General features: G+C 41.1%; 2 protein-coding genes across 3 annotated transcripts; one reads left to right on the plus strand and one right to left on the minus strand.

The window, feature by feature from the left end:
- The first annotated feature begins 180,345 nt into the window (after positions 1-180,345).
- Positions 180,346-455,048, plus strand: MCPH1 (microcephalin 1). 2 transcript variants are annotated; one of them, XR_012689650.1, is made up of 14 exons: positions 180,346-180,520; positions 181,307-181,398; positions 188,759-188,877; positions 196,032-196,119; positions 200,696-200,810; positions 201,068-201,202; positions 203,394-203,483; positions 206,237-207,529; positions 216,667-216,779; positions 252,370-252,407; positions 267,856-268,018; positions 281,619-281,696; positions 296,848-296,964; positions 447,057-447,139. XR_012689650.1 is itself a non-coding variant. In XM_075202484.1 (14 exons), the coding sequence occupies exons 1-14, from the start codon at positions 180,466-180,468 to the stop codon at positions 454,830-454,832; spliced, it is 2,673 nt and encodes an 890-aa protein (XP_075058585.1). In that variant the 5' UTR covers positions 180,346-180,465; the 3' UTR covers positions 454,833-455,048. The 2 variants fall into 2 exon arrangements, 1 of the variants encoding a protein (XP_075058585.1); XM_075202484.1 differs by lacking the exon at positions 296,848-296,964 and adding an exon at positions 454,777-455,048 and having other exon boundaries at positions 447,057-447,294.
- On the minus strand, positions 284,963-324,545 carry ANGPT2 (angiopoietin 2). The gene is made up of 9 exons (XM_075202485.1): positions 324,115-324,545; positions 308,349-308,504; positions 305,182-305,303; positions 302,200-302,432; positions 299,507-299,637; positions 292,470-292,571; positions 290,839-291,005; positions 288,033-288,163; positions 284,963-287,110 (listed from the first exon to the last, which is right to left on the minus strand). Exons 1-9 carry the CDS (start codon positions 324,406-324,408, stop codon positions 286,950-286,952), a joined length of 1,497 nt encoding a protein of 498 aa, XP_075058586.1. The 5' UTR covers positions 324,409-324,545; the 3' UTR covers positions 284,963-286,949.
- Positions 455,049-576,716: the final 121,668 nt, after the last annotated feature.

Raw genomic sequence — 576,716 nt, forward strand, 5'->3', positions numbered from 1 at the left:
TTTGGCATGACATTGTTAAGAATACTGGATAAACAGGTATCAGATCTAAGGTATGATTGTACACAGGCATGTAAATTGAAAGAAGGCAGATATAAACCAGGCATCGTACACAGGATTATAGATTAGGTAAAAGTCACTTTTGAGTAAAGAGCACAGGGATCACAAGTGGGTATTTACAGGCACTGATAGGAAATAGGAAACACAATGGCTACAAAGGAACACAGCAGTGACTATCTAGGATTACAACAGAATTAATTGTGACTTGCATTATACCTGGCATTTTGGAACTTGCTGGGTATTGTCACTGGCATTCAAAAGGGCAAATAAGAGATTGATGGTTGGTCAATCATATGTGTATTTTTAGTTTTTCTTTTGTTTTATTGGAAACAGTTATTCACTTTGTAATAGAAATAAGTAATAAAACAATACATAACATTTTGTTTATATACATTATTACATTAAATAATTATTATTTATAATAATGAAAGTGTATAATATTAATACAGAACTAAAATAACCTGTGTTTGGTGTGTGTTATGGGTTGAGTTAAAAAAAAGGGGTGTATTGTTAAGGACTGGTGAGCTGGAGGGTCAATTTATAATTTCTGCACTGGGACCCACTATTTTCCTGTCCATCACTATGATTATATACATGTTACACTGATAACACAACAGCTATGCTTTATACATCTCTGTGAACATTTCTAATAAAGTGGTAAAATCTATTTCACCTTTCTCAAGCAGATAATTTAATCCAGTATCAGATGGTTTGTCTGTGCCATTAATGGCTGAACTAAAATCTCAGATATTGTTTTTATAACAGAGTTGTAGGAGTGATTATCCACACTTTCAGGGCAATAGGCATCATCAGCTATAGGAAGTAATGATATGGAAGAAAAGATTAGAGAAGTATCTGTTGGCTCACATTCTGTTCCAGCTAGAATAATTACCAACAGCAGCAGTGACACGTAGCTGCATCTACATAGATACTTTTAGTGTCATAATATACCATTGTGTCACCCCTACATATACAAAAACTGTACATGTTCTCCCCAAGACACAGATGAATGAGATGACTTCTACTATTATTTATATTTTGTGTGATTATTACAACAATTTTTGTCAATGCTGACATTTCTTACCACTATTTTACACTACAGAATGTTTGTTAGCTTAGAGACATAGGCAGCAGAAAATTTGAGAAAAATTGATAGATACTTCACATAGTTGTTTGTGTGTCAGGATCAATTCTTTGTTTCCAATCAGAGTTTGCTGCCAAAGTGAGACAAATAGCTTCAGAGCAAGAACAACCTAGCTACAACTTTTAATTAGGTTTAAGCTTTACATGTCACATATGCTTTGATGCAGTGACCATTGTGAAAACAGTAATTTACTCTTCTGATTTACTGAGAACATTGCCCTAAATAATATATGATAATGACTTCTTACCGGGCCAGAGCTTGCATGTGGAAACTCATTTATGGTCTTCATAACAAGTTTTCCTTCACCACTTTCAAATAGTAGTGAGTTCTTTGTTAGAGTCTCTAAGGCTAGATGACCCAAAGGGGTCTATTTATTATTCAGCAGCAATAATATCATGTGTCGCTGCAAATCACAACAGTACACAATGCAGTACCGCTGCTATTTCCTATGCTGGGGTTGCTCTGGTAGCCCCGGCCTAGACCCACGTCCATCACAAAGCTATTTTAGGATCCTGGCCAGTTCAGTAAGTTAAATGGAGAAGGCGGGAATAAGTGACGTGATTTATGCGTCACCGTGGCCCATCTCCTGCTGTTATAGGCCAAAAATGGTGATGACCATTTAGGGGGTGGGGCCAATCACGCAATTCTCTGAGCCCCCCGCCTACCTGTCCACCTTCTCCCCCCCCCCTCCCGGAACCTCCAGGAAAACAAATAGACAAAGTTGGCAAGTATGTTAAAGGTGCTAGATCTAGGCATCTAGAAGAACCACTCTTGTTTTCATAAGCCAAAATCCAACATATGAATCACTGACAAACCAGATGTATTCTATAATTACTTTTGTCTGAAGTAGCCAAGAGGTAAGCTTATAATAATAATAATAATGAAAAGTTTTTATTCTACAAATCATTGAGTTCAGGCAGTATCCACTTCAAATACATTATTTTGCTATTTATGCAGCATCCCCTCACAAGGGCAAGCATAATGTTCCTTCCAGACTGAGATCATAAAAGACATTCCCGCCTCATCCTTAAGATGTTCAAGTAATCTGAATCTGTAAATATTTAGTCACTTTTAGCTTTGATGATATTATTTAATATGACGATGATATCATTTTGGCAGATGTCTTGGAACATTGCACGTAGCTGAGACTGTTGTAATTGCTTTTATCTACATGCCATTATACACCACTACACATTTGCATACTGGAGATACTAGTAAAATACTTGAATGAAAGCGAAACAGCTAATAAAAAAAAAGTGTTTTTCTGTTATGAATTAAAATCATAATAAATAATATAGATAATAATATATACTTTTCTGAACAGAAATGTATTGTGACAGATAAACCTTAATGGCACTATGATCTCACCATAATTCTTTCTATGTAAACATAAATAACACAATTACCTAGTTGAATGAAACGTCCACATATTTCATTGTTTTCAGCACCTACTCTTCGAATGACTTCAAACACTGAGAAAATCAACTCATTAGACAGGAGAAGATTCAATTAGCTGCAAGGTAACACAATATGTCTCAGTATCTGTCCTCGGAGACAGGGTCAGAATTTTTACTAAAATCTCTGCTCATTTTCTCTATTCATCTCTATGGGATGCCAGGCAAAATTAAATATGACTTCTGTACCATTTTAGCCGGCAATGTGCACAGTCAGACATTAAGGTGATGTGGCTAATTGAATCTGCCCCTTAAACTCTTGTCCATTGTCAGAGGATAGAATTGATATTGTCTGAATTCCTCGATGGTGCATAGTTGTTAAATATTTTTTTTTGCCAGAGAGAGTCCCAGGATTTGTCCCTGGAATCTTCTGTCCATAGAAATCTCCCTCGTTTTCAGTGTTGTTTAACTGCTAAATTTCACTATACATTTGTATAACTGAGTTCTATATAAGTTAGTGTGTGGAAAAGATGATTATTTAAACTGCAAAATAATTACATTACAACCAAGTCAGTGGCGCACGCAGGGGGGTTTCTGGGTCTCCAGAAACCCCTCCCCTCCGCTAAAGAAGTGCCTCTGTACTATCCAGCAGCCGTGGCGCTATCAAAGAAGCGTCCCCGGCAGTGCTGTATTGTATACAGCACCGCCGCGGATGCTTCTTTGACAGCGCCGCGGCTGCTGGAAAGTACAGAGCTGCCGAAACGAAGTCGCGCATGCGCAGCAGCTTTCACTTTTTTCTTTTTTTTGAAGATCCTGCGTGCGCCCCTGCAAGTAAAGCATGATAGGGATTGTAGTGCACCAAGACTACTTATACAGTATTTTAGGTGACATACTTAGATATACCTATTCAGCAGCCAAGAGTCCCTGGAAACTTTCAAGATTTATTTAAACACGGAACATACAGGTACAATTGTGATATAGCAAATTAAAAGGCAGATCACATAAGTACTGGATAGTCAGAGTGCACAGGTTAGGCTGGGAGGCTTGTGATTCGTAAACCAGGCACATAGCTATAGTCTGCAGGCACACAAAACAGAGAGGTCCAGGTAAACTGAGAAGCTTGGAACTGCATATAAGGTAGTAGCAATAGTCGGCAGGCACAGGTGGCAAACAAGAATGGTCCAAGCAACAAAGCCAAAAGGTCAGGTCACAGGTGATCAACAGCAGAGTACATATTAGAGCAGTAACAATTGATGAGCTGCAAAGAGCAATGCTTAGGGCTGGTATATAAGGCAGTAGAACAGGTGCAGGTGTTGCTCAGGGAAGGAGATGAACTCCTGCAGACGAGGTGGAAATGTCCAATGGCAAAACATAGAGGTACTGCAAGCCAGATACAAAATAATAATAGTCCTAACAAAATGCATATAAAGACCAAATATTAGAACTCTAATCAGATGTGCTCTACAGAATAGGGATATTCATCCAAAGGGGTAAAAATTCTACTTTTGCTTAGTGCAAAACTGTGCCAGGATAATTTGTAAAAATAGCACTACCAGGTCCCACAATAAATTTAGGAATAATAGAAACCCACAACGTTGGTCACGGATTACACTTATTTGAGGATAAGACCCTGCAGGCAGTTTTATAATCATTAATCCACAAAAAGAAAAAGAATATGTGAAGTAGGGCACTCACTGGCTTGTTTAAAATAAACTATAAACTTCAATTATATGCATTAAAACCCAAACATAAATAAATTGGCGAGTTTTAATTTCTCCAGAAAATAGAATCTTATTAGCAAAATAATTAAGAATAAGAATAAATGAATGAACCTTTATATTATATTATACTGTTAAAATAGCAGAAAATCTGATATACTACGCTGCTGCTGTGTATATATTATATGGGTAGTAATTATTCCTCATAACAGACTCCCATAATGTGGGGTTAATGTATAAACACTCCCAATCCCAATACAACTAACTAGTAGAAAGTTGTGTATTTAGGTTGCTCCTCTCCTATGGTAGTATATTGTGAATGGATAGATTATACCTTTTATTCAATAGACAGGAGGTGCTTTAATAAGCATTTAACTGACCCCAGCATCACTTAATTAGCCTTAGGTTAGTGTAGCAGACTGCTTCATTTATTATCCCCTTTGGAATACAGCTTATATACTTCTCTGATTTGAGTTAGTGTTCTCCTCTTTTAATATACCTTATTAGAATGGTACTGGTAATTGGTTTGAGAATTTTATCTCAAGTGATGGTATAATCGTTATTGTTGCAGTTAGCCAACACTAAACTCATAATCAAATAGATCACTCTACAGAGAAACGTTCCTTAGGAGGATCCACAGTTTATCAACAGGGAATGTAGATCTAATCGCTTAAATGGAGTGATGGAAATCAATCATATAACAGCTCATAATAGACTCTACTTATACTTGCAGATAGGAGGAACAAGTCAAATTCATATCAAATCTGTATCATATAAAGCTGTCAGGCTCCACTGTGAACTCCGGAACAGTAAAGTCCCACAAGGATAGTCATAAATAATACTCGCTGTTGTGTGAGAAAAGTGGTCACAAAAGCCTATCACACTGGGAGCAGCTTAGCGCTCATCTAAGTCGCCTCACAAGAAAAACATTCCTTAGGGTACAGCTAGCTCTGCCAGTTTTTAATAGGGGACGTGAATCAAAACTCCTAGATGGAAAATAAAAGTCACAACAGCTGTTGGTATACTCAACTCATACTTGTAATGAGTATAATCCAAAGTCCAAAGTCTCCAAGACTGTCTGAAAGCATGTACACAGTTTGTTGTAGTTAAATCCAAATTGCCATATAATATACCCCTTGCCCGTCTCTGAAATTGGGAAGCAGCTTCAGCATAATAACGTGGCCCAATAGAACAGGCCATGAAATTCTTGCTACCTTATCTTTAAGTGCAGGGATGAGTGTTCAGATGGAGCTAAATAAACTTTGTCTAGAGGAACCCTTTGCTCTTTTAGCATTGGATTAATGTTCATTGCAGCAGCATTCTTCACATAATCATGCAGCAGCATTTTTTTGCCTATTTTTTAATGAGACTTCCTGTTTCTCTTTGAAGTCTGTGAAACCTTGGTTGATCTGTCTGAAACATCAAATTGTATTCACTGATCAATTCTACAACATAAGAAACAAACTCAAAAAGTATGTTTAATAGTGCATGCCAAGGTTCTCGGGGCCTGTTTTGTAGCATTGCTAGGAACATCAAACACAAGATCAGTAAAATACAGTTATAATGCTTTCCACTGTTCCATTATTGTGTCTATACATTTTGTAAGTGTAATCACTTTTTAACATTTAATGGACAGGTGCATCAACAAAAGCTAAAAATTTGCGGAACATCTGTTGACGCTTAAAATGCGTGCTGAAATTACTATATATAAATGTAATTAAATCCTCCAATGACTTGGGAAGAAGTTTACAGGCAACAGCAAGGCCGGACTGGCCATCTGGCACTTCTGGCATTTGCCAGAAGGGCCGATGGCTGTATGGGCCGGTCCGGTACCCTGCGCAGCAATCATGTGAGTATTTGTATACTCACATGATCACGGTGCTGGAGCCCCTCCCCTTCCTTTTACTGTTAATCCTCTATTACGTTGCTCTATCCCTCGACTACACCCCCTCCTACTTCAATTTACTGCTCTCGCTATCCTCCTTTTTACCCTTGGAATCCCCCCTCCCCTCCCACTTGTTCATTTTGCCTGTCCTTGTTTCTATTTCCCTTGTCAAGTCCGAAAAGGGTTATTGACTGCCTCCTTGATTCACCCACTTTCACGTCTCGCAGCCAGCTCCCAGCAGCGTGCCTCGGCCGGCGGGGGCTTTCCCAACACCGACCGCGTTCTCATGCACTTCTTCTCCCACCCAACACTAACTTATCAATTAGAATCAGCCACAACATCCAAACTAGTGGGCTGGCGGTTCGGTGACCGTGCGCAAAGCACACGCTCCAGGGAGCGCTGCTTCACAGCAAGTCTCTGGAGATATGGCTCTGCATGACAACAGGGGCTCTGCCCTTACTAGTATAAGGGCATCTCCCAGCAGGCCCCCCCAAAAGAGAAGCCCTCCCCAACCTTCTGCCCAGTGGCAGGGAGCAATATTAGATGCCACTAATCTAGCTGCGCAATTTCTCTGTCACCATCCTGCATCAGCCACTTCTCTTCCAACAATAATTATTAAAGGTGGATCATATTAACAGTTGTGAGCTGTCTGTCTTCACATCACTGTAGATCTCACATTGAAGCAACCCCCCCTCAGAGCAGAGAGCCCCCTTTCCTGGGAGAAGATCAACCACCTTTAAACCCCACTTCTAGTGTCATGCAAGCACCAACCAACACCTCCTCATCCCTCCCTCCTGCTCAGGCCGCCACGTGGCGGGCCCAGTTTCCTATTCCCCATTTTTTCAAAAGCGAGCCACAGGGCTATCTTTGGCAATGACAACATCCAGCATGCTGATACCCATGTCTGGTCTGAGGTAGTTAACCGGAGAACTAGGTCATGCCCATGAAATACACATACAGCCCCCTATCCCTCTGCCACATCACATAGGAGGTCATGATAGTCTGGCACCCCCCCCTCTCACCGGCTCACAGTACCAACAGCTTCTTGCCCGTAGGTCTGAGCCAGGGTCACGGCAGAGCCACCCCTCCCACCCCCGATCCCCAGGTTTCCTTTCCGAAATGCTCATGTCATGTTCCCCTGCCCACTGTCAGGCGGAGCAGAAGCCCCCATAGTGGTTTAGATACTAGCATCTTTGGTTCCAGCTACAAAACTATAGTGCGACTTGTCAGCTTCTAAATATGTGAACCGAGTTGTGGAAGGCTCTGATCATCTGCCCGGCACAGTAGGGAGACAACAACAAGACATGAGCTGGCGGCAACAAGGGGTGTCTCCGGCGATTTCACTTATCTGGTGAGTATGCTTTGTCTACCCGATTGTAAGCACATGACACTAGATAATCCATTGACAGCACTAGCGAGGACTTCTGTGATGGTGACCAGGGCCCTTGCAAGCTGCTTTAGATGCTGCAGACTCACCTTCTAGGCAAGCAAGTACACGGACACCACAGGTCTCAGTAATCCAAAGTAGAGCACATGGCAGCGAAGCACAGCCTGCAGAGCAAACCGAGGAGCTCTAAATCTCATGAGATTTATTAATCTTGTGAGACTAAGAGTTTCCCTGGTCACTCTACAGGAAGTTCCCACCCTGATGGATGTAAGCAGCATCAGAAGCATAGATAAGTACAGTGGACTGGGGTGTTGTAATGTGTTTTTGGGGTGGAGGTTGGCGTGATGTGGATGGGGAGGGCCTGATAAATGTAATGTTTTATTATAATGTATTTAGCAATGCCCCATGTTGACCACGCCTCCAACATAATGTGGCCACTCCCTTGGCGCCGCCGCAGCAGCACACAGTTTTTTCCTGCTCATCAACAGAGGTGGGCCTGTGTGCTTCAAATGCCAGGGTTGATTTTTAGTCCCAGTCCGGCCCTGGGCAACAGAGGCTGCTAGATGACTCATGTGACATGCATGTTTGATAATAATCACCCATGGAAATTCCAATGCAATGTATGTTCTAACACTTTCACGTGGGCCCATCATGGAATTTGTTGTGTCACTGCAGAAGACAATTAAGTTTTCACTAGGTAACTTATGCACCATAAAGAGATTGTTCTTCTTTGCCAAAATTACAGAGCTTGAGTCAGCAATTTCCAAATGTTCTATAGAGAACACAAACTGAAACTGTGCTGCTTTGGTATTGCCCCTGCTGCTTTCAAAATGGTAGTTTATCATAGGAAGTATAGAAATAATTGAAGGCAAATGGGACACTATGTATAGCGCTGATGTAAAGTTCTACATTAGAAGAAGGGTGTCTGAGACATGTAAATAAAATGCAAAGAAATTATAAAAATTGTGTTTTTATGTTTAATGATGTGTAAACAGAAAATGTGGAAATAAATAGCAAAAAGGAAAGTACTTATACTCTATACATACACTATAAACAGTTAAAATTAGAATAATGTTATTAGCACTTTTGGACAGTTATTGGATGTCAGAACTGTGTCAACATTCTGAATGTCAACATGTTCATTGTCGACATTCCGACTACATCCCCTCAGACAGTGTATAAGTGCTTGAATTAATTCAAGTATTTTTTCTTTGGATTTTTACCTTCTGTATCAAAAAAAAGAAAACAAAACTGTATTTGCTTATAGAAACAAGTCTGGTGCAAATGTTTTTTTAGACAAAAGTGCAAGACAATGACATTTGCTAAGAGACATGTACACCTAACGTGTCAAAGTAGAGTAAGCCATACAGATTAAGACATATTCTGGGCCCAGGGACAGCCTTCTTCTGTATGAAGTAGACTTATGCATAATTGTTGCTTTTGTGCATAATCATATGAATTGAGATTGCATAATTCCAAAGCATACATTAAGTATAATGGAACCATAATTATTTATTAACAGTTTTATTTATAGACCACCTATGTATTATGAAGCCATTTGCAAAGCATATTTAATCACACCAGCTAGTCAACCTGTGTCCAAACTTCAATTATCAACAAAGATGAATGAACTGTATTTTGGACATGTTAAACTTGTCGACAGATGTAATATTGACATATATATTAATTTCCCTTTATTTCCTCCAAACATGCTACACACAAGGAAATATCCATGGTAGAACTTAGAAAGATGGCCCAGGCATACTTGGAGGGCATCCATTGCTAAATGGGTGTCCTCCGGTTTGCCCTGAGCCCAACATGGACTATACTGCCCTTATTAAAAAAAAATGAAATAAATATATTTTTTAAGTTTAAAATTTTAATATATGGATAATATTTTATCATTCTATAGTTTAAAAGAAATAAAGTTTTTATTGTTTAAAAAAGCTTGATTCAATGAACATAGATTTAATTAAGTGGAAAAAAGTGTGATTAATGTGAGCTATTAGTGTGCTGTAACAGTGCACAATACATATTCATAAAAATAGTGAAGGAAAAAGAGGGTATTGCTTACAAATGGGACAATCGCAATTTATAATACATAATAACAATACATACATAATAAGGTAGTAATAATTGTTACTTATTATGCTTCTTTCATCCAGTCAATAGGCACACACTGGCAATTGCTTTGTGGAATATCTTTTGTAATAAACAGTGTAGTTATCTATGTAAACTAACATGAGGACAAATAAGAATATTCTTTGAACATTGCTATAACAGAGTGCAACAACACAATAGCAAATTAATGAACAGAGCCACTTACAGTCCCTCCTGTAAAATCACTCAGGCAAATTTCAATGTTAATGGTATATTTACTAAACTGTGGTTTTGAAATAGTGGAAATGCTGCCTATAGCAACCAATCAGATTCTAGTTATCATTTATTTAGTACATTCTACAAAATGACTGCTAGAATCTGATTGGTTGTTATAGACAACATCTCCACTTTTTCAAACCCTCAGTTTAGTAAATATACCCCGGAGTCTATTGCAGTATCTCAACAATAATCATGTTCCAAGTAAACAAAGAGTTCCTAATGGGGGTACAGCAATAAACCAGAAACAAGCAGTGCTATTGTAGTATAACTGTATTCAGGATAAATATGATGTAGGGGTTCCTTTTGTAATTGTGAGCAGTCTTATTTCAGAAATACTGCATACACTCCACTCTTCATTATCAAATGGGTGTACTTTATCTGATATATACCTGATGTAATCCTGGCACATATTATACTGATGCAGAGATTCATGTATCTTGAGATGTGTACGTCTCAGCATATATGTGTAAATACACTATTTTTGCATGAGTTTTTTCCCATAAATGATGTCCAATTTGCTTCCAATTTAGCAACAGTCTCAGAATGTTAATGTATGTTTATTCTAGCAGAAAGTGAGAACAGGAGGTAATTAGGTAACAACTTTTTTGTAGCTTAAGTTTAATGCTAAGCTTATATAGAGAGGTTAACCAAGAGCAATTTGGGAAGTGAAGGATGAAATATGATGAAGAGAGGTAAATGGAGCAAGGACAGAAAGAAAAGTGGGAAGGTGTGGGGTATAGGGAGTACACAATGAAATGTGAGCTATAAAGAAAGATACAATCTGCTACAAGCTACAAGACTACTGAGTTCCAACTTTAATTTACATATATGAGTGAGGAATGTGAAATACATTGTTCAATGTTAACCTGACATTTCATTACAGCTCTTTTAAAAAAAAAAAAGTATTATCTTACCAGTACATTACAGACAGCTGCAACTCATTTTGTATGTTTTGGACAAGGGAAATAAAGCAAAAAAAAATGAATAACTTTGCACCTTGGCAAAACCGTGTTGCATTGGAGGGGGAGGTCAATTTTAAATGTGAGGACAGATTTATAATTGGGGTAAAGCATGTCCTAGATCAACTTTTAATATCATTGTAAAAATAGAGCTATCAAGTATTTGCGTCCTTCATGAAATAAAAGACAGTATTGTCCTTATGTGCAAAATAAAAAACTAATTTGCACCCTTGCATTGGAACATGGTTATGTCCAGGAGAAAACTTACTACTTTTTTTTGCCTTACTATACTTAATGAATCAGGTCTAGAGTCTCAACAATAATAATTTCTTATTGGGATTTGATATAGGTTAGAAATCTCAGACAGAGTTGCTGAGGTATGAAATCCCTGTCCTTGCCTATGAATGTATCATATAAATTAAGATATTATATAAATTAAGCTATTATATTACCTAGTTTACTACCATGCACATCACCTAGTCAACCTATGTCTAAACTTCAATTATTAACAAAGACGAATGAACTGTATTTTGGACATGATGAATTTGGGTATCTGTAAGGTGTGATGCTTAGCTTCTAATTTCTTACCTGGTCCATAGGGTAAGGCCTTAAAAAAGACATGCTGTGTGCAGTAGACCACCAATAGTTCTGTTCAATTGCCAATAACTTATACAGAAGCATTCTGACTGTAAGCCAAGCTGGTGACATCATGGGAGAGGTGTGTTAATGTTGACAGGCAGAGCAGCCAGGCATGAAGCAGCAGCAGGTCACAGCCAGGCTATATGAGTAAATTGTCAGAAAAATTATTAGTGCCTGGCAACAGAAAAGAGAAAGGGATTGGAGATAAAATGAGAGGTGTAAGTGGTGAGGTATGACATTGTAAGGATGTCCCCGGAGAAGAGTGCCATCGCTATGCCCCTGGAGGGGCTGAAGATGTGCCTGGTGCCCGTGAAGAGGGCGAAGATGTCCGGCTGTGCTGCGCCCCTGAAGGGGCTGAAGAGTCCCCTGGTGGCTGAGCCCTGCAAGCGGGTGAAGGAAGAAGGTAACTCACCCGTCCATCGATCCAGCGGTGAGTATCGTGGCTTCTTCTTTGCAGGTTCTGGCAGCGGAGGAAGGATAAGCCAATCAGGGCTCATCTTTCCCCGCTGGCCAATCAGGGGCCGGATACGCGAGCCAATCGCGGCTCGCGCCCTGCCGTTCAAAAGATTGGCACCGACGCGAGCCAATCAGCGCTCGCGCCGGCTGATAACGTCACGCCGGCAACTATATAAGTCGCCGGGTGGCATCATTTTGCCAGAATAGAGTCGGCGGCGGAGAGAGAAGGACGTCGTGGGACGTCCAGAGCGGCGAGTCAAGAACAGAAGCCGGCGGAGTGGAGATCGTCGGCGGGAGCCCTTGTAAGGGCTGAGAGCGCCCCCGCCTCAGCAGCAGCAGCAGTCCCAGCGCCGAAGAGGAGAAGAGGCGCCGCCGGCTGGAGGGTCTGGAAGACCCGGAAAAGAAGATAGAAGACGGCGTGGCAAGTTGAGATTCCTGCGCAGAGCAGGTAAGTAGCCTCAATTTAAAAATCGGGCACTAGGCCCATGGCCACGGTCAGGCACAAGGCCCGTGGGAACAGAAAATTAGGGGCACAAGGCCCAGGTACTTGGGCACTAGGCCCCTATGAGTTAGTGGGCCAGTAGGCCACAATACTTTTGATAAAGGGGACAAGCCCCTGTTAGTTAGTTAGGCAGGGGGCGTGAGAGCCCCAGGTGCAAGGGCACAAGGCCCTTAGGTAGTTAGTGGCCTAGAGGCTATAGGAAGGCCACAGGGCCTGTGTAGGGGCTGGTAGCCCATAGGCTATAAAGTGCATAAGGCCCTCAGTTAGTCAGGGAGGCCACAGGCCTCAGTAGGCAGGGGCTAGTGCCCCTAGGTAGCAGGGCACAAGGCCCTAGTTAGTGGGCTCAGAGCCCTGAGTTAGACAGGGGGCTGAGGCCCATAATCAGAGCACAAGGCTCTGTAGGCCGCTGTGCATAAGGCACATGGTGTGAAGGGCAGATGGCCCTGGTGGTGTGGTAGAGGTGTGAGAGCCTTGTGAGTGTAGGCGCGGTCCTGTGTGAGGTGAGCACACGGAGTTAGGAGGTAGTCATAGTTTTTTGACGTAGTTGCGTTGCCGACCATTAGAACGTTGTTAGGGTCGGGTCGCTGTTGCAGTCAGTTTAGTTTTGCGGGTGCACACCTTTAGTCTCATCGTTAGCACAGAGGGAGGCTGTGTGTTCTTGTTATCCGCAGGTGTCGGGAAGGTGCAGGAGAACAGGATCGTAAGTGGGAGTGTCCCGGTGAGTATCACGCTCGATTCCCCTTTCGGTTCGGCCCTTACCGGCAGGTGTGCCAGGTACTTGAGGCGGGACCAGTCCTGGTCTCAAGTGCCTGTAGTCCCCCGTGCCTTGGCAAGAGCAAAGTGAGGAGGCGGCAAATGAGCTTGGACTGACCGTGTCCTCGTTCTTTGCCATATTCTCGGACAGCCCTTACCTGGTAGGCACGGCCGTAATCTCTGTCTCTTTCTTAGAGGGACGTGGTTGGAGGTGACAAGGGTTGCAGCTGCGGATCTTTGATCGCAGCTGGGATATCGGAGGCGGACTGGAGGTGACCATCGTTTATAAGGTAAGTTCTTTTGTGTTGCGTCTGTCCTGTTTCCCCGCAGGAGGCGCTACAACATAGTTGTATGATGAGGAAAAGCAGACACTGGAAAAGTTAAGAGTAAATACTTGGGGAAAAGCAGTAAAAAATATGAGCAAAAAAGAGAGAATAAATGGAGGAAACTGGAGAAAAACTGCTTTGGGATTGTTTTAAGCAAATAGCTGATAGGTGAAAGGAAACAAATCAACAACGAGTCTGTTGAAAAAAAGAAAATGAAGCTATATGGAGCTTTCATTATATTTGTGCCATACACAACTCAACAGCCAATCACGTATAAGAGATCATTCCTGATTGGCTGCTGAAAAGTGCATCCGATGAGTGGCGGTTTGTAAACCTTATACCAAACCACTCTTTAATAAAATCTGCCCCCTAGGAATGTAATGATTATTATTCAGCTCAGTGATACTGTACACATCCTTTGATATATATTGTTTTTAAATACAGAGTGTACCATACTTCCCCTTTAACATAAAATATAATATTATATAATAGTCAATAATTAGTCAGACGCTTCACTTTAAAAAAAAAAATAATAAAGCAATAAAAAATGTCCAGGTGGCCGTAACCAGTAAGGTTTCGGTTATAAGCTATTTTAGAGAGTCTGAACACATTAAATAGCAAAAGTAACAAGGTGTCTTCGCCAGATGGCTTGTCTAATGTATTTACAAAAATACACATGCTTATTAGTACCACATTGAGAGATCATGTTTAATGACTTACTAATAGGGAATGAGTTACCCCCTTCTATAGCACAAGATGGCACACTACTTTAAACTACTAAATGCTCAACGTCGTTAACATATTCATGCTTTTTGTTAATTACTATTACTGCTATTTGTTGTCAATGATAACAAATAACCTTTTGAAAACAAACCATATAAAAGTAGAAAGTCTACAAAGAGACAGTGGACTCTTGACCATAATTGCCTGTCCTAGCTGAGTGATACATTCTTGTCATTAGTTGGCTAAGGTTAGATAGATTTTCAGTATTGTTGCGGTTAAACGATGATAGCAACAAAATATCATTGCATTGTCTGACCACTCAGTTATAAAACTATACAACTGGTGGATCAGACATTACTGTCTCGTAAAATGTCACACATCACATAGCTGTGATTGTCTCACTTTTCATCAATGCAACAATCTGTTTTGCATAATTAACCTAGAATTGTGCCAGAGAGTTAGAAAAGCAGCTATAGAAACATTAGCAAAATATTAGATCAGGGCAATTATACAAAGTGTTATTATAATGTGTCTCTATTGCCGATACAGTCATTAACCTAACTCTAGCTCAAATATAAAATCTAATAAAGTTTACACTGAATAAGTGTTGAGAGCTCAATATTTAGTTTTTTAATTAAAGTGTGACATTTTAAAACATATTCTTCAGGGACAGGTCATTCATAAAGTAAATAATATAATTCCATGCCTGGGGCATCATAAATGTGTGAAGCCGAAGGAAAATAATCTCCCTGGATACCATTCAATGGAAAGACAAGCACATGTCTTTTCAATGCTCCCCATACATCCCTAAATTACAGTAATAATATTATAATATAACACAATGCTACTACAATATATATAGCAAGTGAAACATGCCACGGTAGGAAGTGTATGGTATCTGTAAAGTAGAGAGCTGTGCAGTTTACAGATTATGCATTTATAGTGATGTTGGAATCTGTTTATTATAAGTAACTATTGGTAATAAAAGTATCTATGGACAACTGGATAAGCAATTGTGAAGTTATGGAGATCACCTTCAGACATGATTTGGTCAGTATCACATTTATTTTCAAAACCTGTATGTTTACCACATATTCTGGCTACGGCTAATGATCTCTCTGGCATACTTGCCTACTCTCCTGGACTATCCTGGAGACTCCTGAGTCCCACTTCACTTCCTGGTGGGTGGGGTCTTGGTGAAGCTATTTGCATTGTCACATCAGTGCACATCATGGAGGTTGGATGGTAATGAAGCAAATTGCATTGTCACATCCTCTGCACTTGTTCCTTGGACCTCTCCTCTTGGATCTCTTGGGAGGTAGCCAACTGTGCCCTCTGGTATTTTAGATATTTTTTGCTCACTAAGATTTCAAGCCTGAAGCTGCCCACACATGCTGTAATATCAGCTGTGATATTGGACAATTGGTCATATATATATTAATTGTCCCAATATTGTAACTTGCATGGATTGAAAATAAATCTGATATCCAATAATAAACTGATCAAACTTGATCAGATATTTTTCAAATATGTTGAAAAATGGTTTCTTACAGGTCTAGTGTGTATTCTGTAATTAATCATGCTGTTCGGCTTGAGAGCCTAATGGTTGGTTTTCATCCAGTTTGGCTCCACCAGCTCTGTGCTCATGTTGAGCAGTAGGATCAGCTAATGTGTAGTCAACTTTACACAATACTACTCCAACATCTTCTTCCACTACCTTGTGCAAAGCTGGTTTACAAAGCGCTTATAGTATATTCTGTTTAGCTCAGTGGATCTTCTTCTAGAACTTGGGAACCTCGAACAAATATAATGGCTACTTCATCTCAAAATAACAATTTTGTTTACTAATAGGGGATAAAATGTATGCAAAAAAAAGTATTCATTGAACACATACCTATACACATAATTCTTGGCAAACATCAAAATAAGGAAACATTGCTTTTCTGCAAAAAAACAAAGGAGTGAATTGATCGCTACCTTGGTCTTAATTGCTCATTCCAATTAATGCTGGCATGAGGAATCCCCAGCTTCTTTGCAAATGTATTAAATGATTGAGTAATTGCTAGAATCTGTAGGGGATTGCCTCTATTGTAATAAAGTCCCTTCCCTCATGGTAGTATAGAACCATGAATGTATTGCTTTTATAATTCATATTCAAGCTTGTCATAAATATAGAAAACTGACTAATTATTGCTCTCAACACATGACCTGCTGCTATATGTAGGAAGTGCTATATTTCAACATTTTCATTCCAATAGCGGCAGGAGAATTGGCCATTAGAGAGGCACTGGGGTGAGTATCTTACAAATAGCAAGAGATATGGACATAGATAATCTGTAACAAAATATTATTTGTATTTAGAAAAGCATCTTTCTTAAAGTGCATGTAATCTATAATAAAAATATACTTTTTAATTCTGAAGGTATTTGAGCTTGAGAGGTATGTTTTTAGTTTCTAATTTATGGTTTAAATCAGATGATCATTTGGTGATAACTTCCTGTGTTTTATGCATTCATATTTCAAGTCTATTTCTTACTTACTTATGTTAGTTTCATACTGTCCTTAACTGTATGTTAAAACATGAACATAAATAAGTTGCTATTAACACTAATTTTAACACATGTGTAAATACATTTGACATTTTAAGGGCATTTAGCTGTTAACAAAATCAAAACAGTGTACAGTTTACTAAATAGGTGCTAAGTCAAAACCCAAAAGTAGCTGGCTGACCTCCTGCATAAAACATTCCTCAGGAGTGTGAACCTGTAGCAGGAAACATATTTAAATGTTTCTTCATTAGCTCTATACATCTTCTGAGAGTTGGGTAATGTTGACTGTAGAAGCTTACATAAAGTGGGTGATTTATTATAGGCAAAAGTCCCCCCACTCCCCATCTAGACAGACATGTGTTTGCATCCAAGAGCCAATCAGGTTAGGTAAAATGTTTAAAATAAGCTAGACTTTTAGATATTTTCTTAACCTGACTGAAGAAGTATCTTATAAGCTAGGAGAACAATGGTGCCTTTAGTAAATCAATGGCAAAAAAAAGTAGGCTTATATCATCAAAACGTTTTTCATTCTGTCAAAGCGCATTGTAAGCTTATTGTATTCTGAAAACTAATTTTGATGACCGAAAAAAAAACTTGTTTTGTGGTAGCAAATGGATCCTTTTATCAATACTGTAGTAAAATGTTTTCTTTGACTAAACTAGATTACTTAGAGAATAGAGAATAGTGTGATCATCAAACTTATATGGCAAACATTGTTAAAGATAAACCAGATAAATAAGGCATTCATCAGAATGAGTGTTTGTCCAATTCAAAATGTTTTCCAAAACATAACTGATCAGAAAGTAGCTTAGGTTGTTTGCCCTGTTATTCTCTCTGATGGCTATTCTCATATACTGAAGTCTTCACTGACCCCTGTTTAGTGCAAAATGCTTTTAGTATTAATGTTGTGGCACCAATTTGGTTGCTTGTTGAGTACATATGCAGACAGAAGGATTTTGTCTTTTCCACAGAACACATAAAAAGGAAAATATTTTTAACAAGTTAACCTGTGCATGATACTCATGCATTCTAGTCAAATCAAGCTACTTAAGGTGTTAAAAAGGTTCTTGTCATGCATTTGGGCCTAGCCCAGCTCAGGGGAAGAGCGTTACTTCCCGACTCAAGCGCCCTTTTTTAACGTGGTTTTGTCCACATGTCACCACCTCATCATTTTTCTCCATCACCTCATCCTTCATCTTAATCGCCACATCCTTCATCAAGCTACTTAAGGTGTTAAAAACTCCCCACTGTCACCCCCGGCAACCACCAACCACTCCCAACTGTCACTTCTCCTTCAAGAAATATATAGGTCAGTGTATAACTCTGCCCAGCAGGTGGCGCTGCAGCTTGGTTTTTTTTTCCACACACGCCACTAGGCATTTATATAGTAGAAGATGTTTGACCAGCTTTTGTTTAATGAACCTTTTAAGCACCTAATAATACTCTGCTTTATATAGTATTGGGGTCAGTGCAATAATCTATTCTTACAATGCATAAAATTTTGAGAATTGGATCGTATTTTTGCATTATTTATCTGTGAACCCTGACTAAGGCACTAGCTTAGTTGTTGGGGTGAGTAAAGGAGCAGTTTCTATAATAATAATGAAGGGACTAACAAAAAATATTAAGTTTTGAGGTGACCCAACACCTACACACTGTCAATGCTTTACTAAAATTCAGCCTATAAATTCCCTGGGAAATAGAGACATTAGTGGGACAAGAAGTCCTTTGTGCCTCATGCCTTATGTGATGTCACTTGTTACTAGTGAATTGAAAGGCTACATTTATATTGATATTGATTAAACCCACAATTAAATACAATTAAATGACATAAATAAATAAGCATTACTTTAGAAATAAAAATGAATGACGCACAAGAGTGCATTAATCAGACCTGCAGGTTTTTTTATTTCTAAAGTTGCACAATAGTCCTTACCTTCTGCATATTTATTACTTGCCTGAAATATTTGATTAATGAGATTGAGTAATGCAAGCAAAAAATAAAAGTCCACACAGAATATGTAGTTTCCTAACAAACAATGCTTATAACTTAATTTAGATTTTGTGCTCAGAGGAACAATAGAAACAACTGGATTCTCATCTTACTAAATCAAAACAGATCAATGCTTCTGGTCATAAACATAGAATGAGGAGTATCATTAATCTTTAAGCCAGATCAACTGAACACTGCTTCAGGGAAGCTGGAACTTGATTTTTTTTTTCACTATCCTTAAATAACTTTTCATTTTGGATTAAGTTTAGAAAGTCACCTCAAAACTTAAAGTACTGCAAGCAACTTGTTCATTTCCTGATACATATGAAGTTTCCTCCAGGTTTCTGCACATCTGACTGACAGAGGCACAGATCAAACCTGGCAAATAAAGAGGTGTCTGGAAACATCTGAAAGTAATGAAAGGAGAAGTATTAGTGCAAAGAATTCTGATGCATCACATGCAATCACACTTACCAATTTATGGCATTGTAATCAAGAGGGTTGTAGGATTCCATTACTGTTAATGCATGACAGACCTATTTGCATGTCGCCTTCATACGCTTGGGAAATTGTCCCATCAGATTAGTTAAAATGCGTATGGATGAAAATGCAATGATATTTTGGTTGCTAGATTATATTTTTACACAGACACAATGGTCTGAACTTAAACACATCTTTGTCAACACCACAATAAGAATAATCAGCATAGGGCAATAATGTCTTAATGAACTTTTATTACCCCGTAACTGTACCTAAAAAAATATTTTAGCTAACATCTTGCTCTCCACCCAACTAGCAGAACAGAATTGTATGGGTTTTATGCTATGGACCAAGAAAACTCACCCCAATGTTGCTTGTTATTTCTGCATAAACAACTAGGAGAAGAAGACAGAACTCAATGACAATACCTGTGATAAGAACAAAATAAATCACTCAGAGTTGTTTGAGGTTGGACTGTTCCCGTTTTTTCAGAGCTAGATAATTAAGCCTTTAAAGAGCTGTCACGAGTGAATATTCTCAGTTGCAGGTATACCTAGCACTGAACACTATGGTTTTCCTGGTGTATATGAAGGGGCTACACATAGGAGAGTGGATTTACTAGTAGCCATGGACTTTAACAGGCACTTTATACTAACCCTCAGCTTTAATAGTATCTGGAGTTTGATCCTAACCACTCTTCTGCCAATCAGGTAGTGGCCAAGTTCAGGAGTCTTGCTTGCATTTGGCAGGCTCACTCCAGTAAACTTGGCCTGTCTTCAATACACTGTAAGTGTCCTTCAAGGCTCTCATTAACCCACTAATCAGACTGGTTTGAGCACCAAACATCCCAACTTCACAAACCACAGAGTCAGTCTTTTTAAATAAGGTCCAACTATGGATCTGAATGAGGGATATGATATAGCTCTCTTTTTTTATACAGTAATCTCCAATTTCTTTGCCTTTTCATTTAATATTTTATATTTTAATAAAAATGTTAATATATTGAAAAATATGTGTTAAGATATGTATGTAATACTCAGTGGACACTTTATTAGATATATGTACACCTGCTCAAATATCTAATCAGCCAATCAAATGGCAGCAACTCCATGAATAAAAGCATGCAGCCATTGTCAAGATGTTCTGTTTTTGTTTGACAAAACACCAGAATGGGGAACAAATGTGATCTAAGTGACTACAGAAGGATTATTGGTGCCAGACCAAGAGGTTTGAGTATCTCAGAAACTGCTGATCTCCTGGGATGTTTACACATAACAGTCTCTAAAGTTTATAGATAATGGGGAACAAAACAAAAACATCCAGGGAATGGCAGTTCCGCTGGGAGAAAATGCCTTGTTAAGGAGAGGGGTCAGAGGAGAATGGTCAGACTGGTTCAAGCTGACAGGAAGATGACAGTAACTCACATAACTATGTGTTACAAAAGTGGTATTCAGAAGAGCATCTCTGAATGTACAGCACGTTGAACCTTGAAATGTATAGGTTACAGCAACAGAAATTATAAAAATTCTACTCCTCTCAGCTAAGAACAGGGAAATATACAGTGAGTGCAGACTCACCAAGACTGGGCAGTTGAAAATTGGAAAAAGTCACCTGGTCTGACAAATCTCGATTTATGCTGCAAGATGCAGATGGTTGGGTCACAATTTGGTGTAAACAACATGAATCCCTGGATCCATCCTGCCTTGTGTTAAGGGTGTAGGCTGGTGGTGGTGATATAATGGCGTGGGGATGTTTTCTTGGCACACATAAGGCCCAATAATACCAACTGAGCACTGTTTAAATTCAACAGCCTAGCGAGTATTGTTGCTGATCATGTGCTTCCCTTTATGGCCACAGTTTACCCATCCTCTAATGCAGGGGTGGCCAACAAGTCGGAGCGAAAGAGACAATAAATACCCATAGACATGGCAAAGAGCCAACTTTACCTTTTATATATGTGTGCATTACATGTACACAGGAGATAATTTACAATACCACATTAAGTGAAAAATAAGATATCCAACAAAAAGAAATAAATAGCAAACATGCACCTCAGACCTCACCACATGCCCCTTACAAACACATAAGCCTCTCCATATGTCATGAGATCTACCCACATGCCCCATACATGCCATTTAGCCTCCCCGCATGCCCCATATATACCACTCAGCCTCCCCACATGCCCCATACATGCCAATCAGCCTCCCCACATGCCTCATACATGAGGCAGGGACTGATGTGAATCAGTGGCGCTATAAAAAAATGGTGATGATGGATGATGATGATGATGAAGGAGGGAGAACACTCTCCACTGTCTCCTCCTCCTTCCCTGATTGAACTGGTTACACCATGTGACCTCCCTGCATTGTGCAGAGGAGGTCACATGACCGGGGAGTTGTGCTGGCTGGGGACTGATCTGCCCCTGCCGACATCAGAGCTTCATGTGAGAGCTAAAAGATCTGCATGCGGCTCGGGAGCCGCAGGTTGGCCACCCCTGTTCTAATGGCTACTTCCAGCAGGATAATGGGAGATTCGCAGCATGAATGTGCAGCCAACAAATCTGTAGCAACTTCATTATGCTGTCATGTCGACATGGTCAACACTCTCCAATAAATGTTTCTAGCACCTTGTTGAATAAACACCATGATGAATTCAGGTTGTTCTAAGGGCAAAGTGGGTCCTACCCAGTAGTAGATAGGTTTACCTAATAAAGTGGCCACTGAGAATATATATACATATACAGGATATTCATTATTTGTATGTGTTCTTAGTGTATCTAATAATAATTATTTTAATATATACGTCAGATTTCTTATTATTCTAATAAAAGGGGGGAATTAAATTAGTTGCAATGTTCCTCAGTACATCGCAGCCGTGGAATTTTTACAGAAACCACTGATTTTATCTCGCACCCCATAGAGGCGCGAGAAAAAATGAGTGGAGATTTTACCGAAGTAATGGTAAAAGTGTGCAGCCGTAATGTTCAGCAGAACATCGTGGCTAATTGAATTCCCCTAAGTGTAATATGATTTTCTGGTAGTGCTTGATTTGTATTTAGTGGTTCACTTGATTGATTAGCCTATAAGTAAAATATATATAAACCACACAGATTGAAGCTCAGGAGAGAGCCCAGCGTGATCATTTTGGGGTCTTGTACGAGGCAGGAAAGTTAAGGATACAGACAAGAGGTCTGTCCCAAGAGGACTGGATTAAGCCAGACAGGAGCTCAGGAGAGTCCTGTACTACAGAGTGCAAAGTTGCAGGCTCAGACAGAGGACCATTTGGAGGAATACAAGACGCCTATCCAAGGAGATATTAGTTTTCACCAGACATGAGCTCAGAAGAATTCTGTGGAGGGTTTGATAGTGAGAGAGAGACCAGAGTAACTGACTGAGGAGGGAGCCTCAGTAATATAAGTTTTGCCACTAGAATAAAAGCGTTAAGCAGCCCACTGGATAGAGAGGGGCCCAGAAGTGATGCAGTGCCCTGAATAGAAAACTGTGTTCAGTTCTGGAGGCTATATCTACAGAAAGATATAAATACATTAGAGACTGTACAAAGAAGGGCAACTAAAATGGTGCATGGCCTATAGCACAAAACTTACCTGGAAAGGATAAAAGATATTAATATATAGTTTGGAGCAAAGAAGGAAAAGGGGGTACGTGATCGAAACTTTCAAATATATCAAGGTTTTTAACAAGGTACAGGAGGAAAAGATTCTTCAAAGGAAGAGAAGTATTAGAACACGAGGACATGCACGGACACTGGAGGGAAGTAGGTTCAGAGGAAATCTGAGGAAAAAGTGCTTCACAGAAAGCGTAGTGGATAAGTGGAATAGCCTCCCATCAGAGCTGGTAGAGGCTAATATAGTAGAGCAATTTAAACATGCTTGGGATAAATATAAGGATATCCTTACAAAGAGCTAAAAATTAAGGATCTATTGGCAGAGCCACCCATTATTAAAACACATGGGCTGATGTCTCTGATAGTTGCTAGCGGTGTTGGTTATGGATTTTAAGCCACAAACAAGTTTTGAACTTAATCAAAGGTGGTGGCTTTATTATTACACTGCAGCAGATGGCTACTGCAGATACTCACAGGTATAAAGTCAGTCAGCAAACAGGCATATATATATATATATATGTATATACATATATATATATATATATATATATATATATATCTCTATACAGACAGGCTTATACAGTATTTGTATGCAGATGGTGAAAATATGTTGTGGAAGCCTCTGTTTTATTATCAGAGCCTAAGAACACTTTTTAAGTGTGTCCAAACAGTTATATATATTTGTTTTTTAGGGCACAGGTGATGCAGCCAGTAAAGACGCGTCTGACTCCAACAATGCTCTCGGAAGAACCATACGAAAGCCTAACTTCCGGTGTGCACATGCACTGTAGCGCAAAGTGGACATTCTGACTATGCCTCACTTTCTGTACCACTGGACCACCGGGGATCAATATAACAAGTAGGAGACTGTGCATAGCGCTCCTCATTAACAGGATCAAGTAGGGTATGAGGTTATCATAGGTTAAAAAATGAACAGACTAGATGGGCCAAGTGGTTCTTATCTGCTGTCAAATTCTATGTTTCTATGTTTAAAAGGGGGTTTGGTGTTTTGGCGGGTTTGTTTTGCTCCACATTCATTGCCAATTTAAGAAACATTAATTTCATATCTAAATTACCTGGTGGTGACCCCTTATGTGCATCTAGGCACTAGTCACAGACCAAAAGACTTTGAGATGCTGTTAACCAATTCCTGGGACAATGTATACTGTATGTATATCATATATATGTCTGAAACCATAACATGATTATGCTAAAAACTCATGAGGTTACAATTTACAGTTATATATTTCCCCATAATAAATGTTCTGTTTATGTTGTGATTATATTTATATTAAAGATACATTCAGTGAGTAAGGTACCCTTTGATGGTTTCTGTCAAATGACCTTGAATATGAGATGCCAAAATCATTACTCGAAAATTGGTTTGGCTGCTACCATTAGCAAGATATTTTAAAACCTCCTGTTTCATTTTAATATGTTAATGAATAGTTCCATATGCACTGAGAATTCAGATAGATATTCCAGTAATTATAATAAATTACATTGGCACTAGAATCTAAATTAAAATGTCTACATAAAATGTTAAAAGTGAATAAATGTGAGATTGCAACAAAACTTTTTAATGAGTTAATATACATAACTGATTTCTGTTGTGTTGTGATGATATTGGCTGCCAAATACTGTTAACCAATATGGCATTCTAGAATTGTGTAATTACAAATTGGAGGTTTCACTAGAGAATTAATATGGGCAATTTTTAACATGGTAAAAAAAAGCAGAAGTTTGTTTATGTTATTAAATTAAACACGTTATAAAAGTTTTAAAAATCAGTAAAGCCAAATTTCAGTGTAAAATATTAATATACAAGCTATTGGTGGGAACATTAATTCAAATCCTTTACTCACTCTCTCTCTCTCTCTCTGCTACTCTCTCTATTTAACTCTTGACATAAAACCATTTATCAGTTTGTGCGATCTGTCCGGTGGATCGATGTATCTTTTTGTAATTTCATGTCTTCACTTTATTTAAAAATACTTAACTATATGTGGCCCACTATCATCATTGTCAACATTTATATAGTGCCAGCAGATTCCGTAGTGCTTTAAAATTGGGAATAATCAGTAATAAAATAATACTGGATAATAAATACAGAGAGGTAAGAGGGCCCTGCTCGCAAGCTTACAACCTATGGGACAATGGTTTGATACACAAGAGTAAGTGCTACATCATATTGCATATTTGTCCAGCTAGAATGCAAAGGTTAAAAAGTATTTAGTGGGCTGTATGTTCAGTCACACAACTATGTTGGTCAGAGGGTTGTTGTCTTGTGTTAGGTGTGGAGGGTGCTAATATGGTAACCTAGGGAGATTAATAGGGTGGTTGAGGAATATTATAAGCTTGTTTGAAGAGGTGGGTTTTCAGAGAACACTTGAAGGTTTGGAGAGTAGAGGAGTCTTATTGTGCGAGGGAAGGAATTTCACAAAGTGTGTGCAACCCGAAAAAAAGTCTGTAACTAAGAATTGGAGGATGTGATGAGAGTGGAAGAAAGATGCAGATCTTGTGCAGAACGGAGTTATCGAGTTGGGAGTTATTGCATGCTAGCAGAAGAATTTTACATTGGATTTGCTGAAAAATAGGCAACCATTGTAGAGACTGACAGAGTGGCTCAGCAAAGGAAGAGCTACTTGCAAGGAAAATCAAACTAGCCCCTGCATGTAAAATAGATTGTAGGGGCTTAAGTCTGATTTTGGGAAAGTAAGAAGTAGAGATGCTCACTAACCCCAGTGTTTTGGTTTTGGATCTTTATTAACTTTGTGTTTTGGCAAAACTGCCCTCACGTGTTTTGGTTTTGAAACTGTATTTTTAAGCAAAATTGCTAATATATGCTATAATCACATAATTTTGCTCTTTTTTTTTGTTCCTACATTATTATTAACCTCAATAACACTAATTTCCAGTCATTTCCAGTCAATTTGACCACCTCACAGGTAACAATTTTATTTTCATACACTACAGTGGCAGAAAAGAAAAGTGGCGCAAGATGGAATTATCCTTGGGACCTTGGGCTTGATTTGTTTGGGCCCCCACAAAACAAGCGAACAATGGGCTTAAGGCAGCTAAGCTAACAGTGCTATCAATGAACTGTAAGACTGCAGCAAGAGGCTGGTTAGAGCAATGCCACACACACACACACACCGCAGTTTATATCACATCTAGGAAACATTGCCAGTGCCACACAGTAGTGCAGGAAAGAAAAATGGTGCAAGATGGAATTGTCCTTGGGCCCTCCCCACCCCACCATTATGTTGGATCTTAAAAAGGACATGTACAGTTTAACAAAGCAAGCACTTCAGCAACAAGGAGTGCCCCTTTTGTGGCTGAAATGCTTGGTTTGTTTGGGCCCCCCACAAAACAAGCTAAAAATGGGCTTAAGGCAGCTAAGCTAACAGTGTTGTCAATGAAATCTAGAGTGGCAAGATGTTGTTATCATCATCTTCAGCCTCATCCTCCCCCTCATCAGTGTGTACAATCTCCTCACACAATATTAATTCATCCCCGCTGGAATCCACCATTACAAAAGTCTCTGTACTTTGATATAATTGCCGATAAAGGCCTTCATCAAAGAAGTTATAGTTCATTTTGATGGACATCATCTTTTCCTCATTATTAGTAAGTAGCCTCCCACGCCGATCGCTGACAAGGTTCCCGGCTATGCTGAAAAGTCTTTCCGAGTACACACTGGAGGGTGGGCAGCTTAGGTATTGCAAAGCAAGTATTGTACATAGGTCTCCAAATTCCCTTTTTTTCCTCCCAGTATGTAAAGATACTGTCTGACATGTCTATTTCTAAGCTGTCGTTAAAATAATCCTCCACCATCCTTTGGATGCTGATAGTAGGATCAGGTGGAGTTAAGACACAGGTGCCACGGTTTTTGGGCAATTCTTTTAGACCAGACCAGATATCAAAATTTTCTGCTGACTCATCTGCATCATCCCTGGGTTTCTTGGAAAAGCTAAGTTTTTTCCTAGCAGCAGTAGCCTGAGAAACTGAAGGAGGTGATGCCGTTGTGTCATGTACCACTTGAGCTGTCAACTTGCTCACCAGGAGCTCATTGCATCTCTTGTAATCTGGGTCAGTTGGAAATAAAGAGAAGACATAGCTCTTAAACCTAGGATCAAGCATAGTTGCCAAAATGTAGTGATCAGATTTCAAGATGTTGATAACTCGTGGCAGAGCGAATAAAGTACTTGATCTACAAGTCTGACATACTTAGTGTAATTGCTTTGTTTCATCTCATCCTTCAATTTCTCAAGGTGCTTTTCCAAAAGTCTAATTAAGGGAATCACTTTGCTCAAGCTAGCAGTGTCTGAACTCACTTCACAGGAGACTACTATAAATGGTTTCACCATCTTGCACAACACGGAAAGTATTCTCCACTGCGCTGGACTAAAATATATTCCCCATCCTTTCCCAAAGTCATGGCTTGTAGAGTAAGTGTGGGTGGCCTTATGCAGTTCCTCCATCCTCACAAGCATATAAAGTGTGGAATTCCACCTTGTTACCACCTCTTGCTTCAGTTGGTGGCAAGGCAAAATAAATTGTTCCTGCAGCTGCTGCAATTTCCTACATGCTGTTGCAGAATGCCGAAAATGTCCCAAATTTTTTCGGGCCACAGACAACATCTCCTGTATGTCCCTGTCATTTTTTAAAAAGCTCTGTACCAGCAAGTTGATTGTGTGAACAAAACAGGGAATGTGATGGAATTCTCCCCACTGTAATGCTCTAATAATATTAGTGGCGTTAACAGAAATCCTCAGGAGAGTCCAAACGGGATAAGCCATGTTGCAAAGACATCCCTTAGTTTTTTAAAAAGGTTGTCAGCGGTATGCCTCTTGGTGTAGCCTGTGATACACAAATTGAGGATACCACTCCAGGATTAGTATAATCATGACTGGTGCCAGCAGCTGCTTGATGCTCCTGGTCTTCTGCGGACTGATGTATCGATGGTACAGAGCAATGTGACTGGAAACTGGAGAGTGTCAAGTACACTGCTATACCTGTTTCTTTATGACCAATGGCACTGAGACTGGAGAGTGACAAGAATAATGTGACTGGAGACTGGATAGTGACGAGAACACTGCTACCCCTGTTTCTGTGTGATCAATGGCACTGGGACAGGAGAGTGACAAGAACAATGTGACTGGAGACTGGAGAGTGACAAGAACATTGCTACCCCTGTTTCTATGTGACCAATGGCACCGAGACTGGAGAGTGACAAGAACAATGTGACTGGAGACTGGAGAGTGACTAGAACACTGCTACCCCTCCTCTTTCTATATGAGCAATGGCACAGAGCAATGTCACTGGAGACTTCTAAACACTACCACCCCTCCTGTATCTGTATGAGCAATGGCATACAGCTATGTCACTGGAGACTGATAAGAAGAACATTGCATTCCCTCCTGTTTCAGTGTGAGCTATGGCACAGTACAATGTCACTAGAGGCTGCCAGGAACACTGTCACCCCTTCTGTGACTATTTGTGAAATGGCGCCGGATCTCTGTGGAGAGCAGTACTTATACAATCCAAAACTCACGAGACCCGACGATGCAACAATGATGTTTTGCATCGTTTTCAGTTCCGAGTGGAATCATTTTTTTGGAAAACCAAGCCCAAGCAAGAATGGAATTGCAATAGTCGATGTGGGAGTGCAATTTTTTACAGTGTCTTGTGTGAGATATGTATGGATTCTGAAGATGTTTTTTGGATTTATGCAGCATTATGTAAATATATAGTTAATGTGGGGAACAAAGGATAGCTGTGAATCAAGGATTATACCTAGGCAGCGAGCTTGCAAGGTGTGATTTATGGTCATGATGTCAATAGAAATAGAAATGTCAGGCAGGAAGCTTCTATTGTTGGGTGGGAATATTATTAATTCTGTTTTTGAAAGATTGAGTTTGAGTTTGCGAGAGGACATCCAAGACAAAATGGCAGAAAGACAGTCAGTAACGTGAGACAACACAGATGGTGAGAGGTCAGGAGAAGATAGATAAATTTGTGTTTCATCTGCATAGAAATGATACTGAAATCCGAAGGAGCTTATTAGTTATCCAAGAGAAGTGGTGAAGATAAAGAATAGTAGAGGACCTAGGACTGAGCCTTGTGGTATTTCAACTGATAAAGGAAGCGGAGTGGAGGTTGTTCCAGAGAAATTAACACTGAAATAATGATTAGATAGGTAGGATAAGAACCAGGATAAAACAGTGTCTTCAAGACTTAGGGATTGTAGCATTTGTATGAGGAGAGAGTGGTCAACAGTGTCAAATGCAGCAGAGAGATCCAGGAGAATTAGAAGAGAGTAATGGTCTTGAGTTTTAGCTTTGATCAAATCATTGACAACCTTGGTCAGCACAGTCTCTGTGGAGTGTTGGGAGCGAATGCCTGATTGAAGAGGATCCAATAGGTTGTTTGCAGAAAGAAAGCATGTGAGGTGAATGTAGACAAGAATGGGAGCTGAGATATGGGGCAGTAATAATTTGAGAGAGTGTTTGGCTTAGAATTTTGTTTTTTCAGAATAGGAGTAATCACTGCATGCTTGAATAGTGATGGAAAGATACCAGTAGAGAGAGATTACAGATTTTAGTTAAAGGTGTGAATGAGCACAGGCGACAGGGTCCTACCAATTTGTGAGGGTATGGGATCGAGAGGGCAGAAGGTAGAGTAGGAAGATAAAAAGAGAGTAGATACTTCATCTTTATTTGTGGGATCAAATGAAGAGAAGATGTCAGAGGGTTCTGGGAAGGAATTGAGCTGACTGCTAGTTGTGGGAGATGATACCATTCCAAATCGGATCTTATCAATCTTGTCTTTGAAATAGGAAGCAAGATCCTGGGCACTGATGGTAGGCAGAGGGTTTGGGGCGGGAGGGTTTAGAAGAGATTTAAATGTGTTAAAAAGGCATTTGGGTTTAGAAACCTGAACAGAGATGACAGATTGTATGTGTGTTTGTTTAGCAGTGTGGTAGGAGTGGTAGATAGGAGTATATACGCTGAAATCATTAGAGGTACAAGATTTACGCTTTACGAGAAGGTTTTTGTAGATTTTGTGTTACTTTAGTGTTCCACGGTTGACAACGAAGTCTACACGGAGTATGAATAGTCGCTGGTGCCACTTGATCAACAGCAGTTCCCAGGGTATGGTGAAAATTAAGAACTGCCATATGAGGGGAGGAGAATGTAGAAATTGTGGAAAGAAACTGTGCAATATTATCTATTAGATATATGGTAAATATCTCACGGCACCAGTTATCTTTAATGGAATTAGATGTGCAATATTTAGAGTAGAATCATGGCATTAGCAAAATGTATTGTAAATGGCGAATGGCTTACAATGTACTTGCAAATGTATGGAACTGAGACTTCTGCAGTCTATTTTAATAATTTAGAAGCAGTTTAAAATACACACTGCTGGTAGAAGCTAAGTGCTAGGGGGTATGTTTTTTTTTTCATTTGTATTTAACCCCGCCCATTAGAGCACCGGTTGCTACCTATATAATGATTGAGTAACTTGTGTTGAGTGTCTGCTTTATGGGGGGCATCAGGGTACTTCCTGGTAAGTTTGCTTTCAATATAAAAACACAAGAATATATGTCCCAACATAAGGAGTCTCAGTTTAGGATTTGGACCTTCCTAGTACCATTATGAAGAGGTGGATAGCTTATCGTATATTTGCAAATGTGTGTATCTAAGACGTCTGCATTTACTTACAGATAGGAACAGTTTTAATTAGTATTTGTATTGGCAAACAGCAGTGTGCTGGAGAATTTTGTGAGTCTCTTTTCTTGATGATAATCACACCATCTTGAGCACTTGTAGTTAATAAATAGAAGCAGTCCTTGTATAAATACAGCAATCAAGGTGCAAAGAACATATAAAGCTTTATTTCAGACCATCAGATAAGGCAGTAAATATGCCCAACAACTGTTCAATCCCAGTATGGATCTTTTTTAAAGCATGCACATTATATTCATTGAATGAGACTTATGAAAGCTTGCACCAAGTACAGGTGAATCTGTTAGTTCATTTATTGTCATAGCAACTGAGGCTTTCCAATAACAATCAAGCCACAGTTAATCCCAAATGGGAACCTATTACTTATGTGAAAAAAGAAAATAATGTTGATAAACATTAGTAATGAAGACTCAGGGCATAAGTAATAAAGAACACAAATATGTTTACAAACAGATGCAAATGTTTAAAGTCACAAACTGAATTTGCAACATTGTATTAAAAACCAGCACAGCAGGTCGCACGTATACTGCTAAAAATGTAGATCTAGTATGCATAAGAAAGGAGAGAATAATGCATTCATCAAAGTAACACTGAGCAAAAGCATAGCAATGGCAAAGAGTGAGCCAACTCAGAAATATGCACTGCAGTAGGTAACACAAACAAAACAGATATCAAAATTCAGTAAACACACAAAAACCAAAATATATATTTTGTAATATAGTAAAAAACAGCATTAGTGCAAACCTGAGCTGAAACATAATATCAGTCACCGTTATAACAAACTTATGATTGCATTGACTATATACTAGAAACAGTAAACATAATGCAATATAGTATTGTCAGATCAATAGCAAACAACATCAGTACAATAAAAGTCTGCAGTATACTTATCGCAACCAATCTAGTTTTGATGTCTGTATCAAAATAAAAATCACTAAGGGGCCTGTTTATTAAGCCATAAGCCATGCGTAAAAGGCATTTTCCACGTGGTTTAGGCATTTTAAAGTAACACATCTATTTAGTAAAAGCCTAATGCAAGAGATATCTTTGAAATCTCCTGCAGTAGGTTAAGTATTGCATTACACCACAATCCTCATAATTTTGAATGGGGATTGAGGTCTGTGCCTAGCTATTCGCAGCTTGATCCCACTGGCTAGCTGTTCTGCCCTATGGGGAGAGTATCGCAGGAGAGATCTTCGGATCCCACTTTGGCTGGCTTCCTGCTTTTCCCTCCACTAACGAAAACTGGTATGTTATACCCCATTCATACTGCACCAAAATCCCGGGTTTTTGCCGGGGCAAGCTCAAACGACCCGGGTCTTGGTGCAGTATGAATGGTACAAGTCAAAAATCCTGGGTCTAAAAACCCGGGTCTTCAACCCGGGATTTATCGAGGGGTAATTCCCGGGTCGGACCCGGGTTGCCTGCACTATGAATGGTGCAACCCGAGTTTTTCAACCCGGGTTGCACAGAAAACAAGCTGATTGGCTGTCTGACCTGTAATGCTCACAATATTTACATTAACTGCATACATAAAACCAGGAAAAAAAAACTCGAGAGGAAAACAAAAGTATGGACTGAAACAACTCCTTCTATCATCCACACTATAAGAAACAAACGAAAGAGAAAGGTCGCAAATACTTTACATAGGTGACTAAAGTAAAGTACGGAGCGGTGAGCAGTACAGAACGGAATTGGTGGAAACACTGAAGAAATGTCTGATTGTTTACAAATGATACAATGGAACAATAAAAATTAAAATATCTTATAAGATACACTCACACATCTTTATGGACAAAACAGCAGAAAAGCAGACTATTACAAAAAAAAAATGTTTTCAACCAATGAAAACTGCTCTGGTGATGACTCCCACAAATTGTCAGGGCACAGACTTGTGCAGTATGAATGGTGTCAACCTGGGAAATTCCCGGGTCCGAGGTGCAGTATGAATGGTGTTTCTGAGCTGGGACGCTCCGAGCCCCGGCAAAAACCCGGCTTGAAAAACCCGGGATATTGCTGGGGCGGCAGTATGAAAGCGGTATTATACTATTATATTATTATATTATATTATTAACTAAGGTCGAGCATGCATTGTAAAGACTCCTGGTCAGAACCTGGAGCTGCTATTGAAGCAAAGTCAATGTCTGGACTAGAGATGCTCAGACTCGGTTCCCCGAGAACTGAACACAACTGAACTTACCAGATCCGAATACCAGGCTTGGCTCTTTCGTGCGCCCTCAGAATTGAAAACGTGGCAAAATGTCATTGTTACGTCGTAGGATCTCGCAAGTTTTGGATTCTATAAGCACCGCCCTCCACAGCAATTCAGTGCCATTTCACAGAGGGACACAGAAGGAGTAGCACAGTTCTTGGCAGTCTCTAGTGCAGTTGGGCAGCGTCATAGGTAGAAAAGAAAAAGGAGGGGTTGCAGTGTTCTTCAAAGTCTCCAGTGACATGCAGGAGAGCTCCATTGCTCCATTGCTAATTGTCATTGCTGTAATACAAATAATAGGGCTGGCAGGCGTGGTCTTCTAAATTTGCACTCATATTGTACTGTGTTATATAGGTAATACAAAAACAGGAGAGCTCCATTGCTAATTGTCATTGCTGAAATACAAATAATAGGGGCGGGAAGTCTTAGTCTAAATCTGCAGTCAAATTGTACTGTGTTATATAGGTAACATACAAACAGAAGAGCTCCATTGCTCCACTGCTAATTGTCTTTGCTGAAATAGAAATAATAGGGCTGGCAGTCTTGGTCTAAATCTGCAGTCAAATTGTACGGTGTTATATAGGTAACATACAAACAGGAGAGCTGCATTGCTCCATTGCTAATTGTCATTGCTTAAATAGAAATAAATGGGTTGGCAGTCTTGGTCTAAATCTGCAGTCACATTGTAGTGTTATATAGGAAACACAAAAAGGAGAGCTCCATTGTTAATTGTCATTGCAGATATGCAAATAATAGAGCTGGCAGTCTTGGTCTAAATCTGCAGTCAAATTGTACTGTGTTATCAAAATGGATTCACAGCAGTACACAGAAGACCAAGAGCACCAAGTAGCTGCTGTCACCAGTCATAATGATAGTGATCCCTCTAAGTCATCTGCTAAAGCCTATCTTAATGTGCATAGTGTTTATAAATCAGGGAAACAAAAATGTAAAAAAAACATCTTTTACCTTGGTCAAGAAAAAAAGACCTGTAATCCAGGCAAAGTTATCTGCACAAAAAAACAAAATTGCCAACATGCCATTCTACACACGCAGTGGCAAGGAAAGAATGAGGCCTTCGCCTTTCTCTATGAGTGCTAATTTTGCAACTGTCACTGAGGCATCTTCTTGTAAGTTCAGTCATGACCAAGCAAGACCTTGTCATTCTGACTACAAAAGTGGTGTCCATATACTTTTACGTGGAAAAGCCGAGCTGGAAGAAAACCATAAGGCATTAGAAGAAAATGTATGTTCAGATTCAGGAATGACACAAATCCCTAAGGAGAGTCTATCTACGAGTGCTATGTGTAAGCCTGACCTTTCTGATAGTGTACCCATAAAGAAGGCCCCTTTCAGCATTTCTGCAGATGTGTGCATGAACAGCCCAAGTGTAACTGGTGATACACAAATCGAGGATGCCAATTTGGAATTGCAATAGGATGATGGAGATATTTGTGTAGCTGACGATCGCGCTAATGAGGATGTTGATGAGCCTGATGTTGTTTGTGTAAGTCCTGCACCAGTGGAAGCAGTTCTTGCACGTGATAAGAAGAAGGCCATTGTCATGCCTGGGCATAAGAGGAAAAAATCCACCTATTATGTGTGGAATTATTTTTACCCAAATCTTGACAACAGTTGTCTAGCCATTTGTAGCATTTGTAAAGCCACAGTCAGTAGAGGTAGGGACCTTAACCTAGGAACCTCATCCATGTTACAACACTTGAAGCTAATTCATGGCAACCTGTTGAGAAAATTGGAAACTTATGCTAAAAAAATAACAACAAGCAGTCCAGCATCAGCTAGGTCCCTTCTCTCAGCTAGATGCCAACACCTGCAATCTACACCCCCAACACCATCCTCATCAATATCCTCAGTAGTGATTGAAGTTAGTCCTGCATCGAAGTTGCTAAGGCTAGATGACTGCTCCACTATCCTGCATTGCTCAGAAGAATTCTTGAGCGTTAGTCCCACTGCTGCTGCTGCTGCTGCTGCTGGGGGTGAATCATCATCCCAGAAGCAGACCAAGAAAGAGACTACTAGTAGTTTACAACAATTGACTGTTAAACAATCCTTTGCAAGAGAAAGCAAGTATGAAAGCTGTTACCCAGTCGCAAAGCGGATCACAGACCCCATGGCGAATATGCTAGTATTAGATCTGTGTCCAATATCCACTATTAACGCAGCTGGTTTTAGACAGTTACTTGAGGTCTTGTGTCCCCGTTACCAAATTCCATCATGACACCATTTTACTAGAAAAGTTCTTCTTCACCTCTACCAGAAGATTTGTAAAAAATTAATTATTGGGCTACAAAATGCCATTCTACCCACTGTACAATTAACCACAGACATGCGGAACTGGGCAAACTAAAGATTATATGACTGTGACAGCCCACTGGGTTGGTGATTCGCTCTCACCAGCAGGAACAGCAGCAGCATATACCCAAGTACGTCACATTTTTCAGAGGCAGGCTACTCTGTGTATCACTGGCTTCACTAAGAGGCATACAGCCGACAATTTGTTACAAAAACTAAGGGATGTCATTGTAACATGGCTTATCCCGCTTGGACTCTCCTCAGGATATGTAATTTCTGATAATGCCACCAATATTGTGAGAGCATTACAGCTGGGTAAATTCCATCACATTCCCTGTTTTGCTCACACAATAAATTTTGTGGTGCAGAACTTTTTAAAAAATGATAGGGACGTGCAGGAGATGCTGTCTGTGACCAGTAAAATATCTGGACATTTCAGGCATTTGGCAACAGCATGTAGGAGATTGAGCAGCTACAACAGCAATTTACTTTGCCCTGCCACCAACTGAAGCAAAAGTTGGTGACAAAGTGAAATTCCACCATATATATGCTTCTGCGGATGGAGGAACAGCGAAAAGCCATCCACGTTTCCTCCACAAGCCATGACATTGGGAAAGGAGGGGGGATGTATTTTACTCAAATGCAGTGTTGAGCAAGGTGCTGAAACCATTCGAAGTAGTCATCTGTGAAGTGAGTTCAGACACTGCTAGCTTGAGTCAAGTGATTCCCTTAATTAGACTTTTGAAAAAGCAATTTGAGAAACTGAAGGAGGAGATTAAGCAAAGCAATTACGCTAAGTATGTCGGACTTGTAGATCAAGTACTTTATTCACTTCGCCAGGATCCAAGAGTTATCAAAATCTTGAAATAGTATCACTACATTTTGGCGACTGTGCTTGATCCTAGGTTTAAGAGCTATGTCTTCTCTTTGTTTCCAACTGACCCATGTCTGAAGAGTTGCAAGGAGCTCCTGGTGAGCAAGATGACAGCTCAAGTGTTACGTGATAGGACGGTGTTTCCTCCTTCAGTTTCTGAGGCTACTGCTGCTAGGAAAAAACTTTGCTTTCCCCAGAGACCCAGGGAATTTTGACATCTGGTCTGGTCTAAAAGAATTGCCCAAAAAAGTGACACATCTGCCGTAACTCTACCTGATCCTACTATCAACATCCAAAGGATGGTGGAGGATTATTTTAATGACAGCATAGAAATAGACACATCAGACAGTCCCTTTACATAGTGGGAGAAAAAAAAGGGAATTTGGAGATCCATGTAACAACTCGCTTTGCACTGCCTAACCTCCAGTGTGTACTCGGAAAGAGTTTTCAATACAGCCGGGAAACTTGTCAGCAATCGGTGTAGGAATCTACTTCCTCAAAATGTGGTTCATGATGATGTTCATAAAAAATTAACTTCAATTCCCACGAGGAAGGCCTTTCTCGTCAATTACATCAAAAGAGTGAGAATTCTGTAATGCTGGATTCCAGCGGTGATGAATTAGTAATGTGTGAGGATGATGTACAAACTGATGAGGGTGAGGATGATGACAACATCTTGCCACAGTAGAGTTCATTAACAGCACTGTTACCTTAGGTGCCTTACGTCCATTGTTACCTTGTTTTGTGGGGACCCAATCAAGCCAAACACATCAGCCTCAAAAGTGACACTCCTTGTCGCTGAAGTGCTTGGTTTGTTAAAGTCTGCATGTCATTTTTAAGATCCAACATAGGGGGGCTTGGGAGGGCCCAAGGACAACTCCATCTTGCACCTCTTTTCTTTTCAGCTACCGCTGTGTGCCAATGTTACCTACATGTGCTATATACTGTTGTGTGCTTTGCAAAAATCTTAGACACCCATTGATGCAGATGATTCAGCAAAACATTTTGACATCTGGGGCTAGATTTACTATCAGGCGTGTTTGTAAACCTGCTGACTTTCGGCGGGTTTGGCGGCGGTTTAGCCATCGCCGGATTTACTAAGGCTAAACACGCCGTCCAAACGACCAGAAAAGATGTTTTCAAACCCGCCTCTGTATAAAGCACCATGACGGTTTCAACAATGTTCAACATACAAACAGCCGGATTTACTATTAGAGGGTTTATAAAGCCGCCGGAAAACCGCCATTCAAAAGACCAAAATGAAAGCGCTGCTTGTGAGCAGCGTGATGGTTCAAACAGTGTGCTGTTTCAGGTATTTTGCCAATCAGACCATAAGAGAAAGGCCTATTTCATGTCCAATGACCCATTAGGACTGTGTATAGAAAATGGGCAAAGTGTCATGAAATTTCAGGCTACTGTTATTTTTATTTTTCATTATTTTTTCACCCAGAATGATTGCATAGTAAAATCTCATTTCACCTTTCCTTTTCTAGTTGTTTTTTACTTTCCAAAAATCCACTAGAATACTGTTGCCTCAAAGAAATTAGGATGGGCATTGTTGCATTACATAGTTAACCCTTATTTTAATGCTAATGCAATCCACATGTGAAAAATGGTTTTTCTGCCTGAAGCAATCACAGACAATCACCGTCTATTGCCCAGCAGTTAATCATGATGCTTACAAAAAGGGCCCCTCATTATTTGGCAGGTGTGGGTTTGTTAGAGAATGGCTTTTGCAGGTAATGTGGTGCATTCTTGCCAGTGTATGTTTGCAGCTTTTTACCTGATGGAGGCAGAAAGGCGCCAGGAGGAGGAGGATGAACAGCAGTTGGCATCTGTTACGCGGAGCCTGCAAAGACCCCGCACTCCACGTGCATTTCCAGTGCATTTGAATCTGGAGTCTTTGGCTGATGTGGAGGTAGTACAAATGTTTCGTCTCAATCGTACTAACCTCATGGCACTGTATGAGCAAGTGAAGGATGATTTGGAGCCTACAACCAGCCGCTCTAATGCAGTGTCAGGACTACACAAACTACTGTGTGCAGTTCACTTTTTGGCAACAGGTTCCTTTCAATCTGTGTCCTCCAGAGTGATTGGCATAACACAGCCGACATTTTCAAGGCATTTTGGACAGGTCTTAGGTGCCCTTTAAAGAGTGTGCCCTAGCTATATCAGCTTCCCCAGCCAGGAGTCACAGTGGCATGAGTTCAAGGGAGCTTTCTATAGGGTCGCAGGTATCCCTAATGTAATGGGTGCAATAGATTGCACTCATATTGCCCTGAGAGCACCTCACCACAGGGCAGAGGTTTTTGTTAATCGCCATCATTACCACTCCCTGAATGTGCAGGTTGTGTGCGATGCTAACCAGCATATATTGAGTGTTGTTGCAGGCTATCCTGGGTCATGTCATGATGCCTTTATCCTGAGACAGTCTACCCTTTATGCCAAATTTGAAAGTGGTGAAATACCGGAGGGATGGCTTTTGGTTATGTACTTTGCATGTTTTATATATCCCTTATCCTTGCTCAAATGGACTCACATATGCTAACTGCTGTACAACATGCTCAAATTAAATGGTAGCTAACATTTTACTTTTATTGCAGGAGATTCAGGATATGGGTGTCGCTCCTGGCTCATGACTCCTCTGCTGCATCCTCAGACTCCTGCACAGCACCAATACAATGAGGCACACATAACCACTAGAGGTGTCATAGAACGTACGTTTGGACTCTTGAAAACCAGGTTCAGGTGCCTTGATAAATCTGGTGGGGTGCTTATGTATGCACCTGAAAAGGTATCTGAGATTGTCCTGGCTTGCTGTCTGCTGCATAACCTGGCTTTACATCAACTTACCCCACCGATTATTGCAGTAGACAGTGAAGAAGAAGGGGTACGTGTCACATCTGGTGATGTGCAGAGCACAGAGGGCGGAAGGGAGATTAGAGACCGTCTCATTACAAACTACTTTACGTGTAAGTACATAGTATGATAAACATTTATTGCTCTAAAATATGTTTTATGTGAGTGTAATGTTTGTTTTGTAGTTAAAATGTTTTGTAAATTTGAACCTTTAAAAAGAGGATAGTGTGTACTCCTCATGTGGTAAATATGAACATCCCTGGAATGTGACAGTCAGAGGTCAATGTTTAAGTGAAATTAGTGCATAGTTTTTAAAAAATCAGTATACTCTTGTTTAATGTGCAGAAAAGAAAGACTGACACAATAGAAATTTAACTGCATTTATTGCAGAACACAATAAATAATAACGTATAATGGTTATAGAAACTTTAGAAAACATTAAGCAATAAGAAACATTGTACTAGCAACGCCTTTTTGCAGGCATATCGCTATGCTTGGTGCCACTCTCTCCCCTCCCTCGCCCACCCCTGGTGCGAGCACCTCTCCTTGGAGGAGTACTCTGCAGAGATGTGGTAGGCGTACTAGCGGCACTGGTGGTGGCTGAAGACATAGGTGCCGGTAAACGGGCTACAATTTCAGAATGCAGTTGCCCTGCCAGCTGGGTGACATTGGCATTCCCCTCATGTACTGTGGAATGTAAGGCCTCCACAGCCCCAGTCATTTGTGGCAGCTGCACATTAGTTTGTTCCAAAGCAGTTGCCAGACGGTTGATTCCAGCAGGGAGTTGACTATTTGAGCGGTGTATCCACCTCAAATGGGCTGCAATTTGTGACATGTGTCTCGTTTGGCTGTCCATAAACTGACACTGTTGTGCCTGGAAATTTGCAATGGATTGGGCCATTTCTCGCCCTGTATCCATCCGAGGAGCTGCCGCTTGTTGCTCGGATGACTGTTCCGCAGGGGCAGTTGCTTGTTCCTGGCGCATAGACACGGGGACATCTACCATCTCTAAAGTGATGACTGTGTCTTCCTGTGTGCCGTCAGAAGGTGACATCTGCACAGACTGGCGCTGGCCTTGCAGAGATGATGAGGTTCCTGTGGTGAAATAACCAAGGTAAGTATATAGGAACTAACATGTTTGTCAATTGAATTCTGGACACTGTACAAAAAACAAAAACATTTAACAACTAAATAATGGTTAACAATATCTACCTTCCAGATTAGTTGTCCTCTTGCGACCTACTGAAGGATGCTCCACATATGTTTTAGGAGTAAAATATAATTTTGCCTATGCGTTACAGTGAAGGGATCTAAATGTAAATAATTTAAAATGCAAACATTTAGGGTACTTGTAGCAAAATGCTGCAAGGCATGTGCTTTGGGGTAAGCAAATACTATTTTACTTCTCCCTCTGTGTAGTACATGATGGGGAACATAGACTATACTGCATGTTTGAAAAGGTGGAGATGTTGACTATAGCAAACAATCAGATTTTAGCTGACATTTTGCAGAATGGGCAAAAAAAAAATAAAAATGGAATCTGATAGGTTGCTATAGGCAACATCTCAAGGTTTCCAAACCCTTAGTTTAGTAAATCTAGCCCTATGTTCTCATTGGAAAGCATATAAAAATCACTAAATATAACATGGACAGCAACATTTGCACAGAAAAACATCTAACTCTATTATTTCTTCCCCAAACAGAGACCACGCACCTGCTTGCTCTTCAGAGCCTGAATCTCTCGCTGAAGGTGGAGGTGTAGACCTCGGACTGGGAGTTACCTGCGGTCCTGGCGAATCTGGATGTATTAGAAAAAGCATACAATGTATTTGCAGCAAAAAGCAATTTACAAATATACTGTTTATTTCAAAAATGTGTTTGCGAATAAAAAAATAGTTTTTTTATGAGAAAAAAACATCCTTTACAAACTAATAGCGTTAAAAATACACTTTGAAAAACTAAAAAAAATGCAAAACAAATAAAGAGAAACTTTTCCAAAGAGAAAAGCATTTAAAAAAAGAGAAAAGCGGTTTAAAAAAGAGAAAAGCATTTTAAAAAAAGAGAAAAGCATTTAAAAAAAGAGAAAAGCAGTTTAAAAACTGTTAGGGTAAAAAAAACAAATCACTCACCAACTACTTGGCCAAAAGAGGGCGAATCTGTGTCCTGCACATTTATGCCCTCTACAATTTCATCCGGCATTATCTGGCGCAGCTCCTCCTCATATGTGGTGTACTCCATATGAAGTGGGGGGCCACCACCCGTGCGCCTTGTAGACCTCCTTTCCTGGGCCATCTTCTCTTTAAGCCTCCTCTTAATATCAGAGAAGCGCTTGCGGCAGTGCGCCACTGTCCGCTTCAGTGGGCCCACCGCGTTCACGGCATCACAGACACGCCCCCACAATTGGTGACGCCGCCTTAGAGGAGTCCGGGCTGCCAGGTTGCCTAGGATGACCTCGTAGCAGGGAATGATATTGTGCACCAACACACAATTCTCATCATGTGAGAAGCGCACATTCCTCCCTGTCTTGGTCTTCCTGCCCTGTCCTGTCTCCTCAACCTCTCCCTCTCCCTCCTCTGACCCCTCAACCTCCATCTCCCTCTCCTCAGCCTGTTCTCCCCTCCTATCTCTGGACATAATGACAAATAAATGGCAAACACAGAAAACACAGAAAGACTTACAAACACAAAGGACAAACTACACTAAATACAGACACACTCTCCACACAGGCACACACAAGTAACACAGACAAAGGACAAGTCAAATACAAAAAATACAAGACAGAAAATAAAAGAGAAAATAAATGTACAAAACAGAAAAATACCACAGGACTACTCACACTTCAATCAGATATCGCTCCACCAATCCACCAAAGTCCAACTCTCACCAACTCTCACAAAGCACAAACCAACTAACTCCTCTCTCAAAACTCCTCAAAACCCTATCAGAGAAAAAAGTGTCAGGCCAGTGGTTTATATAGGGCTTGTGATGTCAAATCTCCTGAGTTTGAAAATAGCCAATAGTAACAGGCCAGGAGACAGGTGTAATTTTCAAAAAAAACGCCTTTACACGAAAGCGCCATCATTTAAAGCAAAAGCGCCATGTTCTATTCAAAGCCGCCGGCGGCTTTGAGCATTACATCCCGCCGTGACATCGCCGGCGGCTTCAAATTGAAGCTGAAATGCGCCCATTAGTAAATCCGGCTGTTTGCAATGCAAACCCGCCAGAAAACCGCCGCGATGCATGGCGGCTTCAAGGCGCCATGCATCACGCCTGTTAGTAAATCTAGCCCCTGGTCTTGTCTACTGCAAAATAATTGACCAGAATTAGTGACACCTCAGCTGTAACTCCACCTAATCTTACTATCAACTATCAACATCCAAAGAATGGTGGAGGATTATTTTAAAAAATTTTCAACAGCATAAAGACAACATTTTTATTAACAAAGAACAATGTTGCAGAAGTAATGTAAGCATGGATGTCTAAATAGACGTGTATATGTATTGACTTCCAATTTGCTGCTGTTTCATCAGTATTGCACAAAGTGTTTGTAATCTGCACTTTATGTCAAAGGTACCTAACTATATTATAATATTTTGGGAATTGGGGCTGATTCGAAGCTCAGTGATGAACTTGCTTTTTGCTGTAAATTATAGTGGCTCTTTTTAGTGCATTGTCTGGCACCCTGGATTTGTTGGATCTGATTAAAGCACGCATCCTGGGAGGGTCAGTGCTCGTCACCCTATATTAGCTGTAGAATTACCACAGTTATCCAAGGAATGGGTGGAGCGATCAAATGAGCCATAACTGATTTTATGATCCGAGGACAATTCCATCTTGCACCACTTTCCTTTGCTGCCACTCATGTGTGGCAATGTTTCCTAGATGTGCTATGAACTGCCTTGTGTTTGTGTCACTGCTCTGTCGCTTAGCATCCAGCCAGGTCGCTGCAGTCTTTGTTTGAAAGTGTATGAAAATATTATTGTGACCTGTGAGGTGGTCAAAATTGACTGCAAATGATTTGAAATTAGTGTTATTGAGGTTAATAATAATGTAGTGGGGAAAAAAGCAAAATTATATGATTTTAGAAAAAAAATAGGGATTTTAGGAAAAAACCAAAACCAAAACACACAAGGGCGGTTTTGCCAAAACCAAAACACGAAGTTGACTCAGATCCAAACCAAAACTAGAACACGGGGGTCAGTGAACATCTCTAGTCTGAACAGCCTCTTATTTGATGCACTGTTCTGGGATGATTTTTTTTATATAAAGGGCCAAATAATATCATACATTACCTGTTTTGTTAATATACTTGTAAATCAGTTCATCAGGACACTGAAGCATGGGTGGGCACTGCTGAGATCTTTATTCAGCCATTTGCAGACTCCGGGTACATTGCACACTGCCCACACCCACTTCCCAGCATTCCCCATGGTCTTAGGGACCATCACTAAAGATTTAAGCTTAAACATATAAGGGAGTGTCTACAAACATTAAGCATATCTAATGCAATAACATCACATCTTCTTTTCTTTAAAGATAAGCCCTGTATCCTTCAATATAACAATTCAACAATATAACATTAAGAACATCATCTAACACGTTTCAATGAGTCTCTCAGGTCTGCGTATTTCTCTTATGGGTCTTTCACACAAAGTCTGTGTTTCGTCAACCATGTTGGACCTTTCTTCCATAATGGTTTGTTCACCATTATCAAGTCCATCATACATGTCAGATGAAGGGTATTCTTCAGTCGTGTTGCCATCACTATGGTTGGGTTGAGATCTTAAATCGACCCGATTTCTTCTTACTTCTGTTCCACGATCTGTACGTACAATATAAGATCTTGGTGCTACTTGTGCTTGCACAATACCTTTCTGCATCCAAATGCCTTTTTCATGATCTCGGAGACGGACTTGGTCACCTGATCTTAGATCAGATAAGCTTTTTGCTCGCCTATCATGGTACAGTTTCTGTTTCTCCTGTTGACGTACCTTACTCAGCCTCACCAATGCTGAGTTATGCGTATTAAGCAGTTCATCACTTATCGAAAGATTTGCTCTAATCCTCCTTCCCATCAGCATTTGTGTAGGAGAGAGTCCATTCTGTAGAGGTGTACTGCGGTAGATTAAAAGACTTTTGTAGAAATCTTCTTTGCCGTCTTGTGCTTTTTTCATTAGACTCTTTACAGTTTTTACTGAACTTTCCACCAACCCATTTGACTGTGGATAGTGGGGACTCGATGTTGCATGGACAAATTCCCACTCTTCAGCAAATTGTCTAAATTCAGCGCTGGAAAACTGAGGTCCATTGTCAGTGAACACTTCCATAGGAACACCATGCCTTGCAAAGATTGACCTTATGCAACTGATTACGGCTTTACTAGTAGTTGTAGGTAGAGTCTGCACCTCAGGGTAATTAGAATAATAATCAGTCACGACAATGTGCGTTTCTCCAATACAATCAAACAAATCTGCGCCTACCTTCTGGTATGGTCTCTCTGGCACTGCATGAGGACTCAGCGGCTCGACTTGTTGCTGTGGTCTGTACATAAGACATAGTTCACATGTAGCTGTTGTCTGTGCTATGTCCTAGTTCATTCTTGGCCAATACATCACTTCACGCGCCCTCCGTTTATATTTCTCTTCTCCTAAGTGGCCTTCATGTATCTTGCACAGCATAATTTTTCTTAGTCGTGCAGGTATAATAATTCTATTGCCTTTGTAAATAATACCATTGACAACCGTAAGGTCAGTGCGGTACATCCAATAATCATGAATAGACAGTAGGCACGCATTTTTTTCTGCTGGCCATCCTTTCAGAATGATGTCTTGTAACACTTTCATTGTGATGTCTGTCTCTGTTTCTTTTCTTATCTGTTCTTGTCTTGCAAGAGACACAGGTAGAGAAGCTACAATCAAATTAACATATGCGTCTATCTCTTTATCCATCAGACTTTCGGAACCTTCACTTTTGTTCACAGCACGGGAAATTGTGTCAGCAATGTACATGTATTTACCAGGACAGTACAGCAATTGGACATCATATTTCTGTAGTCTTATAAGCATTCGTTGAATTCTCATGGGACAGTCATGTAACGATTTAGCCATGATAGCTACCAATGGCTTGTGGTCAGTTTCCACTGTAAACGCTTGACCATACACAAATTGATGAAATCGCTCACATGCATATGTGATTGCTAGAAGTTCTTTTTCTATCTGAGCATATCTTGTTTCAGCACTTGTCAATGCTCTTGATGCATAGATTACCGGTTGCCATGTATCCTCATGTTCTTGTAACAACACTGAGCCTAGGCCAAATTGCGAGGCATCTGCTGAAATTCTTATTCTTTTTGTAGGATCAAAGAATCTTACTACCGGTTGCTCTGTGATGGTCCGTTTCAAGTTTTGCCAACTTTCTTCTTGTTCATGTGACCACATCCACTCATTATTTTTGTCCAACAACCATCTTAGAGGTGCTGTTTGTTCGGAGAGTTGAGAAATAAAATTTCCTAAGTAAGTAATCATGCCTAGGAATCTTCTCACGTCGTCTTTGTTGTTAGGACTTTCCATGTTTATTATGGCTGATATTTTCCTCGGGTCAGGCTTCACACCTTCCTCCGAGACCACGTCACCCATAAAGGTAAGTGTTTTCACACCAAATTCACATTTGTCCTTGTTCAGCTTTAGATTCACCTTCTTGATAAGTTCCATTACTTGTCTCAGTCTAGAATCATGTTCTTCTTTTGTAGATCCCCAGACAATAATGTCATCCATCATTGTTTCAACACCTTGAATGTGTTCAAAAATCATGTGTATCCTTTTGTGATATATTTCTGGAGCAGACAACATCCCATATGGTAGTCGAAGGAATCTGTATCGACCTTCTGGGGTATTAAATGTACACAGCATTGAGCTGGCTTCATCTAGCTTCATTTGCCAGAATCCTGAAGATGCATCCAATTTACTGAACCATTTTGCTCCCGCAAATTGTGACATGATTTCATCTCTGGTTGGTAGTTTGAAATGTTCTCTTTTAATAGCTTTATTTAAATCTCTTGGATCCAGACATATTCTGAGTTGTCCATTTTTCTTTTCAACAATTACTAAGGAGCTCACCCATTCAGTAGGCTCATCAACTTTCTGTATCACACCCAAAGCTTCCATGCGGTTTAACTCTTGTTTTAGTTTTTCTCTCAGCGCAAATGGCACTTTTCTACAGGGGTGTATCACTGGAGGAACTTGCGTGTCTAGATTTATCTTATGCTCACCAGGCAGACAACCTAAACCTTCAAACATGTCTCTGTAATCTGTAAACACTGATTTGCATTCATCTTCTACTTGTGATGTCACCATGAAAACTTTCTTTATCAAGTTAAGCTTCTCACATGAACTTAATCCTAGAATCGGTTGTACATCTTTATCCACAATCAGTAGAGATGTTTTGAACTTTTGTCCTTTGTAGCTCAGGCTCACTAGGCATGTACCTTTCACAGGAATTTCCTCCCCAGTGTAGCCTGTAACTTTCACATTGGCTGGATGAATTTTAGGTTTTACTCTACAAGTCTTATAGTCTTGAAACGATATCAAATTCACCTGCGCACCAGTATCAAGCTTAAAGGGAATGACAATATTGTTCACTGTTAAAGGAACAATCCATTCTTTCTTGTCTGTACTGCAAAGTTCAATACAATTCACAAAAAAATCTTCAGACGTAGCTTGTTCAACGGCATGCACTTTGTTTGTTTCACTTTTGGTTCTACAGCATTTGGCAAAGTGATTAAGTCCACCACATTTCATGCAGGTTTTACCATTAGCAGGACACATTTTAGGATTGTGAGTATTTCCACATCTACTGCAGATTTTCCTATTAGATTGCATTTTAGACTGCTTCATTTTAGAGAATGGTGGTTTGCTTGGCTCTGTTTTCTTCACCACATGTACAGTAGTATCAGATTCCTTGTGTAACTGTTTGGCTTGCAGTCTGGTCATTTCTGCAGATCTGCACATAGTCATTGCCTTGTCTAGTGTTAGGTCTTGCTCTCTCAGCAAACTTTCTCTGAGTCCATTATCAGGTATTCCACAGACAATACGATCTCTAATCAGTGAGTCCTTTAAATCACCAAATTTACAGGTTTTGCTGAGTGATTGCAGTTCTGTAACATACTGATCAAATCCTTCTCCAGACTTCTGATCACAGGTGAAAAACTTATATCTTTCATGTGTCACATTTTTCCTTGGCACAAAGTAATCTTCAAACTTCTGACACCATGTTTTGTTAATATACTTGTAAATCAGTTCATCAGGACACTGAAGCATGGGTGGGCACTGCTGAGATCTTTATTCAGCCATTTGCAGACTCCGGGTACATTGCACACTGCCCACACCCACTTCCCAGCATTCCCCATGGTCTTAGGGACCATCACTAAAGATTCAAGCTTAAACATATAAGGGAGTGTCTACAAACATTAAGCATATCTAATGCAATAATATCACATTACCATTGTTATAAGCGTTGATAATTAAAGGGGAGAATATGTGGCCATTCATAAATAGGCCCCTAAAAGAGATAATCAGAAATGTGAACTGCAAAACAGCATGATCTACCAGTTGAATCAAACCCATAGGTAAGGCATAGCAGTAGCCCTGCAGTATATAGAAAGCATGAAAACAACATGTGATACAATATAATAAATTTAAAGCACCCATAAAAATCCATATTCATAATGGGAAAGAATGAGCTGACAAATATAATTCTCTAATGTTTACTTGGTCAAAACAGGGCTATTAAAATGAGGGAAAATTAAATAAAGCAAGCCAATTTAAAGATCTCCTTAAGTCAATATGGTGCTATAGACACTATATTATCCATCCATCTCAATTCCACCTTGAGAAGCATTTGTCCACAATCTCCTCCTTTCATTAGTGAGGGCACTTGGTCAACTGGCAAACATCTGAGTTGAAAAATTAGTTGTTTTAGCAAAATGGCACATATGCAAAAATAGTAACTTATCCTATGCATACTTCAAAATTAAACTAATGCATCAATATTATATGACTTCCATAATCTATTGAGTATGCCCATAGCACATTCACATGCTCTTTTTGTTGTTTGCAGACTTCTGTCTCCATTTTTTAAATGTGCATGCCCAGAATTAATATGGAAAGTGTCCAGAATTGGATGAAATTACATGAAATTTAGTCATAAAAATAGAAATTTAACATCATTTAACTTATCTATTTATCTTTTTAAACTTTATTCACTATTGCAAAATATTCTTTTCTTTGGCTTTGTATATTCCAATCTGTTTTCCTCCTTGATCATGTGACATGCCAATCAGTATTGGACACAACAACGTGAAGATCATTTACTCCTACCTGCTTGTTATCCTTAGGATTGCTGCCCTCTAAGGATGTTTGGATAAAATGGATAGGGGTTCTTTAGGTGGATTTTGTCTCAACTACTATTCTGGACAAGAGCTCTTGTACTGTGACAAGCCCGTTCCAGGTGTTCCTACCTGGAGATTTTTTATTTAACATAGATAAGTATATAACTTAATTTTTAATGTATGTGCTACTTTATTTGCTATAAATCTATATATCTATTGTTATGAGCGTTTTGTCGCTATCCAATAACGATTGTCGAATCTCGATTTGTGTTTCCAACACAGAAAGATTTATTCTCAAAAAGTAGCAGTATATATATCTAAGCAAAATAATAGTAAGCACAGCCGTTACTTATCGCAGGCGCTCTGGATCCAGTGAACAGTCATTCAGTCCTGAAGTCTGTGGTTTAGGTGACTGAACTCTGGATGAGGAGCTGCTGCTTATATGCAAACAGAGATACAGTAAAACAATACAAAGATGTGGCTTGCTTCTATTGGTCCAGGCATCAGGAGGGTTCAGGGAGTTGCAGATCATAGGCTAGTTTAACCTCAGGAATCCAAAGGAGGGGGTCATCTCTCCATGGGATGGGTTCTGATCTTCCCGCCAAGAGTTCTCATCGTAATAGTCCATAATGCTATAACATTAATAACTTGCGTATGCACCCTGCGATCCCTTCGCAAAGTGAACCGGACAGTGGGAAATGTAAAGGGGATTAGTATGATACCACACATGATATGATTCCTTCAACGTGTACCATATGTTTTACTGATATGCATATTACTTATACTATTACACATAAATACTACTATATTTCGACATAAATGACTATGTGTTGCAACTACCATTAATGTGTACTATTTTACAAGTGTGCGTGTTTATGCGAAAGTGTGTAAAAGACTGAAAACTGTTGTTGCCACGTGTTGCAGCTGCATACGCCCTTCCACGCCGTAGCGTGCCCTTACACACCGTAGCGTACCGTACGCATCTTTTCAAACAAAGACAACCAAGTTTGCTCGATTTTAATTGAGATGACTTTATCCAATTTGCTGACTTCGACACTATATTTATATCTCTATACAGTCATGGCCAAAAATATTGGCATCTTTGCACTTTTTTCAAATAATTCACAACTTCCTTTAAGCATAATGTGATTAACAACAGTATTTGATATCCACAATTCTTTCTCTGTACAAAACTTTTGTTTTTTATTTGGATTGTAATATTGTATATCCTTAAATCAGAAAAGTAAAAGAAATAGTATTGACAAAATTATTGACATCATAAACTTTATATTTTGTTGCATGCCTTTGGTCAAAATAACTGCAATCAGCTGCTTGCAATAGCCATGGGTCTAGTCTTCTTGTACAAACAGCTTCAGTTCTCCCAGGTTTGAAGGGTGGCTTCTCCCATATGCAAACTGCTGCTTTCAGATTTTTCCACATATGTTCTAGTGGATTTAGATCTGAATTAATTGCTGGTCATTTCAGAACAGTTCAATGTCTTATCTTGAACAATTCTTTGGTGTTTTTTAAATGTATTTGGGGTTTACTATCCTGCCTAAAGACACATGGCCTTTGACAGGGACCTACCTTTCTGATACTGGGTTCAACATAGTGCTCGAAAAAGGCCTGGTAATCTCCAGATTTAATTATGCCATGCACACATTCAGTGCCAGTTGCTGCACAACAAGCCCAAAACATCACTGACCTTCCTCCATGTTTGACTATAGAGAAGGTGTTCTTATATTTGAAAGCTTTACTTTATGTAAAGATAGTGATTATGTGCTTTACCAAAAAGCTCTACTTAGATCTCATCTGTCCATAGAACACTCTTCCAGAGGGAATGTGGCTTTTTCAGGTGTGTTTGGTTAACTAGAGACGTGCAGGCGTTATATACTTCAAATCCTCACGATCAAGGAATTTGAACACATTTTCGAAGGATATCAATTTGTTGCAAGAGAGGAACGTTTCTAACTACATGGAATAGAATTAATATTAACACACAACTACTTTATGCTTCAAAATCAATTTTATCTACAAATGCAGGAACTTACTACTAGCAATCTCTTTATGATGGGATGGGATACACAGAATATTTATAATTCACCTTCAAAAGATTTGAAGATTACATTTTATAGACATTACAGACATATTGCTTATTTGGTAAGGGACTGAAAATAATATATAGGAGCTTGTAGAAAATCTCAGTAACATTGTAAGAAAAGATAACAATAGACATTTTCAATATATTGTTAGAAATAGATTATTCTAATACTACCACAATTAAGTTATTTCAAAAAGGTCGATTATAACAGTTTCATTCTTTCAACCAGTTGTCGTATTCCAGAATGGAAGGAGAATGTTCCATATTCACAATGTTTACACTTTAGAAGGAGCTACACCTCTGCATGAAGTTTTTATTAACCAATTTAAAGACATACTGTAAGTTGACATTATTTCTCTGGTCACGTGCAAAGTTCGATAAATGCAACAGTTGTGGATAATCAGACCAGTCTATAACCACACCAACAGTTGGGGAGGGTTCATCCGTGACGTCACCAGCCAACACTGCTTCCAACTGTCCAGGTTTCCCCAAATAGTGAAACTTTCGTGGAAGTCTTGCTGTGACCCACAGGATAGCAATTCAGGTTGGCAGTTCCTAAAGATCAAGGGCCAGGCACTGTGGTTTCTTATTACTGGGCTTCTAACCTCTAAATCAATTGTTGACATGTCTGGCCGGGCTTGCTCACAGAGGATTTCTTTAAAGTGGGAAGTCTTGCCCCAGGTTAAGAGGATAGGCACTATGGCAGCCACTACTTTCCACTACCTCATGGTTTGGCCTTTAAGTCTAATGGTCAAAAGAGTCCAATGTAAACTCTTGGTTACCCAATGTCTGCAGCGCATTTTAACTCTGGACCAGGACAGAGCTGGAAACCAGTGTAAGTTCACTCCCAGAGTCCATGACTGCCTAGACAACCTATACAGTCACTTTAATTAACGGGGACCACTGGTTGCAAAACTTCGGGAACAGCAACTTCGAAAGAAAGGCCCAGCTTGGGCAAGTGAACAATCCATAGGTTTTTGGGGACACAAATGTATGCAGCCTTCTCCAGCAGTCTGTCAAATGAGCACCTAACTCCTCCTTACAGGCCTGTGGAAAACCACTAAATTTGTCACAATATATATATCATCAGCATCATCACAATCAACATTTATGTCACAAGCAAGGTAGTCGGAAAGCCTTACCTGCTGGTATTTGCGCTGCTACGAAGGAGGCGCGTGTCACTCACCAGACTGTGAGTGCTTCTTCCCGTGTGTTTAGGAACCGTGGCCGTCCACCATCCTGAGGGTCTGCGCATGCGCAGCCCTTTCAAAACCTTCAGTACCTGTTCCTTTAACTTAATTGGCTGATCAGGCAACACTCCCTATTTAAAGCACCTGCTGTCCATTCCTCGTTGCCTGATCTTGGAGTCTCATTCCCCATGAGCCTCTGAAGGTGTTCCTGTGTTTCCTCGTGTATTCAGCGCTGCTGATTCCTGTGGTTTCCAGACCACTTCTACTCCTGTGGTTTCCAGACCACTTCAACTCTCCTGTGTTTCATCGTGACTGTTAGCTGATTCCTATCCGCTGCCTCCGTGCACTACAGTCTTCAGACCACTTCAACTCTCCTGTGTTTCATCGTGACTGTTAGCTGATTCCTATCCGCTGCCTCCGTGCACTACAGTCTTCAGACCACTTCAACTCTCCTGTGTTTCATCGTGACTGTTAGCTGATTCATATCCGCTGCCTCCGTGCACTACAGTCTTCAGACCACTTCAACTCTGCTGTGTTTCATCGTGACTGTTGCTGATTCCTATCCGCTGCCTCCGTGCACTACAGTCTTCAGACCACTTCAACTCTCTTGTGTTTCATCGTGACTGTTTGGCTGATTCCTGTCTGCTGCCTCCGTGCGCTACAGTCTTCAGCTCATCTCAACTCTCCCGTGTTTCCTCGAGACTGCTACAACTGATTCCTATCCGCTGCTCTCCGTGCTCAATAGTTCCAACTCAGCTCTACTCTCCCGTGTTTCATCGTGGCTGCAACTGCTGGTTGCTATCCGCTACCTCCGTTTACCTGCAGAGTCCTGCTGGCTGCTACTCCTCAGTTCTACTCGTGTCTGCAGCAGCTGATCCGCTCTCCGTGCTTCTCAGTGTTCCTGCTGGTCTCTACTCGCCAGTCTGCATCGGATCTGCGCCTCACTGCTTTCATCTCGTCTAGACCATCGCTACTCTTCAGGGTCCTCCAGGAGTCCAGTTCTACATACTACTGCTTCCTGAGTATTTGTTCCCCTGCTGGTCTACATACCTGTGCGCTGCACCTACTTGATTACCGCTTCACCCTCCAGGGACTTCGCATCCTGCCGGCCTCCAGCCGTTCAGGTACCTCTGCACTCCTGTCTGACAGCCTGCTCCTGAATCACGGTATGCATACTTCTCATTGACTGTGCTGGTGTATTGCATATCTTGCTGGACTGAGTTGTTCTCCTCTGGAGCTTACTATCAGCTGAGACTTTTGCCATCATTGACTGTGTTATCTTTTGCCCGGATAGTTTCTATGACTTTGTATTATTGCAGTGCTGTTCAGTCATTACTATATTGTGCATGTCATTGTGGATCAAGTTCAAGGTGCCCGTGTATCCTCTGTATTGCAGTCTCTCCCCGTGCTCCTCCTCACATATATATTCAGTGGTACAACTTGCTAGAGGCAGACCACTGATTCCTGTTTCCAGTGTCACCTGTTCCAGTGTCCTCTCACATAGCAGTGGTACAACTTGCTAACGCAGACCACTGACTTCCCGGATACTTTCACCTGGATCCCTTTCCTTCACCCAGACAGCGGTACAACTTGCTAAACGCAGACCGCTGACTCTCATCACCTCCTCGTTTCTGTTGGACATTCCTCCTCACTATAGCAGTGGTACAACTTGCTACCGCAGACCACTGACTACCCTCACGTGTCCTTTGTCCATTCAGTTCCTCGTGTATTACTACATATATATTACCAGTGCTGCTAGTCATAGACTTTCCCGAGCATCTCTATCATCTGCTGTCTCCTGTTCCGTGATCACCCCGCTACCAGAGTACCATATTACCACCTATACTGCTCTGGTAAGCTTATCACCTGGTGATCCCTGGGTAAAGACTCCTAGAGCCCGTGACAGTAAGATCAGGCCATGACAGACCCAGATACGGAACCTACAGCCAAAGAGATGCTGCAGCATCTGGTCAACCGTGTGGAGCAACAGGATGCTCGCCAACAGCTGTTACTTAAATGCTACCAGTCGTTAGCCTCCCAAGGAACATCTGGACAGACCGTTACAGCTAATGTTGAAGCTCCTGTGCTTTCCTCCGTTTCCCCAGTGCCATCCCAGGTGTCTACAGCTCCCACGCTTCACCTGCCTACTCCGTCAAAGTACGATGGAGACCCCAAAACTTGTAGGGGTTTTCTCAACCAATGCTCAGTTCATTTTGAGCTCCAACCTCAAAATTTTTCTACCCATCGTTCCAGAGTGGCCTATCTTATCTCATTGTTTTCTGGACAAGCTCTGGCTTGGGCCTCCCCTCTGTGGGAGAGAAACGATCCTGTATTACAAGATAGTGCCAAATTCATTTCTATGTTCCGAAGTGTGTTCGATGAACCAGGTCGTGTGACCTCCGCTGCTTCCAGCATTCTTCGTTTACGTCAGGGTTCTCATACAGTAGGCCAGTACGTCATTCAATTTAGGATATTAGCCTCTGAACTTCAGTGGAACACTGAAGCTTTAATTGCCGCCTTCTGGCAGGGGCTCTCCGATAAAATTAAAGATGCACTGACTACCCAAGAGCTTCCTACGTCATTAGAAGATTTGATCTCTCTTTGCCATCGTGTAGACATGAGGTTTCGTGAAAGAGAATCTGAGAAAACAACTTCAGTTAAAGCACCTCTTCGCTCAACCCCTCAATTTCGTCCAGCTTCACCTTCTGTGATTCCCATGGAGATAGGACGTTCCAAATTAACTTTAGAGGAGAGGAACCGAAGAGTAAAGAATAGACTTTGTATCTATTGTGCTGATTCCACACATATGCTCAGTTCTTGCCCTAAGAAATCGGGAAATGCCAGGCCCTAACTAGTTCTGGACAGGTGAAGTTAGGGTCCCTGGAGTCCTCTCCATCTTCTACGAAATTAAAAGTCTGCGCTTTTGATGTTACGATTTCCTTTGCTACCAAATCCTTTGAGTCTCAAGCACTGATTGATTCTGGAGCAGCAGGAAATTTCATTTCTAAATCCCTAGTGAATCAATGGTCCCTACCAGTGATTACTTTGAAAACACCGATTACTGTGACTGCTATAGATGGATCACGTCTCATCAATGGTCTCATCACCCAGAGTACGTCTCCAGTAACGCTTCAGATTGGTGTGCTACACCAAGAAGAGATTTCGTTTTTAATTCTTCCTGTTACGACAAGTCCGATTGTCTTAGGCCTTCCATGGCTTCAATGTCATTCTCCCCAGATTGACTGGCGCACTCCTCAAGTTACGTCTTGGGGAGCTGAATGTCATCATCGTTGTCTTTCTCAAGTCATTCCTCTTAAAATACAGCAATCTTCCATCTCATCTTCCTCACCGGGACTCCCTCCTCAGTATGCTTCATTTGCCGATGTTTTTGATAAAGCTCAGTCGGAACGTCTTCCTCCTCATCGTTCATGGGATTGTCCGATCGATCTTCTACCTGGCAAGACTCCTCCTAGGGGTCGGGTCTATCCACTTTCGTTACCTGAAACTCAAGCTACATCTGATTACATCCAGGAGAATCTCCAGCGAGGGTTTATCCGACCTTCTACCTCTCCCGCTGGAGCCTGGTTCTTCTTCGTCAAAAAGAAGGATGGATCACTACGCCCCTGCATAGATTTTCGTGGACTCAATGCCATTACTATTAAAAATCGGTATCCCATTCCGTTAATCACTGAGTTATTTGATCGCATCAAGGGAGCTCGGATCTTTACCAAGTTGGATCTTCGTGGTGCCTATAATTTAATTAGAATCCGGCCCGGTGACGAATGGAAGACAGCGTTCAACACCAGAGATGGGCATTATGAATATCTAGTAATGCCTTTCGGGTTGTGTAATGCCCCCGCTGTTTTCCAGGGCTTCGTTAATGAGATCTTTCGGGACTTGTTATATGTATGTGTCGTTGTCTACCTGGACGACATATTGATCTTTTCACAGGACCTGCCTTCTCATCACCAACATGTGGCAGAGGTCCTTTCCAGACTCCGGAAAAATTCATTATTCTGCAAACTAGAAAAATGTTCATTCGAGTTGCCCCAGATTCCATTTTTGGGGTATATTGTTTCCGGAGTTGGCCTAAAAATGGATCCAGAAAAGGTGAATGCTGTATTACAGTGGCCCCAGCCAACTACTCTTCGTGCTATCCAGCATTTTTTAGGTTTTGCCAATTACTATAGACGCTTCATTCAAGACTTCTCGTCCATTGCATCTCCTATTGTGGCCCTGACTCGTAAAGGGGCCAATACTAAGCAATGGTCATCCGAGGCCCTCCAAGCCTTTCAATTTCTTAAAGAGTCCTTCTCCTCTGCTCCCATTCTTCGACAGCCTGATGTGACACTCCCCTTCTTCCTAGAAGTAGATGCCTCTAATGTGGGCTTAGGAGCCATTCTCTCCCAACGCTCGGAGCAACAAAAATTCCATCCTTGTGCCTTTTACTCTCGGGGTCTCCTGCCTGCGGAGAAAAATTACACTATCGGGGACAAGGAGTTGCTGGCTATCAAAGTTGCATTAGAGGAGTGGAGATACTTATTGGAAGGAGCTCGTCACCCTGTGATGATTTTCACGGATCATAAGAACTTGTCATACCTACAGTCTGCCCAATGCTTGAATCCTCGTCAAGCAAGATGGTCTCTTTTCTTTTCCCATTTCAAATTAATCATAACCTTCAAACCAGCTGCCAAGAACAAGAAAGCTGACGCTCTATCTCGAGCTTTTGTGACGTCCTCTGACGTTGAAGAGGTTGTCAACCATTCTATACTAGACCCCAAATGTATCTCGCTGGCTGCTTCTTCCACTAAAGTGCTACCATTTGGGAAGACCCTCGTGCCTCCTACTCTTAGGAGGAAAATCCTTTCGTGGTTCCATTCTTCTCGTTTTTCTGGACATGCTGGTGAACGCAAGACCTTTGAGATTCTCTCTCGAAGTTACTGGTGGCCCTCGATGAGGAGAGACGTCAAAGAGTTTGTTGCTTCTTGTGAATTGTGTTCTCAGTTTAAATCCTCCCGCAGAACTCCAGCGGGGTTGCTGCAACCACTACCCATTCCGTCCAAGCCCTGGACCCATATTAGTATGGACTTTGTTACTGATCTGCCATCTAGTAAAAATTGTAATACTATTTGGGTAGTGGTAGACAGATTTTCGAAGATGGCTCATTTTGTCCCTTTGTCTGGTTTGCCTTCCTCGTCTACTCTGGCTGAACATTTCGTTAAGGAAATCTTTCGTATTCATGGATGTCCGTCTGAGATTGTGTCAGATAGAGGAGTACAATTCGTTTCCAGATTCTGGCGGGCCCTTTGTAAAACCTTGGGCATACGATTAGCACTCTCATCTTCTTACCATCCGCAATCAAACGGACAAACTGAACGGGTCAATCAAGATCTCGAGACCTTTATAAGGATGTTCTCATCAGCCAATCAAGACAACTGGGTAGAATTGCTTCCTTGGGCTGAATTCGCTCATAACAACATGTACCATGAGTCATCGTCCAAAACTCCATTCTTTGTGGTTTACGGTCACCATCCGTCTTTTCCGGAATTTCCTGCCCTCCCTCCCACCCAAGTTCCTGCTGTAGAGACTGTTTGTCAGACCTTCAAAAATATTTGGTCTCAGGTCAAAACCTGTTTAAAGAAGACATCTGCCAAATATAAGTCTTTCGCAGATAAGAAGAGGCGGGCTATTCCACCACTGAAAATTGGAGATCGTGTCTGGTTATCTACCAAAAATATTCGTTTGAAGGTCCCATCTATGAAATTCGCTCCCCGTTTTATTGGTCCATATAGGATCATTCAAGTGATAAATCCAGTTTGTTTCAAACTTCTACTTCCTAAGAACCTTCGTATTTCCAATGCCTTCCATGTGTCCTTGCTCAAACCTCTCATCATCAACCGTTTCTCGGCTCCTCCTTCAGCACCTCAGCCAGTTCAAGTTCATCAGGAGGAAGATTTCGAGATTATTCATGTATTGGACGCAAAAATTTCGCGAGGAGTTCTCCGTTTCCTCGTTCATTGGAAGGGCTTTGGTCCTGAGGAGCGTTCATGGATCAAAGCTGAAGATCTCAACGCCCCAGCTCTTCTTAAGAAGTTTTATTCCAAAAATCCGGACAAGCCCGGTTCCAGGCGTTCTGTGCCCACCTTTAAAAGGGGGGGTACTGTCATTCACCAGACTGTGAGTGCTTCTTCCCGTGTGTTTAGGAACCGTGGCCGTCCACCATCCTGAGGGTCTGCGCATGCGCAGCCCTTTCAAAACCTTCAGTACCTGTTCCTTTAACTTAATTGGCTGATCAGGCAACACTCCCTATTTAAAGCACCTGCTGTCCATTCCTCGTTGCCTGATCTTGGAGTCTCATTCCCCATGAGCCTCTGAAGGTGTTCCTGTGTTTCCTCGTGTATTCAGCGCTGCTGATTCCTGTGGTTTCCAGACCACTTCTACTCCTGTGGTTTCCAGACCACTTCAACTCTCCTGTGTTTCATCGTGACTGTTAGCTGATTCCTATCCGCTGCCTCCGTGCACTACAGTCTTCAGCCCACTTCAACTCTCCTGTGTTTCATCGTGACTGTTAGCTGATTCCTATCCGCTGCCTCCATGCACTACAGTCTTCAGACCACTTCAACTCTGCTGTGTTTCATCGTGACTGTTAGCTGATTCCTATCCGCTGCCTCCGTGCACTACAGTCCTCAGACCACTTCAACTCTCCTGTGTTTCATCGTGACTGTTTGGCTGATTCCTATCTGCTGCCTCCGTGCGCTACAGTCTTCAGCTCATCCCAACTCTCTCGTGTTTCCTCGAGACTGCTACAACTGATTCCTATCCGCTGCTCTCCGTGCTCAACAGTTCCAGCTCAGCTCTACTCTCCCGTGTTTCATCGTAGCTGCACCTGCTGGTTGCTATCCGCTACCTCCGTTTACCTGCAGAGTCCTGCTGGCTGCTACTCCTCAGTTCTACTCGTGTCTGCAGCAGCTGATCCGCTCTCCGTGCTTCTCAGTGTTCCTGCTGGTCTCTACTCGCCAGTCTGCATCGGATCTGCGCCTCACTGCTTTCATCTCGTCTAGACCATCGCTACTCTTCAGGGTCCTCCAGGAGTCCAGTTCTACATACTACTGCTTCCTGAGTATTTGTTCCCCTGCTGGTCTACCTACCTGTGCGCTGCACCTACTTGATTACCGCTTCACCCTCCAGGGACTTCGCATCCTGCCGGCCTCCAGCCGTTCAGGTACCTCTGCACTCCTGTCTGACAGCCTGCTCCTGAATCACGGTATGCATACTTCTCATTGACTGTGCTGGTGTATTGCATATCTTGCTGGACTGAGTTGTTCTCCTCTGGAGCTTACTATCCGCTGAGACTTTTGCCATCATTGACTGTGTTATCTTTTGCCCGGATAGTTTCTATGACTTTGTATTATTGCAGTGCTGTTCAGTCATTACTATATTGTGCATGTCATTGTGGATCAAGTTCAAGGTGCCCGTGTATCCTCTGTATTGCAGTCTCTCCCCGTGCTCCTCCTCACATATATATTCAGTGGTACAACTTGCTAGAGGCAGACCACTGATTCCTGTTTCCAGTGTCACCTGTTCCAGTGTCCTCTCACATAGCAGTGGTACAACTTGCTAATGCAGACCACTGACTTCCCGGATACCTTCACCTGAATCCCTTTCCTTCACCCAGACAGCGGTACAACTTGCTAAACGCAGACCGCTGACTCTCATCACCTCCTCGTTTCTGTTGGACATTCCTCCTCACTATAGCAGTGGTACAACTTGCTACCGCAGACCACTGACTACCCTCACGTGTCCTTTGTCCATTCAGTTCCTCGTGTATTACTACATATATATTACCAGTGCTGCTAGTCATAGACTTTCCCGAGCATCTCTATCATCTGCTGTCTCCTGTTCCGTGATCACCCCGCTACCAGAGTACCATATTACCACCTATACTGCTCTGGTAAGCTTATCACCTGGTGATCCCTGGGTAAAGACTCCTAGTGCCCGTGACAGCGCGGAGTCTAACCACGCCCCAGGTCTTCACCAAGGAACCCCGCAAGGAGTTTTGGACTTAGCCGCTGAGACGTGTCGGTCGCGGCCCTCCCAGGTAGCTACCAGCGAGGTTAGATGAACAAGCATAGTCGTCAATCCGGGGTCAATACCGTGCAAGCAACGAGGTACAAAAGGAGTCAAGCAGGAGAGAAGTCGGGAAGCCAGGGGTCAGAGCCGGGAGATCAATACTGGAACCAGGGGTAATCCGAGAGAGTGGTCAGGCAGGCAGGGGTCAGAATCCGGAGGAGCAAGTAGGGAATATCCACAGATATATATAACTAAGGAGCCAAGAGAAGGACTAGCTGACTAGATACTCTGGTACCCTAGTGGTGCCAGAGTCTGGCTTAAATAGTGACATCTACCAATCATTGGTGGGAGTGGAGGTCGGCGGTCAGCTGGTCTGACCGCCGACAGGAAGCGGCCCTGAGCATCCCCGTTGCCTAGCAACGTAGACACATGCGCCCGAACATCCGGTCTGCCGGGCGGAAGTGACGTCCCGTTGCTAGGCAACGGGACGAGTGTAGAGAAGGCGTCCGTCCCGGCACCAGGTAGGAGAGTGGAACGGCGCCTGACAATTTATATAGCGCCAGCAAATTCTGTAGCCCTTTATAATTGAGGACAAACCCAGTACTAAGCAATACTGGGTAATACAGACAAAGAGGTGAGAAGGCCCTGCTCACCAGTTTATAATTTATTGGGTCAAATTGATATATATATGTAGATATATCTTATATATAAAAATCATTGATCTGTTTGTTGTTTGTTTGTATTTCTGGTTATGCCTTCGGACCGGTGGTAGTCACTTTCATGATGACTACAATAACAACAACAAGTACACCAACCTAAAAATCACGATGATCATGAAGCAACACTCAATAAATATCTACATACCAATATTTAGATGAACTGTCTTTCTGACACACATTATATCCGTCAGCTGTCAATTGCGAAGAGATTATTCTGGCCACTGCTAACCTCGTCACAGTGCAATTGGTGCTTTTAAGGCGGCAATTGGTGGACCTGATACCTATATAATGTATTGTAGCCCCGATATTTGCCTGGTATTTGACCCTGTCTTTTAGTTGTGATACCTGACTCTTCATTCGATGCCTCGTGTCTCCTGGCTATCTGGAATCCTGATTCTTGCCTCCTTCGTCCGATGCCTCGTGCCTTTAGGCTAACTGTTCCCCTCATCTGGTGCCTCCAGGCAGATTGGGTAACTCTGTCTCCTTTTTCCTGCATTGTCATCTGAATCATTCCTTGGAGCCTGTTGCTTCTATGAACAAATCCTGCCTTTCCCCATACCTGTTCCTATTTTGTGTATTAGCGTATACCTGTTATTTCTGCTATTGAAAACTGCAAATTCCATGAACCGAATCTCTGTTTACAATCCTTAATAAAGACACTTGGTTTTTCTATATCCGTTGTCTCTTCCTGAGTTCACACTAAGAATTATAACATAGACAAAGCAGGTCCAAAATTCCATTTGCACTGGAGAGCTGCCATTTTGTGCTTCATAAATGACCTCTGGATCTTTATTTAGTCACACTTTGCAGACTTTGATGATAATATGGATGCCAGCACAAAATGTTTAAAATGGATGAAGGGAAAAATTATATGAAAGGATAAAAGGGTGGGGAATATGATACATTTGTACCCGAGTATCGTAACCTGTAAGTATTTTAAATATAAATACACATATATTAGAGTCTCTGCACCTATCTGACACTCGCTAAATGTGCCTTTACACAATGTAGATTAACCGATAAAATGAAAATATATGAAAACTATAAAGCAGCAATTATTACATTATAGTCAAAATTATAATATTATAGATCCACACTAAATTGTACTGTGTTATATCCAATAAAAATCTACAACCTGGGGGTAAATGTATGAAGCTCCGGGTTCTTCACCACCTGCGAGTTCGGCGTCTTCAGCGCTTAAATTTAAAGCGGCGCAGCCTTGTAAAGGGAAACTTTCCTTTACAAGGCAGCGCTGCTTTAAATTTAAGCGCTGAAGACGCCGAACTCGCGGGTGTTGAAGAACACGGAGCTTCATACATTTACCCCCTGGTATGTTATCTAATATTATCTAACTACTTCCCTATTTACATAGGGAAGGACATTTGGAGTTGATTAGTAGCAATTTTTACTTTATTTTTTCCTATTCCCATCATCAGGGGTGCTTATTACTTTATTGTATTACATAAAGTTTGAGGATGCAATAACACAAACTGGTACTCCATGAGGGCGTGACACCACACTATTCAGGGTCTGACTGTGCATGATTACACTACTACACTAATACTACCCATGAGAAAAAAAAGAGGTTACAGTACAAAAAGGATTTACAAGCCGGATCCCAATTCAAGAAATAAAAGTCATAGAATATGTAAAAGACAAGTCGAGATTGCAAGCAAGGAATTGTCAGTTTCAGATTTTTTCAAATAAAAGATGGACAAAATGGTGGTGGCCAACTTCGTAGTAAGTGCAGAAGGTTCAGTCAAGGTCACCTAGGAGCAAAGCTTGTTAGATTAGCCCTGTTACAACATATGGAAAAGCATCATAGTCTCCTCTGGGAGAAACACATAAGACCTGACTAACCAGATTGCAGTTCCAAAATTACAAATAAATATGTTCATTCTAGACCTAGCGCTTTGCTCCTTGCTGATAGTGATAAGAGTGATGATAATGTAGATGCTGATCAAAGCGGGTCTCTAGCTTAACCTGATGATTATTATGAAATTCCAAACCAGTCATGGTAGTCAAAGCCAACCATCACTACTGGAAGTATTAGACAGTGAAAATAAGTACAGAAGTAAGCATGCTCATAAACATGCACTAGCTTTAGAAATTATGCCTGTCAATTAAGATAGATTCATCATCATCACTTACAACATAGTCATCATTGAAGTAAAATAGAAGTCCATCTGTCACGCACCAGGCTCTCAGGTCTGTTACTTACCCTTTCACTGTCTTAACTGTGGGCTTAGCAGCTTCTGCTCCCAGATCGTGGTTCTCCCAGTAGGCCACCAGCGGGGCCCAGTGGAGTGTGATGACTGAATGGAGATTAAATGGGTAGTAATAATCGTAAGGCAGGAATGCTGAAGTCCAAGTATACTAGGCAGCAAGATGCCTGAATAGACAAAGACTACAATGCACAATGGTCCAAGTAATGCTGGGAAGCATGATTGCTGGAACTGGTAGAGTTCTGCAACAAGGATACACAGAGGTCCAGGTATGCTAGACAGCAGACTGTCTGGATCATTGGTGATGTGAGAGATAGCAGCAGAGATACAAGGTGGTCCAGGTGATGCTGGGAAACACAGTAACTGGAACGGGTAAGTGTAGAGTTCTGTAGCGAGGATTCACACCAGGTCCAGGGAAGCAGGATAGCTGGATCAGCTGTGAAGGTAAAAGGCCAGGAGTAGACACAACCTTTCAGGTAGAGAGAGTCAAAGAACTGGTGCAGGTTGAATGAACCAGGTTCTTTAAGTAGTCTTGCCATTAGAGGGCAGTGTCAAATAGGCAGCAATGGAACTTCTTAAAAGATGGTCTGCCCATGTGCAGACCTGATTTCAAACATAGTGCCATCCAGAGGCAGCTGCAGCATTCCCACTCCGAGGAGGAGCGGAGGAAGGACCCAAAGGTAAGAGAACCGGACCCTGGCCAGGCGATTAACCGGTCCAGTATGTGATAGATCTGCAAAAATAACAACACAGTGTAAAGATTATCTGACACTACTTCATTCCTGCCTATATCAGTATGGCTACTATTGGAGAGGATTGGTTGGAACTCCTTAAAATAATTCACAAAGTGACCATGTGAGCTGCTTTATCCTGGTGGTCCGACTGGAACACACATTGAATGCAGAGCAGATTTACGGGTATGCTGTAAGCCTTGCGTCATTATACCTATATGGATGCCTCTATGTGACAATGTCCCAATATGTTTCGTCCATTCATGGATTTCCTCTTGGTGATAAATTTCCCTCTTTATAAAGGGATTCAAGTGGGTCAGTAACATTAGAAAACCAATGTACTTAGAGGGGCCACACTAAACGCAGTCTACCTAATATATTGTATGCATCAGATAACTTTACACTTAATATAGAAACGTCAGCAGTTTGTGTTAAAATAACAAATATGACATGGATATAATAATAAAAAAAATACAATACAAAGAGATATGCATGTCATCTAACTATAAAAACTAAAAGTACATAATTGATGGTAGATCTAAAAATCATCGTCATCATTAATGACTATTTAATCATAATTTTCCTGGATATTTGCTATAAGCATAAAAGCATTAAATAAAAAATAAACCTTTCTAATAAATGCTTTCAAAATAATTTCAACCATTCATAAAGCAAAAAATGGAAATCTCAACAAAAAAAAATACATCCATATATTCACAACAACCTCATGGCAATAAGCCTATTTTTGAAATTCACCAAAATAGTCTTCAAGAAAATAAAAAAAATGAAGTAAGTATGCATAAATTACCATACAGTACATTCATTTGATTGTGATCCTCGAACACTGACAAAATAAGTTTCAGCAGGGGGCCAGAGTTATCCAAATTTCCCATTTAAACTCTTTCCTTCCTATATTCTAATGTATTTAGCACTGCTAATAGAATAGTCACCAGAAAGTACAGTTAGTTATCACCCAAAAATGTGAAAAAACTTGTATATATAACACTTTATCAAGAATGTATAACTCCAGACTTCACACGCATCTCATGGAAAATTCACAATAAAAATAAGTGTAGATATACTTTGAAATTACTTCCTGTGTGAATAATTTTGTGTGGAGCTCCAACATCCCTTCCCTTCTATCGTCCTCAACCCATTGTGTCCATAGTGAGTGACCCGCTATGGAGTGTGTTTGTAGTAGAGATGGATGGGTCCGGTTCCCCAAGAACCGAACCCACCCGAACTTTGGCTATCCGAGTACCGAGCTGAGGAGCTCGGTACTCTCCCGCCCACTCCGAATCGAAATCAAGGCCGAACGTCATTGTGACGTCGTCGGATCTCGGGGCTCTGTTCTCGCGATACTTGAAGATTATAAATACACGCCTCCACAGCAATCCATCGCCATTTGACAGAGGGAGAGAGCAGGGTGTAGTCACAGGCTGATTAGAGCAGGGACAGAGAATACAATATTCTTCTTGCAATTGCTCTAACAAAAATCGCTAGAGAAGAGAGGAGGATAGAGGTTTATAATTTTGTGTTAGTATTTGGCACTCCCCAGTGCTTTTGGGGTGTCCCCCATAATTGTGCATAAATATTTCTGGCTTTTAAAAGTCATATCTGTCAGCAGTATCTACCAAATAATTGTTAGCACCCCCTCATTGCTTTTGGGGTGTCCCCCATAATTGTGCATAAATATTTCTGGCTGTCAAAGGTCAGATCTGTCAGCAGCATCTTACCAAATAAATTTTAGCACTCCTCAGTGCTTTTGGGGTGTCCCCCATAATTGTGCATAAATATTTCTGGCTGTCAAAAGTCAGATCTGTCAGCAGTATCTACCAAATAATTTTTTACCACTCCTCAGTGCTTTTGGGGTGTCCCCCATAATTGTGCATAAATATTTCTGGCTGTCAAAAGTCATATCTGTCAGCAGTATCTACCAAATAATTTTTACCACTACAAGTGCTTGCGCTCAGAATGGATTCAAAGCAGTCCACATATGATCAGAATGAGCAACCAGGTTCTGCCACCAGTCCTGACGTTAGTGTTCCCAGTACGTCATCTAGGCAAGGCGATGTCAAACTACAGAGTGTTTTGAAATCAGTCCAAAAAACAAAATCAATTTTTTTTTTTACTGTGTTGAAGCGAAAAAGAAGTGTTACTGAGCAAAAGTTAAGTGCCGATAAAAAAAAAAAATGCCAACATGCCATTCTATACACACAGTGGCAAAGAGAGAATGAGGCCTTCACCTTTGGCTATTAGTGGCAGATCCAAAAATGTTACCGAGCCTACAAGTGGTGCACAACTACTGTTACGCGTCAAAGCCGAGTTGCAAGATAACAGTAAGGCATTGGAGGATAATGTTTGCTCTGAATCAGAAATGACACCGATCCCTGTGGAGAGTCCATCCAACAGTGGTATGGCTAATCGTGAGCATTCTGTTAGTGTACCCATAAAGAAGGGCCCTTTCAGCAGTTCTGCTGATGTGTACCTGAACAGCCCGAGTGTAGCCGGTGATACACAAATTGAGGATGCCACTTTGGAAATAGAAGAGGATGAGGGGGAGATTTATGGAGGTGACGAGGGCGCTAATGAGGATGTTGATGATTATGATGCAGACAGATACCAAATTGCCTTTCTCAATTTCTATTTATATTCTAGATTATATAACGGCTGAATAGTTTTCTATTTTATTCCTAGTGGAGAGGGGATCTGATGCAGACAGATACCAAACTGCCTTTGTCCATTTCTTTAAATATTCAAATTTCTAGTTCTACAGTCTATGCAGGCTGCTTTTTTTTCTATTTTACTACACGTGGATGGGGGGGGGTCTACTAGAGACAGATACCAAACTGCCTTTGTCCATTTCTTTGTATATTCAAATCTCTAGTTCTACAGTCTATGCAGGCTGCTTTTTTTTCTATTTTACTACACGTGGTTGGGGGGGGGGGATCTGATGCAGACAGACACCAAACTGCCTTTGTCCATTTCTTTGTATATTCAAATTTCTAGTTCTACAGTCTATACAGGCTGCTTTTTTTCTATTTTACTACACGTGGATGGGGGGTGGGTCTGATGCAGACAGATACCAAACTGCCTTTGTCCATTTCTTTGTATATTCGAATTTCTAGTTCTACAGTCTATGCAGGCTGCTTTTTTTATATTCAACTACAAGTGGAGGGCGGGGGGCTTAGATAGCCACCAAAGTACCGTGGTCCATTTAATTTTACTTTCTAGCTCCACAGTCTGTGCAGGCTGCTTTTTTTATATTCAACTACAAGTGGAGGGCAGGTGGGGCTTAGATAGCCATCAAAGTACCATGGTCCATTTAATTTTACTTTCTAGCTCCACAGTCTGTGCAGGCTGCTTTTTAAATATTCAACTACAAGTGTAGGGTGTAATATACACCCAAAGACGATGGCTACATTGCCAATAATCAAAGATGGAGGATGTAGACAACCAGGTTTGACTGTATCATTTGCAGACAAGTGTTCGCATTAAGGACGGCCTACCAGGGATTAAACTGTTTTTTCATAATTTATTAGCTTTAGAATTACCTCACTTATCTAAGAAACTGGTGGAGCACTAAATTGGGTTATTTTAGACCAAAAAAATTGTATCTTTTTCAAAAATAGCAAAACAAAACCAAACAAAGCCAAAACCAAAACCAAAACACGCAAGGGCGGTTTTGCAAAACCAAAACACAAAGGTAATCCAGATACAAAACTGAATACAAAACCAAAACACGGGGGTCAGTGACCATCTCTAGTTTGTAGGTTGTTCTGGCAAGGTAAAGCCAGTAAAATGTCTTCTTTTTTTCTCTTACTCAGGTTAGGAAAACAAGATACATAACGTCTCAGAGCATGGTTGTTTTTATTTCAATAGACTTTGAACATTACACATTTATATAATATTTTTAAACATAGTTTATGGATTTAAAAAATATTTGCTTGATGAGTGCATAGAAGCACAAATGAACTATTGTTGGAGTAAAGACATTCTTTTTACTGAAGGATATTTGTGTTTTAAGTCTTCTTTTCTGGGATAATAAAATGTTGACCCTTGAAAGCAGTAGAACATTATCAACTGTACATACCAATAAAACTTGTTTTTATTCATTTTATAGAGAACATTAAAAGGTTGGTATTTCTTTATTTCTGTAAATATTAAACTTGTGGTAAGGGAGATTTAAAGTACTTTCATGAAATAAAGCACTATTACACCCTATTTTTGTCTGCTTAAGACACTAAAAGTGTCACCTAAGCTATTTTTTAATAGCTTTTTTAAAAAAAACTATAGACTTCATAAACCTAGAATTTATTTTTTAAACTTTATTAAATAGTAAGCCCTAATATATTTCTTTTAAACTACATAAAACACACAAACACAAAAAGAAAAAATAATGAGTGGAAGTGCTGCACAGACTGCAAGTAACTGTCACCAAAGCCTACATGGTACTTCATCTTGGCAGTGTGAAATACAGCTAAGAAATAGACAACCGTGGGCAGGATTCTGGAATAAACACATCTGTAGCAGATGTCACAGGCAGAAGAACCTCAATACCACATTAATAACATTTTGCAGCCTCTTACAAACCAACGGCATGCACTTTTGAATGAAATAGCACAGATTTGTTGATCTCAATTTGCATAAATCATGAGTTTTTATGGAGTTCTGAAAAGTGTATTTATATGTACATCTCTTATTTTTTTAGATTTTAAATTTATTTTGCAAAGTATGCTTGTATGATATTATGTCAAAGGGAATCTAATGCTACTGCAGGTATCTATGTTAAGAGACACGTGTTAAATATACAGAGCAGGTACAGAGCGAGTGACAACTTGGCAGCCTTTTTTACCTTCATCAGATCACATCAGGACACTATTCTGAAGATGTGGGAGAACTGCATCTTTCTATTATGCAGCAGGGATTTAATACTTTATTTTATTTTATTTTTTTTTAAGAACACTATTTATTAAAAGTTCAGCAATAACATATGATGCATACAAGGGTTGTAATACAACTAAACAGTGCATATAAACTTATATTCATAACAAAAGCATTTGAACAGATGAATAGCTTTGTGTATCATTAATAATTTGTATTGAAAATTTTGTAAAGGCATGGTGGAAAAGGGGGAATGAAATGGGGGCAGCTAGACTCAAGAGGACTCACTAATGGAATGCCAGAAACTAAGTCACTGAGAAGCAAATATTGAAATGAGAGGTCCAAAGACTCCAGGTTTTACAAAAAGATTTTGAGGAGTTATGAACATTAGTGTGATATGTGTGGCATAATCTTAAAAAAAAGCTTGTCTGCCTGAGTTAGTGGATGATTAAAAATTCACCACTATCTGGTTTGTGTCAGCAGCCATATTTCCTATTAATTTATTCCAATGGTAAGTCACAGAGGGACCCCAAAGGTGAAGCAGAAGAACCTCTGGGAGAAAGAACATCGACCTGAAAACCAGTAGCTATGAATCTGATAACGTTTAAGCAGTTTGGGACACTGCCAACATATATGGAGAAATGAGCCACAAGTAAGATAACCTATCCAACATCTGTCAGAAATGTCTGGGTTGATTCTGTGCAATCTCATGGGTACATAGAACCATCAATATAATAACTTGTAAACATTAATATTAACTTGTAAATTATATTGACACAAATGGAGCTGCTCACTGTGTTTTCTCTGATCTCCATCCACACATGGCTATCTTGCATATCCCCTAGATCCACCTCACTTCACAATTCATGGGAATTTCCTGATACAGACGCAGTAGGTTTGGGCTCAGAGTCCTTGAGAGGCCTGTCTGAAGCTTAAAGAATCAAAAGTTGTTATTGGTCTACAGAGCTGGTCTTTGACTGTGTTATGAAAATGTCTAATTTATAGGAATTGATAAAACTTATTATTAGGCATATTAAATTGTAAGTCCCAAAAGACAGAAAGAGAAAAGCATGACTCATTCGGGCACTCTATGATCCGATAATAATAACCAAAAAAAACTATATTCTTTTTTGGTACATTCTTAAAAATGAAAAAAGGAGAGGATTACGATCATTTCCTGAGCCTAACTAGTAGCGAAATATAAAAACCAAAATAGTGAATGTGATATTGAGTGAAAAAGAAAATAAGTGATTAAAATGGTAGCACTGCCACCAGCCTCGCTGTGTAATTCTCATATATTATGATAATATATATAAATCACATCCTGATAGGACCCTGAATGGTCATTGATGACCATGCTTTCCTCTTTCTGTCTTTTGGGACTTATGCTTACTATACATGGTTTGGGTGCACCACCCGACAACTAATACTGCAGTTGGTTTTCAACAGCTACTTAAAATGTCAAGCATATGGTCACCTGGTGCAGTGGCAACTACTTTAGCATATTAAATTGTGCCTAAATGTCAGAAAATGTGAGCATTGTGGATCCATGGGTAATGTTGTTTATATGTCTGGTGCCAACTGCCAAACACACCTCATAGGATCTATGACATTTACTTGGCTTAAACACTGGATTGTCAAAAAGATGAACAATAGGTCAGTGAGATAACTCATACAGCTTGTTGCCGTGGTCCCATATCATCAAGGACAGTGAGATCACTGAATGGCATGAAACCGCCATGGGGTGAAGATGCCATGGGACCCACAGAAGAGAATAAAGAGATGGTATGTTGAGACTCTCAACCTCGATCAAGAACTTGGAAAATGCACCCCACTGCATGCATTGAGTTAGTTGCGCAGTCACTTAATCATTTTAAAAATTCCAGATGTCCAGGCCCCCCCCTCGGACAAGCTTATGTATGTCATGCAATCTGATCAAATAAATTGTGAAATATTATGCTAAATAAATTGAATACATAGTGAGTGTCAGGCGCCGTCCCACGATCTCTCCGGGACGGCTGCCTGTGCTCTCCCCCAGCGCGTCTGGTTGCTTAGCAACCAGACGCATCACTTCCGGCCGACCACGGCACACACTAGCGCGCCCCATTGCTAGGCAACGGGACGCTACGCTCGGATCTCCCTGGCGCTAATTATGACAGCGCTGCAGTGCTGATTCCTATTAGGGCACTGTACTATTTAAACACCTTCTGGCCCTCCTACCAGTGCCACAGCATCAGGTCTTCCTGCCTCCAGCGTTTCCATGTTTTCCGTGATTACCAGTTCTAGTATTGTTCCTGACCTTCCTCGTTTGCCTGTGACCTTTCTGACCCGGACCGTTTGACCACATCTTCTTGGATCTCCCCTTGTAGTGCGCTTCCTGAACGTTACTGACCCGGCTTGCCTCACCATCCCTCCAGATATCCTTGTGTACCTCCTGTTCCAGAACATTACTGACCCGGCCTGTCTGACACCTCTCTTGTATCTCGCTGTTGACTCGTGGAAGGACCGCGACCTGCGTGTCCTTGCAGCAGAGTCCATACCTCCTTGCGGGGGGTCCCTGGTGAATACCAGGGGCACGTTAGATTCTGCACCATCCTCTGAGTTGCGCCAACAATAGCAGGTACGAATATAGTTGTGACAGTGAGTATGTGAATTAGGAGGCTAATCAGGAAATAAAGGATAATTGGTAGAAAGTAATTTTGATTGCAATGATATGGCCTATCCAGGATGTAAAATGTTGATGTCAGATGTCAATGTCTGATTTTATCTGAGACAGCAGCTGCTGGATGTTAGCCTATAAGAGGTGATGGTGCTGTTTGGTAATGTGTACTTCAAATTTAATTTTTAATTTTACTCCACCGTGCTCTTCTATATAATATAGAAATTAAAGACGTCGGTCTTTTGGGGCTTTATCTCATATCCTGAATATTTGCCAAATTGCGGGTTGATAACTGTTAGTAGGAATTCATCTGCATAGAGGGCAATTTTCCAACTTTTACTTCAGTAATGCCCTGATGTCAACAGATTTTAAGTGCTCTATGATAAATACAAAAATTAGTAGTAAAAGGCCCTGTTTTGTGCCACTGGAGATTCAGAATGAAGGCGATGTTACTCTGTTAACTGAAATTGTAGCCATTGACGAGCAATAAAGGGCCGCTATTCCTTCAATATATTTTCCAATGAAACCCATCGTCTGGAGGATACAAAATATAAAAGGCCATGCTATACTATCAACACTTTCTTTGCATCAAGCATACTAAAGAGGGGTATTTTTGTTTGATGGTTTGCTTTTTGCTATTAGGAGCCAGACCAGATGAAATCTGATCTGGATAAATCAGGGGGAAGGAGAATTAAATTCAATCTGTTTGCGAGTATTTTAGCATACATTTTAGATCCACATTTAACAGTGATATTGACCTATAATTTGCGCATTGTGTGGGATATCACCCTATTTTCACAATCCCCTGATGTTAGCCAATGTAGTGGCTGAGTCAAATGCTGCCCCCAAATGCTGCCCTCACACCAACTATTAAAGAGGTTGGTGTGATGAGAACCCAAGGGCCAGGGGCCACATTGGTTTTTATAGCTTCTAGAATATCTTTCTGTGTAATGTAAATGTTAGTAGAGAGACATTGGCCAAGGTACATTTTGGTACACGTTTGGGGTTAGATAGTCGTCTAACTATATAAATTGGCCAGAGAGACAGAGGGCCTTGTCCTATCTAGCAATAAATATACACCCGCATGATCCAACTAAAAAAAAGAGGATGTACCAGCCTTAGTAATCATATGGGAGAGCGAAAAAGGTATAAAAAACATGTCAAATCAACAGTAAACTTCATGCAGAACCAATAAATGCATAAAATCTTTTGCAGTGGAGTCTTAAATGTCAAGAATCGAATAGACTGAGTCTCTGGAGATGGGTCACGAGTGTCTGAGACTCCCTCGATTCTTGCTAGGGAATGAGGTTGATATATCTAATTTTGGAATTAACACAATATTGAAATCCTTTCCCACAATTAGGTGACTTTGTACAACTCCTTCAATGTGTTTAAAATATTTGCAAAAGAAAGGGACCTGAGCTTGATTAGGCAAATATATTATGACTCTCAAAGCAGAGAGTGCCAGCCACAAACAGAAATATCCCCTATGTATTTGGATTCATCTTAGGTCACATAAAAACAAATTTTACTATATACTAGAATTGCCAATCCACACTTCTTACAGTTAGAGCAAGCAACAAAAAGTTTAATAGAATAGTTTTATACTGAAGTGTGTATAGCCATCAGATGAGCCTCCTAAAGGAATTCTATATCCGCTTTCTCCCTCCTACAGGCTCCCAATTTTATTGTTCTCTTTATGGGGGAATTCGATCCATTTACATTAATTGATAATAATATTAGTGCCATGTCGATGCATGTGAGATTTAGTGCACACGGTGCTGGTACTTGCATAAAGAACTTCAAGAACAGTAGAGTTCTTCAATATGTGAGTGAAGGCAGGGGCGGATCTAGACTTTATGTTTAGAAGGGGTCGATTTTGCATAATCACGCCCCTCATTTGCTCTGATTGGCTGGCCTGCGTTAACCCCGCCTTCCGCCCGTGATTGGCCCCACCCCCTCCCGTTGTGGTCGCCAGCTGGGATCACTCTGATTGGCTGGCCCACATTTAGCCCCGCCCCCCGCTCGCGCTTAGCTCCGCCCCTCCCGTTTTAATCGGCGGCTGGGACCTAGCTTTTTGCTGCTAGGGGGGGGCGAATGCCCCGATCGCCCCCCCTGGATCTGCCACTGAGTGAAGGGGAGCAAAGCGGTTGAGGGATACCACAGGGCTAGGGGATGGGGGGGGTAGTGAGACAAAATTCCTGAAGGGTAGGAATCTTGAAAAGGTTTCACATCATTAGCTGATAAATTATATGATGTTCTTTAATTGGAAGGGCGCATATATAAAATTGGATACCGAGAGAACAACTGCACTCCCGAGTCAGGAACTGGGCCTCTAGCATCATTAACTTGTTTGTGAGCAAGGCCAGGTTTTACCCCTCTCAGGTTATAGCTCTCTGCAAGCTTAGCTCTAAGTGCTCTGTGGACTCTGTCAATGAACAAGTATATTTGGATGATTACCTCTTCAGAAACATTGTGGATTCTCAAGTTGTTTCTGCGAGACCTATTCTCTAGGTCATCCTGCTTTAAGGGTCTCAACTTCTGACCAGAGTGTTGTTAGTTCCCTATCAAATACTGTTTGAGATTGACATAGCTCTTCTGTTTTGTTCTCTAGTGAACCTGTCCTATTTCCTAGGGTTGTAATTTCGAGTTGAAATTTATTAAAAAACCCTTTTTAAATTCTGTTGGAATGTTGTTTTGATCTTACTCACAAAATTAATAAGAACAGCTTGCGAGTCTTTGTTCCACTTCTGATGGTGAAGAAGGGCTGAAGGAATTGTTGCGGAGCTGAAAACATTTTTTTTTTCATAGAATTTGGCTGAGTTGCCCTAAGAAGGCTTGTTATTGTTATGAGAGACAGTGCTGTGATGTTTACAAGCAAAGGCCCACGGGATATGATGGATGGCATTGGCACTGTGCATTACTGTGCCATTCTAGGGCATGCCTGATTCATGGTTTCATCTCTATATAACAAAAACTTTGCTTGAGAGCCCCCAATTTCGGAAATAACAGTCCAGTCATACCAGTGAGTGCTAATACACTCAATATGTAGATAAAAATAAAAACCACAGCTATTAGGTGCTAAAAATTATGTCATAGGAATATTTGAAATTTCAACAAACAATAAAATATATGTATATAAATGGTCAAGGCCTTCTAGAAATGAAGTTCCAGGGAGATGTCCAAATATTCCTCTGTAAATGTGTCCTTATCTTCAAATCCAGCTCATACAAGGATTCCACATAAAAGGTATAAGAAATTCATATGGTGAAGTATGTCATAAAGAAACAGAGTACAAAAACCGTTTACCCTGTTCCGAAATAAAGCTGTTTTAAGAACACTGATGACCCAAGCTTGATAAAGACAGTGGTACATCTTCTTTAAACTCCTTTGTGAATATGTTTATACTATTCATATGCTGGTGGGCATTTTTGGAATAGTATCTGTCACGAACAGCACTCACCTGAGTCTGCGTGACGCATATGTGACACAGGGTCAACCACAAAGACAACCACCTGGTCTGTCTAAAATGATTAAATCCTTCCCTATCTATGCCACACACTAGCTTTGCGATACTAATTACCACCACCAAGGTTGTTTCGGATAAGAGCTGACACTCTTATTTAGGAAGCCTTCGGTTCTCCCTAGCATTAATCCAACACAATTTACTTTAATCAGAGTTCACTTAAACCACAAGGTTTGCACAGTTTCAATTAGGTAGCGTCTGGACCAAACTGTCGCGTGAATTCATAAGAACACAGAGACTAGAACTTATTAAGTGTAATTTAATATGGAAAATACATCCACAATGCTTAAGATAAAAAGATAATAAAATGACATACAAATATAGTGCAATTGTTTCTTATAAAATAAAAAGGATAAAACACAGAATTGATACCTCACTTAGAATCAAGTTTGTGGTGCCGGGAGGAGCAGGAAAAAATGGAACCTCTTCAATTAAACTCCCTCAGAAGAAAAAGAACCAGGAGTTACATTTTCAGTACAGTTTTAAAACCCAGCTACAGGGTCCACAGCCCCCCCCCTTTCCTGTGACCTTATTCAGCTTGAATCTGTCATTTACATACAACCCAGTCTCTGCAGTCGGCATGTCTGGGGTCTCCCAAACATGTGTGAGATTTCATTGTCTTGCAAGAGATTTCTCCAAAGGCTTTCCCATTTGCGTCCTGCCCTAAATGGTATAAGGTGCTATCCTTATCTACCAGCCCCCCTGGGTGGTTTAACATCCACAAAACCCATTGATCTAACAGCTTCTAAGAGAACCAGGTCACACTATTTCTAGGAAGTAATACACAAACATATATTTGCAGATTTAAACATTAGCTTGCACATGACACCTTCCCTTTTTAAGAGATGGCATGGGGATTGACTGACAGGTCATTGCCCAAGCCATCTCCCACAGATTCCACCTGGTTCAAATGGAATAGCTGTTAGCCGGGTCTCAATAGGTTCTCTGGGGAGAAGGGTTAAAAAGGGGTTACATATCTCAGACTGCTGGGAATTCTGGTCTGGCAATATCTGTGGGCTAACCTCTGTATTCTTAAAGGGTCCTATCCCTTGCGCTGCAGCTACTAGATCCAATGGCAAGTCCTTCTTCCCCTCATCTGGCAATCTACAGACTGTCAGGGCACACGCATCACTGTCATTAGGAGCCTTCAACAGATTATCATGAAAATTTCTCTCTATCATCCTGGCAGGGGGATCATACCACTGCTTCTGGCTTGTCTGGGCCTGCGTCATGTTCTCATGTACCAACCCTGTTGCAGTGTGCACTTTGTCTCTAATTCTCATGTCCTCTAAGTTAAAGCCTGAGGGAACAATGGCCTGGGATTCCTGACACTGCACTTCTAGGTGGGGACACACTATGCAATTCTTATCTTGGGGGCTACGGAACAGGATGCTCCCCTCCCTCTTGGACTCATCTATCTGGGGGTGTAGAGTAACAGGGAGTTTGGGCCCCTCATCTACCTCCTCTAAGCTGTTAGACGGCTGGCTAAGTGAGAGTGGGCTAGCCACTGACCCCCCTGTCTCTATAGAAAACTCAGATGAATGGTCAGAACTCAGATGTAGATCTGAGTGGTGAACATTCGAACTACAGGTCCCAGCAGCAAGGTAAGGATTGCTGTCACTCGCTATTTCCCGTTGGTCAGGACTAGGTGTCTCCCCCCCATGCTCACTAGCTCTGTGTGCAGCTGGTTTAGGCACAGAATATACATCTTCACTCTGCCCGCCCTCCCAGTTACCTTGTACAGCATCTTCTGGGCATATTACCTGGGTAGAAACATTGTCTTTCTCTAGCACAACAGAAGTAATCACATGGGCATCTGACCCATTTCTAGTAAGCATAATATTTACACCAGTATTAATGCCAATTTCTGCAATAACAATGTCCGCTGTCCCTATCCCATGACAAGATGTCAGTGTTAAGACAGGTTTGGATTCTAACACAATACTGTTATTGGCATTATCCTCATTATTCGCATTAGGTACAATAATACATTCTCTTTCCTTGTCACCTCCTGGTGCCTGGGAAAAAACATGGTTACTCTCAGCAGGTTCTGGTACTGTAACATGGGCGGCATTAAAATCATTACACACTTCAGGTATAATATGGCATTTCCGTTCCCTGTCACACCCTGCTGCCTGGGAACAAACGTTGGTACTTTCAGTTGATTCTGACACAGTAACAGGGGTGGCATTGACATCGTCATTACAGACATACTGAGACAACATTCTTCCTAAATCTGTCCCCAGTAACACATCTATAGGCATATTATCTGAGACCCCGACATCCCTTATACCTCTTCCAGCACCCCAATCAAGGTAAACTTTGGCTACAGGTACCGTTAGGTGAATTCCACCCACCCCTTTCACAGAAATACATTTTCCTGGAATGAAGTCCTCTAACCCTACCAGTTCTGAATGAACTAATGTAACATCCGCACCAGTGTCTCTTAACCCCACAGTTACCTTGTCACCCACAGTGACTGTTTGTATGTTGTCCTTCCGGCCCCCTTCTGGTCCCGCAACACACAGGACAGCTGGTGAAGATTGCAGGGAAGGTCCCCCACCAGCGGAGGGTGAACTGGTCTTCTTCTCTGGACAAGCGGTACTAATGTGCCCCACCTGGTTGCACACAAAACACCTGCGGGTGTCTCCCACAGCAGGCTTTGCCCCAACCCTCCCAAAAGATGAAGAAACAGTGGGTGATGGCGTTGAGGGGGGTGGCGTTGATCCTCCTGGCCGGCCCCCTTTCCAGGCCGACTGCCCTGGCACAAAAGTTCCTCTTTTAGCTGCAGGTGCCCGGGTGACAGTGTACTTGTCAGCCAGTCTAGCTGCTTCCGCAGATGATGTAGGATCACGATCCACTACCCATTCCTTCACATCAGCTGGGCACAAAGTCAGAAACTGCTCCTGGATCATCAAATCTTGCAGAGCATCAAAGGTGGTGATCTGTAGCCCTCCAACCCACTGTTTGAATGAAGCACACAGCTGGGCCACAAGTCCTGAATATGTGTCAGAGGCACTGCGTTTTAAATCTCTGAATTTCTGCCTATGCGCCTCTGGGGTGATGTTAAAGCGTTGCAACAGGGCACTTTTGATTGCCTCATAATTTCCGTCCATCTCAGGTGGAAGATCTGCAAAGGCTTCTAATGCTTTACCTCGCAAACCAGGGGTTAAATATTGTGCCCACTGATCTTTGGCCAGTCCATACTGTCTGCATGTCTTTTCAAAACCTCGCAAAAAAGCATCTACATCCCCGTCTTTTTCCAATACAGGGAAATTCTCAGGACGGGGTCTGCTAATACCAGTGTCTTTGGCTTTTAGCTGGCGTTTGAGCTTGGCAAGCTCCAGCTCATATCTCCTATCCGCCTCTCGCTCAGCAGATTCTCTTTCTGCCTGTCGCTCTGCTTGGCGCTCCGCTGCCTCCATAGCAGCGCGCCTCTCTGCTGCCTCCATAGCAGCGCGCCTCTCTGCTGCCTCCATAGCAGCGTGTCTCTCTCTCTCCTGACGGTCAGCAGCTTCCTTCTCCTGGAACTGCTGTATAAGTTGCATTTTAGTTGTAATGTCCGCTGGGCCCAAATATTTCAGGGCGGTTTGCATATAAACGTCCATAGCAGTGTCCACACATGAACCATTAGAATCATCCGAAATTAACCGTCCCTGGTTTTGAGGAATATCCACAGTCAGGTCCGCTCCTGAGTCCTGGCTATGCTCTTCCTCGGACACAACTGTGAGTTGATGTTCATCCCTCTGTACAAGAGCTTCAATCAATTGCTCCTTACTTTTGCCACTGGTGGCAATTCCTGCATCCTCACAATCTGAAATCAGCGCCTCCTTTGTCAAACGTTTATATGCAGCAGCCATTTCCTCAGTTTAATGCCAAATAAAAAAAGATAAGAAAAAAAAAGAGAAGGGGAGGGAAAGAAACAATTGCTGTATGTCTTATAATGTTTTAAGCATTGAGTTCAGTCTCTGGTGAATTAGTCTGTATTTCCTCTCTCAGGGATCACACAACCCTAATTCACTTAAGTTCTTAAAAAAAAATTAAAAATATATCCCACAAGCTTGCCACCAATTTGTCACGAACAGCACTCACCTGAGTCTGCGTGACGCATATGTGACACAGGGTCAACCACAAAGACAACCACCTGGTCTGTCTAAAATGATTAAATCCTTCCCTATCTATGCCACACACTAGCTTTGCGATACTAATTACCACCACCAAGGTTGTTTCGGATAAGAGCTGACACTCTTATTTAGGAAGCCTTTGGTTCTCCCTAGCATTAATCCAACACAATTTACTTTAATCAGAGTTCACTTAAACCACAAGGTTTGCACAGTTTCAATTAGGTAGCGTCTGGACCAAACTGTCGCGTGAATTCATAAGAACACAGAGACTAGAACTTATTAAGTGTAATTTAATATGGAAAATACATCCACAATGCTTAAGATAAAAAGATAATAAAATGACATACAAATATAGTGCAATTGTTTCTTATAAAATAAAAAGGATAAAACACAGAATTGATACCTCACTTAGAATCAAGTTTGTGGTGCCGGGAGGAGCAGGAAAAAATGGAACCTCTTCAATTAAACTCCCTCAGAAGAAAAAGAACCAGGAGTTACATTTTCAGTACAGTTTTAAAACCCAGCTACAGGGTCCACAGCCCCCCCCCCTTTCCTGTGACCTTATTCAGCTTGAATCTGTCATTTACATACAACCCAGTCTCTGCAGTCGGCATGTCTGGGGTCTCCCAAACATGTGTGAGATTTCATTGTCTTGCAAGAGATTTCTCCAAAGGCTTTCCCATTTGCGTCCTGCCCTAAATGGTATAAGGTGCTATCCTTATCTACCAGCCCCCCTGGGTGGTTTAACATCCACAAAACCCATTGATCTAACAGCTTCTAAGAGAACCAGGTCACACTATTTCTAGGAAGTAATACACAAACATATATTTGCAGATTTAAACATTAGCTTGCACATGACAGTATCTTTTTATAATCTCATTCAAGCTGTTTTCTTGTATTAATAATTCAAAGGAAGAAGAAAGGAGAAAAAAAATCTAGGTGTATTACCCTTATATTTCTATAATCAATTTATTAAAAAATTACAATCACATTCAAATAAATAAGAATCTTTCCATGCACCTCACCACTTTTTCTACACACCAACTTTCCACCTCCTCTTAACCACCCTCAATTTCCAACCCTCCACCCTTCCTACATTCATACCAATTACTGACACACACCTCCCCTTCTCCTCCCTTCTACCATACACACAGGGTTTTTCTGTCTCCAAGCAACCAAAACCCTCCACTCATCCAATGACACGTTTCCACCCACCCTCCAATCAGCGACCTTCTCTCCTCCCCAGCCCCCCTCCTACTCCCCCTCTATTTACACATATACCAGCACTCTCAAACCGAGGATGGTAACCCTGAAGACGTCCACAACTCCTCCACACTACTCCAAGCACCCCATCAGACTTGCATAACAAGAGCACTAATTTATCAGCAATCAGAATCAGAGGCCATCTTGAATCTGGATAACACAAGCAATAAGCCTGCACATGGTGCTTTTTGCTGCAAATTATATACAAGCTGCTCTTCTAAGAGAAATACTAGCTATATAGTTTGTGCAAGCACAAGGCCCTGGCCAAGAAACATTTTGGGCCTATATTACAGAGCACAGTAACCCTGGAGCACCAGAGCTGCATTCAGATCGTACCATAACCTTCTACATCATCTCCCATCTTCCTTCATTGTTGCCTCATTAATTATTATCCATATCCAATACTATTGTTAACGGCAAAGTAGCGCGAGATCTTCAACTGCTAGAACTGCTTTGCGAGATGTTCACCTTTAGCAGCCCTCTTTCCGAGGAACTTGCTACGTTCCACAGTACTCGGTTGCCCCTAGGAATTAGTCATGGATAGTAGCAGTTGTTTACCTAGCATTTGCCCGATGAAGAGGACAGAACACAATAGAAGGTAATGAGCAACCAGGATATATTAGCCAGACAGGCAAGGGTTAATATGGAGTAGTCTGTTACTTGTCTGATAAAGTGGACAGCACACGACAGCTGGTAGTGAGCAACCAGATGTAAATAGCAGAACTTTGAGCTAGACAGACAAGGATCAGGAGAAGACAGCGGAATACTTAAAACAAGACAAGGGTCAGAGCAGGTAAAGATATGAGAGCAAATCCGTTTAGCAAAGCCAAGAGTCAGGAGTGGAGAAGACAGCAATTTCTTATAAACAATCCAGGTCAAACACCTGATAGCAGAAGAGGTTAGGATACAAGGTCAAGCAGGAACTATCACCAGCATCGGTATGCTGCCAGGCAGAAGTTTATTAAGGCAGCAGCAAAAATCAGAACTGAAGCATGATAAGCTGCATGAGTGTGGTAGGTGATTGCACACCTGAGGCTGCCAAACTGAGAGCTGAATGAGGCGTGTAACTTTTTGCCTAGCAACCAGCTGAATCAGTGAACTGCAGGAATGATCCTACACATCGTAGCAGCAATAATTGCACAGATGATAAATCAAACAAACAGCTATAAATATCTTATATCCTCTTTACTCTCCGTACTTTCTGCACCAATCTATAAACCTACAAAGCTATTTACATTCCAGGGCTATACTGCATTAAGTCTCCCACAGGGCTTAACCCACCCCCTCCATTCCAATATCCCCTCTCTCCTACTCATTTGACTACCCACAAAAACAGCAGATGAAAACTACAAGGAGAATTGGTACATTCCTACAAGGAAAATTGATACACCCAACATCTACTTCCTTACTCCCAACCACACCGTTTTCACATCTAAGACAAAAGCGCAGCCTATCAAAACCAAGTGGTTTGCAACATACAGGTAAGCCCTCTCCCCCTCCCATTCTTCTCATTAACACAGATTAAAACAAAAGTCACTACAACTTGGCCACGGAAACCTAAGTATTAAAGATGAGTAATTGATGTCATATGTCCTAGAATTCATCTGAATCAGTTAATTGAGACACAAGCCCAAGAGTCAGCAGGCTGTTAGGTCTTGTCCAGTGATGCGTGTGGGTCTCAGACTTCTGCTATGATGCTAGACTCCTCAGGCTTGATACAGGGGATGACCACCCAGTATAATCATTCAGTAAGCCTTATTAGGACTTTCTCTCTGCAGAGGCACATAGACCGGAACAGCTACTGGAGCCCTACAGTGAGGGAATGCTTTATAAGTTGTATTGGATAAAGAGTCTTAGTTATTGATATGCACCAGTGTAATCCTGCACGATTGCTTGACCCGCGATCCTTTCAGGCAGCAGGTTGTTCACACATACTCACCAAGCAGGTGGGCACAATTTTATATTTAGTTTTCGTCGGGAAGAGGGGAGGGAGAAACTGAGTTTCAGAAGCTCCCAGGGGGTTATTGCAAATTTCTGTGAGCCCCAAAGGTCACTCAACTACAAGTGATTGGGTCACTTGTGGGAACTAGATACCAAATCTAGAAATGCAAAGAATATTCTCAGGCACATTCAAACCTCTCAATAATGAGCCTATAGTTATACTTTATATGTTGGGGACCTATTAATGGTCCAGGGATTTGGGGAGAACCCTGATATTAGCATATTTTGGGTTCTCAATTTTGGAGCTCTAGAGAGACTGTCTGTGCTCAAAGCTAGGCCATGCCCCCACACTACTTTACATTTTAACACAACCGGTGTAGAACACCCAATAATGAGTTACCTCAAATATATTTTGATGCAACATCAAGATAGACAAAAACATGTGTAAAGACATAAACCAATTACCCAGGAGGAGTTGTGTGGATACTTTCAGTATGAGAGAATGTTTCATTGAAAGTGTGGGTTTGTTTTGCAACCTCACAAATAACTGGGTGCCAGCTATTTCAGTATAATTTTTTATCAAAAAATGCCAACCCTCAATACATTCCTATTTCTGGACATGTCAATTATTGACACCTCCTGGACAGACGCAAAAAAACATCTTGTTCTTACTCACAATCTCTCCAAAAACTCCCTAAACTCCAACCAAAGCATAAACAACCATTACTCTGATTTAACATTCAGGAACAGTACTTGGGATGCATTCCAGTCTACATAGGCCACTCTACACCAATGAAACCCATTCCAGCATGTTAAATAGTGTTTAAATCAGACACGTGTACACCCTGTAGTAGAAATAAAAACACCTAACACTAGACATGGAAAACCGAGCCAGTTCAGATCATGTCCCTATATCCACCAACCACTGATCCATGATGGTGGCACCATCTACAAACATTTTTTTGCCGTATTTTGAAATTACTGAAATGCTTCTGCCACACATTTCAGCAACTTCTCATTCCCTGTTGTACATTTTAACTATGTTTATTATGTTTATTAAAGTTGCACAATAAACATCACACTATCCAATTATTTCATATGCCATCCTGCATTGTTATTTTTAAAGGTTGACTGATGAGGAGTGAGTGGTATGCCAAAAAGAAGATAAAACATTTCAAAAAACACAGAAGTCAATTCTACACTAGACTTCACAGCATCTTCAAGGCATTTGTGCTATCAATAAAGTGTAAAAAGCATTTACCAACATCTCCCATGAGACATTTATGCCCATCTTACTTGAATAAGTCCTTGTTTATGTCTGTTTTGCATGAAAAATGCTTTCATCATGTACCTTATTGATTTCCTTGTTCCATATTTTGATCTATCTCCTTTCACACACTAATCCCATAGAGTGCAGGGTGAAGTGAAATAATTATTTTTCCTGACAGAAGAGTTTTACCTATTACTAGAAACTGCATGCAAGCAACACATCTCTAAAACTATTGATTCAAAATCTGACAAAACATGTTAATACATTGAACCACAGTTTAAAGAAGTATACTTTTTTGGTAAACAGGTAAACATCACAAATAAAATAAGTATATTGCATTGAGTACATAAACATATTTTACCTAAACTGCTGTCACTGGTCTTATAGCTCATTTTTGTCATAGTCTTCTGTGGAATGTCAGCGAATTCTATTCACTCCTGTCAGGTATCATGCAAAAGTAATATTTATGGCAATAAGAAAACGATACAAATACAGTCATTATTCTGAACACAGGGTATGAGCACTAACGCTGTATTGCAGAAATAACATGAATGAGCATGGGATTTAATTTATTTAACCCCTTGTGTTCAGGGCCAGATTAAGGGAATGGAGGCCCCTGGGCTAAGGGGGCCTCCATTCCCCCGTGATCCAAGCCGCCCCGCCCCTCCCCCCCGTGATCCGAGCCGCCCCCAAGGCACTTACCTCCTTCTCCTGGCATTGCGGTCCTTCCCCGGCGCGCTGTATACTCTTTACTGAGGAGATCTCATCAGAGTTAGACTCACGAGATCTCCTCAGTAAGGAGACTACAGCACGCCGGGGAAGGACCGCAGTGAAAGTGCTCAGCAGCATTGATCGGGCCGGGGGCGCCCCCGCCCCCGACCGATCAATAATGCTGTTGAGCACTGTCAAGGGCCCCCTAGATGCCCGAGGCCCCTGGGCTGTAGCCCAGTTAGCCCTATGGTTAATCCGGCCCTGCTTGTGTTATAACAGAGTTTTTGATGGAAGTGCACACACAGCTTATGCTGGTCAGAAAGGTGCCCCCTTTTCACATGACTGTACCTTCTGCAGGGCCTGATCAACCAATAGGCAGATCAGGCCCTGAGCTAGGGCACTGGGTCCCGGGGGGAGCGCAGCACCACCGGCATGTAATATTTTTTTTACCTTTTTTTTTATAATTAGCTTTGTTGCTACCTGGCATCATTGGTCACTACAGTCAGTATGCAGAGGCAGCCTGACAGCACATCCGATGCAGTAAACTGCCAGTCAGGTTCTCTTAGCCTGGTCTCATGATATAACTACATGTCACCAGACTGGACTAAGCATTCTCTCCCCTGCACTGACAGGCAGCTAACAGCAAGCATATTTGCTGCCAGGCTGCCTATCATGTAGAAGATGAAGACTGCTGTTTCACATGCTGCCCTCCATGCTGCTTTTGGTCTTGTTTATGTCTCCCCTGTTACACACTGTGCCCTCCATGCTGCTTTTGCTCCCATTTATCTGTCTCCCGTTTCACACTGCGCCCTTCATGCTGCTTTTGCTCCCCTGCACCTGTCTCCTCTGTTTCATACTGCGCCATTCATGAGCAACACAGTGGCTTAGTGGTTAGCACTTCTCCCTCACAGCACTGGTGTCATGAGTTTGATTCCCGACCATGGTCTTATCTGTGTGGAGTTTGTATGTTCTCCCCGTGTTTGCGTGGGTTTCCTCCTACACTCCAAAAACATACTAGTAGGTTAATTGGCTGCTATTAAAATTACTGAATAAAGAAAAAGTTAGAAGAACAAAAGAGGCACTCCAGTCCTCCCAAATATAAATAATTGCACAAATTAAAATAATTTTTATTAAATATATTAAAAATGATAATGAAAAGTCAAAAGGAAAAGAAGGACGAAATATAGGTTAAAAATTATATATACATATATATATATATATATATATATATATATATAAAAAAGGAAAAAAGGAACAGGGCGCCACATAGTGTATTACCACAATAAAAACTCAACAAAATTTGTGAGAGTAAATGAAGTGTGGTAGATTGAAAACACACAGATATATTGTGATTCTCACAATGCAGATAGAACCAACAAAGTGATCAAATAAAAACACTCGTGCCAATATACTAGAATCCCGGGTGTGATCACCAATAATACTGATTATGCGTACCGGATAAAAAACCTTTTAGGCATATCTGTGAAGTTGCTGAAGTGTCCAACATATAGATGTCTCTCAATCCTGCAATTCTCATCGATCAGGAGGATCATTGGCAACCACTTGAACCTCAGTAGCATAATATAATAAAAGAAACTAAAATAGTATAGTACTGTATATACCAGAATTTGTTAAAAAAAAATAGGTAACAAACCCACATAGAATCGTTCACAAAATTGCATGTAAAGGTATCTTTGATGGTACTCATCTGGACAGACATGTGTCCTCCACAGGGCAGATGGTTGTCAATCTCAATGTATCCACAACGGATAGATACCACGATATCCTAAATGTATATCAATCCACGATCCTATATATATATATATATATATATATATATATATATATATATGTGTGTGTATTAAAACCATGAACAAAGAAATCAACAGTGGCGTCTGTTGTTTGGATAGTATTAATGATATTAAACTCTTGTGGTATATAGGATATAAACCAAGTTTGACCAATAATTAGTCCTAATATGAGTATCCCTTACCAATATCTGATAATAAATCCACTATAAGCTCTTCATTTAAACTGACAAAGTCCCAGTATCGATTTTTATACACAGGATAGAGAGTATATGCCATACTGCAAGTCAGATTTATGCAATATATCAATATTGTAAACAGGGCCGGTGCTAGGGTCCGTGGCGCCCTAGGCACATGTACAAAATCGGCGCCCCCCGCCCGGCACATTTTCAAAATCGGCGCCCCCACCCTGCATACTTACAAAATAGTGTGTAAGTGTGCAGGGTGGGGGCACCGATTTTGAAAATGTGCGTCTTTTCTTACCTGCTTCTAACTTGCCTCCTCTCTGCTCCGTCTGCTCCCCTCCACTCACTGACACTGTCGGGCCGTGATGATGATGTCACGCCCGACAGTCAGTCAGTGAGTGGAGGGGAGGAGACGGAGCAGAGAGGCGGTGGTGGTGGTGAGCAATAGTCCCTCCCCCCCTCCCTGTGGATGTATGTGAAGCTGTGCGGCTGTTACGAGCCGCGGCAGTGCCCAGCCGCCGCGACTCACTTACCCGCGTCCCGGCCGTCGCCATGGCGACCGGGACGTCATTTCCGGCCATAACCCGGCCGTTGCCGGGGCAACCAGCAGACGCTTCAGAGCTGCGTCCCGGCAATAGGAGGAAGCCGGGCGCAGCGATTCTACAGCCTGTGGGCTAATTAATAGGGGCAGATTATAGGAGGCAATTACAGGCATTAGCCTGCAACTGTGCAGGCCAGGGGCAAGCCCTGATTGGCTCTATTAGTGACTGCTCTATTAACCTGCAGGAGTGTGTTCAACCTGTGATTGGTTCAGCTGGGTATTTAAGGCAATGAGGTCTGCTGCCTCATTGCCGGTTATAGCTTCTGTGCTCCTGTCTGCTGACCTGCTTGTTCCAGTTCCTGTATCCTGTATCTACGTTTGACTTCCCGTGTATGACCCTTGGCTTCGTATTGGACTTCGCTTGTGTTTCCTGTGACCCTGATCCTTGGCTTGTTTACCCGTTCTGCTACTTTGCCTGTGACCTCTGACCTCAGCTTGTTCATCATTACTGTTACCTGCTGCCGGCCTTTGACCTCTGCGTGGACCTGACTCTTCTTGCCTGGGTTCTCCCCAGCCGGTACACACTTCACGACCCTCTGTCAGTCTGCAGCCCAGTCTGTCCCCACCATCAGGGGCTCCAGTGAACACCTGACTGGCAGAGTAGACTCCGGGTTGTGTTGTGCCGGCTGGAGGGGTTCCTAACATTATAACCGGCCCACTCACGGAGACAAGATTAGGATGGATGCAAGTGGATCCACACCGTCTCCGGCACAAACCCTAGCAGGCCATGTTGAGTCTTTGTATCAGATGATGCAGGGATTGGCTGAGCGTATGTCTGTTCAAGAAGAAGCCACAAAAGCTTCACAATCTCCTCCAGATCCCATCTGTGAGCCCAAAATGAATTTACCGGATCGGTTCTCCGGAAATAGAACCTTGTTTCGGAACTTCAGGGAGAGCTGCAAGCTCTATTTTCGGATGAGACCCCGCTCCTCCGGTTCAGAGCAGCAACGAGTTGGGATTATTATTTCCCTTCTACAGGGTGACCCCCAGTCTTGGGCGTTTTCTTTGCCACAGACCAGTCCGGCCATGCAGTCCGTAGACTCCTTCTTTGAGGCATTGGGTTTACTGTATGATGACCCGGATCGAGTGGCCTCCGCGGAAGCTCACCTACGGTCCTTGAAACAAGGCAGACGGTCGGCAGAAGAATACTGCGCGGAATTCCGTAGATGGTCACCTGACAGTGGATGGAACGACCCTGCCTCACGTAGTCAGTTCCGTGTCGGCCTATCTGAACAGATTAAAGATTCGCTAGTGCAATACCCGTCTCCTAGCTCTCTGGAGGATCTGATGCACCTCTCCATTAAAATTGACAGGAGATATAAAGAGCGGAAAACTGAAAAGGAAACGTCATCACCTCCATCCGCCTTCGTTCCTATCTCCCAGGATGGTGAGGAACCAATGCAATTGGGAGCATACCGTCTTTCCGCTGAGGAGAGAGACAGGAGACGGTCACAAGGCTTATGTTTATATTGTGGCGCAAGAGGCCACTTCTCCCGTTCTTGCCCAAACAAGTCGGGAAACGAGCATGCCTAAGGAACGAGGGGAGAGTTCACTTAGGTCTACAAATTGTCTCCCAGAAAAATGCACTATTGGTCCCTGCACAGCTCACGTTCAGTGCTCGTTCTACGAAACTATCAGCCTTCATTGACAGTGGAGCTGCTGGCAACTTCCTTGACATCGAGTTTGCCCGCTCTGCTGGGATTCCGCGGATTAAAGTCCAATCTGCCATTACGGTATGTGGCTTAGATGGTAGTCCGTTGCCAGGAGGCAAGATTACTTGGGAGACCCCACCACTACAGTTGAACGTTGGCGCTCTCCATTCGGAATCCATAGTCTTACGCCTTATCGAATGTCCATCGGTTCCTTTAATTCTGGGCCACCCTTGGCTATCCTGCCATAACCCCGTCATGGATTGGGCAAAAGGAGAAATTGTCCAGTGGAGCCCCCATTGTACACAGTCTTGCTTGACACTACCTCTACGTATTATTCAGTCTATTCCGGAGCAGCTCCCTTCTCAGTATCATGGCTACTGGGATGTTTTCTCCAAAAAGGCTGCTGACACACTACCACCGCACCGCAATTTCGACTGTGCCATTGAGCTCATTCCGGGCTCTAAATTACCCAAGGGACGCTTGTATCCTCTCTCCGGTCCCAAGACCAAATCCATGCAGGAGTATATTGACGAAAACTTGGAGAAGGGCTTCATCAGGCCATCCAAGTCCCCAGTAGGAGCAGGGTGTTTCTTTGTACCCAAGAAGGACGGTGGACTCAGACCCTGTATCGACTATCGAGGGCTGAACCTTATTACGGTTAAGAACACCTACCCCCTTCCCCTCATCTCCGTTCTTTTTGATCAATTAAGAGGAGCCACTATCTTCACAAAAATTGATCTTCGTGGAGCCTATAATCTCATACGTATTAGAGCAGGTGATGAGTGGAAGACGGCGTTCAACACGCTCTCGGGCCATTACGAATACCTGGTCATGCCGTTTGGCCTGAGTAATGCTCCTGCCGTATTTCAGGATTTGATTAATGAGGTGTTACGTGAGTTCCTGGGACACTTTGTTGTTGTTTACCTTGATGACATCCTCATATATTCAAAATCGTTGTCTGCGCACCAGGGTCATGTCAGACAAATCCTACAGAAATTACGGGAACATCACCTCTACGCGAAACTCGAGAAATGCGAGTTCGAGGTCCAGAAGGTATCCTTCCTCGGTTATCTAATCTCCTCAGAAGGTTTCTCCATGGACCCAACCAAGGTCCAAGCAATTCTGGATTGGATTCAACCGAATAACCTCAAGGCGGTCCAGAGATTCCTGGGATTCGCCAATTACTACAGGAGGTTTATTGGCGGCTTTGCTGATATCGTGGCTCCTATTGTCACCTTGACCCGCAAAGGAGGTGATCCAACTGTTTGGTCACAACAGGCAATAAATGCATTCAAAACCCTGAAGAAAGCTTTTGTGTCTGCTCAGGTTCTCAGACATCCGGATCCTAGGGTACCGTTTGTTCTTGAGGTAGATGCTTCTGACGTCGGTGCTGGGGCTGTCTTGTCACAAAAAGACCCCCAGACCCACCGCTTACATCCATGTGCCTTTTTTTCCCGTCAGTTCTCATCAGCGGAAACCAACTATGACGTGGGAAACCGAGAATTGCTGGCAATTAAATGGGCCTTTGAGGAATGGCGACACTGGTTGGAAGGCGCTGCACACCAGATCTCCGTTATAACGGATCATAAGAACTTACAGTATATACAGTCAGCCAAACGTCTGAACCCCCGACAGGCTCGGTGGTCGCTGTTCTTCACTCGGTTCAACTTTATTATCACCTATCGTCCTGGTTCCAAAAATATTCAAGCGGACGCCCTGTCTAGAAGTTTCCTGGCACATCATGCTCCGGTCACCTGCTCAGAGCCTATTGTTCCTGTGTCTATGATTCATGCCGGATTAACTCAAGATTTGAGCTGTACCTTACAAAGGTTCCAGAGGTTGGCTCCTGATAACACTCCGGCAGGATGTTTGTTTGTCCCAGTTCATCTAAGGAAGACAGTCCTTGCTGAGGCACACAACAGTCGGACTGCTGGGCATCCTGGAGTCTACAAAACACTGGAAATCCTTTCCCGTACTGTATGGTGGCCGTCTCTGTCTGCTGACGTCAAGAGTCACGTCCGGTCCTGTGAAGTTTGTGCCAGGAACAAAGTTCCCAGGACTCGCCCGGTAGGTCAGTTAGTTCCGTTGGCCGCCCCTGGTAAACCTTGGACACATCTGTCCATGGACTTTATAGTCGATCTGCCACCCTCTGCGGGACACAATACCATTTGGGTCGTGGTAGACCGGTTCAGCAAGATGGCACACTTCATTCCACTCACTAGGCTGCCTACTGCTCGAGATTTGGCAGTTTTGTTCATTCAACACATTTTCCGCCTCCATGGACTCCCTACAGACATCGTCTCCGATCGGGGTTCCCAGTTCATAGCGCAGTTCTGGAGATCATTCTGTACCCTCCTGGGAATCAAGGTCAGTTTATCATCTGCATACCACCCTCAGTCAAATGGGCAGACTGAAAGGGTTAACCAGTCCTTGGAGAAGTTCTTGCGATGCTACATATCGGAGTTCCATGACAACTGGTCCTCCTTGTTGCCCTGGGCAGAATTTGCCTGTAACAACTCCTGTCACTCATCCACGAAAACCTCTCCGTTCTTTTGCAATTATGGTTTCCACCCCAGATCTAACTCTTTGTATTCACTCCAGTCCGTTGGTATCCAGGAGATCCGTTCCACTGCCAGGGATCTCAGAGTTGTCTGGAAGAAAGTACATTCATCTTTAAAACAAGCCTCACTTGTTGCAAAAAAAATTTCGGACCGACACCGTACCCCCTGCTCCCTTAAGGTTGGCCAGAAAGTCTGGCTGTCTACAAAAAATATCAGGCTCAGACAACCTTGCAAGAAATTGGGCCCTAAGTTCATCGGGCCGTTTCTTATCATCAAGCAGGTGAACTCCGTCGCATTTAGGTTAAAAATTCCAGGCTCGTTAAGAATTCCAAACACCTTTCATTGTTCTCTATTGAAGCCAGTGCTTTATCCTGGTCAAGCCCAGTCTTCAAGTGTGCCTGGGAGAGGTTCCAGTGGGCCACAAAAATTCGTGATTCAAAAGGTCCTTGATTCTAAAAATGTTCAAGGACAGGTGCATTTCCTTATACAATGGAGGAATCGCGGATTAGAAGAGCGATCTTGGGTTCCGCGGAGACAACTCCATGCCCCAAAGAAACTGAAGGAGTTCTTCAAAAAATTCCCTAGGAAACCAGGATGTCGGGGTCCCTCGACCCCTCCTCAAGGGGGGGGTACTGTTACGAGCCGCGGCAGTGCCCAGCCGCCGCGACTCACTTACCCGCGTCCCGGCCGTCGCCATGGCGACCGGGACGTCATTTCCGGCCATAACCCGGCCGTTGCCGGGGCAACCAGCAGACGCTTCAGAGCTGCGTCCCGGCAATAGGAGGAAGCCGGGCGCAGCGATTCTACAGCCTGTGGGCTAATTAATAGGGGCAGATTATAGGAGGCAATTACAGGCATTAGCCTGCAACTGTGCAGGCCAGGGGCAAGCCCTGATTGGCTCTATTAGTGACTGCTCTATTAACCTGCAGGAGTGTGTTCAACCTGTGATTGGTTCAGCTGGGTATTTAAGGCAATGAGGTCTGCTGCCTCATTGCCGGTTATAGCTTCTGTGCTCCTGTCTGCTGACCTGCTTGTTCCAGTTCCTGTATCCTGTATCTACGTTTGACTTCCCGTGTATGACCCTTGGCTTCGTATTGGACTTCGCTTGTGTTTCCTGTGACCCTGATCCTTGGCTTGTTTACCCGTTCTGCTACTTTGCCTGTGACCTCTGACCTCAGCTTGTTCATCATTACTGTTACCTGCTGCCGGCCTTTGACCTCTGCGTGGACCTGACTCTTCTTGCCTGGGTTCTCCCCAGCCGGTACACACTTCACGACCCTCTGTCAGTCTGCAGCCCAGTCTGTCCCCACCATCAGGGGCTCCAGTGAACACCTGACTGGCAGAGTAGACTCCGGGTTGTGTTGTGCCGGCTGGAGGGGTTCCTAACAGCGGCGGCCGTGAAAAGTATGGTCAGCGGTCACCGCACAGTTTTAAAGAAATTTTTAATCTGTGGCGCCCTCCAGAGCCCGGCGCCCTAGGCAAGTGCCTAACCTTGCCTAATGGGAGCGCCGGTCCTGATTGTAAAGAGCGTACTGGCAGACAGTCATATATCCTAAGTAGGTAAAAAATTGTATTCATATGTTATAAAGTACACTTAGTATATAAATTATCGAATCAGGCTTGTTAATTGTACTAGTATGTAGGTAATAAGTTCTGGAATTTGTTAAGTACTAGGTATATAGTTCCAATCAATTAGATGTTAAGCCTGAATCAAAACATATAAAGCCCTCTCGAGAATCAGCTCAGACTGTATGCGATACTTTGTATCACTCGAGCTTTGTCAGCAGGATTAATCATACAAATGTAACATATCACCAATGAGTTATAAGCGAATTGAAAGTCTTCAGTATTAATATTATATACTATTGATATCTTATATCAGGCAGTAGTTTATTGGGCTTCATATGTTTGGATTCAGGCTTAACATCTATTTGTGTTTCTCTTCTTCACGTGGTTCCTCTTTGTGCGCTACTCACTGCAAATGTCGGGAGTAATGACGTCATGCCCAACATTCAGTGTGAAGGGAGGAGAGGAGGAGGGTGCTGTGGCGCCGCTGCGTCAAATAAATATTTTGCTTATTTTTGTTTCTGGGTCCTTGCTGGACCACAAAAAATATTCATTGGGACTGCATGCTGCCCGCGAATTTGACATGTCTGAGGTAACGAAATGGCTGAGGGGGTATTTAAAAAATAGAGCAGCTTTTGGTGAGGGCATGATCTCTGTACTGTGTGGCATTTACAAGAATGTTCTCTGTGGTCTCAAGGCTGCAAGTGGGGCAATGGTTGCAGTGAAGGAGGTAAGAAAACTAGCTGCTGGGGGGAGGTAAAGAAAATGGGTGAGGGGGGGATGGCTGCAGTGTGGGAGGTAAGGAAAATAGCTGCAGGGAGGCAATGGCTGCAGAGGGGGTAAGAAAAATGGCTTCAGTGTAGGAAGCAAAATGGCTGCAGAGGGGAGCAGTAGCTGCAGGAGGATAAGAGAAATAGCTGCAGGGGGAAAGGTAAGGAAATAGCTGCAGGGGGGAGGTAAGGAAATGGCTGCGGGGGGAATGGCTGCAGGGGGTGTAATGAAAATGGCTGCAGTGGGAAAGGTAAGGAAAATAGCTGCAGGGGGGAGGCAAGGAAATGGCTATGGGAAAAGCAATGAAACTGGATGCGGGGAGGGGGCTGAGGCAATGAAAGTGGCTGTAGTGGGGGGAGGTAATGAAAATGTATTGTGTGCCGGTTACAAAAATGTTCTCTGTGGTCTCAGCAGTCACTAGAATGCTAAATACTATTAACCAACCATACCTGTTGGCAGAATACAGGAGTTGATGTCTTTGATAGGTGTTAGTGGTGTTGAGTATGTATGTCAAGCCACACACGGATTAAGCTTAATCAGGTGCTGCTTTATCGAACTTATAACAAATTACTAGATGCAAGTTCTCACAGATGAAATGACTGTTCAGCAGCAACAGATATACAGTTGTATATATGCAGGTGGTATATACAGTATCCTTATATGCACATGTATACAGGCAGGCTCCAGTCACTCGTGTCGAAGACGTATAATTGGATGAACGAAAGTTTATTGGTTAATATTGTTTTGTCGTGCAATTGCTACACGTGGCATACTGCGATCGCACGGTAAAATACGCACGCACACCCTCGCACTACAACATTTAGTTATTTATATATTTCACATTTATATTGGTTCCGTTATACAGTGATTTATGAGCAGATAGTATTTAGTTTATTATTAGTTTATATATTATGATTAGTTTATATATTATGATTATTATTATATTATGATTATATATACACTTTAGTGTTATTTAAGGTTCAGGTTATAGGAAAGGTATCTGGTATCATATTAATCCCCTATTCATCAGCAGTTGTCCGGTTCATTCGCCGAAGAGATCGCACATTGCATACTCTAGTTAGTGATGTTAGGGAATAAATATTTAAAGTAATGCTGACTATAAAATGCTAATAGACAAGTTGAAACTGGAGCCTTGGCGGGAAAAGTCAGAGCACAACCCCTGGAGAGATGACCCCCACCTTTGGATATTTTGGTTTGAACTGGCCTATGACCTGCAGCACTCTGGACCTTCCTGATAACTGGACCAATAGAAGCAAGCCACACCATCTCCATTGTTCTCACTGTAACACTGAGTGTATATAATATAGCTATGCTCCTACTGGCTTCAGTCATTCTCTGACCACAGTATTCTGGAGTGAAATAATGTTCACTGGTACCCGTGGTAGCGCAGCTAGCGCAAGCAATCGCAACGGTATGTATTTATCTTTTGGTATTGGCTGTACTGTATTATAATCATGTATTGAATTGTTAAACTTTGCATCTGCTAAAATAAATTACTTTGTGCCTTGGAAACACAACACAATCGTTTATGCAATGCTTATTTGAAAACGATAAAATTACTTTAATACTCGTTACAGGTGTCTGAGGTTTATTCACTATATAGAGGCACACAGCTGCTTGCTACTGTGTCCTCTCTCTGCTCACTGAATATTGGAAGTGAGAACTTCCGGTTTGTGCATGTGCATTAGCACAATCTGGACGTGAGGCTCCTGCCCTACTTCCTGTACACTAGACCACCAGGGAAATGGCATAGGAGACAGAGCTAAGCGCTCCATTTTAACAAATACTAGTCGATGGGGCTGGTAGATGTTTGTATTTGATTATAACTATTTCACCACAGAAGTTTATATATTGCATATATATACCTGTGGTATGGAGTAGTTTTATCTGGCTATAATGGAGTGTTGTGCTTTAGTGAAAGAATGTAATCATTCAGGGTTTGTTAACATTTTGCATTATAATGCAATTGTTGCATATTTTCAAAACAAAACCCCTAACTGAAGCTAGAAGACAACAAAGCTGCAAGAACAAGCAAGAGAGAAGAGTAGGAACAGGTAAGATAGAAGAGCAAGAACAAGTAAGAGTGAATGGCACAATTTGTTTGAATCTGAATGCTGAAGAATACTCATCAATATTCATATTCAGAAGTTTTCCTATATTCCTATACATTACTGGTCAGGGCTTGGGAGGCGATACAGGTGTATTAGCATAGAGCAGCCAGAACCCTTAATCAGTCCCTGATCTTCTGTGTGTCATAGGCACGCATTCCCAGCTTGAACAAACAAGTGTTCTATGTTATTGAATAACGTCAATTTAAAGCAGAATAAACTGTGTCTATTCTTACAAATACAAATAAGCAGCCTTGTTCTTTATCATACCTAGTGTCTATCAGTCAACTCAGCAACACCATGGGCCTGATTCATCAAGGCACGTATCTGTCGATTTTGAGCATATCAAATGCAAAATCACTCTGCGCATGCTCAGAACCAGCAGATACGGCTGTGACTGCAGCCCTGTTCCGTGCGCTGGTGAGCGCAAGGGAGAGTTACTGCAGACTACTACATTGGGGAGTGTCTTGGGCGGGGAAGAACGGTGTTGCTATGGTCAAACTCAAACTCACGCAGCCACGGCATAGAAAGCTCTACAGCTGTCAGAGTAATCTGATTTTCGGCCGTATCTGTTGCACCAGCTCTGGGGCAACAGATACAGCCTGCTTTAGTTTAAGTTGAGCATGAGGATCCGGCAGCTGATCCGCCAGCTCTATACAGTGTAAAAAAAAAGATTTAAACAAAAAATACATGGTGGCCCTCCCGCTGAGCCATGTAGCTCCACAAAATAAAATTTAAGTAAACCACACCCCTCTTTGATACCACATTAGCTTTTTAAAAATAAAAAAAACCTAACTGAAATGTAAAGAAATAAGTCACCTCATTGTAACCACATAATTTTATTAAAAATAATAATCCCCATATACTTACCATCTGATGTCTTCATCTGTATTCGATCCAATCTTGTAAGCTTTTAATCCATAATATTTGAAACCATTAAAAAAAACATAATATTCCCAGGTCCAGTAGTTGTCCCCAAAAAAACCCACATTACCAGGTCCAGGAGTTATCCTTAAAAAACAGCGCCAAAATAATATTCCAAAGGTAGTTGAAAATAATCTTCTTTTCTTCTGTCTTGAAGCCAAAAAAATCCCAAGAACCCTGTTGGCAAAAAAATAAACCCATAAACTGCACAACACTAAACTATGATCATCTATGGAAGATCTACCTGGGCAGAATGAAAAATTAACGGACGCGAGGTCTATTTATATGCTACAGGGATTTCCCACGCTGTCATGGGAAACCTGCGGGCACTGACAGGTACTACGGTACATGCAGCGTCCTGTGTAGTAGAGCATCCAAATTCAACAGGGCATTGATCTTGAGATCCATGCTCTGAATAATTTGGGTGCACAGAAAGCCTTTATATGAGCGCATAATACTAACACATGCGGGTTGTACATTTTAAGTCACATTCTAAGCCTTAAGCTATGGAAAAGTATGTAATATATATATATATATATATATATATATATATATATATATATATTGTAACAAAGGGGGGCATTTATCTTTACAATGACTCCTGGCGCAGTGACAATGTCATGTTCGATTAGGGTAGTGCGCCCAGGGAGGGAAGAGAAGACATCCCTGTTCCAGCGAATCATTTCTTCAGTCTGTTGTCTCTGCTTACAGGCAATGCTGGCTCTATGGGCACTTCAGACTTTTCAATGGCAGTACTCACTACCAAGGTTTAAGGAGGTTAACATGATATATTTGCTCCTCCCTTCTCCTACCTAACTGGCGGACTCTGTAACTGACAGGACCGATAGCCTCTAGAACTTCATATGGCCCCTGCCAATGGGCGAAAAGTCTGCTTTCCTGGGTAGGAACCAGGACTAGGACCTTGTCCCCAGGCTTAAAAGATCGAACAACAGCACTTTTGTCATAGCTTTTCTTCTGTCGTTCCTGAGCCTCTTTTACATGTTGCTTCACAATGGGCCCTATCTTTCCTAGCCTCTCATACCTTTGGGACACAAATTGTACCAGATTTGGCTCCGTAGGACCTTGCTGCTCCCACCCTTCTTTTAACATATCCAAGATACCCCTGGGCTGTCTCCCAAACAATAACTCAAAGCAACTAAACCCTGTTGAAGTTTGAGGTACCTCACGGATGGCAAACATCAAATAGGGAATAAGAGTGTCCCAATCTTTTTTCTCTTGAGCCACTGCTTTCCTGAGCATGTGCTTTAATGTGCGGTTAAAGCGTTCCACCAAGCCGTCTGTTTGTGGATGGTATACAGAGGTGTGAAGTGCCGTAAACCCTAGCAACTGGCACATGTCCTTAATCAGTTTAGACATGAATGGAGTACCGTGATCTGTGAGAATTTCTTTGGTTATTCCCAAGCGTGTAAACATCAATACAAGTTCTCTAGCTATGGTGCTAGACTTTATGTTTCGTAGGGGAATTGCCTCTGGATACCTGGTTGCATAGTCAAGCACCACTAGTATATATTGGTGCCCACGTGCGGATTTTTCCAGTGGCCCCACAAGGTCCATAGCTATCCGTTCAAAGGGAACTTGTACTATTGGTGATGGAATGAGAGGTGCCCTGTACATGGGTTTGGGACAGGTTCTCTGACAAATGGGACAGGACCGGCAATACTTTTTCACTGCCATGTGTACACCGGGCCAGTAAAACCTAAGCAGAACTCGTTCCCGTATTTTATCCTCCCCTAGGTGTCCCCCACAGACATGTGTGTGTGCTGCTTTTAACACTAGGGGTACATGGACCGGAGGAATCATTAATTGTTCTACTTGTTCCCCCTGTACATTAGCAACTCTATACAGGAAATTATTTTTCACAATAAAATATGGTATACCTTCTGCAGGCTGGGTGGCTTTCGCTACCCCATTTACCTCAGTCACACTTTTAAAGGCATGTTCCAAAGTGGCATCATTAAGTTGGGCTCGAGCAAAGTCCTGCAGAGGAAACAAAATTGGTATTGGGGACCAGTCCGTATTCTCACTGAGAGGCGGGGTGGGCTCATCTGCGACATCACCGACCAATGCTAGTTTGGACTATCCATGTTTCACCGCAGGTGGATGCTTTTGTGGAACTCCTGCTGTGACTCCCAGGATGGCATTCCGGTTTGGCAGTTCCCAAAGATCGATGTCCAGATGTTGTGGATTAGGCACAAATAATCAGAGGCCCGGTCCTCATCTAGATCCATATAAGCTCGCTGAGCTTCACCAGTCAGATATGGCGCCAGCCTCTCAGCCCAATCTTTAGGAGGCCATATTGCCCTTTTTGCAAGTCTCTCAAAGGACGCCAGATATGCTTCTATGTCATCACCTGGCGACATTTTCTGGAGAACCGGACCAGGTGGTTAATGTTTGTCATGCCTCACCTGGCTTAACTCTTCCTTTAAGAGCCTTGTGTTTTCCACCTGTGCCTCGGCAACTCGTAGCATCTGAGCTTGCTGCTGTTGCTGCACAGCAGCCACATTCACAAGGGTTCTCAGTACTTCCTCCATGTTGACGTCTGCGCGGGTTGGGTAGCGGAAACTTGCTTCCCTGAGTATCCCACTCCTGACACCACTTGTGGCAAGAGCACGCTACTGCAGAAGCACACGCGAACAACTTCTTCCTTTTTATGTAGTTTTATTGTCAGGATGGTAAATGTTTTGACACCGTACAGATTTCACAGCAATTCTTTGAGACCCTAAACACTAGCTAGACATAGACCAGCTCTCTCAAGACCAGCCAGCTTCCCTAGCATTGGTCTCAGTGCACAAATGACACAAACAAGCTTTTATGCAAGATACTCCTCCCCCAGCCCTAGCTTGATGGGCAGGTGACACACCCACCTTCTCTTTAAGAGAAAATGCCCATCACTGGCTCTGCTTGCACTAACAGACACACCCTGTCTGTTTGCTGAGAGGAAATCATGTAAGTTAACAAAACTTTAAACTACACATAAGTTTTTACCTGGTTTAATCTCAACCTAGGTGCATAACTGCGCCAATGTTTTATTCTGTTTGTATGTTTTGTCTGCATCTTGTCAGATAAATGCCTCCCTTTGTTACAATATATATATATATATATATATATATATATATATATATATATATATATGAGAAAATAAAAGGAACAGGGCGCCACATAGTGTATTACCACAATATATATTACAATGTTAGAGAAAATGGAGTGTGGTAAATTTGAATCACACTAAGAATATGTATTGTGACTCTCATAGTAAAAACCAAGATAGTGGTTAGAGAAAGCACTCGTGTAGATATGCTGCATCCAATCCCAGGTGAAATCACCACTAGTAATGTGTCTGCGTACCAGATATAAAACCTTTTAGGTTTATCTGTGTGAATGATGGTGTCTCCAACACTGCTGAATATCTCCAACGCCACCACTCCTCATTAGGAAGGGAATCACTGGATACAGCTGGAACCTCAGAACCATAGGCGCAACAAAAAAAACAATAATAGTATAATACTCTATGATACAGATTTTAATATTTTAAAGTAAGTATCAAACTTACATAAAACCAAGCATATAGTGCATATAAAGGTATCTTTATGGTACTCATCCAGCATGCGTTATTCCTCGCGGGACATGTGACAGCCAGTTTACGATCAATTTCCACAGCAGCCCTGCTGCGATCATACCACGATAACCAATTGTAGATAATGATAATCCTCAACGCGTTTCGTTCATGTGATTAAAGGTCTTCATCAGGAGGAAAAAGTTCAACAGAATAGATGTAAAAACGGAGCCTCACTCTATACCCGTTGGCTCCATGTTGGGACTCTCACCCAGAAGTACGCTCCGTCTACCCACGCTAGCGTGATGATGTATAGGAATGCGCTCCGTGATCCGGCGCATGTGCGGTAACGGGCTATGATCTCATAGCTCATATCAGAATATCAAAACAGATTTGAGATAAATCTCGGGGCAACAAACAATCAATATACATACAGCATAGATGTATGGATGCATACCCTGAAATGTTCAACAAAGCCCTAGAGTATGGAAACAAACAGTGCAGCATAAAGATATATTATAAATGTGCCTAAAATTACTCAGTTGAATGTAACTAACATAGATCAATTATATAGCTCCCACCATGATCGGGAGGAATAAACAAAACAATAGCACTATAAAAGTGTCATTACATGATTATTAATTGACACAACAAATATATATATATATATATATATTGGTCAAAGCGAAGATTTAGAAGTGACGGTATGGAAAATGTAAGGGACTGGAATTTGATAGTTGTACAATCAAAGCAGCATAAGTGTTGTATTTTGTGCTTCCTGTATGTATAACAGTAACTGTGTGATGATCAAAGTCGTTGGTGGTCAGTGGTCAGCAACAGGTAGCCAATCGCTAGGCTGCCAGTTGCTGTGCAGCAGACAGGAAGCACTTCCTATCTGCTAATCTAAGGAGCTGAGGAGCGACGCGCTGGCCAGCACAATTACAGGTAAGTGAAGGGGGGCTGCCATGCATATCTATAGGGGGAGAAAGGGGGGGACTGCCATGCATATCTATAGGGAGAGAGAATGGGGGGATTGCCATGTATATCTATAGGGAGGGAGAGGGGGGGCTGCCATGCATATCTATATTGAGGGAGGGGGGGGGCTGCCATGCATATTTATAGGGAGGGAGAGGGGGGGACTGCCATGCAAATGTATAGGGAGGGAGAGAGGTTGATATGTGTGAAGGAGGGCAGAGGTGGGGGGCTGATATATGTGACTGGGGAGGTTTTGATGTGACGGGGGAGATAGCTACAGAGTGGAGGGAAGGAAAATGGCTGCAGGAGGGATGGATGCAGTGTGGGAGGTAAGGAAAATGGCTGCAGGGGGGTTAAAGAAAATGACTGCAGGGGAGTTAAAGAAAATGGCTGCAGCATGGGTTAAGGAAAATGGCTGCAGGGGGGGTTAAAGAAAATGACTGCAGGTGGGTTAAAAAAAAAAGTCTGCAGCGGGGGTTAAGGAAAATGGCTGCAGCGGGGGCTAAGGAAAATGGCTGTGGGGGGGTTAAGGAAAATGGTTGCAGGGGGTATTTAAAAAATAGAGCAGCTTTGAGGGGCATAATCTCATGATTGTGTGGCGGTTACATGGATGCTCTCTGTGTTCTCAGCAATCATTAGAATACGAAATATTACTGAGATGGGGCTGGTAGAGTTTTGTATTTGATTGACCACAAATATTCAGATATTGCTTATATATGCCTGTACAATGGGGTACTTTTAGCTTGCCATAATCAAGTGTTTTGTTTTAACTAAAGGGCCTAATCATTCAGGGTTTTGCATTATAATAAATTTTTGCATTTTCAAAATAGGACGGCAACTTTCCAGAAGCTAGCAAAAGGATAACAAAGTTGCAAGAGAGAAGAGCAAGAACAGGTAAGAGACAATGGCACAATCTGTCTAAATTTGAATGCTGGAGAATACACCTGAACAATTATATTCAGGAGTGTTCCTATACACCTATATATTCGGGGGGGGACTGTGGCTGTATTAGCCTAGGGCTGCCAGAACCCTTAATCAGGCCCTAGAGGTTGGGGTTCGAGAGTGGGAAGGCTAAATTGGAGAAACTAGAGATGGAGCAGTAGCGGGAGAAGACAAGGTAAATGGAGTGCCCATCACAGTGGGTAGGAGATGTGGTCCACTGGGAGAGACCAAATGAGGAAGTAAGTGAGAGAAGTTTAGTGACAGAAGAGAATGTGAGATTATCAATGGGAATGTTGAAATCGCCTAATATAAGAGTAGGCAGGTCAAAGGATAGGAAATAAGTGAGCCAGGCCTCAAATTGTCAAGAAATTGGGAAACTGGACCTGGGGGGCGATAAATGACAGCAACACGAAGGTGGAGAGGATAAAATAGACGGATAGTGTGGACTACAAAGAAAGAGAATGAGAGGGAGCTTGTTAATACAGAATGTGTTACTGTATTTGTGTGCTACTGTCATATTACCAAGGAAGTATAGTATAATTATAGTAAGTATAGTATAATGAAAATCACAAAAATACTTAATTTTATTATTAAATCAATTCATATAAATATATGTGTATATTTATTTGTTTCTAACATAACTAAATACAGTATAAAAACAGTATACAACATTGTCATATTTTTCTTTTATCCATCAAGAGTTGCGCTCCCTTCCACCCCCCTATTGATAGCCAATTGTGTGGCTCATATTTTTCTGCATTATAGTGAAGAAGAATTTTATTTAGATATAAATCCCATTTTAGTTATTTTAGTTTTACAATGTTTAATAAATGAAGAATGTATTTTTTAGCTATTTAATTTGCTATTACATATCCTGTCAGTGAGAATATACACAAAGAAGGTGTGCATTCTCCCTTTCACATAGCTAATTCAGGAGCATAGTGTGCTGAGTCAAAAGCAGTACGAGTCTATTGTAAGGATGGGAACACACTACAGGGTTTCCAGCCGACTATTTGGTCAATCGAGCGATAAACAACCATTCAGGCCAATATCGCATAAAGTGTGTATACTTGAACAATGAACGATAGTCGTTCCAAAGAACCGATCGTTGTTTCATTTGATTGTTCAGCAGAATTATAAATCTCATTCCAACCTCCTTGCAATCCTGCAGTGTGTAGGAAATTAAGACCAATTGCTCGACCAACTGTGTCGATAGTTCCTCAAACATCGACTCCTTTCTTGGCGTGTATATTTAATTTTATGATGTTATCTCTACCTCTCCCACGTGATATGGTGTCAGAACATCAATCAAATGGGAATAATGTGCTTTTAGTTTTAGTGGAGAAGAAATAATAATCCTGTTTTAAATGTCCAATATGAAATGCATGTGTTCCTGTATGCAAGTGTATACAACATGTATTCTTATCACATGTAAAATACATATTCTCATTAAAGTATCATTTATTTCCTGATGTGACATGTGTTAAATACAATGGCATATCAGTAATATATTTATGTGTATTGATTGTACATATTATGGCCATTAATACCTCCATGTATATTGAACTTTCTTAAAATGATGGCTAAATAGGCAGCAATTTTTATAGAAGTGTATTGATGTCACCTTGCATAATTGTATACCTGCTTCCACTCTTTGGGCTAGATTTACTAACAGGCGTGATCGCCGCGGTTTTCCAGCGGGTTTGCATTGCAAACAGCCGGATTTACTAATGGGCGCATTTCATGTTCAATTTGAAACCGCCGGCGATGTCACGGCGGGATGTAATGCTCAAAGCCGCCGGCGGCTTTGAATAGAACATGGCGCTTTTGCTTTAAATGACGGCGCTTTCGTGTGAAGGCGTTTTTTTTTGTTTTGAAAATTACACCTGTCTCATGGCCTGTTACTATTGGCTATTTTCAAAGTCAGGAGATTTGACATCACAAGCCCTATATAAACCACTGGCCTGACACTTTTTCTTTGATAGGGTTTTGAGGAGTTTTGTGAGAGGAGTTTGGAGGATTGTGGTTTGGTGACAGTTGGTGAGAGTTGGAGTTTGGTAGAGCGATATCTGATTAAAGTGTGAGTAGTCCTGTGGTATTTTTCTGTTTTGTACATTTATTTTCTCATTTATTTTCTGTCTTGTATATTTTGTATTTGACTTGTCCTTTGTCTGTGTTACTTGTGTGTGACTGTGTTGAGAGTGTGTCTGTATTTAGTGTAGTTTGTCCTTTGTGTTTGTAAGTCTTTCTGTGTTTTGTATGTTTCACATTTATTTGTGAACATGTCCAGAGAGAGGAGGGGAGCAGAGGCTGAGGAGAGGGAGATGGAGGTTGAGGGGGCAGAGGAGAGAGAGGAAGAGTTTGAGGAGACAGGGCAGGGCAGGAAGACAAAATCAGGGAGAAATGTCAGATTCTCCCATGATGAAAATTGTGTGCTGGTGCACAATATCATTCCCTGCTATGAGGTCATCTTGGGGAACCTTGCAGCCCGGACTCCGCTAAGGCGGTGCCACCAATTGTGGGCTAGAGTGTGCGATGCCGTTAACGCGGTGGGCCCACTAAAGAGGACAGTGGCGCACTGCCGCAAGCGCTTTTCCGATATAAAAAGGAGGCTGAAAGAGAAGATGGCCCAGGAAAAGAGGGCAACAAGGTGCACAGGTGGTGGCCCCCCTCTATGTATTGAGTACACAACGTACGATGAGGAGCTGCACCAGATAATGCCGGCAGAGATTGTCAAGAGGATAAACTTCCAAGACACGGATTTGCCCTCTTTTGGCCAAGTAGTTGGTGAGTTATTTGTTTTTTTTACCCTAACAGTATTTAAAATGATTTTTTCTTTTTTAAATGCTTTTTTCTTTTTTTAAATGCTTTTTTCTTTTTAAAAATGACGTTTTTCTTTTAAAAGTATATTTTTTACTCTATTAGTTTGTAAAGGACAATTTTTTTTTTTAAAAACTGGTTTTTTTTTTCAAAAACATTTTTGAAATAAACTGTATATTTTTAAATAGTTTTTTGCTGCAAATACATTGTATGCTTTTTCTAATACATCCAGATTCGCCAGGACCGCAGTTCAGTCCCAGTCCGAGACCTACACCTCCACCTTCAGTGAGAGATTCGGGCACAGACGAGCAAGCAGGTGCGTGATTTCTGTTTAGGAGAGAAATAATGGAGTTAATTGATTTTCTGTGCAAATGTTGCTGTCAATGTTATATTTCTTTTTATTTTTATGGTTTGCAATGAGAACTTAGGGCTACATTTACTAAACTGAGATGTTGCCTATAGCAACCAATCAGAATATACCTTTACTTTATTTATTGCATTCAACAAAATGACAGCTAAAATCTGATTGGTTGCTATAGGCAACATCTCCACTTTTTCAACCACGCAGTTTAGTCAAAATACCCCAGCATGTACTACACAGAGGGAGTACTAAAATAGTATTAGTTTACCCCAAAGCACGGTCTAGCAGCATTTGGCTGACTAAATCCTCATATTTGTAGGTTAAAAATACTTTGCTTTTTTAGCCCCCTCAGCCATACATAGTCCAAATGATAATGTGTATTCAAAAGATAAAAAGTGCATCCTTAAGCAGGTAGCATAGGACAAGAAATCAGGAATGCAAACATTGTGAAACAATCTATAGATGCAAAAGATTATTCTTTCCTATCCAGTGTTCAGAATGCAATATACAAACATATTATATCCTATATACTTACTGTCATTTTTCATACACAGGACCCTCTTCATACCAGGCACCTCACCCGGAGTCCCTGCAAATGTCCCCTGAGCCAGATGATCAAACCATCATCACCCTGGAAACAGTGGATGCCCCTGTGTCTGGCCTCCAGGATGTTTCACCTGGCCCTGCTGAACCACCAGCACACCAGCAACCTGCACCTCCAACTATGGACCCAGCCAGAGAAATGGCGCTGTCTATTGGCGCTTTCCAGCAGCAGCAAACTATATTCATGCAGAGCCAAACTCGCCACATGTCCCAAATTGCGGCCCAGTTGAGGCGGATACACCGCTCCAATAGCCAGATCCCTGCTGCAATCAACCGTCTGGCTAATGAATGGGAACAATCAAATGTGCAGATGGCCCAAATGACTGGGGGTGTGGAGGCCTTACATTCCACCGTTCGTGAGGGGAATGCTAACGTGACCCGGCTGGCAGGGCAAATACAGCAGGAACTTATTGCCCGCTTGCCGGCACCTTTTTCTTCTGCCACCACCAGTACCGCTAGTATGCCTAGCAGATCAGCACAGAGTATTCCTCCAAGGAGAGGTGCTCGCACCAGTGGTGGGCGAGGGAGAGGAGAGAGTGGCTCCAAACATAGCGATATGCCAGCGAAAAGGCGTCGCTAGTGCTAAAACATTATTATTGCCTAATGTTTTGTTAAGTTTGTGTAAGCATTATACTTTATTATTTATTGTGTTCTACTGCAATAAATGCAGTTAAATTTCTATGGTGTCAGTGTTTCTTTTCTGCTATTTAAACAAGAGTATACTGATGTTTTAAAAAACTATGCACTCAATTCACTTACATATTGACCTCTGACTGTCAGTTTCCAGGGATGTTCATATTTACCACATGAGGAGTACACACTATCCTCTTTTTAAAGGTTCCAATGTAGAAAACAATTTAAATAAAAAAAAACATTGCACTCACATCAAACACATTTTAGAGCAATAAATGTTTCTCCTAGTATGCACTTACATGTAAAGTAGTTTGTAATGAGACGGTCTCTAATCTGCCTTCCGCCCTCTGTGCTCTGCACATCACCAGATGTGACAAGGACCCCTTCTTCTTCACTGTCTACTGCAATAATCGGTGGGGTAAATTGATGTAATGCTAGAATATGTATGAAACAGCCAGCCAGAATAATGTCAGACCCCTTTTCAGGTGCATACATAGCCACCCCACCAGATTATTCTAGTAACCTGAACCTGGTTTACCAAAGTACAAAGGTACGCTATAACACACCTCTACTAGTGGGTATGTGCCTCATTGAATTTGTGCTGTGCAGATGTCTGAGGATGCAGCAGAGGAGTCATCAGCCAGAAACACATTCTTTATTTAGTAAATTTAGAATTGTTTTTACACTCTGTTAAGGGATTTGTTGCAATATTAAAATAAAAAACAACAAATGTGGAAATCAGTAAATAGATTGCATGGTGGGAAAACACAAGAGAAAAAAAAAACAAAAAAACACTGCAATTACAAGACACTGGCCTTTTAACATATACAATCCCAAAGGAACAAACTTTGTACATGAAATGGCCCTATCTCTTCTGTTCTGATTGACCAAATACCTCACACAGCACACTGTTTGAACAATCTCGCCGCTCACAAGCAGCGCTTTAATGTTAGTCTTTTGAATGGCGGTTTTCCGGCGGCTTTATAAACCCCCTAATAGTAAATCCGCCTGTTTGTATGTTGAACATTGTTGAAACCGTCATGGCGCTTTATACAGAGGCGGGTTTGAAAACATCATTTCTGACCGTTTGGACGGCGGGTTTAGCGTTAGTATATCTAGTGATGGCTAAACCGCCGCCAAACCCGCCGAAAGTCGGCGGGTTTACAAACACGCCTGTTAGTAAATCTAGCTCTTTGTCTGTTCCAAAAAACATAGATGTGTATTGAACATGTTAATTGGTTTTGCCTTTATTTGAAGCGTATCTTTCTTGCAAGTGCATCCAATAAACCAAAAAGTTATTTTCAATAGCATTTATTTTTAAACACTATCCACTAAAAATGTAGAAAAAAAAGAAATTGCAGAACCTCTTAATCCATCTTCTCAACCGCACCTTTTCCATCACTGGAAGTACTATAAATATTAATGCGTGTGACATCCTTCTCTCCTTCCGAACTTTCGTCAGATATAATGATGGTATCTATATGAGGAAAGGACAAGTATGTTAATTATCTTTAATGAAGAAACGGAACACAGCATTGTTTTTATCACAGGGACAACTACCATTTTCTCATCTTGCACACTGTTTGAATTCACTTTATACTGATGTGCCTCTTAGTTCTGGCCAGGCATGCTGCTGTGCTGGTCCATACCAACTGAAATATCTACGCCATTTTTTTTAATAAAATGAAACAGGGCGCACCTTATGTTTATTCAATTTTTAATGGTTTTTAATTACCTTTAGTTTCTTCTTTTATTTTTCCAATTCCTATTTCTGTGATTTCTTGTTTTATAGTTATAGCTACAGAATCTTCAATTTTAACTTTTTGAGTAGCTATGCAGCACACATCTTTGTGCATTCTTCTTTCTGTAAATAGATGTCAAACTTTTATTAATCGACGGTACGCTCTTTCACTCACTTGTCAGTGGTCAGCGTACCTGACTGCTGAATTCGCCCTTACCTATCAGGGGACACCTTGCTGCATTTAAGGAAGCCTTTGGCTCCACTAGGATGTCAGAGTATTTAGTTCACACCAGCTCCAGCACCTGTTCTTGTATCCTGCTATTGCCTTGTTACTGACCCGGCTTCTCCTTGACTTTCCTTTGGATCTTGTTTCAGTTACCTTGCTGCTTGTTCCGGTTACTGATGTTTGGCTTGTTTTTGACTATTCTTCGGATTATCCCTGCGTACCTCTAGCGCCTGGCTAGTTCTGATCCGGATTGCTTGACCTCTCCTGTCTTCTCCTGTCACTACGATGATGGCTGTCTTGGAGAGCCGCGACCTGGTCATTCCCTTGCAGCGAAGCCCAAACTCCCTAGTCAGCAGTGTCAATACCGCCTAGTATCCTCCTCGCAGTCGTGACACATGTTAGCCAATCATAGCAACCCAGTAACAGTTACAATATGTTTACGAAGTTCCTCATAATCATTGGATCGATCTTTCCTTTGAATGCTTTTTGGTATTTATGTAGAGCTGCTATTAGACCCGTCATGAACAGCGAAAACAACCAAAAAGACAGATAGAACTTTCCAAAGTTTTATTTACTACAAAAAAGTGTAATGTGTGCACACAAATGGTCAAACACTCTGATGTCCTAAGTTTTTCCATTCAGATACCAAAGCATTGTCAATATACACAAATGCCTAGTACTGGCAAGTAATATATTGTATAAGCTAATCATAACTACAATGGATTCTAAATTAATGAAGTGAAACAGATAGCTCAATAATAATGTCATGAACAATGTTTAAATGTTTTACTGTTAGTAGAATAAATGTATTGATGTAAATGGTGTTCTTATGAATGGCACTGATTTACTATGAGCTAATATATAACTTTGAGCTTAGATAGGCTGCTGCTTATATTTCATGCTTTTAGTAAGCATTATTTGAACTTGAAATGGGAGTTAATGTCTGTTTTGATGTATCTGGCGAGGTCAACCCTCTTGTGAGTCACAAATAGAGAACATCTCCTTTATAGACAATTGTGCATACAATTTAATGCTAGTTAAACTCATTTAGCTTATAGCTGATGCAAGAGAATTGGTCTTTTGGAATGTATTTTGTCGCTAAGCGGCTTTGCCAACCATCCATAAACTTACTGACAAGTCACGATTGATTTTATAGGGCATTTTAAAGTCAAACTAGCTTAACAATTAAACCCAATCATCAGTATCAGCAAAATGTTTAAAGCCAATCTGTCATTTTCTCAACAAATACATAACATTCATTGCTTCCGGGCTGCCAAACATCTAAAGGATTTCTCCACCCGATTTTACAATTAATATTCCACAATTGATAATAAAATGATTCACATCGCCATAAAATAATTTGCATTCCCAGTGTTACTCAATTTTCTGTTAGCTTATGGTTGAAAAAATGATGTAAACAGATCTAGATCTCTACTACATCAAGGTCTGACTTTTCAATAATTTATGAGGTGAGCTCAGACAGATTTGCTGGATGCTTGACAAGGTCTGTGGTGTCACCGATATGGAAGAGAGGACTGTGACACCAGTATATTTATATATCACTCTGCACAAAAGAAAAGAAAGGAGAGCGCTTCATGATGAAAGAAACCAAGTTATCTGTACTGGATTAGTGAGTACTGCAATACATAACACTGTATACTGCTGATATTTTCTCATACACTGTATAGCGCAGATATTGTCTCATACACAGGAAAGAAAATCTGTAACAGATCCACTGTTGTGGTATGGAACTACACACAAACCTCAAAATGGACACTTGCCCTAAGTTTCTACAGACTCTTTGGTTTAAATCATTTTACGTAACTTGCTTCTCTAAGATGTATTGATATATCCTTTTTTATCCATCGGTCTAGTATCCAGAAAGCTCAGAATACAAATAAAAAGAACAAGTTAGATTTATGAACTTTATTTCATATAGGTGTGTGTCTGACATCACAATTTTCCTGCATCACTTTTGACAGGGGCCTCTTATCATGCATCTCTGTTACTATTTAAATACTCAGATTGGCTACGCATTGGCCTAACCGCTCCAATTCCAGTAGATATAACAAGAAATTCACAGGTTGCCCAAAAACAAAGAGGAGAGACAAACAAGCTAGCCTTAAACAGCCTTACTGGCAAAATTTGTGTCCTATGAAAATTGAACAATTGGGTAAGACTGTGTGTTAAATTCAGGACACATTTAAGATTTTCTTGAAGATTGTAGACCATTGCTTATCTAAGAATCAGTAAATCAGTTTTTCACTTAGCACTAGTTGGAATGTGATTCAAATAATTTAACTGTATAGAATAAATACCCATATTAATAGGATATGATTTTGACAATATTATCTTTCATTATTAGCTCATAAAATGGTTTTTGGCGTTATATCCATGTCCAAGAACAAGGTACCTGTAAGTGAAAGTTGCTCCACATGGGGTTTATTAATGACAAGAAAATACCAAAGTATAAAGTCGCAGAGTAAAAGCATATACTACATACAATTTAGGCTAACTTCTTACGGATGTAGAATAGTATTTACATTCCTTTCACTGAAAATAACACTACTGAAAACTGGATAGTTTTGGGATATTAACAGGTTAAACAAACATCACTGTGTTTCTATTATTGGGGACAGTTGCATATTAGAAAACCATAAAATCGATGAAATTACGAGACAGAAGAACAACACGTTCTGGAAAAAAAATCTCCAATGTAACAGTTGGCAGTGAACTAATTAGTGATTTTTACTGTACAAAACTGATTGATTGAGTAAAGCAGAGTCATAATTAAGAAACGTGCCTCTGAAGTGGTAGACATCAGATCAAGAGCAGGTGCAAACTCTGCATGACCTCCTAAAAGCAATTTTATATCCCAGTGCCCTAGGTGCCATGCTATTTCATTAAAGAAATTAATTGTGCCTACATTGCTCTACTAGTTAATTGTGTATTTGATCACTATATAAGAGAAAAGTGGTGTTATTAAAACACAATTGTATGTGTTAATGAGATATGAAAGTATGTCTGCGGTTTATTAAAATTATTACTCATTTCAAATTAAAAGTTTTAGTTTGTACATAATTTTTCATTAATTACCATGCTGTTTTACATTTATAAGACCACGGAAGGCAGTATGCAAGATGCAAAAGTCATAATCCTAGGTGGTGATATGATTTTAAAATATTTTCATTGCTTTATATAATCTCCTGGCACCACTTTTAGTAATCATTGTGGAACTTCTAAATTGAAGACATTGTTTGCATATGTAGTAATAACCTTATTAGAATGCAAAGCAGTATTTGTTTTGTTTCAACAATTAGCTATAATTAATAAAACAGGGATAGAACAAATGAGGAAAGAGGTTTGCAATGTGTGTGAAATTGGACATTTTTTCTACAGAGAACATAACAGGAAACTAATATTCCAAACAGATAACATATAACTGAACTGTTATATTTAATGTGTATTACAGCTGTATAGTTTCTTCTATATTATTTTCTTTACCATGTCAACATGAAGTGAGCAGTCTTCTGGGTAGATATAAATATTGATGAGAATTAATGTGTGCGCACATGCCATGTACTAGAAGGCATATGCCCACTGTGCTCCTGAGGAACTTTCGGTGATGTGTTTCTGTGATGTTTGACAACTTTCTGCACATTGGATCTGAGTGATTACAAGCCTAATGTCACAGGATCTTCAGTACACACTGAGGTACTATACAGAGAAGAAGCTTTTTTTTTATGATTTTCTCAAGAACTGTATGTGTGAAACAAACTGCACTTTGCAGTTAGGCTTTTATTTACCGTCTGACAAAGATTCGCATAACAGTGCACCTAGTTAAAAGGTAACCAGGTCAAGGACATATATGTGACTTTTTCAACAGTTAACAGCAAGCTGACAAGGTGTATCTGCAGTGAGAGAAATCAGTTTATCTGAGGGCTAGACCGCAGTCTGCCGAGATGGGTGCTGCAGTCGGACCCACAGACTTATGAAGAACATGGCACAGTGGTTGAGAGGTTTGTTGCTTTATAGCAAATGACCAAAGCTCCTGCATTCATGTTAAAACTGATGATACATCAGAAGCCAGGCTTGGTGATCGTTGTCACGGGGCCCAATGGTAAAACTGACAGAGGGCCGGTTACAAATATGTTTAATCCAACGCTTCGAATGTGGGGAGCTAGACCACTTTCGGGCCAAGCATCCTAAACTACTGGAAACCATGGACTATTCTGTCACACATGATGGGCTGCTGTCACGGACTTACCTGATCCCCGCCGCTCCGTCCAGCCGCAATTCCGCATTCAGGACCATGTGACCGCACCCGGAGGCGGTCACATGACCACAACCCTAGAGGCGGGGATTTTGAATCCCCTTCAGTATAAAAACCTCACTCTGACACTCGCTGAGTGTCAGAGCAACACTTACCTGTTCCTGGCTCCTGCTCTTCGTGGATTGCAGTGTCTTCCAGTTTCCAGTGTCTCCTGTGTGCTGATCTCTGCCTGTTTGACTTCCCTGGCTCTCCTATCCCTGTGTACCGACCCGGCTTGCTGACCATTCTCCTATTCTTGTGACCCGTGTACCGAACCTGGCTTGTTGACTCCGAGTTGCCTTCTGATTCTGCCTGACTCCATTCCTGTGTACCGAACCGGCTTGTTGACTCCGCTACCACCGCTTCACTCCGCTGTACTACATCTAGAGGCGAACCTGGGGACCGCGACCTGCGACTCCTGGCAGCGAATCCCACCCCGCCTTGCGGCGGTTCTTGGTGAACACCGGGGAGATCGTTAGACTCCGCACCTCAGGTAAGCCAGTGCTAATCAAGATTAGTAATATAGTATCCAGAATCTGTTACAGTTTGCTCTGACCATGGATAGCTAAAGATCTGTTGGAGCATTTAGTAGGAAGGATGGATAAGCAAGAAGCTAACCAAGAGCAACTTTTAAAATTCCTCAATAGTCTATCCACTCGGTTGGATGTTGTCCAGAACACCCTAGTGGCTGGTGGATCACCTGGGCCGGCAGTGGCCCCTGTACCTCAGGCCGCAGCAGCAGCTTCTTCCTCGCAGCTACGGTTACCTAACCCACCCAAGTTCGATGGAGACCCTAAAAATTGCAGAGGATTTTTAAATCAATGCTCCATACAATTCGAGCTTCTACCTGGGAACTTCCCCTCCGGAAAAACGAAAGTGGCCTATGTGATTTCGTTATTGTCCGGTCAAGCTTTAGCATGGGCTTCCCCCTTATGGGAGAGGGACGACCCCATTCTACATAACTTCAACCTCTTCTTGTCCACCTTCAAGAAAATATTTGATGAGCCAGGAAGGGTGTCCAATGCCGCTTCCGGCTTACTACGTCTCCGCCAGGGAAACCAGTCTGTGGGGCAGTATGCGGTCCACTTCAGAACCATGGCCTCTGAACTTCGCTGGAACGATGAGGCCCTAGTAGCTACATTCTGGCAGGGCCTTTCAGACCGAATCAAAGACGAGTTGGTATCCCAGGAACTCCCTACGTCTGTGGACGACATTATCTTCCTCTGTGTCAAAATTGATTTGCGTTTCAAGGAACGTAATTCCGAGAAGGAAAAATCCGGGCGTAGTATGATTCGCTTGGCCCCCAACTTCCAAACCCCTGTTCTTCCCCCTGAAGAGCCCATGCAACTTGGGAGGACCCGCCTATCAGCCGAAGAGAGGGAGAGAAGATTTTGGAACAAGTTGTGTTTATATTGTGGAGAGTGGCCATCTTCTGAGTTCTTGTCCCAAACGCTCGGGAAACGACAGGGCCTAACGAGTTCTGGAGCTGTATCGTTGGGCCTCTTTTCTCAGTGTCAGTCAGTTCCCAATAGTAATGATTGCCTGTCTATTCCCATTTCCCTTCAGTTAGGACAAAAGACCTTCCCGCAGTCGGCTCTTCTAGATTCCGGAGCCGCAGGAAATTTCATTTCTGCCACAGTAGTTAAACAATTCGCTATTCCCACACAAGCCTTGGAACAACCCATCTCTCTGATGGCCATTGATGGGGGAAGAATCCCTGAGGGGTCCATCCTGGTACGCACTATTCCTCTTCTACTTCAGATAGGAGCACTTCATCGGGAGAAGATTTCTTTTCTAGTAATACAGAGATCTACCAACCCAGTCATCCTAGGACTTCCTTGGCTTCGTGTCCACTCTCCCACCTTGGACTGGAAATCTGGTCACATATTGTCCTGGGGACAGTCCTGCTTCTCTCGCTGCCTACAGAGAGTGGTTCCTCCGAATAGTCCCAGACGTTCCCAAGAACTTCCTGTGACTCTCCTGCCTGAGCCATACCAAACCTTCTCTGATGTTTTTTGTCAACAAGAGGCCACTAGACTTCCCCCTCACAGAATCTGGGACTGTGGCATTGATCTGATACCTGGTAAACCCATTCCCAGGGGCCGTGTTTACCCCCTTTCCCTCCCGGAGTCTAAGGCTATGGAGGAGTACATCCAAGAAAATCTAAACAGGGGCTTCATCCGCAAGTCTGCCTCCCCAGCTGGGGCTGGCTTCTTCTTCATAAAAAAGAAAGATGGGGGCCTCCGCCCTTGCATTGATTACAGAGGCCTGAATGCCATTACCATTAAAAATCGGTATCCACTGCCACTGATTTCTGAATTATTTGACCGGATTAAGGGTGCCACCATCTTTTCTAAACTTGACCTCAGAGGAGCGTATAACCTTATACGCATTAAGGAGGGGGATGAATGGAAGACGGCGTTTAACACCCGAGACGGCCACTTTGAATATCTGGTCATGCCTTTCGGGCTATGCAATGCCCCAGCCATATTTCAGAGCTTTATGAATGAGCTGTTTCAAGACCTCTTGTACCAATCTGTAGTCATCTACTTGGACGACATTCTCATCTTTTCTCAAGATCTAGCATCTCATCGTACTCATGTATTGGAGGTCCTCTCTCGTATCCGAAAAAATCAGTTATTTTGCAAATTGGAGAAATGCACCTTCGAGCAGAGACAAATTCCCTTCCTGGGATATATTATTTCGGGCACCGGTCTACAGATGGATCCCACAAAATTGAAAGCCATACTTGACTGGCCCCAACCTTCGGGCCTTAAGGCCACTCAACGCTTCCTAGGATTCTCCAACTATTATCGTCAATTTATCAAGGGGTACTCCTCTCTTGTGGCTCCCATCACAGCATTGACCCGCAAATCTGCTGATGCTGGTATTTGGTCCTCTGAGGCTATCCAAGCCTTTATATTATTAAAGTCTCTCTTTTCATCTGCACCCATTCTTCAACAGCCAGATTGTTCTCGTCCCTTTGTCCTGGAGGTAGATGCCTCTTCTGTTAGCACAGGAGCCGTACTATCACAGCGAGGTCCTTCTGGAAAACTTCATCCCTGCGGATTCTTTTCCCGTCGCTTTTTACCTGCTGAGAGGAATTATGGGATTGGCGACAAAGAGCTCCTGGCCATCAAATTGGCTCTCTCCGAATGGAGACATTTACTAGAAGGAGCACAATTCCCTATCACCATATATACCGACCATAAGAATTTGCTTTACTTACGCACTGCTCGATGTCTAAACCCTCGACAAGCAAGGTGGTCCTTATTCTTCTCACGCTTTGATTTCAACATCACTTTTCACTCGGGATCTAAGAATACGAAGGCAGACGCCTTATCTCGCTCTTTTGATCCAGCTGACATGGAATCCTCGGAAGATAAGAAATTCATTGTAAATCCATGTCAAGTATTGGCAGCTACACACCTGAAAAAGGGTTGTCCTCCAGGCAAAACATTCATCTTGCCACATCTACGCACCCGGCTCCTTCACTGGGCTCATCACTCACTCTTCTCTGGGCATGCCGGCATTCGCAAGACCTGGGACTTATTGTCCCGAAGCTACTGGTGGCCTTCCTTGCTGGAGGATGTGAAGAGATTTGTTGCTGCTTGTTCCAAATGTGCTCAACACAAGACCTCTAGGAAGAAGCCTTATGGATGCTTGCTCCCATTACCCCTTCCTGATTACCCTTGGTCACAGATCTCCATGGATTTTATCACGGACCTTCCCCCTTCCAAATCCTGTACTGTAGTGCTTGTGGTCACGGATCGCTTTTCTAAAACAGCCCACTTTATTGCTCTTAAAGGCCTTCCTTCTTCCTCCTCCTTAGCCGATATTTTTATTAAAGAAATATTTCGCCTCCATGGCTGTCCTCAACATATTGTCTCCGATAGGGGATCACAATTCATATCAAAATTTTGGCGGTCTTTTTGCAATAAATCCGGGATTAAGCTTGACTTTTCTTCCGCATATCATCCCCAGTCCAATGGGGCTACTGAGAGAACCAACCAAGAATTAGAGAAGTTTCTAAGAATATTTATCTCTAGTAACCAAGACAACTGGGTGGACCTTCTCCCTTGGGCCGAGTTCGCCCATAACAACCATTTTCATGAGGCCATCTCTAACTCCCCCTTTTTTGTTCTGTATGGCTGCCATCCTAGACTACCCACCTTCTCTCAAGTCTCATCTTCTGAAGTTCCAGCAGTGCACTCTCTGGTTCGTCACTTCTCTGATATTTGGAAACAAACCAAGACAAACTTAAAGCAAGCAACTACTCGTTCCAAAAAATTCTACGATAAAAGGAAAAGAATGACTCCAAGTTTTGCAGTTGGTGACAGGGTATGGCTATCCACCTAAAACATTCGTTTAAAGGTTCCCAGTAAAAAATTTGCTCCCAAGTTTATTGGCCCATTTGCTATATCTGAGATTATTAATCCCGTAGCCTTTAGATTGAGTCTGCCTCCCTCTTTACGCATACCCAATGTCTTCCATGTCTCCTTGTTAAAACCGATGGTAACCAACAGATTCTCCACCTCATCCAGAACTCCTCCTCCTGCTGTGGATCGGGATCAAGTTGAATACGAGATTAAAACTATCCTAGATTCTCGTAAAGTTCAAGGCGCCATACAGTTCTTGGTAGATTGGAAGGGTTACGGCCCTGAGGAGCGCTCATGGGTAAGAGCCATTGACCTACATGCTCCCCGTCTACTTAAATCCTTCCATAAAAAATTTCCTTTGAAACCCTATTAGGTGTTCGGAGTCCACCTTTATGGCAGGGGGTACTGTCACGGACTTACCTGATCCCCGCTGCTCCGTCCAGCCGCACTTCCGCATTCAGGACCATGTGACCGCACCCGGAGGCGGTCACATGACCACAACCCTAGAGGCGGGGATTTTGAATCCCCTTCAGTATAAAAACCTCACTCTGACACTCGCTGAGTGTCAGAGCAACACTTACCTGTTCCTGGCTCCTGCTCTTCGTGGATTGCAGTGTCTTCCAGTTTCCAGTGTCTCCTGTGTGCTGATCTCTGCCTGTTTGACTTCCCTGGCTCTCCTATCCCTGTGTACCGACCCGGCTTGCTGACCATTCTCCTATTCTTGTGACCCGTGTACCGAACCTGGCTTGTTGACTCCGAGTTGCCTTCTGATTCTGCCTGACTCCATTCCTGTGTACCGAACCGGCTTGTTGACTCCGCTACCACCGCTTCACTCCGCTGTACTACATCTTGAGGCAAACCTGGGGACCGCGACCTGCGACTCCTGGCAGCGAAGCCCACCCCGCCTTGCGGCGGTTCTTGGTGAACACCGGGGAGATCGTTAGACTCCGCACCTCAGGTAAGCCAGTGCTAATCAAGATTAGTAATATAGTATCCAGAATCTGTTACAACTGCTTATCCAAGCTGTTGTTCGATAAGACCACATCAGGTGGTCCTTGTATGTTCCAAGTAACTGTGCTAATGTCACGAGCCGCGGCGGTACTCACAGCCGCCGCAGCTCGCTTCTGGCTCCCCCTGGCGTCCCGGCCGTCACCTTGACGACCGGGACGTCATTTCCTCCTAAACCCCGGCCGTTGCCAAGGCAACGGCCGGACTCTGTGCAAAGCAGCGCCGCGTCCCAGCAACAAGGGGGCAGCTGGGCGCGTGCGCACGGGTCTGCAGTAACCTGATGTCTATTAGGTCTGCAGTATTTAGTTAACAGGCATTAGCCTGCAGCTGTCCTCTTCATGGTCCTGATTGGCCTGTTGGTCTGGCAGACAATTAGTCTGCAGCTGTGTACCTCCCAGGGGCAAACCCTGATTGGCTGTTGTCTGTATTTAAGGTCTGCTGCCTCATTGCCGGTTATAGCTTCTGTGCTCCAGTCTGCTGACCTGCTTGTTCCAGTTCCTGTATCCTGATATCTACATTTGACTTCCCGTGTTTGACCCTTGGCTTTGTATTGGACTTCGCTCGTGTTTCCTATGACCCTGATCCTTGGCTTGTTTACCCGTTCCGCTACCTTGCCTGTGACCTCTGACCTCAGCTTGTTCATCAATACTGATACCTGCTTCGGGCCTTTGACCTCTGCGTGGAACTGACTCTTCTTGCCTGGGTTCTCCCCAGCCGGTACACACTTCACGACCCTCTGTCAGTCTGCAGCCCAGTCTGTCCCCACCATCAGGGGCTCCAGTGAACACCTGACTGGCAGAGTAGACCCCGGGTTGTGTTGTGCCAACTGGAGGGGTTCCTAACATTGGGTTCCTAACAGCTAATCAACGAAAATCTTGTCCTGGCTTTGTTTGACTTTAGGAGTAAGCTTAAATTGGTGTCCAGCTCTGTTCTGCCTGAAACCATAACTACTCGTTTGCCGAAGGTGAAGGTCCTTTGTATACATGGGACACCTGAGGAATATAATAACGATTGTCTTAGGAAGAGAACCCTGGGGTGATTATATACATGTTAGCCTGGTTTAGCGCTGTCCAAACAGAGATGCAGAGCTAACGGGTCCCCCGGTCTTCACCAAGAACCACGGCAAGGCAGGATGACTTTAGCGGCCAGGAACACACAGGCCACGGCCCTCTGATCAGTCACTAGGCATAACACAGCAGAGAGAAATGGAAAGCCGAAAGCAGGTCAGCTAGCCGAGGACTGGCACACTGGTGGTAGTGAGGTACAAAATCAGTATGCAGAAGGGAAGTCCAATAATAGGCCAGGATCTGGTACACAGGCAATAGTGCAGTACAAAATCAGGTTCCGAGAGTGTGGTCAAAACCAGAAAGGACTGCTACACGAGAGGTTAACAGGCAGAAGCTCTATCCAAAAAGGAATCACAAGGAGAGCCAAGGTCAGCAGCAATACAGCATAACAGGGAGTCAGTCTGGGTATAAATACCTGTTGCTCAGCACAGCTGTAATATCAGAGTGAGCTTTATATACTCTGCAGGTTTGAATATGCCACCTCCCAGCCACAAGCATGTGACTGCCCAAACCAGGAAGTGCTGACCTCTACAGAGAGGCAGAGGAAATATGAGAGAACTCTTCTGCAAGTCACCCTTCAAAAACAAACCGTTATGGTGGTGGCTACTATAGCGCCTAAGCTGCCATAACCAATTATTCTGTTTAGAGACTTCCCACATTTTAAAGAGGTTCTCGATATGCAAGTCTTTCTGGACATGCCGGCAACTGATTCAACAATCAGAAGCCCGGTCTTACAGGATCTGTCCAAGAAATCAGTATTGGGACCTTGATCTTTGGGAACTGTCAACCCAGAATGCTATTGTGGGAGTCACAGCAGAATGTCCTCGAAAGTGTCAGCGTACAGGGAAGCCTGGACAGATCAAAGTCGTGCTGGCTGGTGATGTTTAAGATGAGCCCTCAATGCCTGACGGTGAGGATACGGACTGTTCTGCAATAACAACTTTATTTCCTTTGCAGGACGTTGCTCGTGAGCAGCATAAAGATGCAACTTTGGAATATGTATTTAAAAATGAGACTGATGTAAATGGTGTAGAAAAATCAACCAGCCTCCAGAAGGTATTGTCAGGAACCCCTCCACCCAGTTCAACAACACCCTGAGTCTGCTCTGACAGTCTGGTGTTCACTGGAGCCCCTAGTGGTGGGGACAGACTTGGCCGCAGACTACAGAGGGTCGTGTGATGTGTACCAGCTGTAGAGAACCCAGGAGCAGAGGGTTATGGCAGACAGCGAATCCAGAGAACAGGCCGAGGTCAGGGGTCACTTGCTAGATAGAATCGTCAGAAACACGCCAGGGGTTGGGGTCACGAGCAAATCAGCAGAAACGAAGGTACAAGCCAAAAGGTCAAGGGCACAGGCAAAAAGACAAATCCAGAGTACAGGCAGGGGTCATACACAGCAAACAGAGGTCCAAAGGTTTAACACCAATAGCACAGCAGCACGCAGTAACACAGAGGTCTGGAAGCTATAACCGGCAGGGAGGCTAAGCCCTCCCTGCCTTAAATACTACAAGCAGCCAATCAGAGCCTGGCTCTGAAGTATACACAGCCCCGTGCATAAGATTAAATTATATTCATTAATTAGCCCGCAGGCTGGTGGGGCCAATTTGCGCACGCGCCCAACTTTCATTCATTGCCAGGACACAACGCTGCGGGGGAAGCGTCGGACTATTGCGGGTCACGGCTGGAAGTGACGTCCCGGTCATCAAGGTGACGGCCGGGACGCCGGGGAAACCAGGAGACAAGCCGTGGCGGCGGTGAGTACCGCCGTGGCTCGTAACATTACCCCCCCTTGAGGAGGCCGGCAACCAGGTTTCCGAGGGAAGTGTTTGAAAAATTCTTCAATGAGTTTGCGGGCGTGCAGGATCTTTCCTCCGGGCCACGATCTTTCCACTGAACTAAGAAGTGGATTTGCCCCTGGACCTTTTTGGAGTGCAGAATCTTCTCCACCAGGAATTTCTTCCAGCGCCAACTTCTGAGGTATCCACTTCTAGAATAAATGGCAACTGTGGATTGGGATGTTTGAGGACCGGAGCAGTAGTGAACGCTTTTTTAAGAGCTTCGAGTGATGCAATGGCCTCCAGTGACCAATTACAAGGATCCGCTCCTTTGTGGGTAAGAGCAGTGATGGGAGCCACTAGATCAGAAAAAGCCTGAATGAATCTCCGATATTTATTTGCGAAGCCCAGGAATCTTTGGATCGCTTTCAGATTCGTGGGACGTACCCACTCCAGGATGGCTTGGACTTTATTAGGATCCATAGAAAATCCATCGGGAGAAATTATGTATCCTAGGAATGACACATTTTTTACATCAAATTCGCACTTTTCAAGTTTGGCAAAAAGATGATGCTCTCTGAGTTTAAGCAGAACCTGTTTGACATGATTACGATGTTGAGGCAGAGACTGAGAGTATATCAGGATGTCATCCAGATATACTACCACAAAATGACCCAGGAACTCACAGAGAACCTCGTTAATGAGGTCCTGGAAGACTGCAGGCGCATTACACAGGCCGAAGGGCATGACCAAATACTCATAATGGCCAGATTGAGTGTTAAAGGCCGTCTTCCACTCATCGCCCTCCCTGATGCGTATGAGATTGTAGGCACCACGGAGATCAATCTTGGTGTATATGGTAGCATCCCTCAGCTGGTCAAACAGGACAGAGATGAGAGGAAGAGGATATGTGTTTTTGATGGTGATCTTGTTCAGACCACGAAAGTCTATGCACAGGCGTAGACTACCGTCCTTTTTGGACACGAAAAAACACCCCGCTCCTGCAGGAGACTTTGAAGGTCTGATGAACCCTTTCTGCAAGTTTTCCTCCACATAATCTTGCATTGCCTTAGTCTCAGGGCCAGAAAAGGAGTATAACCTTCCTTTGGGCAACTTGGATCCAGGAAGTAAATCAATGACACAATCAAAGTCTCTATGCGGAGGTAGAGAATCAGCCGCCTTCTTGGAAAACACGTCTTGGAATTCACGATATGCAGAAGGCAGCTGATCCGGTAGCGGCTGCAGAAGCCGAAGAGACATGGCCAAACAATTATGAAAACAGTGAGTACTCCAACGAGTAATTTCTCCAAGATTCCGGTCGATCATGGGATTGTGGAGGTGGAGCCAGAGATGACCCAGAATTAGTGGAACGGAAGGGCAATCAATGAGGAGAAGAGACAGGGTTTCAGAATGAAGAGACCCAACTGTAAGTCATAAGGGCGTAGTCGTGAAGGAAATCCTGTCTCCGGGTAAGGGACCCCCATCCAAACCACAAACAGTGATAGCGGAATTCATTTTTATGGAAGGGATTCCAATGGACTTGGCAAAACTGATATCCAAGTTGCCTGCGGCACAGCTATCAATAAATGCCGAAATGACAGAGGAGTGTGATCCACAGGAAAGATGAGCGGGAAGTAATGATGCATTTTTGGAAGAAATGAACTGCAGACCTAGATGAATCTCTTCCACCTTCTCTAGGCCTAATCTTTTCCCGACTTGTTGGGACAGGAGCGCAGAAGGTGACCTTTGCTTCCACAATATAGGCAGAGGCCTAAGGTGCGTCTCCTAGTTCTCTCTTCCTGGGAGAGGCGATAGGCACCTAGCTGCAAAGGTTCCGCAGCTTCCATATTAGAAGGAGGCACAGAAAGGAATGTACTGGGAGTAGATGCTTCCTTCTCAGCTCTTCTTTCCTTGAGGCATCTATCAATTTTGATTGTGAGCTGCATAAGTCCCTCCAGGAAAGTAGGTGAAGGATACTGTACCAGGGAATCCTTTATTTGCTCTGATAACACCAAACGGAACTGGCTGTGTAACGCTGGGTCATTCCACTCACTGTCAGTGGACCAGCGCCGGAATTCGGCAGCATATTCTTCTGCAGAATGTCGGCCTTGTTTTAGGGATCTGAGGTGGGCCTCAGCGGAAGCTACCTGATCTGGGTCATCATACAGGAAGCCTGTCACGGTCGTCTGAATTTCTTGATCCGATTCGGGACCCTTGGGCCTAGCTGGAGCAGGACTGAAACAGAAACTAGCAGCCTGGATAATCTTCCTGCTCATGTTCTTGCTGAATGTAAAATATAGCAGGGGAATGAGCAGTCTGGAAATGCTGACAGGAGCACTGCACTTTAGTTATGCAGACAGGAACACTGCACTTTAGTTATGCAGACAGGAACACTGCACTTTAGTTATGCAGACAGGAACACTGGAACCAGGAGCCACGAACTATCCTCTGGAGAGAAGTGTGTTGTTCTGGCAATGAACAGATCACAGCAGCAGGTTTAAATAGGATGTCCCAAACAACTATTGGCTGATCAGTTCATGTGATTACAGCTTCTGAATCTGGTTGGTTTGGAATGATCACCTGACTGCATCCAAGATGGCCGCACCCATGCAGCAGAACAAACAGTATGTGTTTGTTTACAAACGGAGGTGTGGAGAACGGGACTGCTGCAGATGACCAGAAGGGACCCAGGTAGCCGTGATATGACAGCGGCGGATGAGGTAAGTGCGGCTAAGATCCCGATTTGTGACAGTACCCCCTCCCTTACGAGTGGCCACTGGACACTTAGATTGGGACTTAGTTGGAAACTTGCGGTGACATTTTTTGATGAGAGATGGAGCGTGAACATCAGAAGCTTTGATCCAGGCCCTCTCTTCTGGACCATAGCCTTTCCAGTCGACTAGATATTGTAAGGTCTTATGTCGAAACCGAGAGTCCAAGATCTCTTTAATTTCATATTCGTCCCCATGTTCAGTCTGCACTTCAGGAGAAACCAGTTTGGGTGTATAAAACCGATTTAGCACCAGTGGTTTTAAGAGAGAGATATGGAAGGTGTTGGGTACCTTGAGGTAAGATGGTAGATGTAATTTGTAGGACACTGGATTGATGACTCGGGAGATGTTAAATGGTCCAATAAAGCGAGGAGCAAATTTCATAGATGGAACTCTGAGGCGTAGATTGCAAGTAGACAGCCAGACTCTGTCTCCAGGTTTCAAGCTTGGAATGGCTCGTCGCTTTTTGTCGGCCTGAATTTTGTAGCGTTGGGACGCTTTAAGTAGAGATTCCCGTACCTGGCGCCAGTAGCCTGAAAAATTCTTTAGAAAAACTTCAGAGGCAGGTACTGAGGCTGTAGGAAGTGGAGTAAACAAGGGTACCCTGGGGTGTAGGCCATAGACCGTATGAAATGGAATGGAAGCAGAGGATTTGTGATAATGATTATTATGAGCAAATTCTGCCCAAGGAAGCAGATCTACCCAGTCGTCTTGAGAAGAGGATATGTACAAACGGAGAAATGTTTCTAGGTCTTGATTAACTCTTTCCGTTTGCCCGTTGGATTGGGGATGATAGGCCGAAGAGAAGTTTAGTTTGATCTGTAGTGCTTGGCACAAGGATCTCCAGAATTTCGCCACAAACTGAACTCCTCTATCTGAGAGGATTTCTTCAGGACACCCATGCAAACGGAAGATCTCCTTTATAAATTGCTGAGCCAGGATAGGTGCTGATGGGAGTCCACGGAGAGGAACGAAATGCGCCATTTTAGAGAATCGGTCAACGATGACCCAGATGGTATTGAAATTATTAGAATTGGGCAAATCGGAAACAAAGTCCATAGAAATATGGGTCCAGGGTTTGGTGGGAATAGGCAGAGGCAAAAGTTGACCAGCTGAAGATTGTCTTGAACTTTTATGTTGGGCACAGCTGCCACATGCGGAAACAAATTGCTAAACATCCTGATGAAGCGTAGACCACCAGTAGCTTCTCGATATGAAAAATTGAGTTTTGCGGATGCCAGCATGACCGGCAAATCTGGAACAATGTGCCCATTGGGCCTGACGTGGATTCATACACTGTGCAGTTTTAAGGTAGAGCAGATTCTTGTGATCTGTGTATATTGTGACAGGATAACGAGCTCCCTCAAGTAAATGCCTCCACTCTTCAAGCGCCAATTTGATGGCAAGCAGCTCTTTGTCCCCTATGGCATAATTTCGTTCAGCTGGTAAAAATTTTCGGGAGAAGAACCCGCAGGGATGCCATTGCTCATCAGCTGGTTTTTGGGAGAGAACTGCCCCTACTCCGACAGATGAGGCATCAACTTCCAAGTAGAATGGACAGGTTAAATCTGGTTGCCTGAGTATGGGAGCAGAAATAAATGCTTGTTTCAGAAGTTGAAAAGCAGATTGGGCTTCTTCAGACCACTTGGCAGGATTAGCTCCTTTCCTGGTGAGGGCGGTGAGTGGTGCTACTACAGTAGAGTAGCCACGAATAAATTTTCGATAGTAGTTAGCAAATCCCAGAAATCGCTGTACTGCCTTTAGTGTAGATGGTTGAGGCCAGTTAAGCATAGTTTGCACCTTCTCTGGGTCCATACGGAGACCAGTGTTCGAGATGATATACCCCAAGAATGGAATGGATTCAACTTCGAAGGTGCATTTTTCAAGTTTGCAATACAGTTTATATCTTCTGAGATGGTTGAGGACCTCTTTAACATGTCTGCGATGGGACTGGATATCAGAGGAGAAAACGAGGATATAGTCCAAATATACCACAATAGTATGGTACAGTAAGTCCCGAAAGATTTTGTTTATGAAATTCTGAAAAACTGCTGGGGCATTGCTTAGACCGAATGGCATGACAAGATATTCGTAGTGCCCATCCCTGGTGTTAAAGGCGGTTTTCCATTAGTCGCCATGCCTGATACGGATCAAATTGTAGGCCCCGCGGAGATCCAACTTGGTAAATATTTGGGCACCTTTGACTCTGTCAAATAACTCTGTGATGAGGGGCACAGGATACCGGTTCTTGATGGTAATGTCGTTGAGACCTCGGTAATCGATGCAAGGACGTAATCCACCATCCTTTTTCTTTACAAAAAAGAACCTGGCTCCTGCCGGTGAAGAGGATGGGCGAATAAAGCTCCTTTCCAAGTTCTCTTTTACATATTCAGACATAGATTTTGTCTCAGGGATAGAGAGAGGGTAGACTCTGACTCTACCCGGAACAAGATCAATGGGACAGTCCCAATCCCGATGAGGTGGTAGAGTTTCAGCGGCCTGCTTACTGAAAACGTCTGTGAACTCTTGGTAGGCAGAAGGAACTGGCAAAACTTCCTTATCAGAGGTGGAGCAATGTGGAAGAACACGTTGTAAACAGGACCCGAAACAAGTTGGAGCCCACGCCAGGATTTGTGGAGTCGACCAGTCAATATGGGGGTTATGCGTTTGAAGCCATGGAAACCCGAGAACCACAGGGCTAGTGGCTTCTGGGATGACCAAAAAGGTAAGAGACTCGGAATGCAGAACTCCTATTTGGAGCGTCACTGGAGAAGTCTGATGCGTAATGGTACTCCCTGGAATACGGCTACTGTCAACCGCAGAGAGAAAGATGGTCACTGGAATTTTCTTTAGTGGAATGGCTAGTTCAGCAGCTAATTTGGCAGACATGAAATTCCCAGCTGCTCCAGAATCCAGCAGGGCTGTAATGTATCGGGAGCCTTGAGCGTGTTTCAGAGTGACTGGGATAATACAGTCCTTGCCTTGTGGGGAGCGAAGGGCCACTCCTAGGCTCACCTCCTCATCGTCAGCTAGGAGGGTGTGTGTCACTCACCGGACTGTGAGTGCCATTTCCCGTGTGTTCAGGAACCGTGGCCGTCCGCCATCCTGAGGGTCTGCGCATGTGCAGCCCTTATCAAACCTTCAGTACCTGTTGCTTTTAATTGATTGGATGATCAGGCAACCCTCCCTATTTAAACCACCTGTGATCATTACCTGGTTGCCTGATCTTGGAGTCTCATTCCCCATGAGCCTCTGAAGGTGTTCCTGTGTTTCCTCGTGTATTCAGCTCCTGCTGATTCCTGTTTACTGCTATTGTGGTTTCCAGACCACTTCAACTCTCCTGTGTTCATCATGCCTGCACTCAGCTGATTCCTATCTGCTATTACTACCGGACTCCTGTTCGTTTCAACTCTCCTGTGTTCATCGTGCCTGCACTCAGCTGATTCCTATCTACTGCCTCCGTTACTACTACAGAGTTCCTGATCGTCTCAACTCTCCTGTGTTTATCGTGTCAGCTCTCCGCTGCCTCCGTTACTACTACAGAGTTCCTGATCGTCTCAACTCTCCTGTGTTTATCGTGTCAGCTCTCCGCTGCCTCCGTTATTAATACAGTGTTCCAGACCGCCTCTACTCTCCCGTGTACAGCGTGCCTTCTCTCCGCTGCATCCACCACTACTACTGGATACCAGACAGCCTCAACTCTCCCGTGTTCATCATGTTTCCAGTTTCACTTACTACTGCTTCCTGAGTATTGCTTCGTTGATTCTGGATTACCTGCCGTGCGCTGCACCAACCCTCCAGTGGTCTCTCCTCCTGCCGGCCTTCAGCCGTTCAGGTATCCCTGCACGTCTCTCTGACAGCCTGCTCTCCTGAACTGTGGTATGCATACTTTCCATTGACTTTGCTTTTGTATTGCATATCCATCTGGACTGAGTTGTGTTCTCCTCCGGAGCCTCCTATCCACTGAAGCTATTGTTACCATTGACTTTGTTTCCTATTGCCTGGATAGCTATTGTGACTTTGTATACTTCAAGCAGTGCTTGTCAGTTATCGTTGTATTGTGGATATCATCGTGGGATCAAGTTCTGTGTGCCCCGTGTATACTCTGCTTTACATTCATCTCCTCGTGCCCCTCCTCACATATATATAGCAGTTGTACAACTTGCTGACGCAGACCACTGACTCCTGTTCCCTGTGACACCAGTTTCAAGTATCCTCTCACATAAGCAGTGGTACAACTTGCTATATGCAGACCACTGACTTCCCCGTTACCTACTTTCACCTGGATTCCATTCCTTCACTATAGACAGCGGTACAACTTGCTATACGCAGACCGCTGACTCTCACTACCTCCTCGCTACTCCTGGACATTCCTCCTCACTATAGCAGTGGTACAACTTGCTATACGCAGACCACTGACTCTCCTCACGTTTCCTTGTCCATCTGGTTCCTCGTGTACATTCATCTACTCATTACCAGTTGCTGCTAGTCATAGACTTTCCTCGAGCATTCTCTCACAATCTGCTGTTTCTCCTGTTCCGTTGTCACCCTGCTACCAGAGAACCATAGTACCAGCTATATTACTCTGGTAAGTCCATCATCTGGTGATCTCCTGGGCAAAGACTCCTAGTGCCCGTGACAGTGTGTTTACCCGGCTTACGAGGACAATGATGTAACAGATGTCCGGAACTGGCACAGTATAAGCAAAGTTTCTCTCTAACTCGCCGTTCTCGCTCAGGGGTTGAAAGACGTGCTTTGCCTAATTGCATGGGTCCTTCAGAGAAAGGAGACGGTACACGGACCCATTGAATAGGGTGGAACTTGGGGTGCTTTAGCTTCCTCTTTTCTAGAGCTCTCACTCTGAACCGAAGATCAACCCGATTGCAGGTGGTAATCAATTGGTCTAGCGTTGTAGGTAAGTCCCGAGACGCTAATACATCCTTAATGTGGTCAGACAGGCCCTGCCAGAAAACCGCAACAAGAGCATCATTATTCCAAGATAGTTCAGAGGAAAGTGTTTGAAATTGAACGGCATATTGGCCCACAGACTGCTGCCCTTGCTGAAGCCGCAGAATATCTAAAGCGGCTGACGTTGTTCTTCCAGGCTCGTCGAATATTCTGCGGAAGGTAGACAGGAAGCTATCAATATCAAATAAAATTGGGTCAGATTTTTCCCAGAGCGGTGATGCCCATGCCAGAGCTTGCCCTGATAGTAGCGAAACAATATAAGCAGTTTTGGTACGTGCAGTAGGGAAATTCCCGGGTTGTAATTCAAAGTGTATACTACACTGGTTGAGAAACCCGCGGCATTTCTTCGGATCGCCATTGTATTTAGCTGGCGTGGGAAGATGGAGTCCAGATGAAGTAGGTAGTGAAGCAGGTCTTACTGGCTCAGGCGGAGTATGGGATGGTTGACTGCGGAATAACTGCAAGGTATCCATACGAGTAGAAACATCCTGCAGCAATCTCAAAATTTGCCCCTGGTTAGTTTCTTGTCTCTCAATGCGTTCAGCTAATATTTGGACAGAGTCCTCCCTCGGGGTATGTTCCCCTAGCGGATCCATTTGGCCAGAACAAACTGTCACGGTCGTCTGAATTTCTTGATCCGATTCGGGACCCTTGGGCCTAGCTGGAGCAGGACTGAAACAGAAACTAGCAGCCTGGATAATCTTCCTGCTCATGTTCTTGCTGAATGTAAAATATAGCAGGGGAATGAGCAGTCTGGAAATGCTGACAGGAGCACTGCACTTTAGTTATGCAGACAGGAGCATTGCACTTTAGTTATGCAGACAGGAACACTGCACTTTAGTTATGCAGACAGGAACACTGCACTTTAGTTATGCAGACAGGAACACTGCACTTTAGTTATGCAGACAGGAACACTGGAACCAGGAGCCAAGAACTATCCTCTGGAGAGAAGTGTGTTGTTCTGGCAATAAACAGATCACAGCAGCAGGTTTAAAAAGGATGTCCCAAACAACTATTGGCTGATCAGTTTATGTGATCACAGCTTCTGAATCTGGTTGGTTTGGAATGATCACCTGACTGCATCCAAGATGGCCGCACCCATGCAGCAGAACAAACAGTATGTGTTTGTTTACAAACGGAGGTGTGGAGAACGGGACTGCTGCAGATGACCAGAAGGGACCCAGGTAGCCGTGACATGACAGGGGCGGATGAGGTAAGTGCGGCTAAGATCCCGATTTGTGACAAGGCCTAGGGCTTCGAAAAAAGAATCCACAGACCGCAGGACTGTCGGAAGGCAAGCTAAAGGCCCAGGACTGCGGGTCCCCCTGAAGCAACAAAATCACTATACCCACTCTTTGCTGTTCAGAGCCGGAGGAGCGGGGTCGAAGACGTAAGTAAAGTTTACAACTCTCCTTAAAGTTACGGAAGAGACTTCTGTCGCCAGAGAATTGATCCAGCAAGTTCAGCTTGGGCTCCACGGCAGGAGCTGACGGGTTTTGCTGGACTTGGGGCTTGCGCAGCTCTGGTGGCCTCTTCCTGAGCAGACAGACATTGAACCAGATTCTGGACCACTTGTGAGATGGATTGGATCTGTCCTGCCAGAACTTGGGCTGGAGAAAGGTTTGCCCCGTTATCATGCATGGAAGCGATTCCTCCAAAGATTTATGGCCGGTTATAATGTCAGGAACCCCTCCAGCCAGTACAACAACACCCGGAGTCTGCTCTGACAGTCTGGTGTTCACTGGAGCCCCTAGTGGTGGGGATAGACTTGGCCACAGACTACAGAGGGTCGTGTTATGTGTACCAGCTGTGCAGAACCCAGGAGCAGAGGGTTATGGCAGACAGCGAATCCAGAGGCCGAGGTCAGGGGTCACTTGCTAGATAGAATCGTCAGAAACACGCCAGGGGTTGGGGTCACAAGCAAATCAGCAGAAACGAAGGTACAAGCCAAAAGGTCAAGGGCACAGGCAAAAAGACAAATCCAGAGTACAGGCAGGGGTCATACACGGCAAACAGAGGTCCAAAGGTTTAACACCAACAGCACAGCAGCAGGCAGCAACACAGAGATCTGGAAGCTATAACCGTCAGGGAGGCTAAGCCCTCCCTGCCTTAAATACTACAAGCAAGCCAATCAGAGCCCGGCTCTGAAGTATACACAGCCCCCTGCATAAGAATAAATTATATTCATTAATTAGCCCGTAGGCAGGTGGGGCCAATTTGCGCATGCGCCCAGCTTTCATTCATTGCCGGGACGCGGCGCTGCGGGGGAAGCGTCGGACCATTGCCTTGGCAACGGCCGGGTCAAGGCCGGAAGTGACGTCCCGGTCGTCAAGGTGATGGCCGGGATGCCGGGGAGACCAGGAGAAGAGTCAAGGTGGCGGTGAGTACCGCAGCGGCTCTTAACAGGTATACCATACTTTGCTGTTAAAAATAATTTTCTATATAGAATTAGTTTTGTACAAGGGTAATAAGTAGAAAAATTAATGGCACCTCAGGTTCATGTACTCTAGTAGGATAAAGGATAAAACACGGGAATGAGTTCTGCTCAGGTTTTCCTGGCCTGGGGTAAATATGACAGTGAAAAGGTATTACCTGTTGTCTCCCATTTGTCAAAGAACCTGTCCCAAACCCTTGTATAGAGCACCTCTTATACGAATACCTGTGGTTCAGCTTGCCTTTGAGTGTATAGGACCTTGTAGGGCCAGTGGAGAAGTCTGCTTGTGGGCACCAATATATATTAGTGGTGCTTGACGATGCCATTGGATATCCAGAGGCAGCTTCCCTATGAAATACAAAGTGCAGCTTCATAGCTAAAGAGCTAGTGTTGATTTTTAAACATTTAGGAATTCCCAAACAAATTCTCACTGACCAGGGCACCCGTTCATATCCAACTTGATGAAGGACATATATCAGCTGTTAGATGTGACGGCTCTTCACGCCTATGTGTACCATCCACAAATGGAAGGCTTGGTGGATTGCTTTAACTGCACATTAAAGCACATGATGAGGAAAGCAGCGGAAAAAGGGAAAAAAGATTGGGACACTCTTACTCACTATTTGCAGGCTTTAGTCCTTTTGAGTTATTGTTCGGGAGACAGCCAAGGAGTATCTTGGATGTGCTGACAGAATGGTGAGAGCAGCAAGTGCCCAGAGAGCCAAATCTATTGCAATTTGTGGTCCAAATGTGTTAGAAGTTGAGACAGTTAGGGACTATTGTACAACAACTCATAAAAGAGGTTCAGGAATAGCAAAAAAGAAGTTAAGATAAAACTGCTGTGATTTGATCTTTCAATCCTGGGGACTAGGTACCTATCCCAACCCAGGAAGGCAAAATTTTCACCCCCTGACAAGGTCCATATGAAGTTCTAGAAGCTGTCAGTCCTGTCAATTACAGGGTCTGTCAGTTAGGGAGGAGAAGGGAGGAACAAATATACCACGTCAATCCACATCAATCTTATAGCTTGGTGTGATGAGGACTCTCCTTTCATTGAAAAATCTGAAGCTCCTATAGAGTCAGCTTTATCTGTTAGACAAAAACAGCAGATTGAGGAAATTATACACCAGAACATTGGTGGACGCACTACTTTAATTGAACACTACATTGTCACTCCACCGGGAGTTGTCGTGAAGCAGAAGCCGTACCGCATTCCTGAAGCCAGACGAGATGTAGTGAGAACGCCGCGCTCGCTGCTCTGAATTTGTTATCCCTAAATAATCATTCTCTATTAGCCAGTAAAATTAGAACCTAGAGCGGTTTATTCCGCCATACACAGGTAGCGGAGTGTTACTAGGAGGAGATAGCAGAGCACGAAGTGCAGATAGTCTTGCACCTCACAGTCACAGAGGTCTGGTTTAGCAGACAGGATGGGTCAATCAATATAAGTATATACATACATCTGTAACTGAGTTTACAGTGTGAGTGGACCTATTGAGGGTTAATATTTTCCCTATAACAACAAGAATAGATACCCTCTTAGTTAAGATTGGAGATCATAGTGGCTGTATGAGGGAATGCCCTAAACTGTAGTAGGAAATATCACAATAGATACATTGTAATTATTGGAAGTTAATCCTCTGATTCCGCTACCTACAAGGAGATATACCTTTGGCTAAAATTAAGGGAGATATTAAGTTAATACAAGGGCTGGTGATACAATTGAATATATGTGTTAATAATTATTAAACCAGTAAATCAGAGCAGGATTGCGGCTAGACAAGGGTTACTTGTCTTCTTAACAGTTTATGTTTCAATTCAATATGATATGTCATTACAAGTTTTAATATTTCGCTACTAGGACTATTTTATCAATGTATTAATAAAGATTTATCTAAAGATTTTAACTACAAAATCAATATATATCTACATTTCTCCATACTCATTTAGAGTGCCCCATAAGATCATCCTTTTCTTTTCCTTCACTTTGAATAAGAGATGTAGTGAGAAAGCAGATTGAGAAATCCAATAGTGAGTGGAACAGTCCTATTGTACCTGTATAATCCAACGAGAAAGGGAAAAAAATAATCAATTAATACATAGAGTTTTTATTGGTATGCATTAAAAATGGTACATATAGATATACCACATAGATAAAAAAGCGAAATATAAAAAGAATATAGTGTTGAAAAGTATAGAATTAAAAATGAATGGACCCTGGGATGGAGCCGATCAGAATCCGTATAACATTTCCAAAGGGAAACACACTGATATAGGATCTCTTGTGGGAGTATACACGACACAAATTAATCCATATATATCAAATAGAGTGGTAAACGATGTGCACATTCTGCATGGTAACAGTGTGTCACTTGTATAGCACTTGATATTTTGTGTTGTGTTTAGTGTGAACTATAGATGGCAGTCTTGCCTAATTTGTTCCTCAATTGATCCAATAATGAGTTATCCTTCAGAGTGCCGTACACCTTAATACATACTAGAGATTCTTAAAACACGAGCCCTATGTAGTATATCAAGGAATTGCCAAGTATATGGTAGCTTGTGTTCTCATACATATGCGCCTACTTAGTCTATGACTCTGGATGTTACTCAGTGACTCGTGTATAACGGATGATCTCTATAGTACTGGTCTCCTCACAAAAGCGCTAGATCGCTAATAATATTTCCCCATATAGTCTTTCAATAGTATGTTATAGTGGGATAACGAATATCTTAGCGAATATCTAGACGCTAGCATGTGTTTTTTGAAGGAGTCTCATTATCAGTCTCATTACAATTAGAGCTCTATAATCAGGGAAAGTCATCTCCAGATGGGAGACCAAATTATAGTGAGAATCAAGGCAAGCAGAGGAGCAGGAAAACTTTGTTGGAAATGGGAATCCAGTCCTTTTGTTGTGGTAACCAAATCCACGCAATACAGTCTATAAAGTTATGCTTAAACAAGGGCAAGATCAGGTATGCATGGTGCAAACAGTGGCCTAAATCCTAATAAGAAACTAAAAACTACACTGTGTATTTATCATCATCATCATTTATTTATATAACGCCAACATATTCCGTAGCGTTTTACAATTGGGGACAAACACAGTAAACTAATAAACAAACTGGATAAAACAGACAAAGAGGTGAGAAGGCCCTGCTCACAAGCTTACAATCTATGGGACAATGGGAGTTCGGTACATGAGGTTAAGTCTACATTTTGCATTTCGGTCCAGCAGGACTGCAAAAGTAAAAGTGATTCATAAGCTAAATGATCCCATCACACAACAGTGTTGGTCAGGGAGTAGTGTTACACTCACTCTCCCCGTTCCAGCGCCACGATCACCGCAGCCCCGGCTCTAACTTCTGAGTGTCGGCACTGTCACATGATCGCGGCGAGCGGGGAATTCCAACTGCTTCTATTTAAACCTTGCTCTAACGCTGCAACTTACTCCGTTCCTGAGTTCTAGTGCTCTTGCTTCCTGTGTACAGACCCAGCTATACCTGACCATTCTCTGCTCTACTACCCCTTTGTACCAGACCCAGCTATACCTGACCACGGTCTGCTGCTTCCCCGTGTACCGCACCCGGCTATACTTGACCATGTTCTGCTGTTAACCCGTGTACCAGACCCGGCTATACCTGACCACGTTCTGCTGTTAACCTGTGTAACAGACCCGTTTATACCCGACTATGAATCCGTTGTCTCCTGAGTACCAGACCCGGCTTGCCTGACCACGATATTGCATTCACCTGTGTGCCAGACTCCGGTATTTTACCTGCTGACATCTCCCTCAGCCCTATACAGAAGTGGAAGCTGCTCAAATCAATTTATAGGCCATAACAGGTGCTTGAAAGGGTGGGGTTATCCTACAAGGAACATACACTCAACATTTTTTCCCCCCAGCACACTGCTATAGCCAGCAACAGATCTGCCATTTCTACTGTAGATAAAAATGCAAAAGTCTTTGTTGCACACATTTGCAAATGTATGTTTAAGCCATCCGCCACATCAAGGCGCTTTTGCTAATAGGATGGTCCTACTCTAAAATCTCCCTCAGCCCTACCTCTAGGGGCAGACCAGTGGATCGCGACCTGCGAGCCTCTGCAGCTAAGCCCATCCTGCCTTGCAGTTCTTGGTGAATACCAATGGGTTCATTAGACTCCCCACCACCAGCCTCCAGGCGCTAATCCAGAGTGGGGCAAGTTTCCCATATATTCTGTTACAGTTTGCTCTGACCCATGGATACTGGGGGAGACCCCTCTCCTATGGACTTGCTCCAACACCTGTTGGGACGGGTGGAGAAACAGGAGTCAAATCAGGAACAGCTACTAAAATTCCTACAAGGTCTGTCGGCTCTGATGGACACCTTGCAGGCAACCATTGCAGCATCCGGAGTTGCCGCATCTCCTCCAGAGGCTCCCACTGCTCCTAGCTCACTTGCAGGGGCGTCTTCTTCCTTGCACATTCCTAACCCGCCTAAGTTTGATGGGGATACTAAGCTATGCTGAGGAGTCCTAAACCAATGTGCAATTCAATTCGAACTTCTTCCTGGGAACTTCCAGTCTGAATAAACTAATATCATCTCTCTTTTGTCTGGTCAGGCCTTAGCCTGGGCATCACCTCTCTGGGAGAGAGATGACCAGTTACTACATAGTTACCCCAATTTCCTCTCTAACTTTAAGAAGGTATTTGATTAGCCAGGCTGGGTCTCCAATGCAGCTACCGGAATACTTAGTCTCTGGCAAGGTGGTCTCTCCGTGGGGCAGTATGCTGTTTAATTTAGAACCATCAGAGCTTCAGTGGAATAATGAAGCCGTAACAGCTACCTTTTGGCAGGGTCTTTCTATTACGTTCCGGGTACACTCGGTCTAGACACTCGGTCGGCAGAGTTTCCTATAATGGGAGCTACAGCTCCTTGAACCGGAGGGTTAGGAGGAAGAAGTCTTCTCTTGCTCCTCTACCCTACCCACCAATTGTCCCAAAAGTTCACGTGCTGAGGGATTTCCAGATTCATCCATATCAGTCTTTTTTTGGTCAGATCAAACTGTTAAGTTCCGGGTACACTCGGTCTAGATTTGTAAGGACCTAGCAAGGCACGGAGTCTAACAGCCCCCTCGTTTTCGCCAAGAACCACAGCAAGGTGGGATGGACTTAGCGGCTAGAGAACTGCAGGTTGCGTTCCTTGGTTTGGCCCCTAGACACGAGCAAGATAGGTGAAACTGATAATACAAGGAGTAGAAGTAGATACCTTTAAGAGGGCTGTGGTATTCACTGATGATCAGGTAAGGACAAGCAGGATGGAGCAGGCTGAGTGGTAGATGCGGACCAGTGATATACAAGGTAGATGACAGGTGAGTGGTCTTGTATTCAAACTGGTTAATACACAGTTCTGGAGACCGCGGAGCAATAAAGTTAACAGGAGGAAGATCTGATACACTAGCCGAGTTGGTACACTGTTCAGATGACTGCGGTGCAATGGAGTAAGTAGGAGAGTAATCGGTTAAACAAGCCAAATCAGGACACAGTTCAGATGTCTGCGGAACATTGGAGTAAGCAGGAGAGTAGTTGGTTAGACAAGCCAAGTCGGTACACAGTTCTGATGCGGGGACCTCACAGAGGAGTAATGCAGGAACCGAAGCTGAGACGCCAAAGCAGACAGCCACAGAGAGCTCCGGGAACACACGGGTTGAGTCAGGAGGATAAACTGTTGATCTGACACAGGTATGATGTCAGATCCTCCCTTTATTTTGGATACCCCGGCACAGGGTCACATGATGTTCCAACAGTAAATCACATGAGCTCCTAATCGCAACCCAGGCTAGTGACTGACAGGTGCTGGAGAAAATGCAGGAGAGTGCTCTTACACTTTCAGACCGAATAGAAGACGAATTGGTCTCTCAAGAGCTGCCTACCTCCTTGGATGATTTAATCTCCTTGTGTATTAAGGTAGATCTACACTTCAAAGAACGAAGTTTGGAGAAGGAACGACATGGCCCCTATCGTCTGGCCCCCAGCTTCCTAACACTTATTTAGCCTTCAGAGGAACCTATGCAGCTCGGGAGGACAGGGGCAAATGCAGGATTTGTAGAGGGGGGTTTCCACACCACGTCGCCAGTGGACGTGACCTGCATGCATGGGGGCGTAGCTATAATTTTTGGACAGTGCTTGGCTGCTCTTCCTATCCCCATAATATATATGAGCAATGCTGAGTGCACGCAGCTCTCCCTTTTCATGCAGAGCCGTGTGAAGCGGGAGCAGGGTCCAGCCACCTCAGTTATACAGTGTCCCAGGCTTGGAGGGGGTTTCTGGGCACTAGGAAACCCCCCTCGAATTGCCAATGGAGGACTCTCCTTTCTGCCAAAGAAAGAGAAAGGAGATTCAGGAATAAGTTATGTCTGTATTGTGGTGAGGGGGGGGGGAAGTCATCCTTTAGGAACCTGCCCCAAGCACCCGGGAAATGACAGAACCTAACGTTGAGTAAAGAGGCTTCTCATTAGGTCCTTGTTTTCACATCTTCTCTTCTTCCAGTAATAATGATTGCCTTGTCATTCCCTGCAAGCTTGTGGTTGGTCCTATGACCTACCCTGTTCCTGCCTTGTTGGATTCCGGTGCCGCCGGCAGTTTCATTTCTTCAACCATCATCTCTCAATTAGCTATCCCTACTCAGCCCTTAGAAAATACTGAACTCTCACAGCTATTGATGGAGGGAAGATTTCTGGAGGACTCATCCAACATGGGACTGTACCCCTAACGCTCAGCATGGGAGCACAACATGCTGCAACTATTTCTCTTCTAGTTATTCCTAAAGCCATTAACTCTCTTATTCTGGGTCTTCCATGGCTTCATAGTCACTCCCCTGAGGTGGACTGGTGTTCTGGGGATATTCTACCGTGGAGTTCTTTTTGCCACACCAATTGCTTAACTAAAGTGCTTCCCATTCTTCCCGATATCGGCGCTCAACTTGGTAATCCCCAATTGCTCCCCACTCAATATTGGAGCTTTGCAGATGTCTTCTGTGAACAAGATGCCACCAAACTTCCGCCACATAGAGATTGGGATTGCGCTATCAATCTTAAGCCATTCAGTAAACCCATTGTCAGGATCTGCCTGCAAGCCCCTTGTACTGCTTTGCTTGGCAGCTCCTGCCTTTTGACTTTATTAGTGTGTATTTGCAGCAGTACCTCTGATCACCAGAGGTGCTGCTATCTTGCTTTTCCTGTTTGCATTAGAGGTTAACACTTTCTCCAATTATCCCATGCACCTGGGTGTGGTTTCTTTTCCCTTATATATACCTGTTCCTCCCAGCAGTCATTGCTGGTTATTGTTGTCATCCTGATGTCATATCCTGTGGTTACACCCTGTGATTCTTCCTCCTGCATTGTTCCTGTGATTCTATTGCATTAGGATCTCATCATTCATTTTGCTGACCTGTTTCATATGTGAACCTGGGACTTGCCTGTGCATTTCCCTGTATCTGCTGCCTGGAATCTTCCCTCACCTTCCATTTACCTGCAACTGCTGAATATCTGGTATTTCTGCAAACTTATGATTTCATCACCTGTTTATATTTGCCAGCAATAAACATTGTTTGTTCTTCACCTATTCATGGCTCTTTAGCTGTATCTCTACGTTGTATCGTGACAGTAATCGTGACACCCATTCCTCGAGGACGTATCTTTCCTTTATCTGTTCCGAAGACTAAAGCTGTGTCCGAATACGACCAAGAAAACCTTAAGAGACTCAAGATTCTATTCTCCTCAGCTCCAATCCTTCACCAACCTGACTGTCAAAAGTCCCTTTTTCATGGAGGTGGACGCATCCTCCGTAGTGATTGGAGCGGTACTGTCCCAACGAGACCTGGATGGTAAACTCCACCCTTGGGGGTTCTTTTCCCATCGTTTCCTACCTGCGGAGGAGAATTAAGGAATTGGTGATAAGGAGCTGTTAGCTATCAAGTTGGCCCTTTCTGAGTGGAGACATTTGCCTGAGGGTGCTCAATTTCTCATAACAGTATATACCAGCCACAAAAACCTGTTGTATTTACGATCGGCACATTGCTTAAACCCTCATCAGGCCAGATGGGCTATACTCTTTTCACGCTTCAATATTAACATTACCTTTCGTCCAGGTTCAAAAAACTCCAAAGCGGATGCCCTTTCTCGTTCATTTGATTACTCTGAATATGAATCCTCAGAGAAGAACAAGTTAATCTTGGATCCTAGCTGTGTGTTAGCACTTTCTCCTCTATTTGAAAGAAGTTGTCCTGCCAGTAAAACCTTTGTGGGAACACACCTATGTGTCAAACTCTTACGTTGGGCTCATTCCTCCCTCTTCTCAGGACATGCGGGCATTTGGAAGATCTGGGAACTAATTTCCCGAAAGTATTGGTGGCCTACCATACGTAGAGATGTTAAAGCCTTCATCTCAGCATGTTCAAAATGTGCCCAGCATAAGACTCCAAGGGAAAAGCTGGTTGGTCCTCTCATTCAGTTACCTATTCCTGATCAATGGATTTTATCACAGGTCTTCCAGTTTCCAAGGGATGTACCGTCATTTGGGTTGTTACTGACCGTTTTTCTAAAGTGGCACATTTTGTTCCCCTTAAGGGTCTTCCGTCATCACCCCTTTTAGCTGATCTCGTCATTAGAGAGATTTTCCGGCTTCATGGTCGTCCTATGCACATAGTTTCTGATCAAGGATCTCAATTTGTATCTATATTCTGGAGAGCTTTTGCCACAAACTAGGAACCAAACTTGACCTTTCTTCTGCATACCATCCCCAAACTAATGGATTGACTGAGAACTAATCAAGAGTTGGAGAAGTTTCTAAGGTTTTATGTTGCTGCCAATCAAGACAATTGGATCGATCTGCTTTCCTGGGCAGAGTGTGCTCACAACTATAACTACCATGAAGCAGCCTTCAACCCCCCCTTCTTTATCTTGCATGGTTGCCATCCCATACTACCAGCCTTCTCTTCTCTTCCTCAGTCAGAGTTACCGAAGGTGGATTCTCTCTTTCACAGGATTTTTACCATCTAGGATTTAGTGAAGACCAGCCTGAGGAGATCCGCTATCGACGCCAAGAAGGTGTATGACAAGGAAAGGAAGGCAGTTCCTTGTCTCACCCTTGGACCTGGGAGCCTCTGCAGCTAAGCCCATCCTGCCTTGCGGCGGTTCTTGGTGAATACCAAGGGGTTCGTTAGACTCAGCACCACAAGCCAGTCGGCGCTAATATAGAGTGGGGCAAGTATTCCATATATTCTGTTACAGGTAGCTGTCTTGTGTAACGGGCGGTAATAGGGTAATCTAGTGAGGTTAAGAGGGTGGTTGAGGAATATTATAAGCGTGTCTGAAGAGATGGGTTTTCAGAGAACACTTGAAAGTTTGTAGACCAGAGGAGAGTCTTATTGTGCGAGGGAGTGAATTACATAGAGTGTGTGCAGCCTGGCTGCTTAATAAAAAAACTTAACATAGCTATTTTTCAGATGGTATTAATGTCTATTGTCAAGAGAAAGATATTGAAAAGTAATAAACACTGAAATTCAAAAATATAAATGAATAAAACTAAGAATAATCAATTTATAAGAATTTGGTAGTCTAATCCTGACAGTTTTAACATATATATACAGTGGTTTTTGTAGTTACACAACAGCTGAAGAGCCTCAGGTTGCCTAATCTTAAGTTAAGGAAGTGCTTCCCAAACTTTTGCAGTTCACGGCACCCTTAGAGTCTCCCTAATTTTTTCAAGGCACCCCTCCAAAATAATAACACATAAATCCAAGGGAAAAGAATATTTTTATATATTTTTTTCAATTATATTTCTGTCAAAGAATAATTTACAGCTAACATACTGTGCCCCTTCATCCCCATACTCTGCCTTCATCCAAACACTCTGTGCCCTCCTTCATCTCCACACACTCTGTGCCCTCCTTCATCTCCACACACTGTGCCTTCATCCAAACACTTTGTGCCCTCCTTCATCCACACACTCTGTGCCCTCCTTCATTTCCACACACTCTGTGCCCTCCTTAATCTTCACACACTCTGCGCCCTCCTTCATCTCCACATACTCTATGCCCCTTCATGCACACACTCGGTGCCCTCCTTCATCTCCACACACTCTGTGCCCTCCTTTTTCTGCACACACTCTGTGCCCTCCTTCATCTCCACACATTCTATGCCCCTTCATCCACACACTCTGTGCCCCATTCATCCACACAGTCTGTGCCCCCTTTATCCACTCCCTCTGCCCCTCTGCAATCACTCACTCTGCCCCCTCCTTCATTCTTTTGCCCCTCCATTGCTGTTTCCTATCACCATTCCCCTCCGTTTCTTTACTTACCATACTTCACCTTCTTTCTTCTGTCTTACCAATTCAGCGGTGCCTGGGACCCAGCATCATTCAGTGAGAAGCGAGGAGGGAGGAGGATGCTGAGTCCAGGGTGCCGCCGGATTAATAAGTTTTTTTTCTCCTCCTGGCCACGGCACCCCTGTGACAGCGCCGCGGCACCCCTTTGGGAACCTAGGGGTTAAGATAAAAGACACAACAACCATTAATTATGTTTAAGTGGGGGGGGGATATTCGCAGTGGACTGTATGTTCAAATAATATCAGTGATTTATTAAGTGACTGTAAGAAACTTACTAGCAATAAAAACAAACAACAATTAAGTGAATAAACAGTATAAACTTAGCTAGAAACTGCAGATCAGAGTCAGGAAGTCCTTCTGTCTCATTTCAGACATCTAATTTCTTTAGAGAGAAGATATTTGGACACCAATCAATTCAATCTGGTCCCAGTGTGGGGCTGCAATTTGTTTGTTTAAGTCATTCTTATATAGATTTTATCTGAATGATGGGTCCTTTGACCGTGACAATATAAGATAATAATGTACATAAATTATACGCTTAGCACAGCATGGTTACATCATTCAACTACAGATAATAGCTAATAGTATACATTGAGGGCATATAACCCCATAAAAAGCGCATTTGTGTTTAACCCTTAAATGGGATTTTTGGACTACTTGAGAGCAAGGAAGGATCAATATTTCATCATGGTATGCTGTGGATTACAACTGATGAAGATAGCATGAGGACTTTGATTTCACTCTTTATAGAATGGCGGTTTATTTTTTTACTTTTAACTTGTGTAATCTGCATTAGTTAATTAAGAAACATGTAAGTGTGATTTTTGCCTGCTTGTCTGATTGGGATAATATTGGGGGCCCAGGAACTATCTATTTCTTAAGTATTATTACATATAAAAGCCAGCCTTGCATTAATCGTTATACTTATCCCCTTAAGTAACGGTTTAACTATCAGCAAGATAATTTATGATATTGATAAGATTACACTTCTTTTTCCACTCATGTTGCCATATCTTTGTTGGTCTATATTATTTATTACATTTTAATTTCATTTTCATTAAAGGAGTATCCACAAATTAAATCTCATATGCTCCCCCGGTGATCATACCCTGGGAACAACTGTGCATTAGATAAGAAAGAGACTTTTTTTTTTATTGCTTTGTTAGGCAGTTACCCTGTTTGAACATTTAGTCTGTACCTCTTATATACTGTTTGTATATTTTAGCATAGTTTATTGAGATGGAATGCTCGTTGTTTGCCCCAAAAATATTATTGCATGACAGGTATATTTTACAGGCTAACAAAGCAGGACCATATAGAAGTATAAACTGCTACACACTAACAATGCACAAAAACGGTAATACCAATCCTCCCAAAAAAATCTATGCAATGGGAATTTTGTGGCCAGTCAACCCCTATCTCTTCCAATACACATACCACAGTAACTCTTCCAAGCAACATGATAGCTTTTGAAACAATAAAACCTAATAACAGGGCGTGGTTTGGACGCCATCTCGGGAGGTTGGGATCTTTCTGAGCTCCGTTCCAACTCCCAATTAGTTCAGCTAAAATGTGATTTACCCCGCAGAAAAGTACAGGATACGGGGGTTAAACCCTCCAGGCACAAAATTGGCCCATCAGATCGGCAAGATACAGGCTCCAGGCTGTGTCCCCTCTACTTGTATGCTGCCGGATAGCCTGGCTCCCGAGACCGCAACGCCACGTGGCTTACCTGGGCTGCCGAGTGCTGGCGGGACTTCCACATCTTGCCTGGACAGGCAAAAACTGCCAGACTTCTCGGCGGGACCTCCGTGATCTGCGGCCTGGTCGCGGCCTCGCAGCCGCGGCTGAAATTTCCCTGGGAGGTATGTGTGGCCCGACTTCCGTTTTATCGGAAGTAGACTTCCGGTTGGCGGTGGGAGGCTGAAAGTTGGAGAGTGGTGGAGAGGCGCCGTCCCGAGCGTTCCCAGCAGCGTATACATCCAGGATCAAGAGATCCAACTACCCATAAGGCTTACTATTGCCCTGCTGCGGGGATCCCTACTGACAGAAACGAGGCTCAGCTTGCAGCCACCTCAATCAGGAGGGACCCTGTTGATTGCAAAAAAGATCACCCTTGCAGATTCTCATTTGGTGCTACATGAGTAATGTAATAACAGACCCCAATCCTGTGACCTGTTGCCCCCAAGTAGCACGCGCAGAGGTGCATCAAATTAAATTCATATTGCTCAGCCAAACCCTAGCCACAGATATCAGAGACTTTCTTTCTGCTGCAGATTCACTATCCAGTTCAAAGATCAATAACTGCATCAGGATGATACCTGAGGTCCAGTGGATGTGTGGATGCTGAGGATTCTCTGGCAACTCCTGTTATGTTGGTGCAGGCCCACCTCATGTATTCCTTTACCTGACATGGCTGTCTAGACCTCAAATGGGGGAACGGGTCTAGTGACGACTAATCTATATGCTATAGTACTGACGAAGAAAAACAGTTTTTGTAACCTGCCAAAGATATCGGTCAGAGGCCCAGATGGGCAAGGATAAAAAAGGTTCCACCAAGAAAGCTTCTAAACAACCTGCGGCTACACCTCAGCGCTCGGATCTACGTGCCTTTCTGAAATCTTCATCTGGATTTGAAGCAAGTGACATGGCGGCATCCACTAGTCACTCGCGGGCTTCTACACCCGATTCTCCAGTAGCAATCTCCCAGGCCGCTTGAGCTTCTCCCGCCAAAGATCAGCTAGAACTATCCCAGATCATGGGCATGCTCCGGACGTTGCCAACTAAACAGGAGGTCCCCTCCAAAAAGGACTTTGAATGTTGGAGACCAGACTGAAGGAGGTGGTCTGTCATGAGGTGGCTACTCTTCAAGCAGACCTGGCACACCTGGGGCACCGGTTGGTGGCTCTAGAGGAGGGCAAAGAGGCAAAGGAAAGCTGATTTACTACTCTTGAATCCACGGTGTCTGCCCAGGGAATGGCTTTACAGTGGATGCACTACAAGATGGATGACATGGATAATCGTGGCAGCAGAAATAACCTAAGGATAAGGGGCCTACCTGAGAATATTCCTATACAAGGTCTGGTGGACGCCCTTACGAAAATATTCAACGAAGTACTATAAATGCCACCAGAGAATGCCATTACCTTTGATAGAGCACACATGGCATTGCGCCCATGAGGGGTCTTTCAAGCCGTCGATGCCTCTTCCGGGTTGACCAGGTACTCTGGTAAACTTTACCGCAAGGTGAGACGTACCATGCATGGACACCAGCTGGTCGACACATGGAGATTCAAACACCCTACAGAAAGAGATTATACTTTCTTCTCCCACCCCCACAATATATACTCACGATTAGACTACTTTTTCCTATCACACAACCACCTAGACCTGGTAAGGGAAGCAACAATAGGCCAAGTCACATGGTCGGACCATGCCCCAGTATACTTATCTCTTTCACTACCTCAACCTGGCCATAAAACATTTACTTGGAGGTTAAATGAGCTCCTGATTCAGGAGAACTACAGTAAAACACAAATTGAGACAGCACTGGACAACTATATACTGCTTAACGACACCCCCGACATATCAAAAATCTCATTATGGGAGGCCCACAAATGCGTTATTAGGGGAAAGATGATTCAATTAGGTACATTTATGAAAAAAGAAAAGATAGCCTACCGAGATCTACTCTTGGAAAAAATCAAATCCCTTGAAATGAGGCACAAAGTCTCTAAAGAATCAGAAACCCTGGCTGAATTGGCGGAGGTGAGAAAGACCATCAATAGGCTGATGTTGGGTAAGATACAGCTGGACTATTGCAAGTGCCGAAATAAATTCTTCCAGTGGGGGGATAAACCTGGAAAGCTTTTGGCCCGAGCCCTTCGAGCTCAGAGAGCCCAGCTGTATATATCACACATCAAATCAGACACCGGGAAACTCTGCATCACCTCCTCAGACATAGCTATGACATTCCACACATATTACTCAAATCTTTATAACCTTAATAAGAAGATATCGCTGGCGGAACGCTCTGCTTAACAGGAGCGCATAGCGAGCTACCTTGAGAGGGTTCAATTCCCCAAACTAGACACAGATGCCATACAATTGCTAGAGGCCCCTTTCACCCCTGAGGAACTAGAGGAAGCAATAAAAACAACACCCTCAGGGAAGAGTCCTGGTCCAGACGGTTTTACAATATTCTATTATAAAACCTTTAAAGCCAAACTGATAGCGCTCATGCTCCAGGCCTTCAATGCAATCTCGGCCCAAACTCACTTTTCACACCAATCCTTGTCAGCACATATCACAGTATTGCCTAAAGAAGGGAAAGACCCAGCGCTTTGTCCAAGCTATAGGTCAATATCTTTGCTTAATGTGGACATCAAATTATACGCCAAGCTCATAGCAAACAGAATGAAACCACTCCTGCCTAAAATTATTCACTCAGACCAGGTAGGTTTTGTCCCAGGGCGCAAAGCTAGTGACAACACTACTAAAATAATTGATTTGATCCAGCATGCTACTATTACCAAATCTTCCACTGTTTTATTATCTACAGATGCAGAGAAAGCCTTCGATAGAGTGGAATGGGATTTTATACAGGGAACACTTAGTCATTTGGGTCTGGGGCGGTGGGATTGGCGAGAATTCAAACATTGTACACTCATCCAACGGCAAGAGTTAGAATTAATGGAGACTTATCAGAACCCTTTAATATAGCTAATGGAACGAGGCAAGGCTGTCCCCTTTCTCCCATGATTTTCATCCTATGTATGGAGGCACTCGCGCGGTCTATTAGAGCAAACCCAGACATTTCAGGGGTCCGGGTGGGAGAGAGGGAATTCAAATTAGCCCTCTTTGCGGATGACCTCCTAGCCATCCTCACGAATCCGACCGTCTCAATTCCAAACCTGGTGTCGGAATTTCGTGTCTTTGGAGAATTATCTCACTTTAAAATTATTCAAAGTCAGTGGCCCTTAATATTTCCTCCCCACCCAACATAATTGAAGGTCTGAAGTCGGCTTTTCCCTTTGTCTGGCACCCCACGCATCTCAAGTATCTGGGGGTGATCATAAACAAAGACAATTTAAAAATATTCGCAGATAACTTCCTACCTATTACTGCGACCATACGCGCTAATCTGAGGGATTGGCTTCAGAAGGACTTTTCCCTGATAGGTAGAGTTAATGTCGTCAAAATTAACTTACTCCCGAGGGTGTTATACCTACTACACACGCTACTTATTCAGGTTCCCACCTCATGGTTCAATGAGCTACATAAGGCCATTAGACATTTTGTCTGGAGGGGTAGGAGACCTCGCTTCAGACACGACATATTATATAAATGCAAATGTGATGGTGGTCTGCAGCTCCCACATTTTTCAACATATTACGACGCTGTCATGCTGAACAGGGTTCTAGACTGGTCACGAGGAGGAAGGGACAGACAATGGGTCTGGATTGAGGATTATGCCTTAAAGACAGTGATTGATCTTGTCCCATTGCAGCCTTCTCTTCCCATTGTTAAACACCCGACTATATCTCCCACCCTGGCCAGATGGTCAAAGCTGCGCAATATCCCAAACATCTCCACAAAACACTCACCCTTAACGGCACTTTTTGATAATCTGGACTTCCCCCCGGCTTATCGAGACAGTCATTTAAACATTGGATCCAGGCAGGGATAACCCGTGTCGGCCAGCTGGTGGGCAGGTCTGGGGTCATACCCTTTGCTGAGATACAGGCAAAGTGGGGTCTACCTAATGTGAAAATTTGGAGACATATCCAGTTGAGACACTTTGCCTGCTCCAGGGGAATCCGTGAGGAGGCTGGCAGGACTCGCACACAGTTTGAGGCCCTTTGCACTGCAGCACACCGCCCTAGGCATACTCTATCATCTATTTATAAGATATTGATCGAACAATCATCCAAAGCGCTACCTAAATTCACAAGGGACTGGGAGCGGGAGTTAGACATAGTCATACCGGAATCAGAGTGGGGGAATATATTTCAGCGTACCCATGTTAGTTCAGTCAGTGTGAGAGTGGTTGAAACTCATTTCAAGGTACTGACTAGGTGGTACCGTTGTCCCAGTCTCCTAGCAAAAATGATTCCCGGGATCTCAGACCTATGCTGAAGGTGTCAGGGAGCTTTGGGCACTCCATTACATATCTGGTGGGATTGCCCGGTAATCAGACCCTTTTGGGATACGGTTATTCTCATCTCCAAAACGATTGTAGGAACTGAACTACCAAATTGTGCAAGGTTCTGGCTACTTAACGACACTAATATGCCAGTCTATAAATATAAAAAGTCCTTGGTAAAGTATCTTAATGGCGCTGCAAAGGCGGTGATTCCGGTACACTGGAGGTCACCGCTGGTCCCTACCATAAAATAATGGTTTACACGGATAGATTTCTATATGGTAATGGATGAAATAATTTATTCGGCAGAGGATAAAAATAGAGCATTTTACATACTGTGGTCGGAATGGATTGAGTTAAAAAATAAAGTGTTGTTCGCTCAGTGGAATGTATAAAGCTTATCACATACCCCCTCTCTCCCATACCCACCCTCCCCCCTCTCTCCTTCTACCTCTTTACCCCCCTTTTTTCACAATTACTCTACCTTATTTTATCGTATTTTCTCCTTTGAGAAAAATTAAGCGAATGTACCTCACCATGGGTGAAAACACAACCTGCTGAAGTGCAATGTAAAGTTTAAGTATTGGAATTTTGAGCTAATGTTATTGCATATACTTGTATATGATGATAAACTTCAATAAAAACAAATTATATAAAAAAAAAAAAACCTAATTACAGTAGCTGTAAATTAAAAGCTGAATTTAGACATTTCCTCTAATTTTTTTCTACAACGTTGGTTGCCAACTGTCACGGGCACTAGGAGTTTTACCCAGAATTCACCAGGTGTAGCTGCACTTACCAGAAGTGCGGACCTCTGGGTAGTGTGGTGAATCAGTGGAACCATACAATAGAATAGAGGAAAGGAATGTCAATAGTATAAATGCTGAGTCTTGGCACCGTGGAACTGTGATGGTACAGCAGTTTAGTAAACAGGATAAAATGAGGAAAGAGTCCAAGTGCCTTAGCACGCAGGTAGCATATAGCAGGCCAGTACTTGATAACTGGATAACGTTAGGCAAAGACCAATGAACAATATAGTAAAGAGTCAGCAACTTGCAGCTACAATACAGAGGCACTTGTAGACTTTAGTCCAGCTAATAGCTACCATACAGAGTAGTAGCTATATCACAAGGAAACATGAATGGTCTACAGCTGGTAATTTTCACCACGGATATGTAGAGAAGACTTGTCCAGCGCAGGTGTGTAACAGAATAGCGTGAGTGGTCTGCAATTGGCAAGTTGTACCACTGATGTGAAGTGAAGACTTGTCCAGGCGCAGGCATGGAACGGAGTAGCGTGAGTGGTCTGCAATAGGCAAGTTTTACCACTGATGTGAAGGGAAGACTTGTCCAGGTGCAGGCATGTAACTGAGCAACGTGAGTGGTCTGCAATAGGCAAGTTGTACCACTGATGTGAAGGGAAGACTTGTCCAGGTGCAGGCAGGTAACGGAGGTAGCGAGAGTAGTCTGCAGCGGGTAAGTTCTACTACCGATGTGGAGAGGAGACTTGTCCAGGAGCAAGCAGGTAACGGAGGTAGCGAGAGTAGTCTGCAGCGTGTAAGTTCTACTACCGATGTGGAGAGGAGACTTGTCCAGAGCAAACGGATAACACGAGCAGAAACAGGAAACACCTTTAGAGTCTCAAGGAATGAGAACCAAGAACAGGCAAAGGTAATAGGGCAACAGGTGCCTTAAGTACTGAGAGGTGATTAATTAACCAATGAGACTAGAGGCAAGGTATTAACAGTTCAGGGTTTCTGCACATGCGCAATCTTAATCAAGATGGCGGACGGCCGCGGCTCAGGAGAGGCGCCGGCAGGAGCGAGAGAGACCCATGTCCCAACCTAGAGGCACTAACAGTCCAGTGAGTGACACCAACAAAATGTCTGTAGACTGCCAAAGGCCCAGCAAGCCTTCACCTGCTTCCCCTAGCTCTGTGCACCATTCTGACTTATTATAAAGTAGAGAATAAGACTGAACAGGGACAAATGGCCTTTGTCGCATGGGACACATCTGCCTACTGCAAGGAGGTCACACCCAATCATAGGAGCAGTGCATTCAGGGCACCCCATGCTCTACTTCCTTCAACTGGAGGCACCAGCTGTGCAGGTTAGTGTTATTAGACACGTGGGGGAGGTTTTCATGTGTAATTGTACCAGGACCTCCCATTTACAAACCTTTTCTATTTATCACAGAGACACAGAGAATCATGAGAAGATTAATCTGGCAATTTATGACACCGGTCTAGTATTGAATTAAGGTTTGATTACCAAATAGGCAGATTTCTCTCAAAATAAGTAGCAGGTTTATTAAACATAAAACATAAATCACACAATGGCTACAAGTAATCAATGATTTAGTGGTACACAAAATATAACAAAATACACAAGAAGGAAGACAATACATACATTCAGGAGCAGCACAGTGTATGGGAAGATTCCTATGAGACACATTTACTTCACCCACTTCTGTTCTGCTTGGCAGTGGCCTGATTAATCATTAGTTCACTTTTGTCGAAGACATGAAAAGATGCAGACTTATAATTAACGGAGCAGGTTGCAGTTGCAGTGCCCTCTGGATGCTTGGATTAGTGAAGTCTGATGAGCCATAGTGTAACAACACAATAGAAAAAATGGACGTTTACCTGCTAGCAGTTAACCAAACTGGACAACATGGCGCAGAGTTTAACACACCCCTAATGTTCACCTGGGACCCTTGCAAAGAGGTTTGCTCGTGATTGGCCAATACCAGGTATTTTCCTCTCATCACAGCAGGACATGTGGGTGAGCTGTGCGTGGCATGTTGGCATGTTTGAGGGGCATGTGGGGTAGTCTGAGTGGCATGTGGAGAGGTCTAAGGGGCATGTGTGGTGGGTCTTATTGGCATGTAAGGAGATGTGTGGGGCATGTGGAGAGGTCTGGGTTGCAAGTAGAGTGGTCTGATTGGCATGTGAGGAGCTCTGAGTGGTATCTGGGGAAGTTTTGGAGTATATGTGGCTGTAAGAGTTATGTAACGTGTGCAACAATGCAGTAATGTAGGTAATAAAATATGGAGTACTTGTCTTACTCTAGATCCGCGCTTGCCAGTGTTACAACTCACCTGTCTGCTCCAGCGCCGTGATCCTCTCTCTCTTCCAGGTCGCGGTGGCGCTGTCACATGACAGCACAGGGCGGGGAATTCAAATCTGCAAACTATGAAAGACCTGCTCTGACGCCTGGGCAGCGTTAGAGCAACTTCCTATGTTCCCTGACTTGGTGGTTTCTGTGTGGATTCTCCGTGTACCAGTTCTGCTTTGCCGAATTCCCAGGCTTCTCTCTCCAAGTGTACCAGACCCAGGCTTGCTGACCACGTATTAATCTCCACTCCAAATGTACCAGACCCAGGCTTGCTGACCATGTATTAATCTCCGCTCCAAGTGTACCAGACCCCGGCTTGCTGACCATGTATTAATCTCCGCTCCAAGTGTACCAGACCCCGGCTTGCTGACTACGTATATATCTCCACTCCAGTGTACAAGACCCAGGCTTGTTGAACCACGCATTATCTGTATCCAGTGTACCAGACCTTGGCTATCCTGACCACGGAGTGGTTTATACAACCTTTCAGTTCCAGTGTGATCGTGAGGTACCTCCTACATCCTTACCTCTAGAGGCAGACCGGTGGACCGCGACCTGCGATCCTCCGCAGCAAAGCCCATCCCGCCTTGCGGCGGTTCTTGGTGAACACCAGGGGGTTTGTTAGACTCCGCACCACCGGCCGGCCAGCGCTGATCTAGAGTAAGGCAAGTACTCCATATTTTATACCAACATTACTGCATTGTTGTACACGTTACATAATTGTTACAGTTTACTCTGACCAAAAGATATGAACACTTCGGGAGACCCTTCCCCTAGGGATTTGCTCCAACACCTGTTAAGAAGAGTAGAAAAGCAGGAAGCCAATCAGGATCAGTTGCTAACATTTTTACAAGGACTATCAGCCCGAATGGATACCTTGCAGACAATTTAAGCAGCATCAGGAATGGCATCAGCCCCTGTACAGGCTCCTCCTGTCGCCCCCCTTACCTGCAGGTGCAGCCTCATCTTTGCATATTCCTAACCCACCTAAGTTTGATGGGGAACCTAAGTTATGTAGGGGATTTTTAAATCAATGTGCTATACAATTTGAGCTTCTTCCTGGGAATTTTCCTTCTGAAAAGGCTAAAGTAGCATATATAATATCCCTCTTGTCTGGTCAGGCCCTAGCCTGGGCATTCTTGCTCTGGGAGAGAGATGATCCCTTACTACATAATTACTCCAATTTCCTTTCTACATTCAAGAAGGTTTTTGATTAGCCTGGTCGGGTTGCTAACGCAGCTACCAGTATTCTTCGTCTCCGGCAAGGAAGCCTTTCTGTAGGTCAATATGCTGTGCAGTTTAGGACAATGGCCTCAGAGCTCCGGTGGAATAACGAAGCCTTAACAGCTGCTTTTTGGCAAGGTCTTACAGACCAAATTAAAGCCGAATTGATTTCCCAAGAACTCCCTACTTCTTTGGATGATTTAATTTTCTTATGCATTAAAATTGACCTTCGCTTCAAGGAGCGATCTTTAGAAAAGGAACAATCCCGGCGTGGTCCCTTTCGTCTTGCTCCTAGTTTCCAGACCCCTGTTCAGCCTCCGGAGGAACCCATGCAGCTTGGAAGAACCTGCCTTTTGGCTGAGGACAGAGAGAGAAGGTTCAGGAACCGATTGTGCTTGTACTGTGGCGAGGGGGGTCATCTTTTGGGTACCTGTCCTAAGCGACCGGGAAACCTAATGTTTAGTAGGGAGGTTTCATTAGGTCCCTCTGCTCACATCCTCTCTTCTTTCAACAGCAAAGATTGTCTTATTATTCCCTGGGAAGTAGGGGTAGGTTCCAAGTTCCACCCTGTTTCTGCATTATTGGATTCCGGGGCAGCAAGCAATTTCATTTCTTCGGCTACCATCTCTCAACTAGGTATTCCTACCCAGTCCTTAGAGAGGCCCATCTCCCTCACCGCCATTGACGGAGGTACTATTTCTGGAGGACACATTCTGTTCAGAACCATACCTTTAACCTTCAGAGTTGGAACGCTACATGTTGAGACCATCTCTTTTTAAGTGATTCCTAAGGCCATTAACTCCTTGATCCTGGGTCTGCCATGCCTTCATCTTCACCCTACTGGGATAGACTGGCATTCTGGTGAGATCCTTTCCTGGAGTTCGGCTTGCCACAGCAGTTGTTTGACTAAGGTAACCCCTGTTTTTTCCAAAATTAATGCTCAACTGGGCAATCCCCAATTATTGCCGATTCATTACCAAAGTTTTTCAGATGTCTTTTGTGAACAGGAAGCTACTAAACTTCCACCTCATAGGAGTTGGGACTCTGCTATTAATCTTCAACCTGGAAAACCTATTCCCCGCGGACGTATTTTTCCCTTGTCTGTTCCTGAGACCAACGCAGTATCTGAATATATTCAAGAAAATCTGAAGAGAGGATTCATACGAAAATCATCATTTCCAGCAGGGCCAGGCCTCTTCTTTGTAAAGAAAAAGGATGGGGGCCTTCGCCCTTGTATTGATTACCGTGCTATCAATTCTATCATGGTAAAGAACAGATATCCCCTACCTCTGATCTCTGAGCTCTTTGATCAAATAAAGGGGGCCTCTATTTTTCCCAAGTTGGACCTAAGAGGTGCAAACAACCTAATAAGAATAAAAGAAGGGGATGTGTGGGAAACAGCTTTTAATACACGGATGGACACTTTGAGTACTTGGTAATGCCCTTTGGGCTATGTAATGCTCCTGCTGTTTTCCAAAACTTTATGAATGAGATCTTCCAAGATTTACTCTATCAATTTGTAGTTATCTACCTAGATAACATCCTTATATTTTCCCCAGACCTCTCATCTCATCGCAGACATGTAAGAGAAGTACTGAGTAGGCTTCGGAGATATCAACTATTTTGCAAACTCGAAAAATGTGTGTTTGAACAAAGGAGCCTTCCCTTCTTAGGATATATTATATCCGAAACTGGCCTTCAAATGGACCCATCTAAGCTTAAAGCCATCCTGGATTGGCCACAACCATCAGGCCTTAAGGCTACTCAGCGATTTCTAGGATTCTCTAATTCAGGGGTGTCCAACCTTTTAGCTTCCCTGGGCCACATTGGCAGACGAAGAGTTGGTTTGGGCCGCACATAAGATACACTAACAATAACAATAGCTGATCATCCAAAAAACATAGAAAGCATAGTTAACATATATATATATATATATATATGAGAAAAAAAGTGATATATATATATATATATATATATATATATATATATATATATATCACTTTTTTTTTCAAATCCCCCTATACTTACCTTTCAATCAACCTGTTCAAAAAATCCTCTCTAGTTATTATACTATAATCACTTTTTGTATTGTTTCGATGCAATATCATTTAAGCCAGGCATTGTATATCAGGGTGCCCTGACCAGGCCTGTGGTACCTGACATATACACCACTGTGACCCCAAATTGTGACCTGTTTTGATAATTACACCACTATGTTAGTGTCACTCACCGGACCGTGAGTGCCTCTTCACTGGTGCGTGGCTCTCCAGTATTCCTGCCAGCACCTATCCTGAACCGTGGCCGCCCGCCATCCTGATGGTCTGCGCATGCGCAGTTCCTAAGAACTCTTCTGACCTTTGCTTTTAGTTAATTGGTTGATTAGGCAACGCTCCCTATTTAAAGCACCTGTGTTCATTACCTCATGGCCTGATCTTGGAGTCTCATTTCCTGTGAGTCTCTGAAGGTGTTCCTGTGTACTTCTCCGTGTCTTCAGCTTCCTGCTGATTCCTGCTCAACTCATTGCCGGTTTCCAGACCGCTTCAAGTCTCCTGTGTTCTACTATGTCTTCAGTTCCCTGCTGATTCCTGCCGGTTTCCAGACCGCTACAAGTCTCCTGTGTTCTACTATGTCTTCAGCTTCCTGCTGATTCCTGCTCAACTCATTGCCGGTTTCCAGACCGCTTCTACCTCCAGTGTTCTACTCGTGTTCGCTATCTCCAGTGATTCTTTACTCGTGCTGGCTTGCAGCCGCTCAGCTGTTCCTGCATCCTCTCGTGGACAGCCTACTCAACTGAACCGCGGTATGCTTACTTTCTATTGACTGTATTCGTTTACTGCATATCCGCTTGGACTGTTCTCCACTTACCCACGGAATCCTCTATCTCCCTGAGACTGTGTTATTACTCCGCATATCTGCTGGGAAGTTTACCTCTTTGTTCAGTCGTGAGATACATATGCTAATTGACCTTCTGCTATTAGCCTGGATTCCAGTAGTGAATTCGTCTGTCAAGCAGCGCCTGCCACACCAACATAGACTTGTGCATATTGTTTGGGATCAAGTTCCTTGTGCTCTCAGTGTCTACATTCTATGTTTCCACTCATCGACACCTGTACCTATCCCCACCTATAGCAGTGGTACAACTTGCTGTACACAGACCACTGACTCCCAGTTACCTACCTGCACCAGTAACAAGTCCTCTCACTACAAGCAGTGGTACAACTTGCTGTACGCAGACCACTGACTTCCCCGTTACCTACCTACACCTGGACAAGTCTTCTCACTATAGCAGTGGTACAACTTGCTATACGCAGACCACTGACTTCTCCGCTACCTACCTGCACCTGGACAAGTTATTTCACCATAAGCAGTCGTACAACTTGCTGTACACAGACCACTGACTTCCCTGTTACCTTCCTGCACTTCTTCACGTCCATCAAGATCCTCGTGTTCATATCTACCTAATCATTAACCAGATTGCTGCTAGTCATTGACTTTTCTATTTGCATCCTCTCACCATCTGCTGAGTCATATGTTCCGCTAGTCACCAGAGGATCACTGTGTAATCCACACTACTCTGGTAAGATCATCATCTGGTGATATCCTGGGCAAAGACTCCTAGTGCCCGTGACAGTAAGATCAGGCCATGACAGACCCAGGATCGGAACCAACAGCTATAGAGATGCTGCAGAATCTGGTCACCCGAATCGAACAACAGGATGTTCGCCAACAACAGTTGTTGCAATTTTGTCAGGCTTTAGCCTCCCAAGGAACCCCTGTGCAAAATGTAGCAGCAACCGTTGAGCCTCCAGTATCTCCATCTCCTTCCCCAGTGCCATCCCAGGTGTCCATCGCTTCCACGCTACACCTGCCTACTCCTTCTAAATATGATGGTGATCCCAAAACCTGTAGGGGCTTTCTTAATCAATGCTCCGTTCATTTTGAATTTCAACCTCATAACTTCTCTACTCATCGTTCCAAAGTGGCCTACCTCATCTCTTTGTTTTCCGGACAGGCTCTCGCATGGGCCTCCCCTCTGTGGGAAAGAAATGACCCTTTGTTGCAAGATAGTGCCAAGTTTATTTCCACATTTCTAAGTGTTTTTGACGAACCTGGTCGTGTTATCTCTGCAGCTTCCAGCACCCTCCGACTACGCCAAGGATCTCGCACCGTAGCTCAGTATGTCATTCAATTTCGGATATTTGCCTCTGAACTTCAGTGGAACACTGAAGCCTTGATTGCCGCCTTCTGGCAGGGGCTTTCTGATAAGATTAAAGACGCACTGACCTCACAAGAACTACCCTCCTCCTTGGATGAGTTGATTTCTCTTTGCCATCGTGTAGACATGAGATTTCGTGAGAGAGATTCCGAGAAAGTAACTTCCTATAAAGCACCTCTTCGCTCAGTACCTCAAGTTCGTCATGCTCCATCTCCAGTAGTACCTATGGAGGTAGGTCGCTCCAAATTAACATCAGAGGAGAAGGAACGAAAAGTAAAAAATAGACTCTGTATCTATTGTGCTGATTCTACTCACATGCTCAACTCATGTCCTAAAAAGTCGGGAAATGCCAGGCCCTAACCAGTTCTGGAGAGGTAAAGTTAGGGTCCCTGGAGTCCTCTCCATGTTCCACGAAAGTGAAAGTTTGTTCTTTTAATGTTACCGTTTCCTCTGCTACCAAATCCTTTGACACTCAAGCACTTATAGATTCTGGAGCTGCAGGAAATTTTATCTCTAGTTCCCTAGTGAATCAATGGTCCCTACCAGTGATTTCTTTAAAGGTACCCATTACCGTTACTGCTATCGATGGATCACGTATAATTAATGGTCTCATTACTCAGAGTACGTCTCCATTGACTTCATTTCTAATTCTTCCTGTTACTACCAGTCCTATCGTACTAGGCCTTCCATGGCTTCAACTTCATTCCCCTCAGATTGACTGGAACACTCCTCAAGTCACGTCCTGGGGGTCTGAATGTCATCATCGTTGCCTTTCTCAAGTTGTTCCACTCAAGATACAGCAATCCTCCATTTCATCGTGTCCACCGGGTCTTCCTCCATAGTATGCTTCCTTTGCCGATGTATTCGATAAGCTTCAGTCTGAACGCCTCCCTCCTCATCGTTCTTGGGACTGTCCGATTGATCTACAACCAGGCAAGACTCCTCCTAGGGGCCGTGTGTATCCACTTTCTTTACCTGAGACTCAAGCTACATCTGAGTACATTAAGGAGAACCTCCAGCGAGGATTTATTCGACCTTCTTCCTCTCCCGCTGGAGCGGGATTCTTCTTCGTGAAAAAGAAGGATGGGTCATTATGTCCCTGTATAGATTTTCGTGGACTCAATGCCATTACCCTCAAAAATCGGTATCCCATTCCGTTAATTACTGAGCTCTTCGATCGTATCAAGGGAGCCCGGATCTTTACCAAGCTGGATCTTCGAGGTGCCTATAATTTAATTCGGATCAGGTCCGGAGACGAATGGAAGACAGCTTTCAACACCAGAGATGGGCATTATGAGTACTTAGTTATGCCCTTTGGGTTGTGTAACGCCCCCGCTGTCTTCCAGGGTTTCGTGAATGAGATCTTCCGGGACCTGTTATATGTTTGTGTCGTCGTCTATCTGGACGACATATTAATTTTTTCTCAGGATCTGCCCTCTCATCATGAACACGTGGCAGAGGTCCTTTCCAGACCTCTGCCACGACCTCTGCAAATTAGAAAAATGTTCATTCGAGTTGCCCCAGATTCCATTTCTGGGATATATTGTCTCTGGAGTTGGCCTTCAGATGGATCCAGAAAAGGTGAATGCTGTATTACATTGGCCCCAGCCAACTACTCTTCGTGCAATCCAATGTTTTTTAGGTTTTGCTAATTATTACAGACGCTTTATTCAAGATTTTTCGTCTATTGCATCTCCTATAGTGGCCCTAACTCGCAAGGGGGCCAACACTAAATAATGGTCCTCCGAGGCCCTTCAAGCTTTCCAGTGTCTCAAAGAGTCCTTCTCCTCCGCTCCTGTTCTTCGACAGCCTGATGTGACGCTTCCCTAATTCCTAGAGGTAGACGCCTCTAATGTTGGCTTAGGAGCCATTTTATCCCAAAGATCAGAGCAACAAAAATACCATCCTTGTGCCTTTTATTCCCGGGGTCTTATACCTGCGGAGAAGAATTATACCATCGGGGACAAGGAGTTGCTGGCCATAAAAGCAGCATTAGAGGAGTGGAGATATTTGCTGGAGGGAGCTCGTCATCCTGTAACAATTTTTACAGACCATAACAGTTTGTCATATCTACAGTCAGCTCAATGTTTGAATCCTCGTCAAGCAAGATGGTCTCTTTTCTTTTCTCGGTTTGAACTTATTATAACCTTCAAACCAGCTGCAAAAAAGAAAAAAGCAGACGCCCTATCCCGGGCATTCGTGACGTCCTCAGACGTTGAAGATGGTCCTAACCATTCTATATTAGATCCCAAATGTGTTTCTCTGGCCGCTTCATCCACCAAGGTGCTACCATTTGGGAGAACTCTTGTGCCTCCATCTCTTAGGAAGAGAATTTTGTCTTGGTTTCATTCTTCACGTTTTTCTGGACATTCTGGTGAACGCAAGACTTTCGAAATCCTTTCTCGAAGCTACTGGTGGCCCTCTATGAGGAGAGATGTCAAAGACTTCGTGGCTGCCTGTGAGTCATGTTCCCAGTTTAAAACTCCCCGCAGAACACCAGCGGGTTTACTTCAACCACTACCCATTCCTTCCAAGCCTTGGACCCATATTAGTATGGACTTTGTTACAGATCTTCCTCCTAGTAAAAAGTGTAATACCATTTGGGTAGTGGTGGATAGATTTTCGAAAATGGCACATTTCGTTTCTTTGACCGGTTTACCTTCTTCATCTACTCTGGCTGATCATTTCATCAAAGAGATTTTCCGAATTCATGGATGTCCTTCTGAGATTGTTTCAGATAGAGGAGTGCAATTCGTCTCCAGATTCTGGCGAGCCCTTTGTAAGACCTTGGGTATTCGATTATCACTCTCATCTTCCTACCATCCTCAATCAAATGGACAGACTGAGAGAGTCAATCAAGATCTCGAGACTTTCATAAGGATGTTCTCCTCAGCCAACCAAGACAACTGGGTAGATTTGCTCCCATGGGCTGAATTTGCGCATAACAACATGTATCATGAGTCATCTTCAAGAAGTCCATTCTTTGTGGTTTACGGTCACCATCCGTCTTTCCCAGAATTTCCTGCCCTCCCTCCCACCCAAGTTCCTGCGGTAGAGACTGTTTGTCAGACCTTCAAAAATATTTGGTCTCAGGTTAAAACCTGTTTAAAGAAGACATCTGCCAGATATAAGTCCTTTGCAGATAAAAAGAGACGGGCTATTCCACCACTTAAAATTGGAGATCGTGTATGGCTATTGTCGAAGTCAGCAAATTGGATAAAGTCATTTCAATTAAAGTCGAGCAAACTTGGTTGTCTTTGTCTGAAAAGATGCATACGGTACGCTACGGCATACAAGGGCACGCTACGGTGTGAAAGGGCGTACGCATCCACTACACGTGGCAGCAACAGTAATTGGTCTTTTACCATACATTCGCACAAACACGCATACTTATAAAATAGTACACATTAATGGTAGTTGCAACACATAGTCAGTTATGTCGAAATATAGTAGTATTTATATGTTATATTAAAGTTACATGCATATTAGGGAAATATACGGAACAGGTTGAAGGAATCATATCATGAGTGGTATCATAATAAACCTCTTTACATTTCCTACTGTTTGGTTCACTCTGCGAAGGAATCGCAGAGTGCATACGCAAGTTATGAATGATAGGGAATTATGATCTACTTAAGACTAAGGAATCTTGGCGGGAAAAGCCGAGCACACCCCCTGAAGAGATGACCCCCTCCTTTGGATTCCTTAGGATGAACTAGCCAATGATTGACAACCCCTTGGACCTTCCTGAGACCTGGACCAATAGATGCAAGCTATACCATCTTCATTGTATTACTGTATTTCTGTGTGTATATAAGCAGCAGCTTCACATCTAGTGTTCAGACATCTTGTCCCCAGACTTCAGGATTGAATGACTGCACACTGGATCCAGAGCGCCTGCGATAAGTAATGCTGTATTTATTATCACTTCGCTTGAGCATATTATTCTACTTGTTGCGAATAAATCTTTGTGTGTTGGAAACACAAATCGGGGTTCGACAATCGTTATTGGTTAGCGATAAAACGCACATAACACTATCAACCAAAAATATTCGTTTGAAGGTTCCATCTATGAAGTTCGCTCCTCGTTTTATTGGTCCATATAGGATCACTCAAGTGATAAATCCAGTTTGTTTCAAACTTCTACCTAAGAACCTTCGTATTTCCAATGCCTTCCATGTGTCATTACTCAAGCCTCTTATCATCAAAAGTTTCTCTGTTCCTCCTTCAGCACCTCGGCCAGTTCAAGTTCATCAAGAGGAGGAGTTTGAGATCACTCATATATTAGATGCAAAAATTTTGTGAGGAGTTCTTCGTTTCCTCGTTCATTGGAAGGGCTTTGGTCCCGAAGAACGTTCGTGGATTCGGGCAGAAGATCTCAACGCCCCAGCTCTTCTAAGTTTCCGGGCAAACCCGGCTCCATGTGTTCTGTGCCCAACTTTAAAAGGGGGGTACTGTCACTCACCGGACCGTGAGTGCCTCTTCACTGGTGCGTGGCTCTCCAGTATTCCTGCCAGCACCTATCCTGAACCGTGGCCACCCGCCATCCTGATGGTCTGCGCATGCGCAGTTCCTAAGAATTCTTCTGACCTTTGCTTTTAGTTAATTGGTTGATCAGTCTCTGAAGGTGTTCCTGTGTACTTCTCCGTGTCTTCAGCTTCCTGCTGATTCCTGCTCAACTCATTGCCGGTTTCCAGACCGCTTCAAGTCTCCTGTGCTCTACTATGTCTTCAGTTTCCTGCTGATTCCTGCCGGTTTCCAGACCGCTACAAGTCTCCTGTGTTCTACTATGTCTTCAGCTTCCTGCTGATTCCTGCTCAACTCATTGCCGGTTTCCAGACCGCTTCTACCTCCAGTGTTCTACTCGTGTTCGCTATCTCCAGTGATTCTTTACTCGTACTGGCGTGCAGCCGCTCAGCTGTTCCTGCATCCTCTCGTGGACAGCCTGCTCAACTGAACCGCGGTATGCTTACTTTCTATTGACTGTATTCGTTTACTACATATCCGCTTGGACTGTTCTCCACTTACCCACGGAATCCTCTATCTCCCTGAGACTGTGTTATTACTCCGCATATCTGCTGGGAAGTTTACCTCTTTGTTCAGTCGTGAGATACATATGCTAATTGAACTTCTGCTATTAGCCTGGATTCCAGTAGTGAATTTGTCTCTGTCAAGCAGCGCCTGCCACACCAACATAGACTTGTTCATATTGTTTGGGATCAAGTTCCTTGTGCTCTCAGTGTCTACATTCTATGTTTCCACTCATCGACACCTGTACCTATTCCCACCTATAGCAGTGGTACAACTTGCTGTACGCAGACCACTGACTCCCAGTTACCTACCTGCACCAGTAACAAGTCCTCTCACTACAAGCAGTGGTACAACTTGCTGTACGCAGACCACTGACTTCCCCATTACCTACCTACACCTGGACAAGTCTTCTCACTATAGCAGTGGTACAACTTGCTATACGCAGACCACTGACTTCCCCGCTACCTACCTGCACCTGGACAAGTTCTTTCACCATAAGCAGTGGTACAACTTGCTGTACGCAGACTACTGACTTCCCTGTTACCTTCCTGCACTTCTTCACGTCCATCAAGATCCTCGTGTTCATATCTACCTAATCATTAACCAGATTGCTGCTAGTTATTGACTTTTCTATTTGCATCCTCTCACCATCTGCTGAGTCATATGTTCCGCTAGTCACCCTGCTACCAGAGGACCACTGTGTAATCCACACTACTCTGGTAAGATCATCATCTGGTGATATCCTGGGCAAAGACTCCTAGTGCCCGTGACAGTTAGTTAAGGGATAACAATTTATAATGGGCCAAAGAGAATAATATATAATGCCTCATTAGTAATACAAGTAGAAGTATGTAGCAGGGAGATAAGGTCCATGATGCTCCAGGACCAGGTGATTTTTATTCACTTGTCAGCGTCCCTTGAAATAATAAAAAAAAATCCCCCTTAACTTACTTTTTAATCGGCTTGTTCTCCTGTCCTCTTCTCTTCTTTTCTCCAATTCTGTGCTGCTGATTGTTCTTCTTGCGCGGGTGTCTCCTCTGTGCTGCGCTCCGCAATGGATGTTGGGCGTGATGACATCACGCCCGACATTCACTGCGAGTGCCGCACGGAGGAGGAGACAAGGGAGGGAGCCGGAGTACCAGCTCACGTGACCGCGTGACCGCAAGGTAAGTAGTTTCTTTTCTTTTTTTTTACAGGATTTTTTTTTTCCATTAAGAGCGCTGCCCCCTTGCCACAACCAAAACTCCTTCTGGGCCACACTTACAGGCGTGCTGGGCCGCATGCGGCCCGTGGACAACCCTGCTCTAATTATTATCGACAGTTTATTAAGGGTTATTCTTCATTAGTAGCTCCCATTACAGCCCTCACTTGTAAATCCGCCAATCCTAAAATCTGGACTTCTGAAGCAGTTCAAGCTTTCAAGGATCTCAAGACTATATTCTCTACAGCTCTAATTCTTCTTCAACCAGACTGTCAACAGCCCTTTTTCGTAGAGGTGGACGCATCCTCTGTAGAGGTCGGAGCGGTACTATTTCAGAGAGATTCAGGTGGCAAATATCATCCTTGTGGGTTTTTTTCTCGTCGGTTTCTTATGAAATCGGTGATAAGGAGCTCTTGGCGATCAAATTGGCTCTCTCTGAGTGTAGACATTTACTTGAGGGTGCTCAGTTTCCGGTAACAGTATACACCGATCACAAGAATTTACTTTATCTACGGTCTGCACATTGTCTAAACCCTCGTCAAGCCAGATGGGCCATCTTCTTTTCACACTTCAATATCAATATTTTTGAACCTTCCGCCCAGGTTCAAAAAATGTCAAAGCGGATGCCCTTTCTCGCTCATTTGATGCTACCGATACCGAAGCCTCAGAGAGAAATAAACCAATCTTGGATACCAACTGTATATTGGCTTTGTCCCCAATGACCGAGAGAAGTTGTTCTCCGGGTAGAACCTTTGTAACTCCACCCCTCTGTGTCAAATTATTGCATTGAGCTCATTCTTCCCTTTTTTCTGTAAATGCGGGGATGCGGAAGAACTGGGAATTAATGTCCCAAAAATACTGGTGGCCTACCATACGTAGGGATGTTAAGTATTTTGTCTCTGCCTGTTCAAGATGTGCCCATCATAAAATTCCCAGACAAAGACCGACCGGTCCACTTATGCCGTTACTTATTCCCGATATTCCATAGTCTCACATTTCAATGGATTTGATCACGAACCTTCCAAGTTCTAAAGGATGCACCGTCATCTGGGTCGTCACTGACCGGTTTTCTACAGTAGCACATTTTGTTCCCTTGAAGAAACTTCCCTCGTCTCCTGTCTTAGCGGATCTTTTTATTAAAGAGATATTCCGACTTCATGGCTGTCCTGCACACAGTATCTGATCATGGGTCACAATTTGTATCTAGATTCTGGAGAGCTTTTTGATAGCTTTTTACCAAAAATTAGGAACCAAACTGGATCTTTCATCTGCATATCATCCCTAGACTAATGGGTTGACTGAGAGGACTAATCAAGAATTGGAGAAGTTTCTAAGGTTTTACATCTCTGCCAATCAAGATAATTGGGTTGACCTCCTTCCCTGGGCAGAGTTCGCTCACAACTACCATTACCAGGAAGCAGCCTTCAATTCCCCCTTCTTTATCTTGTATGGTTGTCATCCCAGGTTACCAGCCTTCTCTTCTCTTCCTCACTCAGAGGTACCAGCGGTGGATTCTCTCTTTCGCAGGCTTTCTAACATCTGGGATCTAGTGAAAACCAGCCTGAGGAGATCCGCTATCCGCGCTAAGAAGGCGTATGACAAGAAGAAGAGGGTAGCTCCTCAATTCATCATAGGGGACAAGGTGTGGTTATCCACCCGTAACATCCATTTGAAAGTTCCTAGCAAGAAATTGGCTCCTAGATTCATCTGTCCTTTTGAAATATCTGAGGTTATCAATCTGGTGGCTTTTAGATTAAAGCTTCCTTCTTCATTACGTATTCCTAGTGTCTTCCATGTTTCTCTCCTTAAACCTGTAATTGACAATCAATTCTCTACTACAGAGAGGCCTCCACCTCCTGTGGTAATTCAAGAACAGTCTGAGTTTGAAGTCAAACAAATTCTGGATTCCTGTTGGTCAAGAGGAGTTCTGCAATTTTCTAGTGGACTAGATAGGGTACGGTCCCAAAGAACGTTCATGGGTCCCTGCTGCTGATCTACATGGTCTCCTACTTCTGCGAGCCTTTCATAAGAAATTCCCCACCAAGCCGGTATAGGTGTCCAGAGTCCACCTTTTTTGGATGGGGTACTGTTACAACTCACCTGTCCTTGCTCCAGTGCCACGATCCTCTCTCTCTTCCGGGTCGCGGCGGCGCTGTCACATGACAGCACAGGGTGGGGAATTCAAATCTGCAAACTATGAAAGACCTGCTCTGACGCCTGGGCAGCGTTAGAGCAACTTCCTATGTTCCCTGACTTGGTGGTTTCTGTGTGGATTCTCCGTGTACCAGTTATGCTTTGCCGACTTCCTAGGCTTCTCTCTCCAAGTGTACCAGACCCAGGCTTGCTGACCACGCATTAATCTCCACTCCAAATGTACCAGACCCAGGCTTGCTGACCATGTATTAATCTCCGCTCCAAGTGTGCTTGCCGAGACCTGGAAGAGAGAGAGGATCGCAACACTGGAATGGGAACAGGTGAGTTTGTAACAGTGGCTTCTGAGGGCTTTTAGGCGTTTGAGGTCATATGGGGACATTTTGTGGCAAGTGGGGCAATTTTGGGGCATGTGGCAGGTTTGAGTGGTATGTGGGTACATTCTGGAATGAGAGATGTGAAAGTGCTGAAGTTGTTTTGGGGCTGTTTCTATTCTTGAAATTAAGGGTAATGGCAGTCTTTTTCAAAGTTGTAGAACTGCACATGAGGTCCCTGAGGCATATTGGGATGCCTATCACTGATCACCAGCATACCACTTGAGTGATGTCACCTGACTGAAGCTTTTATATGATATATTTTATATATATATTTTATATTAGAAACCAAGAAAAGCAAAACAGATTGTTTGAAAAAATTAGGCAGTTCTTGCCTTAGGAAAAATAATGCCTAAAAAGTTCAAAAAAGAGCACAACATTACTTTATGATTCAGCAAGTGAAAAACAGTAAAGTAATCGCTATTATATTGTAGACTGCTGTTTAGACAGCAGAGTGCATTATGTGAGATGTGGAACCTGTATTAAAAGTGAATGGCTGCCAAGATCAAAGAGAAATGTCTGTCACAATCTCTTTTAGATGAGGCAACTGAAATGCAAGTAAGTCATTACAATGCCAATTTAGAGCACTCAAGTGGCTTTCATTGCCACATCCATATTTGGGGTATTATACTTCAAAGGTTCCTTGATACAAAAATGGTACAATTCAAATGCAAAGCTCTACATGTATTAAGAAAAAAATATATAATGGCATTGTTTTCAAATGGAAATTCTTCCACTAAACATCTGAAGGTTTTGTCTCAGTACAAAATGAATAGTTATTTATACTGTAATTCATAGCAGTTTCAGACTGTGGTAGTAAACAATCACCAGAGCAAACAGATTCTAGGGGTATACTGACAAAGCATCGCAGACAAAGGAAGTTATTGTAGGGTCTTCATTCATGTATAACTATACTGTGCAGGCATCTATTAAGTTATAATGATGCACACTAAGAAAAATAATTTAACATATATATATATATATATATATATATATATATAAAAACATGGCGTGAGTTGGTCAGCTTAAACATATATTGCAATATGTGGAACTAACATTCCCTGTTTTTAATATAGAACAGTACTTGATATAGCATTAATTATGTGTTTGGAGAGTGCAGAGTATCCCTGTTTTCTTGTCTATACAATGTGGGCAACCCCCTCTTGCACCCCAGTCTGTACATGGTGAGTGCAGAGGACCTATGTCTGTTTTTGTTTATACAATGTAAGTCCCATGACTCTTGCACCCCATTCTTTACATTAATTAATTCCAACTTGTGTCAGGTGAGTCCCAGGTCTCCCATGGCTGCTGTTCCCTGACCCCCGTGTTCTGGTTTTGTTCTTTTGTTTTTTGTTTCGGATCTGGATTAACTTCGTGATTTGGTTTTGGCAAAACCGCAGTTGCGTGTTTTGGTTCTGGATCCCTATTTTATTCTAAAATCCCATTTTTTTTGCTAAAATCACATAATTTTTTTTTTTTCCCTCTACATTATTGAGAACCTCTATAACACTAATTTCAAGTCATTTGCAATCAATTTTGACCACCTCACAATATTATTTTCATATACTTTCAAGCAAAGACTGCAAGGACCTGGCTGGATGCAATGACACAATCACACAGTAGTTCATAGCACATCTAGGAAACATTTCCACACAGCAGTGGCAGAAAAGAAAAGTGGTGCAAGATGGAATTGTCCGTGTGCCCTCCCACCCACCCATATGTAAGATATTGAAAAAGACATGTACAGTTTAAAAAAGCAGTGCCACTTTTGTGGCTGAAGTGCTTGGTTTGTTTGGGCCCCAACAAAACAAGCTAACAGTGGGCTTAAGGCACCTAAGCAAACAGTGCTTACTGTGGCAAGTCATGCACCAGTGGAATTAGTTCTTGCCAGTGATAAGAAGAAGGGCATTGTCATGCCTGGGCATAAGACCAAAAAACCCACCTCTTATGTGTGGAATTATTTTTACATAAATCCTGACAACAGTTGTCTAACCATTTGTAGCATAGTAAAGCCACAGTCAGGACCTTAACCATCTAGGAACCTCATCCATGTTACGCCATTTGAAGGGTTCATGGAAAGCTTTTGTGCAAATCAGAAACTTATGTTAAAAAAAAACAACAAGCAGTCCAGCACTAGCTACCTTCCTTCTCTCAGCTAGATCCCAGCAACTGCAATCTACATCCCCACCACCTTTATCATAAATATCCTAACAAGTGATCGGAGTTAGTCCTGCATCAAAGTTTCTAAGGCGAGATGACTCCTCCCCTATCCAGGATGCCTCAAAAGAATCCTTGAGCGTTAAGCCCACTGCTGCTGCTCCTGGGGGTGGATCTTCAACCCAGAAGCAGACCAAGAAGAAGATTACTAGTAGTTTACAACAATTCACTGTTAAACAATCCTTTGCAAGAGGAAGAAAGTATGAAAGCTGTCACCCAGTCGCAAAGCGGATCACAGACGCCATGGCGACTATGCTAGTAGCTAGTGGAGCAGCACGGTGGCTAAGTGGTTAGCACTTCTGCCTTACAGCACTGGGGTCATGAGTTCAATTCCCGACCGTGGCATATATATTAGATTAGATATGAGATCTGCATCCAATATCCACTATTAATGCAGCTGGTTTTAGACACTTACTTGAGGTTTTCTATCCCTGTTACCAAATTCCATAACAACACCATTTTACTAGAAAAGCTATTCCTCACCTCTACCAGAAGGTTCTTAAAAATATAATTATTGGGGTACAAAATGCCATTCTACCCACTGTACACTTAACCACAGATATGTGGACAAGCAGAACTGGGCAAACTAAAGATTATATGATTGTGACAGCCCACTGGGTTGGTGATTCGCCTTCAGCAGCAGCAGCATGTACCCAAGAACATCACATTATTCAGAGGCAGGCTACTCTGTGTATTATCTGCTTCCCTTATTATTATTATCATAGATTTGTAAGGCACCACAGTGCTCCACAGCGCCGTACAGTAGGGAAGACAAGGACATACATAAACCAAGATATACATAAAACAAGAGAACAGACAAGGCAGACAAAATGAATGGAGACATGAAAACAAAGGCTATGGAGGACCCTGCTCATTAGAAAGCTTATATTCTAAAGGGAAGAGGGCACAGCTGAAACAAGAGGAGTGAGTGTGGCTCAGAGCGGAGATTGGGATAGTTGTAAGGGTGCATTAGTGTGAATAGTGTTATCGAGGATAAGGTCACCTCTAAAAAAAGAGATGGGTTTTCAAAGAGCATCTAAAGATTTGAAGGCTGTGGTAAAGTCTGATTGAGTGTGGTAGGGAATTCCATAAGCTGGGAGCAGCACGGGAGAAGTCTTAAAGGCGGAAGTGAGAGGTGCTTATCAGAGACGAGACAAGGTGCAGGTCAGAGGTAATACCGCTAACAACCTGTTTGAAAAACTAAGGGATATCATTGCAACATGGCTTATTCTGCTTGGACTCTCCTGAGGATAAGTGAATTCTGATAACGCCACCAATATTGTTAGAGCATTACATCGGGGGGTATTGCATCACATTTCCTGCTTTGCTTACACAATCAACTTGGTGGTATAGAACATCTTAAAAAATGACAATGACATGCCGGAGATGCTGTCTGTGTCCCAAAATATTTAGGGTCATTTTCGGGATTCAACAACAGCATGTAGGAGAATGCCGCAGCTGCAAGAAGAATAGAATCTAGGAAGAATGTACTTTACTCCAGCGCAGCAGAGAATACTTTTATGTTGTGAAAGGTGCTGAAACCACTCGAAGCAGTCACCTGTGAACAGAGTGTAGACACTGTTAGCTTGAGTCAAGTAATTCCCCTAATTAGACTTTTTGAAAAACAGTAAGAGAAATTGAAGGAGGAAATTAAACAAAGCAATTCCGCTAATTATGTTGGACTTGTAGATTAAGTATTGTATTCGCCTCGCCAGGATCCAAGAGCTATAAACATCTTGAAATTGGATCATTACATTTTGGCAACTGTGCTTGATCCTAGGTTTAAGAGCTATGTCTTCTCTTTCTTTCCAACTTACCCAGCTCTCAAGAGATGCAATGAGCTCCTGGTCTGCAAGCTGACAGCTGAAGTGGTACATGATAAAACAAAGTCTCCTCCTTCAGTTTCTCTGGAAATTGCTGCTAGGAAAAAACTTAGCTTTCCCAGTGGTGATGCAGATAGGTCTGCACAACATTTTAACATTTCTAGTGTAAATCTGGTGTAAAAGAATTGCCCAAAAATCGTGACAGCTCCTCTGTAAAATGAACTACAAATTTCATGAGGAAGGCCATTACCAGCAATTACATCAAAGTACACAGACTTCTGTGATGGTGGATTCCTGCGGGGATGAATTAGTATTGTTTGAGGATGATGTACACACTGATGAGGGTTAATATGATGACAGTGTAGATTACAGGTGCTGAGATCTAACTGAGAGAAGGGAGATAGCTGATGCTGGTATGCTTGGCCATATTTTGTGTAGAATGTCATGTTGGCAACTTTGTTTTTTTACAGTAAACTTTCACCTTTATTAGAGAGGTGTTTTTTTTCTTTAAAAAGGTACAAGCATTTTATTTCCATTTTTTGTTTCCCTGACTTAAAACCACTGTGCACTTGAACAAAGACTTTAGCACGAGGTAGAGGGATTAGTATCATCATGACTGAGACTGGAGAGTGACAAGAACAATGCCACCCCTCCTGTTTCTGTATGAGCTATGGCACAGTAAAATGTAACTGCAGATTTTGAATAACACTACCAGGCCTATTATTTCTGTATCAGCAATGACAATTAGAAATGTGGCAATGGACCTCTCCTCTTTGTGTGTTACCTATATAACACAGTACAATGTGACTGCAGATTTAGAAGACCAAGACTGCCAGCCCTATTATTTCTATTTCAGCAATGACAATTAGCAATGGTCAATGGAGACTATGAAGAACACTGCTACCCCTCCTCTTTCTTTTCTACCTATAACGCTGCCCAACTGAACTAGAGACTGCCAAGAACCATGCTACCCCTTCAGTGTCCCTCTGTGAAATGGCGCTGGATCGCCGTGGAGGGTGGCACTTATAGAATCCAAAAGCGGCGAGATCCGACAACGGAACAATGACGTTTTGCCTCGATTTTCAATTCCTAGGAGGCGCAAAAGTGCTCGGTACTTGGATCTGCTAAGTTCGGGTGTGTTCGGTTCTCGAGGCACCGAGCCAGAGCATCTCTAATATACATATGTATACACATACACACATTTAGATTTCGATTGTAAGCTTTCGAGCAGGGTTCTCTTACCTCTCTGTCTGTATGTATTACCCAGTATCGTCTTATTAATGTTTGTTCCCAATTGTAAAGCGCTACCAGGGCCGGATTTACCGCTAGGCAACCTAGGCACCTGCCTAGGGCCTAGCGGCTCTGGGGGGCACAGCTGAGGGGGGACAGGAGTAATTTTAAAAAAAAGTAAAAAAAAAAAAAATCGGCCCCTCCCCCGACTAGCGGCACCCCCCCCCCCCCCCCGCGCGACTCGTGCGGGGGGGGGGGGGTGCCGCGAGTCGGGGGAGGGGGGGGTGCCGCGAATCAGAGGAGGGGGGGGGTCGGGTGCCGCGAATCGGGTCCCGGCAGCCTCTTCTCCTCTCAGTGATAGAGAGAGGAGGAGAGGCTGCCGGACCCGACGAGCGATCACGTGACTCTTTCTCTTGTTTTTTTTTTTTTTTACATCTGGACTGACGGAGGAGGAGCAGCGCGCAATAGAAAGGTAAGTAAAACAAGGGACAGAAGTGGTGATGGTGAAGGGGCACAGAAGTGGTGATGGTGAAGGGGCACAGAAGTGGTGATGGTGATGGGCACAGAGGTGGTGAAGGGGCACAGAAGTGGTGATGGTGAAGGGGCACAGAAGTGGTGATGGTGAAGGGTCACAGAAGTGGTGATGGTGATGGGCACAGAGGTGGTGAAGGGCACAGAGATGGTGATTGGCACAGAAGTGGTGATGGTGAAGGGCACAGAGGTGGTGATGGTGAAGGGCACAGAGATGGTGATTGGCACAGAAGTGGTGATGGTGATTGGCACAGAAGTGGTGATGGGCACAGAGGTGGTGATGGTGAAGGGCACAGAGGTGGTGATGGTGAAGGGGCACAGAATTGGTGATGGTGTTTGGCACAGAGGTGGTGATGGTGAAGGGCACAGAGGTGGTGATGGTGAAGAGGCACAGAGGTGGTGATGGTGATTGGCACAGAAGTGGTGATGGTGAAGGGCACAGAGGTGGCAGTGGGCACAGTGGTGGTGATGGTGATTGGCACAGTGGTGGTGATGGTGATTGGCACAGAGGTGGTGATGGTGATGGGCACAGAGGTGATGGTGAAAGGGCACATGTGATATTGTGAAGGGGCAAAAGTGACAATGAAGGGGCACAGTGTGATGATAGAGGGACAAAAGTGACAAGAGCACATACTTGGATTTATGCGTATTATTTTTGCAAACAACTTAAGTAAATATTTCTGCCCTGACTTCAATATTTATTATGTTGTTTTGACCCAACTACTTAAAAAAACGGGACTGCTTGGTAATTATTTAGGGGTGCCTTTTTCTGCAGCAGGGTGGCCTTGCTCTTTTCACATGTTAGGTACGCCCCCAAAGATGCAAGCCACGCCCTCACCTCCTTTGGCGGCATGCTTTCATACTTTCATATCTACTTAACTATAGGGGTATATGGTAGGCATGCGGCGGCACATGCTTTCACTTCTACGTAACTATAGGGGTATATGGTAGGCTGCAAAAATATAGTGCTATGGATTGTTGCAGGGAGGGGCCCCAAAAACAGTATCCTGCCTAGGGCCCTATGAGGTCTAAATCCGGCTCTGATCCTGACTGTAAGGAATTAGACTAAAAAGTGCATGCAACCTGTGCACTTTTTTAATTACAGCGGCATGTATATAAAATTGCTATCACAGTTTACACAAATACATACTTTTATCACCATATTTTAGCTTTAGTAAAATCACGTAAACGGATGGAGCCGAAATGGTTCAAATGACCCCATAACCACTTACTGCTACTGTTGGGAGGGTCAGCTTGTTTTGGAGTGTTGCTTGACCTATTTATTTGCATTCCCTGCAAGTTAATTCATTGCAGTGAACTCCAGTCCAACACACACACACACACACACACACACACACACACACACACACACACACACACACACATACAGAATCAGAAGTGCTGGTTAAGACCACATCTCAAATACGATCTCCTAACCTGCCTAACAGGTACAATCAAAACTAAGGACATCTTGGGGTAAATGTATCAAGCTGAGAGTTTTCCGGCTGGTTTGAAAAGTGAAGTTGCCTATAGCAACCAATCAGATTCTAGTTATCATTTTGTAGAATGTAATAAATAAATGATAGCTAGAATCTGATTGGTTTTTCAAACTCACCGAAAAACTCTCAGCTTGATACATTTACCCCCTTGAGTTTCTTGTAAGAGGAGAAAAACAAAAAGTAGACTAGTAAGTCTAAAGATGGAAAGAAAAATGTCTTGTGATGGGAGACAAAAGTATAGCAGGTCATCTAAATAAGTATTTCTGTTCTGTTTTTACAGTAGAAAGAGAAGGAAAGGGATCTCAGATAAGTAGCAAGAATATTGATGCAAAGATAGATATGAGCCCATTTACAGAAAAGATGGAACTCTCAAAACTGAAAGTCAACGAAGCCAGATGAGCTACATCCAAGTATACTAAAATCCCTTAGAGGATATCTGGTTATACCATTAAAATAATGAATAATTTAACTAGTCATTATTAACATTAATAGACCCACATTACTGGAAAAGAGCAATTGTAGTCCCATTTCACAAAAGTGTAAGTAGAGAAGTGGTTGGGAACTGCAGACCAATGGACCTGACATCAAATAAATATGGCTATAAGGCAGAATTGTACAATATCTAAAATCCAGAAACTTGCAAAATATTAGATGTAGCTTATCTAAAAGACTTGTGCATAATTTAGAAAGCATGGGATTGGATTCAAAGGTGATTGAGTGGATACAGTATTCGCTGAAGAATGGACAACAGAAAGTTGTAGTAGATGGAATACATTCAGAAGATAGAAATGTTACCATTGATAGACCACAAGGATCTGTATTTGGATCAATATTTTTAATATCTTTATTGGTGCATTGCTACTGGTACTGAAGAAAAAGTTTGCCTTTTTGCAGATGACACAAAGATATATCGCAAGAGTGTGGCAACTACAGCTGCATAAAAAAATGCTAAATCAAGTACTTTGGTCTTAAAATTCCAAAGATAAGGAGGCTAACAGCCATCAGAATCATGTGTATTGCCCGAGTTCCAGGACAGAAAATTATATAATTTGTGGGTTTCCCCAACTCACCAGAGATTTAATTTACTGAAAAAATATTGTAACATCCTAGGCTACATGTGTGACTACTTTTCATAGCAATTAAAGACTGAGAAGGATAATTAACCTGGGACTTAGTGATCTGTCACTCGGGAACAGGTGCCATACAGACCCAGCCTCCAACGCAGCTAACCATACACTGGGACATACCAGCTGAGCTTTCCTTTTGGGTGGGCAGACAGTGTGTTGCTACTATACCCAGCAGCTCTGCTTAGAAGGCGGAGGTTCCCGACTTCAGACCGGTAACAGGAAGCAGGAATAGACCACCCACGGCTGTCCCCGGTACTCCCACTGCCTTGCGGGACGAGAATTGCGTAACCACAGCTGTATATGCCTATAATCATATTTGGGAGGGGGGACTTGGCTGGCCACAAATGGCAGTACTGCTGCCAGCTAATCTTCCATGATTAGCTGGTATATTATATAACTTTCATACGTTTTGAACACACAATTGTCTGCCCATGTTTTCTAGTTTCAGGATAACATTGCTTGTTTCATCTAATTATTATCCTAATGGTTATCTATTATGCTTATATATTTGACTCTGTGTGCGCTGGTCTTTCCCTAGACAAATAAATTCTCAGGGTCATGTTGTGCCTGCAATAAAACAGACCAGTTTCGGACACCTATTTCCAATCTTTTATATTCTATATATATATATATATATCTATAATATAAAAGCCTAGCGGCGTGTGTTAGTCTGTATGTGGAAAAAAAAACAAGCTGCAGTGCCACCTGCTGGGCGGAGTTATACACTGACCTACTAAATTCTTAGCATTATCTAATATCTATAATATAAAAGCCTAGCGGCGTGTGTTAGTCTGTGTGTGAAAAAAAAAACCAAGCTGCAGCGCCACCTGCTGGGCGGAGTTATACACTGACCTACTAAATTCTTAGCATTATCTAATATCTATAATATAAAAGCCTAGCGGCGTGTGTTAGTCTGTGTGTGAAAAAAAAAACCAAGCTGCAGCGCCACCTGCTGGGCGGAGTTATACACTGACCTACTAAATTCTTAGCATTATCTAATATATAAAAGTAAAAGCCTAGCGGCGTGTGTTACTGTGTGGAAAAAACTATTTTCTCAGAAAGGGCTCATCCAATTGACCTGAAATTTGGTATACTGACACTATTTGACAAAAAAATTAGAATAGCGAAGTCAGTTAACTTCCATCATCCCCCCTTCCCCCCGTGGGAGGGGTAGTAAAGGCTAAATTTACGAGTTGAGAGCTTAAACTCATTTTCGTGAGGTAATTTTACCTCATGAACACATATGTGTAGCGGCGTGTGTTAGTGTGTGTGTGTGTGGAACAAACTATTTTCTCAGAAAGGACTCATCCAATTGACCTGAAATTTGGTATACTGACATTATTTGACAAAAAAATTATAATAGTGAAGTCAGTTAACTTCCATCATCCCCCTTTCCCCCTGTGGGAGGGGTTGTAAAGGCTAAATTTACGAGTTGAGGGGTCAAACTCATTTTCGTGAGGTAATTTTAACTCATGAACACACATTAAAAAGAGCAGTTGTGTCAGGAAGTAACGCTCTTCCCTAAGGAGGCCTGGGCTAGGCCCAAATGCATGACAAGAACCTTTTTAAGACCTTAAGTAGCTTGATTTGACTAGAATGCATGAGTATCATGCACGGGTTAACTTATATATATATATATATATATATATATATATATATATATATATATATATATATTATATTACGGGTAAAATGGTGTTGCGATGGAATTCTGTAGCGCAGACACAAAACCTCAATTAACTGTGAAAAACCATCTGCGTTTATTATGGATATTTGACGCAGATCTAACACTAACATAGTACCCATGGCGTCTGTGATTCGCTTGGCGACTGGGTGACTGCTGTCATATTTGCTTCCCCTAGCAAATTATTGTTTCACGTTAATTGTTGTAATGTAGGACTGCTCTTTTTCTTGGCCTTCTTCTGGGATGACGATTCACCCCCAGCAGCAGCAGTGGGACTAACACTTTCTTCAGAGGAATCAATTATAGTGCAGGAGTCATCCAGCCTTACTAAGTGGGATGCAGGGCTAACTCCGAGCACTACTGAGGATATTGATGAGGATGGTGTTGTGGGTGTATTTTGTAGTCGTCGGTATGTCGGTGACCGAAGGGTCCTAGCTGATGATGGAGTGCTTGTAATTTTTTTGGAAGAACTTTCAGCTTTTCCCAACACTTTGCCATGAACTCTCGTCAAATGGCGTAACATAGATGAGGTTCCAAGATGGTTAAGGTCCCTCCCACGACTGACTGTGGCTTGACATACAATACAAATGGCTATACACCTGTTGTCAGGATTTGGGTAGAAATAATTCCACACATAAGTGGATTTTTTTGTTTTATGCCCAGGCATGACAATGGCCTTTTTCTTGTCACGTGCCAGAACTGCTGCCACTGGTGCAGGACTTACACAAACATCCTTATCCTCATCAACATCCTCATTAGCGCCCTCGTCGCCTACACACATCTCCCCCTCATCCTCTTCTAATTCCAAAGTGGCATCCTCAAATGGTGTATCACCGGCTACACTCAGGCACACATCAGCAGAACTGATGAAAGGGCCCTTCTTTATGGGTACACTATCAGAATGCTCACGATTACACATACCACTGTTGGATGGACTCTCCACAAGGATTGGTGTCATTTCTGATTCTGAGCATATATTTTCCTTTACTGCCTTACTGTTTTCTTGCAGCTAACAGTAGTTGTGCACCACTTTTGGACTGCAAATTACTTGGTCTTGCTTGGTCACGAGTGACCTTACAAGAAGAAAGCTCAGTAACATTTTTTGATCTGCCACTAATAGAGAAAGGCGAAGGCCTCATTCTTTCTTTGCCACTGTGTGTGTAGAATGGCATGTTGCAGTTTTTTTTTTAATCAGCAGTTAACTTTTCCTCAGTGACACTTCTTTTTTGCTTCAACAAGGTAAAAAAAAATTTTGGGTGTGTTTTTTTCCCTGACTTAAAAAGACTATGTACTTTTACGTAGGCTTTACCAGATGACGTACTGGGAACACTACCATCAGGACTGGCGCCAGCACCTGCTTGCTGATCCTGCTCATATGTGGACTGCTTTGAATCCATTTTAATGAGCCCAAAGCACTTGTAGAACAAAATATTAAATAGATAGTGCTGCTAGATAAGACTTTCAACACCAGAAAAATTGTAGTTTCACATCGGGGAATATGGGACACCCCAAAACACTTGTAGTGTAAAATATAAAATAGATAGTGCTGCTAGATAAGACTTTCTGCAGCCAGAAAATAGTTTCTGTAGGAGGTAATATGACACCCCAAACAGTTGATAATGTTTACAAAAATGCCTCTATCCTCCTCTCTTACTGCTATAACAATTGCTAGAATAATTGCAAGAATAATTGCTCTGTCCCTGCTCTAATGTTGCCTGCGACCTAACCCTGCTCTCTCCCTCTGTCAAATGGCGATGGATTGCTGTGGAGGCGGGTATTTATGGATTTCAAATATCGCGAGAACCGACGACGTCACAATGACGTTTTGCCTCGATTTCGAATCCGAATTGGCACGAGAGTTCGGATAGGTGAAATTCGGACGGGTTCGGATCTCGGGGAACCGAGCCCGCCCATCTTTACTTTGGTGTGACATGCAGACCTTGGCTGCTTATTACCAGAGAGAGCAGAAATACAGCTCCTGGATTTCACTTGCCTTAATTGTAATATTTAAATAGCCAAATAGGCATCAATAATAGTTGTTCATCTATGTATTGTTAAAGAAAAGGTATTATTGGGTCCATCCACTTCTGCCGCTAAGGCCCAGCAAAAGTCACTTAAAGCTCATTTATGGGTGGTTAAGGAATTTGTAATGGAAATTGATGGATTATACCTGGATCATCATGATCTATTTATATAGCGCCACTAATTCCGCATCGTTGTACCGACTCACTCACATCAGTTCCTGCCCCATTGGAGCTTAGTCTAAAGAGAGAGAGAGAGAGACACACACACACACACACACTAGGGTCAATTTGATAGTAGCCAATTAACCTACCAGTATGCTTTTGGAGTGTGGGAGGAAAACCACCAGTGTGATGAAGGTGGGAGCAGTATGATGAAGGTGGGAGCAGTGTGATGAAGATGGCACCATGTGATGAAGGCAGGAGCAGTGTGATGAGGGGAACAGTGGTGTGATGAAGGTGGAAGCAGTGTGATGGAGTGGGACGAGTGTGGTGAAGGTGGGAGCACTGTGGTGAAGGTGGGATGAAAAGAGCAGAAGTGTGATAGTGGGGCATACATATCTGTTATTTGTTGCTCTTATTGTTGTGCGTTTATAGCTATATTGTGTTTTATTTAAAATAAAGGAATGAACAAACCTGACTACGGTAATAGTGCTCATTATTACCGTACGGTAATCTTTAACGCTGAGCAAGCAGAAATCTGGGTTAAAATTACTGTATAAACGTTAAAACTGCTAGCGCCGCGTTATTCCCAGAATAACGTGGCTGAATTGGATCAGCTCCTTAGTGTTGTAGGGCACAGGGCCTACAGGAGTTGGGACTGGAGAGAGAGAAGAGGAGTCGGAACTGGAGAGGGAACTGGCTGTGACTGTAGAGCGGAGGGATCAGGGGTAATCTATAAACCGCCCCCCCTAAAAGAGACGTCTACATCCAGCCCTGGACCAAACGCCTGTCTCACTTTCTCTCCTCTCATTCCATTCTCAACTCTTTGCAATCAGGCTTCTGCCCCCAACATTCCATTGAAACTGCTCTCACAAAAGTGACCAATTATCTATTTACTGCAAAATCTAATGGTAATTTCTCTATACTCATTCTCCTAGACCTCTCTGCTGCTTTTGATACTGTTGATCACACTCTTCTTTTACACACCCTTCACTCCATTGGTCTTCGTGACACAGTCCTTTCCTGGTTCACTTCCTACCTATTGAACTGCTTCTTTAGCGTTTCTAGCTCTGGCACATCCTCCCCTCCACTCCCACTATCTGTTGGGGCCCCACAAGACTCTGTTCTTGGCCCTTTACTTTTTTCTTTGTACACCTCTTCTCTTGGGGCACTAATTTCCTTATTCCAATACCACCTCTGTGATGATGACACCCAAATCTATATCTCTTCCCCTGACTTCTCTCTTTCTATACTATTTTATGTAACCAATTGTCTTTCTGCTATCTCCACATGGATGTCCCAACACTCAACATTTCCAAAACAGAACTTATTGTCTTCCCTCCTGCCAGAGTCACCACCTGCCTTCAAATCTCTCTCACTGTTAATAACACCACAATTTCCACAGTCTCCCAAGCAAGTTGTCTTGGTATCACACTTGACTCTGCCCTCTGGTTTATTCCTCACATCCAGACTCTCTCCCAGTCCTGTCGACTCCACCTTAAAAACATTGCCAGAATACACCCTTATCTTACTCAACATGCTACCAAAACTCTTATCCATTCTCTTATCATCTCCCGTCTTGTCTTTTGCAACCTCTTGCTACCTGGCATTCCTGACACCCATATATCCACACTTTAATCTATCCTAAATGCTGCTGCAAGACTGATCTTCCTCTCTCACGGCTCCACATCTGCTGCACCACTTTGCAAATCCCTACACTGGCTCTCTGTGTCCTCCAGAATCAAATTGAAATTACTCACCTTTAACTACAAAGCCCTCAACAACACCCCTGCATACATCTGAAATCTCATCTCAAAATACTCTCCCTCCTGCCCTCTTAGATCTACCTCTGACCTGTGCCTTGTCTAGTTTCTGATAACCACCGCTCACTCCCGTCTACAAGACGTCTCCCATGCTGCTCCCCACTTATGGAATTCCCTACCACGCTCAATCAGACTTTCCCACAGCCTTCAAATCTTTACATGCTCTTTGAAAACCCATCTCTTTTTTAGAGGTGACCTTATCCTCAATAACACTATTCACACTAATGCACCCTCACAACTATCCCAATCTCCACTCTGAGCCACACTCGCTCCTCTTGTTTCAGCTGTGCCCTCTTCCCTTTAGAATGTAAGCTCTCTAATGAGCAGGGTCCTCCATATCATTTGTATTCATGTCTATTCATTTTGTCTGCCTTGTTTTACATATGTCGTTTTATGCAAGTCCTTGTCTTCCCTACTGTACGGCACAGCGGAGCACTGTTGCGCCTTACAAATCTACAATAATAATAATTTTAGCAATTATTCAACAAAAATACAGATTGAAAACCAAAACACGTGAGGGCGGTTTTTGCTAAACCAAAACCAAAACACGAAGTTAATACACATTGAAAACCAAAACACACATAGGCATCAATAAAGCTACCACAGGCCTTGGTCATCTCCAGGACACACGCGATAAATAGACTCCTAAGGGGTCTATTTATTAAAGTTTTTCCCCCTTGTAAAGCCCCAAAAATGTTGTTTTCGGGGCTTTACCGTTAAAATCCCTATGTATTAATCTAGCATAGCAGCAGATATCGGAGATATCTGCTGCTTTGCACCCATTAGCGTTTTTCTGAGCACTCCCCATAACAATGTATGGGGAGTGCTCAGTAACGCTATGTATTAAAAACTGGCAGGTGAAATATTTCTTTTTTTTTACTTGTTAATGTACGCCATCTGAAGCTGGCGTACATTAACATAAGTGAAACTTTACACTGAAAACAGCGCTGCTCTGACGAGCAGAGCTGCACAGCGCATGTGTGGAGGGATCACATGATCCCTCCATCACATGCTTCAGGTTCCTGCAGACACGGATCTCTGTGCGCATGCCCGAGTTTACCAGTCGGCGCATGCGCACAGGGATTGAAAGAGGGACGATCGGCACCGCAGAGGGAGGAAAATAGAAGAATACAGTGATAGGTAAGTGTAAGACTTCACAGGAACAGCCGTTTTTCGGAACGGCTGTTCCTGTGTTGATTTTTAATACATATGAGAAACTTTTCAATCCGCATCTATGCAATGAGGATTGAAAAGTTTCTACAGAAAAAACGAAGGGTCATAAATAGACCCTAAGGGGCATATTCAATTAGCTTTTTGATTCGCGGTAACGCGCGTTGCCGCGAAAAGTGCGCGTTCTTGCGGGTATTACGGTACCGCATTAACGCGGATTTTCGTTCGCAACCCTATGGGCTGCGAACGAAAATCCACGTTATTGCGGTACCGTGTATTACGTTTCGCGGCTGTTCCGGCGCGTTACTGCGAATCTAAAAGCTAATTGAATATGCCCCTAAGTGTGACGTTTCTGTGCTAATCATGACACTTATCAAAGTACTTTGGCAGTTAGAGGAGAAAAATGTACTAAATATGGACTTTTTTTTTTTTACATATAATTACTCTAAATACTTTTATTATTATATCCTGTAACTATCTATGCGACTATTGACTGTCATAGGTATAAGTCAATGAAAATATTGGTATCAATCCTTGATCTCCTAGTTTCAGTGACAGTGTAATGCTATAAGCCCGGGATATCAGCGTGCTGGTTTACGCGGTGCTTAATGATTCTCGGCGCTAGACGGATGTGTAACGCAGGTCTGTTCTGTGAGCAGCCCCTCTCCAAACTCTCAGCTGCTGCTACTTGTCAGAGCTCCTGCTGAGGCGCAGTATGATGACGCATCGCTAGAGGAAGTCAGGTTTGAAACTGTGGCGGGGGACGAAAGCTGGTTACTGCAGCACTCATGGAGTTGGCAGACACCTTGTCCCCAGCCTGCCGGGGTAGCAGCGTCCTCTCAGGTAATGTCGGAGCCTAAACAATCCACAGGACGATGCACACATAGACTGGACGTGCACACATGTAATATGGGGTGAAGGGGTGCAGAGGCATGTAAGATCTTTTGAACCACCTTTTAAATATAGCCATTTTATTTTTACTCCAACATTTAGCAGCTGCTGTTCAGGTAGCAAACAGTAGTGGTATATTTACTAGGAAGTGTTTGAAACTAATTGGTGCAATTTAATATGTCTATGCTTTCTGTTATCATTTTGGCTAAATTACTAGCATTTTATCTGCAAAGTGATTTATTTCTAAAGCATTTTACCAGCATGCATCTGAGGCACAAAACACCCCACATTTATGGGGCAGTAAGGTTCAGCAGATGTCAGCTTGTTGCTGGTCACATCTGTGATCTGATAGGTCTAAATGTCCTCTATGAAGAAGTACACATGGAATGCTGGTACTTGAGATTACTGCAAAAAAGATGCATTTTCTTGTGTTAAACAGTAGTTCCAACATTGTGTGTAAATAATTTATTTGTTTCACATCTGGCCTGAGCTGTGGTCACCAAGTGCTTGACTGCACCCCAACTTTACCACACAATGGACACTGTGAGGCAGCACTGTGTATACTCAGTATTATTTCTTTTGAAGTTTCCTTGCATTTTATGTAGTAACACCCCTAAAACCTGCATTAATAATGAAATCCTAAGGGAGTACACAAGATCAAAATTTAAAACAATGTAACACAAAGAAGTTTCCAATAGAATATTAGATTTCACTTACTGATGTTTTTTTTTTTTTTAGATGTCAATGCATATGTAGATGTATGGTCCTCCAACAGAACAGAAAATTATGCTAAAACATTTTCACAGCAACTCCTTAACTTGGGGGCAAAGGTATGTGATAAGTGCACAAATATTATATTTTTTTGTTAGTCACTGATGGAAAAAGAGCTGGCAACATTCTAATCTGGGCTGGAAGCCTGGATGTTAACTTTGATTTTTTTTAAGTCTTTACAATTATTTTTAGATATTTTTTTTCCTTCAGAAATCTATAGAAATGTGGTACGTTCATATTTATAGTGCTTCTTTCGTTGGCAAAATATACTATTTTCTTTGTGACAGGCAAGTAGCACAGTACATCAGCATTGGACAAAAGGTGACCCTGTTATCCTCCTGACCCAATGTAATTTTCCACCTTATGTTCATTCTATATAATTCTGACATACAAATAAGAGTAATCATTTATTGATGAAGGTTATTCACTAAGTGAGTCGCCAAAAATAAATCAACTTGCTTTAAAGGTTCCAAAACAAATATATTGTTTGGCAAGCGCAAACACAGGAATTGGGGAAAGGGGTAGGAATGCAGCTACTGCCTTCTAAGGAGATTTGCCTGTAATCTCCAAAGGTAACAAAACAGATATGAATATCGAAGGTTGGGCGCAACAATAGGGAACAGGAAGAGAAATACAGGGATTGCAATATTAATAATAATCAGTCCCAAAATCAGTATAAGTACAAATCTTCTAACTTCACCTATACCAATACTCCAGATATAGGGCTTTCATCAATACGATTCCTTATATTCAATATATCCTTTGTGTAGTGTGTCCATTTGTTTCAAAAAGCACCACCACGATGTATAAATAATATTCTTAAACACCTCGTTCCTCTCCTCACCACAATGCACATTGGGAGCGAACAGAGAGAGAACTCATGGTGTGGTAAGTTTATCTATTTATTTTGTATAAACATAAGGTTAAAAACACTCACATTTAGTAAGTAAGAACCGCACTTAGTAAGTAAGCACACGGAAGCTCTGTAGCATCAGGGGGCGTGGTCTATTGCATATTGTGCTCCAATTGGTCTCAACGCGTTTCATCACAGAGTGACTTCATCAGGGGGTCCCTCTGTGCTGTTTGAAGCCCAGCTGGTTTGATCGTGGCTGGGATTTAGGAGCTGGAGACTGCCGTTGGATTGAGGGAGCGTGGAAACTAAAAGATACCTTTATACATGCGGTTCTTACTTACTAAATGTGAGTGTTTTTAACCTTATGTTTATACAAAATAAATAGATAAACTTACCACACCATGAGTTCTCTCTCTGTTCTCTCCCTATGTGCATTGTGGTGAGGAGAGGAACGAGGTGTTTAAGAGGATTATTTATACATCGTGGTGGTGCTTTTTGAAACAAATGAACACACTACACAAAGGATATATTGAATATAAGGAATCGTATTGATGAAAGCCCTATATCTGGAGTATTGGTATAGGTGAAGTTAGAAGATTTGTACTTATACTGATTTTGGGACTGATTATTATTAATATTGCAATCCCTGTATTTCTCTTCCTGTTCCCTATTGTTGCGCACAGCCTTCGATATTCATATCTGCTTTATAGGTTGGAGGATATTGCGCACACTAATAAGACGAGCAATTGTAATATATCCTTTGCATGATGGTACATGTAAAACTAATGTCCTTCTATTTCATCCCTGAAAAATATAATATAATTTTGCATTGTATATATTAATGCATGTCATTATTGTATATACCATTTTATTGGTTGTTCATTATTGTATATATCCTACACCAAAAACTGCCCTAATGGATGTTTGCATTTATCTTTATGCTATACTCGGTGGTATTCAAATTTAAGCTGTCAGTGTGTGTGGGAACCCAAAACAGATAGTTCACAATATGTTTCATTTTGGAGGACCTCAAAACCAGTTTCTGTAGCTTAATTTGGGTCCTAACCCAGAAGTTGCACTCTTTTACTCTGCAGCATCTCTCAGCATATATTTTAGATATTATCTGAAATGGCAATAATGTTACTGTAAACATTTACTACTCAAACACGTAATTAATGCAGAATACAGTATACAGGTAAGTTTCACAGAGGTAACTGTTACGGTTGTTGCTGAACAACACCGCATTAAACATAATGCTAGTGTCACATGAACTATAAAACGCCAGCATTTTGTATAATGCAATGAAACTTTTGATCTCTGCATCTCCATTTAAATCTATATAGATTACTCGTTAAAGTAATGCACACTGCAGAATTTTTGCATTGTGTACATCTATGTATGAGATCTGCATCCTATATGACACGGGCCAAAAGTGGAAATAATGCTGTCCATATTTAAAGATTTGTGAAGTTAATTTGATGGTTTTGATATCTATTTCACAATGCTAAACCCAGCAAAATGTGATTTGGTTGGATGGAAATCAAGGCTGGCCAACAAATCCCATCCGTGCACGTTCACATAAGCGCTGTTTCCTTACTCAGATCAGTGGTGTTTACTTTCTCTTTCCTACCAATTGGGGGACACTGCAACATTGGGGTATAGTAGGTGGTCAGGAGTTCTTGTCACTTAAACTGTTAATCTTTGGACTCCTCCCCTGCTATGCCCCTCCTCTCCAGAGAGATCCTCAGAGTTCGGTCACTGGAGTATAGGCTCCTGCCTATACTCAGTTTAGTTATAGTTTACACGTTTTTATTTTATTCTTTATAGGTGCAGCGCGGGATCCCTGAGCCCAGCAAAGGGAGCAGGACTTGGCTCTACACACTCTGGATCCCAGCGCAGGTAAGTGAAGCCCAGCGCTCATGTTACCAGCACCTCTGCCCGCAGTGGTTCATAGGGGCCATATTTATTAGGAGATGCCACAGAATACTGTTTGGTGCACAAGCTAAGTCACACTGAGGATATCGGCAGCAGCCTTCCTATAGATTCCTCCGGCCGGCAGCACTGGTCCCCTAGGCAACGAGCACAGGGAGAGCACAGTAAGGGGCAGAAGCAGCGCTCACACTAGCGGAGGTGAGCGGCTGCTCTGCCAGAAGGAATCGCTGGGCACCACCCCACATAACCGCTATAGCGCTAGGGCACACGTAAATTGGCCACGGTTTTTCACTCCTGGCGGCAATTGGTGGATGGCGCCAGGGAGTTCTCGGGAGGCAGAGGTGACACAGCAGGAAGGGGAGGAGCGCTTCCTTCCCGTGCGGACAGAGGAGTCTGATCGCCATTACAGCGTGCAGCTCTGCATTTTCTTTAACCCCTGCTCTGCCTCTTCTGGAAAGTTTCTACAGTCCCTAATCGGCTACACTGCATTAGTAAGCATTGGGGGAGACTGTATATGTGGGCTTGTATGGCGCCAATAGGGCATAACAATTGTCCCTTATCTAGACGACCTTCTGTTGAAGGCACCGTCTGCGCTCCTTTTATCCCAGCAGATTCGGACTGTCATGCAGTTTCTGCAGAGTCACGGTTGGGTGTTGAATTTACCCAAGTCATCTCTTGTGCCATCTCAACAGATGCGTTTCTTGGGCCTGTTGTTCGATACTCAGTCTCTAAGAATTTATCTCCCAGCAGAAAAGGTCTTGGCTTTACAGTAAAAGACAAAAGCCTTGCTGAGGAAGAGGAGTGTCTCCATTCTCAGTTGCATGAGGCTTCTGGGGACGATGGTCTCGGTATTCGAGGCAGTGCCGTTTGCTCAATTCCACTCCGTCCACTTCAGGGAGAGATCCTGCGGAAGTGGTCAGGGTCGCAGATGAATTTGGACAAACAGAGGGTTTGTCTGACCACAGCCACAAGACTATCTCTGGTCTGGTGGACGTCCAGATCCAACTTGAACAGAGGCCAATCCTTACAGATTTGGTCTTGGACTCTAGTCACAACACACGCCAGTCTGTTGGGTTGGGGAGGAGTAACAGGAACCCTGAGGCTTCAGGGTCTCTGGTCCCCTCAGGAATCACGTCTTCCAATAAACATCCTGGAACTAAGAGCAGTGTACAACACTCTGATAAGGGCTCAAGAATTTCTAAAGGGAAAACCTCTTCAAATTCAGTCCGACAACGCCACCACGGTAGCGTACATAAATCATCAGGGGGGCACTCGCAGCGTAGCAGCTATGCGAGAGACCACACGCATACTAGCGTGGGTGGAACAGCAGGTCCCCAGGATCTCTGCCATCCACATTCCGGGGGTAAAGAACTGGGAAGCGGACTTCCTCAGCAGACACACCCTGCATCCCGGGGAATGGCCCCTAAACAGTCAGGTATTCTCCCTACTTGTGGAGCGGTGGGGTTGCCCGGAGATAGACCTGATGACGTCCAGTCTGAACCATCAGGTACCGCGCTACGGCGCAAGAGCACGAGATCAAGCAGCAGAAAGAGTAGATGCCATGTCAGCTCCTTGGCAGTATCAGATGGTGTACATTTTCCCACCCATCCCTATGATTTCGCGGGTACTAAAGAAGGTGAAGAGGGAGAAAGTTCCCGCAATCTTCATAGCTCCATTCTGGCCACGCAGAGCGTGGTTCTCGGATCTGCTGTCGTTAGCAGTAGCTCCTGCATTTCGGCTTCCCATACAAGCAGATCTTCTGGTTCAAGGTCCATTTCTTTTCCAAAGTTTGGATCAGCTGGCTTTGACGGCCTGGCTGTTGAAACCCTAATATTTAAGGCTAAGGGTTTCTCGCAAGAGGTCATTAACACCATGATTAGGGCTAGGAAGCCTGCGTCATCTTCCATTTATTATAGAGTATGGAAGACATACATTGTATGGTGTGAGTCTAGGGGGCTTCATTCCTCTAGATTTAAGATTGCCCGGGTCCTGGAATATCTTCAGGATGGCGTTCAGAAGGGGTTGCTTAGTTATCGGGCAGCACGGTGGCTAAGTGGTTAGCACTTCTGCCTCACAGCACTGGGGTCATGAGTTCAATTCCCGACCATGGCCTTATCTGTGTGGAGTTTGTATGTTCTCCCTGTGTTTGCGTGGGTTTCCTCCGGATGCTCCGGTTTCCTCCCACACTCCATAAACATACTAGTAGGTTAATTGGCTGCTATCAAAATTGACCCTAGTCTCTCTCGCTCTCTGTCTGTGTGTGTGTATGTTAGGGAATTTAGACTGTAAGCTCCAATGGGGCAGGGACTGATGTGAATGAATTCTCTGTACAGTGCTGCGGAATCAGTGGCGCTATATAAATGAATGGTGATGATGATGATGATGATGATAGTTCCCTCAAGGGGCAGGTATCCGCCCTTTCGGTCTATTTTCAGAAAAAGATTGCTGAATATGTAGATTTCAAGACTTTCCTGCAAGGGGTGTTGCGTTTGCAACCTCCTTTTTGTCATCCTGTGGAGCCTTGGGCTCTCAATGTGGTTCTTCTGGCTCTTTCCAAGCATCCGTTTGAGCCATTACAGTCTGTTGACTTAAGGTATCTTACGTGGAAAACAGTGTTTTTGTTGGCCATAGCTTCAGCACGAAGAGTGTCTAAGCTTGGGGCACTTCGCTGTGACCCTCCTTTTCTTATCTTTCACGCTGACAGGGCAGTCCTTCGGATCAAACCGTCTTTTGTCCCTAAGGTGGTTTCTAGATTCTACCTAAATCAGGAAATTGTTGTCCCTGCTTTTAAGGCAAAGAGGGACTCTTCAGCAGGGTCTATGCAATACTTGGATGTGGTGCGAGCGCTACAAATTTATGTAGATCGTACAGCGCAGGTTAGAAAGACCAGAGATCTTTTTATATTATATGACGCAAATAAAAGAGGCTGCCCTGCTTCTAAGCAGTCAATTGCCCGGTGGATTACGTCCACGATTCGTGAGGCTTACGTTTCAGCTTCTCTAGCCGTTCCGCTGTCTTTAAGGGCATGGCGCGTCGGCAGAACAGTTGTGTAGAGCGGCGACTTGGTCTTCCGTCCACACTTTCACCAAATTCTATAGACTTCAGGGCTTTGCATCGGCTGATGCAAGCTTTGGTCGCAGGATTATGCGTGCAGCTGGTCCAGAGCATTCCCACCCTTGAGGAAGCTTTGGTATATCCCCAATGTCGCAGTGTCCCCCAATTTGTAGGAAAGAGAAAAGGGGATTTTTACTCACCGTAAAATCCGTTTCTCTGACTCCATTGGGGGACACTGCGCACCCTCCCTTGCTCTGTATATAGTTCTGTGTGTGAAAATTTTTGATAATGGTTCTTATTTTTAAGACCTGTCTAGGTTATGTTACCTCCTTATGTTCACTCTTGGTTAGTCAAAACTGAGGATCTCTCTTGAGAGGAGGGGCATAGCAGGGGAGGAGTCCAAAGATTAACAGTTTAAGTGACAAGAACTCCTGACCACCTACTATACCCCAATGTCGCAGTGTCCCCCAATGGAGTCAGAGAAACGGATTTTACGGTGAGTAAAAATCCCCTTTTTTGTCATTCTGCTCCTGAAATGCTGCCATATTTTTGCAAAAGTTATTGACTTTGAGTATGCACAGTACAACTAACCTATGAATAAAAGTCTTTCTGTAATGTTGTGAACTACAGATGTAACATTGCAAATTTAAGATGAAAACTAACCTTTGCAAATTAGGTAGAATTGTATTGGGTTCTTATCACAAGAGCTTAGTCTAAAATGTTAGCTATGTGGTTTGCATCCCTTAAAGCATCATTGTGTGGTATGATTGACTTTCCTTTCCTTTTTACAACATAAAACAACAATAAAAAAAAAAATCTTGCATGAATATTTATTATGGCTTTCATGGGGTGATTTTCTTCATTTAATGACTTCTCTGATTATACTCTCAATATTCACTAATAATTAGTGCAGAAAGTTTTCCTTATCGTGCAGTTGATGGCTTATAGCAGCGGTTCCCAAAGTGTGCGCTGCGGCTCCCAGGGGTGCCGCAGGGCTGTCACAGGGGTGCCGCGGGCAAGCCAGAGAAAAAAAACAAACAAAACATAAACTTACCAATCCGCGCAGTGCCGGGACCCAGCATCCTCCTCTCTCACGCAGCTTGTCACTGAATATCGACGTTCAGTGACGAGCTGCGTGAGAGAGAAGAATGCTGGGTCCCGGCGCCGCGCGGATTGTTAAGATTGTTTTGTTTGTTTGTTTTTTCTCTGGCTGGCCGGGGCAGAGGAGGGGGACAGCGTGACAGAGGGCAGAGGAGGGGGACAGCGTGACAGAGGGCAGAGTGTCTGGATGCAGAGGGGGCATTTTTGCATACAACTAAATAAGTATTTCTGTCCTGACCTAAATACTTATTACATTTTTTTGCCCCAACTTCTTATAAAACAGGACTGCTCAGTAATTATTTTGGAGGGGTGCCTTGAAAAAATTATGGAGATTCTAAGGGTGCCGCGAACTGCAAAAGTTTGGGAACCACTGGCTTATAGTAAATGCTTAATTCTATATAATATATTAATTGTGCTGTTTTGTAATGTAGTGAATACTGTTTGTATATTCATAGTAAATATTGTTACTTTCTCTGCAGGTTTCAAAAACATTTAACAAGACAGTTACTCACTTGGTTTTTAAAGATGGAAGTCAAGGGGTATGGGACAAAGCAGTCAAAAGTGGAGTCAAATTGGTGTCTGTGCTTTGGGTGGAGAAGTGAGTATTGCTGCTTCATTCATAAGAAATGGTATTGCTGGTTTTCTCTCTTCCTTTCTCTCATGTTAAAATATAACAAGAAAGAGTTATGTATACCTTTATGGTAAAGCAAAAATGTGTGTGTAAATATGTATTCTAATCATGGGCGATATTAGCGCTTGCAGCTGTAAATATAACATAAGCTAATCAGGCACTATATTTTCAAAGATCCAAAATACAGCATTTCTGTTTGTAACTGGATATTCAGAACAAACCTTTTGTGGCGTAGTTTTCTGAAATACATGATCCTCGTGCGAAATACGTGGATCCTCAGGCGACCTGGTCTACCAGTCTATTTCCCTTAGCTTCGGGGGTAGTGTCTCTGTGTGTGCCTTCACCTTCATCACTGACTGTTTGGAGGGCAGCTGGAATGTGGTGAACAGTGCCCTGGTATGTTCAGCATGTTGACTGGTTTTCTTGCTGAACCCATAAAGTCCCTACTTTTCTATATGGGGCAATAGTCCTGTGCAATTCCAAACGCATAACTTGAATCAGTGTAAATATTGACTCTTTTTATCCTTTTGCATAAATGCATGCAAGTGTCAGGGCCTTTAGTTCAGCTTCTTGTGCTGATATGTTACTCGGTAGAGTCTGTTGAATTACTATTTCTGTATATGTGGCTACTGCACATCTTGTATGAGGAAGACCATCTATGTAATAGCGTGAACCATCTACAAAAAGAGTGGTGTGTAGCTTTGATGTCAGATAAAACTAGAGGTTCTTGTCTCATTAGTTCTACACAATCATATTCAGAAAAATTGTGTATATTTCTTTTTTTTTTTTTTTCCTTTTTCAAACTAGGATTTCCCCGCTAGGGGAACCCACTTTTCAAACTGACGTGTCCTCCCTTCTTTGAAACTTGTAAAAATAATAGTACTTGTAACTCTTCGGTCCTGCAAGTAGTACCTCTTCTGTTACCCGCATGTCATTTGTTTGGAAACTGCCATGTTCCAGCGTCAGACAAACTTCATTCATTTCATTCAACTATACTCGGTTCAGCACAGGTGCAAATTCATTGCACTTCTGGACCTCCCTCCTTTTCTCATTGGCTGAGCATTCCTAGAGCACTATTTAAACCTCCTGGATTCACCTGTCTGATGCCTGTTCTTCAAACTCACTTCCTGTAGCCTTTGGTTCTGGTTCCGGTGCTCCTTGTGGATCTTCCGCTGTTCCAGCTGGCTCTTAGTTCGAGGCCTGTGTTGAACCATCGCTGCTCCAGTACTCTTCTAACCATTGCCAGTGTACTTCATCGTGACAGTTCCAGTTCTCTCATCGCTATCACTCGGAGCTGCTACTACTATTGTAACTCATCAGCTGTTACCACGAGTCATCCCTGCTGCTGCAGTCTGCTCTTAGTCTCTGGCTGTATTGAACTCCTGCTGTTCCAGTACTGCTATTTACCATCTCAACTGAACTAGAGCTTCCATTCTGTCGCCGCTATCACTCAGAGCCGCTACTACTGCATCTCCTCTATTGTTGCTACTCCAGTACTATTATACCACCTCTCCTGTACTTCATTGTGACAGCCCCAGTTCTCTGACCGCTACCACTGTGGACCGCAACTGCCTCTGTGACTCATCGCCTGATTCCCCAGTTATCTCCACTTCCTCGTGTGGTCTGCACAATACCAGTGCTATACTTAAGCTGTACCAGTTGCTCTACCTATCACCCTGGTGACGGCCTCTGTTTCTCCTGGTTGCACCACAGGACATCTACTCTCCTTGTGCCTCATCTGTAGCTACCCGTGTCACCTGGCTCCTCCACACCGCTCTGCTGTACACCCACTCACAGGACCGCGACCTGCAGGTTTGGTGCTCAAGTACTAATGAAGGAGCAAGGATAATAGCTCAAGTTTTAAGTCTTTTCCATTTATGTCCAAAAATTGAATTCCCATTAATGCATTATCATACTCATGATACAAAGAGGTATTTACAGTATATGACGATTATAGTACAGTAAATAAGGGCAGTGAATGTCTTTACAACACTGATTGACTCAAAACTAATATGAGGATAAAAATAAAACCTTTTGTTATCTACCATAATTTGACATTACATTGCATTACTTACTTTCAAAACATCTAATATAAAATTTGGTTAAAAAAGCAAAGCAAAGAGAAACCCAAACACTATTTCATATGCAACTATGTAAGTCCATTTCTCCTTCTCTCTTTAAAAACATACCTTCTCTCTTTCTACGACATACAGGAAAACCACCTAGTTCATGCATTTGCTATGCAAATAGCCCATAAAGTCTAACATCTCTTTCCAAAACACAGTAATCATTACTCGGCAGAGTCTACGTTATTTAAACCCTTCGTTAGTTTATACTTATGTTTGTTATGGCTGTGGACCAAAACATATTGCAAACTTCTATTCAGTGGAAGTTGGATAAATTCAATCTGGATTGCCTAAAGGGTCTTTCTCTGTAGCTGGAGACCTTCTGTGAAGAGAAAAAACTTTTGCATAGAGATTAACATTTATTCATTAGGGATTACAGTAACTGTCATTAATTCACATTTCCCAATCAGTGTGTGTTATTGCATGTAACACGCTTGTACACCATTATCAGGTAACCAGTAAATATTTTTGTGCAGTGAACAGCTGTTAATAAGACACTTGTTTACGTGTTTCTCTGTGTAGCTTAACTGTGACGCTATGCGTTCCATGCCATGAAAATATGATTTCTTCAAAAGGGCAGTCCCTAATCTCACAAACAGGGAATGTCAAAGTGACGTGACCTGGACAAGTGTTCAGAGCCACTCCTTTCTCATCATCACCTAGTACAACCCCTTGAATGACTCTGATGTGTTTTCCTGGTTTTCAAACATTCAATGAACCAGTTCTCAATAGGTTCCAGGCATTCAGCCATTTTGAAAGCAACACTGCTCCTCTCATAAATCAGAGTACTCTTGTTAGACACCTCGCATTGTGTCTACAAATCATTTAGCATTTTCTCAACAGAATCTCCTATCACCAAATATTCACATACATTTCCAGATTCTTTGATTTCCATGTCGAAAGTACAAATGTATTCACTTAAACAAGTCTCGCTCACATCGGCATTTTATCTCGTAACATTTCTTTATGGGCATAACACACCCTCCTGATTTCTGAGAACATTCATCAGTGCCATTTTCACACAGATTAAAACCGTTTGTAATATCTGCATTTAAAAGCTTACTACCACCTTTCTCTTTTAACTTTAAGTGAAAGCTATTTTTCCTCAAATTCACAGACAAAATTATTTTGTTCAAATTCAGTTGGACCCCAGCCAGCTGCAGGTCAGTGTTTTCTCCTGACACTATGTGTACATTATATACAGTATTGCACTGATTTTTGCACTGATTTGTGCAGTGACAGACCAAAGATTTTAAAACTTCTTTTGCATCTTTTCAAAAGCTTACAATTAAGCAATGCAGGCATTACATTTACAAATATACAACTTTTCCAACCTTGAAACATGTCTCTTGTAAAACGATCAAGACAGACAAACACGGATCTCCCTCACACGCAGTAAAACGGAGACAAACTCGCATACAGAGGATGAAAAATTAACTGATATCTTCCTGCCTGCTGCTGTGGAACTACAAGTCCCAGCATTAGACTAAATACAAGTTAGCTTTAATATATTATTGCCACTCACAACACATTTTAGTTACTCTTGACAAACAGCGTGAACAATTTTACATACATTGTCAGGTAACAAAAATACAGATTCCTTCTAGAAGATTTCTTTCACACTAGACGGAGAGGGTGAGAGAGATTTGCAGCTTCCCCCGCTGCTCATAGCCCTCCTTATTTCAAAGCACTGAAATCTTTTACACAGAATAAGGGGGAAGGGGGGCATATTTCACTCTTTTGGCTGCGCAGCATCAAACATACATTTATAGTACACAACCTACTTGATTCATTATATCATTCAGTTTCTGATGCATATTGCATATCCACTCAACACATATCAATTAATTCTTTGGCCATCCCCGCTTTCTTGAAAAATTGCTTGCAGACCTTCCACTTCCCCCATATCCTAGAAATCTGTGCATCATTTCTATGGGGGAGTTGCTGTTGTCTATCTGCTTACTGTCTATATTCCCCATATTGACAGTACTTTTGAGTCCCAATAGAGACTCTGATCTAGTTTTTGTGGGTTGTCCTAACAGTGGACGTCCCGTTCTGTGGACTCCTTGGGGTGGATGTCCGGTTCTGTGGGATCCTTACACTGGATGCCCCCGATGGGCTCCTTACACTGGATGCCCCCGATGGGCTCCTTACACTGGATGCCCCCGATGGGCTCCTTACACTGGATGCCCCCGATGGGCTCCTTACACTGGATGCCCCCGATGGGCTCCTTACACTGGATGCCCCCGATGGGCTCCTTACACTGGATGCCCCCGTGCAGAATAGCCTTTCTGACAGTATTTGGGACGAAGGTCTGCGAAATTCATCTAACTTTTTTGATAAATTTCTGGAGATGGTGTTGGTGTCACATATGCACTCAAAATTCGCTCATCTTTCAGAAACCTAATTACCAATACAATTACAGTAAACAAATGGAGTTAGTAATTATTGTATAAACCTGAGACTTAAAGATCTGCGTGCCTGATACCTTAGACAAACATGAGGAAGCTCTAAACAGAGGAGCCTGACTAGTACTCACCAGGGTTATAGTCAGAGTCTTGTGTCCAGGGCGACCTTCAATGTTGACTGTCCTTGGCTCAGGTCAGTAGTCCCGGTGTGGACCTCCAATGCTGTTGAATCTAATTCAGTCGGTTCACCTTTACTAGTTTTATAAGTTCAGTGGCAGGAGAGATGAAAGACACTGCAAGTTCTGTGTGTGCAATTAGCTCTGATTTATTGGTTACAAGTTCATATCTATATAGCACTCTGGTTTCACAAAATCATGTATTTCAGAAAACTACACCCAAAAGGTTTTAACCACTCATGCCTCCTTTACACAGATCTTGCTACATTTTCACACAGGAATTCCCTCCAGGGGGGATTGGTTTATCTCCTGTCTGCCATATCCAAGGTTATGGGCATAGTTTCTTGCAAACAAAGAGATCATAAATAACTCTTACAAACTAGCTGTATCTAAGCTGTCTTTGAGCTATAAGAGAATAAAATGGCTATAAGGCAACAAGATGGCGTCAGCGTAGCAAAATCACATTTCTCGTTACTTAGAATGGAAAAGCAAAAGTGGAACTAGAAGATTGTATCTGTACCTTTGTGAAACGGCCAGTAACTCGCTCTAGCTGCATAGAGCTGCCCTTGTATGTGAATAGAGAAATCTTGGCCCTCCTTTATTTGTTTTATTTTATTTTGTTTTATTTTTTTTATTTTAAAATTCTAGGTACCCTGATTGATATTAACATTTGCTGGAGAGATGAGCATATTTTTTATTATTTCTCCTGTCGTGAATTCTTCTAATATTTAACTGTAAAATAACCTCATTAATTACTCACCTCCTTTCCATGCCGCTTAGTGCTATTTAAGTAAAAGCACACTCCAGTCTTTTATGCAATTAATGTACAAAGCCCTTGCATTTAACTACACTCAAAGTTCCTGTATTGGTACTGTACCATATAGTAAACACATTTGCTGGGTTTGTTATTTTTAAAGCCCAGCACTACCTGCATTCCTTCAGTCACACACAAGTAAACACACTCTACATATTTGCATGTGTATGCAATTGTTCATGCATCAGCATCTACACGAGAATCCCCCACAATGTGGACATACACATCTTTTGTTTTTTAAAACAAGTTTTGGGTCTTGTGATTTTTTTTGCACTGGTTTCTATATATCTACTTTTATACAATTGAATGTCTCAATTTGCACTGTCATACTATTACAAACTTTGTTTACAGTACCTGTGACATTCGCAGTTGTTACTGCACTGTAAAATAATTAGGGAGTTTTATGTGAATGCTCCTTTAGTGTCTGTGACAGCATTATGATATACTGTGCTGCAGGCTTGTTTTAATGTATCCTACTACTAATTATTATTATCAGTTAGGGTATTTTGTTACATGTGTCACAAGTTGTGACCCCAGATAATGCATGATTTTTGGGGAAATTCCTTTCTTAGCTAAATCAATTTTCTAGTGAAATTTTGAACATTAAAATATATCCTAAGACTATTTTTGCTGAATAAAACAGGTGCTATGTCTATGAAGCCAAATATGCACAGAAGGGGGTTTCGGAGTTGAACGAGCTAGCATTTTTTCCCTGAGCTTTTATAGAAACGTCATGTATAAAGAAAATTGTCTTTATGGTAGAGAATAGTCTGCATAGTTTTCAGGTTTCATTAAAGGGTAATATCTCTCTGATCAGGCTAGTTCCAAATACTTGTATATTGCAGATAAGTGGCACTTTAAGCAGTCTGGGATTTGGAGAACTGAAACAGATGTATTCTCTAGATTTAAATTTGTAGATAATTTTGCATGTATGTGATGTGATTGTAAGCAAATTGCCTATCATGTATGCATTGAACATGTTAAGGCTATAAAATATTAAGCCAGCTGTGCTTCCAGAAGCTAATTGTACCTGCATACACAGTACATACGACTGCTCTTGTGATAGCAAATCAAGGTTTCCTGTTAAAATCGATGATCACATAAAATTAACTGATGTATTTTTTTTATTTTCTCAGGACTCTGACATCCATTTCTGTTTTATCCTTTTATGTGTACAGTGTTGGTTGCGGTTAAAGGGGATCTTTTACACAATTTGAAAACTATAATGGTAGATTTGTTGTAGCAAAGTGATATATTTTTTTTAATGTGACGTTTGCTAGCAACTTGTAAAATCGTTTTATATATGATACAAATCTTTAAAATTAGATTTCTAAAATCTTAACACCCGGAACTGCCTAGACAGAGAATATAGGATATGAATTTATGCCGATGTTTTAAGAATTTTTCTGTTTGATAAAATCCAAAATCTATTTTATTTTTTAACAATAAATCAATTACTTTTTGTAATTTTGTGATTGCTGCCTCTAAGAAATAATGCAGCTTTTCTTTATAATATTCTTTTTCTTTTCCTTTTCTTTCTTTCTTTCTTGTTAGTTATGCTATATCACAATGCCACTTTTTATTTGTTTTTAAACAGATGTAGAGAAGCAGCTGCTCATGTTGATGAATCCATATACCCAGCAATAAACACGAATAATGGCTTGTTTCAACTTACTAAAAAGAAAGTAAGCATTTTTTACAGTGCTGGAAACCGCACCCAAAAAAAATTTGATAGGGATTTTGTGCAGCTATATACGCACTAGGCTATATTTTCTTTTATCCATTCCCTTCCAGAAATGTTCCGAAAATAACATTAAATATTATATATTGTAAAGTGATGCAATTCCTTTTTCCACAGTCTGAATGCATTTTGGTTTTGCTTCTGCAGATTATCTTGTGTGCACATTTCTCTATTTCTGGAGGCAGCTAGACTTTTTGCAATGCCGTTTGCACAATAAAAGCAAATTTAAAGCATTAAGCTCTTTCTCACTTTCTGCTCTGAATGTACAAAAGATGCAGTTGCATTTACAGTTAAGTTAAGACATTTTATCTACCCTTCATGGCTGTATTTTATAATTCTGATTATGATACATTTTTCAGTGCTAAATAAACTGTATGGCAGACATGTATGTATATTATGCATAGTCATTTTGGATAAGCTGCATATTTCTACTTTATTATTATTATATATTTTTTTTTGGGGTATTTTATCTTGCCTCCCCCTGCAAGCGCCCAGGGGTAGTACCACCTGGACGCCTGCAGAGGGAGGAGGTAAGAAAGAGGGCAAGGGAAGAAGAGGGTAGGGGGGGGGATTGTTTCCTGGCACAAATAGTGATTGAAATTCATGTCACAGTGAGAGAGGAGGAGTGAGCTAGGTTATTCAGATGAGTGGACTTTCCAGAGTCCTGGAATTCAAGCCAGAGGCACCAAATGGAGTAATATTCTGTAAACTTATCGGCTGTTGAGAGTACAGTATCGTCCACTGCTCTGTAGAAATCCAGTCTCTAGAACCACTTCCGAACAGATGGGGGTGTGGGCAATCTCCAGTGGGTCGGAATCACTGCTTTTGCAGCCGGGACAAGATATTTTTTTGAAGCTGGAAATTGGGGCACTGATCTTGTTAAAGAGCCAGAACGCAGGGTTTTCAGGGACCACATCTCCTAATATTTCGGCAGAAACCTCTATGACCTGGGTCCAGAAAGGACGATCCCACCAGATGTGTAAAGGAGTGCCTGGGGCATTGTGACATCTCCAACAGGGATCCGGAACTTACCGATAGAATTTTGTTAATTGGGCTGGGCACCTATACCATCTTGATAACACTTTATAGTGGGTTTCCACCACAGAAACGCTAGCGACACAAACATGAGTGGTCTAAAAAATGGCTGGCCACGTTTCCTCTCGAAATCTGGAGATTTTGTATGAGGAGTTTATAAATGTTGGCGAGTAGGTGGGGAGGACAGCTGGCAGCCAAACACATCGATTCAAATACTGTAAGGTCTCTAGCTGTATCTCTACGAGGGAGCCCTGAGGATAAAAAGTACTTAATTTGAGGTATCTCCATATTTTCGAGCTTGAGACTTTCCATTTAGCTTGGATCTCGCCAAGGAGGACACACCCGTGGAGTTAATCAGCTGGCCGACATGTGAGATCCCTGCTCGCACCCATGTCTTAAAAGGACCAATCAGTGAGCCCAGAGGAAGTGGAGGTTATAGGGACCCTTTTTAGGGGGTTTACCTAGGGTGTCTGCGCTTGTTCTTGGTGTTTCTGTATTTGTTGCTGCCGTTAGGGATTTCCGTGGGAGGGGTCTTTTGTTTTGTAGGTTCTGCTGTGGCGCAACTTGGTGATCCTGGAGGGGGAGAAAAATAAGGGGGGTGGGGTTGTAGGAGTGGGAGAGAGATGGGAGGTGGGAGGAAAGAAACAGCAAATATTGACTGGATGCGGTACAGACAATATACTGGCGTGCTATGTTTGCAGCCTGATGTTTATAGCTTTTGCAGATTTCAATGCTATAGCTCTTTTGCACAATGTCTATAGCTCAAATGCGGTGTATATTGACTGTATAAAGTAGGGGTGACTGATGTCAGCTCTCGGCTTTTCTCTTATAGAGAAATTGCCAGTGATTTATAGCGGAGTTTACAGCTCTTATGAGTCTAGCTCTCGTGAAGGCTTTCTGTGTTTTAGAGAGCTTGTGTTTATAGCTATGATGTGACTGGGGGTGAGGTTATGTTTATAGCTCTGAATGTTTTGTGAGGGGTGTGGTTTTTGGGATGTATATGGGTTGTGTTCAAATGATATATTTCTGCTATGGGTGGTATATGCGAGTGGGATAGGTCACTGTTGAGTGTGTCGGGTGAATAGGAATGCTCTATTTGCAGATTGATCTTATAAGAGCAGTTAGTTTATTGAGAAATGGGCTTGCTTTTTGCTTTTTAGAGCCCTATACGGCGCTTCCTTCTCCCTGCGGTGGTGTAGCTTGGCCGAGCGGCTAGTTAAGAACGGCATCTGGAACGCACTGCGTTCCAAATGCCGAACTTCCGGGTAGTCGATGGAGCGCACAGACCCCTGTGCGTTCCACTGCTGAGTGTTCTCACCGCTGGTCTGTTCTCTCGGTTCTTCTTACGTTCTGTCTTAGGTGCAGGGGGAGAGTGTTTTTCCGGTGGTCTGATGCTGGTTTAGGGCTGGTCTTGATCCTGTGGGGTATTTTGAAGGTTTGTAGGTCTTTAACAAACTGGTTTAGTCCGGAAACTTCCTCAGGGATATGGCTGTAGTGTTCGGTGCTTGTCTTTATGGTCCTGGGATGTGGTTCGTTGTCCAATGGGATAGAGATGGGAGGGGAAATGGGAGGGGGGAGTGGGGCAGGTTTTGGATACTGAATGGTTGATTATACGGCGGAGGGGGGGGGCGTGTTATGTTTCAGGTATTTTTATAATTTAACGTGCATATTATACTTTTATAAGATTATTTGGGCATGCTTTTTAGTGTGGACAATGAGCGTTAATATTATTGCTGGTTATGGGGGATGGAATAACTTTCTGCAGCATATTTTCACGGGCTCTGTGGAAGTGCCTAGAGTGCGTGGTATTGATGTCTGTGTGGTTAGCAAGATGACCATAGGTAGTTTGTGCAGGGATAGGGGGCGGTTTGTTTGGGGCATAAGGATCCGAGAGTTATCTTATTTATATATGTATTAGGGGGTGGGGGGTTTGTGGCGAGGTGCATATAATGATATAGTTGGGTGGGAGGAAGAGGGACATTGGGAATAGCGGATTACACGTAATAAATGTTTTGGGACTGGGTGTGGATAATGGATATATTGATATTATAAAGGGGGGGGTGAAATGGGATTCGTTTCATGGTGCTTTTCTTTTGTGGTTTTTGATTTGATGTTTATGCAGGGTGGTCCTGCTAATGTGCTATTGAATGCCAGCTTATTTGATGGACAGCTGATATACAATTTGGATTTTTAGATTTTAGGGACATATGGGTTGTTTTGGGTGGGGGGAGGGGTTTGGTTGATATATTGGAGTAGGGGTTGAGTTAAGCTACTTAATGTGGGACTTGGTATCGATGTATGGGTTATTATGTATAGGGTGGTTACTTTATTTTTAGGGGGTTATCTTTGTTGGGGGGGTTTGATATGAAGCATTTTATGGCACTGGACTTTCGTGGTTTTTAAGGGTTTAAAGGTTTTTGCGTGATATTAGGGTTAAAGGTTTGTTATGGTAAATATGTTGAGATTGATTTATTTAGGAGAAGGGGGGGATTTAATACTTAGAGGAATGTTCCAAGGTCGAAGTCTATGTTGAGGCCTTTTGGGGTTGGGGTTCCCATTGTGTGTATCCATTTAGCTTCTTTTGAGATGAGTTTTATGAAGTCGCCTCCTCTCCATGGTTTCGGAACTTGTTTGATGCCTGTAAATGTCATTCCTGTGGGGTCTTGGTTGTGGTTTGTCCTGAAATGTTCTGAGATGCTGTGATTCTGTACTCCTTTCTTTGTTTCTTATGTGTTCTGGAATACTGGTCTTTAGGTCTCTGATAGTTCTTCCTACATATTGTAGTCTGCAGGGGCATTCTAGTAGGTAGATGACTCCTGTGGAGTCGCATGTTACTTTTTCTTCTATTTTGTGTGTGCTCCCATTGGAGTGGGAAGTATAGCTGATGGTGGGTTTGGTTGATCCGTTTTTTGTTGTCCTGCAGGTTATGAACCTCTTGCAGTGGTAGAAGCCTTTCTTCCCTTCCTTCATCCAGGTTTCTTTTTTCTTCTTTTTTCTTCTTTTTTCCTTCTGCTGGGAGGAAGCTGGCCGTAAGCATGGTTTTCAGATTTTTGGCTTTTCTGTAGACTATTCTTGGTTGTGGTGGTAGTATTTCCTTAATCTGGTCATCCTGGAGTAGGATGTGCCAGTGTTTTCTTAGGATATTCTCCAGTCTTCTGTGGTGGTTCTATAATTATTTTATTTTTTTCTATAAACTATCAAAAATATATGTATGTGTGTGTTCTCTTTTGCTTCCCAATTATATGCACGTTGCCTATGGCACATTTTTCTTAGTAAAAATGGTTATTGGTTAAAAAAAATGTTATAGAGAAAATGTTATAATTAGGTTTTTACCGAATGTTCGTAACGGTTAGTAAATCCGGTAACACTTAGGTAAAACAGACACGCTTAATGTGCGTGTTTTACCTTAGGCCTCCCCCAACTTTCTTAAGTAATGCTTAAGATATGCTGTATTTGGAGAGTTTACAGAATTTTTATTTTTGCAGCGGAGGTGTATGCAGCCTAAGGACTTCGTTGAAAAAACACCTGAAAATGACAGAAGACTTGCACGGAGATTTGATAAAATGTATAAGGAACTTGATGGACAAAAAGCATCTGTGGGTGAGTTGCATCAGACTTGGTGCCTTGGTGAGCGAACACTTTGCATATTAATTCAGCAAGTTCAAATTGAATGAAGGCTTTTCCAAAGCTGATGACATCCGCTTATACTGCTTTTTTTCTAAATGTAAGTTTGTGTACATTCATACTTTAGACTTGATCTTATCTCCCAATTATAATGGTATACATGGTACAATTCCACACAGTATCTTAATTAGTGTATATATGCTTAAAGGTGAAACTTTTTTTCCCTTCTGCAGATATCCCAATTTTATCATTTGAAGAGGATGGGACTTTATTGTTCAGCCCAAAAGCAGTTGTTGCCGATCGTTGTAATGCAATGGAGAAAAGAATAAATGAAATGAAGAATAAAAGGGAAAATCTATCTCCTACAGGTACAGAAAAACTTAAAGCAAATTGATATCGGTACTACGACTTGCAAAATTTTACTTCTTTGATCACGTCAGAAATTATGCAATTTGTGGATGTTTAGGAGGAGAATCTTTGCGGCTGTAAAACTAGCTACTCTATGCTAAAAAATACTGAATGGGCTTTCTAAAATAGAGATTAAGAAGTGCAATTACTCCTGCGCTGGTTCATCTTTGCAAAGGATTGTTATTAATAAACTCTGCAGTATACATTTAAATAGAATATTAATAGTGGTGAAATTTAAATGTGCATCCAACACCTTGTATATCTTGCACTTACCACTAGACAGGCACTGGTGATAAAAACTGCCACTCTAGGAAATATATCCATATAAATCTAACTCTGATCCCTTTTACTCTCCGTTATAATAATCAAACGTAGTAAGTAGAGTCCTGGAATGGTTTATGCATTGGCATCCCTGCTTGCTAGATCTCAGTCCAGTAAATGTGTGGGATGAAGAGGAACACACTATTCACAGGATAGATCCACCACCTGCTAATCTGCAAAAAATACAGGAAGCATCAGGTTCCACAGAGGCCAGAATCCCCATGGTTCAGGACAAATGTGGAAGTAACTTGCTTTTAGATAGGTCTATGTGTGCTTATTGGAAAATGTGCTTGCACCTCCAGAGATGTTCTACATGATACAGCATGGAGTGTGTTCCATAGACCTAATTTGCTTGTAGTTGAAGGGCCTGAGTCATTAAGGCAAAATTAGGAGTAAATTTGATTCTGGACAAACCATGTTACAATGCAAGGGGTGCAAATTAGTTTTATTATTTTGCAGATTGGGAAACTGTCTGCTTTTTATGTAGCACACAAATATGTGGTAGCTTTATTTTTACACTGAAATTTAAAATTTATCTCGGACATACACTATCCAACTATAAACCTGTCCCCACATTTTAAATTTTCCAATGCAACTTGGTTTTTCCAAGGTGCAAAGTTCCTCCATTTTTTTTTGCTTTGTTCTTCTTAATGAAATGGTTTTGTTTAATTTCCATGGTAAACATTGTAAGCAATGAGTAGAAAGGCGCACTTGGTACATGCTCTAGTAGAGAATTTATCTTGTCAATAAAAAAATAAATTATGTAATCCATGCTTTATTTGCTGAAAATTTCTATATAAATTATTTTTAGTGGAATATCTGAAATGCAGGTTCAAATTAAGTGTGCGTTTCTTTGTTGAAGGCAACATTACCCATGCAGAAAAGTTTATAATTTTATTATAATAATTTATAATTCTAGATGTTCTTGAAGCTCCATTCTTCTCTTCACTTCCTTTGGCTTGCTGTTGTCAGATGCCATGTTTGTTGACGAGCGCTAGTATGCATATTTAGATACTTGCATAGTGCTTACTGGTTTCTGAAGTAAGTGGCATTTGGCCAGATTAACGGTGGGAAAATATGCACCGCCAATGGCCCGGCTAACCTACACTTATGGTCTCAGCCGGCTGCTCCCAAAATGACTTATTCTCAGCTTTTGTAGTAAAGCAGAGAATAAAACTTGAACAAGAGGAGCCAACCTTCCACATCATGTAACCTCATCTGCAAACTGCAGAGAGGTTATGTGGTGCAACCAATCAGAGGAGAAAGAGAGAGTGCAGTGTATTCTGCACCAGTGTTCTCCATTATTCTTTTGTGGCTGTCAATGTAAAATAGTGCCAGTGATTGTCGTGGCAAGTGGGTACTTTCCAGTGATTGGGGTGGTATGTGGGGGGGGGCGGGGGGTTGAAAATAGCATGTGGTATAGTACATGTGGGGGTGTGAGGGCATGTGAGGAATTTTGGAGTAAATGAGGGGCATGTGTGGGATGTTTTAGGATGAGTGGGGCTGCCAAGGTCATATTGGGGCTGTTATAAAGCTTTTAAAATGAAGGTCAACATACACTTTGAAAGTTGGAGGGCTCCATGTACAGCCCTCAAAGTATCAAGTTGCCAATCACTGGGTTAGACTCTCCAACCCATAGGAAAGTATGCAAATAAGATTTAAAAACAAAAAACATAAATGTAGGATACTATGTAATATATATTATTACACAGTCTGCTTATGGCTAGATAAAGTTTGCATAAACGTTAAAGATAACAGTTCATATTTGTTTCTAAACTGGTTTAAATGTGTTTGTGAATGTTTTTGTTTTTTTTCATTCTTCCCGCACAGCTTCTCAACGATCAGAGACCATGTTTGATTTTTCTTCACTAAAGCCATCACTTGGGAATAGTCCCTCTGTAATGACAGACTCTCCATATGGTATGTGATGCTGCAATACAAGAACGGTGTGAATTGTATTTATAAAATATATATCCTTATATTAGGGACTACTGAAGTCTGTTAAAAACTTAATGCTTTTCACTGCAGTGTTCATTACAGAATATAACTGTACATTTTTAGTTTTTTTAAAATTTTGTTTTTGAGATGTGGCACATAATATAGTACACAAAGGAAAAGTATTAAATGAGGAACATTTCAATTATGTATTGTTATATGCCATACAGAATATGGTTGTATCCATAAGTAATTAAGTAGTAGGCAATGTACGCTTCTGCCATTTTTGTAAATTATAAATACTAACGAGCAATTAAACTTACAAACCATCTGATAATACACATCACATATCTCATTGCACTAGGTCTCCACAGCTAGTATATAATTTTGTCAACCCAAGAAAGATCACACCCAGTTCTGCACCTTTTATATTTTGGTTTTTTTAGTATATCTCTGGGAGATGCCTTCATTGGAGAATATAGAGTAAAATAAGGGACATAAAAATGATTGGCTATAATTCTGTGTGAGTGTATTATGCTTTTGGGCTCACATGACAATTAGTCTACGTTCATCACACATGATGTTCATATTTTATAAAATTTGCTGGGACATGCTCTGTGTACAAGTGAATTTCTGTAGGAAAAAGTCAATAAGACCACACCATATAGCAATAGTAGATGTCAATGACTCTTTCCACCTTGATACTATAGATTTCCTGCCTTAAAAGAGTACTTCAATTAACAGAGTCCTATTAGATACAGAAAGTTTAAGACCTCCCAATATCTCCAACATTGACACCCTGGGTATGACAACACTGTTGTAGATATCACGTTCTGCTGGAGAATATAAACAATTCTCCAGAAACTTAAAATATACCTACATGCTCACAGCATGTGAGACAAGGTACCCTCTTCTATACCACATCTGTCAGAGTCCTGCGTGACCTTTTAAATGTATAATATTGCTTGTGTAAATAAAAGTTATGGAAGTCTATTTCAGCTGTGAATAGAGGACCCACTATCTAAGACTGTATGGAATCTCCCTGCCCCATCACTATGAAAAAAAAAGGGAATAATGTCCATTGCTACATCCACTCAAAGTAGATTAGTTGTGGAGTATATAATCATTCTCCGTCCTAGCTTATTAAGAACCAGGTCTAGTCTCTCTTGGTCTCTTGTCTTGCGATGACATGGTATACCCAAAATAAATTGATCCCTGGTGCATGCTTTAAACGTATCCCATCTTGCGCCTTGTGGTTTTTCTGTATCATTTTGTGAAAAAAAAAAAAATTGTATTCCCTCCTTTGTAACTATGTTTGTAGAATTTATCGAAATTGAAATCCATTTCTATAGTATATCGAACCAGTCTTTGGGAATGTTAAAGAAGGTCTGCAGAGTGGAGGGATCCAAGATGCCTCTTGGTAGGATTCTTCTGCCAGCAGTGATGGCATAATTATATTTGCCATGCAAAAAAAAAAATTCTTGACTGGTCAATGTATGGGAGAATGATAGGAATAAACGCTTTTGGGTATAAATAGATACTGGCAAATTTTTGTCAAGTCTACAGTACAAATAATGTAGGGGAGAGTGCATGTTGTATCTTCAATTGTTTGTCAAGTTTAGGGTTCAGCATCACATTTGTCTCCGGCCAAGAGAATTGGCAGTTAAGTGTGCAATACCACAATAAGCTTATATATATATATATATATATATATATATATATATATATATATATATATATCTTTTAGATCAATTTGTTATATTATGCCACTTAAATTATCCCTAACCACAATGGTGACTCCCCTAGTGTAGTTAGGATAATGTGAATCTTATACAAAATGCTCTTTTATTTTTCAACATCATAAGGCTAGTAGTTACTGAGCTTATTACCTTGTACAACATTATAAATATATTGCCCTTCTCTATCCATTTTCCCTTTATGCCCATTTGACGTTACATTTTTATTGATTGCCATCAAATAGGTCTGGTAGTGTAGGGGCTCTGATTCAAAATTACTCTGATACCTTCCTATCCGGTCCTCCAAGCATATTGTGCAAATTTCCAAAATTATGTAATCATTTCAGAAATGTACTATATTTAATGTTTGTTTTGACCTTCCCACCCCAGTCATAAATGCATCCTCTGATTCTTCTATTGCTGTTTCACCTTTTCCATAAAACCTCACCATTTTGTTTCTACACTTGTTTATATATCATTTTTTTAGAATCACCAGTAGGGAATATAGAAAGCTAGCAATGCACTCATTAGGCTTTGCCACAGAGGTAGTTTTGAAATGTGGCTTTCACTTTCAAAAAAATTGTAGTCATTTCTGTTTAACTATGAGCACAAAGTCTATAAAATGTATTGCACTAGCAACTGTGACACCTACAACCATGGCAATGTTTCTTAATTTGTTCTAATGTTTTTTTTTTCTATTCAATTGAATAGCTCCTCAATGATTAGCATATTAGTTTCATATGTATCTATGAAGTTCTATGCTGCTGTTAACTATTACTTATATTATATTTTTATTAATGGTTTATAGCTGATATATTCTTTTCTCATTTTTGTTTAAAAGACCTTTCTGTACAGTAAATCCCGGGATCCTCCCTTGTCTGTGGATCTCTCCCCTTTTATCTAAAGATTTGTGGACTTACGTCTAATTGTGATCAAATTCTTTAAATCCCTTCTGTATGAGTAGTTTCACATGACATATCTGTTTTTGCCTCTTGCTTTCAGAACACTGCACCAACAATCTTGACACTAGTTATGATGACATTGGAAGTCTGGATAAAGGAAAGCAAGTTCCTGCTACCTCACGCAGCAAGAAAATCCATGTAGTGGAAGACACAGAGGATGCATTTACTTTAAACGCTATTCATTTTACACCTGAAAAAGCAAAGGAAGTAATAACAAGTCTTGAAGCCGCGAAAAAACGTAATTCAAGCTCACGCATTAAAAACAAGGGGTGGAAGTCGCTTAATAAATTGAAAACAACTGACCGTACAAATGACTGTTTGAGTGATGTTTTAAGTGAGTCACACACTGGTGAAACCCCAGATTTAGATCATTCATCATTGACAAATACAGTTATTGCAAAAGCTGCTCTAGATGTTAGAGATACACCCTCCTCCATTCAAAGTAAGCGCCGGACATTGCGTAATAGAATGCAAACCACTGACAGTACAACTGATAATGATAGTGGGAGTGATGCATTGTCTGAGCCGACTACTGCAAAGGGTGGAACCTCCGACCTGGATTATACATCTATGGCAAATAGACTTATTGCTATATGCAAAGAAAAAGAACAATCTAAGAAAAAATGTAGTCCCCGTTTAAAATCTGAACTTTCAAGTAAAGGAGTTTTGAAGGAGCCAGAAAAGTTGCATTTATCTTCATGCAGTACTGAGGACACCTTTTCTAACTTTGAAGATTTTTTCACTTCTGATTTAAAAAGGAATCCATGCAAAATGAGTAAATATTCATTCAGTTTGCAGCCAAGAAGGTCGCCCAGCCCCCCTCCTTTTACTTCCAACAATACTTCCAACAAAGCGGACTATTGCAAAAGGAGAAGATCTGTGGATGCTCATCAGCAAGATGCAACCACAGCAAAGAGAAGAACTATTCATGCAGTTACTCATTCTATATCAACACCAAATGAAAGTTTAGCTGCCTTGCAAGAGGCTCATGTCTTCCCCACAGTCTCTGAAGAAAATGATTTAAGTTCTAGATCTTGTGAAATGTCAAATAGAATGAAATCACCTGTTGGAAGTAGGAGCAAAAAAAGTTCTAAAACATATTTACAGAAGACAGAAATAAATTTGAGTGGTAATGACAAATTACAGATAACCCCTGACGCTGCTTGTACAAACGGTTTTGAACCAAGTTTGTGTCTGACAAATGGGTTAAAAAAGGTTGTAAGCCCCGCAACTTGTAAAAAAACACAGGATGAACCTGGTGATAAAGAGAGTTTGAGTCTTACAAATGGCACAGTTCTTAATCCTGAAAAGCAGATGAAAAGCTTCCACCCAAGTACGTGAGCCTTGTTTTTTTTTTTTTTTTTTTAACTTTTCACTCCATGTTATGCTAAGAGAATCTCTGAACCTCAAGCTGTTGTTGAACTATAGCACCCAACATGCTGATAGCAGTACATACTTTTAAATTGTAGTTTTCCAACAGCGAAAGAACTAAAGGTTACTTAATCCTAGGTAATCAAAGAAACATGGGGTGACAAAGAAGTGATCAACCAATGTCACTCCAACAGTTATTAATTTGTAAATCGTGTCATGTCTCACAAGTCTGTGACTATCACAGTTACAGTAATCAATGCTGTAAAGTGGCCTTTGTTTTATATATTTGGAATTCCTACATTTTAGCACGTCTCATATCTGCTGACAATGTTTTGTGCATTTTTGCTTAAATTTTGTAACGTCAATGTTTGTCACATGTTTATTACTAGCATTTTGAGGAACCGTAGGCTTGCCCAATTTGTTTACATGTGACAAACCAATGTGAATGCAAGAATATATGTTTTTGTTGCATTTTCTGATCATAACATCATCATCATCACCATTTATTTATATCGCACCACTGATTCCGCAGCGCTGTACAGAGAACTCATTCACATCAGTCCCTGCCCCATTGGAGCTAACAAACTCAAAATGCTAGAAAATATGTGAGTGGTTATGGGGCCTTTAAAACAATAGATTATTTTATTAAACCCATTTACATTTATTGTAGTAGAATTAAAAATTCTGGTAAAATGCATGAAGGAAAAAAAATAAGCAAAATATATGTTGCTAAAGAGAGAGGTATGCAGGTATGTATAATGACTTATGGTCGATTTTTATTCATCATATTAAAATACACAACTAGAGCTTACACCTGCCCACCAAGCAGTTACTGTATTCAGCAGTGTCATGAGCATTGTTATAGTGCTGCATCTTTCATTCCTCTTATCAAAATAATCATTGCTTGATAGGGTTTGCTCATGACGTGACAGATTGTGACTTTAGTGCTTTGGGAGTAGGTTCCACCACATGAGAAGGGCACATTTACCATTCACATCGGGTAAATAAACGTCCTTCCTTCTTTTTGTGTACAAATACAAAGCTGAGTACTAACGGATGAGAGTATGACACTTTGACAACACTAGCGGCATCTGTAACTATGGTAATGAGCCATCTGACAGCCTATCACTCATCAGAGTGCCATTCTTCTTGTCTGTGTCCCATATTTCCCTCCTGTAAAAAGCATCATGTCAGACTTATGCATATGTGTTAATTCTTTTGCATTACAGTAGACTGGGACTGTTGCGTAACGGCAAGGGATGTGTCTGTTGTCATTGAGGGAATGGTCTGTGATCAATTGCAACATGGCCAAGTTTGCAAAGGTCTGAAAATGTCAAGCAAGCAAAGGAGATACAGTAGTCAACTCTGTTTGCTGAAAGCAAATATACTGCAAGCTTACAGTACTAAATGCTGTTTTGTGAATCAGAATTTAATTATGCAATAAATTAAATTAAATGGTTGACCTTTGACTTTTGTCAGTACAGAAGTCTGGAATTTGTTGGTAAATCATATTATAGCCTATACCAAACATTTTCATTGTATCTATTTTTGCAATTGACTGCACCTGACAAGTTGTCAATGAAAACTCCTCCATGTGCAGTTCATTGTTCAATAATTTTACACGTATATTGTTCCTTTGTGTAACTTAGACTTGAAGAATGTGTACAAACTGCAGCTATTGCACAGTATTTGCCATCAAGATTAGTTGTGTTGCCAAAGAAAAATTGCTGTGTAAACCTACTATAGTTGTATGTAAAAAACAAAACAAAAAAACACGCTTCGTATTATGAATGAGCCCATTAACCCTATCTGGAGAAGCATGGCTTTGTATGGTGCATATAGATATATTGAATCCAAAAGTTCTCCTTGTGATTTAGCTGAACGTTAATAATTAAGATTCAGCTATCTGATCCTCTTTTCCTTGCAAATGTAACTACAAGTGTCAGTTTCTTATATACAGATTAATTTGAACATGCACAAATTTGTTATTCAAAAGCTTTTGTAAAGGCTAAATTCATAATCGACAGGTTACTATTTAGCATATTTAGGAATTGATCTCTGTACCTGACAATCACTAGACTGTATGTTTGTCTAATGAACGTAATGGTGTTGAAGTTGTGTAGTGGTTCTTGGAACTGTGAAATTTTATATTGATGATAAATATTTTTGTACATCTGTGTTCTTATGTGTGCTTTTATCTAATAAAAATGAATGTGTTTGTAAAAAAAATATCAGTTTTGTCCCTATATTTTATGGAACAAAATCTTACTTATGTGTGACTATATATGGAGTGCATTTTTATTAAAAAAATTTAATTTTTGTCATTAAATTGATGGGTTGACGGTTTGGTATTGAGCTGGTCACCTTTTTATTTCAGCTTTTTTGTTCTGTAATATGATTGTTGTATATTGTCTGTGTATTCTATATACAGGAAGCATAAACACACAATTGGAGAAAGATGGCGTACATTGTTTTGTCTCATCTTGAATATGAGAACCATTTTAACTGGGAAAATAAAGATTTTAGAAGGTGGAGGAAATGTTGGAGCCCGCATGTTTTGTTATTTATTCAAGGCTGATTTTCACACATTATGAAGTGGAGCTCCTGTCAGGGAGTTAGTGTTACAAAATCTTTTTCAAGGGTTGTGCGTGTCAAATTGCCCATTGTCAAAATGGAAGCATAAAAAGTGTGTATTGTTAATATGGCAGAATTATGCAAACAGGGCGTATTCTAAATTAGAGAGTTGATAAAGGAGTTAATGTAGTTGTCCAGGGGTTCCAGAAGCTCTTTGCTGTAGGTTCTTTGGGGTGGTCAGCCTAGGGTAGGGTACATATAAAAGGGCATTTTGGATGTGACACAGTCACGTATTTGAATATGTTGAATGAAATTATTTTTAAGGCTGTTTTATAGGAGAGTACTAATTTACTTTGTAGTCAAGCTTTGGATTACCATGACATTTTGTATATATTTTTAAATTAGACAATGCTTAAGTAGATCAATATCATACAGTTTGTCTAAGAGGGCAATGACATTCTTCTTACTGTGCAAATTACGCATTGTTGGGTATTTAGCTACATCCCTCTCCGTTTTGGAGAAGTTGTTCCACCATTTTTTAGAGTGAGAGCAGTTGAGGGGTATGAGAGCCTGGTTAAAACATTTTTTTAGCTGTAGAGATATGGAGAATGTTTGCTTGATATTTAGGATTAAAGGGGTTAGATTTAATAAATGGCTGGGGCAAGTTTTTGTTTTTTTTGTTAAAGTACTTTTTATTAATAACATCTTATCTTTAACAATGTTACAAAATTCTCAAAAGGTACATTAACGAGTATATGTACATATAGATAAACAAACACTATGAACAACACTTTCTCACCGTGCTTTTACAACATAGATTTGGCTACATGTTAATTTTGCACCATGCAGATGTTGTTTTTTTATTTTGAACAAGACAAAAAGAAATAATAAAGAGAAAAGGAAAGGGGGGGGGAGAATAAGGAATGGTGCAGGGCAAGAAAGGGGAGGAAAAGAATATTAGAGGGACTGGGGAGAAGGAGTTCACGCCTTTAACTAGAAGTAGTAGTCATATCCGATAATTTCAATAAAGGGCCGGTCTCTACAAGAATTGAAGCAGGGGTTGATTATGGTATGAAGCCCATGGAGACCATACTTTGTGGAAAGACACGGAAGAGCCCCTCGGCACGCTAGTGATGTGCTCCATTTGATAGGTATGCCAAACCCGACCACAGAGAGTGGGGGTGTAGGATTTTTCCAGGATGCAGCTATCGGACAAGTAGAAGTAGCTGATTATGTGCTGGAGGAGCTTATGCGCATATGTAGGGAGGTTCGGGAGAGGCAAGGGTTTTAATACATGCTTAGGGTCGGAGGGTATGGGAGTGTCGAGGACCATTGTTGCTAGTGCGAAAACCGCTGTCCAGTACGAGCATATTCTGGGACAGTTCCACCAAATATGCATAAAGGTGCCAACTTGGCCACAATTTCTCCAACATGTAGGGTTTGTTTGTGGATATATAATGTGAAGCCTAGCAGGTACGTAGTACCATCTATGAAACAGTTTATTCGCATTTTCTTTAGTGCAGACATTTATGGAACAACGCGCTTTCCATTCATAAATGTCCAACCATTCTTCTGGGTCTATAGATGTTCCCAGATCAGTCTCCCACTGCACCTGGAATCGATCCTTGACCTCTGTAGAGGTGGGAAGTAAAGCATCGTATAGTGTGGAGATGAGACCTTTTGAAGATGGTCCAGAAAGGCACAGATTCTCAAACGTCGTGGGGGGCCTAGATGATAACTGAACCTTGACCTTTTGGTGATAGTGTCTAATCTGTAAGTATTGGTGGAACTGTCCAATCGGAAGCCTGCATCGGTCTGCTAAGTCTAACAACTGAGGGAAAGTTAGGGTCCCGGTGATATGGCTTAGAAGCAACACTCCGCCCCTCCCCCCCGCCCACTTTATGTGCATAGGGCGAGCAAGACCAGGTGTAAAGGCTGGATTTGACCAAAGGGGTATCATTATCAAAGGTGCGGGAGATAGAGGTGCCATTCAATTACATCGGGACCAAATTGGGGCAAGTTTTAATAGTAATCTCTAACTTTCTTTGAAACTTTGGCCACTTGGAGAGTGAAGTAATTAAAATGTACTTTGGGAACAAAAGACAGGTCCACTGTTAAGAACATTGTCTGGGATAGCTATCGGACACACTACATCTGGCCAAGCCGCCTTGTCCTGAGAGGACGGGTTATGAGGGATAAAGCTGAAGTTGATGGGATGGAGAAGGTAGAATTGTGTGGAATGAAGCTGAAGTTTATAGATTGATAGAATGAGGGACAAAGTTGAAGTCTATGAATAGGCAAACAAAACAATTCTTTGAAGCAAAGGAGAAATGAACAGCATCACTGGATTAAGGGTCTTGTGCAAAGCTTCACAGGCCATTTAACGGACCTTATAACAGCTGTATGCAGATGAGGTATTTCAGTCCTGATTGCCTTAACATTTATCAGAAGTGCTTTGTCTGCAGTGTTGTACAAGAGTGTTGCAGTTGTCAGTGTTGATGGTGTACTACCTGCTGTCCATAGCTGGTATTGTGGTGGATCCTCACACATGGAACTTCTCATTCAAACTTTGAAGCCCTCTCTTGTCCTAACCTGGCCATCGAACTATAACTAACCACAAATTAATATCACTGGAGGAAGAAATCACACTCTCCTTTAGATTTTCTTCATTATAGATTTATTCTCCTATCCTACACCTAAGATAGCAAAGTAAGGCAGACCTACTTTGTCTCTCATTTTCTAATTGTACATTCATCTGAACACCACTTCAGTGCCTTATTCTCTTTCTTTAGCTCAACAGAACAGACACCCAACACTGATCTCACTGCTAAGACTTGGAATTTGCTTTAAGAAAAAAAAAAATGAAGCTATCCGTTAAGGAGATTCCATTACAACCTCCAAAAAAACCACATTTCCTATTCTGAGCAAACTCCCTTATGCACTCGTTATATATTTTATCCTGTGACTGAGGTTGAAGTCTGTGCCCCTTTTTACTCCTCCCACACTTACTTGCCCTCTTGATCCCATTTTCTTACATCTTCTTTGATCTATCTCATCTGATTCACTTTAATTTACTCCTTGAATGGATATGCTTAATCCCTTTCTTTTTGGGAAGTTTTCAACTTTTAAGCAGGCATTGATTACTTCCAACCTCAAGTATCTATGTCTTGATCCATCTTCTCGCAAACTATCACTGCCTCTAGCCTTCATTTTACTTAAAATCTCTTTTAATGTTTTGTGTTTACTTTTCTAGTTTGCTAACTCTCTGTTGAGCCTCCTTCTATCTGGTTTATGTGCACTTTATTCAACGAAGACAGCTCTTACTAAAGTTTCTGGTTTTCTGGCCACGAAGTATAAAAAGGGCCTTACTCTTGGTTCATGTGGATTTGGCAGCTACTTTCAGTATGATAGACGATTCTTATCTCATTGCTTTGTAGAACTTTGCAGTCCCCATATTAATCTATGGGGACTGTGAAGAACCAACGTCAAGTGGATTATGTCAGGAGAAATCCTTGTTTTCTCCTGAATTAAGCCTTTGTATGGCACTGCAGCCATTAAAAACAGGAAACGCAACATGCAAAGTGGTGGTACAAACCAGGTAGACACAATTCACGTCAGGTTACATATGCCAGGGGAGAAACAAGGGTGACCTGAAACAAGAACTCGAAGATTTGTGTAAGAAACACGAGTAATATAACAGAGAGGAGAATAACAAGAATCACATGGTCAGCAAAACCTAAGAAGCAGAAGCAGGTGAAAGAAAAAAAAAAAAAGCAAAGCTAGGTGACAGGAGGAGTGTAAAGCCTGGAAGTAGAAGTGGGAGGAATAGGGTACAGGAAGCATAATGATGAAGAGCCCTGCTTGTGGGAGTTTACAATCCACAGGGGGTGGAGAGGTTCAGGGGGTGACTCAAAGAGGAAAATAAGGTGGTTAGGCAGTCAGATAGCCTTTGGTAAACAGATGAGTTTTGAAAATCCCTGGTATTATATTCTTTAGATTAACAGATAACACCATTCCTTATCACCTGCATTACTCTTTATCTACAACAGCAACACTGCACACTCCTACCCATTTTAACTGTTCCTCAATGCAATTGTTCTGTGCTCGCATAGAAACTGGATGGATGGCCAAATGGCATTATTTAACACACATTTCATCTTTGTGAACACATACAACTTGTCTCATTCTCCTTCTCTCCTTTAAACTAAGCTCTAGCAGCACTACCCTTTTGCCTTTTTTTTTGTTTTTGTTGTGGTTTCTGTAGTTAAACGTTGTTCACTTGCCGCTGTAGAATATGTTGGTGCTGTATAATGACAGGGTAATTTGTTTACCAAATGCTGATATTGCGACCTTTCCTACATTCATCCTATTAAGTATTTTGCAATGATCTGTTTAGAGGTTTAAGTGATTCACTATTATGGACATCAATAGGAATTGTGCAGGCCATTAAAAAGCACCCCATACATAATAAGGGGGAAGATCTCGAAAATCCTGATATTGGAGTTTTTGAGGTCACCTAGAATGAGGAAGGGAATCTTGTTCCAACACTTCAAATTCAGTCTGTCATCTTGCAGCTCTGCCCTCAGTCTTAGTAAACAAACCTATTTTAGGTCTATTTTCGACAATTTTCCACCCCTCACCTCCTCTTTGCCTTCATCTCCTGTCTGGCCTGCCTCTCTCAACTTCAATCCATCCTCAAGGCTGCAGCAATATTTCTGTTTGCTCTTTTGCCATTCTGATTCTGTCTCCCACTACACTGGTTCCCCATTCCCTATAGAATCCTATGCACTAATTGCTCACATCTACAAAACTTAGCCTCTCACACACCCCCATGCTTTCTGCTTTGCAGTGACTGGTGTCTCAGCTCCCCACTGGTAATATCATCACACTTCCACCTTCAAGGCTACTCCTGCACCATTTCACACCTATTGAACAAACCCTTGCATTCGATCAGGTTCTCCACCAGCCTTCACTGCTGCACACGCTCCTTAAAACCCCACCTATTAATCAAAGCCCACTATACTTCCTCCTAATCCCACCTCCACTTACCCAGCCTCCATATACTCACTCTGTATCAACTCGTTTTCTCTCAGACTTGCCCTTCCCATTAGATAGTAAGCTCTCACAAGCAGGGGCTTCCTTCCTCGTGTCTTGTCTGCTCCCACCTAGCCTACCTGTGCGTCCTTGTCTCGCCTGCTACTTGTTCTTTTCGACACCTATTATATACCCTGTCTGTTACATCTAATGCACGGTATTGTGCTTCCTATATGTCCAATTATGTTGCCTGTTGGTATGACTTCGTTATATGTTCTCTTTCCGCATGCACTGCACATTTTTGTTGTGCTATATAAACAATAATAAAGTAAAGATCAGTAGCCTACAAGGAAGGAGATAAACCATTTGAAATATTTTTAAATCATTCTCAATGTTTAGGTGCCCTGGCTACCAAGGTTTGTACAGTGCTTTATTAGTATTTCGTTTGTATTAAATGTTCCATTAGCTACATTATCTATCTTCATTATGATCACGGGTATTTGCGTGCAGGCACATGATTTTATGTCCGTATAGCTGGATCTTACAACTACTAGACAATGTTGTTCAAAGAACTTTAGAATATCATCTAGAACTCTGGTGTGTGGTTTATTTAAATCCATATCTTTCCTTTTTGTAGTCATGTAGCAGTGCACTCGGCAATAGAAGATGACTTTTTAGCACAAAAAAGTAAAGGGCATACAAAGACTATTGATCCATATTAAAAGCCAAAGTAGAGAAGCAGCATTGCAAATGCAGGCATGTAGAGATGTACTACACAGTAGGAGAGCTATGTCATGGGCTTTGCATCCTGAGGCTTTTAATCACAAACTCGGATAAGTCATATTTCTATTGCTAGTTTTAATCTAGATCAATAAAACGTTTTCTCTGTGTTTTTCACTTTGTTTTGCCAAAAAGCTTTATTTTCATGTGGAGTGTAGAGGTACGTAAAACTAAGCCTCTTTCACCTTGGTGGAATATATATTTTTTTAGTACCTGCTATGCTGGTGGGGTGGTGAATGAATGCATAGAAGCAGGGGTGCTTTGAGGTTTTACCAGGAAAATCTACAGGAGTAATCTGAAGTGCCCCCCTGCCTCCTAAATACTTTTACAGAGCATTGATCAGCTCAGCTATGCAGTAGTAAAATCTTTAGTAAGGTTTTTCTTATTTTTTTTGATTTCCCAATTAAATGTTTCATTTCTGAGACGTAAACTTTTGCATGACATGATATCTGTACATATATTTTCATTTGAGAAATCTTTACAATTTGTTCTCTGAAAGCCTGTTGTTCCTGGTCATGGAATTTGGAAGATGAGATGGCATTTCTACATTTTATTTTCAGTGTCCTTACACATGAGCTATTCAGATTTTTTATACTGTTTGGTCTGCTGTCCTTTTTATCAATTCAGTTCAATACAATGTGCTCTTAACACTTTTAAGGTTTTAAGTTTTTTTTGAGCACTAATTGGATGTTTCATTTAATTGATTTTTAGGTGCCGAAAGTAAAACTTTCGCTTCTGATGCAAGAGATGGACTGTCTGAAATGTTTAATGAACAAAGAAATAAATGCACAGAGGAATCAAAGAAAATAGAAAAAAGCAGAAAGGTCAGTTGAACTGTAAATTACTTTGATTGGTCCTTTTTTAGTGTTTTGCTCAGCAGTGGATTCTTGAATGTGTAGCACAAATCTGTATTGATTTGCTGAAGTACTGAAGCAGTTGAATTTAACGTTAATGCCTAAAGCTTATTGACTGAACAGCAATGATGAAAAAGAATAATTTGTACATCGTATGCAGTGAGAATGGAAGTGAATAGTGTGTGTATATGTGTGTGTGTATGTATGTATGTATGTATGTGTGTTGTTATGTGCGTATCGTCGCTAACCAATAACGATTGTCGAACCTCGATTTGTGTTTCCAAAGCACAAAGATTTATTCGCAATAAGTGGAAAAATATGCTCAAGCGAAGTAATAGTAAATACAGCCGTTACTTATCGCAGGCGCTCTGGATCCAGTGCAGTCATTCAATCCTGAAGTCTGGGGACAAGATGTCTGCACTCTGGATCACAAGCTGCTGCTTATATACACAATCAAATACAGTAATACAATGAAGATGGTATGGCTTGCATCTATTGGTCCGGGTCTCAGGAATGTCAAAGGGGTCGTCAATCATTGGCTGGTTCATCCTAAGGAATCCAAAGGAGGGGGTCATCTCTGCAGGGGGTATGCTCTGCTCTTCCCGCCCGGATTCCTTAGTCTTAAGTAGTTCATAATTCCCTATCATTCATAACTTGCGTATTCACTCTGCGATTCCCTCGCAGAGTGAACCAAACAGTAGGATATGTAACAAGGTTCATTATGATACCACTCATGATGTTATTCCCTCAACCCGTTCCGTGTATTTCACTAATATGCATGTAACTCTGATATAACATATAAATACTACTATATTTCGACATAACTGACTATGTGTTGCAACTACCATTAATGTGTACTATTTTATAAGTATGCGTGTTTGTGCGAATGTATGGTAAAAGACCAATTACTGTTGCTGCCACGTGTAGTGGATGCGTACGCCCTTTCACGCCGTAGCGTGCCCTTGTACGTCGTAGCGTACCGTACGCATCTTTTCAGACAAAGACAACCAAGTTTGCTAGACTTTAATTGAAATGACTTTATCCAATTTACTGACTTCGACAGCTCCACTCTTTGATAGTGTAATAAACTATCACCCAATCACCGTTTCAAGTTCAGGATTGTACAATACTTCTCCACAGACCATGATCTCGGTATCTGGTACCACCCTTTCAGTCTCTTTCTCAGTGTTACTCCCATGAGACCGTTTTCCACACTTCAACACAGTAGGAACACATTTGACAACTAAACCAATTGCTAAGATGACACCCAGTATAAGGAGAAGGAGCTTACCTACACTCGCAATCATTTCCTGTACCCACTCCCCCAGACCGGAGAACCATTTTGCTGGGTTCAACCATGAGAACCAACCCGCCACCTTTTCCCCGACCTCATATAACGAAGAATTATGGCTCTTTCGAAATTCCCATTTCAGCTGCAAAATTTCATCCATTTTCCGGTCTATAACCTCTTTAGGGTCTTCCGTATTATTAGTAATGTACGTGCAACATTTGACACTGAACTGGGTGGCCAGTGTCACACAGTACCCACCAGTAATAGAGGTGAGATAATTTAGTACCAGTCTATGTTGCACCAACTCCTTCTTGTACGCCTTTAGCTCCCTTCCAGTATACCTGAAAGTGTCGTCATACATCTCGGTGATATTATCTATTAATTTAGCTAGGTCTTGGATATATTTAAAGTTTAATGTTCCCCGAGCGGTCCTGGTGAGATCTAGAGCAACCATAACTTGGAAACCAGCAGTTTCACTAATCAATTTTGTAGCTATGGGTTCCTCACCAGGAATCATATTTCTCTTGCCACGGTGTTCATACTGTGTGTGTATGTATGGTGGTGATGTAGTCTTGTGAATATCTACCATTTCTTCATGAGTAATAGTCATGATTTCAGGAACCAGTTTAGCTAAGAAACACAAGCCCTTGGAACTCGGAGTCACCCAGGAATAAGCTTTCCTTCCACAAACAAAATACACATCATCAGGGAGAACATAAGGAACAGTATGCCCATGAATTATATCACACAGAGTTTTGATAAAACTACCCATGCCTAGTGTCTCCATCTGCTCTAGACACGTGTCGGCATTAATGATATTTTCACATTTATCTGTAGAGACTTTTCCAATAGATACCTTCTTATGTTTGGTTATACGCCCTAACTTGTGACTTCCATCAACATTCCTGCCTAGTAGTGACCTTGTGAGTCTCTCTCTAAAATGAGTGTGGCGAGCCATTGTCTGATCTGATAGGTCAGCCTCCCAATTCTCCAGGCGCTTTGCATGGGATATGTTTAGACACAGCAAAGATCTGCCTATGGAGTATTGTCGAAGCGTCAGACTAGGGGACCTAGTGTTATTGTACCTCCCTTCTATGGGCCTCCCACCCCTTAATTCGAGTACTTCGGATATGTTTAAAGGGAATGGCACTAGTCCTATGTTATGCTGCCCTTGAGGCACATGAGAGCACACCCAACACTCGGTTTGGTTTAGTACCTTACCCACCAGGGAGTGATAATCCTCCAAAGGATGCCCGCCTATATTCAGAGTACTGGGGGGACTGGCATCGTTGGATGCATCTCTCTTCAACTAGGGAGTTGCAGAACTTGCAGATACAATACTCATCAGACAATAGCCCCTCACACTGCCTCCGAGTTCCTGAGCTAGCAGACCTTTTCATAACCCCTGGACCAAGTTTGATAATGGGCTGCTCAGGATATCCTATTAACTTTTCTTCGGCCTCCATTTCATCAGTATCACTCCCAGAACTCTCCTCCGTCCTCCATTCTCCTTCACAAAAATAGAATGTCCTAGAAAAAGTAAAAACAAGGAAAATCCTGGAACAAAAAAACAAAAACCACCACTCCATCGCTGGAAAGATAGTTCTGAGGCAACGTCTCTGGTTCAGGTGTCTCAACTGCAGGCTTTAGGTCTCCCGGAACAGGCTCACAAGTGACAGCTCTATGTCGTCGGTCTGAGTCTTGTCTTGCACTTTCTCCGGATTATGGACTCTCCTGCAGTGGGTGGAATGGACCCAAGTGTCTCTCTCTGCAACCTTCAGTGATGTAGTACTGGTCAGCAGCACTTGGTTCGGGCCTTCCCAACGGTCTGTTAAACAACCTGAACGTAAGAAATTGCGGATCATAACATAGTCTCCAGGTTCAACATCATGACAGTTCGTCTCTGGCATACCAGGTGACAGCATTTTTAGTTTTTGTTGTTGTTGTTTCAGCTGTCTACTCATTCTTATAAGATATTGTACAGTCACTTCATTATTACACTTTAAGTCGTCTTGTGGACTCACGATCAAATGAGGTTGTCGTCCGAACAGTATCTCAAAGGGGGACAGATTAAGAGGAGGTCTAGGAGTGGTTCGAATGCTGTGGAGGACCAACGGCAAAGCCTCAGGCCATGCCAACCCAGTTTCAGCCATTATCTTACCTAGTTTGTTCTTTATAGTACCATTTGCTCTCTCCACCTTACCACTGGCTTGTGGTCGGTAAGGGGTGTGAAGTCTGCTACTGATTCCCATGAGTTTACACATATTTTGGAAGACATCACCAGTAAAATGGGTACCCCTATCACTTTCAATGATTCTAGGGATACCGAACCTACACACAAAGTCTTGTACAATTTTCTTTGCAGTGAACACAGCAGTATTAGTGGCTGCCTGATATGCTTCTACCCAACCGGAAAACACATCAATACACACTAACACATACTTTAGATTCCTGCACGGTGGTAGTTGGATATAGTCAATTTGTATTACCTGAAAAGGTCCGTCTGTAGGAGGGATGTGGGATGGCTCAGTTGGAATAGTTTTCCCAACATTTTTCCTCAAACAAGTAAGACATGACATTGCTTTCTTACCAGCTTGAGAGGAAAATCCGGGAGCACACCAGTATGCTCTCACCAGTTTGCACATACCTTCTTTACCCAGGTGAGTCAGGCCGTGTGCTGCTTCAGCCAGGCTTGGATAGTATGTTCGGGGAGCTACAGGCTTACCTTGTCCATCCCTCCAGAGTCCTGAGGACTCTTGACCACATCCCTTCGCCTTCCAGACCGCCTTCTCCTGCAGGGAACACAAATCTTGCATTTCAATTAATTTCTGCATGTCTAATGTCTGAAAAACCATCATAGTCTCGGTCGATACAGTCATAGGTTGCCCTGCTGCCCATTTAGCAGCTTCGTCTGCCCTGTTGTTGCCCAATGACACTGGGTCTTCTTCAAAGGTATGGGCTTTGCACTTTATGACGGCTACTGTTCTGGGTAATTGTATCGCTGTCAGAAGTCCTTTTATGTGTTGTGAGTGTGCCACTGGTGTACCTGCTGCTGTCGTAAAGTTTCTAAGACGCCAAAGGGCCCCAAAATCGTGCACTATTCCGAAGGCGTACCTAGAGTCAGTATATATATTGGCTGATTTACCCTCTGCCAGTTCACACGCTCTCTTTAGTGCTACTAGTTCCGCCACCTGGGCTGAGTGAGGTGGACCAAGGGGTTCAGCTTTTACCACAGCGTAACCAGTACATTGCTCTCCTGTCTCTGTCTGTCTATGGCAGCTTCCGTCTGTATAAAACGTAAAATCTACATTTTCTAAGGGGGTGTCACGTATGTCGGGCCTTGCAGTAAACGTCTGATTCAGGTGTTCCATACAGTCATGCATGTCAGTATTCTTGCCTAACTCATCATCAACCAGGGTCTCCTCACCTCCCACCCTTTGTGTCTCTTGAGACACATACGGAAGGTATGTAGCTGGATTTAGGGTGCTACATCGTTTGATGGTGATGTTTGAGGGTGCCATCAGGGCTAGTTCCCACTTTGTGAATCTAGCTGAAGAAACATGTCTGGTTTGAGCTGAATTTAACAGAGCTGATACAGCATGGGGTGTATAGATGGTTGAATTATGTCCTAATACTACATCCTCGCTCTTACTTACTAGAAGGGCCGTTGCTGCTACACTTCTGAGACATGTTGGGAGTGACCTTGCCACATTGTCTAATTGTGCACTGTAGTATGCTACCGGTCTGCTAGCGTCACCATGTTTCTGTGCGAGGACACCTGCTGCACAGCCATCAGCTTCTGTACAAAATAGCTCAAAAGGCTTTTCATAATCAGGTATTCCCAATGCAGGTGCTCTTGTCAGGCTATCTTTAAGGTTAAAGAACGCTTGCTCTGACTCTTCTGTGTGTACGACACGTTCTGGTTTTGAGGAAGAGACTAGCTCCTGCAATGGTAATGCCAGAATAGAAAAACCTGGGATCCATGACCTACAGTATACACACATCCCCAAGAAAGTACGAATCTGCTTCTGGCTCTGTGGCAGGGTCATGTGTTGTATGGCCTCAATTCTGTCGGTTGTCAGGTGTCTTAGCCCCTTAGTGAGGCAGTGTCCTAAGTTTTTGACCTTAGTCTGACATGGCTGTAATTTATCCTTTGCCACCTTGTGCCCTGTTTGTGAAAGATGAAGCAACAACAATTTAGTATCATGTAAACATGACATAAAAGAATCAGAGCACAACAACAAATCGTCCACATATTGAATTAGAACAGACCCATTGTGGGGTTGAAAGGATTGCAAACAGTCATGTAAGGCTTGGGAGAAAATACTGGGGCTGTCAATGAACCCCTGGGGTAGTCTGGTCCATGTGTATTGCACTCCCCTGTAGGAGAATGCAAAAAGGTATTGGCAGTCAGGGTGAAGAGGGACTGAGAAGAAAGCAGAACATAGATCAATGACAGTAAAATGACTGGCAGACGGTGGAATCTGCATGAGGATGACGGCTGGATTCGGCACTACGGGGAATTGGCTCTCAACAACTTTATTAATTCCCCTTAAGTCCTGGACTAATCTATAGCCCCTCCCCCCATTCTTCTTCACAGGGAAAATGGGACTATTTGCTGTACTGGCTGTTCAAATTAAAATCCCTTGTTGTAACAGCCTCTCAATAACAGGATATACCCCTAGTTCCACCTCCGGTTTTAATGGATACTGTGGGATTTTTGGAGGTATCCTACCACTTTTTAGATTGACCATGACAGGGGCTACGTTTGCCATCAGTCCAGTGTCCTGTCCATCTCTGGTCCATAGGGAACCTGGTATTTCCAGCAACATCCCCTTTACTTGAGATGGACTTTGTTCTATAACAGGAGAGTGTAACATTAACCTTTGAGGGGTGTCCAATATGTCCTGTACCTCATGTGCAACCTTCTCGGGTATATCTAGGAACACACCATCTGAAGTACAGTATATGACACATCCCATTTTACATAACAAGTCTCTCCCTAGCAAGTTAGTAGGAGCCGCTGCAGCCAAGAGAAACGAATGCTTAGTATGCAGAGGCCCGATAGTAACTTCGGCGGGTTTAGTTAGAGGATAATGTAACACTTTTCCCGTTACCCCCATAGCTGGAATAGTTTTACTGGTCATCTGTAGATTGAAAGGAGAGGTTATCACAGATCGGGCCGCCCCTGTATCTACAAGAAAAGTTTGTTTCCTACCAGCTATGTCAACTATCATTGTTGGTTCTTCACTCTGACTCTCAGTTAACCTCACTGGCTGTAGACTACAGGTATGACCTGACCCCTAGCGCTGACTATTATTTTCTCGCGCAGCATTTGCTGCTATAATATGCGCGGGTAGCTGTGTGTTCTCTTGCCTATGTGTGTTTCTCCGTGGAGGATACCTATATGATTCCCCCCTTGATGTTTCTTTCCTTGCTTCTGGACAGAATCTCTGTGTCCCTCTTTCTTACAGCGAAAACATACCATGGCCTTTTTACTTGAGTTGTATGCTTGGTATGATTGTGGTTGTGTGTGTATTCCTTCTAAAGCCTGAATACTCACCGTCATCAACCTATCACCTTTCTCTTCTTTTTTCCTAAAGATATTTTTGTCATGTTCCACAGCAGACTCCCTAAGAGAGTCTACTGTGATACCTCTCCAGTTAGGTAATGAGGTTTATACCCTTGTTTTTAAATTTTCCCTAAGACCATCCATTAACACTCCTACAGCTACTTCCCTGTGATGTGGATCCTCTCTTGTGTCAGTTACTCCGGTAAAGTGTGTTATTGATGCTAGCGCCCTAGAAAAATAGTCTGCTGCTGGTTCACTATCCTTTTGCTTAATGGTGAAAATCTTACTCCAATTTACTACTACTGGAAAATAGATGGCTAAATGTTTGACAATTTGCTCTATATTCTTTTGGTTAATCTCATCAGTCAAGGTGTCATCTTCCTTCAACAAACAATCTTCAATGAATTTTTGTATGTTAGTATTGGGAGGAAGACACGCCCTCAACACTACACGCCAATCCTTATTGGTTGGTTCGTGGGCATTTCCTAAGTCTTTAACAAATTTCTGACACTTAGCCAACTCTTTTCTAGGATCTGGGAATTCAGTCATAATGGAACGTAATTCTGATCTAGTCCAGGGACAATGCATTGTAACATTTCTTAAAGGAACTACACCATCCTTGTCCGGTTTCCCATTGGGAACTGATATTGTGCGGACTGGGAACGCACCCTCTGGTACACTGACTTCAGGGGACACTACAGGATTTGCTAGTTCTAGATTTAAAACGCTTTCACTTCTAGTGATCACGCTACTCTCACCTATCTCAGCCATTTTCTCATACTTGCGCTGAGCCTCTAGTACACTAACAGCATGGGCAATGGCCGAAATCACAGTGGGTTCATCTTCAGTTTCAGATACACTTGGTTGAAACTGGCTTAAAACAGGGTACAACTTAGCAATCTTTCTATTTTCAGTTTTAACAACGGCTGTACTTACCCCTCCCGCCACATAAGGTGGCGGGGGCGCGCTTGCGCTGAGTTCGCCACGCTTCGCAACAGTTACATCCGCCTTGCGCGCGCTTTTCGTCACGCCTACTTCCGGTTTGCATTCGCTGCTCTGCCACGTGTTACCTTCCATTTGCCACAATTTTAAACAATCATTATGTCTATTTCTCTTTTTCGTTGACTTAATCAACCAAACTTTATCTCTTACGTTATTTAGTACTTCTGAATAAAAACTTCCTATTGTTGGGAAAGGCCTATCACAATCTTTGGTCATCTTGACCCACGTGTCGCAATACGCAGTTGCGTATGCACCATATTTCTTAAACATAAGATACCTAGCTGACCCCAGCGGTCCTTCCTTAAGCAGCACAACATCAACCATCTCTAGCGTTTGCTTCGCACCCATTGTGAAAACAACCTATTTCTCAACGCTACGCAAAAAGACTTTTTACCTGTTCTCCTTTCAAACAGAACTTACTAGAGATTTTTTTTTTTTATCCGTGGACGGTTTCACAGGCTACGCCCACGCACCTCCTAACCCAGAAATATCACTTATGGACAACAGAAATATCAGCTCCTCGATATCCTGGCTCTCCAAAAAATTCTGTTGAGTATTACTGAACTGGTAGTACCGGGGTTTTATACCCGTTTGTACCAGCGTAATTCCTCTCAGCCGTTCAACCCAAGTCACAAGCACGGTTGTACAACCATGCGGTCCGATCGCACCGCTTAGCAATACTAACTATTACTAAACTTTGCGATTACTCTTGGGGAGAAAGTTTCCAAAAGCTTTTTAACTGTTCTCTTTTCAAACAGGGCTTTTGCTGCCAGTATACCTGCCTTGTATACTACCTCGGTTGCAAGCCCGCCTCGTCAAGCGGCAACCGATATCCCTGTCCTTTTGACAGTAAATCAACTTTCACTTCAAAATCATACAATCACAAAACACATACACCTTAGTTTTCTGCGCAGAAAATCAACAATATTCCCAACAATAGTGATAGTGTTTCAGAGACTTTCACAAGTGATTTATACTATGCATGTATAACTATCAAATTGATTGTTTAACCACGTGGAAAATCTACCGGAAGTTCGCGTACGCACAGCAGGAAATACACATACGCTAAGCAATGTAATACAGTTAAAACGCACAATGACAGAAAAAAAAAGAAACAGTTTTCTCTTTTGTCCCTAGGTTCTAGTTAGCGTGCCCTAGATAATGCAAAACGGACATTCGGTTTCGCAACACAGAGTAAAATTCAGGTTTTGAACACCATGCGTTCTTACCCGTTTATGACGCGTCTCCACCCTTTGTTGAGGAACCGAAATCCGTTGGTCTTGCGTATCATCGGCAACGAAACCTCCAAAGCTCACGAGCCCCCAAATTGTTATGTGCGTATCGTCGCTAACCAATAACGATTGTCGAACCTCGATTTGTGTTTCCAAAGCACAAAGATTTATTCGCAATAAGTGGAAAAATATGCTCAAGCGAAGTAATAGTAAATACAGCCGTTACTTATCGCAGGCGCTCTGGATCCAGTGCAGTCATTCAATCCTGAAGTCTGGGGACAAGATGTCTGCACTCTGGATCACAAGCTGCTGCTTATATACACAATCAAATACAGTAATACAATGAAGATGGTATGGCTTGCATCTATTGGTCCGGGTCTCAGGAATGTCCAAGGGGTCGTCAATCATTGGCTGGTTCATCCTAAGGAATCCAAAGGAGGGGGTCATCTCTGCAGGGGGTATGCTCTGCTCTTCCCGCCCGGATTCCTTAGTCTTAAGTAGTTCATAATTCCCTATCATTCATAACTTGCGTATTCACTCTGCGATTCCCTCGCAGAGTGAACCAAACAGTAGGATATGTAACAAGGTTCATTATGATACCACTCATGATGTTATTCCCTCAACCCGTTCCGTGTATTTCACTAATATGCATGTAACTCTGATATAACATACATATAAATACTACTATATTTCGACATAACTGACTATGTGTTGCAACTACCATTAATGTGTACTATTTTATAAGTATGCGTGTTTGTGCGAATGTATGGTAAAAGACCAATTACTGTTGCTGCCACGTGTAGTGGATGCGTACGCCCTTTCACGCCGTAGCGTGCCCTTGTACGTCGTAGCGTACCGTACGCATCTTTTCAGACAAAGACAACCAAGTTTGCTAGACTTTAATTGAAATGACTTTATCCAATTTACTGACTTCGACAGTGTATATATATATATATTTTTTTTTTTTTTTTTTTTTTTATTTAGTGTGTGTAATTACTCTGCTGTCTAGTTTGTGCAATAAGCATAGAAGCAGCTGATATATGACAGCTGTTGCCTTCAACTTTACTTCCAACACTGATGTAAGTTCTACACTAAAGTAAACCTGGAGTGTCAGATTGAATCAATAGATATAGTGATTTTTTTTCTTTTCTTCTTACCACATACTGTATATTGAACTTCTATCCAGTACAGTTTTCAATCTAATTTCAAATGCAGTGAAATTAAGTCACTTGTCTTAAGGAGCTGTCTTTAAAACAGAAGTTTTGGTTTTTAATAAGTCTATCTGAGCAAATGTTTCAGAATCTGTAACCAGTTTTTCATTTGCTTCTCAAAGGTAGACCTACCTTTTAAGAGCCCCCCCATGGGAGTGGTAAGATCAGTTTACTAACCTGTCACATTCTTGGTACTGTAAGCTGTGTTGCATGAAGCCAATGAAGCAATTCCTTGGCTTCATAATAAGTGGTGGCTAAGTGGTTAGCACTTCTGCTTCACAGCACTGGGGTCATGAGTTCAATTCCCAACCATGGCCTTATCTGTATGGAGTTTGTATGTTCTCCTCGTGTTTGCGTGGGTTTCCTCTGGGTGCTCCGGTTTCCTCCCACACTTCAAAAAAAACATACTAGTAGGTTAATTGGCTGCTATCAAAAAAATTGACCCTAGACTCTCTCGCTCTCTCCAATGGGGCAGGGACTGATATTAATGAGTTCTCTGTACAGCGCTGCAGAATCAGTGACGCTATATAAATAAATGGTGATGATGAATTCCTGCTCTCTCCTGCAGAGAGGGCTGTATCTGGGGTCCATGTCTAGGAAACCTTGGCCTCTCCTTAAGATGAACTACAGTCTGCTGCTTCTTTCAGTGTGAGAACCTTGCTGCAATGATATCACCTATCCCAATTCACGAGTTAGATAAGCTCAAATGGCCATCAAGACTGAATGCCCCTTGGGGTGACAAATTTGTTTGGATGGAAAACCTTCTTTGCTTACAAACATTAGCTTCAGCTTCATAATCCATATTTTGTGTCCATTTTAATGTTTACTTCTATGTAGACTGCCACTACTTGAACATCCCTGGTTGCGGTGACTACTAATAAGTATGCAATAAAGTGGGATGTTTTAGAAACAAAACTTCAATCGTACAATCTTTCTTATACACATCACATGTGGTGTATATTGCACATACATACAGGCCTATCAATGTTCATGTGTTCCCAAGCCTTTTGCAGCGTAATACTGGTAATGAAAATCTACAAACTATACCCGTGGAGAGGTATATCTGTGTTTACTGTTGGACAGATTAATGCATATGATTCAAGTTAGCCAAAAATTTCCAACACTGAGTCGTATTGGCCGATACCCTTATAGTACAGGTAAAAATTGTATAAAGTCCTCTTTAATACCCGCTGGCTATGTAAATAGAGCACAATGCCATGAAAATGACTAAACATTTGGAAGCTGGCTATGGACTCGCAAGTATGCATAATAGGGACAGCTATACAATGTTCTCCCTCAATGCTTCCAAAGCCTTTTATCCGGCTATGGAGAGTATTGGATACAGATGACTTTTTGTCTATCTAAAAAGGGTCTAATTTAAATGTGATATCAGTAACTTGTATCAGATTCTCTCAATTCACAGAGTTTTTGATACAGAAACAATGGGAGTATGATTTCTAGTCTATTCTTGATGACCGGTGGTCCATTATTAATATTTTATATAATGGTATGTATTTAGTGGTACATGTAAACTAATGCAGCTATAAAAATTGAACAGTACTTAACCACAAAGGCTTCATAAAATGCAGCAGATGACTGCCCAAGCTCTCCAAATTGTTTTGTTAGGAATTTGCACATGGTGTGGTATTCTCAGATGTTCTTGTTTTTGTCTGGCTACAATATAGTGTCTCCTTCCCCTGTAATTCAGTCTTTCTCTCACCTACCCTGCTGCTACTTATATCTTGTACAAGTGGTGGGCAGAAGAGGGGCTGTCCCTGATGTTGTTGCTGCCCCAGGTTGAACACACACTGGACAGCGATGACACCACTTGATCCCCTTGCTCACAGCCAATCGGTGACGCTAGCAGCATGTTGTGTAATACCAGGCAGATCCCTTCCTCTTTCTGCTGGGGATGTGTCTCTTCATTCCTTTCTAATATGATGTAAAAAGGGGAGGGTAATTAATTACAGGTGGAAGAGAGCAGGGCAGGGGGATTTTATTTATTTTTATTTTTTTTCAGTTGTGGAAGATGGTAAATGAGCTTGCTCTGCAAGTTGAAAATGAAGACAAATAGAAACACTAGTGCCAAATTTTGTTTATATACTGTTGGTACAAACTTTCTTGTAGTTTTAATGAATGATGATGTTTGCATCCCATCTCTAATTTTTTGGGGGAAAAAGTTAGCAAAAGTTACAAATAAATCGAAGTTTGTAACTTAAAATAAAGCAAAACTTGCTGAAACAGGTGTTAAAACAAACATTATTTAACAAAAACATCATAACCCTTAATGTTTTATCCATGTAGTGAAAATACTAATAATTCCCAGCAAAGGTTCCCACTGTGATCCATGATATTATGTATCTGAAAGCTCCTACGAACGTCCACGAACTTAAAATCATCAAACTTGCATACTGGTCACCTGGTCATCGCTCTCCAATAAGCAGGTAGATAAGTGACAGAGGATATTAAATTAGACCCTGGTTTTTAACACCTGTTCTTGCCCATTCTCAGGGATCTGTGCAGGAGAAGTATTTTTACATAATGCATTGTTTTCTCATATATACTAACCTAGCATTAGCTGCCGCTCCTCCTCCTCATCAACATTTATTTATATACGCCAGCAAATTCCGTAGCGCTTTACAATTGGGAACAAACATTAATAAAACAATACTGGGTAATACATACAGACAGAGAGATAAGAGGGCCCTGCTTACAATCTATGGATTGCAGTCTTCTCTATTCCCTTTCCTGACTGGATTCTAAGTCTGCCTGGCAACTATCTGATTTGGTACATGATCAGTAAAATTGTATGCTATCATGAGCAGGGTGTCTCCAATGATGAAGTGACACTTCTGCAATAGGGTTACTATGGAGTATTTTTTATTTGGTATTATCTAACTTTCCCACCTCCCCTCCTCCATCCTGCAATGCCAGTAGTATATACTCTTCACAGAGAAATATTGACATACCTAATAAAAGCGTACATGATAAAATGAGTTAGCGCATCAAATACAGAAAGGTATAAAAAACAAATCTATAGAGAACAAAGGACCCATGTATTGTCCAATTCTCATATATTATGGACACTTTGCAAAATATTTTAGTGTAGATAAGATTGGTTCTCTAGAGAGGCATTTTCAAACTACTGTATAGCTCTGTTTTTGTTTCCTATATTCACACACATCTTACTCTTCTACCCTTATAAAAAAAAAAAGTCTTGGTTAAAATCCAACCATCCAATTAACCCTAACACCATACCAACGTCTGCATTGTGGTTGTAAATATTGTGACAGTCACTGGTGTAGTATATGAAAACCGTTATATTTCGCTTACGTTCTTAACTTGCTGCTTTTAAAAACCCCAGTCTGTAGTAGCTGTGACCAATGTTTAGTTGGAGCCGGACGGCAAGCTGTTTATTTTTTTGCTTACTCAATAAAACTGGTTGAGATCAGTTGCACGAAACCTGTGGACTTGGTGTTTATAGCAGCCGAGAGATTTCACACATCTACCCCAGAAGATGGTACCGGGCCCCCCTGCCCAGTCACAATATAAAGGAAATAATTGTGCTGAATTCTGTCCACTTTTTTTTTAAAAAAAAAATAGTTTCATGGATTTTTCCATTGTCGTCTTTCTCTTCCATCCTTGTTTTTGTCTCACATTTTGAAACATTAGGCTCTAAATCCCCTTGCAATATTAGATAAATATATATTGTGTATGATACCAGGCAAGTGAGCTTAGTTAAGACCACCTACTTTTGAAAAGTGTGAGACATCTTAAGGATGGTGTTTCATTAACATAATATTATGAGTAATTTTTTGCAGGTACATACATGTTTATCTGTTAGGGATATGTAAACATAATGGCAAAGCAGTACTTTTACTCATAAAATACATATAAAACATATGTTGGTAAATTAAACCCTTTTTCCCTGACTTCAGAAGATTGCCCATATGTAATCAAGCCTTTATTATATTGATTCTGAGTGTTGATTGGTTGAAAGACTCTGCCAAACCTCATGTCTGTGCCACCTCCTGTTGCTCAGGAAATTCTACAAACTGTGCTGATCAACTTATAAAAGCTAAATATGCAGAGGAATTAAGTTTTCATTGCAGACTTGCCCTTACTCACATGTTTTACTGAAACATGTAAATGATCTCTTGAGTAAGCACTGTTTTCAATCCATTTTCTTCAATGCTTCTTTTATATTCTGCAGTTTTTAAATGTTCCCATATATTACATTCAAAACTGCCAAGTCACAATGCATTTTTGTTATCTAGCATTGTGCCTTTTGTTTTATGGCAAAGCGCATGGGTTTGCTGGCCAAGATAGTGTCATGTTTGGGGGGGATTGGGCATAACAAGGGTATTACTGCAGAGACAGGCAAAAATGAGACTTCCACATGACCATTCCTCACCTCCAAAACTACTTGAATTTTGCATTAGCTTTGATCTGGTGGAGACTGGGTCTCGTCTTGTACTTTTAATGTAAAGTATTTTGCACCTTTCAGTTCATCATCATCATCAACATTTATCTATATAGCGCAACTAATTCCGTAGCTCTGTGCAGACAACTCACTCGCATCAGTCCCTGCCCTATTCTGGCTTACAGTCTAAATTCCCTAACACACACACAAACCCAGACTAGGGTCAATTTGTTAGCAGCCAATTAATCTACCAGTATGTCTTTGGAGTGTGGGAGGAAACCGGAGCACCCGGAGGAAACCCACTGCAACACGGGGAGAACATACAAACTCCTCAAAGATAAGGCCATGGTCAGGAATTGAACTCATGACCCCAGTGCTGTAAGGCAGAAATGCTAACCACTTAGCCACCGTGCTGCCGAGTTGCACTTTTGGGGGTATAGTTACATTTAAACTAGAATCTGTTTGCTATAGGCAACATCTCCACTTTTCAAACCCACAGTTTAGTAAATATACCCCTTGGAGAGAAGTGCATTATCAACACACTTTTCCCAATGTAAAAATTGCTTAAATATAAAAGTGCCACATATAATAAAGGCATTAGTTTGCTGAGCTGTCATGATATGTTCAGTAGTGCAACCACAAATGACTTGCAGTGCTCATTCTATGTGTGTTGTAAGAAATCTCTTATATCTTTCCTTTTACTTATTAATTAATTGATTTCTGTCATTAATACCTTTTGTACAACTTGTACACTTTTCTCAATTTAGAAGTAGGAGAGAGATTTATAGTGTTTTAATAGAGCCACATGTATTAAATGTCACCTGTATAGTTTATTAACACTCCAGTTATCTTACAGTTTCTTACAGAAACACAACCAGCACAACGGGTTGTGTTTCAACTTGTCTTAAGTGAAAGCTGATGAAGCATGTCTAAATCAACTTGCTAATGGAGTTCATCATAGACATTGCCTTTGAAAAGAATACATTAGAATTGTCATATTCAGTGCAAACACTTTATAAAGACACATGTTTTCACCTAGTTTACATTCACTTGTTTTTTCACACATTACCTACTAGATAGGGGTTGAACTGGAAAATAACATGACTAATTTGTGCTTTGATAAGAATGCACTCTTCTGTTTTCCACTACTGTCAAAAGGCTCCCTGTCTGAAGATGTTTATTAAATGTGATGATGTGGAGGAGAAACTCACTGTGCATGCATGGAAATCTCTTGCACTGTAAATACATATGTCCACAATTTTATGCAATAATCTTCTGAGGAACATATGGTCAATACTGTTGTTGCTCACGGTAGAGAATAAGGAACTGCCATTATTTTAGCTAAGGCTAAGTGTACTGTCCTGCGAGAGAAACAGCTGACATTTCCTGTGAGAGGTCTGTGGAGAAAACTGAATCTAAATGAATAAGTAACCCCTATTTATTATTTGATGGGACCGTGTATGGTGAATCTTGTTGTTAGGTAGATAGGGGCTTGGTGGTAAGGCCCAACCCCTTTGCAGGACTGGGATAAACTATCAGGGTTAGTAATGGTAAAAGACAGTTGGGGATCAGAGACTAAAATATAGTGTGAAAATCTGCACTAAACAAAATTTACCCCAGACAAGTGACATTTTTTGCATTGAAGTACAGGGGTGAGATAGTTCACTGCAGGACTGGGCCTGTGTAATAGGTCGAGACAAGGAGGTAAGTGTGTAATTTCTTCCAAGTCCTATCCCGCCGGAATAAAGACAAACTAGAGATTGAGCTCTTTGGAAAAGGGAGAGATACCACAGAGTGTCACCATTAAAAGAGATTTATGTTTGACACAGGTAAGGGAAACTGTCACAAGCAACTTTATTCTGGGGTGCCTATGTAAGGCTGATAAATAAACAATAAAAAGCAATAAATATGACTACAACATGCCCCTTCCTCCCCCCCCCAGGCTACTATTAAGTGTTTGGGCATGCTGGCGCTTCTAGTGTATATAGGTATTTGCATGCCTATGACTTTCAGGGCACACTGGCATTTGGAGAACTGCAAGTGGCATGCCCTGGGTGCCTACTCTTGCACCCAGGGCCCACTGGGACCTGTAGTGCACCATGGCAAAATGTAATTGACACTCACACACACAAGTTTCCAAATTATTTTATTTGAAATAAAACCACCCCAATATGTCCCTCATAAATCCCTGCTATAATGTCACCAACCTAAGCTGGCAGCTCTAGGGGTGGTTAAGATGGGTTTTTTTTAAATTTCTTATTGTATATTTAATTATTGGCCTTGTTGTGCCGCCCCCAGCAGTGCAGTGAATAAATTAAGTAATATCATTGAGGCGGCGGAACATTTAAAACTGGTTCTAATACACCATGTGTTTGTAAATGGCAACTCTCTGATTCTCAATGTCAAACTTGTGGCTCAAAGCGATTTAACCCTTGCATGTGACATAAAAGCTGGTGCCTAAATGGGGTAACATATCCGAGAAAAGCTGGTGGGCATTTGTTGCAGGGAGATTAAGGCAGAAGCCTTAATAGACATATTTCATTGACACTACAGCCATGGCATGCCATCACATCCTGTGGTTAGATGAAGATTCGGCACCATCATGAAGTGAGATTGCTGTCACTCACGAAGTGGTGGAGCTGCTAATTCACAGATTTGTGTGTCCACTGGAATAGACACATGCAGTACTATTACATTTGCTTAATTTAGCTTTATTGTAGTTTAGGGCCTCAGTGTATTAGAAAGTTACAGAAGAGCAGCTTCATAAAAACTGCAAAATAACAATATATATTAAATACATTTAATTGTCGTAGAAACCTCTGCTTAGTTTGGCTTTCAGTGAGCAATGTTTGCCAGTACCTTCCCTCACAAGGCCTAAGACTTTTAACAACAATTCAAGGATACATAAAGCCAACAATAGCTGAAAATACTTTTAGTAAATTTCACAGTAGTGTAAATCGAGTGCAAAGAGGTCCTGAGTAATTAAGGAGATTAAGGAGTGCAATGCATAAAAAAAGAAGTAACTTTGACCTTGGCAAAACCATCTGGTATTGGAGGGGGCGGTATATTTAAAACGTGGGGACAGATTTATTATTGTGACAGGGCATGTCTTAGATCAACTTTTAAATTTTTGTGTAAAAAATAAAGCCATGAAGTATTTGTCTGCTACATGACAAAAGCCAGTATTTTCTTTATGTGCAAAATAATAAACTAATTTGCACACCTTGCATTGTAACATTACACTTATTATTATTATTATTATTATTATTATTATTATTGTTTATTTGGTGCCACAAGATTTCCGCAGCGCCGCACAAAATACAAATAGTTGATTGTGCAGGGTAAAACCAAGACTCCAATAGCTCCAAGCAAAGCAAGTACAGTGAAGCTGGAGGAGAAGAAATGGTATAGAGAAGAAAGGAAGAGAGCCCTGCTCATAAGAGCTTACACACTAAAGGGAGGGCAAACAGACAGGAAAGAGGAGCGCATGCAGGGAAGAGGGAGGTGAGGAGAAAAAGCATGGAGAAGGCTAGGTTTAGTTTTAAGTGCCCGTGTGAAGGTGCACAGGTTAAGGAACAGTCTGATAGAGCGCGGGAGGTCGTTCCAGTGGACGGGATGCAGCCCTTGAGAAATCTTGAATTCTGGAGTGGGAAGAGGTGATCAGAATGGAGGAGACACGACAGTCATTGGCCAATCTCAGGAAATGGGCATGAGTGTGAATGGAGAGGACATTGGAGATGAATGGGGCATTGGGGGGGGGGCTTGTAGATGGGGCTGAGGAGTTTAAAAAACATTCTGTAGGAGAAGGGGAGCAGAGGAGGAGCGTATAGATTAACGGAGGGGTGAGGTGGGAGTGGGGGTGGCCGGTGAGGAGAAGGTTACAGTAATCGAGATGGGAAATGAGTGCATGGACAATGGTGTTGGTGGCAGGGCCGGATACAGGCAATGGTACGTAGTTGGAAGCGACAAGATTAGGCAAGAGTTTGAATATGAAAAGAGAGGGAGGAGTCGAGGGTGACATCTAGGCAGTGGAGATGGAGAACAGAAGAGGTGTGGTGGTGTTAAGAGTGAGAGAGAGAGATCAAGGTGGGGTGAATATTTAGAAAGAGGGAAAACAATTATTTCATGTAACAATACTAGCTGATGTGGATTTACTTTCGCCAACTTGGATTAGCGCTGCCAGTAATAGAGGTGTGGAGTCTAACGAACCACTGTTTTTACCAGGGACCCCTGCAAGGAGGTTTGGGATTAGCTGCAGGTAAATTCCCAGGTTGTGGTCCTCTTTGCTGCCTCCAGGAGAAACAAGCTGGTATCAAGTGCAAGAGATTAGTCATCGTATCCGGGACTTTGTACAGTACGAACTGCAGAAAGCCAAATTGGGAAACCGAAGAATTGTCAGAACAAGCCAGGTCATCAACAATCAGGAATATCCAGTAGCAAATGACAGGCAGAAGAACAGTCAGTAACAGTCCGGTCAGGATACACAGGATTCAGCCACAAGTTGCACAGAAATGCTGGAGTTAAAGGTATGAAGGCATAAAGGTATAATACTCTGGCACAGGCCTGTCCACTGAGCAGGTTTTAAATAGCTGAGCTTAAGAGTAGGGTGGGTCACAGGACAGAACACATGATCACAGGTTCATAGCTCTTAAAGGACCATGCGCCTTCTGTTGTGCAAAGTATTATTATTGTGGCACAAGGTTCTGCGCCTGGAACAAATGGATGAATAGAGTGAGCGTGCTGGACAGGGAGTTTGAAAAGCAACTGCTGGACATCGATGTGAAAGTTCAACAGAGAAGATGTAGAGTTGAATGTCATAGTCATAAAGGTGATACTGGAGACCAAAGGAAGAGATGAGACCACACAGGGAGGTAGTGTATAGTGAAAAGAGTAGAGGGCCAAGAACAGATCCCTGAGGGACTCCTACAGGGAGGGCAGAGGGGGAGGTTCACCAACTTCAAGAGTGGTTAAGCTGTGGCTTAACTTAACATGTGAGATAGTGATGGCAAATTTAATTTGAAAATGGAATGCACACCTCTGTCCATAAATCACATCTGTAATTAAATTTTAGGGGACATTGTCATGATTCTGAGGCACATACAGGGTCTGATTCATTAAGGCGCACAAAATGAACCAAATTGCGTTTATCTAAATCACATGTGAATCTGGCATACCCTTGTCCATATTAAAGAGCGGGTTTGAAATAACTTTGGGTTTAGGTACACACTGCTCTGATAGACAAGACACTGCAGAATAAGTCCAATACATATGTGAAATATAAAGTCTCATCAGAATGCACAGAAAAAAAAAGTATTCCGTTAATGTCGCCTGTTAATCTAGTCATTAATGACAAAACACTTATTTTTTTTTCCATAAAATACATTTATTAGAATTAATGTCTACTGTTTTTAAAATGCATTGTTACAGTTGCTCTTTATTGCAAACACACTTTCTAGCATATGCAACCATCTTCTCTATCAGCCCTGTAACTGGTGCATTGATAAGACAGAAAAACACATACCTTTGTGATGCCCAAAGCTTGATTTGGACGATGCTACGTGTGCTCAAGCTTGGCATATCCTTACTCTACATTGACTACCTAAACAGTCCCCTCCCCGTTCAGCACCTGAAAACGTAGACTGTTGTAAGGGCTCTTTGCACTCAAGGATGAATTAGTTGCTGCTGCGTTCACTGGCGTATACTTCACTTTTGGGCATGTGCAGAGTGATTTTATGCAAAATACGGCATGTATTGGTATTTACGTTCTTTAATCGAGCCCACAATGTGTTTGCCCACACCAATCAGAGTAGAGTGTACGTGCAGTTAACCTGCAATGATCCACCAATTCAGAGCTTATCAGAATACCTTGCAACCTATTGCTGCTCCAAAAATGCGGATGAAACTGCTTTTAACACACATGCAAATATCTGAAAAAATCACTGTGTTTAACATAATTCACCAACAGAGCTATAGCACTTTATTAAAGGGTTAATCAATCATGATATACCACTGTGATACAATATAAAGGGAAAACAAAAAATTACACTTAATGATCTCCTAAAGCCAATCCCTAGAACATCCCCTTTTGAGTATGATCCAGTGTCTACAGGCTTTGCTTACTCCTACTAGCGGCATAATGGCCATCCAGTTAAAGTATCACACTGTTTTTGTTGGACATATAGGGCCTGTGTTATTAAGGAGAGCAAAGCAAATAGAATGGATCAGGTTTGCTCCTCGAGAAACCAAGGGGTGCAAATTAGTGTATTATTTTGCACGTAACAAAATTTCCGGCTGTTTTTTCATGGAGCACATAAAACTTTATAGCTTTATTTTTACACTGAAATTTAAAGTTGATCTAGGATATGCCCTAGTCCGACTATAAACATGGTTTGTCCAGGATGAAATTTACTCCTTTTTCTCCTTAATGACTCAGGCCCAGAGAGCACTAGAACAAAGCAACAAGGAATATATACATAAAAATAGGACTCTATTCCCACATTAAAAGTAAAGTAAAATCTAGTGTATTTTAAAATAAAAATAAAGCATATCAGATTTATTTATAACTTTTGTAAAAACTTCGTGCAAATGAATTGTCAAGTTTGTTATATTAGTGCAATGAGTTTTTAAAACGGCATATGCAGATAGACATAGATGTTACAAATTCTCAGAGAAAATTAAGGAACAAAATTAGACACTCTCTGGTGAAACTGAAAGGTCCTCCATAGTACAAGGTCTTATACCAGTTCATTAACTGATACTGGTGGTCAAATTTGAGTTATGCAATATTAAATTCTAAAACTTCAATATGGAGTTCTGTTCAGCTAAATCTCTGTACATTCACAAACCAGGCTTCAGTATGTAGCACCAAATTTTCATACACACTAGCCAAAAATAAAGTGGGATGGATGTGGAGATTATCTTGTGCTACATCGCTGCTCAGCACCTCATTTGCATAGACTGCATGTTTAAATTCCACAACCTCACTCCATTAAGTGCTGAATCTGCTGTATTTAAATATATTGTTATTTTGTGTTTATACTTTTTTTATGAAGTTGCTCTATTGTCTCTTTATAAGAAACTGAGGCCCTAAACTACAATAAAGCTAAACTAAGAAAATGTAATAGTACTGTATGTGTGTATTCCAGTGAACACACAAATCTGTGAATTAGCAGCTCCACCGTTTTGTGAGTGACGGCAATCTCACTCCATGATGGGGCTGAATCTGCAGCTAACCACAGGATGTGATGACTTCTGCCTTAATCCTCATAATTACATTGCTTTTTGGAGTTTGCATGGAAGAGTTTAAATAGTTTTCTTCAATTTTAGATGGTGTATAAGTGTAACAAGCCTTAATCGGTAATGTTAAACCACACAATACTTTGAAATGTGTGTGTAGCGTGTGTACATCATGCAATCAATGGCTTTTCTATTTTTTGGAAGAGCCTTTCATTTTCTGCACATAATTAGATTCACATCTTCTAAGGGAAACATGATCTTGTTACAAATCATTCCGGGATGTTCACTATAGTACCCTGAGTGATATTCTCAGCTTGAGTTTAATATTTTAGGCAGTTAGTGCTAAAACATTTAATTATGAAATCTTTCTAGACAGAGACCTCACTTGAAACTTATCTCACGCTGTTCAGTATCTATTTTCCAAACTATGCTCTGGCTGGAGGCGAGTCTATCACAGTTTTGATAGTTTTGTGCAGCTTTTTTTTTTTTTTATTAAACTAACATCTGTAAGACTTGTTTACTGTTTAAATATAACATTTACATTTAAAATGAATAAATATGCTTATGTCTATGTATGTATAATATGTTTATGTGTGTGTGTGTATGTGTGTGTGTATGTATATGTGTATGTGTATATATATATATATATATATGTAATGTATGCATATAATCTCACACACAGACAACATTTGTAAATGGGTGATTATTTTACAATACGATTTGAATATTTCGTTCATTGCAGTACTGATATCTGTAGACATCGGTTTTTAAAGTGTGGATTTTGTTTAATAATGTTTTGTTTTTTTTGCCCTTAAATAAAACGTTAAACAATGTAAAGTTTGCGGCATAATGTTTTTTATTGCAATCACTATATATCCACTTGCCCTGTGTTACCACTAGGTTGTGCTATTGCATTTCTAATAAGAAGTTTCACCTACTGCACCTAATAAGTGCTGTCATGACATTGTTAAATTGAAAATCTACAAAACTAATTTAGCAAAACATTTATCAGTATGTGATTCAATCTTTGGCAATTAAAAAGATTCATGAGATCTTTGATGAGCTCTGTGGAATCTGTATTACGGAGCTAATCCACAGTCTTACATTTAAAGGTTTTGTGTTGAAACATATTTTGGATGATTTAACTTTATTTTTGTTTTGGGCATTTTAGTTTACCTAACTAACCAAAATAAGTTGAGTGGAGAATTTTTACAGAAAGAAAAGAAATGTGCAACACTTTAACTCTGTTAGATTTACTTATACATTGATGTGCTGCACACAATAAATTATTCATCTACTTCACTGCATGTAGGGATAAGATTTGAACGAGTTATGTGGTACATTTTTCATGCAATGCCTCCTAAAAAGGCCATCCTCATCATGGCTGCGTCTTCACATAAAGAAATCCTTAGGTTGGTCACCTAATGTCATAGCTATGTGATGTCACGTGATTTTATTACAAATGTAGGAGCACCTATTGAGGCTGCATTAGGAGAACAGTGTCCTCTTTGAAATTGTTGATACAGTTTTTGACACTCCGGGTCCAGACAATGATGAGTGTGGTCACCATACTTTTTTGGGCATTAAGTGTTCATCCAGCAATCTCAATTTTGAAATATTCTTTTGGATACCAGGGATTCAAGAGAATTTAAAAAGTACACAAGTACACTTCTTATATGTTGAAGTAGAGTTATAATGGTCTTATCCTCTGGGAAGCGCTTTCTTTTCCTTTTTTTTTGTTTTGCTTTTGTTTGTTTTGATGAGTTGAATTGCTTTGTGCAATCTCTCTAGTTTGGTCCCAAGTTTCAGTTCATTAAGACAAAGAGTAAATTAAACTTGTGAGTAGCAATACTTTTTTTTTTCAACTGATTTTAGTATCGCCACCTTGTATTTTTGTTTATCTCATAATATTAGTGTATTTGTAATATTTTAATATTGAGTGCTTCTTTTAATTTGTAGAGAGTACTCTTGCCATTACCATACAGTGCCACAGATATTTACCACACTTTTTTCTAGATACTTTGGGGAGATTCAATTGTGGACATCGCTCTATGCATATTGCTGGCAAATATGGTAGAAATCTCCCCTCATTGTCAGGGATGCGAGGAAAAATAAGCTGAGATTTCTGTCAAATCTCTGCCACGATGTCTCTCGGGCATTCCTGAGACACCTCATGGTGAAATGAATCTCCTGTTGGTTATACCTTCTGATGTTACTAAAGGTGTCAGCGTTGTTAATGTGGATGTTAAGTCACTACGCTTTTGTAACTTAAACAGATTGTGTGTGTGTGTGTGTGTGTGTGTGTGTGTGTGTGTGTGTATATATATATATATGTATATATAATCTCTGTTGCCTACATTCTCCTCTGTACTCGGTTCACTATCGCTGCTCACTGGGAACTCCCCCAAGAGGGCAGAGTGGAAGCTGCCAAGCCCAAATTCCCTTGCGGAACCTCTGGTGAAAACCTTCCGCTTTGTTAGATTCTGCGCCTCTGAGTGAAGTACCATCAGTCCCAGGCAGAACAGAGGTATCCCACACATCCTGGTGAATCCTGACAGTAGGATCCAGCCATGACGGATTCTGATAGAGAACCTTCAGCTAAAGATCTACTCCAACATCTCGTTGGAAGGTTAGAACGGCAAGATACGGTACAAGTGCGATTATTACAATGTTTGCAATCTCTGACCACCCACTTGGCCGCCCTTCAAGTAACTCCTTCACTTCTATCTGTAGTTCAAGCTCAGCCTCTTGTATTCGAGGCATCTTCTGCTTCCTCCACATTACGCCTCCCTACTCCTTCCAAATTTGATGGGAACCCCAAGTTTTGTAGGGGATTCCTGAACCAATGTTCAATTCAATTTGAGCTCCTTCCGCAGAACTTTCCTACCTCTAGGTCCAAGGTTGCCTACATCATATCCATGTTATCTGGACAAGCATTGGCCTGGGCTTCCCCTCTCTGGGAGCGTAACGATAACCACCTCAGTGACTCCTCTGCCTTTATCACGACTTTTCGGAAGATCTTTGATGAACCTGGTCGGGTTATTTCCGCAGCTTCTAGTATTCTCCACCTTTTGCAAAGGTCTTTTCGATAGAGTGAAGGATGCCCCCTCCTCCCAGGAATTGCTCACTACTCTTGATTCCTTAATTTCTCTGTGTAACAGGGTAGATCTACGGTTCGAGAAAGATCTTCTGAGAAAGAGTTTTCCAGACGTCTCCTCCTCAACTGGTGTCTTGGTTTCTACCTCCCATTTCTTCTGATGAATCCATGCAGTTGGGCCACTCTCGCTTACCCCGGAAGAAAGAGAAAGGAGAATTAAGAATAAATTATGCATTTATTGCGGAGACCCTGGACATCTTTTCAATTCATGTCCTAAACGATTGGAAAACAACAGACCTTGCTTAGGGGGGAGGTCAGGCTAAGAATATTTAACTTTCTCCAGATTTTCTTTTAATCAAACATGCTCCTTTCCGGTCACCCTACACTGGATCTGTTCAGTCCTATGCTCTACTAGACTCTGGTGCTTCCGGGAATTTCATTTCACTGTCCTTAGTGAAACAACTGGCTCTGCCTTCCGTTCCTCTGAAGAAACCGATTGTCATTTCCGGTATTGATGGAGCTCCTCTGGTAAATTGCCGTATTTACCACTGTAGCAGTATACTCTCCCTGCAGGTAGGGGCCTTACATTGGGAAAAAAAAAATTGTCTCATCCTTCCACTGGCTACGAGTCCTTTTGTTCTAAGCCTACCTTGGCTTCACCTGCATTCACCGTACTTGGACTGGCCTTCCTCTCAAATTGTGGCTTGGGGAACAGCCTGCTCAAGAAGATGCCTTACCCAAGTAAAACCACTGAGGACTCTCCATACCGTAAAGGACTCTGCTACCTCCATGCTTCCCTCCCAATATTTGTCGTTTGCAGATGTCTTTAATAAAACATACGCTGAACAACTACCTCCTCACCAGGCATGGGATTGCCCCATCGATCTATTACCTGGGAAAATTCCTCCTAGAGTCCACCCTCTTTACTTGCCTGAAACCGAGGCCACCGCCTTATACATCAAGTAGAATCTGCAACAAGGATTTATCAGGCCCTCCACTTCTCTAGCTGGATCTGGTTTCGTCTTTGTAAAGAAAAAAGATGGTACCCTGCGCCCTTGCATTGACTACAGAGGCTTAAATTCCATTACCATCAAAAACTGATATCCCATTCCACGAATAACTTAGTTGTTTGATTGTAGGTGCCCAAATTTTCACCAAATTGGACCTTCGTGGGGCCTATAACCCATCAGGATACGAGCCCGGGATGAGTGGAAGACAAGCGTTCAACACGCGGGATGGCCACTACAAATACCTAGTGATGCCTTTCGGGCTCTGTAATGCTCCAGCAGTGTTTCAGAGCTATGTCAATGAGATCTTCCGCAATCTATTGTATTCCTTCGTGGTGGTGTACCTTGACAACATCTTAATCTTCTCAAGGGATCTCCAGTCTCATCGCCTACATGTTGCTGAAGTCCTCTCTCGACTTCGTAAGAACCAATTGTATTGCAAACTGGGGAAATATTCTTTCGAAGCTCCCAGGCTACCCTTTCTTGGGTACATTATCTCTAGATCAGGTCTTCAGGTGGATCCTGAGACGGTTTGGGCTATCCTGGAATGGCCTTGCCATAACACTCAAGACCATTCAACGATTTCTTGGATTTGCCAACTACTACAGGTGCTTTATCTCTGGGTAGTCTACCATCATGGCCCCTTTTAATTTCTCTTACTAGGAAAGAAGCTGACATCCATCATTGGTCACCAGAGGCTGTCGAGGTCTTTTCCTTTGCTCCTATCCTAAAACAACCTGATCTGTCCCTCCCTTTTCTTCTTGATCTTGATGCTTCTACCATTGGAGTTGGAGCAATCCTGTCTGAGGTCCAGTCAAGGCAAATGTCATCCTTGTGCTTTCTATTTTCGGAAATTTCTACCTGCTGAGAGGAACTACACCATAGGTGACAAGGAGCTGCTAGCTATTCGCTTTATGCGAATGGCGCTATCTTTTGGAGGGGACTCGTCACCCTGTCACAGTATTTACAGATCATAAAAACCTTCTCTACCTCCAGTCTGCTCAGTGCCTAAATCCCCGTCAATCACGGTGGTTATTATTTTTCTCACGTTTTGATCTTCATGTGACCTTCAAACCGGGGCTTAAAAGTAAAAAAGCTGATGGTTTGTCTCGAGCCTTTGAAAATGCTGAACCTGAGGACTTCCTTGAATGTCCCGTCTTGGACCCTAAATACCTTCAAGCGACTATGCTCTCTACTCCTCTTCCTTTGTCCCTCCCTATTTGCAAAAAAGACTTCTCACATGGTTTCATGCTTCACGTTTTTCTAGACATCTAGGGATTCGTAAGACCTGTGAATTGATTTTTTGCCAGTACTGGTGTCCTTAATAACAGTCCGAAGTCAAATAATTTGTAGCCGCTTGCGCTGTGTGTGCCCAACACAAATCTTATCAGCCTCCACTTGGACTTCTCCATCCTTTTCCATTGCCCACTTTCTATCAAAAACATCCGGCTGAAAGTACCATGTATGAAATTTGCTCCCCGGTACATTGGTCCGTACAAGATTTCTCGGGTAATCACCCCCATTTGTTTCAAGCTTCAGATTCCCTCTGCTCTTCGCATTTCTAATGCTTTCCGCATTTCTCTATTAAGATCTATTATCATCAATCGCTTCTCATCTCATGTGACTCCATGTCGCCCTCCCAAGCTTCAGCAATCTGATGAATTTGAGATCAAACAGATTCTGGACTCCAAGAAGTATAATGGTGGGATCAAATAGCTCGTGGACTGGAAGAGGTTCAGTCCTGAGGAGCGTTCTTGGGTGCGTTCCTCTGACTTCAAAGCACCGTTATTATTTAAGAAATATCATTCTAAATTTCCCAAGAAACCTGGGTCCTAGGTGTTCGGTGACCACCTTTAAAGGGGGAGGAACTGTCACACGATGCTCACCCATGACTGCCACCCGGTAACCTGAGTATCATTCATTCCTCATTCCCTGCTTCTTCCCTGGCTGTCAAGCCAGCAATCAGCTCTGCACATGTGCAGGTAATCATCTCACCTGTGTTCACCTGTCCCGCTCATCCATTGGTTACCTCTCGTTTTTAAGGCACCTCCCAGCACCTCTCAGTGCTGGTTCTTCTTTTCAGATTCCTGGCCTGGAAGCAGCTCATGCACTCTGCTGCTGCAACTCACCTACTACCTGCTCCACTTGTTAGTGGTAACTACTGCAGATCATCGCTACCATCTCCAAGTGTGCTGCTGCAAATCACCTATTATCTCTCTGTGGACTATCACTGAGCATCACTCAGTACTCCTACTCATTTGTGGCTATCTATTGCCTACATTCTCCTCTGTACTCGGTCCACTATCGCTGCTCACTGGCGACCTGCAGAGTGTAAGCTGCAAAGCCCAAATTCCCTTGTGGGAACCTCTGGTGAAAACCTTCCACTTTGTTATATATATATATATATATATATATATATATATATATATATATATATATATATATATATATATATATATATATATATATATATATATATATACCTGGAGAGGTAGATCAGGGCAAAGACAATACTCCAGGGACCGACTTTCCCTTTCCTGTCAAGGCAGAGACCGGGCCCTCAACGCCTGCCTGACTTCAGCTATCACTGGGTAGTGAATGCCCATTTGCTGTCCTTAGGAGCTCTCTTTTAAGCTAAAAAAATGACCTACTCAGGAGTTTCAGGACCTGCCTGTCTGATTAGCACTTCTGCCTTACAGCACTTGGATCATGAGTTCAATTCCTGACCATGGCCTTATCTGTGAGGAGTTTGTATGTTCTCCCTGTGTTTGCGTGGGTTTCCTCCGGGTGCTCCGGTTTCCTCCCACACGCCAAAGACATACTGGGAGGTTAATTGGCTGCTAACAAATTGACCCTAGTCTGTGTGTCTGTATATGTGTGTGTGTTCGTGAATTTAGACTGTAAGCCCCAATGGGACAGGGACTGATGTGAGTGAGTTTTCTCTGTACAGCGCTGCGGAATTAGTGGCGCTATATAAATAAATGGTGATGATGCCTGATTGGTCCTTTTCTGTGTTTATCTTTTCACAGGTTAAAATACAGACAGTGATATCAAAGGAGTCACTCTTGATATAATTAGTGATAGGTATATTTCTGTGGTTATACAGCAGAGTTTGTTTAAACAGAAAAGATCAGAATCCAGATACATTTAAATACACAATGCAGTCCTCTGTAATTAAACATAGAGCTCTATCTATGGACCTTTTCCCTATGTTAATACATGAGACCCCCTGGTGTGATGTACATTCATACAGGACTGGTGGACAATAATCCTTTTGCCTAGGCTGAAACAATGTACTGGTCTACAAGATGAAAAAAACATGCTGGCAGACATTTTAACTACTTACAAATAGAATATATACAAGTTTAACTATGACTGACAATTATGGGGAACCACAGGGCTAGAAAAAAGTATTTTTTTTATAGTCCACAGTTTGTGAGAAACGAGGTGCAGACTGGTTGAGGTGATATTAATACCTCGTTTCACCATAGTAAGGCCCTCACATCCGTCTATTGTCTGACATTTATTAGCAATATTCAGTCTGCAAGCACATTGTTGCAAAATATTTTCACCCCTTCACTTGTAATATATAAATGTATCTGAATGATATAGCCCTGGAAAAGGATAATAGTGATGGTTTTGTGGATTCTAGACAGAAAGAGAATCTAGTGAAGTGGATACCAAACTTTTTCAATACAATGCACACTTAGTGTCTCAATATTTTTTTTAAGCCACCCCAAAGTCAGTCATTACCAAGTAATTGCCCGCGTTGCTTACACCGACTCTTGCCGTGGCACCCCAGTTTTGGGAACCACTGATCTAGTGGTATTCAAGTTAATAAGGGCTTAGATATGAAAAAACAGTTTTTTGTATGAAAAGCTAAACAAACTTTTTACCAAATTACATGTCTATGTTGTCGGTCTAATGCAGGGGTAGGCAACCTGCGGCTCTCCAGGTGTTGTGAAACTACAAATCCCAGCATGACTTGCCATCTATCTGCTGGTTATCTACTGGCAAAGCATGCTGGGACTTGTAGTTTCACAACACCTGGAGAGCCGCAGGTTGCCTACCCCTGGTCTAATGGGACCATTTACCTTTCTGTGATGATCAGTCTGATTTTCTATTGCAGCAATATAATTTTTTGCTAAAATTTACTAATGACATATCGACGGGGCAGTTGAGTGATACTCGGCTGCCCGACAATACTGGCAGGGTGTGGTAAGTAAATGTACTGAAAGCCCAGGGCCCTTGTTAAATTGGATTCTGTATATTGAAGGGGTTTTCCATTGTGCTTTTGATTTTGTTTGACATATGCAATACCTTTTTTTTTTTTTTTTTGTTTTATGTATTCCTGCACAAAAAAATTAGCTTTTTGGGTATTTGCACATGGATGTTTTCTGTCATTGAGGTATCACCTATCTATAGAAGAAAAAAGAGTTTTATCGCACCCACTGTGGGATAATAACCCAGAGGTATAATGCCAATGAAGGGAAATATTTTCCCTATGTTTTCCTTATATCTGGGGTGCAACCTTAAACATAAATATGAGATAATATAAGGAAAGATACAGAAGTTGGTTTAACAAGGTGCACAGAGTATCCCTAAATTATTATTGTAGTCACGTGTACCATACACTAAAATATTAACTTTTATTAGTAATTCTAAAAGGAACCAGTGAAATATATATAATGATATCAAGCTAATAAAAACAAATGTGTTAATATAATAACAGGGTACACTTATTGCTTTCTTCTATATTAGCAAAATAAGGACTAATTGAAGCTATGGCATAAGGGGTCAGCATACAATTTATATCAAATCAATTTTCAGTTAGCTGCCTCTTATATGACTATGAATAAATATGCCCCTGAGAATAGTAGGAAAGAGGGTCTAGATATAATAGTATAGTTATTCCCTAATAGTATAGCCAGATTCGTGAAGTCCTAAATTGTAATCATACAAGATCTAAGGTGGTAATGATCTATCTGCCTCATAAGTGCTCAATATTGACTGCGGTATGTTAGAGCTGATAATCACACAAGCAGTCCTTTCTGTAGGGGCTTTTTCAGCTCAAGTATGCTGAATGTAGGATCCATGAGCCATGGTATTGGGCTATGGGTAGTGCATTGCTATCTGCCTCACATGCTCCCAACTATCTCAGGGCTTATAGGAGTGATATTGCATAGAAAATCCCTTTCATGTATCCGAGAACCAGGTGCACCCAGCGGGAACGCGGACGCGCGTTTCGCTAGGTGTTGCCTAATCAAGGCGAAGTTGTTTGCCTTGATATAAATTGTATGCTGACCACTTATGCCATAGCTTCAATTAGCCCTTATTTGCTAATATAGGAGAAAGCAATAAGTGCACCCAGTTATTTTATTAACACCATTTGTTTTTATTAGCTTGATATCATTTCATATTTCGCTGGTTCCTTTTAGAATTAATAATAAAAGTTTTATATTTTAGCGAATGGTACACGTGACTACAATAATTATTTAGGGATACTCTGTACACCTTGTTAAATTAACTTCTGTATCTATAGTATTCTCAAATATGCCTCCCCCCCCCCCCCCTCAATTTAGCCTGTTATTTTTCCTTGCATCAGTTTAATTGGAGGAGAAGTTCATGATCTTATAGTGGTCAATCCTTTACTAAATGATGGAAAGCCAAGAGAATCAAAGCCAAAACAAATTTTTTGTGAACGACAACTTCAGTTGAGAGATAAAGCCTTTTTTTTTTTTTTTTAAACCCCTTGTGATGGCTAACATGTAATTTTTCAATCCCTGCTGTCGTAAGTCACACACAACAGGGCAAGATCATGTTTTTGTGAGAACAGATTTCTAAATTGATGATGGATTGGCTCTGGCTCTGTTTTACATCTCATGTTTCTGCCAAGCATTGCTCTTGCCACGAAAGCGTAACATTCCTATTTGCCATAATTTCTCTGTTATGTTCTTCGGGATATATCCACTTGTGTAAATGCTGAGTTTGCTGCTTGACTCGTTTCAGAAAATGCAATTGAATTCTACTGCTTCCTAGAAAGAAGGTCTTTCTACAGGCCATGAATGTGTTCGTTTTCACAGAAGCCTTATTTTTATCCTGTAAATGTTTTTATTATGTTGTGGGTCACCTTACTGAATAGAACATTTTTTTCTATATAATATGGATAGACCATTTTAGTTGAGCAGCATGAAAGCATCAGATATGTGTTACTATTAGAAATATAGTGGATTTCCATTGAGCGTCTATTTTCCCTTTAGCATCAGCTGCAAACATCCTAGAAAACTGTAAAGGGTCCCACCCTCTGTATTTGTGGGTTTCCTTTAAAGCATCTGTCTGGAATGAAGGAATTCTGTTGAGATTTGTTTCTATATGCCGTTTTACTAGGTAAAAGATCAATTTACAGATTCCTTTTACATAGGGCACTTTTTGAATTCCCCTGACATGCTCTTTTAGTAAGATATTGTAAGCAAAAAATAACTGCAGATATCCATGCATTTATAATTCAATACTTAAAAGCAATATGATGCGGTACCAATTTGGTAATTTTATATACAATTTGCCCAGATCTCTGTGTGGCTCCCTAAAGATCAGCATTGTTTCTTTAGCTTGCTAAAAACCTAATCAGGGAGAGTGGAAATTCTGCTCCAGCAATATTTAAAAAGGCATTGCCCCTTGTGTGGCCAAATCAGCCACAATTCTAGTTGTTTGGTCTAATTTATTGTGTCTATGCCAGTGTATGACCAGATGTACACAGAATTAATTCTTCGGGTTCCTATTGTATTACTTAGTGTTAGGCAACCTGCTATATTTCACGGGCCATATGGGGTGGCCCTCTAACCTTCAATGGGGCCACACAAAATCCTCCATTGCAGTAATGAGTTAAAACAATACACTTAAAAAAAGAAAGAGAAATATATTAGCGTTTTAAGCAGATATTTAAAGCTATAACAAACAAATGTGACAGTAAAGGAAGCTGGGAGCTAAAAGTGAAGGAGTGTCACATGTGACAGTGCCGTTTGTTGCCCATAACTGATCTAGAGGGTATGGTATTCAAAAAAAAAAAGTTATACCAAGTTGTTGTTCTATCAAAGGCAAATGGTCTTAATCTTTTTCATGTGGGTGTCAGGTCCTGGACCCATTGTTTAATTATTAATATATTTCCTTTTAGCTACTATACATTTACCTACAGGTTAAGTGTGTTATACTTATTAAACTATATAATGGTTTGAAAATAGAGTACTTATTTATAATTAAAATATATATTTTAAATGGTACAGACACAATGTTTCTACTAAAAGACATTCAAGGGGACTTGCACTATATGGAATGGAGTCCAATTTGTGGGTTGCCAACTACAGGTTTAAGTACTCTCTGAAACCTATCAACTGTCATTTATATCTCTTATTGATTAAATCAGTCTTGGGCCTGAAAGTTGGAATTTTAAGTCTGCATTCTAACTTGTTTCTAAGCTAAAATCATTTGTGTATGCTTTGAAACCTTCTTGCCTCCTTAAACACAATTTGTTGTCTTTGGGTGGATACTTGATTGATTGTTTATTTTTCTTTAGTAGGAGTCTGGGGTCTATTTAGAAAGGTGCGATGAGCCGTACAAATGAAGATTTCTCCCTATTATGGCCAATGTATTAATTACAAAGGGTTCCGTGCTTTCTCCTGCCATAATTCATTTTACATTGCTGAACGCAGACCCCATTTATTAATATGGGGACTGTGAAGCTATCCAGTTTACTGTGCTTAATGCTTTCTGAACTTAAAATCCTAACAGTATCTCAGGATGGCATTAGGCACCCAATCACACGGACCGCCATAAAATTAGTTAGCAGCCGGAGCCTTTTGCATACATTGAACTGTACTTGCCCGAGTATTTTACCGGCGCATACGCAGAAGATCAATAGGAATTAAGAAGTAAGGACAAGCAATGCATAGGACATCACGTCTGTGTAAGGATCAATGCAAAGTCCCATCCCCTGTTGCAAAGGAAGGTTAATATCACGTTGCATCGCAGGGCAGGTGAGTTTTAATAAATACCTGCAATACTACACTGCATCGCAGCTTTATGAAGCAATACATAATGTAACCCATCACAGTACACTTAGCTGTATTAGTAAATAGACCCCTTTTGTCTTAAGCCACAAGCAGCTCTTTCACAATGCCCCCACCCCGCATTTGAGCTTATGGTAAAAGGCTCTATTTAGGCTTTTGGTGTCGCTGACCTTTGTATACTAGTTTTTGCACACATAAAACATCTAATAAAGCACACATATTTGGCATCTATCTACACATTAAGGAGCATTTTAATTGTACATTTGTTGGACTGTACAAAAACTCGGGGATATCTAAGTGCAATATTTCCTGTTTATGATTTCCCCTGCATAATTCAAATAAACTCAAATAGTTTTTCCAGTTTAACAAGAAAAGAGAACACAGTTTGTCACAATTATTTTAACAGGGTTAGGCTAATTAAAAAATTGTTATGAAATCTGGTCACATGAAGTCTGTGCTGATATATAGCAGCAACAGGCTAATCAATCATAGCACAATGTAAAAGAAAAGGCAGTTTGCTTATCTACCACACAATACTTTTGTGCATGTGTTAGCAGAAAGCATGTGACTATCTTCCTAATTAAGACATTTCTATATTACTTTATGTGTATGCAGGCCTAGATATATGCACTTGTCTAGATTGCATGTCTAATATGACTTTTGTGAATATAAGTAACAAGTTAACAACTTTTTTTATGCTTTTTATTTTCAGTGGACACACAGTACAAAATATAGAAAAAGTTGTGTATGAGCAGGGGAAATGGGTTTAACAGTTACATAGTTTGTAATATTGTAATATAAATACCATAGACAAGACAAATTTTAAGCATATAGAGGTAGGGATTGGGGGAGGGGTTAAAGTAGCCTATAGGAAAGCGAAGAAGTTGTATTAAGTATGCATTCAGATATAAAAAATTATAGTCATTGAGCAAGGAGGATATATTGTAAACATAAAGAAGGTAGTTATAGAACGATTGGGTAGTAAGTGAATAATTCTAGCTTGTCATGCAGATGGTGATTTTTATTTCCCCATACATGTGACCGGCCATGAAAGGTTTTAGAGTAAAGAAACAGGAGGGGGCTTACTTTGCTTGCATTCAGGATACTGCTATTAGAGAAGAAAAGCTTGAAACCCTTCTGAAGGAGGAAGCGTTAGAATAAATCAAAGGGGAGAGTGAGCAACCCTGTTGGGTGCAATTTCAAACATGAATCATATTTGAGGGGAATCATTATTCTGGCCCTAGGGGAAGAATGTGATGCCCAAATGCCTGTCAAATATTTACCTGTGATGCCAAATTTGCGTGAAAGGCCATTCTTAGCATCAAGTGATAGTAATAGTACAGCTAGGTTATCTGTATTACACTTCTTCTAGTGTCTACAATTAAGTTTAGTAGGAATAATATAAATTTCTTTTGTGTTTTTGCAGATTACAAGATCATTGGTTATGACAAGCATGGGCACCGAGTAAGTGTTCTTTCTTTTCTCTTTTTGTTTTTTTTACAGCTCACATACATAGTTTTGTGTTTTAATGTAAGTAATATGTTAAACTGACCAGCCAATGGAGAAAACATTTTTTAGCAAATGTATTAAAAATTGGATATCCCCAAATGTGCTTAAAACTGTATATTACTGACAATGGAGCTACAGTGATTTAGAGAGATATTGAAGCGAAAATATAACCTTTTATTTTGTTTTAACTTTTTACAATAAATGTTGGCAAGTCTCCCTGTGCATTGCGGTTTAGTAGATTTCTGCTAATGATGATCTTTCTTCCTAGCATATGATTGTTAATTTATTCTGGAAAATCAGCCATATAGGCTTTAATAAGACCAGCCAAAAAATAAATTCTAAACAAATAACGTAAACATAGCTTACATTTTGATTTTTTAGAATTAAATATGTAACATTCAGGTAAGTAGCCATAGTGAATTCCAACAAAACACATACATTTAGTATATATGTTTTTAAAAAGGGATGCCCATTTTCAAAGGATTATAATAAAACAACCACTTCTGTCTTAACCTTTGGAGACCCCTTAACTAGGACCCTTTGCTTTTCCTGATAATAATTTATTCCAGAGATATAGATTCAAGGTTCCAGGTATTAACAAAAACCAATCAGCAATATACTGTAGCTTCATTATGGGTCAGATTCCGCTAAACTGCAATATCAATGCTACTCTCTTTCCAACAGGTAACAATCAGAATGTAACATCAAAACGGGGCAGGATATTGATGGCACATTGCCTCTCACCAAATGTAATTATTACAGCATGTTAATATCAACTTCTTTGCTCCACAGATCTGGGATCTCACTTTAGAGATTGTTCAGTATAATTGCAGATTGAAATGTTCTCACAGTGAGCAACCTCCTGCAGAGTTACTGTAAATGGTTGCAATAATGTAGCTTAGCAAACCCATATTGCACATATTGCGTAGAGTTGGATGGGGGCACGTCCAAACGCAATGTTTTTAGCAAAAAATAATCCATAAATTTCTTTTAGAATTTCCATAGGAGTACAATAGTTGTCCTTAAGTCTCAAATATAGATGTAAGTGAAGCCTCATAAAAAGAAACTCACTGCAGTATAAAACCAATAGAGAGTCCCTGGAGCCAGCTCAAGCAGCCTCTCTTTCTGCCCTTGGCCTAGGAAGTTGTAACTTACACACTTTAGGCATTTTAAAAGATAATTAAGCGTTTTTCCTTTTTCTTCTTCTAAATTGCAGCACACACCAAGGGATAAATCTACCCTTCAACTTGAGTCACGACAGGAAAGATGACACATCTGGAAGGTATATATGGCCGTTGGTCATTACTGTGTCATCTTTCCTGTCAATACTCAGGGTAGTCAGTTTTTTCTGTGTTATAGGTATTATGGGCTTAGCTTTGGATTGGTGTGAACAAACATGAATGTATAGCCACCTAAATTTAAGATAGTGCTTTTTAATAGCAAATACTTTTGATTCAAATGAAGACTTTATATAAAGAAAGAGTGGTTCCTGTTTAGTAGTTTTTAGATATTGCTGAAGGAATTAAAGAGCAGAATGCTACACTTCTAGTATATGACTTTTGTTATATTCAGCAAAAAGCAACCCGGCAAAGCTATCCGCATGTAACTGGAACCAGCATTAAAGCAAATTTCCTTAGCAATCAAACATTGCACCCTTTTATGGCAACAATGGCAAATGCCATAGCAAAATGTTTATTCCAGACTTGTAGACAACAAAACAGAGGCGGGCAGTGGATGCTCTCTCAATGAAGTGGCAATTCAGTGTGGGAATGCTTACCCCTCCCCCCTGCTGATACCTATGATTTTTAAAATGATAAAATAAAGACAAAGTAAAGGTAATAAAGATCCTAAATGTTGGCAATGCATAGTTTTGCACAAGTGAGTGCTTCACTTAAATCAACCATGGCACCGGACAGAGATTCTTAAAGTGTCAAGTGTTTTCAACAAATGTGATTTCAAATTGACTAAGAGGTAGGAAACAGACTACATCCAAAATGTACTTTAGTGTTTGGGACACTTTCAGAAAATGGCGCACTCTAACAAATACAATTAATCTGTTAGCCATGTTTGGGACTTTCTTCAAAATGGCCTAGACAAGGGACTAGCAGTCAACACACTCAGAACCTGATTTATTTAGAAAAGTAAAGCAAAAAAACTTAGTAACGTTTCACATTGGCAAAACCATGTTGCATTGGAGGGGATTTAAATTTTGAAATGTGGGGACAGATTTAGAATTGGGGTAGGTCATGTCCTAGATGAACAATAAAGTAAAGCGATCAAGTATTTGTGTCCTACATGAAAAAACAGCCAGTATTTTCCTTATGTGCAAAATAACAAACTAATTTGCACCCCTCAAATTCCAACATGGTTTGCCAAGGTGCAGTATTACTCATTGTTTTGCTTTACTTTCCTTAATGAATGAGGCAAGCCACCACTTATTGCTAGATGGGTAAAGTCTTGCATTCAGGAAGACTATACAAATAAGAAAGTTAAAATGCCAGAAGGTATTAAAGCACATTCAACTAGAGCATTGGTTACAACATGAAGAGCAAAAGAATATGCTTCTATTGAAAAGTTATATAAAGCAGCTGTGTGCTCCTCTGTACATGCTTTTCTCGTATTGATGTCCAATCTTCAGCAAATGTGATGTTTGGTTGTAAAGTGCGGAGATACAGGAAGAAGGGAGGAGCCCCGTATACCTTCCAGATATTAATTCTTTCATTCCCTGACTTAGGTAGATTAACCCCTTGGAGTGTGCTGCCATGTAAGAGTGAAAGTATCCCTACTAATAGGAAAAAAAAAAATTACTTGCTTTAAGATGACTTTGCTCATTCATTCTCTAGTACCACCTCTATGCTGAAATCTACTTCTCCACTGACCCCTCACCTTCTACTATCTTTTGTAAACAACTTTGTCTCTGCTATCCCCACATGGATATTCCAACAGTGCCTAAAACTCAACATGTCCAGCACAAAGCTTATCTTCCCTCCTCCCAGAGTCACCACTTCCTCTGAAATCTCTGTCAACAGCAATAACACTACAATTTTGTTGGTGTCACACTTGACTCCGCCCTCTACTTTATTCCTTACATCTAGTCTCTCTCAAAGTCCTTTTTGCCTTCACCGTAGAAATATTGCCAAAACACTCCCTTTTTCTTACCCAAGATGCTACTAAAATTTATAGCCATCATCTTGTGTTTTGACTACTGCAACCTACTCCTGTCTGGCATTGCCTTCACCCATCTATCCCTGTTTCAATCCATATTAAAGACTGATCATACTTTCTCACATCTGCTGCACTGCATTGCATATCCCTACACTGGCTGTCCTCCAGAATCATATTCAAATTACTCACGCTTGCCTACACAGCCCTTAACAACGCCACCCCTTCATATATCTCATTTCAAAATACTCGACCTCTTAGATCTATCTTTGGATTTGCGCCTCATCTCTAGTAACCAGTGGGAGTGAACAGAGGGGAATTACAGTTATAAGGATTAACCAATGGCATAATTGTGGGGAATAAGGCCTAATCATAACTGCAGTGTAAAATATTTTATATCAAATGAATCCATTGATAAATTGAGCTACTAAGGTGTGAAATCAGAGGGTCTGGTGTGTGCTTACCTGGTGTTTCTGCCTACCTCTATGTTAAAAGATAACGGCAACACTTTCAGGGAAAGCTGAGCAGCTTCAAAGGTCCTTGGGAAGAACTGCATCTTGACATAGAGTTTTTTGACACCCAACAAGACTTTGGACAGATGGGAGGGAGTCGTTTACAGCTTGTGGTCTTATACAAGGATACCACTTGATGACTTGCTGTATCTTATGTAGACAAAGGCAACACATGAATGCACTCTATGCAGGTATATAGAAATATGAACTTAAAAGTAAATGTCTTCATATTTCATACTTTTGGAAATCCATGTGCACTCCATACGGAGGGGCAGAAACCACACCAGGGTTGTGAATTACAGATACTAGAGAACAGCTGTAGTCACATGTCTTTGGGAAAGGTATGTCATATTGTTATAATGCCATCATATTTGGTATTTAAATGTGCAGGAGATTATAACTGGTTTATAGGTTGGGGAGTTATGTTTCTGTGATATATCTGAGAAAAGTTAAGACAGGTCAAAACTTAAGATTAGTTTTGAACAAACCCTAGGTGACGCCCAAGGGACGTTTCTGCCCCCACATTAGCATCCACACTGCCCCGTGAATGCCGTTCCATATGATTTTGCTTAAAAACCTGTGTTGTGAAGGGACAAACTCAGTCTTTTGGGAAATCAATCATTATTGATAAGCTGTCTATCTTCAAGCCTTTTTCCCTTTCTGCTGGTTATACCAACTTGTCTGTAAATTAATTTTACCCCTTTACTTTTATTTAATTTTATTTTGTTTTGCAACTTTTTTATTTGTATGTCAATTGTTTATTAATGTTTTTTTTTATATATATAACCTGTAAGCATTGTAGTTTTAGTATATTAAATCTAACATTTAATGTTGTCTTTATTTCTCTAAACAAAATCACGGCCTGTTTAGAAGAGAGCTTGTTTGACCATGCTAACCCTTTCATTGCTGAGGTGTGAATTGTGAATACATTTGTATACCAAGCCGAGTGTGTGTGCATGTACATTTGTGTCACAGAGCCTTGAGGGGTTAAGTGTTAACCATTTGCTTGTGTGTGCCTTGCTAAACTGTGTGTAACAAGGAGTGCTCATTGTGTGCCATTATGAGGCAGTAAATTGGGGTCCTATTGCCCTTATTTAATAGGTGGTGGCAAACCGAAGTGGGTGTGGTTTTGTGAGTGCTTTTCGGGGGCGATTCAGCAAACCTATAAACACTTCCAAGTCACAATCTTGCAGTGTGCAGGTTGTGACAGGTAAAGGCAGTTAGGAGAGGTTTCCAGACAAAATAAAGGCGATATATTGTTTGACTGTTTGGATATATGATAAGATTAAATCAGGGAGTAGATAGAAGGGGCTGTTTGTGACACCACCTCTTACTTCCATCTACAAGAATGTTCATGTGCCACTACCAGTTTGGGGAGTTCTGCTCCATGCTCAATCAGACTCTCCCACAGCCTTCAAATCTTTAAATGCTCTCTGAAAACCTATCTCTTTATTAGAGCTTACCCTACTCCCACATATACTACTCACACTAAAGCACCTTCACAACTATCCCAATCAGAACTCATGGTTATCTAAGATATGTGCAGTTTCTCGGCAATGGACACCTAATCTATGAAACATGCAACTAACAATTCTAGTGCTGTGTGGCATACTATGACTAGGGGGGACAACTGTGTGGCATAATATGAATTAGGGGGGGGGGACAGCTGTGTGACATTCCATGAATATGAGGGACAACTATGTGGCAGGATGTTAATTGGGGCACTACTGTGTGGCATAGCGTTTATATGCTGGTCTCATTACTGTTAATAGTGTGTGTGTGTATATATGTATGTGTGTGTAAATAGTAGTATATACATACACACAAAAACTGGCACACCTGGACTTGACTAGATTTTAGTTGGCACACTGATAGAATAAGGTTGACAAACCCTGCGCTATACGCTTCTGCCATCCACTGTCCCTCTCTGTGAGCATGTGTCAGAATAACAGCACTTAGAGTTGACTGGGATAGCTCTTGCAGGATGCACCTGTTGGCAATGGGTGTGGTTGAAATAGCAACACACACTTATTACAAGGGGTGTCCACACATCTTTGGCCATGTAGTGTATATAGGACAGTTATGGGCAACTTCTGTTTTCCTAATGAACAGTATTATCCTAAATATAAAATTCTTTAAAAAAAAAAAAAAATCATAGTATTGATATTGCCAATTTGCTGAGTACTGTGCTTGAGTATTTTGCACATATGTCATTGTTAACACCTGAAACCTAGATAATCATTCAGATATTTACATATGTTTTTTTTCTGTACCTGATGTGTACAAGAGCTTTACTTGGGAGAGTTCAGTATATCATGGCCGAACCTTGGTCCTAGAAGAAAGTGCCATTTCTACTGGGAATTCAATTACTAATGAAGTTATTTCGGACCCTCGTGTGATGAGGCTCGGCAGGATATCACCATTATAAAACTGTCACACTTCATTTGAGGCTCAAACAGGACTTTGCGTACAATTGAATTCTCTGGTGTTTCGGGTCTTATGCATTTTATAGAATTATATTATACTGTATTGTTAAATAGAAGATATATTTCTGCTTGTGCAATAGAGGTAGAAAATAATATGAGATAGTAATTTGTTATAATAAAAATGCCCATAGCGTAGAGTTTAGTGAGGCTGATCATGGTATTAATGGGGTGAAAAATGAATTGCTCTAGAGATGTCAGATTTGTGCTCCGAACCCCTTTGTGTTTTTTATTGAGATATGGTCTGGTTTGTGTGTGTGATATAGGGGAAAGTTTCACACACTTGGAGACGTAAATAAATATTGAACAGCCTTTTTGATTCAAATTTCTAAAACTCTGACCTCCAGGGCGCCCAAGAAAAGTTAGTGTTGAAGGCAAAAGAAATGAGGCAGAACTTTGAGGAAATATTTTTACTGGAGAATAATACTCGCCCCTATCTTTAAGCCATCTTATCTCCTGTAGATCTGGAGACTTCTGCTTTGTAGAGTTCCTTATAGGTCTGTTTTGGAATGTATATGTGTTAGATATAACACAAATGTTATGTTATGTAGATGAGGAAGAAGTAAGGAGTATACAGAGCTCTATAATAGCGTTCAACCTTGTTTGTAAAGTCATTAGTTAGTTTATTCTTGCCAGGTTTGAGATCTTGGTTCAAGTTTGAATTGCTTCCCTCACCCATTTGTTAATGCGTGTTAAGTACATTAGCTTTATTGTTAACTGTTTAAATCCTTTCAAATATTCTGCCTGAATTCAATGGGGAATAAGTATTACCCCCCTCACAAATGACAGGTTATCCTGTATTCCCTTCAGTATAGGTATTAAAACTCAGTAGCTGTTTACAAAAGTGGAAGCATTTTGTTTGTAAACCTACTGCAGATCATTGCAAGGAGACAGAAATGTAATCATTATGATTAGCCGTTTGTTACCATGGAGCACAACGAGTTTGAGAGTCCAGCTTGCTTTGGATTTCCTTGATCCGGATGTGCAACATAAAACTTGTTCCAAAGGTGTTTGGTGATCCTGTGGTAGTAGGTTTATATTAGGGATGTGCACCGGCCACTTTTGGTGTTTTGGGTTCTGATTAGCTTGATTTTTGGGGTTCTGATATGTTTTACCAAAACACCTGACGAAAGGTTTTGGTTCTGATTTAGGGTTTTGGGTTCCGATTTATTTTTAAAAAAGCATAAAAAGTGCTAAAACCAATTTTTTGGTTTGTTTTTCACTCCTACGCTATTATTAACCTCAATAACATTCAATAACAATCATTTCCACTAATTTCCAGTCTATTCTGAACACCTCACACCTCACAATATTGATTTTAGGCCAAAAGGTTGCACCGAGGTAGCTGGATGTCTAAGCTAAGCGACACAAGTGGGCAGCACAAACACGTGGGCCATCTAGTAGTGGCATTGCAGTGCACTGCAGGCTTGAATGGCCTTTTGCTGCTCCTCCATCCTCTGCAGCATATAGAGGGTGGAGTTCTAGCGCGTCACTACCTCTTGTTTTCGTTGATGACAAGGCATTTTCATTCTTTTTTTATTTGGCAGTAACATTGAACGTAGTTTTATATCTGATACTAATATTTCTGGACTGCAAGAAGAGTGAACGTATTTTAATTGAGCAGTACTAATATTTCTGGAATGCAACAACAGTGAACGTAGGTAAATTGAGCAGTAATAATATTTCTGGACTGCAAGAAGAGTGAACGTATTTTAATTGACCAGTACTAATATTTCTGGACTGCAACAACAGTGAACGTAGGTAAATTGAGCAGTACTAATATTTCTGGACTGCAACAACAGTGAACGTAGGTAAATTGAGCAGTACTAATATTTCTGTACTGCAACAACAGTGAACGTATTTTAATTGACCAGTACTAATATTTCTGGACTGCAACAACAGTGAACGTAGGTAAATGTAGCAGTACTAATATTTCTGGACTGCAACAACCGTGAACGTAGGTAAATTGAGCAGTACTAATATTTCTGGACTGCAAGAAGAGTGAACATATTTTAATTGACCAGTACTAATATTTCTGGACTGCAACAACAGTAAACGTAGGTATTGCAGTACTAACATTTCTGGACTGCAACAATATATTGCTCTAGAATTTTTTTTATACTTTTTTAAATAATTTTTTTGTAATTTTTGTATAATTTTTTTAATATTTTTAAAATAACTATGGACTTGGCAGAACAAAGCACAGGACAAAAGCACCACTGGACTCAGCAGGACAGAGCACAGGACAAAAGCACCACTGGACCCAGCAGGACAGAGCACAGGACAAAAGCACCACTGGACTCAGCAGCACAGAGCACAGGACAAAAGCACCATTCAACAAGACCGAGCACAGGAGAAACTAACTAACCACTGGACACAGGAGCACCACTACACTATCTATAACCTCCCTCTTCCCTGATCTCAGCCCGAATGAAGATGGCGGCCGCAAGCGGGGAATTTATGCAATCCGAGTCTCGCAAATTCCGACGCGACACGTGGACATCAGAGCCTCGTTTTCATTTTTTTGCCCGCCGGAAATATCCGAACAGTACTCGGATCGCGTTCGAATCCGCACTGTTTGGGTGGGCTTGGATTAGCAGAATCCGAGCCCGCTCATCCCTAGTTTATATAGGATTGATAGTAAAAATATTGATTTAAATGCAGCACCTTGCAACTGTATTCAGACCGTTGTCCAATTCTCTCATTTTACTGAATAACAATGTTATCATTGGTATTTTTATTTCATAGTCCTGAAACAAAAAAAAAAATTGTGACATTTTATTATTACACAAGAAATTAAAAAATAACCCCTGAAATGCTGCTTGCAAAGTATTGAATAGAGAGAGACATTTTGCAGCAATAACAGCTTTAAGTCTTTTGGGGGTAAATAGGTACCAGCTTTGCACATTGGACCAAAATGAACAATCTTCCAGACAGATTTGCTCCAGTTTGTTCAGCTTAATCAGATGACACTTGTGCATTCCAATTTTCAATCACTGGCACAGTTTCTGTGTTTGGGACCATTATCCTGCTGAAAGATTAATTAACTCTCCCCCTATGCTTAAGTTTTTTTAGCAACATGCATTAGTTGTTCTATTTTAACAAATTTTCCAGTCACTGCTGATGAAAAGAAGACCCACAGCATAATGCCCAGCATACTTCACTTTAAGTGTTATGTATTTAGTAGTGTGTGCTGCGTTAGATTTCTGCTGTCAATTTCTTTAAACTAGGCAAAAAAGCTCTAATTTGATCTCATCTGATAAAAAAAAAAGGTTTTCCCACTTTGCAGTGGAGTCTATCTCGTACTTTTTTTTGGTAAACGTCTGGTGTAATAGCTTCTTTTGCTGCCCTCCCATACAGACCAGTGTTACTAGGCAGAGCTTTTTATAGACTTCCACTTCTTGATAATTCAACCAACATTGCACACCGGAACATTCAAACACTTGGACAGTTAGGAGAATTGATATTAAATAATTGTGAAAAATAATATGTGAATGTTAGATTTTTAAAAATCAGGAGAATGTGCTACAATATCATTTCACAAACTCTTAATATCACTCGGGACTGTCAAATTCATCATAAGGCAATGTAAAGAATATAGCACAACTATGAATTTGTCTAGAACAAGCCATTATCCAAAATTGAGCATGTGTGAAAGGAAGGGTACTTGTAAGAGAGGCCATCAAGAGGTCTATGCAACTCTGACAGTTAGTTTGTATGCAAACAGCATATTTCTGTCAGGATTTCCCAGGTATGACCACGGAGAGAACATAAGTGGTTAAAGTGGCTTTATTAAGAAACACAGATAACAGTCCACCACGGATTGTGGCACAGATATACAGAAATGAAAAGACAGAGCAACAGTTCAATGGGATCAACAATATAGAAGACTTAACTGATCCGTTAGATGGTATTCAGCGCAGCAGGTGTAGAGAGAGCAACAATAGCAGATCTTGGAATAGCGGTGCACTGCAACCACGGGTAAGTCTCACAAAGGAAGTCCAGTCCTGATGAGAGACCTGAACTCACAGAACTTGGTAATGCAGACTGGAGCTGACAACTTGGTAATGCAGACTGGAGCTGACAACTTGGTAATGCAGACTGGAGCTGACAACTTGGTAATGCACACTGGAGCTGACAACTTGGTAATGCACACTGGAGCTGACAACTTGGTAATGCACACTGGAGCTGACAACTTGGTAATGCACACTGGAGCTGACAACTTGGTAATGCACACTGGAGCTGACAACTTGGTAATGCACACTGGAGCTGACAACTTGGTAATGCACACTGGAGCTGACAACTTGGTAATGCACACAGGAGTGACCTGATGATCTGGCCCAAACTATTTGAAGCAGGCAGGTTTGTATAGGCCTCATGCAGGTGATACAACTCCCAGTGATCAAGGAAAATAATCAAAGTAGCACAGTGGCCCCTTTGGTGGGCAGTGGTACTACAAGTACAATACATAACAAATCCAATAAAGTCACTGCAGACAGCAGCTGCAGAGTGCAAGTCGTGACAGTACCCCCTCCTTAAAGGGCAGATTCCAGACGCCCAAATACTAGGAACGGTCGGAAAAGTCAGTCATAGTCCAGAATTGGGCATGTAGTTGAGAAGGCTTCATGAAAGGACGGAAAGGGTATAGAAACCACACCACAGGGGAGTTGAGATCCAAGAGAATCTTTCTTCTTCTTCTTCTTCTTCTTCTTCACTTTCTTTTTATGGTTTTTAGAGGGTTGCTGGAAATGGAGCGAAGAAAACGATAATCTCAAAGTTGGGGTAGCCGGAGATAGAACATGTGGCATAGATGAAACACTGGGAGTTAGATTGGCAAATGCTGGTGCAAATTCTTCGATCACGGCCTCAGTAAAGAGCTGTAAATCAGACAGGATGGGATCTTGGGTTTCAATTAAGGGTTCTGCCCATTACAGAGCTTCCCCTGAAAAGTTGGCCAACATGTAAAACACTTGCTTTCGTTGAGTATCAAGAAGGTCGGATACAGAGGGAAAATAGGATATACAAAATTTAATAAGAGCATGAAATTGCTGAATATCCCCATTGAAGGTAGGTGGTTGGAAGACTTGAACAGAGGATGAATTTGAATTTGCACGAGACAGGGTTGTCTCAAGTTGTACATATGTCCCCTCTGGAGCAGACTGTAAGGGCAGCGCCCCCTCTGGAGCAGACTGTAAGGGCAGCGCCCCCTCTGGAGCAGACTGTAAGGGCAGCGCCCCCTCTGGAGCAGACTGTAAGGGCAGCGCCCCCTCTGGAGCAGACTGTAAGGGCAGCGCCCCCTCTGGAGCAGATTTTAAGGGCAGAGCCCCCTCTGGAGAAGTCTTTAATGGCAGAGCCCCCTCTGGAGCAGACTTTAAGGGCAGCGCCCCTTCTGGGTCAAACTGGGGAACCCGGGTTCTCATGGAAGCAGACAGCGTTTCTGGAATGGAGACAGAAGCTTGCGACTCAGAGCTGGAGGTAGAGGTTGAAGATGGTCGGAGTCTACGGAGCGGGCAATCCTGTAAAAATTGTACATTACTGGCACAGTAAAGACACAGTTTGTGTAGGTCCTCCTGCGCCATTGCTCCTCTTCAGTCAGGTGAGGGCGTGGAACAGCTGAAATCCTAGAATTTGTTGCAGGAATATTGGAAGGTACTGCTTGCAGAGAGTCAAAGGCAGACAAATTTGGTAATGAAATGTTAGCAGCACAGTTAGTCTCTTTACAGCAGGATGTATTAGGGGTGGAAACTGGAAGTTGCTTAAGCACTTGGTTCAGCAAGGAAGATACTTGCGCTATTTAAGTGCGAAGTTGAAGAATGTCCACTTGGAGCAATTGGAACAGGGAATTTTCAGAGGAAATAGCAGCCATGGTCTTAATGTTGAATACGGAGTAGGCCACTACCTTGGAAATCCTTATCAAAAGAGATGAAAGCCGTGCAGCAGCAGGCTTGGTATTAGAGCCAGATCACACTGTCAGGATTTCCCAGGTATGACCACGGAGAGAACATAAGTGGTTAAAGTGGCTTTATTAAGAAACACAGATAACAGTCCACCACGGATTGTGGCACAGATATACAGAAATGAAAAGACAGAGCAACAGTTCAATGGGATCAACAATATAGAAGACTTAACTGATCCGTTAGATGGTATTCAGGGCAGCAGGTGTAGAGAGAGCAACAATAGCAGATCTTGGAATAGCGGTGCACTGCAACCACGGGTAAGCCTCACAAAGGAAGTCCAGTCCTGATGAGAGACCTGAACTCACAGAACTTGGTAATGCAGACAAGAGCTGACAACTTGGTAATGCAGACTGGAGCTGACAACTTGGTAATGCAGACTGGAGCTGACAACTTGGTAATGCACACAGGAACTGACAACTTGGTAATGCACACAGGAACAAAGCACATGGAAATGCTCACAGGAGTGACCTGATCCAGACTGTTTGAAGCAGGCAGGTTTGTATAGGCCTCATGCAGGTGATACAACTCCCAGTGATCAAGGAAAATAATCAAAGTAGCACAGTGGCCCCTTTGGTGGGCAGTGGTACTACAAGTAGAATACATAACAAATCCAATAAAGTCACTGCAGACAGCAGCTGCATAGTGCAAGTCGTCACCATTTCAGTTTTTTAAAAATGTTTTTAGAACGTAAAAGGGTTCCACTATAAAAATTTTAAGTGTGCTTTCAAATAAAAATAACAGTGAGAACAGTATTGCAATAAAATAAGAAATGTATTGTAATTTGATAGAAGGGTGAAATAAGAATGGTCTAAAGAAATATTGCAAAAGTAAAGGAGTTGATATGATAGGGTGAAAACCTGATGAATGCAAGGAATTTAAAGAAGTATGGATATCGTTGGATATCCTCTTACTGTGATAACAAGCTAGTGGTTAACTATTACTAATTTTTAGAGATGCTCACTGACCCCCGTGAACTGGTTTTGGATCTGGATTAGCTTCATGTTTTGGCAAAACCGCCTTTGTGTGTTTTGGTTTTCTCTACTAATTTTAGATTATATAAATGGAAATTATGTAATTGTGAAATAAATTAATAAAATTTGTAAAAATGGATAGTGAAATGTTAAATTATCTGTGACACTGGTACCACAGTGTGAGTAATGGAATATAGTGCATGTAAAAGATTAATATATATTGAATTGATGAGGAAATAATGAACAATTACTGATGTTAAAAACTTAAACAGACTCTTAATATCACTTGGGGCACCATCTTAAAGATATGTAGAGAATATGACACAACTGAATAGGTCTAGAACAGGCCATCCATCGAAACTGGGCACACATGAGAGAAAAGGTACGCATTAGGTAAACCATCAAGAGCTCTATGACAGCTGTTCTTCCATAGACAAAACTGTCCATGGGACAACAATATTAGTATTTTTAAACTTTATTTGCATAGCACCAACATATTACCCAGCACTATAACGTAAACCCATTGAGAATCTGGAAATGTTTGAAAATTTATGTTCACTAATAGTTTCCATCCAACTTGTTGGAAGTTGAGTAATATTACGAAGAATGGGTGAAAATGACATTGTCCAGATGTACAAAGCTGGTAGCCTCACAGATTTAAATACAGCTAATAATGGGATGTAAGAATTACCATGAATTTGTTTGATTCTATAAACCAGCACCAACATGTAACAACAATGAATTCAGTGAAGTTAGAATATTCAATGCTCTTTCCATCCACACTGCTGTAGTTTGATTTAATGCAAATAAAACATATGGAAAAGTGGGTTGTATTTGTCAAATTATTAATTGGGTAAGTGCAATATGTACGAATAAACGGAGAGCCCTTCAGCTATGTTGTTGTTAATGAGCAATATATGACCCTCTAAAGGGTCATTTCTTACATAATAAATCATAATAGAAGTAAATTAAAGTGTTTATATTGGACTTGATGTTTCAGTATACACTGTCTGTAATGGCTGTGTCTATTCTAAGTATGCCTGTAGACACACATCTGTATCCTTATATAGTGATCTAAGCAGAATTGAAATCTGATGGGAATTTTTTATATACACTTTGAAAAACACGCAGCATTTCCATACTATACCATTTTATGCAAATTGTGATATACAGATTTGAAGAAAATATGTGGTGGTCTCATGTCTTTCTGACAATTTAAATACAATGTAAATACATATAAACTGTAGTTGTGAACTAACCGCTGTTATCGTTTAAGCTATATAACCAATAGTTATGCGAAGGATATATATATATATATATATATATATATATATATATATATATAATAAAATATTTTGTTTATAAAATTCCTCCCAACATTGTTATAGTGTAAAGCGGAACGTTTTGCAGTCCGAATAGTGTGAAGCAGCACTCGGACACCTAAAAGCTCATCTCTTAAAAGTGTGCAAAAACTATGAACATAAGTGTTATATGAAGCACAGTAACTTAAAAGAGCACCACCATCAGAGAAACAAACAAAAAATACCCCAGCTCTTTTCTCCCCAATCCTGTCTTCCTCCTCCCACTCACTTGTTGCTCCCATGGATTTGTTGCTCTTCTGGCATTTTATGAATTTCGATGGGTGGGGTATGGTAAAGTCTGTATTCCTCTTGTGACCATTTTGTTAATATGTAACTAAAAGTAAAGTTTACATTTAAACTTACCATTGTATTTAGTGGTATAGTGCAACATATCTCCATTATGCCTGAATATTACAAATAAAAAAAATTCCCACAATAAAACCGCAATCTTTCACTGCTATAGCAAAGTGTCTTTCCCTCCTCCAGGAAAACTTGGAGGGGGGGGGGGGGGGTCAGAAACACCCTAGAATTGAGTACTATGGTAGAACACTGAGATCTGTGTGATTTGGAAGCGTTCGTGTGTCCAGAAAGACATGTGATCCCTTCCTGTGTTAAAGCTGGTTCCTTACGGTTCACAAAGTATTTTAATCATGGGCACTGAACATCAATAGGAAAAACCAATGGCACGTATCTACATGTGTGGTGCCAACGTTGGATTTACATAAGAAGGTTAAACAAGTACTTGAGTGCTGAAAGATTTAGGCAATATGTTGAGAGTGAGTATTAAAGCACGTTACTAAATAATTTTCAAGGTATAATTTAAAGTCATTCAATGCATAAAAATCTAAATTTTGGCCATATTTGTTTGCATATTATTTTCCTGGTACCATTTGTTCTCATGAATTACAAAAATAAAGTTGAAAAAAAGTTACAGGTTTGCATTTTTTATATTTTTAGGAATCAAAATGCTGTTATACAAGTTGTGAAAAAGTTTGGAGGCTTTGTGTTTTCAGACTGTGTGTGTGAAACCACTACCCATGTAATTGCTGGAAGTCCACGGCGTACTTTAAATATTATTTTAGGAATAGCAAGAGGTTGTTGGATCATATCCTATGACTGGGTAAGTAACTGTGAACTATATTTAAAGTAAAATTAAGATTTTTCCATCACCATGAAGCTTGCATGTACAAAAAGTCACATATCAAATATGGAAATTTTGTTAAATGGTTTTAATATTATGTGATCTGTAGATCTCTGAACACAGCTACTTAGATTAATTATTCTAAATCATTATGCCCTATACCAACTGGTTTAAAACTATACTTTCTTAAAAATGTTTTGGCCAGTCCTCCCTTTACTCATTTACATGAATGAACATGTCAGTTAATTGACATATCTCTCTATTCTGAGAAATGGTCACCTCCTGATGTGTGTGTATATACATAGCTTTGCAGTGTATTGATAGTCACTGTTCAGGAAATTCCGTCTGTGTTCTTTCATTCATCCATACAGCTAGAATACACAACAAAAAAATATAACCTTCTTAAACCATAAACTCGATTCCTACATCAATCAGCAGACACACTTGCCCTCATAATATTGACTAATCCAGTTGATCATCACTTACATATTAATCATTTAAATTACCTGTTTAAGTGCAAAATAAATATTGTGAAAACAGGCTTAAAGTACCACTTAGGGAGTTCTTGACAAATAGGAAAATGTAAAACATAAATAAACTTTAGGTACCACACTTTCCATTTTTATTGCTTTTGGCTGATAAAAACTTGACAAATCTACTATTCTCATAGTTTGCATGTTGTACGACACTGATAAATTCTCCCAATATCCAAGAATGATGTTACATTCTGCAAATATTACCACTAATACTTCAGTCTTTCTAGTGAACTTTTGTATATGACAATTTAATGCACTGTAAAATGCATATTCAAATGTTCCATATATATGTATAGGAAATTTAGAAGTGGTGGTATGGAAAATGTAAGTGATTGTAATCTTTTTTTAGTTTTACAATGAAGGCAGTAGAAGTGGTGGTATTGCATACCACCGTATACCAGCTCACTTCGACCACTGTATACAACAAAAATAGCATTAAATTGTAAGATCTCTCATGAGCAGGTCTCTCACTACACTTTGTTTTCATGACTACATTGATTTTGTCTACCTTATTTGTGTGTGTATTATGTATGTCCTGTATTCCTCACTGTCCAGCACTGTGACACTTACAAATTAGTGACAATAATAACTATGTGATTGTGAATTTGCTCATAATGCATGCACCATGTGTGGTTACTAGTTTGCTCTGTACATATTTCAACATTACTTATGGATGGTGCATTGGTTTTAATAATATATTTGGGATTGTTTTTTTAACCAGCATGTTTGGGAGATGGGGTTTATTTGAATAAGGGATTTAGTACATGAATGACAAAGGAAGCATCCTTTGTAACTTAGTACGTAGTGAGCATAAAATACACAAAGTGGATAGTTATTTTGGTATTAGGAGTAGTTAAAATGAGGGTCCAGCTTTCCAGGTGTGGTGTTCTGGCTTTGTTAAAGCTTTCATGGCTGTGGATATGAAACTTTGTGATGTTGGGTAAAATATGCGGCATAGCCCATATACAGTGTTCACCATAATTTTTTTTTAAAAAGTTATATTGGCTGTCAGAGTTTATTCCTGCAGCTATTATATAGACTGTGTATCTTATGTGTAAAAGCCAGGTAGATCATAAATGTAATTAAAACATTTACACCCCAAGCATAAATTTTAACAACTGTAGTTCAATAAAGTTGGTTTTAGCCTTTGCCACACTTCTAAAAACATAAACAAACCTCGCTCCAATATCTTGCTGTGACCCATTTCCATGACAGACGTATGTCTTACTAAAAGTGGTGTACAAGAAATACATCATAAATTGGTTCCCAGTTCACACAGTTGTGGTCAGGAGACATTTGTAGGTGGTAAGATCACTAGATATTTAGAGAAATGGACCTTAACAAAAACAGGGTCTTGAGAAAGGGTATGAGAGGATATGCAATGGAATTTGTGAAACATCCACCAAGCAACGGAGTGCAATGTTCCACACATCAAATGACACCACAGGAAAGATCTGCTATGTTGAACAGTTTGCAATTGTTGTTCAACCAGGAAATAATCATCAGTTTTCCTGTTCATCAAAGAAACACTAGTTTCTGCTCCAGGATTTTCACTGTAAAAATATTATCGAAGAGGAAATCGTATAACTTTGGATTTACGGCACCTTGACAAAATGTATAAAAACCAGGATGTAAAAGGTAGCATACTTGCATTCTATGCTATGTTGTGAAGGGTTCAGATTTTCTCACAGCAGTAGATCCCAAAAATGCGTACTTCATGCGCATAAAAATAAACATTTCCAACTTCAAACCTGATCTTCGCTTTGGGTTATCAATAGTAACATTCACAGAGGTCCAGTTGGTAGTAATTACAAATTTAATAAAAGAGGGGTGTTACTGAATCACTTATAAATAACTTATTTGTGGCTGGGTCATGCAGAAATAATTTATTGTAGAAATGTATTTCAATCAGAGGTGCAGGCAACAATGTATAATTTGAAATGCACTTGTCGTGTTACATTGGGATGTGTTTTGTATGGAAATGTCATTATTTGGGTTTGTAACTTTGCTAGAGAGTCTGTTTGCTGATAGCAGGAAGAAATGCTATGTAAGTCTTTTATGTGAAGTGACAAACACCTCTTTAGCCTGTATACCCAGCAGAGGACCGCTGCCTAGCTGTCTGGTGTGGCTGTATCTCAGATAATGCAAGCATCATGTCTCAGCACATAACAGAGTAGTGTAAATATTGCTAGCATTGCATGTAATTCCCTGTTTTGGAAACATATATGGTATCCTGATACTAATAAATAGCTCAGATGGGGCGTGGTTAGGACGCCATTCTGGAAGGCTGCGTTTGCGAAGAGCTCCGTCCAGCAGTTTAGATAAAACCCTAAAACTGGGCTTTTTTTATACCAAAACTTACTCACCCTGACTGCAAGTCCTTAAGGAGGAAACTGTGCAGCGTCCGGTGGAACAGAGCATCCGGAACGCACATCCGCGTCGTCTGAACAGAAGCGGCCTATTGGACACCTCCTGCTGCCCCATCTGTGGCCTCCACGGATGCTCGCTGCCCTCTCCTCACCAGTGGGCTCTATCCTGCCGGCAGTCTGAGGGAGCCTCAGGCCTGTTTCCGGTCAGGACACCAGACCTCAAGTGCCAACGGGGCACGGGGAAACATACTTCCGGTGGGCATGAATAACAGAACCCACCAAGCAGCACTGACCCGACTCTCGAGCCCAAAGACCTGCTGGATACCTGGGCAGCCTGTTCTACTGGGTCCCCCTGTGAGCCAGCAATCTAATACCCCACGTGTGTCGTGTGCCGACACTAGGCTCCTGCTTTAAAATCCTAGTACCTGGGGCTGCAAATAACGCCTGAATGAGTGTGCGGACCTCCTACGCCTTTAGATTAAACTCTTTGGCTCCAAATTGCCCCTTGAGGGATGCTTGTCCAGTGCTGGGGAGTGGAGGAGTAGTTTCTACAATCATTCATACAACTTAACTGTGAGTAGGACTGTGTGAACCGTCTTCTCTGGGCTCTGCTGCGTTGGAATGCTGTGTCTGCAGTCTGCCTGCCTCCCTGTCTCTATTGAGCGGACTTGTCTACAATCTGGTTGGGAGATCTCATTTTATGTAAAAGAAGGTTATCTAGGTTGCACTGCCCCCTTGTGGCCAAGTACTTTGTGTCTGGTGGACAACGCTTGAGGTGAGATCCCTGCTGGGTTTCCCTTGTGGCTCCTCATCGGTCTGCTGCTGATCCTGCCTGGTACAAGTTTCTCTATGACAAGGATCCACTATAACCCAGTAATGCTCTACGTTTAGATACATCATCTGGACCTAGGCTCTGACCTTGTTCTCTCATATGCCATAGCCCATTTGTGCATCTGTTCTCGGGGCTGTCTGTTTCTTAGGTTGCCAGTATAACCTGCCTGGTCCTCCATCTCTGGCTGAGATTATGCCAATTAAAAAGATTAAGCTTAACAAACCGGCGCCTCCAGTAATCTTCCAGTAAATGTCGCAGACTCATAAGCCAGCGAAGACAGTAGGACAATCTCCACAGACTTCTCCTTTAGACCTCAGAGGGAGCTCACTGTCTTTTCAGGAGTTTCTCAGCCTCTTATAATAGATGGTCCTGTTACTCTACAATCTATTCAATCCCTATTAACAGTTCTCAAAACAGATATTACTTCTGAATTAAAGGCGTCGATTAAAGAAATCAGATCAGAGATGGCAAGTCTTGGCACCAGAATAGATCAGCTTGAGAACAAGTCAGAAGAAATTGTCTTTTCAAATAATGACCTGGCCTCTGCTCATTGGGATCAAGAATACACTCATCGATTTGAAGGACAGGTCGAGACGCAATAACATCAAGATACGGGGTATTCCTGACTCTGTGGCCAATGCTGATCTTAACGATTATGTGACTGGTCTTTTCCACAAGTTGTTGCCATCTGCCTCGTCCATTGACCTCCTTATGGACAGAATTCACTGCTTGCCCAAGTCCAGAAATGTCCCGGAGTCTGCACCTAGAGATACTCTCCTTTGGGTACACTTCTTTGGAATCAAGGAACAGATCTTGAGAGCAGCACTAACATCCTCCCCCACACGGGATGTGCTGGGTGATCTACAATTTTTCTCGGATATTTCCGCTGCTACTCTGTCTCAGCGTAGATCATTCCAGCAAGTCACTGCTGCTCTACACTTAGCTAGCATTCAATATAGATGGGGCTTTCCGACAAAGTTTCTCGCCCATAGAAATGGGGCTTTGGTCGTCATATCAACTCAAGAAAAAGGCTCGGCACTGCTGAAGGCTTGGGGTCTCGGGGTGGTGGAATCATCCTCCTCTTCAACGGTTAGCCGTGTTACAAATTAATGGTCAGTGGCTAACACTTGAGCCTTTTCTTCTCCTGATGGTCTGAGATCATTATTGTGACACCTGTGCGCTGATGGTCATGTAAACTAATCAACAGGCCTCTAGTTGGTTTAGACTTGTATGATCATTGGTTTATAAGACAATCTTCACATCAGGAAATTTACATCTTTCTTTGCTGGTGACAGATGTTCTATTTAATATTTAGTCTCTGTGATTGTTCTGTTTATAGCTGTTTTTCTTTTGCTTACGTTTTGGCATGTGTAAAATTACCAATTTTAGCGTCTGTTTTACTCACATGCGGTTTTATTATACACATATAGTTGGATATGTACTTTGTTTGTTTAACTTCATGTGTGGTAATTATATTTTCTGTTTTCCCTCAAATGTTATGTTTATGCTTAGTTGGGTCAGAGTGTATTAGGTCTGGACCCACGCCCCACATACTTACTCTATTCTGCCGCTTTATTCCGCTCCTATAGCAGCATAATTGTTAGTTCCCTAATGGGTACTATTTTTGTTGCCTTTCCTGTTTTTCCTTCATATATTTCTATCCCATCTTCTCCGTCTATTCCCTTTCAGTCGGAGAATATCTGGAGGAGATGGCCGTCTCGTTCTGGTGTTTTGAGGCGGTGGCTCGTACATCTTTTTACTTTCACCAATGATTTCTCTCCATAAATGCTAAGGGCTTGAACTCCCCTAATAAGCGTAGGATTGTCCTTAAGTATTTTGCGGCTCAAAAGGCTGATATTGTGGCTGTCCAGGAGACACACTTTTCTGCTCACACTTCCCCTCAATTTCACAATTACAAGTATCCTATTTGCTATACCACTTCCAATCCACTGAAGCGTAATTGGGTGGCTGTATTGATTCATGTTAATTGCCCTTTTAAGATGGAGAAGTAGGTAGCAGACAAAAATGGGCACTTTCTGATCTTAGTTGGGAAAATCGAGCAACAGTATGTCACTTTGGTATCTCTCTATACCCCTAATTCTAGACAAATCCACTTTCTTAGGAAGGCACTCCAGACTGTGCATAATAAATGGGGTATGCCATTCTATATGGGTGATTTCGATATAGCTCCTGATACCAAACTAGATCGTACCTCCGATCCCTCCAGGCAGTCGCTTGCTGCACTTACCTCCATTTCTTCATCCTTCTCACAACTTTTAGCTGAGTATGATTTATATTATGTGTGGGGGGCTCTTCACCCTATGGAAAGAGACTACACATACTTTTCTCACGTATATAAATCATACTCTCGAATTGATCTTTTATTGTCAGATAAATGGTCTTTACAGCGAGTTGTAAATGTGTCTATTTTACCTATAACCTGATCGAATCATGCCCCACTGGTTAGCGAGGTGGAACTCATTGCTAGAAATTGCCCCCCTAGGCCATGGAGATCGGCTGACTTTGTATTAGCGGAGGTGGAAGGGGTTCAGGTACTTCGAGAGGTCCTTGAGTCCTACCTAGAAAATAATAAACCTTGGTTTACACCCACTGGTTTGCCCTTAAGGCAGTTATGAGAGGAACAGCGATACAGGCCACTGCCAGAATCCATAAAACTCAAAACAAGGTGATCACTTCTTTTGAATCTGTTAGCTCTCCTGGAAGTCCAACACAAGCTCTCTCCCTTAGATTCCACTATCAAAGCTGAATTGACTGTATTACGCCAGAAGGTCGCTGATGTTTCTCTTCTCCAAATCAATTATGCCATAGCTAAACTCAATCAAAAATGGTATACCTTGGGAAATAGAGCAAGCAAATTATTAGCTCGTAAGCTTCGGGGGAAAAATGCAATAAATCGGATCAAGGTGTTGCACTCTGATCGGGGGGTCATATTTCTAATCCTTTAGCTATTGCAAACCAGTATGCTTCTTACTATGGAAGGCTTTATAATCTTAAGGATGCTCACTCTCTCATCCACCACACGGGGGAGTCCATCAGCGATTTTCTGGACCAATTGCCCTTCCTTCTCTGTCCCCTGAAGTAGCCTCTACTTTGTACTTTGTGCTCGGACTGGATGTAGGACGAGGTCATGGCCGCCATTAAATCTATGAAGCGAGGTAAGGCACCAGGCCCTGATGGCTTTGCGCACGACACTTATGCCTCCTTTCAATCTGTCTTGTCGCCTGTTCTCACCACATTATTTAATAATGCCACTCGAGATGCGTTCCTACCTGAGGAGATGCTTGAGGCACAATTGATTACAATACCTAATCTGGGCATAGATACCTCTCACTGCCATAATTATCGGCATATTGCGCTCCTTAACTCAGACCTTAAAATATTTGCCAGACTCATTGCAATTAGGTTGAATCCCATTTTGCTGCTTCTAATTAACCTGGATCAGATGGGTTTTGTACCTGGTAGACAGGCCCTAGACAACACATGATGAGTTTTCAATATCTTGGAGACCCATGCAACTAAATCTGTACCCCTGCTGATCCTCTCATTGGACGCTGAAAGAGCGTTTGATAGGATCAGTTGGGCTTACCTGTCTTCAGTTCTTTCTAAATTTGGGTCTCTGGGTTCTTTCTTCATGCCAAAATTACCCTCTATTCTAGACCCTAGAATAGACCCTTGGCTAGGGTGTTTAGCAATGGGTTTCTTTCCTCTGCCTTCCAGATTACCAATGGTACTAGACAGGGATGCCCGTTGATTTATGCACTAGCTTATGGAACCACTGGCTGAAAAGATTAGAACATCTGACTTGGTTACGGTGTTCTTCATTGGCAATCACCAGCATAAAATCTGTCTTTTCACTGATGATGTATTATTATTTGTCACTAAGCCTTGGACTTCCATCCCTGCTATATATAGAATCTTGGAAGACTATTCTGCAGCCTCTTACTTTAGACTTAACCCATTCAAAATGGAGGCACTGGGAGTTTCCCTCTCGCAGTGTTCTCTCCAGTCACTCCAAGCTGAGTTCTGATTCCATTGTTTTTCATCTACTATGAAATACTTGGACCCTGAACAAGTTGTTGAATGTAATTATCAACCTTTACTGGTGCAATTTGTTGCTCTTACCACAGCCTGGGTGAATTACGAGATTTCCTGGTTGGGAAGGGTGGCCTCTCTGAAGGTGAGGATACTCCCGAAGATCCTGTTCCGTTCTATCCCTTATTTGGTTCCCATGTCTCTTATTAACAAGTTTTACTCTGTTGCTTTTAGCTTTGTCTGGTGTAGGAAACACCCCAGGATGGCTAGAAACCGAATGTTTCGCTCCAAGCTTAGAGGGGGGTAGCTGCCCCTAAATTGGAAGCATATCAGCAAGCTGCCTTACTCTATCAACTTATAGACTGGCAGGCCTCTCCACTTCGCAAACCCTGGGTCCTTATAGAATCATATAGCTCCCCTCTGTTTCCCCTGGAAGACTAACTATGGTTGGATAAAGTTAGTAGACCGACTTTAATCACACCTCTCTGAAGAGTCTGGGATAAAATGATGGCTTCAACCCAAGATTCATGTCTTCTCTCTTCGCACTTCTCCGTAATGGCACTCTCCTCCCTAATCCCCAACCTTTGCCTTGATTTTTGGTATAGTCAGGGTGCGGTTCGGTTGCAGGATCTTCTGGAGGATAATGCAATAGTCCTTTTCCCAACTACGAGATTGGTATAGCCTTCCACACCGTGACTTTTATAAATACCTTCCTGTTAGGCATTAATTAAATTCTCTCCATCCATTAGTACTCAAACCTGTTACCCTGCCTATAAGAACTCTCTTCTCGTCGTCCTCCCATTCGGGTGGTATCTCCTCTTGATACCAGATTTTGTTAGCTCCTGGGGAGTCACGTGCCTTGTTGATTCAGGCCCATTGGGAGGATGACCTGGAGATCTCATTGACTGAAGAGGATTGGGAGAAAATATATCAAGACATTTATAAAATGTCAAAATGTATAAATCATGCAGAGATGTTGGTTAATGTAGCCCACAGACTGTACCTCACCCCCGATAAACTCCATAAGTTTCGACTGGATGTTTCTAAATATTGTTGGTGGGAATGTGGTGAAATTGGCTCTTTTATGCACGTCTTTTGGTCATATGCGAGGTTGCGCCCACTGTGGATAGCGGTGTTTGATCTAATACATGAGGTTATAAAGGTGAGCGTTCCAGTGTGTCCGGCTTTGGCTTTACTACATCATTATCCCCCACAAATCCAGCATCACAACCGATATGTTGTTGGGCACATACTTATTCTTGCCAGGGCAGCGATTGCTCAGAAGTGGAAATCTACAGATGCCCCACCTCTTAATAAAATTGTAGCCAAAATCCAGCGTAGTTATGTCCTGGAGACAATGGTTTTTAAATACTCTGCCTCAGCAACCTCCCCCTGGATTAAAATGGTTTGCCTGGAACGAGTACTATACAAATCACCCTTCCCCGCATGGATCACTTGATTCAGTTGCTCGCCCCTAGGGACTAACAGTCAAGTGGCTTCGAGCTCTAGTCTTTCATTAAATACTTGTCGACTATAGATGGTTCCTCCTGATACGTTGTTTCCTACCCTTTTTCTGCTCACTTTCTCCCCTTCTCTTTCTTTTTATTTCTTTTTCCTTTTTTTATTTTTCATATTGTACGTATAGTATATTGTATTGTATTATGGTTTCATAAGCCGTTGTTAATACCGCAATCGACGCAAACCATTATATTTTGAATATGATGTGGAAAAGGCTTTTACAGGGTAGATTGGCAATTTCTCGAGGAGGTGCTGGGGCAAATAAGATTGGGTCCAGTCTGTTTTCATAGAATCCTCTCCCATTACAGGATTCCAACAGCCCATATTAAGATTAATGGTTTTCTGTCTGATACATTCTCCATCTATAAGGGTACGAGCCAGGGCTGCCCGATTCCTTGTTGATTTTTGTCCTTTGCATGGAGGATAACTCCGGTGTGACTAGAGTGTGTGTGTGGGAGGGGGGGACTGAGCACAAATTAGCCCTTTTTGCGGATGACTTGTTAGCAATGGTCACCAATCATTTCATTGCCTAATATAATGCTTGATTTTGAGAAGTTTGCCCAACTTTAAAATTAATTATACTAAATCTATGGCCCTGAATCTCCAACCCGCCGCACATTTTAGAGGGTTTCCGGTGCTCTCTTCCTTTCACTTTTCACCCCTCTCAAATTAAATATCTAAAGTGTTACTGCCAAGGAACCTCTCCACCTTGTATAAAATAAATTTTATACCATTAATCCGTTAATTAATCAAGTTCCGTGCAGATTTTAGACTCTGGCAATCTCTAAGCTTCTCCTGGCTTGGGAGGATGAATGTAATTAAAATTAACATTCTACCAAAGATTTTATATTTTCTCCAAACTCTCCCAATGCACATCTTCAAGTATTCCTATATCTACAAAAATTGGTTCGCATGTTTGTATGGGCCGGGAGGCCTCCCAAGTTTCACCATGATATTTTATATAGGCGGAAGACACAAAGGGACCTTCAGTTACCTGTCTTCGCTAAATAATATCAGGCTGTGCTCCTCAATAGAGTTATGGAATGGACTAGAGCAGCGCCTTCTAAGCAGTTGGGTCCATATTGAGGGACAGGCGATGGGGAATCCTACAACTGTACTTTCCTGGTTGTCCAAATTTCAACACACCTCACACCACACTATTGGCCCCACGCTTCAATGCTGGGCTAAGTTACAAACTTTGAAATGTATTTCATCCCCATTGTCTCCACTTACCCCCTTGACTGCTAACCCAGATTTTCCACCTGGTCTCACACTAGGGACTTTCAAGGCATGGTTTACAGATAAGATGATCAGGAGAGGGCAGCTGGTGGCCAATTGGCGAGTACGCGCCTTCTCTCTTTTGCAGGACAAATTAGGTTTGCCTGCTTCAGACTTCTGGCTGTACCTGGAGGCCACTTACAATCAAAGACCACTTACTTACAATCGAAGACAGTTATGGGTGATCGGGCAGGGGCCTGACTGGCTTTGAGGAGCAGTGCTGCGTCTCCACTGAACTGAAACACACTATATCAACGATTTATCAACTGTTCATTGTTGATTTATGCTCCACCCTATGTGGCTATGCCAGCATATGGGATAGAGAACTAGGAAAGTCTACCTCCGACAAATTCTGGGCCAGAGCTTTCCAATATATACTGGTGAGCTCCTCTTCATATTTGGTGGTCTTGCCCTTTAATAGCATTGTACTGGCGTAAGGTTAAAACAGTTGCAAAGAAAATCATGGGTTGCCCTGTTCCAGAAGGCCCAGATTTCTGGTTGTTTAGTTTTTTGGATATTTCCATTTCTCAATATAAAAATCTATACTCCGACATTTGTGCAAATCTGCCGTAGCAGTTGTCCATTGGTGGGCTCCTGACATGCTGGAGTGGTTTAGACGGATAGGCCTCTACAGGCTCATGGATGACATAACCCTTTCTGGCCAAAAGAAAGTTACTGAGTACGCAGCGATGTGGTTACCCTGGCTCAAATTTAAGGCATTTGTTTTACCGCTTCCTCATGGATTTATTCTAGCCAATTCTTATTGGTGGTCTGTGCAGGCGGATACGCTGTACTTTTTCCCATTGGGCATTCTTTCCCTTGCAATGCGACCTTTACACTATGAAGAGTTTTCTTTCTCTTTCTCTTTCTTCCCTAGTCCCCCCCCCCCCTTTTTTTTTTATCAACTTTTTTCCTCCTATTCTATATAACCTTCTGTATTTTTCTCTCTCCTGTCTGTCGTGTATTGTCTGTCTTTACAATCAGCGCTATTCCTATTGGTTGATGGACTGTGATGTCTTTACATGATTCTGTTTTTGAATTATGTTCCATTTGATTTTTGTATTCCCTTATCTCAATAAAAAGAAAATTACACACAAAAAGGTTGAGTAATGTGAATTGGGTTCTGGAGGACCCGTGGAGAAAGTATAGGGAGTTGCAAAGAGGTGTAGCAGATGTTTCTGCCGCCTCCTGCAACAGAAATTGTGTAACCTTTTCTCTCTATCTGTATTTCTTCTCTTTTACTTTTGGCAAGATAATCATTTTCAGAATTTTATGATTTTATTTATCTTTGTATTGTGAATATTTTCTCATATTAAACCTCATTTAATAAGGTTCCGTCTTTATATAATTTGGATAATGATAAATCTGGTTATTTTAAAGTTTAAATGTAGTGGTATTCTGAGTTAGGGGAATAATCTAAGACCTCCCCTCAGTATGATCTGTAAAACCAAATCTTGGTGGTGGCAGTTTTGGACTTAATAGTATGCGTATGACATAACAGGGGAATCTTGAATAATGTCTAGACAGACCAGGTGGCTTTATTCTTAATAATCCTTTGTCACACCCATTTCAAGCAGGCTCAGTTGAGTGCTGTTTTGCTACCTCTTGTTTTTGCATTTAAAACTTTTTCTGGGAGGACGGAAAAGTGGGTGCATGGGAACATGTTTCCATGGGGGGATGTGTTGCTATAAGGGAGAACTTTTTACTACAAGGGTGTTGGGGAATACTTGCCCACTTTCCCGGAATGTCCAGAAGACACTTGAATTCCGGGTAGGACTCCCAGAAGAGCAGGCCACTCTCCTTGTGAAGTAGGCAGGATGGGAGCCGCCTCCTTTATGGCTGCATCCACCACGGCAAAATGTTGCTTTCATGTCATTGCGTCATAGGGGCCAAAGTGACGCAATTCGAATTCCCCCCTCCTCCCCTTTGTCCTCATCCGTCACCTCTCCTGTATCCTCGAGTAAAAAGTTGGTAAGTATGTACAGAGATGATGGACAGTGGTGAGGGGGGAGGGAATATGTTACTACTTGGTGAATGGGGTTGAGACCATGGGGCAAATTTATCAAGCTGCGTGTTTCCGGCAGTGTAGATGAGTGCCAAACAGAGAAGCATGATTATATATATATATATATCTTAGCTGACCCACACCAATCAGTGCTAATAATCCCCATGTCCTTTTGTTTAAATGCCGGGGTATTATAAACCAACCCACAAATGAATCTTGGGCTTACAATAGCTGTAGAACCACAGGTTGGTTAAACCTAGTTAAATGCAAACAAATTAAGTTTAAAAAAATTGCTTGCCTCGTATTGGAGTACTAATAATCCTCTTTTAGCCCTGAAGTACTTACAAATCCTTCTTGGCCCTCAGTATTGTCTCCTCTTCTTTCTGCTGTCCTTCAGTAGTCTACCTACAAAATATGCTTAATTTCGGGATGAAGTGCACTTAAGACTTTCTCAGGGGAGGGTCTACCATATAGATTGTTATGAGTTTTGACTTGGATCTCTTCTTGTCCTGTCTCTAAGCTGAAGCTCTCATCCAGTCTGATACATAAGTAGTGGTGTGAAAAATATTTGCATTTTCCGCAACATTTCTCTGATTTTCTTATCTAATCAATCCACTGAATTACAGTTTATTAAAGGGACACCATACAGAAAAAGGGATTTGCATAGTGTTCTAAACCAGATTGCCTGGACATTAGACAGTAATTATGAATCCAATGTTTTAATTTTCTTTATCCTGTTAACAGAACTAAGCTGGTTTTTTTTTTTTTTTTTCATAAAGTTGTGAAATTTTGGTTATTCATAGTTTTATTTTTAATGATAACTGCTGCTTATCCACATTCAGAAGTATTTTTAAAATAAACTATAGAGGGTTTATCTCAGCCTTGTACTTCCTTAACTTTAACTATTAACTTTAACTATTAAGTTGTTAGTAATCTAGAAATATATATGAAAAGTTATGGTTATTAAGCTACTCACATCTCATTTCAGGTGCTGTGGTCTTTGGAACGTGGGCATTGGATTCCCGAAGAACCATATGAGCTTTCAGACTATTTCCCTGGAGCTCCAGTAAGTCATGAATTTCATTTAAAATCACAAGCTCAGATGAGTGCTGTTTGGTGGCACTATTTGGCTTTTTAAGCTTATTGACTTTTCTTATTTTTCAAATTTAGATGATAGGAATAAATTATCTAGTAACATATTGATCCGGTATAATACAATCTTTATATGTTATCTCTAACTTTGCTCTTTAAATCTAATCTTCCTGGGCTGCATTCCTGCTCAGGTTTTCTTCATGTGGTCATCTTAACTCCACCCCCATCCCACCCCTTTTTTTTAATTTCTCTTTTTTTTAAGTATAATTATTTTTTATTTACATTTTAATCTTTTGTATGCAGAGAATGCTGATATATTGAACAGTTACTTAGCATGGCCCATATAAATAACATACCAGAGTTAACGAAAGTTGCAATTTTGTCCATGTTGACCATCCAGTGTATGCTTGTACCTGCTAAGTAAATATGCATTGACACAATTTATGCAACTGGATAGTGGATGGGAGGGTGGATATGTGATTGTGGGGAAAGAGGGGGTCTGAAGCCGAAATTGGGGCCTCTGGTGGTGCACAGCTGTATTGAAGTGGCGCTAGGCACTGACTTGCATGTGTTTAACTCCGCCATCTATTAGAGATTAAAAGAGATTAAAAAAAGCCCTGAAAGTCTGCATAAGGAATCATTCTGAGAGACTGATGTGTTGTGAATACACCACAAGCACTATATTTGTGTGAACTTATGAGACTTCTTGTTTATGGAAGCTGTGATCTTCTTCATTGTCGAGAATTGCCAAAACTTACTATAGACTGTAGGGAGGGGGCATCTGGATTGATGGCTACTAATCATCTGGCTGCATTGAGAATATTTGCAGTTAATTTATAAGAATATTCATCTGACCCCTCTATTAGTAAGTCAAGAAGAAAAATCCAAGGATATTTAGCGATGGGACTTTGGTTATATTGCTTAAGAATTTGGATATTTTAGCACAGGTCCACCATATATTGAGCCTCCCCACAAACTCTCCAGCATTATGAGGAAGGCAATTGTCGATCATGTGTAACCTAGTGGGAACTAGGTACCACCTGTAGTGTATTTTGTATGCGTTCTCTTTAACGAAAGTATTGTTGACTAGGAATCCTCCTCTGGTACTTTGCCCAAATCTGCCTCCCAGTCAAGCTCGTGCTTTGGGGTAGTAGTCTGCTTTGTGGTTAACAGCAAATTGTAGAGAATTAAAATTGTACCTTTTTGAGAGGGGGTTGCTGTAACATAGAAATTCAAACAAAGGTATCTGGTTTTCAGAGGGAAGTCTCAAAATGCCTCACTTGGAGATATTTAAATGTACCTGCTACTAGGAAGTCAAATTTGTTTTGTTACCCTTTAGAGACAACAACTTAAGTAGCATCTTATAACAGAGTTACACATTTGAAAAAAAAAATCTTCTTTTTCTTGTTTATACAAGCTGTCATGTGACTATAAAACTGGAGGACACATGGAAACATTACCACATTCCGCATAGGTACTCTTAAAGTTCTGTAATGGTTTTCGTGTTAGATAGTGTAATGTAGTCCATTAACTCCTATACACTCTAAAATATGGGTGAGCCTTAAATTTTAAACATTATGGTGGATTTTATTTTACAAACACATTCTAACAGTATGAAAACATGATAGAAATTGGATGTTTAAAGCATTCACTCATAAAATTGTTAAGCAGTTATTAGTTCTTGTTCCTCAGTAGGATAGTAATGAGAAACAGAAGAAATCTACAGCTTCAAAGTTAAATGGCTTGTAAAGGTCAGAACACTAGATACCCAGTCATCAGACAGCTTTTAGGATGGAGTCCAGTATGATTTTGCTGAGGATCTTGCTGATTTTTATTGTATTTGTTTTGCAAAAAGCAAGGGTTGAAAAAACTTATCTGACCGAGAAGGTATACTTATAGAGCAGGATAAAAGAAAAACTTCAAAGTCAAAACAAAGAAATGTTATAATGCCATATTTTACTCAAAGTTGTTGATGAGAAATAGAGAAACATTAATAAAAGTTATAATTGTGCTTGCCCTTGCTATTTTCTAGTACATGTTTCCGTAACGTCGTTAATAACCCTAGTTCTTTTGACAGGAGGTCTTCATGTTTTAGGCTCCTTCTCATTGCACTTGTTGATGCAAGTGTAGACAAGGATGCTCTTCATTTAGCCAATCATTATTGTTGTTATTGGTTGTGTGTGTGTGTGTGTGTGTATGTATATGTGTAATCTCCATAGTCAAACCTTAGCTGTAGAATGGGTTGTATGTAAGAGCTCCGTGTCTTTAAACTTGACACTGTCATAGAATGCCATCTTTACAACGATTCAGTTTGTCAAAATTCAGCCTTCCTAGAACTGTCAGCACTGTTGTTGTGAAATGGGAATGTCTATGAGCAGCAACAGCTCAGCCACTAATTGGCAGCCCACACAAGCGAAAAGAACATGCATGCAGAAGAGCGTAAAAATTCTGTCTTTTGATTGGAAACGTGTTCTCTGGAGTGACAAATCAGGCTTCACCATTGGGCAGTCTGGCAGGCGAATCTGGGTTTAGATACAGATGCGTACTGCTAACTGTAAAGTTTTGATGGAGGAATAATAGTCTGTGGCATTTTTTCAAGGTTATGATCTGGGCCCCTTAGTTCCAATGTAGGGAAATCTTAATGCTACAGCATATAATAACATTTTTTAAAAATGTGTGCTTACTATGGTTTCATTGGAGGTAATTAAATGGCCTGCACAGAGCCTTGACCTAAACTCTATCAAATACCTTTGAGATGTATTGGAGCACCAATTGTGAGTCAGGCCTTTTTACTCAACATTCCTGTCCAACCTCACTAATGCTTTAACTGCCACCATGTTCTTAAATCTGTGGCTTAGAGGTTAGCACTTCTGCCTTACAGCACTGGGGTCATGAGTTTAATTTCCGACCATGGCCTTATCTGTGTAGAGGTTGTATGTTTCTCCTGTGTTTGTGTGGGTTTCCTCCAGGGGCTCCGGTTTTCATCCCACACTCCAAAAACATACTGGTAGGTTATCAAATGGACCATAGTCTCTCTCTCTTTGCTTGTGTGTATATTAGGGACTGTAAGCTCCAACGGGGCAGGGACTGAGTTCTTTGTACATTGCTGCGGAATTAATGGCGCTATATGAATAGCTGATGATGATTTCAGGATCCAAGTCCATTACATCTAGCTTAAATTTAATAATATTTTATTACACACTGGTATTAGACTATGAAACAAAGTTAGTAAAACTAAAATTACATGGTTGTCAGTTTATTAAATTGTAGAAGTGCCAAACTTGGCACTTGACATAATAGTATACAGGTCTTGCAGAACGAATAAGAATTTGAACATCTTAACAAAGCTTTCAAAATATGAGACAGATAATTGTTTTTTGAATAGAAGTCCTTGTGGAATAGCATATATTCTAACTGTTTTCTACGTAGAATTCACTTTTTCTCCTAATGTTTTTATTTTTCTGTTTCTGCAATTTGTAGATCAAAAGTTTGTCAAATTTAGTTAAATGGGAACATAGACATAAAGTTGAAGACTGTGCATTAGTAAAAAAAAAAGTGACAACATTCACATATAGCTAATGTGTAAATAATTAAAAATGTAAAAGCTACATTGAAATTTGCAGACATCATTTTAAAAAAGAAAATTTGGTATCTCTAACAACCTAATATTAATAACAATGTCTACATGAACCATCTAAGTTAGAAAGTAATGCAAGTATTGTAATTTGGCTCTAAAAAGCCTAATAATTTGCAGCTGATATGCAATAAAGATGGACAATACATTAAAGGGCTGTTATTAATACTACGAGTCAAATGTTGCACATCATTAAGCAACTTCATTTGGTTGACTGACTGTATTTCTCTTTATTGTTATACTCCAGCGTAAAGCTGTACGAAATATTTTTTTTTTAAAGTCTGCATACTATTGTAACCATTATTCTAATGCATTATAAGTGGTATATTCAATTAAAATTCACGGCCGCAAGGTTTCCGGTACCGCAACACCACGTATTTCTGTGAGCACCCCATAGGGCTGCGCACAGAAATCCGCGATGTTGTGGTACGGTAATGGCACTTTATAGGTCCAGCCGTGCGTAATCACGGCCGCGAATCCTAATTGAATATGCCACTAAGACTCTTGCATTTACAGGAATTAAAATACAAATAAAGCATGAATGTAAGATACAGATTTGTCTTACCCTGACTTCCCACTGCAGCTTTGTTTAAAGGGAAAAAAGTAGACTTCTCCTTCCATTAAAACATCTCTTGCTACCCCCATAGAGCCAAGACAATGTTTCAGTGGCAAAGCAATGTGTCTGTTACCTACCAATTTGCAGTCTGTACAGAGAGCTTTTTATTACTTGGAAACTGGGAAACCAATCACACAAGGCTCAACTTTCCACAGTGTAGAGTGATGCCAGATAGAGAAGATAGCACCCTGTTTCCTTTAGTGGTAGAATAGGCAGATGGCCAGGCAGATATACTTAACATTTACCACATCAGATATACTATTTAGATCAGTAATTTACAGATGCCTGGGTGCACATTCAAGATTAAATACAATAAAAGAAAAAGCGGAATGTGATGCATGCTACAATAAATCAGTTTTGGCTTTTCAAGTTCTGCCCCTTTCTGTTGTAATATCAGATAGTAGTAACACAAACTAGATAATGCTTAGTGAGGAGTCAAGATTCATTTGAAATTTGAATCGTACCTCAATTACATGCTAAAGTTGCACAGTTAGTTTTAATATGCTGCTTTTTGTATTAAGTGATGGAGTAAATTATAATAACCCATAAAATATGTAAACAGGTCACATTATGTAATCTGGCTTCCTCTCATTTATATGTATAACACATTATCAAAGACTGTATAAAGTTAATTTACAATCATATGTACACCACATAATACAGAACATAATACAAAGTGGTTTGCAGGTAGGCTGCCATAAAGACTGCAGGTATAGTTTTGCAGAAAGGCACAACATATGGTTTCTGTATGTTTCACAGTTCCAGTTATTTACATCCAAATAAATGCCACACGCAGCAACACTGTAATATAGTTACATTTTAATTTTGTAACTTGTTTAAAGTCTTTTCTCTTCAGTTAGCTCATCCACTGTCCAGAGTGCTGTTCTTTAGTTTCCAATCAATAATGGTGGCAGATATTACATTGTATCCAAAGTTCTGGCAATTGTCTTTATTAATTAATAAGCACCGTATAATATTTAAAAGTCAACAGGTCGAATCATCATTGTTGTCGCTTTCAGTGAATACCCTGATCCTTTCCAGTAGTACCATTTGATTCCATTAAATTTATTTGTATTTTGCCCTAATGAGTAATACATCCCATTTAGATTGGATGGACCACAGGCATCAAACCACCAACCTGTAAAGAAAAGACAAAGGTGTTTATTTATTTTTGCCCCAGACCAGTTTCCATTAGTAATGGAAGGGTTAGCCTACAGTAATCCATTGCCAATTTTTTAATTCAAGAAGTTACATTTTTGTAGTATTGTTTTTACTAGATTTGAAAGCCACTGTTTTCCAGTTTTTCCTTTATACATTTTGCATTTTTCTCCTGGCAGAAATGAGCAAACCAATCTTTCCAGCTGAGAGAACAGTGATTTTGTTATGATGTATTCACTTTCATTATAGTTCCTTTTGAAATCCTGATTATTCTTATATCCTTAAAAGTGTAATAAAATCAGTTGAAACCCCTTTTTAACATTTCAAAGATCTGTTGTTATGGGTTGGCTTCAGTGACATATCTGGATTATGCCATCTGCATTTTCTCCATCACTGCTCTTGGGAACAATCTCAATATGTGGCTTCCCAACTTCCTCCATTCCCCTCATCACATCATGACACTGCTCCTATCACATACATCCCTCTCTACAGGACAATGGAACCCACATTCTTCTCTTGAAATTGTACACTACAAACTATGGATAAATGGGTGTGCAGGAGCAGAAGGTTGATATGATTAAACCTCAGTTAAATTCACTTTTAAAAAAATGTAATTCCATCTATTCAGAATATTTAGATTGAAGTGTGTTTTCTGTAATGCAACAGTTGCAATTTTGTAATTTATCTTTATACTAAAAATTATAATTTTATGTAATATAGTTTTCATTTTAAAAAATCAACATGCTTTTTTAAAGAGAGAAAATGTATTGAGCTAATTTCTGTGTCTGGGCCAATAAATAAAGTTAGTTTCTTTGTCCAGCCATGAAAAACTCCAAATAAATAGTATAGCGTGCAGGTGTCTGTACAAATAGGAAGACCATAAAACCAGAAACTGTTCCTACCTCCTGTTGCCATTTGTGAACATTTGCAAAGACATTTGTCATTGTCTGCATCCTTTGTGCTAAAATCATTTCCTGGTTGGCTTATACTGTTTATTTTGCCCGCTGTCCCAGTATATCCTTTGAGTTGAATCCTGTGGTAATTGAAAATGGAAAGAGAATATGAGATGGAGTATTTTGCTGGTTCACATTAGTGGAAAAATCTATCACCATATCCAAAGTAAAGGTTTTCATGCCTGGTTTCAAATTTAATCTGTCTGTTTCTGTAATCTTGTTGTTACCTACTTTCATTGTAGCATTTAAATTCTATTTTAGCATTGCTAATAAGATTTACCTTTCTGTCTTCTAAGACACTGAAGTTTTGTATACTGGGCTTTCCACGTTAATGTTCAGGAAAAAAGAAGTTTGATACCGACCTAGAAGTCATGTTTTTCTATTAAAATATAAAATACATTACCACTAAATTACTTGTATTCATTTTTGTCCTGTTACAAAAGTGCTCATTGTTGATAAATCAAACTTTTTCATGTAATAAAACTATTCTCTTTATAAATGTTGAAATGATTTCAACTTTATGCATCTACAAGGTAGTGTTTGTTTTTAAAGCTCTGTTCCTGTCTGAGTTTTCATACCAGCTTTCTATTGCAAGTATAATTGCAATATAAAGTGCTAAAACTCTTTATAAAAATGCCTATTATGCTGTATCGCATATCTCCTTATATTCCAAGAGGAAATGCCGTCTTGGCAACTTAATCTGTGGCATTTACTTTCGAGTACTGCTATTGGATGATGATAATGACCCATTTATGTCCTTTGCTCCTAGAAACATTAGAATGTCTGCTGCTAAAATAATATATAATAAGTTATAAATCGCATCAAATAAAAACAAATATTTGGTTTGGGCAGAAGACGTTGTTGCTTTCTAAAGGACTAAATTAAAATAGTTGTGTTAATTTAGCCTTGTCTCTGTCATTTTGTAACAAACTATGACACCAGTAAAACTTTTTTTTCCTGATTTTAGCATAAATCGTATACATATGTTATGGGAAGGAACGCCATTTTACTACATGTGGCGTATGTTTTTATTATGTTATATGCAACAGGGCAGCACAGTGGCGTACTGGTTAGCACTTCTGCCTCACAGCACTGGGGTCATGAGTTTGATTCCCGACCATGGCCTTATCTGTGTGGAGTTTGTATGTTCTCCCTGTGTTTGCGTGGGTTTCCTCCGAGTGCTCCGGTTTCCTCCCACACTCCAAAAACATACTGGTAGGTTAATTGGCTGCTATCAAAATTGATCCTAGTCTGTCCGTCTCCCTCTCTCTGTGTCTGTGTGTGAGTGTGTGTCTATATTAGGGAATTTAGACTGTAAGCTCCAATGGGGCAGTGACTGATGTGAATGAGTTCTCTGTACAGCGCTGCGGAATTAGTGGCGCTATATAAACAAATGATGATGATCATGCAACATACAGATGATACATGGGTAAATCTGCCTTTTATACCTATTTTTGATTGCCTGAAAAACTCCTCATTTATGGAATATTTTTAGGTATGATTGTGAACACAGGATGATTTGATGCCCGAGTTTATCCATACTTATCTTTACAATTTTATCTATAAATCTTGCAATTATATAATTAATTTTGTCACCGACTCCAAAATATAAGCTAGGGAGCCAGGAAGTAATTAATCGAAGGCAACAATCTGAAGGCATCTTAACTATAGTTTATTTGAGTAATGTTGAATATAACATATGTTTGTTGTATACCATATATCTTTTAATCCAGGCTTAGGTACCTTGTTGCTATTAGGTGATAAGATCTATATCACCTTGGGAAAGGTTCACTAAGATCGGTCTGTGATGTGATCCCTATGCGCTTTCTATGTTAGTCAGCAAATATAGAGATCGCAGCTAGTGGGTGCAATACTGGGAAAGGAGGAAAATTTTGCATAATTATAATATAGTAACAGAGTATGGGCATGCAACCAGATTAATATTCTGACTTGTATTGTTGTACATAAAGGCCCCCTATATCCTGTTTTCCCCCCAGTGTGTAGGGGTGGAGAGACTGATACAGAGGCTAAACACATCCGGGGTACAAACAGTTTAAATAAAAATAATTGTGAAAGTGTTTTACCATTATGTGTTAATAGCTGAAGGCATGTGGTGGTGGTGATGCTGTTATTTTCCATCTAGAGTCCTGTATATGCCAGGAACAGTATTTCTCTCTAGTTACAGCACAGCTTCTCCTTAGAACCAATATTTATTGATCAGGTTAGATTAGATAGATAAATCATACTTGCCTGCTTTCAAATAGTGAAGTTCGGGAGATCCCGGACAGGGAGCATGACTAGAGGGAGGGGCGGGGTGAGGTCAATTGCGTCATTTGGTCCCCTCCCGCCGATGAAAACGGCATTTTGATGCGGGGGCGGGTCCAAGATGATGCAATTCACCGTGAATTGCGTTATTTTGGATAGCAAATTGCTGGATGCGGGAGACTTGCCTGCTCTCTTGGGAGTCCTAACCAGATTTCGAGAGTCTCCCGGACATTCTGGGAGAGTTGGCAAGTATGAGATAAATAGGTGATTTGTATGTCCACATTAAAGCTGGCCAAATAATTCTGAGAACCAAGCTACAGTGTCCAACTTGGCTGCACATGGAGGTGACCAGTTAATGTAGTTGAAAGATGACCAGATAAACATAGTCTAATAGTCATCGTCCGACTGCATTTCCATATATGCTTGATTAAAATCAGTAGCTTAATTGAGGTATGTGGCAGCATTGATAAATTGTTGCTAATCATCTCACCTGTATTTCTGTGCCTCGGTTCCTAAATAAAACTGTTCATATAGTGAATAAGCCTCATTTCCTTCCCAATCTTTCAGCTGGATCTTGAGAACATATCGCTGTTGATTTGTTAGTTGGGAGACCAGCTCATTCCCCAGCCAGTATTCTCCAGAAGCATCACCAAATCCCTATAAAGCAGATTGTGTGTTCAAGTTACTATATGCTTCATTAGCTATTAGGACATATAGTACAACATTGTATGTGGTTTCATTGTATTCATTTACTTAATAGCTACTGTGTGCACAAGGCCTACACATCTTGAAATGTGAAAAAAATGGCAATAGTTACTGGAATTAAATGGTTAAATCTGTCCTGGAACATTAACACAATCAACATTTTAAAAATGTAACCTAGGGAAAACGAATGTAAACACAGAACAATGCTTTATGAGGGTATACGTTTCAGGTTATTCTAATTAAACAATGCCAACTTTGGTTTATTTAATTATTTTAGAAAAGACGTCATCCTTTATAGAAACCACTCTGAGTTCTGCTCTGTATGATAAAAATATCTGCTAGCAAAAATGCGTAACAACATGAGACCTTTTATGTCACATAAGTTTAAGGCTCTCATAATCATAATATCATCATCATCCTCATCACCATTTATTTATATAGCGCCACTGATTCCGCAGCGCTGTACAGAGAACTCACTCACATCAGTCCCTGCCCCATTGGAGCTTACAGTCTAAATTCCCTAACATACACACAGATAGAGAGAGAGACTAGGGTCAATTTTGATAGCGGCCAATTAACCTACCAGTAATGTTTTTGGAGTGTGGGAGGAAACCGGAGCACCCGGAGGAAACCCACGCAAACATGGGGAGAACATACAAACTCCACACAGATAAGGCCATGGTCGGGAATTGAACTCATGACCCCAGCGCTGTGAGGCAGAAGTGCTAACCACTTAGCCACCGTGACAATATATTTAATACTTATTCATTTTGAAGATCTGGAATATGGCATGACTAAGAATTACATTTGAATTGTACCTGTCTGCACAGAGGAACCAGATCTTCAAGAACATAAGTCATAAACTGGAATCATGCATCAGTAATGCCATTTGTTCCCAGTGAATCAATACACTGCTTGAATGTTGGTTCATTCTATGTCAGTGTATAGGCGACAGGCACTCTTTAAATCCAGTAGTGAATCATCTTATTACAATCTTGCTCAAATACAATTCCAAATTTAAAAACATATGAAAAAGATGGGATATTTAAAGAGTATATAATCTATTAATTTTTATTACAATCTTACTGCAACAGAAGCTTTCAAGAAGTTACATCAAAGCCAAAGATGATGAGGAGACAAAAGATTTTAAACTTTGGTTTTTCTTCGCACTATCTATCTTAAGGCTATCAGGGATTTCTTTGAGGCCTGCACAATTATAGACATTTTATAGATTCCACTATGTGTCTCTTTTTTCCAACTGTTATAAAATATTTTAGGCTTAATTAATATAAATACTTTGATAACTTTTCTTAAGGAGTAGCATTGGTTGTTCACTGGAAGACTTGACAAAATGTAAATTATTGTCTCATTCTGATTATTTTTAACACCATTTCTCAACCTTTTTTTTATATTTACCTTTTTGTACTCTTTCCATGTTCTATGGAAGTCGACACTGCCATCAAAGCGTTTCTGAATAACAGTCCAGCCACCGCCCCCAGTTTTCATGTCACAGTATGTCTGTAAATGGATGTATATATTCTGTTAGCACATTTTATTATATTTTCATGCATTTCATACAGAATGTTAGAAAATAAAATGACTGTAAAAAAACAAAAAAAAATATCCACGTTTCCTAGTTAATATGATGTGTAAACATTATTATTCATTTTTATCGGGCACTAATGTAAACTGGTTTGTATAGTGCACCAACATTGTGTCAAGAAAGTATAAATACCAAATTAAATAATAGTTGCTGTAGCTGCTTGTCAAGTTCTGTTGTGGTAACTAGAAAATGAAGCGAATTGATAGAACCCAGACTACTATTCTTTCAACTTCACTTGATACATGGCTGCTGAAATGTCCAGTTTCAAAGTAGGTTAAGGCTTAACATGACCATGCACTGGCCAATACATATGTGTGTTTCAATTTCAGCCTGCAAAACTGAATGGCCTGATCACATAGGGCATCATTATTGCAGTTGGACGATGGCTATACACGGTCAGATCTGTCTCTCCTGGTCATCCATCAAATGATAATTAGTATCAGTGTTTTTTTGGGAGGCTCGTAGGCACTGATTTGCAGTCAACTAGCACAAAAATTGCCTATTTGGCCAATCAATATTGCAGCATTATTAGCCCACTTTAGAAACTACTTTAATTGTTTTTGTGAAAGCAAAAATGTGAACAGTAAGCAGCATCTTATGGAGATTTGAATTAAGTTACCTTTGTGTCATATTTTCAGTTTAGAAAGTATGAACTAAAATATATCCATTTATAGTCCTCATTTTTGTTTACTTGTAAGGCGTTACAAATCTATGAGGATGTAAGAGGGGGGTAGCCTTGCTTGTGAGCGTCTACAGCGGTACTGGGCAACCTGAAACACTTGTGTGGCCTTCCAACCTTCAAAAGCACAATTACCCTTAATTTCAGTAATTGATAAACCGTACCAAAATTACTTTGGCAACAATATGTGACTCATCCCAAAATGCCCCCACACTCCCCTCACTTGCTCCAAAATTCCACTACTTGCCACACATACCTCCTATTTACAGCCAAATCCCCCCACTTGCCATAAAATGCCCCACATGTCCTCAGAACCTCACAAGCCCTAAGGTCCCACATGTACTCCAAAACTCCCCAAATGCCACTTACAACTTTTAGAATGCTGGCCACTCCCATTCATTATTAATCTCTGTTTGATAACATAAAGCACAGAATAAGTTAACGGGAGTATAGAGCTGTGGGCTGCAGATAAAAGCTAGCTGGGCTGTCTTATGCCCACAACGCGCTAATATTCCAAAGGGAAAGGGCAAAGCTGAGACAATAAGAGTTAGTGGCACTCTGAGTGTACATGTGACTGTAGCTGGTAGTACATGCAGAGGGAGAAGTGTCGGGGTAGGATATATTTTAGTGAGGAGGTGGGTTTTGACACAAGACTTGAAAGACTGAAGGTTGGTGAAAAGTCTGTTCATGTGTGGTACGGAGTTCCAATGGGGGAGTAGCATGGCATTACCAAAAATATCCAGTCACAAGTTATCAAAATCCTTACTTGTTATGAAGGCCTGATTCAATAAAACTATAGTAATGTGCAATGTTTTAAAAATGCACGTGAAACGGGTGTACGCACGTCCATGTTCAACTAGAGCGGATGTGAGGAGAATATGTGTGGGGTTGAATATGGGTGTAGGTCTACTCGGCACTACTAGATAGGACACTGCAGGATATATCCAATATATTTGATGAATACTCTCAAAAGAATGCACAGGAAAAAACTCCATCTTTTTGTTTAAGGTCATCTGTTATAAATATATGCATTAATGACAAAACTTAAAAAAAAAAAAAAAAAAATATAGCTTTTTTTTTTACATTTTTGTTTTCCATGAAAAGCATTTATTGGGATATAATTGTCTGCTGTACATAAAATACATTTTACAGTTGTTCCTGTTTGCTAAAACATGTTCTAGCATGCATACTTAGCTGTCATCACTAGTAATCGGCAATTAGACTAGACCTGTAGCTGGAGCAAGAGTTACGGCTGAAAAACAAGTACCTTAGATATGCCCAGAGCTTGAATGGGGGATGCTGCTGTGTGCGCTATAGCTTGGCAAGCCCTTACTGTACATTGACTACTGGCATACGCCCGTTCCCTCCCTGAAATCGTAGGCTGTCATGTCTGTGCTCAAAGTTGAATTCCAGTTCTGACCATGCGCAGAGTAATTGTGCGCATTACACGCAAAAAAAACACCAGTTAGGCTCCTTAATGAATCAGACCCTGAGAGAGCAGCATAACTCTCTAATACTGCAATAAAAACTTAAATACCCCTTGTTTTAAATGTCTTATTTTTTTGGAATACCACACAGCTCTATTGGGTTAAGTTTATTTCACACAGAAACAAATACGACTGCCAAATCTCTTACATTCTTAACATTATAATGTTTGTCCTTTTCCTGTTTAGGGTTAAGATGGTAATGTATGTTTCTTGCAAAGTAACAAGTGGAAATATTTCATGATGCATAGACATAAAGCACTCTACATGTTTAAGAAATGTTAAATTCCTCTAAGGGTCTGAGCAAACTGTATTGCTGCCTTCCCCTGACTTATGGCCCCCGCAATTCATGACCTTTGCCGATTAGGAAGCCATCTAGCTGGTTAGGAAAAAACAAGCGAGAAATCTGGAAGCAAAATAAGGCACTTGTGTAGTTGCATCTCATGAACACAATATGAACAGTATAAACAATGGAAAATGAAAACAGGATCTCCATTTATGCTATACAAATTTGTTCTAGCACACAATACAATAGAATTGTGATAAGAACTTTTTTTAATTCCTTTGAAAAATATCCTTTAATTTGGCATAAACTATTTGCATTTTTTGTGTATATGTAAAGCAGAGATAGGCAAAACTGGTGCCCTCCACCTGTTGTGTAATACAAGTATCAGCATGCCAGGGCAATCTGTAAATGTAAAGCAGAGGTAGGCAACATCTGTTTCTCAGTGCTCATAACAAATGAAGCCCTACTGTTTGCATAACATGGATTTAAAGGGACTGTAAAGGTAAATTATTAAATGCAAATTATTTATTTTATTTTTAGATCTCAGATTGATGTGCTTGAATATTATCATTGCATGCACTTCTGCCTCACAGCGCTGGGGTCATGAGTTTGATTCCCGACCATGGCCTTATCTGTGTGGAGTTTGTATGTTCCCCCTGTGTTTGCTTTGGTTTCCTCCGGGCGCTCCGGTTTCCTCCCACGATCCAAAAGCACAATAGTAGATTAATTGGCTGCTATCAAATTCACCCTAGTGTGTGTGTGATGGAATTTAGGTTGTAAGCTTTATTGGGGCAGGGACTGATGTGAGTGTGTTCTCTGTATAGCACTGCGGGACTAGTGGCTCTATATAAGTAAAATATGATGATGATGCTTGCATGGATATTCACACTTGTATAAATCATTATCTGCATTTAATGTCACCTAAATTGTACAAAAGTCATTCCTCCTGAGCAACTATAAAAAAAAATCCATTTTGCAGAAGAGAATAGGCTTTACAGCCTTCTGCTAACCTCTTATAAGAAACCTTCCATTCCTTGAAGTATTTAAGAAATTGATTTTGAATGTGGTTGCACCCTAAGCAGATACAAACTTTTACATCCCCTTCAGACACCATCTATCCATGCACATCCAATATAAATGGGCACATTTATGCAAAATAGGTGCCTGTCCTCACCAATGCATTTTTGTGTTTTGTTTTGGGTTTTTTTTGTGGAAAAACTTTTAGGACACCCCAATGTATTTTTCATTTATAGATAATACATTCCTTTTTTCTTCTGGCACAGCAAATGATATACAATGGTAATAACTGCAACCATGCTGAGTAATCTAGTTTTCTATTCAGAAGAATTTATACTTATGCTTTACTCAACATTTAGAAATTAATAAAATACTACTCACAATTAGAAAATATTTTTCCTTTTATAACCTTTCCGTGGCATTCATTTTGTTATATCTTACTGTTAAGCAGAGGATTAACCATATGGTACAGTGCATATAAAGTTCTAGCTAGAAAGCTATAATTCCTGTCTTTGTGTTTCCTTTTATGGCAGTGCACAGAGGCAATCTACCTCATTATACATTATTCTATATTTATTTTAATTAGAGTTTAAGGGATTTTTAAGATCTGTTTTAATTTAACCAAGAATGTCCCATTTAGCACACATTAAAAGGAAGACAAATCGTTAAATGAAATCCCTGTGCTGTTTAAAATGTTTTCATAATGGTTTTTTTTTTTTCTCCAGGAATTTTGGTACTTTACATAAAAGAAAAACAAGTCTTGATTTATATCAAACTTTTCTAATAATCCTGATGAAGGACAGATATTCATTTAATGATGGTTAATACAAAGTGGAAGTCAGGTACAACCTTAAACTATATAACCAGAAACCATTTAAACATTCTTTCCTCAGTGCTTGGCAGATGTAAGACTGATGGTAATGAACAAAGATACATAAAGTCAACTACAGATGTAGCCTTCATTATCCCATAGTGATATTTTATGCTAACCTACTTAATTAACTGAAACAATTTGCCAAGTTGCATTCCTGGGCGAAATTAGAGTATATGGATCAAGACAAATATATTTCCTTTCTAGTATACCGTTGGCTCTATTTGTATGTAATTACAGGGGGAAAAGGAATAAATCTGGTAAAGAAGAAGATATGTGCAGAAAGCACAGAGGCAGAAAATATTATATATTTACAACTGAAACCTCAGACCCATGCATTACTTCTCTTAGTAACCTTAAAATGTAACATTGCTGAAATACATTAAAATAATCAGTGATAGCTGTAAAAACAAGCAAACCCCCCCAATAAGTATTGCTACAAAGACTATGCAATGCATAATAACTGCATGTGGTGTTGTGCAGATTTAGTTGAAATGCAATAGTTTGCCAGCCACTAGACATGGTATTTATAAAGGTAGGAAAGGCTTCTCTAGTTAGATATTACATTGAATGGAACAGCAGCTCCCATTTAATAAATGTAATGTTGAATTTGGGAAGGATTTTTACCGTCAAAATGCCATAGTTTTCTCGCTGGAATGTCCTGTGTACCTTCATTGGTGTGTTCTTGCTATGTATAAAGCATAACTGAGATTTAATTAACCAGAGTGGAATGTGTAACTGTTCCCCCTTAAAATGCAGGGTGGTAAAATAAAATATATCATTTAATGGGGTGACATAACGTGAGTGAATCAATAAATGATGGGAATGATGTGAAGCCACTGCACATTTTATAAGTTGTTGTGGTTTTTTTGTTTATTTTTTGGGATGGAGAGTGAGTTGGTTTACTAATTCATATAAAAATAGAACTGCAGCCCAAGTAGAATTATTTTTTTACTTGTATCCAAACTACTTGCTATTAAAGACATTGGAGCCATAAAGAAATGTATGCAAAGATGTAGCAAATACTATGAAGCGGCCTTGCTGAAAGAAACGTTAAATAACTAAGTTGCCAATTTTTGTAAAACCCTAAAGCAGCAGAAGTGGTAAATGACTTGCAGATGCACATCAATAAAGATATCCCCAAGAGAGCAACTGTTGGAGAAAGTTAGATTGCTGCAGGGCACTTAAGGAGTACTTTGGTCTTATTTAATCACTAATAAGAAATGGTCCTATTCTTTTACTCTTAACTGCTAAAAGCAGTGAGTATCTGGTCTCCAGACTCTGTCTGAGAGGAGTAGGCATCCATTTCATGTTTTACAATCTTAAAAATAAACAAGCAACAGAAACCAGTCTGTCAACAAAGTGTATAGTGTCACCATCCTCTAATCGCCACCCTCACACAAACTGTCATTAAAATATATCAAGCAGAAAAACTGTCTCTAACTCAGAGTGCACTCTCAATGGATTCAGTCTGGGCATCCCAGAACACAGGATGAAGATAGGAAGAAACAAATTTTGTAGGTCAAAATTCATGCGTACTATGATTTGTCCAGAGGTAATACAGCCTTGCAAAACCCTATTTAGTCATTATACGATTGACAAATGAAGTCTCCCATATAAAGAGACGTATAGTGATTGATGGACTTTCAAAATTAATTCTGTACAAGTGACATAGAATAGTTTACAGAAATGTAGCAGTAAGGAACGTAACATTTATCCAGCAAAATAATGTGTGCTGTATCATGTAGCTACCGACTGTGTATTAACAAGGCAAAAAAGGCTGAACAGCAAAGGCTAGATTCTTACTCGTTTCAGCTATGTCTTATATGAAAAAAAAATCTATATCTAGACGCCAATAATATCACTTTGAATTATCAATCCACAAATAAAACTATGATATTTAACCTAAATAAAAAAAAAATCTTACTCTGTCAGCTCATCTAAAATGGGGATGGCAATCCCTATGATACACATTTCACATATTATACAACACGTGATAATTATACTTTTTAGAAGATTAAGAGATTGCATGCAGTAGAACCTGTTGCTCTAATGCCAAAGAAGACTTCTCAATCATCTTTTTATAAGTAAGTAAAACTTTACCCTATTAATTTTCAGATACCACATTCATACTTTCTTCAGAAGGTACCTTCCACATCATACTCCCTGATGCATGTTTTATTGTGATTTAAGCTGGTTTAATACTTGTTGCTGGCTAAGGAATGCATTTCTAGTATTTAAATAAGAATGTCTTAATTGATTTGAAGCATCTTAAATATGATGGCATCTGTTTTAAAATCATGTTGAAGCTATATTACCAGGTAAATCAAAGCATAACACATTGTATATGATAGCCTTTTGACCTTTCTGCCTGATATGGGCATGGACTGTTGATTTTCCTACCAGTAAAGAAAGAAAAAACATTACTTTGTGATCTAAACACACCAATTTACTATTTTTGTGGGAATACTATGTCCCCTTAATTAAACGTTCACTTTTTTGAATGTTCTTACCTTGATTGGCTCTGTTGCATTCGGTGCAGTCAATGTGTAGATACCATTTGAAGTAAATCCTGATTTATATGCTTCTGCGCAGTCTTTGAAAGTTATTTGCTCTTCTTTGGCAACAAATGACGTTCTTGATGCTAAAATAAAATGTACACAATTATATAGATCAGCAACCCAACACTGTAAATATATTTTTGAGTGATATGAAACCACAAGCCTCCATAATTATTCTTTTATGCAAAGGTTGCACAGCAAATGTTTTGCCACTGACAACATTTTCATGGAATCATAAATGGCAAGTAAGATGTATCATGGCATGTTTAATATCTTTCCACTTTAAACTTTTAAAAGGTATGTTTAACATAATGACATCTATAGGATTTAACTTTAATTATTCAAATGTTATGTAAAAATAAACAAAATTATTTTATTTGATTAACCTTTCATAAATTTGTGAGAATAGGTAGTTCACTAAACAGCATACTTTACATAGACAACATTTTCTGTTCTTTTTAGTTCACAAATATTTGAAAATCAGATGAAAAATGTCTTTACTGTGGCATCATTGTGACTTTTATGTTTGTTGTAGTATTTATGGTTCTTTTTCATTAATCATCCGTATTTACTCTCTAGCAAATCTGGCAAGACACAGATATCCAGAAACTCGCAAAAGTTGAATGTGTGACTGGACCTAAATGATATTTAAATGCCCATTAATGAGAGAGACAGTTTTCAGTTTATCATTGAGCATTCAAGTAATGTATAAAGACCAGCGCTGGATTAACCCGAGGTCTAACTGGGCTACATCCCAGGGGCCTCGGGCATCCAGGGGGCCCTTCAAAGTCCTCAGCATTATTGATCAGTCCGGGGCGCCCCCGGCCCATCAATGCTGCTGAGCACTGTCACTGCAGTCATCCGTCCCCGGCGCTCAGTAATCTGTTTACTGAGGAGATCTCGCGAGAGTAAGACTATGAGTCTTACTCTCGCGAGATCTCCTCAGTAAGGAGCTTACAGCGCACCGCAGAAGGGGGACTGCAGTGACAGGTAAGCGCTTGGGGGGGCGGCTCACATTGGGGGCCTCACGGGGGAATGGAGGCCCCCTTAGCCCATGGACCTTCATTTCCTTAATCCGGCCCTGATCATCATCTTCATCATCAACATTTATTTATATAGCGCCAGCAAATTCCGTAGCGCTTTACAATTGGGAACAAACATTAATAAGACAATACTAGGTAATACATACAGACAGAGAGGTAAGAGAACCCTGCTCGAAAGCTTACAATCTATAGGATAAAGACATAGACATAAACCGAAGACCTTATAAGAAAACATTTTATTGGCTCATAGACAGTCTAAATCTGATAAATGGGATTATAAAGAGTGAGGGTCACATTGATGTAAATATATGAAATGTCACCATTTATTTCTGCTGTCACTTTATTGAGCAATGTGTGAAATCTATAAGGAAGAACATATACGTCATGTCTACATAGGTGTGCATATAACTGTTACTATACTGTTTTTTTGGCATCAAGGGCATTGTGAAATCTGATAATGTTCTTATTCTTCTATTATTATTCTGTTTTTAAATAAATACCAATATCTTGCAGGGCACAATGTCAATTTCTAAATTTAATACCCATCTGTTTCTGGAAAGTATTATGTTCTTAAGTTTGTGATCCAAAATGTAAGAACTCTTGAAATAACAGTTTTGTTATTGTGCTAAGCTAATCTTGCTTGGGATTCTTCCAGATAAGCACAACTGCTCATTCCAAAACTTTGTTTTCACCAGGCAATTTAATAAATATTTTCTACAGTGCTTCCTATTGAAATAATTTCAGGGGATATCAGAAGAGAAATGCACGTATGTTTACTTGAGTATATAGACTGCACATACAGAGTAGTTTATTACATTACTCATCATAATTGTGTTGTAAAATATTAAGCTTAATAGCGGTGCTGTTGCTGTAGAAATGTAGCGATGTAGCATTCTATAGAGCAGTATATAAATGCAGCATAATAACTAGGGTATCCGAGGCATGTACGTCCAGTCTTGGGTACATTTAACACTCAGGATAATGTGTTTTAATGAACTTATAAAGTTTAGCAGCTTATATAGCGTTACTTTAAAAAGGGCTGTCTCGCATTATATGTGGGATCATGCATTATCTACTGTAAGTGATGGCTGATCTTTGCAGCCACCAAGTAGTTCTGTCACCATATGCAGTCTTGTGCTTTAATACATGTCACAAATTCGAGATGATTCTAATATCTGTAATAATTTGCTATTTTACACTTGTGTTCCTGTTTTAGCACTAAAATATCAGAACTCGCTGTTTTTTTACAAGCATTTGCTTACAGCCCTGTACTATTATACAGAGATGTTTATGCTTGAATTCAGTAGAATGATAGAGCTACATATTACAAAAATATATGTAGATTTCCTTGGAGAACTGAATTTTTCTATTTTTAAATCTCATTAGAAAACAGGTTTAGACCATGCTTGTATTACATACATACTCGTCTGGGGTAACTCTCTCAAAACAATATAGATCTATAGATTGGCAAACAACTCTTTGTTGCTTCTAAACTGACAAACTGGCTCTAATATTTTTCTTTTAATTTCTACAACATTTTTGTTGTTCCTAAAATGTCCTTGGCTGACATGCTCCGTTTTTTAATAGGTGTATCTCACATACCTGTTTGAGGTGCCATCCTGGTTAACAAGTTGTGCACGGTCTCCATTAAATCATGCTGCTGTTTTTGCAGAAGAGAGTTATTTGCAGATGCTGTAATCAGCTGTTTTTCTAAATCTTCAATGATAGAATTTTGTCTGAGTACTAAGTCTTGTAGTTTATCTTTTTCCTCCTTTATTGACTGCAGTTGCTGTGTATGCTTATCCTCCATACCTAGGACTTTCTTCTCCAAATAGCTGAGAAAAGAATACATATTAGCACAACTCTAGAGTTTGTGATGTGTGACTATTATATATCTCCTACCTATTGTTCACTTGTATGATATGTTGTTTAACATGCTACAGAACTATTGGCATTCTTTTAGTAAACCTACCCCTTTAATAGAGTAGAGGCTGTTGTTTTGTGGGCTGCAATAATGAAACTGCAGCTCACTAATATACTAAGCCAGTGATATCACTCAGACACAGTGGAGGCAGACTTTTTTTGGGCTGAACCAATATTTTTGAGAATTCAACATATCTATTCACTAGGAACTACAAAAAGACAACTACTCACTAAGAAAATGTAATTTTGTCTTTTATGCCTAGTTTTCACAATATAGTTCCATTAAATTAAGTACATTTACTCAACTGACATCTGTCATTAAAAACTAATAATGTTTCATGGGCTACACATTTAAACTTAGATTTCCTTTTTTCACTGTTACAAATATATATTTTAATAAAAACTATGGCTATAAATGTACGACAATATTGAACAAAAAAAAAGGGCAAACCGACTTACAAGAATGCATAATAAAATATTTTTAAACAGAAATAATAAAATAACGTAGCGAAGTACAACACCCTAATTCAGTCAATGAAGAGGGCAAGCTTGCTTCAAGGCAAGGCTTACAAAATATAAATCACTACAACATAGTGATTAACATAACCAATAAATAATGAAACAGTAGTCACTATTATAGTGTGAAAGCACTGGAACATACCTCTCAAATTCATAATGATTGTTTGGGTATATATAATGAAGTAATTGTCCAAATTTAGATTGCTTTTATTACATTTTAAGATATTTTTGTACATATGTGTGCATAAAAGTATAAATACATTCAAATAGAACATTGAAGAGTTAGGCGCTTTAAGGACTTTGCTCCACAACCCTTAGAATTTCATTAAGGTAACTGCAGTATAATCTATGAATGCTTAAACAAAAGAAACACCTAGAGATTTATTTTTATACATAATATAGCTTGTTCTTTGTGAGTTTGATATCCTTGAACAGAAGCCATTTAAGCATCTATTGATCTTGTTTAGCAGTAATGTCTTGTACAGTCCAGAGGTTAGTCTATTGATTGATTTTACTTAAGTCGTGTTATGTTGCACACTATAGTATTTAATTCTTCAAGCATTAGAAAGGTGACAAAAGCCATGTCTGTTGTCTGTTCAGACAGCATTAGGTATTTATTACTTTCTATTTATAACTGATGTGGCTACTGGAATGTTAAAAATGTTCACTAACCAAATACATATGGAAGCTTGGATAACATGGTTTAACCCTGGCATTGAGAACTCTCTTTTACAAGCTAATGTTCATTAAGTCAGCATTATTATCGCATCTTTTTTTTTTGTCAAGTCATATTTATTACAGATGTTGCAACAGGCAGTGGTATACTGCAATGACAAATAGGGGTTGCTAGAGAGGGGCGAGTTGCTGATATTCTGACCCAGGTGTGAAAACTCAAGCTAGTTTGTTTAGGAGGATCAGCCTGCAGACAGCAAGTGGACACTACTCAACTTGATTAATAAATAAAAGTCCATATATTTTTGAAGGACCCACTCGGCCTCAACCATCAGGTAAAGTTAAAGGTACTGATGTTTTTCCTATGAATGCATGCTGAAAGATTATGATCTGGTCAGTGGGCAATGTGAGTAGGCACTCGCCATGACCCTGAGCTCAGTTAAACCCTATATTACCCCTTGCATTCTAACTGGATGAGGATTTAGCTCATTCAGTTAGAAGAGTTCAGCTGTGATGGCACATGTATTTTGTTACCCTCTTGTATGTTCTTTTTACATCACATCACAGTTTTACATTTTATTTTAGTTTTGATAGTATTTAATCTGCTTTTATTTTGCTTGCCTAACCACTTGTAATGCAGTTTGCTTTAGGATATTTTGCTGATGACATACTTGTGATGTGGATCCACTAATGGGTCTCTTTAGTTATACATTGTAGACATTCATTAAAAAGATTGAGGCTGGGCTTGTCTTGTTTTGAGGAAACCCACATTGATAGAAATAATGGATCCAGGTTAGTGTACTTCAATATTTGTTTACATTGCAGTCTACTCGTCCACCTTCTCTCACACTACATAAATATGCCAGGCACAGGACGGGATGTATTAGACAGAAAGAGAGAATAATATGTCATTGTGTCTGTGGAAATGCTTTTTTATCTCCGTCCTGAGGAAGAACCCCTGAACTCTGGCACAATTGCTGTTTTATGAAAACAGATGGTATATCCTCTATTGATCACTGGGGAAATGAGCATGATCACCGTAATAATCACCTTCCTAAAAACATTGTGTATGGCTGTTTGCACACCAGCAGAGCACAATGAACAGACGTGTGTTAACCGAAACTTTACCGATCAAAACAAGTAAAATACTGGATGACAATGTGAGCAGCTCTAATGGCTACTTGCATTTCAAGATAAAAGTACTTTGATCTTATTTAGGTATCATATCAAATGTCTAATAAATGCAAGCAATTGCATATACATATTAAGTAAGAAAATTAGATTAAAAGTTGAATTTGATTTGAAAGTAACCCAATTTATTTCTAAAATGTTATTCAGAATCCTACTTTAGTCTGTAAACACTTCAGCTTGCTTCATACATATTCTGCAATAATGTCAGGTTATGAGTGGTGGTTAATTTTTTTCTCATTTTGAAATATTTCCCTAAGATTTTATATAAATGAAACGCACCTGTTCTTGTCTTGCAACTTGGTTATCTCACTTGTTTGATCTGATATTTGTTTTTCCAGTTTGTTTGTTGAAAATGAGTTTTCCAAAAGCTGAAGCTCCAGCCGACTTGTTTGGTTAAATACCTGTTTAGAATTAAAAAATTAAATTGTCAAGCACGCGTGAGCTCTTATTGTTGTGTTTTATTGTCCGTCATGTTTCTCTGTAAATACAAATAACACAATCTGAACTGAATTGAGCAATACAGATCATTCAAAAACTAAAAGCTAGTTATCTATTGATTATGGACAAAGGCACCATTAATTACTTATGGCTCCCCTGATTACAGATGTGGCGAATGCCTACGTACACAACATATCCAAAGTAGATGTGATAAACGTATTTATTACATTCAACAGTTACTGCTCTGCTAGACTTGCAGACATTTACTAAAGCAGTAATGTCCTGTTGTTCTCAAAAAGGGCTGTAAACAGCATATGAAACCTACTATAGCTGCATGTTTGCAATTTGCATATAGAAATGTTATAAAACAGATTAGAATGCTCATCATACCTTTAGCAGATGCACCTGATTAAATGTCCAGATATATATTATTCTCCTATTTTCAGCATCATTAAACTTAATTAAATGCTCTGCATTCTGTTTTGACAGTCATAGCAGATGAGGGCGGGGGTTTCTGAATCTGTTGCATGTATGTACTTTTCTTGTGTGTAGATTGTTGGTAGGAATGTTCTATGGCATTTCAATATTAGTTTATACCATAGAAAAAAAAAGGATTTGAAACCTGCTTTCAGTCCACTAGTTACAAATTGGACTCTTCTGTCTTGTAATGTGAAGCCTGTCTTGCGCTTGTAGTCAGCGTTGATACCATGTATTTCTCAAATTTATATGATTCTCCCTATTCTGAATATATTTAAGACATGGCTAAAATGTAGCAGAGTATATTGCAATATACCATAGCAATCCCTTTCAGACTGAATGTAATTTTATTTTAAATATACAGTACATTGATTTATCATGCTTTGGCTAGCAAAGGTCCAACTCAGAAACTACAGCATAGCAAAAGATGATTTAAGAAAATATTTTTTAAAAAAAACAACAAATTGGTCATCATGCTTTGACTACATTTTTTCAAAAATATAAATCATTTCCTGAGACATTCGTCTTCAGCTTATATCATGCCAAGGAATGTTATTTATTTCATTGATGACAATGTTTCGGAAGGAAAACATAGCTTTGGACGTTTGCAAAACTTGCCTCATCATGCTGCATGCTGTTCAGACAATACTATTTGTGTAATGATTACATGTACTTCTTTCATCTGGGGCTTGTTTCTGTTTACAGGAAGACCTTATTACTCATATCCGTCATGTTAAATATTTCTTGAGGATATGATTTCATGTTGTAGTGTCCTTGGGAGAACAAGTTTTGATTTTTTTTGTGTTTTTTTTGTTTTGGTTTTTGTTTTTTTAGTTTAACAGTTATTAACCACTTTCTTAGAAGTCTCAACAAAAAGGTTCCGGCTACATTTTGAGAACTCTGTAACTGGTCACACATATTTGGTATACATGTGGACATATTTGGTTTATTATAACATAGTAGACCAATGTGTGTAATATATGTAGTGTTAACCTATTTGTTTACCTAACCAATCAGTAATGGTTTTCTCTACCTTGGTGGCAAAGTTTGTACTCTGCATTGAGTTGAGCTATATTTTTTATTCCTTTTGGCTAAATAAATCACATAGTGATTAAAAATAAATAAATCCTTTGGTAACAACTTGTAGTACTGAGGTAAATGCCCTATTGTAGAATTCAGTGTCAATAGCTTTTCCAATTTGTACATATAATGGAGGGCTGTTAAAGTCTATTTTTTTGTTTTTGTCTGTTTAGTGTAAACTTTCTTTTTATTCCCTCTAAATATCAAATATGAGTGTACAGCAAAGCAGTTACTACTTAATAAAGCCTTTCTAAATCCTATAACACATTGGAATTTTATTATGAAATATTGAAAAGAATCTACTTCAAATCAACTATAATTGATCTGTCATCATGTTGGCTATAAGAAATTAGTGATGAAGATACACAGCTACCCACTTTAATATGATCTGTGATAAGTAAACATATTATACACGCATGTTAATACACTATAGTATTTAGTAAGTTTGATTGTTGTCTGTGTATATTGGAAGATGATTAAAAGCAGTAAATTGTAGTATTTATATAACAGGTGGCAGAAAACAGTGTTTTCCCATTTTAAATGACTTTTTCAGAGGAATGTTTATGGACTTTTATTTTATGTACAGTATCATAGCAATGGGACTGCACTCTACATTTACAAAGTTATAATGTAATTTTGGATTGAAAAGTGTTATACATATTCTACCCTTGCATATAATAGGACTTAACATGCACTTAAAAGAGAAGTCAACATTTTGTGGACATCTCTCACCCCGTAATACCCCCACCCCCCTCTCTTTTAAATAGATACACAAGACCTATAGGGTAAATTTTGTAAATAGAAGTCCCTGCCTAACTTACTTTGACATTGAAAGACTCAATTAATGTACATGATTAGATCTAGTCCTCAGTCGTTCCCCTCTCAATCCTGCGTTGTCCGCCTAAAGTCCCTTACTTTACAAATTACTGCTGTGAAAAGTGTTTTACTTCAGTAATCCAAATGTTGGCAAATTGTCAGGGTGTTGGGGGCCAGACCAAAGGACTGCATATGATCGAGCTGCAATTCCATTTGTTTGAAAAAAAAAAAAAAATTGTACACACATTTATGATCGAGTTGCGTATGTTCTCTCTCTCTGAAGCATTGAACCTGGTTCATGCTAGGGGGGTGCAGTAACACTAACTCTTGTGGCCATGGTGATTTATAGAGAACAGATACGCATTAGTCTGGAAAGTGTCTGATCCGGAGATTTATAGAGCATTTTACAGACCGTGTTTCTTCCTGTGCGAGTGGAGGGCACGCATATTTTACAGAAATATCACAAAGATTACATGACCTGGATTGGTAAAACATTTTTTTTTTTTTCGGGCTCGGTTGTGACACAGAAGATAAATGCTATTTTTTTGTTTCTCTTCCGTTTTCTGTGCATGAATCAGCCCTGATACTATGTTAGCATATAAGTTAATATGTCATAGTGCTTTTTGCATGTTTACCTGAGCTTCAACATCGGTCAGCTTTCTTGTCTGTTCAGCTGTTTGGTTCAGTAGATTGGTCCCAATCTCCATCATTATAGCAGTGTGGTTCTGTACCGCGTGCTTCTGCATCTCCACCATCTCTTTTTTCATGTTGTCTTGAATATAGTTCTCAAGCTGCCAAAACATGAGTAAAATAGGTTGAATTCTAACAAGACTTGTTCATTTTAAATTTGGTAGCAATTTTGTCTTTTGTTCCTGTGATGAATCTCAGTGAATCCCTTTACTACCATTGGCCACAGCTGAGTACTTCAGTCTGGTTCACATGTTAATAATGATCGGGTGACCTCCTGGACATCTAAAGGCTAATTACAACATTGGGAAGGCAGTCTTAGACTATCCCTGCAAATGTTAGAAATTGTAGAATAATGCTATATTACTTATATATTTTATATATATATTAAGGGATGAATTAATTTCATAATACACAAAATGAAAGATGCTCAATCAATTTATAATAGGTGTTGAAAAGGGAGGGGTTATCTAGAAAAGAAACACAAAACATCTCCCAGTACACTATCGGCCAGTAAAAGTCTAAATAAAACGGCCTCCTTCATAAATAAAATACAGAAGTCTTAAGCAAGGGCCTAGGGTTTGGACCATCCTCAACAGAAGCGCAGTAGATTGGATGGCTTATCGTATATTTGCAGATATTCATTACAAGGCAAAGCACTCCCACTGGAGGATGAGCATTATGGAAATAGAGTGCCGAAGGTCTATTATCTCAACTGTAGAGTTTAATAGAATCTACAATTTACTGTGTTAAATGAAACTTCATACATTTTTTTTTTACTTAGAATTGAAATCCTGTTGATGATTATTTATTTGGCTCTCACTAAATTGGCCTAAGTGTGTGAGTTTTTGTGCTTGAGGCAATGAATTAGAGAATAAGCTACACTGGAGCAGGGCATGATGTAAATGAATAAACATTGTACAGCGCTGCATAAAATATTGACCCTATATAAATAAATTATAAGAACTATAAAGGAGCAGAAAAATTAATGAAAATGTTTTCCAGATCATGTCAATTGGAGGATGTGAATTTTAGTGAAAACATTTGCATGAACATCTTTTAAGTAAAATTATATTACCATAGGCTTTCACTAGTTTTGCTTTGAACCTTTGAATACAACTACCTGAAAAGATAACAATTTATTTGAACATAATATATTCCTTCTCCACGAACAGTGATTCAATCTTCAAAGAACTGAACACTGATAAGTGATTGTAAAAATATATGCATGTTATGTCTCTATAAAATACATTTACACTTTGAATAGTCCCGTAGTTAAAGCATACTTGTTGAATAGACTTGAATGAGCTAAACGACACAACCATATTCTAACTAGCAAGTTATGACTTATGAGTTCAGAAATGTAACTATCTGTAACAAAATGTGATCAATACACCGTTAATACTCAGGGTTTGTAAAATAATCATAACACCAAAAGTTATACTATAACTAATGATAAAGTCTGTACTTTCATCATCTATTTCTAGGTTCTTATTTGACCATATAATAATTTATCTCAGAGGATTAAATAAATGCCAGATTTTTTAAATGCAAATTAATTTCAATCATAGTTAACACTGCAGATGTTGAAACCTTGGTAACCACTTCATGATTAGGCCAAATTAATTTTTTGAGGGGGCATGTCTGAGTTTTAATGAGAATAACCTTTTTTTTTTTTTTTTTTTCTTAGCCTACCGAAATGATAATTGTTTCCTCTGGGACAGTTAGGGACGACTTTTGGTGGCAATTTGGAAAAAAATATCTTTATTTTATAAGGATTATCTATGGAAAATCAGGCACAAATAGGAAGAAACAATGTTTGTTCTGCTACTTTAATGTCGTTATTGTAGCCTTTGAGATGTACTACATAATTTAATCATCTAGTTGTCCTGAATACAGGACCCTCTTACCTTTCTTCATGTATGTATTACCCAGTATTGCTTTATTACTGTTTGTTCCCAGTCGTAAAGCGCCACAGAATCTGCTGGTGCTGTACAAATAAATGTTGATGATGATGAATACAGCGATACCAAATATGTGTACTTTATTCAAGGTCTTGCATAGATAATAGGCCAAGAATAATAGTGCCACATTTTATTTTGATCATTTTTCTTTTGTTTGTATTTCAAATTATTTATTTTAATTACAGTCAATCTATTGTAGCTCTGAATGAAGGACATGCATCATATCCCTCCTGTCCTAACATGTCCAGCCCCTCTTAAAGGAACTGCGATGACTTCACTGGGCATGGCAAGACCAATGTGAAAGCAATGTTTCTGCACAGTACTCCGTATGTAGGGAGGGCCGGCAAATTTTAGCCCAGGGGGCAGGACTCGACTCAGCAGCCTATTAGGAACATTTTAAAGGGGAAAAATGCAGGTGACCCAGCCCAAGGTAGCCCACTCTGGAACCGGCCCAGGGGACAGATGCCCCCCTGCTCCCCAGTCCAGTATGTTTGGGAACCAATCGAACTGATCCTGGTTGCAGCAGTATACCATGTTGTACTGCTGCCATTTTGGATGCTTATCTATAGGTCTTGTCAGGTGAATACACTGCCTGACATCATGTGTATATGTAAATGGAATGGTTGGAAAGTGGTTAATTTAGGCTTTTCTTTACACTACTTTTATTTTTCCATATAAAAAAATATTTTAACTTATTAATCTTATAGTTTGCAGGAGTTATAGGTAGTGTTCTTGCACCTATTACCCTTGTATTCCAATATATATTAATATTCTGTGCAGTGCTGCAACATTTTTAGTATTGCATTACATTTTGTAATATTTTTGCTATTTACTGCTTATATTGTAAACAAGAAATCCCCTGCCTCCATCTGTATGTAGCTTTGATATTTAGCCCTGGTTCCTCAGTGCCCTATAAACAATTTGTCTCATCACTTTCTTTACATGTACAGCATAGGAAAGCTTGTGTATACTAAATATAATTCAACTTTTATTCCTTAAAGGATTTAGCACAAACCATTTTAGTGATTACAAACATTTTAGTTTTCAGTTAAAATAATATCTACAAATTCTTGTAACATTACAAGCCTTGTATTATGAAATGTACCTGTATCCCATAGATTGTAAGCTTGCGAGCAGGGTTCTCTTACCTCTCTGTCTGTATGTATTACCCAGTATTGTCTTATTAATGTTTGTTCCCAATTGTAAAGTGCTACGGAATTTGCTGGCGCTATATAAATAAATGTTGATGATTCTGTTCTGTTAAATGAATACTGCTTCTAAAACTAGATACAGTGTCAATTTTGCACATAACTATTCATAAAAAAGGGAAGTAGTGAAAAAATAATCTCTAGTGAGTATGTCATCTGGTTGTCTTACAAATATTAACACAAAAAAAAACAGTATACAAAATTATTTATATGTATATTTATGTGGCCATTAAATCATCAAACTTATTTTTAATAGCTATTTGGTTTTTTACAGATCTTGGGCCTGATTCATTAAGTAACTTAAATTAAAAAAATTCTTATTTAAGTCTCCTGGACAAAACCATGTTACAATGCAAGGGGTGAAAATTAGTTTTCTGTTTTGCACATAAGTTAAATACTGACTGTTTTTTCATGTAGCACACAAATACTTTATAGCTTATTTGTACACTGAAATTTAAAGTTGATATTTGTGTGCTACATGAAAAAACAGTCAGTATTTAACTTATGTGCAAAACAGGAAACTAATTTTCACCCCTTGCATTGTAACATGGTTTTGTCCAGGAGACTTAAATAAGAAATTTCTTAATTTAAGTTCCTTAATGAATCGGGCCCCTTGTGTGCCTAGTACAGAAAATTTTTTAGCCATTAATTTAACTGTAGAAAAGTAGTATTTGTAAGGAAAATCACTTGTGTCTCTGATTATTATATACAAGATCATGGTAGATCTTATTTGTTATCATATCCTTATTGTTTGGAGCATTGAGCAGCTTATCTCCTGCAACTACCAGACTAAACAACAACTTCCAAAACAACGCTTTGATGCTGTAAGAGGCATCTCTTGTTCATACATGTTTCATGACCCATGCAGGATGCACTGTTCAGGTAAATCACCACCATAAACAAGGTGCATCAATGTCAAATTTACATTTTCTCTCTTGGGCTTTTTTTTTGTTTACTTGCAAAAAGTCTCCTCATTTTAGCAATGTTCAATGAACTTTGCTTTTATGCTTTTTTATATTAGAACTGCAAAATTAATGTATTTTTTTTTTTTTTTTTTAAATTGAGCAGATTGATTATTTTCCCCACAATATAATCATAGATGGAAACATTTTCAAATAATTTTCAGAAACACTTTAAAGCTGACTCAGCACACAAAGCACCTGTGTACACTGCATATACCCATTTATTAAATTTAGTTATAATATAATTTGTGACCATTTAAATCTAGTCCAGAAATTCAAAATATATCGTGAGAATGGTAGTTAATATGCAGACTCAAGTTGGGTTGTTGTGCATTGGGTCAGTATTGAAAAATAGGGACATATCCAGTGACACGAAATGTCACTAGAATGGTCTCTGTGTTGTATAGAGGTCACTAGAATGCTCTTTGGATTGTAAATTGGTCACTAGAATATGCTGGGCATTGAATTATGACCAAACGTGGAGTTGTAGTATTTAATTGTTCATATATTTCATTAACAGCATAAACCCATGCTTACATTAGGCAAGCCACACCCATTTTATTTGCAGTGTGATTCTGTAAAAGCTTGGGCCACGTGTTTGGCCTCCAGGACAAGGCTGCTGTGTGTGCTGCGCACATAGTATTCTGCCATACTGTAATCTCAGTTTATGGGCTGTTAGACATGCTTTCTTATTGCTCTAGCTTAGCAGCTTTGCCACTATATTTAGTGTATGCAAATATTTAGAGACGAGGAGGGCCAGCAAATTAGAGAAAAGCAACAATTGGTATCTATGGCTGCACCATCTCTTGCTACAAATATGTAGAACCATCATAAAATACAATAGATTTGTTAGATGTTCTTAAAATAAATTAAAATAGCAAAGACAAAGGTACAAATACTAGACATGCAGAACATTAGCTATAGCATTGGGGCTGCACTGTTTAACGTGCCAAGAGTGCACACATGGGGAACACCTGCCTCACTTGGATGCCAGGATGAGGACGAAGCCTGTCTCCACCTCCAAAGCCGCAGTGAGACCTGCCCATTCATCAGTGAGGTCAGTCTGGCAGCATATCATAATGAATTTGCTGCACTGTGGTTCACTGGCAGTATAATAGTGTAACTGTTCTGCAGAGCTCTAGGTATCACTAGTGAAATGATCAATGTTTCACCTAAATTTAGGTGATCTAGGGAAGAATGTGTTTGAGGATCATTTTTGATCTGGGGAGAATCAATTTGAGGGGTTATCATGAACTCTCTTTAATCATTCAATCAAAGCACTTTTTTATTTATTGTTTACTACGTTGTATCACTGAGTAAACACAATGTAAGAAGTATGTTTACCACATTTTATACAAATTATGTTAACATAAATATCTAATTGTGTAGGTTACATTAATGTAAGGAAAAGGATATTTCACATAACCAAGAATGCAGCAAAATTGCACTCTTCAGACCATAGCACACCATTGCTTTCAAGCTATAGGCTCAACATCGATCAATTTAGCAAAAATGTTTCCAAATTACCACCTGGAAGATTAGGGTGTAAACAACCTGTTCTTACAATCCTTGGCTTACTTTTGTTATCAATATGGTTTAAAGTAAACAAATGCTTTAGCTGAGACTATCTGAGCATTTGTGGGATATTGATCATCTTCTTTTGCCTTTAGGCAGACATTTTAAAATGTGATACCAATAGAAGTGAGGAAAAGCTGTACTGATAGATCCGTTACATCCTAGTCATTGCTATTTTGTCAACCCCTGCGCTAGGAACAAGTGATATCACTGAGGCATGAGGCTCAAATATGCAAATTAATGTGTTATTTGAGCAAAATAGATCATGCCCATGAATTTTATTGAATTTTTATTAAAAAAAAAAATAATTTAAAGTTTGGGAAAAAAAACCTATTGAAAAGTAGTAATTAAAAAGTAATTCTATACTTAAACAGTATTAAAGTGTGTGACCAGTTGATGCATGAATGTATTTGTCCATATATATGAATATAACATAATGTAAATGAATTAGTTGGCTAGTAAGACTTGATATCAGTTGTGTCACTCATTAATGTTGGTGGTCTAGTATTGTGTCTTATGTTCTGTATGTGTACACCACAAATTAAAATTAAATGGACAAGTGATGAGGATCTCTGTGTATAAAAAGGAATGTAAGGGCAGAAGGATAAAACAGAACTAAGCATTCTCTGTTAGATGCGTTTGCCCTTTAACAAATGCTTGACCTCCGTTTACAAAAAGTGTGTCATGAAGAATTGGGAAGGAGTCAAAGATCAAATGTCAAAAGTGAGCTTTTGTTTCACAGATATTCAGAGTTGCCCACCACAAACAAAGTGCACATGAAAAGTTCAACTGGCTATGTAGACCATCACTAGCCAAGAACACAACATAATGTTCCACATTCACATGGATTGTAAATGATGTATGGTGAACATAAACATATTTTAGGATGCTGGGTTGTGTGAGGGAGCATATCATCATCTTCATCTATTTATATAGCACCACTAATTCCGCAGCTATATACTCACTCACATTTGTCCCTGCCCCATTGGAGCTTACAGTCTAAATTCCCTAACAAACATACATACATACAGTCATGGCAAAAAGTTTTGAGAATGACACCAGTATTGGTTTTCACAAAGTTTGCTGCTTCAGTGTTATTAGACCTTTTTGTCAGATGTTGCTATGGTATACTGAAGTAAAATTACAAGGATTTCATAAGTGTCAAAGGCTTTTATTGACAATTACATTAAATTTATGCAAAGAGTCAATATTTGCAGTGTTGACTCTTCTTTTTGAAGACCTCTGCAATTCACCCTGGCATGCTGTCAATCAACTTCTGGGCCACATACTAATTGATGACCACCCATTGTTGCCCAATTAATGCTTGGAGTTTGTCAGAATTTGTGGGTTTTTGTTTGTCCACCCGCCTCTTGAGGATTGACCACAAGTTCTCAATGGGATTAAGGTCTGGGGAGTTTCCTGGTAATGGACCCAAAATTTTGATGTTTTGATTCCCGAGCCGCTTAGTTATCACTTTTGCCGTATGGCAAGGTGCTCCATCATGCTGGAAAAGGCATTGTTCATCATCAAAACTGTTCTTGGATGGTTTGGGAGAAGTTGCTCTTGGAGGATGTTTTGGTAACATTCTTTATTCATGGATGTGTTCTTAGGAAAAATTGTGAGTGAACCCACACTCTTTGCTGAGAAGCAACTCTACACATGAATGGTTTCAGGATGCTTTACTGTTGGCATGAAGCCCTTTTTGTGCAAAGCAATGATGACTGCATGTGTTTCTTTGCAGGTAACCATGGTTGACAGAGGAAACACACTGATTTCATGTACCACCCTCCTTTTAAAGCTTCCAGTCTGTTATTTTTACTCAATCAGCATGACAGAGTGATCTCCAACCTTGTCCTTGTCAAGACTCTCAACTGTGTTAATGAGAGAATCACTGACCTGATGTCAGCTGGTCCTTTTGTGGCAGAGCTGACATACAATGGAAATGTTGTTTTTGGGATAAAGTTCATTTTTATGGCAAAGAGGGACTTTGAAATTAATTGCAATCCATCTGATCACTCTTCATGACATTCTGGGGGAGCAGACTTTGTGAAAAATAATATTTGTGTCATTCTCAAAACTCTTGGCCATGACTATATATATATATATATATATATATATATATATATATATATATATATATATATATATATATATATATATATATATATATATATATATATATATATATATATATATATCACAAACACAGACACACACACAGATGGAGAGACTACGGTCAATTTGATATCAACTTGAATTAAACAGCTAGTATGTTTTTGGAGTGTGCATATTTTCACCACGTATGCTTGGGTTTCCTCCCATACTCCACACAGATAAGGCAATGGTCGGAAATCGAACTCATGACTCCAGTGCTGTAAGGCAGAAGTGCAAGCAACTGAGCCACCGATGCTCACAGTAAAGCATCTATACTGTGATTTATTTATTTTTTTGCTTGTATTGTAATTGCATAAGAGTATAGGGAGTCTCAATGATTAGTTAGTGGTGGCTACCAATCACCATCACATGTAAAAAAAAAAAAAAAAAAAGATTTAAAATGAATAGGACATTTTCACAGGTAACTTGTTGTAAAAGTATGTTGCCATAATATGGGCCTCCATTAACCTCAATATCCATATTAAAGTTATTTCAATACCTCTTTTTTGTTTTCTATAGTATTATAGGCATAGCTCACACCAAGGTAGAGTTTTATTTGTACTTAGTAAGCCTGAAAGTTAATGGCAGTGATTTGTCAGATACGTTTCACAGCTTGCTACATACTTTACGTACACTAACTTATATGGACCAATACTTTTACATTGAAAAATTATTATAGGTCCCTAATAATGTTTTAATAAATTAAAAGGTACAGTTGCTCCCAAACACGTTAAAATTGAAATATTTACTGCTTTAGAGCAGTAGAAGTATAGTTCTTCAATGTATGCCTCCAAAAATACTCTTGGCACCTTTTGTTATTCCACACCTTTATACATGGCTTGGGCAATTTGTCAAGCCATGTATACAGAGACAGAATAGGCAAAAGAGGCAAATTGTAGTTCAGTGTGTACCTTGCCATACAAGCGTCCACAAAATGAGATATGTAGAGGACACTGGTGTTGGAAATGCTGAGAGGAATGTGAGGTGAATATCATCAGGTTACCTATATGTGGTGAAACCCTCTTCATATAGTTAGGTCATAGACAATGCTGGAACAATATTATTGATTTGTAAGTGTAGCTTTCCTAAGAAATACCAGGTAATACTCATTCACCTTGAGAAAGTGTACGGTGGAATGAGTGGTTGTAGTGTTGCAAGAGTTTTTAATATCTAGCCTTTGGAAACTCTAAGCATGTACTTTATAAAGAGATTACTAACCTTGTCAGGTCTTTACTGCAGGGACAATGTATGAACCTACAAATCGATCTTGGGGATATTTTGAACATAGTGAAGTGTGGCCTTTAGTGAATGCACCTTAATAATATACAGATATATCAAGGCATAGCAATTCCAACAATACAGTTCAAGTGTTCAGAGATCAGCAAGTTGTCAGGTTAAGCTACTTGCACTATTTTTATTTTTCATAGAACTAGAAGTAAGCTGATTTCATAACAAATATTATCCCATTCTATCAAGCACATGTTTAGTGTCTACTTATGAACAACTAGATTCTGAATGACATTTGTTAAATGATTGCCTGACCTCACCTTTCTACAACCAGCATTTTCCAGTGATTGCCACTTCCCTCAACTAATCCCAAAACACAAAATCCCTTTGACCCTGTCACTGAACACTTGCTGCGCAGGAATGTAATGCAGATTATATGAAGACTTTTTCTAAAGGAATTTCTGTCTTTGTTTCTCATGCATGTTTGTTAAAGGAAAATAATCCTTTCAAAAAATGCCTAATTTTTAAAGAGAATGTAATACTTTTTGTTGTTGAGAGACCTTGCTGAAAGTTGTCTAAAGCTCTCAGTTGGTAGTGAAAGCCATACCCTTTTATTGGCACAACATGGCCAAAATGGATACAGAGGAGGTCTTGATTCCGATGTTTTCTGGAATAACGTTCACAACCTGTAGAGGCTCCTGAAAGCTTGACATGGGTCTTGAATTAGCACAGTTGGTTTTGTTGGGAATGGTTGAGACCACCACCTGAGTCCTGTCAACTGGAAAAATGACATGTTGCTAATCTTTATTTGATCTCCTAAATGCACTGTTCTAGTAATGAAATTGTGCACTGTTTTGCTAGTGAACAGAAAGGAATAAATTAATGGCGATGCACGCTGATACTTTTAATAAAAGGGAATACTTGAGATATCATAATTATACTTTGGTACAATGGAAAATGTATAATAATGTGCAGTGGGATTTTAATGTAGATTTAATTCTTAAGCTTAATTTCAATTCAGAGTTTTATATTGTCTAAGGTCACATTTAAGGCTCATATACACATTGAAATAAACCACTAGTTATGGCATAGACAAAACGATTGATTAAACAGAGTGTTAGAAGTGTGTTCATTAATGCATCTCAAAGGTTTCCTGCAGCATAGTGTATTGTGTATAAATTAGTGTACCCATAGAGCTCCACTGTATTCCTCTGAATGTTAAAGCTTCTAAACACTGCAGACAATGTTGAAATTATTGCAAAGTAAAGGCTTGTCGGGAGTGTGTCTTTACAGCATACGTTTTGTTCTGTGTCAAAGTGCGTTTTTAATATGCTTTAAGAACGTGCGATAAATGTTTAAATGTACCTACCGTTTGTATATAGAATTATTAAAACATGAATTGCTACATTTCACAAATCTCTTCAGTATCTTTACTCAAACTTACACTTTAGTTGATTTCATGGTTATTTGATAGATATACCAAATTACTACAAATTGCTAATGTTAAGGGAATTTCACAAAATGTTGTGTACATAATTACGTTCACAGTTTTGTTGACAACTAGAGTGACACTGTACATTTCCAGTAGTGTACCTTTTATTATAGGTAATGTTTACACATTTTGATACTATAGTGGTAAATATTGTATGTTTTTGTAGTGTAGTAAAATTTGAGTACAATAAAAAGGCTCATTGAAGTAGCTATGGAAGGTATAAATAATTTATTAGGATATGTAAGATGTGATCTGTAATAGTGTGCAATTGGAATAATACATTGATGAGCTTATGTCCTCTTGACACATATTAGCTCTGCAAATAATTTTTCAGACCTCTTGTCCTCACTGTCACATTCCTGTAAACACTGTTTGTTAAGCATCTACAGTTCTTTTAACATGCTGAGCAAACATGTGTGTTCAATCTCCATTCTCTGGATGCTTCCACACACCAGGTCAGTAACATTGGGCCTTGTTTGAATACTGCATTAGAAGTAATACATGTTTGCATTTGTTAGGAGTATGCATTGATTGCTACATGATATTTTGTTTAACAAAATGGTGCACCATTACAGTAGAGGGTTTCAGTGCAGATATGTATAAATGTCTCTGCCCCCCATACATCTTTGCTTTCATTGTCTGCCACAAGACATTATGTCGACAGTGCCCCAGGACTTGATCCCAGCTGTTCCCTACTCACTATTGCCATAACCAGGATGCCCCACACATTCCATAAAACATCTTGTAATATCATGCAGTCTCCCCAGATATTACTTATCCCTTTACTCCATCCCAGTGTTAAATAAGTATAAATCTGTTTTCTTCTGTGATAGCTTTATTTGTGATATGTTTCCAAAAGAGGGACATTAAATAATCATTTGGAAAGTACATCCTTATGGTACATTTGTTACAGGAGGAAGGCAAATCGCTTACTCTTTCTGCCCACTTTTATTTTACTTTACAATTAAATATCTGTAGATGGCAGTATATTAAATAGCAAGTTAATACTCACTCTTCTCTATCTAGTCTTGTGGTGTAGACATTTGTCTACTGCATTTCTCCAAATCCTTTCCAAATAAGTTCAGTTGTTGAATCAGTCACTTCTAGAGCAGAGATGGTGAATTTGAAAGTTCTAAGCACACATTGTGGCACTTCTGTTGTCACAACACAGACACATGTTTTGGTGCAGAAACAATTACACTGTTGAATTTCCTTCTCTAAATAATTGTGAGTTCATGCAGGTGTTATATTTAAAATATCATACATACTCTACTTTTTTGTTTAAAATATCTGATTTATTAAATATATTTAAACATTTTATATTGGGATTTAGGACAAAGAAGAGTTATGATCTTTTTTTATACTGAAAACTTTTATTGGATAGACGATTTTGGCTTGCTTTTTTGTTTTTATTGTTCATACAATGGCTATTATCTGAATGATGATCTATATGGTGTATTGACTAAAATACAGGTAACTGATAAAAACATGGAAACACTGCTAAATGAGGGACACCAAACATATTGAAAGGAAGGGTTTCCACACAGCTATGGCTCATGCTTTAATTAGGCAAATAACATTTCAACATGGTCAGGATTATGTATAAAAATGCTAGATTGCTCTAGTTACCTATAATTAGGGCTAGCATGATCGCAAAAGTGACTTTGAAGAGGGGTTATTGTTGGGGCCCTTTTGGCACAAGCTCAAATGACTAAGACAGCCCAATTTGTTAATTTTTCTTGAGTAAAAGTTTCTATTATGAAACTCTGGGGGGAAAAAAACATTCAAAGCGCAACAGTATGCGGAAGCACCTACTCCAGGTTTGTGATATGTTTGTGGTGTGAGCCGTTTCAACAAAACAGCCTAACACGACCTCCACAATTATAGTGGTGCACAGACAAAGGTGGTAGATGATATGGTCAAGTCATCCTTCATAAAGTTTTTGCCAGGCGAGTACTTGTGTAGCGCCAACCTGCAGAACTCTGCAGACGTGTGCTTGTTACCAGTGAAGGGTTCTGCTGGTCCCATAATATTGCGGGGATCATTTTCCTACCATGGTTTGGATGTATTCTTTATAAGGATTGTTAATTAATATTTATCGGTACTATGTGAGGATCTGCACCCCATGTTGTAGGAATTCTTTCCCGATGGGAGGAATGTCCACATTCAGAGAATGTGTGGGCACACAGTGGTTTGATGTGCATGACACCAATATGATCCATTTGCTATGGCCTTTTCAGTCACCTGATCTGAACCCAATCAAGCATTTATGCAATATTGCTATGAATATGGAAACAATAGTGGAAGTTCTGGCGGAGATGGGGTGGGGTACGATCAGGAGGTTCTGCCTGCGGCTGCACACTGAGCTGCAGGTCAGTGTATGGAGACGGAATCCTGCACGGCCGCTCCGATTGTGTTTTAAACACATTCAGAGCAGCCAGGCAGCATACTTAGTCTGCCAACAGGTATACGCAGCACATAGTGTGCGGCCGCAGACAGTCCATTGATAAAAGTAAAATAAGAGGGTGTGGTCTAAATCCCCTCCCCCCGAAATTTTTTTTTAGGTCCGCCCCTTTAATAGCCGGGAAGTATTATTTTTGCTAATGTTACGACTGTGCTTTCAAAGTCTGAAGATTAAACTTGTGTTTATTTTTATTGTATTGAAAAAGTGATATTCTCACTTTAAAATCTGCATACATTGTTTTTTTACAGTAATGAAAACAAGCTGTAATCTACGTGTTTATTCATGCTTGAACAAATTTCAGTGTAATTTAGGTACATGATATATAGAGATAAAGTAATCACTGGCCAAGGTCAGACTGGGAGCTGGTACTAATGGTACTAAACTAGTACTTCATCTTAACTCCACTTAACCTATGGTTACCACTGTAACCTGAGGAGTTTCTAAGATGCTATAAGTTACAATTCATATAATTGAGTACGTAAAATACAGACTAAAAGCAAATTGGTCCTACAAAATGGAAACAGATGGAACAATTACTAAGCCTGAATTAAAATGGATGGTTTTCTAACTGTTTAAAGGTGTTTCATATAAATGATGCCGACCTGAGTGTACACCTTAATGTTTAGGAGACTGAAAGTAGTTTGAGTGAAGTATCCATGCTCCAGCTTTTACTCTGATAATCCACAATATGCACTCAGTAAAACCTATTATACTTCCAAATATGCAGAGGACTAATAACGGCACTGTCACAACTTCTTATACTGACTAATAGAACTTCCTGTAGGATAAACATTTAATTTGCACTGAAAAACTTAAATCCTTAGCCTTTGTGCATTTTTTTTAAATAAGGAGACTACGTTTAAGGACTTGTACATAGAGGTGCTTTTCATGCTGTGTCCTATTTTAGCTGTAAATAGGAACCATCAAACTTTGAGTGAATGCTGGACAGATAATGAAGGCAGCATGTCTTACTGCCTTGCGTCCATGATCTATTTGTAACTTTCAGTGAATGTAACAGGGAGAGGGCTCTCCATGCATGAAAATAAAAATCTGTGTAGAAGACCTAAATCAAGTAAATACCATGACATTTTGACTATCATAACTTTGAAGTCATTAGACCAATTTACTTATTTTTCATCATACTTTCTTGCTTAAAACATTTTTACAGTTGTTGTTGTAAGCAATAAGTACATTATATTTTCTGCCTACAATTAGAAAGTTTGTCTGTATAATACATAATAGTTATAGCACTTTCCCAGAGTATTAAAATGCATGTTAAGACTCCAGTTACTTTACTTTAATATAATTATTACTTAAATAATAAAACAAGGATGAAAAACACGGTCTCCTGTTATGATCAAGCACATTTTGCAGCTCTGAGCTCTGCCGTTGCAGTCACCATGAGAATATTTCCTCAGTGGACCTTCAGTGAACCCTGCTCCATGTATCCATTAACACGACCCTCATGTGACAATCATAAAGATGATTTATTATTTTGCACTCTTAGTACTGTACAGACTGTATTTTTCTTTCTTTCTAATCAGTTTGAGACAAAAAAAAAGGGTGACTTCAGGAAAGACACAAGGGACGTGTTTTGCATCGTAATCTGTATTGAAGGTGAATGGACATGCTTGAAGCACAGAGCATCAAGTCTTTGACAGCTGGGTGACTGAGCTCACCTGTGTGGGTGGTCCTGTTATACATGATGCAGTATATCAGTGCATAGTAAGCCTTTTGCTAGGAAGCTGAGAAATTATTCTAGTTTTCATCATTTCTCTGTTTTGAGAAGTCAAACGAACTTCTGCATGATCTTGTGTTGTGTTATGCATTAAAAACTGAACTCAAAATAATTCCTCATTACACAGTAGTGTGATAGAAAACTGTACATTTAAAGGAAATCGAAAAGTATGATTATTGTAAAATAAACAAAACCTATTATACTACATGGATCAATAGTAGAAGCATGTAGAATGTATTACTATAATAAATCAACCACCTGTAGTTTCAAGCAAAATTTTTGCCAAAATGTTTAGCTGATTTGCTTTAGCTGAGTCTGTGCACACTTGTTTTCTAACTTTTCCCATTATGATTACTGAAAAATTACAATCCTTACTCAGTAACTTTGAGCAATTTAGAAATCACATGCTGTTGTATTAGCAGAATAAAATTGTCTATTTAGGAACTATGCGATTGACAAAAGACGACAGCCTCTTTGTATACCCAGCAATTTATATAGTTTCCAACTGTTCCTAATTTCCAGGGACAGTTGCAGGTTTTGGAGATTATCACCTGAAGTTTCTTACCCCTGCAATGTGTTTAGAAAAATACCTAATTCAATAACAATGTACACTTTCTTTGTATGCTGGATGAAAGTATCTGAATGCATTCAAAGTATGTATAGAAAGAATGTAAAATATATGTGATTAATAGCCAGATGGTGTTGTAGTACTTTTCTTTCTACCTGTCCAAATGCACTGCTTGTGCCATTTACCTGCCCAGCACTGAATATTGTATTAAAATTGGCAACTATGGCAATGTTCAGACAGGAGTTTGTGTGTTTAGTAAACTTTGAAAAATACTGTAAATTCTGTTTAGTTTGTTGTTATAAATTGCAAAAAGACTGTACCCTTGTAAAAATATCTCTCAATCCCCATTTTGGAAAGCTTACCTTTAGAATCCACTGTGTGTTATTCTCCATGATGTTCTCCAGAAGCTGCAGTCTCTGCACAGAATCGTCATAGTCCAGTGGGGCATCCCTTTGCACTGAGTTAGACACATACGTGCTGGCAGGAGCAGAGCGACAGCTGTCCACCTCTGGCAGCAGAAAGGTGTAGCTGCAAGCCCCGTGCTGCACCTGATACTGTTTTTTCCCTGGACTCTCCACAGCTTTCCGAATTGTTGTCAGACCCACATCAAAGCTCATAAGGACCACCAGTAGCACAGCAACAGCAGAGAGCCACATTCTTAGTTTACTTTTCCTGGCTTACAAATTACAAGTGTTCTTAAAATGATCACAAGCCTAATAAACCCAGAATTGTAGATGTGCAAACAGGAGCTGTCTTCTTAGTATTTCCAATTTTCAACTGTGTTGCTTTTGGGTGCGAGATTTGAAGCCTGAAATAGCCTTAAACAGAAAGCAGATGACATGTGCACTGTCTGGCTGGACCTCCCCTTCTCTGCTATAGGGAGAGCTCTGTAAAACCACGCCTGTAGCATGCATGGGCTTTCCAGGGAGACGAGTAATCTCAATTCTTTCTAGAGACACTGGGGAATGTCAGGAGGACAACTTTAGGGACCATGTGAAGCTCTCACACAACACTACAATATTGCAGCTGTGACCTTGCAGTTCACTTCTGTCCCCTGTGCTGTATGTAAGGGAAGCAGCCAATTCCCCTGTGCTACAGTGAATGAATATACAGAACAATCCAAGCTCAGGATGCAAAAGTACTGACTGGCATGAAAGTGAACCAGTATATCTGTAGATACAACATATTTAATCAGTCAGAACTAGTATAATCTCTAGGGGCAAACTTAGTGTACCTCTCAGTAAAATAATGCTGGCATGACTGAGAGCACATAATACAATGTCTATGCTGTTTGACAGGGAGTGTTGGAATGACATTTTACATTCTTCCTGTCCATCTCCCAGAGAGTCTGTGCTATGTTTATGTAGGAAATGACAAAATCCATCCACTAGGCAAAGCCCACTGAAGCGCTGTGTAAATGCCCTTAAACCTCTATTTCTGCCCATAAGTATCCCTTTTTTTTTTTTTTAGATGAAAGATGACATGTAGCATGGTAAGCCCCACGGTGCTTTATTCAGAAGGACTTGATATGTGCAAGTGAAAAACATATCTAGATATGTAATTACAGTGACCATGGCCAGTGATGCTCAACTTGTTTCTTTAGTTGAGACCTCAAATATCTGAGTGTGCCCTTGTCTTGGTGGTGGGAGGGGGGAGTAAAGTAAGGGAAGTTTTTATAAGTAATAGGTACAAGATGAGAGCAGGATCAGGCTTATGATAAAGATAATTTAAGTTGAATGACAGTTGAGATGTGATGAGTGAGGGTTTTGGGAGTAAGATAAAATTACACACTTTCTCCCTTCAGTATTTTTGTTTGTTTTGCAAAGTGCTGGATGAATACTTTTGTGTGAGGAGGGCAGAGAGCTGCCACAGAGAAATTATCTCTATTTACAGTACTCAGCAATTTGTGAACATCATTTGTGCTACACATGGACAAGATTCACAGCAGTAATAAAAGCCCAGATAATTAGTCTCTAGCCACCTCCCCTGAATGCAACAAAGTTCCAGTCATTTAGCTGCACATATTCCAGCCATTTCCAGCACAGAAGGATTCTCCTGTCTCATGATGAGCACCCTTATCATCATATAGCCCTCCCTCTTTGCATACAATCCTAGACTGCATATTCCTGCTGTGTGAGAATGACTGTTCCTTAAGCTATGTGCTTACTAAGGAGCGGGCAGTACAGGGAGAGCACAGAAAGAAATACATTTATAATGTGTCCATAAGAATGCTCTGCAAAATAAGAGTTGGTCAAAATTAAACGGACAATTTTTAAAGCTTTTCCCCAAATGTTACCATATACCTATAAAGTAAATAACAGTAGGAGAATGAGTTTATGTGCAAGTGGTATTTGCCTCATGTATAAACATATCCTGCTAATATATTCCACCCCTTTTTGTAGCAAAGTGAAAGGAATTAATATTTATGTGCAGCCTGCATTATAGATATGATACTTTACTGAGAGTGAAATAATTCCATTCATAAATCGCTTGTATAGATAGATACCGCTAAATACGTCTCTGTTAAAGTTTTCAGGGTGAGACGATGACTCTGACTCTGACTGTAATCTGAAGCTGCAATGGTTTACAGTTTCCCTTAGTACAGGAGAGATAACAGATTAGTGTGGCAAGGAAAGCCAAATCACAAGCATGCATGCATTTCATCAGGATTGTATACACTTTTAAATGTTCACTGAATGAAAATGCACAATGCCTTTAGCACTAGCTTTTTAGGTGTGACTTTTTTTTCTAATCTGTATTTTAATTTTTTTCAACCACTGAATGCATTGGATCCTTGTTTCACCCAAAAAAGAAACACAAAAAGTGATAAAAAAGCCAGAGGGGACACTAGCACAAAAACATAGAGGGACTTATAGGAAAGGGTCTGTAACCCATTACAACCAATTGGATGTTTGCTTTAGACAAAATCTAGAATATCTGCATCAGTTTTAGTAAATTTGCCCTGGAGAGATGTGAATGAAGTCTTGGATGCTTAAAAGGCAGGCAACTATTTTCATTATAGTAGGAGTTCCTTTCAAAAATGTTGCTGAAAAGAAGAAAAGGTTACAGTGTACAATGCAAATGTGATAACTGGATAATGTTTTAATTCAGTGTAGAGTGACAAAGTTTGTCTACTTTGTAAAGCTCTGTAACACTGCAGGTTTTTCATTATTGTGCCGTGCACACAATAAACGACCGTTTGGTAACACATTGCAATAGTGTGAATGCTTCCGCGATAATGTTTTATCACACCAAAGCATTTCGTATCGATTGAATTGATTCTGTAAACTTCCTAAAGGTCAGGATCAACGATGGAACAATGTTGGGCAAATGCGGAAGTGTGTATTCACTCGTGACCATCAGTATAGACAGATCTCTATAGAGTGTGTGCAGAGTCACAATCTTTTCAGCAGATGGTTATGACAGATGTAGAGCACAAACATGAAGGTAAATTTTGTAGTTGTGTACACATAAATCTGCATGATCAACGGGACTTTGAGTCATTGGCAAAATCGTTACAGAAATCGGATCTGCAGTATTTTTCTGTAGTGTGTACCCAGCTTAACGCATTCGATTTTCAAAATGTTTTTTTTACTTTCAATATTATTTTAAAATATGCATCATTTTTATCATATTGCAGTCTTTGCTAATACCATACCTTTCCAAGGTACTGAACCTATGTATGGCTGAACAGCAATGAACAGTGTTTGCTGCTCTGACATTTCTGGATTGTTTTGGCTTGTATATTATCAAACTCTTAACAGCTCTTAATGACCTATTCACAACCCTGTCATGTAACTACAAGCTATTGTGTTATGTGCCTTTGCTATTTTTGGGCTTCTTATCACAGTGAAGTGACCAGAAGTTAACTTTTCAATGTTTTATCTGTAAGGGGAGACTCCAGACAGGCTCTCTGGTGGGAAGCCCTGGGAAAACCAGTATACCACAAAAATAGGTTTCATTTTATATTACTTTAGCATGTACCCATCCTCATTAATGCACTTCATTACAATATCGGAATTATATTTATATATACATAACTAAAATACACAGTCAGTAATTTCATTATTTTGCCAGGTTGATTGTGATCCTTATATTGGCAAATTTATTTATTTGAATGTTTTATGTAACTAAGAAAACCAACTAAAATGAGCTAAATATAGTGTCACAATTCTCACAATTAAGTTATGCTTATATAAAGTTACCTAAATCTGTGGGCCCTCAGAAACCACAGGTTATCAATTTATTTTCAGAGATATTATGCTGGGTTATAATATTTTTTTTTCCTTTCTTTGTCAAAAAAACAACCTATGTTTCAGGTATATTTATTTAAACAAAGGTAAATGATTTGACTTTTCTTATAAAGAAGTAAAGATTTGACACTTATTCCACTACTGTCCCCTCGTGTCTTACAGTAAAGTGCAAAAAAATTAATTGTAAGAAAAATGTTTTGCTTTTGTAAGAAATCATGGGCAGCATGTTAGCACAGTGTGGGGTAATGAGTTCAATTCTGACCAGGGAGTCAGGGAGTTTGCATGTTCTCCCTATGTTTACGTGGGTTTCCTCTCTCAGTCCAAAGACATACTGGTAGGGTTAATAGGATTCTGACAAAATCGACCCTAGTCTATTTAAGTATATGTGTGTTTGTGTTGTAGGGAATTTAGAATGTAAGCTCCTAATGGTCAAGGACTGAGGTGAATGATTACAAATTCTCTGTACAGCTCTGCATAATATGATTGGTGCTATATAAATAACCTATTAAATAAAATAAACGGACAGTGCACAGGCACCAATGGAAAGATCATATGTCATTAGAACACAATATTTCTAAAACACAATAGTTGCTATTTTTTGCGTGCTGTATGTTATATATTTTATAATAAAAGGGTGTGCCTTTTGTAATTTAGTAAGGTGATTTATTTAACCCATGTGGAGGTATCGGGAAGGGCCGGGCATGGAGGTACCGGGATGGCCAAGATGCATAGTGCTGGCAGGATGAAGCGGGCTAATACTTATTCCCGTATGCTCAAATGAGGCTCATTCTCTCACACCTCCAAGGTAAGAAGAAAAATCAAGAAAATTTTGCATGGCGAAAAAGGCTTGTGCACTTTCCTGCAAAGCAGGAAGGTACAATTTTGGTGCCACTTGCAAATCTATATGCCTCACATAAATCCAAATGCATTCCAATGTATCTCCCCATACCAAAAAGTATTCTTTTCAGGTTTTTTTCTGGTTGGCATGTACAGAACAGGTATTGCAGCTGTACTTGACAGCCCCTTACATATATAAAGAACCAGTCAGCAGTGAAATGCCAATTTTCATCTGCAATGGTGTTTTTGACTTCAGCTTTCATAAATCTGCCCGAGTGTGATAGTACAGTAAATTAAGGGAGCAATACATGGAACACAAAACTTTTTACAAAGAGAAATGTATGCATGATGGGCCTGATGTTGAGTTAGAAGCAAAGAAAAATAGAAAAGTATTGAAGTAAATTGGCTGTTGGAAAAAAACATGGTGCAGTGCAAATGTGTTAATTGTTTTTTTGCATGCACGGAAATATTGACAGCTTTTGCATGTAGCATATAAATACCAAGCAGCTTTACTTTGACACTGCTCTAGGACATGCTTCCTCCCAAAAAATATGTCCATCAATTTGCCCCTCCCTGCAGTACAACATGGTTTTGCAAAGGTGCAAATGTGCTCCTTATTTACTCCTAACGCAGCATCAAGCCCCCACTGTATATAGAGATATGTTATAAGAATGCTATCTTAACTAGTGATAAAACATTCACAAATTTCTGCCATTTAAAAGGTTACTTTTCTCTGATCTTATTCACTTTCTCAGTGATACAGTAGCATCGTAGACACTGGCAGAGAATGCAACACCGCTGAGCTCTATTTTAACACTAGCTAGAAAAGTTCATATGCTATTTGTTTTGTAAGTTATGTTTGGTCTGAAAAATGTTCAGTGCATTTTATTTACTTAACTGTAATCCAGAATGCTCCCTCTGCCCCTTTGCATCCTATTTTTCATTCAAAGCCAGCTCTTGCTGCAGTTGTTTAGCTCGGAAATTATGTTAGTAAGGAGCCCTGCTCTCCATCTTCTGTAATCTCTGATGGTCTAGTTGGACAGAAAATGTGCAGTGAAGCGGCAGTCCGCATGACACTGCTGCACATGTGCAAACCGGAAGTGTCATTGCTTCCGAGACCTGGTTGAAAGCAGCATTAGTAGCAGCATACATATATATGAGACCTGTTCCAACAACTTCCCATAAGCGTTACTGAACAGTGGTGCAGTGTCCGAAAAGCTTACAACCTGCATATGTATAAAGAATACCGCTCAATAAAAAACCTGCATAGTACTGTTGTACTCTCTGATTACTGCTGCAGCCATTAATCTTTTGAGTGCCTGCATTACTGTTACAAGTTTTTATATAAGCAAACCACTTGGTTAAGTTTAAAAGTGTGTGGACGAACATCCCTATACTACACTGCTGACACCTTACAGACACCGATGATTCTGCCAATAAATTACACTAGTAGCAGGAGGGTAGGATTTCCAAGTTGCAGCAGAGTGCATTAAACTAGTGACGAAGGCCTAGGTGGCACAAAGGCTTAGAGGGTGGTATGGATGATGAAGAGGCATAGATGGTTACCAAGCACATGTGAATCAGCTGATGGAACGTCCTACGTCATTGCAAGTTTCAGCACATCAATGTAGATGTAGGCACCGATGGGGCAGATGGAACTTCTCTCAGCACCCCACTCTCACTAACGGCTTCTGAACAGATGGGCCACTAATCACTCAGCCGGGCTGGGGGTTAGATAAACAAGGCAGCTCCAAACCAGGAAGCCGGCGATGCAATGTTGCCTCTGCCTTAGAATGCACTCTAAACTTTCCAGGGGCACCCTTGCGACCGACTGCAATAATAGGAAAGCATTTATGATATTGACCTTATCACATAAAATATTTGAAGAGCCACTGCATACTATTCCTAGCCGTTCCTGGCCTCCTTTTAAATCTCTTTAATCCCCTAATTACAGCCCCTCTTCCATCGCCTTGTTGTATTGGTTATTCCCTAACACCCGCTATTTGCTTCCTTATGCAATTTCCCAACCCTCCTTACCCACTGCTAATGTTGCTAATTTTCTTACACTGCTGCAATAAAGGATGTTGGGCTCACCCTTGGCGCTGATCATCTTTTGAACTTAGTCAGCTCTCTGTTTTCTTTCTTTTTTTGAGAGAGATATTTTAAGAATAACTGCAATGTGTAATTTTAAATTGTTTTCTCATACAACCATGCTGATTGGCAGAATTTGCTGCACTACGTTAACAAACGATGTGACTAGAAAATGTCCATAAATGCCATCCTCAGTCTATACTGCCAACTAGCGGAAAACATTGCAAACTCTGGGGTCAGTTATGCTACAGCTATTTGTAATAGTATTGCAATAAGACCAGGGGGTAAATGTATCAAGCCGAGAGCTTTCCGGCGGCTTTGAAAAGTGGAGATGTTGTCTATAGCAACCAATCAGATTCTAGCTATCATTTTGTAGAATGTGCTAAATAAATGATAGCTAGTATCTGATTGGTTTTTCAACCCGCTGGAAAACTCTCAGCTTGATACATTTACCCCCAGGTCTAGTTACAGTAAAATGGATATACATATTTATGCACGTTATCTGTTTAATAAAAGCAATTATACAAAAAAAAAAATACTAAAGCGTTTTATGGTAAAAGGAATAGGGTACAGAAAAAAGAAGGATGGGTACATAGTAGGGAGACAAAACAGAACACACCAGAGACCATAACTTGACATCACAAAATCAGCCATATGAGCATATAAAAAACAGAAACAGACATTATGGCAGAATAGACAGTTGGGTACCTTGAGATAAGTCAATAAGGCCAGGAAGAGAAAAGTCAACAGAATCTGATGGACGTAGGAAAACAGAACCTTCGCCATTGTAGTAAACAAATGCTAGTCGAAGAATTTAACTATGGGGGAGGAAGTTGCCATAGCATCCATAAATCTCTTTGGGATGAGGTAGGGAAAATGTACTTAAGTTTAGGGAAAAACATTGTTTTAAAAACAGTCACTCTACCCAGCCAGGAGGTAAGGTAAGGAGTAAGGGGTAATTGATATCCAACACATCAGATATGTTTGAAAGGATATGGATCCCTAGATAAGAAATAGAACTCTCCTTCCAGGCATATTTGAAATGTGATTTCAAGTGGACCAAGGAGTCTAGTGGAATATTAATGGGGAGGACTCAAATATTATTTTTCACAAACTGCTGCCTCAGTTTTTATGATGGCAATTTGGATATACTCCAGAATGTCATGAAGAGTGATCAGATGAATTCCAATTCATTTCAAAGTCCCTCTTTGCCATGACAATGAACTTTATTCCAAAAACAACATTTCCACTGCATTTCAGCCCTGCCACAAAAGGACCAGCTGACATCAGGTCAATGATTCTCTCATTAACACAGATGAGAGTGTTGACAAGGACAAGGCTGGAGATCACTCTGCCATGCGGATTGAGTTAGAATAACAGACTGGAAGTTTTAAAAGGAGGGTGGTCATTGAATTCATTGTTCTTCCTTTCTTAACCATGGTTATTTGTAAGGAAACATGTGCAGTCATCATTGCTTTGCACAAAAAAGGCTTCACAGGCAAGGATATTGCTGCTAGTAAGATTGCACCTAAATCAACCATTTAAAGGATCATCAAGAACTTCAAGGAGAGAGGTTCAATTGTTGTGAAGAAGGCTTCAGGGCGCTGTGACAGGATGAACCGCCTATGCCACCCTGTCTGTTGTTGCTGGGAAACGGCTGGGCCTACTTTGCCACCATCCCCTATCGTTATTCCGAATACGCCCCTCCTGTCACAGTAGGAGGTACCTGCTGCCACCACTGGACTCCTTTATGGCATCCAGAACCATGTTCCTTCTGGGTAACTGTCGCTGCTGGTGTACTCCCGTGCTGGTACTCCTGACCGCTTACTATGGATCAGGGTGCTGTGGATCTCCCCCCCCCCCCCCCCTGGCCTATCACACTGGCCAAAGCTGCTGAGTAGCGGACAGAGAGGTGATAATAGGAGCTGGGTCCAAACTTCAGAACAGCCGGAAGACGGATTAGATTTAGTGTCTAATCTGTAGGTCAAAAGAGAACAGCAATATTGAATAAGTTGTCAAGCAGGGTCTTGAAGCAGAGTGATGTTTATTGCGCTCAAGTGTCCTAACAAGGACAGTTTCACTAACTAAAGATATCAGTGGTCAGGTCAGATGAAACACCCAGAATGATACATTTCAGTTTACAAGGGCTCTTTTTTATACAGTTTTAGACACAGTCTCACGGGCTATTTTTAGAATCAGGATGCAACCTGTGTACCCAAACATGGATTTACATGCGATGCAAAGCTAACAATATTTACGCTGATCTGTGATATCCTAATACCTTGCTTTGACTTCCTGCATCCTATCCTATTTAGATGTAAATACCCTCAAATTAAAGCTGAAAGTCTGCAGTTAAAGCACATCTTGTTTGTTTCATTCAGATCCATTGTGGTGGTGTATAGAGCCCAAAATATGAGAATTGTGTTGATGTCCCAATATTTATGGACTTGACTGTATGTCTCTGGGATATATCTGTGAAGAATTAACCAAAGATGAAAACTTTGGGAATGTTTGTGAGAAAACTATAGTGACACCCAGGGGACATCCCTGCCCCTATATTAGCATTAACACACCCCTGTGAAGAACGTCCCATTTCATTTCACTTAAAAAAACCTGTGTTGGGAAGGGGCAAGTTGTCAGCTTCTTTGGGATCAATCTAATACAGATTATATGTAAGTGATGCTCTGCACTTTCATCCCATTTGTTTTTATAACTGATGCAATTTTTTACTTTTATATTAAATCTTTATCTAAGTGTTGTTTTTTATTCTCTGTAAGCATAGTACTTTTGTATATTAAATCTAACAATTTAATAGTTCTGTCCTTATTGCTCTAAAACGAATTAATTGCCTGTTTAGAAGAGACGGATTGCTTTGCTGGATTAACTCTTTAGAAACCAGTGTGTGAAGGGTTAACTGTTTAGCTACCAGAGCACAGTGTGTGCGCATTTTGGTGATTAAGTCATAGGTTTGCTACGGGCCTGCTTCATATCCAAATAGGGCACCAACAGTTCATCCCCGTGCCTCAAAGTATTCATCTATGTTGAGGACTCTCCTCTTGTTATCGTAAGCCTGGTGCACCATTACAAATCCCAGCTGATCTGGATATATGAGATTGGGAATAAGGTGGCCCAGTTTGTTAACTACCAATGTGGCATATATTTTGATGTCTGTGTTGTGAAGGACTATCAGCCTATAGTTACGGCAATCAGCTGCATCTGAACCTGGTTTTGGAATTGTCACAATGTGTGCCTTGAGTATTTGTTCCGTGAACCCTCCACAATCAGTGCCAGCATTGTACAAATTAACCAATATAGGGACAAGGTATTTTTGAAAGTTAGCATAGATATCGTTAATGTTCCCATCTGGGCCAGCGGCCTTATATTTTGGGAAGCATTTAATCACATCAGATATTTCAAGGGAGGTCCAAGGAGCATTCATGGTCTGCAGGGTGTCATGGTCCAGGGAAGGGAGGCAATGATGGTAAAGAAATTGAAGGATGTTAGTAGGTGAGGGTTGTGGGTAGAAAAGTCATCTTTAAGATCGTAAAGGCCTGCATAATTTTTAACAAACAGATTGGCTATATTTTGAGGGTTCAACATTTTTAGAGGTTGACATGGCAAATCTGATTCCTAGCCTGTTGTGCCTTGAGCTTTCTGGCTAGTATCAGACCTGCTTTATTCCCTGAAGTATAAAATTTGTGGGGGAGTCTGGACAAAATAGCTTGGGTTCGGGCTCAAAGAAGTTTCTGAAGTTGATGTCTAACTTTGGTCAATTCAATTTTTAGTTCAGGAGAGGGGCAGGACATATTACGGATTCTCAGGGTTGGTAGTTTAGATTGAAATTCGTGTTGAAAATAAGTGTTCACTTTCAGGAGTCTAGAGCCTATGTTTCTTGAGTCTAGAGATGTGTTTCAGAACTGAAGACTTAACATAATTCTACTTTAAGCTGCAATATCAGCTACAGAAAATATTTTACTAACACATTAATTGTTGACTACGTTCTTCTTACAGTGCAAGCTTGTGATTGGTCATCCCGCTTGCAAACCCCTACCACTATTATATAGCAGTGGTGAATTAAATTGACATGCCTTTCCTGAAATACAGAACCAGCAGAGTGCCAAGGAAAATGTCTCGCCAATGCTTCCCTGTTGGTTCTAATCAAGTGTGATTATGTCACAACACAATGACTTGTGCAGAGAGCCTAGAGGAATGATCCAGGGCCCTAATAGCATTTGAGCAGCTAGAGAATCGGGAAAAATTACAGCAGGCAGCGACAAACACCTCATTTACTACCTATTGTGTTTAGAAATAACCAAAGCTATGTTAGTAAATACAATCTCTTATGCTAAGCTCTATTGAGCAAAAACAAGATTAATCATAAAACTACAGATGATTATTAACAGTATTTGTATAACACCTACATGTTACACGGCGCTTTACAGAGCATATTGATTCATTTTCATAATTCCCAACCCCAGTAGATCTTACAATCTATGTTCCCTACCACATGCACACATACAACATAGGGTAAATTTCCTCAGAAGCCAATGAATTTATTAATATGTCTGTCAGGTTAATTGGCCCAGAGGAAACTGGGAGAACATATGACCTCCACAGCACTGTGCCACCATGCTTCCCAGATGAGAATAGAGATTTTGATGTGAAGTTTGAATCAATACAATACAATACACTGAGATTCTAAAGTTTATTGACAACCATTGTCTACAACTGTTGCTAATATATGTATAAACTCCCTTAAATAATATCTGTAAAATCGGTTAGCTGTGATGTCACTTCAGTGTTCTTTAGGAAAAGCAATGATTCATCGACTACTGTAAAGTAATATTGATATTAGAAGTCACGTCAGAGATTCATGACCTGTATAAGGGAGAGAGTTTAGAAATATGTAAAGAAATATCAGTATAGTCCATTATATATTTTTTTTTTATCAGTCATCCAACAGAAATAACAGCATCTTCATAATGTGTATAGTTTGCAGATAATTACAGTCCTTGCATCAATAGTAATAATAATAAAGTTGTATTTCCATTATAGAAAGAATACTTTAAAGAAACAAGGGGATTATATGAAGGGATTGTTAGAATAAATCACTAAAATGAAGTTGAAAACATACATAGGGGGATAAAAGGATTTGGAAGGAGTGAAAAGGAAAAATTTAAGAGTACTGTACCAAGACAAGCAGGGCCGGTGCTAGGGTCCACGGCGCCCTAGGCATTTTTAAAAAAGCGGCGCAAAATTCGCCTCCCTCCTCTGCTTACCTTGTCTCACCACCGCCGCCTCTCTGCTCCGTCTCCTCCCCTCCACTCACTGACACTAGTAAGTGGAGGGGAGGAGACGGAGCAGAGAGGCGGCGGTGGTGGCAAAATAGCCTCTCCCCCCCCCGTCCATCTGAATGCTGTGCGGCGGCCGTGACAGGTATGGTCAGCGGCCGCCGCACAGTTTTAAAGTATTTTAGAATACTGTGGCGCCCTCCAGAGCCCGGCGCCCTAGGCAAGTGGGAGCGCCGGGCCTGAAGGCAAGGGACCCAGCCCCATCTAATTTCCCAGAGACATCAAAACATATGTATATATCTCTGATGAGGCGGTTGGTGCTAACAGATTTCATACCAGCAACTGGCTAGACAATCTCTAAAAGACAGGTATACTCTGAGTACAAAAGGTATACTCTGCCTTATATCCGTTTTGCCATTTTAAAGCTGGACACTTTTGCGTCCTAACAGCATTTAGGGACACTTTCTATCTGAATTTGGCCAAAATAGAAAGCATGGTGATCATTTTAACTGCTCTCTACCTTAGCAAGAGAGTCCTAGATTGTAGGTACACGTCAGTAAGAACCTTTTGGAGAAATCTCCATAACAAGGTAGCTATGACTGCAACTTAGCAGTTAGGGATCGTCAAGTCAAAAGGGCACATTTTTCATAGCGTGCAATTGGACGATACTGGCTGCTTATAAATACTGAATAAAAAAGTAAATCCACAGTGCTCAAAGTCTGTAGTTGAGCATAATTTCTGATGTGTGTTTATATTACTACCGCTGCTGTACCTTGCAGTATTTAGGTTTCAACATAACTTGCCAATGCCAGATAGCAGTTATTCAAATGTTTGCTTCATATGTTGCATTTTTCATAGTTTAAACTAATCTCTTATTATCTGTGCACTTTTATTCAAACATTTTGTCTTTCTTAGAACATAAAACAGGCTGTGATCACACATGACAACCGCTTCGGTCTTTAACAAAACAAACATTTTCTGCATAGCATCATGCTTTAGTTCGTGTTACTTGCAGGGATAAAAGATTTATTTAAAGCTAAAAGCAGTTGATAAGGATGTTTACGAAGATAGATATATAGTTCTTTTCTGCTTAGCAAGCCATCACTTCACACTTTCTTGTCAGAACAGATTCTGTAGACTTTATATTTATGTTGGTAGTAAAACATGACTGTAGCAACTGTTTAGTATAATTTAGAATACTGCAAGATGAAGCATAAGAAGAAAAGTTGTCTGACATAATTGCACTTTATATTGGTAGAAAAAAGAGTAATTTTATTGTATGCAAGAAAGTCCAATGAATTGATAATTAATCTTGTCAATTATTTATCATGTTTTTAAAAGGAATATATAGTTATTCTAGCCAAATAATGGATAATATAGAGCCCAACCTTTGTGCTATTTACATATTAACATAAAATACTCTCTCCCTGGTGACTGCTTTTTTGTGGGTTTCGTTTTTCTTTTTTTTTTTGCTTGCTGCAAAAGGATGGGTCATCTGTATGCTGTTTTATAACTATGGAAAAATATTCTTGTGTTATAGTTGTGTGCGGTGTGTGTGAAGAGGTGTACATGACTAGGGGCAAATGTGCATATTCTTGTGCCTCCTAGACAAGTATGTCTATTGCTGTGCTTCTGGACAGTTGAGTAAATTACTATGCTTGTGGTCAATGACTATACCTCGGTTTCTGGGATGGAGGATGTATATCCCAGTTTCTATATATAATCACCTATATGGAAGTGCCTGTGAGTATTTATTGTATTTTTGAGCATTCTCCTAACTATTTTTCTTGCATTTTGCGTTCACGCTTAATTGATTTAGTTTTATTAACATAGGTATATTTGTGCCAGTTGAGTCCTGTAGTATAGTAACATGGCTATTAAAGGATAACTAGGGAAACCCGGCAGCATCTGCATTAATATTGTGGCAAACACGTCATGTCTCATGCAAGTGGCGTATCATTTGTTTTGGTTATACGTTAATTGTGACGATAATATTCTTGACTGTAAGATTTTTGAACTCCGCGTTCTGGATGGCATGTAAGGGTTCCACCACTTCGACGTCCTTGAGGACGGCCTCTTGGTATGTTTGTTGTAAAATTATTTTAAAAAAGCAGGGGATAAGTTAATAATGAAATAACACAGCAGTGTTGCCCCTGCTGCACCCCACGCAGTGCGCCAACCTGACAGAAGCAGCCAGTAGCTTCTTACATATTAGATGTGCAGATTTATATGTGTGTGTGTCTCTAAACAGGTTTTACACACATGAAATTGCCAGCTGCTGCTCCCACATGTCGTTTGTTTTGTTAGTGTGGTGCTTGGCTATGATGTCAAAGGCCTTCTCCACACTCCCAGTCTGAGGAGCTGAGAATGCTGCCCCCACATGCCAAGGACCACTGAGGATTCTACGAGGTCTTGTACTGGCCCTGGCTAATTCAGTTAGTGTATTCAGATTTTTGGGGTTGAGGTGGACTCTAGATAATTAAAATATCTGTGTGTCCTGGAGTGATGTACAATGTATTTTGTGTGCTTGCACTATACTTAGATACGTCTGTTTTATTGTATGAAATAAAAGATTTTCCAATTCAATCGCTGGTTTTCCAAAGCACAGGAGTTTTATTTGCAAAACAGATTACAGAGCAAAGTATCACATGCATATGCCTGCGCAGATGGCACCGACCACAAGCTTCTATCAAAATGCTTTGGTTTCCAAATTTATATACTGTAAAGTCATAAAAAGCAATGGCACGACAAATATACACAGATACAGTATTAAGGTCCACATCCTTAGGTTGATGGGTCATGACCTCACTAGAACTCGACACCGCATTGGTTGAATCCTCTAGTCATTGTTCCTTGAGGTGGGGGTCATCTTTCCATGTGTGGCCAGGTGTCCTTTTCAAGGGCTTCCACCCCTGGACCTATATAAACTTGTTCTTTTATGGCTTCTCCGGAGTTGCTATTTGGTGTATGAAAAGTAATATTTGTTATACCTAGTGTTCTCATGTGATTGCGAACAGAATGAGACCGAACTCAATTCACTTAATATATTGGAAACATTAATTATTTTCTTTACCATATCATGTTTAATATTTAACTGAAATAAATAGATTAAACTTATTTACATGTTATTTGCTAAGATAATTATTTTTGATTGATTGCATATTAATAGCGTTGCAACCGATATAAGAGTACAGAAATTGCTGATAACACATTCATCCAATTATTAAACATCAGCAACTTCTCTAATGCCTGTTTACAAAATGGTGTTAGGTGGCATAGAGAAGGCTGTCTCCTTTTACAATCACACTCTTACCACTGCAATTGACTCTGTCGCCCCGACTGTCGCCATCAAGCTTCGTCGGTCCCCGCCTTAACCGTGGCACTCAAAACTTACCTGCTGTCTTCAAATATGCTCCCGCAGTGTAGAACAGCTCTGGAGAAAGTCACACACTCATGCTGACTTCCTCCACTTCAAGTTCATGCTTGCATCTCACAGTTTGGCCCTATCTTCTCTCTTAACAATCCTTCTTTAAGGCTCTCATTTCTTCCCAATCCTTCAACCCCTGTCTGCTTTTTGCCACCTTCAACTCTCTCCTCTCCCCTCCCCCATCCTCTCTGCTGTCGACTTTTCTACCCACGTCATCTCCAAGATTGAATCAATATGTCAAGACATCTCCCAGCAGTCCCTTCTTACCCCACCCTCTCTTCCCTCCCTGCCCACTCTGTCCCCCTTCCCACCCTCCTCTGCAGCTGCTATCTCCTTTCTCCCCTCCCCACTTGCTAGCTCACCCTCCTTCTCTTCCTTCACTCCGGTATCTGCAGATGAAGTTTATACCCTTCTCTCTTCCTCACCCCCCTCCACTTGCCCACAGGACCCAATCCCCTCCCACCTCCTCCACTCCCTCTCTCGAGGCCTGCTCCCACCTTGCCCACCTCCTCAACCTATCCCTCTCCTCTGGAATCTTCCCCTCTTCTTTTAAACATGCTCTTGTCTCCCCCATACTCATGAAACCATCCTTTGATCCCGCCTTTCTCTCTAATTACGCCCTATTTTGCTTCTTCCTTTTGCCTCCAGACTCCTTGAACAGGTTGTCTACCACTGTCTCACCTCCTTTATCTCTTCTCACTCACTCCTTGACCTGCTCTAATTCAGTTTTCGCCCCCTCCACTCCACCGAAACTGCCCTCACTAAGGTCACTAATGACCTTCTCCTGGCTAAATCCAAAAGACACTACTCCCTTCTTATCCTTCTTGACCTCTCTGCTGCCTTCGATACCGTTGACCACGCACTCCTTTTGCAAACTCCCAAATCTATAGGCTTCTGTAACACTGTCCTCTCCTGGTTTTCCTCTTACCTCCTTCTCAGTCTCTACAAATGACTCTACATCCCCCTCTCTTCCCTTACCAAGGTTCCATTCTTGGCCCCCTGCTTTTCTCCCTCTACACCTCCTCCATTGGGGTCCTCATCCGCTCCTATGGCCTCCAGTACCACCTCTATGCTGATGATACCCAAATTTATCTTTCATTCCCTGACCTCTTCCCTTCCCTCTTGTCTCGTGTCTCCTGCTGTCTCTCGGCCATCTCATCCAAGATACGCCCCTTTCTCACCAAGGATGCCATGAAAACCCTTGTACACTCGCTTGTAATTTCTCGCCTTGACTACTGTAACCTCCTTCTCTCTGGCCTACCTGATTCTCACCTTGACCCTCTTAAGTCTATCCTCCATGCTGCTGCCCGCCTCATTTTTCTCTCCCGCCGCTCTATCTCTGCTGTCTCCCTCCAACAGTAATTACATTGGCTCCCCATGGCCTACAGAATTAAATTTAAATTCCTCACCCTCACCTTTAAAGCTCTTGTTCAATCCTCCCCTCCCTACATCTCCAATCTCATCTCTACCTACACTCCTAGCCGCCCCCTCCGCTCTGCATGTGACTGCCGCCTCCCTGCTTCACTGGTCACCTCTTCTCACTCCCATCTCCAGTACTTTGCCTGGGCTGCTCCCCAGCTGTGAAACAATCTTCCACGTTCCATCAGGTTGGCATCTACTCTCAAAGGCTTCAAGCGTGCCCTTAAGGCTCATTTCTTTATTCAAGTCTATCAGTCCTTGTCAGGATGAGAGCATAAATCTGATATTCTGAAATAGAATATTGAATGTCAGGATCCAAATAAATCTTTGCATGAATACCTAAATGTGTGACCAAATGAGCCCAGGAGGAGGTAATTGAGTTAGGCAAACCCTTTGTGCAGAGACCAGCTTAAGATATGCAGATCACAGACATCCATTGTATTTGATCCTGTATTTCCCTAGCTAATTGACTTCCTTTCAATAGGTAGTGTAAACACAAACTAACCCCTGGGTGTAAATTGGAGAGCCATATGCCTAGGTGCAAATCTTGGAGACTCTGGTATAAAAATCTGCATGGTCTTTATGCAGGTATATAGAAATATGAACTTGAAAGGAAATGCCTTCATTTTTCATATTTTGGAAAATCCCTCTGCCACTCCGTACTGAGGGACAAAAACCACACAAGGGTCTTAAAACATAGATACCAACTACACAGGGAACAACCATAGTCACATGTATTTCAGGATGAGATTGGATATTGTTGTAATCTCATCATATTTGGTATTTAAACGTGCGGGAGATTATGACCGGTTTATTGAGGGGGGTGTTATTTCTCTGAGATATATCTGTGAAGAATTACCAACAGGTCAAAACTTAGGAATAGTTTGAACAAACCTGAGGTAACACCCAGGGGACATTTCCGCCCTCACATTAGCATTCACACTGCCCCTGTGAATGCCGTCCCATTTGAGTTTGCTTAAAAATCTGTGTTCTGAAGGAAAAAACTGTCAGACTTTTGGGGAAAGTTACATTTATAAGCTATCCATCTTCTTAGCCAAATCCCCTTGGCCAGAATGCAATTCATGTAAGTGCAAATCTGAATGTAATCCTTTTTATTTTAAACTGTTTTTGCTTGTTATGTCAAATTTATTAATTGTTGTTCATTATTTTTGTTATCTGAATGCCCTGTACTTTTTGTATATTAAATCTGTAATTTAATAAGTTGCGTCCTTGATACTCTAAAGAATCCATTAGCCTTTTTAGAAGAGAGATTGCTCGACCAGGATAACCCTTGGAATGCCAGTGTGTGATTTTTGGATACATTTGATTAACAAGCTGGGTGTGCTTGTATTTACATTTGTGTAACAGTCTGGAGGTGTGAAGAGTTAACCCTGTGTGTGCTGGTGTGGGTCTTGTTAGTTTGTGGATAACTAGAAGCCTGTGTGCCAGTGTGGGACAGTATATTGGGGTCCTATTGCCCGTACCCAATAGGTGGTGGCTGAACCTTGAAGTGTCTGGGGGGGTGTGAGAGCGCTGTGTTTGGGGGCGATTCCGTAAGTCTATAACCTGTGTGATAGGTGAGAGAGACTGCAGGCTGAAATCGTGTGTGACATCATACAGCAAACACCCCAAAGTCACGGCAGCTGGGAGCGTGTTCGTGACAGTCCTCCTCCTAACTCCCTTGCTCCGGCTCTCTATCCCAGTTAGTACCACCCTATTTGTGTCTTCCCTTTTGCTTAGGATGTAAGCTCTCAGGAGCAGGACCCTCTTTCCTTGTGTGCTCCTTCTACTATTCCATCACCCTCTGTACCTCTTGGCCCGCTTCCCTAGTCCCGTTTTCTTAAGCTTCGGCCTACTTCTCGCTAATTTCTACCATCACTTTCACTCATTGTCCCAGAAATAATTGGATTTGCATTACCATGTTACCTGTGTGTGTATATTTATATATTTATGTTTTTCATATTTTGTCCTTTACGTATCATATTGTGTCACGGGTCACTGTTTTCTGTATATGTTATGTACGGCGCTGCGTATCCTTTGTAGCACATTATAAATGAAAGATAGTATTTTCAGTAACTGTCTTTACACACATAATAACAGTGTAGAAAGCATAATATATATTGCATGAAATAGAATGTATTGCCTTGTTTAACTGTCTTAATAATGTGATATGTGTCATATATACTGTATATGCGTGTGTGCGCGTGTGTCTATATGTATATGTTAATAGAGAGATAGTGTGTGCAAGAAAGAGGCCAGACCGCATGGCATAGCAAGATGGTGGACAGACAAAGACAACGTTTCCAGATGAAGGCCAGACCACATCACCCTGTCGGCCATCTTTAACAACCCATTACAATTACTTTTACAGTAATCTGTAAACAAGTACAGTTACTAATCCTATATAAACAACCATGTAGCAAGCATATTGCACAATACAGTCTGTGTTAAACTCTACAACTAATATTTAGCAATCTTAATATTAAAGCTCCAACATATAAATGCAACCTTTGTAAATATCACTTTGCCGCCATATTAAGTATACTGAGTCTCTCCAGGACAAACTGCACTACTTCAAAAAGTTCCACATTACAAACTAACTTTCAAACAATGTCACTTAAACTCGCATACAAGAGCCTTTATGATCTTGCATTAAAAGTCCTCAACACGCATGTCCTATAGTTGGGGGAGGGAAAGGTATATTGTATAGGCACATTCAAACGCCTAAAGTATGTATTAACTTTAAACACTTAAACGGTTTTACTTTCTAAATAACATGTTCCAATATCACTTTCTAATCCAAACTATGTGATGTTGAATACTTCTGTGTCAAAAAAGACAAGTATTATAGGAGTGATACCTTTATTGGCTAACCAAAAGAAATTTTTATATTTGCTAGCCTTCAGAGCACAGAGGCCCCTATTTGGGAAAAAAATGGGTACATTTAGAAAATTCCAACCAGTACCGGCGTTAAATCAATAGCACCCTCTATTAATAATTAGGCCTTCCTCCAGCCCCAACATTAAAATAACAGTATTCCTATTTAACAAATAAACCTATTGTTCACCCTCCAAATAGCCCCAGCAATAAATTAATATTATTTACATTTCGTAAATATATGTATTTATATATAATTATGTATTTCCCACAACCATCACTGCTATTAAATAAATCATATTCACATTTAACATAGATACCTCATTCTCCCCAAACTCACACCCAACTCTAACCTTGTGTGTGGGTTTTTAATAAATTTCTAAGGGGAGGAGGGATTCACAGGATGCTGGTTCCCCTCATTCGATATGTAAATGTAGTCAGCTTCCTTAGATTTTCTAGTTAGCATTCCATATAAGGTGGAGGAGGAGAGTAATGTCCATTTATTTGGAAAATGTCAAACATTGTACTTTCTCATTGGCCTTCTTTGGCTGCATCCTGCAATTTAAGAAAGATCACAGCGGTACCTTTATTTAAAAGACCAGTCTTCCAGTGCAGTGCAATGTGTTGCCGGGTCACGCATGCACAGAAGGTGACCCCGACTGGCCAACGAAGAGTTAAGTCTCTGCTTACCGCTGCCAGCTTGTGTCGCTAGGGAAGCTGCGTTTCACTCGGCTGCCCCGGTGACCTTTTAACGATAAATAGTAGTGATGGAAGATTTTCGATGCATCAATAGAAAATCTTTTCTATCACTGCTTTTTGTTTAATAGACCATACAATCAAAACTGTCACATATTGCACTATGATTATAGGCCTGTATTTCATTGTATTTTTTCACTGTTACACTACACTAAACAAACAAGTATTTTCAAAACATGTTTATCTTTTGAATAAAAAAGTTATTCTCATAACAATATCTGTACTTTCTCTTAAATCCATAACCTACATGCTTTCCTGGTTCGGATATAGGGCTAACAAACCGAGCAAACTCCAGGTCGGAGGACTTGATTCCCCACTTAACCAGTATACATACATTAAATGAAGAAGGGGTTGCAATACTGGTCAGAGATCTGTGGCGTCTTGAACATTGTATATTTATGGGAGATTCCATATTGCCACCCCCCTTCCTCCCTGACTGTTATGTATATAAAATATATATTTTATATTAGACTATCCTAAACAATTTGTATACTGTTAAAGTATGAGCACTCTGGACAAAATGCATGAAAACACATTACATAAACAATTTTACATTAGTGTAACATGCTTAAAACTGACATGTGGATCATGGTTGCTATTGACAAACTATTTATTTCCATATGCCACAACAGGAAGCAAAAAGTTAGGGCTTATCCTCAGAAAAAGGAAAACGCCTGACAAACAACTCTGAATATTATTTTGTTTATGCTGTTTTGAAATACATTTTTATTTTTAACACTCTAGAGTCTGATCATTGTTCTGTCACTTAAATTATATGAAGTGTTTTTAACAGGTAGAGGTTGTTATTACTAAGGACTCCTGATGATACACATTAAGATATATATGTACTGTGGAGTTATTTTATTTTTAAATGAAACACCGTTTATTTCCTTTAGTTTTTAGAGTGTGGCCTAATTTCATGTATTGTATTTCTCAATGAAAATTAAAGAGTAAATTGCGGAAAGTGGGGTTTGGTGAAGTCAACTTTTGTTTGGCGGTTTTAAAACCTGCCAAAAAAAATGTCAGTATGCGCTTGCATCCATGTTTATACTATAAACTATGCCCACATCATAAAATAATAAATAGTGCATCCCTGTTATATTCCTACAATAATTCCTCCCCCCTAAGATAATGAATATTTTTTGCCCCCTTGATAATCATGAGGGCAATCATTTATTAAGTGTATTATGTATGTTCTAAAAAGCCAGATATCTGCCAATTCTGAAAAAAAGCCTTTTCTCTGTCAGTTTTACCTATACAGTGCCTAAAATGCATTCTTTTTTGGACTTTTCCAAACTCCACACATGACCTACGGTTTGAATTTTCACCCTCCAAACTGGTGGATAGTAAATCTTGTGCTTTGGCAATGAAAATCGCCAATGACGTTAGACAGCCAAAGAGTGGCTGCTTAGTAAATTTACGCCTATATCTGATTTGGCTATTTAATGCAAGTCTAAAACATACAGATTCATATAAAAATAAAACCCATTCTAAGTTGTGCAAATATCCATTTATGTTCATTTTTATTACTGTGAATGTTTACATTTTGGCAGTTTTTTTTTGGATGCTACTTTGTCCATTTCAGGGGGTTAAAAGCATGTCTCCGCACTTGTAAAAAGTAAATTCAGCACTGTTGGAGCATACTGTGTGCTTACCACCACTTGGGGTTTACAAGGACAGTTATTCCATGGTTTTACTGTATTTTTTAAAATTCATGTAAATGGCTCATTCATTTTAATGGTGTTGTGTTCTACATAGAGAAACTCCATTTAAATTAATAGACAATTGAAAGGAATGGACAATTGAAATGAATGAAGCTTTGTAGCATTGTATACTTGTTTAATTCCCCCACATAAATAGAGATTCAGTTAGGGACTATTGTGTGGGATCAGAGTCCATGGGACCCGCCTCAGACAATCACATTCTGACTACTGTCAGAAATCACTTGTGATTGGCTGAGTGACAAATGCCAGTTCTGGTTAACTCGGCTCAGTTATTCAGCAGAATCTTAGTGGAATAGTTTGTATCATCTCTCTCCTTTTTTTTTTTTTTTTTTTAGTATTTCCCGTAGTTTACAAGAAGATGATTTTCCCTCAATGGGCCAGGGTCATTAAGGAGAGCAAAGCAAAAAAAAAAGGAGTAAATTTGCTCCTGGATAAACCTTATTACAATGCAAGGGGTGCAAATTAGTTTATTATTTTGCACATAAGTTAAATGCTGCCTGTTTATTCATATAGCACACACATACTTGATAGTTTTATTTTTACACTGAAATTTAAAGATGGTCTAAGACATGCCCCATCCCAACATTTTAAATTTACCTCCCCCTGCAATGCAACATGGTTTTGCACGGTGCAAAGTTACTCCTTTTTTAGGCTTTGCTCTCTTTAATGACTCAGGCACAGTGTGTTTAAATTGAAATAATTTTTCTCTTGGTTAATAATCCTCTCTGTTGTAAGATGAATGCTCAGCTTCTGAAACGATAGCATTGAATAACCAACTGCTAGCATCTTTCTCACACACACTCTCACTCTCCCTCCCATTGTGCCAACATAGCTTTGCTGATCATTTTTTGTTTAATCATTCACATAAGTCCCACATGAAATAATGAACAAATGGGCAAAACAGTCAAGCTCTTGCTCTTGTGGGAATGGAATCCATAGCCCCAGTACAGATACCATAACTATTAATACATAATGCAGAGCTTTGTGTATGGTACGGTATCTTGCTACTTCCTCTTGCTGATCAGTAGTATTAATAACCATAAAGTGCCATTAAAGCACTGCTGGTTTCCAAGCTTTAGGTTTAAAAAATCTGTGCGGTTTAGCACCTCTTTATGCAAATATGAGAAGGCTCTAGAGCAGGCTTGGCTAACCTGTGGCACTCCAGGTGTTGTGAAACTACACGTCCCAGTATACCCCTCCAGCAATAACCTGCTATATATTACCAAAGCATGCTGGAGCTTGTAGTTTTGCAACACCTGGAGTGGCACAGGTTAGCCAAGCCTGTTCTAGAGTAGTATTAACCTTTTTTTTTTTTTTTTTTTTTTTTTTTTTCCCTTTTCTTTTTTTAATTTTCAAAACATTCAGGGCTATGGTACTGAGTTGACAACATTTGTTCTATTACTAGTGCATATATTTTATGACTATAGTTAATAAAAATTAATAGTGTGACAAAATGTGGAATACATCATCTAGAACAGGGTTGTCCAACCCGCGGCCCAGCACGCCTGTAAATGTGGCCCAGAAGGAGTTTTGGTTGTGGCAAGGGGGCAGCACTGTTAATGGAAAAAAAAAATCCTGCAAAAAAAAAAGAAAAGAAAATACTTACCTTGCGGTCACGTCAGCTGGTACTCCGGCTCCCTCCCTTGTCTCCTCCTCCGTGTGGTGCTCGCAGAGAATGTCGGGCGTGATGTCATCACGCCCAACATCCATTGCGGAGCGCAGCACAGAGGAGTGACACGCGCGAGAAGAACAATCAGCAGCACAGAATTGGAGAAAAGAAGATAAGAGGACAGGAGAACAAGCTGATTAAAAGGTAAGTTAAGGGGGATTTTTTTTATTATTTCAAGGGACGCTGACCAGTGAATAAAAGTCACCTGGTCCTGGAGCATCATGGACCTTATCTCCCTGCTACATACTTCTACTTGTAATACTAATGGGGCATTATATATTATCATCTTTGGCCCATTATAAGTTGTTATCCCTTAACTAACATAGTGGTGTAATTAGCAAAACAGGTCACAATTGGGGTCACAGTGGTGTATATGTCAGGTACCGCAGGCCTGGTCAGGGCACCCTGATATACAATGCCTGGCTTAAATGCACTTTATTGATATTGCATCGAAACAATACAAAAAGTGAGTATAGTATAATAACTAGAGAGGATTTGAAAAAAAGTGATTATATATATATATATATATATATATAATCACTTTTTTTTTTCATATATATATGTTAACTATGTTTTCTATGGTTTTTTGGATGATCAGCTATCGTTCTTGTTAGTGTATCTTATGTGCGGCCCAAACCAACTCGTCGTCTTCCAATGTGGCCCAGGGAAGCTAAAAGGCTGGACACCCCTGATCTAGAAGGACACATTTGTTCATATGGATACTATTTCCTTGTGATATCACAGCCAGTTTCTTACAGTTTGACATTTACAGAAGTCTACATGGGAAATTAATATGGTTGCATCTATTTTATTATGGGCTGCTTAGAGGTAACTGTGGATATTTTCAGATTTATTACTGAACATTCTGTTGTATGAAATATTTTTCTTTTTTTCTTAATGTATGACTTTTGAATAATTTATGCAATGTTTAAAGTTGTTCTTCATAGGAAAAAAGTTGAATGCCTTTACAATCCAGTGGGGAACTTGTTCTGTCCATATTTTTTCTTACTGTGACTGGCTTGGTATCATCAATGGAATACTTGGAATATCTTGATACTTTAATATATTTTTAAATGAATTTCTGTTTAAAAAAAAAAGTTTCTACCCAATGCGTTAATCTAATTGCTGGAATTCCAATTCCTCTTAGTCTTACATTTTTTACCCAATCCACACTCCACAGCAAAATGACCATTCCAGCTCTTTTTATTCCATGAAGCTATACTCCACAATATGCCTTTGTATTGGTTATATACACACTCTAGTGGAGTATACGTAATATTCAAATGGGAAATTGCCTAAAAGCCAATCCCTGAATTTGGTGGCCAGTGATTTGGTCACTGCTAACTCTAAAGGCCTCTACTCACTTCTAATTCTCCATCACCCCTCTGCTGCATTCGACACTTGATCATTAATATATCATAAAAACACTGCATTTCCTAGATGTTCAGAATCGTGTCTTTATGCCAGTTCTCGTCCTACCAATCAAACTGCTGCTTCAGTGCTTTTCTCTGGATCCACCCTGCCTGCGCTCATTTTATCAGTTGGAGTACCACAACACATTGCCATAGCTCTCTGCTCTTTTCTGTATGCAATAATGTCTTGGAAAACTGTAAAGCTCCTTTTCTGATTTAGTATTGCTGCTTTGAAGATAACAACTGAATTGATCTTTCCTCTCTGGAACTTTCACCATATGTTAGCATGTCCTACTAAATGTATTCCTACTAATTCATTTTTGCATGTTCTCTTGCCACTGCAAACTAAATATTTGAAACCAAGCTAATTTTTCCATAAGAAAACAAAAACAACTTCTGATATTCTATTGACATGACAATAAACCTTACACCTCAAACTCACTGTATAGGTGTCCTAATTATGTCCTTTGTTCTCCACATCCAATTTGTTTTCAAATCCTGTTACATACACCGAAGAGAGGTTTAGAATATGCACTTGAACCACTTAAATTCACATGCTCAAAATCTCCATTATTGGCTATTGCAATCCCTTCCTGAGTGGTCCATCTGTTATCAGTGTTTCCATTTTGTATTCAGCAGCTAGACTGATTTTTCCTCGCAAAATGTTCTACTGCGGCTCTAAATTTTTTGCCTGAGCTGCACAGAATCCAGTATAAAATGCTTCTACTAACATACAATTAACATAACTGGAAAAGTATAGACTTCCTTTTTTTGTCTCGAAATATCTACCAACATGACCCCTCTACTCTGCCCACGGCCTGCTACCCTTATCCAATTTCATTGCTTTACCCATTTGCCACTTGCAGGACATTTTTTGGGCTGCACCCACTGTGTGGAATTTTTTCTTGGAAGGCTTGCCCATGACGTCCAAGCTTTTTTCTGATAAAAACACCTCTTTAGACAAGCCCATCTCTACATATTTCATGCAAAACTTGAATACTTTCTGTGCCCAAACAACCTACTAACCCCAAAACCAATATTGGATCATAGAGCCCTAATAAACACTTTTTCTCCTTGCAATCTGTCTGGACCAATATGCAATATTTTAGGTTATGTGCCACATATCAAACTCCTATTTTCCTATAGATTCTAAGCTTACAAACAGGACCATTTTTAACCTTTTTAGTTTTCTGTTTATACCCATTCTTCTTTTCTTGTTTTATTACTGTGTTTGCTCATAACTGTAATGTGCCATGGAACGTGCTGCCACCCTATAAATAAAGAAGTTTGAAAGAAAAGGGTGACCAATGTCGATTAAATATTATATTGCTTTGATCTCTATGCAATGGTATAACATTTTATTTTTGGGATTCCATTGTCTTTTTTCTTTTCTCTTTTACGTTCTTTGCAAGGGGAATCACTGAGACTACCATAGGTCTCCCATTATTTACAGTGTGAACAGATCAAATGCAAATTGTATCCAATAGTAACTTGTGCATTCTGCATGGATCTAGGAGTGTTTTTCATGGGAGGCCTTATTCTGGTCATCTTCTAGGTTTATTTCATTCCTGGTGCTGCCACTGGACCCTGCAGTTGCCACTGACAATGATGGTTTGCAAGGTCACAGCAGAACCAGGGAAAAATGTCCATGTCTGTCTGTGTAATATGACTATATACTATGTGAATATGTTAAACTAAATTGATCATCTTGAAATTGTAGTCATTAACCGATGCACTTTTAAAAAGCTTTGTATCACTTATCCCCAAAATATCATTATAAACCCAATATAAATGCCTTTCCCTATGCTTACAGGAATTTGTCAGCTTTGTTAGAAACTTTTAAGCTAGGTCATATCTTCTAGTGGTCGTCTATCTCTAACATGGAGTGTAATGTATATAAACTCCACAGTTTACAAGTACACAGGGGATAGAAGAGTTTAAGGGGGAAGGTTTTATAATGCAGTAGTTTTTTCTGCACCAGCCTAAAGCAGCTTTCTTGGCTTCATGCGGTGACACTTGTCTTACTATATGGTATAGTAGCTGCTCTTATTTAGGCTGGACAATCCGAATTGGTGGGGTGTTCCCATCTGTCGTAATGTTGGAATTTAAAATCTGTCCAGCAGCAGAGCAATAGACAATAAATTCCATGTGCACCTGTCACTGCTGCACTCAGGGATTTTTTTAGGGGAGGTGGCTAGACATGCCCCTGCTGTGTCCTGATCCATAAGTACAAAAGTTGGAAGGGTTGTAGTAACCATACAACATCACATATCTGTAATATTCCTAGTATTCTCTTTTCTGCAGTAGAAGTCTGAAGCCACTACAAATACAACGGTGTTATGTCCCTTAAGTGACGTTTACTGAATTATTATACTTTCTTTCTACTTAGTTTTCCATGTTACTCAGGACCTGTTTAGAGATAGCGAGAACAAAATTACATATAATTACAAATTAATAATAATAACCTTAGTAACAAAATAGGGCTTGGTTAAGGATGGTGCATGCACAGTGGACTGGACCAGAATGAGGTTTGCCTTGAATAAGGAAGTAATTTACCACTGTATATCACCACAAAGCAGCATCATAGAACAAACAAGTGCTTGCACTATTGGTCTTTTGAACTGTTGATAAGTAATCTTATGTTTTATTTATGTATGTTTTTCATGTTTTTAAAAATTACACTGTCCTGCACCCCCTTTTCTTTTCTATCAGTCTTTTAGAAGTATATCCACTGAGAATGGGTCAACAAAGTGGAATCTTAACAGAAGAAATGTTATTTATACTGTGTTAAAACTGCCGCCCCGGCAATAACCCGGTTATTTGAACCTCTTGACCTGACAAATTCCCAAGTTTCTAGGTCTACCAGGTTCAAACTAAATCCGGGTCTGCCCTGGTCTCACTGGCAACATCACAAAAGGAGCCTTGGTTGGCTCCCGCAGAAAAGGTAATACTGGGTGTGATGCGTTAGTTTTACGAGTAACACTGTCATTTTTATTCTCCCCCTTGAGTTGTGAGGAAGGTGGCGCAGTGTTGAATGTTTGTTTAATTTTTTTTTAATCACATTATAGAGTTTTCAAATTTTTGGTAAGAAAGATGAAGTACAATATACAAAACGTACATACATTATACAAGTCATGCATGGAGAGAGTGATACAACATGTAAATAACAAAAGAAAAATCGAAAGACAACAGACCAGATATCACAACAAACAGGTAGAAAAGATGCAGGTAATGAAGGCATGGAAAAATGACTGCTATGGGATGGGTGGTATGGGGGGGGGTTAAAGGTAAGTCTCATGGTACATGTACCAGGGATCCAAAGTTTTGTGAAAGGAGGTCACTTTATTATTCTGAAGGCTGGTGATGTGATCCACCTCAGAGTTGAACCAGATGTGATTTATAACCTCTTGGCAAAAAGGGGGATTATGGTTTTCCAGTTTTGTGTTAACTTAAATTTGGTTGCACATTTGATTTGATGCTTTTGTCAAGATGGGGACGGGGCGCATGAGAGACTATTAGTGAGAATCAACTGGAGGGTTAGCCTAGTGAAGTCTGTTATGAGAGATTGAATATCAGTCCAAAAGTAAGTGATTGCCAGGCAGTACCACCAAGCGTGTTCAAAATTTCCCTGCAGACCACATTCTCCAGCACATATCTGAGGTGTTTGAGAAAATTGTGTGTAGGTGGGTGGGGACTAGGTACCTCCTGGTGAGTACCTTGTAGAAGTTCTCCTTAATAGCAACACGAATAGCTCCATTAATGGAGACCCTAGCATTAATGGTTTCCCGTTCTGCTTCCCAGTTTGCAACATGAGTAGCTGGTGAAAGATTCTGCTGGGCAAATACAGTATGATATAGAAGGAAGATAGTCCCCTTGTAGTCAGCATTATATATATTTCTGCACTCAATTTGAGAAAACCGCTGAGGGGAAGTGGGTTTAGGGGGAGGTCTGTATGAAATGAGGAATTTGAAGATATTGTCTTTTTTTTGTTTTAGGAATTTAGTGTTTTTATGTATATCAGAAAACGGTTGTGTGCCATAGTCTCCTATGATATGATGAAAATGTGCGATCTCTGCAGCCCTCCACACCAGAGCCCTACTAGTCTCCCTTCCAGGGTGGAAAAGAGGGTGATCCTGTAATGGGGTGAGCGGAGAAGGATGGTCTGTTAGAGGGAGACTCCTTGTCAGAGTCCCAAATGGAAAGCGTAAAGCGCACCGTAGGAATACCAAGAAGATGGCGTGAATGAGTTCATTTTCCAGATTGATTCAAAGTTTGACATATGGGGCGAAGTGCCAGGTCTACATTTGGCTCAGATGAGTGGCTTGCTTGTATCTGCGGGATAGGGACAGGCCATGGCCACTGGACACCTAATCTCTAGCCAGCAGGTCACGTTTTATCCGAGGGTTTGCTGACATTCCAGATAAAATTGTTACATGTGGTTTGGAGGGATGCGTGGGTTTGGAGTGGTACCTGGACAAACAAGGTCTGAAATAGGTATAACATTCTAGGAAGGACATTCATCTTGATGGATAAGAGGAGGAAAATTAGCTTTGTATAGGAGGTCATATGTCTTCGTGATCTTGACCCCCAAGTAGGTGATTGAGTCCGTCCGCCACTGGAAATCGAAATTAAGTTTGAGAAGTTTTTTCAGAGGACTAGGCAAATCTAAGGACAATGCCTCAGATTTCCTGTTATTAATCTTGTATTCTAAGAGAGTCCCAAAGTCAGACAGCTCCTTGAACAGATGTGGGATTGAAACAAGTTGCTTAATGAGGGACAGTAAGACATCGTCCATAAAAAGGGACATTTGTATTCGGAAGTAGCCGTGTAAATACCAGAGATGTTTGGGTTATAGCGGATCGTCTTGGCCAGGCATTCGATAACAACGGCAACTAGCAAAGGGGAAAGTGGGCAGCCCTGCCAAATGCTGTTAGCCAAAGAAATGGGTCTGGAGGCTAGTCCGTTAGTAAGGACAGAGACAGATGGATTCTGGTATAGAGTGCTAATAGCCTTCAGAAATTTGCCCATAAATCGAAATCGCTGGAGGGTTAGAGCCATGTAATTCCATGATACCCTGTCAAGGCCTTCTCCGCATCCATGGCAAGCACCAGAGAAGGAATTTTAGTTTGATAAGGTGGAACAAGTCAATTATGCGTCTGGTATTGTTGGATGCTTGTCTGTATGGGACAAGCAGACCTGGTCTAGGTGACTTAAACTTAGTAGGAGGGGATTCATTCTATTAGCAAGAAGTTTAGCGAAAATTTGTAGCTCGATGTTCAGTAGGAATATTTGGCAGTAAATTGAACATATGATTCCTGCTTTGGGGAGTACTATGATAGTTTCTCTTTTGATATGTAAATGTTCACTGTCCAGTATGCGTTTAAAATAGTAGCAAAGGTGTGGTATTAAGCTGTGCACAAAGGACTTGTACTGTGACATTGGGTATCCGTCTGGTCCCGGGGCCTTAGAAGGCTTTTGGGGTTTAATAGAGGTCTCTATTTCCTTGTCAGTGATGTTGTTGCTGCGCAGAACACTGGGCGAACTTGGGGTGTCTACTCAAGGGTAGATAATGGCATATAGCATGATGAGGTTCTTATCCCTGTGAGCCAGCCATTTGGAGGTTGTAAAGCATTTCATAGAAGCTTTAATGACCTCAGCTGGATCGTAGAGGGGAGTGCCAGCCGAGTTCTTTATGAATGAGATGGCTCGACAGGATCAGCGACCTTTAAGATTGGTGGCTAGAAGTGTCAGTTTTATTACTCTTTTTGTAGAAGCGTTGATTGACCCAATGCAAGGCCTTATCCGTTTTTCAGTCAATATGTTGTTCAATTCACCTCTAGCCGTCAAGAGATTGCGGTACTTCCTATTAGCGGGGTGTTATGTTTGAACGTCTTCCATATGTTGTAGTTTGATGGTAAGCTGATCTATGAGTCGTTTCTTGTATTTTTTGCGATGAGAGTCATAATTAATGATAAAGCTATATGTGCATCCCAAACCAATGGAGAGCAGATGTCTACCTGTAGATTGTTGGAGATATAGTAAGCTACCTTGGCTAGAAATTGGGGAATCTGCAGGAGAGTTTCTCTGAGTTTAAACAAGGGTGACCCACAAGACTGAAGAGGGACATCACAGCAGAGTAGTCATACCAGGGGTTTCTAATTATTGCGGAATGTATCAGGTGGTTACAACTTTGTGTGGACAGTAAAAAAATGGTATAGTCTTGTGTGGTGGGTTTGTGGACACACCAGCAATTAAAATGTCCAGCCTCTTTCATGTGCCTGTTTAAGCATTTGCTGTTAGATTGTGAGGGGGATTTAGTAGCGGGTGGGACCTGTCTAGGCTATGGTCAAGAACTGTGTTGAAGTCTCTGCTTGCCAGAAGCATTCCCCTATGGGCCTTGTGGTGTTTAGAAAAGAAGGCATTTAAGAAAGTACTTTTACCTGTATTGTTTGCTTAAATATTTGCAATTGTGATTTATACAGGGCCTAGTGAGAATTATATACCTGTCATCAGAGTCAGTGGTACAGGTGGAGAGCTCATAGGGGAGTGAGCTGCAAAGTAAGATTGCAACCTTGTTGTATTTGGTCTGAATTGAGGAGTAGGAGGCTATGGAAGCGGCAAGATGCGAGCGACGGTTGTCCCAAGTTCCAAAAGTGAGTCTCCCAAAGGAGGACAACTTTTGGCTGTAGTTTGCGCAGGGTGCAGAACCAAGAGATTGCTTTTGAGGCGTGTTCAGCTCTTTAATACTGAGAGCACCAATTTTCACCAACATGTCACCAGCCGTGACATGGGAGGGAAAGCGGTGAGGGTGGTTGACCGGGATCAATAAGTGCTCAGAGAATGCGGAGTGTGAAGCGGTGGCACTTACAAAGGAGGACCAGAGGTTCCAAAGAGATACTAAATCTAGAAGTAGGAGCACCTCGGATAAAAATATGGGACAGGGGGTGTTAATACACGTAGCCAAAAAATGTGGGTGGCAGGGGCAGAACATGGAGTAAAGAAGCAGAGTCCATATTCCCAGCTAGGGTGTTGTAAATAAGGTGGTTAATCTTTGATGAGAGATTGTGGTGTCTGAATAGTAAGTAAAAATAGGGGGTAGGGAGCATATGGGGAGTCAACCATTTAGGAGGGGAAGGAGGGAGATATGTAGTTGAGAGAGAAAATACATGGAAATACAATAATAAGCTAGTGATAAGAATGTCATTCCAAAACTGATCGATAGTGCTGAATGTGCAAGTAGCAAAGAACAGAAAAAATATAGCTGTAGTGGCTGAGGGGAAGCAGCGTCCATCCGGGAGAGGATCCTTTCCACATTGCGGAGAGGAAAATAATTTATTTAAGGACGGGATAAAAGCGCGTCATTGCTGCGGCTAATTGTATTCAAGGGGGAGGTTTGCAGTGTCCAGATGAACGCCGATCCCCCGCCACCTGCACTTTACAATATGCACAGGTTCAACAATAAAATACAATTTCCCAGATTTGGCATCGAAGAAGAAATGAAATTCTGACTAAATGCGGTAACAAACTGTAAAGATGCCAACATGTATAGTTCTTATAGATTGGTAAAACCTGCCTAGAAGAGGTATAGCTGATCCATTACAGTGAAAATACCACTCCCAAACACATTGTATAAGAAGACATGAGGAGCTGATAGTCTAAATGTGGCCATAGACAATAAAAATGCCAATGCATATGGTTCTAAAAAGTTGGCTGAAATCACCTAGAGGGTGAATATCATTTCCATTATAGTAGAAACTGGAGGATACCTCTTCATCATCATCAGTTATTTATATAGCGCCACTTATTCCGAAACGCTGTACAGAGAATTTGCATCAGTCTCTGCCCAATTGGAGTTTACAGTCTAAATTCTCTGATATACACACACAGACAGAGAGAGACTAAGATCAATTTTTTTAATAGCAGCAAATTAATCTACCAGTATGTTTTTGGTGTGTGTGAGGAAACCTGAGCACCTGGAGGAAACGCACACAATCATGAGGGGAACATACAAGCTCCCAAAGATAAGGTCATGTTTGGGAATTGAACTCATGACCCCAGCATTGTGAGCAAAAAATGTAAGGAGAAGCTTTAAGTGGTCAGAACGTCGTCTCTGAGCAGCGGAATGTGGGAGCGCTCAGTCTGGCCAAGTGGAACGATTAGGATATTAAAGTTAGACAAGAAATGTTAAGACTCATAATGCATGCAGTAAAGGCAGTGCTATATATGTTTAAGAGATACGTAGACACTGCTGCAGCGCAGTCAACAGAACGGTGTTCCAGGAGTTACATTTCATCGTAAAACGGTTATTGAGATCAGGACAAGTTAATAACTAGGAGGAGCACTTGGCGCCCGTAACAGTCAAGAAAAAAACATACAAATTAGAATGGCCAGCTGTAGCTGGGACAATAGAGAAGGTTCACATTAGAATAAGCAATAAACAGTACCATAAACAATAGGCAAAATAGTACCACTAGGAACAGCAAAAATATCCGGCATCCTGAGAGTAGTCACAGCTGCAGGAGGGCAGACCAGATTCCTGCAGGTAGGTAAGTCCTTTCCCTCACCAGGATCTCTGCTGAAGACAGTCTTCCCAACCACGTCTAGTATGAGCTTAAAGAGGAAACCCCATCCATATTGAATCTCCTTTTTATGAAGAGCCTTTGTAAGATCCCTCAGTTTGCTGCGTTCAGCAAGGTCTTAATAAAATTGTCACAGATAAAGTGTTGCCCTGAACAGCTGATAATTCGATCCTTGTCCATAAAGCTGAGTAAGCTGATGATATCACATAACGGCTCTGTGTCACGGAGAGCCCGTTGAGCCTTCCCAATGGGTATTACGCGAGGACTGCGTTCAGGAGGCAAGGCTGCAAATAGACCCTGGAGGTAGGTTTCAAGGTTGCCCTGGGTAACTGATTCTCTAACATTGTGAATGAGCACATTGTTGCACCTTTCCTGGTTTTATATTTAAGCTCTTCCAATTCATTGTTGAAATGGTCTAAGTTCTTTTTAGTCTCCTGTTGAAATCTGTGAAAGTGTTCTTGACTAGATTCAAGCGTAGTAGTACAAATAGAAGTGACGTGATGTCCGCCTTGATAGAAGGGGCCGCCTTTTCAGTTTGAGACTCAAGAGATTGTTTGATCTCAGTGACGAGGGTAGTTAGTGCGAGGATGTCCTTTTTAGTGGATGGAATTGGAGAAGGTGCATGGTGGTGATGGAGAGTCCATCTGGGAGGACGCTTTGTCTTGCTTGGTAAAATGATGCGGCACTTTTCTTGTATTTAGCCGTGGAACGTGGCATTGATAGATCTGTGCCCAGCGTAAAGAGAGAAAGGTGGAACAATAAAAGTCATTATGCGCCAAAGCAAGGATGCCGAGATTAGTTGGTGAAATGCCCGGAAACAGGGGATGCGTTTCCTTTAGGAAGCCACTGTAGAAGCGAGTGGGTGAGCATGATACGGTAAAACCTGGGAACAGGCGGACATCTCGCAGGAAAGTCCTAGGAAGTGACTTCAGTTTAGGAGACAATAGCCATCCTGACAGTGCTTGGCCTAGATCAGTGTTTCCCAACTCCAGTCCTCAGGGCGCTGTAACAGTGCAGATTTTCCAGGTCACAAGTGAAATAATTAGTGCCACCTGTGGATCTTTCAAAATGTGTCGGTTAGTAATGAATACACCTGTGCTCCAGCAAAGAGATATGGAAAACATGCACTGTTAGGGGTCCCTGAGGACTGGAGTTGGGAACCAGTGGCCTAGATAGTCCGAGTGCAGCACAAATGTATGGAGACCACTGTTCAGTATGAAGTCTTTACTGCGTTGCTTGTAGCAGCTAATGGTGCAATGGCCAAGTGGTAAGCAACCCTCACATTAGGCTGTAGTGATGCGAGTCCTGTTAATAAGTTAACAAATAGGGGGAACACAGGTTGCAGGAAGAAAGAATGCCCGAGATGGCTGTCAGATGTCTGAGAAGTTGAAGGCTCTGAGACCTGTCTGTCCCATTTAGAGGCTGAAGCACGGAGGCAATGAGTATATGGCCTCTGGCTACTTTTAATATAGGTTGGTGGTTAGTTGGTATGGCGCCCCAACACAGTGGCTCTGGATGTCAGGAGAATAAGTGCGCATAAATGGGAGGCAGAGTTGGTAAGCAGCGAGTGCCAGTCCAGGTGTTATTTTCAGTCCGATACCTGTCTTGGTGGGAGACAGGACTACTAGTGCAGATTGGGGAGATCGGGTGGTTGTACCTTTGTGGTGCCTTCAGTGGTGACTTTGCAGAAGTACTCCCACATTGTGAGTCTGAGGCTAGGATCGGGTGAGTGCAGTCGGCTTCACTAGGTTCCTGTGTGCAACCAGGTCCTGAAGGCGTGAACGCAGGACCTCTGCACACAGGTTGCAGCCAATGCAGGAACCCAGGCATGGAGACGCGCCGTGCCCAGTGGAAGTCTAGGTCTTCTCCTTGGTGTGTCTCGCTCCACTGGGACGCCAGCAGATGGTGCAGAGGGTTTGTTTTGATAGCAGAGCCGACGGGCAGTTGAATGGTGAAGCTGCGCATACCGGAGCACAATTGCGCCAATTTAAGCCTCTGTGTTAAACATCCCCATATCTGGGCAAAAGCACTTGCACAAGAACTCCAAATGGCTGACCTAGTACAGGAGGTGTTGGGTCGTCTAGTCTTGGTAAGTGAACGGTGAAACTCGTATTTGGTGACAAATTTGGGTGTTTTTGTTGAGAGCCCAACACAGCACACATGAAGAGAATATTAGTTAGGAAGAGAATGCCTCTTTAAGGATGAGTTGTAAATCATTGTAACTTATATCATTTGAACAGGATTCTGCTGGTATTTGATACCTGAGCTAGTCTTTGCAAAAAATTCTCTTGTGTAACTCCTTTACTTCCTGTCATCTATACTTCCATACCACCACTTAATGTTACACATATTTCCAAGCAACTCACGTGACATGTAGACTGGAATGTGTTCCTGTGTGAGTTTATAGCTCACCAAAGTTTATTTAAAAGCGGCCATGGAATATGTACTTTGTATAAATGCAATTTTGTTTAAAGTGGGTTTCATTTCAATGTAAGACCTTATCACTATCGGTATAGTTGGTACATATCTGAAAACTTTCTTAAACTTTGCTGAACTCCGGTAAATCAATGACTCTTATTGGAACACTCTGTATAAACATTATGTTTTGCCATGATAAGCTTTTCTCTGCTTCATTATGTGACATCAGATAAGACTTGGTTGAGGACTGCTTGGGTTAAGTAAGTCCACTAAATATATATGATACCATTTCAGGATCCTTCTTTAAATAAGAAACAATTTTATTGCTCCATGTGAAAACGACTTAAGCAAACATTTCTGTACCCAAACAACTGAAATACAATAAATATATTTTGGACTTGACCATGCATATTTCAGATCCACGAAATTAGAAGGATTTGATGATAAACTACACGATAATGTTCATGTGCTAGTGGTTAGCCGTCAAAGTCTATTTTAATCAAGCTCTTTTGCCAATAAAAATGTTCACTTCCATCAACCCCTTTTTAAGGAGACAGGATTGATGGAAGTGAACACGGAAGTAAATATTTCTAACAGAAATGTTCATACTGTTACTACTATTTGATGGTAAAATGTGTGTGGTTCAGTCTTACATCTACTAATAATTGGACCAATGGGTTCAATCCCCACCCCCACTTGGACATGCTCAGTGTGCTAAAGGGAAGAGTACAAAGGCCACAGGGGAATCTTATAGCCTGATACCATATCACTTAATATTTAGTACAGGTCTAGTCTTTAATCACAAATGTGCTGCTTCTACTGGGAAAGTGGATGCTAGTAGCTCCTGTAGGTAATCTGTGCACTTGTACAGGCTATAGCACATTACAATCAGGGTGAGGTAATTTTCAATTCATGAAATCACTAATCTTGTTGTTTGAACTGATATAGGTTCCTGTAAAAAAAATCTTTAAATTCCTTTGCAAATCAAAAGCAAACATGGATTTATTTACATGATTAGTTTTTCAATGCTTTTTGTGCAAACTTGAACTTTTGTTGCAGTCTTCAGAAGTTATCAGAGTATGTATAAAGTGGTGTTATGGCTCTGTCTCTAGTTTTTTTGGATTGCTGCTTTGTTGTTGAATGCTAGCCATTGATATCCATAAATAAAATAATAATAATTCTACTCTCCATTCTCATTTTACAGAGCCCCTACTGTGTGGCTTCAAAGTAAGTGCAGCAATGTTGTGCAACGACTCTAATGGATTTAATGAGGCATTGTGTGCAAACAATTTGAAGGGCAAATGAAGGTGTCCTGATCACAAAAGCTGTCACATCTTATTTGATTAAGGAAGTATCATCATCATCATCATCATCATTTATTTATATAGCGCCACTAATTCCGCAGCGCTGTACAGAGAACTCATTCACATCAGTCCCTGCCCCATTGGAGCTTACAGTCTAAATTCCCTAATATATACACACACTCACACAAAGACAGACAGAGAGGGAGACAGACAGAGACTAGGGTCAATTTTTGATTGCAGCCAATTAACCTACCAGTATGTTTTTGGAGTGTGGGAGGAAACCGGAGCACCCGGAGGAAACCCACGCAAACACAGGGAGAACATACAAACTCCACACAGATGTGCCAGACCATGTAATTTGCAACCCCCTACACCGGAAAGCTGGCACTTCCTGGTAAAAGTGTAACCTCTCAGGATAGAAGATGCCCATACTGCTATTTTAGTCAGACTGCATTTTACTGATTTGGGTCATACTGCCCAACTGTCCCTATGTGAATTCTCTGCTCCATATTGCTGTTCTGTGGGGTTGCATAACTTAACCTCAACTGCAATTTCCTAACAAAGAAATTCCAGAAGCACATTTTCCTAAATATTTTTTTATATATATAAAGCAATCCTGCACTATTTACTTACATTAGACAAATTGACTGTGGCAATCCGTTCTTCCTGATGAACTTTTCCCAGACTGATTTTTCTTGTCACGACTGCATTCATTCTGTGATGCTATTTAATTTCCTGTTGTGCCAGCATACGCAATTTGTATTTGGATGTTCTGTAATGCTTTAATCAATGCAAGTTAATTTATATTGTGATCAATTAAGTTTTATTCAAGCAAATGCAACTTAATATACAATATGATGACCTGGGCTAAATGCACTGTTTCACGTCATGGGTATCCTATTATTACGGTTACATTTATTGATAATATAATCATAATATTTTTAAATTTTAATTGAAAAATGTTTCATGTATTAATAAAAGGAGGTGGGGATGTATTTTGCTCAAGTGCAGTGGAGAATACTTTCTGTGTTGTGCAAGGTGCTGAAACCATTTGAAGTAGTCATCTGTGAAGTGAGTTCAGACACTGCTAGCATGAGTCAAGTGATTCCCTTAGTTAGACTTTTGGAAAAGCAGCTTGAGAAACTGAAGGAGGAAATTAAACAAACCAATTATGCTAAGTATGTTGGACTTGTAGATGAAGTACTTTATTTGCTTCGACAGGATCCAAGGGTTATCAAAATCTTGAAATTAGATCACTACATTTTGGCGACTGTGCTTGATCCTCAGTTTAAGAGCTTTGTCTTCTTTGTTTCCAACTGACCCAGATCTCAAGAAATGCAAGGAGCTCCTGGGGAGCAAGATGACAGCTCAAGTGTTACTTTTCTCACTTAACTGCTGCTAGGAAAAAAACTTGCAGATGAATTGGCACCAAATTTTGACATCTGGGCTGGTCTAAAAGAATTGACCAAAAAACGTGACACACCTGCCGTAACTCCACCTGATCCTACTATCAGCATCCAAAGGATGGTGGTCGATTATTTTCACGACAGCATAGAAAAGTATCACTTTTATGGCTGAAGTGCTTGGTTTCTTAAAGTGTGCATGTCCTTTTTAAGATCCAACATAAGGGTGGATGGAAGGGCCTAAGGACAATTCCATCTTGCACAACTTTTCTTTTTTGCCACTGCTGTGTGCCAATGTGTCGTAGATGTGCTAGGAACTGCCGTGTGTTTGAGTCATTGCTCTGTTACTTAGCATTCCGCCAGGTCGCTGCAGTATTTGTCCACAAGTGTATCATCATCATCACCATTTATTTATATAGCGCCACTAATTCCGCAGCGCTGTACAGAGAACTCACTCACATAAGTCCCTGCCCCATTGGAGCTTACAGTCTAAATTCCCTAACACACACAGACTAGGGTCAATTTGAGAGCAGCCAATTAACCTACTAGTATGTTTTTGGAGTGTGGGAGGAAACCGGAGCACCCAGAGGAAACCCATGCAAACACGGGGAGAACATACAAACTCCACACAGATAAGGCCATGGTAGGAAATTGAACTCATGATCCCAGTTGTCACTCACCGGACTGTGAGTGCTTCTTCCCGGACATTTAGGAACCGTGGCCGTCCTCCATCCTGAGGGACTGCGCATGCGCAGCCCTTTCTATACCTCCAGTGTATGTTCCTTTAACTTAATTGGCAGATCAGGCAACCTCCCTATATTAAGCACCTGTGGTCATCACCACATTGCCTGATCTTGGAGTCTCATTCCCCATGAGTCTCTGAAGGTGTTCCTGTGTTTCCTTGTTTATTCAGCCCTGCTGATTCCTGTGGTTTCCAAACCACTTCTACCTCTGTGGTTTCCAAACCACTTCTGCTACTGTGGTTCCCATACCACTTCTACCATCTACTGTATCATCGTGACTGTGAGCTGATTCCTATCCGCTGCCTCCGTGCACTACAGTCTTCTAATCACTTCAACTCTACCATGTATCATTGGGACTGTTAGCTGATGCCTATCCGCTGCCTCCGTGCATTACAGGCTTCAACCACATCCACTCACCTGTTCATGATTGTGACTGCCAGCTGATTCCTATCCGCTGCCTCTGTGCGCTTCAGTCTTCAGTCCTTGTCTACTCTACCGTGTTTCCTTGAGTCTGCTGCCACTATTGCTACCCGCTACTCTCCGTGATCATCTGTTCCAGTTCAACTCTGCTCCGGTGTCCCATCGTTACTGCACCTGCTGGTTGCTATTGGTTACCTCCGTGTTCCCGCAGAGACCCGCTGCTGTTACTTCTCAGCGCTACTCATCCATCTACTGCTGATCCGCTCTCCACGCCTTCCTGTGTTCCCTGCTGGTCTACCTACCTGTGCGCTGCACCTGCTAGACCCCTGCTTCACCCATCCAGGGACTTGTATCCTGCTGGCCTCCTGCCCTTCAGGTATCTCTGCACTCCTGTCTGACTGCCTTCTCCTGAACCACGGTATGCATACTTCCCATTGACTGTGCTGTGTATTGCATACCTTGCTTGACTGTGTTGGTTCTCCTCTGGAGTGTACTATCTGCTGACTCTACTGCCATCATTGACTGTGTTATCTCATGCCGGATTACTTCAAGAGACTTTCTATATTGGCAGTGTTGTTCAGTCATTTATACATTTATATTGTGCATATTACTGTGGATCAAAGTCAAGGTGCCCGTGTATATATTGTGTTGCAGTCTCTCCCCGTGCACCTCCTCACATATATATTCAGTAGTACAACTTGCTAGTGGCAGACCACTGACTCCTGTTTACAGTTTCACCTGTTCCAGTATCCTCTCACATAGCAGTGGTACAACTTGCTAACGCAGACCACTGACTCCCCGGATACCTCCACTTGGATTCCATTCCTTCACTCAGACAGCGGTACAACTTGCTATCCGCAGACCGCTGACTCTCATCACCTCCTCGTTTCTGTTGGACATTCCTCCTCACTATAGCAGTGGTACAACTTGCTACCGCAGACCACTGACTACCTTCACGTGTCCTTTGTCCATACAGTTCCTCGTGTATTACTACCTCCATATTGCCAGTGCTGCTAGTCATAGACTTTCCTGAGCATCTCATCATCTGCTATTTCCTGTTCCGTGATCACCCTGCTACCAGAGTACCATATTACCACCTATACTGCTCTGGTAAGCCTATCACCTGGTGATCCCTGGGTAAAGACTCCTAGTGCCCGTGACAGTAAGATCAGGCCATGACAGACCCAGATACGGAACCTACTGCTAAAGAGATGCTGCAGCATCTGGTCAGTCGTGTGGAGCAACAGGATGCTCGCCAACAGCTGTTACTTCAATGTTACCAATCGTTAACCTCCCAAGGAACATCTGGACAGACTGTTACAGCTAGTATTGAAGCTCCTGTGCTTTCCTCCGTTTCCCCAGTGCCATCCCAGGTGTCTACAGCTCCTACGCTTCACCTGCCTACTCCGTCAAAATATGACGGGGACCCCAAAACTTGTAGAGGTTTCCTTAACCAATGTTCAGTCCATTTTGAACTCCAACCTCAAAATTTTTCTACCCATCGTTCCAGAGTGGCCTATCTTATCTCATTGTTTTCTGGACAAGCCCTGGCTTGGGCCTCCCCTCTGTGGGAAAGAAACGATCCAATTCTACAAGATAGTGCCAAATTCATTTCCACGTTCCGAAGTGTGTTCGATGAACCAGGTCGTGTGACCTCCGCTGCTTCCAGCATTCTTCGTTTGCGACAAGGCTCCCATACAGTAGGACAGTATGTCATTCAATTTAGGATCTTAGCCTCTGAACTTCAGTGGAACACTGAAGCATTAGTTGCCGCCTTCTGGCAGGGGCTCTCCGATAAAATTAAAGATGCACTGACTACCCAAGAGCTTCCTTCGTCACTAGAAGATTTGATCTCTCTTTGCCATCGTGTAGACATGAGATTTCGTGAAAGAGAATCTGAGAAAACAACTTCTGCTAAAGCACCTCTTCGTTTAAACCCTCAATTTCGTCCAGTTTCACCTTCTGTGATTCCCATGGAGATAGGACGTTCCAAATTATCTTTAGAAGAGAGGAAACGAAGAGTAAAGAATAGACTCTGTATCTATTGTGCTGATTCCACACATATGCTCAGTTCTTGCCCTAAGAAATCGGGAAATGCCAGGCCCTAACTAGTTCTGGAGAGGTGAAGTTAGGGTCCCTGGAGTCCTCTCCATTGTCTATGAAATCTAAAGTCTGCGCTTTCGATGTTACGATTTCCTTTGCTACTAAATCCTTTGAGTCACAGGCATTGATTGATTCCGGAGCAGCAGGAAATTTCATTTCTAAATCACTAGTGAATCAATGGTCCCTACCAGTGATCACTTTAAAAACACCCATTACTGTGACGGCTATAGATGGATCACGTCTCATCAATGGTCTCATCACCCAGAGTACGTCTCCAGTAACCCTTCAGATTGGTGTACTACACCATGAAGAAATTTCGTTTTTAATTCTTCCTGTTACGACAAGTCCGATTGTCTTAGGCCTTCCATGGCTTCAATGTCACTCTCCCCAGATTGACTGGCGCACCCCTCAAGTTACGTCTTGGGGGCCTGAATGTCACCATCATTGTCTCTCTCAAGTTATTCCTCTTAAAGTACAGCAATCTTCCATCTCATCTTCCTCCCCGGGACTCCCTCCTCAGTATGCTTCATTTGCCGATGTGTTTGATAAAGCTCAGTCTGAACGTCTTCCTCCTCATCGTTCTTGGGATTGTCCGATCGACCTTCTACCTGGCAAGACTCCTCCCAGGGGTCGGGTCTATCCTCTCTCGTTACCTGAAACTCAAGCCACATCTGAGTACATACAGGAGAATCTCCAGCGTGGGTTCATTCGACCTTCCACCTCTCCCGCTGGAGCTGGGTTCTTCTTCGTCAAAAAGAAGGATGGATCATTACGCCCTTGTATAGATTTTCGTGGACTCAACGCCATTACTATCAAGAATCGGTATCCCATTCCGCTGATCACTGAGCTATTTGATCGCATCAAGGGAGCTCGGATATTTACTAAGTTGGATCTTCGTGGTGCCTACAATTTAATTAGAATCCGTTCCGGTGACGAATGGAAGACCGCGTTTAACACCAGAGATGGGCATTACGAATATTTAGTAATGCCCTTCGGGCTGTGTAATGCCCCCGCGGTTTTCCAGGGTTTCATCAATGAGATCTTTCGGGACTTATTATATGTATGTGTCGTTGTCTACCTGGACGACATATTGATCTTCTCACAGGACCTGCCTTCTCATCACCAACATGTGGCAGAGGTCCTCTCCAGACTACGGAAAAACTCATTGTTCTGTAAATTGGAAAAATGTTCATTCGAGTTACCCCAGATTCCATTCTTGGGGTATATAGTTTCCGGAGTTGGCCTGAAGATGGATCCAGACAAAGTAAATGCTGTACTACATTGGCCTCAGCCAACTACTCTTCGTGCCATCCAGCGTTTTTTAGGTTTTGCCAATTACTATAGACGCTTCATTCAAGACTTCTCATCCATTGCATCTCCCATTGTGGCCTTAACTCGGAAAGGGGCTAATACTAAGCAATGGTCATCTGAGGCTCTCCAAGCCTTTCAAATCCTCAAAGAGTCCTTCTCGTCTGCTCCCATTCTGCGACAACCTGATGTGACACTCCCCTTCTTCCTAGAAGTAGATGCCTCTAATGTGGGCTTAGGAGCTATTCTCTCCCAACGCTCGGAGCAACAAAAATTACATCCTTGTGCCTTCTACTCTCGGGGTCTTCTGCCCGCAGAGAAAAACTATACTATCGGGGACAAGGAGTTGCTGGCCATCAAAGCTGCATTAGAGGAATGGAGATACTTGTTGGAAGGAGCTCGCCATCCGGTGACGATCTTCACGGATCATAAGAACTTGTCATATTTGCAATCTGCTCAATGCTTGAACCCTCGTCAAGCAAGATGGTCTCTTTTCTTTTCCCGTTTTGAATTAATTATAACCTTCAAACCAGCTGCTAAGAACAAGAAAGCTGACGCTCTATCTCGAGCTTTTGTGACGTCCTCTGATGTAGAAGAGGTTCCCAACCATGCTATTCTAGACCCCAAATGTATTTCTCTGGCTGCTTCATCCACCAAAATGCTACCATTTGGGAAGACCCTCGTGCCTCCTACTCTGAGGAGGAAAATCCTTTCGTGGTTCCATGCCTCTCGTTTTTCTGGACACGCCGGTGAACATAAGACCTTTGAGATTCTCTCTCGTAGTTACTGGTGGCCTTCAATGAGGAGAGACGTCAAAGAGTTTATTGCTTCCTGTGATTTATGTTCTCAGTTCAAATCCTCCCGCAGAACTCCAGCAGGGTTGCTGCGACCACTACCCATTCCGTCCAAGCCTTGGACCCATATTAGTATGGATTTCGTTACTGATTTGCCACCAAGTAAGAATCACAATACTATTTGGGTAGTGGTAGACAGATTTTCGAAGATGGCTCATTTCGTCCCTCTGTCCGGTTTACCTTCCTCGTCTACTCTGGCTGAACATTTCATTAAAGAAATCTTCCGCATCCATGGATGTCCGTCTGAGATTGTGTCAGATAGAGGAGTACAATTCGTTTCCAGATTCTGGCGGGCCCTTTGTAAAACCTTGGGCATACGATTAGCACTCTCATCGTCTTACCATCCGCAATCTAACGGACAAACGGAACGAGTCAATCAAGATCTTGAGACTTTTATTAGGATGTTCTCTTCAGCCAACCAAGACAACTGGGTAGAATTGCTCCCTTGGGCTGAATTCGCCCATAACAACATGTACCATGAGTCATCATCCAAAACTCCATTCTTTGTGGTCTACGGTCACCATCCGTCTTTTCCGGAATTTCCTGCCCTCCCGCCCACCCAAGTTCCTGCTGTGGAGACTGCTTGTCAGACCTTCAAAAATATCTGGTCTCAGGTCAAAACCTGTTTAAAGAAGACATCTAACAAATATAAGTCTTTCGCAGATAAGAAGAGGCGGGCTATTCCACCACTAAAAATTGGAGATCGTGTCTGGTTATCTACCAAAAATATTCGTTTGAAGGTTCCATCTATGAAATTCGCCCCTCGTTTTTATTGGTCCATATAGGATCATTCAAGTTATCAATCCAGTATGTGTTAAACTTCTTCTTCCTAAGAATCTTCGGATCTCCAATGCCTTCCATGTGTCCTTGCTCAAACCTCTCATCATCAACCGTTTCTCGACTCCTTCCTCAGCACCGCAGCCAGTTCAAGTTCATCAGGAGGAGGATTTCGAGATTACTGAGGTATTGGATGCAAAAATTTCGCGAGGAGTCCTCCGTTTCCTCGTTCATTGGAAGGGCTTTGGTCCTGAGGAGCGTTCATGGATCAAAGCTGAAGATCTTAATGCTCCTGCCCTTCTGAAGAAGTTTTATTCCAAAAATCCGGACAAGCCCGGTTCCAGGCGTTCTGTGCCCACCTTTAAAAGGGGGGGTACTGTCACTCACCGGACTGTGAGTGCTTCTTCCCGGACATTTAGGAACCGTGGCCGTCCTCCATCCTGAGGGACTGCGCATGCGCAGCCCTTTCTATACCTCCAGTGTATGTTCCTTTAACTTAATTGGCAGATCAGGCAACCTCCCTATATTAAGCACCTGTGGTCATCACCACATTGCCTGATCTTGGAGTCTCATTCCCCATGAGTCTCTGAAGGTGTTCCTGTGTTTCCTTGTTTATTCAGCCCTGCTGATTCCTGTGGTTTCCAAACCACTTCTACCTCTGTGGTTTCCAAACCACTTCTGCTACTGTGGTTCCCATACCACTTCTACCATCTACTGTATCATCGTGACTGTGAGCTGATTCCTATCCGCTGCCTCCGTGCACTACAGTCTTCTAATCACTTCAACTCTACCATGTATCATTGGGACTGTTAGCTGATGCCTATCCGCTGCCTCCGTGCATTACAGGCTTCAACCACATCCACTCACCTGTTCATGATTGTGACTGCCAGCTGATTCCTATCCGCTGCCTCTGTGCGCTTCAGTCTTCAGTCCTTGTCTACTCTACCGTGTTTCCTTGAGTCTGCTGCCACTATTGCTACCCGCTACTCTCCGTGATCATCTGTTCCAGTTCAACTCTGCTCCGGTGTCCCATCGTTACTGCACCTGCTGGTTGCTATTGGTTACCTCCGTGTTCCCGCAGAGACCCGCTGCTGTTACTTCTCAGCGCTACTCATCCATCTACTGCTGATCCGCTCTCCACGCCTTCCTGTGTTCCCTGCTGGTCTACCTACCTGTGCGCTGCACCTGCTAGACCCCTGCTTCACCCATCCAGGGACTTGTATCCTGCTGGCCTCCTGCCCTTCAGGTATCTCTGCACTCCTGTCTGACTGCCTTCTCCTGAACCACGGTATGCATACTTCCCATTGACTGTGCTGTGTATTGCATACCTTGCTTGACTGTGTTGGTTCTCCTCTGGAGTGTACTATCTGCTGACTCTACTGCCATCATTGACTGTGTTATCTCATGCCGGATTACTTCAAGAGACTTTCTATATTGGCAGTGTTGTTCAGTCATTTATACATTTATATTGTGCATATTACTGTGGATCAAAGTCAAGGTGCCCGTGTATATATTGTGTTGCAGTCTCTCCCCGTGCACCTCCTCACATATATATTCAGTAGTACAACTTGCTAGTGGCAGACCACTGACTCCTGTTTACAGTTTCACCTGTTCCAGTATCCTCTCACATAGCAGTGGTACAACTTGCTAACGCAGACCACTGACTCCCCGGATACCTCCACTTGGATTCCATTCCTTCACTCAGACAGCGGTACAACTTGCTATCCGCAGACCGCTGACTGTCATCACCTCCTCGTTTCTGTTGGACATTCCTCCTCACTATAGCAGTGGTACAACTTGCTACCGCAGACCACTGACTACCTTCACGTGTCCTTTGTCCATACAGTTCCTCGTGTATTACTACCTCCATATTGCCAGTGCTGCTAGTCATAGACTTTCCTGAGCATCTCATCATCTGCTATTTCCTGTTCCGTGATCACCCTGCTACCAGAGTACCATATTACCACCTATACTGCTCTGGTAAGCCTATCACCTGGTGATCCCTGGGTAAAGACTCCTAGTGCCCGTGACACCAGTGCTGTAAGGCAGAAGTGCTAACCACTAAGCCACCATGCTGAAAGTGTATGAAAATAAAATTGTGACCTGTGAGGTGGTCAAAATTGACTGCAAATGACTTGAAATTAGTGTTATTGAGGTTAATAATGTAGGATCAAAACAAAGAGCAAAATTATGTGATTTTCGCAATTTTTCTAAAAAAATATAGATCCCAAACCAAAACACACGAAGGCGGTTTTACCAAAACACAAAGCTGATCCAGATCCAAAACCAAGTCACGGGGGTCAGTGAGGCTCTCTCTCGCTCTCTCTCGCTCTCTCTCGCTCTCTCTCGCTGCCTCTCTCTCTCTCGCTGCCTCTCTCTCTCTCGCTGCCTCTCTCTCTCTCGCTGCCTCTCTCTCCCTCGCTGCCTCTCTTGCTGCCTCTCTATCTCTCTCTCTCTCTCGTTGCCTCTCTCTCTCTCGCTGCCTCTCTCTCTCTCTCGCGCTGCCTCTCTCTCTCTCTCGCTGCCTCTCTCTCTCTCTCTCTCGCTGCCTCTCTCTCTCTCTCTCTCTCGCTGCCTCTCTCTCTCTCTCTCTCTCTCGCTGCCTCTCTCTCTCTCGCTGCCTCTCTCTCTCTCGCTGCCTCTCTCTCTCTCGCTGCCTCTCTCTCTCTCGCTGCCTCTCTCTCTCTCGCTGCCTCTCTCGCTGCCTCTCTCGCTGCCTCTCTCGCTGCCTCTCTCGCTGCCTCTCTCGCTGCCTCTCTCGCTCTCTCTCGCTGCCTCTCTCGCTCTCTCTCGCTGCCTCTCTCGCTCTCTCTCTCTCTCTCTCGCTGCCTCTCTCTCTCTCTCTCGCTGCCTCTCTCTCTCTCTCTTGCTGCCTCTCTCTCTCTCTCTCTCTCTCGCTGCCTCTCTCTCTCTCTCTCTCTCTCGCTGCCTCTCTCTCTCTCGCTGCCTCTCTCTCTCTCTCTCGCTGCCTCTTTCTCGCTGCCTCTCTCTCGCTGCCTCTCTCTCGCTGCCGCTCTCTCTCTCGCTGCCGCTCTCTCTCTCGCTGCCGCTCTCTCTCTCGCTGCCGCTCTCTCTCTCGCTGCCGCTCTCTCTCTCGCTGCCGCTCTCTCTCTCGCTGCCGCTCTCTCTCTCGCTGCCGCTCTCTCTCTCGCTGCCTCTCTCTCTCTCGCTGCCTCTCTCTCTCTCGCTGCCTCTCTCGCTCTCGCTGCCTCTCTCGCTCTCGCTGCCTCTCTCGCTCTCGCTGCCTCTCTCGCTGCCTCTCTCGCTGCCTCTCTCGCTGCCTCTCTCGCTGCCTCTCTCGCTGCCTCTCTCGCTGCCTCTCTCGCTCTCTCTCGCTCTCTCTCGCTGCCTCTCTCTCGCTGCCTCTCTCTCGCTGCCTCTCTCTCGCTGCCTCTCTCTCGCTGCCTCTCTCTCGCTGCCTCTCTCTCGCTGCCTCTCGCTGCCTCTCTCTCGCTGCCTCTCGCTGCCTCTCTCTCGCTGCCTCTCGCTGCCTCTCTCTCGCTGCCTCTCGCTGCCTCTCGCTGCCTCTCGCTGCCTCTCGCTGCCTCTCGCTGCCTCTCTCTCTCTCTCTCGCTGCCTCTCTCTCTCTCTCTCGCTGCCTCTCTCGCTGCCTCTCTCTCTCTCTCTCGCTGCCTCTCTCTCTCTCTCTCGCTGCCTCTCTCTCTCTCTCTCGCTGCCTCTCTCTCTCTCTCTCGCTGCCTCTCTCTCTCTCTCTCGCTGCCTCTCTCTCTCTCTCTCGCTGCCTCTCTCTCTCTCTCTCGCTGCCTCTCTCGCTGCCTCTCTCTCTCTCTCTCGCTGCCTCTCTCTCTCTCTCTCGCTGCCTCTCTCTCTCTCTCTCGCTGCCTCTCTCTCTCTCTCTCGCTGCCTCTCTCTCTCTCTCTCGCTGCCTCTCTCTCTCTCTCTCGCTGCCTCTCTCTCTCTCTCTCGCTGCCTCTCTCTCTCTCTCTCGCTGCCTCTCTCTCTCTCTCTCGCTGCCTCTCTCTCTCTCTCTCGCTGCCTCTCTCTCGCTGCCTCTCTCTCGCTGCCTCTCTCTCGCTGCCTCTCTCTCGCTGCCTCTCTCTCGCTGCCTCTCTCTCGCTGCCTCTCTCTCTCTCTCGCTGCCTCTCTCTCGCTGCCTCTCTCTCTCTCTCGCTGCCTCTCTCGCTGCCTCTCTCTCTCTCTCGCTGCCTCTCTCGCTGCCTCTCTCTCTCTCTCGCTGCCTCTCTCTCTCTCTCGCTGCCTCTCTCTCTCTCTCGCTGCCTCTCTCTCTCTCTCGCTGCCTCTCTCTCTCTCTCGCTGCCTCTCTCGCTGCCTCTCTCGCTGCCTCTCTCGCTGCCTCTCTCGCTGCCTCTCTCGCTGCCTCGCTGCCTCTCTCTCTCGCTGCCTCGCTGCCTCTCTCTCTCGCTGCCTCGCTGCCTCTCTCTCTCTCGCTATGTTAGAAAAGTTGGAGGAATGCTTTGTAGTTTACATATTTTTTTATGCAGAATTTTTACCCATCATCTTCAATCTGTAATCAAAAACATTTACTTTAGGCAACACTTCAAGTGCATGGAGACTAAGGATCTTCCTGTAAATGTGTTACAGAGATATGCCTTTAAACTTATAATATAAGCACTAATATTTATCAGAGAATATAATGTAAATGACATAATTCAGAATATATTCTTGTCAGCACCCAGATATTCTTTTGTTCAAAATTTGGTCTGTCGAAGTCCCCAGTCCCCCGCTTCCTTCTATGCTCTAATCCCTAACAAGTTTTTTTTTAAATGCCATTGTATAAATTCTAGCTATACATTTTGTGGGAACAGAAAGGACCTGGGTGATTTGTATGGCCAATCTTAGAGTAAATATTCCAGATGTATACTCCATATTATGAAGCTTAAAGTTATAGTTGTATGCCTGCTTCCTTTTGCGTTAACCGCTTAAGTGCTCCAGGGGATACAAATTCACAAAACAAAGAGACATAGGATTTACATAACGGGAATATTGTTGGCACTTTTCCATTCAATATGCTGTATTGTTAACTACAAAGATGTCTTCTTTTTTTTTTCATTCATTTTTTTTTTTTTTGGGGTGGAGTAAATGAATATAAAATGGCTGTCATTTCCTTTAATAGGAAATAATAGAGGTTTCCTTTTCTAATACATAATTTATTTCAATTGCTCAGTGATAGGTACCTTTAGCACTGAAATAGTTTTTCAGTTTTTATAAAGCATCAGCATCATCCGCAACGCTGTACATAGTAATAAATAGAGATCATTTAAACAGTTACTTGGTTTTAGCATTTATATAAACACAACAATATAAAGGACTGGGATACAAACAAGAGGGGAGAAACATGGAAAGTGGCAGATTGTAAAAATCTGATTAGGTGATTGGTATCATCTTTTCTATCTTTTTCTCTGCTTCTCTTAGCTGGTTATATATCACCTAATTCAGATACCCTAACTTCTCCCATACACATATGCTGTATATCAGAACACTACTGAAATCCAGCAAACCTCAAACACTTTACCTGTCTCCCATCTTTTCCAAAGTCCTTTAAATGTGCCCTTTGAAATACACGCACAATCACAATCTCTTCCTCTCAAACAACCTCAATCATTTGGCAATAACAGAAACATGGCTTACACAATCAGAAACTGCCTTATCTGCAGCTCTTTCCCATGGAGACCTCTATTTCACTCACACCTCTAGACCTGAGGCAGACAAAGAGGTGGGGTTGGACTACTTTTCTCTCCACATTGCACATGCACAGTTCTACCAAATGTCCCATCACTCACGTTCACTTCTTTTGAAGTACATGGTATTTTCATATTTAATCCATTCTTGATGCATGTTGCTGTGATCTATCGTCCCCTTCTGGACCACACCAACAATTTCTTGAACATTTCTCTGCATGGCTCCCTCACTTCTTAGCGTCCAACATCCCAACCAACATCATAGGTGATTTCAACATCCCCATTGCTAATCCACATTCCAATTCTGCTTCCAAATTACACACTCTAACTTCCTCCCTTGGCCTCTCCCAGTGGATTGAATCCTCTTCTCATCAGGATGGTACTGCCTTGATTTTTTTTTTCTCAAGACTATCATCATCATCATTTATTTATATAGCGTCAACATACTCCGTAGAGCTTTACAATTGGGGACAAACACAGTAAACTAATAAACAAACTGGGTAAAACATAGAGGTGAGACTATGCTCGGTTTCTGATATCCTTAACACTCCTTTCCCTCTCTCGGATCTTCACCTTATCAGCTGCACATCCAATCCACTATTGTAACCTTTCTGCTGTCAAACATCAAGCCTCCTCATACCGGCAGAAAAGTCTATTCATTTTCAACAGTTTTGCACTTCTCTCCAACACCATGTCTCCCCAACTTCTACTTTTTCCTCCCCTGTTATGACAACACTCCATTTTCAGCAAACCCTAGCAACAGCCCTAGTGGCTCCAGTGATTCTTCATACTCTGCGTTGACTTTGATTTCAGCCATGGTATAGTAAAGTAACACAAAATCTTAATAAACTTTCTCGTAAAGCAGAACGTCACTGATGTAAATCTTGTACCACTAATGAGTTCCTCACATATACTGCTATCTATTACTCCTATTGAAATGCTCTGGACACTGCTAAATAAATATACTGCCAATCTCATCTCTGCGCAGGCTTCTAACCCAAATGCCTTTTTAAAACATTTAAATCTCTTAATTCTCCCACCCCAAACCCTCTAACTTCTAACAGTGCCTTGGATCTTGCTTCCTATTTCAAGGGCAAGGTTACTAAAATCCGACTTGAATCGTAAAGCGCCAAAGTTCTATGAAGACACAGTGGACCCAGACCCATGTATCCAAGAAGACCCAACATGAAATCCCAATCCACCCTGTTGAATGACTTCCAGGCATTGTTGGACAACAAGATGAAATGGATGTCTCGCTGCAGGGAGAGATGGATCAGATTACTTAGCTTAGTTGTGTTGTCATGGGCTTCATAACCTAGTTATCATGTAAGTTTTGAAAGGAGGGATTTCAAATGATTGGAGAGCAGTTTCAAGTAAAGCCTCTACATTCAGGAGAGAGATGTGCCTGTAGCTGGGACACAGGGACGAACGGTCCTTCCCCTCTTGTGGGATATTTGCAATATGGGTTCCCAGGATCTGTTTGGAGAATAGAGGCTCAACAGAGACCTCAATAAACACTTGCAGGAGAAAGGGAGCAAGTAGAGCTTTTAATGTTTTAAGATAGGAGATGGTAAAGCCATTCGGGCCAGGGCTCTTACCTGCAGGAGATAGAGCTACAGAATCGGCAATCGGCAATCTTAGGTAGTGCCAAGGAGGCACAGAATTGGCCCTGATCAGACATTGATCATAAGCTGGTTGACTTACCATCCTGAAACACTTGGAGTTGAAAAGGAAAACCCCAATAATTTTTTAAATTGCACTTGCATAACTCGTCAGTGGTTTTAGAGCCCACCGCTCTGCTGCTACCCAGCAGCTTTGGCCAGTGTGATAGGCCAGGGGGGACCTATCCACAGCACCCTGATCCATAGTAAACGGTCAGGGGTACCAGCCTAAGTGTACCAGCACGGGAATAAAATCGCAGAGATAGTTACCCAGAAGGAGTGTGGTTCCTTGTGCCATAAGGGAGCCCAGTGGTGATAGCAGGCTCCTCCTACTGCGGCAGGAGGGGCGTATTCTGAATATCGAAAGGGGGCAGAGGCAAAGTAAGCCCAGCCGGTTCCCATCAACAACAGTCAGGGTGGCATAGGCGGTCCATCCTGTTACAGATATCTGGTGGCAAGCGGTGGGCTTTTCGTGAACCAGTCAGGAGAGCCGAGTTATTCAGGAGAGGAATAACTGCAGCCAGGAGAATGCACAAGATGTCTGATTACACCACCGTGTCCAGGGCGGACCTCGAGACTCTGTGCAGTGCCAAGGGCATTGACATCAGCCATTCGCCAAACAGGGCGGAAATGAGAGAGGCGCTGAGGGAATGGCACCAACAGCATAGTACCCCAGACGCTCAGACAGCGGAGATCCCTGCTCAACAGCCTGCAGCGACCTCTACACAGCAGACTGCACCTGCACAACCAACCCCTCTGTCCCATGATGAACACAGGGCTGCCACGCTAAAGATCCAGCTGGCGACCTTAGGAGACAACGGATCTGTATTGAGCGAGCACAGGACAACGCGGAATTGCGCCAAGAGGGAAGGGCACCCGACATGCAGCCCAGGGGAAAGGCGCCCCCTAGAGGATCAGTACTGTCATCTCTATCTTGCCCTAAATTTGAGGACTGTGTTGGGAATATTGATGAGCACCTACAGTTATTTGAAAGGAACTACAGGCTACATGCTGTACCCAGATAGGAATGGGTTAAGCATCAGGTGCCCACGCTGCAAGGACATGCAGTGGAGGCCTACCGTGGGGTGCCCACAGAGGACTGTGCGGAAAATGATATAGTGAAAAGGACACTCCTGAAATGGACTCGTGCCCCTAATCCAAGTCCGGGCCCAGCTAACTTGCTTAACTGGCAAAGGTGAGCCATTAGAGACTGTTTCCACCCCTGTCACCCCAATGGAGTGTGGCGTGTCTGAAGGTGATTCAGCGGAGAGAGACACCTGTGTGTCCAAAAGACCCCCCTAAAACCATGTGGAGGAACCTGCAGCCAGTCCAAGTGAGACCCCTGCAGGGTGAAGGACTAAGAGATTCAGGGGCCTCAATTGATGTTGTGAGTCCCCATCTTATTGATCCTGCTGCAGTATTGCAGGATCGCACTGCCAAAGTTACCGTGGCAGATGGACTGGAAAAAGAAGTGCCTGTATCTGGACTGGAGAAATTGCCAGGAGTTGCAAGATGTTGCTGATATGGATGATCTACCCAACTGATGTGATTGTGGGCAACGATGTTGGGGGTGGAATTGTGACTGCATTTCTCAATTCTATTACCCAGAGCCAAGTGGCTAAACTACAGTCTTCAGGATCTACACCTGCACAACCCAGCCCAGAGGAAAAGACTACAGCTGCTAGAAAACAGCCATCACCAGCAACCACAGCTTCAGCCAGCCCAGAGGAAAAGACCACATCTGCTATTCCTTCAGGAAACAGCCAGCCCTTTGCCTTTGGAAAGACTACATCCCCTAGCAATGCAGAGGATGTTGTCCCTTGCCAACCTGATATTGTGGGGGTGCCTGGGGATGCTCCTGTCCCTAGCAGTATGCCAGCTTTGGCGGTGAGTATCGCTGACCACAGTGACCCCCCTTTGGCTGACCCTACTTTGACTGACCCTAGTCACCCAAACATAGACCCCCCCCTACAGCGTATCCTGACTTAGACGATAGTGAAGGCCACAGGGAAGAGCCCAAGTGTACCAGCACGGGAGTACACTAGCAGCGACGGTTACCCAGAAGGAATGTGGTTCTGGGTGCCATAAAGAATCCCAGTGGTGGCTGAAGGCTCCTACTGCAGCAAGAGTGGCGTATTTGGAATGATGAAAGGGGATGGTGGTAAAATATGCCCAGCCGGTTCCCATCAACAACAGACAGGGTGTCATAGGAGGTCCATCCTGTCACACCTACTTGTGTGTGTGTTGGCTACTGTACAGGAAGAGATACCAGATGAGAGTGCTGTAATGAGACGGTGGGAAAGCAGTTTTAAGAGTGTTTAATTTCAACACTTGTAAAGACTAGTTCAAGTGTATGACAAACCTGGGGAGCTGTGGACTATTGTGCAGGACCAAAGCAATATGTGAGGGAGAAGAGGCTTTTGGCAGCAGAACAGTCTGTGTATATATTAGACATCATTGATAGTGGTAAGCTTGCACTCCATAGAGCAAAAATAATACGAGCAGGAATAGTGGGGAGAAAAGGAATGTTAATAAGGATGTATAGATTAGTGTTTAGTGTGTTAGAAGCAGTTGGCCAAATGCAAGGATTACAGTGTTCTCTGGCATAGAACAAGGATAAGGGTAAATCTTGGTAGAGAGACCTGGTTTAGGACAGATATCACGGGTAACTAGGAGGAGAGGTTGAAAAGGTTAAAGCATGAGATGTGCCTAGACATGCAGGAGGGAGGAGAAAGTGAATAGAATCACAAACATAGGGTGTATAGAAGTAGTTGAAACATTTTGCAAAAAAAAAGCGAAGATGGTGTTTATAAAGGACCTAAGCATATTGGGTGAACAGTGACTGAAATACTCAAATAGATAAACCATGACAGATGACATCAGTGATTAGAGAAGAAGACAGTATTCAGTTGTCCTTGTTATTTACAGACAGAATGTAGGGGGGCAATTCTTTTCTATTGCCCACATGACAGCATCATGTAGCCAACTTGGTTTGGCTTTAGCCTAACCTAAATGGAAAGGCTAGTAGAATTTTATCCAAAATCCACCACCACCATCATCGATTATTTCACTAGCTCCTTTTACCTATGTCTTGCAACAATTTATCCAATTAGCTGTGATGTGGAACACAGTCACACTTTCTTAATTTGAACATTCTCATAGCAATATACATGTGCATTTTTCTGCTATGGGCTAAAAAAAAAACTGTGTGACTGGTATAATTTAGCACAAAAATTCAGACATAAGGCAAAATAATTGTATAATTCAAAGTTTGCTGTATTTAAAATTTGCATTTCAATTTGCTGTTACGAACCTTTGGAACGCACTCCCACGCCCCATTATATTATCTCTGTCTTTCTCTCATCCCAATATGGTGACATCCTTGCATTCTGCTCAATTACATCTACTGACAGGGCACCCATTTTTGTCAATTAGTTACAACTGTACTCACTTAACATGTCACCTTTAGAAGTGACATTGCAGTGCTGAATACCAGAGGATGATAATGAATCATAAAGATAACTACTTGTTTAAAATGTTCTTGTACAGTTGTCACCACACAAGATCTTGCCACTTTAATAACAAATTGAACAACATAATACCTGACATGTTCTCACCAAACACCAGATCATGAGCGAGTGCGTCCAAAATGATACATGCCCTACTGACCATTTCTCCTTGTATTTTAATACTATATGCAACCATTATCTAACACTTAGAACTCCTCATTTAATAAAATGCCCTAATAAGAGAGGATCCCTAATTCTGTTACATTTATCATATTTGGGAGCCTGTACAGTTACTTCTGGGCTTCCATACCTAATGTAAGAGCTGAATCATTAGATTTTCACATGTAAAAAAAACAAACACTTAATGATACCAGCAGTACCATGATATCCTTTGTTAAGGCAGGGAACACTGAAACATCTGATAATATAAAATGTTTCAACATTTCAAAATATTTCTCATTGCACTAGACATCTGTACTTTTTTCTACTTTCCCAAACACTAAAATTGTTCCTGCCTTTAGACTTCAAATGTTTGCTATTTATAGCCTTTATTTTGATTTGTGGTTTCTGTGCTGTTTCTTTATCCACTCAATGAACACTTTTACTTGCCCTCTTCACCTCAGACATTAGTGTCTACTTGTTATCTTCGTGAGAGTCAGTGTAGGTATTGTATGAGGGCAATTCAGTGTTGCTACAATTATCTGTGTATATTTTGCATCTGCTCCTTAGATCATCGTCATTTACTTATATAGCATCAGCAAATTCCGTTGCACTTTACAATTGGGAACAAAGTAATGATACAATTTTGCGAAATACAGACAGGGTAAGAAGGCCCTGCCCGAAATCTAACAATCTTAGATACTTTTATCGTCTTATTATTTTTGTGAGGAACACTGTAGCGATAGTAAGGGGGTACCATTTGGATAACACAGATCTGGTATATGGTAATGCTGCAATCCCGCAGAATGAAATTCACCTTACCCACCGCTTCCCTCACCAGAGCGCCAGGGACAGTTCTGTGCAGCCATTTTTCCTTTGACTCCATCATTGGCTTGTATAAGGATTAACTGTTTTTGAAAACCAATTCCCACACACAGAAGCCAATGTGGTCAAAAGCCATCAGGTTCTTGATGTTGGTTGTTTACAGGTCCTTAACGATAAATATGTCCGGAACTAAAATAGTTCAATATAGTTCTGGAAGGTGCTGTAACTAACAATCACGCATAGATCCAGCAGTTTATTAGAAAATGTATTGGCAATTAAAATTGCACTTATATATAGAGATGGTGACAAGGAACAGGGGAACATTTGCAGGCTGTTCCCTACCAGCGCAGAGTTCAGGTGACCTGGATAGGCACACATTCGGAGAAAAAAGGATTAATATGAGTCTATTCAGATTACATTAACTCTATGCTGGTGGGGAACACCCAGCAAATATCCTACTGTTCTTCTCTCACCATCTATATGTGAGTGCAATTTTAATTGTTAATACATTAAACCATAATAAACCGCTTGATCTATGTGTATTTTAATTTTTATCCCTTTTAACACGATGTAACTGGAGTGGACCAGTCTGTCCATGCAAATGTGTATATATTCGGATATACTGTTTTCCTGATTGGCATCTGTTATCTGTTATTGTAAGGACAAAGCTGGACGTTTTGCCTTTTTTTTTAAAAGGGTATAATAAGAAATTGATTCATTTTTTACAAACACCTAAAACCTATCCACAAATATCATAACACTAAAACACAGTAGCACTAGAATAAATAGTTCTAATTTTTTTCTAATGATATATGTTGCAAGATTCATTCTTAAGTTGCTAGTTGATGTCATAGCTTATTAACCTCAGCGGTGTTGCCACCCTCAGGAACAGTTCATGTTCATATGTTCTCAGAAAAGTTGCCTTGGTCATATTGAAGATAAATGACAAGTTGGTAAGCCCCTAGAAATTCTTCTGTCTGAAGAAATAGTGCTGCTTGCATGCCATTATCTAAACGTGGCTTGTGAAAGGTACATTCTCTTCCTCATTCTTTGAAAACAGTAACTTCCTGACAGAAGAGCCAAGGTGACTGGAGTGAGTCTCAGGGGACTTGGTCAGGAAGGGATACGTGTCAATTTTAAAAGTGTTTACCGGAACTGCATGCCATGACTTGTTTACTGGATTCATTATTTGTTGTGGAATGTGGATTTTTCCATACATTTTTTTAAATAGAACATCTTGAAAAATCTTCCTTACTTTTTGATTTAATGACCAGTATTCTGTGAAGTTTAATGTATGTATGTAGACTCACCAACTGAGATACTAAAGGGAAACAAACCTAAAAACCCTAAAACATATTGTTGCTTTTAAATTGCATTCCATTTTATGTATGGTTTTTTCTCTCAATAATTACAATCCATTTGTATTTCTGCTAATTTTATAACATATCCGAGTAATGTTTTGGTTGGTCAATTTGGTTAGTATATGTGCAAGGAAGCTGAATTAGGGGATATTTTTAGGCAAATGCTATACTTTGATATAGTAAGATATTTATATGTAAATTAAATATAGCTATAACAATTTTGACTCACATTTGTAACAATGTGGTTAATGTCCTACATATCCGATCCTGGTGGGTGAGATTTCCTTGATACTGGTGGCTAGGATTTCTTCTTTCAGTAATGCTCCAGGTCCACTGAAGTCACAGGATGAAGTCATGTTTTTCTGTATATTTCCTTCATTATAAATGTGTTCACTGTGCCTTTCATTAATATCCTATATTTATAATAGTCAACATATTGTAGACTGCTATGCACACTTATTCCCAACCAAACACTGCAGTCACCCTCACATCTGTCAGTTCCTCCTTGTATTTAATCCTAGATTATTCTCAACCTTTACCCAACCTCGGTCCTTGACCCAACAATAGCGATATCTAACACTGCTCTCACAGCTTAAGACATTGTATTTTTCTTCTGTCTGTTAAAATGTGAGAACTTTCTTCCGTATTTGGTGGACATGCCCCAAGCTAACCTTATTTTGGGACAAGATCTATAACATTCACAACTGCATAATGGAAGCCCTAATTCCCAGAGACCTGTGGATATTCCTCCTATGTTATCCTGCACGCCTCTCTGTGGTAAAAATTCGCTTTTGGAATATTGCAGGCATGGAATAAATGTCATATTACCTTTATGAAAGGCCAGATTTTTTTTACAAAAGTTTTGCACTTCTCGCACTTGAATCTTGCCCTCCTTATCTTTCCCCGTTCAAACCTTCCAGCTCTAGAAGGTAGGTTTCTTCTTGTTACAGGTTTGTGCAAAAGGATTAAAACTATGTGTTCATTATGTTATAAAAATATTTATGCTTTCAATTAGTAGATTCCATCACAATTTCCAATAATATTTTTCTCCCATTCCCTGCAAACTTCTTCATGCACCCTCTCCATATTTGGTCATGTGACCAAGGAAGAAGCTTCTGCCAATCTTCCGTTCTTACACCAACTCTGTCTCTTAATCTAATTGAATATTTACCCTCTTTCTTTTAGCTTGAAATGTATCAATTTCTTTTAATCTTGAGTTGAATATTCCTATCCTAGCAAAGCCATCTTTATTTATCCTCTCCCTCAAGCTACTGTCCTGCCCTACCTTTTGCATCAAAACTCTGCGAACGCCTTGTGTACATCCTTCTTCTCCAAACATTACTAGCATTCTGGAGGAAAGCTGCATCATTATTGGAATTTGTTTAAAACTTACAAAAAATTAACATTATCGAATGTTGAGTTGAGAAAATGTTGTTTACCGATTCACATTTTTACAGTTTGCAACGGTTCTGGTTTTTCTGCATCAAATATGAATGGTGAATAATGTATTGATTTTTATTTTAAATCACTAAACCTTTATATAAATTCATGATTTTCAGAAATTTGGAGGAAGGTGAGCTGCCATGACAGTGTCAAGTGCATGCTTCATTGTCACACATCCTGTTGAATATGTGACAAGGAAGCTCCCTTCATCTTGGTGAATGAAATAGTGGAGATACTTAAATGCAGTCCTGTTGTACATGTGTTCTCCATTTTACTCAAGATGTCTTTCTAAAAATCCATTCCTCATTGCCACTATAGCTGGAGATCAATCTGGGTCTACCAAATACTCTAGCATGGAAAGCAGCAGGTGATATCTTGTAATGTTATCAACATCAGTGGTCATGCTGTGCATTGTAGAAGATCCATCAATTACAATTAATAACTTTATTTATATAACTCTTTTCTCCCAATAGGACTCAATTGCACTCTTAGGATATGGTAGCACCTTCGTATTAACTCACCAGCAATGGAATGTGCTGTGAACTCCTTTTAACTATTCCTTGAGGACATCATAAAGTCCATCTATTATTTTCTTTTTCTTTTTTTTTTCCTTTTTTATGAACTTTTTATTTATGTTTCAAAAGTAGTATAAACAGATAAAGAAAGCAAGGGGTCTACAGAAAAAAAAATGGCATATGGGGGGGGGATAAAATGCAAATGAGAAAATATATTACCTCTGAAATAAGCATACAATAGCGGACATGTTCATCCTAGAAATATGCAAAGTAAAAGATATGCGAGAGGTCGAAAATCGAAATTGAGGGAGGTGTATAGAAAAGATGAGGAGAGGAGGGGGGAAGGATAGAAGTCACTGCCTAAACAGATACAAAGAACAAAAGGATAGATAAGTTAGGTTAATTCTGTAATGGAGAGGCGGCCCCGTAGTATTCAGTCCAAGAACTCCCATATACAAGCAAATTTATTGGGGGTATGATGAAGGATGCTAGAAATATATTTCATGTGATAGAACTGCCAGATCCGATTAAAGGAAAGGAGGGCAGCACGGTGGCTTAATGGGTAGCACTTCTGCCTCACATCACTGGGGTCATAAGTTCAATTCCTGACCATGCCCTTATCTGTGTGGAGTTTGCATGTTTTCTCCAGGTTTGCGTGGGTTTCCTTCGGGTGATCCGGTTTCCTCCCGCACTCCAAAAACATACTATTGGCTCTATATAAATAGCTGATGATAATGGTGAGTTGTTCTGAATTCTTCCAGGATAGGGCAATCTGGCATTTCGTGGTACTGAAAATATGCGTGTTCATTTTCTGTCTATGTTTAGGGATATCTGATATATGTAGAATCGAGAATGGTAATATTAGTGATATTGGCAACCAAGTGGTGTATTTCCATTCAGAGGGGAACTAGTTTCGGGCAGTGCTATTAAATATGAGAGAGAGTACCCACACCATCACAGAGACTCCAACATAGAGGGGAAGCATTTGGGAGCCTGTCAGGGACAAACTGCGATGGAAAATGTGCCAGCAATAATAAATATGGATTTCTTTGCAGCATCCATAACCGCATTCTTCTGGGTTAGCTGGTATAACTGATTTAATACCTCTTTGTTATTGGCTGACTGGAACCTCCTGACCACTTACTATGGTTTAGGGCTGCTGGGTAGCAGGCAGAGCGTTGACACAGAAACGCTGGGTGCAACACAGGACAGCCAGGGAATGGATTAAGTGTAAGCTCTTATCTTTTGTTAACAGGATGCAGGAAGAATCTTCAAGCTGTAATGGTTTATTGCTCAAGAGTCCTGATAAGAACTTTTATACACCAGTTTGTGGTACTGGTGATCATCCAGAAGTCGGATGGAAAATGATACATTACATCAGGCTTGTCCAACCTGCGGCCCTCCAGGTGTTGTGAAACTATAAGCCCCAGCATGCTTTGCTGGTAGACAACCAGTTGATAGCTGGAAGGGCATGCTGGGAGTTTCACAACATCTGGAGGGCCGCAGGTTGGACAGGCCTGCATTACATGGTCAAGCAGAGCTCCCTTTTTTCAGATTCTGACACATGTTGGCAGGGGGTTAGCTCTGGCCCTGAAACGTCTCATACCATATTAGATGATATAACATCAGGATGCGATATTTCTCTAGACATGAAGTTTAACGCAATTTAACTTTTCACTTTTCAAAATTTGCATAACTCTGTGATTATAAAAACTTGCTGTTAGCATTATTCATGTAGTTTGTCTATCTTTGTAACAAGGCAGGATACAGGTAACTACCCCCTTCCTGTTCTATCAGACTGAAAAGACCTGTTGACTACTGAGATAAAAAGGTCTAATTAACATGAGATTAACATGGGGTCCTTTCTTCAGACAGCTGCAAAAATGCATTTCCTTCACACACACAACTATTGCATCAGGAATCAGTACATTTATAACACATAAAGATAACACAGTATCAAAATCAGAATATTTGTAATGATATAAATTAACGCACTGTGCTAATAATTTAAATATATTTATACAATAAGTTATTTATAAGTGATCCAGCCACATCGACTTCAATGTCAGCTAAAATACTCGTGTTGGGAGGCGAGTGTAAGAGGATGCCCTGAGTGAGGTGAGTGGCTTTGTAACATTTAAGAAAATGAGGAACACTCAGGCCAACGTTTTTATGAAGTGTACTCATGCAGATTCTAGATTTCCTTGCCGGCCAAATTCATTTGGTGGCCAGTTGTTGGACCATTTAAAAAATGTTCGTAGGCACCTTAAGGTGGAGATTCTGAAAGAGATATAAAAGGTGGGGTAAAATATTAATTTTCAGCAATACACGATATTGGGAGCTTGTGTCGCAGCTTGTCCTACTTCCTCCAGTAAAGGAAGGGAAGTTGGCTGCATAAAAGCTCTGTTGAGGTAGATTCTAACTATTTGATTTTTTTTTTAGGGCTGCCATTTAAAATCAAAGCAAGTCTTAAGATATGTAGGGAGGGGAAAGATTCAAATCTAGAATTTCAGACATTAATTTCATAATTAGACAGGTCACCAAATAAGGAAAAATCTTTAAGCAGGTTTTGATGAGAGGTTCGGTGAGGTACATAAGAATCTAGTACATATATAAAGATATTTTGTGTTCCGAGGTGCGACTCATATACCAGAGATGTCTGAGTTTGATGGCGAGGGGTTCTATCATAAGCGGGAAGATTAAAGGGGAGAGCAGGTAGCCTTAATGAGTTCCATTGTCTATGTCGAACGAAGAGTATTTAAAACTATTGGCCACAATAGAGGCTTTAGGGTTAAAATAAAGAGAAACTATGCCTCTAAGAAAAGGGCTTCTAATCCCCATTGCTACAAGTCGCATAGGACCAACCCACCCTGTTAAGTACTTGTTTGCACGTCCAGGGCGGAAAGGGGTTTGGAGTCACGAGAGTGAAGAATGGGGAGGAAGTCACAGAGGAGCAATCATCTCTGAGATTTAATGTTGTGTTGAAATCAACACCCACGATGATGTGACCCTGAGATGATGGTTGGTCGAAAAGCTCAGTGAAAAAGTTACTCTGTACCAGATTAGGGGCATACACCGTGAGCTTAGTCAATCCTATTGATCCCTCTTTGATGATAAATCTCCCTTGTGGGTCCGTAGTAAGAATTCGAATGTAAGGGGTAGTTTATTATGTAAAAGGATGGCCGTGCCTCTCTGCTTAGTTTCAGTAGAGGCGTATTAGGTTTGGGGGGTAGGTTTTACAGGTCATTTGTGGATGAGGGATTTTAAAGCATCTCTCCTGGAGGAAAACAATATCTACAGATTGGCATTTAAAATGTTGACGAGCCGTTGTGTGTTTAGTGCGAGATTTAAGCCGTTAACATTTAACAGGATTTTAAGAGTCATGAAGTATCTGAGTACCAGAGAAAAGCATAAAGGGCAGTAACTTCAAAAAGAAAAAACTAAAGGTGAGAAAGGGAATCCAGGCAAAGATTAAATGGTGCAACTTTGGTACCGAAAATGATGGGGGTGGTTCGGACATCCAAGTAAAGTAAGTGGCTTATGTGTTGGAGCAATGACAACAGAGGCGGGAGAGTGAGATGGATCATTAGAAAGTAAAGGGGCATGAGCCCTTACAGTATAAAGAGAACTCGAGGTGAGAACAATAAACAAGAATATGAAAGAGCCCACAACCACTCAACGAATCTGCAAGGAGACGTGGGGGGGTCTCATGGATAAGCCAAGTGCCTTTAGCAGGAGACATTAACATGTCAGATGTAATTTGGCATCAGAAATACAGAGGCAACAACATTTCAGAGTGTTATAGAAGAATATACAGATGTGTTTCGTGGGGCATCAACCCCCCAAATAAAAGTGTAAAATAAATTAATTGTGGGGGGAAATAGCGAGCAAGCTCTTCCGTCTAGGAGTCAGTGAGTGCCAGTAGAATCAATCAAATTGAGGACCACTTTGCAAGTGGAGGCCACTGTGGGTTCAGCAAGTTTCAATTTCTGCAGCTGGTCCATGCCATGATCTAATTTTTAGGTTGTGTGAAGCAAGTGTAGTAGTGGAAGCGCACGATCACATCACAGAGGCAAGGTTAGTTGAGGCTTAGGTCGAAGGGCACAGTGGGTACGGTCCAACGATAAGTCAGAGGTGGTCAAGTCCTGAACCACTGATTTGAAGAAACCATTCAAGTAGGGGGAAGAGCCTTCGCAGATTCTATTTCTGATACATTTTTTTACTCTAAGATTGTTGAGGCAGGAGCAGTTTTCTTGATCCTCAAATAGCTTCATATCGGAAAGAAAGACTGTAAGGTCTTGGTCCATTTAAGCTTGGAAGGGGCAAATCTCATCAGTCTTTTTTTTTTTTTCGAGAGAGAATAAGTCTGAGAGCCCAGTGAGGCGATTTCAGACCTCAGCTTCGACGTAAACATTCAGAATTCCAAGGTTCGTGCCCATGGTCGGTCGTAGGGTGTCATGACCCGGAGAGTCCTGAGCGGGAGGCGAGGTAGTTCAGTTCCCACTTCTGATAAACCTGCTGGGAGTGGGGGGGGGGGGGGGGTTTGCTTTGTTTTTTATTGTCTTTGAGCCATAAGTAGGCAGGTGGTCGACCAAATTACAGGACCATGCCCTCATCTAGTGTTTTGGCTGAGAAAGCTTTGTTAGCTTGTGTGAAGACACGTTGAAATGAAAATCCCCATGGGTAACAGATATCCAAGGCTCTATGTGGTGGGCAAAATGTCTTGAAAGATATGAGGGGGTTAGTCCGCTGGTGAAAGATGTTTAGGTTTTGTGAAGCAAAGAGGATTTTCTCCTTTACAGTGTAGTAATGTAAGTACATCACATCACACAGAGGCAAAGTTGGTTAATAAGCAAACCGCTATATAGAGGAAGTACTTTCTATGAAGACAGCAAAATATTATCCCCCTCCTGTTTGTTATCATAGGTTCTGGTGCAGGGAGCATGACTGACAGCATACAGAAGTATATAGTTACTCCCACCGGCGGGCCTTATCCCATACATTACTCTTCTGTAACACAGCAATAACCAGCACAGCTTACACTGTTTGCATGACTTCCATCCCCTCATGTGAGCCTCCATTTTTTCCGCCCTGTCATGCTAAGATGGGAGTGCTGGCAGAGTAATGTCCATCTCTAATGGAGGCAATGAGCCAGCTAGCCAGGTAAACAGCTCACTGAAGAGCTCTCGAGTAGGAGAAAAGCGAGGGCAAATCGGCATGGGATCAGTTGGAGCTGCAGGGAAATTTGACTGCCATCTTGGACGCCCAGGCCACGCCCCATCATCTATCTGATCTTACAAAGGCTTATTTTCTAGAAAGTGAGGCTGACGGAGGACAGTCTTTTGTAAATTGACCAATTTGCTTTTAGTTTCTCTGAATCTAATAATGGCAGTTTATGTTCAAATTAAGTTACTTAAGAAAACTGATAGACTGTGACCAGGTACAACACAAAATTTAACTGTTCACTGCATTACAAGTTGTGATTCCCATGTATCCTGTAAAATATAATTGTCCTAGATTGTAAGCTTCTTGTTGCCACCTTGTCTTGCAGAAATGGTTTGTTCTGTTTGTTCTTAGAATTTGTTTGTTCTCAAATTCACAGCAGCAACAAAGTAACAATTGCAAAATGCCCAAATGCAATTGTATATCTGGATGAATTTATGCTCAACAATTATTATTTTAATATCCCTGGCCAAAAAGGATTAAGAACCTGTTACCTAACCTAGGCTCTAACAAATATGTATCTCCAGGTGTATAGCAATACTTTTTGTCCAGTGTTTTGAGACAAATTTAGTTTTCCTATTAATAATTATTTACTTTTGAATAGACACCCTTGTGATCCTGTAGGTTGCACCACACAGTCATGGCCCAGGGCATGTATACTCTTGGACCATGTAAAACCCCAGGCACCATTATGAGTGTGTCCAATGTAAGCAACCAACAGAGAATGTTAGAGGACAATAACGAATGTAACTTTTGTCTATAATGGATGAAGTGATAATAACACGTATTTGGGACATAAGTGGGACCTAATTCTCACTGTAAAGAGCACTCTAACCTTAATTTGTTTTCTTTCTTTAGTTGTGTTATGTACAGGAAAGTAAATGTGAAAATACTGTCTGTTTTTATTAAACACATTCTGTTCTTTGTTGAAAGACCTTTTTATTGGTGACAATGATGGTACCTCAAATGGACTTTATAAATGATGTTAAACACCCCATCTGAAGTACAACCATGGGGTTATTGCAACTTTGAAAACCATGGGTACTCTCCTATTGGTTACGCCAATGGGTACCTAGCCAGCAACATTCTAGTGGGCACAGACTTCACCCAAATCTGCAGATTTTGATAGGGACTATTCAGCTCTTGCCACAGCAATCCAGGCACCTGTTTTTCTAGGGATGCCAGAGTTCTTACGTTGTATAGTAGCTTGGACTTCGAGGGAGGCTACAATATGCTTGTTGCAGGAGTTATACCCTCCTATGTGGTGATCCATTGCAAGTTAATATGATCATTTTGCCTGCAGAACATATAGTATTCCATATAACTCAACTTTTAGCACACCATACTATTAATCTAACATCAATATGAACACATGGGGGCATGCCAAAACAGCTAGCCTTCAATGCTGATCTTCCCAGAGAAAGGGGCCAGATATAGCATCTCTCCACATTGCTTACATGTCACTGACAATTAATGCAGTTTACATTATGATACTACAGTAAATGAACTATGGAAGTTCTGAAAATTAAAATAAATAAATAAATTGGGTAGTATGTGAAGTAAAGCACTAGATGTTATGACATTCAAGCCTTAAAAGGCTTGGATCTTCACTCAATAAAAAAAAAAACATTTAAGATGATTGTTTTACTTTGTTTAAATGTTATATTTAATTTTAAGGTGCAATCCCAATAGGCAAGTTTTGTAAAATATTGATCTTGTGGGGAGATTGTTATAGCTGCCACTGCAAAACAAAAAAAAGTGTCTTTCCTGGAAACATTTGGTTTCTGCTTGTTCCTAGGAGAGTGTAACCTCATTTCTTAGGCTGAGCTAGTTAGTCAGCAAGTTATTGCTAATAATGTTCCAAAGAGCCTCTTCTTACTATCATATGTTGTGACTGTGGGTGCCATGGTAATTTCCTGACATTTTGCAAACTAAATTATTAAAGCAACTTCAAACAAAGCTCTAAGAAAAAATGGACGTATCCTTGTGTGTAACAATTGTATAATCAATCTTTATATATTTATAGTGATATCTGTGTTAGAAACTACATAGACCAGTACACACTTTGCACCTCAAGTAGAAGAGAGATTGGAGCAGTGATGAGTTCTTTCAAACTAGGGGTCATTGACATGCAGCCTGCACAGTACTGCAAGTTGGGGAAGGGAGAATGATTTAAAAAATAAAATAAAAAATGAAATAGCATATTTTTAGCTAGTTATTCTCTTGTTCATTGTATCTAAACCTAGACAAGCCAGAAAATAGTCCATTCAGGTTGTAGGCCTCAAATTGTCCAACAAAATTGTAATAATAAATTGTGGCAAAATAACAAATTTTCTATTAAAGTGATAGAAAATCAGTGTTATCACTGCAATTTAATAAATAGGGGACTAAATGAGAATAACTTGTCATGATAATAGCATGACACAAATTGTCACAGTCTGGAACTTCAGCTCTTTATTGAAAGGTATATTGAATTATACAGTTACTCAGTTCATATGGTGCCATAATATATTTTAACAATTATTAGGCCCTGTGAGGACACCGGGGTTATTACCAAAGCTCTCTAGATACCCGGTCCTCTAGGTTCACAGGTCACACAGGTAAGGAGACAGGAAAGAAATAATAATCCCTTTTATTAAACAAAGTGCACACACTTAGTAAAATACAACAGTGCTCCCCAAGGAGAAACTTGTTCCCCCCGCCAAATATATCAAGTGTCAGAAAATCACCAGTGCAAGTAAAACTCCCCAACAAAATCCCCAGCAGGTTACCTCCAAGCACAGAGTCCTAGCAGGCCCAAACTCCTGGTAATAAAATCCACAGCTGACAATCCAAGTGGGCCAGGGTTTCTGATCCTTAAGGTGGGTCTGTGTATCTTGCTGATCCCAGCCGCTCGGCCAACTCTCCACCAGCTTGGTGGGACCCTGGGTATCAGTCTCCCTACGGATGTAGGCTCACCAATTCCCCAGAATCTGCGAGTGTCTCCCGATGGAGTGGTAACAGAATCAGTCCTAGAGGTACACTGTCCGATCTCTGTCAAGAAGCTCCTGCCTCAAGCATTCCTTTAAGGCCCTGCGAGAATACGGTTACTCTCTAACAGGTCCTTGCTGTCTCCAGATTCTCCAACAACAACCCCCATCCCCCAGACAGCTCCTTTTTGGTCCCTTCTCACCACCCCCCCCCCCACTCACTGTCCTCTTGTGATTGGTGGTGTGAAGAGTTTGGGTGGTAACCGGGGTGGAAATAGTGCATGACATCAGTGGTCACCCCTTGCTGTGATGGTGCCATTCAGACTGTGTTGCAGACTTGCTAGAACAATAGTTAGCAAACAGGGAGAGACCCCCTACTGATTTTAGATAAGGTCCTGACCCTCCTTTTTTTAACCCGTTCCACTACTTTTTGATGTCACAGGGTCCACAGCTGATTCACACTTCCTGTGAGCTGCCTCTCCCCTCCCTCTCTGGACACCACAGTAATAACAGATCTGGCCACCGGGCGGCATTTAATAACAGAGTGGGCCATGGTTGTTCAATTGGCCCACTGAGGACAGACCGGGTTGGCACGATATTCTCAATATAAGGCCCGGGTCTGTCACATACCTCCCCCTTATTAAATCAAGGGGACAGTTGGAGTCTGGTGGTCGGGCTCCAGATGTTCTCCTTGGCACGGTGGGTTCCTTAATGAAGGGTTCTCCTCCTCTCTTCTGGAGAGTCCGTCCGCATTTGAGTGGTCTTTTCCCTTTTTGTGCGAGATAGTAAAGTTATAACCTTGTAATGCTAAACTCCACCGTAATAACCTCCCATTTTCCCCAGCAGATCTTTGTAACCAGTAAAGGGGGTTGTGGTCTGTAATTACTGTGAACTCTTGCCCATAAATGTAGGGTTGTAATTTCTTTAGGGCCCACACTATGGCCAGGCATTCTTTTTCAATGGTGGCATAGGCTACCTCTCTATCCACCAGCTTTCGGGATAAATAAACTACTGGGTGCTCATGCCCATCCTCCCCCACTTGGCTGAGCACAGCACCGAGTCCACACCCTGAAGCATCTGTCTGTACCAGAAATCGTTTCTTGAAGTCTGGGGCTGCTAACACTGGGGACTGGGTCAATGCTGCCTTCAGAGCGTCAAAGGCTCCCTCGCACTCTGGGGTCCATTCTATACGTCTAGAGTATTTTTTCTTTGTCAAGTCAGTCAGGGGCCTGGCAACAGTGCTATACTGCGGCACAAATTTTCTGTAGTACCCTGCGATCCCGAGGAACGCTCGTACTTGCTTTTGGTTGGTGGGTCGGGGCCACTGAACAATGGCTTCTACTTTTGCCGGTTCAGGTCGTATGATTCCCCCACCAACACGGTGCCCCAAGTATTGCACTTCTGCCATGCCCATGAAGCATTTGTCTGGGCGAATGGTCAACCCTGCCTGCCTGATTCTCCTCAGGACCTCTGACACCTGCACTAAGTGATCCTCCCACGTCTGGCTGAAGATGGCAATGTCATCTAAGTAAGCCTGGGCAAATTCCTGACACCCCCCCAACAGGTCATCAACCATCCGTTGGAATGTGGCTGGAGCATTTTTCATCCCAAACGGCATTGTCGTACATTCAAACAATCCCAGTGGGGTTATAAAGGCTGACCGCTCCTGAGCCTCGGGGGTGAGGGGAATTTGCCAATAGCACTTACTCAGATCCAAAGTTGACACAAACTTGGCTGCCCCTAGCCTGTCTAGTAGCTCATCTATTCGGGCCATGGGATAAGCATCAGTGGTGGTGACCTCATTTAGTTTACGGTAGTCCACGCAGAAGCGGGTGGTCCCATCCTTCTTCGGGACCAATACCACCCCTGCAGCCCATGGACTATTTGACTTCTTAATTACTCCTAAGACCAGCATTTCCTCTATCTCCTTCCGTACTTGGGCCAGTACAGCGGGGGTCATGCGGTATGCTACCTGCCTTATGGGCTTCTCCTCCCCCGTGTCTACATGGTGGGTGGCTAGGTGGGTACGACCGGGCTTACAGATAAATTGGGCCTGCTCCTTCTCCAGTACCTCCCTCATTTCCTGCCTCTGTCCCTCTCCTAGCTGCGTCCCCACTGTCACTGTCTCCACCCCCTTTTCCTCTCTCACCTCCCCTATCATCTCCAGTAGGGGGTCTACCTCTGTGGGACCCATGGGGGGACAACACACCACCATTGCTGCCACTTGCCGTTCCACATAACCTTTTAGTCGATTGATGTGGAAGGTTTTCAGCCAGGTTTCCTCATCATCCAGCGCTACTACATAGTTAACCGGCCCTACCTGCCTCACCACTTTGTATGGGCCATCCCAGGTGGCTTGAAGTTTATTCCGTCTCATTGGGATTAGCACCATCACCTTCTGTCCTGCGTTCAGCTTCCTATCCTGAGCGTGGGCATCGTACCACTCTTTTTGTCTTGCCTGGGCTCCTTTTAAATGGCCTTGCGCCAGCTGCGCTACTCTCTTCATCCTCTCCCTCATCTTCTCTACATATTTAAGGATAGGCTGCTCATTGGCCTGGAATGTTCCTTCCCAGCTCTCTCTAACCAGGTCTAGGGGGCCTCGTACCCTCCGGCCATACAGAAGTTCGAAAGGAGAGTATCCGGTGGACTCCTGGGGTACTTCCCTGTATGCAAACAGGAGCTGCTGCAGGGCCCTGTCCCAGTCTCTCCCTTCAGACTGTACATATGCCTTCAGGAGGTGTTTCAGCGTTCCATTGAAACGCTCACATAACCCATTGGTCTGGGGGTGGTACGGGGTGGTTCGTAGGGGCTTAATGCCCCACTTTTCCCATAGGGTCTGGACTAGGTCCCCTTGGAATTGGGTCCCCTGGTCAGTAACCACTTCCCTGGGATATCCTACCCGGCTGAAAATGTCCACCAGAGCCTGGGCCACATGCTCTGCGTCTATGGACGACAGGGCTACTGCCTCTGGGTATCTGGTGGCAAAGTCCACCAGGGTGAGGATGAATCTTTTTCCGGTGTAACTGGGGATGGCTAATGGACCTACGATATCTATAGCCACCCGGGCAAAGGGCTCCTCAATTATAGGCAGGGATTGTAGTGGAACTTTCTTAGGGGCTCTCCCTATTCTCTGACAGGTGTCACAGGAGGCTTTGTAACGTTTCACATCCTGGGTGACTTGAGGCCAGAAAAAAGTCCGCAACAACCGGGCCAACGTTTTTCTGGTCCCAAAGTGCCCCGCTGCTGGAATGTCATGGGCCAGCGCTAATAAATGGGTCCGGTAAGCCCATGGTACTACCAACTGCTTCACTTCTGTCCCTGGGTCTTGATCTAGGGTGGGGGTGACTACCCTATATAACAGTCCTTTGTCCCACACTACTTTACTGCCTGCCACTTCCCCTCCCCCAGCGTCTGCTGCACTCCTCAGTTTGGCTAGGGATGGGTCAGTCTGTTGGGCCTTCCTAAATTCCCTTCTGTCCTCCTCCCCCAAATCAATTTCTGGTACAACATCAGATATTTCTGGGTTACTCACCAACGGTGCTGCCTCTGGCTCCTTGGTTCTGGTTGCCGGGGTTAATCTTGGTGGTCTCCTTGGCGTTGCGGCTTCTTGTGCTGCTGTGGCTTGTGCTCGGCTCTGGCTGCGGGTCACAGCTTGCACAAAGTGAGTGACCAATCCCTGGCCCAAATCATTCCCCAAAATCACTTTTGCTGGTAGTCCATCCAGAATGCCCACCTCCACCATTCCAAATCCCGCCCCCCAATCCAAATGTACCCGGGCCACCTGAATATCTGCAAGATGGCCCCCCACCGTGGAAATCCGGACCTGCTGTCCCTCCATAACTTGGGATCTTTTAATTATATCAGGCTCCACCAGGGTCAGGGATGCTCCTGAGTCTCTCAACCCCTGGACCTTGCAGTCCCCCACCCACACGTCCTGTAGATGACCCTGCATATTCCTAGGGCTCTGCCTCCCCTTCCCCAAAATCAGGTTCACCACATACACCCCGTCCCTTGCCTCTGGCACATCAGGACAGGGTGGCTCGGCCTCAATGCCGATTTCAAAATCTCCTGGGGCATACTGTACAGCGGCCACTGGTGCAGCTCTGGCTCCTGGGATCGGACTTCTGGTACGGGGGCAATCTCTCTGGAAGTGCCCCACCTGGTTGCACCGAAAGCACCTCTTTGGATTCAGGTCCCAGGGTCTGGATCGGGCTGGTTCATCTCTTGGATTCCGGGCAGAGTTCTCTCTAATAAAGGGGGCTCCCGGTGTCACTAGACCTGCTGGAATTGTTCGGCTCCCCCTCCCTGCAGCTGCTTGACTAGGCATACTAGGGGCTCTCCATCTTGGTCGACTCACCACATACTCATCAGCTAGCCCTGCTGCCTCCTCCAGGGTCTCAGGTTTTCTGTCCGCCAGCCATTCCCGGATCTCTGGGGCCATTTTTAGAGTCAGCTGCTCCAGCATAATGAGCTCTTTAATTTGCTTAGCGGAGCGGGCCCCTTTCCCTTCCATCCATTTCTCGCAGGCCCTCTGTAGCTGGCTGGCAAATTCCTGGTGCGACTGTGACCCTCCTTTATTCAAAGTCCTGAACTTGTATCTGTAGGTCTCTGCATTTAACTGGAATTTTACCATCAGTGCCTTTTTCACTGTACCATAATCCCCACATTCGTGAGGGCTTAGAGCCTGGTAAGCTTCCAGCGCTCTCCCAGTCAGGCTGGGTCCCAGATATTTGGACCACTCTTCCTCCTCAATCCCATGGACTCCCATCAAGTTTTCAAAAACCTGGAGATGGGTATCAATGTCTGTGTCTGCCTCTTTAAAAATTGGGACTCCACTATATCCCAGCTGAGGTCTCAACCGGGCCTCTCCCCGACCTTCTACTCTCTGAATCTGGGGTACCTCATATGCTACCCCCAACATTGCTTGGAGTACGGCTGCCCTTTCATGCAGGGTTGCCCTTTCCCCCAGTGCTGTCAGCCAATCTTGCAGCACTGCTGGAGTGCCGGACGGTGGTCTGGGTTGTGTCCCACTAGGGGGTCTCTGTGGCTGGTCTTTGGCCTCCTCCTCTTCCACCTCTGACTCTTCCATCTCCTCAGGGTGGGCCTTTTCCCATTCCATTAGTTTGGCCACCAGAACTTCACGCACGTCTGTGTCATCAAAGTCCACCCCTTTGGTTCTGCAGAACCCCTGCAAGTGTTGTTTCCTTGCTTTCATATAGAATCTCTCTGTGGCTTTTAAGCTGATCTGCTCTGCTTCTGTGGCCATTCCTGCTGACTTCCTAGCTAGGGTTTTTTTTTTTTTTTTTTTACTAACCCTGGTGCTGACAGACTGTTGCCTTGTGTCCTTACAGAGCCTGACCGTATCTGGATACGAGTCCCTGCGCTCTACCCAAACGTTGGGACTGTGTGACCCCACTGCTTGCCACCAAAATTGTGAGGACACCGGGGTTATTACCAAAGCTCTCTAGATACCCGGTCCTCTAGGTTCACAGGTCACACAGGTAAGGAGACAGGAAAGAAATAATAATCCCTTTTATTAAACAAAGTGCACACACTTAGTAAAATACAACAGTGCTCCCCAAGGAGAAACTTGTTCCCCCCGCCAAATATATCAAGTGTCAGAAAATCACCAGTGCAAGTAAAACTCCCCAACAAAATCCCCAGCAGGTTACCTCCAAGCACAGAGTCCTAGCAGGCCCAAACTCCTGGTAATAAAATCCACAGCTGACAATCCAAGTGGGCCAGGGTTTCTGATCCTTAAGGTGGGTCTGTGTATCTTGCTGATCCCAGCCGCTCGGCCAACTCTCCACCAGCTTGGTGGGACCCTGGGTATCAGTCTCCCTACAGATGTAGGCTCACCAATTCCCCAGAATCTGCGAGTGTCTCCCGATGGAGTGGTAACAGAATCAGTCCTAGAGGTACACTGTCCGATCTCTGTCAAGAAGCTCCTGCCTCAAGCATTCCTTTAAGGCCCTGCGAGAATACGGTTACTCTCTAACAGGTCCTTGCTGTCTCCAGATTCTCCAACAAAAACCCCCATCCCCCAGACAGCTCCTTTTTGGTCCCTTCTCACCACCCCCCCCCCACTCACTGTCCTCTTGTGATTGGTGGTGTGAAGAGTTTGGGTGGTAACCGGGGTGGAAATAGTGCATGACATCAGTGGTCACCCCTTGCTGTGATGGTGCCATTCAGACTGTGTTGCAGACTTGCTAGAACAATAGTTAGCAAACAGGGAGAGACCCCCTACTGATTTTAGATAAGGTCCTGACCCTCCTTTTTTTAACCCGTTCCACTACTTTTTGATGTCACAGGGTCCACAGCTGATTCACACTTCCTGTGAGCTGCCTCTCCCCTCCCTCTCTGGACACCACAGTAATAACAGATCTGGCCACCGGGCGGCATTTAATAACAGAGTGGGCCATGGTTGTTCAATTGGCCCACTGAGGACAGACCGGGTTGGCACGATATTCTCAATATAAGGCCCGGGTCTGTCACAGGCCCAAAAGAGCTCCATTACTGTAGAAAGTCTAATAATACTATGTAGAAAAATGTTATGTGAATTTTGTATCAAACGGAACAGCAAGACATCGCAATACAAATATTTGACTGATACAGTGTAATAGATACATAGTCTTCCCATTAATCTGTAAGATTTTATACTGTTTTACTGAGTTTTCCTCTACCATTATTGCAGAAGATGATCAAAGCAATCCATTCAAAGCAGAGATGCCTGGAATTGACTAATGTAAATAGAAATGTGACTTGTGAATTTATCTGTCATAGAAATAAGAGATTATACAGAACAGACACAGTTAACATTTCAGGCTTTAAAATATACCGGTCAATGTCATAGCAACAAGTTTTTCATTTTGGAATGAAACCTAGAAATGTAAAACCTTTACAATTGCTTCAGTATATGTTGTTAGGAAAGCATGCCTTATGAAGTGATTCATGGGGCTAAGTGGTTAGCACTTCTGCCTCTCAGCACTGGGGTCTTGAATTCAATTTCCGACCATGGCCTTATCTGTGTGGAGTTTGTACGTTCTCCCCGTGTTTGGGTGGGTTTTCTCCGGGTACTCCGATTTCCTCCCACACTCCAAAAACATTCTTGTAGGTTAAATGGCTGCTAACAAATTGACCCTAGTCTGTGTCTGTGTCTGTCTGTGTGTGTGTCTGTGTGTGTGTGTTAGGGAATTTAGACTGTAAGCTCCAATGGGGCAGGGACTGATGTAAGTGAGTTCTCTGTTTAGTGCTGCGGAATTATTGGCGCTATATAAATAAATGGTGATGATGTTTACCATGGCACAACTAAAATCAAACATGAATAAAGAAACCAATAGTTAAATTGGATCACTTGTTAAATTTTTTTTATAGAACTAAATAAAATGTTGGTATTCTATAAATACTATATTATCTTGTTACAATGGCACCTTTCAAGGGATGGGATATATTAGGCAGCAAGTGAACAGTCAGTTCTTGAAGCTGGTGTTTTGGAAGCAGGAAAAATGGAAAAGCATAAGGATCTGAGCAACTTTGACCAGTGCCAAATTGTGATAGCTACATGACTGAGTCAAAGCATCTCCACAACTGAAGGTCTTGTGGGGTGTTCTCTTTTTACAATGGTACCTACCAAAATTGTTCCAAGGAAGGACAACCGGTAAACCGATGACAGGGTTATGGCCGCCCAAGTCTCTCATTGATGCGATTGGGGAACAAAGGCTTGCTCGTCTGGTCCAATCCCACAGAAGAGCTACTGCAGCACAAATTGCTGAAAAAGTTAATGCTGGTTATGATAGAATGGCGTGAAAACAAACAATGTATTGCTACAGTCCAGTCAGAATGCCAATGCCGACCCCTGTCCACCGCAGATAGCACTTACAATGGGCACATAAACAACAGAACTGGACCATGGAGCAATGCAAGAAGGTGGCCTGGTCTGATGAATCCAGTTTTATTCTACATCATGTGGATGGCCGAGTGCATGTTCGTTGTTTACCTGGGGGAGAGATAAGAGTATGCACTCTATGCAGATGGCAAGTCAGTGGATGCAGTGTGATGCTCTGGGCAATATTTTGCTTGGAATACTATGGTCCTGGCATTCATGCACATGTTACTTTGACACGTACCACCTACCTGGACATTGCTTCAGACCCAGTACACCCCATCAAGGCAATGGTATTCCTTGATGGCAGTGGCCTCTTGCAGCAGGATAATGCAAAATTGTTCAGGAATAGTTTGAGGAAAATGAGTTCAAGGTGTTGACTTTGCTTCCAAATTCCCAAATATCCATTCGATTAAGCATCTCTGGGATGTGCTGCAGAATAAAGTCAGAGCAATGGAGTTTTCACCTCGCAACTTACAGGACTGCTACTAGCGGTTTGGTGCCAGTTACCACAGGACACCTTCAGAGGTCTTGTGGAGTCTATGCCTTGATAGCTCAGAGCTGATTTCCAGCACGAGGGGGACCAACACAATATTAGGCAGGTGGTTTTAATGTTGTGGCTGATCGATGTATATGTGTATTTATTGTGACAGAAGCACTGGTGAAATTGTTGAGGACAGATATTTCCCAGGTTTTTCTGTTATGTGTTTTAAAACCGCAGGTAGATTTTTGTTTGCGAAAGAGCCCCCCCCTCCCCCCTTCCAAAAAAAAATGTTTTCGGCAGTAGGAAAAGTCGGGGAAAGGGTCCCTGACCTCTCCCCCCTCCTTCTTGACCCAGTTATCTAGCTGTCTCCCTGCTGTAACTACCTGGATGTCACAGCTCTTCCTGAAACTCAACATCTCCACATCCGAGCTCATCATCTTTCCTACTGCCAATGTTATCGCTCCCAGTATTTATAAACTTCACCCAAGCCCGCTGTCTTGGAGTAACTCTTGACTCAGCCCTCAGTTTTACCTATCATATCCAGTACCTCACCACATCCTGCCACTTCCTCCTCATAATATCACGGAAATCCGTCCTTTCCTCAATCAGGAAGCAATCAAAATCCTGGTCCATTCACTCATCATTTCTCATCTCGACTATTGCAACCTCCTTCAAACTGGCCTTCCTGACTCTCTCTTTTCTGACCTTCAATCCACACAGAATGCTGCGGTTAGGCTCGTCTTCCTCTCCCACCACACCTCTTCCACTTTCCCTTTGCGTAAACACCTTCGTTGGCTCCGTATCTGTTTCAGAATTCATTTCAAGCTCCTTAAGCCTCATTTACAACGCCATTACCACCACCACTTCTCCTCCTTACATCTCTGACCTTGTCTCGGGGTACATACCTACCCAGCCACTCCGCTCTGCCCTCTGCCTCAATTCACCTCTCATTACCTCCGCCAATGCTAGCCTCCAAGACTTCTGCCGTGTTGCCCCTAATCTTTGGAAGTCCCTACCCCGTCTCAATCGACTCTCCCCCAATCTTCAGTCCTTCAAACGCTCGCTCAAAAGTCACTTTTTCTAGCTCTGCTATCCTACCAACTCCTAACCATTCTATCCATCACCTCTTCTCTTTCTCACTTGCCAACTCCATCTTCTCCCAGTTGGTCCTACTGTCTCTCACGACCACTCCCTCTAGAATGTAAGGTCTCGTGGTCAAGGTCCTCTCTCCCTATTGTTCCACATCTGTCTACTGTCTGACTCCCTTGTTCGTCTTGTCACGTCTTTTGCTGCAATCTGTATGAGTCCCCATAGCATTACTCGCACTCATCTGTGCTACTTATGTGCGTTACCATATCTATTTGTTACTTGCTTCTGTATGCGGCGCTACGGAATCTCTGGCTCCACGTCTGGTCTTCCAACCTATGAGCAACTCTGTTGGTGCTCTGTCTCTACCTGGGGAACAGGTCAGAGGCCTGCTGAAACACACTGTAATTTTTACCTGTAAGTTGCGTTATTTTGAGTGTGTGGGACATTAGATCCTTCCACTGTAGAGAGGAAATTCCTTATTGTATTTGTTAGACACTAGGAATTTTGTTTAGCTTTTTATTTTTATTTTTGGAGCTGCTAAATAAAACTAGCTGCGGCTACTTCAACCAATGGACAGAACTGGTGTGAGATTATTTGGCTGATACATAGTAAGTGCAGCCAGTTACCCCAGGAAACTGCACCCCTAATTTGACCTTGCAACAATATGTATGTATGTGGAAGGGAATTAAAAATATAAGTTAGCTGAGTGTGAATTATTAAATGTCCTCTGTACTGCACTTGCATAATATGATTAGTGCTGTGTAGATAAACAATGATAATCATTCTTATTTATAGTTTTGCAATAGTGAAAACTAGTATTCTCTAAATTAAACTGACATTTGCAATTCCAGTTTGTAGCCATAGATGAGAAGGAAAAGTATAGTTGTTTATAATATAGTTGTTTAAGCACTGTAAGGCCTTCTCTTTAATAATGCAATACAATTTAAGCATCCATTCACAAGAATATTCTCATATAACTGTATAGAGTGCAGAGGAGAGCAGGAAAATGAACTGTCTGATCTAGATTTGTTTAACACTAAAAAAAGAGGCGTTTAAGCAGGGGAGATGCATATGATAGAATGTAGAACCAGGAAGCAGTGTGATTCACACTTGGTCCAAAAGGCAAATGTGGGGAATGTGATGACTTGTTGTGCGTCATCATGGCCCCAGACCTACGCTGTGCCGTGCCGCTATTCATGTCATCGTGCACGCACCATGAACAAGGCCATGATGACACTATTCAAAGTGTTTTGTTTTGTTTTATTTTTTCTCCCTCTTCTGCTGGATCTTATGTTTAGAGATTTTGAAGATGAAGTATAGAACTTGATGGACATACATGTTTTTGTAATATAAATAACTATGTAGCTATTTGTAACAGAAATTCTGACATTTGCAGAGATGTGTATAATAAGGTGTTACATCATACAGTAAACATTCTCCACAAGGGTAGGTTGGTGAATTGTCCTAAATGAGTTTGCAGACTAAAATAATGTAGGTGCAAATGAAATATAAGTTGTTGTGAAGACAGTAGTAGATTGAAGAGGAGAAATGTAAAAATTAGGTTTACATTTACATGGAAACTGAATGTGGAATGTGATAGGAGAAGTGTAAAATTATAAGGATGGGGAGTTCAGGGAGCATAGTATGTGATTTATGGGTATGAAAAAGAATGCAGAATAAGGAGTAAAGATAGTGAAAAATATGGTGAGTAATGAGAACACAGATAAGAGAGACTGTTTGAAGCATAACTTTGATTCAAGGGTATGTGCAGCTGCATAGCAAACTACTGCCCTAATGTGCATAACTTCTATGTAACACTCTATGAATGCAGTTTCCACACAAACGGGTGTCATACATTGGTATAGATTTACAAAAGTGCAATTTGGGACAGACTGTGCCATGCACAACAGCTGAATAGGAATTTAGGGCCATCCAAAATCAGAACAGCAATCGTATTCACAGCATACATTTTATTACATGGAACAACAATCAGTAGCAGTCAGAAATTCATATGTTCAGGAATATGTTTAATCATACATGATGTGTCCAAAGTATAGAAAGCAGCTGTAGTTGTAGAGCCAAGGTTTTCGGAGTTAATATAATTTAAAAGATACAAATTATATTGAAATGTTTCATCGTTGAGGATATATAATTTTTTTCAAGGATGATGATGATCTCTAAGTTCCTCAGTCATTCATTTGTAAACTTGCCTGATGAAGGGGCCTCTGTGCGCTGAAAGCTAGCAAATATAATTATTTTTTTAATTAGCCAATAAAGGTATCACTCTTATAATACTTTTGTCACAAAAGTATTTAACATCACATAGATCTCTCTAAGTGACATTAGCTACATTGTAAATACAACACTGTGTGTTAGAAAACCAGGTCTCCTGAGGCTGAACCTACCGAGTTCCCCAGAACGTGGGTAAAGAGATTTTATTAATGAAACAACAACAACAGGCACAGAACCAGAAGTAAAAGTGACAGGTGTATACAATGGGCAATGGCCACAAAGGCAGTACATACAATCCTTTTATGGTCACCTTTTGAAATCTGAATACAGGCTTACACTTTGATACCAACTCATTCCTCACTTTTTAGCACAAGTCTCGGGATTGCAAACACACTGATTCACAAGACCTCGGGTAACCTATCCAAAGGAAGAGGATCCTTGCAGTGGTTCTCCCAGTCAGCTGGCAGGTCCATTGGTTCCTACACCAGCCTGACTGGTAGTGTCACACTCCGATTTTCAATACTTCGACCCCCAACCTCCTTCTGTTAGTCCCCAGAATAGCCTCAGGCTGTAGGGGTGTGTCTGGCTTGCTTCTGTGTCCTAGGATCTTAAGTCATAGGAATACAATATACATTTTCTAATTAAGGCTATTAAATCAGGCACGCAGAGCCACCATGTCTAGCTTGTAAATACACTCATAACCCTTATCTAGTTTGCCTAGCAATGTAGCTAACAGCAAAATGTTAGACCTTCACTTTTAGCCTGTTATGTGGGTGAATAGTGATGTCATAGGCACGGCAGAATAATTACAATCTTTATAAATGGTTACAGCATAATGTAACGTTGGCTATTCATTCCAATGTGCTTTAAGCATAACACTTGCCTGGCTAGTGACTTTACAGTGTAAAGTAAAACTTTTTCCCCCAGAGAGGTTTTTCTTCTTCATGGCGGTAATTATGAAACTGACGCAGAATCTGTAAAGCTGCATCTTTAACTCCTCCTGGTTCGTCCTCTGCTGGGCTTTTTCTCCTCCCCTCCTTCCTGCCTTTACTCGCTGCAGGAACAAAGGCGGGATACATGCAGAATGGTCACAGTGCATAGAACCTTGATGGCCGTTTAACCCTTTCAGTGTTGGCATATTTTAAAAGCATTTTTTTATATAATATTAGGTTTTCTTTACAGTTGTGTTTTGCTTTATTAATTTTAGCTATCTGGTCTAAATTCTTTTTTCTCGTTTTTTTTTGCTACTATTTTTTCCCTTCATTATTGTCTTCACTAGTTCGCCACTTTTCACCCATGCAGGCCCAGCAAGATGACATTGATAAATTGAGGCAAAACATTTTTTTATTATTATTATTGCTGCTATAACCAGTAGGATGGAATTCTGATCAATGTTGATCGGCCTTTGATTCGATGGAATGGTCATTTTGAGGCTACACAGAGAGTCTTACAATATGTGTAGTTGGCTTTAGTCTTCCAAGCTCTGCAATCTTCTATCTAAGAAGTCCTAGTTCTGTCCAGGGTTGTGGAGTCGGTACGTTAAAATATCGACTCTGACTCCTTTAAGTTCTCTATTTTGCCACTGACAGACTCAGACTCCTGACTCCAACATAAATGGCAAATGTAAATTAATTCACAATAACAAATTTACTGTAGTGGAATGGAAGCACAAGGCATTTTCATCACACACCGTAAATAATCCTACTACTTGGATTAATTGAACATAACATATTTTATTACCATTTCTGAACAAGAAAACAGTGCTAAATTTGTATGGAAGTAAATATGCAACAAACTATGCATTTAATAAATATACAAAAGGTTTTAACAGAAAAATAAGATATACCTTAAAACTAAAGAATATATAAAATGTAAGACTAACCGAACAGGATCATAATAAGCTTACAAATGTTTTATAATTATATTACCAAGTGTTTTCCTATAAATATATTTAACTACTCTACTGTGTACGATAAATCGAATAGCCTATTTTTCTGTATTTATTCTATGTCTTTAATCAGTATTATATAAATATGTCTATTGGACCACAAAATATGTTTGTTTGAGCAAAAACCCCATACAAAAAATGGTGTGAGATGAAAAAATGCAATAGCGTTATTCAGTGCACACTTAGTGTTTTTCTTAAATCTGTGAAGAATTTGTCCTCAGGAAAATAATAGCCTCATGGATGTTCTCAAATCTGATCAAATTTTTCTAACCCATAGAAAAACCTCTTAACACTAACTTGTGTATGTGGCAAAGCTGTAGACGCCAGGGCAACATCTCTGACAATTTCTGGATATAAGGGAATGCCTGCTTTCACTGTTAGTTTTGATGAACGATCAAATCTTCTATTTCCTTTAATGCAAGTGAGAAATTTTGTTGAAATATATTCAGTCTGTCCTCTATGGGTTGTGGCTAGGTATTCATTTATAAACGGCGACGCTTCGTATGCTCATTGTGATACAAATATTGGTCAAAATCAAATTCATCCTGAGTTGATGAGGGTAAAGTCATGGCAGCAGCACAAACAACTTCCTCCTCCTGACATTCCTGTAACCCATTCATCGTAACTGCTACCTCAAAACAGAGCATCTTTCCCTTTTGTCAGCAGTTGATCATCCAGCAAAATTCGTTGCATTGGGTCTACATAAATAGCTGCCAAAAGAATCTTGGCATCTACAGTTGTTCCCCCTCTTGTTTTTAATTAACAAAACAACCTTGCTCTGTTGTGCTTTTCTTTGTTTTTCTTGTTGTTGCTGTTTTTCTTCTTTGCTTTCTCCTGCTGCTGTTTAGTGTTTTTATTTTGTAGTTGGAGCCAGGGTTGGTACATTTTTTCCGAGACCATCGAAAATTGCCCCAGACGCCACATCCTTGGTTCTAACCTTCATTTCCTTATGTAGTATACAGTACCCTCTTTAACATGTAGTGCACATGCAGTGATTGTCTATGTACATATATATATATATATATATGTACATGTACACATTTATAAGAAATATTTTATGAGTCATTTATATTATTTTAGAAATTACCTGAATATCAATAAAAGAAAACTGTGTTTACCTGTAGTGTTCTCTGATATATTGTAGATGTAATGGGTTGTTGTTTTTTTTTTTTGTTAGCCCTATTTTTGTAAAGGCACAATGCTGATTTTTGTTTTGAAAAATGTTTTCACCCGTGGAAGCTGAAAACATAGGGTTGTTTTTGTGAGTCGATGCAGATGAATGATGCTTGTTTTCCCCCGCTCTGTAATTAGAATATCCATAAGTCTGCCAACAAAAATGTTGGATCAGAGACACATGTGGAAGTTATAGGGACAAGGTTTGATGTAATAGCTTATTTGTAAAGGAAACACAACTTGTTTGGTATTTCATGAAGCAGGAAGTTCAGAATGCCAGTATAACATATTTTCAGGTGCTACTGAGTCATCTGTTGTTAGAAGTCTGCAGGGGTAATTTTCCTCTCAAGTTGCTTTTTATGCATAGTGTGAAAAAAAAAACATGAACGGAAGGAAATTGCTGACAATTTGAAGTTCTCTAATATACATAGTCATATGTTTACTGCAACTTATATTAGTAGAAAGTAAAGCAGGTGTAATGCTAGATCATTTCCCTGTAATTTAGCTGTTTATCAGTGCTTAGAACACAAATCAGTCAACGGGTTCCATGTCTTTCTCATAAACTACTACCACTTAGATGTCAATCTGTTTAGAAAGATTGCATATTTTGTTGTTTTTTATATAGTTTATAGAGAATGTGAAAGGCATATTCTAACACATCAGTCTGTGTATTTGAGAAACCCGCCTCATAGTTATTTAATATCAATAAACTATATCAGCTGTTTTGAACTAAAACCCAAGCAATACTAGCATAATAAGGTGGGAGTTGCAATTGGTAAGAATAGGAAAACATACATATTTACTATATATGGTAGAATAGTGAACTGTTCAATATCCCCACATGTAAACGTATTTATGTGCTGCCCCCAACCCAGCGTTCCCTTGCATAAGGAGCTTAGGGACAAGTGAGGAGGGACCACTGGCAGTCCAAGGCTTCCTCTCACGCTAAAAACTATACATCCCAGCATGCCTGAGAAACGGAGAAGGAGGATGCATCATCAGAGCCCACCATGTGCAGAGACATTTCCTTCAGAGAAGGGTAGATGTGGGTGTGCAGCCAGGAAGAAGGTAGATGTGGCGACTACTGGGACAGTCACCACAACAAGAACTACTGAGCCTGCCAGGGAGTTTCTTGGAGAGTAATTAATTTAGAGATGAGTGCTAAATGAAGAGTCAAAAACAGAAGGGCAATACCAGTACAGTGAAATTAGCATTAATAAAAAGGGGCTGAAACCCCTTAGAGAGCGCTGCAAGTCTTACAGATACACCTTTCAGGTTACTAAAGGGGGTTACAATAATGACGGTGAAAACTGCCTATATTCCACATTGGAGTCTGCCATTGCCAGAGACTAAATTGTCATAGTTTAAGCTTCCAGAGGGAGTCTAGCTCTGGTCTAGGGTTCAAGAGGGAGTACAGGTCCAATTCAGAGATCCACAGGGAGTCAGGAGCGGTCCAATTGTTTGCAGAGTATCCTGATCTGTTATTGCTACTTTTACTGTTATAGTCTATAGGAGAGAGCCACTGGACACCCATTCAGACCTTTGACCTTTTTTTTTCCAAGAGCCCACTAGATTTCCAAAACTGGTCAGTATCCACTGCAAATCTATTACGATACACTTGCCAGATCAAAGTGTATTCCTATGGGTCTAAATGTTCTTCCAACTTTAACTCATACCCAAGAAAACTAGTTTATGAAAATAATAAAACATTTAACATCGTTCTACTAGAAGCCTCACTGTAAAGAGCTTTAATTAGTTATTACTGGTTTATGCCCTTGAGAGTACTGCCATTGCTTTTTCAGCAATTTTATCAATGCTATTACTGGTTTTCTTACTATATGTCATTGGTAAATGTCATTGTTGAAATCTGTTTTCACTGCTATTATTCAGTTAATCTTTTGCACTAAAATTGCCCTACTGTCTTTTACATGTTCTCTAGATTTCATGGTTACAGTTATCTCAGCAGCTGGGTCTCTGTCGAGGACAGAATCCTTTACTCTTATTGCTTATTTATGAAGTTATTGGCCTCTAAGTTTCTTGGCCATTTAAAAAATGTACCATGTGGCTTTTCCTGAGAGGCACTTACTAAAGCTTTCAGTTCATATGCAAATTAGTGGTTAGAAATCTAGAGAAGGTGTTGACCATCCAAATGTCAGTCAATTTAAAAACCAAATAGCTCAAAAACTATACATGTAGTTAGAGAGATTTCTTCAATGGAGTTTTGTAACAATTTTTGTGTTGTGAAAATATTTATATCTTACATTATTTGTCACTTTTGTAGTAAATTAATGTACAGGCAAAGAAAATATATTGGTTTACAACCATTGTAGTCAAATTGGGGATTAATATTTATTATTTACTGTTTTTTATATAGCCCCCGACATATTTCGCAACCCTTTGCAGAAAATGTATTTGTGATTCACAGCTCCTGCGACAATGAAGCTTATAGTCTAAATTCAGTATTTCACAAATCAATAAACACTAACATTAACCTACCAGTATGTTTTTGGGGACTCTGGGATTAAACCATAGGATCCAGAGGAAACCCACACAAACATGTGGAGAGTGTACCGATAGTGCCCTGGTCGGATTAAAACTTGTGGCCCCAACAATGTGAAGCAGCAGTGCTAATGTATGTACCTAATTAGACATATATGAATGTAGAGATCACTTGTTTATTTATAATATATGGCACAGGTTACAGCTACATAGACTTTATTTATGGAACTATGACATGTATCAAGTTTCAAAATAGCCAATAGTGAGTGACCATTCTTTTAGACCAAACATGCCCATGCTGATGTTTTCTCAGCCTAATTGAATGCAGAATTTGACTTGTTCACTTTTTTTAAGCCCCTTTTTACGCCAAGTAAAGTATTGGTTACTCAAAAGTCTTCATTTTTTTTCCCATCATATTTTTCTAATCATGTGAATTTAGGTCTATATCCTTGAAGCAGTAAAATTTCTGGTTCTCATACTTAAAATTTGCTCTTGACATTCGAACTAGTGTCAGCATTTGATTTAGAATGTCATTTTATCACATGGTGTTGAAATGAAAAAGGCAAACTATTTACTATTTTATTCTCTACAGTATAAAACTTGTAATTGGTTATTAAGCCGTTATTAAATTATATTACAATATTTTATGCTTAAAAGAATAACCAGTTTTTCTCACAAAAATAGGGCATTTTCATATGGTAGCAAAAAATTTTAGTATCATATAATTTGGGGAGCAGCACCATGTTCTATCCCTATCATCATCATCATCAAAATGTATTTATATTGTGCTAGCAAGTTCTGTAGCGCTTTACAATTGGAGACAAACACAGTAATAAAACAATACTGGTAAATACAGACAAGAAGGCCCTGGCACAAGCTCATAATCTATGGGACAATGGAATTTGGATACATGTGGTTGTCTGCATACTGTAATTCGGTCCAGCCAGAGTGCAAAGGTAAAATGTGATTTGTATTCTATATGATCCAGTCACACAGCGATGTTGGTCAGGGGGTCAGAGGGTTGTTGTCTTGGGTGAATTGTGTAAAGGGTGGTAATAGGGTAAATTAATTAGGTTAAAAGGGTGGTTGAGGAATATTATAAGCTTATCTGAAGAGGTGGGTTTTCAGAGAACACTTGAAGGCTTTTAAACCAGAGGAAAGTCTTATTGTGCAAGGAAGGGAATTCCATAGATTGGGTGCAGCTTTAAAAAAGTCTTGTAAATGGGAATGGGGGCATGAAATGAGAGTGGATGAGATGCAGATCTTGTGCAGAACTGAGTTGTCAAGTTGGGAGATATTTTGAGACAAGTGAGGGGATGTATGTTAGTACAGTTTTGTTGATGGCCTTGTAGGTTAGTAGAAGTATTTTATATTAGATTCAGTAAAAAACAGGCAACCAATGTAGAGGCTGAAAGAATGGTTCAGCAGAGGAACAGCGATTTGCAAGGAAAATCAATCTAGCCTCTGTGTGCAGAACAGATTGTAGGGGTGAGAGTCTAATTCGGGGAAGACCTTGTAAGGAGGGAATTGCAATAGTTAATGCAGGAGATGATGCGTGCATGAATTCGTGTTTTTGCAGTGTCTTGTGTAAGATATGTGCATATTCTGGAAATGTTTTTTAAATGTATGCAACATGATTTAAATATAGAGTCGTATAGTTCTGAGTTAAAGATCACACTTAAAAGCAAGTTTGCAGGGTAGGATTCATGGTCATGTTGCGTACAGAAATAGAATTGTCAGGATGGTCATTTCTGTTGGTGGATGGGAATATTATTAATTCTGTTTTTGAAAGTTTGAGTTGGTGAGAGGACATCCAAGATGAAATGGCAGAAAGACCATCAGTAAAGCGGAATGGCGAGATATCAAGGATAGATAGATATATTTGGGTTTCATCCGCATAGAGATGATACTGAAATGTAAAATCTAAAGGAGCTTATTAGTTTTCCTGGAGAAGTGGTATAGATAGAGTACAGCAGAGGACCTAGCACTGAGCCTTGTTGTACTCCAACTGCAAAAAGGAAGCGGAGCAGAGGTGGATTCAAAGAAACGAACACAGAAAGAGCAGTTAGAAAGGTGTAATGAATACCAGTGTCAAATGCAGCAGTGAGATCCAGGAGAATTAGAAGAGGGTAAAGGCCTTTAGTTTTAGCAGTGATCAAATCATTGACATTTAGTCAAAATAGTCTCTGTATAGTGTTGAGAGCGAAAGCCTGACTGAAGAGGATCCAATAGGTTGTGAATCATGTGAGTCGAGTGTTGGCAAGTCCCTCTAGAAGCTTGGAAGGGCATGGGAGCTGAGAGATAGGATGGTATTTTGAGAAAGAGATTGGGTCAGAATTTTGTAATCATCGCGTACTTCAATAATAAATTGAAAGTTACCAGTAGAGAGAGAGAGAGCTTACAGATTTTAATCAGAGGTGGAATGAGCACAGGAGACAAGGATCTTCCAATTTGTGAAGGAATAGGATCAAGAAGACATGAGCTAGAATAGGAAGATAAGAAGAGTAGATACTTCATCTTCATTTATGGAATCAAATGAAGAGTGTGTCAGAGGGTCAATAATTAAGGGCCACAAAGTATCCTTTATTCTGCATCTGGTCTATGATCCACAGAAAGGTTAAGACCATTTTGGAGTCTGGGCCAAACAAACATAACTTTATTTTGATTTCACAGAAGAATGGGATGAAGGCAATAGAAATGGATGAGTACAAAGGTACTGGTGATGTTGAAGACTGTCTGTTCTTTTGATCGAGAAGATCGGGAGCAAAGATCACATGATCATCATATAGTGGGTGTTAAGTAGAGGACCAAAATATTTGCCTCATTCTATATTTGCTCCGCCTAATTTTGCATGTTTTGCCTGCAGAATTTGGCTTTCAGTATTCATAATCCTACTCTGTGGTCAAAGTGGAAATTGTAGAAGTAGTGGTATGGAAAATGTAGTGAGTAGAAATTGATAGATTTTCCACCAAAGCAGTAGGAGAAGTGACTGTATAACACCATATATCAGCCCACTTCAAAAACTGTTTATTAGTATCTGAGCTGTGATTGATTGTACCTTCCAATCAGATCAACAGGAAACAGGTTTAATACTTCCTACCAAGTTCTTGTTTGTCATTGGCTGATAATTTCATCCAATCAAATACAATTAAACTGGGTTGAATGATTTTCCACTTCATGAAAAGGAGCTGGCCAAAAAGAGCTTGTCTCTTTGGACCACTAGGAAGGACAGGAGGAGGGAGCTGGCAGATCATTAGACGTCAGCAGGACGTAAACACAGGAGTGTCATTTTTGCATCTCTTCCATTACTTCTTTGACACCTAAGCAGAGAGAAGACATAATTTAATAAGACAAATGCCAGAAGGAGGTGAAACAAGGTTGAACAAGTTCTAATTTTAAATCTCCCTACTCTGTCATGCAGTTTGGAAAGATTGCCATATGCACTGCACCAGCGTCTCTCCATAGAGAACAATAATCTATGTGATATTCCATCGCTCCTCACACTCAGCTGTCAAAAATGAAATGGAGACGAAATGAAATTAATTATGCCCTTAATATTTTAATTTAATTCTTCAAAAGTTGTAAAAGTACCCCACCCTCTGAAACAGTTTGCAATGGTACTGTCATATTAGCAGTGTCAAAGCAGTACTTTACTATGAAGTAGGGCAATTTATCCTTCACAGACTGAAGATGACCAATGATCTCTATGATCCTCCATCATGTCTTTACTGACTCCTGGAAAATCACTACATGATCATACATACTGTAAAAGCTGAGCACAAGCTGGAAGGGTCAAAATTGACAGACTCTAACTCAGATACGGACATGACAGGTTCTAACACAGACTTACACATACATGGCAGGTTCTGACACAGACTTATACATATGGTGCAGGTACTGACACATACGTGGCAGGTTCTGACACAAGACTTACCCAGACTTGACAGGATCCTTTGGAGTTGGGAGCATCTACATCCGTATCGACGTGAGAAGGGGCAGCAGTGTGACAGATCATTGACCCTATTAGCTCACACTACTGCATGGCTGGAGCCCCGCCCCCACTGATGACAGGTCATGTGACTGCCTCTACACTCAGCAATCTACACTAATGTCTATCTGATATCAGGGACCCACGACTGACACCCCCCCCCCCCCTCCCATACACACACAAAATAATAAAGTCACACAAAACGATCAGTACTGTTGGAGCAGAACTGCAGTCTATTTGTGCTTAATCTGTTTGCAAGCAAAATTAATGCTTGCAGATTGTGGAGAGACTTCAGGGACAGTGCAAATTTAGAAGTGCCGGTATGTCATTCCGTCTCATACCGCCACACTTCGAGCACTGATCATACTTCAACCACACCAGGCAACAGAATGAATTTGCCGTCATTTCATACCATCTTTTCAGATTCTTCAGTTTAAATGACCGGCATATTTAAGAAGTGTTGAACTATTCTCCCACAACTCAAGAAAAATAACAACAAACCGTTTTGTGTACTACAATGTATCCACAGATGCATCCTTTCTCTGTAGAACCAAGCAATTCCTCTTTCATCTCTACACATAATCTTTGCTAATTATAATATTTAGCAATGACTACTAATTTACTAGATGCAAAATCCATTATATTCTGGCTAGAAATTCCCCGGTGACCAGTGCATGTAAATTATTTTGCTGACTTATTGTGATTGTGTTCTTTATTTCCCGATTATTCAGACAACTCATAATTCAAAACTGTTCACAGTCTAAGAAGTATGTGCAAAGTGTCTAAGTTAAGCAACACAAATGTTGTTTGGAAGCTGCTGGCAAGAAATCACTGATCTAAATATAGATTATCCAAATATTTACAATGGCCTGGATACATGCAGTAATATCAATATACTTTGCAAATCTGTTTCTAAACTTTTGGTGGGCAGCCCTGGCAGCAGCTGTTTGTGCAGCATATTGGGAGTTGTAGTTCAGATATAATTGGGTATCTGAGGGTGGATTTAGTCTCATTTACTAAAGTATACAAGTAATGTCTCTTTCAGTTTCTCAACTGTATGAATAGGCTCCATTGTTTGTTCCATTCCCAATAAAGGTGTCATACTACAACCTTTCTAAAGCCCCTGGATGTCAATCATGTCTGTGATTACTGTAGAGACCTGGTTTCTAGCTAATTGAGAGCCTTTCCTCCTCTTTTTTTCTTTTTTCTTTTTTTTACTGGATCAATGTCCAGTACATGAGGTCAGACAGATAACCTTTACTCCCAAGATCCTATTTCAGCTAAGGGGATTAGGACAACAAACTATGCTATACGTATTCTTATTCCATCCTAGAACTCTTATTTCACATTTCAGGTTGTCAGGCTGATGAAAGATTATTTTTCCTTCTATTAGCATGTTTCATATAGTTGTTGAAATGCTTAGTCTTGATTTACAGCCTTTTTTAAGTTATTTATGGTCTCAATATGATTATGTTCCCATCTCTCTTTACTGCTTTCATAACAAAATGTGGCCTTTGGCACATGCTAAATACACTGTGTGATGTCTTTACTACTGATTAAAATTTCGTTCTGTGCCATGTGTTCTACTTGATTTTTGTTTGGATAATGAGTGATCTCTACTGCATGTGAGTGTGGTCAGATAAATCAAAAAGGCGTACTGGTGTCATCTCAGATTAGCTGGCAGATAGTTAAAGAATGTGTCTTGGGAAAGTATCTTGCTTTTCTATCTGTCGGTGACCCTCATTATCTCTATATTTGTGACCTTGCACAGTTGCCAGACTCTCTCTTTCAGCAACATGCCTGATTTTGTCTTTCCTGGAATGAGATGTTTTCTTTATCAATGCAATATTCATCTGCAAGTTGCCAGGTACGTTGAGGCTGAGAGTTTTTTTGGGGTTTTTTTTTGTTGTAAAGTTTTTGCTTTAGAAGTTTATATCCTTATCTGTGTGGAGTTTGTATGTTCTCCTCGTTTTTATGTGGGTTTCTTCCGGGTGATCCGGTTTCTTGCCACACTTCAAAAACATGCTGCAAGGTTGATTGGCTGATGACAAAATTATCTGTAGTCTGTCTGTCTCTCTGTATGTGTTAGGGAATTTAGACTGTAAGATCCAATGTGGCAGGGACTGATGTAAATGACAAATATTCTCAGTACAGCGTTGCGGACTTGGTGGCGCTATATAAATAAATGATATCCCTTAACAAACACCTTTTTATAGTTGTATAGTGTGTTTTGTCTGGGCATCGTTACTCAATTTGTTCATGTAAACCCACTGTGTGTGATTGTTTAAAAAGATATACAGCAAGTGTACTAGGGCCGTAAGCTTTGATGCTGTTTATAAGCCTGGAACCCTGATGTCCTGACCAGGAACTATACATTGAAGTGCTATATGTAATACGATGCATTAATGATGATGGTGGTAATGATGGTAATTGCTGTAATAATAACAATTGAATCCAATATGCATTGGATTAACTAGTGTTGAAAATAGGGGAGGACTATTCGAGTCAAGTGACTCCTCAATACTTCCCCTGGCAAAGAAATAAGAAAATAAAACTTACCCCTAAAACAACCTCAAACCTTAAAATAAGGTATCTGGAATCCATACACTTATGTGAACATTCTGTGGTTGAGCTAATTGCGTAAAAAGAACTATGGGAAGAATTCAGGAAAAAGGTAATTTATAATTTCACATTGTTTCCCTATTTATTGGCCATGAAATAAAATAAATTTGTAATCAAATATCCAAATGATAGTCCTATGTTTTCCAAAAAAAATATAAATTGTGTTTTACTTAGACACTAAAACCTCCTTTCCTTGGCTTATCTCCAGTCATTCTATGTCATTCATAGCATGTCATTCATGTATGTGTGTGTGAATAGAGATAGATAGATATAGATATGTGTTTGGAGATATTTTCACTTATTAATATATTTCTTCTTTTTGAGCACTATGGCATGTTTTGACTATACACCCCAATCTTGTTATTGTATTGTTATCATCATTGCCACTGTATACTTAATCCACTAGTGTGTGTCTCTATTGGCAGAACTTTTGTTGATTACAGCCAGCATGGAATTTCCATTTACAATATGCTTTCTACAGCAAAACTAGCCTGGTCATTGTAAACAACCAACCCCATTTTTTCCTAACATTTATCTGAATAACACTTTATGTGGATAAGCTTTAATGGCTAACAGCAGTCAGAATGTAACTTATAATCTATTCACTGCACACCAAGGACATAGCACATTACCTGCTTTGCAGAGAGAGGCTACAGACCCTCAGCTGACCAGATCATGCCAAAAAGCCAACAAAGTGAACCTGATTTAAATGTTTTAGATGTAAAAGAAGATGCCTCATAAATTGTTATGGTACCAGGAGCAATTGGTATTTGTTCTTAAGCAAAATAGAGGCAATACATATCCTAAAACATTTGTCACTCGGCCTATTTCTCAGCATTGCACGGTGGCTTAGTGATTACCACTTCTGCTTTACAGCACTGGGGTCATGATCTTGATTCCCAACCATGGCCTTATCTGTGTGGAGTTTGTATGATCTCCCTGTGTTTGCATGGGTTTCCTCCCACACTCAAAAAGGCATACCTGGCAGATTAATTTGCTGCTATTAAATTGATTTTAGTCTCTCTCGGTTTGTTTGTGTATGTTATGGAATTTAGACTAAACTCCAATGGGACTGATGTGAGTGAGTGCTCTGTGCAGCATTGCGGAATTAGTCGCGCTACATAATAGATGATGGTGATTGTAGCATGTAAAAAAATATGTGCAAATATACAAGTAAGAGTGCTTGTGCTGGTGACCCCTAGTAAAAGTTCATTATTCTTTTTAAAATTTTGATGTTAAAAAAAATAACTTTTTTAAACTAAATTTTAGTATGGTTAAAATACTATAATTGAAGCCACTGGATTATCATGTATATAGAGCGTGCCCTCTTTTTAATACCTTCTTAAAACCCAGGACAAAACTAGTGCTATATTAAGGATGGCATTATGAAGAAGGTGGCAAGTAATGTAATTCATACATTTTGCAGCACCTTTGTATCAAGAAAATACCTTGTGGTTGAGAGGGTGGTGTTCTGTAGGAGTCTGTATAAAATTCAAGTAAAGTAATAAAATAACTAGGGAAGCAGCCACAAGATAACCGTCGAATTCTGCCTTTCCGAACACAATACAAATAAAAACAGAGTATCGTCAAGTGGCACTAAACCAATCAAATCTAAATATACACTTGCTTATAAAGATATTCATTAAAACTCAGTCAAGATAGTTAAATATTATATATCACTCCAAATAAAACACATTGTGTATTCAAATTTGACGAGAGACAAAGAGAAACACAAAAATATTTGACATAAGATCTGACACTTCTATTTGAGGTTTAACCGAGAACCAGATTCGAAAAGAGGGCAAATAGCGGATCATCCTGACTGGAATAATGATAAATCCACGGAGAAAGTTACCAGCCATAAGCTGTAGAAATAATGGAGTTCTCCTCGGGTGGTCCAGATTGTAACTGACATTTTGTGCTAGCCAAGAAGCATCTGAACAATTCAGCTAGATAGAGGTTATTACATCACTCCTAAAGGTATCTAGGTCTCAGGAAAATCATAAATCACTTCAGTCCAGGCAGATTGCTGCAGACTATAACAGAAACAAAGATGGTAGATTCATTGCAGCCACATGCTTCTGAGACAATTTGAGCTCTAGGTTTTCCCTTTTACCCTTTCCCTAGCTACTATATCTGCTTATCACCCACACTACACTTCTCTGCATCAATTCCTCCGATGCCATCCTTAAAGCTTTCTCTCTTTTCCCAGAAAGAAACCAGCTGAGTAGACCATCCGCTCAGTGCTTTAAAGCATTTGATTTTGCACTGCTGTATATAGATACGTGGCTGAACCATTGTTTAACACATGCACTTGTGCTTTTGTATAATTTACCTTATTTCCTATTAGTTTGTACGCTTTTGGTAGCAGAACACTCACTACGTTTGTCTCAAGCTACAATCCTGTACTGTAAACAATGTTTGCTTCGCCTCTGCAGTATACAGCAATGCGGAAATTTACTGGCGCTATATAAAGGCTTATGGGAAAACTTAAAACACTATTATTATTGTGTTACTCAGGTTATGCACACACTGTAGAGGTGGCCAAACACAGGCTGATTGGGTCGCTTGACCTAATCACTGGGCAGTCTGGTCTGAATCTGTTAGATTTGAGTGCATATATTAAATTAATGTAAAAGTATAACCTTTTTGCCCGTTGTTTGGTTTATTGGGTTCTCTATTTGTATGACTTAGACAAAGATATGAACATATAAAAGTTCACATTTATTCAAAAATTCAGAAAATCCTAAAGGGTTTCTTTAGGTATATAAACATTTTCAGCTAAATCTATAATAGGCAGCCATTTGTATGTTAAACTGAATTACAGAATCTGACAGGACGCCAGACGATGGCTACATATAGTGTCACGATTGCTATATGATAAATTTATTTCCTATGTTAATCATTTTCGACTGTCTTTTTGGACCCATACACACTTTGATTTGTATACCGTTAGACCTCAAACTGCCTAATTGGCTGTTAAAATCACAGTGTTTATGTTCACCTTTAGTCCAATATTCTGGTTGTAAATCAGAGAAGCAGCAAAGTAACAATACGTGGCAAAGTTCACTGTTGGCTGGTAAAGATGGCAGGGCTGGGAATGTGCTGTAGAGGGACATGCAGCAGCTGAAACGGTTCATAGAAATGTAACTTTGAAAGGTATACCTACCTGTCTTTAGAGAATGCAGTGACTCCCAATAGGCGGAATATGCATTGGTTTGTATAAAAGTTATTTACTGAGAGTGCAGTGTAAACTTATGTACAAAAAGAAATGGGAAGTCTTGCACCTTTGAAATTGTAATGTCCACAGTGGTTGAACAGGATAAGTAAATTCACAGAAACGCCAAAGGCAAATGAAGTTAGCAAGGTCAGTGTCTGAAATAAGAGGGATGAAGTGTCAGGAGGAAAGTCATACAAGCTGAGGTCAATACACAGAAACAATCCAGAGAGTAATAAATATATCAAGAGCTCAAGTCCAAAGAAACTAGTTCAATAAACTGGTAATTGCTTGTATCCATGAAAGCAGTTACTATAGGGATAATCTTGAGTTAATGGCTGCAGGTGTTTGACAATTATTGTCAATTTAACTCCTTCCCGGAAGCAGGGCTACATAAAGATAAATGAAAAGAAAAAGATGCAGTCAGTTTGTTAATTAAGTCTGTGGCTCACTCACAAGCTCTCACTGCTGCTATTCAGAGCCCCAGCTGTTCAGAACCTAAAAGTATCAGGTGGAATATTGAGGATGCTGCATTAGCAGGGAGCCTGCCAGGTAGATGTTGGTGCTATTGAGTCATTCTATTTTGTGATAATAGATCAACTTTCAGAATACATGTACATTTTGTTCAAACTTGAAAGGTATGCTTATTAAAGCATTGATTAATAAATTCTTAGTAAACTCTATGTTTATCTATTGAGATGTGGGAACAAATTTCCGTCCACTAGCATCACAGCTTTGGCATCCTTGTAAAGTACGTCAGTGGTGGATACATGATAGATTTTGCTGTTAAAAGCCTGGCATCCCCTTGCCCATAATTTAAGTTGAAATGATTTCAGAAAACTATGCATTGCTAAAGATAAACCAGGGTACTGTTTTCTTATCTGCTTTTTTTCAAAATGTTACCATAAAATCATGTAATTGTGCTTCTATATATTTGTGAGTAGCATAGATAATATAACAATTCAACAACCAAGATATTCTTAGACATATTTTATTTGGTAATTTCAATTGAGCGATGATTTCCAGAACAAGCAGACATGTTTGTATGTGTGGACAATAAAAATGCATGCCAATACCAAAATACCACAATGAGGGTCACCCATCCTCAAAGTATAAATCAACTGGGGGATGTTTACCTCCTAGGAGTGCATGCTTAAAGGGACCAGGTATACATCCACCACAAGCTTAGGTGACCCGCATCCCTTGGTAGGCTGATGTAATACACCAGACGGTGACTGTAACCAAAGCCTGACACTTAGAAGGGATGTGGACTCTTCAGATGAACAACCGTGTGACCATCAGGTACTGCCTTCTGGCTGCCAATGCTTTCCGGCGGTGTCGGGTGCCCTAAGGAACCAAGGCCCGCCACCATACTAACCTAACAAAATCTCTTTAAGCTCTTACAAATGCTTTCAATGAAGAAAACCTAATCACTCCTCAGTCAAATGCTCACCATTGGGCCTATAAACTTGCGGAAAGCAATATCTGACCTGTGGGTGTTCAATCAGAATACCCCTAATGAATGCACAAATTGGGAAACAACATAATATGCATTTCTCTGCATTTTCTCCACCACTCTGTCATCAGAAAAATTCCTCCACACACACCTAGGAATAATATCAGACCAACAGATCACTAATTGAGACAATTTAGAAACCACAGAGGTCAGATCCACCTTAATTCGTAAGACAAGTCCAGTCAAAATCATTATCCCCCAAATTAACAATAAGATAGCGCGGGACACCCCTCCTTGTTGCCTCCTCTCCAAAAAAAAGAGCACGAAAACCAGACCAGCATAGACCCATCCATCTCAACCATACCACAACTACTGAACCAGTGAAGAAAAAAGTGTCCCCAGCCAACAGACGCAAAGCAGCCCGACACACAAAGGAATGACCAATCACTCTGATTTCCATTGGCCTCCAATGACCTGTAATGTGGGAAATAGAAAACTCAGATGGCAAACACCTAATAATTACAGCACATGCGAGCCAATAGCGGAAAAAATCGGGCAAGCAACACTACATGAACCATTCACCCAAGCGGCCAAAGAAGAGAAAAGAAGGGGCAGGAAAAAAGAGCTGAAAATCAAAAAGAGATGAACGGTTAACACAGATGAAGATAAAATTATAAAACCTCAGGAGCCAATAGCCAATCAGGCTCCCATATCAGAGGAAACATTAGGCAAAATCCCTTCGCGCCCTTGCGTCCAAATGCAACAAGCAGCTGAAACCCTGTTTCACCAGCAGCCAGAAAGAGGAGAGAAAGATGGAAGGAAAAAACAGTAAATCCGAACAGCAGATAAAGTCGCACATGCTGTGTAAATGCATTCGATTTCCATTTTCCCAGCCATTGAATGCTCTGAGCAGAGGCTCCAGTAACAGCCACTGATGTAGCCTCCCTAATCCGAAAGGAATGTGTGCCAAAACAGACTATCCAACCCTAGTAGCTCCAAAGTGCTTTGAACAGAAGAGAATTGTTTTTTAGCTACAGCGGAACTATCCCGGTAAACCAACCATGAATCCCCACCCTATGGCCAAACTCCGGCATACTTCCCTACAAAGGCCACATGGCAAATGTAAATATTCCTGTTAGGTGACAGGGGAACCCACTGCCCTTTGCCCAACCGGTCAGTTGAAGACTGCTGGACCTTACCTATGGACAAGGAGTCAGAAATAACCATGTGTTTGCAAAGCATTCTGGAAGACAGGGCAAAAAGATTGCAAACCTTGCCGGATGTTACCAGAACCATGCATAATCTACACAGTGCTAAACCTTAAACTTTCAAAATCCTCAGTAGTACCTCATGAACAGCCCCAGCGTAGCAGGACTAATGGTCCATCGCTGATCCGGCTTGACAGAACGCTTGCACGACCATCCTTGTAAAGCTTTAGAGATAACATCTTAGTAAAGGGATATGCCCACTAGGGAAGCAGCCAGTGAAGCCCCTTTATTCTTAACCCTTACATGTATAGGAGCCTATACCAGACTTGACACCTAAGCTCAGCCTTTTAATCTCCTTCGGACTAATAACCATCCCAATGTTGTCATTACAAAGTCATCTCTGTGGAAGAAAGAGGTTCAACTTTACATCCACTTTTTATCTTCTTATTTAGTCCTTAAAACAAATTATCGTAATATTTAATTTGGATCTAGATTACTTATATTGACATTTTTGTTTAGACTTTGCTTCTAGATTGTTTTTTTTTATCTCTGCAATTGTGACATTTCTAAATGGGGTTTATTTTTCTTTAATAAATTGCTGAAATACCCCTAACAGGTCAAAATAACATTATTAATTTGGTGTATCCCTTACAAAGTTAGTTGCATTGCCTAAACAAACAGCAATATCATTTCATGATTTAGGCCAAAGCCCTATGCACGCAAGCCAGTGTGGTTGAAAATTGTACGCGTATTGTTCCAAATACAATAATAATGCTATCTAGAGTATTAAGGTTTGGAGGAGGGGAACATTCTACCAGGAAACACTGCTACAAAAGGACATATACATAAAGATTTATTTGAAGATGATAATATTGGTTATTTGTATAAATATGTTCTCATTGTTATGCTTTGTTAGTCTACTACCTCACAAACTAAATGGTATTGATTTTTATCACCACAACAATTACTAGTTTTATTATAGATGTACAATATATAACTGTGATTTTTCAGTCACTATGTTATACTGCAGAAAAATTGCCAGTTTGTTAGTGGCTAGGACGTTTAAAGAGTTTGTGGCTGCTGCACATATATCTGTTATAAATAGCCCAAAATCACCTTTTATATTGATATACTTACAGTGCATATAAATATTACATATATAAATGCATGAAATTAAAGAGACAAAGAAGTTGATTAATAAGATACACTGTCAGCTTAGATAATTAAACCTATATAGGATATTCTCAATATTTAAAATTAACTTTTAGGGGGCGGAGCTTGGTCGCCATCCTGTCCGGCTGTGTGTGGAAGGAGCTTCGCTGTAATAGCTCTCAACAGCGGAAAAAGAGCTGCTATAACAGTTTTATCTACCTACGAACGTGGAGGAATCTTCAGGGAGGCTGGAGAGACCAGAGTGACCCCCTAGTGAAGCGGGCCTGGAGCCGCTGTCAAGTGGCTGGGTGACAGGCTTAGCGGGGCAGTGAGGCAAGCTAATACCCAGGAGTGGCCCCTGAAGTGTCTGTGCAACGTCCTACCTGCTCCTGAGAGGCTCCGGTACCCGGCAGCGGTAGCGGGGGTGCGAGGCCGACACAGCAGTGGTCTCTAGTTGTGCAGAGTCCCCCAGTCGCATCACTTCCGGTTTGCCGGTCCGTACTTCCGGTCGCGGCGGTGGTCAGTGATAAAATGGCTTGTTCAGAGTGGGACTGCAGCCTAAGAGCAAGATTCATCTCCTATAATTGGCCCACAGCAGTGGTATTTGGGCTGGCATCTGGAGCTGGAGACTGGAGAATCCTGGAGGTAGTGGCTGAGCTGGGGACTGACCTGGAGGTTATTGTACAGCTACTGCAGTTAAAGGTACCTGTGAGCCCTTATCCTTATGTGCATGTGAAGATATTTCTGATGTAAAGAGCCACCACCTACCTGGCACTCTCCCCAAATTATACCAGTGGGTAGAGATATGTGCTTTCTCATATGATGCTGGACTGAGCTTTTTTGGGTCCCCTACCATGTTGCAGCACACCCCTCACATGTGGCGCTGGTTCGCCTAGTCTTCTCAACTGTACCCGGATCCTGCACTCAATTAATATTACAAGCCCTTAGCCTGGCATTTATCTTTTCTCAGTCTATAATTGGATCTATGCAAGGCGCCATGGCACCCAAAAGAGTGAAACCTATCCAATCACCGCCGCCAGGCCAATTCTTTAAACCGCAGGCCTCCTCTTCCTCTAATGTGGGGAAAAACAAACATCCTGCAAATGCTACGGTGCTAACTACCTCACCGTCCGCGATAGAGGGCTCCAACAGTGCTTCTCCATCCTCTCCCCCCCCCCCATGTCGATGCAGATGGACCTATCACAATCAAAGTTATGCAATCCATGCTTGCCACACTTAAGTCAGAACTACTATCAGAGATGAGGTCTTCAATTACAGATATTCAACGTGAAGTTGCCGAACTGGGAGGAAGGACAGGTCATCTGGAAGATAAATTTGAGGAAGTGGCGGCCTCCCACAATGAGCTAATCTCAGAACACGAAAAACTGAGAGCGGAGTTCAATGCCTCTCAAGAAAAAGCGGCGGATATGGAAGACCGGTCGAGACGTAACAATATTTCTCCTTTCTCCCCTCCAGCAAATACACTAACCCAATGGTTTGGGTTATTTCGGTTAGTTTGCCCTATTTTCTCTCTTTTGCTTTTTTCCCCTTTTCTCCTCTTTTACCCGACATGCCTTTGATACTACTCAAGAACAAACCCCTGTTCAGGCTGCTATTGTGGTTTGCTCCCTTCTCTAGATTTTGGAGGGGATCTACTTTGGTTTCAGGTTATACAGACAATGCCATACCCCCCTTAAGCTAGATGGTTAAACTACTTTCTCTTAATGTCCGGGGCTTAAACTCACCAAACAAACGCCGTATGGTGCTGTCCTCCTTTTTTAAGCAATGAACAGATATTGTTGCATTACAGGAGACTCACTTTTCAGCCTCTGCCCCTCCCACTTTCAGAGACAATCACTATTCCACAATTTATATGGCGAACGGTCCACTAAAACGCAATGGAGTTGCCATTTTGTTCAGCTCTAATATCTCCTTCACCCTTAAAAAGCAGGTAGCAGACAAAGCAGGTAGATACCTGATTTTAGTTGGCCTATTGGAAGACACCTTAGTCACCCTCACCTCCCTCTACGCTCCAAATTCTCGCCAGGTACCTTTCTTAAGAGAGGTCTTTCAGGAAGTGGATAAACATAAGGAGGGATGTCTAATAACGATGGGTGATTTTAACATAGTGGCAGACCCCAGGTTAGACAGATCTCCATCCTCCTCTCCCTCTGTGGGCTCCTCTCAGCTAGACCCGGCAGGTGCGTTCTCGAAGCTGATGGCGGAGCATGGTCTGTATGATGTGTGGAGGGTCTCGGAGCCAGAGGGGAGAGATTATACATATTTCTCCCATGTCCATAATTCGTACTCGCGTATAGATCTTATACTAACAGATATGTGGACGTTACAAAGGTCTATCCACTTGGAGATTTTGCCTTTGGCGTGGTCGGACCATGCTCCGTTACTCTGGTCCTGGCGTCTGTCACACCCTCATATACCTCCCAGACCATGGCGCTTCCCAGCTTATTTGCTTTCCCTGCTAGAGGCGAAACTGGCTTTAAAGGACTCTATTTCCTTATTCTGCCAAACCAATAATCCAGAAGAGACTAATATTTTTAACTTCTGGTGTTCTCTAAAGGCGGTAGTGCGGGGGGTCGCCATCCAGACCGGGGCTAGATTAAAGAGAGCAAACGCACACTGTCAGAAAGTGTTAGAAGCTAAACTTCAAGTGCTTGAGACTCAAAATAAGGTCTGCCCATCTAGAGAGATTAAAAAGGAATTTACTCAGGTAAGAGCCCAACTAAAGAAACTACTTATGGCTAGGACCCAAGCAGCCTTAAATAGGTTGCAGCAAAAATTCTACGTGGCCGGGAATAGAGCAGGGAGGATGTTAGCGCGTAAACTAAGAGGCTGTCAAGCTAGGAACAGAATAAAATATCTGCTGGAAGCAGGTGATCGAAAAGTCTCTAATCCCAAAGACATAGCTAATACATTCGCTAAGTTCTATGGTACCCTATGCAATCTGAAGGAAGATCCCACCATGATCCAGCCAAATAGCAAAGCCATAGACTCCTTCCTAGAGGGCCTCAATCTTCCCAGTCTTGATCCTGAAACAGCCATGGCCTTAGATACCCCGTGGACACAGCCTGAAATTGAAGAGGTTATTAAACAATTACCGAAAGATAAAGCCCCAGGCCCAGACGGCTATAGTAATAATTTCTATAGTGCTTTCAAGTCTGACTTAGCCCCTATTCTTGTGCAAGTGTATAATACCGGTACTGAACAGGGGCTCTTCCCTAAAGAAATGCTCGAGTCTCAGCTGATAACAATCCCGAAGCCGGGGAAGGACCCCGCATGTTGCTCTAATTACAGGCCCATTGCCCTGTTGAATACTGATATTAAAATTTACGCCAAGCTCATAGCTAATAGATTACAAAACCTTATGCCACAGCTCATACACCCTGATCAGGTGGGGTTTGTCAGTGGACGTCAGGCCTCTGACAATACAAGACGAGTCCTTAACATCATTGAAAGTATAGGTGGGTCCCACCTTGAGCTAGTTATTCTCTCTCTCGACGCAGAAAAGGCCTTCGATAGGTTGCACTGGGGGTTTATGCAGCAGGTCCTTCTCCGCTTTGGGCTGAAAGATAGATAGATTTTTGAACGGGATCATGGCCCTTTATAGTGACCCCACGGCTAGAGTACTCCGTAATGGTTTTCTCTCTGATCACTTTAAGATTTCAAATGGCACCAGACAAGGGTGCCCCCTTTCGCCCCTAATTTTCATTTTAGCAATAGAGCCTCTAGCCCAAGCTATTAGACAGGCCAAGTCCTTTCCTGGGGTTACAGTCAACCAGACGGTCCACAAGCTGTGTTTTTTTGCAGATGACATCTTACTATTTGTAACTGACCCGGAGACCTCGCTACCGCCCGTCCATGTTATACTTGATAAATTTAGTGGGGCATCTTACTATAAATTGAATACCACTAAATCTGATGCGTTACCTATCAATCTTCTGCCATCTAAAGTGTGGAGTCTTAGGGCTCTCATCCCTTACTCTTGGAAGTCTGAGGCGCTCCATTATTTGGGTATTTAGATTACTCCCTCGATAAACAACATTGTAGACCTTAACTTTGTGTCTCTGATTCCCCTAATACTTACCTTGACTAAGTCATGGATGTGCTGCGAGGTCTCCTGGCTAGATAGGCTGGCGGCCTTTAAGATGATGATTTTGCCAAAGCTAATGTATCTGTTCCGTACGTTACCATTGCACTTACCAAAACCTATACTGGACAAGTTACACTCTATCATGTGCTCATACATTTGGAAGAACAAACCTCCATGAATAGCTAGTGTTCGTATGTCTTTAACTAGACAAAGAGGCGGTCTTGCTCTTTCAGACCTGGCTAGATACCATATGGCTTGCCTTCTGGCCCAGCTTAGAGACTGGTCTCTCCCCCCCAATACAAAGCCATGGGTAGATTTGGAAAGGGCTCGCAATCCCCATTTCCCTTGCAGGATCTACTCTGGCTGCCTAGACGGTGGCGCCCTCCTTGTGGGTCCCTGTCCCGGCTAGCCAGTGACTCGTTGAGGGCCTGGGATAAGTTGATTGAGAACTCACCTACCATATCTCTTCCCACTAAGAACCTGTCATTGAGAGCTTTGGCTAAATTGATCACAGATGTAAATCTGTCCCTGTGGATAGCGAATGGCATGGTAGTCCTAGGATCATTATTTGATGACCAGGGGTTGATGTCTTTCACGCAAATTCAACACCAATTCCATATACCTGCGAGATATTTTTACAAATATCTACAAATCAGGCATTGGATATCCTCCCTCTCAAGATATAATCTGACCCTACAGGCCGTCCCAGCCCCACTCCTCTCGAAACTTACGAAAGGAAACAATAGAGCTGGGATCACCTTTTGGTACGGAGTCACCTCCCCGGAGCCAATAGCCAAGAGTTCTAATCAACTCCAGTGGGAATCAGATCTCCAGATAACCCTCACAGAGGACCAGTGGCAGGCAGTCTATGTAAATGCTTTTCGCATGTCCAAATGTTTAAACCACACTGAAATGTTCATCAAGCTAGTTAATAGACTTTACCTGACCCCCTCTAGAATTCATAAAATGTGGCCCTCCCAGTCTAAGCTGTGCTGGAGACAGTGCTCGTTGGTCGGGGATTTGCTTCATATCTTTTGGACATGCCCGGTTTTGCGCTCTTTCTGGGCTCAGGTATTTGACTTAGCTAAGAGAGTGACCAGATTAGATCTTCCTCAGACCCCCGAGATTGCCCTTCTCCAAGTATATCCGTCTCATGTCCCGAGACAGGCCTGTTATGTGTTTAATCATATACTTATTGCCGCCATAGCCCAGGCATGGAGAGCACCGCTCCCCCCCTTCTCTGTCAAAGGTAATAACCAAAGTCCACTATGCGTTTGAAATGGAAACACTAGATGTCCCTTATTCAATGAGACCATCTTCCCCTTTGATGAAATGGTTTGAATGGCATGTCTACGTGACTGACGGGGGTGGGGCTCCAGTAAATAATCCTTCTTCACCTCCCCCTGCTGATGGTGGTTCTTTGTCAATAGTTGCGCCCTGATTGAGTGTTTAAGTTGGGTCTTCCAAGACCTAGACCAGGTCTGGTGAGTTAGTTTAAAGTTCCACAGTAGACTGAATACTATATATTGTACACTGTCTGTAACTTGCAAATGCTGTATTGGTGTGTTCGAACTCCACCCCCCCCCTTCCCCCTCCCTCTTTTTTTTCTGTACCCCCCATTTACTTAAAGAATCTCAATAAAAACGATTGATGATAAAAAAAAAAACAACTTTTATTTAGGTATTTAAAAGTGAAGTGAAATATAAAACCAAATATGTATGCACAATAGTTAAATTAAAATTACTATCTGCACCAAAACGGATCCTCTCTATTTGTATGTGGACTTGTGCTTGGAACAGGAGATAGAAGAGAATAGTCATTAATCCCAATTATCTCTATGCCCCTTTCATGTATTTTGCTATGAGCATGGTGAGAGCAGATATGTTTGTGGTTGAATGTTATGTGGAACTGGTGGGTTCTAAAGTTAATTTCAAACAATCAAATGTCATTCACATCTCTCATACCGTCTGTCACGAACACGCTCCCAGCTGCCGTGACTTTGGGGTGTTTGCTGTATAAGGTCACACACGATTTCTGCCTGCAGTCTCTCTCACCTATCACACAGGTTCTAGACCTACGGAATTGCCCCCAACACAGCGCTCTCACACCCCCCAGACACTTCAAGGTTCAGCCACCACCTATTGGGTACAAGCAATAGGACCCCAATATACTGTCCCACACTGGCACACAGGCTTCTAGTTATCCACAAACTAACAAGACCCACACCAGCACACACAGGGTTAACTCTTCACACCTCCAGACTGTTACACAAATGTAAATATAAGCACACCCAGCTTGTTAATCAAATGTATCCAAAAATCACACACTGGCATTCCAAGGGTTATCCTGGTCGAGCAATCTCTCTTCTAAAAAGGCTAATGGATTCTTTAGAGTATCAAGGACGCAACTTATTAAATTATAGATTTAATATATAAAAAGTACAGGGCATACAGATAACAAAAATAATGAAAATTAATACATTTTACATAACAAGCAAAAACAGTTTAAAATAAAGAGGATTACATTCAGAATTGCTCTTACATGAATTGCATTCTGGCTAAGGGGATTTGGCTAAGAAGATGGACAGCTCATCAATGTAACTTGATTTCCCCAAAAGTCTGACCGTTTTTCCCCTCTGAACACAGATTTTTAAGCAAACTCAAATGGGACGGCATTCACAGGGACAGCGTGAATGCTAATGTGGGGGCGGAAATGACCCCTGGGTGTTACCTCAGGTTTGGTCAAACTATTCCTAAATTTTGACCTGTTGGTAATTCTTCACAGATATATCTCAGAGAAATAACACCCCCCTCAATAAACCGGTCATAATCTCCCGCACGTTTAAATACCAAATATGATGAGTGATGAGATTACAACAATATCCAATCTCATCCTGGAATACATGTGACTATGGTTGTTCCCGGTGTAGTTGGTATCTATGTTTTAAGACCCTTGTGTGGTTTTTGCCTCTCAGTACGGAATAGCATCCAGATTTCCCCAAAATATGAACTATGACAACATTTTCCTTTTGAAGGTAATATTTCTATATACCTGCATAAAGACCATGCAGATTTTTATACCAGAGTCTCCAAGATTTGCACCTAGGCATATGGCTCTCCAATTTACACCCAGGGGTTAGTTTGTGCTTACACTACCTATTGAAAGGAAGTCAATTAGCTAGGGAAATACATGATCAAATGCAATGGATGTCTGTGATCTGCATGTCTTAAGCTGGTCTCTGCACAAAGGGTTTGCCTAACTCAATTACCTCCTCCTGGGCTCATTTGGTCACACATTTATCTGAGTTGAACATCAGGTTAATTTAGGTATTCATGCAAAGATTTATTTGGGTCCTGACATTCAATATTCTATTTCAGCATATCAGATTTATGCTCTCATCCTGACACCGTCACTTCTAACTTTCCATCTTGACCACTCTATATATGTACAGTGGTTGAAGTGGGCTGTTATTTGGTGGGATACCATACTGTCACTTCTGCTCTTTTGATTGTAGAACTATCCATCTACTTATATTCACATTACATTTTCCATACCATCACTTTTCTAAATTTCCACCACTGTCTGCTGTATGTGTGTGTATATATGTGTGTGTGTGTGTGTGTGTATATATATATATATATATATATATATATATATATACATATATATATACATATATATAATGTGTGTGTTTATATTTCTTTTCAATATAAGCATTGTAATACAACAATACCAAAATTAACTCTGTCAGTGCATGTTCGGTACTGGGCATTGGGCATTGCTTTGAACACAGCACATGCACATCCCACCTCCGTTATTCTCATTTAATATTTGCACAGAAAGTCCTAAAAAGGAGTTATACACTCACTAATTTAAGGTACTAGGGATATCCATAAAGTACAGATGGAATAAAACTGATACATGGTCAAACAGTGCGCTTTTTATACAGATTTACACAGATACCCTGGCAGGAGGTCATCCAGTCGGCCTACCTGGACTTTTCCTGGTAGATTGCATGGCCAATCCGCCCCTGGTGTGAGTCATTAAGGAGAGCAAAGCATAAAAAAGGAGTAATTTTGCACCTGGGAACAGCCATGTTGTATTGGAGGGGGAGAGAAGTTTAAAATGTGGGGACAGATTGACAGTTTGGGTAGGGCATGTCCTAGATCAACTTTACATCTCAGTGTAAAAATAAAGCTATCAAGTGTTTGTGTGAAAAATAATAATCTAATTGCACCCCTTGTATTGTAACATGGTTTGTCCCAGAGAACATTTACTCCGTTTTTTGCCTTACTTTCCTTAATGACTCGGGCCTATAGTGTCTTTTGACAGAAAACTTACCTCTTTCATGAAGAACATGATTTATTTTTTTATTTTTTTTACAATGTTTAGAGACGACTACATATGTTTTATATGCCATGCTAATGTTGCTCTGCCAGAGAAGGGGAATTTATAGAAACATTTTCAGGAAATATGATGGTGACTTTTCACTTAATAGTGAAATAATGAAGATTATAGTGAAATCCTTGAAAGCTCAGTTATGAGCACAACATCTTCTGTTTGCTAACACTATTTTGCAGTAGCAAGCAGCAACTGAATGATCCTTTAGTATTGCAAAGGCATAAGAAGCCCTTTCAAGACCAAAAAATGTTAAAGCAAGCTTCCCTTGATGCTGGGCAATGCTTTATTTAATTAAATAAAGAATAAAGGTGAAATCAAGCAATTAAAGTCATGTCTCTATCTCTCCAAATTATAATGAGATGAGTGGAGGAAATGGGTAATGACTTGCCAAACAAAGGGAAAATAGACAGTGTGGTGTTAAAATAAACAAACTGTTGTTTTTGCAGTTTGATGAATTCTCAATCGTGTTCATAAGAATGATACTCCCTTATATGCGTTATAAGGAGGAGTTTCAACTATGATTCCTATAAAAGGAAAAAATATAGATGAAGACATTTACCAACAGTATTTTAGTTTCGCTAAGCAAAACTTCCTCTTTGGAAACATGTGTGCACTGCTATCAAAGGGGGCCCCAGCCAACAATGGGTTTCTTGCAACAATCACTTGTGTTATACATCAGAATGCACTGTGCGCTAGAGTTTTAAAAATGATGGATGTATTAGACATTACTGCCAAGATAGTTAACTCAGTTTTTGCAAGGACCTTGTGAAGATGTTTTTCCAAACACGACTGGAGGAAAAGGAGTATGGAGCCCTGCTGTTGTATAATCTTGATCAGTTGCGCAGATTTGGCGTTCTGATAGTTAAAAGTTAAAACTTCCACACCTGCATTTAAAAGGTGATCACAGCCATGCAATCTATTTCTTTTGAGCAGACTATGGATTTGTTAAGGGCATCAGCTTATTAAATTGAAATGTATTGTATTCAAAAAGAGTATACAGGTACTCCTCACTTAACGACCGAGTTCCGTTCCTACGACTAGGTCGTTAAGCGAATTGGTCGCTAAGTGAGTACAGTACTGTTATATGCACCTACATGTATTGTAATCATTTTTATTGATTCTGAATGAAGAAATAGACTAAAGAAAACTGTATTTTGTTAGTTTGCTTTACATTACATAACACTGCATAACAGAAAATAAACATGTGTACAGTAAAGCTCTACAAACAGCAGCAATTATAACAATGAGGACCCAGGGAGAACCTGGTCGTAACTCCGAGTGGTCATTAAATGGGTAGGTTGTTAAGTGAGGAATACCTGTAATGCTAACAGAATATAAAAACAATTAATAAAAATATTATACAACATACAGCAAAAACAACTATAAAATAAAAGGAGAATATGCAGAATATAAACTTACATACAAGATATTTTTGGCGCCTGGGACTGTCAGCAAAGATGGACAGCTTGTAATTTGATTTTGTTCCCAAAATACTGACAATTTGCTTTCTCATTCAGTGGGGCACTGTATATGTTAATGTTGGGGAGGAAATGACCCTTTGGTGTAAATTATAGTTTGTCCAAATTCTTTGACCTTTCATAGCTTTTCTCAGACATATTACAGAGATATAATTCCCCAACTATAAACATATAAAATATGATGGAATTATAACATTCCCATATATCATACCAAAAGATAGGTGGCCAGTGTGGTTTATCTGTTTGGTTTCTATCTATACTTCGCGCACCTTTTCTGTGTAAGTACAAAGTGGCACACTGATTTCTCACAGCATGAAATATGAAGATAAGTTCTTTGAAGTTAATATTTTCTATATATATATGAATAGATAGCACATTTCATAAATTTATATCTAGCTGATTAACTCTGGATTTGGGTCATAATCCCAACAGAGAATGTAAGTGAAAAACCCTTTTTAGTTATGGTAAAATGTATATCTTTCATGTTATTTTACATTTCATTGCCTAGTTGACCTAATAAATGTTCTATTATGTACTGTACGTTTTTTGGCATTTAGAGTATATCACAGAGTCAAAAAGTCTGGCTAATTTTGTTTTGTTATTCCACTGTATAACTGTATTTAATCTATTTTCCCTTGAATGGAAGGAAGCAGATTCAGCAGCACTTTGGCAGTTTAAATGAAAGATGTTCCTGCCTTTTTCTGTCACCCTACTATCATACATTGTCGCTCTAGTGGCTAACACCGTATTTCCAATAAAGCAAAGACTACTTTGCCATAGAAAATGTTGATTTTGGGCCAGAGTGATTATCAATTGGGAAGGTTCTGGCAGCAGCATACACACTATCCTGATAATTGAAGGCAGAATGTTAAGGATGCTGTGGGGGCCACAGAAAGTTTTTTTTTGTGGCCCACAAACATCCTTAACTCTGTTGGGTAACATGATTTTTTTTAATTAGTATTCAGTCCAAGAACACCGTTATAACTGGTATTGCAGCCCCCTTTATGGAAGTGCTTGGACAGCACTGATCTAAAGCATATTTTTATAGTACTTCCCATTTGACATAATGGGAATCAAACTCATACAAACCATTTCCATTGCAAGGATTTGTTGTACTGCAAATGTCATTTCTTAAATAAATAATTTCCTTCCTTGGGGAATTCAAATTGGACTGTAAAAAGAATTTCACTGTCCATTTTTATCCATCAAAACTGAAAATATGTCAAGTCATAAAATTATCCTTTTATAAACAGTATAATCACTGTTATACTTTTGCAAACAAAATGAATTACAATAATTAACTATTGCCAGATTTATTTAGCATGTTTCAGTCTAAGCAAGCTGTCACTTTACATTAGTGCTACATCAGTCTGATTGGAAACACACATGACACACAGAAATGAACAAACACAACCAACATTTTTTTATTACATGCTTTTAGGAAAACATATGTTTTTAAGAGCACATATAGAACTGATGATAACACAAGATCATTTGTCCACATCAGTTGCAAATGTAATAAAGTCTACTGACAAAACATGATTACAGCAATATAATAACTTAAACTTGTGAAAGTGTTCCTGGCCTGTTTATGACACTGTTTACAATCATGAGGTTTACAAGAAGGAATTGCTAATCTATCCTAAAGATATTTATCCTGTCTAACATATACTTTGAAATATTAGCAAAGGAGGCCCAAGTGTTGCTTGGTGTGAAATTGAAATTCACTCAAAGAACTGTAACAGACCTTGTGTTTGTATAAGTGTCTCTCTTTATGTGTAGTTGTGTATGTCTAATCGTGTAAATGTGTGGCAAGTATATTTGTGTCTATATATATATATATATATATATATATATATATATATATATATATATATATATATATATATATATATATATATATATATATATATATATATATATGTGTGTGTGTGTATATATATATATATATAATGTCTTTTATATATATTCCCATCCTGGTCTTCCCACCAGAATGGGAAGACTTTGGTATGAGTTGGTCAGCTTAACATATATTGCAATATGTGGAATGAACATTCCCTGTTTTTAATTTAGTACAGCATTAATTATGTGTTTGGAGAGTGCAGAGTATCCCTGTTTTTTGTCTATACAATGTGGGCAACCCCCTCTTGCACATCAGTCCGTACATGGAGAGTGCAGATGATCTGTTTCTGTGCGTATGTGTGTGTGTGTGTGTATATATGTCTATATATATATATATATATATATATATATATATATATATATATATATATATATATATGTATATGTATGTATGTATGTATATATATGTATGTGTATGTATGTATATATATGTATGTATATATATGTATATATGTATATATATATATATATAATATACGTACCTATACATACACACACGGCGGGTGAAATAAGTATTGAACACATTAACATTTTTCTCAGTAAATATATGTTTAATGTGGCTATTGTAATGAAATTAACACCAAATGTCAGCAACAACCCTTGCAATCCACACATGCTCAGATATCAAAACATAGATGTCCATAAATTATGTTTTGTTGTCACGGTTTGGTATTCTGGACTCTTGGATCCACCCAACAGATGTTACCCCTAGCAGGGCGTGGAGTCTAATGGGCGAATGGTTTTCACCAGCGGTCACCGCAAGGTGACTTGGGTTTAGCGGCATTCGCCCGCAGGTCGCAGTCCCTACCAGGGTGTTGGGCAGAATCCTGGGGGAGTGATAGTAACTGGTGTGGGGTAGGCACACTGGTAATGTCAGTTCTATACCCAGACAGCGAATAGACAACAGATGCAGGATAAACGTACAATCAGCGATTGAATGATGATTGGATGATCACAGAACAGTCTTGGTAAAATTGGCACTAGGAACAGGGTGAGCAGTGCCATCGGCAATGTAGTATGAGTGAATACAATATAGTGATATAATCAGTGTACTCAAATATAGCAATAGCATGAACAGTCCAGCAACAAAGTGGAGATGGTAATGCAGCAGGTATATGAGACCACAATGAGGCAGCACGATACAGGAGGTACAAGTAACAGTCCAGCCAGCAAGGTAATCACAGTTGATGCAGCCAGAGTGGAATACTCCGTTTATGCTATTATATGCATAGATGAGATCGGAACAGTTCAGCCAGCAAGTTAAAATAAGAACCAGCAGCTTTGATGATACGACCTGTAACCACTGAGCCACCGAGACAAATGTGGAGTAGATGATCTTGAGTGGTGCAGTCCGTGGAGGGGTAACACAGTAGAGTTAGATGTGACTTGAGCAGCACGGCCGGTGTAGTAGCAGCACAACGAAGATAAGTGTAGCTTAAGCACTCCAACCCGTGGAACAGCAACACAGCAGAGACAGGTGCAGCTTGAGCAGTATAGCCCTTAACTAGAAACACAGCAGAGGCACTGCAGCTTGAGCAGTATAGCCCTTGAACAGCAACACAGCAGAGGTACTGCAGCTTGAGCAGTATAGCCCTTGAACAGCTACACAGCAGAGGCACTGACGATCCAGGTGAGAGAACACAAAATAGGTAGGAACCTAATCAGACAGGTAACTTGATCAACAGGCCCAGAGGAAAGGAAGGAAGTTCATTTTCAAGTTTAGAGCCAGAACCAGGAACCAATAGGAATCTTGCCAGAAACAGACAGGTACTCAGTCTGCACATGTGCAGATCAACACTAAGGGTTTGAGGGCTGCTAATGAGGCACAGGTGAGTGTCTTAGTCTTTGTTTATGGAAGCCGAATAAGCGCCGTGTGACATTTGTGTAATAATGTGAAATGACACAGGGAAAGAGTATTGAACAAGCTTCCTGAAATGTATTTAATACTTTGTACAAAAGCCTTTGTTGGTAATGTCAGCTTCAAGACGCCTCCGGCATGCATTGCTCAGATGTGATTTTGTCCCGTTCTTCAACGCAAATAGTCTTCAAATCTTGAGGGTTCTGTGGGCTTCTTCTATGAACTCTAATCTTTAGTTCTTGCCATAGATTTTCAATTGGATTCAAGTCAGGTGATTGGCTGGGCCATTCAAGCAGCTTTATTTTCTTTCTCTGAAACCAATTGAGAGTGTCTTTGGCTGTGTGTTTGGGATCATTGCCTTGCTGAAATATCCACCCTCGTCTCATCTTCAGCATCCTGGTAGATGGCAGCAGATTTTTAGTAAGAATGACTCGGTACATTTTTCCATTCATCCTTTCTTCAATCACATGCAGTATGCCAGTACCGTGTGCAGAAAAACAGCCCCACACCATAATGTTCCCACCTCCAAACTTCACTGTTGGTATGGTGTTTTTGGGATGATGTGCAGTGCCATTTCTCCTCCAAACATGGTGTATATTATGACATCCAAAGAGTTCAATTTTGCTCTCATCTGACCACACTATATTCTCCCAGTATTTCACCGGCTTGTCCAAATGTTGTGCAGTAAACTTTAATCGAGCTTCAACATGGTTTTTCTTCAGCAAAGGAGTCTTTCGTGGTGAGCGTGCATACAGGCCATGGCGGTTGAGTGCATTACTTATTTTTTTCTTTGAAACAATTGTACCTACTAAATCCAGGTCTTTCTGAAGCTCTCCACAAGTGGTAATTGGTTCTTGGACATCTCTTCTGATAATTGTTTTCACTCCTCTGTCAGAAATCTTGCAAGATGCACCTGGTCATGGCTGGTTTATGGTGAAATTATGTATTTCCACTTCCGAATTATGGCCCCAGCAGTGCTCACTGGAACATTCAGCAGTTTAGAGATCTTTCTGTAACCAATGCCATCAGTTTGTTTTGCAACAAAAATAAGGTAGCGAAGGTCTTGAGAGAGCTCTTTGCTTTAACCCATCATGAGATGTGTCTTGTGTGACATCTTCATAATGAGACACCTTTTTATAGGCCATCAGTTGTGGCTGAACCAGCTGGCAGGATTGCTTTCTAATTACTGATAGTTTTCAGCTGGTGTCTTGGCTTTCAATGCCTTTTTGCACCTCCCTTTCTTCATGTGTTCAATACTTTTTCCCTGTGTCATTTCACATTATTACACAAACCTTAATTAATGGACATCTCTGGTTTGATTTCTTTGCATGTGTGGATTGCAAGGGTTGTATAAGACTGTATTACTGTGTTTGTGCGTATATTCATGGGAATTCAAGTATTTATCTTCGTTTAAGAAGTGGAGGTTATTTAAGAGGCACAAAAAGTTAAATGATTCCACCTCAAATATTTCATATTACTTGCTGCCCCTTACACTCTCGGATGTGCCACAATATCTTAATAAACTTATCAGGCATGTTATGAATGCTGCTACCTATCTCATTGCTGGCTCTTAGAAAGTCTAGTCCCTTCTAACCTGATTACCTGCAGGAAAATGTTCTGGTTCACATCTGAAATGTAAATGATGACCAGTATCTTGCTTAACTAGTCAATATCATTTCATAAAACTTGAGATCCATGGATCTAACTGAATAGTCTTTCCTTTCCTTTGCTGTGGCACCCACCCAATTGGACTTTGATATCAGCCTCTTGACTCAGAGAGGCTTCTTTATCCACCCTTGCTCTTCCTCATCTCCTTCTGTTACACAGAACATTTATGCGTAATTCTGTTACTGGTTGGCTGATCATACAATATTTTGTATGTTGTTCTCATTTACTCTGTTCATAACATCCACTGCTTTTGCTATGTTTATTACATGTTTGCATTTTTAGATGTTCTTAATAAAATGTTATTTAAAAAATATGAGTTTGTTACTTTTGCACTAAATTTGTAGAAGTTTGGACTTTGATGTTACTTTGAAACTTTTGAACAGTGCGTCTCTACACACTTAGACACATTTCTAGGTTGTGGAGAAATCTCTTGAGAGCAAGTTTATGTTTCTCGACCTTTGCTACGCTTTTGTCACGGGCACTAGGAGTTCTGCCCAGGATTCACCAGTTGATAATGCTTACCAGAGGGGCGGGGTTTACACAGCGGTCCTCTGGGCAGTAGGGTGAATAGTAGGAACGTATGTAACAGCAGATGGAGAGAGAATGCCAATGGAATAGATGAGTCAGTGACTTGCAGCTATACTGGTAGGAGAGTCAGCGACTTGCAGCTGTACTGGTAGGAGAGTAGAGTGGACGTGAACAGGTGAAGGAAGGTAACGGGAGAGTCAGTGGTCTGCGGATAGCAAGTTGTACCACTGCTGTGAAGGGAAGACTTGTCCAGGTGCAGGTAGGTAGCGGGAGAGTCAGTGGTCTGCGTATAGTAAGTTGTACCACTGCTGTGATGAGAAGACTTGTCCAGGTGCAGGTAGGTAGCGGGAGAGTCAGTGGTCTGCGTATAGCAAGTTGTACCACTGCTGTGAAGGGAAGACTTGTCCAGGTGCAGGTAGGTAGCGGGAGAGTCAGTGGTCTGCGTATAGCAAGTTGTACCACTGCTGTGAAGGGAAGACTTGTCCAGGTGCAGGTAGGTAGCGGGAGAGTCAGTGGTCTGCGTATAGCAAGTTGTACCACTGCTGTGATGAGGTGAGGACTTGTCCAGGTGCGGATAAGTGGAGGAGTGATAAGAGTCTATAACTGTATAAATACAATTGGAGAGCAGAGGAGCTAGTCCCAAACAGATATGCAGAGTCACAGCTAATGGTCTATAGCGGGTATGTATACCGCTGCTGAGTAGAGAGGCTTGTCCAAAGCGGATATGCAGGATAACAACTGATTGTCAATAACAAGTATGCATATCGCTGTTGAGTAGAGAAGCTTGTTCAAACAGATATGCAGCATAACGGCTAATAGTCTATAGCGGGTATGGATACCGCTGCTGAGTAGAGAAGCTTGTCCAAAGCGGATATGCAGGATAACAGCTGATAGTCAATAACAAGTATGCATACCGCTGCTGAGTAGAGAAGCTTGTCCAACGAGGATATGCAAGCACAGCAGGAGAGCTGAGAGACTGTAGCGGGTATGGGAACCGCAGGTGAGCAGAGCAGGTAATCCAGCAGACAGCTGAAGACACGAGCAGGACACAGAAGTCAGTAGCGGGTATGGGAACCGCCAATGAGCAGGTAATCCAGCAGACAGCTGAAGACACGAGCAGGACACAGGAGTCAGTAGCGGGTATGGGAACCGCCGATGAGCAGAGCAGGTAGTCCAGCAGGAAACTGAAGATACGAGCAGGAAACAGGAGACACCTTCGGAGACTCACAGGGAATGAGACTCAAGATCAGGCAACGAAACCATGGCCACAGGTGCCTTAAATAGGGAGAGGTGATTGATCCACCAATTAGGTTAAAAGCAAGGTCATAAGAGTTCATGGATGCTACGCATGCGCAGTCCATCAAGATGGCGGACGGCCGCGGCTCAGGACAGGCGCCGGCAGGAAGGATAGAGAACCACGTACCAGCGCAGAGGCACTCATGGTCCGGTGAGTGACAGCTTTAATATATAGGCACACTGGTGCAATACCAAGGCATTTGTGTGTGCATCCAATGTGCAATGTTCTCATTCGAGAAACCTCTGTGTTCCTGTTATGGTGCATAAAGTCCACAGAAACCCAAATACAAAAATGCTGTCTCTTGAAGTGTGGGAATGATATCTCATACTCTGTATAAGGAAATTAAAACAAAGAACAGGAGCACACTTTAAGTATAGGAACAATAGGAAATATATGTACAATATATTCTGCAACATTGCTATGTAACATATAGAATATAAATGAGGTTCTTGGTGCACATTGTGATCAAATTATGTATGCCTATTTATTGCAAAAAGAAAATGTCATTCCTAGAACAAGGCAGTTACCTTTCTCAGTGGCAACCTAACAATATATTTTGCTGATAAAAAATGAAGGTAGACATAGAGAGCTATCAGAGCTAACAGTGTGGAGAGGAGCGTTAGATTTGGCAGGATTGAGGATATACTGTATCATTATGCTGTGTTATACTAAGACCACCTGCTGGCTGGAGTCTATACTCTGCAGATAATTGCTTGGTACGTCACATTTCTTCCAAGATTTTTTTTTTCCATAAAGTATAGGCCAAAACAGTGGACATATTGTAAATACATTGAAACTTTGTCTGACTTGTTTAGTTTGGTATGATACATTTAGCAGTTTGGGGTTAAAAATCTTAACAAGTATTGCTTATACACAATAAAATTATCAAAACCGTTCTTAAAACATGTAACATAACATTTAGCCCATCATGTTATGTGTTTGTTGTGTTCAATGTTCGTCATCCTGAACATTGTACTTTTCTCTACTCTTCCTTGCATTTAAATTGTCACAGTGCTGGCAGCTCCCAGGAAAGAACCACTTGGATGGGGTATCTATCAAATACATCACACATCCAGGCAAATCGCTTAGCCAATAGAGGAGTGGTAGTGAGCTACAAACTAAAGTCAATGGATTGTAGACATAGACTAATGGTGGATGAAGTCAAAGGATTGGGAAGGTAAAATAGTGAAGGGACAAAGTCAAGTTCGACGGCTTGGAAGGCAGAATTGTAGCCTTTAAAGCATAAGCAGAGAGATCCAAAACAAAACTTTACTTCTGCAACGGTTTGGTAGAACTGAGGCGTTTCTAAAGGCTACAAACAGGTGAGATGAATTGTTCTGATTGACTTGACCTTTTCATTGAAGGGCTGATTGCAGAGTAGGGAAAGCTGTGCAATATTCCAGATGAGATGAGTAGCTGGATTACTATTAGCAGAGTGCTGTTTACAGGAATTAAGAGACAGTGTCTGTAGTTGTGATTGTGAACTGTTTTCTGACAGCTATTATCTGGAGCTAGTATTGAATCCTCATACAAATGGATATAGCGTGTTGGCATGTTAAATACATCTGTGTGTGTGTGTGTGTGTGTGTGTATGTATATGTATATATATATATATATATATATATATGTGTGTATATATATTATATTATGTTATATTATATATTTTTTTTATATATATATATATATATATATATATATATATATATATATATATATATATATATATATATATATATATATATATATATATATATATACACACTCTGCAGGGTATTCAACCGATTTTCGGGCCCATCACATGATAAACGAGCATTAGACCCAATATTGCATTAGTGTGTATGCTCCAACAATGAACAATTATCCTTCCAAAGCACATCGTATTGTTTGATATGATTTTTAAACCAGACAACCAGCAGTGTCCATAGATCTCTGTGGAGTGTACAGAGTTACCATTTTTCATCCAATGGTTATGACAAATGAGGAGCACAGATCTGAAGATAAGTCTTGTAAAACATGTACAATGTGTACGCATGAATCAGCATACTGATCGGGACTTTTTTTTTTCCAGTCGTTGGTAAAATCGTTAACGATATTGCATCGAGAGAATTTTTTTGCAGTGTGTATCCAGCCTAACTGCAGAAAGAGGAATTCTCTAAAGTGCAAAGATTTATTTCACCGCAGTCTCAACCCTGATCCACTGGACATTTCTATATATTAGCAAAAAGATAAGACAGCTTAACAAACGTAGCAAAAAAACATTTTCCTTTCCAAATTATATATTTCTGGAAGAATCTTCTTCCTTTTCACACCTTATTTCTGCATGAACTAATTAGTGTATACATAGCATAGTTTTAACTTTACAGTCATACTGCTTTCCTATCAAATTCACCCCATTTTTTTGTACAAATGCCTGTAGGCTTGTTGTTTTTAACATTGATTTTATTTTACTAAAATGCTACCAATTCAAGAAAGATTGTTTCAGTCTGAATTAGCAACAGTTAAATATCTTTCAAATGCAAATGCCACTTTCAGAAAGAGCTATGAATTCTCCAAATATCATCTGTTTAGGTGAAGATTGTGAAAATCAGAAGGAAAAAAGAATAACTTTTGTATATTATTTATTTATATAAAATCACTTTACCTTCAACCTTGTGCCTATATGGTCATAAAATCCCCATTTGTTATGCATATTTTCAATAATCACCCATTACTTTGGTACTTTTTTTTTATTACACATAATTAAAAATGATCTGGTAACTAAACCAACATAGTCATAAATTTTGAATCATTTTCTATATCCTTTTCTTCATATTTATTACTAATGTATAAATACAATTGTATGTAAACAATTTGCACATAAAATGTTACACATTCAAGCAATTAACTTAAATGCTGTATTTTGTTTTGTTTTTTTATTATCTACAGTATATTGAAAGAAGTAGCATTTTATAAGACTGGTTATATTTGGATTTAAGGATATATATTGTAATTCTGTACAGATTTGCTGCTCCATTTTTCCTTGCAGTGATTGGAAAAGATTAGTATGTAATATATTTGTTTAAAGTCATTAATTTTGTGACTACTGATATTTTTCATTGGTCAAGAACAGATTCTATGTTATGACATGAAATGGTAAAATGAAGCAATTGTTTATATTGCTTAATAAAGAGACATGTCAGTTTCTGGACCTTCTCTAAAGAGCTGAGAGCAGTTCACAGTCACGAGAGGTGCAGCACATCTTCAAGATTTGATAAATTACCCTATTAGTGCAGTTCACTAACTTGGCACACAGAGGAAGTCTTATGTGTCCAATCCAAATATTGCTCACGTTAACCTCAACACACATTCTTATTTCTGAAAAATGCTCTCATTCTGGGGTCGGTCATGTTTTCAAAAATAGCAAACTAATGGATTTTTTTCTCTTTTTTTTTTTTTTCTAGTGGGCCATGATTTATCACTTTATTGTCACTGTTGACTTGCAGGGTCATTTTTGACTACTCAACACCATTGTTGTTTTCTTGACTAATCAAATTACTTATGTAGCCCACATAGGGGTATGGCTAGGGGGTAAATGCTAGTGACACTCTAAGTACTCTCTAGCAACTATAGAATTCAACAGAGTTTTGCTTTAGATGCAGACTGAAATATTCAAGATACATCATCATCACCATTTATTTATATAGCGCCACTAATTCTGCAGCGCTGTACAGAGAACAGTATGGTTTTGCCAGCGCCACAGTGATCTGAAATTCCAGGAAGGTTGGATAAAAAGATAGAAGATTGAGCTGTGCTTGTGTACTGAATATACATGTGTAATAGTAAAAAGTTGCTATTTAATCCTACCAAGTCATGGCCAAATAACAAAGAACAATGACTTGAGGATGATTGTCTCAGACAGTTGTAGAGCAAGTTAAGTGTAGTCACATTAGTAAAAAGGCCAGCAGATACTTGACTGTATAGGCACAGTACAAAGCATTGGGTAGACAACCACACCATCATCATCTATTTATATAGCGCCACTAGTTCTGCAGCGCTGCACAGAGAACTCATTCACATCAGTCCCTGCCCTATTGGAGCTTACAATCTAAATCCCCTAACATACACACACACAGACTGAGAGAAACTAAGAACAATTTAATAGCAGCCTATTAACCTACCAGTATGTTTTTGGAGTGTGGGAGGAAACCGGAGCACCCGGAGGAAACCCACACAAACACGGGGAGAACATACAAACTCCACACAGATAAGGCCATGTTCAGGATTTGAACTCATGACCCCAGTGGTGTGAGGTACAAGTGCTAACCACTAAGCCACTGTGCTGCCCAGAAGGATATTGCTAAAATAATAAAGCAGGGCTGCAAGAATGAGTTAGGGGACATTGGAATAGTCTTGCAATATATATGGGACTTATGTCTGTTTGAAGCTTGTTATTAAATTGGTTGAGTTGCTCCTATAGGTGCACTTTTCTAAAGAAGTGAGTGGAAAGTGCATTTTGCTTCCTTTATAAATAGGTGTATAAGACTCAATCAACGGAACCTCTGAGGTGCTCGAGAGATCAAGTAATTTTGCAACGTTGTGGGTCCTTCCGCAGAGCAAAGAACACTCCTGTAAATGTGCACTGTTATCTCATTTAAATCCATCTTTCTAAATTAAATCTTGTACATTCACTTAATTGCTAAACTGGGCACACTTGTGTACCTAATCTGCACTTAGTAAGGAACAACTTGAATCAACCCAACTCTTCCCATATGGCCATCTTTCCGGCACACTTTTGCATGAAAATCTATGCTTTCCCTGTTAAACTGTACATAATATATTCAGCTGTCATTCCTTAGGTCATTTTGTACATGTAGCTGATCCACCCAAACAATGTAGAGCAGAAAACAGTCCACTAAGTACTGTCATCTACTTAGCACCATCTTTTCTTCCTCTGGAAAAACATCAGTCTTCTATTGTAGCAGGGAAGCCTACAACTACTATACCTGCAGACTGGAGGTGGTGCATGGACTCTCTGATTTGTCCAGAAGTTACCTATTTTGAAAACACAACTACCACTATCCGTTTATACCAACAGTTTTAGCTGCCTGCTTGCATTGACTCGATCATGACCATCGGTAGGGCAGCATACAATCCCTTTGCTCATGTTCCAAGCTGTAGCACAGGCTTTAGCACTGGTGCCCTGATTTTGAAGTTGTACACTACTAAAAGAAATTCTGAACCCACTCCATTTAAAATGACAAAGTATATCTTGCTTAATCTACCAGGGATACTGTAAAGCAGTAAGATGTGGCATGAGAATGGAGTCTCTGGATCGCTGCTCTTCAAATGACAGTGGTCCATCTTTAAAGACCTTGTTGCCACCTGAAATATAGTCTAAGACTCTGCAACTGGATTTTGAAAGGTCCCGGATACTCCAGCCATCTTTGCTGCTTCATATGCAGCACTGTATTCTGAGGCCAGAGGTCATTCCCCTACCTGTACTCCTGCTCGTACCGCTTACAGTTCCTTACCACTTAAACTATAGCATAACCCATGATATAGTTACCAAATCATCACACAGGAACATCATTGTCAAAGCATGTATTCAGGGGAAGAATTCACAAAATAAAACATAAGAGTATATATATATATATATATATATATATATATATATATATATATATATTATATCTCTCTCTCTTGTGTGTGTATATATATATATATATATATATATATATATATATATATATATATATACAAGAGAGAGAGATAGATGGTTAACTCCTAAAGCCATTATACCTATTTATCTTTCCAATGTAATATCTTCATATGTATGTATTGGGGTTAAGTAGGTTGAGATTGTTTATGATCTTTTACAATGGGCATAGTAGATTAGTCCTTATCTTCCATTCTTGAATATTGTCAGTTATGCCGGTATCTGAAGCACTTTTTATTGAGGGTATATGGAAGATCAAACTATCTATCTATCTATGTATCTATCTATCCTCAATTTATTTTGATACATTGCTGTTAAGCATAATTTACAGTAATAATGACATAGACTAAAGTATTAGCTTTTATCTGCACTAAAACAGTGTAGTTGGCAGATTCCATCTGTTAATTGGTTTGTTTTTTTCTTCAACAGATTTGCAGACTGCAACGCCATCTATCAGCAGGAGAATATCAGCTGGATTTACTCTCAGCTGTGCCAGCCTTGTTCATATCCCCAAGCAGCCAGCCTCCTTGTCACACTCTCTGTGAAGTGGTGCAGCTATGTGGGGGAAAAGTTTGCAAGACCCTGCGCCAGGCTAAGATCTGCATTGGGTCATTCGCCGGAAAGAAACCCACAGATATGCAGAGTATCTCCGAAAAATGGCTGCTTGGTAAGTGATTAATAGATGTTAGTAAAATCCAAAACATGAATAGATTGAAAACACTAAACTACTTTCCTGGGAGTTCCAAAGAACAAGTGTGTGTGTGTGGGGGTGTGTGGCAATGCAGTTTGTGTCACCATGACACCACCCGTGAGATTGTATCATTGTAGTATATGGGCGGGGACATGATGAGAATCACATCATCGAGCCCCGTCCTCTACAAGAAGAAGAGGTGGGATCCAAGAGGGTGGTCCTACTCTCTTGGGAGTCCAGGACCACTCCCCGGAATTCATGAGTCACCTGGACGTTTTGAGAGAGTAGGCAAATATACTAAAGTGCAAAATGGTTTTACTGAGTATGTATCAAATCTCGCCAGGGACATATGGTTTGAATGTTTCACAGGCTTGGCGATAGAGCTTAACATTATGTTATGATGAGCTAAATAGCTGTTGCATGCTGTTTGCTCACTGATCTACAATGCACAACACACTAAGAATCTATGCTACTTTATGCTGTATGTTCTCTCCCTGCCAACGTGTATGAGCTGTGTATGGGTAAACTGTCTCAGAGCTGATTGCTAAGGAATTCAGGCCGGCTACTCCAGACTGTACAACCTTGAATCTGCCCAACTCACAACCCCCCAATTTAGTATCCACAAATGATGATTATCTACACTCAGGTATTCACTACCCTACCCTAAATTTAGTAGTCCTTTGGGCTTAATACATATTAAAGCAAACGTCCACTGTGCTCCGTACTTTTAGCCCTACTTAACTGGGAAGGATCTGAAAAATATACACAAAAGACAGTGGCCTAGTGGTTAGCACATCTGCCTCACAGCACTGGGGTCATGAGTTCGATTCCCAACCATGGCCTTATCTGTGTGGAGTTTGTATGTTCTCCCTGTCTTTGCAGCGTGGGTTTCCTCCGGTTGTTCCGGTTTCCTCCCACAATCAAATAAATATACACAATCAAATATAAATATTACACGGGTGCTTAGCACAGGTGGTGTAGAGTGAACACTATTGGTGGTACAGTGCAAAGTCAATAAGATGTTGGACACCAGACCATCTCATAATAAATAAACAAAACATTTATTCTAATCTCCTTCCCCAGCACATAACCATATCTGTTATGCACACAGTTTCTCCAAATGCCACCAGCACCATAGCAGGATGACAAAGCTATACTTTATCACAGTTTCCTCACTCCACCTGCACAACACTTAGCAGATATAACATATTATTAATCATCATGCGGTTATATACCAGCTGCTGGAAAGAGTAGTTCTACGACCGGGGAAACAGGTTTCTTACATGTCTCCAACTTAAACCATCCCTAATATCCCAGTACTCTCCAGTACATGCCCATTAGTGGACTTTATTCCAAATTGCTTCTCACAACACCCATCCCTGTATCCACGGACTTTCTTTTGGTAGCCACGCTGCCTTAATGCAGCAACCCTTGCCTCAAAGTATAGGGATACTTTCCAAGGGGGGCACTCTTTGTCAGCTCTCTGTATGGTCAAGCTGCCCTAATGCAATGGAAGCACTTTCCAAGGGAGCCTCTCCTGATGGGCTTGTCCTCCTCGGCAGCTTCCACAATACAGCCACACTATCTTAATGCAGCAAATCCCCCCTCACAGCATGGAAGCACTTTATATTGGGGGTCATAAAACATTTCTCATTCAGGGTTTACATGTTAAAACTCTATTCACATGGGCTCTGCATGTGTAATATATAATCTGCTTCACGTAGCTCCTTATCATGCACTCACTCCTTGGATGCTCTTCCTTGTAGCCTCAGGGCTCTCTCCAACATGGGGGATTCGCCCCTTCTGATATGGTTTCCTGGGGTACCCTGAAGCAGGGCCATCTTTTCCATTGGGCACGATGGGCAAGTGCCCGGGGGCCCCACGGGCAAGGGGGCCCCATAGGCAAGGCTCTTAAAAAGAAAAAATAATCCTGCAAAAAATAAAAAAAAATCCTGCAAAAGAAAAACTTCAAGGGTCACTGAGCAAGTACATTTAAAAAAAGCAGTGCATCGGGGCCCCTATATAGGGGCCTCGATGCACTGCTTTGTCCGGGGGCCCGTAATGTTGTTAAGATGGCTCTGCCCTGAAGGTGGGATTCCTCTATGTGCATGCCCCTAAGGGCTAAAATACATAATTGTGCCCAGATGCAAAATGGCCACCCTCTCTAAAACGCGGGAAGCCTGAATCTTTTAAAGATTCCATATCCATATCACTGCACCTATTAGTGACATTAGGCGATACTGCCCATGCCCCCTTTGTGATCACATGCCTGTCCGTGTCACCTCGTCTATTCTCGTGAGGCTAGCTATTCACTCCTCTCTGTCCTCCTGGTCACCTCACTGTGCGTGTTAAATACTTTGCTTTACTGCACAATATTTTATTGGGTGACCTCTTTGGTCAATGTGATTGCTGATGTAACTGTTATCATGGATGTTATAATTTTCACATGGTCTATGTGACTGGATCACTATTAAATAACTTTTGGTAAAAATGTATTTAAAGCAAATAGAGCAGGGCACTTATTTATGTAATTGCACATGCACTTATTTTTTTTTTATATTGCGATATAGGAAATCGTTATTTCTGAGACCAGGGGATGAAATTTGTCTCTTGTTTAACCTTGCTATAGGATATGCCTATTTCTGATGTATATATCTGATACAATGAGCCTGTGTTTAACAAGCCTTTGGTGTATTGTGATGTGGGGAAGTAGCTTTTGTTTTTTTTTGTTGTTCTGTGGGAATGGGTATTCGGCGACTGTCTGAAGTATTCATGCCAGTCAGACCTTTTGACTTGCTAGTGGGTCTCCTGCCTCTGAAATGAGATCCAGGAAATCACAGCAAGGTTTTTAAGAATTTAATAGCGAAGTATAAATATTAGTGGCTTTGCAATGCATGTAATTCTATGTTTGTGTAAATAGAGTATATCCTGATGCTAAAAATAGCATGTGTCTGAAAGATATAAATGCACTGATTTTTACACTGAAATGTACCATTCTAATGTTCCATCTGACCTGAACACTGATACCTTAAATCAGTGGGACTGTCCTTGTCAGGACACTTGAGCAATACACATTACTCTGCTTCAAAGACCTGATTGACAACTTCTTAAATATCGCTGTAATCCTGTGATATGCAGATTAGACCCTAAAATCTAATCTGTTCTCCGCTTGATTCTGAGGTTTGGACCCAAGCTTTTCCAGTACCACCCCTCTGCCTGCTACCTGCAGCTCTGGTCAGTGTGATAGGCCAGGGGAGGATCCATCCACAGCAACCCGGATCCATAGTAAGAGGTCCAGAGTTACCAGCCCAAGTGTACCAGTACAGAAGTACACTAGCAGTGACAGTTACCCAGAAGTTCAGTGGTGGCAGCATTATAAGCCCCTCCTACTGCGGAAAGAGGGCGCATTTGGGATAATGAAAGGGAACGGTGGCAAGATAAGCCCAGCCGGTTCCCAGCAACAACAGACAGGGTGGCATAGGCGATCCATCCTGTCACAGTCTATATGATGGCATCTGCGACATCATTAATGTCTCTTGTCAGGTAATTTTATTAATTTCATCAGAAAATAACCCAATTGCCCGTGTTTGGCATACTAAAACTAATACTAAACTGTTAGAGATATGAGCAAGTTACTCATAAAGAAAAAAAAAAGAACCAGCACTGTAAATTGTGCTCTGTGGAGAGGTACTTACATAAAGAAAACATAGCAGTCAAATAAAGTGACTGAAGAATGACATAATTCCCAAACTTTCTTTAAAATAAATGTATGGGAATTGGGACATAATGAGAATCTGGCACAAAACGAATATTGATAGACTGAAGCCATCAAAGCATTACAAGTACTAGAGGAGTGATGATTTCAAAGAATGAAAGGCATTTTAAGGTCATTTGTGAAATAAAAATGCGAGAGAAAAGCTGGGTTATTAAACATAACAAGTTGGCACTTAAGTCATTCTGACGAAAAAGTGAAAATGATATTCTGATATTTTTGATAATGAAGAAAGAGATATACAGCTTACTTTGACCCACATTTTTATCACAAAATGTCATAAAACCAGAAAGGAAAATTTTCCTGTGTTCTGTGACATACACACAGACTTCATCACTGACCACCACCTTCTACAATTGCTGTGAGAAGCAACTACCAAAACTTTATGCAAACACATCAGGCCCTGTCCTAGTTGACCTTTACAATCTACTTTTCTTACCGCATGCAGACTGCACTTGGAAAGACTGTGTGTATGTGTGTGTGTATATATATGTGTATATATATATATATATATATATATATATATATATATTATCATAGTTGCCAACCTTTGAAGATTGGCCTGTGGGAGTCTCGGCGTGGATGTTGGCGTTAGGGGTCGGGGCTCAGCGATTCACATCATGTTGGCCCTGCCCCCTGTGAAGTAATGATGCGTCATTTTACCACGGTGGGTAGCCCAAAATGATGGAGGCTTCAAATCTGTCCACATCAGTATATTCCGGGAGAGTTGGCAAGTATGATGTGTGTGTGTGTGTGTGTATATATATATATATATATATATAATGTGTTAACCCGTGCATGATACTTATGCATTCTAGTCAAATCAAGCTACTTAAGGTGTTAAAAAGGTCTCCTCAGGGGAAGAGCGTTACTTCCCGATGCAAGCGCCCTTTTTTAATGTGGTTTTGTCCACATGTCAACACCTCATCATTTTTCTCCATCACCTCATCCTTCATCTTTATCACCACATCTATCCAGATGTCTATCTAGACACAGGGATCTCTCTCAGCGGTCCTGAGTATCACACTCCTCTCGCTCTGTCACCCCCGGCAACCACCAACCACTCCCCACTGTCACCCCCGGCAACCACCAACCACTCCCAACTGTCACTTCTCCTTCAAGAAATATATACATATTTTTTTTAAATCTTTATAAACACTTTTAACAATTAACAAATTAAATTAACAAATTAAAAACATCTTAGTATACCAAATTTCAGCCATTTCTGAGGTTTTTTTTCCAAACACATTAAGAATTTAGTAGGTCAGTGTATAACTCCGCCCAGCAGGTGGCGCTGCAGCTTGGGGTTTTTTTCCACACACAGACACACGCCACTAGGCTTTTATTTTATATATAATATATATAATGCCCTGCAATCACCAAATACGGGTGGGGTACGTTAAAACGTCACTGTGAATCCCGACAACGTTTTAATCGACAGGGGAATCACGATGGCTCTAATCCCTACAGTACTGAAATTGACTACTTACCAGATGTCAGACCTGGAGTTTTTCCGGACTTTGAAATCACCATGCAGTGTGGAATCCGAATGAGCTAAACACCTACACTATGAAATGACGTCTATTGCTATGGACAGACTGAAAATGCCTGTTTTAAAGTGGCAATACCCGGACCCCACGCCTGTATTACATTATCCAGGCGTGGGGAGGAGGGAAATGTATAAACTAGTCTAGGGGGCAACAAAGTTAAATCCAAGACAGTATGTGAATTCTCTGGCCAGTTATCTCTGATTTTTCATAGTTTTTCACCATTGAGGTACTGATTTCTTATTAATTACATTGCCATCTTTGTATTATTCCTCCCAATTGTAATGAGTTTTATAAGTAAATCATTAATCCAGTGTTTCATCAATCTTATATTATACACAAATTCATAAAATTAGATGTAATAAAACATGAGCCAAACAAATCAAAAATGTAAAAAAATGTTTTTGTAGGATAAAGATCAAAGTGAGGAAGGTATAGAAATAAAAGGGCACAGTAGATAAAATTATATTGTCTTAAAGAATGTTGGATTATATTACTGTTCCTCTCCCTGGGTACTCTTTATTTGCAGAGATCATAAAGTTAATGTGAAGCAGTCATGTACTGCATCCAGGAAATATCTATATATTTACCTTTTATGACAGTTGCTTTATTACATGGCATGCATGAAATACTCTCGCATTATCTTAGTTTACTTTCATGAATAATGTAAGAATAATCATCTAGGCTTGCTAGGCGATCGGCTTTCTTTAATATTTTGCTGTGCACTCTCCTAACACAGATATAATAGTAATGCAATCACAAATAAGTTACATTGCAAACGCCTCACAAAAAAACATATAAATATCTTTCTATCACCAAATCTGTCTATGTAGATCAAGCTCTACCCACACACACGCCTTCTATTTTCACGTTACCATCATTTTGTTGCAGGATAACTAATATTCTTAAACTTTAGGCGATCTGCCCTCAATTTAACAATTTTTAGCAGTCTGTCATGTTCTGGAGATCTGTTTTATGAAGACATGACAGTGGAATGTTTATATATATTTATTTTATTAATATTTTTTTTAAATGATATAACAAAGTGAGTCATATACAAGCAAAATACTTAACAATAATGGGGGGTGGAGGTCATAAAGGAAGAGAACGTGCAAGGAAGCCATCCCGCAAGATACTATAGAAATAAAGCATTGTACTAACAGTTACCTCGCACCATGTATTATAACAGCATCACACAAAATAGTGAGAGTGAATGGAATTGCTACCTTAAATGCATCTTGAAGAAAGATGACTATTATAGTACTGGGAAAATGAGTGTTGTCTTTGACTGTGAGGTTATCAATCAACCTCAACCTTTTATTCACAACACACCATCTCCTATGTTTACATTATCTGCTCTTCCATTGCCATCAGGTTATCAACTGACTTCACCTCTTTTTTTTTTTACAACATACCACCTTCTTTGTAAGTAGCAAAGCTGTTGTAGCATTGAAGGGTTATTTCACATATTGAGGGGTTTCTCCATACCTGTTTCCCAGACCAGTATGGGGGGTGAGCAAGCAGTTGTGTTTCTTTGACACCCCAACTTTTTGTGTAATACAGCAGTTTCTATACTCTCCTCTGCTGGGGGATCAATCATCATCAACATTTATTTAGCGTCAGAAAATTCCGTAGCGCTTTAAAATTGGGAACAAACCGTAATGAAACAATACTGGGTAACACATACAGACAGAGAGGTAAGAGGGCCCTGCTTACAATCTATGGGACAATGGGGCATGCTGAAGATCTGTAGGAGAATGTCAGGAGAGGAAGGATCCAAAGCATTAACTGAAATGTCAGACTGGATGAACTCAGCTCTCTTCTAATCTTTTGCCAATGTATCGCCCTCTCCTGCCTGTCTCATACAGAAATACTCAATGGGCCCTATTGTAAGTGTGTGAGACACCTACATCTGGCAATTTTGGGAATCCCAGGGAAGAGACCATTACAATGTACCAGTATGACCAAATATATTAGAAAGTTAACATGTTGATTGGAACAGATAGATATATTCATAGAAACTGTTTATGTAGGTTGATTGCATGAGAGATGCAGGTGAACCTCTTTGGGTGACATTTTATTTTGACATTTTCTTGATTGACAGTTTTTAATAGAACTTGTTTGTTTTTTGTTTTCTAGATTCTGTAACACAACACAAGCTACATCCTCTAGAAGACTACCTCTTGGAGCAGTGAGATTGTCCATGTCTAGTTATAACTGACTCTCTAGAACTCGATTTTGAAACACAAATGTGAATAAATGAAATTGCTGCTTTAATAATTGGGTCATATCCAATGAAATATTTCATTGTATGTATGCTTTTATTTTTTAACTTTTTGAAGATTAAAGACAACTTCTCAACTGGATGTAAAATATTTTAATTTTGCTGACTAATAAAATACATAAAAAGAGGAGACTGATACCATAATTTATATGATAAATGGTTGTTCTCTTAATCTGTCCATTGGGAATGATGTTATTCATCTAATAGCAATCTAGAAGCACTGCGATCATGGGTAACATTGTACATGAACTCATTCTGTCTTTAGAAATTATTTGTAGCAACTTACATAATATTAGCACATTAAGACACATGAAGAAATCTGAATATGTACACCACAGCAACAAAAAATAAAGACACAAATAACAAATTCCAAACATAGCTAAATCGGCAATATAAAAAAACAACAACTGTAGTAACATTTACTTCTGTGATTGCCATTCAAATGGAGCATCATGCTCTGAATACTCACTGGGTAATACTTGCATTCAATATTGACATGTAACTGTTTTGTTTAAAAGTGACCACTCCTGTAACAGAGATGCTTATTTGAACTATGATGGATCACTTTTTACTTTTTGTCATTACGTTTGCTTCTATAGCACTTCGTACAAGCAGAAGACTGATGAAACAGTCTGCCTCTAGGTAACAGATTTGCCATGTAAACCTTAGCCATGATGCTCTGTAATAAACTCTGCTCCATCTTTAGTCTGATTTCCAGGCAATGACAAAATTAAAGCCTTTGACTGTGAAAGATAAGCAACCAATGGTTATGCACTGTAATCCCATGCATGGGGTGTCAGTTGTGATATATTGCTGTATATATATATTTGATATATTGTTAAGTCCACTGAGTGCCCGTTTTATTAGGTACATGTTTCTAGTACTGAGCAGAAACCTTCCTTTGCTCCCAGTACAGCTTGAATTCTTGGTAGCATGGATTCAATAAGGTATTGAATACATTCCTTAGAGGTTCTGGTCCATGTTAACATGATAGTCACATAGTTGCTGCAGATTTGACAACTGCACATTCATGCTGCAAAATCTCCTGTTCCACTACATTCCAAAGGTGCTCTGTTGGATTGAGATCTGGTGACTGTGGAGGCCATTGGAGTACACTGAAACCATTGTTATGTCCATGGAACCATCTTGAGATGACGTGTGCATTGTGACAAGGTTTGATTGATTAAATTGTTGCCATAAAGAGATGCACATGGTCAGCAACAATATCCAAGTAATACTCATCTGATAATAAGAACTCTAATATTGCCAAGAAAACATTTCCTGTACCATTGACACAACAGGATGGATTCAGGTTTTTTACGCCAAATTCTGACTATCATCTGTGTCACAACAGAAATCGAGATTTGTCAAACCAAGCAACATTTTTTTTAAAATCTTCAACTGTCCACTGTACCATGTCCAATGTAGCCTCAGTTTCCTGTTTGCAGCAGACATGAGTAGAACTTGATGTGGTCTGCTGCTTTTGTCCATTCTTATCAAAGTTCGACATGCGTTCAGAGATGCTCTTCGGCATACCACTGTTGTAATGCATAGTTATTTGAGTTACTGTCACCTTCCTGTCAGCTTAAGCCAGTCTGGTCATTCTCCTCTGACCTCTCTCATTAACAAGATGTTTTCACCCTCAGAACTGCAGCTCACTTGATGTTTTTTTGTTTTGTGCACCATTCTCTAGAGTAGGTTCTAAGATACTCAAAGCACCTGTCTGGCACCAACAATCATTCCACAGTGAATGTCCGTTTTCCACATCTCTTGCTCATGCTTGTGTTTGGTCTGAACAACTGAACATCTTGACCATGTCTGCATGTCTTTATGCATTGAGTTGCTGCCAAGATAAACAAAACCCAGAAGTTTACACCCTCAGTGGGGCACAGTGTTTTTTGCACACAATCTACTTTACAACTTCAGTGCAGTTTAGCACTTAAAACTTCAATCCCACATAGACCTATTAAAAATTAGCAAGTTAAGTACCTTTTACGTTTTTGCTAAGCTATCTCATTGTAAAAATCTATCTGCAGTGTTGACAAGTATGCTTGTCAGTCACACTCACAGACTTTCAGTAGTCATGGGATGACAGAAGTGGGAGAAGGAGAGGAGAATTTTACAGAGCAGACTGAGCTCAGGATAGCATTTCAAAACCCCTCTGCTAACTACTTTGTGTCATGTGACACTGGTTGCCATGGTAGTCACATGACACTCTGTAGAACTATAAACCATTAACAGCAGCCTAATGAAACACACCAAGGAAAAATGGTAATTACCAAGAGCCTGAGTCAAGAGAGCAAAGCATAAAAAAGTAGTAACTTTGCACCTAGGCAAAATCATGTTGCAATGGATGGGGAGGTAAATTTAAAATGTGGGGACAGATTTATAGTTGGGGTAGGGCATGTCCCTAGATCAACTTTAAATTTCAATGTAAAGATAAAACTATCAAGTATTTGTGTGCTAGATAAAAAAAAACAGTATTTAACCTATGTGCAAAATAGTAATCTAATTTGCACCCCTTGCATTGTAACATGATTTTTCCAGGAGAACATTTCATCATCATCATCATCATTTATTTATATAGCGCCACCAATTCCGCAGCACTGTACAGAGAACTCATTCACATCAGTCCCTGCCCCATTGGAGCTTACAGTCTAAATTCCCTAACATACATACACACAGACACAGACAGACAGGGAGAGACTAGGGTCAATTTTTTTTTTTTTTTTTTTTTTATAGCAGCCAATTAACCTACCAGTATGTTTTTGGAGTGTGGGAGGAAACCGGAGCACCCGGAGGAAACCCACGCAAACACAGGGAGAACATACAAACTCCACACAGATAATGCCATGGTCGGGAATCGAACTCATGATCCCAGTGCTGTGCTGCCCATAATACTAACATTTAGTTCTTTTTTTGCCTTACTTTCCGTAATGACTCAGGCCCCAAGTATCTAATTTTTTCATGGGATTGCTGCTTTAAATGCAATGTTAATAAATGAGCCCAAATGAATTTATGAGGAAATACAGTGTATATGTGCTAGGAGATGGAAATAGTCAACTGTTTGATCAGGGAAATGAATAATGTTACAATTATATGGTCAGAAATTAATCAGGGTAATTATATGGTCAATGAGCTTGTCAGTAACTAATCATTTTACAGTAGGGGGTAAATTATATATTAATATTTATTATTGTGATTAAACTCACAGAATCATCAGAGAACAGCATGTGCTAACTGCTACACTCCTCTAGAGAGCTTGGATAGTGAAGAAATTACAAGACAAGCCTTGATGAGGTGCCAGCACTCAGACACCGAATTGAGATTTACAGGAAGAGAAAAGCAATAGTCCAACAACTGTTATGGTCCCACCACCAGAACCTTTATCAAGGAATTGCAAGTAATATGTGGACAGATGGGTAATATTTGCACAGTATTCGCTAAGCATGTTAAACATCTAAGCTTTCTCTATAGCATAGCATATGTCCTTTAGGGATGTTTGTACAGTATTCAGTTTTATGCCATATTAGTTATCATCATACCACAAAAAACAAGTATATATTGTTTTGGTGTTGCATGCGAAGCTGAGCACGAAATGGTCATTTACATCCTCAGTGGTACACAGTGTGTTTTGCACCAAACCTTTACATCTTGGGCCTGATTCATTAGGGTACACAACCTGAGCGCCTACTTGCACTCTGTATTCTACGCACGTATCCATGAGTTCTGGACTCCCAAATTCATCAAGGAACAAATCAAAGCATTCCAATTGTAAAGTACTATGGAATCTGCTGGCGCTATATAAATGATGATGATGCGTATGCTGTTGAATTCGGGTGTAGGTCTGCTGTGCTCTACTGCATAAGACACTGCAGGATACGTCCAATCTCTGTGTTGATTATAAATTCTCAAAAGAATGCACAGGAAATTAAAATGAATATAGAATTAATGGCACATGGCAATAATAAGGATATTAATGATAAAACTGAAGAAAAATATGTTGGGTTTTTTTCATGAATTACATTTATTAGAATGTTGCTAATGCCTATTGAACATACAAATACATTTTACAGTTGCTTGTGATTGCAAAATCATGTTTCAGGATGTATACAAGACTGTCATGATCACTGATCGGGACTTAGACTAGCCCCAGAGCTGGTGCAAGAGATACGGCAGAAAAAGATGTTTCTTTAACGTGCACTTGAGTGTGGAGTACAGCAAAATGTCAGTTTCCCACCCACTTCACTCCTCAAAGTTGGAAGCTGCAGTAAGTGTTCCTTGCCCTCACTATCGCACAAACATTGCTTGCGTACACATCGGTGTCTATCTGTTTCTCGGCCATATCTGTATGTTCACAGTGATTGAGCGTACTGTACGCTCAAAATCAGCATATACGTGCCCTAATGAATTAGGAACCTTGGGCCTGATTCATTAAGGATCTTAACTTGAGAAACTTCTCATTTCAGTTTCCTGGACAAAACCATGTTACAATGCAAGGGGTGCAAATTAACATTCTGTTTTGCATATAAGTTAAATACTGACTGTTTTTTCATGTAGCTCACAAATACTTGATAGCTTATTTGTAAGCGAAATTTAAAGTTATAAAAAAAACAGTCCGTATTTAACTTGTGTGCAAAACAATGCTAATTTGTCCCCCTTGCATTGTAACATGGTTTTGTCCAGGAGACTGAAATAAGAAGTTTCTCAAGTTAAGATCCTTAATGAATCCGGCCCCTTATGTTCAAATTTGAAACTTGAGAAAACAATGTTATTTAAAAATAAAACGTCAGAAAACAATGCGATTTGTCTCTAGAAAAGAATAATTACTATACTCTTTAGGTTTTGTGTTTGGTTTTTATTTGACTAGTAATTTTAATTTCCAGTTTCGTTAGGCCCCTAGTCTGGCACTATTCATTTGGGAGCATTCTGAATATGATGGCGTATTATGATATGCTGTAAAACGCTGCATTTAGTTCTCTTTGTGGGGAGGTTTTTCTTTGTGTTGTGAGATACTAATTTCGATAAAGGTTGCTCCCAAACTGCACATTTCTGCTATGTCTACCACTGCTGTACAGAAAATGTAAATGCAATGTTAAACATCTCAAGGTATGGAAAATTTACATATATATTTGTGAATGTTATTAATTAGCTTTCGTAAATGAAAAATAATTTGAATGTTATATTTAGGGGTCCTTTAAAAACTGCAAAAAAAACCTAAAACCAAATTTAAGGTTTATGGGTCCTTTAAAAACTATGAAACACTTTGCTAATGGTGTTACTGTTATTTTATCAACACAAAATGGCCGTATGTCACTTACCTGTTAATGTCTTATGTCAACTTTAGGCAATAAATCGCAAGCCAATAAGAAACAGGCATACAGTAATGAACACTATTTACACCCTTTCACATTAGAATTAAACATCTATGTTTTCACCTGGGCTCCTTTCTTGTTTGGAACAAGCTAATGTGCAAATCTGACAATGAAAGATACTACTGTACAATTAATTTATTGAGGTTCACAACCTCAATTTATCATCTTCAAACATTAGGAAATAATTGTTTAAGCTCTTCTCCACCAGTGGCACCTGTAATATATCACACGTCTCTAAGCCCTGCTAGAGACTTGAAGTAGAACTCTAAAAACATTTCTTGCATTCATTTTGTATGACTAAAAGGCTCTATAGGTTATGAGAATGTAATGTACATGAAAATCACCCCAAGAGTAAATGTGCTATGAGCATGCAATATATTATCTTATCATTTATAATTCTCATCTGCTCAGTATTATTAAATATGCAATGTATTTTATTCAAATTGTATGCAGGGTTTTGCAAATACTACAAAATGGGAATTTTCACTTATGCTTTTAAAGAGGAGATTACATTCACAGCAGTCTTTATGTTCAATACTCTCTCCCATCTAGGCTTTATCCAGACCCTAGCCATATTAGTATTTGTAGAGCAATATAAATAGAGCACATCATAAAGTTTGACTGTTGCAATTATGCGACATTTAAGTATTTATATGGCTGTTAATTACACTCACTAGGGTTTATTGGATGTTGTACATTGTTTTATGGGAACAGAGATGATTGGGATTTTGATATTGAGATTGATGTGTGCTTGTGCAGGAACAGTGGTGTTTTATATTGGAAACAGCAGTGATATAGGTATTGGGACCAACAGTGAATATAAGGTGTCCCTGCTAGATTGCTGTATTGTTTATAAGGAATATATGGTATATTAGGGTATTGCTGCATTATATGGGAATTTATTTAATTAAACTTTATTTTACAAATGTGTGTTATATAATTATTTAAACTATATTGGTATAATGAACAAGGGTCTTAGGGACACCTCACCATTACACTGGGACCACAGAGGTAACAAAATCTTTTTGACTAACTCAGGACTCGCTGCACAAAAGCACCAGGAAGAGACCCAATGCTTTTCAGCATGGGCTGGTAATCTCTGGTATGGCACACTATCCCAGACATGCGCTGACCAGGCTGGGGTACGCTCATACCTCCCAACATTTAGAGTCCTGAAACCAGAACAAAATAAGTCACTCCCCAATTCAGCCCAATCTCTGCCCACAAATGAGCAATTTAGGAGCACTTTCTTGTTAAGCTCCACCCCTTTCATGGCACTTGAATCGAAATGTCCCACCAAAATCGGGACCGCCTCATTACCACTTCCCTTCCTTGGAATGCTAAATAAAATTCATGTTATTTTTGAATAGATTTATATCTAAGTACCTAATGCTGTTCGTTTATAGTATCTTAACTCTATTTGTTCCTGAGCAGCTACACTTGCTTTGTCCTGTGCACCTGATCCCATGGCAATATTTCCCATTACTTACACATCTTCCTCCACTACCAATACAGCCACAGCACTCAGTTTCAGACTGGCTGCAAGGCATTTTCAACATGGCCGCCAGTGACTTCCCACTCAGCGAATTCTTTTACCAGCATGAAGGTTTGTAACTTTCAACATAGCTGTGCGTTACACATTGTGGAAATCTTTACTAAGATGGCCACATTAAACACGCCCCATCAGACACTCTCGCTTTCCAGTGAGTCACTTCCACTTTCAGGGCGGCTGTGAGCGCTATCCAGTGTCTAAAGGTAAATGCAATGAAATCGTATTAATGGAGTAAAGGGATAAACACAGAATGCATAAATCTCAACTGTCCAAATTCCAGCGGTACAGTCCATCTGAAATCGGGACTGTCCTGCTGGAATTGGGAGAGTTGGGAGGTATGGGTATGCTGGCAGTTTTTATATATATATATATATATATATATATATATATATATATATATATATATATATATATATATATATATATACACACAGAGAGAGAGAGAGAGAGGCTTCCTGTATATTTCAAAGCTCTGTACATTCATTAAGGATTTTCTTTCGTCACTCATTTCACTTGTTTTTAGGTAATCTTGAATGTTTGAGTTGGGGGATTTTAATGCCAATTTACTAAATCAACCTTTACTAGATTTTACCTGTTCTTTAATTTACACTGCAGAAATCTTTGATTTTAATGATTGTGCAATGTCTTGTGATTTTTATATTGGGAGATTTTAAACAGTAGAGATTTGCATGGCGATATCTGTAAATTGTCCTTTACCTGAATTTCCTCCTATAAGTAATTTTATAACCTACATTATTTTAAATTGTAGTGTTGGAAGTTGCAGTGTTAGTTGATGGACTTTGCATTACAACCTTAGTTTTGTGACATTTAATATTTTAAATTACCCTACATTAATACTATTGTTTGCCATGCCACAGCCACCAAAAATAACTTGAAGCACATTCCTGTCTGGAGGTGAGGGCCTAAGTGCCGACAGCCTTCTCACATGTCTGTGAGAGGGCTGGCTTGTTTGTAAATGCATTGGCGATAAATGCATTATATTTCAGTAACTTGGAGGCAAATATACGTTTGTATGGAGGAAGATAAGCTGGAGACCACTAGACCGGGCAGCTGACATTTGCTGATGGATTTGTTGATTTATACCCGGGCAGAGATGGTTGTGAGCCTTTATATGGTCATTAAACTAGACTTTCTACAAGTACAAAATGGCAATAAAAAAGCCACTCAGGTAATAAATGTAATACAGTGGACACATGCAATGTGTTGATCAGCCTACAGATAGAGGAGACCAGTGTGCATAGTGTATGGATGGATGTGCAGGATGGAATAAGGCAGTAAAAATCCAAATGTGAACTGTTTTCCAGCTGCTTTCCCAGTTATCATCTCAATGGTTAGAAAAATTTTAGAGGATCACCTAGGTAATAATAATGACACTGTCTTATCCGTTGAGAATCATAACATCATTATACAGCCAATAAGGGTAAAATGTGCAGATTATTGCCATGCCTCTGATTTTTTTTTTTGTATTAAATCTTTTTAATACAAAACAAAAGCTAAACTCACACAGGGGTAATAACAATGTCCTAAAATCAAACTTACAATATCTAAGCATAGTGTAAATAAAAAATATTGGTGGCTAAACATGCAATATAAGAATAAAGAAAACATTTTAATAAATTTCATGTGAAGTATCCTTAGTCACCAAGGAAGTATATACTGCTGTAAACATGATAGTGAGTGTTGCTCACTATTTTTAAGCACAAATTCGGGAAGTTCAAAACCTAATCAAATAGAAATGACTATGCCTCATTAATTAGGACAATTTTCATGGATGTGTATATAAAATCAAACCCATTTAATACAAAGGTAGGTTAAATCATAATACTGACCCTGATCTCAATGAGTGGGGAAATCTAGTTACATCACGCATGATAAAAGTTAGAAAATGTCAAGTCTGCAAGCATAGAGAGGTTGATACTAGATAAACATTAGCGTATCACAAGTCAACTTCTTAAGACATTTGACAAGCCGCAACATTTTGCAGTTAGGGCCTTATTTAGAGTTAAGAGCAAATCCAAGGTTTCTTTATCTGCATGTAGCACACAAATACTGGTCAGCCCTATTTGTGTACTGTGAATTAGTGTTGAGCTAGGATGTGCCCCCCTTCTCAACTTTAAATCTATTCCCACATTTTAAACACAATATGTTCTCTCGCCTGGGCCATAACTAGGGTTGTGCAATAGCGGTGATGACCCAGGGCGCAATGCTGAAGGGGGGCGCAGTTTATGAATATTTTAGGTTAATTGGTTAAAATTGAGGACTAGGGAGAAGATTTTCCAAAAAACACACAATAACCCTTGATATGGCGCCCAAATAAAACAATACAAACAGACAATAGCCAAAAGATCAAGCTGCTGCAATGAATAAGGTGGCTGCAAACCACCTTCATGTAGTACAATAACAAAAAAGAAAATTCAGAGTAACTCTCATATGGATCGAGGGCTAATGCCCAGATATTTTTCATCTTATCCAGATTGATTATTGTGTGGCACTAGCCAGGATTTTCCATTATTGTGGAGTGACTATGAATGATTGTTTTGCCTTCCTTTTGACCTACGTATAAGACAGCTGTCTCATTTATTACAATCAGTAGCGCTTCATGGGTTTGCATTTATATTCCATGGTATATCACAGTGCACTGTGATTTATTTTATGGGGTCAGTTTCCTCAATGTTTTAATGTATTTATCATTCTACTTTGTAAGTTGTGTATTATCATTTTTTATTACTTTCATTGGTTATATTAAAACTTTGCATTTTTTATGATCTGTGACCACTCAGTTGGACTTATATTATTCTTTTTAAGTCAGTTGGGTTTTTAGTGCTGCAGTTTTTCTTTTTTGTTATTGAGGACTAGGGGGGCAGCATTTTTGTTTCTCACCCCAGGCGCTAAAATTATAAGTTACGGCATATTTTAAATTATGGCGCTGGTTTTTGCCAAGATGCAAAATTCCACCTTCCATCTGGCCATCTCTAGTGAGTAGGTGTGCCTTCTCAAGGTGCGTATGGAGTGTGTTTGCGGAGTCCGAGTGTTTAAAAAAGGATGACAGTGAGGTTGGAGGCATTTTAGTATTGAGCGAAGTTTCAAGTCTGCTATTGAGTCACTTTAAGTTAAGTGTGATATCTTTCGACATCTGCATGACTGGTGACTGTTTGCACTCCTGTCCAAACTATTAATATTTTGCCAAAAGTCGCGTGTGTCTGACTTCTGTAATTCAGAGAGAAGACAGTGATCCTGTGGAGAGTCAGAAGAGTTAAGACTGAGTGCATAGTCAAGGTAGGAAGGTATTAACCTGTCCTGTATGGTGTTATTTAGTGATCGCATACTGGGTTATATTGTAAGCAAAGCACAGTTGTCTGTATCTGTGCATTCACCTATCTCTGCCAGACTATGAGATCTACTTATCAAAGCCCATAAGGCCGGTAAGGACTATTGCATTCTTTCCTTTTTTTATTTAAATAAAGTTATTTTGTTTTTCTATGTTTGTTTGTGACTTATTGAATATGGGCCTAGGTACGCTCTGCTCTGACAGCTACAATACACTGCAGGATATGTGCAGTACATATGTGAAATATAAAGTCCCAGCAAATCGCACAGACAAAAAAAAACATTATTGTCACCTGTTAATAATATAGTCATTAATGAAACATGAAAACAAAAAGTTTTTTTATTTTACTTTTTTTGTCCAATTAAATACATTTATCATGATATTATTGTCTACTGTACATACAATGCATTTTTACAGTTGATTGCAGACACATGTTCTAGTATGCATATGCAACCGTCATCACTAACACTCGGCACTTACACCTGTCCTGTAGCTGGTGCAAATGATATGACTGAAAATCACCTACCTTTAGAGCTGGCTAAAGCTTGAATCGGGCACTGCTGCATACGCTCGAGCTTGACATGTCCTTACAGTAAATTGACTACAGGCATACGCCCGTTCCCCTTCAAGTTCTGTCTATGAAATTGTAGGATGTCATTAGTGTCCTTTGTGCTCAAAGATGAATTGGATGTTCTTATGTTTAAATGTCATATAGTCCGATTCTGGGCATGCGCAGTGCAATTTTACACAAAATATGGCACGTATGGGAATTTATGTTCCTTAATGAATCAGTCCCAGCCTCTATAATTAAGTGAACATAAGCATTATATATGAATAAAACTGTTTTCTCTAGTGTGATTATTTACTTTCGTATAATGGGCAATATTAGTAAACAGAGTTATTTTTAGTGTTCTATAATTCTTCAATTGTATTTCACAGACAAGATACACATTCTGGGACAGCCATTCAGGCATACAAAGCGAACATATTGTACTTTTGTTTAAAAAAAAAAAAAAGCTCACATAAATCGGAGATATGCACGTCCCTATACAACAAGCAGCGGATGTAGAGATAAATACGAGTCTAGGTCTGCTCTGCTCTAACAGTCAAGACACTGCAGGATACGTCCAAAACATATGTGGAATATCAAGACAAAAGAATGTACAGAAAAAAATCTATTAATTTCGCCTGTTAATAATGATTAACAATAAAACATTAAAAAACAAACGTAAATACATTATTAGGATGTTATGAATGTCTACTGTACATAATATGCATTTTACAGTTGCTCCTGATTCCAAACACATATTCTAGCATAAGCGACATGCAGAGCTGGATTAACAATAGGGCTAAAGGGGCTACAGCCTAGGGGCCTCGGGCAGCTGGGGGGCCCTAACGACATTTATCAGGTCTCTGACTGTCACCTGTTCAAGGAAAATGGTAGGCAGCTAACAGCAAATGTTATGCTGTTAACTGCCTGCTGTCACTGTAGGACTTGCCACGTAATTGCTACAGGGAGTGGAACAACGGAAGGAGGTAAGTTCACGGGGGGGGGCCTCATGGGGGGCCCCTCACAGTATCCTTAGCCCAGGGGCCTCCCTTCCATTAATCCGGCCCTGGCGACATGCATCACTAGTAATAGGCACTTACACCAGACCTGTAGCTGCTGAAGTGATACTGTAGAGAGGTGCCCCCCTGTCTCCGGATCCGGTGCCCGTGAAGAGGGCAAAGACGGATCCGGAGGCTGCCACTGCGCCCCTGGAGGGACTGAAGATAATCCTGGTGGCTGCGCCCATCAAGTGGGTGAAGAAGGAAGAGGACGTTTACTTACCGGTCCAGCGATCCAGCGTTGGTGAATATTCCCTCCTTCTTGCAGGTCTGGGCAGTGGAGGAAGGATGAGCCAATCAGAGCTCACCTTTCTCTGCTGGCCAATCAGTTTGAAAGATTGGCGCCACGGCGAGCCAATCAGTGATGACGCCGCGCCGGCGAGTATATAAGCCGCCGGCCGGCGTCATATTAGTCAGAAGTCCGTCGGCGGAGAGGAGTGAGGACGTCGTGGGACATCCGGAGCGGCGGATCAAGCAAAGAAGACGCCGGAAGTGGCAGGGAGCCCTTGTAAGGGCTAAGAGCGACCCAGCCAAGAAGAAGGAAAGAAGACAGCCGCAGCGGAGACGTCAGCGGGGAGCCCTTGTCAGGGCAAAAAGCGCCCCCGCCCAGAGAGCTGCGGCAGACAGCGCGCCGAACAGGGGAAGAGGCGCCGCCGGCTGGAGGGTCTGCAAGACCCGGAAGAGAAGCAAGTTGAGTATCCTGCATAGAGCAGGTAAGTATACTCAGCGTTAGGTCAGGCACAAGGCCCGTGGGCAAGTCGGGCGCTAGGCCCGTGGAGCAAGTTAGGGGAACAAGGCCCAGGAAACTGGGCAATAGGCCCTAGTAGTTAGACGGCTGATAGCCCAGAGTATTAAAAGGGCACAAGGCCCTAGTTAGCTAGGTAGGGGCTACAAGCCCAAGGTATTAAGGACACAAGGCCCTTATAGTTAGTTAGTGGCCCAGAGGCCGTAGTGAGGAAGTCCACAAGGCCTAGTTAGGCAGGGGCTAGTGCCCCCTGGGAGGCAGGGCACAATGCCCTAGTTAGAGGCGTAAGCAGGAGGGCTCAGAGCCCAAGGTAGTGAGGGGGCTAAGGCCCATAGCCAAAGCGCAAGGCTCTGTAGGCAGCTGGGCAGAGAGAGGCCCATGGTGTAGGGCATAAGGCCCTGGTGTATCAGAGGCGTGAGAGCCCTGAGTAGTGTAGGACGCGATCCCGTAAGAGTGAGGTGAGTACACTGAGAGGGGTAAGGTAACAGTAGAGCAGAAGGCTCCTGTTGGTGCTGTAGCAACCGGCTGGTTGGCTAGCAGCTGTGTACTCTTGTGATTAGCTTGCCATATACTGTATTACTGTTTTATTCTGTCTGTGCAACGAGTATTGCTTTGTATACTGTATTTTTGGTGTGCTACATATTTGTTTCCAGGTACAAGACGTCAGGCCCCCATTAAAGGTAGGCTCTTGTTTCCTGTTGTTGTCCTGTACTAACCTGCACTGTGGGGATAAGTGTAGTTACCAGCTTGTACACATAGCTAGGGGGAGAGCACACGTAGTCTTCCCGTCCCATAGGTCTCTGGGTTTCCAGAGGGGGTGATTGAGTGAGTCAGTGGCAGTGCAGCACAACTCGATTCAGTTGCAGGGGCGGCCCGTGGTTCTGGTTGGGATCCCAGTCCTAAGTTCCGTGCAGGTTCTTTGGCGGTTCCGGAGTGGGGCACGTGTTCCGATACCTGGGTGGAGGCAGTCAGGCGGTTCAGTTACGATCGGCTGTTCCGTGCGGCAGTCGACTCCCAGGTTGGTGTGCTGTTCCAGTGAGCCTCAGTCGGGCCTTGTGCAGCCGGATCCGTGGGTGACCCCATAGTAAGAAGACAGTCTTCTTGATACGACCTGGGTGAGGGGGTTAGGAACCGCCCTCCGGAATAGTCCGTGAACACCGGCTGGTGTTCCCCGTAGTGTATAGTGAGTAGTTCTCGTTAGTACACCACACCCAGTTAGTGTTATAGTTGTGTATTCTAGTTGCGTTGCCGGCCATTAGAGAGTTGTTAGGGCCGGGTCGCTTGTTGTAATAAGTTTAGTGTTGTGGGTGTACACCTTAGTCTCACTGATAGCGCAGAGGGAGGCTGTGTGTTCCTTGTCATACGCAGGTGTCGGGGAGGAGCAGGAGAACAGGACCGGAAGTGGAAGTGTCCCGATGAGTATAACGCTCAATTCCCTATTTCGGTTAGGCCCTCACCGAGAGGTGTGCGAGGTACTTGAGGCGGGACTGTTCCTGGTCTCAAGTGCCTGTAGTCCCCCGCGCCCTGGCAAGAACAAAGCGAGGAGGCGGCAAGTGAGCTTGACTAAGAGTGTCTTTGCTCATTGCCGTGGTCTCGGACAGCCCTTTCCTGGTAGGCACGGCTGTAATCTCTGTCTCTTTCTTAGAGGGTCGTGGTTGGAGGTGACAAGGGTTGCGGTTGCTGATCTGCTGGGATCGGACAGCGGCTGAGGCATCGGAAGCGGACAGAAGGTGACCATCGTTTTTAAAGTAAGTTCTTCTGTGTGCGTCTGTCCTGTTCCCCGCAGGCGCTTTACAATACGACAGAAAAACACATACTTTTGAAATGCCCAAAGCTTGAATTGGACGCTGCTGTGTGCGCTTGAGCTTGGCAGTGCAAACTTACATTGACTATGTGCATACTCAAACTCCCCTCCCTGTTGCAACCCTGAAATCATGGCCTCCAGTAAGGACCTTTTTGTACGAAAATGGAGTGGACGTTGCTGCATTCTCTGGTGTATGCAAAATATGGCATGTATCAGCATTTATGAGCCTTAATGAATCTCTCTGCAATGAAAGCAATGGTTTCCTATAAAATCCAGTTTCTTAAAAGCTCAAAATTAAATACAGGTTGCCCTTTTACATTTAAACAGCTGATCACTGGATTCATTATTTAACTATTAAATTCTTAAAAAGTAAGCTTGGCACACAAGGTATTAAAATAAATAATATTGTGTTATATAGCAGTAAACTGAAGAAGCAGAGCAACATATAAACAATAAGATTGCAGCTTCCTAAGCAAAACAAATTAATTTATACAAATGCTTCTGTTATCAGTGACCAGTACAACATATGTTTGTAACACAGAACATTCTGTCATGGGACATTAGTTTAAGGCAGGGGCGTTTTATTAATGCAGTCGGCCTGTGTGCAAGAGTAATGCTTGGACTCCCCCTCCCTTGGTACATCATTAAATATTTCTATTTTATACAAAGGTTTTGTGGACTCTGTTTATTTGTTTTACGTTTGGCAGCTTCACTTAAATGTGTTGTTTTTTTTAAAAATACAAAAACAAATTCTAAGCTCTAACGGACAGGGTCCTCTACTCTTTTCTTACGTCTGTACCGTATGTCTCATGGCTGTCCACTCTTCTTCTTTGATGTCCCTGTTTTGTTTTATACTGCATTGTTAATTGCATCCATGCATTTATTATTCTGCTTATCTGTACCACTGTGTCATTTTGTTGTATGTTCTAACCCCTATGTGTGAGTCTTATAGATAGAAAATGACAATAATACATCAAATACAATATATTATTGTTGTAACTTGCTGCAGTAAATTGTCTCCAAAGGCAAGCTGGTAGAAGGTATCAAGTTCTGAAATGGAAAAGAATAGCATCTCTGACTTACAAAGCAAGCCTAAATGCCCAATTGGTTTAAGAGCCGGAAAAATTTCGCCAGCAAGCTGAAGTCATTTTGGGACTCTTATAACTCAGAACATGAAGACCTGTCCCTAAGTTATCAGTATTAGTCTGGCTCTATCAGCCTGTGTGCAGGGGGCCCCTAAGTCAAGCTGATGGTGGAGCAGTGGCGGATCCAGGGGCGATCGGGGCGATCGCCCCCCCTAGCAGGGGCTTGCTGCTGGCGGCTGCACACTGTGCAGGTCCGTTCAGCAGTGGCAGTGTGCTGCCCGGCTGCTCTAATTGTGTTTTAAACACAATCATAGCAGCCAGGCAGCACACTGTCACTGCCGAGCGGACCTGCACATACTGTGCAGCCGCCGGCAGCCTTAGAAATTAGAAAGGGGGCGGGGCCTAAATTGCCCCTCCTAAAATCGCCCAGGGTATAGCAAAAGTCTGGATCCGCCCCTGTGGTGGAGGCCCCTTAACTCATTCGCCCTGCTCACTCAAACCCTGCACCCATGGTAGATATGTTTATGGTCAAGTGACAAAATAGGAAGAACACATTGTATGAAATGGAGCAGGGTACAGACATGCATATTTTTTGGTTAGCAAATGTGCCTTATTGGCTTTAACAGATGGGGTATCAGTTTTCAGGTCCCTGACAATACACAGTGGCAATACAATTGAGTTTTGAAGGCACTTTTGGAAGTAAACCATGTATTTATTCATGACTGTCTATATATATATTAGACCCCAAAATTAAAAATGTAATCTGAAAGCGGGATATTTGTTATGTATTGATTATTCTATACACTGCATTGTTCCTAGTTTGTCTTTTTCTGCTTTGTGTTATACATATTCTTCATTTTCAAAACTTGCTTCTGTGCTAACCTAATTGAAAAATAGGAGAGACCCCTTTTTAGAAACCCTTTCCTATATAAATTATATACTCACTCACTCACGTGTTGAGTTGGGTGTATGCCCATTTGCTTGGTGTTAAAATTTGTCTTGCGCATTCTACTTCCATTTGCAGATTTGGTACTTGCGTTTCCTTACTCTTGAAGTGGTGGAACAGACAGAGTACAGTTAAGGGCGCATTCATATAAATGCGAACTAAGGCAGATCCACACAAAGTTGCATATATGATGCCAGTAGCTTATGAGTGCCTCAAGCATTACTCTATGGAATGCATAAAAAGGTTATTACATGGGATGTATTACAAACGTACTATATGAAATGGAAGTGCGTTTAAATTTATGAAAGTGGCACAAATTGAGTGATTAATGACCACGTTTAATCTAATTATGAAAACATTATATGCAATTTTTTTAGATATATACTGTCCCTGGATAAATAACAACCACGTTGCTGAAAACAATAGGTATACACAGTTTTTGGTTACTCACAATAATTTGTCACGAGTCAACACCTGCTCTTTAATACATTCTACTTTACTTCTCTCCTCCTGCACTGTAGCAGTAGGGTAATTGGTTTACATTTTCCCTATGCCCACTGACAAGGCTCTGACCATAATGTCTCTTAGCTGGATTGGGTAATCCTGTTGATAGTGGTCCCCAGACACACTGTTCTACCACTCACATAATGACTCTCATAGAGTATGGACAAGCTCTTAATGTCAGACCAATTTCAATTGCAGCTATGGAATAAGAACTTACAGTCTCTAGAGTTCACATTAATTTCTACTAGATTCCATTATCCCTCTGTCAGTAAATATGGTGCCCGGGAGACACAGGACTGCATCTGCAATACCTTTGCGACTCAATGTCAGCATGGACACCAGCAGAGGAGATTATCACACAGGGTAACTACCAACCAGGGTATAGCTAGCTAGTAATCATATGGCTGTAATTTGCAAAATATTATTTTCTTGCTATAAATTTTATGTTGTTTAGTGTGTAATTATGCAAATAAATACATTGTATTTGTACATAATGCTTTGCCAGAGAGTTGTGTACCCATGTGGGGAAATCCCAGACACCACAGCTATTTTTTGTTTAAAACTTAAATCTTAATGTAACGGGGTGTATGGTTGGCATCTCAGAAGTAGTGTAAGGAAGGATTTTACAGGCCTGGTGGTATGGCAGACAGGTGAAGGTCCCCCCAGTAGTGTTGGAATAAAGCAAGGAACACATGGCTAAAACTGCGTAAACTCGTGGGTTTATTCTCTTTGCTTGTGGCATAAGGTTTTACCACAGAAGCAGATAAGTAGCGGTAGTGTAGGAAAGTAATACCACAATACCATCACCATTCAATGTTATTCAACATATCACAAAATAAATAACATTTTAGGAATCTTGGTTCACCAATATGCAAACATAAATAAACACCACACTTAGGTCACTGAATAAATATATCCCACTTTAAATTTAGGCACTGTGCTTCAGTGAAATGGATTTCACTGGATAGATACTTTAGGAGATAACTGATTGCTACAAGTTAATTAGATCAGTACACTAAATGCTGCGGCAGCAGATAATACAGTCCAATCATAATCTTTTAGTGCAATTATACAGATTATACTTATCACACAAAAATCGAGATGCAACAAATAGAGATGCAACAAGGATTAATCCAGCTGGTTCAGGTTAGATGCTTTAGAGGAAATTACTGTAGACTAGGGTTACTTTACGATTTACAAAACCCAAGGGGGTAAATTAAAATCCACAGACTTGAGCTAAATTTCAGCAGACACATGAAGCTTATTTACTTGTAGAAGTTGAAATTAGTAGTCACCTTGATGAATGCGTGACTCCTGAGCTCCGTAAACAATGGCAAAAAGGACTCTCTGTCTCATGGGCAGTGGCAAGTTTGGTCTTTTCCTGTACTGCAAAGGTGCTTCTTATTGGGCTGGCTGTAAACATCCCTCAAGACAATAATTCAGCCATAGCATTTAGTGGTCTTTGTGGGAAGATCCTGTATTAGCTCAGAGAACAGTCACACAGCACTTCTCTCACTAGCCAGTCCGTTTTTCGCTCCTCCCCTTTCCCCCCAAGAATCTCCTGGAACCTTCTAGTTCATTCACTGCAGTTTTTCCATCCCAAAATAGCAGATGAAATTTGCATTTAACTTCCCAGAGGCACTCTGGGGAACTGTAGTTTTATGAATGATGCATATAGTAATATACCTGTGATTTGCAAGGTATTACATTAAGAGCTTCAGAAACTATAAAAATGCACCCTTTGGTTGGACTCACAAGCCACACCAACAACAGAGTCACCACCAGCTCGTGCCCATACTTCAGCCATACCCATTCAAAGTACAAACCATGTCTACTATGATACCAGCTGAAGACCATAAAACAAGTTGAATCATGAATAATCAATTTAAAACAGCCATTAACCACACTAAAAAAAACATGTAAAACTACTAAAATATTCTTGACAGAGATTGATCTCTTTTTTCAGCTATGCTCACATTGTTTAATTTACAGACATAGCAGATGTATTTCTCTTCTGCCACTCATCTGTTATACACAGTAGCACAACAAAATAATCCATTGTCATTTACAAGGGTATGTGAGTTATGAAGAGAGGAAAACCACTTTCTTTTTTACAAACAAGTGCTGAATGAAAAGTATAAATTCTCCGAGAACACAGAGATGTAAGTGTTTTACCTCAAATCTGTCAGAGCATATTAATAGCCTGTACAGGGATTATGCTTGTACTGTATCAGATAAAAACAAACAAAACTGTCAAATACAGAGGTGCAGGAAGAGATGTTTGCCACACTGCAGATGTAACTTAAATATTTTTTAAAGATAGTGAAATCCAAGTTGGAGATTCTTATGTCTCTTCATACATATATAATACATACATACATTCATACATTCATACATTCATACATACATACATACATACATACATACATACATACAATTAATCAATATCACATAGTTGTCAACTTTATATTGTTGCCCAACAGGAGATCCTGGAGTGAGGGTGTTGGGGGAATCAAGTCATTTGGGCTTCAACCCCATATTCAGGAAGAGTGGGCAAGTTTGCAATATCAGCATAAAGTATTTCTTATGCTTGCAATTCTCATTTGTCAAAATCATTTTGTGTGATTTAAAGATGACTTGAATGAATTGATGATTTGTTTTTTATATAGTGCCTTTATGCACTGACTAAGCTGTACCTCGCAACACTCTCAATTGGACAATTGGGATAAATTAGAACATTAAAACACTGATCCACTCAAACTAAACTCCTGACACTTTTCCCAAGAGAGCGCACCACTTTTCTGGTAGGAAACGCTAAGTGATATGTCAAGCCTTTCTGTACCTTGATGAGGAAACCAAAGTGACACTCTTCTCATCCCTTCTCATACAAACTATCAACATTTCTGTATATAATACATTTGCATAATACATTTAATTATTTTAAAATTCACAATGTTGTTGTCACTAGAATTTGCTGCATAAAACAGTTACTTCTGTTTGCCTCATTATAGGCACACCATATTTTGCACCCTTTTTGGCCTCCAAAAATCAGTACTGTCTGGGTAAAATGGGACTGTTGGGGGAGCATAGAGAAACAGTGCTTAAGACAGCTCTTTTGGTTTGAGAGCACTTTTGATGCAGTGTAGCTGTAAGCATGGGAACAACCATAAAGTCACTATGTAAAAATAATTAGAGATGTGCACCGGCCACTTTTGGTGTCTCGTGTTTTGTGTTTTGGATTCGGATTTGCTTGAGGTTTTGGGTTCGGATTTGTTTTGCAAAACACCTGACGAAAGGTTTTGGTTCGGATTTAAGGTTTTGGATTCGGATTTATTTTGAAAAAAGCATAAAAAGTGCTAAAAACCACAGCACAGCACGAGATATAGCTGGACAGTGGACCACCTAACACAACCTCCCTCTACCCTGATCAATGCCCGAGTGAAGATGGCGGCGGCTAGCGGGGAATTTATAGAATACGAGTATCGCGAGATCCGACAGCGGGATTATGACTCAGAGCCTCGGTTTCAGTTTTGCAATTGGCGGGAATACCCGGATCTGTCTCGGATCCAGCTCGGATCGGCAACGTTCGAGTGGGCTCGGATTTCAGATATCCGAGCCCGCTCATCTCTAAAAATAATGTGCCCAAAATGTGACAGTTGTGTAAAGTTCCTCTTCCCCCACTTACAAAATACACTGGTCTTGCTTCCAGGACCTTGGCATTTGTAGATCACTCACCATTGCCATCACATGTGTTCTCTGTATTCTCCAGGCCACAGTGCCTAGAATATTGTGATCAGGTCTGAAGGCAGCATGTTGGGAATTAGTTGATTTAACAAGAAGCAGTAACGACGGGCACACTTGATACAATATGCCCGTGTGTGGAGCCCCAAAATAACACAGAGGCCTGGTAATGAGCCAACTGCAATCAATAAAATCATGTTAGAAAATGTATTTAGAAAATGATATTGGTAGGCCTGTGTGTATGTTAATTTTCCAACTAACAGGACTCAATGTAAGCAAAGTTATCCCAAACATAGAGCTGACTGATCTCATCCGACTTGCCCGCTCATGGTTGTCACCAACATGGGGTGTCAAGAGGGGGGGGAGAGGAACATGGAATGTACCAGGGTTCGGGCCTGTGTAGAGTGAGGAGACCCCGTTGGCCACCATGGCAGGGGCCACGAGAAGTTCCTGTACCTGGGCCGATATTACTCCTGATGATCCTGGTCGTCAAATTGGTATCAGTACTGTGGTCGATCAATCTGTTAAGAGATGACATTTTGCATGTGGATGGCTAATCAGAATCTCTTTTTTCCAATTAAATTTGTTTCAGTAAAGAGCATCAATAACCAATGTACGGACACACGCATTAATCACATTGAATAATCACGTGTCAAAGTGAAATAATACAAGCAACACACAGTTTTCAAGAGACATAATCATATTTTAGAGATGCAGTGAATCCAGGATTTTGATGAGAAGTCAGATGAATATTAATGTTAAAATCCTTACAATTCAGCCACCCAAATCCTGATTTCAGTGAGATCAGTGAGTGTGAAGCACTGTTTTATTGCTTCCAGGTGTGAACATGATGATGGGTATTTATAATTTTAGCCCCTTCTGCTTAATTTTTTATAGCCAGCGTAGAATTTATATTTATATTTGTACTTGACAGAATCTTTTTTAAAGTGACTTACTATTCTGACAGATCATAAAATATGGAATTGGTGCCACTTTTTTCTCTTCCAAAATCGATAGCATTAGACTTAACATCTCCTACTCTAACACCTCTCCCGCTGCCCTTATCGCTCCACCCCCCTCTAACAAACAACTCTGGTGCTCCTTCTGCCCCACATCGGGCGAAGAAGTTCGCTCCCTTATTCTTTCCTCTCCACCCTCCACCTGTCCTCTTGATCCCATCCCCTCTAACCTCCTTCGCTCTCTCTCTCCCACTGCCTGCTCCTACCTGGCACACCTCTTTAACCTATCACTCTCCACTGGTGTTGTTCCCTCCTCATTCAAACACGCTCTTATCTCTCCTATCCTCCAAAAACCCAATCTTGACCCCACCTCCGTCGCCAATTACGGCCCCATCTCACTTCTCCCCTACGCCTCCAAACTACTGGAATGGTTAGTCTGCTGTCGTGTCACCAGATAGCTCTCAGACAACTTCCTCCTCGACCCTCTCCAATCTGGTTACCGCCCCCTCCAGTCCACTGAAACTGCCCTGGCCAAAGTCACCAATGACCTCCTAACAGCCAAATCCAGGGGTCACTTCTCCTTACTCATCCTCCTTCGCATTTCCGCTGCCTTTGACACCGTAGACCACCCCCTCCTTCTGCAAACTCTTCTCTCTCTCGACCTCTCTGGTTCCGTCCACGCCTGGTTCTGCTCTTACCTCGCCAACCGCACCTTCTCTGTCTCCACGTCTGGATACTCCTCCACCCCCTCCCGGTTGGAGTCCCCCAGGGCTCTGTCCTTGGCCCCCTTCTCTTTTCGCTCTACACTTCCTACCTCGGTGCGCTCATCTCCTCCTTTGGTCTTCAGTACCACCTTTATGCTGACGACATTCAACTCTACATCTCTTCTCCTGATCTCTCCTCTACCCTCCTCTCTCGTGTATCTGACTGCCTCTCTGCCATCTCCTCCTGGATGTCCTCACGCTTTCTCAAAATTAACATCTCTAAAACTGAACTAATTGTCTTTGCTCCCTCCAGACTCCCCTCCCACCACAATCTCACTATTGTTGTTAATAACACAACCATCTCCTCTGTCACCCAACTCCGGTGCCTGGGTGTCACCCTCGACTCCTCTCTCTCTTTTGCCCCCCATGTCCAATCCCTTGCACAAGCCTGTCACTTCCAACTGCGCAACATCGCCTGCATCCGACCCGTCCTCTCACAAAATGCCACCAAAACCATCATCCATGCACTCATCATCTCCCGCCTTGACTACTGCAACCTTCTCCTCACTGGCCTCCCCCTCTCCCATCTTGCCCCTGTCCGCTCTGTACTCAATGCGGCTGCTAGACTCATCTTTCTCTCACGCCGCTCCTCCTCTGCCTCCCCTCTCTGCCATGCCTTGCACTGGCTCCCTTTTCCCTACAGAATCCACTTCAAACTCCTTACCACCACCTACAAAGCTCTCTCCCAGTCTACTGCCCCCTATATCTCTTACCTCCTCACCATTCACACTCCTGCCCGCTCCCTACGCTCGGCAAATGACCGTTGCCTCTCCTACACTCTAATTACCTCATCCCACTCCAGAATCCAAGACTTCTCCCGTGCTGCCCCCCTGCACTGGAATGACCTCCCTCGCGCCATCCGTCTCGCTCCCAATCTGTGCTCCTTCAAACGAGCACTCAAAACTCACCTGTTCCTCAAAGCCTACCAACCTTCCACCTAGCCCCTCATCTCTTCCGCTCGTTCTCCCCTCTATCCTCTGGTCCCCTTTTCTCTCCCCCTTGCAACACCGCCTCCCTATCGTGTCTGTTTCATCCACCCTTCTTTAGGATGTAAGCTCGAATGAGCAGGGCCCCTCTCCCCTCGTGTCTCCATACCTGTTCTTCTGCTCCGTATTTACTCCATTTGTCTGCCCAGGGCTTCTGAAGCATTGTTACTTTGTGTTTACTGTTATGTTCTGTTCCACCCTGTATGGTTTACTGTTTGTACTATGTATGGCGCTGCGGATACCTTGTGGCGCCTAACAAATAAAAGATAATAATAATAATAATAATAATAATAATAATGTCAACTAAATGTCAATACTGTGTGCCGGTCCCCTCTGCTTTCCAAATGAAAATAAATTATTCATCTACTACATACTTTATTTAACTTAGAATATAAATACCCAACAAATGCCTTCTACCTTCATTACTTATTGCACACTTCAAGACTTGCCAATGGCTTCACAACATGTTTAGATAATAAGTATTTTTCCCGTCCTTAGTCTGTTTTTACTGTACTACTGGGATGAGATTTACAAACATGATGGAAATGTGCAGTAACCTAAACCTAAACCAACCCATTGCAACTAGTCTGAAATGTACTTTCATTGAATATCTAATAGTGTATTAGTACAAGATTGTTGCTGGTTAGTAGCTTTGAGTTAATAAAATTTCTCCTGGTATGTATTGTATGTATCTATGACATTGTCCCCAAGCAGTTGTGGTGGGGACCTATACTGTAAAAGAATTAAGAATGCAAACAAATTGTTTTTTTAAATGTGTTCTATATGCATAAATGGATCTGCCTCAATAAATTATTTTTCTAGTGTTACTATACCTATTTATGCTTTCGGAAATGTATCTTTTAATCTACAGTGTTTCCTAAAACGCAAGTAAAACTCACCTCAAAAGCATGTGTGTGTTTTACTAGGATTAAAAATGCAAATAAAACATCAGTGTTTATAAGTATGTTAAAAAATACATCAAAACAAGAAACACACATAAGCAGTTTTTCTTTTATTTTTATTAAATAACTTTCTTTAATAGGAATTGAACAAGTGAATATGATCCTAGCTTAAATGAAATCCTAGAGCTTAATAGACTTCACTGATACATTTAAACTTTTTTTTATATGCTATATGAGATCTAGTAGCTAATATCATGGGAGATCTAAATGTTTATATGTATTAATATATGATTGATGTAGCTAAACGTGAAGGGTCTCTAGATAATAATATATTCATGGTTCATTATAATTATGGCTCTTTGTGGTTACTTCCCATTTGTTACATATTTTTAATGATTGTTTAGCATTAAGTGTTGTGGCAAAGAGGCTTAGTTGCCACACCTCTCCTATAGGGAAGTAGGTAAAAAACAAGGGTTACATTTTCACTAGGCTCCTCTTTTAGCACATACACACACATGTGTTCCACAAGGATGTAATTGATTTTTTGCTGTGTTGGGATTTGTTGGTAGTGCTAGAGTGGAGAATAAAAACCTGTTTGGAATTGTGGGCGGGGCCAACGATGCCAGTTAGTGGCCGGCTAGTAGTGAGGAAAGCACTGTTTAGCCAGACGTAGGAATGCTGGAGAAATTGTGTAGAGAAACTGCTGTTTATGCTATACTGACATTTCACAAATAAACAGCACGTTTGATATAGCAGTGCAGTGTTTGCCGTACTTTATCACAGTGCATAAAAATAAAAAAAGCTAATCTTTCCAATCTTTTTTATTTTCTTGGAAATCTGTGGTACAATACAAACAGGCTTTACTAATGCACTTTGATTATTTTGAGAGAATGTTCTTTATTTATCTTTTTATTAGTTATTTTGTATTTACTTTGGAGAATTGAGGTTTAATGTTTGATTGGGTAACTCAAATTGATTGAGCATCTGAGGTATAAATATCCACTTACTTGCCTCTCTGACACATACAAATCAATAAAACGTTTGTCAAGCGCAAAAAGGGGTATGGGAAGGGATGGGGATGCAGCCACTACTTTCTAAGGAGATTTGCCTGTAATCTCCAAAAGTATCAGAGAGGATAAAAATAACAAAGGATGGGCGCAGAAAGGGGGGAAGGGTAGAGAAACACAAGGATTGAAAATGCAAAGGGGAAATCAGTCCCAAAGTCAACATAGTTGTAAATTTTCTAGTTCCACCTATACCGATATTCCAGATAATGAATTTGCATGGGACCAATTGGAACACGACACTCAATAGACCACGCCCCCTCTGATGCTGCGGAGTTTCCCCGGGCTATCTGAAGCCCAGCTGGTTTGATCGTGGCTGGGATATAGCAGCTGGAGACTGCCGTTTGAACGAGGGAACGTATGAACTGAAAGATACCTTTACATGAGCGGTTCTAGTTTTCAAAATGTGAGTGTTTAAGTCGAATAAATGGAGAAACGTACAACACCATGAGTTTTCTCTCTGTTCTCTCCCTATGTGCATTTTGGTAAGGAGAACAACAAGGCTTTAAGAGGAGTAAAAGTACATCGTGGTGGTGCTTTTTGAAGCAAGTGGACATACTTTTCAAATACTGTATGGAATAGAAGGGGTCATACTGTTGCAAATTCATTATCTGGAATATCGGTATAGGTGGAACTAGAAAATTTACAACTATATTGACTTTGGGACTGATTTCCCCTTTGCATTTTCAATCCTTGTGTTTCTCTACCCTTCCCCCCTTTGTGCGCCCATCCTTTGTTATTTTTATTCTCTCTGACACATACCTCTGATGAATCTATAACGATATGGGGAAACGCGTAAGATTACTGTGAGACAGCTGTGCCATTCTCTGCTATCTTCTGAAGGATCATTTATCATACCAACTTGTTCTAAGACATTGAACGGAGTATCATAGTCCAGTAACATTTGTGAGTGCCTAATTATTACTTCATTAATCCCTGGGATCAAATTTGGCCCCTAACGCTTACGTTTCTCAGTGCCCAAGGTACCCTTACATTTAGTCTGCAAAACGGAACCTTTCATTCCACCTTGTGTTTCCTGGTCCAGCTGCAGACCTAGGAGAATGGTGTAAAGTTTGCAGAGATGCCAAAATTTTGGAGTACTGCTGTATCTCAGTGGTAAGGACTAAGGACATTTCTTTATACTCCGTTTTATGTTTAAGTACTATATATAAGTTAGATGAAACTACAACAATGCATATTTATTTTAAAACACAACTCCACAAAGGCACGAAAACATTGCATTGTAAACATCTTATACTGACAAATGTGCCAACTGATTTTATATATGATGAATCTATGGTTATACGAACTTTTAATCCATTTTATCTCTACAGACATTGGGGAGATACCCATCATCTATGTATATTGTTGGTGAATATTTTGGATGATTAACAAAGATATATGTGTGCACACTTATTTTTTATTATTGTATTCTTAATAAATTGGTCCGTGATTGGACATTTTTTAATTATATTCTCTCATTTATATTGTATTCATTCATTTGGTATTGTGGCACCATCGTGTCATTTTGGTCCCATCCCCGTGACTTATTTATTTTCTATTAGGAGGTGCAGAAATTTTATGAAATTTTGGCCATTTTCTAAATTTGAGTTCATCCTCTCTGTCACTTTTCAGACTAGATTATTTTCTGCTGTCAAATGCTATGTTTCTCTATGTACTAACTGCATTATGAAATTGAGTATTGACACATTGGGTCTGATTTATTAAGACATGCAAAGCGAACTTACAGTATTGTGCGCTTTGTAAAGAAACTTCTGTTGATGAATATGGGTCTAGGTGCGCTCTGCTCTAACAGACAGTACACTACAGGATACGTCCAATAAATATATGGAATATAAAGTCCCACAAGAATGCACAGGAAAACTATTCAATTAATGTTACCTGTTGACAATATTAAAAAATAAAAAATGTGTTTTTTTTTCAATTCCCCCCCCATAAAAAACATTTATTAGCATGTTATTAATGTCTACTGTACATAAAATATATTTTTACAGTATGTTATGTTCTAGCTGGCATACGCGAACGTCATCACTAGTAATCAGCACTTACACCCAACCTGTAGCTGGTGCAAGTGATATGTTTTGAGATACTGCAACAGACTCAGACTTAGGGCTAGATTTACTAAGCTGCGGGTTTGCAAAAGTGGGGATGTTGCCAATAGCAACCAATCAGATTCTAGCTATCATTTTGTAGAAGGTACTTAATAAATGAAAGCTAGAATCTGATTGGTTGCTATAGGCAACATCCCCACTTTTTCAAACCTGCAGCTTAGTAAATCTGGCCCTTAGTGTTGATTTAAATGACTACACTGGAGGGACTGCAGGTGATGCTGTTCCTAATTCAGTTATTGTTTTGTCACTCTGTATCATAATAATGTCCTCTGTTGTAGAAAGAATATTCTAGTTTCCTCTCATGTTGGCGTAATGTGCAAGATGTGTTCTGTCTGTATGTTGATATAACTGCACAATTTGATATGAGGTTATTATTCTACAAAGAACTTCCCAGTGTGTGCCTATGGACAGTGTATACAAGAAGAGCAATCTGCAGTAATACAACAGGTACCTTTGAGATGCCCAAAGCTTGAATCGGATGCTGCTGTGTGTGCTCAAGCTTGCACGCCATTACTGTACATTGACTACATGCATACGCCCGTTCCCTCCCCCGTTCCACTCATGAAATCGTCGGCTGTATTAAGGGACCCCTCGAAGATGAATTGGATGTTACTGTGTTCTCAGGCATATGCTTTGTATGGTATGGGCAAGCGCAGAACACTTTTATTAAAAGGTATTACTTCCGCACATGGAGAAATGTAATGGATATTCTGGACATGTTTCTGTTTTTAATCATTTTTTCCCACTTCAGTGATGAAGACAGTGGGAGAAATATTCATGGAATGAAATAGGTGTATGGTTGGGACGTTTTGGAATTAGTATCTTATTCTGTCAGTGTCACGAACTGCGGCTCATGTTTACATTCTGCTTGCGTCCTGGCCGTCACCATGATGACGAGGACGTCACTTCCTCCCCATCCCGACCATCACCAGAAAAGAGGCTGGGACACTCCTATCAAAACTGCCTCCCAGAATAAGGGAGACAGTCAGGTGCGTGCGCAAAATAAAGTAATTAATCATTAGCTTTCTGTAGCTAATTACAGCTTCCTCTGTCTCTGATTCCTGATTGGCCCAAACTAGTAATTAAGGCAGGGGGGCTTAGCCTCCCTGCCGGTTATAGCTTCTGTTTCACTTGCTGACCTGCTCAATATCCTTGTGGACATTCTACCTGTAATCTGCCTGATACCTATTGTGACCTCAGCTTGTTCTGGACTTTGCTGGTTGTTGATTGCCCCTGACCTCTGCCTGTCCCTGGTTGCAAGCATGGATTCTCCTTGCTTGCAACCTGCCCTGACCTTTGGCATGCCCCTGGTTATTCTGATTGCTTTGGACCCATGACTCGGCTTCAGTCTATAAGCTCCCGCTACGCTCAGTTTAAGACCTGGGTGCCTCCAAGTACCTGTGAGCATAACGAACTCTACGGGAAAGGTGGATGGTCTGGAAGTTCTGTTCTGGGAGTTCATGTTAGTACCATCAGCCATAGCAGTCAGACATTAAACCGTCATGGCGGCACTGTGTTACACATCACAGAGGTGACATGAATGTGCTGCAAGTTTCCACTTAGTCATCACCAGTGTTAACTTAGAAGCCGTCAGTGCCCTCATATCACTTCATGGGTCTATATATTATATGGAGATAAGCCCTAAATCTTGTGAAAAAGGGATTTGTCACAGGATTTAGTATATATCCCTGTTTACCAAGGCTCCCAAATGGTAAAGGCTATTACTGGTGCAAAGCCATCACTGGGTCCACCTGCGATGCTTCCCCATGCATGGGGTAGTCTATTTACCAAGGGCAGTTGTAGTAGTAGATCTTATACAGCTGCTGTCCTCTAATTGGTAACATCATCTCAGGAGAAGGTGGCCAAAGGCATTATTTTTAAAATCAAGCATTTTTATTATTTTTCTTTCATCATATGTACAGCGCTGCTATATAAATAAATAATGATGAGGATGATGATGATTGTTTTCTACATTTTTTTATTTTCTTTTTAACAATTAACATTATTTTTTGTAGAATCTAGGCTTCCAGTCCCAGATCGCATGCCTGAGTCGGCATACTGACTCATGCATGTACACAGGGTCCCTGGACTGGCTTGGAAAGTGGGAAAAGACTTACTGCTGCCAGCCAGTAGCAGCATCGAAGGAGCTGAGCATTGCAGTGAAAGAAAATCTAGTCATTAGGGGACTCTTGATAAATAGACACTCATATGATATAAAGCAGTGAAGCAGCAGCATGCATTATAAATCAACGGGACCTCGATGAGCAAAATCAGGATTGGATTGGAGAAAGAGAAGACACCACACTGAGGTAAGGGACTTACACAACTTCCTATGTACAATGCAAGCAATCAGTAATATGATTTCTACACATACATCTGCTTTCCATTGGGAAATCAAAGGCTTACACAATCTACTTTAATTTATTGCTGCCACCCACTTGATCGCTCAACTGAAATCTCAAAACATTGAACATATCACTTAATAAGAGGTGGTGGAGATCATTTGAAATTTTTAAAAAAGGAAGACATTTTGGATTCACACACTAAGAACCATCAGCTCAAAAAGTAGAAACCAAGACTATAAATGATTTAATTTAAGTTTGCTTTAATCATATAGTATTCTGCTTTTCTCTTTACCCGCACCGTGATCTCAATGAATTAACTATTATGTGATGATTTATACATAATGAATTTGTATTTAATTCCATGCCTCAATTATAGTACACTATAGCAATATCTATACTTTCCATTTTTTTCATTGATATATGAATATAAACCAAGAAAGAGTCTACTTTGTGTGCATAATTTATACAATTAATTACATTTTGTTTGTAGATCCTCATTTTCATTCACTATTTTGTGTCTCATGTTTGACAATAGTTTACATTCATTTTGGATCCTCATTGAAAGTACTGCAACTATTTCTCATGTTGCTTGCTGCCCCAAGTCTATCCCTGGAGTAGGCCTCGGACTGACTAGAGAACCTTGGCAGGAAATGGTCTCAACTGGATAATAGGAACTGTCTTCCTGTGGTCAGTTACCAGCCTCTGTGCTCTGAAACCTTATTGTCACCTGTCCAAAGACTCTGCATCCTCCTGATTAACTCTGTATGTTTTAGTTGATCACAGTCAAAACAAAATAAATAGTAAGGTTGAAAAAGGACACAGGTCCATCAAGTTCAACCTTTCATAAATTCTAATTGCATTGCCAGAGGAAGGTTAAGCTATACCCCTAGTGTAACAGTTGCAAATTTATCCTTATAGATATAAGATTAATTACCCCCAATATGTCATCTACCAACTATAGCTACAATTTTTTTTAAGAATGGCATCCAATCCAATTGCCATCAATACCTGATGCAATAAGGAATTACACAGAATAACCACTCTTACAATTAAGAAGCCCTTTTATGCTGATAGTGAAATTGTGTTTCAATAAAAATATTTGTATTGCCCTAAATTATATTTAGACATTAATTAAGTCACCTCTAAGGTACTTTCTTTGCAAATTAAATAAAACCAATTTAACCTCTCTTTAGAATTTACCCAATCTATTCCATTTATTAATAAGATTGACCTTCTGTTGATTACCTTGTTTTTTCAGCTGATTCATTCTAGATTTCCAAACTTTCCAGTCTACTTTTAGGTGACCCGGTTTCTTGCCAACAAAACATTTATGTGTTTCACATTGGTGACTATATGTCTTCAGGACTTTGCCCGGGCTACTCCCCTGCTGTGGAACAATCTTCCACGTTCCATCAGGTTAGCATCTACTCTCAAAGGCTTCAAGCGTGCCCTTAAGACTCATTTCTTTATTCAAGTCTATCAGTCCTCCTCCTAACTTCCTTGTCCTGGCTCTCTCCCCCAATTAGTACCACCCTATTTGTGCCTCCCCTTCCCTTTAGGATGTAAGCTTTCATGAGCAAGGCCCTCTTTCCTTGTGTGCTCCTTCTAATGTTCCTTCACCCTCTGTACCTCTTAGCCTGCTATGCTAGCCCTGTTTTCCCTGTTTTCTTAAGCTTTGGCCTTTTTCTTGCTGATTTCTACCATCCCTTTCACTATCTGTCCCAGATGTGTAATGTACAGAGGTGCGGACCCTTTGTGGTGCCTTATAAGTCAAAGATGATAATAATAATAATAATAATAATAATAATAATAATAATAAAAACCCAAACTTGAGTCTCATGCAGATTCTGTTCTATGCACATTGTCATTGCTTAAACTCTCTCTCTTACAATCATATTCATCCACAAACTAGCCTTTTATTTATTTTTTTGTTAATAAACTTGAGTTTTTAGAAAAAATTATAAGACCAATGTGGGTAATACAGAATGGAAGAGAGGAGGTGGGGGTATATATAGTTGCTGCTGCTGCTGATGACAATGTAAATGGTTATTCAAGGTAACATTTGAAGAATAGTATGACCAAATGGTCTGCAGTGATAGCCAGATACTTATGATTCTATAATGGAGGGGTTAGAAAGATAAGTCACTCAGCTATTGTAGTTGTATGTGTATGATAAGTTAAGAATGACAAAGCAGCAGAGAGGCCTTATAATGGGCTGGCCAAGTTGCCCATGTGCTCATGAATTTACTTGGAATATAATTTATTATGCTTGTAATATGCTCCACATGGCAAGAATGACAAACTTGATTAATGATGGAGGGCATTACAGTATTCTCCAATAACACATACGTGCTCTACCATTTTTAAGGTGCTCCTTATGTAGCCCTACATATGTTGGCCCTTAATCATCTTAGCTTAAACAAAATTTATTGTGGAAATCTTCATTTTTCACGCAATTTAAGAAGCTTCTCTCACATATCATTTGTAGTGTCATGTTTCCATATATTTTGCAAAACTTGATTATAACATATGCTACGGTAGATATTACAGGGTTTTGGTTTGTGAGATTGGCCACTGTGAACATTCATTGCTATTAACAGACTTTTTCTTAAGTTTCTGACTTTCCCTTTTGTCCTGGGTCCATAACCTGTTAGCAGCAGACAATCCAGGACATTGTCGAGGTGTATTAAAGTTAAAGAAAATGGTTTATTAAAGAGAACAACTTATATGCTGTTTATTACTATTCTAGTTTCCTGCCTTCACTGTTTTAAAAAACAACAACTCTATTAAAAACATAAAACATATACAGTACAGTAGTTGTTGGTTGTTGTTATAAGCATATACATAAACATTATTCTAATAATTCACTTGTGAGTAGGAGCTGTACAGCTGCTTTTATGTCTGAAGAATAATTTAATATTTTTGCTCAAGTCTGTTTTCCGTTCTCAGCAATATGGTATTAGGCGCGGGCTGGCAAATTTCAGCCCGGAGGGCACACAGAAGGCCGCATCACATGACACACGATGCAGGCGCATCATTGATGACGCAGCCGCATCGCGTGTCGTGTGATGCGGCCGCCGGTAATATTCAAGTAATATGGCATCCACGGGGGGATGGGGGGCGGCCGGCCCAAAAAGCGGTTAGACTGCCCCCCGGCCGAGGCTGCCCCTGATGGTAATGAGTAAGTCATACTCTGCTACTAATTATATTGTTTGCCATGCCTGTTTAATACCATCCCAATCACTTACGCTTAATAGCTCATGCGGTACACAGCCTTAATAGCTCTTTTGTTATTATTTCCATTTATTTATAGCATGCTAATATGATCTGCAGTGCTGTGCTACCAGAATGTATGTTCATTCACATATTTACCTGCTCCAGTAGAGTTTACAATCTATGTTCATATCAGATGCACATAGATACATATACATACACTCTAAGACCAAACCAACTGAACCTGCTAGTATATATTTGGCCCGTGGGAGGGCACTCGTGAATAAATTAAAACCATGCAGATTGTGTCCAGATCAGAATTAAACTCAGGGCATTAATCATTGGAAGCAGCAATGTTAATCACTGTGCCTTTCAGAATAAGTCTCTAGGTACCCTGCAGCCACCAAAAATTAGCCATTGTCACAAATCACTGAAGAAATACATCTAAGGTGAAAAAACAAACAATGTTTATTGCTGGAGAGTATGAACAGATGATGAAATAATGAGCTTGCAGAAATTACCAGAATACAGCAGGTTCAGGTAAATGGGAGGTGAGGAAAGATTCCAGGCAGCATGTACAGGGAAATGCATAGGTAAGTCCCAGGTTCACATAAGAAACAGGTCAGCAGAATGTATGTTGAGAAAGATCTCCAGCAGCATAAATCCAGGAGCACAACAGGAGGAAGTGACCACAGAGTATAACATTAGGATGTGACAACAATAACCAGCCATGAATGCTGGGAGAGACAGGTTTAAGTAGATACACACCCAGGTGCAAGGAATAATTACAGGGCAGGTTAACCCCTGATACAAACCAGTAAGGCACAATATCAGCACCTCTGGTGAATAGAGGCACTGCAGCAACACATAAAAAGAAATACAACTAATAAAGTCCAAAAGTCCAGGAGGCAGGTCGCTACAGAACCCCCTACCTTAAGGGCGGATTCCAGACGCCCACATCACCAAAAGTGTTTAAAAGAGTCATAGTCCACTATCGGGCTTGTAGTGGAGAAATCCTCATCCATGGACAGAGAAGGTACAGGGACCATGTCCAAGGAATGCAGGAATCCCAAAGTCTCACCTCTCTTCTTTTTACCTTTCTTTTTCTTTGCTTCCTTTTTAGGGACACAGGATTGCTCAAACTGAATAGAACATACAGGTAGCCTCAAGGGTTGGGCAACTGGAGACACTGAAGTTGGCACAGAAGACATGCAGGGAGTACAACTTACAAGTGCTGGAGCAAATTCTTTGAACACTGCCTCACAAAAAAGTTGTAAATTAGAAAGGATGGGATCTCTGGTCTCAATAAAGGGGCCTGCCCATTCCAGAGCTTTTCCTGTAAAGTTGGATAACAGGTAATATACTTGCTTCCGTTGGTGATCTAGGAGGTCAGGTACTGATGGAAAATAGGATATAAAAAATTTAATCAGAGCATTAAATTGCTGTATGTCCCCCTTGAAGGTAGGTGGTAGCTCAGACTTGGCACCCTCGGCAACAGATGGTTTGGACTTGGCAGCAGGCCCTTACTGGGCGGCAGGCTTGGCAGCAGGCCCTGACTGGGCGGCAGGCTTGGCAGCAGGCCCAGACTGGGCGGCAGGCCCGGACTGGGTAGCAGGCTTAGCAGCTGGCCCAGAATGGGCGGCAGGCTTGGCAGGGACAGCACTGAGAGAAGCCTCAAGGCAGACAACACTGAGAGAAGCCTCGGGGCAGACAGCACCGTGAGAAGCCTCGGGGCGGACAGCACTGTGAGAAGCCTCGGGGCAGACAGCACTGTGAGAAGCCTCGGGGCAGACAGCACTGTGAGAAGCCTCGGGGCAGACAGCACTGTGAGAAGCCTCGGGGCAGACAGCACTGTGAGAAGCCTCGGGGCAGACAGCACTGTGAGAAGCCTCGGGGCAGACAGCACTGTGAGAAGCCTCGGGGCAGACAGCACTGTGAGAAGCCACAGAGCAGATAGCGCTGTGAGAAGCCACAGAGCAGACAGCGCTGTGAGAAGCTTCAAAACAGACAGCAGCAAGTGGTAACTCGGGCTGAACCGCATAGAGTGGTAACCCGGACTGAACCGCATAGAGTGGTAACTCGGGCTGAACCGCATGGACAGGCAACTCGGGCTGAACCGCATGGACAGGCAACTCGGGCTGAACCGCATGGACAGGCAACTCGGGCTGAACCGCATGGACAGGCAACTCGGGCTGAACCGCATGGACAGGCAACTCGGGCTGAACCGAATGGACGGGCAACTCGGGCTGAACCGCATGGACGGGCAACTCGGGCTGAACCGCATGGACGGGCAACTCGGGCTGAACCGCATGGACGGGCAACTCGGGCTGAACCGCATGGACAGGCAACTCGGGCTGAACCGCATGAACTGGAAACTTTTCTGGAGCAGGCTTTAAGAGCAGCACCCCCTCTGGAGAAGGCTTCAAGGGCAGCGCCCCCACTGGAGCAGACTGTAGCTCAGGAACAGAGACATCAGCTGAAGACTCGGAACTGGAGACAGCGGCTGAAGACTCGGAACTGGAGACAGCGGCTGAAGACTCGGAACTGGAGACAGCGGCTGAAGACTCGGAACTGGAGACAGCGGCTGAAGACTCGGAACTGGAGACAGCGGCTGAAGACTCGGAACTGGAGACAGCGGCTGAAGACTCGGAACTGGAGACAGCGGCTGAAGACTCGGAACTGGAGACAGCGGCTGAAGACTCGGAACTGGAGACAGCGGCTGAAGACTCGGAACTGGATAGCGCGGCTGAAGACTCTGAACTGGATAGCGCGGTGGCTGAAGACTCGGAACTGGATAGCGCGGTGGCAGGAGACTCGGAACTGGATAGCGCGGTGGCAGGAGACTCGGAACTGGATAGCGCGGTGGCAGGAGACTCGGAACTGGATAGCGCGGTGGCAGGAGACTCGGAACTGGATAGCGCGGTGGCAGGAGACTCGGAACTGGATAGCGCGGTGGCAGGAGACTCGGAACTGGATAGCGCGGTGGCAGGAGACTCGGAACTGGATAGCGCGGTGGCAGGAGACTCGGAACTGGATAGCGCGGTGGCAGGAGACTCGGAACTGGATAGCGCGGTGGCAGGAGACTCGGAACTGGATAGCGCGGTGGCAGGAGACTCGGAACTGGATAGCGCGGTGGCAGGAGACTCGGAACTGGATAGCGCGGTGGCAGGAGACTCGGAACTGGATAGCGCGGTGGCAGGAGACTCGGAAATGGATAGCACAGTGGAAGGAGACTCGGAAATGGATAGCACAGTGGAAGGAGACTCGGAAATGGATAGCACGGTGGAAGGAGACTCAGGTGCAGAGGCAGCGGCAGGAGACTCAGGACCGGACACAGTGGCAGCAGACTCAGGACCGGACACAGTGGCAGCAGACTCAGGACCGGACACAGTGGCAGCAGACTCAGGACCGGACACAGTGGCAGCAGACTCAGGACCGGACACAGTGGCAGCAGACTCAGGACCGGACACAGTGGCAGCAGACTCCAAGCTGGAGGCAGATGATGACACCTCAGGACTGGAGACAGAGGCTGGGACCTCGCAACAGGAGACAGAGGCTGGGACCTCGCAACAGGAGACAGAGGTTGGAGCTGGCGCCTCAGGACAGACGGCTGGAACCGGCAGATTGGGTCTCATCCCCAAGAACAGAAATGGTGGAGCATAAACAATTATGGAATGCAGAGAGGAAGCAACAGGGAATGGATCAGTAGGCTGACGTGGTCTACGGATAGGACAGTCCTGTAAGAAGTGCTCATTGCTGGCACAGTACAGACACAATTTGTTTGTTATTCTGCACCACCTCTCTTTTTCAGAGAGATGGGGGCGTGGACCACCTGTGAACCGGGAATTGGTTAAGCCATAGTTCTTAGTAAATGGCAAATTTGTAGGAGCACAATTACCAGGTGATGCTTGCACAGATTCCACAGCAGAGAGGGTTGGTGTAGATAAATCACCTGCTTCAGCATTAGAAGAGACAGAGTCTGACAGCCTCCTGAGTGAGTCCATAAGCAGGGTAGAAAATTTAGCCAGCTGGGAGCGTAGCAGGATTATGTCCATTTGTAATGCCTGTAGCTGTGGCAGTTCAAAAGCTGGTAAAGCAGACATGTTCCAAAAATAAATGAAAAATTGATTGCAGAACAAAAAGGTCCCAGAAAAAAAAAAAAACTTTCACCTGACTCCTAAGCTATTTTGTGGGTTGGTTATACTGTCATGAATCAATGTAGAAATACAGCTAAGGAGCCATGGATAAGGTGAAAAAACAAACAATGTTTATTGCTGGAGAGTATGAACAGATGATTAAATAATGAGCTTGCAGAAATTACCAGAATACAGCAGTTGCAGGTAAATGGGAGGTAAGGAAAGATTCCAGGCAGCATGTACAGCGAAATGCACAGGTAAGTCCCAGGTTCACATAAGAAACAGGTCAGCAGAATGTATGTTGAGAAAGATCTCCAGCAGCACAACAGGAGGAAGTGACCACAGAGTATAACATCAGGATGTGACAACAATAGCCAGCCATGAATGCTGGGAGAGACAGGTTTAAGAAGGTACACACCCAGGTGCAAGGAATAATTACAGGGCAGGTTAACCCCTGATACAAACAAGTAAGGCACAATATCAGCACCTCTGGTGAATAGAGTGTTATGTGCGTATTGTGGCTAACCAATAACGATTGTCGAACCTCGATTTGTGTTTCCAACGCACAAAGATTTATTTGCAATAAGTAGAATAATTTGCTCAAGCAAAGTAATAATAAATACAGCCGTTACTTATCGCAGGCGCTCTGGATCCAGTACAGTCATTCAATCCTGAAGTCTGGGGACAAGATGTCTGAACACTGGATGTGAAGCTGCTGCTTATATACACAATGAAATACAGTAATACAATGAAGATGGTATAGCTTGCATCTATTGGTCCAGGTCTCAGGAAGGTCCAAGGGGTTGTCAATCATTGGCTAGTTCATCCTAAGGAATCCAAAGGAGGGGGTCACCTCTCCAGGGGGTATGCTCGGCTCTTCCTGCCAAGATTCCTTAGTCTTAAGTAGTTCATAATTCCCTATTATTCATAACTTGTGTATGCACTCTGCGATTACCTCGCAGAGTGAACCAAACAGTAGGATATGTAACGAGGTTCATTATGATACCACTCATGATGTGATTCCTTCAACCTGTTCCGTGTATTTCACTAATATGCATGTAACTCTGATATAACATAAATACTACTATATTTCGACATAACTGACTATGTGTTGCAACTACCATTAATGTGTACTATTTTATAAGTATGCGTGTTTGAGCGAATGTATGGTAAAAGACCAATTACTGTTGCTGCCACGTGTAGTGGATGCGTACGCCCTTTCACGCCATAGCGTGCCCTTGTACGTCGTAGCGTACCGTACGCATCTTTTCAGACAAAGACAACCAAGTTTGCTCGACTTTAATTGAAATGACTTTATCCAATTTGCTGACTTCGACAGCTCCACCCTTTGATAGTGTACTAAACTATCACCCAATCACCGTTTCAAGTTCAGGCTTATACAATACTTCTTCACAGACCATGATCTCGGTATCTGGTACCACCCTTTCAGTCTCTTTCTCAGTGTTACTCCTATGAGACCGTTTTCCACACTTCAACACAGTAGGAACACATTTGACAACTAAACCAATTGCTAAGATGACACCCAGTATAAGGAGAAGGAGCTTACCTACACTAGCAACCATTTCCTGTACCCACTCCCCCAGACCGGAGAACCATTTCACAGGGTTCAACCACGAGAACCAACCCGCCACCTTTTCCCCGACCTCATATAACGAAGAATTATGGCTCTTTCGAAATTCCCATTTCAGCTGCAAAATTTCGTCCATCTTCCGGTCTATAACCTCTTTAGGGTCATCCGTATTATTAGTAATGTACGTGCAACATTTGACACCGAACTGGGTGGCCAGTGTCACACAGTACCCACCAGCAATAGAGGTGAGATAATTTAGTACCAGTCTATGTTGCACCAACTCCTTCTTGTACGCTTGTAGCTCCCTTCCAGTATACCTGAAAGTGTCATCATACATCTCGGTGATATTATCTATTAATTTAGCTAGGTCTTGGATATACTTAAAGTTTAATGTTCCCCGAGCGGTCCTGGTGAGGTCTAGAGCAACCATAACTTGAAAACCAGCAGTTTCACTAATCAATTTTGTAGCTATGGGTTCCTCACCAGGAATCATATTTCTCTTGCCACGGTGTTCATACTGTGTGTGTATGTATGGTGGTATTGTAGTCTTGTGAATACCAACCATTTCTTCATGAGTAATAGTCATGATTTCAGGAACCAGTTTAGCTAAGAAACACAAGCCCTTGGAACTCTGAGTCACCCAGGAATAAGCTTTCCTCCCACAAACAAAATACACATCATCAGGGAGAACATAAGGAACAGTATGCCCATGAATTATATCACACAGAGTTTTGATAAAACTACCCATGCCTAGTGTCTCCATTTGCTCTAGACACGTGTCAGCATTAATGACATTTTTACATTTATCTGTAGAGACTTTTCCAATGGATACCTTCTTATGTTTGGTTATACGCCCTAATTTGTGACTTCCATCAACATTCCTGCCTAGTAGTGACCTTGTGAGTCTCCCTCTAAAATGAGTGTGGCGAGCCATTGTCCGATCTGATAGGTCAGCCTCCCAATTCTCCAGGCGCTTTGCATGAGATATATTTAGGCACAGCAAAGATCTGCCTATGGAGTATTGTCGAAGCGTCAGACTAGGGGACCTAGTGTTATTGTACCTCCCGTCTATGGGCCTCCCACCCCTCAATTCGAGTACTTCAGATATGTTTAGAGGGAATGGCACTAGTCCTATATTATGCTGCCCTTGCGGCACGTGAGAGCACACCCAACACTCGGTTTGGTTTAGCACCTTACCCACCAGGGTGTGATAATCCTCCAAAGGATGCCCGCCTATATTCAGAGTACTGGGGGACTGGCATCGTTGGATGCATCTCTTTTCAACTAGGGAGTCGCAGAACTTGCAGATACAATACTCATCAGACAATATCCCCTCACACTGCCTCCGAGTTCCTGAGCTAGCAGACCTTTTCATAACCCCCGGACCAAGTTTGATAATGGGCTGCTCTGAGTATCCTAATAACTTCTCTTCTGCCTCCATCTCATCCGTATCACTCCCAGAACCTTCCTCCATCCTCCATCCTCCTTCACAAAAATAGAATGTCCTAGAAAGAGTAAAAACAAGGAAAATCCTGGAACAAAAGAAAAACAAAAACCGCCACTCCATCGCTGGAAAGATAGTTCTGAGGCAACGTCTCTGGTTCAGGTGTCTCAACTGCAGGCTTTAGGTCTCCCGGAACAGGCTCACAAGTGACAGATCTATGTCGTCGGTCTTAGTTTTATCTTGCACTTTCTCTGGATTATGGACTCTCCTGCAGTGGGTGGAATGGACCCAAGTGTCTCTCTCTGCAACTTTCAGTGATGTAGTACTGGTCAGCAACACTTTGTACGGGCCTTCCCAACGGTCTGTTAAACAACCTGAACGTAAGAAATTGCGGATCATAACATAGTCTCCAGTTTCAACATCATGACAGTTCGTTTCTGGCATACCAGGTGACAGCATTTTTAGTTTTTGTTGTTGCTGTTTTAGTTGTCTACTCATTCTTATAAGATATTGTACAGTCACTTCATTATTACACTTCAAGTCGTCTTGTGGACTCACGATCAAATGCGGCTGTCGTCCGAACAGCATCTCAAAGGGGGACAGATTAAGAGGAGGTCTAGTAATGGTTCGAATGCTATGGAGGACCAATGGCAGAGCCTCAGGCCATGCCAACCCAGTTTCAGCCATTATCTTACCAAGCTTGTTCTTTATAGTACCGTTTACTCTCTCCACCTTACCACTGGCTTGTGGTCGGTAAGGGGTGTGAAGTCTGCTATTGATTCCCATGAGTTTACACATATTTTGGAAGATATCACCAGTAAAATGGGTACCCCTATCACTTTCAATGATTCTAGGGATACCGAACCTACACACAAAGTCTTGTACAATTTTCTTTGCAGTGAACACAGCAGTATTAATGGCTGCCGGATATACTTCTGCCCAACCGGAAAACACATCAATACACACTAACACATACTTTAGATTCCTGCACGGTGGTAATTGGATATAGTCAATTTGTATTACCTGAAAAGGTCCGTCTGTAGGAGGGATGTGGGATGGCTCAGTTGGAATAGTTTTCCCAACATTTTTCCTCAAACAAGTAAGACATGACATTGCTTTCTTACCAGCCTGAGAGGAAAATCCGGGAGCACACCAGTATGCTCTCACCAGTTTGCACATACCTTCTTTACCCAGGGGAGTCAGACCGTGTGCTGCTTCAGCCAGGCTTGGATAGTATGTTCGGGGAGCTACAGGCTTACCTTGTCCATCCCTCCAGAGTCCTGAGGACTCTTGGCCACATCCCTTCGCCTTCCAGACCGCCTTTTCCTGCAGGTAACACAAATCTTGCATTTCAATTAATTTCTGCATGTCTAATGTCTGAAAAACCATCATAGCCTCAGTCGATACAGTCATAGGTTGTCCAGCTGCCCATTTAGCAGCTTCGTCTGCCCTGTTGTTGCCCAATGACACTGGGTCTTCTTCAAAGGTATGGGCTTTGCACTTTATGACGGCTACTGTTCTGGGTAACTGTATCGCTGTCAGAAGTCCTTTTATGTGTTGTGAGTGTGCCACTGGCGTACCTGCTGCTGTCGTAAAGTTTCTAAGACGCCAAAGGGCACCAAAATCGTGCACTACCCCGAAGGCGTATCTAGAGTCAGTATATATATATTGGCTGATTTACCCTCTGCCAATTCACACGCTCTCCTTAGTGCTACTAGTTCCTCCACCTGGGCTGAGTGAGGTGGACCAAGGGGTTCAGCTTCTACCACATCCTGATCGTCTACAACAGCGTAACCAGTACATAGCTCTCCTGTCTCTGTCTGTCTATGGCAACTTCCGTCTGTATAAAACGTAAAATCGACATTTTCTAAGGGGGTGTCACGTATGTCGGGCCTTGCAGTAAAGGTCTGATTCAGGTGTTCCATACAGTCATGCGTATCAGTATTCTTGCCTAACTCATCATCAACCAGGGTCTCCTCACCTCCCACCCTTTGTGTCTCTAGAGACACATACGGAAGGTATGTAGCTGGATTTAAGGTGCTACATCGTTTGATGGTGATGTTTGAGGGTGCCATCAGGGCTAGTTCCCACTTTGTGAATCTAGCTGAAGAAACATGTCTGGTTTGGGCTGAATTTAACAGAGCTGATACAGCATGGGGTGTATAGATGGTTGAATTATGTCCTAAAACTACATCCTCGCTCTTACTTACCAGAAGAGCCGTTGCTGCTACACTTCTGAGACATGTTGGGAGTGATCTTGCCACATTGTCTAATTGTGCACTGTAGTATGCTACCGCTCTGCTAGCGTCACCATGTTTCTGTGCGAGGACACCTGCTGCACAACCATCAGCTTCTGTACAAAATAGCTCAAAAGGCTTTTCATAATCAGGTATTCCCAATGCAGGTGCTCTAGTCAGACCATCTTTAAGATTAAAGAACGCTTGCTCTGACTCTTCTGTGTGTACAACACGTTCTGGTTTTGAGGAAGAGACTAGCTCCTGCAATGGTAATGCCAGAATAGAAAAACCTGGGATCCAGGATCTACAGTATCCACACATCCCCAGGAAAGTACGAATCTGCTTCTGGCTCTGCGGCAGGGTCATGTGTTGTATGGCCTCGATCCTATCGGTTGTCAGGTGTCTTAGCCCCTTAGTGAGGCAGTGTCCTAAGTATTTGACTTTAGTCTGACATGGCTGTAATTTATCCTTTGCCACCTTGTGCCCTGTTTGTGAAAGATGAAGCAACAACAATTTAGTATAATGTAAACATGACATAAAAGAATCAGAGCACAACAACAAATCGTCCACATATTGAATTAGAACAGACCCATTGTGGGGTTGAAAGGATTGCAAACAGTCATGTAAGGCTTGGGAGAAAATACTGGGGCTGTCAATGAACCCCTGGGGTAGTCTGGTCCATGTGTATTGCACTCCCCTGTAGGAGAATGCAAAAAGGTATTGGCAGTCAGGGTGAAGAGGGACTGAGAAGAAAGCAGAACATAGATCAATGACAGTAAAATGACTGGCAGACGGTGGAATCTGCATGAGGATGACAGCTGGATTCGGCACTACGGGGAATTGGCTCTCAACAACTTTATTAATTCCCCTTAAGTCCTGGACTAATCTATAGCCCCTCCCCCCATTCTTCTTCACAGGGAAAATGGGACTATTTGCTGTACTGGCTGTACGAATTAAAATCCCTTGTTGTAACAGCCTCTCAATAACAGGATATACCCCTAGTTCCACCTCCGGTTTTAATGGATACTGTGGGATTTTTGGAGCTATCCTACCACTTTTTAGATTGACCATGACAGGGGCTACGTTTGCCATCAGTCCAGTGTCCTGTCCATCTCTGGTCCATAGGGAACCTGGTATTTCCAGCAACATCCCCTTTACTTGAGATGGACTGTGTTCTATAACAGTAAAGTGTAACATTAACTTTTGAGGGGTGTCCAATATATCCTGTACCTCATGTGCGACCTTCTCGGGTATATCTAGGAACACACCATCTGAAGTACAGTATATGACACATCCCATTTTACATAGCAAGTCTCTCCCTAGCAAGTTAGTAGGAGCCGCTGCAGCCAAGAGAAACTAATGCTTAGTATGCAGAGGCCCGATAGTAACTTCAGCGGGTTTAGTTAGAGGATAATGTAACACTTTTCCCGTTGCCCCCATAGCTGGAATAGTTTTACTGGTCACCTGTAGATTGAAAGGAGAGGTTATCACAGATCGGGCCGCCCCTGTATCTACAAGAAAAGTTTGTTTCCTACCAGCTATGTCAACTATCATTTTTGGTTCTTCTCTCAGGCTCTCAGTTAACGTCACTGGCTGTAGACTACAGGTATGACCTGACCCCTAGCGCTGACTATTGATTACCCGCGCAGCATTTGCTGCTGTAATATGCGCGGGTAGATGTGAGTCTTCGATTCTATGTGAATTTTTCCTTGGAGGATATCTATGTGTCCCACCTCTAGGGCTGTATCTGTCTTTTTTACAATCCCTCCTCATGTGTCCTTCTTCATTACAATTGAAACACCTGATCACTCTATGCTTCTTATTATGTGGGTTGTATGCTGGTGGTCATGTATGCATCCCCTCTAGAGCCTGTATACTCACCGTCATTAACCTATCACCTTTCTCCTCCTTTTGTCTAAAAAGGTTTTTGTCATGCTCCACAGCAGACTCCCTGAGAGAATCTACTGTGATGCCTCTCCAATTAGGTAATGTGGTTTGTACTCTCGTCTTTAAATTTTCTCTAAGGCCATCCATTAATACTCCTACAGCTACTTCCCTATGATGTGGGTCCTCCCCTATGTTGGATATCCCAGTAAACCGTGTTATCGCTGCTATAGCTCTAATGAAGTAATCTGCTGCTGTTTCACTATCCTTTTGTTTAATGGTGAAAATCTTACTCCAATTTACTACTACTGGAAAATAGATGGATAGTGTTTGACAATTTGTTCTATATTCTTTTGGTTAATCTCATCAGTCAAGGTGTCATCTTCCTCCAACAAACAATCTTCAATAAATTTTTGTATGTTAGTATTGGGAGGAAGACACGCCCTCAACACTACACGCCAATCCTTATTGGTTGGTTCGTGGGCATTTAACAAATTTCTGACTTTTAGCTAACTCCTTTCTAGGATCTGGGAATTCAGTCATAATGGAACGTAATTCTGATCTAGTCCAGGGACAATGCATTGTAACATTTCTTAAAGGAACTACACCATCCTTGTCCTGTTTCCCATTGGGAACTGATATTGTGTGGACTGGGTACGCACCCTCTGGTTCACTGACTTCAGGGGACACTACAGGATTTGCTGGTTCAAGATTTAGAACGCTTTCACTCCTAGTGATCACACTACTCTCACCTATCTCAGCCATTTTCTCATACTTGCGCTGAGCCTCTAGTACACTACCAGCATGGGCAATGGCCGAAATCACAGTGGGTTCATCTTTATCTTCAGATACACTTGATTTAAACTGGCTTAAAACAGGATACAACTTAGCAATTTTTCTTTTTTCAGTTTTAATACCGGCTGTACTTACCGCTCCCGCCACATAAGGTGGCGGGGGCGCGCTTGCGCTGAGTTCGCCACGCTTCTCAACGGCTACTTCCGTTGTGCGCGCGCTTTTAGCCACGCCTACTTCCGCTTTGCATTCGCTGCTCTGCCACGTGTTACCTTCCATTTGCCACAATTTTAAACAATCATTATGTCTATTTCTCTTTTTCGTTGACTTGATCAACCATACTTTATCTTTTACAGTATTTAGTACCTCTGCATTAAAACTTCCTATTGTTGGGAAAGGCCTATCACAATCTTTGGTCATCTTGACCCACGTGTCACAATACACAGTTGCGTATGCACCATATTTCTTACACATGAGAAACCTCGCTGAACCAATAGGACCTTCCTTAGGCAGTACACTGACCATCTCTAGCGTATGCTTAGCACCCATGTTGAACAATACCAATCTATGCAGAACGCTTTCAACAATTTGCTACAAACACTCTACTGCTAGAGATCTCTTACTGGCCGTGGACGTATTTGCTCAAGCCGCGTCCACTCACTTCCTCTTGTATTAAACAAGGACCCCTAACACAGACAATATCATTGTGGGACCCAAGGGCTATCAGCTCCTCGATACCCTGGCTAAACCACAAAATCTGTTGAGTTTATTATAACTGGGAGAACAAAGTCGATACAATCAACCAGCATTTCCAATATAATTCCTCCTAGCTGCTTCACTAACGGTGCGGTTAGATCGCACTGTCTACCAATACTAATTATTAGCAAACCTGCAGTGCAGTCATTCAATCCTGAAGTCTGGGGACAAGATGTCTGAACACTGGATGTGAAGCTGCTGCTTATATACACAATGAAATACAGTAATACAATGAAGATGGTATAGCTTGCATCTATTGGTCCAGGTCTCAGGAAGGTCCAAGGGGTTGTCAATCATTGGCTAGTTTATCCTAAGGAATCCAAAGGAGGGGGTCACCTATCCAGGAGGTATGCTCGGCTCTTCCCGCCAAGATTCCTTAGTCTTAAGTAGTTCATAATTCCCTATTATTCATAACTTGTATATGCACTCTGCGATTCCCTCGCAGAGTGAACCAAACAGTAGGATATGTAACGAGGTTCATTATGATACCACTCATGATGTGATTCCTTCAACCTGTTCCGTGTATTTCACTAATATGCATGTAACTCTGATATAACATATAAATACTACTATATTTCGACATAACTGACTATGTGTTGCAACTACCATTAATGTGTACTATTTTATAAGTATGCGTGTTTGTGCGAATGTATGGTAAAAGACCAACTACTGGTGCTGCCACATGTAGTGGATGCGTACGCCCTTTTACGCCGTAGCGTGCCCATGTACGTCGTAGCGTACCGTACGCATCTTTTCAGACAAAGACAACCAAGTTTGCTCGACTTTAATTGAAATGACTTTATCCAATTTGCTGACTTCGACAAGAGGTACTGCAGCAACACATAAAAAGAAATACAAATAATAAAGTTCAAAAGTCCAGGAGGCAGGTCATTACAGCCATACATCCAGGATATATGCTGACAGGAACAACACAACTGTAATATTAATTTCACTAAGAAGACTAGGATCAACCAACAAACAAGGTGAACTAGAATGAAGCAGGGAATCAAAAGCATTAAACAGAGGTAAAAACACAAACAAATAGTAACAACACGTGGTAATTACCAGAAACCAAAGGGCAGGCACAGTTGCACAATGATAAGGGATGCAGTGCACAGAACTGCCCTAGGCTGAGAGAACAAGCTTTATATAGGAAGAGTGTTATGAACATGTGTACATGCAGTAAATGCATCAATACATGTGTTGGCACAATCATAAAAATACAGTTCAATGTAAGATCAAGTTCTTGCTTTCTTTGCATCATAACACCAAATTCCCCCCCAAAAATGCTGGCAAAAACTCAATTCCAATTTAGAGTCAACCTATTAATTTCTGCAAGCATTGTGCCCTCTGTATATTTTCGGTTTACATATAGATTGATGTGGATTTCCAGTTATCTGATGGAGCAATACATATTGAAGCGCTGCACAAGAGGACAGTGGGGAATATGTAAGGGAGTGAGAATTACCTGCTCTTCATTTTGGAATTTGGTGTTTTGACACAAAGTAGGTGAGAACTTTGAATGAACATTGAACTGTATTGTTTACGCTTACACATATTCATTTGTTTGTTCATTAGTGTTTTCTGAACAGGGTGACACCATTTGTATATTCACTGGTGCTCTTGGGAAAGTTTTTTTCGCATCTATACATATGTATATTGTCCCAGTACAGTCTATCTGTAAGAAAACCTATGCGTGGGTGTTACTATGCCTTCCACTATGGATGTAAGTGTGGATGCATGGATGCACAAGTACTACATAATAGTGTTGGTTCAGCTCTTTTGCTTAGAAAGCATCCTAGAAAGGAAGATGTACAGCATTGGTTTCCCACAGAGCATCATGTAACCAAATTCCAGCCCAATTTAAAACCGTATAAGTAATAAGTTATACAGCTGAGGATGGCAAGTTATCTTGAACAAAAATAGTGTTTGTTACCTAACAAAATAAATTTTGCTACTAGCTGTTAGAGATTATTTTTTACCAAGCAACATACTGTAGCTTTATTTAGCAGTGCACCATCAGGCAAAACTTTTCTACTGTAAAATGTTTTACAATAACCCAGAATAAAGAGATTGTTTAAGAAAGGGACACTGAGATGGAAACAAATGTAAATATAATAAAAATACCTACCACATTTCATAATATTACAAACCCTGGGGGGTGATCTTTCTATCAGCAGCCACAGCCGCTTGCCTCAATTAAATTTATTTCTGGCAACATATTATTTTAATTCCATCCCAGTTCTGAAAACAGAGTTTATTTATGTGATATACACAGATGTGTCATGAATTGTAGAAGGAATGTGAATATAAAACAAAATGTCTCATTCCCTGAGGTATCTCCCTTTAACTTTGCTTGTTTCATCTCAGATGAAAGCATGGCCATTGTTGGAATGTTTATGTGATTATCTGGAGGAAGGAATCTGACACATATTGCCATCTCAATCATCTAATGATACAGATATTAGACTGAAATTACTGCTTCTAAAATGCAAGAGTCTCTTCAGACAAGAGTACATGTCAATGCCCTTTGCCGTTCTGTGTCATTAAAAAAGGAGGAAATGAGGCATACACAACTACTGTCTCCACACAAAATACAGCCACTATAGCAGAAAGAAATGTAAGGTCATTTACAGTGATAACGGAAGGAGCTGTTTTCAAAATTGCGTAATGTATAAACTTTTTCAGTTCCATAGTACATTTTATGTGATGAAACGAGTTTGAGAACACTGTAACCAGCCTGTTTCTCACAAAATGTGGACTATAGCATGTAGTTTTTATAGCCCTTGCTTATGCTCCCCAGCTCAACAGACTAAAACTGCATTGTCTAAGTAATTACATGTGGATAAGGGGACATTGTAGCTCATTTTAAAAATGTATATTGTGTATTGTATATTGATGATGTGGCAGTGAGATTGTTGTTTATTGTCCTTAAAGAGAAGCAGGGTGGGTAATGGGTAAAGATCAGGTGGTGTCCAGGATACAGGTGAGTTCATTCTCCCCCCTCCTTCCTCTACAGGAAGCATGGAACAGCTGGGGACCCTGTAACATCACAAAGTAGTGTAAGGGGTTAATTTTAGGAGGGGCTGACTGCTACCCTATCTTTGGAGGTGGGGGAAGCCAATTAGTATCCATTGTTCTCAATAGGACTAATCCAGACACTTTGTCTGCATCCCAGCAGGGGGCTTCTCCACTGCCCCCTCCAACTCCCTGATCCAGGACCTTCTAATGTTTAAAGAGAGAGACCCAGGGGTTTGCTGAGGGAGGGGAAAGCACTGTGGAAATATGATACTAGATATAAGGAGCCACTCCAGGGGGGAAGGGGCTGTTCATTCTGGGATGTCATTATGGAAGGTGCAAGGTCTGCTTGTCAGTTGTCGTTCTCTACCAGAGTCTTCATATGCATCTGAGAGAGATCCATGGGTCATCAAGTCTGGACAGCCAGGTGACTGTAACTCCTTAAGCTAGTGGAGTAAGGGATAGATGATGTGGTAAACTTGTCTGGCATTTATTTACTGTGTGTACATAATAATCTAGTGATTGTTTTTATTACAATAAATGTATTGCTTTACTTTCTAACTGCATTTGCCTGAGTGACTATACGAATCCTAGAAGGTACTGGGTAGACTTCCCTGGCATAGGAAGGCACCTGTGGGTAGCCAGCCAGAGTGAAATGGGTAGAATTAGGCCAGAAAACCCGGTATCTTCACATTTTACATTACCATGGGCTAAATCTACTAAGGAGCATTATTTTGTGGTAGGCAAGCTGCCACACATTTCCATCGGTTTTCACCTATTTACTATTCTGTGGTTTGGAGGGTTTAAATTCACACTGGTGATGTATGGCAATTTGCAAACCCCTAAAGAGCATGCAGTTTAGGTCAAAACTCCTGGTAAAAATCGGATGGGGAACATCCAATTTTAACCTGTATTGTGTAAGAGACTCAGCAGCTCTGTCATCTAGGGGGCCCCAAACAAATACCTAGAGAGGTCATGCACTTGTGACACTGCAAGTGCCAGCATGCACAGGGGCATATGGACACTGGTGGTGCCACAAGTGTGCAAAGCAAGTGTTTGTCTCCTAATAAATTAAATACATTTTAATGCTACCCTTATATAAATAATCAATAAGTGTTGTCCACTGAATAATAATAATGAATTCTGCCCTCTTCGGTAAATACAATTAATAAATAGTGCCCCCTTAGAATAAATAATTTACAAATAGTGACCCCTTTGGATAAATAATTCATAAATAGTGCCCCATTAAGATAAATAATTTATAAATAGTGCTCCCTTAGGATAAATGATTAATTCACTGTTGTCAGGCGCCACGGCAACAGGACGCGCGTCCCAACTTCCTGACGGCGGTCAGTGCCACTGACCGCGGCTCCACTGCCCACCATTGAGGGCTCACTTATTGTTATTTATAGCTGGCTGTGGCACCATTAGGGTGCCAGAGTAACTAGGTCCACTACCCTCAGCACCTCCTCATGACCACTAACCTTCTGATTGTCTCCCTGTGTACCGACCCAGCTTTTCCTGGCCCTGCCTTGGATACCTCTTTGGATCTCTGTTGTGTTCTCCAGTTTGACCTTTGGCTTGTTGACTTCGCTCCGTCTTCTGATTTGGTACCTCGTTTGCCCGCACGGTACCTGACCCCTGCCTGTACGACCACGATCGTTCACCTCCATCTCGCGGATAGCTTCCTGGGATAGCCACGACCTGCACGTTGTTTGCCGCAAAATCCAAACTCCCTTGCGGGGGTCCCTGGTGAAGACCAGCGGCGTGTTAGACTCCACTCCTCCTGGTGTAGCAGTGCCAATATCCGCAGGTGATCCGCATTCCTATATAGTGACAATTGTGCTCCATAATATACAATAAATAATATTAATAAATATGTTTGCTTTATAATTTGAAGTGCAATGTTTTGTCCCCAATAAATGCGTAAAATTATCAAATGAGAACTAAAATAAGAAGCCATTTAGACAGCACAAAACTAATATAAGGTACTCCTGACGCAAAAGCTAATTTCTGATGAGGCCAGCTACTTAATAGCCAGGCAACCAATCAGCAGCTATTTCTTACACCGCACATCCAATCACACATAAGACTAAGCTCCCGATTGGCTGCCTAGCTATTAATTAAGAGGACTGTCCAGAGATGAACTTATTTCATGGCAGAAGTTCCCTATGAGCAATTGGTGTCTTTTTTTTATTTTATTTTATTTCCCATATGAATTACGTATGCATTGGAACGGACATGGGCTTTCAGTGTATGCCGGCACATGTATTTCCACAAGTGCATGCACTACATTTGCACATTATTATCTTGGCACCCACTAGTACCCACAGTACTAGCAAACATTGGACCCGCTCTAGGTTCTGGAGCCCAATCATTTGTTCGGACCACCCTCTAAAGGACCATGCATGATGCTGAGTAGCCGGAGTTGTTAGAAAACAGAAGGAAGCTTTATGATACTTTAATAAAATTTGTCTTTAACATTCTGACAGACATGATAGATCAAACAGTATGTGGTTTGAGTTATCTTGCTTATCACAACCGTGTCTAAAAAACCCTGCCTTTTCTCTGGCGGTTTGAAGTTTGGATTTACAAACTAAAGCATCATTATTCTCACATAAAGTCACCAATATATGTATGGTTTTGCAAAACCACACTTTAGTATATGTAGTATATTATCTGAACTTCAAAACAAAAAAGCTGATTTCACAGCATACTGGAATATAGTAGTCACCCTCTAATTATATCCCCACCCCAACAAATCAACAATGTACTGACGCTTTTAACAGAAATCAAGCAATAATAGATATCCAGGTAAAATCATGCTATTTGGAGATACAATGTTGTTATAGTACAGTAATGGAATGTGAATGCGTTAGTAATAAATGTAGCTACAGCCATTATTATTCCTGTGATGATAATGTGGAGAAAACCGCGTCAATTCCTGTTTTATGTAAGTTTAATAGAGTCCTGTCAATCTAGTCCTTTGTCTCACTGAATAATACAGGCTCTATTAGGATCATTTAGGCTTTGTACCATCTGCAAGGCAGCTACATCATTAGGGAGAGGTAGGGTACACATAATTGCAACAGCATGCTGATTTTTTAAATATTTTATGTCCTTTCAGGAATAATGAACAGGAAGGTTAAGTCCCCTTGAAAAAATGCTGCTTGTTCATGAGGAGTATTCATTAACTATGAGAAGATTTGTTTACTTAGGTAGAGCTCAAGGTTGAAAGCTCACCTCATAATGGTTCCATATGTGGCACATTACATGCAATTTGAAATGATGTTTGCTTGCACTCCTTACATTCCATCCATGGGGTAATATTGCTTCAAGTTCAAACAAAATATCTTTGCGAATGAATGTGTTTTGGTAAACTATTTTTCTTAGTCAATTACATAAATCAGCAAAGTTCAGTGAAGACAGGTCACTAAGAAGTGGTTTACTAGGACAAAGAGATAAAGCTCTGAAGAAATGCACTGTTTCACCTTTTTTTTAAAGACATTTGTGCAACTGGTTGGTTGTATAGTGGCCATGCTATGGGGCAGATTCTGCAGATTTTGCAGATGCAAGTAAAAATGAGCATTCATTCTTAATGTACTAAGGGTAAAAATGCAAATGCCAATTGAATTCCCCCCTATGTGTACATACTCATGGTGGTTTAACATCGATTTGCTGAAATTTTGATTCTATAAATCCAATAGTTCTGTGTTTGGTGAATAGAACCAAAATCTTGTTACTGGTTCAAACAAAAAAGTTGCATTTGGCACAAGGTGCCTGATCACATTGTCTGTCTAAAACAGAATAACTCTGTACATTGTGGAAAGTCTAACTTTGTTATACATCTCTGGCAAACTAAGTGGATATTTTCATGTTCATGGCATTTTAACTTGACACCATAGTGCTCATGTGTAGTCCAACACTGTGAACTTTGTATTCATGACTTCATACAGATACTATTTCTGTAATTAAAATAATAATTTAGTACAAGCTACATTCAGTGATAGATCAAGTAGATCAAACAGATAATTAATCCTCTACACTCACCCTTAAATGGGATGGAAACCCATGGCTACAAAATTTACCTTGACTGGCTGAAGAACTCGTCGCATGGGGGGTGAACCAATCACACGACACAATGCTTGCATCCACTCTTGGGACAAGCTATTCAGCCAAGTACGTAGGGGCTGCTGCCAATGCTCACACCTGTATTCAAGCAGGTTTTAGTCTTTCCACATATTGTGATATATATTAGCCTAGATACCTAGAGTCTCAGGCCTAGTTGGACATATTTGCACCCTGACCTCGTGCAGAAAAAAGATGCATGCATAAAAAAGTGCTTTTATATGCTTAAGTTCAGTTGGACGCATCTAAAATTGTGTACAGATGTATACCACTGGTATTTGCGCCAGGTGTATGTCAGGAGTAACAAGTGTGTATAATTAAGCACCCCAATGGTGTAAATATATCATATAGAATGTGTGAAAGGGTTATTCAAAACAAAACCACCTGTTCTGTCTAAAAATTATGAAAATCCTCCCAAAATTACACCTTACACTCTTTATGAAACCCAAAGTTCTGCCACAATTAAAATTAATTTCCAAAGAGGACACTCTTAGAAAGTCTTCAGTTACTCCCAAACTAGAATTACAACCTAATTTAATCAGAATTACTGTAAAACAAACAATCCCCTGCCTTAAACATAGCTTTATGAAAACAAAGCCTATCTGACAATTGCATTTTTTAAGAACCGAAGACATGAGATTTATAAAATGGAGTTAATATGACAAATAATCACTATATTAATGCTTATTAAATAAAAATGGTGACTACAAGTTTCCATACAAAAAATGCAAATGCAAAACAGTTTTTTTTTTTTTTTCTTAAATACATTTTTATTGGGTTTAACAGAATAAACAGATTAAATATAATGCACAATGAAAATCACATTACTGGTGATCTCCTGATATATACAAAGTGGAATAGATTCAAATCATAATATGACTGTTTATAAGTAATCTGAAAAATGACAAAACAATTACAGATAACATATAGACAGATAGGAGTTAGGTGATGAAAAGGAGGGAGGGGTCAGGGAAAGGAGAAGGAAGCAGATCCATTTTTCAAGATCCAGGAAACAAGCCTCTATCAACCAGAGGATTCAAATGACGAGTTCTATATGTATTAAAACTATATTAAATTATATTTAAGCTGGTGGGGATGAAGACACAGATAAATATTTAGGTGAATAAATAAAATCCAACCAAAGACCTCAAATGATGTAACACATTTCAAGTTCATCATCAGCTGAGAGAAGCATGTCATCTATTGACCTGAATAATTCTAGTCTTCTAAACCATTCTTAAATTGTAGGGCGGATGTAGATCTCCAATGGACTGGGATGACTGCCTTAGCAGCTGATACGAGAGACTTCAGGAGAGATTTCTTAAAGTCAGACAGGGGCATGTTTGTTTTATTAAGGATCCAAAATGAGGGAGAATCAGGAATCTATCTTCCTAGAAGAGAACTACAACTTAAGTTCAAAATGGAAGTAACAGGGAAGAGTCCCACCATATATGTAAGGGGAGTATCAGAAGCTAGATTACAGCGCCAACAGGAATCAGGAACTCCTTAATACAGTTTAGCTACGTGTGTGGGACATCTGTACCACCTAGTGAAAACCTTATACTGAGTTTCCAAAATCGAGACACTGGTTGAACATGCATGAGTCATCTGAAAAATTGCATGCCAATCAGAGTCTTTTACCTTAGACCCAGTCTCTAGTAAATTTTGGCAGTGAACTAAAGAGATTTTCTGTCAGAAATTTATATATGATAGAGAACAGATATGGGGTATTAGAAGACATACAACATAATGACTCGTATTTTGTCCTATCTCTAGTGAAGTTCCTCTTAGGGAGCCAATATGGCAAGAAATGTTTAACTTGGAAATACCTCCAGATCTCTCCATCAGGCAACCCCCATTTATCACCAAAGGAGATCTGTCAAGCTGATCAGCTGGCTGACACAGCTACGGACTGAAGCCCCACTGACTCCGAGGAAGCCCTGCCAACCGGACAGATTGGGGAACAGCGTAACCGCAGAGGAGGGGGGAAAAAAAGAAAAAACCTATTTTCATACAGTTCTATTTTTTTCTGCCAATGTTTATAAATATTTAAGATATTTTATATTTTGTATAAAAATCCCTGCCTGTGACCATAATTTTAATGCCATCGGTGAAGGTCCCGGAAGGGAACATCGGACTAGAGAGTATTAAATTATAGAGATAATGGCGAGATTGAGGAAGAATATATGCATACATTTATTTTTTTATATATATATATATATATATATATATATATATATATATATATATATATATATATATATATATATTTTTTTTTTTATATATATTATTTAAAGTTTTCAAAGTTTGGTCCATTTAGATATGGTAGGTCTTATAGTGAGGTAAGAAATCAAGGGTAAACTGGAGAGCCATGGGAAAGAAGTGCTAGAGAAAGATAGAGTGCTTCAATCTTCACCCAATAAAGATCCTACTCAAAATGACTGCACCTCCCAGGTGTCTATGTCTGTAAAGGACTTCATGTTTAAATCTCGGGTATCTCCCTCTACACACAAATGCATGGATCATTCGTTGCAGGTTTTTAAACCAGATGTTTGGAATATGTATTGGGAGTGTCTACATGAGATAGAGGATTCTGGGGAGTGTGTTCATTTTAATAATATTAATTCCTCTAATCCAAGAGAATTTTTTTGTTACGCCACTCTCGCAAGTCAGCTCGTAACGTGACCAAAAGTGGTTTAAAATTAAGATCAAAGAGTATGGAGAGATTGCTAGATTTTTAAGGTGGGAGGGATGCCAAAAAAAGGAAAAGGCATGTTTGAAACCTTCCAACATAGGGTTGGGAGTTGAAATGTTGAGGGCCATTAATTTCGAAAAGTTAATTTTGAAATTCCTTGACCGAATTTGGAATTGAAACTACCGGATTAGTGACTATTGCAAGCAGGTCGTCTGCAAATAGAGCAAGTTTATGTTCAGCATCACCAACCTGAACTCCAGAAATATCAGTGTTGGTCCTCATTGCTTTGGCCAATGCCTCCAAATATAAAATAAATATTACAGGAGAAAGGGGACACCCCTGCCTGGTGCCATTACCAATCATTATTGGAGCTGAAAAATCTCCATTAATTTTTATACATGCAGTCGGATTACAATATAGAGCTAAGATTCCATGGAGACCTATTGGACCTAAGGTTTTAAAGGCATGGTTTTGCCTTTAAAATCATTGCCACTTTAAATTTTCACTGCCGATTAGTAGCGAGCTGAAAAAAATCCAAAGTTCATACATTTACCCCCTGGGGAGTTATTTAATACAATATATTCATCTAAAGTAGAATTTATTTGGGACTTACAACATGAGTCTTGAAGGAGTTCATTAAGCCTCCATGAACATTTCTTAACTGGGGGTTGGTCAAGTTGTAGGATCAGGGAAATAGGGGCATAGTCAGTCCAGGTAATTTGTTCAATAGAGGTCGTCAGAAGCATAGGGAGATATCTGTGTGGTATAAACAGGTAGTTAATGTGTGAGTAGACTCCATGTGGATGGGAGTAAAATGAGAATTCTCACTTGTTACAGTGTTGAAGGCACCGTGTGTAGACCTGCTGATGTTCGTGTAATGTTTTTCTAACTTTACAATATACAGATCTGTGATGTCCTGCTTGACAGTTGGAGTTGTCAAGTTCTGGATGAAGAGTCCAATTAAGGTCTCCTGCAATTATCAGAACTTATTAGAAATGTGTTGGAAGATCTGTGAGATACTAAAAAACCTCGCACCTGGTGAAACTGGAATATTTCCAACAAGGGACAGAGCTTTTCTGGGAATTTGTGTAGATGTGTGATACCTACAACCCAAGAATTCGGTACATCTTAGAGAAGGGATAAGATATTGGTATATGTTTTAAGATCATTTTTATCTTTTAAGTGGCACTGCTCACTAATGTTTTTGCAAAATAAAGGGAAATGCACTGGATCCTTTTGATTTTTCTTTGTCTCTTTTCTTTTTGAACATATACTCTAGAAAGAGATAGATGTTTTGCAGCCGATGTAATTCTTTTAAGGACACATAAACTAAGGGTCTAGCCTGCTGAACACCCTTCTCATCCAAAACTGTGTTTAACATTGTCTGTATTGTATTGTGTTAACCATTTATGTATGTATTTTTTGTCCAGTGTGCAAATTCTTAAATAATGCCATGTCAAGTCATAAATATAATGTCATTCTTAACACTAGTATATTGTAATGCATGTAATATTGATATGTAGTAGTATTGAGGTTTTGGAAGGTTTGTAAGAGAAAATCTACACACAGAGAATACCATATTAATTAGCCTGTGTCTTAAAAAGCAGGAAAATTTAATTTTTATGAGCATGCTTCCCATGGTGATTGCTGCTGTGAGTGAACAAACAGGTAAAGGAAAGTAGTGAAGTGAGAACAAAAGAGATTTTGTTTTGTTGAACAGGACATACACTGATGCAGAATGTGCTCTGTCTTATTTCTGGTTGCAGGGCAGCAAAAATTTGGGCGTATGTATATTCTGAAGCCACCGCGGATTTGTGAATCCACCGAAAGCGGGATGACATCGTACCTTATCCCTGCTACATTGGTAAAGAAGTGAAAAGCATAGCTCAGCAGCGGGGAAAAGTACTGTACACAATTGTAATGAGGTTGCATGAGAGAGTTTGTGCCAAAGACACGGTAAATAAATATAATTGTGTATTGTGCAGTGCTGTGAACCACCTGATGTTGCATAGTGTTACAGATTTATATATATATATACATACACACACACACACACACACACATATATATATATATATATATATATATATATATATATATATATACCGTATTTGCCGGCGTATAAGACGACTGGGCGTATAAGACGACCCCCAACATTTCCACTCAAAATATAGAGTTTGGTATATACTCGCCATATAAGACTACCCCCTGGAACAGACCAGGGGGAACAGATAAAAAATTAAAATATAAAATTGCACTGAAGGATATACATGTAATCCTGACATATATATGTTAGTGTGGTTAGTACTCTGATTGATCTTAATTGTTGGAAAGATCTGGCTCAACAACCGCTGATGGACCAGATGGTGACAAGGTGTTCTAAAATATCACAGTAAATGCATAAATAAACTGCCATAGATGATCATCGATAAAATATTCGTATATGGAACAGTCCCAATGTTGTAAACTGTAGAACGTTCTTGCAGTTATAAAGCTGAGGAAAATAACAGTACATATGTCTGACTAATTCCACATGGAGATGATATCGATACTTGCGTTTGCGGAGCAGTAATCTGTTAGTTGTCCGGTCCCAAATGTCTCGCTGTGTAATTCCAAGGGGCTGGTAATGTTCAGATATTCAGATATTAGACAATAGCGGGTGATCAGTCCCGCTATTGATAGGAGATAGTTTGCAGATCACAAGCGTGCGGCACGCTTCCGGTTCTAGCTTCCGGGTGTGATGTCACATCCGGAAGATTCTATTGGCCAATAGATTAGTGTAAGGTGCACCCGGCGTATAAGACGACCCCCCAACTAGGAGGCATGTTTTTTAGGGCAAAAAAGTCGTCTTATACGCTGGCAAATATGGTATATACGCAATTGTTCAAATAAAATGAACAGTCCAGCATCATCAAGCCAGTGAACAAAAATGCAAAAGAATTTTAATAGAAAAGTTCAAGAAAAAAACCAAAAAACAGATCTGTACAAAACAATTCCTGCCCAGGGGCGCCCGATGAAAGTAAAGGGAGCTGAAAATGATCTGGGGGAAAATGTATCAAGGTCCGGTTATTTTCAGAGTTTTAAAATTGCGGGAATTCGCGGGTGATAACCCGCAATTTTAGTCCTCAAGTTGCCAGATGTATTAAACTGCAATTTTTGCTCTGATATTAAAAACCACTGGTCATCTCTGGCAATTTGCTGCGATGTCAAACAATCCAGTGTTTAGCTACCTCTCCTGTGTTGTCCTCATCTAGCTGTGTGCTTACTAAACACATCACTGTTACACTGTCTTGTCTATACAGCCATAGGTCCGGTGTTAAAAGAGTAAAAATAGATAAAAGTTTAAAAAAAAAAGTTTGAGGTCCCCCTGCCCGAGCACTATTAACCCTAGTGCTGCCAGCCTACTGCTGGTTATGTGAAAATTGGGGAAAAATTTTCACATAACCAGCAATAGGCAAACCAGCCAGGGTGGGTGGCACTATAGCAGAGGGACACCCGGCAGGGATCCCCCTGCCATAATGACAACCAACTTCATGCTGTTCAGTGCTGGGCTGGATTCCCTAGGGAGTTGGGTTCACCGAAAAAAATGAGTGCCCCCCCCTCCTCTAGGGACACCCAGCCCAGTGCTGAAAGCACTAGGGCTCTTCCTTCACCGCTGGGCGGTGGCTGTAGGCTAATAACGGCAAATTAGTAGTTAAAAAAGCAAACATATTGTTTGGTGGAACTACAAGTCCCAGCCATCCCAGGTGCCATAAACAGTGGGGGCATGCTGATGCCTCTATAACTACAAACACCAGCATACCAATGGCAGCCAGGGCATGCTGGCACTTGGAGAACCACAGGTGCCAACATGCCATGACACCCATGGCTGGCTGAGACCTGTAGTTCGACTAAACAAAATGTTTACAAAACCACAACACCCTCTTTAAACCCACATGCATTTAATAAAAATAATAAAACCTAAATAAATACAATACACAACCTCATTCATACTACATATATTTTTTAAAAATAGCAAAACCCTAAAATACTCACCAATCAGATTTCTTCTTCTTCTTTCGTCAGCAGCTTTTAATCCAAAAATGCTTGTAAACCATACCCCAATTTGTAATTCCAAAGTCCCTGCTTTAAAACCATGTCCATAAATAAATTTGTAATTCCAAAGTCCCGGCTTGAAAACCATGTCCATAAATAAATTTGTAATTCCAAAAGTCCCTGCTTGTAAAGTTCATAAATAAATTTGTATTCCAAAAGTCCTTGCTTGTAAAAATCTTCAGTTCTTCTGGCCAAAAGGGCCCCCTTGTTGATTGCAGTCTTCTTATCTTCAGCCCAGGAGGGGTCCCATATTTGTATTCCACTCCGGAACATGCTTGGTTAAAAAATAAAAAAAGATGAGAGACGCCGCTAAACAGCTTGTACAGTGTACAAGCTCCGATACGCAATGAACTTATCTCAGCTGCGAAGTCTATTTATAGTATAAGGGATTTTCCCATGACAGCTCTATAGGCAGGGTCAGTGTGACAGTGATGTGTTCACTAATCACGCTGCTAGGATGCAGCGTGTTGTATTTAGCGATTTTTAAAGCAAACTCAGGAGAGTTTGCTTAATCGCAGCTTCATACATTTGAGACTAGTATGGCTAGAGTGGAAAACAGTCGGGACTTTCATCTCTATCGATTTTGTAAATAGTGATTTTGACAGAAACACATCTCTGGCGATTTAACAGCAAATCTCACTTTAATACATCTGCAAGATAAAACACCCGCGAGAAAATCGCTGGATTTTCAAAATCGGCAGTTGATACATTACACCCCTGGTCTGTTCATCTTATTTGAACAATGGAGGATATGCAATTTACTACATGGACCATGCACAGCACTTTTTTTGGTATATATTTGCGTGCATCCACCTCCGTCTATTTATGTGTGTGTGTGTGTGTGTGTATGTGTATATATATATATATATATATATATATATATATATATATATATTTATATTCTTCCTCGATCTCGTCATTATCTCCATTGTTTAATAATCCGATGTTCACTTCGGGGCCATTAACCGATGGCATTAAAATTATGTGTACATATATATATATATATATATATATATATATATGTTTGTATGTATGTTCTCCCTGTGTTTGTGTGAGTTTCCTACAGGTGCGTCGGCTTTATTAGATTAATTGGCTGCTATTAAAGTGACCTTAGTCTCTATCGGTCTGCGTAATGGGGCAGGGACTGATGTGAGTGAGTTCTTTGTACAGTGCTGCGGAATATTAGTGGCGTTATATAAGAAGGTGAAGTGATTTATTTAACCAACGACAAGCTAGCATTGTCCTAGCATCCTCACGGTAGCACAGTGGTTAGCACTTCTGTCTCACAGTGCTGGGTCATGAGGTCGATTCCCAACCAAGGTCTTATCTGTGTGGAGTTTGTATGTTTTTACTGTGTTTCAGTGGGTTTCCTCCTGATGCTTCAGGTTCCTCCCACACTCCGAAAACATATTGTTAGCTATGTTTACAGTTAATTGGCTGCTGACAAAAGTCTCCTTAGGGTGTAACTGTTAAGTAATTTAGACTGTAAGCTCCAATGGGGCAGGCACTGATGTGAATGACAAATATTCTCTGTACAGTGCTGTGGAATTTTTGGCTCTATATAAATAAATGATGATGATGACAACACAATGTAAGCTAGATGTACTATCTTATCACCTCAAATGAGATCTCTGATCACTTTTTGGATGTCCACAAACCACCTGGAAGGGATATGTGTTTGCAAGGTCTGCAAAAAATATATTATTTTTGGTGGAAAGTTAATTTGTATACTGATCCTACCCATCCAGGAAAAGTTTTCATAGTTCCCTGTGCACTTTGGATAATAGCGGTGCAAAATTGGCTTGGGAGAGATGAATGGAATTCTAATATCCTGTATCCTAATATAAACCATTAAGTATGTAAGTTGGAATGTGTGATAAACAAAGGGTAATGCATGCCTCAGACCATAAACCACTTGAGGTGAGGCTGTGAGGTTAAATGTTACTGTTGAAAAGCTTGCTGAATTCCCAAAACTCAGCTTCTAGGTTAGGAACCAATATTACTAACTAACAATCGCCAGTAGGTCATCCGCAAAGAGTGTCAATTTGTATTCCTTGCCGCACAAAATAATCCCGGTGATGTCAGGAATCACTGTGATTTGCCTTGCCAGGGTTTCCATGCTGAAGAGAAAGATGAGTGATGAGAGGGGCGTCTCTGTCTAGTGCAATTCTTCATGATGAATGTAACAGAAAGGAAACCATTCATTTTTATACTAACTGAGGGGGAATCATAAACAGCAAAGATTCTATAAATATATGTAGGCCCCATTTCCAAATAAAATCAGAGAGGAAATAAGCCCATGCTCGGTTAATCCCATATTAAACATAATGCCAGCTGTGTGGCAATATAAATGCCCTATATGTATACAAAAAAAAGAAAGTATGTGCTTAACACTGCACATCTGTATGTATCTGGCAAAATGAAAACATGAGGTATTGGTTTCTATCAAAACAATTAAGTCTACATCCCAGCCTCAAGTGTACCTCATTTTATGCAGGTCCTACACTGACCGATATGTTTCAAACACCTTAAAATAGATTTAAATTCAGATGCACTCACCTCCGGCTAAATTATATAATTCAGCATAGTAGGAGTTGAAGGCAGAGGCACCCCCCCCCCCCCCCCCATGTATTTGAGGACCCTAAACCTGACATCATTTACAGAGTTAATTAATTAAATAGATCTCTGTGTCCACAAAACCCGAGCTAGCATTTTACCAAATTTACGCCCCCAAGGATAAAAATATTTTGACATTTGCAATTTGCTAACTTTATTTTGTTGTATAGTAATTTATTGTAGGCTGCTTTGGCCTCTAAAAACCATGTCAGTGTATTCCTGGATAGGGTGGATTTTTGACTTATTTTCTAAAAATGTAGTTTTTTGGCAGCAAGGTTTCCGTCTGGGCCTCATTTTGTTTTTTTCAGGAACACTCCCAGTTGGACGCACCTGTCTATTATAACATGTTTGATTGCCTTCCAGATGGTGACCTTGAACACTTCAGAAGTTTCATTGAGCTCTATGTATTTGCCAAAAGCTGCCTTCAGTTGAGATCTACAATACTGGCCCTGCGGCAATAACTAATTTAGCTGCCAGGATCAGTGTTTAAAAGGCCTTTGGGCAAAGGGAAAATATAACAGATACTGGCATGTGGTCAGACCACATTGCCTGACCAATTGTGCCTTCCTGATGTAAATTTAAATGACTGTGGATGAGATATAGTCAATCCTGGAGTAACATTATGTGGTGTGAGAGTAAAATGTGTAATCCTTATCATTGGAATGGAGAATTCTCTAGGAGATGGTCAGCTGGTGATCATGAGAGGTATACCGTACCTTACGACAGTCTTCACCTGAGGATCAAGCACCCAGTTGAGATCTTCTCCCACCTCTATTATGCCTTCCTGCAAGGTTTTTTTCCAACATCATATCATAGAATGTTGTCTGACCCTGCTTAAGACATATACATTAACAATTGGAAATATTTGGGTAAATAAAATGCATTTCACTAGAAAATCCCTCCACTGCTCCAGCCTATGAACCTCTACATCCAGCAGCGGGAGGCACTTAGCGAAAAGTGTGGTCATTCCCTTTCACACTGAACTATTACAAAAATATGCATGCCTGTTGCATAAGTTAGAGGGTACTGTGTTATGTTGTAAGTGTGTTTACTGAATCAGAGCCATATCTACTCTGTTGGCTTGCAGGAACCAAAGAATTTGTGTTCTCTTTTCTGGGGTATCCAGCTACTTAGCATTGATTGCAACTATATATAACTTATCCTTTGTATTGGCCATAATGTTATGTATAAACTAAGGGTGTGCACCGGGCACTTTTAGTGTTTTGGGTTCTGATTAGCTTGAGGTTTTGGGTTCTGATTTGTTTTGCCAAAACACCTGACGAAAGGTTTTGGTTCTGATTTAGGGTTTTGGGTTCTGATTTATTTTTAAAAAAGCATAAAAAGTGCTAAAATCTAGTTTTTGTTTGTTTTTCACTCCTACGCTATTATTAACCTCAATAACATTCAATAACAATCATTTCCACTAATTTCCAGTGTATTTGGAACACCTCACACTTCACAATATTGTTTTTAGTCCAAATCGTTGGACCGAGGTAGCTTTCTGGACTGCGTAGTGTAGTGGCCCCGGTACCCAATTTGGTACCGGGGCCACAATAAAAAAAAACATAAACTGGTCTCAATTCCACTGCACAGCTATCTGGACTGCGTAGTGTAGTGGCCCCGGTACCCAAATTGGTACCGGGGCCACAATAAAAAAACATAAACTGGTCTTAATTCCACTGCACAGCTATCTGGACTGCATAGTGTAGTGGCCCCGGTACCCAATTTGGTACTGGGGCCACAATAAAAAAAACTAAACTGGTCTCAATTCCACTGCACAGCTATCTGGACTGCGTAGTGTAGTGGCCCCGGTACCCAAATTGGTACCGGGGCCACAATAAAAAAACATAAACTGGTCTCAATTCCACTGCACAGCTATCTGGACTGCATAGTGTAGTGGCCCAGGTACCCAATTTGGTACCGGGGCTGCAATAAAAAAAACTTAACTGGTCAGAATTTCACTCTACAGATGGCTGATCCTACATCCTCTGCAGCATATACAGGGTATAGTTCTAACGCGTCAAAACCTCTTGTTTTTGACGATGACAGGTCATTTTAATTATTTTTGCATTTGGCCCCAACATTGAATGTAGTTTAATATCTGATACGCATCTATCTGGACTGCGTAGTGGAGTGGCCCCGGTACCCAATTTGGTACCGGGGCCACAATATAAAACCCTCAACCAGTCTGAATACCACTGCACAGATGGCGGACACCAGATGCACATCTAACACCAACAAAGCAGTTATGTTTTTTTGGAGCTACAAAAAAAACCCACGTAGCAATACAAATGGCAGTTCCTCTTTTTTGTAAATAAAGAAAGAAAGTAGTAATAGAAATGGCAGTTCCTCTTTTTTTTTAAATACAGAAAGAAAGAAAGAAAGTAGTAATAGAAATGGCAGTTACTCTTTTTGGGAACTACATATAGAATGAAAATTTAAATAGAAATGGCAGTTCCTCTTTTTTGAACTACACAAACAATGAACGTAGTAATAGAAATGGCAGTTCCTCTTTTTGGGAACTACATATAGAATGAAAATATAAATAGAAATGGCAGTTCCTCTTTTTTGAACTACACAAACAATGAACGTAGTAATACAAATGGCAGTTCCTCTTTTTTGGAAATAAAGAAAGAAAGTAGTAATAGAAATGGCAGTTCCTCTTTTTTTGAAATACAGAAAGAAAGAAAGTAGTAATAGAAATGGCAGTTCCTCTTTTTGGGAACTACATATACAATTAAAGTATTAAATAGAAGTGACAGTTCCTCTTTTTGGGAACTACATATACAATTAAAGTATTAAATAGAAGTGGCAGTTCCTCTTTTTGGGAACTACATATACAATTAAAGTATTAAATAGAAGTGGCAGTTCCTCTTTTTGGGAACTACATATACAATAAAAGTATACAATAGAAGTGGCAGTTCCTCTTTTTGGGAACTACATATACAATTAAAGTATTCAATAGAAGTGGCAGTTCCTCTTTTTGGGAACTACATATACAATTAAAGTATTAAATAGAAGTGGCAGTTCCTCTTTTTGGGAACTACATATACAATTAAAGTATTAAATAGAAGTGGCAGTTCCTCTTTTTGGGAACTACATATACAATTAAAGTATTCAATAGAAGTGGCAGTTCCTCTTTTGGGAACTACATATACAATTAAAGTATTCAATAGAAGTGGCAGTTCCTCTTTTTGGGAACTACATATACAATTAAAGTATTAAAAACTGTGGCTGAAGTGATTGGTTTGTTTGGGCCCCCACACAAAAAAAGCTATTCATCTCTCCCTGTACAAACTAAACTGGCTCTACTGAGGCAAGATGTCTTCCTCATCCTCACACATTATCAATTTGTCCCCACTGGACTCCACAACCACAGGTCCCTCTGTATTATCTGGAGGGCACTGCTGTGCTTGATTGAGGACTTGATAATTCATTTTTATGAACATCATTTTTTCAACGTTCTGAGGAAGCAACCTCCTTCGCCGCTCACTGACCAGGTTTCCCGCTGCACTAAAAACTCTTTCGGAGTAAACACTGGAGGGGGGACAACTCAGGTAAAATAGAGCCAGTTTGTACAGGGGCTTCCAAACTGCCTTTTTTTCCTGCCAGTAACAATATGGACTGTCTGACATGTCTATTTGGATGGTGTCAGCAAAGTAATGCTCCACCATTTTTTCAATTGTGACAGCATCAAATGCAGCGAGAGTAGACATGTCTGCAATGGTTGGCAGTTCTTTCAGTCCGGACCAGATGTTCTCAGCATCCCCGCCAGCAGGTCTTTGAGGAAAACTGAGCTTTTTCCTCGCAGCCACAGGTGTGGAAGAAACTGATGGAGGAGCTGGTGGCATGTCACAGTCCTCTTCAGAGGACAATTTCCTGACCAGCAGGTCTTTGCACTGCTGTAGACTTGTGTCCGCCAGTAACAGAGACACAACATACGCTTTAAACCGAGGATCCAGCACGGTGGCCAGAATGTATTCCTCTGACTTTAAAAGAGTGACCACCCTCAGATCCTGGCAAAGGATACGAAGGGCTTCATCAACAAGAGCTACATGCTTTGTTGAATCGCAATGGTTTACCAGCTCCTCCCTCACTTTCTCCAGCTGCTTCTGCAACAGCCTGATCAGGAGAATCACCTGACTCAAGCTGGCAGTGTCGGAACTGACTTCTCATGTGGCAAGTTCAAACGGCTGCAGAACCTTGCACAACACGGAAATCAGTCTCCAGTGCGCTTGACTCAGGCGCATCCCCACTCCTTTTCCTATGTTGTAGGTGGCTGTGTAGGCTTGAATGGCCTTTTGCTGCTCCTCCATTCCCTGCAGCATATAGAGGGTGGAGTTCCAGCGCGTCACAACCTCTTGTTTTGAGGTGATGGCAGGGCAGGTTCAGACTTTTTTGATGTAGCTCGAGTCTGCGGTAGGCACTGGCAGAATGCCTAAAGTGTCCAGTAATTTTGCGGGCCACCGCAAGCATCTCCTGCACACCCCTGTCACTCTTCAGGTAATGCTGCACCACCAAATTAACGGTGTGGGCAAAACATGGGACGTGCTGGAAATTGCCCATATGTAATGCCCGCACAATGTTACTGGTGTTGTCTGACACCACAAATCCCCAGGAGAGTCTAAGTGGGGTAAGCCACTGTGAGATGATTTCCCTCAGTTTCTCTAAGAGGTTGTCAGCGTTGTGCCTCTTATTAAAAGCTGTGATACACAATGTTGCCTGCCTTGGCACGAGCAGCTGTTGTGGAGATGCTGCTACTGATGCAGCTGCTGCTGTTGCTGCAGAAGGCGATGCATCTACCCAGTGGGCTGTCACAGTCATATAGTCCTTCATTTGCCCTGAACCACTTGTCCACATGTCCGTGGTTAAGTGGACAGTGGGTACAACCGCATTTTTAAGAGCACTGAGGACACTTGTTTGAACTTCTCTGTACATCTTTGGTATCGCCTGCCTAGTGAAGGGGAATCTCGACGGGATTTGGTACCGGGGACACAATACCTCCATCAACTGTCTAAATCCCACTCCACTGATGGTGGACACCGGACGCACGTCTAACACCAACATTGCTGTTATTGCCGCAGTTATCCGCTTTGCCATAGGATGACTAGTGTCGTACTTGGTGCTCATGGCAAACGATTGTTGGACGGTCAACTGTTTGGTGAAAGACGTAGCGTTCTTGAGACTTCCCCTCTGGGAAGATGACCGACTACCAGAAGCAACAGCAGCAGTAGTAGGCGTACCGCTGTAGGATTCCTCAGATGAATCCCCTATTGAAGAGGACTCAGTCTGGCTGGTGAGATAGCCTGCAGGACTACATCTGATGGAGATCGTGGAGGAAGTTGACGAGGAGGGTGTTGGTGGTGTGTATCCAACAGGACCAAGGGATTTAGGTGTCCCTGGACTGATGACGGTCCTAGCCCCAGTTCCTGAACTAACAACTGAACTATGAAGGTTATTCAGGTGACGTATAAGGGAGGATGTCCCTAGGTGGCCAAGATCCTTGCCCCTGCTTATTTGAGCTTTATATAAGCTACATATGGCCAGACATTTGTTATCCGGATTGGGGTAAAAATAACTCCAGACAGAAGAGGTGCATTTCTTGGTCTTCTGACCAGGTATGACGATGGGCTTTTTCATCCCATGGACATCCACTTTTTTCCCCCCTGGTGCCTCATTTAAAATAACCACATCAGCATCCTCCTCATCAAGTTCCTCCACAACGCCAGCTACATCAATAGCCTCCTTGACACCTTGATTATCCAAATCTGGAGCGACACTGTGGGTCATCCTTCCAGCATATGCAGAGGGTGTGCTGCAAATGGTGGATGGAGTCACCTCTTCCCGTACAGTGATGGGAAGGTCAGGCTTCGCAACCACCAACACCCTTGGACTCGCCTTGGGGATTTGTGATGTCATCTGTTTAGAAGGCAGAGTTGTTTGCTGTTGTGAGGAAACGGGGTGCTACTGGACTGAGAACTATGTAATCATCACCCGTTTCTCACGGTTTATTGTACTTTTTAATCCTTGGCCCAGTCTAAGTATATACACCAGATCATTGGTGTATTATGTGTATTATTATTTCATGTTATTGGATACATTTTGCCCATACTATTACCTGTGATATTGTATGTAGTATAAATAGAAACAATATTGCCATACTGTGTGAATATATCAGAACAACAGCAGTCATTTTGCTTGTGCTAGCTAATGTAATTACCATTTGTCTCAAATGTGTATTGTATGGGGTGCAGCTGAGATGAGGTTTGTAATCAGAACAATGTCTGAGTTAACTAGCTGGCAGCCCATGTTAATTAGCTAGGTCAACAGATAACCTGAGAGGTAATGAGGTTAGAACTTCTACCCATATGTAATGTGCCTCCACAGTAATATATTGGTTGAAATAGCATGGGGAAATGTATCAATATGTGTCAATATAAATGTAATTGTATCAAAAGGTATCACAGACTTATATTGTGTAACCCTGCTGATATAATGTGTCAAAAGTCTTATTGTTCCATGTAAGCGTGCAGTGTCATTCCTTGATGTACTATTGTAACCCCATGTGTAGTGTATCCAGCCAAAACAGCTAATTGAGTCAAGCCATTCTATTGTCTAATCAAGGTAACAGGGACAGTATGTCTAGCAGCTAAATTGTTGACTGGGAGGCCCCTTCTGTAAAGGGGAGTTTTGAGACATTTGACCCTACTTCCTGGGTACAGAGAAAATAATATAGGGGAGGAGAATGCCAGGAGAGCGATGCTAGTTTGGAGGATCCTGGTGTAGAAGACATCAGTGAAAAGGACTATGGGCCATGCACTGTAGTGCCGCTGGAGGGAACCCTACCAGGACAGGGTTGGTGTGAGCTAGTAACCCAGGCTAGGAGACACCATAACTGTTTTGCTAAACGGTAGTGGTAATATTGCGGGAGGATAAGACCCTGAAAGGGACAGAGATTATGACTTTGGAGTGCTGACTGCAGGAGGCTGCTGGAGGAGACGTGCTACCATTTACCCTGTAACTTGTGAACGTCTTGTGGTGTTGTGCTGTCGTAATAAAGTATTATTTTGGATATATCCTGGTCTACTCGAGTGAGTTAAATCCCACAGAGGGTAACTTCCATCCCAGCTAAGGGTGGTATCCTCACAGCTGTGTTGTTGCTGACAGCATAACTCTTTTAAATTTTTTCAAGGGGGGGAGGAGGAGGAGGGCTTAGATCCTTGGGTGAAGCTGAACCACTAGTGCTGAACACGGGCCAGGGCCTAAGCCGTTTCTTGCCACTCCGTGTCGTAAAGGGCATATTGGCAAGTTTATGTTTCTCCTCAGATGTTTTCAATTTTCTTTTTTTTACTAATTGTAGTGAACTTTTGCTTTTTGGATTTTACATGCCCTCTACTAGGAGATTGGGCATCGGCCTTGGCAGACGACGTTGATGGCATTTCATCGTCTATGTCATGACTAGTGGCAGCAGCTTCAGCATTAGGAGGAAGTGGGTCTTGGTCTTTCCCTACTTTATCCCCCAAATTTTGGTACTCCATTATATGCAGCACACGTTGTATTACAGTACTATTTTTTAAATACTGCAAGAACAGTGAACAATTTTTAATAGATTGCAGTATTAATGTTAATGGACTGCAATAATTTTTTAGACTTTTTAGAATATTTTTTTATATTTTTTTAAAAAGATTTTTGTAGAATTATAATTTTTTTGGAAGATTTTTTAATACTTTTAAAATAAAGATGCACTTAGCAAAACAAAGCACAGGACAAAAGCACCGCTGGACTCAGCAAGGACAGAGCACTGGACTGATGCACCACTTAACTCAGCAAGGACAGAGCACTGGACTGATGCACCACTGGACTCAGCAAGGACAGAGCACTGGACTGATGCACCACTGGACTCAGCAAGGAAAGAGCACTGGACTGATGCACCACTGGACTCAGCAAGGACAGAGCACTGGACTGATGCACCACTGGACTCAGCAAGGACAGAGCACTGGACTGATGCACCACTGGACTCAGCAAGAACAGAGCACTGGGCTGATGCACCACTGGACTCAGCAAGGACTTTTTTTTTTTTTATATATATATTAATTTAAAAGGATTTTTGTCAAATTTTTCTTTTTTTTTCTTTTTATGGAAGATTTTTTAATACTTTTGAAAGAAATATGCACTTTGCAGAACAAAGCACAGGACAAAGTGCACCGCTGGACTCAGCAAGGACAGAGCACTGGACTGATGCACCACTGGACTCAGCAGGACAGAGCACTGCCAAAAGCACCACTGGACTCAGCAAGACAGAGCACAGCACAGCACAGCACAGCACGAGAAATAGCAGGACAGAGGACCACCTAACACACCCTCCCTCTTCCCTGATCAATGCCTGAGTGAAGATGGCGGCGGCAAGCGGGGAATTTAAAGGTTCCGAGTATCGCGAGATCCGACAGCGGGATTATGACTCAGAGCCTCGTTTTAAGTTTCGGTATTGGCGGGAATACCCGGACAGTGCTCGGATCTGACTCGGATCCGCAATGTTCGGGGGGCTCGGATTCCAGGAATCCGAGTGTACTCATCCTTAATATAAACCTAGCTCTTTACAAGGTGTTGTTTTAGCCACTAGCTCTCTATGCCAAATAATAGGCCCAGTTCTCAGTTTACGGAAAAGGTAGACAAGGCACAACTACAAGGGGTGGTAGGAGTGGGGGGTGAGAATGTATGGGAAGGATCAGGAGGACAAGGGAAAGAACTTGAAACATAAACAGATAAACATTAAAAAAGTGAATTAATGTCAATTAACCATTAAGAAAATGCTCCCATGACCAGGAAGCAACACTTGAGGTAAGAGCACACTGGGGGATAACATCGACAACCATAGTCATCAAATATTAAAATAATGTTAAGATGTAGAAATCGTGTAAACTGAGCTATATTGGACTACAGTATAACAAAGAAGTAGCAAACATATATATATGATACACAGAGTAGCCTGCCTCAGAAAAATGTGACTTACTTGGGTACATGCTGCTGTCCCTGCTGGTGAAGGCAAATCACTGACCCAGTGGGCTGTCACAGTCATATAATCTTTAGTTTGCCCAGTTCCGCTTGTCCCCATATCTGTGGTTAAGTGTACAGTGGGTAGAATGGCATTCTGTAGCCCAATAATTACATTTTTATGAACCTTCTGGTAGAGGTGAGGAATAGCTTTTCTAGTAAAATGGTGTTGTGATGGAATTTGGTAATGGGGACACAAGACCTCAAGTAATTGTCTAACACCAGCTGCATTAATAGTGGCTATTGGATGCAGATCTAATACTAGCATAGTCGCCATGGCGTCTGTGATCCGCTTTGCGACTGGGTGACAGCTTTCTTACTTTCTTCCCTCTTGCAAAGGATTGTTTAATAGTCAATTGTAGTAAACTACTCGTAGTCTTCTTCTGGGTTGAACATCCACCCCCAGCAGCAGCAGCAGCAGTGGGACAAACGCTCAATAATGCTTCAGAGGAATCATGGTTAGTGGAGGAGTCATCTAGCCTTAGCAACTTGGATGCAGGACTAACTGCCATCACTTGTGAAGATATTGATGATGAAGGTGTTGGGGGTGTAGATTGCAGGTGTCGGGCTCGGCTGGATTATGAAGACACAGGAACTACTAACCGGTATTGACGCCACTGAACTAGCGGGTGCGGAGTCTAACGTGCCCCTGGTTTTCACCAGACACCACCGCAAGTGGGTTTGGACTTAGCTGCGCAGGGCACGCAGGTCACGGTCCCACTGGAAGTTGCCGGTGCAGTAGTAGAGGAGTCAACGGTCCGGGTCAGAGCAGACAGAGCCAATGGAAAATCCAAGGAGTAGACAGACGGGCCAAATCGCGGTAACAGAATGGGACAATCAGAGGAGGAATAGTCAGCTAGCCGGGTCACAACAGGAAGGGAACAGCAGCAGGTGAATGGTCAGGAAAGCCGGGTCAGAACAGGTAAGTAATCAAATGGAAGCTAGAGTCAGAAAAACACTAAGTGAGACACTGATACTCTGGCACCCTAATAGCGCCAGAACGTGCTTTAAATAAGGGCAAAAGGAAAGTGATAGGTGCACAGCGTCCCGTTGCCTAAAAATGGGACGCGTCAGAGCGCCTGCACCCGGCAGGCAGAGGACGGCCGGGATGCCGCGCCTTTTGCTTAGCAACCAGGCGCCCCTGGCCGAGACTATCAGGCGGCCGTCCCTGCACTGGAGGAAGGAAGTGGGGACGGCGCCTGACAGCAGGTGCTGGGATCTAGATGAGAGAAGGGAGGTAGCTGATGCTGGACTGCTTGCTGTTATTTTTTTAGCATAAGTTTCTGATTTTCCCAAGAGCTTTGGTTAAGGTCCCTACCTCTACTGACTGTGGCTTTACAATGCTACAAATGCCTAAACAACTCTTGTCAGAATTTAGGTAAAAATAATTCCACGCATAAGAAGTGGATTTTTGGTCTTATGCCCAGGCATGACAATAGTCTTCTTCTTATCACTGGCAAGAACTGCTGCAATCTTTGTTTGAAAGTGTATGAAAATAATATTGTGATCTGTGAGGTGGTCAAAGTTGACTTCAATGACTTGAAATTAGTGTTATTGAGGTTAATAATAATGTAGGAACCAAAAAAGAGCAAAATTATGTGATTTTAGCATATTTTAGCAATTTTTCTAAAAAATACTGATTCAAAACCAAAACCAAAACACATGAGGGCGGTTTTGCCAAAACCAAAATACGAAGCTAATCCAGATCCAAAACCAAAATCAAAACCACTTCACGGGGGTCAGTGAGCATCTCTACTTTGGAGGCTGTAACCTATACTCCTGCAGCACAGTCTATGGGCTAGATTTACTAAAGGGCGGTTTGGTGAAACTGACGGATTTTGGCGATTTTTCTGGCAGTATTAAAACCGTTGGATTTACTAAAGCTCAAACCACCATTAAAATGGCCAGAATTGACATTTTACAAAATCACCACTTTACAAATCGCCATTCCGATTTTAGCAATGATGAACATACAAACCTCTGGATTTACTAAGCTGGGGTGTGCAAACCCGCCACAAAACCGCCATCCAAATTGCCAAAATAAAAGAGGTGATTGTGAGTGGCGAGATTGCTCAAACTGCATGCTGTTTGAGCAAGTTTTGCCATTCAGAACAAAAGAGAAAGCACCATTGATATTATATTATTTGGGCAATCATTACTTATTGATTAAGGGGCAAAATTTATTTTATATTAACTTACTGGGGAATTTTTTTATTTCTTTAGAGGACACTATTTTAGCATTATATTACGGGGAATATGTGAATATATAATAATACTAACTTATTGCTAATGGTGGATACAATTATTTATGTTGCACAATTTGGCATTACATAGTCCCTGAATAATATAATAATTAAATAATTTTGTCTCCTTAATATAATGGGGGGAAAAATTCTCCCATAAGTTTATTATTAAATTAATTTTACCCCTTAATGAATAAATATTAATTGCCCAAATAATTTAAATGTCAAAGGTGCTTTCTCTTATTTTCTGAATGGCAAAATAGCTCAAACAGCAGGTTTGAGATTTCAAGCCATTCAGAAGCAGGTATTAAAACGGCCCTGTCTTGTGTTTTGGATGGCGGTTTTGATAGCGGTTTGGACAAAACTGCCGGTGGTTTAGCTTTTTCATTCCGCCACACATCGCCATCCATTTTAAATCGCAGCCTCAGACTGCCCTATAGTAAATTCGGTTTGGACCACAAATCCGCCAGCGATGTATGGCAGTTTAAAATTGCCATCACACTCGATTCTTAGTAAATCTAGCCCTATGTCTCCTTGAGGTGATATTCAGAAGGGCCATTAAACTTAGTGGCCAAAAGGTGAAAGTGCCTATTACCTGAAGGGCAGAGTGGCTACTCTCCCAAATCCTAACAGATTACACAGGAAATGAGTCCCACTGCAAGCAGCCCGGTCCTACTCCATTGTTGTCTATCCTATGTATACCATCTCAGCCCAATACAGTTCCCAGGCCTGAATGGGTTTTTTAGATCAGTGTGCCATACAGTGGGAGCTACTATAATGAAACTTTGTATTGGGCTGTTCTAAAGTTTGATACATCATTTTGTTGCTCTCTGGAGACGCCCTCACTTCTCTGGGAAAAGGGAGATCCAATGTCAAAGCTTTCATTGCAGCATTCCAATAGGTTTTTGATGAACCTGGGAGAGTGCCCTCAATCTCGGCTACTCTCATGTGCATTAGACAAAGTTGTAGAATGCGAAGTCAACATGCTATTCAGTTTTGTATGTTAGCCTTTGAGACTAGTTTTATAATGAGGAACTTGTGGTAGCATTTTTTCAGTGTCTTTTTGACTGAATTAAAGACAAGCTTGCTGGGAACCACTTGATTTGGTCTTCTATGGTTTCAAAAACACTCATCAACTTTTGATTAGAACTCTGGTCACATTTTTGCTTGGGAAAGTTCCTATTCTAGTAAATGCTTTACTTCACTAATGCTTTTAATCTCTATTTAGTAATCCTGTACTCAATGTTATCCCTTTCTTCTTTCACAGTTCTCTGCACTTTATGGTGTTTCCTTTAAGAATAAGGTTTCTACTTCCACTCCACCATGTAAACTCCAGGGAGTATATTTACTAAACTGCTGGCTTGAAAAAATGGAGATGTTGCCTATAGCAACCAATCAGATTCTAGCTGTCATTTTGTAGAATGCACTAAATAAATGAATGCTAGAATCTGATTGGTTGCTATAGGCTACATCTCCACTTTTCCAAACCCGTAGTTTAGCAAATCTAGCCCTAGATCTTTTCAAACCTGGTTTAAAGAAAACAAGTGTAGATGAGTGTCAGGGATAAGCCCCTCTAGCTACTCCCTAATTAGATATCTTATCACATATTCCAAAAGTCATACAATATATCACCTCTATTTTGTCAGGAAACCAGTCTATTTTTCACAAACCGCCCTCTGCGCACTTGTGACTTGGAAGGTTACTGTAAGGGAAAATACAGGATTCCAGCCCAAATCTCACACTCACCTCTTCCTCTAAGGCTACAGATTTCGCTGGTCCCTTTTCCCAATACAGAGGCACACTTCACACTTCTCAGCAACTGCCACCAGCTATGTATAAGGCCCATAGCAAACCTATGACTTAATCACCCAATTGTACACACTATGTGCTCTGGTAGCTAAACAGCTAACCCTTCACACACTGGTTTATAAAGAGTTAATCCAGCCAAGCAATCTGTCTCTTCTAAACAGGCAATGAATTTGTTTTAGAGCAATAAGGACAGAACTATTAAATTGTTAAATTTAATATACAAAAAGTACAATGCTTACAGAGAATAAAAAAAACAGTAAGATAAAAATTTGACATACAAGTAAAAAAATGCAAACAGTTGTAAAAACAAATGGAATGAAAGTACAAAGCATCACTTACATATAATACTCTGGGGTAGGCAGAAAAGATCAACAGTCCTTCAATTAGATTGATCCCCAAGAAGCTGACAACTTGTCTCTTCAAAACACAGGTTTTTAAGCAAACTCAAATGGGACGGCATTCACAAGGGCAGTGTGAATGCTAATGTGGGGGCCGGAAATGTCCCTTGGGTGTCACCTAAGGCTTGTTCAAAACTATTCCTAAGTTTTGACCTGTGTTAGCTTTTCTCAGATATATCACAGAGACATAATTTTCCCTTCAATTAACTGGTCATTACTTCCCGCACATTTAAATACCAAATACGATGGGATTACAACAATATCCGATCTCGTCCTGAACTACATGTGACTATGGCTGTTCCCTGTGTAGTTGGTATCTATGTTTTAAAACCCTTATGTGGTTGATCACTACTTTTATTGATCTTAAGTGGCATATTTTAAAACTGAATTATTTTTGTCTATATTACATATAGCCTATGTCAGCACATGTCCTCATTTAGCCAGACTATTCAGGTGTCACAACCAGGCTATATCTCACCGCAGGAGCTCTTGGAAGCTGCCCCAGGTGACACTCCTATCTTCTCACACTGGAATATGCAAAGCCATCAAATACATTTACATCAGACACTCTGTCTTCACATTTTACACTTTAGCTTAACTTATCAATGGATTCATTTGATATAACATATTTACACTGCAGTTATGATGTTATCCCTTATAAATAACTGTAAGCTCTCTATGTTCACAACAATGAGCATTTTCATGCTTTTACTCATTGGGACCCTAAACACCTTTGTTAATCCAGCATGTACTTATGCTAAACATAACAAACACTGCTCATCCTAGAAACAAACTATGGTTATCCACAAAACATATCAGACTAAGGGGTATATTTAATAAACTGCGGGTTTGGAGATTTTGCTTATAGCAACCAATCAGATTCTAGTTATCATTTATTTAGTGCATTATACAAAAATGACAGCTAGAATCTAGTTGCTATAGGTAACATCTCCTTTTTTTCAAACCCACAGTTTATTAAATATACCCCTAAGTGTTCCTTCATTCAAGTTTGCTGCAAGATTTATTTGTCCTAAAGAATAATCTTATGCAAAACACCCTAACAGTGTCTAATGGTCAGCCATAACGGGGAATGGTTACATGACATTTTGACTTGTTTTAAACTGTTGCCACCTGTCTATATAGTAAGACATGTGTGCCAGTTTAGTAGCCATTTACTGATATTTTACTACGTCAATCATATCTTTTTGAGGAGAACCTTCAGAACTGAACACTGTACTCAAGGAGAGGTCTTACCAGTGACCTATACAGTGGCAATATAACCTCCCTCTTTCTGATACTAGTACCTCTACAGTATTCTACTGGTGTTTTCTACTGCTTGCTTACCTCCTTATCATCTGAAACTAATCAAGTCCAATACAATTTTTTAATGTCTGACTTAATTTATTGTGGTACCGCATTGTTAATTTGCAGAAGATATATCCAGTGATCCACTCTGATCTATTGAGTAGAAAAATGCTGCACTGAATCTTGTTACTTGTTTGATACTAAAAAGAACTTTTAAAAAATCAATTAATTTCCACACAATTGTAAGACCTACCAGTATATAGTTATCATATTCTATATTACTGCCTTTTTATGTAGTGAGACTAAATTTAACATTCTCCAATAACCTGGAATTACACCAGCAGCGATTGGTTAAAAAAGTTTTTTCCATGTTGCTGCAAGCACTACTCATATTATACTTTTGGATGCATATAATCTGGATTATCATCATCATCATCATCATCTATTAATATATCGCCACTAATTCTGCAGCACTGTACAGAGAACTAACTTACATCAGTCTCTGCCCCATTGGAGCTTACAGTCTGAAATCCCTGACATACACACACACACACAGACCGAGAGAAACTAAGGTTAATTTAATAGTAGCAAATTAACCTACTAGTATGTTTTTGGACAAGCTGCTCTGATCAGCCCCAAGTAAGAAGCATGGAAGCAGTGAGGGCAATTTAATCAATATTAAACAATATTAATATTAATCCAATATTAACAACTATCACTATAGTTACAAATCCCTATGCATTTTGATTGAATCTATTTCGGACACTAAATCTTACAAATAATTAAGAGATGTATTAAAATAGCCACAACAGTAAAGTAAGACAACAGCTAAGTTTACCATATATCAATCATTTTATTAGGATTATACAAACAGTGGGATTAGAAGGTATACGCAGATTTTAACCTCACATGAATTCACAATTTCACTTAATCATTTTGCTTTTATTTTAGAGGTTCAATAGTCTCTCTGCTAATCTCAAGCAGCTACAATAGAAAACGTGGCTTATGATTGGCAGATTAGCTTCTTACACTCCTGCTAATTTGAGAACACCGTATTTCAGTGCTAAGTGCTCCGAGCGATCAGTTGTTGAAGCATATTGGGCCTGATTCATTAAGGAAAGTTAAGCAAAAAGAAGTAAGTAAGGCAAAACCATGTTGCATTGGAGCAGGAGGTACATTTAAAATGTGATGGAGGATTCTTATTTGGGGTAGGGCATGTCCTAGATCAACTTTAAGTTTTAGTGCATGAATAAGCTATCAAGTATTTGTGCGATACATGAAAAAACAGACAGTATTTTCCTTATGTGCAAAATAATAAACTAATTTGCACCCCTTGCATCACAACATGGTTTTGTCCAGAAAACTTGAGTTAGAAATTTTTTTTGCTTAACTTTCTTTAATGAATCAAGTCCATTGTCTTTATTTATTTTATTCCCACTGGATTACCAAGAAAGATGATTCCTATTGAATGATAAAATATAAGATTATCTGTTAATAAACTGGCAAAATAAGGGTTTATTTTATTTCATCAAATTTTCTTTTTAAATGTGTTTGTGTGTTTTACTTACTAATTTATTATATATTAGTTTTTTTTTCGACAGGGGTTTCACTGACACTGTTCCTGTCACACTGGGACCACTGGGTGGCAAAGTTGCCACTCCAGGGTCCCATGGTTTTTAGTTTCTTTTTACCATCACCCTGGTAGCTGCTATTCTGCATGGGACTAGTAGAATTTGGAGGGGCACTTCTTTTTTTTTTTTTGTTGGTTCCCCACCTTAATTGTGTCTCTAGCACCATGCTGACCAAGCTGGAACTGGATCACATTATGAAATTGCATGTCTAGTTTAGTTTAGCCAAGCAACTTGTCCCCTTGTTTTAGTGGGAACAAGACAAGGCTATCCAGCGCTGGTGCTGGTAATGGATTGTAGGGGGGTTTCCTGCAGGAATTTTTTTAAAGCATTTTTTTTTACAATAAAACTTATGCAAATCATCATCATCAATTTCCACAGGCTTATGGATGAACAAAAGACACCCCTCCTAAAAGGCACATCTAAAGGTACTTGAACCTCTTAAGATCCATATGTAAAGGGTGTTCTTAACTTACAGTACTCTACATACATGTGAATGCTCCCAATCCATCTGCCCAAATGGACATACTATAGCTGTAAATTAAACCCTATTTATTATAAATAAAATCTTGAAGGGAATCAATTTGAGAAGTTGTGTAGTTTAATACTGAATTGTAATAACTCACTGAAGCCTCCATAATGTATATTTATCAAAAACTGTATAAGCCCCCCAACTTGATATTTAAAATGTCTGTAACTGTATGTGTTTCCTTAAAACACTAATTTGACTTAAGATATCTTCAAATGCTTGCTTTATAGTAAACTAATCTAAAGAAATATGGTAATAGAACATTTGTAAAACCGCCTTTATAATAGTGATGGCACTATTAGGATATTAGGGATGTTATGTATTATTACACACATGTTTTTAATAATCAAAGTACATTTAAATAACTGAGATAAAAGAGCTTTGTTCTTACCATACAGTGATGATTTATACTAATGTAGCGTATGTTCCAATTTTCTTATAACTTACCATCGTGGCTTATCTTCAGTCATGGAAGCAGAAGTGTAAATGCCCAAGCTATGTAAAATGTGCTTTACTTTAAAGAAGATTCCACCTTTAAACTATGCTCTTATCCTTCACCAATTGATTATTTTTGAAACTGTATATATACGGGGAGGGGTGTAACCTTATGGGTTAAAATTGTTTTTTTCTGTCCATTACAAGAGGCACTATGGATTCTCTTTTTCAGCATCAAGGGTTAAATGTGTTTCATAAGAAAAATATAGTATAACTAGTAATTTGCCTTCTCCTGAGAATTTGCTTTGCTGAGATTCTCTTAACTGCCACAAATTGCTACAAGTGATTTTGGTAACCGCAAGTAAACAGTATTTTAATCATAACCAGTTTTAACTGGACAATTTGTTCATAAAGTATTGTAACTGTGCCCTGTGCGCCTGTTGGACAACTATTATTAGATGATGTCTGGGATTTCCAGTGCTCAGTGCTGCTTCTATAAATAATTTGAAAAAATGTTCCCACTTCATCCTTTCTCAAAGAATATTCCTCATTTCCTTTAGTGGACAGCCCCTGGGAACAGTACAGTTAGAACCCCTATTAGAGTTACAGACAGCAGTTAATTAATAAAAATGACTGATGTTTATTGTCTTCGTATATAAGAAAGTCCAAAGCACACATTGGTACCACTGGGCAGTGCATAAAACCCACATAAATGGTCAGTACTCACAGGATAAATGTTTGTGCATTCTCCTACATTTAAGGTTTCACGTAGCAAGGCAAAATGCACAGTACATGCATGTATTTTACATAAATTGGAGCACTATGCCTAAAATACACTAAATTACACTGAAAAATTATACCAGTCTTTCCCCACAATGCCCTGGGTCCCAACATTTTTCTTCTCCTTGTTAAATTGTTTAGTAGTTCTCCTCACAGTGACTGTAGGAGGAGACACCTTATTATCATGTATGTATGATTGACATTTCCACAATCAGCAACAATAATTTATTCTTTACTTTCGGGTTTTCAGATATACCTTTATACATGCCGATCACCTGGGAGATCACTGAGTGTAGACAGTGATGAAAACAAATTTAGACTCTAGGTAAATCAGGTAAGTCAGATTACAAAGGTTGTACTGGAACTTTTGGAATCTGAAACTAATTTATCTTCTAATATGTTATTTTCCACATTTTATAAACACCATAAAAATAGTTTGATCCATTACTAAAATATTTGTGAATGAATTCTCTGACTATCATTGTCTGTGATAATTGAAAATTGTCCTGCAAATCAAACTGGATGATTTTCAACTATAGCAAAACATTAGAGTGATAATTAATTCATATATTAATATCTGCTCTCCAAGGTTTAGAAAAATTATTTAAAAAATATTATTATTGTTGTAAGCACACGAGTGCATGTTTCCAACCAGATTGCTGTTCTTAGTGTACTAACTGTCCTGTATCATCAGTATGTGCCATTGACACAACATACAGTAATTTGGTGCAGCAACACAGCAATATCACGCCAATGATGTTTGACTATAACCTACAATTAATAACATATTTCTAAAAGTTTGTGGCTGGTTTGGGAAGTAATGTATTATATGCAGGACACCAGAGATTCTTGCTGCTGTTTAAAAAAATGACAGCACAGGAAGTTTCAATTATCATGTATTAAGAGAAAGCTAAATATAACCTACTAAAATGCACATGGGAGTAAAATATAACTAAGTTTATTTTCATATGTTTTTCTAATTAAATAAGTTTTCTTTGTTAGTCATGATAGGGAACTGTGGAAATTGTGAACTTCTAGTGGCTCAGTGATATTTCAAGATGTATTGTTATTCATCTGTTTTTGTCTCATTTTGTGAATGGTTCTTTTTACACACCAAGGGGTTTAGAATTAGACAGAAGTGCATTTGCGTGTCCTAGTTTTATGTGTTATGTAACTTGCACCAATATTTTGAGCTTTGTATATCTAACACTTGCAGTACTGTCAGGATAAGTATGTAAATTGAGCACTCTTGTTTTAGATGTGTCTTAAGCTAGGTACACACTACAGGGTTTTTGTCCAATAATCGTCTCAACCAGCCGACATACGACCATTCGTTCGAAAGTCGGGTCATTTTATGTACTGACACGATGTTCGATAGTCTGCCCAAATGGACGATTGTCGCCTCATTTGGTTGGTGGTTCCATTCAATATTTTCGTTCCAATCTCCTTTCCGTTGTGTAGTGTCTATAAATTTCCGGCCGATCCACGACAATCCTCCGATTCTTCCTCGACCTGGAGGGCGTGTGTATGTAAATTTACCCCCGTAAATTTTTGATGCCTGCACCAGTCCCACGTGGTGCGGTATCCGCACATCACTGACTTGTATTTTGTATACATGTGTATTGCACCTGTCTGGTTGCAGACCATTACACTTGTGTAAAGCACATGTGTTATTACCCTTTGCATCTATATTGGGAATCTATTCATATTTACCCTTTATAAACTTATACCTTTATAAACTATTAAACTTATAAAGTTATATTAACCTTTATTAACTAATATTTCTAAAATACCCAGAAATACCTTCCTGTATAACTTATTTCATATCTTGGTATTCAACATCAATTTTTTTTTGTTTGATAACAGGTGTTACATTAGTGGAATCAGTGGTATCTAATCAGGCCTTCTCACTGTTAATTCTTCGTTCTGACAAAAAAAATCTATGTTACAAATCAGGCGTTTGCATTGCTTCGTGTGAAACTAGAATGAAATAAAGTCCTTCAAACAAGTACACTATCTGTGCTACTCACTTTTTTTAATGTCGTAGTCGTACTGGTCCAGTATTTTTATAATCATCTCCACCTCTCTTGGGCTCATTGGCTTTGCTCTTTGCTCTTCTTAAGAATCTCCATCCCCCACCTTAACTTTTTCAACATTTTTTGCCCCTTCCAGCACCATCTCTGACTCTGTCTCCATCTCCATAGCTGTAACCCCCACTGACACCATCTCCTCACTCGCCATCTTCTCACGTTCAATGGCGCCAGACAGGCTCCTGTAATTTTATACACTCAGACATGGGTGTTCGTTTCTGCTATGGACCAATCAGCAATGATGCCCGCAGAGAATGGAGCATTGTGGGCGATGCATATTCGTGTATAATAACCTTGTGCATGGAAATTTTGGGCTATTACTTTAACCCAGGCCTGTCCAACCTGGTGCCCTCCAGATGTTGTGAAACTACAAGTCCCAGCATGCCCTTCCAGCTATCAACAGGTTGTCTACTGGCAAAGCATGCTGGGGCTTGTAGTTTCACAACACCTGGAGGGCCGCAGGTTGGACAGGCCTGCTTTAACCCATACAGGACCATTACATACAAAGGGATTTTATTATTAGGGAATAATTATTACATTGCACTTTACAAGTGAAATGTTTTTTCTAAATTTTATGTATGGTAATAAACTTCTATTTTATAGGAATGAATGAAGAGACAGTGTGGTCTTTTCTTTTTATGCGGTTTTGGGTGTAACTATAGTGAAAGCTCTGCCCCTTTATGGTATATCGTTACATGCCCCATGAATGTTGCTTCAGTGTGTACGAAATTAAAATCATTGCTCAGCCATGACAGCATGGCTATAACAAGTCGCTACTGGGACGGCCGCTCTTCCCTTTATCGTCTGAAACAAGGCTAGTGTGCACGCAGCCCATGGACCATCGATCGGATGTAAAATCTATCGACATAAAAAGTTGGTGGAAAATTCTGTAGTGTGTACCCAGTTTTATTTAGGGATACATATATCTATGAAACATGTTCTTATTAATATACCTAATTTTGAGCCTACACGAATGTCTGTATTTAGAGTTGAGATGCACCTAAGTTCTGTGCTTCAGTTATGGTCTTGATTTAGTGTAGGATATATCCATTTGCTCTGTGTAAAAATGCAGTTGAATTTAGAATTCAAAAGTAATTAGAGGCCCCCTGGGTCTGGGAAGGCACACAGTTTTATATGTTTCTCTAAATCAACCTGAACTCTGAATACTTTAAATACCAACGTAGCTGATGGATAAGTTGGTACTTGCATGGCAAGAGTATAACTTGAGATGAATCTAAATGTAATGCAGCAATGAATACAGGGTGGATGTGGTTAACTTCCATCCATGCATATTTCACTCACACAATATATTTGTATTGTATATATGTTTATAAATTCCTTTGAAGCTGTAAAATTTCGTTAGAGCTGTTCAAATTGAATGTCTTTTTGTATATGTTTTTATATATTTTTATGTACCAATTGGAAATTTACTTGTGACCTATGACCTGTGATGCAATGAATTTCCTGTATAAAACTGGAGTCAGTATGGTGTAACCCTATCCTTGAAAAAGACCTATATTTGAAGGGTCGAAATGCGTTGGTAGAAAAGGGTTACCAAACTGACAGCTTTTTGGATTCCTGTTACACCATCTATAGTTCCAGCGGAGAGAAATGTGAGCTGAACCCCGGGACTTATAACATACTAAGCCTACATTTTTCTCCCATCTGGTAGGAATCCAATCATACCGTTGTTCCAGTGCTTCCTTTTAAATCTTTTTATTACTATGATGAGCAATAAATATTTCTACAGCTAATTGTGATGCATCAGAAATTATTTTGTATGCATACTCTCACTTAAGAAAAATCATCTATACATCCATGGGGATTTAAAGACAACCTGATATCAAGCTCTTTATAATTATATATCTTGTAAGTGTTCTCACAGAAGGATGTTGTGGTGATGGATTCAACATTATAATACAACAAATGTGTTATTAACACTACAGGCGAATATTTTTTTGTTCTCTAGTAAGTGCAATCACATTAGAGAAAACACATGGACTCAATCAGTTAAAAACACTTTAAGAAGAAAATCAAGTTTATGTTCAATTTTTGTTAAACTGTATCACACTATGTTATATTTGTTTGTTTTTTATATCATGCATCATTCATCTGACAATTTGGAGAAGAAAATCTGAACATATGTCTGAAGAAATTTATCATCAGAAAATTTAAGTTAATTTTCATTCAATGTTTATATGTATTGATGTTTTTTTGTATGTTGTTGGGTAAACACATATACCTACATATGTGAACACTCTTGTTTGCGCTGTGATACTCCTACCCTACATTTATCTTATCACTTTTTTGGGAACATTAGTGTGGTTCTCTTAGGAGGATTAGCTGCAATCAGGATTAGCGCAGTCTCTGCTGATAGCTATTGTTTATTGTTTAATTCCACTAATTATGTTGGACTCGTAGATTAAGTACTTAATTTGCTTCACCAGGATCCAAGAGTTATCAACATCTTGAAATCGGAAAATTACATTTTGGCAACTGTGCTTGATCCTAGGTTTAAGAGCTATGTCTTCTCTTTCTTTCCAACTGACCCAGATCTCAAGAGATGCAATGAGCTCCTTGTCTGCAAGCTGACAGCTCAAGTGGTACATGATACAACGAAGTCTCCTCCTTCAGTTTCTCTGGAAACTGCTGCTAGGAAAAAACGTAGCTTTTCCAACAGACCCAGGGATGATGCAGATTACTCAGAACAACATTTTGACATCTGGTCTGGTCTAAATGACAGCTCTTCCATAAAATGAACTACAAATTCCATGAGGAAGGCCATTACCAGCAATTACATGAAACTGCACAGACTTCTGTGATGGTGGATTCCAGCGGGGATGAATTAGCATTGTTTGAGGATGATGTACACACTGATGAGAGTGAATATGATGACAGTGTAGATTGCAGGTGCTGAGATCTAGCTGAGAGAAGGGAGCTAGCTGATGCTGGTATGTTTGGTAATATTTTGGGTAGAATGACATGCTTGCAATTTATGTTTTTCCACAGTAAACTTTCACCTTTATTAGAGAGGTGTTTTTTATTTAAAAAGGTACAAGCTTTTTATTTAATATTTTTATTCCCTGACTTAAAACCACTATGCACTTGAACATAGGCTTTAGCACATGAGGTAGAGGGACTAGTATTATCATGGCTGAGAGTGGAGAGTGACAAGAACAATGCCACCCCTCCTGTTTCTGTATGAGCCATGGCACAGTAGAATGTCATTGGAGACTTTTAAGAACACTGACAGTCCTATTCTTACAAATTCTGTTTCAGCACTGAACAATGCCACCTCTCCTGTTTCTGAGTGAGCTAGCACAGTAAAATGTGACTGGAGACTTTTAATAACTATGCCAGCCCTATTATTTGAATTTCTGTTTCAGCACTAAACACTGCCACCTCTCCTATTTCTGGTGAGCTATGGCACAGTGCAATATAACTGCAGATTTTGAAGAACACTGCCAACCCTATTATTTCTATTTCAGCAATGACAATTAGCAATGGAGCAATGGAGCTCTCCTGTTTGTGTGTGAGCTATATAACACAGTACAATGTGACTGCAGATTTAGAACAAGACTGCCAGCCCTATTATTTCTATTTCAGCAATGATAATTAGCAATGGAGCTGTCCTGTTGGTATGTTAGCTAGATAACACCGTACAATGTGACTGCAGGTTTAGAACAAGACTGCCAGCCCTATTATTTCTATTTCAGCAATGATAATTAGCAATGGAGCTGTCCTGTTGGTATGTTAGCTAGATAACACCGTACAATGTGACTGCAGATTTAGAACAAGACTGCCAGCCCTATTGTTTCTATTTCAGCAATGGCAATTAGCAACAGAGCTAACCTGTTTGTGTGTTCGCTATATAACACAGTACAATGTGATTGCAGATTTAGAACAAGACTGGCAGCCCTATTATTTCTATTTCAGCAATGATAATTAGCAATGGAGCTGTCCTGTTGGTGTGTTAGCTAGATAACACCGTACAATGTGACTGCAGATTTAGAACAAGACTGCCAGCCCTATTATTTCTATTTCAGCAATGACAATTAGTAATGGAGCAATGGAGCTGTCCTTTTGGTGTGTTAGCTAGATAACACCGTACAATGTGACTGCAGATTTAGAACAAGACTGCCAGCCCTATTATTTCTATTTCAGCAATGACAATTAGTAATGGAACAATGGAGCTGTCCTTTTGGTGTGTTAGCTTGATAACACCGTACAATGTGACTGCAGATTTAGAACAAGACTGCCAGCCCTATTATTTCTATTTCAGCAATGACAATTAGTAATGGAGCAATGTAGCTGTCCTTTTGGTGTGTTAGCTAGATAACATAGCACAATGTGACTGCAGATTTAGAACAAGACTGCCAGCCCTATTATTTCTATTTCAGGGATGACAATTAGTAATGGAGCAATGGAGCTCTCCTGAATGTCACTGGAGACTTTGAAGAACACTACTACCACTCCTCTTTCAGTTCTGCCTATGATGCTGCCCAACTGCACTAGAGACTGCCAAGAACCGTGCTACCCCTTTTGTGTCCCTCTGTGAAATGGTGCTGGATCGCTGTGGAGGGCGGTACTTATAGAATCCAAAACTTGCAAGATCCGACGACGTAACAATGAAGTTTTGCCTCATTTTGAATCCAGAGGGTGTGCGAATTTACCGAGCCGGCGCTGCCTGGTACTCGGAACGTCGAAGTTCGGGTGTGCTCGGCTCTCGAGGAACCGAGCCTGAGCATCTCTAATAAATAGGTGATGTTTTTCGTCCATAGAATAGACTTTCTCCTACTTAAGAGAAGTAATTATGAAATTGTTCACTTTCTATATATTTTCATATATTTTTTTGCGCTTATTTATGAAGCACTATCTGGTACACACTTACTTTCTAGTTTTGGAGACATGTCTGCAAACTAGATGTGCACCTAACTTTGCGGGAGGTGGAAAAATCTCAGTTGACGCACTGTATAAAATTGTAAGCTTCAAATCAAAATCTTACCCCCTACCACACTAAAACTACCCATTATATTAACCTTTTAAATTTTTCTCCTAAAATATTACTCAGTTTAACCTCACTTAGGACAAATTAATCATGAGAGTGAGGAGGCTTGTGGACATTGGGCATTTTTGTGTGTTAGAAGTTTTGTTTTTACACTGGGCAAAGTGCACCAAGATATGCGCCTCTCTGCCAAAGTAAAACTGGAAACTGCAAAATGTGAGAACAATTTATGACAGTTCAGGGCTGAAAGTGTTTTTGTACATTGAAATGACTAAGTGCCCTTCTTTAAAGCAAGCTACACCCATTAAATGTACTCCTTCCACCCCTTATTATTTTAGTAATATCACTATGCAAAACGAAACCTCATTTCTGCACATATTAAGTATGAAGACACTATTCTCACTTGTATATATTGTATTGTGTAAAAATACGGTAAGGGTTCTTTAGCATTTAGTACTGACATTGTCAAGTCACATTTCTAGGCTATTTTGTGGTGTAAGTATACACACTTGTCTACCTGCCGTACATCTGGCGCAAATACTCAGGGCCGCCAAGAGGAATTCAGGGCCTCGGTACAACAAATTCATGGGGACCCCCTTATAGTAGAGTATGGTAAAAAAAATTGGCGCTGCCTCTAGGTGGCGCAAAATTTTTCGGAGCTGTGGTCATGCATTTAGGGGCGGGGCAAATGCGCCATTGGGGCGTAGCTAACACATCAAAATCACTAGGCTCTCAATTCGCCAGAGCGTCACATATGTCCAAGCACTCCTGGCTTTCAGGATATCTAGCAGCACAGTGTAGTATACAAAGAATGCAGTGTGTACACAGAGAGTTCAGTCTTGGCCTGCACCTTACATTGGGCACAACACTCACCAAAATTGCCATTGTCCGTACTAGAATCACAACATTTCACATACTGTGCTTCTCTCTCCTACCTGTTCTTCTCACATTCACCACCTGTGGCTGCATGTTTCTTTAGTTGCGGCTTGTCTGGATCCTGGAATGCTGGGGGCCCTATTTGGAAAAAAATGGCTACATTTAGATAATTCCAAACAACCCTGGCGTTAAATCAATACCACCTACGATTAATAATTAGGCCTTCCTCCAGCTCCAATATTACAATAATGTGCCCCTTCATCATTGCCATGCCTTATGATCACACTGCGCCCTCCATGCTGCTTTTGCCCCCTTCACCTGGCACCCCTTCATCACACTATACTATGCTGCTCCTCCCCCTTTTTCAATCCCACTGTGCCATGCCTCCCCCCCTTTTTAACCCCACTGGGCCATGCTGCCCCCCATTTTTTAACCCCACTGTGCCATGCTGCCCCCCTGTTCTTTAACCCCACTGTGACATGCACCCCCCTGTTTTTTAACCCCACTGTGCCATGCTGCCCCGTTTTTTAACCCTATTGTGCCATGCCCCTTCCATTTTTTAACCCCACTGTGTCATGCGCCCCCCGTTTTAACCCCACTGTGCCATGCTGCCCTGTTTTTTAACCCCACTGTGCAATGCTTGCCCCCCATTTTTTAACCCCACTTTGTCATGCCTCCCCCTTTTTAACCCCACTGTGCCATGCTGCCCCCCCTTTTTAACCCCACTGTGCCATGCTGCCCCCCGTTTTTTAACCCCACTGTGCCATGCTGCCCCCCTGTTTTTTAACCCCTCTGTGCCATGCACCCCCTCCTTTTTTAACCCCTCTGTGTTATGCCGCCCCCCGTTTTTTAACCCCTCTGTGCCTTGCCCCCCCTCATTTTATAACCCCTCTGTGCCATGCTGCCCCCCTCGTTTTTTAACCCCTCTGTGCCATGCTGCCCCGCTCGTTTTTTAACCCCTCTGTGCCATGCTGCCCCCCTCGTTTTTTAACCCCTCTGTGCCATGCTGCCCCCCTCGTTTTTTAACCCCTCTGTGCCATGCTTCCCCCCCATTTTTTAACCCCTCTGTGCCATTCTGCCCCCCTAGTTTTTTAACCCTTTGTGCCATGCTGCCCCCCAGTTTTTTAACCCCTCTGTGCCATGCCCTCCTCATTTTTTAACCCCTCAGTATCATGCCGCCCCCCGTTTTTTAACCCCTCTGTGCCTTGCCCCCCAGTTTTTTACCCCTCTGTGCCTTGCCCCCCCTCGTTTTTTAACCCCTCTGTGCCATGCTGCCCCCCTCATTTTTTAACCCCTCTGTGCCATGCTGCCCTGCTCGTTTTTTTAACCCCTCTGTGCCATGCTGCCCCCCTCGTTTTTTATCCCCTCTGTGCCATGCTGCCCCCCTCGTTTTTTAACCCCTCTGTGCCATGCTTCCCCCCATTTTTGAACCCCTCTGTGCCATGCTGCCCCCTAGTTTTTTAACCCCTTTGTGCCATGCTGCCCCCCAGTTTTTTAACCCCTCTGTGCCATGCCCCTCCTCATTTTTTAACCCCTCAGTGTCATGCTGCCCCCTGTTTTTTAACCCCTCTGTGCCATTCTGCCCCCCTAGTTTTTTTAACCCCTTTGTACCATGCTGCCCCCCAGTTTTTTAACCCCTCTGTGCCATGCCCTCCTCATTTTTTAACCCCTCAGTATCATGCTGCCCCCCGTTTTTTAACCCCTCTGTGCCTTGCCCCCCAGTTTTTTAACCCCTCTGTGCCTTGCCCCCCCTCGTTTTTTAACCCCTCTGTGCCATGCTGCCCTGCTCGTTTTTTTAACCCCTCTGTGCCATGCTGCCCCCCTCGTTTTTTATCCCCTCTGTGCCATGCTGCCCCCCTCGTTTTTTAACCCCTCTGTGCCATGCTTCCCCCCCCATTTTTGAACCCCTCTGTGCCATGCTGCCCCCTAGTTTTTTAACCCCTTTGTGCCATGCCCCTCCTCATTTTTTAACCCCTCAGTGTCATGCTGCCCCCCGTTTTTTAACCCCTCTGTGTCCCTCCCGTTTTTTAACCCCACTGTGCCCCCCCTTGTTTTTTTAACCCCTCTGTGCCCCCCTCATTTTTTTAACTCCTCTGTGCCCCCCCCCCTCGTTTTTTTAACCCCTCTGTGTCCTTCCAGCCATGTCCTCATCAGCACTCTCACCTGTGTTAACGAGAGAATGAATCACTGACCTGATGTCAGCTGGTCCTTTTGTGGTAGGGCTGAAATGCAGTGGAAATGTTGATTTTGGGATAAAGTTCATTGTCATGGCAAAGAGGGACTTTGAAATTAATTGCAATTAATCTGATCACTCTTCATGACATTCTGGAGTATATGCAAATTGCTACCAACAGTCAGAAGGTTTGTCCTGACTGCAGTGAAGTTGGGCAGTATGAGCTGACATTGGTGTGTGGTACAATTCAATGTTATTTTATGGGGGGGGGAGTAAAGGGAATTTCTTTGTAAGTACTATGAAGGATGAGGAAAGTTGCTTCTGAAGAACTACTTGCACCCTTGTATAAATGGCATGCCCCCATCCTGGTGTGACCATACACCCCTTTTGAGTGCGTGTCACAACTTTGTGGTGGGGCGCACAGCTTAGTCCCAATTCCACAGATACCAATGTTGGGACCAGTGAATAGATTAAATCTGTTCTCACTGTCCTAATTTGGCAGACTGATGTAGTACAAAAAGGGAGCGAAATCCGACCTCTAATCGAACTCAAATACAGCAACTAGCACATTGTCATTAATGATCCAATAAATCACCAATCACCTTACATTAATGCATACCAATAGAATTTATTTGCTCATTAATGACTCTGCATGTATAGTAGATTCTGCATGAGGTACAGCAATGTGTGTTTTGTAAGGTATTACTCTAGAGTTATGTTTGGCATCACAGTGTAACAATCTATCTGGTATATTTGTGACAAGATGTGTAGCGCTCTGTGCTATTTGCAATGTTGGGAGGTACGTAACGTACATTTTATTTATAGCTTTAAGAACATTTGTTAACTGTTCTAGTTTAGTGTCTACTTTGCAGTAGATACTTTTCTTATAGAGCACATTAAATGCACGTATCTGAAATAAATACCAGTAATAGCAATACAGTTTTATCGGCTCATCTTTCGTCACACTTGTTTCAATATTGCATTTAACTATAGGCTGCTAATTGGCCATGACCTTTAATTAGCAGTGTACATATTTTCCCTTATTATTTTAGCCAAAAATAAGTAAAGGAAACATGTTTTTAAACTACTAATTACATTGCCTAATTAGTGGTTTGATATCTGCTTTAAATCTTTACCTCTTGTTCTTCAGTGGAATCTTTCCCTTTCACTTCCATTTCAAATCTCATCTATCAAAAGTGTATGTTATTTTTTTCTCCTGTTTTTTTAACTCGTGGTCCTAAAGAGTTATTTTTAAAGAATGTGACATTTAAACAACTATGACAATGAGGAGCACTCATGCCTTTTGTCAGGGATTGTTAATCTATGGGTAGGGACCGAAAATATGCCAAACTGTAGTGTATGTAGCTTTGAATAAAGACGTTGACCACGTTAATTTATTAGGATCAGCAACCGCTGAATTTTAATTTCTGAGATCATTCCCATAAGACAAAGTGTGACAATTGGGCACATTATATAAATATATGTCTTAGAACACACTCATAACATCTACCACTGCAGAACTATAAAGTAGTCCATACATTATTTAGCAAAGTGTACATGTTAAGAATGGTGGACGCTAATGCACTACACTGCATTTATGTCACTGCTCCCACGGCCCCTCGTTTGCCAAGGAAACCGCTGTGCAGCCGAAATGCACTGCATGTGTCCTGAAGAGGAGGCTTGGCCTGGCGTTCCTCCTCTGATTGGCTTCCTGCCTTATAAATAGCAGGATGTTCTGGCTACCTGTACTGGTTACAGGTGATGTTACACTGCACTCCTGGCTCCTGCCCCTTGCTTATTGTTTGATCCTGTTACTGAACTTTTTCCTGGAATACTGCCCACTCTGTCTCCCGCCTGTCTTGAACCTTTGCCTGGAATACTGACCTCTCTCTGTCTGTCTCTTCACTGGACCTTGGTTTGGAAGTCTGGCATCTGTCCATAATCTCTTACCTGGATTCCAGCACATCCAGATCCTAGTGAGTGTGTCTTCCTTTATCTGTATTTACATTTCATTTTTCTAGTATTGTGTCACCATTATATTGTTACACTGCTATTGCCACTGGTTCCAACTCAGGATACAATTCTACTAAAGCGTGGTCAAGTCCTGGGGGCAACTGAGTACCAATAAGAATGTCATGTTCTTTGGGAAAGGGGCTAGAAGATAATGGTTAGCTGGTTCTAGTAATCTTATCCTGTGTACGTACCTCTGGCCTCACAGTACTACAAATTAATATGCTAAATAGTAGTTATGTTTTAATATTATTTATATATATTTATAATTGTTAAATTCCCTTTCTTTAACTTGGAGAGACTAGTAAATAATTAAAATTGAGCTTCAGTGCATGTATTACTGATGTCTACTTTAGACTAAACTAATTCTGGTGCTTGTTAGAATTTATAAGACACTCATTTTCTTTTATGAAAAGAAAAAACAAGAGAAAGTCAGCTCATATGGCTAATGGATAGGAAACAGTAGTGTAACTAGCAGATGAGCATCTCCTCTGTTTAGCTGCCATCAGTGCTGCTTCTGTACCCTGCTCCCACTACCACTTCAGCTGGGATCTTAATGAGCTCCCTGCTTTTTAACCACCAACACCACAAGAAATTTAAAGCCCTAGAATTTCATGCACGTGAGCCAACATTCTGAGGCTCCAAAATTGAATTCTTATTCTTATTGTATTATATATTGTGGCAAAGAGGCTCATTTTCCCCACCTCTCCTATAGGGAGGTAGGTAAAAACCCAGCTAGTCTGCAGGAGCAGGCTGCAGACAGGATTACATTTTCACTGGGCTCCCCTTTTAGCACATATACACACACATGTTTTCCACATGGGTGTAAATGATTTGGTGTTGTGTTGTGATTTGTTTGTACTGCCAGGGTGGAGGATAAAAACCTGTTTGGATTTGTGGGCTGTGCCACCGATGTCAGTTAGTGGCCGGCTAGGGACCTACTGTTTAGCCAGACGTAGGGCTGCAGGAGAAATTGTGCAGAGACACTGCTGTTTTTGCTATCCTGACACTTCCCAAATAAACAGTACATTTGATTCAGCAATGCAGTGTTTGCCGTACTTTATCATATGCGGTGTCATCCTGGGATCTAAAGAACAGCCAAAACACTGCTGTCCACCCAGCCTCCAGAAGCAAAGGTGGTGAGTGGATTATATGTTAATGCCACTGTTATACATCAGCCTGTTGTAATGATGGGTGCAGTGGCGAGTACCTGTAATCCCAGCTACACTGGGAGGCTGAGGCTGTTGGATCACTTAAGTTCAGGAGTTTAACTCTCACGTGTTCTATGCTGATCAGGGGGTAAATGTATCAATCTTGTAAAGGCAGAGCCGCTTTAAATTTAAGCTGTCATCTCGCCGAACTCCCGCGAGTTGACAAAACCAGAGATTGATACATTTACCCCCAGGTGTCTGTGCTAAGTTGAGCATCAATATGGTAAAGAATGATCTGGTATATAGAGTTGCTAATTTACAAGGTAGAACTGTAGAGCAATTGTTAGTGCCACAAATTGATGGCCCACTAGAGAAATCAGCCCATGGCCATCAGTACGTACTGGTCATAGTGGACTATGCTACCAGGTATCCTGAGCCTATACCTTTGAGCAATATAAAGCCCAGTACAATAGCAAAAGCTTCTGATGAAACGGCTATAGCCGAGAAACGCGTCAAGCCTGTTTTTTACTGAAAGCTTTGCATATCCACTTTATGCCACGATATCCCCGGGGATCTGAACAACTTATACAGAGTTCTGGATGTGTTGCATTTACACGGCACTACGAAAGAGACGGCTACACACAGGAGGGTCTGTCCAGCCGCACGGCAAACCAGGTGACTCTTTCATTATCTCCAAGGTAACCTATACAGACTGAGGTCCGTTTATGTGTCTGTCGAACTTATATGAAGTCCTTTTGGCCATTAAGATATGAAATACAGTGTACTGTACGGGACTTTTTAATCAGATCTACACATAAAACGGAGAGTTTTATTATATCGATTCCAACAGTGTGGTTTGACTTGAAGTGATTATTTGCCATACCGATAGCAACAGTGGAATAGTTCAACATACTACAACGAGGGAATATACGTGACACTCATTTTCTATTCCATAGGCTGGATATTGTGCCTGACTACATCTCGTTGATGTAATTCCACACTGCAAAGAGCAATATATCACAAAACAAACGCAAGAAGTCATACTAACTTTTTCCAATATCTCCGTACATTGCATATATTTATATGCTTATTTATTGTTTTTGCCTCACCGGGAGTGGACTGTTAATATCACATGACTATAATACTATAAGTCCAATATAAATTCTGGGACTATAGAATGTACTGTCAAATTTTTTATGTCATATGCAGAGCTTTTTTTATACTATCTATAAATATATATACAAGATATCTGCATTTATATATAAAATTAATGTATTTTAATAAATTTGATGGGAAGTGAGAAGATTAGCGCCCCCTTGTGTATTTTTATGGTGTTTTGTCTTTGCCTAGGCTTGTATCCTAGTCTTTGGGGGCAGCTGTTATCCACTTTGTAGGTCTATCCTAGTGCCCTAATTGTACTTTTTTTGAGTTTTAATAGCAAAAGAACTCCTTCTGTATTGTACCAGGTTGGGTATCCCCAAAGAAATCTTGACTGATCAGGGTACTCCCTTTATGTCTCGTCTAATGAAAGAGCAGTGTCGGTTGTTAAGAGTAGAAACGTTACACACATCAGTAAATCACCTGCAGACTGATGGGTTAGTGGAACAGTTTAATAGGACATTCAAACACATGGCGAGAAAGGCAGTGGTGCAGGAAAAATGGGACTGGGATGTGTTATTAATCTATTAAATGTTTGTAGTGAGGGAGGTACTTCAAGCATCTACAGGGTTCAGCCCCTTCAAATTGTATGGCAGGCAACCAAGGGGCATTTTGGATGTTCTCAAGCAGGGCTGGGAGCAACTGAGTCCTAAAGAACCCAATGTGATCATCATTATCATCAACATTTATTTATATAGCGGCAGCAAATTCTGTAGCGCTTTACAATTGGGAACAAACATTAATAAAACAATACTGGGTAATACATACAGACAGAGAGGTAAGAGAACCTGTATGACAGGTTGGCGAAGATCACCCCATTGGTACAACAACATATGCATGAGGACAGGTGAGACAAAAACAGAACTACGATAAGTCAGCTGTAATCAGAGCTTTCCGACCAGGTGACAAAGTTCTTGTCCTGGTACCCACACAAGAGAGTAAGCTCTTAACACATTAACAAGGGCCATATGAGGTGATTGAGGCTGTGGGGTCTGTTAATTATAAAGTCAGGCAGGAACGCAGGAGAAAACCTATTCAGACATATCATGTCAACTTGCTTAAACCATGGCATGATAGGGAGAAGCCACAAGCCGCGTTGATAAACGCAGTTGTGCAGGAAACCAAAATTCCCATAGGGGACGATCTGTCGCCAGTGCAGAGACGACAGCTTGAGGAAATGGGTCAGAGGAATCTTGATATATTTTCTGAGGTACCTGGACCTATCATGCTCATAGAACACAAAATAGTTACACCTCCAGCGGTAGTGGTGAGAGTAAGATCATACCACATTCCTGAAGCTAGACGTGTAGCTGTGAAATAGATAATATAAAAAATGTTGGACCTCAATGTCATTGAGGAATCCAATAGCAACTGCAATAAATGTATTGTGTTAGTGGCCAAGCCGAACGGGGGAATATTCATTTTTTTAATGATTGCACAAACGAGGTTTCCCGTTTTGACACTTACCTGATGCCCAGAATTAATGAGCTTGTAGAAACCTTGGCCAAAAGTCGGTACCTCACCTGGTTAGTTCTAAACAAGGGCTAATGGCAGATTCCCCTAACACCATCTGCCAAGGTTAAGACAGCCTTTTCAACCCCAGATGGGTTAATCCAGTACAAAGTATTGCATTTTGGGCTACATGGGGCTCCCGACACCTTCCAAAGAGCCATGGATCGGCTTTTAAAACTGCACCTGGAGTATGCAGCTGCATACTTAGATCACATAGTAATCCACTCCCAGGACTGGGAGATACATCTACCCAAAGTGGAGGCAATACTAGCCTCACTCAGGAAGGCAGGTCTAACCACCAATCCTGAGAAGTGCGTATTGACCATGCATGAGGCCAAATACTTGGCGTAAGTTGTCGGGGAGTAGTATGTGGCAAAGAGGCTTATTTTCCACACCTCTCCTATAGGGAAGTAGGTAAAACCCTAGCTAGTCTGCAGGACACTGGGCTCCTCCTTTAGCACATACACACACAAGTGTTCCACATGGGTGTAATTGATTTGCTGTTGTGTTGTGATTTGTTTGTAGTGCTAGGGTAAAGAATAAAAATCTGTTTGGTTTTGTGGGCGGGGCCACCAATGGCAGTTAGTGGCCGGATAGTAGTGAGGAAAGCATTGTTTAGCCAGATGTAGGGCTGCGAGATAAATTGTATGGAGAAACTGCTGTTTATGCTATCCTGACACTTCCCAAATAAACAGCACATTTTATTCACCAGTGCAGTATTTGCTGTACTTTATCACTATATATGTAATTTTTCCGTGTTCTCTTTTAGAGTAATTTACACCTATTTTTGCCAACAACTCTGTGTCAACCCCATAGCTTTTAAGGTACTTAGACCTAAAACTAAAGACTTTTGAATATACAGTTCTAAATGTGTACTTAATATTGTAATATTCTTTTATTGTGATCTATTATAAAAACATACTCACAAGTGATAATCAAAGTGCTACCAGTGTAATGTATTTGTAATGCCCGCTTGTGGCATAAGAGTTTCTGATACCCAGGGTGGGAGGAGCAGAGAGAGTTCCACAGCAGAGCGAGGAACAAGTGATATATGTGCCATAGATATGTGAGCTCTGAGAAAGAGATTTGGGAGAGAAGTGCAGGGAGATAAAGAGAAGAACATGTGATTTCCCAAAGTTTAAGGCAGAGATACAGAGCGAAAAATATAGTTTTATGGCAGAACATATACTGCCTACAAGATAAAGACAACTATGCATGCAGTAGCTTAACTAATCTAAGTGAGAATCAGATGCCAAGAGCATGGGTGCATACTAGGAGAAATTTCTGCGAGTTCCAGACACTGCAATTACTTGTCCCATAGTTGCAGTTGATCTTGAACTATGAGTGATTCAGATATCTAGAGCATGGTAAACTGTGTACTATTACCCATGGGATTACCTGATCCAGCTAAAAACCTTCAATGCGAGAGGCCTGCCAGTGGAAGCAGGGGAAACCTAATCCCACTGCCATAAAGCCATGCAGCAGGAGTAGAGAATTGAAGTAGAGTGTACATTTTGAAAAATAGGAAAGTGTTAGCTCTTGTACAGAAGAGAGAAATCTGCTTCCATCTAAGCCTAGAGACACAGCAGGCAGGCCAGATGAAGACCCACCCAACAGGACTGGCAACTAATGTACTGCATGTCCATAGGCAAACCGAGGAGGGGTTTCCTAGTGCCTGTAAACCCCCCATCCAAGCCTGGGGCACTGTATAATTGAGATGGCTGGACCCTGCTCCCACTTCACACAGCTCTGCTTGAAAAGGGAGAACTGCGTGTACCTAACAGTAGTGCAGGCAGCCTTACCCATGTATAATATGGGGATAGGAAGAGTTGGAGAGCAGCCAAGCACTGTCTAAAATTATAGCTACGCCCCCATGCATGCTGGGCACGCCCACTGGTGGTGTGGTGTGGAGTGGAAACCCCCCTCTACAAATCCTGCGTTTGCCCCTGATGTCCTAACGTCTTTTATTCTTCGAACTAATGGTGTATTTTTCCTTATTCATCATAAATGTAAGGAGCTTTAAGGATCAGTTTAGGAGACAGTCTATTTTACCTTTCTTGACAGAAATGTGATTTATATATGGCACAGAAATGTTTTCTGCCTTTCTCTAATTCCTATAGACATATGGTCATGCAGTGGTCTTATGTGCACTCCTATTGGTATGGTGGTGGTGACTGGGGGTCTCCATTCTTATTAGGGGAAGCCTCTATACATTAGATTCTGTTCAGGAGTTTGTCTGTGGTAGATTGCTTATCGCAGATGACTTTGTATGCATCATGCCTTAAAAATTAATTGTTGGATCTTTTTTTCAAAATACAAGGTACAAGATATGACATCTTACACTATACATCAAGTACTGCACTAACCATGCAAACTTAAATGACATAACAGATTCAAACAAGCAATGGATGTGAGGGGACGGTAGGTGAGAGGGGAAGGGGGGGATCACAAGCCCAAAGCTTTTTTGAGAGACAGACACAAGTATAGGGAAGTGTGCTTAAATTAAGGCAAGACATTCAACAAAACTTCAAACAGTGATGGAGTAATTGTTGGAGGAGGTAAGGGAGAAGGAGATATGAGCCCAAGCTCCACCCCATTTGTTGGTGGGGGAGCAGGGTGCTAAAAAAACACACACAAAAAAATCTCATGATCGCGGCGCCGGCGTCCCTCTTCTTTCCTCGCTGCTCCGTTTGCACTGAATGTCGGGCGTGACATCATCACATCACGCCCGACATTCAGTGAGGAGCGTTGCAGAGGGGACCCAGCAAGAAGACAGAAGAGAAGAGATGAAAGAAGCCAATACAAAGGAACGTAAAGGAACAGTAAAGTAAAGGAACAGAGGCAAGGGGAGGAAAACAAAGGCACCGAGTGATGAAGGAGGGGAAGGGGGGGGGGGGCAGGGTGGCACAGTGATGAAGGAGAGGGGGGGCAGCATGGCACAGTGATGAAGGAGGACGGGGAGGCAGAGTGGCACAGTGTAATAAAGAGGGGGAGGAGCATGGCACAGTGATGCAGGAGAGGGGGGGCAGGATGGAACAGTGATGAAGGGGGAGAGCAGCATGGCACAGTGTGATGAAGGGGAGGGGGGCAGTTTGGAACAGTGTGATGAAGGGGGGAGCAGCATAGCACAGTGTGATGAAGGGGGGCCAGGTGAAGGCGGGAAAAGCAGCATGGAGGGCGCAGTGTGATCATAAGAGGGTGAGTGTTCTGCCCAATGTAAGGGGCAGGCCAAGACTGTGAACTCTTTATGTACACACTGCATTCTTTATAAACTACACTATGGTGCTAGATGTCCTGAAAGTCAGGAGTGCTGGGACATATGGCACGCTCCGGCGAGTGGGCACAGCACCCTTCTGCCAATGGTGTACACAACAATGCAGTTTTTTTTCTGTAGGATGGTGGCTTAGCGCTTTTCACCTGCTAGCCATGCCCTCAATTGTAGGAACACATCCACTACCACTTTTGCTGTGCAAATTGTTTAACATGCTCAACTATAAGGGGGGGCCCCATGAAGTTGTTGTACCGGGGCCCTGAATTCCTCTTGGCAGCCTTGGCTGTGAGCCTGTAACGTCAATTGAGTTATTCTATAATTGGTCCAAAATTGTCACATGTGCAAGCAGAGTGGACCCGGCTGTCACTGGTGTGGGTGGAGTGGGCCCACCTGTCAGTGATGTGGGCAGAGTGGGCCCATCTGTCAGTGGTGTGGGCAAAGAGGGCCTGGCTGTCAGTGGTGTGGGTGGGGGAAGGGTCCATCTGTTGGTGGTGTGGGCATAGCAGGTCCAGGTGTTGGTCAAATGGGGTAGCTTTATCTCAGTTTCCCACTAGATTGTAAGCTCTCTTTGGAACCCCACCTATACCCTTTTTTTCACTTCTGCATTTATTTTGACTACCTTGCATGTCCGTTTTCTGAATGCTCTGTTTTCTCCAACTTTCCCGCACTAGTGAGTGCTATGGCAGGGCCATCTTAACAACATTATGGGCACCCGGGCAAAGCAGTGCACCGGGGCCCCTAGATATAGATATAGATATATAGGTGTATACATATACAGATATATAGATATAGATGTATAGAAATAGAGATAGATAGATGTACTTGCTCAGTGACCCTTGTAGGTTTTTTTTGCAGGTTTTTTTCTTTTGCAGGATTATTTATTTTCATTAAGAGCCCTGCCTATGGGGCCCTCTTGCCCGTAGGGCCCCCGGACAGCTGCCCATCGTGCCCAATGGAAAGGGTGGCCCTGTGCTGTGGCACCTTACAAATCAATGACAGAAATAAAAATAATAACGGTCGTGTAGTGCAATGTGTTTTCTTAAACCCTGCCACATCTCTAAACCTCAGCTTCAAATACCTATTTGGCGTATACCTATCCTACCTGCCCCTATTTTGACCTAATTACCTCTATTCATTATTCCTTTCAAACTGTTCCTCAGTTTAGTCTGCTGTATGGAACTATGTGGATAAACTCCAAACTATCTGTTTGGCTTCTAAAGTTATAATTTTCAGTGCCCTGTATTTTAGTGGGTGTTTTTGTGCTTTATTTGCAGCTTTGTCTGGCAAGCTCTGTTTTATAATTTGTGTGTTAAAGTCTGCAGAGGTGCCTGAGTGTCTGTGAATTCAAGGAAAAGAGCATTGAGTGCCTCTCTTTGGCAGTTTGAAATGTTGGGAGTTATTATTTTGATATCATAAAAGATGTTACCTATAGACATGTCCACTGTGTCTATTTCTATAAAATCACAGAGATTGAAGTAAATCACCCACAAGCCCACACCTTATGTGTGGTGTGTGATGCAGTCAGTTCACTCTGGGTCACTCTGCTTTCACTCTAAAATTTCAATCAGCCATGAACATTGGGTCTCCACTAATATATTTGGAAGAACAGTTTTTAACTGTGTGGCAGCCTTAGGTTTTTATTACTATTGAACGCCACTTAATTTGACTACATTGAACATGGAGGAGTTAAATGCTTATACTGGCTGAGGAGTTCTGTCAAATGAATATGGATTTACAGAGCAAGATGGTCGCCGTTACAAAGGAGCAGGAGTTTGCAGTGCACCATGGGAGAAGTTAGGTTGAGTAAGGGTGTTTTTTATGAAGCAGGGAGTAGGCACACTAGTAATTTCATTTTGCAGGGCAAAATACTTCAAATGAGCTAAAGAGGTTGAGAGGGCATATTTTAGGAACATTTGTTGCTATGCAAAAGAGGTTGTACAGTCATTTCCACTCCGCAAAAGGACTTGAATTCTCCAGCAGTTCTGAGCCACATGGTAGATTGCTTTGCATAGGGAACCTGTCAGTGGCGAAACTCAGTAAATCTTATAGCCAGTGATGAATCCTCAATGGCCTATCACCAGCGAAAACACCTGTTTTCACCAGTCATAGGGCTTATAGCCTTATGATAATTATGGCCTCAAGAGTCTAAGCCATACTTGCCTACTTTGCAGATTGCCCATCCAGGAGGGGAGATCTTCATGCACTTCCTGGGGGCGTGGCCATGTGAATTGCGTCTTTAGGCGTTGCCCCTCTGCTAAACCATATCAATTTCGGTCAATTACAGCAGGGGGCAGGGCCAGGATGCAGTGATTATTCCCGTCCCCAACCACTTCACCAATGAACATGGCAAGATGCAAGAGGTTGCCCTACTCCCAAAAATTCCTCTCTCAAAAATGCACAACAAACCCTCCATGGTGCGTAGTTGTATTTCTTATAAGATAATAACAATATCCTTTAATTAATTGTATTGTTATTATGTTAAATATTACTGTATGTTATTTGATAAACAGTGTGCTGATATTGTACTAAACATGTAAAATAAAATGTATAGTTTTATAGTATATAACGTTTTTACTTATACCTTTCTGCTGTCTCTCAGCTACCTCATATCTCCCTTACATACATACAGTGTAACAATCTCCCAGCTCTGGGTTCCACCTGCACACACCTTACTAATATTGTTAAGTTGGAGATTTCAGTTGTTGGGGTTAATGAGTACACCTGAAAATGCAGCATGTATGTTCAAGTCAGGTCACTCTAAAAGTATAGGATAAGATGAGATCCGAAGATCACCAGCTATCAGGTGCAAAATGAAATTCCCTTGCGGAGTGAAATAGCTGTTCACCTCTCCGCAACACAGTAAGGAATGCCTCTAAAAATGCACCCTTTTCACCATTTTATTTGCTTTCAGAAATCCAGGCTTGAGCTTTTAGTTCCACTTAGTTTGAACAAATATCAATAAAAATACATTAAAAAATATTTTAAAAAAATAATTTTAACAGATTTACCTTTGGAAAATATGCTTTATTTAAATCATTTTTTCCTTTCAATATTTTCTGCTATCACACAGCAGAATATATTGAAAAAATGGCACAGATGTGATCATTGCTAATTAGGCTTTCCTATGCAAATAATGGTGAAGCTTTTGCTGGGGGAAGCCAGCAAATCTTTTAATGATGGGGGCTACCGCTGTGCTTTCACCAGTGTTAGGGCATCTCTATCGCTTTAATAGACATGGAGAAGCCATCGCCTGCGTTTTTGCCAGAGGAAGAGCTTTTCCATGTTTATTAAGTAGGCCTGATAGCAGGGGCGGATCCAGAAGTTAATTGTACCGGGGGCGATTTAGGGGGGGGGCGATTTAGCCCCGCCCCCTTTTTGACACCTAAGGCTGCTGACGGCTGCACACTATGTGCAGATCCGTTCAGCAGAGAGAGTTAGAGAGAGAGTCCTGCCCGGCTGCTCAGTTGGGCAGGACTCTCTCCCTAACTCTTTCTGCTGAACGGATCTGCACATAGTGTGCAGCCGCCGGCAGCAAGCCCCTGCTAGGGGGGGCGATTGCCCCGATCGCCCCCCCCCGGGATCCGCCACTGCCTGATAGTCTACCTTGGAAAGATGTGAGAACATGTCCATGGCAAAACAACAGTCTTTGGCAAAAACTTTACAAATCCGCAATTTCTGGCAGGGTGGCAAAAAAAACCTCACTTTCCCATTGTTGAGAGCATTGTGATGGGAGCATTATAATATTCTATGGATGCTTTACTGCTTCCAAAATACACTGCAGTCTGCAAGAGATTTAGGCTTAAATTAAAAAAGAAGAAATCAATGTCCTGGAAAGCAAAAAAAAATGTCCAATCATAGCCTTGCCCCAAGTCCAATTGAGACTCTCTGGATTTAATAAAAAATTGAGTTGATAGTTACTAAAATAGACTCAGTTTTATATATTTTTATATAATTTATATTTTAGAACATATTTCTACATGCACCGCAGAATAATTTCTGTCATCGGTTAATTGATTCCAGTGAGTGAAAGGAAGTCATTAAAGGGTTAATATGCTGCACTGTGAGAAGAGGTACAAAAATCCTTGCACTGGAGAAAATTTTATGCTTCTGATGAAATATCCCGCGCAAGAAGAAACGCAACAAGCGACTAGAGAATGTTCTTAGAAATTAACCACAACGCGACCTCCACTATTTCTACCACTTGAAATTATAATAATTCCTCACAGTGTCAGAGATCTGCAAAATAGAGGTGAAGCGATTATACAATGCTACGTACATAAAAGGGTTAAACCAAGATGAATATTGCATATTGAAAGGGGAGGGACTGCTATGTTTAAAGGTTGGGATTCTATTTGTATGTAATGTGTATAGTGTGTGTGAGGAACTGTGTGTAAACTAGAGATGTGCGCCGACCCTCGTGTTTGGGCTTCAGAACCGGTGTCGGTTCTAAACGCCGTTCGTGCTTTGGCTTTGCTACCGGTTTTGTCAAAAAATTGCAAAAAGTTTTGGATCTGGATTTAATTAAAAATTGTGAAAAATAGGTAAAATAATGTCATTTTCAGCTGTGTTTCCAGCCGTTTCCAGTTTATTCTCTAATGATCCCTTCACAACTGTCCCAATTTTCACAAATTTTAGCTAAAGTCTGCAGAGACCTGTCTTAATAAAGTATTTTGTACCTTTACCAGCATTGCATTTACTTTTTCCGATTCAATTAAAAAAAATAATAAACCTAATAGTGTTGACATCTCCCTTTCATTGCGCTCAAAAATCCTTTGTATGTTCAGACTTACTGTTATTGTAATTGAATAAATAAATAACCAGTCAGCTAACAACTAATAACAAAAACAGTGGAAGGTCAAATTGCCATTACACCACTGGTCCCAGGATATAATCCTTTACGATGTTACAGCTTCCTAGTAACGGTCATAAGTTTTTCGGACTAGCAGGAGAGGTCTTCACCTTCATCTTCCCCAGCTACTAACATTGATGAAGATACATCACTGCATAGTGCCTTGATGGATAGTTCTTGAGGCACTCCTGGGCACAATGCACAGAATTGAATTGGCCCCTTAGTATGATTGTCGAATATGTATTAAAGACTGAGATATTTAAGAAACAAATTTATGTAAAGGGGAAAATATTATAGATCAATTGTGCAGATATTGTAGTTTATATGGTAAATATCTCATTCTATCACTGCTCAAGCTATCTCTAAAAGATCAATTCTGCAGATATTGTAGTTTATATGGTATGGTTACCCTCTATTTGTTTGTTTAAGAATTGTATTACTTTGTTTGTAATGTGTGATTAGTGGGTTTGAACTCATGAAAGTGGTCACATGGCTATTTGAAATAGGGATGTGCACCGGCGACTTTTGAGGTCTCGTGTTTTGTGTTTTGGATCCGGATTTTCATTATTTTTGGGGTTCGGATTTGTCTCGCAAAACACTTGACGAAAGGTCTCGGTTCGGATTTAAGGTTTTGGATTCGGATTTTTTTTGAAAAAAACATAAAAAGTTTAAAAATCAAGTTTTTGGGCTTATTTTCACTCCTACGCTATTATTAACCTCAATAACATTCAATAACAAGCATTTCCACTAATTTACAGTGTATTCTGAACACCTCAAAATATAGTTATTAGTCCAAAACGTTGCAACGAGGTATCTTTCTGGACTGCGTAGAGGAGTGGGTCACCACAATATATATAATAAGAAAACCATCAACTTGTATGATTCGCAGCAATAAATGTACCTGGACTGCGTAGAGGAGTGGGTCACCACAATATATATAATAAGAAAACCATCAACTTGTATGATTCGCAGCAATAAATGTATCTGGACTGCGTAGAGGAGTGGGTCACCACAATATATATAACAAGAAAACCATCAACTTGTATGATTCGCAGCAATAAATGTACCTGGACTGCGTAGAGGAGTGGGTCACCACAATATATATATAATAAGAAAACCATCAACTTGTATGATTCGCACCAATAAATGTACCTGGACTGCGTAGAGGAGTGGGTCACCACAATATATATTAAAAACCCTGAACTTGTATGATTCGCACCAATAAATGTACCTGGACTGCGTAGAGGAGTGGGTCACCACAATATATATTAAAAACCCTGAACTTGTATGATTCGCACCAATAAATGTACCTGGACTGCGTAGAGGAGTGGGTCACCACAATATATATTAAAAACCCTGAACTTTTATGATTCGCACCAATAAATGTACCTGGACTGCGTAGAGGAGTGGGTCACCACAATATATATTAAAAACCCTGAACTTTTATGATTCGCAGCAATAAATGTACCTGGACTGGGTAGAGGAGTGGGTCACCACAATATATATAATAAGAAAACCATCAACTTGTATGATTCGCACCAATAAATGTATCTGGACTGCGTAGAGGAGTGGGTCACCACAATATATATAACAAGAAAACCATCAACTTGTATGATTCGCAGCAATAAATGTACCTGGACTGCGTAGAGGAGTGGGTCACCACAATATATATAATAAGAAAACCATCAACTTGTATGATTCGCACCAATAAATGTACCTGGACTGCGTAGAGGAGTGGGTCACCACAATATATATTAAAAACCCTGAACTTGTATGATTCACACCAATAAATGTACCTGGACTGCGTAGAGGAGTGGGTCACCACAATATATATTAAAAACCCTGAACTTTTATGATTCGCACCAATAAATGTACCTGGACTGCGTAGAGGAGTGGGTCACCACAATATATATTAAAAACCCTGAACTTGTATGATTCGCACCAATAAATGTACCTGGACTGCGTAGTGTAGTGTTCCCCACAATATTATTTAAAATTTTTGCAGCAACAGTCAACGTTGTTTAATATCTGATACACCTCTATCTGGACTGCATAGTGGAGTGGCCCCGGTACCCAATTTGGTACCGGGGCCACAATACCTCCTCCAAACATGGTACAGACCATTCGTCATTGAGATCCCATCAAGTATGTTAAAGACAGACAGGGTCGAAGTGTTATTGGTTGACTTTGTAAACCAAAAAACTGTCCCTGTTGCACATAGTCGTGCAATGAAGACTGACTTTTTCATTTAAAGGCACCATCTTTCAAGTGTTTATAAGTCTAAGTCATATTATACTTTTGGTAAAATTGGTTTATTTTGTTCCTCTTTATGGTAACTACTAATAGAATTAAAGTATTAAATAGAAGCGGCAGTTCCTCTTTATGGGAATTAGTAATAGAATTAAAGTATTAAATATAATTAAAGTATTAAATAGAGTGGTATAGAGTTGTAGTGTGGTATAGATAGAGTGGTCCCCACAATATAATAATAAAACCCTCAACTGGTCTGAATTCCACCAAACAAGTATCTGGACTGTGTAGTGGGGTGGCCCCGGTACCCAATTTGATACAGGGGCCACAATAAAATAAATACACCCTCAACTGGTCTGAATTCCACCAAACAAGTATCTGGACTGCGTAGTGGGGTGGCCCCGGTACCCAATTTGATACCGGGGCCACAATAAAATAAATACACCTTCAACTGGTCTGAATTCCACCAAACAAGTATCTGGACTGCGTAGTGGGGTGGCCCCGGTACCCAATTTGATACCGGGGCCACAATACCTCCTCCAATTTCCAAGTGTAGTGTTTATAACATCTTAACACTACACTAATTCTAGCACGTCAAAACCTCTTGTTTTAAATAATGACAGGGCATTTAACTTTTGATTTAATTTATTGAATTTGTTGGCATTTTCTTTTACTTTTTGAACATGGCAAACGACTGTTGAATGGTCACATAATGCCAAAAAAAAAGTTGCAAGATGGAATTGTCCTTGGGCCCTCCCACCCACCCTTATGTTGTTGAAATAGGACATGCACACTTTAACAAACCAATCATTTCAGCGACAGGGCCTACCAAACAACTGTGGCTGAAATGATTGGTTTGTTTGGGCCCCCACACCAATAAAACAATTCATCTCTCCCTGTACAAACTAAACAGACTCTATTGAGGAAAGATGTCGTCCTCATCCTCAACCTCTGATTCCTCTCCCCCTACAGTGTGTACTTCCTCCTCCTCACACATTATCAATTCGTCCCCGCTGGACTCCACAACCACAGTCCCTCTGTACTGTCTGGAGGGCAGTGCTGTACTTCATTGAGGAATTGATTATTCATTTTTATAAACATCATTTTTTCAACGTTGTGAGGAAGCAACCTCCTTCGCCGCTCCCTGACCAGGTTCCCCGCTGCACTAAAAACTCTTTCCGAGTACACACTGGAGGGGGGACAACTCAGTTAAAAAATAGAGCCAGTTTGTACAGGGGCTTCCAAACTGCCTTTTGGAGTTCTACCACGTCACTACCTCTAGTTATTTAGATTGCAAGGCTTATAAATATAAATACTTTGAAGATAAAAAAAGCAGGCTGCACAGACTGTGGAGCTATAAAAGTGAAATTAAATGGACCACGTTACTTTGGTGGCTATCTATGCCCCCCCCCCCGCCCTACACTTGTAGTTGAATATAAATAAAGCAGCCTGCATAGACTGTAGAACTAGAAATTCAAATATACAAAGAAATGGACAAAGGCAGTTTGGTATCTGTCTGCATCAGATCCCCTCTCCACTAGGAGTAAAACAGAAAACTTTTCAGCCGTTATATAATCTAGAATATAAATAGAAATTGAGAAAGGCAATTTGGTATCTGTCTGCATCATAATCATCAACATCCTCCTCAGCGCCAGCTACATCAATATCCTCCTCCCAGTGTACAACATTCACACCTTCATTAGCCAAATCTGTAACTGGACTGTGGGTGATCCTTCCAGCATATGCAGAGGGCGTGCTGCAAATGCTGGATGGAGTCACCTCTTCCCGTACAGTGATGGGAAGATCAGGGTTCACAACCAACAACACCCTTGGACTCGCCTTGGGGATTTGTGATGTCATCTGTTTAGAAGGCAGAGTTCTTTGCTGTTTTGTTGTTGTTGCTGACAGCATAACTCTCTTAAATTTTTTGTAGGGGGGGGGAGGAGGGCTTAGATCCTTGGGTGAAGCTGGACCACTAGTCATGAACACGGGCCAGGGCCTAAGCCGTTCCTTGCCACTACGTGTCGTAAATGGCATATTGGCAACTTTACGTTTCTCCTCAGATGATTTTAAGTTTCTCTTTTTGCTATTTTTTGAGAACTTGGGCTTTTTAGATTTTACATGCCCTGTACTAGGAGATTGGGCATCGGGCTTGCCAGACGACGTTGATGGCATTTCATCGTCTATGTCATGACTAGTGGCAGCAGCTTCAGCATTAGGAGGAAGTGGGTCTTGATCTTTCCCTACTTTATCCTCCAAATTTTGGTTTTCCATTATATGTAGCACAAGAGAGCGTACCCCTAAGCCACACACACTCGGCAAAGCCTTTAAAAATTATATGCGGCACAGGAGAGTAGCACTGGACTTATACTGCTGAATCAGTGAACTTTGTAATAGCAGTACCACTGGACTTATACACTGCTGAATCAGTGAACTTTGTAATAGCAGTACCACTGGACTTTTACTGCTGAATAACTTGGTAATATTGCAGTACCAATGGGCTTATATACTGCTGGATTGGCTTTGCAAATTTGGTTATAATTATTATTTTTTTTAATTTTTTATTTTAATTTTTTTTATAACTTTTTTTTTATTTTTTAAAAACTTGGGAATAATGGGGAAATAACTATGCCCTTAGAAGCACAGAGCACAGGACACAGCACCACTGGACTGAACAGGACACAGCGCAGGACCCAGCAGCACTACTGAACTCAGCAGGACAGAGCACAGGACACAGCACCACTGGACTGATACTGCAGAATGTGTGAACTTTGTAATATTGCAGAACCACTGGACTTTTACTGCTGAATGTGTGAACTTGGTAATATTGCAGTACCAATGGGCTTATACTGCAGGATTGGTTGTGCAAATTTTGTTGTAATTAAAAAAAAAATGTAATTATTTTTTTTAAATAACTTTTTTTCATTTTTTTAAACACTTTGGAATATTGGGGAAATAACTATGCCCTTAGAAGCACAGAGCACAGGACACAGCACCACTGGACTGAACAGGACACAGCACATTACCCAGCAGCACCACTGACCTCAGAAGGACAGAGCACAGGACACAGCACCACTGGACTGAGCACAGCACAGCACAGCACTTAACTGAACAGCACAGAACTTAACTGAACAGCACGAGATATAGCAGGACAGAGGACCACCTAACACACCCTCCCTCTACCCTGATCAATGCCCGAGTAAAGATGGCGGCGACTAGCGGGGAATTTATAGGATCCGAGTATCGCGAGATCCGACAACGGGATTATGAGTCAGAGCCTCAGTTTCAGATTTGAATTTGGCGCCAATACCCGGATCTGTCTCGGATCCGACTCAGATCGGCAACGTTCGGGTGGGCTCGGATTTCATAAATCTGAGTGCGCTCATCTCTAATTTGAAACTATTTAAACAGCAGTAATAGGCTGTTTAAGCCTATGAGGCTGTTAGCTAGTGAGAATTCTTCTAAGTGAAATTCTTACAAGTGTATTAACTAGTATAGTTAGAGATATACAAGAGAGGAACAAGAGGAGAACAGGAGGGGAACATTCTACCTGCAAACACTGCTACATGAGGACAACATTCAACAATCAGCCCTGAGCTCTGATATCCTCCACCACCTGGATTGCTAACTGCCTGGACTCTCCCTGCTGAACTGTTTCTCACACTTATTCAGGCCTGCTGCAGTATTATCACTTGGTGATTCCTCTTATGCTGCTTGGATTCCCACTTTTAAACCACACTGTTGCTCCACTTAGCTTGAACTTTGAACTGGCTTCCTCTTGTCCTGTGGATTTGTATAACCAGCTCAGTGCACCTTGTATTATGCCTTGTTTTATACTATTGCCTTCCAACCATGCCTGATGTTACTGTTTCACCTAACTGTTTTTTATAAACCCACCCATCTACTATCTCTGCTGTCCTTTCTGCTTCTTATTCCCTGACTCATATTTTACATCTCTTCTTCATCTTTTCTCTCCTTCTACCTTTGCATTCTTTTTTATTCACCTCTTGTGCTCTCACCATTTCCTCACTCCACTTGTTAACCCTTACCATTCTTGATTTCTGAATTCTTTCAACTGTCTATTCCACACCTTCTCTAGCTTTATCATGATTTACTCCTATCTCACTTCTGTCCTCTCCCTCTATCCCCCTGCTTCCCATGTCCAACCTTTCCATATTCTTCCTCTTCACTCCCCCCTTTCACTTCCCATCCCTCTTCCTATTTCACTCCTCTCATCTCTTCTGTGCCTCTGGGCCCCTGATCTAACATGCTGCCCCCTCTTACATCTTTTCCTCTCTCCTTCCTTTCCCCACTCACACCCTTTCCCTCTTGTCCCCTTTGCTGCTCTTCTCTCAGCGTCAATCTGCTCCTATCCTTCAACCTGCTTGCCATCACTGAAACCTGGCTACCCCCTGAGGACACTACCTCTCCAGCTACTCTCCTTCGGGGGCTTGTCCTTCTCCCACACACCCAGACCTGGGTAACGGCAAGGTGGTGGCGTCGGCATACTTCTCTCCTTCTGCTGTTCTTATCGGGTTCTTCCCCCTGAACCCTCCCTCTCCTTTTCCCCCTTTGAGGTACACTCTATCCGCCTATTCCACCCAGTCCACCTTCGTGTTGCTGTTATCTACCGTCCTCCTGGTCCTGTCTCCCAATTTCTTGATCACTTTGCCACCTGGCTCCCTCACTTTTTCTCCTCTGATCTTCCCTCCCTGATCTTGTGGGATTTTAATATCCCTATGGACAATCCCTCAGACCCTGCTGCCTCCAAACTTCTCTCCCTCTCCTCCTCCCTTGGTCTCTCTCAATGGACCTCCTCTCCCTCCCACCGCAGTGGCCACTCCCTAGATCTGTTTTTTTTCACACCTCGGTACTGTCTTTGACCTCATTAATTCACCTTTTCCTCTCTCGGATCACCATCTCCTCTCTTTTAGCATCTCTCCACCCCTCTCATCGTCCCCGGCCCCCAAGGTTACTCTCACCAGGCGTAATCTTGACACAGTTGATCCTACCAGTTTCTCCTCCTCCCTGGGCTCGCTCCTCTCCCCCATCACCACTCTTTCTTGCCCCGATAAGGCTGTCTCCTTCTACAATCACACTCTTACTGCTGCACTTGACTCTGTCGCCCCGGCTGTCACCGTCAAGCTTCGTCGGTCCCTGCCACAACCGTGGCACACTAAACTTACCTGCTATCTTCAAAAATGCTCCCGCAGTGCAGAACGGCTTTGGAGAAAGTCACGCACTCATGCTGACTTCCTCCACTTCAAGTTCATACTTGCCTCTTATAGTTCGGCCCTTTCCCTCTCTAAACAATCTTTCTTCAAAGCTCTCATTTCTTCCCAATCCTCCAACACCTGTCGACTTTTTGCCACATTCAACTCCCTCCTCTCCCCTCCCTCTCTCCCACTCCCCACCACGCTCTCAGTACCACTCTATGCTGATGATACCCAAATCTATCTTTCATCCCCTGACCTCTCCCCTTCCCTTCTGTCTCGTGTCTCCTCCTGTCTCTCGGCCATCTCATCATGGATGTCCCAACGCTTCCTTAAACTCAATATTTCCAAGACCAAGCTTATAGTCTTCCCCCCTGCCAGGACTCTCCCACCTCCCCCCTCTCTATTTCTGTTAATAACACTACCCTCGTTTCTGTCCCCCAAGTCCGATGCCTTGGGGTCATCCTTGATTCCTCCCTCTCATTTAAGCCTCACATTCTGTCCCTCTCAAAATCCTATTACTTCCACCTTCGGAATATATCTAAGATACGCCCCTTTCTCACCACGGAAGCCACGAAAACCCTTGTTCTCTCACTTATTATCTCTCGCCTTGACTACTGTAACCTTCTTCTCTCTGGCCTACCTGATTCTCGCCTTGACCCTCTTAAGTCTATCCTCAATGCTGCTGCCTGCCTCATTTTTCTCTCCCGCCGCTCTATCTCTGCGGTATCCCTCCAACAGTCACTACATTGGCTTTCCATACCCTACAGAATTAAATTTAAACTCCTCACCCTCACCTTTAAAGCTCTTAGTCAATCTTCCCCTCCCTACATCTCCAATCTCATCTCTACCTACACTCCTACCCGCCCCCTCCGCTCTGCCTCTGAACGCTGCCTCACTACTTCACTGATCACCTCCTCTCACTCTCATCTTCAGGACTTTGCATGGGCTGCTCCCCTGCTGTGGAACGATCTTCCACGTTCCATCAGGTTAGCATCTACTCTCTGTACCTCTTGGCCTGCTTCACTAGCCCTGTTTCCCCTGTTTTATTAATCTTCGGCCTTCTTCTTGCTGATTTCTACCATCCCTTTCACTATCTGTCAGATATAATCTGATTTGCTTTACCCTGTCACCTGTGTTTGTATATATTTGTGTATCATGTTGTGTCTTGGTTCTGTTTTCTGTATATGTAATGTACGGCGCTGCGGACCCTTTGTGGTGCCTTATAAGTCAAAGATAATAATAATAATAATAATTATTATTATTAAACCGGAACAACAGCAGATTTATAAAATGAATATAATTTTGCATACTAAGTAATATTGTAGAAAAAAAGAGAAAAGACGCAAATAAAAGGGCATTCTACAATATGACATCTTAAAAGCACCCATCTTTAATATAAAAGTATATAGGGTATCGAAGTAAGGAGGAAGAGTTCACAAAAATCAAGGCAAAAGGGAATTAATATCTTCAAAAAAGACACTAGTCCAGGGTCTATAACACTTCCCAAAACATGCAGGGCCTGGTTCATCAAGGCACGCAAAAAAACATAATGTGTGCTATTTTTTAAACGCACATAATTTGGGCATGCGCGGATCTGCAGAAACGTCTGTTGTTGAATACTGGTGTAGGTATGCTCTGCATATACAGCGCTTACCGTATTTAGACAGACACCACACAGTGCAACATACGATCAATACATATATGCAAAATAAAGTCCCAGCAGAAAGCACAGTTAAAAACCTGAATTCAGTTATTGTCACCTGTTACTAATGTTATCATTAAGAAAAAGATATTGAAAAATATATATATTTTTTAAAATTTTTAATTTAACCAAACATGTATTGAGATATTCTCAATGGGTACAGTATATAAAATGACTTTTTACAGTTACTCCTAATTGCAAACACAAGTTGGGGCATGCACTATCAATCGGCTTTTACACCTACCCTGTAGCTGGTGCACGTGATACAACTGAAAAGCACGTACCTCAGTGGCGGAACTACCATTAATGCGGCAGGTGCAGTGCATTTGGGCCCATGGAGATAATGGGGCCAGCTGCATGGCAAATGCAGAGGGTCAGAGGCCCCGGTTCCCCCCTCTCTGCCTTCCTGTTGGAGCCCACAGCTCCGCTAGTTCCGCCTCTGACTTACCTGAAAGTTGACCAGAGCTTGAATGAGACGTATATGCATGATCTCAACCTTCTCACACTTACTGTGCATTGACTATGCGTGTAACCTTCTTTCCTACCTGGTTCCACCCTTACGTTCGAAGATGAATTGAATCTATTTGTGTTCACTGGCGTTTAGTCCTTTTCTGAACATGCGCAGTACAATTTAGGGAAAAATAAGGCACGTTACGCAGTTATGTTCCTTAATGTATCAGGCCCATAATGAACAGGATCACTTGAAGCTTGAGCGGCTGTTAAGTTGTAGATTTTCTGAGTTTCTGACATTAAGTATTTATCAACCATACTATCTCTAAAGAAACTTTCATGGTGAATATTCTAGTGCACATTATAATACTTGTATACGCAGGTAGCGGCTGCCCAGGAATATATATATAATACAAATATGCAAGAGAAAAGAGCTGAGTGACTTTGGCAAAGGTCAAATTGTGATGGCTAGATGGCTGGGTCAGAGCATCTCCAAAATGGTAGGCCTTGTGGGGTGTCCCGGTATGCAGTGGTTAGTGGGCGCTCAAGTCTAATTGATGCGTGTGGGGAGCAAAGGCTAGCTCGTCTGGTCCAATCCCACAGCAGAGCTACTATAACACAAATTGCTAAACAAGTTAATGCTGACTATGATAGAAAGGTGTCAGAATAAACAATGCATTGCAGCTTGTTGTGTATGGGGCTTTATTGCCACAGACCGGTCAAAGTGCACAAGCTGACCCTGTCCACCGCCAAAAACACCTACAATGGGCACGTCGGTGCCAGAACTGGACCATGGAGCAATGGAAGAATGTGACCTGATGAATCACATTTTCCTTTACATCAAGTGGATGGGTGGGTACATGTGATTCATTTACCTGGGGAAGAGATGGCACTAGGATGCACAATGGAAAGAAGGAAAGCTGGCGGAGGTAATGTGATCCTTTGGGCAATGTTCTGTTGGATCCTGGCAATCCTGTGGATGATACTTTGACATGTACCTACCTAATTTACTTGCACTTAGCGGCTGTCTTTGTACTAGATGCAGAGTTTCTGGGACTACAGTATGATTGACTCTGGATTGCAAAGAAAAAACTAACTAAACTAAAGGTAAACTGATGTGGATAAGAGCTTTCACAGACATGTTCTCAGTCAGGCCCCACTTAGACATTTTTTTAAGTAAACTCCTCCTTTTGCAACTAAAATAAATTTAGGCTGTATACAGGTTATATCTAGTTTACATTTTACAGAAGATTATCTGCACATGATGCTACCCTGTGCAGTTTATCTTGCACTCTGTGTAACCTTTATCCCGTATACAGCACAGATATTATAAATATTATGTTAAGATGTAGTGTAGCAGTGTAAGGGTTTATTGTAGAGATGAGGGAAATGTTTTCGCAAATTTGTATTTCTACGAATTTCAGTATTTGTTGGATGGAAAATCAGATTGTAAAATGTGTATTTTATTATTTTTTTTAAAAAAGGAAAGCCATTATCTTTTAAGATGCATGTTTAATTTTTTTTTTATTTCAAAATGATATTGTTAAGATGTTTTACATATGAAAATATAACACAAAATGTGAAAGAAAATACATACTTAAAGCAATTTTGCAACTGATCTTTTTTGTGCTATCCTTCGTTTACAATGTTATGTAGCACCCCTTTCCCTAGCACACTGAAACTGGTGGTGAAATGTTCTCTCTCTCTTCAGTGCCTCCACCCGAATCTTCTACACAGTATGGTGGGATGCGGACTGTGACTGAATCCACCAGGGGTTAACAAGGGAAGCCCCTTGTACCAGACCACACTAACCCTCTATATAATAATGTACTGCACACTGTGGTTGCAAACAATCAACTGGGTGTTTATTTTGGGGAAAATAAATGGGAGAGGCGCATTTAAATATAGGGAAGTCATGAACGGGATAAATGAGACAGCGAGTAAGATATTAATCAGAGGCAAAAGTAAAGTAATAACTAAACGATAAGATGTCCACCACACATACATTCACTGGCGCCCAAACTCTCCCACAACTCACCCACACACAGTGTCAAAATATACATTAACAATAAGTACAATTCTGCCAATATTAAATAGTTTGTGAGGTTAACTAATTAATGTTGGTGCACTTGTTGAAACGTTGGTAACTTTCATTATATCTCTGACAGGTAACACAGTCTCTGAAATATGTGCAGCATTAATAGAGTCACAGTGTTTGGTGTGTATATTTTACTTACCTCTCTCCTTTGAAGAATAGGGTCTTAGCCACTGTTGGGTCGCGATAGTCATCTGCAAGCCTGATCTTGCTAGCTGTCCCTCTCTGCTCACACACAATCTCGCTAATAGCGGAAGTCTCCCTCTCCGCACATAGGCTTGCTTTGCTGTGTAGTCTCCCTCATGCTGCTTAGGTGACTTGATAGTGGATTTTCTACAGTGATCCAGCCACAAGACCTCTCTCTCTCTGCAAAATCTACACCAAGCTACTTTTTGCATAGCTTGGGTATCCCCCTCTTCCTCTATACACTTGGTCATTTCAGCAGACTCTGTTTTCTACACCCACCTCACTCCTTTTCTTGTTGCTGTGACACAGTTCACACTACCAGCACCTTGTTCTGTCAACTTTCTCCTTCCTGCCTCTCTCTCTTCTCCTCACAGAGTCTCTGGTATGGGTGACCCCTGCATCACCCTGCATTTCCATAGCAACCTCAGCACTTGTATACTTAGTATAAGCCAGCCTGGTTACAGTTATTATTTTATGGGGTTGCAAACTTAAAAGGGAATGTGCCCCCCCCCCCTCTTTATCCATATATGAACAACCTTGGATGCCATATCGGGGGACACTTCCCTGTCTGAAGCCACTGTACTACCAAACTTTTTCTGATTAGGTAATAGCTTGAATATTAAGAGAATTCATGTTGAGTAGTTCTATCTATTGAGGAATAAGTAAATCATAGGTTCCAATCTTGAATAAATGTAACTCTTTTTATTATGTAGAAGTTGGATGAGCTATTTGCAGCTATAGACCAAATATTATTCTTTACAGCTTGAATCTTAAAAGGTTTTTCCAGCTAACATGCATTTTGCTGCTTGTAAAACATGAACTGCTAACGTATCTGAGCATCTATGAATATTTGTAGGCACAAAAGTGCTGACCATGGTGTTAAATGGATATCTGTGTGTAGAATATCCTCATATAAAGATTGTTTACCCCCAAAACGGTGGAAATGTAAGGACATGTCCACTAAATGTGAAAAAACATCTTTCTCATACCCAAATTCTCACCAGCATAGAGGTGAGGTGGTAGGATATATTTTATTGAGGGCTGTGGTTATCGGGTACCATTTCACATAGACCTTCTTCACATAAAATAGAAACATTTAGCAACCGTTTGTCTTACTTTCTCCAAAGCCTTATGATCTGGTGGGGGGCAGAACTCTCCCAGTCAATGATGTTTTTCATTGGAAATTCTGGATTAGCAGACTATCTCTCTGTAAGTGGTCTGAATAGTTGGTCTTCCAGGATTTGTACAGAGGTTAAAATATGCCATTACACCCTATCAACTATAACATTGGCTAATTTAAGTCCCTGTATCAGTCTCTTCCATGGGTGAGATTGGGAATGAGATTAGCCCTATGAAACATCTGGGTTATCCAAGAGTAGGGTCAGGGGAGACAGATTAGCAGTCAAGTCATATTGTTTTCTACAGGAATTCCAGAGAAGGTGTGAAAACCTATTTATAATGTTAGGTAATTCAAGGCAATATAGAAACAAGATAGTTCAAACAACTGTGAATTTATTTTTAATATGTAAAAAAAACATCCAGAGTAACTGATGATCAGATGTAGAGGAAACACAATTTGCAAATGATTAATGAGAATAGAAAAATGTCACTAGAAATTGGAGATGAGGTATCCGAGTACCGGTACTCTCCCGCCTATTCGGCTTTCAAATCGAGCCAAAATGTCATTGTGACATCGTCAGATCTCGGAGCTCGGTTCTCGCGATGTTTCAAATGCATAAATATCCGCCTCCACAGCAATCCAGCGCCATTTGACAGAGGGAGAGAGAAGGGTTAGGTCGCAGGTAGCATTAGTGTAGGGAGTGAGCACTTATTACAGCAGGAAAAGAGGATAGAGGAGGCATTTTGGCAAACATTACCAACTGTTTGGGGTGTCATATTCCCTCCTAAAGAAACTATTTTATGCCTGCAGAAATAGTAATATACCAGCAGTATATATTTTGGAATTTGCACTACAAGTGCTTGGGGTGTGACATAGTGCCCTGTTTCATAAAATCTATTTCTGGTGCTGAAATTATTAGATACCAGCACTATATTATTGTGAATTTGCATACAAGTGTTTGGGGTGTCAGATATTTCCCAGTTCTAAAAAAGCAATTTTCTGGTGTTGAAACTCCTATATACCAGCAGTATATATTTATGAATTTGCACTGCAAGTGTTTGGGGTGTCTGATATTCCCCTCTTTGAAAAAATTTTTTTTTCTGGTGCTGAAAGTATTATCTAGCAGCACTATATATTTCTGAATTTGCACTACAAGTGCTTGGTGTCTCATTAAAATGGTTCACAGCAGTCCACATATGGGTAGGATCAGCAAGCAGCTGCTGGCACCAGTCCTAATGGAAGTCTTCCATGTACGTCATCTGGTAAAGCCTATGTAAAAGTACATAGTCTTTTTAAGTCAGGGAAAAAAAACACACCAAAAAAACCTTTTACCGCGTTGAAGAGAAAAATAGCTGTAACTGATGAAAAGTTAACTGCTGATAAAAAAAATTTCAACATGCCATTCTACACACGCAGTGGCAAAGAAAGAATGAGGCCTTCTCTTTTCTCTGTTAGTGCCAGATCGAAAAATGTTACTGAGCCTTCTTCTTCTAAGGTCACTCGTGACCAAGCAAGACCAAGTAATTTGGAGTCCAAAAGTGGTGAACAAGACCTGTTACGTGTGAAAGCTAAACTGCAAGAAAACAGTAAGGCATTAGAGGAAAATGTATGCTCAGAATAAGAAATAACACTAATCCCTGCGGAGAGTCCATCCACAAGTCGTATGTGTAATCGTGACCATTCTGATAGTGTACCCATAAAGAAGGGCCCTTTTAGCATTTCTGCTGATGTGTGCCTGAACAGCCCCAGTATAGCCGGTGATACACCAATTGAGGATGCCACTTTGGAATTAGAAGAGGATGAGGTGGAGATTTGTGTAGACGACGAGGGCGCTAATGAGGATGTTGATGAGGTTGTTAGTGTAAGTACTGCACCAGTGGCAGCAGTTCTGGCTTGTGACAAGAAAAAGGCCATTGTCATGCCTGGGCATAAAACAGAAAAAGCCACTTCTCATGTGTGGAATTATTTCTACCCAAATCCTGACAACAGTTGTATAGTCATTTGTAGTGTATGTCAAGCCACAGTCAGTCGAGGTAGGGACCTTAACCATCTTGAAACCTCATCCATGTTACGACATTTGACGAGAGTTCATGGCAAGGTTCTGGGAAAAGCTGAAAGTTATGGCAAAAAAATAACAAGCACTCCATCATCAGCTAGAAACCTACATCCCGACGGCTGCAATCTACACCCACAACACCATCCTCATCAATATCCTCAGTAGCGATCAGAGTTAGCCCTGCATCCCACTTAGTAAGGCTGGATGACTCCTGCACTATAATTGATTCCTCTGAAGAATGTTTAAGCGTTAGTCCCACTGCTGCTGCTGTTGCTGCTGCTGGGGGTGAATCTTACTGGCATAAGAAGGCCAAGAAAAAGAGCAGTACTATATTACAACAATTAACTGTGAAACAATCTTTTGCTAGAGGAAGCAAATATGACAGCAGTCACCCAGTCCCCAAGAGGATCACAAACGCCATGGCTACTATGCTAGTTTTAGATCTGCGTCCAATATCCACAGTAAACGCAGCTGGTTTTTCACAGTTAATTGATGTGTTGTGTCCCCGTTACAAAATTCCATTGCGACACCATTTTTTCCGTAAAGCTATTCCGCAATTTATACCAAAAAGTTTGTAAAAATTTAGTATTTGGGCTCAAAAATGCCATTCTGTCCACTGTACACTTAACCACAGATATGTGGACAAGTGGAAGTGGGTAAACCAAAGACTATATGACTGTGAAAGCCCACTGGGTTGGTCATTCGCCTTCACCAGCAGGAACAGCAGCAGCATGTACACCACTACGTAACATTTGTCACAGGCAGGCTACTCTTTGTATCACCGGCTTCACTAACAGGCAAACAGCTGAAAATTTGTTACAAAAACTAAGGGATGTCATTGATACATGGCTTATACCACTTGGACTCTCCCCAGGATATATAATTTCTGATAACGCCAACAATATAGTGGGAGCATTACAGCTGGGTGAATTTCATCACATTCCCTGTTTTGCTCACACAATAAACTTGGGGGTGCAGAGCTTCCTAAGAAATAATCGTGAGGTACAGGAGATGCTTTCGGTGGCCCGTAAAATTTCGGGACATTTCAGGCATTCTGCCACAGCATGTAGGAGATTGCAGCAGCTCCAAGAACAATTTAACTTGCCCTGCCGCCAACTTAAGCAAGAGGTGTTAACAAGGTGGAATTCCACCCTGTACATGCTTCAGAGGATAGTGGAACAGCGCAAAGCCATCCAAGCATATTGCACAAGCCATGACATTGGGAAAGGCGAGGGGATGTATTTCACTCTTGCCCAGTGGGGAATCATTTCTGTGCTGTGCAAGGTGCTGCAACCATTTGAAGTTGTGACGTGTGAAGTGAGTTCAGACTCTGCTAGCTTGAGCCAAGTCATTCCCTTAATTTGACTATTAGAAAAGCAGCTTGAGAAACTGAAGGAGGAGATGAAAGAAAGCAATTCCGCAAATTATGTTGGCCTTGTAGATCAAGTACTTTGTTCTTTTCGCAATGATCCAAGAGTAATTAAAATCTTAAACTCAGATCACTACGTTTTGGCGACTGTGCTTGATCCAAGGTTTAAGACCTACATTGATTCTTTGCTTCAAAATGACTGAGATGTGAACCTTTGCAAGGAGCTATTGGTCAGCAAGTTGTCCGCTGAACTGGGCCTTGGCTTGACGACGTTTCCTCCTACAGTTTCTCAGGCAGCTGCTGCTCGGAAAAAATGAAAACTTTCCAAAGCGAAGCAGGAATGACGCAGGGGGCTGACCACAACAGTTTGACATCTGGGCTGGTTTGAAAGATTTTACCAAAAAATGTGTGACCTTGCCCATAACTCCATCCAATCAGACTATTAACATGCAAAGGATGGGGGAGGATTATTTTTAAGAGGTAATTGATATGGAAATGTCAGACAGTCCCTTTCCATACTGGGAAGAAAAGTAAGCCATTTGGAAACCCATGTACAAACTTGCTTTGCTATACCTAAGGTGCCCACCCTCCAGTGTGTACTCAGAAAGAGTA

The sequence above is a fragment of the Mixophyes fleayi genome, chromosome 3, assembly GCF_038048845.1.
Source record: "Mixophyes fleayi isolate aMixFle1 chromosome 3, aMixFle1.hap1, whole genome shotgun sequence".
Classification (NCBI taxonomy): Eukaryota; Metazoa; Chordata; class Amphibia; order Anura; family Limnodynastidae; genus Mixophyes; species Mixophyes fleayi.

Excerpts from the sequence above, each read along its gene's own strand:
- MCPH1 (XM_075202484.1), top strand. The coding sequence starts at position 180,466 with ATGGAGTTGGCAGACACCTTGTCCCCAGCCTGCCGGGGTAGCAGCGTC. Across the intron at positions 200,811-201,067 it reads TGGACAAAAAGCATCTGTGG|ATATCCCAATTTTATCATTT; the intron begins GTGAGTTGCATC and ends TCCCTTCTGCAG. Across the intron at positions 216,780-252,369 it reads AAATAGAAAAAAGCAGAAAG|ATTACAAGATCATTGGTTAT; the intron begins GTCAGTTGAACT and ends GTGTTTTTGCAG.
- ANGPT2 (XM_075202485.1), bottom strand. The coding sequence starts at position 324,408 with ATGTGGCTCTCTGCTGTTGCTGTGCTACTGGTGGTCCTTATGAGCTTT. Across the intron at positions 302,433-305,181 it reads AAGTTGCAAGACAAGAACAG|CTATTTGGAGAAGAAAGTCC; the intron begins GTGCGTTTCATT and ends TTCTTTTCTCAG. Across the intron at positions 291,006-292,469 it reads CATGGAAAGAGTACAAAAAG|GGATTTGGTGATGCTTCTGG; the intron begins GTAAATATAAAA and ends TCTGCTTTATAG.